The sequence below is a fragment of the Mastigoproctus giganteus genome, chromosome 1 (genome assembly GCF_048544385.1).
Source record: "Mastigoproctus giganteus isolate SK-2022 chromosome 1, ASM4854438v1, whole genome shotgun sequence".
Taxonomy (NCBI): Eukaryota; Metazoa; Arthropoda; class Arachnida; order Uropygi; family Thelyphonidae; genus Mastigoproctus; species Mastigoproctus giganteus.
This window is the reverse complement of record NC_143575.1, coordinates 146,097,436-146,629,425: the sequence shown is the minus strand read 5'-3', so window position 1 is coordinate 146,629,425 and position 531,990 is coordinate 146,097,436. Positions and strand designations below refer to the sequence as shown.

The 531,990-nt window shown below is 38.3% G+C and overlaps 1 protein-coding gene across 6 annotated transcripts; it reads right to left on the bottom strand.

The window, feature by feature from the left end:
- Positions 1-69,747: 69,747 nt before the first annotated feature.
- hay (ATP-dependent DNA helicase hay) lies at positions 69,748-531,479 on the bottom strand. Of its 6 annotated transcripts, XM_090382541.1 has the most exons (21): positions 531,318-531,479; positions 525,679-525,792; positions 523,882-523,968; positions 518,575-518,699; positions 483,515-483,595; positions 432,268-432,423; positions 407,681-407,755; positions 386,524-386,637; positions 347,867-348,060; positions 322,062-322,133; positions 291,332-291,438; positions 277,265-277,368; positions 255,729-255,801; positions 240,832-240,951; positions 206,162-206,364; positions 191,995-192,060; positions 156,346-156,482; positions 132,046-132,260; positions 108,663-108,811; positions 94,492-94,614; positions 69,748-69,873 (listed from the first exon to the last, which is right to left on the bottom strand). In XM_090382541.1, the coding sequence occupies exons 3-21, from the start codon at positions 523,883-523,885 to the stop codon at positions 69,748-69,750; spliced, it is 2,244 nt and encodes a 747-aa protein (XP_090238667.1). In that variant the 5' UTR covers positions 523,886-523,968; positions 525,679-525,792; positions 531,318-531,479. The 6 variants fall into 6 exon arrangements, with proteins under 6 accessions (XP_090238667.1, XP_090238639.1, XP_090238649.1 ...); XM_090382513.1 differs by lacking the exon at positions 525,679-525,792; XM_090382548.1 differs by lacking the exon at positions 525,679-525,792 and having other exon boundaries at positions 69,772-69,873; positions 94,492-94,610.
- Positions 531,480-531,990: the final 511 nt, after the last annotated feature.

The following is a 531,990-nucleotide window of genomic DNA, read 5'->3' as shown; positions in this document are numbered from 1 at the left end:
TGCTTTGTACATTAAAGAAGGTTTAAAATGTATGAAATGCGTTAATTCTTTAAAAACATTAGCGTCAATGTCGTCTGAATACGTATTTATTAAATTACAGTGGCGGACAAAAAAAAAAAAAAACTGCATCACTTGTAAATTTGCATATAATGTGTTTTGCGCTGCATTGTGAGTTGCAGAAATGTTCCAAATGCATTTGTTAGAGGGGATATATATCTCTGTGAATGAAATACAATAAAAATACTCAACCTGATATACCTAATTGCCATAAATATCTTCCCAAAGGGTAAAATGCGTAATTAATGGAATTATGAGAAATCATGCAAATGGCAATCCTGACAACCAAACATACGTTTTATTGCATTTACGTGTACAAACTGAAATAACATAATAGTATTGTGTACTGTAAATCAGCAAAATAAGTGCTCAATATTTTGTTGTTCCTAATCGAGCTGCAATTACAGCCTATGTAATTCCAAAAATTATGTAATTCCAGCGTTTGTAATTCCAGAGGAATTACAATTTGGAATTACAAAAGGTGGAATTACAGTTGGGCCAGTCCAACTGTAATTCCACCTTAAGGGAGAAAAACAAGAGAAAATATTGGTCTAAGTATGTTTTAAGCCTTGTGAGAAAAGAAGATAAACTCATCATTAAATCTAAATAGCATAAAACTTACCAATTTTGCTGTGTGGCAAGGTGCTGTTTAAAAATGCAGTTTTGGACGTCTGTGTGGTGATCCTTAATAACGGATTTCAGGCACTTCTCCAAGATAGCAGTGTAGGTTTCTGCATTCACCGTTCCGTTAATAAATTTAATTTGTACACCCCTTTGCTTTTATGCATCTCCAGACCATCTAACAGGAGGGGAACTTTACAGTCGGTGTTATGCAGTCAGGATGGTATGCCTCCGATTTTCGTCTTCTCACATATCGCTTCCTATCCGAGCCATGCAGGTTGAATTTTGTCTGGTGGACGGTGGGTGGAAAAGACTCGAGTTTGAATCCCGTCGATGACGCGAGGAATTTTAGTGAGTCTTTTTTCACTCCGTGGCTGAGTTAGTCGGTCTCAGGCGTAGATAACAAGGTTTTTGTTTTCCCCAGAAACGGATTTTTTCGACCAGCAAACAACAGGCAAATAGACCAGAGAACATACGCAATTTACAGACAAAATAAATACAGGGTGTCTCAAAAATATACGGCATAACTTCAAGAATGAGTTCCTCATATGTAGATAATAAAAATATTTCATATCAAAATAGTTCCAGAAATGCTTGGTTTCCGCGTTTTGAAGGTCTGTCTATGACACTTAACTGTTCTCACCTTATAGTAATTGTTCAAAATGTCCACCTTCTGCCTGAATACAGGACTCACATCGACATCTTATGGACTCGCGAAGACAATACCAAATTCCTGGCATGTTTCGTATTGTCTCACAACCTGCCACAATTCGATTGCGGGGAGTTTCCACATCAGCTACCGGAGTCGAATACACCAATGACTTTAAATGGCCCCCACAAGAAAAATCTCCTCCTCTACTTCAGGAGTCGTAGATCTTGGTCGTCCTCTGTCGGCAGCACGAGGTGTAATGGTTCCATGTTCACAAAGGCGGCGATGGATACCTTCAAACGTTTTCCTGTCTGGACATCTTCGTTCTGGGAACCTTTCGTGGTACAAACGAAGAGCCTCCAGAGCATTGCCGTCCGCCAAACCGTACATAAAGTGCATATCCGCTTGCTCCTGATTGAGTACATGGTCGGAATGGAAAACCACCAGATTCTGTCAGTACCTTGTGATGAAGGAAATCACCTGGGGGAGATAAGACATTCCGGTTACTAACTCGGGAACCAAGCATTTCCGGAACTACGTTGATATAAAATATTTTTATTGTCTACATATGAGGAACTCATTCCTCTGAAGTTATGCCGCGTATTTTTGATACACCCTGTATATGGGTAGATGTAATCATTTATGGGGGACTCTAATATCATAATTTTTTTTTTTTTTTTTTTTTTTTTTTGCAGTTTGAATTTCGATTTGTAGAAAAGATGACAGTGTCCCATTGCTCTTTTGTCCAACAGAAGCTTCTTCTTGGGCCGATAGGCATGCAGACTACATTCCGAAAGCCGTCTTTGGGTAGTTCGTGAACTTGTTTCAACACCATCTCAAAGTCCAGTTTTAGATCAGGAGCACTAGCATGGCGATTACGAAGTTTCAAATATCGATCTTGGGGGACGTAGTCACTCTCTTACAGCCTGATCCAGGTCTTCTCTTCAAATCACCGGTTTCACGCTTTATTTTCAACACCCGGGATACCGTTGACTCATGGTAGCCTATTTTATCAGTTATAGCACGCATAGAAAGCCCTTCCTGGGACAGAGCAACAGCTACACTTTTTTTTTCTTAGTGTCAACTGAACATATCGAGTCATGTGTTCCACCTCCGCAAAACAGGATACTAATGAGCATGTATACCCTTCCAACGCCGTATTTATAGAAACGACTGATGCAATACCTTACAATTATTGTCTGATGCAATAGAAGCATCTGAAGTAATATCTTTGCTTTGCGATAAACAAAATGACTGTAACCAAACAATATCTTATACGTTTCACTACAAATGTTACTTTTTTTTTAAGGTGATGTAGTTTTTTGTACGCCACTGTATATAATGACAATGATTTTAAGAGATTTATAGCGTTTTGTAAATTCGAATCTTTATTTTGAAGATTTTCAAATTCATTGGCAAAAATATTTTTCTCTTCCACTTTCAATTATTATCAAAGTCTGCGATAATAAGGTTATGATAATAATTTCGATTATTATCATAACCTGTGATACTTTAGCTGCATTCCGCTAGTTCCGGATAAGTGGTCACCTGCATTCTACTGAGGATTGATTCAGCCTTTTGATAACGATTTTGACATTAATCCTGCTTGTGATGTATGGCAGCAATATAATTTTTTTCCCGCAGGCGCTGTTCCAAACCTTATGAACAGGTGTATCAGTTGTAGAAGTTGTTTTAGTGTCGACATGCCTCAGAAATTGGACCCACGGTTGGACGGTTACGTAACCGCACTTTCCAAAGAAGTGTACTGTTATACGAAAATTATTGATAGGTGCAAGTAGAAAAATTTTAGTGTATCGAAGTTCGGTATCCATAAGGTTTCGAATTGCAAAGGAAAATTCCGCGAAGCTGCTGCAAGTTGGCGGAAAACACCGAATAAACTGCAACTTGCTACAAGTCGAACGAGGGAGGTACTACGAAAAGTGCAGTTGCTCGTTGTCGGTGAAAATCCATAAACCCAAAGAGCTATAGTGTCATGTGTGGGAACATCCCAGTCAACCGTTTTTCGCTTAATCAACGAAAATTTGCAACTGGAGAAGAAGCACAAACCCTCGTACACCACCGGAGCAAGGCATATTGCAGACTGACAGGTCATTGCTCGAAAACTATACGAAAAATATCTGGCAGCTGAAAGGTGGAAATTCGTAGAAACATTGGACGAAGCGTGGGTGTACCTCTCTCCTACTGCAACAAAATTCGGGCAATTTATTACCGTCCACGGGTGACAAGGCCTTTCCAACATGGGCGCATCAGTGCAAGGAAAGTTTTGGACGAGGTTTTATGGTTGTAGCCGGTTTTTGTTATAACGGCAATGAGTTGCGTAGAGGCGCCAAAAAAGTGAAGGTCAACTCAGTGTATTACCACACTGGAGTTCTACAGACATTGTTTGAACGTGAAATACCCAAATTGTGCGGTTCTGACGCTGAAAAGGTCTGGATGCACCAGGATAAGGCGTGCAGCCACAGTCATGTTCCACCCGTGCTTTTTTGCGGAGAATGGAAGCGGTGACAGGTATTTTGTTACCGTTTACAACTACGTACATGTGTTAATCTGCCTTTTCGAAATACATTGATTCACAAACTAAATACTGCACCAGATATGCGAATTCGATTATCCAATATTGAACCAAATTTTGAAAGGATATTAGAATCCAAAAAGCAAAAGCATACTTCTCATTAAACCTAGCTAAAGTTTTATCAAAGATTCTCACACTATATGAAAAATATAAATATGAAACAAAGACAAATCATAAAAGGTAGTTTACTTATTACAGGATTTTTTTTTTTTTTTTTTTCATTTTAATGTTTTCTACTTTTTAGGAATGAAATAAAATTGAATGTTAACTTTTAAAACTGTTACTTTTCAATCTCATTTATATAAATAAAAGTTTGTGAAAATGTATTGCATTTATTTCAATTTTTTTTTTGAATTAAAAGTTTATCGAGAAGATAAACTTTTATCGAATATATTTATCGAGAAGAGGCAACGAATGATTCAATTCTACGGCCTTTGCTAAGAAATGATGCTAAGCACTACTTCATATTTAACCCCAGGGGCTCACATCTGGTGAGTATGGGCTTGGCACACCCAGGGTCCTGAGCTGAATATCACCATTCTTCTGTTTCTTGATGATTCCCTTTTGATTCTCTCTCTCTCTCTCTCTCTCTCTCTCTCTCTCTCTCTCTCTCTCTCTCTCTCTCTCTCTAGGGTAACTCGGGAATTTTTTTTTTTTGGCTGGTGCAGCATAAGCCTCAGGCTTCCTTGCACCATAATAATAATAATAATTCTCAGAAAATCAATCCAATATCGATAAACTTCCTAGGAGAAACGATGGCGACAGGGAGTACCATCATTAAGGTCGAAAACATTACAACCAGGCCAATCCCCATCAGAAGAGGAATCGTTTAGGGAGATGCCCTGAGCCCATTGTGGTTCTGTCTAGCACTTCACCCGCTATCTACCATGCTCAACAGTAGAAAGTACGGATATAACCTCAAAGAAGGAAGGAAGAACCTGTACACCCTCACCCACCTGAGGTATATGGATGACATCAAGCTCTACGCGGGAACTGAAAGCACCTTCAGCAACTACTCCAGATCACCGAAGAATTCAGCAAGTATATTAGGATGGAATTTGGTCTAGGCAACTGCAAGACCCACGGACTCAGGGAAAATTAGTCAACCGAAACTACCAGCTGCAGAGTGGTAAATAGATCGAAGCCATGGCAGGGGGAGAGGCCTACAAATACTTGGGAATGATGCAGGCTCAGCAGTTACAGCACAAGGAAATTAAGGCCTGCCTGACCAAAAAATACCATCAGAGACTCAGAAGCCTGCTGAAAGCAAAGCTGAACGGAGGGAACACAGTTAAAGCCATAAACACCTATGCAGTCCCAGTGCTAACATACTCCTTCGGGGTTATAGATTGGACTAACACTGGGCTGGAGAATATCATGAGAAAGACAAGCACAGTGATGACCAAGAGCTGCCAACACCACCCGAGAGCTGCCGTGGAGTGACTGACAATTTCCCGGGAAGAAGGAGGAAGGCGCCTGATAGACCTCATTGAGCAACAGAAGACAGCGATAGTTAACCTGAAGGATTACTTCCAGAAACATACAGCAGCACTCCACCAGGCCATAAGGAAGATAGACAAGCGGTATACCCACTCAACCTAAGCAAGGAGTCCCCCCCCCAACCAGGAGATAAAAACGAAGCTATAAAGATGAGCAGAGAAGACACTCCATGGCAGACACTACAATGGTCTAAATCAGGGTCACAGAGATAAAATTGCTTCCAATGCATGGCTCACGAGCGGTATGCTCTTCCCCGAGACTAAAGGATCCATGCTCGCCATCTAAGACCAGGTAATCAACACCAGGAGCTATAGAAAATACATCCCCAAGGAGCCCAGAGTGTTAGATGACACATGTCGACGATGCCACCTGGCCTCAGAAACGATCCAACATATCACGGCACTATGCAAGGTGATCACCCAGACTGAGTACACTCATAGACACGACCAGATAGCCAGGATAATACACCAGAAACTAGCAAGGAAATACCAGTTGATCGAAGAAAGTGTACCGTACTACAAGTACGAATCCCAGGCAGTACTAGAGACCCCAACCCACAAGCTGTACTGGGACCAAGCCATAATAAGGGATAGGAAAATCCCGCACAACAGACCGGACATAACCCTTGTGGACAAGAAGGAAAAGGCTACCTATCTGATTGACATAGCAGTACCCAACACTGGCAACCTGCAAAAAACCCATGGGGAAAAATCAGGAAGTACACGAACCTAAGACAGGAGATCAAAGAGATGTGGCATATGCAACAAGTAACGACCATCCCGATCATCGTGTCAACCACAGGTATGGTGCCAAAGACCCTACATAACAGCCTAGCAGCAATAGGTCTCCCAGCGAATACCTACAAGGAACTCCAGAAAGTCGCAATCCTGAACACCTGTAGGATGTCTGTTATTGGGGGAATTGACAAGTTTATGTGCATGTAAGTGGAAAGAAGGTGGTGAGTGTCTTAAGCCATATGCGGAAGGACCTGAAATGAAAGGAAATAGAACCAAAGAATCGGCAATATGAGCTTTGGGTACTTGAGAAATTTTATGATGAAATACGCCACTTGTAATCTTTCAAAGCGCACGTTTGGCGTATGCGCTATAGGTTGGCCACCCCTGGCCTACCGTATCTCCTTTGTCTGCTTTCTGTATGATAATATCGTTATTCTGTCCTAATTTCCGTAACCAAATCCCCTCTTCTTTAGATACGGTAACTTAGGTATATAAGGGTCCCTCGATTGATTAATAACCCCATTAATCTGCTGTATTAGTCCCTCCATATTTTTTGCATTTCAAATTCAATAACCGTTTGTTTTATGGGATTCGTTTAGGAGGTAAATTGTAATTAAGACCCCTACTTAAAAGATTTATTATGGTATAGACGATTCATATGAAGATAAATTAACAACATTATGGTCATTAATGTTATCCTGTGGATATGTTTATTTAATTTTAGTCGTATTCTCTTACGTCACTATATCTAATACATATAATAGATAATCCGTTGTGTATTCCTGGTGTGACCTACCACCCCTTCAACTTGCCTCGTTTCATTACCTGTTCGCGATGCCGTTTCCGTAATGTATTTATTTTTCATATGGAGTAAACGGTGTATTTTATATGAAATAAATACTAGTGTGTCTAGTATTTATTTCATTTGATAGTGCTTATTTCCTAAATTCGATGACTGATTTTAAATAACCCCAATCATTTTCATGTTGGTACCTCTTTACCCTATTGCGTAAACTTTGTAATTGGCAAAAATACCTTTTCCTTTTGCAAACCTTAAAATCTAAGGTCATCCTAACAATTTTTTGTGAGACCGTAAACGATAATTTCTTTATACCCGAAATCCTCTCTTAGTGACACTCGCAAATTTTGGAATTAAGTTTTCACTTATGCAGTATTTTAAAAATCTAATGTGAAATTTTTGTGATTCGTATTGCGTTATAATACGAATAATATTACGTTATAACGCAATATGAATAATTTTTAATAATAACTTTAATAGGACATACTGAGCTTGATCGCTCTTACGATCTTAATTAGTAATTTATAGATTGAATAATTTGACTTATCATTCGGTTCTCTCCCTTACACGGATACACTTGAAGTGACTCGATTCACATTTTTAAGTATAACTTGTTAATACGTCCGTTTAAGGCATATTTTCGTGACATGAGAGATTATTTATACAACTTACGTTATAACGCAATATGAATAATTTTTAATAATAACTTTAATAGGACATACTGAGCTTGATCGCTCTTACGATCTTAATTAGTAATTTATAGATTGAATAATTTGACTATTCTCTGCCTTACACGATACACTTGAAGTGACTCTATTCACATTTAAGTATAACTTGTTAATCCGTCCGTTTAAGGCATATTTTCGTGACATGAGAGATTATTTATACAACTTAGTCCACGCATACAACATTAATCCCTAAGAATAAGTTTGGTCCCTTATAAGAAGTTTACACACTTTTATGTTTTTAGATATTTTAATTCGATGTACATTTATCTTATATTTCTTAAGGATTAATTCGACAATTGTTTTCAGTTCTCATGTTAGCATACGTCATTGGTTCGGTTTTTGGGGGTGTTGGTGACTGTCGGCTTCCCCTGGCTTTTCTTGGTGCGTTATGTTGAGGATGAAAATTGAATACTTGACAATCTTTTAACACGTATCTATTTATATAATTTTAATGTAGTCTTTGTAATTGAGTTCATTTAATATTAAACATGGGACATTTATTCGTTTAATCAGAAAATCACATAATCCTTCGACTGTGAGGGCTGAGAGAATTTCGGTCCTACATAACGGTATGAGGTTTCCTCTTATGGTTTTTAATAATAACTTTAAAGGACATATTGAGCTTGATCGCTCTTAATTAGTAATATACATGTCTACATACATTCCGAAACTTTCTAGTATGGTAACTGAATCTCCTAGATTGATTATCATTGCTCCTATATTTCTGAGACGCCACTATGCCTTCTGTTGCAGTTGTGGAGATACCATATCGGTTACCTGTTGTGATGCGTACTTTATGGTGCCATTGTGATTTAGGGCTTTCCTTTCGAAGAAATCGCCTTTTTTCGAGGACACTTCTTCTTATGATGCCCTCGAGGAGGATTCTTTTCCTGCTGATGACGACAACATCAAAATAAATTTTGTTATTGCTGTCTACTGGGTGATTTCGTTATAATACCATTCATCTTAGCAATGTAATATACCTTTTTTGTATATTACATCATATTTTTTGTAACTACTCTTAAGTACAGTATTGTAATAGATGGAAACCATCCTTGTTCAATTCCTTGCAAGAATCTCTTCCAATAACTGATTTGGCTCCTATAAGTGTTATTGAAGCTTCACAAATTGAGCCTAATTTTGACCTAATAGTGCACTAAATATTAGTAAACTATTGTCCACTTAATTTGACATTTGTCTGTTAATTCTATTATTATAGCGTACTGATTTGATACAGTCTAATCACATGACATGACTGCTCTGACACGGACTTTACATCTCAGTTCGCTGTATATAACCTGTGTTGTGTGTAAATTGTAATTCCACTTCTTTGATTTAGACTATTTGTTCTAACTTTTGGTTTGCCAACTGTTTTTTTTTTTTTTTTTTTTTGTAATTGGGTGTCCAGTTTTCTCTCTGACAACTCACTGTGAGTAATGGTAGCGGGCTCTCTGTCTTCTAACTTCTCCAGTGATGCTGGTGTTCCCCAAGGTTCAGTTATTTCTTCCACTCTTTTCCTCTAGAAAAGAGAGAGAAATCTACCATGGAATATTGTTCCCAGATGTGGGAACAATATTCCATGGTAGATTTCTCTCAAAAGAGGGCAGGTTAATTAATGAGTCATCTCTAACAGAGTATCTCCACTCTCTGTCCCATAGACGTTCTATTTATGCTATATGCCTTTTCTATAGCTACTTCTGTGGGCACTGTTCTTCTGAAATAAAAAAATGGCTTCTATAATTCCCGTTCTCTTTCAAAGCAGTCCGAACATGTGCTGCAACCAGTCAACTTCCTTTTACTGTGCAACTTCAAACTTGCAGCACTAACTTTTCTTCTTCCTCGTTTATTCATTCAACGTCAGTTTTATGGAACAACCTTCCTTCCTGAATATTATAATCTACAGAAGTTCAATTCTAATGTCAACAAATATCGTCTTTCATCTTCTCAACCTCCAACCCATATACGGTACTAAGTACTATTCGTTCTAATACCTCTCGTGTTTGGGGTTTTCATTAAAAAAAAAAAAAAAGTTTATCACCTCTATAATAAAAGCAAAATTTTATAATAAAAGCATCTTTCTCCCTGTGGTATCATATGGTGCTGGTATACAGTGCCACAAAGTAGATAAAACACAAATCAGGAAAAATTAGACTCACTGCAAAGGTTGATTTTACTGACCATCACACGAGCATACAGACCCACTTCAACTCGTGCCTTGCAGGTCATCACAGTAACCTCCCACTGGATTTAGAAACTGTTTATAGGGTATTATCCTATCACTTTAGGAAACAGTTACCTGCAACAATTCTGAAAATCACAATTGATCCAAGTAACAATATAAACAGAGAAAAGAAGAAAGTGTTTTAAAACCTCTACTAGGTGTGGCAAAGCAGTTGGATTGTGACTACACTGGGCAGGGCAACTTATAGATTTATCCCCAGTATCAAGAGTCTAGACACAAGGAAAAGTCCCTGGTTTGCTCCAGGGTTGAATGTCACATTCTTGATCAGGCTATAGTACCCTTTAACAGAAAATTACACCCCCCCCCCTTGCACTGGCAGCCAGCCCACGGTGCACTTGTGTAGAAGATGAGACATGGGAGCATGTCTTACGCTCCTGTCCCAATTATGATCTCTCCAGGAATCTACTGATTTCCCGAATAGGACCACTATATAGAGAAAATGACACTACCTACTCACTGTTTGTTTACGTTCAAGAAGTATTCGCTATAAGAAACAACAGACTAAGACAAAATGTGCAAATGCAGCCACTTTCAGCTACTCAGCAAGACTACAACAGAACTGATGAATACCCACTCCTTACCTGAAGGAGGACAATTTCCAGTAGAGCGGAACTTACAATAGCCAGCGAATCCCGGCCGTTTTAAAAATATATATCGTAAACGGCCGAAAGTATATATATATATTTTTTATTATTTATTTTTTTTTTTTGAATTAATAGAATTTCTGACGTAAATTTAGAAAATACTGCGCGCTTTGTTACTACAAATATCGATTCACTGATGAAAATACACAGCATCAAATCTCATTAAATATAAAAAAAAAATTGCAATTTTAGTTACTGGAATTATTTGTATTTCGTTACTATAATTGTATTTTTTAAAATTTTATCTCGAATTTGTATTTCGTTTTTCTTATTAATAAAATTAATTATACGTACGTGTACGTATAAATATTACAATAAATAACATAAAACTGTTTATGACAATTTTTTCATTATGCATCATTTTAATAATTCTAGAAATCGTGGAAAGTTAAAAAAAAAATTTGGCCCGCATGTACTTCACAGACATTTTATTTTCCCCCAATTTATAAAGGTTGTGCTGTCATGTGCTGGAGCCCAAATGGATTAACAACTAATGAAATCGACTTCATCCCACTAACAGAAGATATATTGTGAATGATGTTACCGTCCTGAACAAGGTAAATGTTGGAAGCGATCATAGAATGGTAAGATGCACACTTGATATAGAGGCGCCTCCGTAGCCAGGTGGGAAGGAGCACCAGTGCGTAGCACACGCTTCTTGATTAGACCAGGGTTCGAGCTCGTCACCACCAAATACGGAAGATGCGGTCAGGGAATGACCAACGCATATTCCCGGAGCAATATGGCCTTAGTTGCTAATGCTCCTAAAAACCAAATAACAACAACAACTTGATATAGATGTAAGAAAAGAAAGGAAAAACCTGACTCGAGTAAATAATACGAAGGTCTTTGAGATAACAGAAGAGGAGAAAAAGTAGCATGTATGTACCGGAACTTAAGAACAAGTTTGAGCTTCTGCAGACCTTTCAGGACCAAGATATCGACGAGGAATATTACAACTTTCTGAAAGTGATAAAGCCCAAGAAACCTATAGGTAAACAGAAATCCAAAGAAGAAAAACTTAGAGAAACACTTGTCATGAAACACGAAACTTGTCATGAAACAAGAAACACTTGTCATGATGAACCGAAAGCGACAAATGAAAAGAAAGATAAACACTGACAAAGAGAAAATTGAGTATACTGAGTTATGCAAAGCCATTAGAAAGAGACTCAGAGAGGACATAAGAAGATTTAACACAAGAAAAGTAGAACAAGCGTTAAGGGAAAACAAATGACTTAAATCAACAGCCATGAGCAGTAATACAGAAAGACAAATGATACTGAAACTGAAGAATAGTTTACTATTCTTCAGTTTTCAGAAACTTACTATTCTGAAACTGAAGAATAGTTTACTATTCTTCAGTTTGGTATACTTATAAAATGGTGTACTTATAAATAGCAGAGAAAGCATAATTCAAATAGCAGAAGACTACTATAGAGAATTATACAAGGAGCGAGGGAATGATGCCAGTGGGGAAGATGGATCGCAAATTAACACATATAACATACCCGATATCCTTCCTGATGAGGTAGAACATGCGTTGAAGAAAGTGAAGAATCAGAAAGCCCCGGGGGAAGATGAAGTTACTGTACAGTTGTTAAAATTGGGAGGAAGAGACATGGCACAAAAACTGGCAAGACTCTTCACACAATGCATTAGAAAAGGTGTGATGCCTAAGCAGTGGAATAATGCAATCATAGTTTTGCTGCATAAGAAAGGAGATAAATCAGAAATTGGAAATTATAGACGAATTAGCTTGTTATTCCACACCTACAAGTTGTTCACAAGGGTCATTACTAACAGATTAGAAAGAATACTTGATGAGAATCAACCGAAAGAGCAAGATGGCTTTAGGACAGGATTCTCAACTATGGATCACCTTCGCGTAATATCACAGCTAATGGAGAAAGCAAATTAATATAAAACACCATTATGCCTGGCCTTTGTGGATTATGAAAAGGCATTTGACTCCATACAGCATAAGGCAATGTTTCGGGCACTGGAAAGACAAGGAAAGATACACCCCATATATTATGATTTTGAAGAAAATATATGAAAACGCTACCTCCTTTATAAGACTAGACAAAGAGAGTAATAATTTTAAATTATGAAAGGAGTTCGACAAGGAGACACAATTTCTCCGAAGCTGTTTACTGCTGTCCTTGAGGAAGCTTTCAGAAGATTAGACTGGTCGCAGAAAGGAGTCAATGTGAATAGAGAGTACCTAAACCATTTACGATTTGCAGATGACATTGTGGTCTTAAGTCACGATCAAAGAATTAGGAAATCTTAATCAGTTATGTAGAGCTAGTAAGGATTTTGGACTAAACTAAAGATGAATATGGCCAAAACAAAAGTAATGATGAACAAGTATGTCATAGAAAGGGATATAAAGACTGAAGGAGCAGTAATCGAAAAGATGGAGTCATATACTTATCTGGGACAAGTCATCAGCTGTAATAATGATAAATGGCTGGAAGTCAAGAGAAGAATAAATTTTAGATGGATAGCATTCAGGAAATATAGTCACATACTGAGGAGCAATACCCCAATTTATCTGAAACGTAAAATAATGAACCAATGTATACTACCCACCATGACTTATGGATATGAAACTTGGGCCCTCACCAAAAGAATGGAAGAGAAGCTGAGAACTACACAGCAAAGAACGGAACAAATTATATTGGGAATCAGACTGTTAGATAAGAAGAGAAACACATGGATTAGGCAACAAACTGAAGTAAAGGACATTCTTATCAAAACTAAAGAACTAAAATGGCCTTGGGCAGGACACATAGCTCGAAGACATGATGACAGATGGACTAAGAGAATAACAGAATGGTATCCAAGAGGAGCTAGAAGAAAACCTGGAAGACAACGACGGAGATGGACATATGAAATTCATGAGTTTGTGGGTAGTAAATGGATGACCATTGCACAAAACAGAAGGAACTGGAAAATTGCTGGAGAGGCCTTCATCCTGCAGTGGATTGAAAATGGCTGATGATTATAAAGGTTACCCATCCCTGCTTTACAGCAGTGGGAGTAGAATGCGCCGTCCCAGAACCGTATAGCCCAATAGCAAATGCATCATTTTCTTGATTGTTCACTTACTATTGTTTACAAGCACTTTCTCGATCTCTCTTGCTTTTCCTGAAGGCTACCGACACGTGGCAGGGATCAGAAGTTAAAAGGTAAGACTTTCAGTTAACAAGGAACGAATCCGTAAACGTTAATTGGCGTGATCAGGGTTGTAAATGATCCACAAATTTCTGATGTATAAAGTACTGTACACAATTTTAGGTGTTCTGGAAGACACATTTCTCCTAAATGAAACGAAAATCGATAACAATAAACTGCGGTATGATCATATAAAGAAACAGAATTGAAATACATTTTATATAACACAGTTCAGGTTTTGGATATTCATTTTTGATTATGATAAGCGGCTGATAACAATAACTAGTAATAACATTTACTGTACAAAAGTTCTATGCCGACATTGTTTACAAACGACAAACTAAAAGTTCTAAATCATTCACTGAAGACCGGACGTGTACAGTGAAGAACAGCCTCCAATTATAATAATGCTTCACGGAGAAATCGCGAAGCCCAGGAACTCAGAATAATCCCTTGCTATCAGAGAGTTACTGATCTTGTTCATAAAAAGCAATTAGGCGATTTCGTAACAATTTTTCGCTGTCGCCGGAGGGTGGTAAAAACTTTTAGGGCGGTATTCGAGCAATCTAAACGCCGCGTGTAGTACCAAACGTCATGTGACGTCTTACACGCTAGTACGTAAATACGGTACAGTAGTTTATTTCTATGCAGGGCTCTAAACGCGAGCTAAAAACCTTGCGGTGTACGGAATTTCGTTCTAAGAAGAACGTCACATGCAACGCTGCATGTATGTTCTGCCCGCACACGCTGATAAAATTTTGATGTAAAAATAAAATCCGTAAAATTAAAAAGACACAAAAAATGTTGCAAATCAAAAGCGATAAAACAACACCGTAGCTTTCCTAAGCGAACTCTTCCCTCCATGGGCGTGCCACGGCACATTCTTAAATAACATCAGCAGGCTCACGGCGCGGAGGAACATGGGAATTATCCTCCACACGTGCATGGAGACCGGAAATTATCCGGGAGCGTTCCAGGCTGAACCGTTAATCCCGTCCAAGAATTACTGCCTCCCTTACCTCTATTGATATCTTATATTATTTCCCTGAATGGGGGTTTCCTCCCCGTGACGGGTACTGCTGCCAAATACTGAGAATGGTTGTTATGTCTGCTGTCGCTGCTGGTCGAAGAACTCGAGTGACACATTATTATCATCATCTTTCTGTACGTTAAAATAATTTTCCTCCTAATGATATTCATCTCATCTTCATATTCACCCAATGATTTCCTCCTAATGTTATCCAGCCAATGGGAGAAGAGAGAGAGAGAGAGAGAGAGAGAGAGAGAGAGAGAGAGAGAGAGAGAGAGAGAGAGAGAGAGATGTGCGGATGCGGGTTATGTGGTAATTCGTAACAAATATTAAAATATGTAACAGAAGCTTGTTTTACTGCGGTAAAACAAGCTTCTGTTTAAGCGTGGTCACGCACTATGTTTATCCAACACGACTATGCGGTACCATTCTTGATTTCCATATGTAACGTTTAAATAAACTAAATGCAACAAGGCATAATATTTTAAGATTCTATATCTATATAATATCGGTGTAGATACACCATAGACAACTCTTAAAGAAAAACTACGATCGTAGTGTGAAAGGCACCCACTGATGAAAAGCCAACTAACTTTGAAACGGTACCGTCTGGGTGGTGGTGGTGCCCACCGGGAATAAGTGACAACAGTCTTCTCTATTAGTGAAGCGTGACTTATTCGAGGTAGTGCAATACATGGAACTCGTTGTGAAGGATGAGCACAATATGAGATACAGATGAAATGATGCCTTTCACACTACGATCGTAGTTTTTCTTTAAGAGTTGTCTATGGTGTATCTACACCGATATTATATAGATATAGTAATGTATTTATGTATTCATAACTGAGGAAGAGAAACACATACACACAGTGTCGAAAGCCGCTGTAAGTATTTTATGTTTATTTTATCTAAAGAAGCGAGCGCAGCCCCCTAGTTATTATTATTGTTGCTTTTATTTCTCCGTAATTGGGGGGTTCCACCCCATTATTATTATTATTATTTGTTTAAAGAAGAGAAAAATTTAGTAGCCTGCAGAAGGAATCCTATTTAGAAAGAAACCTAAATCCCAAATAGAAAGATGCTCCTTTCTATTTAGGATTGCCAAACTTTTTCACAATGTGAAAAAGTTTGGGCACTCCTGTCTTAACGTGTCATTCTTCTCCGATATCATACGTACATACTTCACACTATGATCGATGGGGAAGCACTATAGAGGAAAACCACATCAAAGGTCAAAGGACTATAGCCTCACAGTCCTCAAATACCTGAGAGTGTACAATTCAAAAAAAAGTCTCTACTGTTCTTGATGATAAAGTTTGATCATCCTACAATAGGAAAGCTGAACTCCAGATTAGGGTACCCGGTCCAATATGGTGAGGAAAGAAGTGATTGACACATGAAGGCTCCTCCCACTCAGTTCTGTGATTGGCTGATTATTGTGGAGGCGGGCTCCTCCGTAGTCAGGTGGGGAGGAGCAGCAGTGCGTAGCACACGCTTCTTGATTAGCCCGGAGTCTGAGCCCATGACCACCAAATACGGAGGATGCGGAAAGGTCAGGAAATGACCACCGCATATTCCTGGAGCAATATGGCCTTAGTTGCTAATGCTCCTAAAAACCAAATAACAAACAATATTGTGGAGGCGTTTTCTTTCTGATTGTTTTGTGTCGTCGAGGAGCGGGGTGATTAGCATAATTAGGGTTTTATCTCCCCCATCCGGCTGTTTTTGAATCGGAAAATGAGTTTGCGATCTGAAAACAGCGGCAAGTGGGGAAATAAATACCCTAGGCATATACCTAGGAAGACTGTGAGCAGGAATTGGGAGGAGTCACAACTTGTCAATCACTGCTTTCACACTGTTTTGCTAGCCACTATGTTGGTCGGGGTACCCTAATCTGGAGTTTTACCCAATAGGAGATATCAATTTGATTAGAAATCGTGGACAGTGCATACTTAGTGTGCTCACAAATGACACAGTTGGCCTGAGTGGGGATGCCACTCAGGCCAGTTGTGTCATTTGTGCGCAGCTTTATTGAAGATCACAGTTGACGATAGGGCAAGTTATAATGTGATTTGTAGAAATTCCCTGGTAGGAATAGAACGACGTGCTAACAAAATCCTGAAGTATTGGCTGAATGCCGGGAAGATCTCCAAGGAAATGTATTGGACATTGCATGGCACGGGTTTCCAGTTGCCTAGATTTTATAGTCTACCGAAAATCCATAAGGTGGGGATCCCGCTTAGGCCAATTAATGCAATAGTTTTACCGTTAACAGTAACCAGATCCCGATTTGAAACTGGTCGGCCAAATAATACCAGTACATGGGCAACAACGAGGCATTCATTTTTTTGGACTAATACGAGGTGTGGCTATTAAATAACGAGACTGTGCACGCAACCACTACACGCCAAGCGTCACCTGTGAACCAAAGACCCAACAGTTGGCTTTAAACCTTTCCCTAGTTGCCTGCCAAGTCATGTTCCAACACGCTCGTTCGCTTTGCAGTGAAACAGGTTTTTATTTCTTTGTTTTTTTCAGTTTGCCGGAAAATTGACAACCAAAAGAATCGAACAATGAATCTACCTCATAATTTAAAAAAAAAAAAAACTGAAGAAAACACCAACTGAAAGCTATGAATGGTTAGGTCAAGTTCATGGGGAAGATATCATGCTAAGAGCTTTCGTGTTTGAATAGCATAAAAGATTTTTAGAAGGGAGAGAGAACGTGGAAGACGATGAACGACAAGTTGTCCATGAAAACTGATGAAAATGTGAACCGCGAAAATGAGAGACATTAATTAGAAGTTATCGTCGTTTAAGCATTATAATGGTTGCATCAGAACTCAATATGGACGAAGAAACAGTTAGACAAATTTTAATTAAAAATGTAGGCATGAGAAAGATGTGTGCCAAGATGGTGCCAAAAATTTCGAATGAAGATCAAAAAAAAAAAAAAAAATGGGAAGGCTCCAAGTGTGTGAAGATGTTTTGATAAAACATCTTCAGATGTTTCTGGTCAAAAAACAAATCGCTGTGTCGGTGAACATGCACCTCACACTTCAGGCCTAGCTCCTTGTGATTTTATTCTATTCCCTAAATCGAAAAGTGTACTCCAAGGTAATCCACTTTCAGTCCATTGAAGACATTCAGAAAAGAACGACCGAAGTGTTAAAAGGGCTCAGAGAAAATTACTTCCAGAAATGTTCCTGTGCTTACAAGAACATGTGGAACAGTGTATGCGAACCCAATTATTTTGAAGGGGATAACTTTTAAGATAAGAAATATTTCATTATATTTATTTTATTTCAACAGTCTCGTTATTTAATATAAATAAAGCCACATTTAAGTTATTTAATAAAGCCACACTTGCACTTGTCATTAACTGACCCGCCTCAAACACATTAAGCAGTTAAAAAAAACAACACAAACTTTGCCTTCGCAATAACCACAAAGCAGTATATGTGTATTTGTTAAATTTGCAGTGGGCGATAGTATAAATAATCGTCGCTCGTTCCGAGACGTCTGAATTGGAATCGGGACATACAGTATATTGTATTGTAAATAACTGTATGATACTTGGAGTTTTGAGTTGTACTTCCACATATGCATTTCCTATGTTTTATATATCAATGCTCCCTATTTATATTGTATTATTACCGTTAACCCCTGGCCTGGTGGCCGTGAAGGGCAACATTGCAATCTATCGAATTGTATTATCATTATTATTATTGCAATAAAGATTTCTTAACTGTCCCTTTCATCTTTCGACGGCATTTTTCTTCTTCCTCTCCTACTATCACTTTCCTACACCCTTTTTGCTTTCCTAAGTCTAATAGGGACAGTATTAGGATAACAAAGTACCTTATCGCATACCATTTTTCAAACGCTGCTGTCTGGAAGGGGATCTTATTATTATTATTAGCCATATGGTGCAAGGAAGCCTGAAGCTTATGCTGCACCAGCCAAAAAAAATTTGAGTTTCCCTGTGTGTGTGTGTGAGAGAGAGAGAGAGAGAGAAGTAGAAGGAAATCACCAAGAAAGAGAAGAATGATGATATCCAGCTGAGGACCCTGGGTGTGCCAAGCCCATACTCACCAGATGTGAGCCCCTGGGATGGAGGCCCTCGTTACCGCGAATAGGTAAAAACAATTTTCCCTAATGGAGAAGCTGCCTATTGGGGGTGGGGGATTCATGAGTTGTTTAAGTCAGTGAATGTAAGGAGTAACTGTCCCTTTCCTCTTTCGACGGCATTTCTTCCTCTCCTACTATCACTTTCCTACACCTTTTTGCTTTCCTATGTCTAATAGGGATAGTATGTGGATAACACAGTTTCTTCTCCCATACCATTTTGCAAACGGTGCCGTCTGGGTGATGGTGGTGGTGCCTACTGAGAATAAGTAACAGTAATTCTTTTCTACTAGAGAAGCGTTACCTATTCGAAGGAGTGCCATACCTGGTATCTCGTTGTGAAGGTAGCCACAATATGAGATATAATTAAAACAATGCCTTTACACTACATACGTAGTTTAATTTTATGGTGTATCTATACCGATATTATGTAGTTAATTTAAACCTATATGGAATTATGCCTTGTGCATTTAGTCTTTAAATACAATAATCTTTTTTTATAAAATCAGTCTCATTAATTTTGTGGCAGATCTCATAGCTCTGAGGTAAAATCTCCATCCTGCACAATAAGACCTAACCTGCTACATTGCAAATGACCAATTCGAGACGTAGCCTTTCGTGATTATGTGATTCGGCACATGTCGCTTATTTGGAGAGGGCTATATTCGAATTTTGCCGGAGACTGAAGGAATTTTTCAATTTCTGATGGAGTGAGTTGCGAATTCTCCTCTCCCCTGTGAGTTACACCAGACAACATGAAATAGGTATGAACGAATGAGTGTTCGTACCTGTAGTAGCAGTAGTAATCGAGGCATGTGATGCAAGAAAGCAAGCTTATGTAGCATCAGCCAAAAAACATTTCACACATCCATTCCCTCTACACGTTTGTCCAGTTCCTCTTTGAATTTATTTAAGCCATCAACTTCCACAACGACAGATGCATGTTTGTTCCAGCAATCAACCACCCGCTGGTTAAAGGCAAATTTCCGCACATCTATTCTACAACTGTCTTTCCTCAATTTCAATTTATGCCTTCTCAGGTTCGTAATCTGAGCAAGAGGAAGAATTCTGTCAGAAATGAGCCTGCTCAATTCTGATGGGATTCAACGTTCATTTGTTCATACGTGGAGTAATATGGACTAAAATGCCAATGTGCTAAGAAATCAACAACAGTAACTGCTGAACTAAATTTGCCAATTTTCCAGAAGTTTGTCTGATTTTCCCATTTCCTAAATACATCAAGAAAATGGATGGTACCAGATAATAGATTGTCGGATCTGCGAGGTTCGACCGCATCGTATACTTTCAATACCCAAACGAGGTAAAATTTCACCAAAATCTGCATAGTCATTAAAATAGTTAGCCATTTGACATAAAATGGTATGAGTTGACGGCACAAAGATTTTTGACAGAAAAGAATGAAGTAGAGAAGAAGAGAAGAAAAAAATGTTGGAAGCGAAATGTACACGAGAGTGAGGTCATTGTGTTGTCGCATTCTCCGAAATTTACCAAAGTTAAATATAACCGTCCTGGACTTCATCCAGATATTCTTAAAGGCACTTGCACAAGCAACTGTCGCAACTGTCGTTAGCGTAATTAGAAAAGTAAATGCTGAATTAATACTGATAGGTTACCAATAACACTGTCAAATAAAAAACAGAAAGACATATTTGCAAGTGAAATAACTAAAATAAACTGTTTTTCATTTTCAACAGTTGAAAGACGTATTTTTATCGACCAGAATTTTAAAGGTTGAAATTCGCTATGAATATTTGAAAATTCAAATAAAACTCTTTTCCCTGTATTCGATTCCATAGAGAAGCATGATATCTGTAATCGAGAAATAAACTGAAAATTGGAGAAAACTCTCCAAAATAAAAATGATAGGGAATATTAAATACAAACTTATCGGTTGGCTGATTTTAACTGATTTTACTTCTATATGCCACTCATTAAAAATTCAGCAGTCCTATGCAGAGAGTTTTAATATTTGACTATTGGACCTGTGCGTTAGTATATATGTTTGTGTATAAAGCGCTGCGCCATGTCCATTTGTCTGTCTGTCACTCCTCCGTCTGCATGTAATAATTCGACTACTAATGGGTGGATTTTAATAAAATTTTATATTTCGCTCTTTTAAAAAATTTGTCGAGCTTTCTTAAATTTCATTAATTCGGACCAACAGAAATCTCACAATTATTAACAATAACATTAGTAGAGGCATATGATGCAAAAGCTTATACAGCATTATTTCTTTGTCCATCCAAATGTAACAGCTCGATTCCCAGTAGATGGATTTTAATTAAATTTTATATTTAGCTCTTTTAGAGAGACTTGTCGAGCAGTCCCAAATTTCATTAAAACTGAACCAATAAAAATCTGGCAGGTAGCATTTCTCTGTCCGTCCGTCCTCGTGCAGAGAATCTCAACTCTCAGCGGACCAGTTTTGATTAAATTTTATATCTGGCTCTTTTACAACTTTGTCTGGACTTTCTAATTTCATTAAAATCGGACGAATTAAAGTTTATTATCCGGCAATTTTATTACCTCCAGGGGCTCACATCTTGTGAGTATGGGCTTGGCACACCCAGGGTCCTGAGCTGGATATCATCATTCTTCTCTTTCTTGGTGACTTCCTTCTATTTCTGACTCTCTCTCTCTTTCTCTCTCTCTCTCTCTCTCTCTCTCTCTCTCTCTCTCTCTCTCTCTCTCTCTCTATCAGAGGTAACTCAGAAATTTTTTGGCTGGTGCAGCAAAAGCTTCAGACTTCCTTGCACAATACGGCTAATTACAACAACAACAATAATAATAATAATTATTATTATTATTTCTTTTCTTTGCTTTTTTTTTTTCATACAAATTACATAGGCTATTACCTATGTATATCTGTATACACCGCAATTGTAGTTGAAGGATTGGATATTATGTTTGTTGCCATGATATGACTGGAGGAATAAATGGACAATATGGCGAATGCGTAGAAACGAAATATTCTCGGTTCGTGCATAAAAACCGTTGGTTTTTTTTTTGCTCTTTTTTTCCCCCTTATAAATCATGAATTATTACTTTTTGTAAACTCACTGCGTATATTAATTAACTTGTTCTTATTGTCATGTATTTTTTACATGCAGGAGCGTCCAGAATGGACAACGGGCGATTAGCTTTCCGAGGCCCGAACAGCGAGCAATGAACTATAGAAGAGAGTAATTAGAGGGAAAAGGAGGCTGTGTGAGGCTATTTTATTCGGGGACCGTATTAGCTGTCAACGCCCCTGTTCACATATATCGGATCTATTATATTGAATTAATATTATGTAATATAAAATTTATTATTAAAAGTATTGGGGCACTACCAAGCTAAAATTCGGCTTCGACAAGGAAGACCGCATGTTTTGACAAGAGGTGTAAAAGAAATTTAGTTGTTTGGAACAGCCACGATCAAATTTTCTCAAGGATGGGCTAAGAGTTACGGGAATGCCAGTTCGCATACAGTGAGCAAAACCACCAGATCTCGGCAAAGGCTACTTAGCGGAAAAGATTTTGAGAGCTGCAAAGAAAAAACAAAAGGGAGGGACAAGGTATTCTTGTATTGATTGCGGCCTCCAGGGTTACCCCTATATACCGCTGTAGCATCTGTAGGTTATTTATAGCCGGCAAGTGTGTGTAAGTGTGTGTGTGTGTTGTGATGGTTGTTGTTGTTTGCCGGCCCTGGAGTCTTAGCAGCCGGGAAGCAGGGAGCAAGCTACCTGCGTCCCCACTCCCGTCCCTAGTCACGTGGAGGCGCTCCAGGAACTATCTAAATTACACTAAGTGGGATTCCAACAAGTGGAATCCCGGTTATAATAAATAAGGAATAGGGAGGATAAAGCAGGAGAAAAGAAAGTAGAAGAAGAAAAGTGAGCAAAACACTCTCTCAGGAAAAAGAAGAAATAGGAAAGAGGAAAACACTAGTTGGAAAATCTAACAAGCGAGAGAGCTTGAAGAGGTAAAATTTTGAAGCCTGAAGGCTTGTAATTTTGAAAGAAAGATTCTCCTAGCCGGGAAGGAAGCCCAACCTGCACCGACAAGGGGAAAAAGAAAAGTCTCAAGGAAAGACCATAGGTAATGTACAAGTGGTTATTAGATAGCCACTTAAAAGAATAAATTAAGTTAAATAATAAATACTTATGTCACCGATATGAAACAAAGCAGTAAACATATTAACAAATTACACTGCATAAGCAGAGAGTAAAATATACAATATTTACAAAATAAGCAATTAAAATCTTAGCTGAAAAACTAGTCAACCAAGAAATTAACAGAAATAGTCAATCAGAAGAAACGCAGAAACATATATATAAAACACAAAGAGACAAACAGAACTCGCCCAAGGCAAAGATATGCCAAAGGCAAAACCAATAAATACTGTACAAATAAATTAGTTAACCGAATCAAAAGCAATTCTAATTTAAATCTAAGTATAACAAATCAAAATAATAAGTTAAGCATTAAACAATAATTAATGAATATGCAGAGAAAATGTCTCTGCACAAGTAATCTAATCTATAAACATATGTACATAACCAGCAAGTGCAAAGCTGCTACCACAAGCTGCGAAAAACAAAACTTGTTTCAAATAACAAGACACGTAGAATTAACAATAATGCATAGGTAAGCATTAAAAAAAAAAACAAAAAAAAAAAACCCAACCTGCAGGGCTGAACAAAAGCTAAAACTATACATTTCCACTGCAACTGGCAGTAGAAAAGAAAATAATGGCAAGACTGGAGGAGGAGAACGACGCCTCCAACCAGTCAGCCAACAAAGCAATAATTGGATCTGAGAGGGCGGGGAGAGGTCCATCCCACCCCTCAGAACCAAAACCCATTTACAACTAAAAATGCTAGACCAAGAACTATATGGTACTAGCAAAAACCCAACTGATTGCAGCTGCAATCAGGCAGGAAAAGAAAAATACAACAAATAATCAGCCCCGCAGGAAAACAAAATTAAATCAAAACAGAAGCAGCAAGAGAAGCAGCCAGCAGCCCCAGCAGTAAAACAGCCTAGAGAGGAAAATCATCTCACTCAACCAGAACAGCCAACTGAAGGTTGGATCTGAGCGAGCAGGGAGAGGCCCATCCCACTCCTCAGAGCCAAACAGACAACGCAAGAATAGAATAACTGTCTCTTCAACATAATAATGAGCTAACTACACAAGTAATGTACAATATAAACATTTAAGATTAACAACTGCTGATTCAAAAACACAATAAAATCAGTTACTCTCAATTCTGAGAGCAAACAGCAAATCAAACAAAAGCACCACGATATTAACAAGATAATTACAGTATTTACAAAACACATACAATTTAACACAGAAAATCATTTCAGGCAACCCGGACAGAGTTCGAAGTGGGAGAGGGGAGGTCCATCTCTCCCACTCGGCCAGGCGAAACCTGAAACAAGTCTCCAGAAAAGACGCAAAAACTCTGCGTCCAAAACACAAGGCAATTTAGGCAAGGAAGAAACTTCTCTCAAAAAAAAAAAAAAAAAAAAAGAATACAGTAATATATATAAATATTAAGAACAAATAACGAAATCAAGGGTTATTCCTTGATAAAGCCACTCTTCTGCGGAAGACACTATTAGCAAAAGAAGAGAAGGCAGAAAGAGAGTCCGCCGACCCAACCAGGCGCCAAAAATCATCTAAATTATATACATTTGTACAGATAGACAACTGTTGTCTTAAATCCACATAAAGGAAGGAAGAAAGAAAAAAAAATTTAGAAAAACTGACAAAAAGTAAAATGTCGAATGGAAAACTCGTATTTTATTTTTCAAAAAGATCGCCACCTGAGTAGACGCTTATTTCAGGGTATAAAAAACCTTTATATCAGACTCATATATACGCACTCGAAGGTTTTTTGGTTGCTGTTGGCATCATTGTTTAACCGCTTTCTTTAATTTGTCATCAGTGTAGAATAGAATCGACATCCTAACACATCATTTTTCTTCTAAAAGAAATAAAAATCCAACCGCGACAAGACCAAACTGTGTGGAGGATGCGTAATCACTTCACATTGCAGTTGCTGAATAGGCGCCATAATGTGCTGGGCCGTGTGTCATGTATATTGTTTCTATAAATTGCGTATACTGTATTCCGTGCTCGATTTTCCTGTTTGTCTGTCATACGAAAAAACGAATTTGCGGGCGAAAAACAATGCAAATCTAGCCTGAAACGGCTATCTAAGCCAGGTTTTAAACAAAGTCCATAAAAATTCCTCACATAATTGATGACACTCGAAACCGACCATTATTCACCCTACAGAGCCTCTTGTTTTTGTTGACACGTCTCAGCTCAGCAGTCCCTGTGTGAATCTAAGAACAACATGAACATAACTTACCCAGTGCTTTCGAACATCTTGAATTTCTTCAGACTTATTTTGGGGCGGTTCTTATGTCTGATTGCTATTATAGGTCGAGGAACTCTCTGACTGTCCTACGGGTGTCCAAGATCGCAGCTTTCTAGAGTTCCGTGTAAGCGTTCTCAGAGAGGCCTATTGCTACTAGGTTCTTATGCAGTCTCTTTGACACAATGCAGGCTCTTTTGGCATCACCAGTGGTGGACGGTGTTAGTTGTCCGACGGCACAAAGGGTTTCCCCATTGGGATGGTCATTACTTCCTTCATATGTCACATTTCTTTGACTTCCTGTCTCAGATTTTCTGGAGACAGGAAGATGTTGGCCACAGCTACGTAGATTAGATAAGTACCTATTTCTTTCTTGTTGATGAGGGTTATGTCCTGTCTTTTGTGTGAGATCTTCTCTGTTACTATGGCGCCGTTCCAGTACACTGTGAGTATGGGTCCCTAGTACGGCCTACGTTCGTAGTTGTAGTACTGGTATTTTCGCGCTAGCTTCTGAAAAATTATCCTGGCAACCTAGTCATGTCAATGAGTGTATTCCATCTGGGCGATAACCCTGCATCCCACGGTAATGTGCTAGATTGTTTTCGAGGCCAGGTGACATCGTCGACATGTCATCTGTCACTCCAGCGTCCTGCCAATGTATTTCCTGTAATTCTTGACGTTGATTACCTGGTTTTGGATGGCAAGCATGAATCATTCGGTTTCGGGTAAGAACCTCCCGTTCGTGAGCTATGCATTGGAAGCCATCTTATCTATGTAGCATTGATGGAGGTCATTGTAGTGTCTGCCACGAAGTGCCTTCTTCGCTCATATTCAGTCTGTTTCTTCTGTCTGTGTGGTATCTCCTTGTTGTGGTTGAGTGATGTATGCCATTTGTTTATATTCCTTGTCTTGGTAGATTGGCGCTACGTTTTCCTGGAACTAATCCTTCGGCAGGGCCGGATTTACGTATAAGCAAAATAAGTAGTAGCTTAGGGGACCCCACTCATCGGGGGCCCGGGAAAAATCCCATAATTTCCCACGAAAAGATGTCGATTACTTTAGATTTTATTTGACAAAATTACAAGACTTAGCTCCCCACATAACGATTCCGCGGTAGCTTAGCGTCTAGACATAAAACAAAAAGTAACTAGAAATGCAACTGATCCGTGGCTACATGGAAAGGTTTGGCAGCGCCCTCGTGGCGCTACTATGAACTGCTATAGTTGAGTTACGGCGGGTTGCCAGTCACCTATGTTAGTTTCTCGTTGAGTTTTATAACCTAACTAACAACTTGTTAGTTAGGTTATAACGATTGTTCAGTAAACTGAAAAGAATAAAAAACTATATGCGCACGACTATGTCTCAGGAAAAATTAGTTGACTTAAGTATTCTGAGTATGGAACACGATAAGCTGCGAACTCTTTGCTTCAACGATATAATCGACCAATTTTCCACCGTCAAAAGTAGAAAAAAAATGTTATGATGTTTTTGATGTGAATGAATGTATTTAAATCGGAAATATAATATATATTTTTAACTTTGTAAGTAATTTTTTTTCTTTGTCGCATATGTATTTATATTTATTATATATAACGAGATAATAATAAGTGTATTTTTCAGATTTTTTAAAAGTAAACTTTATTGGGGGAGGCCCAAAAAATTTTTTTTGTGCTTAGGGGCCCCACAATACCTAAATCCGGCCCTGTCCCTCGGGTCCTTAATCGCATTCTACTGTTGTTCAATGAGCTTTGTCAAACCCCCGCCCTCCTTCCCTCCTTCTTTTGGGAAACAGCCTTTCTGGTGACGGCTGCTTCCTGATAGCAGAGTGGCCAGAAAAAAAACACTATTTTTGGCAATTTTCCAGAGTTTTGTATATCATCACAGAGAAACAGGCGGAATTCAATTTACGTTTAGGGACCACCCTACATAAGATAAAACACATGCTCACATGTCCTTCTTTCCTGGCTATGGCCAGTCTCTCGATAGCTGATTTCAGGTGGTATCGGTGCCTCTTGATCCTCATTATCCAAGACAATGTCATAATATCCTCCATCTCAGTGTTGATCCCATCAATTAAACAACATGATCCCAAAGGAGTAGGACAGTACTGGAACTGCTTAGGTGTTTAAGGCTCTCACCATGTTTCCATCATTCAGCTTTGATTTTGTTATCGTTGTTGTTTTTGAAGAAGCGTTTTGAAGTAGAGCATCAGCAACTAAGGAGCTAAGTTTTAGCAACTAAGCAAGTTTTCACTAAGTTTTCAGCAACTAAGTTTTAGGAGCACCAGCAACTATTTTCTCAGTATATATTGCTGTAAATTGCATTGCTCTGATCGATTTTCTGCTTGCTTGACGAAAAACCTTATTTCTGGAAGAAAAATCCATACTACCATCGCCTTGAGACCGACTAATTCAGCCACGTTGTGAAAAAAAACCCGTAAAAATTCCTCACGTCATCGACGGAACTCGAATTCGGATCTTTTCCATCTGGTGTGGGGAAGACTGCGATTATACCAACAGTGCTATTCACGACGGCACTTTGATTTTAGCATGCTTCTTGGTTTCTGATGGTATTCCTCGCGAGACGTGCCTTGATATTGTTGTGTTCTAGCCGTTGAGCTGCATCATCCCCAAATATTTATGTGCCTCTCCGTCTTTCATGGTGTCAATCTCTTCAACGGTCTTCAACTAGTATTTTCGTCCGACTTGTTGTCCTTAGTGCAATCTATCGGTCTTGCATTTATCTAGGCTGAATTGCATCCTGATATCAGCGCTGAACTCTTCGGTGATCGGGAGTATCTGTTGAAGTTGATTCTCGTTTGCAGCATAGAGTTTGATGGTATCCATATACATCAGGTGAGAGAGAGCGCGTGTATAGGTTCTTCCTTCCTTCTTTTAGCTATTCAGCTTGGTGGACAGTCGGTTGAGTGCTAGCCAGAACCATAGCGGACTCAAAAAAAAAAAAAAAAAAAAAAAATTATATTTAGGCCACTCGAATAATTAAATTCATCTGTCGTGCTTTGTCTTATGTCTGTTAATTGCGTGTGTTCTATGGTCGATTTGCCTGTTTGCTGGAAGAAAAACCTTGTTATCTACGCCTGAGACCGAATAACTCAGCCATGGAGTGAAAAAAGCCCATTAAAGTTCCTCGCGTCATCGACGGGATTCGAAGCCGGGCCTTTTCCGCCCATTGTGGGGAGGACGGTGACGATACCACTGTGCTACCCGCGCAGACCCATAGCGGACTCAAAGTATCTCCCTGTAAGATTCTTCTTCTGATGGGAATCGGTCTGGTCGTGATGTTCTCGCCCTTGATGGTTGTCCTCCATTTCGCCATGGTTTCTTCTAGGAAAGTGTGTCAGTGTCGGGTTGACTTTGTTAATCTTCAGTGTCTCTATTAGCCAGCTATGTGGCACGGAGTCAAAAGCTTCGCGGTAGTCGACGCAGGCCGCGTGCAAGTTGGGGTGTTTCTTGTAGGCTTGCTCCATAACTGCAGCCTCAGTGGTAAATTGTTCCTTACATCCCTTCTGCTGCCCGGCCATGACGTTCTGGCTTTTCAAGTGGTCTGATTTCTTCTTAGTTATGCCGCATGGTCAGTATCTTGTACATTGTTGGGAGACAGGTGATCATTCTTTATGGGTTTGTGGTGTCTTTGTCCTTAGCCAGATAAGTAATTCCTTGAATCAGAAATTCTGGGATTGTGTCACCCTGACACCTTATCATCTGAGTGAACTGCTCCACTATGTGCTTATGTGTGCAGCTGATTCTCTTGTGCCAGTAGTTGTGGATGTTATCTATCCCTGAGATTCGCTAGTTGGTTGTTGTACTTCTTTCTCTTGAATCTCCCATCTATCATTTCTTGTATGTCCTTGATTTTTGTACGTTTTAGCCAATATGGCTAAATGAAATCTAAGTTTCCACAGGTTTCGTTACCATCTGAGCCATAGTACTTTTTGAATAGGTACAGAATTCCTTGACTTCGGTCTGGTTGGGGGATACGTTGCCTTCTCTCTCCTCTTCGATTTTCCTGTAGAAGGCTCTCTAGTTTTCGTAAAATATTCGGTTGTCTGTTTCCCTCTGGACACTGTCCTTGTATCTGCAAAGTCTTGTTGCTGAGTGCCAAGAGTTACTGCTTGAGAGTGTCAAGGTATTCTTCGATCCTCTGATTACAATCTCGTGTTTACTGTGGATGTTGTCTTTCTTGATGATGGTCTTCACTTTTCTGGTCAGCTTTTTAGTTATATTACTTCTTACTTCTTTGCTCTTCTGTCTTCTGCCGTATAGTCTTCTTTCCCAGGCTGGTGGTTCTCCGGTTTTTTGTCTATTTTGTTTGTCTCCGGTTCTTCCGTTCATCCTGCTATAGCGGCACAGTAAATGGCTGTGCGGATGGTATCTAGTGTGTCTTCGTTGTTGTTGTCGTTGAGGTAATCCGGTATAATTTTCCGATGGAGGTGGTTTATGACTTGTCACAGGATTTTATTGGGTCTCTGGTTCGGTATGACATGGGTCTTTTAGTGACCTTGTCTTTCCACTTTGGTTGCCCTGGATTGTACTTCTTGTATTTGGTGTTCCTCCTCCTCCTCCCGTTCTGGTTCGATTGTGTGTTCATATTCGTTGTTCTATATAGTTGATCGCTCACATCTTGCTTGATTTTTACCACGATTGCAGGAGCTATGAGGTTCTTCGTGACAATGGTCTGTCTGTGGTCTGCTATTCACTGTTCCGTGACGTGAGCAGTCGGAACCATTCCAACCGCTTGGTTTAGTTTCATCATAGTAGCTTGATTACTTTGTAGTATGCTAGCATGAAAAACATATTCATTTCCATGCTCGACTTCATGCGTTCGCTCTTTCTCCCTTCCTGGATGGGCACTAGTGCAGTTGTGCAGGAAGCACTTCCAATTGGTTGGCATAATGTTTTGTGGAAGCGTCACCGATGATTTCCCACATCTGCACCATAGTACTTTTTGAAGAGGTACAGAATTTCTGTAAAAGCCAGAAAAGTGTAATGTCTGATTGTGTAAGTACTCATAGTGTTTGTTTGTTTTTTTTTGTCTGGCAGCACCGGGGGTTTCCTCCAACTCTGCGTTGTTACTCTGTGTACAATATTCTGTATAAGGCCTGTGTGTGTGTGTGTTGTGAGGTATTAGTGTGGGTTGTGTTGGTCTTTTGGCCACTTAGTTGTTGGTCTTTTGAGACCAACAATACCTCTGGAGGAGAAAACCCTGGGCGGCCTTCCAGGGAGAGCCCAGAAAAAAATAAAAAATAAAATTTTGTTGGAAAGTAAATACAGGGAGATAGACAGAAGTGGGATAAAAGGGGGAAGAGGAAAAGAGGGGAACCGAAGCAAAGGAGCTCACCTGGTTGGAAAGGGGTGACAGCAAAGGGTTCCCTGAAACAGGAAGCCCATCCTGGTCCATGGGGTGGAAGTGAAAGAGGGTGGTGGGGTCAACCACCAGGCAAAAAAGCGGTAGGGCTACCCTACCCCAAAGGAGTGGGGGAAACGGGAAGGGGAGGAGATACAACCACCCCAGGTGGGAGGAATTAAAGAACACAGGGAAAGGGATCCCTATGGTATGGAGTCCACATCAGAAACCGTAGTCCCACATTGGCCTGGGCTTACCCACGTGGCCAGTGTCAGCATCCCACACCATGCCAGCTAGAAACAGTAAACAGCATGGTGTCAGCATAGATGACCTTGGGGTCCATAAGGTTCCCATGCCCATCCGTCTATCTGGTGGAGAGGCTGGAATAGAACATGCAATTTATATCATTCGCTCACACCCTTTTTTTTTTTTTTTGCATTTTATATTTTGTACTTGTTTTTCCCCTACATTTTAAGGCAAAATTTTATAGTTTTTACATTTTACAAGTTTTCTATACTTTTTTTTTGTCATCATTCTCATTCACACCAGAGGTACGCCGTCAATTGAAACCAAAGCAATAATTAAACAAGCAAATAATTTAAAGAAAGCTCACACTAATTTAAATGACATGCAAATAATCAAATTTAGGATGATATTTATCTACATATCTAATTGAACAATGAAACGAAAACACACACATTTATATAACAATTATACTAATACTAAATTTTTTTAAAAAAAATTTCATATCATACTTTTACATTCTGCCTTCGACATTTATACATTCAACACACATTATTTATCGCATTCATTCACTCATTACATTCACACAGCCCATTTCACTCAGACTCCACAGTCATTCGCTCAACAACACACTCACACTCATTCTTTACTTTCGCGCAACTAATTTCACTCAATTTCCACATTTACTCTTTCAGCACTCACCCTTTCCCAAACATTCATCCCCAGAGTCATACATTATCATTCACTCACTCTTCCTAACATTTCCTTTCATACTCACACCTTTACATTCACCTTTACATTTGTATATTCATAGTGTTATGTTCTGTTGTTGTGTCTCTGGCTACCTGGCTGCAGGATCCCTAGTGGGACCCTGCGTTGCCGGTCACCACAACTGGAAGGTGAGCCAGGCTGCCCATCATACTCTGGCTGACCTCCACCAGGGTCGCCTGAGCTTCCTGAGGGAGACCAAGTTAAAAAAAGGGGGGGGGGGATGTTAAAAGAGAACACAAGGAGAAAAGTCTGAATGCAAGAGCAGGTGGGCTATAAGTAAGAATGCCCACCCGGAAATATCTAGGAAAAAAATGGTAGGAGAAGGGACAAAAGGTGCGGGTGCACCCATGTGAGCACCATAGGCCATGCGCTCAGCGTTCTAGTTATGTCCGCACTTCTTGGGAATTCCAGTAGTGGTGTCTGTGTTGAGATACTGTGCTCAAGGGAGCACCAGCAGTAATCCTACCCTGCAGTGGGGTTTGCAAAGCAGCAGTCTGCTTCACTTATGATCCTGCACACTTGATGGGTGCAGGATCATAAGTGAAGTAATTCTGCCTTGGTCAGGATTAGCTTATTTGGGGGAAGATTCCTGATGCATTTATCTTTCTGCTTGTCACTCATGGTTTTAGTCGTTAGCGGTGTGTTTCAGTTTCCAGGGAGTTGGACTCTATGGGATCCAGTTTGGCCTACTGTTTACTCTACTTGCCTGCCTTGGGCAAATTGAATGAAGGCCGCAAGGGGTTCCGCGTCTGCTAAGACAATGTGCTCTTGATGACGAGGGCTGCCAAGCAGATGGGTGTAAAGCCTCAAGCGGCTCTTCATATGAGATTCAGGTGTACATTATGTTGTTCCAGGATTCATCTTCACCGCAATGGCAGCATGGGTCTTGTTCTACTCCCAGAGTAAGCTTCTGATGAAAGGCAAATGCCCAGTTAACAGGAACGTGGCCTGGAGTCCAGGGAGGAGGTACTCACCTGGACCAGGTGAGTACCAGGGAGGAGGTTTTGGAAAAGTTGTCTTCCACTTTTCGAACCGAACCCTATGGCTGAGAGCTGAATGCAAGTGGCACATCCTGTGCTACACTCGTTGCACTATGTTCAGTATTTCTACTTATCTTCATCCAGCTGTGGAAGTGGATGCGTTTAGCTGTGGAATTTCCATCCAGTGGTGGGTAGCTATTGGGAGCGACACCTGGTGGCACCACTCTGCCTCAGCCATCACTTCCACCTTAGGGGAGGTAGGTTCGATGAAGCAACCTTTTTCTCCCTCGAAATTTTTTTTTATTTTTTTTCCGTGGTGCGATTCGAACTTGGGTTCTTCACATCGATGGACAGCAATCGTAACCACTGGGATAATCGCGCCCTTATTATTATTATTGATGTGATATATCTGAAAAAAATAAAAAAAAAACTTATTCACAAGGATTAAAATAGAAGCTATGGCTGCTTGTTTGGGTTTTTAGGAGCATTAGCAACTAAGGTCATATTACTCTGAGGATATGCGGTGATCATTCCCTGAACTTTCCGTATTTGGTGGTTCACAGGCTCGAACCCCGATCTAATCAAGAAGCGTGTGCCAGGCACTGCTGCTCCTGCCCACCCGGCTACGGAGGCGCTGGAGAAACTAAGGCAGATAGCAATAAAATGTACAGATAAGTGCTAAAAGTGATTAAAGTACTAAAAGCGATAAAAACAAAATGTACACTAAGAAGCTTTTGGGGCTTTGTTTTTTATTTGTTTGTTTCCGGATTTATTAGGCGCATCGGCAACTATGGCCATAGTGCGCCAGCTTTTGGGACGATCTGCTCCGTTATGCTACTTGGAAGACAAGTAGTATGACATAGCATCATTACATTTTACAAAGCTTATATACAGGGAGTTTCAAAAATGATGGTCATTAATTTAAAGGTGAAAAGATGAAAACTAAAATAAATAAAAAAGTCCCAGTGAACATCGGGCAGCAAATGAACCGTTTTCGAGATAATGCACATTTTCTGTTAAGTTCCGCCACTGACTGGGAGAGTAGTCTGTATTGCTGAGACCTTGTACACGATGGATATGGTAGGGGTACAGTAATTGGCGATGCAAAATTCGCCACACACTGCTATGACAGTACACGCTCTTGCAGAGCAACCCTCATTGTCGAAATCCCTGGATTTTCTTCTATTCTTTCTAACAGTCTGTGCGGGTAACCCAGTGGTATCGTCGCCGTCCTCCCCACACCGGCTGAAAAAGGCCAGGGTTTGAATCCCGTCGATGATGTGAGGAAATTTAGTGGGCTTTTTCACTCCGTGGCTGAGTTAGTCGGTCTCAGTCATAGATAGCAAAGTTTTCCCCCGAAGAAACTGGGGTTTTTTCGTCCAGCAAAACAGGCAAATCGACAAGAGAACACACACACACACAATTTACAGACCCAAAACACATGGGTCAATTACGGGTGACCCTAATAAATAATTTTATTATTTATTAGTCAAGTCACAAAGGAGGTTGGGCAGGCGAAGGCAGATTACGAGAAATCTTTGGCAAAGGATGCAAAGAAAAACAGCAAAGAGTTCTTTACTTATGTAAACTCTAGAGGAAAATGATTGAATAAGATTGGACCACTTAACATACATGGGTTCACTATTGATCATAATACTCAGGTAGCTGATAAACTGAATGGGTATTTTGCATCTACATTCAGACATGAGGAGTTATTCAATGAGGGGAGTGCCAGAAGTTTATCAAACTCTAACTGGGAGCTAAGTGATTTTGTAATAACTGAGAACAAAGTGGAGGCGAAATTGTTGAAGTTAAACATAAGGAAGGCACCTGGGGTGGGCGGAATCTAACCAGTTATATTAAAGGAGGCAGCAAAGGAAGTAAGCAAACCCTTAGCCATAATTATGAGAGCTTCCTTGGACTCAGGGAAGGTCCCCATGGACTGGAGGTGTGCAAATGTATCACCAATTCACAAAGGGGGGGTATTCAAAAGGTGACACAAGTAACTACAGACCTGTTAGTTTAACTTGTGTTCCGGAGTAAATAATGGAATCACTGGTTAAAGAAGCATTGCAGGATCATCTAGACAAGACTGCAGTAATAGTTAAGACACAGCATGGGTTTGCTAAAGGGAGGTCTTGTCTGACCAATTTCATTGGTTACTATGATGTGGTCAAAAAGGGACTGAATGCCAAAAATATTTTTGATATCATATATTGGATTTCAGGAAAGCTTTTGATACTGTTGCACATGGGAGAAATTAGAGAGATATGGCATTAAGGGTAAGTTGCTACAATGCATAAAGGGATGGTTGAGTGAGAGACGACAGAGAGTGGTAATCAATGAACACTGCTCTTTGTGGACAAATGTTATTAGTAGAGTTCCCCAGGGTTCGGTGTTGGGCCCATTGTTTTGTATATTTATCAATGATTTTGAAGAAGGTATATCAGGTTTAATGTCCAAGTTTGCAGATGATACAAAGGTTGGCAGGGTTGTTAACGAAAGTAAAGACAGTATACTACTCCAACTGGATCTAAAAAAGTTGGGTAAATGGGCTGAGAAGTGGCAAATGGTTTAATATTGACAAATGCAAAGTACTGCATATAGGTAGCAATAACCGAAGAGAAACGTACGAACTGTGTGGTACTACACTCAGGAAAGTGGAAAAGACCTGGCGGGTAATTGTGCAGTCAAATATGAAGTTCGCTGAGCAGTGCAGACGGGCTGCCAGAGCAGGTCATGGAGTCTTGTCAATTATATATAGGAATTTTGCTGACAGGGAGGCGATTATCCCGTTATACAAGGCAATAGTGAGGTCACACCTAGAGTACTGTGTATAGGTCTGGAGGCCTCATTTTAGGAAGAATGTAGAGTTGCTAGAACGAGTACAAAGAATGGCAACAAGATTGGTGAAGGGAACAAAGGGTGATCTTACCAAGAAAGGCTTAATTTCTGCAAATTGCAGCGCCTGGAGAGTAGACACCTTCGAGGTGATCTGATTGAGGTGTATAAGGCCTTGAATGGGTTGAGCAAGCTGAATGCTGATGGGATTCTTCCTCTTGCTCAAATTGAGGAAAGATAGTTGTAGAATAGATATGCGGAAATTTACCTTTGGCCAGCGGGTAGTTGATTGGTGGAACAGGCTTCCACCTTTTGTTGTGGAAGCTAATAGCCTAAATAAATTTAAGGGTGAGCTGGACATGTATTTGGAACGATTGGGGGGTGAAATGGGAGTTTTTTTTTTTTTTTTGTGACTGATGCTGCATAAGCTTGCTTCCTTGCATCGTATGCCTCTACTAATGCTAATTTTTTTTTTTTTTTATTCTTTCTAACCCTTTCCTCAACATTAGAGGTGTTATGCTTCTGGGCCTACCTGCTCATACTCCATGCGCGAAGCGCCCATGTTCTCTAAGGCGTTGATGTACCCTGATGAATGTGCGCCTGTTGGGCTGCCTTCGGAGGGGAAATGCTTCTTGGTACAAACGTGCAGCCTCGAGTGCACTGCCGTAGCCTTAACATACATGAAGTGCATGTCCGCATACTCTTCGTTGCTGTAACCTCTTTCCATGGTTGACTATCCTTCGACAAATACTAGTAAGTCTGCTAAGTCTCAGAGCATTGAGAGAATGGAAAGGGAGAGAATGACCTAACCTAAACAAACAAGTCAGTGATAGATCCCAACTCTGTACAGTTCACCTTGTCAGTACAAAGGGTACTAGGAAAGTTTTGCAATACAGCTTTGTTTATTTAATTTTTTCAAAGTAATTTCCTCTACATTCAATACACCTCTCCATCCTCCGAAACCAATCTTTAAACCAGTTCTGCCAAGTTTCACTAGGGAGTAAAGCACACTCGTTGTCCCAAGCCCGTAGAAGGTCCTCATCACTGGAAAACCGCCTCCCTTTTAGCTTCATTTTCACATGCGGGAACAGTGCAAAGTCGCAGGGAGCAAGGTATGGACAGTAGGGAGGGTGCTCGAGAAGTTTCAGTCCTGTCGTGGTCAAATATTCGGTGCAGGCTTTGGCGCGGTGAGCTCTAGCGTTATCGTGATGGAGGTACCAGGTGTCCATTCTTGACTTTGGCCGCAGGTTCTTCATAGATCCAATGACTTTAGGCAGGCATTCTTCAGTATACCACTTAGCTGTGACTGTCTTCTGCGTGTCCAAAACGACACGTTCCACAATTCCACTCGATTTTAAAAATACATCTATCATTTTCTTCTTTACAGATCGGGATTTTCTGACAATTACGGGTGTGTCGTCATCATCAAAGACCCAAACTTTGTTTTGAGCCTTGGTCGGCAGATCGTAATAGTACAGCCAAGTCTCGTCACCTGTCACGATGTTGTTCACATACCGAGATTGTCCCTTATCAAACTTTTTTAACATCTCCCGGCACCAAGTCACACGTCGTGTCATCTGCTCTTCAGTCAGTTGATGCGGCACCCAGAGAGAACAAAGTTTCTTCACGTGCAAATGATCTTGCAGAATCGAACGAATTGCTGGTGCATTTAGGCCCAAAGTATCCTCTATCTGTTGGTAGGTCACTCGCCTGTTTTCGTCAAGCATTTTCCTCACAGCAGTAGCGTTTTCCTCCGTAACTGACGTTCGTGGCCTTCCCGGCCTCTCAGAATCCTCCAGAGTGAAATTTCCCCTTTGGAATTCTCTATACCACCTGAATATCGTTGTACGATGTGGACAATCATCATCTAGTGCAAGAGTCATTTCTTCTAAGCACTGGTCTATGGTTAAACCTCGCACGAAATTATACCGCAAAACTGTCCTTATCTCATTTCGTGACCACGATGCCATCGCAAGCACTTTACACTCTCACTACTAATGAATAACTGAGCGCATCGACTTGGCGCGGCGGCTACTATGCACGTATGAACATGTCTCAACATGCAGCAACAAGCAGCTTCCTGTGATTCATTATTGCGTCATATTGCAAAACTTTCCTAGTACCCTTTGTAGCGTATCTCAACTAGAAATGTGCAATATCTGGAAAACGATTCACTTAAGGAACTAGTTGTTTACTAGACTTTTTTTTGCATATTGTAGTTTGTACAGTTCGCCTTTAAATTATTAGCATTAGCATTAGTAGAGGAATATGATGCAAGAAAGCACGCTTAGGAAGCATCAGCCAAAAAAAAAAAAAAATAAATAAAAATAAAAAATAAATAAATAAATACTTCCACTTCACCCCTCCGTTCATTCGAAATACCTGTCCAGTTGAGCCTTAAATTTATTTAAGCCATCAACTTCCACAACAAGGACTGGAAGTCTGTCCCACCAACCAACTACCCGCTGGCTAAAGGCAAACTTCCGCACGTCTATCCTACATCTGTCTTTCCTCACTTTGAATTTATGCCCTCTCAAGTGATTATTCTGAGCAAGAGGAAGAATCCCATCAGCGTTCAGCATGCTCAAACCATTCAAGGCTTTATACACCTCTATCAGATCACCTCGCAGATGCCTAGTCTCCAGACACTGTAATTTGCAAAGCTTAAGCCTTTCTTCGTAAGAGCACCCCTTTGTTCCATTCACTAATCTTGTTGACCTTCTCTGTACTCTTCCCTGCAGCTCTACATCCTTCTTGAAATGAGGCCTCCAGACCTGTATACAGTACTCAAGGTGTGGTCTGACCATTGCCTTATACAAGGGAATAATCACCTCCTTATCCCTGCTAGAAAAATTCCTGTATATCATTGACAAGACACCATGAGCTACTCTTACAGCCCGTCTGCACTGCTCAGAGAACTTCATATCTGCCTGCACAATTACCCCCAGGTCCTTTTCATTCTCTACCACTGTCAGTGTAGTACCACAGAGTTGATACGTTGCTCTGGGGTTGCTGTTTCCCATATGTAGCACTTTACATTTGTCAATGTTAAACTTCATTTGCCACCTCTCAGCCCATCTGCTCACCTTTCCAGATCCTGTTGCAGCCGCATAGCGTCAGTAGAGTCCTTAACAACCCTGCCAACCCTTGCATCGTCTGCAAACTTGAACATTAAGCTTGATATACCATCATCAGTATTATTTATAAATACTGAAAACAATAAGGAACCCAACACTGAACCCTGAGGGACACCACTAATAAAGGTAGTCCACGATGAGCAGTGTGCATTGATTACCACTCTCTGTCTTCTTTCCCTCAACTACCCCTTTATCCATAGCAGTAATTTGCTTCCAATGCTACACTGCTTCAATTTGTGCATCAGTCTTCCATGTGCAACAGTATCAAAAGCCTTTCTAAGTTCCACGTATATAATATCAAAGTTATTCCCTGCATTCAGTTCTCTTGTGACTTTGACGTAGTATCCAATAAAATTGGTCAGGCAAGACTTTACCTTAACAAAACCATGCTGTGTCCGAGCTATAAATGAAGTCTTGTCTAGATTCATTTCACAAATATACGTGTTCTCAATTCTAATCTCAACGAAGTCCATTTACACTTGCGGTCTGCCAAACCCCATGTACTTTTTCTGACAGAATCTCAGTTATCGGTTGATTCGAATACTGCTCATCTCAGATGCTTAAATTATTCGCTGTGTGATTCCTATCGCCTCATAGGTGGTACTTGTGCATATGATATTCACTGTCAGAGACTTGGCAATTTGGAATCTCCTCTCTTTGATCTTCTCTGGCTTAAAATCTCTCTACCTCATTGTGTCAAATTCATCTGTTGTCTCTACCGTTCTCCCAAATCCACTAATCTCTTGGAGCTCTTTGGCTTCCTCTCTTTGCAACTTGACTTTCTCCAGTCCAACTTTCCTAACAGTGAGCTAATTTTTCTTGGTGATTTTAATGTTCACAACTCCAGCTGGCTTCCGTTTTCTAGTCACACCGACTCAGCAGGTCGAGATGCTGAGGCTTTTGCAATTACTAATGACCTACCACAGATTATTCATTTACCTACAATAATATCGGACAATCCTAATCATACAGCCAATACGCTTGATCTTTTCTCACAAACAACCCTTCTAAGTACACGGTCGAAGGGAGAGGTCCTTCAGGAACCTGAGATCACAACCTTGTGATTGTCTCTTCTCCAATGGAACCTTTATCTCATGGCTATTCCGAACCTCGTATTGTTTGGCATTACAAGAATGCAAAATGGGATGACCTGCGAGACTTCTTTTCCTTGGTCGGATTACTGTTTCAAAACTTCTGATGTCTACGTTTGCTCAGATCGTGTCAGTGAAATTATTCTTGCAGGAATGGAATCCTTTATCCCACACTCCACTTTAAAATCTCATCCTTTATCTAAACCTTGGTTTTCCAATAAATGTGCTAAGGCTGTTCAAGAGAAGAATGTTGCATATCGTAATTGGCTTGTTTCTAATTCTTCAGTTTCATTTTCTGCCTAACCAAAGCTCGCAACAATTGTAAACCAGTTATTAATCAGTCCAAACTAGAGTTTGAACAGGCTAAGGGTAGAAAACTTGCTTCTTGCCCTAATGGTAGCCGAGCATTCTGGTCTCTTGCCAAAGCTATTGGCCGCAACTTTTGCCCATCTCTGCTCCCACCTCTGTCCAAACCAGATGGTTCTGTTGTCACTTCAGCCAAGGATAAAGCTCACCTGTTAGCATCCCATTTTTCTTCTAGCTCATGTATTAATGATCTTGGTAAAACACCTCCCACCATTCCCAACACGCTCCATTCAATGCCTCCTGTGGTCTTCCGTTAAAAGGATATCAGAAGGATTTTGATGAATCTTGAAGCTAAGAAAGCTCCAGGTCCTTCTCGATCGCCAGTATGGATTCTGTCAGTTCGATCCACTGGTTATGTTCCGGCTTCTATTACCCATTTATGGGCTAATTCAATGGAAAGGTTCGGTGAAACACAAGTAGTTGCTCTTGACATCTCAAAGGCTTTTGATCGTATTTGGCATAAAGGACTTCTAAACAAGCTTCCATCTTATGGTTTGCCAACTGTTTTTAGTAATTGGTTATCCAGTTTTCTTTCTGATCGCTCACTGAAGGTGATGGTAGATGGCTCTCTGTCTTCTAACTTCTCCACTAATGCTGGTGTCCCCCAAGGTTCAGTTCTTTCCCCCATTCTTTTCCTCTTGTATATTAATGACCTTCTTCCATTGACTGGAAATCCTATCCATAGTTTTGCCGATGATAGCACATTGCATTCCACTTTCCATTTTGAGAAACCTTGGCCTGCTCAATCAGCTTCAACTTCTCGAAAATCTGCTACCAATTCCTTAAATGCCGATCTTCAGGTAATTCTCCAGTGGGACAAAGACAAAGTTGATTTCAACCCTTCTAAAACTCAGTCTTGTCTTATATCTCGCAAAAAGGATTCTTCTGTTCCTATGCTTATCTTTAGTGACACTCCGATTTCTAGGCAAAATGATATATCTGTTTTGGGGATTACTCTGACTTCTAATCTCTCTTGGCACAAGCACATTACAAATATTGCTTCCTCTGCATCTAAAAAACTTGGTTTTCTCTTTCGCTCTCAGTGTTACTTTTCTTCCAAACAGCTGCTCACTCTGTATAAATCGCAAATCCGCCCTGCCATGGAATATTGTTGCCACATCTGGGGTGGTGCCCCCAAAACCTCTCTCAGGCTTCTTGATTCCATTCAGAAGAGGTCAGTTAGGTAATTAATGATTCATTTCTAACAAGTCTTTCCACTCGCTTTCTCATAGACGTACTGTTTCTGCTGCATGCATCTTCTACAGATACTTCCATGGGAACTGTTCTTCTGAATTGGCTTCTTTGAGTCCAGCCAACTTTCATTTACTGTCCAACTTCAAACCCACAGAACCAACTTTTTATCTTCCTCAATTATTCACTCAACTGCCGTTTTCTGGAACAACCTTCCTTCATACGTATTTCCTGAAAATTACAATCTACAGAATTTCAAGTCCAATGTCAACAAATATCCTCTTTCGTCTTCTCAACCTCCAACCCATGCCAGGTACTAAGTACTATAGGTTCCAATCCTGTCGAGTTTGGGGTTCACATAAAAAAAAAAAGAAGTTAAACTCACAGGTCTATAATTACTTGTGTCAGCCTTCGATCCTCCTTTGTGAACTGGGGTCACATTTGTGCATCTCCTATCTATGGGCACCTCCCCTGAGTCCAAGGAATTTCTCATAATTATGGCTAAGGTTTGCTTACTTCCTTTGCTGCCTCCTTTAATATAACTGGATAGATTCCATCCACCGCAGGTGCCTTTCTTGTGTTTATCTTCAACAATTTCTCCTCCACTTCACTCAGTTATTACATCTAGCTTACTGCCAGAGTTGAATACACCTTTGACATTCCCCTCGCTGAATAACTCATGTGTGAATGTCAATGCAAAATATTCATTTAGTTTGTTAGCTGCCTGAGCCGAATCTATAGGAGTTGAACCATCGATATCAAGTGGACCAATCTGATTCATTCCCTTCCTTCTAGAGTTTACATAAGTAAATAACTCATTGCTGTTTTTCTTTGCATCCCTTGCCAAAGATTTCTCGGTAACTTGGTTACAGACCAACTTGTATCTATCATAGGCTTTGTGTCACGTGTTAATTTGTATGTATCCCATGCATTTTTCTTATCTGCCATATATCTCATTAGTTCATCTGACATCCATTTAGGCCTAAACCTTGAACAATATTTCTTAGTTGCTATGTAAAGCCTAGTAGCTTCCATGATAAGTTCTTTGAATCTTCCCATTTTGAATTTGCTGTTGGTAACATCATCAGATGGTCCCACCGTATAGAATTTAAATACTGTCTCAGACCATCCTAGCCGCCTTTACGAAAGCAATATCCCTTCCCTTTACCCCTAATGGTAGTTACCTCTTTGAGTAAATCCAACTTCAGCACACTGTGATCACTGCCACCTAGTGGTTCCTTTATCTGCAGATTCTTAATGCATGAAGAATCACTACTGATAATCAAATCAAGAGTATTACCCCCTCTAGTTGCCTCCCGAACATGCTGATGTAGAAAACAATCATCCAATAAATCCACAAAAGCCTTGCTAGTGTGTGAGTGACCAACCCACAAATTCCAGTCAATATCTGGGAAATTAAAATCCCCCATTATAAGACTCTCTGATTTACACCCACTCTCTTTCCCTGTACAGTTTCTTTTTATACTCATCAGAATCATTAGGCCAATAGCACACTCCTACTCTGAATTTTGAACTCCCAATGGTTATGTCACACCAAATTGATTCGAAACTGCACTGTCCAGCGATGTTGACTGGCTTCACTTCCTTGGATTTTGTGTTTCTTAACTAATAGCCTAACCCATCCTCCTTTCCTATCTGTAGACGTTGTACTCCCCAAATTCCAGTTCTACATTCCTTATATCTGTGTGACACCACGTCTCTGATATCCCAACAAGATCTGCCTTTGATGTTTTGAGCAATACCTCAAATTCATCAAATTTATTTACCAAACTCCTAGCATTGCTGTACATGCAAGTATACATGCACCTATTGCTATTCTTAGCTACCCTAACGCAACGCATGTGTTTACTTGTACCGCAATGACCCCCAGCAGTCTCTGAACTATCCTGCATTTTGTTTTCTGCTCATTCTAATAGAACCAGTACAAGAATCACTTTCACCTCTGCCAGTGGCTACTGTTAATCTATTAGTCCTTGTATCCCCCTAAGTTAGCAGTTTTCCGACCCACCTAACACTGCCTCGATAGCATCAGCAAATATTCTTGCACCCTTTCTATTTAAGTGTATCCCATCCCTGTAGAAGCAGTCTCTTCTATTGACCATCACTTTTGAAACACCCTGTATACATACGCTACAACAGACCAATGCAGATCATGAGCATATAAAAAAATGCAAGAAACCGATAGGAAAAAAAATAATAGAGGGGGGGACAAAGAGACCTGACACAGCCGAATGGTCAGGAGAGAGAGTGCAGTAGCATGCTCTTTGAGTTCAAGTCAGTGACTACTAAATACGATTAACGATTGTATTTATGATTTATTGTGAACTCCTCTGACCTGGTGGTTGCCTGTCGTATTATAAACAAGCAATAACATCCGCCCTCAGATTTTGTCTAGAACCCCTAGAAAGGAGAATAAAAGTATGTCATCCTTCTCAATGGCGTACCCATTGGGGGCGCTAATGCTACCGCTGCAACATTTGTGCCTTAAATGGCGCCAATGGAATGGTGCACAATTAACCCCAGGGGCTCACATCTAGTGAGTATCGGCTTGGCAAACGCAGGGTCCTGAGCTGGATATCATCATTCTTCTCTTTCTTGGTGATTCCTTTCTACTTCTCTTTCTCTCTCTCTCTGGGTAATTTGGGAAATTTTTTTTTTTGGCTGGTGCAGCATAAGCCCCAGGCTTCCTTGCACCGTGTGGCTAATAATAATAATTTCTTGAGAGGGAAATAGACAATATTACAAACAGACAATAAAACGTTTGCATTACGTCTAGCGCACAGTTCCGCCTTCGGTTAAACTTCAAAGTTGAAAACGATTGTGTTTTTATTTGTTTATTATTGAAACGATTATTGGAAATTCACGTATCAAAGATTGAAATATTTTAACTACGTGTCATACTTGGATTAGTGGGATGGTTTTCTATATTTGTTAAAAAAAGTTAATAAAAACAACACAGGCACCATACTTTGAGAACCTTGCTCTAGAGCAGTGGTGTCCAAACTACGGTCCACGTGCTCGTAGAAAATAATTTTATGAGATAATTTTATGCGGTCGCGCGGAAAATTAACTAAAACAGCATTTTAAAGTTTGTAAATTATCAACCAAAATTGTATCATTAAATGTTAAGTTTTGTTCAGTAAATGTCATTATGTATTGTACTTAATAAAGTTTTCGAATATTTTCAATTTTAAGGTGGTAGCAGTAAGGTATGTTCGTGTCAGACGGTACCCGGGATTTCTCCCATCTCCGCAAAGCAAGCTTATGTAGCAACAGCCAAAAAAAAAATAAAATAAAATAAAATAAAATAAAAAATAATAATAATAATAAAAAAAATAAATACAAATAACCATTTCACACCTCCATTCCCTCTAAACATTTGTCCAGTTCCTCCTTGAATTTATTTAAGCTATCAACATCCACAATGATAGATGGAAATCTGTTCCAGAAATCAACTACTCGCTGACTTAAGGCAAATTTCTGCACATGAATTCTACAACACACTTTTCTCAATATGAATTTATTCCCCCCCCCAGGTTCGTAATCTCAGCAAGAGGAAGAGTCCCATCAAAATTGAACCTGCTCAACCCATTCAAGGCTTTATACCTCAATCAGATCAATCTGCAGGTGCCTAGTCTCCAGATGCTGCAATTTTCAGAACTTTAGCCTTTCTTGATAAGAGGATCCCATCGTTCACCTCACCAATATTATTGCCCTTCTCTGTACTCGCTCAAGGAACTCTACATCCTTCCTAAAATGAGGGCTCCAGATAAGTACATAGCACAACCTGACCATTACCTTATACAAAGGGAAATCACCTTTTTCCCTACTAGCAAAATTCCCATATATCATTGACAATACCCCATGACCTGCTCTGGCAGCCTGTCTGCACTGCTCAGAAAACTTCACATCTGACTGCACAATTACTCCCAGGTCTTTTTCATTTTCTACCACCTTAAGTGTAGTACCACACAGTTGGTACGTTTCTCTGGGGCTACTTCTATCCATACGCAGTACTTTGCATTTGACAATGTTAAACTTCAGTTGCCACTTCTCAACTTTTTTAGATCATGTTGCAGTAGCACACTGCTATTAACAACCCTGCCAACCTTTGTATCATCTTCAAATTTGAACATTAAACCTGATATATTCATAAATATCATTGATAAAGATATAAAACAAATGTGGGCCCAACACCGAACCCTGAGGGACTCCACTAACAGCACCCATTGATTACTACTCTATCTTCTCCCACTCAACCACCCTTTTATGAATTGTAGAAAATTGCCCTTAATACCATACTGCTCCAATTTGTACAGTATTCTTCCATGCACAAATAGTATCAAAACATTTCCTGAAATCCAAGTACACCGATATAATTTAAAAATTATTTGTTGCATCCATATCTTTGTAACCACATTATAGTATCCAATGAAATTTTTCAGACAAGACCTTCCTATGCTGTGTCTGAATTATTACTGCAGTCTTGTGTAGATGATCCTGCAATGCTTTAACCAGTGTATCATTATATTTATTTATTCACCTTAACATTGAATAGCATTAATCCTTTTCAGATTGTAAATTTTATAAAGTGAGTATTTAAAAAGCAAAAGTAAAGTGCAATATTTAAAAAAAAAAAGAAGTAAAGTATTTTTAAAAAAAGTAAGTCATATTTTTATAATTTTAATAAAATCTAAAAAATAAATCACTGATTTGTTGCACATAAAATGTTGGGAATTTGCATTTTTATATATAGCATGAAAATTAAAAAAAAAAAAAAAATGATATGGGAGGACCGCCGCCGGTTGAGGGGCTCACATCTGGTGAGTATGGGCTTGGTAAACCCAGGGTCCTGAGCTGGATATCATCATTCTTCTCTCTCTCTCTCTCAGGGTAATTCGGGAAATTTTTATTTTTTAATTTTTTTTGGCTGATGCAACAAAAGCCTCAAGCTTCCTTGTACCATATGGCTGATAATAATAATAATAATAAAATAAAATGGTAATATGAAAATAGAAACTTTCTTTTACGTGTCGAGGGTTCAGTGTCAAAGTTAACTATACAAAATTACATTTTATTTTTGCGATAACTTTAGTTTTACTTTATAAAAATAACAATGCATATCATGTCATAGAAGCGTCTCTCTCTCACTCTAGTACTTTAGAAGTTAGCTTAGGCTGAAAGTACATTTCTGGTAAACCAAGAAAATGTGAAATGACTTTTTTGGTTAATTATAAAAACGTTAACTGCAAAATGATTTTGTAGTTAACGTTGTTTGACACTAAACTGTCGATGTAACAAGATATGGAAGATGTTAACATTGTTATTATGGGGGTTTAATGGCGCATAAGTTACTATGGCTATAATGCGCCTATTCATCTTTAATACAGTATAAGGAAATGCGAAATTTTCATAAAATCAGAAATGATTAAAAAGTCCAATTTGCTTCAGAAAGTCGAAAAATTCGGAAATATTTGCCTTGTCACCAATGAGATTCTCCAAACTTATTGGGTTATCAAGATTTACCAGTGATAGCAGGGTTGAAGTTCTGTCTTCTTCATAGTAGGGGCAGTCGATGAGAATGTGCTTAACAGTCAGATTTATATAACAATGTGGACACCGTGGTGGATCGTCTCCTGTGAGTAAATAAAGATGAGTCAGATGGGTATGACCTATTCTTGCCCTTAAAAGGACTACTACTCGTCTTGATGTACGGATACTGGAGCGCCGAATTTTCGGATCATGTTTAAATTGAAAGAGTTTATTATTTGTTTGAGAGTGCCATATTGTTGTCCATTCTGACAGGCATGCAGCTTGAATAGTTAATGCATAGTCTGAGGGCAGAACAGGGATATTAGTTAAGTCTAAGGTAATTGGATTTTTTGCAGCTTTATCAGCCAGTTCATTACCCAAAATACCAGATTGTGCTGGAATCCAACAGAACGTGACCTGTTAATGGCATTCTTCAATTTTTAGTAATGTGCTTTGTATTTCGTCTATAACAGGGTGAACTTTCTGAGGAATTACATAAAGCCATGATTCAACTGAGTGAATCTGTGTAAATAACAGGTTTTAAAGAGCGATCAGGACAGAGATTTCGTAAGGCCATTTTAATTGCATATAATTCAGCTGATAAGATACTGAATTTAGATGGAAGGGACACTGAAATAACGGTATTCGGAAACACTGCAACGTTTGAATTAGATTTAGAGCCATCTGTATAAATTGGGGAAAAATCAATATATCTTTGAGTGTGAACTGTATGAAGTTGTTTGATATTAGATGCTTGTAAGACGCCCTTTCCCCATTGGCAGAGGAAAGTGTCACAAGTCACCAGAGGAAGAGAAGCCCATGGCGGTTGACAGCAGGTTGCTACCTGTTGTACGGAATGAACGGAAACATTTCAAACTTCCATCAGTTTAAGAAGGCGAAGACCAGCTGGCTTTACTATGCTAGGTTTATTTCTGAAGAGGTTTTCTAATAGTGGATTGAACAAGTACGACCGAATGGGATGCGAGGCACAACTTTGTATCTTAATAGCATACTTTAGTAACAGTGTTTTCCTACGTAAAGTTAGTGGGGGCTCGTGAGCATCAATGTAGAGATTATGTGTGGGCGACGTTCTGAAAGCACTGTGTTGAATGGGATCAAGCCAGCGTAATGTGCTCATTCTGGCAGAATCATAGATGGAGCTCCATAATCAAGGCGGGATCTGATTAATGCCCTGTATAGCCGAAGCAGAGAGGTACGATCTGCACTCCATGTTTGGGCAGATAAACCTCTGAGTATGTTTAACTTTTTTTAGAGAGGAAGTACGTACATTTTTAATATGGTCTATAAAATTTAACTTATTGTCAAGGATTAATAGTAGAAATCTGATGTTATTAGTGACCGGGATGGAGACATTAGAAATTTGAAGTTCAGGATCCGGATGAAGTTTGCGTTGCCTACAGAAATGGATAGCAACTGTTTTCTGCTGCGAGAGTCGATAGCCATTGAGGCTGGCCCACTGTTGTATTTTATTAAGTGATATATCTAATTAATAAGCTGCCGTTCAATAGATCTCATATTTTGGGAATGGCAGGAGATGGAAAGGTCATCTGCATATAGGTAAGTCTCAATTGTATTTTTGGAAGCTGTCTGGTGATGGAATCAATTCTAAGAGCAAATCAGGTGGTAGATGACTTTCATCAACCGGTGAAATATCACCACTTTGCTTATTGGAGGCTTGAAGTGGCGAAACCCATGTTTAGTCTCTAGGGCAAAGTTTCTGGCATCCCCCTCCCCCCATACTTCTCCTTCAACCCATGCACGGTACTAAGTGCTATAGGTTTTGATACCTTTCGTGTTTGGGGTTTTCAAAAAAAAAAAAAAAAAATTAAAAACAAAAAAAAACAAAAAACAGAGTGGCTCTCAGTACTGATCCCTGTGGAACACCTTCTTCCTGGATGAAAGGGCACGTTGGTATCGAACTTGAAATGATCTAGTATGTAGAAGAATTTGAACAAATAAAGGAAGGTTGCCTCGTAGTCCGAGAAAGTAAAGATCGGTAAGTATACCATTCCGAACTGTAACAAAATTACTGTTCATTACGCTGGATAAATAAACATCACCACACTACCATACGCAAAAATGTGAGGTTATTATTATTATTATTCCATATGGTGCAAGGAAGCCTGAGGCTTATGCTGTACCAGCCAAAAAAAATCCCGCGTTAACCTAAGAGAGAGGGAGAGAGAAGTAGAAGGGAATCACCAAGAAAGCAAAGAATGATGATATCCAGTTCAGGACCCTGGGTTTGCCAAGCCCATGCTCACCAGATGTGAGTCCCTGGGGTAATCAATACCTCTGAAGTAATACATGTTTTGCTCTCAATTTATAAAATTTCTTAGCCAGTTCACTTTTATTTATGAACTCTCACTTTTATGAACAGTTCACTTTTATTTATTATTATAATATGAAGTTAACTATTTATTCTTCCATTTCAGTTTTGTTATAACTTCTGGTATCAATGGAAACACACACCATGTATAAAGAAATTGTACTGTTGTTTGAATAGCGATTTGGACCATATTAAGATAAATTCTCTCTTTCACCGCGTTACCATTGCAAAAAAAAAAAAAAAAATAAAAAAAAATAAATAAATAATAATAATAAATATATAAATAAAAAATAAAAATAAATAAAACTGGCAGTGTCAATTGTACAGTGGATATTGATTATAACATAAGACTGCTGTATAATATTCAGGCCACCTGTAATATTCATAGAGTACATGTTCGACAATAATACTGAGTATTATTGTCGAATTATTATTATTATTGTTGTTGTTGTTGTCGGGGCCCAATCGGTCTGAGGCCGATTGAGCCCAGCACTTGGCAAAAAAATTAAAATTAAAGGAAAAAAGAATAGATGAAAAAAAAAAAGAAATAAATAAAAAAAAAGAGAAAAAGAAAAGAGATAAATAAAAAAAAAGGGAAGGAAAGTTTTTTTTTAAAGTTAAAGGACTCCTCTGAAACAATTACTTTTTTTACACATTTTTAGAAAATATGATTAGCATTTTATTAATGAGTACAAAGCACTCAGACAAAAATCATGTTATTATTATTATTTATTTTTAAATTCATAATATTCAAGAAAAATTGCGAAACAGAAGGTGCAAAGGCAGGAGCAGCATAGCATTTTTCATAGCTATGCACTGTGCATTGCGTAATTGATCATTTTAGTGACATTTATGAATTTCGTTTTTCAGACAGTAGGATAAGTAAGGATTTCAAACTGCGTAGAACAAAATGTACTTCAATAATATGCAATGCTATAGCACTATATTTCGTGGATAATTTAAAACCTGATTTAAGAAATAGAAACTTCAAGTTTAATTATCGATGAAAGTAATGACATTAGTGTTATAAAAACGTTGGGAATTGTAATACGGTACTATTCGAATTTCAAGAATCGATTTGTGGTAACTTTTCTTGACATAATCGAACTCAATGAATGCATTGCAGAAGAAATACAGTAGATGAATCTTTGAAATCATCGCTAAGAAATAATGGATTAAAGTTGCACCGACTTTATTATTATTATTATTATTAGCCATATGATGCCAAGGAAGCCTGAGGCTTATGCTGCACCAGCCAAAAAAAAATTCTTGAACTACCCCGAGAGAGAGAGAGAGAGAGAGAGAGAGAGAGAAATAAAAGGGAATCACCAAGGAAAAGAAGAATGATGATATCCAGCTCAGGATCCTGGGTGTGCCAAGCCCATACTCACCAGATGTGAGCCCCTGGGATTAAACTTATTGCACTTCTACTGACAATGCATTCGTAATGGTTTAAATTAACAATGATGTATAAGAAATTAAAGGCTGAGATTCCCCGTCTGCTTCTTATCTAGTGTGTAAAGCATTCACTCCAACTAGCAGTGTCAATGAGTGTCTACCACGAAACAGATTTTTTTATTGTTCTCACACCCACCTGTTAAACAGGCTAAATATAAGAAGCTTTATAGTTTAATGAATGATGAAGTTCCACATTTGATCGCTGATAAAGCACAAAGTGTAGTTATTTTATGAATTTCGTTATTCTACAACAAGTAAGTTGAAACAAAACATGCAAGAAAATTTTTTCTAATCGTCTGTTGCCTTATAATTTCTTTTTAGAATGTAAAAAAAGAATAAAAGCACACAAAGCGGCCACGCTAAAAAGAAAAGTCCACAGCAGCAATAAAATCCGCTGAGTATTTTGCTGTTATTCTTGATTGTACACCCGATATTGGCCATCAGAAACAGGGCCAGATTAAGGTATTCCTGCGCCCCGGGCAGAAAGATTATTTCGGCGCCCTTTGCATATCCTAGAAATCTGGTAAAAAGGCACCGACTCAGAGCTATAATCAGCTTCTGAATCCCCTGTGTCTGCGCGGGTAGCACAGTGGTGTCGTCAGTGTCCTCCCCACACCGGGTGGAAAAGGAGCAGGTTCGAATCTCGTCGATGACGCGAGGAACTTTAGTGGGTTTTTTTCACTCCGTGGCTGAGTTAGTCGGTCTCAGGCGTAGATTGCAAAGTATTTTCCCCAGAAACTGAGTTTTTTTGGGGGAACTCCAGCAACAACAGGCAAATCGACCAGAGAACACACGCAATTTACAGACACAAAAATATGTGTAGATGTAATCAATTACGGGAGACTCTAATAAAAAAAAAAAATTTCTGAAGCCCCTGTAAGAATGATGCCCCGGAGACTGCTCTGTTAGCCTGTGCCGTAATCCGGCACTGATCAGGAACAAACGTCCCAGACAAATTAGATACGTCTCCAATGGAACGCTCCCCAATACGCCAGTCAGTGTGTATGAACAGTTCATAAAATTTATCAATGTAAAGAATGTGCTGAAACAGGAATTGGAAATATTAGGATTAGACATAACTAATATCCGAAGGCAAGGTTATGACAATGGAGCTAATATGAAAGGAAAAATTTCAAGTGTTCAGGCAGGACTTTTACAGAAAAATTCAAGGACATTTTTTACACCATGTGCATGTCGCAGTTAGTCTAGTTCTAAATAAAATAAATAAATTATCTGTTTATACTTCGGGACGACCAAACGGTCAGAGGAGTTCACAAGATAGACAAAATACAAGAAACAGCACCGTATTCAGCAGTCACGGGCTTGAACTCCGGTCACTCAAGGCACGTGTACGTATGCACCTGCGCGCCTGACACTAGGCTACGGCGGCCTAGGGGATATGGTCGAAACCTGTCCTGATGCAATGACACTTTTTGGAAAAGAGCACGTACAGACTTCAACGTCTGTACGTGCTCTTTTCAGCCTCAACAAAGAAATGGTCATTTTCTAAAAATATGTGAAGGGTCTTTCTGAAAAGCCTCTCTGTGAAACAAGGTAGGAGCGTCGAATGCAGCGTAAGACATCAAGTTGGTGATTTCGATTATAGCATCAGATGATGCCCAAGCAAGAAGTGAAGCTGAATCACTAGCTAACCAGATCAAGGAATACAAGTTTCTTGTTTCTTTAGTATTTTGGCATGATTTTTTTGTTTCGCATAAGTAAGAACTGCAAAGTGATTCTACAGATCATGCTCTTTCTTTCTTTCTTTCATTTAAAAAGCTCATTCTTCTTCATTTAAAAACCTTTCGCACAGGATGTCCAAATATAGAGAGACTGGCTTTAAACAAATCTTAGTTGGTGCCATAAAAAAAAAAAATATTATTATTACCCGTAATTGATTACATAAACCCATATTTGTGTCTGTGAATTGTGTGTGTTCTCTGGTCGATTTGCCCGTTTTGCTGGAAGAAAAAAAAACTTGCGAAAATAAGCTGGGGGAAAAAACCTTGCTATCTACGCCTGAGACCGACTAACACAGCCAAGGAGTGAAAAAATCCCATTAAAGTTCCTCGCATCGTCGGCGGGATTCCAACCCGGGCCTTTTCCACCCGGTGTGGGAAGGCCGGTGACGATATCACTGTGCTACCCACGCAGACTAGTTGGTGTCACAGAACTTGCGACAGAAATGGAAGTATCTCCAGAATTTCGCACAAGAAAATTACAAAAAAGAAAGAGGCACTTCAATTACCAGCCTGCTGATGAACCTATAACAAATCCTAAGGAAGCTTACAAGGTAAGCTGCTTTAATAAATCGTAGACAAGGCTTTACAATTGGAGCAGAATGGTATTAAGGGTAAGTTGCTACAATGGATAAAAGGATGGTTAAGTGCTAGAAGACAGAGGGTGGTAATCAATGGGTGCTGCTCTTCTTGGACTAATGTTATTAGTGGAGTCCCACAGGGTTCGGTGTTGGGTCCACTGTTGTTTTGTATATTTATCAATGATATTGATGAAGGTATATCAGGCTTAATGTCGAAGTTTGCAGATGATACAAAGGTTGGCAGTGTTGTTAATGATAGTAATGGCAGTGTGCTACTGCAACAGGATCTAGATAATTTGGGCAGATGGGCTAAGAAGTGGCAACTGAAGTTTAACCTTGACAAATGCAAAGTACTGCATATGGGTAGAAGTAACCCCAGAGAAACGTACCAACTGTGTGGTACTACACTCAAGGTGGTAGAAAATGAAAAAGACCTGGGAATAATTGTGCAGGCAGATATGAAGTTTTCTGAGCAATGCAGACAGGCTGCCAGGGCAGGTCATGGGGTTTTGTCAATGATATATAGGAATTTTGCTAGCAGGGAAAAGGAGGTGATTATCCCTCTGTATAAGGCAATGGTCAGGCCACGGCTTGAGTACTGCGTACAGGTCTGGAGGCCTCATTTTAGGAAGGATGTAGATTTACTTGAGCGTGTACAAGAGAAGGGCAACAAGATTGGTGAGGGGAATGAAGGGATTCTCTTACCAAGAGAGGCTTAAGTTCTGCAAATTGCAGTGGCTGGAGACTAGGCACCTGCGCGGTGATCTGATTGAGGTATATAAGGCCTTGAATGGGTTGAGCACGCTGAATTCTGATGGGATCCTTCCACTTGTTCAGATTACGAATCTAAGGGGGCATAAATTCAAATTAAGAAAAGACAGATGTAGAATAGATGTGCGGAAATTTTCCTTTAGCCAGCGGGTGGTTAATTGCTGGAACAAACTTCCATCTGTCGTTGTGGAAGTTGATAGGTTGAATAAATTTAAGGAGGAACTGGACAGGCATTTGGAGGGAATGGTGTGATTTTTTTTTTTTTTTTGGCTGATGCTGCATAAGCTCATACACTTGCTTTCTTGCACCACTACTACTACAATCTCTAGAGTCGTATTTCTAGCAGTTAATAAAACGATATTTTGGGTTTCTTGGGTAAATTTCTAAGAATTCCAAAGGACGAGTTAAGAAAACACGCTGCAGATTTAGAAATCGCACTTTCAGATGATAAAATCATTGAGGGCAACGAATTAGTCAAGTCTGTGAAGGTGGCAGATATTGATGGCCGCCATACACTAGTGGAGGAAATGGAAGCACTGAAACCAATTCTTCCAGAATCGTGCTTCGAAAATCCTTTAAATATTTTACAATTTCTCGCAACTAATGAAAGAGCCATTGGATATTCGAATTTATTGATATCGTTAAAAGGATATTTTTAACGATTCTAGTGACTGCAGCGTCTGGGAAAAGAAGCTTTTCCTAATTAATTAAATAATAAATATTTAAATTATAAATTATACAAATTATTTAATAAATCATTTAATTAAAACATATCTAAGGTCGCTGTCGACCTTAGATATGTTTTAATTCAGTCGAAAACGCTTCAACAGAGACTCACCAGCCTTGAAAGTATCCATTGAAAGAGAAGCAAGGAATTAAAAATTTGAGAAAGTCTTCAAAGATTTTGCAGATAAATGGGAAAGAAAAATATCCTTCTGATTAGTTTTGTTTATATTATCAACATTTCTGGTCAACTGTTAACAATTTGTAATAATATAAAAATAATAAACAATTATTAATAGTTTGTTTTTCATTATTTCAAAATATTGAAGGATTAATATTGAATTTTTCATGGGGCCCCACCGGCATGCTCCAATCGGGCCCCGCATTTGCAAACGCCGACACTAATAATACAGTACTAGGTGGATTTGGACGAGAGTCTTGGGGCCACCATAGAACAGAAACAAAGATGAGATGAGATCAGTGGATATTGATTAAGTTTTTGTTATTGATTCTAAAATTAAAAGACTAGGCTCTGTTCTTTCTCCGAATCAGCGAAGTTTCCATTTGTTGCTAAGTTAATGGTGATGTAAAGAGTGAACATTTTTTAAAGGTCATACTTCCTTCCAGATGTGTCGTAACATGGATGGAGACAGGCCAATTTTTTTTTTAAATTTTTTTTTCCCACCATTCCTTGAATGCGTTTGCAGTCAGTAAATTAACTAAAGGTTGCAAAACATAGAATGTGCCCTTACGGCATCTCTTTGGATTCAATAGTCTTGTAAGCGTATACAAGATTTCCTTTAAAGAGTTCTGAATACAAAGGAATTGGTCATATTCGTTAATTAGAAACTTGCACAGAAAAAAAAAAGTTGAGGAGCAAATAAAAAATACTAATCAGAGGATATTTGCTTAAATGTAAATTGTTGGAAAATGTTATATAAAGTTTTTATTTTTGTTTCATTGTAGGTGAAGTTTTACTTCCTCCTTGTAGACTTCTATATTTCTTTGCTCTTAATATTAGCAGCATTTTAAAATTGTTCTTGCAAAGTTTGCCTGATTTAATTATCATGTTATAAAATTAATTAGTAAAATTTCGAAACAGTGCGCCGTCTCCGTAGCTGAGCAATTGATCACTAAATATGACAAGATTCTTGACTACTTGATTCAAGACTCTTGACTACGTAACTTTATACAGCCATCCCGGCATATAAACAGAAAATTATTTACTGTATTTGCTATCCCCTAGAGCCAAAGATATTTTGACTTTGGTTGCAGCGGAACATTTTCCAATAAACAAATAAGAGACAGCCAGTAAAGAAAGACAAAGTCCACTTTATTACATAAAATTCATTCCGTTTCGTTGATCACATATTTGTTGTTGTTCTGTTTAGTTTGTTATTTGGTTTTTAGGACATTAGCAACTAAGGCCATATTGCTCCGGGATATGCGGTGGTCATTCCCTGACCTTTCTGCATCCTCCGTATTTTGTGGTGACGGGCTCGAACCCCGGTCTAATCAAGAAGGGTGTGCTACGCACTGCTGCTCCTTCCCACCTGGCTACGGAGGCGCCTCCTGTTTAGTCTTAGTCTTTCAAAAACATGAAAGTGCGTCACAGTTCTTTGATCGATTTGCCTGCTTTGCTAGACGAAACCTCCAGTTTTTTCAGGGGGAAAAAAACTTTGCCATCTACGCCTGAGACTAACTCAGTCACGGAGAGAAAAACGTTCCTCCCGACATCGACGAGATTCGACCCAGGGTTCTTTCCCACCCGGTGTGAGGAGCATGGGGGCAACATCACTATGATACCGCGCAGGCTGCGTCGCAGTGATATGAAACTCACACTAGCTAGCCGTATCACCCAGCTGGAAGAACGTTTTAAGTGCAGTACACAAAGTGACGTTAAAGTAATACGCGAACAAGAAATTACTGAAAACTGTTCGGAGTTCTATCTTTTCAGATAAACTGATATAATGAAAATTGAACCAATTCATTTCATGGTCATAGTCCAGAACATGGGTACAACCCCATACTTCGGCGAAAAAGAAAGGAAGTAGGAAGTGGAAGATAGCCTGGGGGATGTCATGTGCAGCACAATATGTCGGGGCTCAAATGAAGAAAAAGAAACTGCAAAAGAGCGTTTTTTTTTTTTTTTTTTTTTTTCTTTAAACAACAAAAATTAAAACAACATACAACCACTGATTCTTCCCGCATGAATATTACATTGCTAGACGAGTCCACGTTAAATGCAAATTGCTCATGCACGTTAACATATGTTTTTTTTTTTTTTTTTTATGTGTGGGCTGCCGCCACAATACCCCCGCTCTTGTGGCCGTACATTACTCGACGATTTTACGAGCATTAATGAGAATTGCTCATGCGCATCAGCACAAATTCATTTTTGTTTTTGCTGGGGGCCTCTGCCTCCAAACCCCTACTAATATAAAACGAACTCGATACTCAACTCATAATTACAGCAAAAAAAAAAAAACTTGAAAACATAAAAAGAAGAAAAAAACTCACCACATCAGTCCTCGCATTGGAAACAAACCAATTACACCCTTCAATTACTCGCAAACCAATAACACACAATAGCTGAGGGCAGCGAAGCAGCACGACGACAATTAAACCACCACGATAATTTTGCATTTCCTGCTAAAATCAAAAGTGAATTTGCATCCAACCAAAACGACCAGAAACGCAAAATGAGGTAAATTACGTATTCCCAGTAATCAGCCAATCAGAGAACTCGACCAGATAATCATTCTGTTCTTCGGCCATCTATAACCACAACACGATGACTCGGATGTAACAATGTTCTGGATTCGAATAATTTTTGCTTGATCAGCCATCACATTTCTGTGTATGTATTGAGCTCGATTTACACAACTGCAACAGTGTCCATGCAAGTGTTGAAACCAGGAGAGAGACCGTGGGTTAGTTTCACTCTGGTGGAATAAATCTCCGGTGGAATAAAATTCCCCAGTGAAAAATAGTAATTTTTATTTTATATAAAAAAATAATTCAATAAATTTTTTGTCAAATAAACATAACTCGAAAATTTAAAAATAATTAAATGGACAATATTTCTGGCTGCACAAATTGCAACTAAAAGCCACTATTTCAAGAGTGCGCATTTTCGTTTTATGGTTTCCTTTATTTTCACAGAAGTCATCTGTTTTTTTTTTTTTCTATGAAACCCTCAAACATGAGAGGTATTAGAACCTATAGTACTTAGTACCGTGCTTGAGTTGGAGATTGAGAAGACGAAAGAAGATATCTGTTGACATTGAACTTCTGTAGACTGTAATTTTCAGGAAATACGTACGAAGGAAGTTTGTTCCAGAAAACAGCAGTTGAATGAATAAACGAGGAAGATGAAAAGCTGGTTCTGTGAGTTTGAACTTCGACAGCAAATGGATGTTGGCGGCACGAGTTCGGACTGTTTTGAAAGAGAGAGCGGGTATTATAGAAGCCAATTAAGAAGAACAGTGCCCGTGGAAGTATCTGCAGAAAAGACATGCAGTAGAAATAGTACGTCTATGAGACAGCGAGTGGAGAGACTCTGTTAGAGATGAGTCATTAATTAACCTAACTGCCCTCTTCTGAATGGAATCGAGAAACCTAAGAGGTTTTGAAAGCTAAATTCAAATTATTATATTAGGGCCAACCGTAATTTTTTACATCTACCCACATATTTATTTGTCAGTAAATTGAGTGTGTTCTCTGGTCGATTTGCCTGCTTGCTTGACGAAAAAAACCCAATTTCTGGGGTGAAAAACCTTGCTATCTGCGCCTCAGACCGACTAACTCAGCCACGGAGTGAAAAAAAAAAAGCCCATTAAAGTTCCTCGCGTCTCGACCAGGGGGTTTTGTGGGCACCGCCCCAGATATGAGAACAATATTCCACGGTAGGGCAGATCTGTGATTTGTACAGAGTGAACATCTGTTTGGAAGAAAAGTAACGCCGAGAGCGAAAGAGAAAACCAAGTTTTTTAGATGCAGAGGAAGCAATATTTGTAATGTGCTTGTGCCAAGAGAGAGAGATTAGAAGTCAGGGTAATTCCCAAAAGCGATATATTATCTTACATACAAGCAGAAGAATCCTTTTTGCGAGATATAAGGCAAGACTGGATTTTAGAAGGATTAAAATCAACTAAGTTGTCTTTGCCACATTGGAGAATTACCTGCAGATGAGCATTTAAGGAACTGGTAGAGGATATTCGAGAAGTTGAAGCTGATTGATCAGGGCAAGGTTTTTCAAAATGGAAAGTGGAATGCAATGTGCTATCATCGGCAGAACTATGGATAGGATTTCCAGTCAATAGAAGGTCATTAATATACAAGAGGAAAAGAGTGGGGGAAAGAACTGAACCTTGGAGGATACCAGCATTAGAAGACATCTACCATCACCCTCAGTGGGCCATCAGAGAGAAAACTAGATAACTGATTACAAAAAACAGTTGGCAAACCATAAGATGGAAGGTTGTTTAGACCTTTAGGCCAAACACGATCGAAAGCCTTTGAGATGTCAAGAGTTCCTGCTTGTGTTTCACCTAGAAACCGTCCGTCTGATCATTGATCAGACGGAAGGTTTCTAGGTAGTTTAAGAGTTGGAAATAAATTGATTTCTCTATTCCTTTAGAAAGAATAGAAGTAATTGCAATGGGACGATAATTGGATGGGAGAGATTAGTCACCCTTTTTAGGAACAGGCTGGATATGAGCAAATTTCCAAGCAGAAGGAAAAACACTTTTGGAATACGAAAGTGAAAAAGCGGCAAAGAACAGGAGAAAGTTCAGAAGCACAGGTTTTGAGAACAAGTGGAGAAATACCATCAGGACCTGGAGCTTTCTTAGCATCAAGATTCCTCAAAATCGTTCTGACATCCTTTTGACAGAAGACCACAGGAGGCATGGAATGGAGCATGTTGGGAATAGTGGGAAGTGTTTTACCAAGATCATGAATACATGAGTTGGAAGAAAAATGGTGTGCTAGCAGGTCAGCTTTATCCTTGGCTGAAATGACAACAGAACCATCTGGTTTTGACAGAGGTGGAAGCAGAGATGGGTAAAAGTTACAGCCAATAGCTTTGGGAAGAGAGCAGAATGCTTGGCTACCATTAGGGCAAGAAACAAATTTTCTACACTTAGCCTGTTTAAAATCTAGTTTGGACTGATTAATAATTGCTTTACAATTGTTGCGAGCTCCGGTGTATGCAGAAAATGAAACTGAAGAATTAGAAACAAGCCAATTACGATATGCAACATTCTTCTCTTGAGCAGCCTTAGCACATTTATTGGAAAAACAAGGTTCAGATAAAGGACGAGATTTTAAAGTGGAGTGTGGAATAAAGGATTCCATTCCTACAAGCATAATTTCACTTACACGATCTGAGCAAACGTTGAAATCAAAAGTTTTGAACAATAATCTGACCACGGGAAAGAAAAGAAATCTTGTAGGTCATCCCATTTTGCATTCTTGTAATGCCAAACAACACGAGGTTGGGAATAGCCATGAAATAAAGGCTCCATCGGAGAAGACACAATCACCAAGTTGTGATCTCAGGTGCCTAAAGGACCACTCACCACGACCGTGTCCTTTAGCCTCAATTGTGGTACTTGCGCATATGTCCGTTCTGATATTCCCTGTCAGACACTTGGCAATTTGGAATCTCCTCTTTACGATTTTCTCTTGCTTAAAATCTCTCTACCTCATTCTGTCAAATTCATCTATTGTCTTTACCGTTCTCTAAACTCCACGAACCACTTGGAGCTCTTTGACTTCCTCTATTTGCAATTTGACTTTCTCCAGTCCAACTTTCCTAACAGTGATGTAATTTTCCTTGGTGATTTTAATGTTAACAAAACCAGGTGGCTTCTGTTTTCTAGTCACATTGACCCAGCTGGTAGAGATGCTAAGGCTTTTGCAATTACTAATGACCTCGCGCAGATTGTTCATTTGCCTATGAGAATACCAGAAACCATACAGTATTCTGGTAGGTAAATGAACAATCTGTGCGAGGTCATTAGTAATTGCAAAAGTTTCAGCATCTCGACCAGCTGGGTCAATGTGACTAGAAAACGGAAGCCACCTGGTGTTGTGAACATTAAAATCACCAAGGAAAATTACCACACTGTTAGGAAAGTTGGACTGGAGAAAGTCAAATTGCAAAGAGAGGAAGTCAAATAGCTCCAAGTGGTTAGTGGAGTTTGGAGAACGGTAGAGACAACTGATGAATTTGACAGAATGAGGTAGAGAGATTTTAAGCAAGAGAAGACTGTAAAGAGGAGATTACAAATTACCAAGTCTCTGATAATGAACACCGGAATGGACATATGCACAAGTACCACATTTGAGGCTAAAGGAATCCTACAGCGAATAATTTGGGAAATGAGATGAGCAGCAGTTGAATCAACCGATAACTGAGATTATGTCAGAAAAAGTACATGGGGTTTGTCACACTGCAAGTGGAAACAGACATCGTTGAGATTAGAATTGAGACCACTTATATTTGTGAAATGAATTACGAAGTGTTTAGGAAGTTTAGAACGTCGCAGATAAGCTTACTCTATTAGTTCGACAATTCATGGTGTATTCAATAGTAAGAAAAATGGGGGGGAGGGACATGCTCTATGAAGTAATTAAATTTTTGGATATGGCATACACATATTAAGAATATACCCAGATTCTTCACATAACGTTGCCTCGACAATGCCCCCCCCGCATATACACTACTCGGACTCCTTCCAGTCACTATCTGGCAGAGTAGAGGTAGCAAGATTACACAGTAGCTGATCCGGAAGCCTCCTAAAGAGTTATCAATAGTTTTGGTCCAGTGTACTACCTAGCGGCCGGCCTGCGAACACCATTTTAGAGATGCACCCTCGAAATGTAGCCAGGTGGGAAGGCGCAGCAGTGCGTAGCATACGCTTCTTGATTAGACCGGGGTTCGAGCCTGTCACCACCAAATACGGAGGATGCGGAAAGGTCAGGGAATGACCACCGCATATTCCCTGAGCAATATGGCCTTAGTTGCTAATGCTCCTAAAAACCAAATAACAATAACAACTCGAAATGTAAGGAAGATTGGTTCTCGCCATGATGTCCATCATAACCTCAAAAGTCATCAGTCATATTGCATGATGGAAGAGATGGGAAGGGTTGACTGGAACTTAGCTGTAGAAACTAGACATGGATTCCACCACTTCATGCCTCCAATAAGCAAGGTATTATTGCACCGGTCGATGAGTCATCTACTACCTAGTATTGCCTGGTAACAAAAGGTGGTGGCATTCCTCTATGTGGTGTGGGCACCACATCTTGATCCCTGTTTACGTTGGTCCACACCCACAGTGTGCTTGCGCATGGGGGTTATACCCAGGGTTACTAACAGTCCCACCATCGTGAAAGTGCAAGCAGAGCATTTGGCTGTCAGAGACCATCTGGACTTTGCTGAAATTGGTTCCATTTGACTTGAGTGTCACCCGAATATCAGTTCCATCAGCATTTGAGACTCCAAGATAGCAATTACAGCTTGTCTGGCATATCTAAGAGAATGTCTGCGACAACCTCAAGGACCGGTTGCTAGTTTTTCACACAAACGGTCTACTTGTGACCAATTCTTTGTTTGTATATTGCAAACAAGTACGTAGGCTGCGAATGGGTTCGCTTGAATTGGTTCCTGGCAGATGCTATTGTAATTATAAAGTGTCCCACGGCTTTCAGGGATAGTCTGCAGCCACTAATCCAATCATCAGCAGTTTCGCTTTATGGTTTTCACATTCCCTTTACAGGAACTCCCTGACTTACGTAATACTCGACTTTACATAAGTTTTTGCCGGCCAGTGCAAATTTAAAAAAAAAATCATGGAAACGTATTTTGCATCCCGTAGGAATAAATGAAGATATTGTGAAAATATTGTAATGTGAACTCAATAACACATTGTTTTATTATTAATATTATTTTTTTGTAATTCATTCCCAATGTTTGGAAATTGAAAATTTCGCCATATTATTAAGCTTTTTCTCTCTCTAAACATATTTATAAAGGAAATTGCACAACCCTTTCATCATTATACGTTCCGTTATAAGAATCAACGTCTTTGTGATATTTTTCTAAACCACATTTCTGAAGATCACAACCAAAAAACAATAAAAACAATTTGCACTTTCCGGTTTATAGGGCTTTTCTGTTAGTGCATCTAATTATAAACGGGTTGTAAACTCGATCTTATTGCATTTGCGATAATACCGATAACTAATTGTGTGGATTTTTATGTTATTATAGTGAAATGAGTTCCCTTTCTCTGAAATCTTCAATCAAATAAAAATATAAATTTTCAGAAACTTTTCTTCATTCCTATTTACATATTACAATGAAGGGAAAGTGACCAACAAAAAGTGCAAGTGGTGGTAGTTCCAGGAAACGAAACAAAATTGATTTAGAAATGAAGATGATTAAGTTTGTCATTTATTGCAAGAGAATTGGGTTTCGCTGCTTCAACAGTGAATACTATTTTAAAGGACAGTGTGCTGCATCCGCAGTCCTTTAAATCCTAATATCAGTGTGACATCATGTCTCTGATATCCAAGCAATAATTCAGACACAGCATGGGTTTGTTAAGGAAAAGTCTTGTCTGACAAATTTGAGTGGCTATTCTGATGTGGTTACAAAGGACCTGGATGCAAAAAATAATTTTGATATCCTATAATTCGATTTTAGGAAAGCTTTTGACACTGTTGCGCATGGAAGACTACTTTACAAATTGGAGCAGAATGGTATTAAGGGTAAATTGCTACAATGGATAAAATGATGGTTGAGTGGGAGAAGACAGAAGGTGGTAATCAATGGGTGCTGCTCTTCGTGGAGTAATGTTATTAGTGGAGTCCCACAGGGTTTGGTGTTGGGTCCACGGTTGTTCTGTATATTTATCAATGACATTGATGAAGGTATATCAGGCTTAGTGTCGAAGTTTGCAGATGATACAAAGGTTGGCAGGGTTGTTAATGACAGTAATGGTAGTGTGCTACTGCAACAGAGTCTAGAAAAGTTAAGCCTATGGGCTGAGATGTGGCAAATGAAGTTTAACATTCACAAATGTAAAGTACTACATATGGGAAACAGTAACTCCAGAGCAACCCCTATCAACTCTGTGGTAAAAAGAGTAAAGACAGAGAGTAAAAAGGACCTGGGGGTAATTGTGCAGGCAGATATGAAGTTTTCTGAGCAACGAAGATGGTCTACAAGGGTAGCATATGGTGTCTTGTCAATGATATATAGAAATTTTTCTAACAGGGATAAGGAGGTGATTATTCCCTTGTATAAGGAAATAATCACCTCCAATGGTCAGGCTGCACCTTGAGTACTGTATACAGGTCTGGAGGCCTCATTTCAAGAAGGATGTAGAGCTGTTGGAACGAGTACAGAAAAGGCAAGATTAGGGAACAGAACAAAGGGTTGCTCTTACAAAGAAGGCTCAAGTTTTGCAAATTACAGTGTCTGGAGACTAGGCACCTGCGAGGTGATCTAATTGAGGTGTATAAAGACTTGAATGGTTTGAGCATGTTCAATGCTGATGGTATTTTTCCTCTTGCTTAGAATAATCACCTGAGAGGACATAAATTCAAATTTAGGAAAGACAATTGTAGAATAGATGTGCAGAAGTTTGCCTTTAGCCAGCAGGTGGTTGACTGCTGCAACAAACTGCCATTTGTCATAGAAGTTGATAGCTTAAATAGATTCAAAGCAGAACTTGACAAACATTTCGAGCAAAGGTATAGGTGAAATAAGTTTTTTTTTTTTTTTTTTGCCTGGTGCTATATAAGCTTGCTTTCTTGCATTATGTGCCCTTGTTAATGCTAAAAGTGATTCTTGGCCTGCTTCTATTAGAATGAACAGCAGCCTGGAAAGCAGGATAATGGAGATTTCCAGGACTGCTGGATGTCATAGTGGAACATGTAAATACAAGGGCTCTGTTAGAGTAACTAAGAGTAGGAACAGGTGCATGCATACATGCATGTACACCAATGCTAGAAGTACAGTTAATAAATTTGATGAGCTTGAAGTGCTGGTCAAGACATCAAAAGCATATATTGTTGGGATATTAAATACGTGGTGATACACAGCTATAAGCAGTGCAGAATTGGAATTTGGTGAGTACAACGTGTACAGGAAGGGTTATGCTCTTCGTTAAGAAACACAAAATCTAAGGAAGTGCATTCAATTGATGTTGGTGGACAATGCAGTATTGAGTCTGTTTGGTGTGAAATAAGCACTGGGAAAAGAAAAATGAAAGTAGGTGTGTGTTTTAGGCCTAATGAATCTGATGAGTATAATGAGCAATTGTGCAGAGAAATAGAGTGGGCCAGTAAATCAGAATGTCTTATAATGGGGGATTTTAATTTTCCAGATATTGACTGGAACTTGTGGATTGGTCACTCACACACTAGCAAGACTTTTTTGTATTTATTAGATGACTGTTTTCTACAGCAGTCATTACTCATGCACTAAGAATTTGAAGAAAACGGAACCATAGGGTGACAGTGATCACAATGTACTGATTGGGAATTACTTAAAGATGTAACTATCATAAACGCTAAAAGGAAGGGCTTTTGCTTTCGTAAAGGTGACTAGAGGTCTCAGACAGTTTTTAAATTGTGTACAATGGGATCAACTGATGATGTTACCGACATTGAATTCTAAATGACTTAATTTTGGAGGCTACTAGGCTTTTCATTCCAACTAAGAAATTGTTATTTGGTTTTTTAGGAGCATTAGCAACTAAGGCCATAATGCTCCGGGATATGCGGTGGTCATTCCCTGACCTTTCTGCATCCTCTGTATTTTGTGAGGTTGGGCTTGAACCCCAACTAAGAAATACTGTTCAAAGTTTAGGCCAATAGATGTCAGATGAATTACTAAGACTTGTAGCAGAGAGGAAGAATGTATGGGACGCATATAAAGTATTAGGTGACACAAAAGACTATGGCAGGTATAAACCAGTCTGTAATCAAGTCACAAAGGAGGTTAGACAGGCGAAGGCAGATTACAAGAAATGTTTGGCAAAGGATGCAAAGAAAAACAGCAAAGAATTCTTTACTTATGTAAACTCAAGAAGTAAAGGGATGAATCAGATTGGACCACTTAACAAAGATGGGTTGACTATTGATGATCATGCTCAGGTAGCTGATAAACTGAATGAGTATTTTGCACCTACATTCACACAAGAGGAGTTATTCAATGAGGAGAGTGCCATAAGTTTATTAAACTCTGAAAGGGAGAGCTAAGTGATTTTGTAATAACTGAGAACAAAGTGGAGGCAAAATTGTTGAAGTGAAACATAAGGAAGGCGCCTGGGGTGGATGGGATCTATCCAGTTATATTAAAGGAGGCAGCAAAGGAAGTAAACAAACCCTTAGCCATAATTATGAGAGTTTCCATGGACTCAGGGGAGGCCCCCATGGATTGGAGGTGTGCAAATGTATCACCAATTCACAAAGGGGGGATGTTCAAAAGGTGACACAAGTAACTAGACCTGTTAGTTTAACTTCTGTTCCAAAGTAAATAATGGTATCACTGGTTAAAGAAGCATTGCAGAATCATCTAGACAAGATTGCAGTAATAGTTAAGACACAGCATGGGTTTGTTAAAGGGAGGTCTTGTCTGACCAATTTTATTGGATACTATGATGTGGTCACAAAGGAACTGAATGCCAAAAATAATTTTAATATCATATACTTGGATTTCAGGAAAGCTTTTGATACTGTTGCACGTGGAACACTGCTGTACAAATTGGCGAGTTATGGCATTAAGGGTAAGTTGCTACAATGGATAAAGGGATGGTCAAGTGGGAGATGACAGAGAATGGTAATCAATGGACACTGCTCTTCGTGGTCAAATGTTATTAGTGGAGTTTCCCAGGGTTCACCGTTGGGCCCATTTTCGTTTTGTATATTTATCAATGATATTGATGAAAGTATATCAGGTTTAATGCCCAAGTTTGCAGATGACACAAAGGTTGGCATAATTGTTAACGACAGTAATGGCAATGTGCTACTGCAACAGGATCTAGAAAATTTGGGCAGATGGGCTGAGAAGTGGCAACTGAAGTTTAACCTTGACAAATGCAAAGTACTGCATATGGGTAGAAGTAACCCCATAGAAATGTACCAACTGTGTGGTACTACACTTAAGGTGGTAGAAAATGAAAAATGTCCCAGGAAGCCTTTTTACACATTCTGTCATTAATAAAATAGGCTGCCACCAGTCAACAGTATCCAGGGTGCTGTAATTAAAGCATGAAACCAGTGATGTGAAGAGAAGACATGGATCAGGCTGTAAGAGAGTGACTACACCTTCCCAAGATCGATACTTGAAACGGATATGCCTTTGTAATCAGCATGCTAGTGCTCCTGATCTAAAACTGGACTCTGAGATGGCTTCTGGTGTTGAAATAAGTGCATGAAATATCCAAAGATGGCTTTTGGGATATGGTCTGCATGCATATCAACCCAAGAAGCCTTTGTTACCCAACAAATGAGGAAGGAGCAACTTGCTTGAGCTAAAACACGTTTCATGGACACATTTCAAAAGAGCAATGGGACATCCTTATTCCCTGTGGCTTTAATTTGGAGAGGATTTCCTCCTCAGTAACCTCAAGCAGATATGAAGTTTTCTGAGCAATTCCGACAGGCTGCCAGAGCAGGTCATGGGGTATTGTCAATAATATACAGGAATTTTGCTAGTAGGGAAAAGAGGTGATTATCCCTTTGTTTCTCTGACGAATTGAAATTCAACCAGCATGGCTTGGAAGGGAAGTGATATGTCAGAAGGCAAAAATCAGAAGCATACCATCCTGACTGCAAACACCGACTGTAAAGTTCCCAGCCAGTCAGATGGTCTGGGGATGCATAACAAGCAAAGGAGTGGGGCAAATTAAGTTTATTAACAGAATGGTGAATGCAGAAATCTACACTGCTATCTTGGAGAAGTGCCTGAATCCCATTATTAGGGATGCATTTTTCAACAGGACTCAGCACCTTGCAACACAGCAAAACTGGTAAGTTATGTTATTTAGATTTAATGATGAGTTTGCCTTCTTGTCTCACAAGGCTTAAAACTTATTTACACCAATGTTTTCCTTCACTTTTTTCCCTAAAATTGCAGTCGACCTCATAAATTGTGGCATTACAGTGTTGGACTGGCCTGGCAACAGTTCAGATTTGAACCCTATTGAAAATAGCTGGTACACAATGTCATCTAAACTTGCTCAGAAGCCAACAAAGTAAGATTCAGCTGCTGGAGAGCATTGTAAGGGTGTGGTACGACGAAATTGGGCAACCGTATATGCAAAAGTGGTTTAAATCTATGCCAGATCGTTACAAGACTGTAATTGCAGCTCGAGGAGGAACAACAAAATATTGAGGACTTATTTTGCTGATTTTCAGTACATATTACTATTACGTTAACTTGTCATTTTAGTTTGTACATGTAAATGCAATAAAATGTATGTTTGGTTGTCATGATTTCCATTGCATAATTTCTCATATTTCCATTAAATAAGCATTTTACCATTTGGGAAGATATTTATGGCAATTAGGTATATCAGGTGGAGTCTTTTTTATTGGATTTCATTCACAGAGATATATCCCATCTAACAAATTCATTTTGAACATTTCTGCAACCCACAATACAATGCAAAACAATGCAAAACAAATGGACATATCACAAGTGTACCACCTTTGAGGCGAAAGCAATCATGCAGCGAATAATTTGGGCATCTGAGATGAGCAGCAGTTGAATCAACCGATAACTGAGATTCTGTCAGGAAAAGTACATGGGGTTTGGCAGACTGCAAGTGGAAATGGACATCATTGAGATTAGAATTGAGACCACGTATATTTGTGAAATGAATTAGGAAGTGCTTGGGAGGCTTAGATCTTTTTGCAGATAAGCTTGCTCTATTAGTATGACAATTCATGGTGTATTCAATAGTAAGAAAAAGTGGATGGGACATGCTGTATGAAGTAATGAAATTTTTGGATATGGCGTACACGTGGTAAGAATATACCCAGATCCTTGATCCCCCCCTGCATACACACTACTCGGACTCCCTCCAGTCACTATCTGGCAGAGTAGATAGAGGTAGCAAGATTATACACTAGCTGATCAGGAAGCCTCCTAGAGAGTTACCAATAAGTTTGGTCCGGTGTACTAACTAGTAGCTAGCGTGCAAACACCGTTTTAGAGCTGTACCCTCGAAATGTAAGGAAGTTTGGATCTTGCCATAGTGTTTATCATAACCTCAAAAGACATCAATTATACTGCATGATGGAAGAGATGGGGAAGGGTTGACCGGAACTTAGCTCTGGAGATTAAAGATATAAAACATATAAACATGGGTTCCACCACTTCAAGCCTCCACTGTTCCAAGGGAAAGGGACATGATCTAACATACTTCAAAAAGGGGATGGTTGGTGGATACTGGATGAAGTGTGGCAGAAACTGAGTCTTATGGGCTGGTCATAGAATGCTGTTGTTAAGGTGTTCTAAGAGTGGACAAAGTAGTAGTTGCTGGGCCAATGGTGGGTGTCCATGTCAATATAGGCTGTTCCACCTTGTGAGCTGATAGATGGAAAATGGTGGAATGTCTCACCATGGACTCTCACAAGGAGATGACCAGTGGTGTTCCCAAGGTCACAATCTAGCAAACTCTCCTCTATATAGGCTACTGGTTAAGGTTTCCCATACTAATGGCTACCCATTTTTTAGAAAAAAAAGTTGTCTTTCCTGATGAATCAAGTTTCCTGCCATACTGTGTGGATGAAGGATACAGTGAGTGACAAACTGCAGAGAGGAATCTTGCTGATATCCTGGTCCAATGAAAACAGGCAGGTGGTGGTAGTGTTATTTTTCACAGTTTGTAAAACACAAAAGTGACTTCTGGGAGGTACCTTGGTTGCTGAATTCACTGGATATGAATTGCATAAACAATAAAGTTCATGCGCTGCCATGTGGCAGTGTGTAAACAGCAAGAGGAGGACATACCCGCTATTAGGTACATAATGGTTATGTTTTGAGAGAGAGAGAGAGAGAGAGAGAGAGAGAGAGAGAGAGAGAGAGAGAGTATCCTCTAGATGTATGGCATTTATATAAGATTAATCATATAGTGGAGAACTCATAACAAATGATCCAATTTTTTTTTTTAGCTAAATTTATTCTGCTCAGTTGTTAAACAGACTGAACAAGTTTTATACAAAAAATCTTGAATTTTAATAATTTCTACATACTATCTTCTAAGTCTTTTAAAAAGTGGATGTTTTGAAAGTAATTTACGGTCAGCAAGTCGATATTCCATATATACTGTGTCATCAGCTCCTGAGAGTGAACTCATGGTACCAGGACGACGAGATATCTGACAGATAAAAATGTTTATTAACAATAAAAATAAAGTGATGATAATTATATTTCCAATTAAATGGTTAGTTTATTAGAAGTTTCTGATAAAATTTTCATAATGTGTGCAAGTACACACACACACACACACACACACACACACACACACACACACACACACACACACACACACACACACACACACACACACACTACTTTTTTAAACTAAAGATGAATATCAATAAAAAGAGAAAAAAAACCAAAAATAGCAGTGTCAATGATTTAAAGTCGTGAAAATAAAGAATAGTAATTCCAGACACATTACGAATATTTTTCAGTTTATTGCTGAAATAATCCTGACCTTTTTTGGCAGACAAAAGTGTGTCCAGGTTGGTTTATTTGTGGTAAAAATCTATCATCAGTTAGAAATATATATTGATTTATATTCCAACCTGAAGAAGTGTTTTTATAGCTACTAAAGGTCAAAGAAGTCATAAATGCTAAACACTGAGAAACCATTTGAGTATTTATCGTTGAGTATTTTGCATCTACATTTACACATGAGGAATTCCGTAAGGAGGGGAGGATAGAAGTTTAGTAAACTGTTAACAGGAATCTAAATGATTTTGTAATAATGGAGAGCAAAGTGGAGGAGAAATTGTTGAATTAAACATAAAAAAGGCACAAGGAGTGTAGGGAATCTATCCAGTGATATTGAAGGAGGCAGTGAGGGAAGTAAGCAAACCCTTAGCCATAATTATGAGAGCATCCTTAGATTCATAGGAGGTCTTGATGGATTGGAGATGTGCAAATGAATCCCCAATTCACAAAGGGAATTCAAAGGATGAGACAAATAATTATAGACCTGTTAGTTTAACTACTATTCCGGGGAATTTAATGGAGTCACTGGTTTTAGAAGCATTGCAGGATCATCTAGAAAAGACTGCAGTAATAGTTCAGACATAGCATGGGTTTGTTAATGGAAGATCTTGTTTGACCAATTTGATTGTATACAACAATGTGGTCATAAAGGAACTGGATGCAAAAAATAATTTCGATATTGTTGCACATGGAAGTCTAGGAAAAGACAGAGTGGTAATCAATAATCTCTTGGTGGACTAATATTAGTGGAGTTTGGTGCTGGGCCCATTGTTATTTTATGTATTAATCAATGATCTCGATGAAGGTATATTAGGCTTAATGTCCAAGTTTGCAGATGATACAAAGGTTGGCAGGGTTGTTAATGACAGTAAAGACAGTATGCTACTGCAACAGAATCTAGTAAAGTTAGGCAGATAGGCTGAGAAGTGGCAGCTGAAGTTTAATTTTGACAAATTAGCATTAGCAAAGGCACATTATGCAAGAAAGCAAGATTATATAGCATCAGCCAAAAAAAAAAAAAAAAAAAAATCTAATTTCACCCATCCACTCGCTCCAAAGGTTTGTCTAGTTCTGCCTTGAATCTATTTAAGCTATCAACTTCTACAATGACAGATGGAAGTTTGTTCCAGCAATCAACCACACGCTGGCTAAAGGCAAACCTCCACACATCTATCCTAAAACTGTCTTTCTCAATTTGCATTTATGCCCTCTCAGGCAATTATTCTGTGAAAAAGGAAGAATCCCATCTGCACTGAGCATGCCCAAACCATTCAAGGCATTATACACCTCAATCAGACCACTTTGCAAGTGCCTAGTCTCCAGACACTGTAATTTGCAAAACTTAGGCCTTTCTTCATAAGAGAAACCCTTTGTTCCATTCACTTATCTTGTTGCCCTTCTTTGCACTCGCTCCAGCAGCTCTATATCCCTCTTAGATGAGGCCTCCACACCTGTATACAGTACTCAAGGTGCAGCCTGACCATTGGAGGTGATTATTTCCTTATAAAAGGGAATAATCACCTCCTTATTCCTGCTAGAAAAATTCCTGTATATCATTGACAAGACACTATGAGCTACTCTTGCAAACCATCTGCACTGCTCAGAAAACTTCATATCTGCCTGCACAAATACCCCAAGGTCCTTTTCATTCTCTACCACTGTCAGTGTAGTACCACACAGTTGAAACATTACTCTAGGGTTACTACCCCCATATGCAGTACTTTACATTTGTCAATGTTAAACTTCTGTTCCCATCTCTCAGCCCATCTGCTCAACTTTTCTAGATCCTGTTGCAGCAGCGTACTGTAATTAGTTTCATTAACAACCCTGCTAACTTTCGTATCGTCTGCAAACTTGGTACTAAGCCTGATATACCACCATCAATATCATTAAAAATACAGAAAACAACAATGGACCCAACACTGAACCCTGAGGGACTCCACTAATAACATTAGTCCACGAAGAGCAGTGTTCATTGATTACCACTATCTGTCTCCTCCAACTCAGCCATCCCTTTATCCATAGCAGCAATTTGCCTCCAATGCCACACCACTTAAATTTGTGTAGCAGTCTTCCATGTGCAACAGTATCACAAGCCTTCTTAAGCTCCAAGTATATGATATCAAAGTTATTCTTTGCATCCAGTTCCTTTGTGACTATATCATAGTATCCAATCAAATTGGTCAGGCAAGACTTCCCCTTGACAAAACCATGCTGTGTCTGAGCTATAACTGAAGTCTTGTCTAGCTGATCCTGCAGTGGTTCTTTAACTAGTGACTCCATTTTTTTCCCTGTAACAGAAGTCAAACTAACAGGTCTGTAATTATTTCTGTCACCCTTTGATCCTCCTTTGTGAATTGGGGTCACATTTGCACATCTCCAGTCCATGGATACTTTCTCTGAGTCAAGGAAGCTCTTATAATTAAGGCTAAGGGTTTGCTTATTTGCTTTGCTGCCTTCTTTAATATAACTGGATAGATCCCATCCACCCCAGGTGCCTTTCTTATGTTTATCTTCAACAATTTCTCCGTCACTTTGCTCTCAGTTATTACAAAATAATCCACTCACTGCCTGAGTTTAATTCACAAGTGGCATTCCCCTCCCTGAATAACTCCTCTTGTGTGAATGTAGATGTAAAATACTCATTTAATTTGTTAGCTATCTGAGCAGGATCATTAACAGTTGAACCATCGCTACCCAGTGGCCCAATCTGATTTATCCCCTTCCTTCTATTGTTTATATAAGTAAAGAACTCTTTGCATCCTTTGCCAAAGATTTCTCATAATCTCCTTTGCCTGCCTAACCTCCTATGTGATTTGGTTACAGACCAGCTTATATCTATCATAGGCTTCCGTGTCACCTGTTAATTTATATGTATCCCATGCATTTTTTTTCTCTGCCACATGTCTCATTAGTTCATCGGACATCTATTTAGGCCTAAACCTTGAACAATATTTCTTAGTTGGTATGAAAAGCCTAGTAGCTTCCAAGATTAATTCTTTGAATGCTTCCCATTTTGAATTTGCTGTTGGTAACGTCATCAGTTGGTCCCACCGTATAAAATTTAAACACTGTATCAGATCTCCGTAGTCAACTTTATGAAAACAAAAACCCTTCCCTTTACTCTTGATGGTAGTTACCTCTTTGAGTAAATCCCACTTCAGCACACTGTGATCACTGCCACCTAGTGGTTCCTTTATCCGCAGATTCTTAATGCTTGAAGAATCACAACTGATAACCAGATCAAGAGTATTACTCCCTCTTGTTTCCTCCCAAACATACTGCTGTAGAAAGCAATCATCCAATAAATCTACAAAAGCCTTTCTATTGTGTGTGACCAACCCACAAATTCCAGTCAATATTTGGGAAATTAAAATTCTACATTATAAGACTCTGATTTACTGGCCCACTCTATTTCCCTGTACAATTGTTTAATATACTCACAAGAGTCATTAGGCCTATAACACACTCCTACTCTCAATTTTGATTTCCCAGTGCTTATGTCACACAAAACTGACTCGACACTGCATTATCCAGCCATGTCGACTGGTTGTACTTCTTTGGATTTTATGTGTTTCTTAAGTAATAGCATAACCGCTACTCCTTTCCTATCCTACCTATCCTTCCGTACACATTGTACTCCCCAAATTCCAATTCTGCATCCCTTATATCTGTGTGACACCACGTCTCTGATATCCCAACAATATCTGCCTTTGATTTTTTGATCAACACCTCAAATTCATCAAATTTATTTACCAAGCTGCTAGCATCGCTGTACACGCAAGTATACATGCACCTGTTCCTCTTTTTAGCTACCCTAACACAGCCCATGTATTTGCTTGTTCTGCAATGACTCCCAACAGTCTCTGAAATCCCCAACACCTTGTTTTCCAGGCTGCTGCTCATTCCAATAGAAGCAGTGCAAGAATAACTTTCACCTCTGCCAGCAGCTACTGTTAATTTATTAGTCCGTGTATCCCCCCAAGCTAGCAGTTTTCCGACCCACCTAACACTGCCTCAATAGCATCAGCAAATATTCTTGCACCCTTTCTATTTAAGTGTATCCCATCTCTGTAGAAGCAGTCTCTCCTGTTAACAAGCACAGACCAGGATGAGAAAAATTCTACCCCTTGAGCCTTGCACTATCTTGCCAGGGCCAATTGATCAACAAGGCCCTCATCATATACTCCCTCCTATAGTGTCTGGGCAGAATTGCAGACACTTTCAAATTCAACCTTAATAAGTGAACCATACTTATTAAGTAATTCCGCCAGTCTCCTACTCTTAATATCATTAGTGCCAACATGTACAATAATATCACCTTTTGTGCCCTTAAAAGATGATATCTATTCTACAACATCATCGTCATTTGCCCCTGACAGACATACCCTGCTCCCGTTCCACCTATCCTTTATGCACAATATGTTCCCCATTTCTCTCACAACTACTAGTTTCTGTGGGAACAGCCCATTCTGCCTTGGGGGTTGCTGCTGTGTTGTGTGACGTTCAAGTGCAAGCTCTGGCATTGATGTGGGCAGCTGAGAGCTTGATGGGGCCCTCAATTTAGATTCTTCGAGGGCATCCACCCTGTCGTTCAAGCTCTCCTATAGGCCCATAACATTTGCTACCCATAATGCAGAGTACTGCATATGGGTAGCAGTAACCCAAGAGAAACATACCAACTGTGTGGTACTACACTCAGGGAATTGGAGAATGAAAAAGCCCTGGGGATATTTGTGATGAAGTTCTCTGAGCAGTGCAGACAGGCTGCCAGAGCCTTGTCGATGATATATAGGAATTTTGCTAGTAGAGACAAGGAGGTTATTATCCCTTTGTATAAAGGCAATGGTCAGGCCACACCTTGAGTACTGCGTACAGGTCTGGAAGCCTCATTTTAGGAAGGTGTACAGTTGCTACAATGAGTATAAAGAAGGGTAATAAGATTAGTGAGAGGAACAAAGGAGTGTTCTTACCAAGAAGAGCTTAATTTTGCAAGTTGCAGCATCTGGAGACTAGGTACCTGCGAGGTGATCTGATTGAGGTGTATAAGGCCTTGAATGGTTTGAGCAGGTTCAATGCTGATGAGATTCTGGGGTGTATAAATTCAAAGTAAGGAAAGACAGTTGTTGAATAGATGTGTGGAAATTTGCCTTTAGCCAGCGGGTAGTTGGTTGCTGGAACAGACTTCCATCTGTTGTTGTGGAAGTTCACAGATTAAATAAATTTAAGACTGAACTAGGCAAACATTTGGAGTGACTGGATGGGTAAAATGGGAAGGTTTTTTTTTTTTTTTTTTTTTGGCTGCTTGCTTTTTTGCATCATATAGCTCAACTAATGCTAAGTGTTTTTATAGCTATAAAGGTCAAAGAAGCCATATAAATGCTTAACATTGAGAAACCTTTTTTGAACTTTACCAGAGACCTCATATTCTTTAAATCTATACATAAATAAAACTTTTTCAAATGAAATTAAAATTTCCAGTCATTATTTTGTAATTATTTCACATTAAGAATAAAAATTTCTTTTTTAATAAACATGTAAAAAAAAAAAAAAAAAACACACACAAGGAACATGGAAGCTTTGTAAAAATAATTCAAATTGCATGCAATATACATAATTCATTTATACCAATACACATGAATAAAGGGGAGATTAGGACCAAGGTGATAAGCAAAATCATAAATTATTAATATTAAAATAAATTGAAACAGGGAAACTATGTTCCTAACAGTTTGAAAATAGAGAAACATAATTTTTAAGTAACAAAAGAGCAACATACTTAAAATTTTCTGATATGTTCATATCCATTTTTGCAACTATATAAACAGGTAATCGTGAATATTGTGATTTATAATTTAAATAAAACAACAAAAGCCCAATTAATTTTAAATATGCTACCCAAGACAACAGTACTGTGTAGAAAAACTGCATAAAGTGGAATTACAAAAAAAAACAACACAACAACAAAACATTCGTCTAGTTAACAAAACAGACTTACATTAAGAAACCCCAAACACTGAAAGTGAAAAACAAAAATGAACATAGTAAATAGTAGAATGTGATGCAAGAAAGCAAACATGAGCATATGTAGCATCAGCCAAAAAAATTCACACAACCATTCCCTCTAAAAGTTTGTCCAATTCCTCCTATAATTTATTTAAGCTATCAACTTCCACAATGACAGATGGAAGTTTGTTCCAGCAATTAACCACCCGCTGGCTAAAGGCAAATTTCCGCACATATATTCTACAACTGTCTTTCCTCAATTTGAATTTATGCCCCCTTAGGTTTGTAATCTGAGCAAGTGGAAGAATCCCATCAGAATTCAGCATGCTCAACCCAATCAAGGCCTTATACACCTCAATCAGATCACCTCGCAGGTGCCTAGTCTCCAGCCGCTGCAATTTGCAGAACTTAAGCCTCTCTTGGTAAGTGGATCCCTTCACTGCTCTCACCAATCTTGTTGCCCTTCTCAGTACCTGCTCAAGCAAATCTACATTCTTCCTAATTCTTCCTAAAATTAGGTCTCCAGACCTGTATGCAGTACAGGTCTGGAGGCGTGGCTGACCATTCCTTTTTCAAAGGGGTAATCACCTCCTTTTCCCTGCTCTTGCAGCTCAGAATACTTCATATCTGACTGCACAATTACTCCCACAGTTCTTTTTCATTTTCTACCACCCTATGTGTAGTACTACACAGTTTGTACGTTCCTCTTGGGTTACTTCTACCCATATGCAGTACTTTGAATTTGTCAATGTTAAACTTCAGTTACCACTTCTCAGCCCATCTGCCGAATTTTTCTAGATCCTGTTGCAGTAGCACACTGCCATTACTGTCATTAACAACCCTGCCAACCTTTGTATCATCTGCAAACTTTGACACTAAGCCTGCTATACCTTCATCAATATATGATTGATAAATATACAAAACAACAGCAGCGGGCCCAACATAAACACTGTGAGAATCCACTAATAACATTTGTCCATGAAGAGCAGCATCCATTGATTACTATCATCTCATTGTAGCAACTTACCTTTAATACCATTCTGCTCCAATTTGTACAGTAGTCTTCCATGCGCAACAGTGTCAAAAGCTTTCCTGAAATCCAAGTATATGAAAAAAATTATTTTTTGGATCCAGTTCCTTTGTAACCACATCATAGTATCCAATCAAATTTGTCAGACAAGACTTTCCCTTAAGAAACCCATGCTGAGTCTGAATTATTGCTGCAGTCTTATCTAGATGATCCTGCAATGCATTTTTAACCAGTGACTCCATAATTTTTCTCAGAACAGAAGTTAAACTAATTGGTCTGAAATTACTTGTGTCACCCTTCGACCCCCCTTTGTAAATTGAGGATACATTTGAGTTCAAGGATGCTCTCATAATTATGGCTAATATAATTCAAATGAGGATGAAACAAATGATGATGCCATGGAAGTCCATAAAAAAAAAAAAAAAAAGCCCTAACAGTTGGAGTTATTTTAAAAGAATTAGAAAGTATGGAGAATAATGAACAACAGCTAGCAGGGGAAAATGATGGCAGCAATAATATTAATAGAACATGTAAGTCTGGAGATGTGCAAATGTTTCAGTACCTGTACACAGTACTCTAGGTGTCTAGGTGTGACCTGACTATTGCCTTATATGAAGGGATAATCACATCCTTATCCTTGCAGCAAAATTCCTGTATATCATTGACAAGACCCCATTAGCTGCTTTGGCAACATGTCTGCACTGTTCAGAAAACTTCATATCTGACTGCACAATTACCCCCAGTTTATTTTCATTCTCCACTCTGAGTGTAGGACTACACAGTTATGTCATTCAAGGGTTACTGCTACCCATCTGCAGTACTTTGCATTTGTCAATGTTAAACTTCAGTTGCCACCTCTCAGTCCATCTGCCTAACATTTCCAGATCCTGATGCTGTCGCATACAGTCATTACAGTTATTAACAACTCTGCCAACCTTCATATTGTTTGCAAACTTGGACATTAAGCCTGATATACACCTTCATGAATATCATTGATAAATATACAAAAAACAATGGGTCCAACACCGAACCATGGTGGAGTCTCCACTAATAACATTAGTCCACGAAGAGCAGTGTCTATTGATTACTACTCTGTCTTCTTCCAATCAACCATCCCTTTATCCATAGCAGCAACTTTCCCTCAATGCCATATTGCTCCAATTTGTACAGTAGTATTCCATGTGCAACAGTATCAAAAGCTTTCCTGAAATCCAAGTATATGATATCAAACTGTAGTTTTTAGTGTTTTGCACCAACCTTGCGTAGAAATAAAAATAAAAACACCAAGGAAACTGAACTTTTGATAACTGTGTTTATAATAAATTACAATAACCTGTATTTACAATAAATTTAACTTTACAATAAACTATACATATGGATTATTAAAATCTGCTACATTACAATCAATAAAATGCATTAAAATATACTAGATTAAAAGCGATAAAAATCGTAGCTTTCAAAGGCTCCAGCCTTCTTCTTCAGCGGTGTTTTCTTGTTCTGCAGTACATCTTTAAATATCAGTAGGTTAATGGTACTCCTCACGTGTTTTCATTCACACGTGTTCCGTTCTCTTGCGTTGTGGAACCGGAACGCAATAGTATATTTTAATGCATTTTATTGATTGTAATGTAGCAGATTTTAATAATCCATATGTATAGTTTATTGTAAAGTTAAATTTATTGTAAATACAGGTTATTGTAATTTATTATAAACACAGTTATCAAAAGTTCAGTTTCCTTGGTGTTTTTATTTTTATTTCTACGCAAGGTTGGTGCAAAACACTAAAAACTACAGTATGAATATACCCAACCTCAGAGGCCTGTTTGAAGGAGTATATGATATCAAAATTATTTTTTGCATCCAGTTCCTTTGTGACCACATCATAGTATCCAATCACCTTAACAAACTCATGCAGTGTCTGAACTATAACTCTAGATGATCCTGTAGTGCTTTAACCAGTACTTCCATTAATTTCCCCGGGACAGAAGTTAAACTAACAAGTCTGTAATTACTCATTACCCTTGTATACCGCTTTGTGAATTGGGCATCTCTTATGAGTCCAAGGAAGCTCTCATAATTATGGCTAAGGGTTCGCTTACTTCATTTGCTGCCTCCTCTAATATAACTGGATAGATCTCGTCCACCTTAGGTGTCTTCCTTATGTTTAACTTCAACAATTTCTCCACTTTGCTCTTAGTTATTACAAAATTATTTAGCTTCCCTAGAGAATTTGTTAAACTTCCGGCATCCCTTTCCCTAAAGAATTCCTTTTGTGTGAATGTAGAAAAAAAATACTCATTCAGTTTGTCAACTACCTGAGCAGGATCATCCACAATCAAACCAACTGACATCAAGCAGACCAATTTGATTCATCCCCTTCCATCTAGAGTTTACGTAAGTAAAGAAGTATTTTTTGTTTTTCTTTGTGTCCATTGCCAAAGATTTCTAGTAATCTGCCTTTGCTTGCCTAACTTCCTATGTGACTTGGTTATAGACAAGCCAAGTCACAAAGGAGGTTATGCAAGCAATGCATGCCATATATTGAAAATAATATTAAAATGTATATTGTTCTGTGCTGAAAATAATTTAGCATTTTTTGGACATGCTAGGTACATCGATACCCAGTGGCGCAGTTAGGTTTCTGGCACTCTTACAGGTACCACTAAGGTACCCGCAAGTCTTTTTAGCTCTTAATTCGTGCCTGGCAACAGCACTATTGCCTAAATTTCTTGCAGGCACGCAATGAGTACCAGTTAAGTCTCTCGTAATCCATTCTTCATAGGGAAAATTTTCTTTGTTTTATGGAAACTATTTTAAATGTAATTACCAAGGGGAATTCAAAACAATTTGCTAAATAGAAAAATTCACTATAATGAAGTTTGTTAAACAGAGGTTCGACTGTACTTATTATTATTTATTATGATTTTTCCAATTATCGAAAAAAGGCATGTAACCGCGAATTTGCCAAGGGAGCCAAAAACCTAGCTATGCCTCTGCGTATGGCCAAAATATTGGACCACTAAGAGAGCCAAAAGGGCAGAAGGGATGAAACTGATCACTGATGTAGCAGTTATGGAGCAAGCTTATAAGAAGTACTGCAACCTGTACAAGGCCTACTTCGACTACCACAAAGCCTTTGACTCCATGCGACATAGCTGGCTAACAGAAACACTGAAAGCCTACAAAGTTAACCTGTCAGTGATAAAGTTCCTAGAAGCAGCCATGGTGAAGTGAAGGACCACCAATAAGGGTGGATACATCATGACCAAAGTGAACTCCATGAGAGGACTTCCAGGGAGATACCCTTAACCCACTGGTTCTGTGTAGCACTCAACCTGCTACCCACCATGCTTAATAGCAGAAAGTACAGTTATACCCTTAAAGAAGGGAGGAAAAACCTGAACATCTTCTCCCACCTGGTGTACATAGACAACATCAAGTTCAATGTGGTAACTGAGAAGCAACTTTAACAGCGACTCTGGATCACTGAAGAGTTCAGTACTGATATCAGGATCGAATTTGGACTACAAAAATGCAAGATCCATGAATTGCATTAGGGAAAATCAGTAGGCAAAAACTACCAGCTGAAGGCATGTAAAGAAATTAAGGTCATGACAGAGAGAGAGAGAGAACTATAAATATCTAGGGATGATGAAAGTTAAGCAGTTAGAATACAAGGAAATCAAGGCCCACCTGACCAAATAATACCATCAGACTTAGAAGCCTGCTAAAAGCAAAGCTAAATGGAGGGAACACAAGCACAAAACCTACGTAGTCCAGTACTAATATACTCCTTCAGATCACAGAGTGGGCTAACATTGAGCTGGGGGAGATCATGAAAAGGATCAGGATAATGATGACAGAGAATGAACACCAGCATCCGAAGGCAGACATCGAGAGACTGACCACAGCACAGAAAGGAGGAGGAGGAAGTGGTATGACAGAATAAAGCGATTAAGAACCTGAAGGATTACTTCCAGAAAAACACAGCATCAATCTACGAGGCGATAAGGAAAACAAACAAGCGGCATGCTACACTCAACCTCAACAAGGAGAACCTCACCAACCCAGATGGAAGAAACAAAGACAGAAATATGGGCAAAGAAGACACTCATTGGCAGGCACTACAATGACCTGGATTAAAACTACATAGATAAGAAAGATTAAAATGCATGACAGCAGAACATTCTTCTCTGAGACCAGATCATTCATGCTAGCTATCAAAGATCAGGTAATCAACACCAGGAACTACAGAAAATAGATAGTCAAGGACCCCAGATTGACAGATGACAACAATGCCATCTTCCCTCAGAAACAATCCAGCACATCACCACAGGAAGCAGGGTGATCAACCAAATGTAGTATACTCGCAGATATGACCAGGTTGGGAAGAAAATATCAGAAGCTGGCGATCAGTTGATCAACGAAAGTATACTGTATTACAAGTATGAATCACAGGCTGCACTAGAGACCTCTACTCATAAAATATACTGGGACTGTGCCATAAGAACGAACAGATGATCCAGCTCAACAGACTTGACAATCACTGACAAGGATTATGTCAATGGGGCATGGCTAATGATCTTTGTTCAAGGTGAATCGTACACTGATGTTATATTCTGCTCAGATGTTGCCATTTATAAAGTAACTAAATGGAAGGTTCATGGAGCTTTGGTCTCTAGTGATCACAGAGGCATCATGTATGATTACTGTGTGGTTGGCCAATCCCGGGCTTGGATTAAAACAGATATGTATGCTGTTAAATCTATAAATTGGACGGTGTTTGAAAGATATGTAAGAGAATCCATTAGTGAGATTGTCGATTGGGGATCCTTTGCTGCTACACGAATGGTGGAAGTTATAACTGCTATATTACAAGAGGCTAGCAATCGATCTAAGAGAAAGAAAAGGTGCCCCAATTTAGTGTTCTGTGGCGGAGCCCAGTTCTGTCCAATCTGAGGAGAAGGGTGAGGGCGTCAAGGAAGACCTTCAATCGAACAATTGAAACAGAGTTATACTGATCTCAGAAAAGAGTACTCTAGTGCAATTAAGAAACATAAATGTATGGCCTGGCAGGCCTTTGTGGATATTGCTGGGAATAAGGATCCTTGGGGCTCAGTATATAAGATTATTACAGATAAATTTAATTTTAGTGATACAGGTTGACCATCACTAATCCGGCCACCGGTAATTCGGACAAATCCTTGGAAGTGGTTTTTTTTTTTTTTTTTGGCTGATGCTGCTGTTGTTGATATGGAGGTTTGATGGCGCATAAGCTACTTTGGCTATAATGCGCCTATTCATTTATAATAAAAAGAAATGATAAAGTTCCATAAATTCAGAATTGATTAAAAAGTCCAGTTTGCTTTAAGAAGTTGAAAAATTGGGAAATATCTGCGTCATCTCCAATGAGATTCTCTAAAGTTATTGGTCTACGAAGATTAATCAGTGATAGTAGGGTTGAAGTTCTGTCTTGTTCATAGTAAGGGCAGTCAATCAGAATGTGTTTAATACTCAGATTTATATTACAAAGTGGACACTGTGGCGGGTCATTCCCTGTGAGTAAATACAGGTGGGTCAGGTAAGTATGTCCTATTCTTACCCTTGAAAGGACTACCTCTTCTCGTCTTGATGTGCGGACACTAGAGCGCCAAATTTTTGGATCATGTTTAAATTGAAATAGTTTATTATTAATTTGAGAGTGCCATATTGCTGTCCATTTTGACAGGCATGCAGCCTGAATGGTTAATGCAAAATCTGATGGCGGAACAGGGATATCAGTTAAGTCGAAGCTAGTTGGATTTTTTGCTGGCTGATGCTGCATAAGCTTGCTTTCTTGCATCATATGCCTCTACTAATGCTAATGATGCTCAAGGATACAAGTAAGGGATGGTTTGAGAAAAAAAAAATTTGTGCATTTAAAATATCTTGCATGCATTGCCAAGTGCAGCAGTGCATGACAATTTCAAATAACAATAATAATATACAAATTATTCATGATAGAAACTTTCATTTCAAACAACAGTCAATTAAATATATGAACTACTGCTCTATATATATTTTTTTAAAAATGCTATTTTATTGCACAACAAAAATCACCCCAGGGGCAATCATCTGGTGAGTATGGGCTTGGCCCACCCAGGGTCCTGGGCTGGATATCATCATTCTTCTCTTTCTTGGTGATTCTTTCTTTCTTTCTCTCTCTCTCTCAGGGTAACTCGGGAATTTTTTTGGCTGGCGCAGCATAAGCCTCAGGCTTCCTTGTGCCATATGGCTAATAATAATAATAAAATGATCATATATTTAGACTACTTTTAACATTAGCATTAGTTGGGGGACATGATGAAGGAAAGAAAGCTTATATAGCATCAGCCAAAAAAAAAAAAAAAAAAAAACCCCTTCCCATCCAATCACTCCAAATGTTTGCCTAGTTCAGCCTAAATTTATTTAAACTATCAAGACAACAGATGGATCCACAAAACAGATGGAAGTCTGTTCCAGCAATCAACTACCTGCTGGCTAAAAAACAAACTTCCACACATGAATTCTACAACCATCTTTCCTCAATTTGAATCTATGCCCCCTCAGGTTCTTAATCTGAACAACTGGATGTATCCCATCAGCATTCAGCCTGCATAAACCATTCAAGGGGTTATACACCTCGATCAGATCACCTCGCAGGTGCATAGTCTCCAGATGCTGCAACTTGCAGAACTTTAGCCTTTCTTCATAAGCACACCACTTTATTCCTCAAATCAATCTTGCTTCCCTTCTCTGTACTCATTCTAGCAACTCTACGTCCTTCCTAAAATCAGGCCTCCAGACCTGTATACAGTACTCAAGGGGTGGACTGACCATTGCCTTATACAGAGGGATAACCAACTCCTTGTCTCTGCTAGCAAAATTCATAAATATCATTGACAAAACTCCATGGCCTGCTCCGGCAGCTCGTCTACACTGCTCAGAAAACATCATATCTGACTGCACAATTACCGCCAGGTCTTTTTCATTCTCCACCTCCCTGAGTGTAGTACTATACAGTTTGTACATTTCTCTTGGGTTACTGCTACCCATATGCAGTACTTTGCATTTGTCAATGTTAAATTTCAATTACCACTTCTCAGCCCATCTGCCTAACTTTTCTAGATCCTGTTGCAGTAACATGCTGTCTTTACTGTCATTAACAACGCTGTCAACCTTTTTATCATCTGCAAACCTAGACATTAAGTCTGATACACTTTCGTCGATATCATTGATAAATACACAAAAGAACAATGGGCCCAGCACTGAACCCTGGGGCACTCCTCTAATAACATTAGTCCACATAGAGCAATGTCCATTTATCACTACACTCTGCTGTCTCCCACTCAACCATCTCTTTATCCATTGCAGTAACTTGCCCTTAATGCCATACCGCTCCAATTTGTACAGCAGTCTTCCATGTGCAACAGTATCAAAAGCTTTCCTGAAATAAATCCAAGTATATGATTTCAAAATAATTTTTTGCATCCAGTTGCTTTGTGACCACATTGCAGTATCCAATCAAATTGGTCAGACAAGACTTCCCCTTTACAAACCCATGCTGTGTCTGAACTATTACTGCTGTCTTGTCTAGGTGATCCCCGTATCACCTCCTTAACCAGTGACTCCATTATTTTCCCCCAGAACAGAAGTTAAACTAACAGGTCTATAATTATTTGTGTCACCCTTTGAACCCCCTTTGTGAATTGGGGATATATTTGCACATCTCCAGTCCATGGTGACCACACTTACTCTAAGGATGCTCTCATAATTATGACTAAGAGTTTGCTTAATTCCCTTGCTGCCTTCTTCATTATAACTGGATAGATTCCATCTGCCCCAGGTGTATTTTTTTATGTTTAACTTCAATTTCTCCTCCACTTTGCTCTCAGTTATTACAAAATCACTTAGCTCTCTGTTAGAGTTTGATAAACTTCTGGCATTCACCTCCTTGAATACCTCCTCATATGTGAATGCAAATATTCATTTAGTTTGTTAGCTACCTGAGCAGGATCATCAACAGTTGAACCACTGATATCAAGTGGACCAATCTGATTCATCCCCTTCCTTCTAGAGTTTACATAAGTAAAGAACTCTTTGCATCCTTTGCCAAAGATTTCTCGTAATCTGCCTTCGCCTGCTTTACATCCTTTGTGGCTTGATTACAGACTAGCTTATATCTGCCGTAGGCTTCTGTGTCGCCTGATAATTTATATGCATTCCATGCATTTTGCTATTCTGCCACGAGCCTCATTAATAAATCTGACATCCCTTTAGGCCTTAATCTTGAGCAGTATTTCTTAGTTGGTATGAAAAGTGTAGTAGCCCCCAAGATTAAGTCCATGAAGGGTTCCCATTTAGAATTCACCGACGGTAACATCATCGGTTGATCCCACTGTACAGTATTTAAGATACTGTCTGAGACCACTGTAGTCACCTTTACGAAAACACTTCCCTTTACTCTTGACGGTAGTTACATTTTTAAGTAAATCCCTATAAATCACAAGTTTCAGGCAATATCTGGAAAGTTTAAATCCCCTAATACAAAACATTCTGATTTACTGGCGCACTATTTCTCTGCGCAACTGTTCGTTGTACTCATCAGAGCCATTAGGCCTATAACACACTCATACTCTCATTTTCCCTTTCCAGTGTTTATGTCACACCAAACTGACTCAATATTGCACTGTCCACCCATATCAACTGAATGCACTTCCTTAGATTTTATGTGTTTCTTAACAGCATAACTAAGCTCCCTTTGTAATCTGTCTATCCTTTCCGTACACATTGTACTCCCCAAATTCCAATTCCGCACTGCTTACATCTGTGTGACACCATAACATTAGTCTAAAAAAATGTGCGAAATGTGAAATGATCTGTCTCTGTAAACATTTCACGTCTGATGTGAAATGTTTGTGAGATAGATTTCCGATATCCCAACAATATCTACTTTTGATGTCTTGTTCAGAACTTCAAATTCATCAAATTTATTTACTATACTACTAGCATTGTGGTGTACATGCAAGTATACATGCACCGATTCTTACTCTTAGTTATCCTAACACAGCCCATGTATTTACTTGTTCCATGATAACTCCCAGCAGCTCTTGAAATCTCAAGTAACCTGCTCTCTAGGCTGCTGCTCATTACAAAAAAGTATTGCAAGAATCACTTTCGTCTCTGCCTGCAGCTACTGTTAATATTTTAGTCTGTGAATTCACACAAGCTAGCAGCTTTCAGATCCACCTAACTCTGATTCGATAGCATCAGCAAATGGTCTTGCACCCTTTCTATTTAAGTGTATCCCATTCCTGTAGAAGCAGTTTCTCCTGTTAGGAAGCACAGACCATGCTGAAAAAAATTCTACCCCATGAGCCTTGCACAATCTCTCCAGGGCCGAATTGATTGACAAAGCTCTCATTGTATACTCTTTCCTATCGTGTCTGGGCAGAATTGTAGACACTTCCAAATTTAACCCTAACTCGCAACTTTTTTTCAACATTGACCTGTACTTCTTAAGTAAATCTGCAGATCTCTTACTCTTAAGAGCATTAGTGCCAACGTGTACAACAATATCATCTTTTGTGCCCTTAAAAGATGATATCTGCTCTACAACGTCATCAACTTTTGCCCCTAGCAGACACCTTGATTCTGTTCCACCTATCCTTTTTTGCATAATATATTCCCCCGTCTTCCTGACATTAGAGTCAAGATGTCTCTAATGTCTAAAGTCAGGTGTCTGCCCCTGGCAGACACTCTGGTTCTGTTCCACCTATCCTTTTTGCATAATATATTCCCAGTCTTCCTGACATTAGAGTCACTGACAATAACTAGCTCCTCTGGGACTAGCTCATTCTGCCTTGGAGATTGCCGCTGTGTTGCCTGATGCACAGTTGTCAGGAAACCCAACTCTGGCATTGAGTTGGGCAGCTGAGATCTTGATGGGCCCCTCATATTAATTTCTTCCAGGGCATCTATCCTACACCTCAAACTCTCATAGACACCCATCAGAATGCTGAGCTGGCACCTAATTTCTTCACAGTCTCTACACCTAGCACACAAAGATATCCTCTTTGGTAGATCATGCCCTGTTCTAGACAGATCTGCAAACATTTCACATTTCACACATTTTTTTAGAATGTGATGTCTTGGAGATTCGGTCCCTTCGGTTCTTCTGCTAGCCACAGTACTGCAGCTACTTTGTGCTCGTCGCTTTGCTGCTCTAGTCTGGGTCATGATTCCGTTTAAGTACAATTTAATTAACAATGAAATTTAATAAGATTAATAAATTTTTAATTGATAATACTAAACTAAGCTAAGAGATTCTAAAAGAGTGCTATGTATTTCGCTTTTTAATTTTACGTTAAACCTTATGCTATGAAGTTCGGGATTTATGTTATGCTATTCTGTATTGTATAACAATGGTGGCAAGTTACGAATGGTAAAATCTAAGGACACTAAGTATTAACTTTCAAAATCGCTATCTAAATTCAAAATAAACCAAGGAGCTTGACTAGAACTACAAAGTTTCTTATAGAAAATAATTTAGTTTAACAATTAAATCAATAAAACAACTACATAAATAAAAACTTAAGTGTTCACCAGAGCTGCAAAATCTTGTCCAACTTTATACAATCAAATTATAGAATCACTTTATAGAATCAAATTTTTTTGACATTTGATTCTATAAAGTGGTATTTCTAAAGTAATCTATATACAATTTTCTTTATAAAAATCACTTTCTAGAGAGATAAATAGCTTAGTTATACAGCGAAAATTTCAACTTCCGAGGTCTTGGAACAAATTACTAAAACACAATGTGTTATTGGGTTCATATTATGATATTTTCATGATATGATGGTGCCTCTGGAATGGATTAATATTGTAAAGCGGGAGTCCACTGTACTAGATGCAGGGAGTGAGAAGAAATTAGGTGCCAACTCAGCATTCTGATGGTTGTTTAGGAGAGTTTGAAGCTGACCAGGGAATGTCTGCAAGGGGAAAAAGTAGACACGTTGACACACTAATGATACCGAGTAGATCTGAGAACTTACTTAACAAGTAGGGGGCAACATTGGGAAAAAAATGGTTGAGTTAGGGGATTGAATTTGAAAGTGTCTGCAATTCTTATCACACACGATAGGAGGAAGAATATGTGGAGGAGCCTTGTCAATCAATTCAGCCCTGGAGAGATTCTGCAAGGCTCATATGGTAGAATTTTTCTTAGCATGATGTGTGTTAACAGGAGAGAAATACACATGAATAGAAAGGGTGCAAGAATAAAGCAACTGTAAGACCACATTTGGAATACTGTGTTCAAGTATGGAGACTTCATCTGACAAAAGTCACCAAGCTTCTGAAAGGGTACAAAGACGAAAAACTCGAATGGTGAGATCGGCAGAAGGTTGGCCGTATGAGGAAAGGATCCGATTATGTGAGCTACAGAGCTTGGCAACTGGGCACCTGAGGCCTGACCTGATTGAGGTTTATAGGCTCTGAGAAGGATTAGTAAAATGAATGAAGGCAGAATTCTCACAGTTCTAAAGAATTCCAAAACTAGGGGTCATAAATTCAACTTATAGGGTTTGAAGTTTAGATTAGATTGTAGGAAGTTTTCTTTTAGCCAGTAAGCCATTGATTGCTGGAACAAGTTGTCCTTGCAGGTAGTTGAGGCTGACAGTTTGAATAAATTCAAAGGTCAACTGGACACTTACCTGTGTGAGGAAGGAAGAATATAATTTGTATTTTCTTATCTATGTGATTGGGTTTTTTTTTTGTTTCTTTTCATGCAAGTATACAAGTGCACGTGTATGTATACTTGCATGTGCACCAATGCTAAGAGTACTGTAAATAAATTTGAGGTACTGATTAAGTCATCAAATGTAGAAAATGTAGGAACAGCAGAAACATGGTGTCACTTAGACATAAATGTTCCTGAATTTGAATATGGGGAGTACAATGTATACAAGAAGGACTAACAGAACAGGCGATGAGGAGGGGTTATGCTCTTTGGTATTTAATAGGTATTTAATATGGTAAGGAGCATATTAAATCTATGGCAGTGCATCAAGTTGACACGGGTGACAAGTGCAATATTGAGTAGTTTGGTGTGACATAATTACTACTGGGAAAACAAAATTGAGAGTAGGAGTGTGTTATAGGCCTAATGACTATGATGAGTATACCAAACGGCTATATAGGGAAATAGAGTGGGCAAACAAATCAGAATGTCTCAATAATGGGGATTTTAACTTTCCAGATATTCACTGGAATCTGTGGGGTGGCCACTCTTTGTGGATTCAGACTCAAGACTTTTGTGGATTTCTAGGATGACTGCTATTTACAGCAGCATATTAGAAAGGCAACAAGAGCAAGAAATACCCTTGATCTCGTTATCAGCAGTGATTCTTCATGCACTAAGAATCTGCAAGTAAAAGAACACAGGGTGGCAGCGATCACAGTGTACTAATATGGAATTTAATCAAAGATATAACTGTCAAGGACAAAGAGAAAGGATTTTGCTTTCGTTAGGGTGACTACAGTGGTCTCACACAGTTCTTAAATTCTGTGTAGTGGGACCAATTGATAATTTTACCATCAGTTGGTCCTTCCTATTAAAATTTGTTAAAATGTAACAAATTTTAATAGGAAGTATTCAGAGAATTAATCAAAGAAGCTATTAGGTTTTTCGCACCAATGAAGAAATACTGTTCAAGGCTTAGACCTAAATGGATGTTAGATGAACTATTGAGACACTTGGCAGAGAAGAAAATTGCATGGGATGCAGAAGCCTATGGTAGATATAAATTAGTCTTAGATATAAATTATCATCAAACACAAAGGAGGCTTGCCATGCTAAGGAAGATTATGAGAAGTCTCTGACAAAGAATGCAAAGGAAAACATCAAAGACTTCTATGTTTATATTAACAGTAGAAGGAAGGAGTTGATTCATATTGGGCCACTTGATGTCTCTGGGTTAAATGTTGATGACCCTGCTCAGGTTGCGAACAAATTCAATAGGTATTTTGCATCTACATTCACATGAGGAATTCTTTAGGAAAGGGGATGCCAGAAGTTTATCAAACTCTAACAAGGAGTTAAATAACTGTGATAACTGAAAGGAAAGTGGATGAGAAATTGCTGAAGATGGACATAAAAAAAGGCAACTGGGTGGATAGAATCTATCCACCCAGTTGCCTTTTAGTCCATGAAGGAAGTAACCAAGCGAAGGAGGTAATCAAACCCTTAGCCATAATTATGAGAGCATTCTTGGATTCAGATGATGTTCCTATGAACTGGAGAACTGTGAATATATCCCCAATTCATAAAGGGGGAACAAAACAAGATGTGAGTAATTACAGACCTCTTGGCTTAACATCTGTTCCAGGGAAAATAACAGAACCACTAGTTAAAGAAGTAATGCAGGACCATCTGGACAGGGATTTGTTAAGGATCTGTCTAATCAATCTGATAGTGTTACTATGATGCAGTGACCAAGGAACTGGATGCAAAAATAATTTTGACATCATATACTTGGATTTGTATATGATGTCAAATAATCTCTTATCTGTTGCACATAAGACTGACAAGTAGGGGCAATTAAGCATTAAGCCAAGTTACTACTACGGATAAAGTGATGGTTATGTAGAAGAAGGCAGAGAGTACTTATCGACGGGCACTGCTCTTTATGGAATAATATTATTAGTGGAGTTCCATAGGGTTCAGTGCTGGGCCCATCACTGTTTTAAATATTTATTAATGATACTGACGAAGGTATATCAGGCTTAATGTTTTCAGATGATACAAAGGTTGCAGGGTGGTTAAATACAGTCATCAGGGTGAGCAACTGCAACAAGATCGAGGAAAATTCAGTCAGTGGAGTGAGAAATGCAAGGTACTATGGGTAGCAGTAACCCCAGAGTAACTTATCAACTGTGTGTTACTACATTCAGGATAGTGGACAATAAAAAAGACCTGGGGGTAATTGTGCATTCAGACATAAAATTCTATGAGCAGTGCAGACATGCTGCCAGGATAGCTCATGGGATTTTGTCAATGATATATAGAAAAAATTTGTTAGCAGGGATAAGGAGGTGATTATCCCTTTGTATAAGGCTATGGTTAGGCTGCATCTTGAGTACTGTATACAGGTCTGGAGGCCTCACTTTAGGATGTAGATCTGCTGGAATATAATGAGAAGGGTGCAGAGAAAGAGCAACCAGACTGGTTCTGAAAATTGCAGCATCTCGAGAATAGGCACCTGCAAGAAGCTCTGATTGAGGTGTTTAAAACCTTGAATGGATTGAGTAAGCTGAATGTTAATGGCATTCTTCACTTGATGAGACCACACATCAGGGGGTTTAAATTCAAGTTGAGGAAGGATGATTGCAGAATAGATATGCAGAAGTTTGCCTTCAGCCAACAGGTGTGGTTGATTGTTGGAACGGACTTCCATCTGTTGTTATGCAAGTCGATGGGTTGAATAAATTCAAGTAAGAACTGCAAAAATTCTTGTAGGGTACGGATGGGTGAACTGTGCAATTTTTTTTGGCTGATGCTATATAGGGTGTCTCAAAAATATTGGTACAAACGTTTAGGGGATGTAGGTAACATCTAAAGGAACGTGAATCGCGTAGGAACCCATAACCGGAAACGTCACGGGAAATTAGTAGCAGAGGCACAAGAAGCAGAAACGACACAAGACAGTAATTAGTGGCAAACATTTATTTGACATAATATTAACAATGGAGTACGAGATGGATGCATTTCATGACGTTACAACAGATGCTCGAAGGTTCCACTATGAGACGCGATGCATGCGCGACACCGATGCAGCATGGATTGGCGGACATGGTTGAACACACCTGGAGTTTTTTTAACAGTAGCAGCAGCGCAGGCGAGTCTTGCCACGAGATCCATTTCCGTCTGCACAGGCGATTCATACATGATAGATTTGAGGGTCCGCCACAGAAAGAAATCAAGGCTTGATAAATCAGGTAAGTGTGGGGGCCAGGCAACGGGTCCACCATGGCCAATCCATTGACGCCCAACATGCCTGTTCAAATGGTCACGAACACACCTTCCATAATGGGCAGACACCCCGTAATGTTGAAACCAAATGTTGCGTCTCACATTTGCTGGAACATCGTCAAGTAACCCTGGTAGAACTTGTTCAAGAAAGATCCGATATTTAGCGGAGTTCATGGGGGTATGGGCCGACTAAGCAGTCACCGACAATACCTGCCCAACATTTACTGCGAAGCGATATTGTGCCGCATGGGGGCGCACACCGTGTGGGTTGTCGTGAGCCCACACATGAGCATTGTGCTGATTGAATAATGCCTTCCCGAGTGAAATAAGCCTCATCCGTGAACAAAACATAGGCTGGAAAATTCAAGTCGAACACTTTCTTGGAGAAACCATTGCGCAAAAGCCACACCTGCAGGATGATCTTGGGGGAGCAGTAACTGAACCCTTTGGAGATGAAAGGATGTAAGGAATCGTCGTGCCAGACACGCTGTACACTGCAACAAGACACTCCTAAGGCAGAGGCGACGGCACGTGTGCTGGTAGGGTAGTAGGATTATTCTGAATGGCATTCAACACACTTTCTTCCATGGCGGGAGTTCAGGTCGAACGTGGTCTGCCCGTACTACTCCTGTTACCTCTAAATGACCCATAATCGCACAAATTTTGATGCACATATGCAAACAAACGGTGGGTCGGTACATGTCTGTCTGGGAAGCATTCTCCATAAATTCGTTGAGCAACTCATCCATTGCCCTCTGCTAATCCATACACTAGGTGCATGTCTGCCAACTCACAGTTTGTATATCGATGCATGCTCTTTATGCGATGACTACTGTTTGAATGAGTAAACCAGAAATTTTTCCTCTCGCGAACTGATGAACAGTGCCATCTACCGACTTATGGTGACGTTTCCGGTTATGGGTTCCTATGTGATTCACGTTCCTTTAGATGTTACCTACCTCCCCGAAATGTTTGTACAAATATTTTTGAGACACCCTGTATAAGCTTTCTTTCTCGCATCATTAATAATTTATATTTTTAATGATGGAAGAAATAATATAAATTTAATGTAAAATGCTTATGTAAGTAGTTTAAATCTTTCTCCAAAGATTCTATTATAAAAGATTGATTTACAATGTAAAAAAGAACCCGTTGGCTTGTTGCACCAGGTATTTGGACTCGTCCAACCAGCACGCTCATTTCCAGTCCTTCGGTATCCAACCAGCATGTTGTTGAAAGCAAAAAATTAGCTGCCATTGATGATGATCAGTTGTGAGAAGAGGGTGTATTGTGGAACCCCATATGTCTGTGTCTGCAGGGCATCATCATTTGGGATATTGTTCTTGTTCCCCATATTATATTGCAACGTTAACTGTTGCACAATGACTTGCTGTTGACTCCATACAACGCACTGCACCCTTTGCTCACCACAAACATTTACTTTGCATTATCATTTACAGTTCTGTCAGTGGAAGTGGTTTGACCTATTCAACACCACTCTTTGTACACCTTAACCACAGTGGGCCATGAGCAACTGACAGGACATGCCATTTCCAATACGGAAGCACCCATTGCACAATCTCCCACAATCATACCCTTTTGAAACTCTGTGATATCTTTACTACATCCCATAAGTGCTACTTTATCACTTTGACTTACTCGACCAGATGCAAGTTACCACTGCTCAAGTGTATGAAGCTGTTCAGCTTTTTATACTGTGAGGTATGTGGAATAATTCATTATGGATGGGATGAGCATAATTCAGTGATCACTGAGTGTATGTAAGACTCATAATTCTCATATTCTTGGCTTGCACATGTAATCATTTCCTCCTTATATGGATACTAATATCTACACATAATTAGAGCTAAATATATTAACCTTTTCTGGGTGGATCAATTTCAGTGATAAGCAGGGCAATTAAAAACGGCTGCATCAGTGATTGTGCAGATGACATCTCCTCTTAACACACTTTTATGACTTGCTGGATGTATAATTTTGCTCATAAACTAATCATAACATTAGTGAATCAATTTTCATAATGTTCCTGAAAAATATTTACTGTTACAGCTGGGCAAAAAAAGTTAATTTAAGCATGAAAAAGGATTTTATGGATTGGGGGAAAGACATGAATCTATTTAAACAATACCACTATTTCAGTAAAATACCTGAGATGTTCGTGCATTTCCATCTCCAGTAAGCCTTTCTTCTTCAGCATCAGCATCATTTGCAGCCAGAACCTGTTGCAAAAGTTGGGTTTGATCTTCTTTGGTTTTATATAACAAATCTTCCTGAAAAAAATACATTTATTGGGTTTTTTTTTCATATAAATTAGATGAATAATTTTTTGTACAGATCAGATCAATGTTTTCCAAAGTGTGGTATGCATACCCCCAGGGGTATGCAAAAGGGTTGTAAAGAGTAAAACAGCAGAATTTATTTTATTTTATTTATTTAGTTTTATAGCTGCACAAAACAATTCATAAATATTTAATACAGTGGGCTCCATTTATAGGAATCACTGGTTAATTGAATCAGCCACTTATTTAATCAAAACTTGTGAACCCAAACCCTTTATACTTGCAGTGTGTAAACTCTTCTTTCATTAGAATCACAATTTCATTTCACTGAATCATGAAAGATGATATGGTTAGATAATCCGTGATTTTTTTTGGGTTTTCTTTCTTTTTTTTTTCATCTAATTTTATTGGACTACACTCTTAAACACTCCTAAGTGATCTAGTATATGAGTATTAGCTCACTGTGTGTTGTTTACATACAGTGACTCAAGCAACGTTTTACTGGACATCTGTGGGAAGCAATCACTTGATAATTATGCCATTTGTTTACTGTTTGTTGTCTCCCCCTTTCTGTGAATGAACTCTATTGTCCCTGGCAGTTTAGAATGCTCGTGACAGTAGTCTTTTCAAAAAGCGTACTTTGTTAAATTTTGACTAATCCTTTATTACTCAGTGAATGTTGTAAGTTGTAGTGTAAAAAAAAAAGTGCTTGGTACATAACAATTTAAACTTCTTTAAATCTATACATTTTAATATCAAAATAGTAAGTATTAAATATGTGTTTTCTTAAGTAGCTAACATGCATACCTTAATTTCAGGTTGGTATGAATCCACTATAACATATCTATGCTGAATGTTTGATTTTTATTATTACTTGCATTTTTTAAAAATTATTTCATATATAGTATATAACTTTTATTATATATCAATAAATTAATACCATATATTGTATGGTATTTTCTCTAGTCTAGATAAATTAGTCTGATTAAAACTACACCCAAATTATCTTGTCCAAGAAGGGGTATGCCAAAAAGACAAAACTATCAAAATAGGTGGGTACATGATTATTGTAACTTTGAGAAACACTGGATTAGACAATGAGTTAAGAAAAACAAACAAAACCTACCATAAGCAAATGAGTTGACAGAATTCTCTCAGCTGTCCACATCAACGCCAAAGATTGTACTTGATCATCAGGCAACACAGCAGCAATCCCCTAGGCAGAATGTGCTGATCCCACAGGAACTAGTTGTTGGTGGTGACTCTATTGTCAGGGAAACAGGAAACATATTGTGCAAAAAGGATAGGTGGAACAGAACCAGGGTAGGTCTGGCAGGGGCAAAAGTTGATGATGCTGTAGAGCAGATATCTTTTCAGGGCACAAAAGGCGATATTGTTGTACACAGTGGCAATAATCACAATAAGAGTAGGAGACCTGCAGAATTACTTAAGTACAGGTCAATGTTGAAAAAAAGTCGCGAGTTAGGGTTAAATTTGAAAGTATCTGCAATTCCGCACACAGACGATAGGAGGGAGTATATGATGAGAGCCTTGTCAATCAAATCGGCCCCGGAGAGATTGTGCAAGGCTCATGGGTTCGATTTTTTCTAATCAAGTTCTGTGCTTGTTAACAGGAGAGACTTCTTCTGCAGGGATGGGATACACTTAAATAGAAAGGATGTAAGAATGTTTACTGATGCTATCAAGACAGTGCTAGGTGGGTCAGAAAACTGCTAGCGTGTTGGGGAATACCAAGACTAATAGATTAACAGTAGCTGCAGGCAAAGGTGGAAATGATTCTTGCACTGCTTTTACTGGAATGAGTAGAAGCCAGGGAGGCAAGTTGCCGGAGGTCTCAAGAGCTGCTGGGAGTCATCATGAAATAAGTAAATATATGGGAAGTATTAGGGAAACTAAGGGTAAGAACAAGTGCATGTATACTAATGCTAGGAGTAACATAAATAAATTTTCATGACTTTGAAGTGTTGGTCAAGACATGAAAGGTTGGGGTATCAGAGATAGCGTCATATGGATATGAGGAATGCAAAATTGGAATTTGGGGAGTATAATGTGTACAGAAAGAATAGTTATTTTATTTATTTTTTTTTTTTTTGGTTTTTAGGAGCATTAGCAACTAAGGCCATATTGCTCCGTGATATGCGGTGGTCATTCCTGACCTTTCCGCATCCTCCGTATGTGGTGGTGACGGGCTTGAACCCCGGTCTAATCAAGAAGCATGTGCTACGCACTGCTGCTCCTTCCCACCTGGCAGCAGAAAGAATAGAATAGATAGGATAAGAAAAGAGGTGGGGTTATGCTGTTAGTTAAGAAACATAAAAAATATAAGGCAGTGCATCCAACTGACACTGATGGACAGTGGATTGTTGAATCAGTTTGATGTGACATAAGCACAGGGAAAGCAAAAATGAGGGTACGAGTGTGTAATAGGCCAAATGACTCTGATGAGTATAATAACTGTATTGAGAATTAGAGAAGCCCAGTAAATCAGAATTTCTTATAATGGGGGATTTTAATTTGCCAGATATTGACTGGCCCTTGTGGTTTGGTTACTTCTACACTACAAGACTTTTGTGGATTTACTGGATGATTGTAGCCTTTGTAGAGGCATATGATGAAAGAAAGCAAGCTTATGCAGTAACAGCCAAAAAAAAACAAAAAAAAAACTTCCATTTCACCAATCCATTCATTCCAAATGCCTATCCAGCTCAGCCTTAAGTTTATTTAGGCTATCAAATTCCACAACAAACGATGGAAGTCTATTCCACCAACCACTACCCGCTGGCTAAAGGCAAATCTCAGCACATCTATTCTACAACTGTCTTTCCTCAATTTGAATCTGTGCCCCCTCAGGTTCTTAATCTGAGCAAGAGGAAGAATCCCATCAACATTCAGCTTGCTCAAGCCATTCAAGGCCTTATACACCTCAATCAGATCACCTCACAGGTGCCTACTCACCAGGTGCTGCAATTTGCATAAATTAAGCCTTTCTTGGTAAGAGCACCCATTTGTTTGCTCACCAATCTTGTTTCCCTTCTTTGTACTTGTTCTAGCAACTCTACATCCTTCCTAAAATGAGGCCTCCAGAGCTGTACACAGTACTCTAGGTGTGGCCTGACCATGGCCTTGTATAATGGGATAATCACCTCCCTGCCCTACTAGCAAAATTCATATATATCACAGACAAGACTCCATGACCTGCCTTGGCAGCCCATCTGCACTACTCAGCGAACATCATATTCAACTGCACAATTACCCCAAGTCTTTTTCACTTTCCACTTCCCTGAGTGTAGTACCACAGAGTTGGTATGTTTTTCTTCAGTTATTGCTAACCATACGCAGTACTTTGCATTTATCAATGTTAAACTTCAGTTGCCACTTCTCAACCCATCTGCCCAACTTATCTAGATCCAGTTGGAGTAGCATACTGTCTTTACTGTCATTAACAACCCAGCCAATCTTTGTATCACCTGCAAACTTGGATATTAAACCTGATATACCTTCATCAATATCATTGATAAATATACAAAACAACGATGGGCCCAAAACCAAACCCTGGGAAACTCCACTTTTGTCCACGAAGAGCACTGTCCATTGGTTACCACTCTCTGTTGTCTCCCACTGAATCATCCCTTTACCCATGGTAGTAACTTACCCCTAATGCCATATCTCTCCAATTTGTACAGCAGTCTTCCATGTGCAAAAGTATCAAAAGCTTTCTTGAAATTCAAGTATATTATATCAAAATTATTTTTGGCATTCAGTTCCTTTGTGACAACATCATAGTATACAATCAAATTGGTCAGACAAGACCTCCCTTTAACAAATCCATGCTGTGTCCTAACTATTACTGCAGTCGTGTCTAGATGATCCTGCATTACTTCTTTAACCAGTGATTCCGTTAATTTTCCCGGAACAGAAGTTAAACTAACAGGTCTATAGTTACTTTTGTCACCTTTTGAACCCCTTTGTGAATTGGTGATACATTTTCACACATGCAGTCCATGAAAGCTCTCATAATTTTGGCTAAGGGTTTGCTTACTTCCTTTGCTGCCTCCTTTAAAAAACTGGATAGATTTCGTCCACCCCCAAGTGCCTTCTTTGTGTAAATTCAACAATTTCTCTTTCACTTTGCTCTCAGTTATTGCAAAATCACTTAGCTACCTGTTAGAGTTTGATAAATGTCTGGCAGTCCTGTCATTGAATAACTCCACATGTGTGAATGTAGATGAAAATACTCATTCAGTTTATCAGCTACCTGAGAATGACAGGACTGCCAGACATTTATCAAACTCTAACAGGGAGCTAAGTGATTTTGTAATAACTGAGAGCAAAGTGAAAGAGAAATTGTTGAATTTACACAAAGAAGGCACTTGGGGTGGACGAAATCTATCCAGTTATATTAAAGGAAGTAAGCAAACCCTTAGCCAAAATTATGAGAGCTTTCATGTATAATGGGATAATTACCTCCTTTCCTGTTTTTCTTTGCATCCTTTGCCAAGGATTTCTCTTAATCTGCCTTTGCCTGCCTAACCTCCTTGGTGACTTGATTACAGTCTAGTTTGCATCTGCCATAGGCTTCTGTGTCACTTTATATGCATCCCATATATTTTTCTTCTCTGCCACAAGCCTCATTAGTTCATCTGACATCCATTTAGGCCTAAACCTTGAACAGTATTTCTTAGTTGGAATGAAAAGCCTAGTGGTCTCCAAAATTAAGTCCCTGAAGGCTTCCTATTTAAAATTCAACGTTGGTAACATCATCAGTTGATCCACTGTATAGAATTTAAAAACTGTCTGAGATCCCTGTAGTCACCTTTACGAAAGCAATAGCCCTACCCTTTAGCCCTGATGGTAGTTACATCTTTAAATAATTCCCACATCAGTATACTGCGATCACTGTCACCCAGTGGTTCCTTTATCTGCAAATTCTTAATGCATGAATAATCACTGCTGATAATCAGATCAAGAGTATTACTCCCTCTGGTTGCCTCTCGAACATGTTGCTGTAGAAAACAGTCATCCAATAAACCCACAAAAGTCTTGGTAGTGTGCGAATGACTAACCCACAAGTTCCAGTCGATATCTGAAAAGTTAAAATCTCCCATTATAAGATATTCTGATTTACTGGCCCACTATTTCTCTGCACAACTGCTGATTATACTCATCAGATCCATTAGGCCTATAACCGACACCTTTCCTTTCCCAGTGCTTATTTCACACCAAAAAGACTCAACATTACATTGTCCACCAACATCAACTGGATGCACTTCTGTGGTTCTATGTGTTTCTTAATTAACAGCATAACCCCTCCTCCCTTCCTGTACACATTGTTCTCCCCAAAATTCCAATTCTGCACTGCTTATGTCTGTGTAACACCACATCTCTGAAATCCCAACGATATCTGCCTTTGATGTCTTGACTAGCACTTCAAGCTCATCAAATTTCTTAACTATACTCCTAGCATTGGTGTACATGCAAGTATACATGCACCTGTTCCTACTCTTGGTTACCCTAACATAGCCCATGTATTTATTTGTTCCACTATTACTCCCAGCAGTCCAGGAAATCTCTACTGCCTTGCTTTCCAGGCTGCTGCTCATTCTAATAGTAGAAATGCAAGAATCACTTTTGGTCGGCCTGTGGCCACTGTTAACCTTTTAGTCTGTGTATCCTCCCAGAATGTTCGAGTGGAAACCAGAGGGAGTAAAACTCTTCATCTGATTATCAGTAATGTTTTTTCGTGCATTACAAATTTCCAGATAAAGGAACCACACGCTGGCAGTGATCATAGTGTACTGATGTGGGATTTACTTAAAGGTGTAACTGCCATCAGGGACAAAGGGAAAGGTTTTTGTTATTGTAGTAAAGGTGACTACAGTAGCCTCAGAAAGTTTTTAAATTCTATACAGTGGGAGCAACTGATGATGTTACCAACAGCAAATTCTAAATGGGATGCATTCAAGGAATTAATCTTGGAAGCTACTAGGTTTTTCATACCAACTAAGAAATACTGTTCAAGATTTAGGCCTAAATGGATGTCAGATGAACTAATGACTGTTGGATGAGAAGAAATATGTGTGGGAAGCATATAAATTATCAGGTGACAGAAGCCTGTTTTAGATATAAGACAGTCTGTAATAAAGTCACAAAGGAGGTGAGACAAGCAAAGGCAGATTACCAGAAATCTGGCGCCTCCGTAGCCAGGTGGGCAGGAGCAGCAGTGCGTAGCACATGCTTCTTGATTAGACCGGGGTTCGAGCCCGTGACCACCAAATACGGAGGATGCGGAAAGGTTAGACAATGACCACCGCATATCCCCGGAGCAATATGGCCTTAGTTGCTAATGCTCCTAAAAACCAAATAACAACAACAACAACAACCAGAAATCTTTGGCAAAGGATGCAAAGAAAAATAGCAAAGACTTCTTTACTTATGTAAATTCTAGAAGCAAGGGGATGAATCAGATTGGTCTACTTGATATCAATGGTTTAACTGTTAATGATCTTGCTCAGGTAGCTAACAAACTGAATGAGTATTCACAATGAGGAATTCTTAAGGGAAGTTTAGGACAGAAGCTTATTAAACTCTAACAGGGAGCTAAATGATTCTGTAATAACTCAGAAAAAACTGAAACTGAGAAATTTTTAAAGTTAAACGTAAGAAAGGCACCTGAGATGGATGGGATCTATCCAGTTATATTAAAGGAGGTGGCAAAGGAAGTAAGCAAACACTTAGTTATAATTATGAGAGCATCCGTGGACTCAGGGGAGGTTCCCACAAACTGGAGATGTGCAAATTTATCCCCAATTCACAAAGGGGGATCAAAGAGTGACATGAGTAATTATAGACCTGTTAGTTTAACTTCTGTTCCATGTAAAATAATGGTATCACTGGTTAAAGAAGCTTTGCAGGATCATCTAGACAAGACGGCAGTAATAATTCAGACACAGCATGGGTTTGTTAAAGGGAGGATTTGTTTAACCAATTTGATTGGTTACTATTATGTGGTCACAAAGGAATTGGATGCAAAAAATAATTTTGATATCATATACCTGGATTTCAGGAAAGCTTTTGATACTGTTTCAAATGAAAGACTTCTGTACAAATTGGAGCAGTATGGCATTAAGGGCAAGTTGTTGTTGCTATGGATAAAGCGATGGTTGAGTGGGAGAAGACAGAGTGGCAATCGATGGATACTGCTCTTCATAGACTAATGTTATTCGTGGAGTCCGTGTTGGGCCCATTGTTGTTTTTTTGTATTTATCAATGATACTGATGAAAGTATATCAGGCTTAATGTCTAAGTTTGCAGACGATACGAAGGTTGACAGGGTTGTTAATGATATCAATGATAGTATACTACCACAACAGGATCTATAAAAGTTGAGCAGATAGGCTTAGAGCTGGCAACTGAAATTTAACATTGAGAAATGTAAAGTACTGCATATGGGTAGCAGTAACTCCAGAGTAACGTACTCTGGAGTTACTGCTGGAAGAATGTATGGCTTATTAAATCGTGGGTAACCTCTTCTATAAACGTTGTTTATGCACAACCAACTGTGTGGTACTACATTCACTCAGGGTGGTGTAGAATGAAAAAGACCTGGAGGTAATTGTGCAGTCAAATAAGAAGTTTTCTGACCAGTGAAAACAGGCTGCCAGAGCAGGTCATGGAGTCTTGTCAATGATATACACGAATTTTGCTAGAAGGAATTAGAAGTCGATTATCCCTTTTATAAGGCAATGGTCAGGATGCACCTTGAGTACTGTGTACAGGTCTGGAGGCCTCATTTTAGGAAGAATGTTGAGTTGCTAGAACGAGTACAGAGAAGGACAACAAGAATTGGTGAGAGGAAGAACGGTGTTCGCTAATGGAGAAAGGGTTAAGTTCTGCAATTTGCAGCACCTGGAGAGTAGGCACCTGCAAGGTGATCTGATTGAGGTGTATAAGGCCTTTAATGGTTTGACCAGGCTCAATGCTGATGGGCTTCTTCCTCTTGCTCAGATTATGAACCTGAGGGGGCATAAACTCAAATTGAGTAAAGATGGTTGTAGAATGGATGTGCAGAAACTTGCCTTTAGCCAGCAGGTAGTTGATTGCTGGAACAAACTTTTGGAGCAAATGGATGGGTGAAATGGGAAGTTTTATTTTATCTTTTTTTTTTTTTTTTGGTGGATGATTCATAAGTTTGCTTTCTTGCATCATATCCTTATATAATGCTAATTCATAAATGCAGTGTGAGTCAATAAAATCTTGTTCTAGACTTCCTTTTTTTTTTTTTTTTTTTTTTGATTTGGTAGTTGTTGGCGCATCGGCTTCTGTGGCCATATTGCACCTCCCAAGGTTTTTTGCAGTACTTTGATCCAAGCCCGAGGCGGGAATCGAACCCGCGACTTTTGGGTTGCCGGGCAGGTACTTTACCCACTCGGCTAGCCCGGTCGGCTCTAGACTTCCTTCTTCCAACTTTTTTAAATGGGCACTTAGGTACTCCCAGTGTTATTAATTCTTGTTAACACAGAAATCAGAGAACTAGAAATTTGGATTTCTAGTTCTCATTTGGAATACTGGACTTAACAAACTGTGGCAGCTGAAAGGTTTTCCAGTTTGGGCATAAACTGTAATGTATTAATTATAGTGCATTATGCTTTTGATCTCAAATGCTGCATTTTTATAGAGCATGATGCTTTCCATCCCAATTGTTGACACAAGTGCAATCCAGCATTTGTATCAACAATCACATTTCACGTTTAGTGCTTCTGCTTATTCAGTAAATGTAACTTAGCACTAACTGCTTTTGAAATTAACTATGTGACTAGTCATACAATACTTGTATGAGTTAGTAACTAACTGGACATCACTTTAGAACAGATGAGAGTAAAGAGAAACAGAAAATGTCCATTGTACCCACACTGGGCATTTTTTGCCTGATTTAGGTATTCTGGACTTCTGGTGCACATAATATTAGAAGCCCAAAATCAGGTTGGGAGCTGCCTGTTTACCACCAGTACCTGCATTTGTCCAGAGGGGCTCCCAGAAGGTCCTGAAGCAATTACATCACCCAACCCATTAAATTTGGGGGTGCATCACTTGAGTACAAGCTGGAAGAATGTATGGCTTGTTAAATCGTGGGTAACCTCTTCTATAAACGTTGTTTATGCACAACCAATTGCAAATACAACAGATTTAATCCCATACAAGTTGTTTTACACCATTATTGCTAGCAATTAGGGCTCATCAATTCTGTGATTACATATAATGGTGGCAAAATGAACTTAGTGAACTTTGTTATTATGTGCAAGAAACTGACTGAATTTGAAAACACAGTACATTATTAAAATCAGAATGTCAAATAAATTTATAAAGATGGTACATGCCTCATTATAATTATTTTTAAGAATAGTTAAAAATATTTTTATTCTCCAATGAAAAAGTTTTTTTTTTTTTTTTAAAGCATATTCACTGATAATACATTAGGCTTGTATTTAAAATTGATGTTACGTACATAACAACATCTTTTGTGACTCTACTTATTCATTTGTTTACATTTAACAAACTAAACTGTTATTTACATTTTTAACCATGAGAATTCAGCCAAGCAGTCAGTGCAAGAGTACAAGCATTCATTCATCTGTAGTTCAGCCTACGGCACTGCTAAATATGGTTATTTTTTTTTTTTATGTGAACCCCAAACATGAGAGGTATTAGAACCTATAGTACTTAGTACCATGCTTGGGTTGGAGGTTGAGAAGACGAAAGAAGATATATGTTGACATTGGACTTGAACTTCTGTAGACTGTAATTTTCTAGAAATATGTATGAAGGAAGGTTGTTCCAGAAAAACGGCAGTTGAAAATAAATGAGAAAGATGAAAAGTTCGTTCTGTGGGTTTGAAGTTGGACAGTAAATGGATGTTGGCTAGTGGTGGCACGTGTTCGGACTGTTTTGAAAGAGAGAGTGGGAATTATAGAAGCCAATTCAGAAGAACAGTGCCCATGGAAGTATCTGTACAAGATGCATGCAGCAGAAACAGTACGTCTATGAGAAAGCGAGTGGAGAGACTCTGTTAGAGATGAATCATTAATTAACCTAACTGCCCTCTTCTGAATGGAATCAAGTAGCCTGAGAGAGGTTTTGGGGGCACCACCCCAGATGTGGGAACAATATTCCATGGCAGAGCGGATTTGCGATTTATACAGAGTGAGCAGTTGTTTAGAAGAAAAGTAACGCCAAGATCGAAAGAGAAAACCAAGTTTTTTGGATGCAGAGGAAGCAATATTTGTAATGTGCTTGTGCCAAGAGAGATTAGAATAATTAGAATAAGGGCAGGGTAATCCCCAAAAGAGATATATAAGATTTCCAGTCAATGGAAGAAGGTCATTAATATACAAGAGGAAAAGAGTGGGGGAAAGAACTGAACCTTGGGGGGGGACACCGGCATTAGTGGAGAAGTTAGAAAACAGAGAGAGCCATCTACCATCACCCTCAGTGAGCAATCAGAGAGAAAACTGGATAACCAATTACTAAAAACAGTTGGCAAACCATAAGACGAAAGCTTGTTTAGAAGACCTTTATGCCAAACATGATCAAAAGACTTTGAGATGTCAAGAGCAACTACTTGTGTTTCACCGAACCTTTCCATTGAATTAGTCCATAAATGGGTAACATAAGCCAGAACATCACCAGTGGATTGACACTGACGGAATCCATACTGGCGATCGTTGACCAGACGGAAGGTTTCTAGGTAGTTTAAGAGTTGGCGGTTAATTGATTTCTCCATTACTTTAGAAAGAGTAGAAGTAATTGCAATGGGACAATAATTGGATGGGAGGGATTTGTCACCCTTTTTAGGAACTGACTGAATATGAGCAAATTTCCAAGCACAAGGAAAAGCACCTTTGGAATAAGAAAATGAAAAAAAGGCGGCAAAGAATAGGAGTAAGTTCAAGAGCACAGGTTTTGAGAACAAGTGGAGAAATACCATCAGGACCTGGAGCTTTCTTAGCATCGAGATTCATCAAAATCCTTCTGATATCCTTTTGACGGAAGACCACAGGAGGCATTGAATGGAGTGTGTTGGGAATGGTGGGAGGTGTTTTACCAAGATCATTAATACATGAGCTGGAAGAAAAATGGGATGCTAGCAGGTCAGCTTTATCCTTGTCTGAAGTGACAACAGAACCATCTGGTTTGGACAGAGGTGGGAGCAGAGATGGGCAAAAGTTGCAGCCAATAGCTTTGGCAAGAGACCAGAATGCTCGGCTACCATTAGGGCAAGAAGCAAGTTTTCTACTCTTAGCCTGTTCAAATTCTAGTTTGGACTGATTAATAACTGCTTTACAATTGTTGCGAGCTTTGGTGTAGGCAGAAAATGAAACTGAAGAATTAGAAAGAAGCCAATTATGATAAGCAACATTCTTCTCTCGAACAGCCTTAGCACATTTATTGGAAAACCAAGGTTTGGATAAAGGACGAGATTTTAAAGTGGAGTGTGGGATAAAGGATTCCATTCCTGCAAGAATAATTTCACTGACACGATCTGAGCAAACGTTGACATTAGAAGTTTTGAAACAGTAATCCGACCAAGGAAAAGAAGTCTCACAGGTCATCCCATTTTGCATTCTTGTAATGCCAAACAACATGAGGTTGGGAATAGCCATGAGATAAAGGTTCCATTGGAGAAGAGACAATCAACAAGTTGTGATCTGAAGTGCCTAAAAGACCTCTCACTTTGACCGTGTGCTTAGAAGTGTTGTTTGTGAGAAAAAGATCAAGCGTATTGGCTGTATGATTAGGATTGTCTGGTATTCTTGTAGGTAAATGAACAATCTGTGCTAGGTCATTAGTAATTGCAAAAGCCTCAGCATCTCAACCTGCTGAGTAGGTGTCACTAGAAAACAGAAGCCAGCTGGAGTTGTGAACATTAAAATCACCGAGGAAAATTACCCCACTGTTAGGAAAGTTGGACTGGAGAAAGTCAAGTTGCAAAGAGAGGAAGTCAAAGAGCTCCAAGTGATTAGTGGAGTTGGGAGAATGGTAGAGACAACAGATGAATTTGACACAATGAAGTAGAGAGATTTTAAGCCAGAGAAGATCAAAGAGAGGAGATTCCAAATTGCCAAGTCTCTGACAGGGAATATCAGAACGGACATATGCACAAGTACCACCTTTGAGGCGAAAGGAATCATACAGCAAATAATTTGGGCATCCGAGATGAGTAGTAGTTGAATCAACCGATAACTGAGATTCTGTCAGAAAAAGTACATGGGGTTTGGCAGACTGCAAGTGGAAATGGACATCGTTGAGATTAGAATTGAGACCACGTATATTTGTGAAATGAATTAGGAAGTGCTTGGGAGGTTTAGACCTTTTCGCAGATAAGCTTGCTCTATTAGTTTGACAATTCATGGTGTATTCAATAGTAAGAAAAAGTGGGTGGGACATGCTGTATGAAGTAATGAAATTTTTGGATATGGCGTACACGTGGTAAGAATATACCCAGATCCTTGACATAACGTGGCCTTGACAATGCTCCCCGCATACACACTACTCGGACTCCCTCCAGTCACTATCTGGCAGAGTAGAGGTAGCAAGATTATACACTAGCTGATCCGGAAGCCTCCTAGAGAGTTACCAACAGGTTCGGTCCAGTGTACTTACTAGTGGCTGGCCTGCGAACACCGTTTTAGAGCTGTACCCTCGAAATGTAAGGAATATTGGATTTCCCATGACGTTCATCATAACCTCAAAAGTCATCAATCATACTGCATGATAGAAGAGATAGGGAAGGGTTGACCGGAACTTAGCTCTAGAGACTAAACATGGGTTCCACCACTTCAAGCCTCCAATAAGCAAAGTGGCGGTATTTCACTGGTTGATGAGAGTCATCTACCACCTAGTACTGCCTGGTAACATAGAGGGGCGGCGTTCCTCCATGTGGTGTGGGCGCCACACCTTGACCCCTGCTTACGTTGGTTCACACCTGGGTGGTCACCCACCATGTACTTGTGCATGGAGATTATAACCAGGATTACTAACAGTCCCACCATCGTGAAGGTGCAAGCAGAGGATTTGGCTGTCACAGACCGTCCGGACTTCGCTGAAATTGGTTCCACTTGACTTGAGTGTCACCCGAATATCAGTTCCATCAGCATTTTAGACTCCCAGGTAGCAAGTACTGCTTGTCTGGCATATCTGAGGGAATGTTGATGACAACCTCAGGGACCGAAGTATCCTTGAAGTATTGAAGTATTCTTGGCAAAATTATTAGTTGCCAATTGAACTTGTCATTTTCAGAGCATAAACAGATTTTTCTTTTATATATATATATATATATATATATATATATATATATATATATAATCATAAATGTTTACAAATTGTAAATAAGTTTAGTTGTTAGAGCTTAATATTCACTGAAATGTGCATTTGATAGCCAGATGTGAGAAAATACATCTGTAAAAAAAAAAAAAAAAAAGTGCAGCCATTATCAACCCACTGCAGGATGGAAGCCTCCTCAACAATTCATGCTGAGGGAGATGGACCATAATCTTCCACGTTGGTCCAGTGCGGGTTGACAGATCGACCGTATTCAGCAGTCAGGGGCTTGAACCCCGGTCTACTCAAAGAGCGTGTGCTACTGCACTCCCGCTCTTGCCCACTCGGCTACGGAGGCTATCAAATTGGTAATAAAAATGAATTTAAACTTGAAATCTTGTTGAACAAAAATATGTTATACAACAGAAATATGAATGCACTCATAACACAGTGGGAAAAATGTCTGAATGTAATGGGCGAATGTTGAAAAATGGTGCCCTAATATGTTTTCATTTATGTGTCATTTTGTTGTTCTGTGATTAAATGTTGTTTCGAATGCTTCAAACATCATAGTAGCCATTTCTTTGTCATAGTTAAAATAACCTCATTAAAATTTCAGTTACCAAAATGAAATACAACACTTTCTTCTCCATTTACACACAAAAAAATTAACAATTGTTAACTGGTTGATAAAAGTTACTTACGTCATCCATTCCAGCCAGTTTTGTAATAACTTTATAGCTGTAGCCTTGATTTACTAAGAATCTCTGCCGCTTACGTGAATAATGCATTTCCATTGTATCTTGAGATACAAGTGAATAGAAAAATGCATTGTATTCTTCTGCCATTGCTCCTAATTTGTAAGAGATAGGAAAAAAGTAGCATTGCTCATTGTCAACCAGAGTTAAAATATAACCATAATGTTTCTAATATTAAGAGAAGTGAATTCTGAACTGAACTGAATATAATGGAATTGAATTAAATTAAAAGTCTATCCCAACAACCTCATCACTCTGCATATATTTTCAATGGAAATAATTTCAATGGAAAAAAAAAAAAAAGAATGCATAAATTAAGAAAAAAAATAATAAAAATCTTCAAAATTGTTTTAATTTAATGGCATTCAGAACTGTCTTTTACCTAAGTATGCTCAAAAGTGCAGTAATCTAATGCATATACATTTTCTGTGGCAATAACTAAGTCATTTTTACTTACATCATTTTAGCATACTATTTTGAAATATTTCATCCTCTATTATTTCAATAACAGTTGGATAGAAGCATACTCCATGTTACAGGTAAACCTAGCTCCTCCAGTTGGTGCTATAATGGAAGTCAAACCCATACAAACTGCTTCTGCTCCCCCCCTTGCATAAACTTCAATTGCAATGAAGGTTGTTGTTTGTTGTTTTGGTTTTTTTTAGGAGCATTAGCAACTAAGGCCATATTGCTCCGAGGGTATGCGGTGGTCATTCCCTGATCTTTCTGCATCCTCTGTATTTGGTGGTTACGGGCTCGAACCCCGGTCTAATCAAGAAGTGTATGCTACGCACTGCTGCTCCTGCCCACAGCAATGAAGGACTATTTTTTATTGACATGTTTTTTTTTTTTTCCATACAAAAATTGGTTTAAAATGAGTTTTAACCAAAGTGAGTTGGTTAAATGAGTGAAAGCATAAAAAAAATTTAGGGAAAACCAAGGACCACAGGAACAGTGAATTATTAATTTCAAAAAAATCAAGTACTAATTTAAAAACTTCTTGACTGTTAGTTGGTATCAGGTAAAATATGATCCAAAAAAACTTTGTCATTGTGAGAGATGCACAATAATGAAGACTGGAAGAAGGGCAACTTCTCATCCAAGGTCATAACATAATAGTCTATTTTTTTTTTTGGTATCCAAGATGAATAATTATCTATGTTTTTGCATTACTCAAAACCCTATATTAGATCAATCAGATCATATTACAGGTGCCTAGACTTCAGATGCTGCAGTTTTCAGAACTTAAACCTTTCTCAGTAAGAGCACCCCTTTGTTCCCCTCACCAATTCTGCTGCTCTTCTCTGTACTCATTTCAGCAGCTCTACATCCTTCCTAAAATTAGGTTTTCAGACCTGTATGCAGTACTCAAGGTGTGGTCTGACCACTGCCCTATACCAGTGGTGTCCAACCTATACCCTGTGGGCCAAATCCGGCCTGCAAATAATTTTTATATGGCTTGCACAGAAAGTGAACTAAAACAGCATTGAGTATGAAGAAAAAGTAGTGTATGGTGTGCAAGGAGACTGTGTCAGATTTTAAAGGATATAATTTAAAATGACACTATGATATCAAGCATGAATCTTATGATCAATATAAAGGAGTGTTGCAAAAAGAAGTGTCCAATGTTACAAAACAAATTAAGAAAACAACACTGAAAACGTACCAGTCAAGAAATTTATCTGCTGTAAGTGGCAGTTATCAAGTTGCGCATTTGATTGCTTTTGAAAGTTTAACCGTTCAGTGATGATGAATTTGTTAAACATTTGTTAAAAGCTGTGGAAGAAATTTGTCCAGAGAAATGAACAATGATACAGACATTAGTTTGTCTCGACAAACAATTATGAGAAGAGTAGAAGATATTGGAAAGTTTTTGTTCGAACAACTTTTGAAAACATAAAAACAAATGAAATATTTTAGTGTGGCACTGGAAGACAGTACTGATGTAAATGACACATAGCCTTAACCACCTTCAACAGTTATAATCTGAAGCTGAATATGAAGTTGTAATTTTACGTTGTGCAGTGAGATGGCTCAGCCATGGCAAAGTGTTATATCGTTTCTTCAAACTGCATCATGAAATTGATATTTTTATGACAGAAAAAGGGAAACCAATAAAACAACTATCAATATGCAGTGGCTGTTTGATCTTGTAATTCTTACAGACATTTCTAGTTATTATTTAAATGCTCTTAATTTAAAATTACAAGGTAAAGAAAAATTGGTCTCCGATTTGTATAGTGAAATCAAATAATTTCGGAATAAGTTCATATTATTTAAATCCCAAATTGAGTGAGATAATTTAGTTTACTTTGAAGGTTGTATCGAGCTAAAAGAGAAACACGTATTTCCAAAAAAATTGTTGCTTCTCATTATTATATTTACTTTTTGACGAGTTTGAAAGTTGATTTGCTGATATAAGATCTGAAAAAGACATAAGCTTGTTTGAGAATCCATTTACTTCTATGGCTGGAAACTAAAAGCCCAGCTTGCAATTTGAACATATCGATCTTCAAGCCAAAACATGGTTCAAAAATAAGTATATGGACTGCGAAAATAAACTTGAATTGTACAAGGCTCTCCAATCTGAAGATTTTCTGCTAATAAAATTTTCCAATATTTTCAATTTTAGGTGTATAATTATATTTATTTATTCACCTTAATACTGAAAAGCAGTGATCCTTTGTCCTTTTCAAGTTGTAAATTTTCGAAAGTGAACATTTAAAAGTAAGGCATTTTTTAAAAAATGCAAGAGTAAAGTATTTTTTTTAAAAAACAAAAGTCATTTTGATAATTTCAATAAAATCTAAAAAAAACAAACTGACATAGCTTTGTTGCACATAAGTGTTGGGACCTTGAATTTTTTATATATAGCATGAGAAACAGTAACATGAAAACAGAAACTACCTTTTATATGTAACCAGATATGGAAAATGAAAATACTAATTTTTCTCGAATCAATCAGTACAGCCTGCAAAACAAATTAACTTTCACTGCCTTATACAAAGAGATAATCACCTCCTTAACCGTGCTAGCAAAGTTCCTGTATATCATTGACAAACCCCATGACCTGCTCTGGCAGCCTGCCTGTACTGCACTGAAAACTTCATATCTGCACAATTACCCACAGTTCTTTTCATTCTCCACTACCATGAATGTAGTATTGCACAGTTGGTACATTACTCTGGAATTACTGCTAGCCATATATAGTACACTGAAAGGACAAAATTCATGGGATACCTGGTTCCTGGGCAATGTGACGCTGTCACCCTTCTTGCTAGTGGATGAACCCTCCGCTTGGCAGGTATATAGATACACTGCATTTATGTAAATGGTAATTCGATGTCAGTACGGATAAACGTCGTGAGTTAACCGACTTTGAAAGACGGATGATAGTGGATGCCTGACACAAGGGTCCCTCTATTGTGAATGTGGTACAGAAATTGAACTATCCCTCTTCGACAGTATCAAGGGTGTATCAGGAATATGCCATTTCTAGAAAAAACAACTCATTGTGGACAGCACTGTGGGCGGAGAAAGGTGGTGGATGAATGTGGGCATTGACATGTCTCTCGTTTCAGCCAACTGGAGAGCAACAGTGGCATAAATCACCGTCAACTTCAATGAGGGAGGTGCCAGAAACTTCTCCACCAAGACCATCAGGTGATCATTAACCAGAATACGTTTTGGGAGCCGCTGACCCAGAGTCCCATTGTTAACATGACGACACAGGACTCTATGCCTCAACTGGGCAAAAGAACATCGGCACTGGACCTTGGATGATTGGAGATGGGTCTCCTAGTGCAATGAGTCCTGTTTCCAGTTATTTCAAGTAGACAGGAGGGTGCGTATCTGGCGGAAACTGCAGGAAGCTGTGCACGCATCATGCCCACAAGAAACTGTTCAGGCAAGTGGACGGTCGGTAATGATCTGGGGTGTGTTCAACTGGCACACGATGTGACCTCTGGTAGGTCTAGACGCATCTCTGAACAGTCCAGGTTCCGTGTCCATCCTTGCAGACCATCTGCATCCCTTCATGGTCACTGTATACCCACTGGGCAATGGACTCTTCCAGCAGGACAATGTGCTCCCCACGTAGCAGTGGTGACTAGAACATGGTTCTAAGAGCATTCCGTAGATTTTACCACCATGGAATGGTCTCTCCGTTCACCAGACATGAACCCTGTGGAGCATCTTTGGGATGCTGTGGAAAGGTCCGTTCGAGCTATGGAGCCTCCACCCAAGAATGATGAATTATAGACAGCGGTGCAGCAAGCATGGATGGAAATACTTGTGAAACACTTTCATGAACTAGTGGACTCAATGCCTTGCTGTGTGATTGTCCTTATCTGGGCATACCCATTTCTAAGTAGGTATACCATGATTTCTGTCCACTCAGTGTACTTTGCATTTGTCAATGTTAAACTTCATTTGCCACTTCTCAGCCCATCTGTCCAACTTTTCTAGATCCTATTGCAGCAGTGTACTGTCATTACTGTCAATAACAATCCTACCAACCTTTGTATCATCTGCAAACTTGGACATGAAGCCTGATATATTTTCAACAATATCATTGATAAATACAGAAATAATGGGCACAACTCTTAACCCTGGGGACTCCACTGATAACATTAGTACATGAAGAGCAGTGTCCATTGATTACCACTCTCTGTTTTCTCCAACACAGCCATCCCTTTATCCATAGCAGCAACTTGCCCATAATGCCATACAGCTACATTTTGTACAGCAGTCTTCCAAATCAAAAACTTTATTTTGATTTGGAAGACTCAAAAACTTTCAAAAAACTTTCCTGAAATCCAAGTATATGTTATCAAAATAATTTTTTGCATACAGTTCCTTTGTGACCACATCATAGTATTCAATCAAATTGGTCAGCCAAGACCTCCCTTTAACAAACCCATGCTGTGTCTTAACTATTACTGCAATCTTGTCTAGATGATCCTGCAATGCATCTTTAACCAGTGATTATTTTTCCATTTTACCATTATTTTTCCTGGAACACAAGTTAAACTTACGGGTCAGTAATTACTTATGTCACCCTTTGATCTCCATTGTGAATTAGGGATACATTTACACATCTCCAGTCTGTGGGGCTCACCCCTGAATCCAAGGATGTACTCATAATTATAGCTAAGGGTTTGCTTACTTCCTTTGCTGCCTCCCTTAATATAACTGGATAGATCCCACCTACACCAAGTTCCTTCCTATGTTTATCTTCAACAATTTCTTCTCCACTTTTCTCTCAGTTATTACAAAATCATTTAGCTCCCTGTTAGAGCATGATAACTTATGGCCTCCACTTCCCTACAGAATTCCTCATGTGTGAATGTAGCAACAGAAATCGCACTGGCCAGGCCAGCTGCAGCTGGTGTCAGACATGTCCCCTCCGAAGAAGGGGACATGTCTGTAGGGTAAAAAGATAGGTTTCCTGTTAGGATGTTTACTGCAGTCTAATCTGGGAGGACTGTTATAACAACACACACTCTACATGCACCGAGTTCAATTTAACACCTGTCATAATTACATTTACACAATTACACTGTAAATTTACACAATTTATACAATTGGATTTTAACAAGGCATTTGACTCAGTCACCTCAGGAGAGGTTACTTCATAAGCCAGAACATGTTGGGATTACTGGAAAAATTCTAAGATGGACTGCTGGGTGGCTGCAGAACAGAAGGCAGAGGGTTGTGATTAATGGATGTTCTTAAGCTGGTGTCAAGTCAGAAGTGGTGCCTCCGTAGCCAGGTGGGCAGGAGCAGCAGTGTGTAGCACACGCTTCTTGATTAGACCGGGGTTCGAGCCCGTCATCACCAAATATGGAGGATGCGGAAAGGTCAAGGAATGACCACCGCATATCCGTGGAGCAATGTGCCCTTAGTTGCTAATGCTCCTAAAAAAACCAAACAACAACAAGTCAGAAGTGGGGTCAACCAGGGATCGGTTCTTTAACCACTGTTTCTGATTTTCATCAACAACATCAATGATAGGATAGAAGTCTTGAAGCCAACATTTGCAGACTACAAAGATTGGTAGAGTAGTTAATGATTAGTACCAAGCAGCACGAATTTCCCTCAGCATGAATTGTTGAGGAGGCTTCCATCCTGCAGTGGGTTGATAATGGCTGCACTTTACTTTTTTTTTTTTACCAAGCAGCACTCCATCATGACGACTTGAACAGGCTGCAAGAATGGTCAGAAAAGTGGCAGCTATATTTTAATGCAGCAAAATGTAAGGTCTTACACTTGGGGAATAGCAAACCCAAAATAAATTATACATGTGATTTGTTAGTTATTTGATTTTTAGAAGCATTAGCAATTAAGGCCATATTGCTAAGGGAATATGCGGTGGTCATTCCCTGAACTTTCCACATCCTCCATATTTGGTGATGACGGGTTCGAACCCCGGTCTAATCAAGAAGTGTCTGCTACGCATTGCTGCTCCTTCCTACCTGGCTACAGAGGCGCCTATACACGTGGTGTGGTTGAATTAAAAACAGTAGAGGAAGAAAGGCATTTGGGAGTTATAATACAGGCAGCCAGGAAAGCCCATGGTGTTCTATCGATGATTAATCGAACATTATCCTGCTGAGATATGGAGGTCACAATCCCACTGTATAAGGAAATTGTAAGACTACATTTGGAATACTGTGTTCAAGTATGGAGACTCCATCTGAACAAAGACATTGAGCTCCTTGAAAGGGTCCAAAGACGAGCAACTTGCATGGTGAGGTTGGCAAATTGGCAACCACATGAGGAAAGACTCCAAATATGTGGGCTAGAGAGCTTGGCAACCAGGCACCTCAGAGGTGACCTGATTGAGGTTTATAATGTTCATAGCCTTAACCACCTTGACACATAGCCTTAACCACCTTCAACAGTTATAAGCTGAAGCTGAATACGAAGTTGTAATTTTACATTGTGCAACCACATGACCTCCCTTTAACAAACCCATGCTGTGTCTTAACTATTACTTGAATCTTGTCTAGATTATCCTGCAATGCATCTTTAACCAGTGATTCCATTATTTTTCCCGGAACGCAAGTTAAACTTATAGGTCTGTAATTACTTGTGTCACCCATTGATCCCCTTTGTGAATTAGGGATACATTTACACATCTCCAGTCTGTGGGGCTCGCAGACATCTCCAGTCTGTAGGGCTCTAGCCTACTAAAGATGGTAGGTTATGCGCCTACCATGGTCGTAACGGGGAATCATGGTTCGATTCCGGAGAGGAAGCCTGAGAAACGGCTACCACATCCAAGGAAGGCAGCAGGTGCGCAAATTACCCACTCCCAGCACAGGGAGACAGTGATGAAAAATAACACTACGGGACTCTATTGAGGCCTCTTAATTGGAATGAGTACACTCTAAATCTTTTAACGAGGATCTATTGGAGGGCAAGTCTGGTGCCAGCAGCCGCGGTAATTCCAGCTCCAATAGCGTATTATTAAGGTTTATTATCTATAATATGTTATATTAATATATAATATATTAATTACATATATTAATATATTAAATATATATCATATTAACCCCTCTGAGAGGGGTTAGTAAAATGAAGGAAGTTTGGAATTTTCACTGTTATAGAGAATTCCAAAACTTGTGGGCATAAATTCAAATTATAGGGGAAGAGGTTTAGACTAGATTGTATGCTTTCACAGGTAGTTGAGGCTAGCAGTTTGATAAATTCAAATTACTTGAACTTCACACAACACAACGGCAACCACCAAGGCAGAATGTGCTAGTCCCAAAGGAACTAGTTGTTGTCGGTGGCTCTATTATCAGGGAAACGGGGAACATGTTGTGCAAAAAGGATAGGTGGAATAGGACCAGGGTATGTCTGCCAGGGGCAAAGGTTGATGACGTTGAAGAGCAGATATCATCTTTTAAGGGCTTGTTTGTTTGTTTGTTTGGGTTTTTTGGCGCATTAGCAACTACGGCTATAATGCGCCAAGACTAGGTAATATTTAAATAATTTTTTTTTCTTTTTTAAATTCTTGGTGGCCTAATTAGTAAGGCCACCATGTCCAGATATATAATAACAAAGATATAAAAAATAAATCAATAAAGACGTAACAATAACATAAATTAAACACAATTAAAAACTTTTATTGATTTAAAATAGCTAAAAACAGCAGACACGTTGTCATTGTCGGATAAAATCTGACTGAGTGTATACGGCTCAGTCAGATGGTTAAAAGCGGTAAAACGGATATTGCTAAAATCTGGACAGTCAATTAAAAGGTGTCTAATCGTTAAAATTGTGCCACAGGACACACACATAGGAGGGTCATCAGCCCTCAGCAAAAAAGAATGAGTCAAATGACTATGTCCTATGCGGATCCGAGCAAGAACAACTTCCTCCTTACGATTCCTGCGCAGACTAGACTGCCACGGTTCAATTACAGGCTTTATACAATATAGTTTATTGCCAGTCTGTCCATTCCACGAGTCCTGCCATTGGGAGTGTATGTTTTGGTGTATTATTTGCCTGTAGTCTGTATAGGGGACTGACAGGCAGCGATTATTATAGGGAATTGCTGATTTGGCTGCAGCGTCAGCCAAATCATTTCCCCTAATCCCAATGTGGCTGGGAATCCAGCAGAAGCAGATATCGTATTCACGTTCACTGAGGAAGTGAATCTTCTGCTGAATACTAGACAGAACTGGATGAGGATTATACCTCACAGATATCAAAGCCTGTAACACGCTGAGAGAATCGGATTATAAAATGAACCGTTGGTATTGGCATTCACTAATGTGATCCAAGGCTAACTCTATAGCATGCAGCTCTGCAGTAAATATACTGCATTCAGTGGGAATCTGCTCTGATGTAGTGCTGTCTGTAAAGACAGCAGCAGATCCCACATATGATTCCGACTTCGAGCCATCTGTTTAAACTGGCGCGAAGTCAGAATGTTCAGCTCGGTGTGCTGAAAAAAGCTGCAGGTAGACCGACGGTGGAGTGTCCGACTTTCCCCAATTTCTAAGGGACAAGTCACATGCCGGGACATGAGCACACAAGGGTGGAAAGGGTTGCTTTGGTGTTTGGGCAACCTTGTCTACCTTGATATTAAGTTCTTTGAGTAGCTCTTGGAGACGAATACCAAAAGGACGATTGGCAGTCTTACGGGTATTGTATAAATTTTCCCATCGTGGCTCAAAAACGAATGGCCACGTAGGATGGTCTGGCAGGGATTTCAGTTTTAAAGCGTACTTTAAAGACAACTGCTTACGTCGAAGCGATAACGGTGGTTCGTTTGCTTCGACGTATAAGCTCTGGACAGGAGATGTTCGAAATGCTCCAGTAGCAATACATATAGCCTGATGATGGACAGGGTCCAGCCATCGAATGGCACTGTCTCTGGCTGAAGAATATACTTGGGACCCATAATCTAATTTGGATCGCACAAGTGCACGGTAAAGCCGTAGAAGGGTGCATCGGTCTGCACCCCAAGATAAAGAGGAGAGCGAGCGGAGCATATTAAGACCTCTTGTGCACTTTGTGCGGAGTTGACGAATATGATCCAAAAACGTCAGTTTTTTATCGAATATGAGTCCCAAGAATTTTGTGTTCGCCGCTACTGGAATAGCATTTTGTCCGAGCCTTAATTCAGGTTCAGGATGAAGATTACGCTTGCGACAAAAGTGTACGCAAACGGTCTTCTCCGGCGAGAACCTGAAGCCATTAGCAAGTGCCCAGGAATTCAGACTATCAATGGCTTTCTGCAGTTGTCTTTCGATAACCCTCATGTTGCACGACTGGCAAAAAATGCTAAAGTCATCAACATAGAGGGCACTGTGTACAGTTGGAGGAAGTTGTTCAGTGATGGAATTTATTTTGATGGCAAAAAGCGTGACACTTAATACTGATTCTTGTGGTACTCCCTCCTCTTGGCTAAAGGAGCGAGAGAGTGAGGACCCCACATGAACTTGGAACGATCGATTGGCTAAAAAGTTTTGAATAAAAAAGGGCAGATGCCCTCTAAGGCCTAGGCTATGTAAATCTTTTAAAATGCCAAATCTCCAAGTTGTGTCATACGCTTTCTCCATGTCAAAGAACACCGACACCAAGTGTTCGCGTTTTAGGAAAGCATCCCGGATGGATGCTTCCAATCTAACAAGATGGTCCAAAGCGGACCGGTTCCTTCGGAAGCCGCACTGGATTTTGGAGAGAAGGTTGTTTGATTCTAAGTACCATATTAAACGGGAATTAACCATTCTCTCCAGGATTTTGCACAGACAGCTAGTCAGAGCAATAGGACGATAATTGGTGGTGATTTTTGGATCCTTTCCTGGCTTAGGAAAGGCAAGAACGATTGCCTTTCGCCAGGAGTCTTTTAAGGGCACAAAAGGTGATATTGTTGTACACACTGGCACTAAAGCCACGAGTCAGGGTTGAATTTGAAAGTGTCTGCAATTCTGCCCAGATACAATAGGAGGGAGTATATGATGAGAGCCTTGTTGATCAATTTGGCCCTGGAGAGAAGGTGCAAGGCTCAAGGGATAGAATATTTCTCAGCCTGGTCTGTGTTTGTTAACAGGAGAGACTGCTTCTACAGGGATGGGATACACTTAAATAGAAAGGGTGCAAAAATATTTGCTGATGCTATCGAGTCAGTGTTAGGTAGGTTGAAATTGCTAGCTTGGGGGGATATATGAACTAATAGATTAAGAGTAGCCACTGGCAGAGGTGAAAGTGATTCTTGCACTGTTTCTATTGGAATGAGTAGCAGCCTGAAAAACAAGATATAGGGGATTCCAGAAACTGCTGGGAGTCATTGGGGAACAAACCAATACATGGGCTGTGTTAGGATAGCTAAGAATAGGAACAGGTGCATGTATACTTGTGTGTACACCAATACTAGGAGTTGGTAATTAAATTAGATGAATTTGAGGTGTTGGTCAAAACATCAAAGGCAGATATTGTTGGGATATCAGAGACGTGGTGTCAAAGATATAAGGAATGCAGAACTGGAATTTTGGGAGTACAACGTGTATAGGAAGGATAGACAGGATAGGAAGGGAAGAGAGGTTATGCTATTAGTTAAGAAACACAAAAAATCAAAGGAAGTACAGCCAGTCGACATGGTTGGACAGTACACTGTTGAGTCAGTTTTGTGTGACATAAGCACTGGTAAAGCAAAATTGAGTAGGAGTGTGTTATAGGCCCAGTGTCGGATTTACATATGCGCTGACCAGGCTGCAACCCAGGCCTCCTGCCACTAATGGAAATATTTCTGTAATCATGTTTTCATTATTCCTTAAGTGCTTTACTTCCACACACACTATACTCACCAAGAGAAATATATTTGTAAGTTTATGTCTTACAGTTTCGTGATATTTTCAGGTTTCCGTTGCACTTGTACCGTGTATAACAATCCCTCATTTGCAAATTCAGCAATAATAATTAATGATTTATTGTTGTCGATTTTATAACCTTTATGTGAATAAATCATGGATAATTATTTTTTAAATTAGTACCAAAAAACCGGTATTTTTGTATCAATACCGGGATTTCAATATTGATTCCGGGATCCCGAATACTAGGTATTCGAGATCCCGGAATCTCGGTATTGTAAGCCCCAGTGAAGAGGTTATCCAGTTGTTAGCTAATAAAGTTCGAGAATCAATACTGAGTGACATCAAACAAGCAGGTTATTTTTAGTTTATCAGTCAATTCAACCCTTGATGTTTCCCCACGTTGATCAACTTACTGTCATGATTAGATGTTTCTCCTAGTGATGGATTACCAGTTGAATGCTTTCTGAGTTTTTTTTTAACTGAAAGATCACACTGGTGAAAGTATGGCTGAGCTGATACTGAACTAATTCAGTGAAATTGAAATAGATTTCAATAAATGTAGAGGACAATACAGCCAATATGGCTGGAAAGTATAATGGCATTATAAAAACATAATGAAAGTATAAAAACAAAAAATTCTGGAAAGGAACAAGTTTGCAAAGTTTATTCTATGCGCTTGACATTCCCTAAATCTAGTTGGATGAACTGCAGGTGAGTCATGCCTGGATGCAGTGAATTTTTTTGGCACAATAAATGAGCTTTTGTTTTTTCTCAGCTTCTACAAAAAGATGGGCAGTGCTAAAAAATTTCTTGACTCCTAGGTTAAAAGTTCCTAAACATTTATCAGACACAAGATGGGAGGCTCACTCCAAAGCTACTGCAGCTATTAGCAAAAGTTATGCTAACATTGTTGAAGCCCTCAGTCATATTTAGTGTGATGAAACTGAAAAAGGAGATACTAGATGACAGGCTGAAAATCTTCAGCAGAAAATGGAAGAATTTGAATTCATTTTTATGCTTCACCTTTGGACACATTTGCTAGATCAATTTCATAAAGTTAACAAAGACACTCCAAAGTTTGCAAATTTCATTGAACACATATGCAAATATTTACAGCTCACTTTTGCAGTTTGTATCAAACATACGGGCTAATTTTGATGAAACTGAACAGCAAGCAAAATTTACTCTACCGGATGTAGAGTACAAAACTGTCAAAAGAAGGCAGAGAGTACAAAAAAAAAAAAAAAAAAAAAAAAAATACTAATGGGACAGCACCCAAAGCCTTAGACAAACTTTCTCCAAGAGAAAAGTTTAGGGTAAATTCATTTATCCTTGTCATGGATGCTCTTGAAGCCAACCTAGACGGAAGTGCAACAGTGTATAGGAGTGTAGCTGGCAATTTTTCATTTTTGGTGAACCTGCAAGCAACCAAGGAACAGATTCACAATGGCATTGAGATATTGATGCAAGAGTATCCAAAGGATGTTGATCTTAGTCTAGTCGATGAACTCTTGCATTTCCACCTGTACATCAAACCTTGAAAAAGAAAATTTCAGCCACCAAGATATGAATCAAATAATATTCCAGAAGAAAATTCGGACAGCTTTTCCAAATGTTGAAACAATTTTCAGATTGTTCCTGTGTTTGATGGTTACTAATTGTACTGGCGAAAGATCATTTTCTAGACTAAAAAGGATAAAGAATGATCTACACTGAACAATGTCCCAAGGTTGGTTGTCTGATCTAAGTATTCTCTGCATAGAAAATGATAAACTGCGACTTATTGATTTTAATGATATAATTGATAAGTATGCATCCAAAAAAAGCTCAAAAGAAACTGTTCTGATTTTGTATACAGAGTCCAGTCACAATATTATGACCACCCCCAATGCAGACATCACACACACCTAGTGAATCATTCAGCACACTTGTCAAACGCAAGCATATAAGGTTTGATGTTTGGCATCCGTGAACACAGTAACAGCCTCTGTCATGGGCAAAGCACGCGACCTGGAAAAAGACATGATCATCGACTATTGGGCCAGGGGTGCCAGAATTTCTGAAACAGAAATTCTGGCAGACTTTGTGAAATGCTCACGTGCTGCAGTAGTGAAAGTGTGTCAAGACTGGACAAATGGGACAGTTTTGATGACCCAATGTGCTAATTGTGGAGCCTCATGCACCATCGATCCCAGAGGTGAACATCGGCTGAAACGGTTGGTCAGGACCGATCGGCATGCTACTGTTGCTCAACTGGTCGTCCAAATTAATAGTGGGGCCACCAGAAAGGTCTCAAACATGACAGTGCAGCAAACCCTGTTGTGCATTGGGCTCTGGAGCAGAAGCTTGGTGACAGCACCCATGCTGATGGCCATTCATTGGAAACAACACCGTCAGTTTGCACAGCAATACCAACACTAGACCCCAGCCGAGTGGATGGATGGTGGTGTATTAGGCGTGAAACCTCTGAGAACAGACACCCGGACACGACTGTTGACAGAAGGCAGTCTGGTGGGGGCGGCGTTATGGTCTGGGGAATGTTTTCATGGCACGGCTTGGATCCGCTGATACTGCTGGAAGGCACCCTGAATGCAAATGGTTACCTATTGATCGTTGCCAATCAGGTATATCCATACATGTTGATCGTGTTCACTGGGGGTGATGGTATCTATCAGCAAGACAATGCGCCGAGCCATGCCATGTCACCAGAATTGTCCGTAAGTGGTTTGAGGAGCATGAAGAAGACTTCAAGCTACTCCCTTGCCCACCAAATTCCCCAAATCTTAACCAATGAAAATCTATGGGACCACCTCAATCGACACATGAGACGGATGGATCCTCCACCAAGCAACCTACAGAAATTCTAGGGTGCACTGCAGTCTGCATGGTCACAGATACTCATAGCAACCTTCCGCGGACTTATTGAGTCCCTCCCATGGTGGCTGGTTGCGGTGCATGCTGCGAAAGGTGCATATTCTGGATACTAGGTAGGTGGTCATAATAATGTGACTTGACCCTGTATAGTGTAATGTTATAAAATAGCTATGCTTCTCCTATGAATGTTCTGTGTGAACGTCTTCATTAATTCCATACTTTTGTAAACTTATTAAAGGTTATAATTTTATAAACAATCTTTTTATCAATGCTAAATTTCAGCAATGTTCTACTTTCATTGAGTAGATAAAGAAAGAATGAGGTTTTCTTACTCATGATCAGATGCTATTAATTTTGGGCCTCCCAAGGTCTCCAATTGCTTTAACACGTTGATTGCTGCGTTGGCCGTATATGTCCTACACATTACGTTTTTCAGGCGCCGTGTTGGACCTATATTGCCAACGCCCAGTTTCAGTGGGAGCTGCATTGGCTGTATTGCGCTGACGATTGTTGGAAATTTACGTTATTTTTGAAAAGCGTGGCCTCCGATGTTACATATATGATGGAATTTGCATGCCGCTATGAGAAAAAATAAGCAAGTAACTGGTCATTATTTAAAAATTCTTTATTATTACAAATTTTATAATTACAAAATTATGAAGATTTATGGTGTTGTCCAAATCACTCCAAACACATGAAAGGCTGATGAATACAGTTGGGCAATATGTTGAAACTCTTTTTCCCTTTCTGCTAGCAACTGATCTTCCTTCTGACTCTCTCAATTTTGCATAACAAAAAATGCACATCCTTCTAACTTTCTTGTTGTTTGTGTCAATTTTTGTCGTTAGTATATATGAGTGTTACCATATTTTGGCTTTTCACATTTCTCTTTCCGTTCTGTATATAGCAAATCCATAACTACCTCTTCCCAAAAGCTTCTTATTTTTATTTGTTTTCGCATAGCACTCTTGCATACCACGTACGCATTGACAAGTGATATTCTGAGTATATATTCTATCACTAATTTCCGGTACCACTTTACCCCCTTTCTTAGCGTTGTTGCATACAAACCCATTTGATCCGACAGATAAATGCCTGTCTTTCCCTTATTATAAGCTAGAATAGGAAGTGATTTTTTTTGCTTTTTCTGACTTCCTTTAACTGGTGTAGGGTCCATCAGTCAATTTCTGGGGCATGCTTTGTTTTTAGTAGTCTCACCTCTCAAGCATCTAGCCACTTTAGAATAATAATTCCATTTTTTTCCCCCTTGGCGATCTTTATTTAGCTTTGAATACACGACTTCTTTGGGCATAAATTTTTTATTCACTCGTAATGTACCAACAACGTGAGTTTTTTTATGAAGAAACGATAATGCCTGATGGTAGCTGGTATAAAAGTTGTCTACGTACAAGGTGCAACCTTCATTTAGAAGTCCTTGCGATAACTCTTCGCAGACCTTTGCAGCTAAACCTACAGATTTTATATAATTTTCAGATTTACCCGAATAGATCTTGCTCAACCAGGTATATCCTTCAGTGGAACATAACTTGAACAGCTTGATTCCATACCTGTGCGCTTTATTTGGAATATACTGTCAGAACAGACCACCCCTCCAAGGAATAAGAGTTTCGTCAATGAAGAAATCTTCGCCAGGGAAAAATATTTTTTGACATTTTGGCTGCAAAACATCTATCAGGTGTTGTATATTACTAAGCCTGTCCCTTGGAATAGCGGTTTCATTGTCTGAAAAGTGAATGAGGCGCAACAACAATTCAAATCTGCTGTGAGACAATTTTTGTTACAAAATTATTTTTATAGATAGGTTTGGTTGACCAGTAAGACGCAATACTGTCCAATCTTACTAGTCCCATCCACATAAGAAGCCCGAAAAACTTTCTCATCTCATCAGCAGTTGTTGAAACCAACTTTTTTAGACAACTCTGCCACGAAGCTTGGGTATTCTGAATTTTACGTACGGCATATCTGTTTGTTTCTGTTACAATAAGATTTATTACTTCTTCATAAAAAAAAAAAAAAAAAAAAATGAAAATGCCTCAAGATGAGTCCCGATTTTCCTGTAAAATCAAATCTTTTTTGGCATCCTTCATATTCAGTCCATTCAATAGCGTCATTTGTTTCAGTCGTTTCAATCTCAGGTTCTTCGGTATTTTCAAACTGCTCATCTGTGTTTTTTTTCCCATCCAGTCTTGAAGCACTTCAATATTTTCTGGTATTTCAGTATCTCCTTCATTTGAAGAAATATTCCAGTCAATATCTTTTACTGAATCATCAGAGTGGAAATCTTTTTCATCTTCAGAACTACTACTAAGATTTTCAGCAATTTCTCTTAGTTCCTCTTCTTTTCGTAATTTTCTTTTAGCCATTGCTGTTTAGATTTTTTTTTTTTTTTTTTACAACACACTTGTACAAACTTTCGGAGAAACACAATAATAATGAAGATAATAGAGTGTGCTAATGAACTTGTTTTCACAAAATCTCTAACGATACTGACAAACTTATTGCAATGTTTGAGAGTTTATTTTATCGTGATTAGTTTTATTGTAGCGTGTGCCACGCGTGCAACAAACTAATCACAAACGACCTTCACATGTATGCCGTAATAGCGTCACACATATGTGGCCGACACAGCATCTCAAGAAATAAAGTAACCTAATGGGCCACGTTGGCTACATACATGCGACACACAAAAAAAGATTCTTTTTTGATATTTTAAGCGAAAAAACTACATAACACTGACATTTCGATATTTATTTTAGAATTACTAATCAAATTGTTTACTAAATATTTTTTGGCCCCGGAGAATTTTTTTTCTTAAACGAGCTTGGTAGTCAACGTGCTAATCCAGCACAGTATAGGCCTAATGACTCTGATGAGTATAATAAACAACTCTACAGAGAAATAGAGTGGGCCAGTAAATCAGAGTGTATAATTATAATGGAGGATTTTAAATTCCCAGATATTGACTGGAATTTGTGGGTTGGTCACTCACACACTAGCAAGGTTTTTGTGGATTTATTGGATGATTGTTTTCTACAGCAGCATATTCAGGAGGCAACTAGAGGAAGTAATACTCTTGATCTGATTATCAGTAGTGATTCTTCATGCAATAAGAATCTGCAGATAAAGGAACTACTAGGTGGCAGTGATCACAGTGTGCTGAAGTGGGATTTACTCAAAGAGGTGGCACCTCCATAGTCAGGTGGACAGGAGCAGCTGTGCGTAGCACACGCTTCTTTATTAGACCGGGATTCGAGCCCACAACAACCAAATAGGGAGGATGCGGTAAGGTCAGGAAATGACAACCGCATATCCCCGGAGCAATATGGCCTTAGTTGCTAATGCTCCTAAAAACCAAATAACAAACAAACAAAACAAGACAAACTCAAAGAGGTAACTACAATCAGGGGTAAAGGTAAGGGATTTTGCTTTTGTAAAGGTGACTACGGTGGTCTGAGACAGTATTTAAAATCTATACAGTGGGACAAACTGATGATGTTACCAATGGCAAATTCAAAATGGGAAGCATTCAAAGAATTAATCTTGGAAGCTACCAGGCTTTTCATACCAACTAAGAAATATTGTTCAAGGTTTATGTCTAAATGGATGTCAGATGAACTAATGAGACATGTGGAAGAGAATAAAAATCAATGGGATACATATTAGGATAACTAAGTCACAAAGGAGGTTAGGCAGGCAAAGGCAGATTACGAGAAATCTTTGGCAAAGGATGCAAAGAAAAATAGCAAAGATTTCTTTACTTATGTAAACTCTAGAAGGAAGGGGATGAATTAGATTGGTTCACTTGATATTGATGGGTCAACTGTTGATCATCCTGCTCAGATAGCTAAAAAACTAAATGAGTAGTCTGCCTCTACATTCACACGAGGAGTTGTTCAGGGAGGGGAATAGCAGAGGTGAATTAAACTCTGGCAGTGAGCTAGATGATTTTGCAATAACTGACAGCAAAGCGGAAATTGTTGAAGATAAACATAAGAAAGGCATCTGGTGTGGATGGGATCTATCCAGTTATATTAAAGGAGGCAGCAAAAGAAGTAAGCAAACTCTGAGCCATAATTATGAGAACTTGCTTGGACTCAGGGGCTGGAACCCATGGACTAGCAATGTGCAAATGAGAACCCAGTTCAATAAAAAAGAGGATCAAAGGGCAACACAAGTAATTACAGACCTGTTAGTTTAATTTCTGTTCATGGGAAATTAATGGAGGCACTGGTTAAAGAAGCACTGCAGGATCATCTAGACAAGAATTCAGTTATAACTGGGACACAGCATGGGTTTGTTAAGGGGGAAGTCTTATCTGACCAATTTCGATACTATGATGTGGTAAAAGGAACTGGATTCAAAGAATAAAATTTATATCATATATTTGGATCTTAGAAAGGCTTTTGATACTGTTGCACATGGAAGACTGCTGCACAAATTGGAGCAGCATGGCAATGGAGACAAATTGCTGCTATGGATAAAGGGATGGTTGAGTGGGAGAACACAGAGAGTGGTAATCAATGGACACTGCTCTTTGTGGACTAATGTTATTAGTGGAGTCCCCAAGGATCAGCATTGGATCCATTGTTGTTTTCTGTATTTATTAATGATATTGATAGTGGTATATCAAGCATAATGTCCAAGTTTGCAGACAATATAAAGGTTGGCAGGGTTGTTGTTGCTCAATTGTTTAATTTGCCGTTAAACAATTAATGACAGTATGCTACTGCAACAGGATCTAGAAAAGTTGAGCAGATGTGCTGAGAGGTTGCAACTGAAGTTTAACATTGACAAATCGAAAGTACTGCAGATGGGAAGCAGTAATCCCAGAGTAACATATTAACTGTTGGAACTACACTGACAGTGGTAGAGAATGAAAAGGACCTGGGGGTAATTGCACAGACAGATATGAAGTTTGCTGAGCAGTGCAGACAGTCTGCAAGAGTAGCTCATGGTGTCTTGTCAATGATATAGAGGAATTTTTCTAGCAGGGATAAGGAGGTGATTATCCCCTTGTATAAGGCAATGGTCAGGCCACACCTTGAGTACTGTATACAGGTCTGGAGGCATAATTTAAGAAGGATGTAGAGCTGCTGGAACGAGTATAGAGAAGGGCAACAATTTTAGTGAATGGAACAAAGGCTTGCTCTTACGAAGAAAGGCTTAAGTTTTGCAAATTACAGCGTCTGGAGACTAGGCATCTGCGAGGTGATCTGATTGAGGTGTATAAAGCCTTGAATGGTTCCTTGAATTCTTCCTCTTTCTCAGAATAATCGCCTGAGAAGGCATAAATTCAAATTGAAGAAAGAGCATTGTAGGACAGATGTGCGGAAGTTTGCTTTTAGCCAACGGGTGGTTGATTGCTGTAACAAACTTCCATCTGTCGTAGAAGTTGATAGTCTAAATAGATTCAAGGCAGAACTAGACAAACATTTGGAGCGAGTGGATGGGTGAAATGAGGGTTTTTTTTTTTTTTTTTTTTGGCTGATGCTATATAAGCTTGCTTTCTTGCATCATGTGTCTTTACTAATGCTAATACTATAGTCACCTATGTGAAGAGGGAAGCAAAAATTTGTATTTTCTTATCTACTTGTCCCCACCCCCTCCCCTCCCAGCCAGTGCAGCAAAAGCCTCTGGCTTCTTTGTTCTGAATGCCTGTTACTATTACACTTTATTTATTTTTTATGCATATTTAGGGACAGATTGAATAACATTACATAACACTCTCTCATTTATTTCTCTTACTTTCATCATCATACAGACAGCAGGTGCTACCTAAATTTAATAACTACCAATTTTTTTTTTATATTAATCACAAATATTCACTCATTTTTATAACTTAACCTGCAAGAATAGCAAATTTAATTTTTATATATATATGGAGGGTTGAGATTCATAGTGGTGTAAGTCAGTCTATTCTGATTTTTGAGAACAATGCGTTTTGTGTTTGCATTCATAAAAAACTCAAAAAATTTAATTTAATGAACTGTAATACACCTGGAGGTTAAAAAACTTTAAAAATTTACATGAGCTTAACAATTTTTGTTAATATTCAATTTTTTGGTCAATTATGTTTCTAAGTAGTTTACCTATTTTAAAATGGTAAATTACTGTAAGGAGATGACTGTGTTATATCTCTCCCTCCCAGCTAGCAGTTTTCCAACCTACCTAACATTGCCTTAATACCATTATCAAATATTATTGTATCCCTCCTATTTAAGTATACATCATCCCATAGAAACAGTTTCTTGCTAACAAACACAGACCATGCTGTGAAAAATTGTAATCCATGAGCCATGCAATAATTTTCCAACAGCCTCTCTATCCACTGACAAACTGATTGACAAGGCTCATAATGTGCTCCCTTCCAATGCATCTGGCCAGAATTGCAGATGCCTAAATTTAATCCTAATTTACTACTTTTTCACTGTTAAGTAAATCCTCAGATATATTGTTAATATCATTAGTGTTAATGTGCAACAATATCACCTTTTGTGTCTTTAAAAACGATAGCTGATCTACAAAGTCATTAATTTTGGCTCTTATCAGACATACCCTAGTCCTACTCCACCTTCCTTTTTCACAAAATTCATTTTCCTGACAATAGTTACTTCCTGTGGAACCGTGTTTTCTGCCAAGGAGAATTTCATCATGCTGTTTAATGCATAAGTGTAGTCTATAGTGTTGTGCTAGGCAGCTGAGTAATTGATGGATCCCTCTTTTTTTTTTTTTTTTTAATTTCAAGGTCATCAACCCTGTTCCTCAATCTCTCAATATAAGCCTATCAGAATGCTGAATTGGTGGTTAATTTTCTCACACTTTCTGCAATGAGAGCACACAAAGACATTCCATTTGGTCACATGTTTCACTGCATATACTCTATAAAACCACCATTGACAGTTATCTCTCAAGTAAATCCATTTCCATTATTTTGAGCTATTTGTTTTGCTAGTCTTGGGGTATGGTTCTAGTCTAAATTTAATTTAAAACCACAGCATGAACTAAGAGATAGGAGTGTAATAAATCTACACTATTCCTAGATTAGTGTTCACATAAAGTGAATGGTATGTTTCACTTTCTAGTTCCTCATCAAACCATTGATGTCTTAATTTTCATCCTCCTGTACAGGAATTACTTCCTTTTGAATACAGTCTACTACGTCAACTGCCATTAAAACATCTATATGAAAAATGCTGCAATGACTAGTTGTACTGGGCCTCTTTTTGGGAACCAGGAGACTTAAGCATTGGTTTTCACAACAATTTTTCAAAACACTAACTACCTGGAACACAAAATATGGGATGGAAAACATAATCAGAAACACAGGGACTAAAATGAAACTCTAATCATTCAACCTACCACATAAAGGAACATCAAAAAAATAGGGAGAGTCATCTCATCCTTAGATTCTTTTCACTCAATTCAGAACCCACCCCATCCTTCAGAATACCACATCTAACCACAATCCAGCAATCATCCCTCTCCAGCCACAGGTCTAGCTAATTCAGCAGACCAATGCATATTCTAGCACAGGGGATTTTCTCATATTGACTGCTTTGGAATCCTGAATGAGAGCCTCACACCCCAGTGCATTCAGGATATCATGATTCAGGATTTTAGCCCAACTAGTGGCAAAGCAACTGGCTTGTAACAGACCACTGAATCACACAGGCAATCATCACACTTCCTCAGCCAAAAATCAGTCTACCTGTCAATTTCACCTCCACAGTCTCCAAGAAGAAGTTTCTCTCCACACTTTGTTCCAATCTCCAGACATATCATTTCAAAATTGTCAGCCCTTCAGAATGGATGCATGTAAGAACTTTTTTCCTTAAAATCCTTTGTTTTTATTTTAAAGATTCCTGCATGAATAAGAATCAGTGCAAGTCTTACAGAAACATTTGCTTCCCTATTTATGTTAAATTTCAACTAAATTATTTCCCCCTAAATAAACTAGCAATATTCCTTTTCACAATTAGTCCTGCCTTCTTATATACTAGTAATTAAGTCCTTTTTTTGAAAACTGATTATATCATCACAAGATTTGGCTAGTTCAATATGAGTTTTGATTTTGAATGCACTGATAATATTTAAAACATAAGGATTGATATTTGGTCATATCATGATTTCCTGTTTGAATATATATTTTTTTCGGCATGCACTGAAAATGGGACAGGATTTCTAATATAGTACTGAATCACATTGAATTAAACTAAAATTAAAACACTTTTTGGTGTAATCAGCATGAAATTTCAACAGAAAATAATTCCGTAAAAAGGCTTTCTGTGATTGGGAATCATAATGAAATAATATGCTTGATGCAGCTCCAGCAAAGAAAGACAAAATAACTATACAATTGATGGGGAACCTTCTCTACTCAGACATGCTGGAAAAATGATGGGGGTGTTCTCCAAATATTTTGTAATTAGTTCTTTGTCTCTTTGAAGTTATCGTTAATTCAAAATTTGCATAACCCAAAATGAAAGAGTTAATTTCTCACATTTTGGTAATCATATGCAATCCTTATCTGCAATAACACTGTATACTGCTGAAAGTGAAACAGATGTTAGATTACACCTTGACCAAAAAAATAAGTGTTTATAGTCAAACAGTACTTTTGCTCCAAGTCATATGTGAACATCAAAGACAATTAGGAGAAATATATACTGATTCACCAATAGAAAATAAATCAATTTCACATTTAGTAACCTGTTTTTGTGAAACAGCTAGCATTCAGTAAAAAAAAAAAAAAAAAAACCCTCTATGCCCTCATGCATGTACTCAAGGAGGGGGTGGAACAACAATTCTTCAACATTTATTATAATTAATTAATAATCTTTTACTATCAGATTTTTAATCTATAGTAAAAGAATTAATAAATTTGAATTACTGATATTTGATTTGCAAATATTACAACATCCAGTATACCAGCTACATCAATGATATTACTTCATGCTATACCACAGTGCCATTTTTATAAGGGTACACGGTGCAAACTTCTTTTTTAATTGAAACATATACATATATTACCTCACCGTGTCAGAACAACATATAAGATAACAATATGCTTAGCTGCAAACTAAAACAATAACCGAGACACAAACCTTTCTTTGCCCTTAGGATTCTCCCTAATCGCTGTGCCTCCTGCCTTCGGGAACCACCATGACTTGAAATCTGAATAAGAACGTTAGCTTCGGGTAGATCAAAAGAGGTATCAGCCACCTTAGATACATATATAGTGTTTACTCTAGGATTATATTTGAAATTTTGAAGAATCTGCATCCGTTCTGCTTGAGAAGTTGGCCCATAAATGTATGGTCTAAAAGAGAAATTAAAATTTTATTACAATAGGTAAAACTGTAAAATGATACCAAAGCTATGTAGAGCATTTGTGAGCTTGCTAACATAAATTTAAGACAAGAATGTCTTAAGAATTTAAGACAAATTTCTCCATAAGAATGAAAAAGAATGGAGCTTATATTATTTACAGATAAAGGAACCACTAAGTGATAGTGATCACAGTGCACTGATGTGGGATTTACTTAAAGATATAATTATCATCAGGGCTAAAGGAAAAGGTTTTTGCTTCCGTAAAGGTGATTACAGTGGGATCAACTGATGATGTTACCAACAGCAAATTCTAAGTGGGAAGCATTCAAGGAATTAATTTTGGAAGCTACTAAAAGTTTCATACTTATTAAGAAATATTGTTCAAGGTTTAGGCCTAAACGGTTGTCAAATGAACTAATGAGACTCGTGGCAGAGAAGAAAAATGCATGGGATGCATATAAATTATCAGGTGACACAGAAGCCTATGGCAGATATAAGCTAGTCTGTAATCAAGCGCATTATAGCCTTAGTCGCTAATGCGCCAATAAAATCCAATCCAATCCAATCCTGTAATCAAGTCACAAAGGAGGTTAGGCAGGCGAAGGCAGATTACGAGAAATCTTTGGCAAAGGATGCTAAGAAAAACAGCAAGGATTTCTTTACTTATATAAACTCTAAAAGGAAGGGGATGAATCTGATTGGTCCACTTGATATCGATGGTTTGACTGTTGATGATCCTGCTCAGATAGTAAACAAACAATGAGTATTTTGCATCTACATTCACACATGAGGAGTTATTAAGGATTGAAAATGCCAGAAGGTTATCAAATTGTAGCAGGGTGCTTAATGATTTTGTAATAACTGAGAGCAAAGTGGAGGAGAAATTGTTGAAGTTAAGCATAAGAAAGACACCTGGGGTGGATGGGATCTATCCAGTTATATTAAAGGAGGCATCAAAGGAAGTAAGCAAACACTTAGCTATAATTATGAGAGCATGTTTGGACTCAGGGGAGGTCCCCACAGACTGGAGATGTGCAATTGTATTCCCAATTCACAAAGGGGAATCAAAGGGTGACCAGAGTAATAACAGACCAGTTAGTTTAATTTCTGTTCCGGGTAAAATAATGGAGTCACTGGTTAAAGATGAATTTCAGGATCATCCAGACAAGACTGCAGCAATAATTCAGACACAGCATGGGTTTATTAAGGAAAAGTCTTGTCTGACAAATTTGATTGGATATTATGATGTGGTTACAAAGGAACTGGATGCAAAAAATAATTTTGATATCATATACTTGGATTTCAGGAAAGCTTTTGACACTGTTGCACATGGAAGAGTACTGTACAAATTGGAGCAGAATGGTATTAAGGGTAAGTTGCTATAATGGATAAAAGGATGGTGGAGTGGGAGAAGACAGAGGTGGTAATCAATGGGTGCTGCCCTTCGTGGGCTAATGTTATTAGTAGAGTCCCACAGGGTTCAGTGTTGGGTCCATTATTGTTTTGTATATTTATCAATACTATTGATGAAGGTATATCAGGTTTAGTGTCAAAGTTTGCAGATGATACAAAGGTTGGCAGGGTTGTTAATGAGAGTAATGGCAGTGAGCTACTGCAACAGGATCTAGAAAATTTGGGAAGATGGGCTGAGAAGTGGCAACTGAAGTTTAACATTGACAAATGTAAAGTACTGCATATGGGAAGCAGTAACTCCAGAGTATTGTTTCAACTGTGCGGTACTACACTAACAGTTTGTTTTTTAGGAGCATTAGCAACTAAGGCCATGTTTCTCTGCGGATATGCAGTGGTCATTCTCTGACCTTCCGCATCCTCTGTATTTGGTGGAAACGGGATGAAACCCCGGTCTAATCAAGAAGTGTGTGTGCTATGCACTGCTGCTCCTGCCCACCTGGCTACGGAGGCGCCGACACTGACAGTGGTAGTAAGTAAAAAGGAACTGGGGATAATTGTGCAGGCAGATATGAAGTTTTCTGAGCAATGCTAATGGTCTGCAATTTCTGTATGTCATTGACAAGGCACATGGTGTCTTGTCAATGACATACAGAAATTTTTCTAACAAGGATAAGGAGGTGATTATTCCCTTGTATATAAGGAAATAATCACCTCCAATGGTCGGGCTGCACCTTGAGTACTGTTTACAGGTGTGGAGGCCCTCATCTTAAGAAGGATGTAGAGCTGTTGGAATGAGTACAGAGAAGGGCAACAAGATTAGTGAATGGAACACAGGGTTGCTCTTATGAAGAAAGGCTTAAGTTTTGCAAATTACAGTGTCTGGAGACTAGGCACCTGCGAGGTGATCTAATTGAGGTGTATAAAGCCTTGAATAGTTTGAGCATGCTCAATGCTGATGGGATTCTTCCTCTTGCTCAGAATAATCACCTGAGAGGGCATAAATTCAAATCAAGGAAAGCGAGTTGTAGGATAGATGTGCGTAAGTTTGCCTTTAGCCAGCGGGTGGTTGATTGCTGGAACAAACTTCCATCTGTTGTTGTAGATGTTTATAGCTTAAACAGATTCAAGGCAAAAATTGACAAACATTTGGAGCAAGTGGATGGGTGAAATGAGAAGGGAGTATGTGTTTCTTTTTTTTGGCTGATGCTATATATCACATATGGGCAACCCCCAGCCCTCTACTTCTTTTGATCCAGCCCTAATCTATTTCAGCAAAGTTAGTCTGATTCATGGTGGGAGAAAACATGGTGTTCTACTAACTCACATTAAGCTGATGTCATATGACTTGCACTAAACACACCAAGGTCTCTTTCTCACTTTGACTGACAACGTGTCAGTTCGGTGCCTGCGGTGTAGAAGACAGTTTGTTTGTTTGACAGTTCTGAATATCGCTTATAAATTTGGGACAGTGTCAGGGGTTATGTCAAAAAAAAAAAGAAAAGTACATGCAGGGAATCGTCAATTTCAAGACAACTGGACGGAGAATTATTATTTTATTCTGAATAAAGGATTTCCTGTATGTTTGCTGTGCAAGGAATCCGTATCTGTCAACAAAGAATACAAGGGTGACACGAGTAACTTCAAGACATGCAGATCACCAAAAAATTGGACAACTACAAAAAGATGAAATACAGAAGTTGAAGAAGAACTTGGATACCCAGCTGCAAATGTTCAACAAGCAAAGAATGCAGCACCAACAGCATTGTCAAAGCCAGCTTTGTGGTAAGCGAAAAAATTGCTAAGCATTCTAAGTCATTTGGTGAAGGAGAATTTATCAAAGAATGTCTGCTGGACGTTGTAAGTATAATATGTCCTGAAAAGAAAAAAGACTTTGAGAATATTTGTTTGTCGAGACGTACTGTTGTCCGACGGATAGAAATTATGGCTGATGATATCAAAAAAGTTTAAAAGAGAAGATTGCTAGATTGAAAGCATTTTCAACTGCTTTGGATGACAGCACCAATGCCTCCGATACAGCACAACTAGCAATATTTCTTCAAGGAGTTAATGCGGATTTCAACATCACAGAAGAATTTTTGGTGCTTCGGCCGTTAAAAGGAACAACTACCGGTGAAGATATATTTGAAACAGTCAACACAGTCTTCAAGAGATTTGGGCTTAAATGGAGTTCACTATCTGGCATATGCACTGATGGAGCCCCTGCAATGGTTGGTGCATGGAAGGGATTTATTGGAATAGTTCATGAAAGAGAAATAGAACTACAGATCCATCAGGAAAATTTAACAAATTTTCACAGAAGCCTATGGCAGATATAAGTTAGTCTGTAATCCGGTCACAAAGGAGGTTCGGCAGGCGAAGGCAGATTACGAGAAATCCTTGGCAAAAGATGCTAAGAAAAACAGCAAGGATTTCTTTACTTATATAAACTTATAAAGGAAGGGGATGAATCTGATTGGTCCACTTGACATCGATGGTTCGACTGTTGATGATCCTGCTCAGATAGCAAACAAACTGAATGAGTATTTTGCATCTACATTCACACGTAAGGAATTATTAAGGTTTGAAAATGGCAGAAGGTTATCAAATTGTAGCAGAGTGCTTAATGATCTTGTAATAACTGAGAGCAAAGTGGAAGAGAAATTGTTGAAGTTAAACGTAAGAAAAGCACCTGGGGTGGATGGGATCTATCCAGTTATATTAAAGGAGGCGGCAAGGCAACTAAGCAAACCCTTAGCCATAATTATGAGAGCATCCTTGGACTCAGGGGAGGTTCCCACGGACTGGAGATGTGCAAATGTATCCCCAATTCACAAAGGGGGATCGAAGGGTGACACGAGTAATTACAGACCAGTTAGTTTAAATTCTGTTCCGGGTAAAATAATGGAGTCGCTGGTTAAAGATGCATTGCAGGATCATCTAGACAAGACTGCAGCAATAATTCAGACACAGCATGGGTTTGTTAAGGGAAAGTCTTGTCTGACAAATTTGATAGGATATTATGATGTGGTTACAAAGGAACTGGATGCAAAAAACAATTTTGATATCATATATTTCGATTTCAGGAAAGCTTTTGACACTGTTGCTCATGGAAGACTATTGTACAAATTGGAGCAGAATGGTATTAAGGGTAAGTTGCTACAATGGATAAAAGGATGGTTAAGTGCGAGAAGACAGAGGGTGGTAATCAATGGGTGCTGCTCTTCTTGGACTAATGTTATTAGTGGAGTCCCACAGGGTTCGGTATTAGGTCCACTGTTGTTTTGGTTATCAATGATATTGATGAAGGTATATCAGGCTTAATGTCGAAGTCTGCAGATGATACAAAGGTTGGCAGGGTTGTTAATGACAGTAATGGCAGTCTGCTACTGCAACAGGATCTAGATAATTTGGGCAGATGGGCTAAGAAGTGGCAACTGAAGTTTAACCTTGACAAATGCAAAGTACTGCATATGGGTAGAAATAATCCCAGAGAAACGTACCAACTGTGTGGTACTACACTTAAGGTGGTAGAAAATGAAAAAGACCTGGGAGTAATTGTGCAGTCAGATATGAAGTTCTCCGAGCAATGCAGACAGGCTGCCAGGGCAGGTCATGGGGTTTTGTCAATGATATATAGGAATGTTGTTAGCAGGGAAAAGGAGGTGATTATCCCTCTGTATAAGGCAATGGTCAGGCCACGCCTTGAGTACTGCGTACAGGTCTGGAGACCTCATTTTAGGAAGGATGTAGATTTACTTGAGCGGGTACAGAGAAGGGCAACAAGATTGGTGAGGGGAATGAAGGGATCCTCTTATCAAGAGAGGCTTAAGTTCTGCAAATTGCAGTGGCTGGAGACTAGGCACCTGCGCGGTGATCTGATTGAGATATATAAGGCCTTGAATGGATTGAGCACGCTGAATTCTGATGGGATCCTTGTTCAGATTACGAACCTAAGGGGGCATAAATTCAAATTAAGAAAAGACAGATGTAGAATAGATGTGCGGAAATTTGCCTTTAGCCAGCGGGTGGTTAATTGCTGGAACAAACTTCCATCTGTCGTTGTGGAAGTTGATAGCTTGAATAAATTTAAGGAGGAACTGGACAGGCATTTGGAGGGAATGGTGTGATTTTTTTTTTTTTTTTTTTTGGCTGATGCTGCATAAGCTCATACATTTGCTTTCTTGCATCACATGCCACTACTACTATTAACTTTATTAAGTCAGGTGCACTTAATCACCGCCAATTTAATCAGTATTTGGTAGACCTATTTTTGGATTATGAAGATGTCTTATAATCGTGAAGTGAGGTGTGTGATTTAGCATTTCTTGTAGATGTCACCGGATTCCTAAACGAACTGAATCTCAAATTGCAAAAACAAGGACAATTGGTTCATGAACTGCATGGACATGTCAAAGCTTTTTTTTTTTTGTAATAAACTAAGATTTTTGGAAAGTCAGATAAGAGCTAAAAATTGTTATCATTTTTCTACTCTAGCAACTCATAAAAATATCCCTTATAATTGTTATGGAGAAGAACTGAAGGCTCTAATAGAGCAATTTGATACAATATTTGCTCGTCCGATGGATGCTGATGTAAATAATGTGCCAGAAAATTTACAGATGCAACTTATTGAACTTCAGGTGGATTTAGTGCTAAAATCACAATTTAACAACATTGCATTGACGGATTTTTATCAATTTTATTTGGTGGAAGAAAAATATACAAATTTACGCGCCTTTTCAAGAAAAATCATTTGTCTTTTTGGCAGCACATATATGTGCGAACAGTTTTTTTCGAGGATGAAATACAATAAATCAAAAATTCGGACAAGAATAACAGACGAAAACCTCAAATTCTATGCGATTATCCTTAAGTAATATTAACGTCAATATTGATAGTCTCTTAGTTCAAGTACAAGGCCAATCTTCACATTAAATTGTTATGTTGTTCATTATATTATAAAATTTATGTAGAGCTTTATACCAAAGCATTATATTATAAATAAATGAAATATGAACTAGCAACTTGTTTTAATTCATTTAATATTAATTTATTTTATTTAATAATTTTGTCCGGCCCTAGACTTGGAGACAGAATGATAATCTGGCCTCCAAACTAGGAAAGGTTGTCCATGCCTGCTACATATGATGCATCAGATGCAAGGGCACATGATGCTTTCTTTCATCATGTGCCGTTGTCAATGCTAATCTCCTTTGACTTGATTACATACCAGCTTATATCTACCATAGGCTTCTGTGTGACCTTCTGTGTCCAACCTCATTTTAATGCATCCCATGCATTTTTCTTCTCTGCCAAGAGTCTCATTATTTAATTTGACATCCATTTGGGCTTCAACCTTGAAGATTATTTCTTAATTATTACAAAATCATTTAGCTCCCTGCAAGAGTTTGATAAACTTCTGGCCTTCACTTCTTTACAGAGTTCCTCATGTGCGAATCTAGAAGCAAAATACTCATTCAATTAACTGCCAACTCTTAAACTATCTAGAAACATACCGTCTGATTAACAATCACCAGTATGTATTCCATCAGTGTCGATCCACTGGGATATTCTGGCTTATGTTACCCATCTATGAACAAATCCAATGAAAAAGTTTGGTGAAACTCAATCCACTGCTCTTGACATTTCAAAAGGATCGTGTTTGGCATAAAGGTCTTCTAAATAAGCTTCCATCCCATGGTTTACCTGCTGTTTTTTGTAATTGGATATCCAGTTTTCTCTCTAACCACTAACTGGATAGTAGATGGCTCTCTCTCTCTCTTCTAATTTCTCCACTAATGCTGGTGTTCCCCAAGATTCACTTCTTTCCCCCACTCTTTTCCTCTTATATATTAATGACCTTTTTCCATTGACCGGAAATCCTATCCATTGTTTTGCTCATGATAGTACATTCTATTCCATTTTCCAGTTTGGGAAACCTCGCAATGCTCAATGAGCTTTGACTTCTCGAATATCCGCTATCAATTCCTTAAATGCCGATCTCCAGGTAATTCTCCAGTGGGGCAAAGAAAACCTAGTTGATTTTAATCCTTCTAAAACTCAGTCCTGTCTTATATGTCGCAAAAAGGATTCTACTGCTCCTATGCTTATCTTTGGTGACACTCCGATTTCTAGGCAAAATTATATATCTCTTTTGGGGATTACCCTGATTTCTAATCTCTCTTGGCACAAGCACATTACAAATATTGCTTCCTCTGCATCTAAAAAACTTGGTTTTCTCTTTCATTCTCAGCGTTACTTTTCATCCAAAATAAATCTGTATAAATAAATAAATAAATAAATAAATCTGTATAAATCGCAAATCCGCCCTACCATGGAATATTATTCCCACATCTGGGGTGGTGCCCCCAAAACCTCTCTCAGGCTTCTTGATTCCATTCAGAAGAGGGCAGTTAGGTTATTTAATGATTCATCTCTAAGAGAGTCTCTCCACTTGCTGTCTCATAGACGTACTGTTTCTGCTACATGCCTTTTCTACAGTACTTCCATGGGCACTGTTCTTCTGAATTGGCTTCTATAATTCCTGCTCTCTTTTTCAAAACATTCCGAACATGTGCTACCACCAGCCAAAATTCATTTACTGTCCAACTTCAAACTCACGAACCAACTTTTGATCTTCCTCGTTTATTCATTCAACTGCTGTTTTCTGGAACAACCTTCCTTCATACGTATTTCATGAAAATTATGGCCTACAGAAGTTCAGTTCTAATGTCAACAAATATCTTCTTTCGTTTTCTCAACCTCCAACCCAAGCATGGTACTAAGTACTATAGGTTCTAATACTTCTCGTGTTTGGGGTTTTCATAAAAAAAAATAATAAAAAATCAGTTTGTCAACTACCTCAGCAGGATCATCAACAATTGAACCATCGATATCATGTGGACCAAACAGATTCATCCCTTTCCTTCTACGGTTTATATAGGTAAAAGAGCCTTTACTGTTTTTCTTTGCATCCTTTGCCAAACAATTCTTGTAATCTGCTTTTGCTTGCCTAAACTCCTTTGTGACTTGATTAGACTAGCATATATCTACTATAGGTTCTGTGTCGCCTGATAATTTATATGCATCTCATGCATTTTTGTTCTCCGCCACAAGTCTCATTCATTCATCTGACATTCATTTAGGCCTAAACTGTAAAAAGTATTTCTGAGTTGGTATGAAAAGTCTTTTAGCTTCTAAGATTAATTTCTTGAACACTTCCCATTTAGACAGTTGGTTCCACAGTTCTTGTTCTTGTTTGTTATTAGGAGCATTAGCAACTAAGGCCATATTGCTCCGGGATATGCGGTGGTCATTCCCTGACCTTTCCGCATTCTCTGTATTTGGTGGTGACGGGCTCGAACCCAGGTCTAATCAAGAAGGGTGTAGTATGCACTGCTGCTCCTTCCCACCTGGCTACGGAGGCGCCTAGGTTCCACAGTATAGAATTTTAAAACTGTCTGAGATCACCACAGTAACCTATATGTAAACAAACACCCTTCCCTTTACCGGTGATGGTAGTTATATGTTTAAGTAAATCCCACATCAGTACACTGTGATCACTGTCACCTAGTGGGTTCTTTATCTGTAGATTCTTAATGCATGAATAATCACTGCTGATAATCAGATCAAGAGTATTGCTCCCTCTGCTTGCCTCTTGAACATGATGCTGTAAAAAACAATCATCCAATAAATTGAATTACTGGATTTTTATTGGATGATTGTTTGGCTGGAAAGTTCAAATCCCCCATTATAAGACATTCTGATTTCTGGCCCACTCAATCTCTGTAAAGTTATTTGTTGCACTCATCAGAGTTATTAGGCCTATAACATACTAGTACTTCATTTTTTGCATACCCAGTGCTTATGTCACACCAAACTGACCCAACATTGCACTGGCCAACCATGTTAACCGGATGCACTGCCCTAGATTTTACATGTTCCCTAACTAACAGCAAACAACTCCTTCCTTCCTATCCTGTCCATCCTTTCTTTGCAAATTCTATTCCCCAAATTCTGCATTCCTTATATTTGTAACACCATGTCTCTGATATCCAAACAATATCAGTGATGTTCCAAACCATTTGGAACATCAACGTGACATTCCAAACCATTTGGAACATCACGCTGCAGTTAATGGTAATGATTTCCTGCACCTTTCCAATCAACTCTGGTCTTTGATATCTTGACCAGCACTTCATTGAATTTATTTATTGTACTCCTAGCATTGGTGTACATGCAAGTATACATGCAATTGTGCTTACTCTTAGTTACCTGAACACAGCCTATGTATTTACTGGTTTTCCAGAACTGTCCCCAGCAGCCTTAATGAGTTCTCTGCAGTGTTCAACTTGACCATCTGTTAAAAAATGTGGAACAAATCACACACAGACTTTCATTTCCTTCAAATCCTGGGTTAATTGTTGAATGGCACAGATATTCTGAAACCATTTGGAACATCACGCTGCAGTTAATGGTAATGATTTCCTGCACCTTTCCAATCAACTCTGGTGTTTAAACCGTTTTTGCTGGGCCCAGATGTTCATCATCTTCCATGGGTGGAACATTTATGCCACTCGAACACATATGCACAAGACATAATTCTCTCCACACACTTGCTTCATCATTTGAAATGTTTCTGTTGCAATTTTCCCAGTTGAACATAAAATTAGATATTTGCACTTTGTTCTATTGTCCCTCTACAATGCACATACAGAAGAGACATGTAGTTCAGCTCATATTATGTTCTGAAACAATGGCATTTTTTCCCCCTGTATTTTCTTTTCAATCTTTCAAGTTGAGTTATGCAAAAACAGCAGTCACTGATATAATCTGTTGGATAACTACACATCATGGGAACAGTGGATGGCAATGACAATTTACATTTATTTTTTAATCAGGTTTTGAGATGCAAAGCACAATTTGCACAGCATGTATGAGGAGCATGTATTAATTTGCAGCCAAAATAAATTTCCTATGCTTTTCTTTAATATAGGCATTATAGATTCTGTGAGATTTAACTGTATAGTCACTGTAGACATATATAATGAATTAAAAGCACTGACGTGACATTTTAAAAGCATATTCAAATGCAACTGGCACTAAAAACTATACAAAAATGAGCATGATTTTACTACCATATAACAGGGTTTCTCAACCTATGGGTCGTGTTAAATTTTTAATAGGTTGCGAAATGATAGCTGCTACCTTGTGCCAAAGCGAGAAGCCCAGAGCACATGATACAAATTGTATCATGCCAGAGCATCATCCTTTTGCTTCATCTGTTGATACTGGATCTTATGACAGAAAGACAAATTAATTTTCTAACCTAAAAGTTTAAAACTGAAGTGAAATGGTCTCAGCATGAAACAAACAACGCAATCAGTTCAAACAGTTCAAAGGTAAGAATTATTTTTTATGTACGTGTTTATTTACTTTGCTGTCCTGTTATGTAGTTAGTGTGATACATTGCCCGCAGTCCATTGCGATTCACTGAGATTCGGTAATATTAATCCAGTTTTTCGTTTTTTCAAAATTTCATTTAGCTCTTAAATTAATATTTTATTTCGTTGTATGTGATTAATTCATCACAATGAAAACTTTTAGTAAATTTTCAATAGGAAACAATTTAAAATCCTTTTTAGGTTTTTGTCTTTTTTTTTCTATTCTTAGATTATATCCCTTGTTTAATAATGAGTAAAGAAGTAAAATTATCTCATTTTTTTGGAATAAAAGAAAATTCTCAAGAAACTAATTCGGATAATAAAAAATGCAGAAATGTCTAGTACTTCAAGCGAACCAGTAGCAAAACAAGCAAAACAAGACAAGAGTTTTATTTATAATTATCAAGAGAAATATATTAATCATGGTTTCACCTTCATAAAAGAAAATGGAATAGATTTACTACAATGTGTTTGTTATCTGTGGAAATGTATTGGCCAACTCTTCATTCAAAATTAATAAACTATTAAGACATTTGGAAACAAATCATAGCCAATATAAAGATAAACCTATGGATTTCTTTTTAAGAAAACGTGACGAATTAAAAATAACTAGATCCAATTTGACAAAATTTGTTTCTACGGACAAAAAATTCTTGAAATTTTCTTATTTGGCAGCCTTTTATATTGCTAAATGCAAGAAAGCGTATACCATTGGAGAAATATTATTAAAGACTTGCATGAAAGACATTTGTAGTGAATTATTTGGCAAAGAATATGAAGCAAAAATAAATTGCATTCCCATGTCAAACGACACTATAAGTCGACGGATAAGTGATTTGTCTGATGACCTTGAACTACAGTTGGTAGAAAAAATACAAAAATCCCAGTATTATGCAATTCAATTAGATTAATTGACAGATGTATCAAATGATGCAATAATATTGGTTTACACCATGTGTATTGATTTTACATGTAAAGATATATAGGAAGAATTACTATGTTCTTTGAAATTAGAGTCTTCAGCAATGTCAGAAGAAATTTTTAAAAACATCAATTCGTATTTCCAAACAAAAAACATTTCTTGGAATAGTTGTATAGGGATTTGTACTGATGGGGCTGCAGCAATGACAGGAAAGCATATGGGTTTAGTATCACGCATAAAGAAAATTGCTCATCCAGATTTAATAACAACTCACTGTTTTCTTCATCGGGAACAATTAGCTATAAAAGATATGAGTGAAGATTTACATGACATTTTAAATCAGTGTGTACAAATAGTTAACCAAATTCAAAAGGGTGCAGTAAACAGCTGTATCTTTAATATAATGTGTGAAGAAATGGGTTCAGCCCATAAACGGGTATTGTTACATTCTCATATAAGATGGCTTTCGAGAGAAAAGTTCTGAAACGATTATTCGAACTTCGAGTAGAAGTTGAAATATTTTTAAATGACCAGAAGTCAACATTAAGTGAATATTTTAAAAGTAATTTGTGGCTTGCTAAAGTTGCCCATCTAGCTGACATATTTTCGTTAATGAACGATTTAAATTTGTCAATGCAAGGAAATCAGACCGACCTTTTTATTTGTTATAATAAAATAGAAGCTTTTGTTAAAAAACTTGACCTCTGCCCAGTTAAAAAAAGTTAAAAAGGATTGTTTTGATGTGTTTCCATCATTCTTACAAATGGTTGAGGACAACATGATAACTCAGAAGGAAATTTTGGATATATGTCAAGTTATGCCAAATCATTTATTAAAATTAAAAGAAAAGTTCATTCAATATTTCCCACCTACAGGAGATATTTGTTTGGAAATATGTGGGTAATAAATCCTTTTCAACAATGTCAATCAAATAATTTATCTCTATCAGAAGAAGAAAATTTAATTGAATTATCAATGGACAAGAGTTTGGAAATAAAGTTTAAAGAAAACCAGAATAATTTACCTAAATTTTGGTTACAAATTGAAGCAGAATATCAGACTCTTAAGAATGTAGAAGTGAAACGGCAAGAAAATTGTTACTTCCATTTGCAACAACTTATTTGGCTGAAAGTGGATTTTCAACAGTGGTTGTTACGAAAAATAAGTTCAGAAACCGACTTGACATAAGTTCAACAATGAGAATAGCATTAACTAATTCTATTGAAGTAAGAATTAATAAATTAATTGAGGATAAACAACAAGTCATTAAATATTATCTTGTATTATTTTGTTCATTATTTATGTAAGTTTTTAATAAATATAATTAAAACTATTTTAGTGATTGTTATAATTTTGAAACAGCCTTTTTTATTTAAAATTGTTAGTCTTACATTTTTCCATAGTTGAATTTAAATAATAAAAAATGAAATTGAAGTATTCGTTATAAATTGAAATTTGTCTGAAAAGCTCTCAGTAGAAATGTACTGAATGTTACTTTTCACATGTAGAAGTTATTGTCAAATATGCATAATTTTATTTATTTATATAATATACAGTGATTCCAGTCTACCAGGTTTTTAAAAATTTTATATTATAAACATTTGGGTCACGGTAGTTACAATTACAAACAAATATGTTGGGTCATGCGGCAAAAAGGTTGAGAAACGCTGCCATATAACATGTTAACTCACACATTTTAACCTTTACCGACCTCTATGGGAGAATTGCTTTACATATCAGTCTGATATACAGTGACCACATGGAGGTGGAATTGGCTAGAAATCTGTTGCTAGAAACTGATTGCTTTAGCAAAATCTATAAAACTCCTAGCTCTACAACTCAATCATCAGTCCAACTAATATGAAATATCTTGTGAATTGAGAGTGTGAGAACAAAATGAACTGCACATTTGAAATCAGAGTTGAAAAAATATACCATGTACACTGCATATCTATTGAAAAAAAGATTGTTGTTTGGCGTAATTTAATTAATATTAATATGAATTAACAATATTAAATTATAACTGTATTACTATATTAATTATCATTTTGTTAAATTATTATTTAACAATAAAATAGCAATTTACTTATTAAGAAATTTATTTATTAAATAATAATTTAATAAAAATTAATGAAAATAAAAGGTGCATTTCTGATATTTGGACAAAGATACCAAAAATCCAATTTATTCTGTGCCGATGACTAGGATCTCAAATTTTTCTAAAAAGGGCAAGTTTTTATTTTGATCAGAAAAAAATAGTTCTCCAAGTATCAATTTATATTCCAAATTGATACTTGGAGACCATTATATAGATACTTGGTTACATATCAGTTCAACCATTGTGTTGAACTGATGCGTAGCATATGGCTGGCAGTCATATGTACAGTAAATTCAGTCAATTGTGTATGATTTAAATATACAAGTTATAAGCACAAATATTTTAATGGGTTCATTCCATCTTTACCCCTTCCTTATTTTGTTGTACACATCACTATGATGTACATGTCAGCTCCTGAATCTAGGAATTCTTCAGTTTATATGTCAGAAATAATTACAGTCATAGTGCCAAGGACCTTATTTCTAACCTCTAACTATACTCTCAGCATTTACCTTTGCCAAAATGGCAAATATAAAATGAGACTCCTTGACCTTTCCCTGAGGGCTTTTAACATCACCATTAAGAGAAGCATACTGGAACCAAGTGGCAGACGATCTTGAAGTGGCGGCATCCAAAAACAAGTACCGCACTCTCTACCGCACCCTCAGATGTCTGAGTGGAAAGACCAAATTGACTAGTGACAACATCAAGAATGCTGATGGGACCTTCGTGCGATCACCATCCGAACGCCTGCAACGGTGGAGTGAATTCTTCAAAGCTTTGTATAATCACGACCCACCTCAGGGACCGCCAGCAACAGCACTCTCGATCGACCCCCCTGAGGTCTCCATGGTCGATGTTGAGCCTACAGTAGAAGAAGTGAAAGCAGCCATACAATCCCTGAAGAATGGCAGGGCACCAGGAGTGGACCAAGTCACCACAGAAGCGATCAAAGCCAGGGGAGATGTACTGCTTCGCCGACTACACTCACTCCTCAAAACCATCTGGTGCACTGAACAAATTCCGTTAACATGGAGGAAAGCTATTATCGTACCGATCCACAAGAAAGGTGATAACCGGGACTGCAAGAACTACCGTGGCATCAGCCTCCTTTCCATCATCGGAAAGGTCTTTATGAAGATCATCCAGTCAAGACTGCAAAAACATCGCGAGCAAACCAGTCGAGAAGAACAGGCAGGATTTAGACCCGGGCGAGGATGCTGTGATCAAATCTTTGCCATTCGTCAGCTGATGGAGGAGAGGATCCGGTGTGGACAGCGAACCGTCATTGTTTTCATTGACTTTAAGTCTGCTTTCGACTGTGTCCACCGGCCTGCCTTATGGAAACTACTAGAGGTTGAACATGTACCTCGAAAAGTCATCACACTCCTCCAAACTGCATACAACGGTTTAACCAGCCAGGTGCGCATCCAGAATGATTTATCTGAGGAATTTACCATCCAAACTGGAGTCCGCCAAGGGGATGTAGCCTCCCCGTTGCTTTTCAACATCGTGGTCGACACCATTATGAGGCAAGCATTCAGAAACAGACAGGGCATACAATATGACAAGGATCACTATGTGACTGACCTGATGTTTGCTGATGATAGTGCTATCCTTGCCGGTAACGACGCTGAAGCCATGGACATCCTCTACGACATTGCCCGCATTGCCCGGCCATACGGTTTGAAGATCAATGCTGGTAAGACAAAGGCCCTGACAACAGATGGGTCGCAAGCCACCATCTATCTCGAAGGCGTCCAGATCGAGCAAGTGCAGGACTTTAAATACCTTGGGTCGCTGGTCCAGGAGAAGAAAGTTGCATCCACCATGGAAATCCACAGCAGAATTGGACAGGCGGCCACTGCGTTCGCCTCGCTCAAATGGTGTCTGTGGAAGAGGACCAACATTTCCACAAAGACTAAAATCCGACTCTTCCGGACTTTGATCCTGCCCATTCTTCTTTACGGATCAGAAACATGGATTTGTCTCAAGTTAGATTTGAACAAACTTGAGGTATTCCAAATGCGATGCCTGCGGCAGATCTTGGGCATCTCTCTTCGCGACCGCATCACTAATGATACCATCCGCGCCAGATGCCAACAGCAACCAACCATTGCCGACCAAATCCAGAAGCGAAGGCTCAGATGGTTTGGCCACGTATGTAGAATGGGCACGAACAGAATACCATCCACACTCCTTTGGAGACAACGACCCACCCAATGGAGCATCCAACGGACCGCGCCTAGGAAAACGTGGGCCAAGCAAGTGGAAGATGACTTGAAGAGCCGACGTCTCGACCTTAACCAGGCCAGGACTGAAGCCATGGATCGTAAGGTATGGAAGAACATCACAGAGCAAGTCCGAAACCCTGCGGCACCTACAGCAGCATACTGGTTGCGTGGCCAACCACCTCCCCCAGCTGCCAGCTAAGGACCAAAGAAGAAGAAGAAGAAGAACATCACCATTAGAAGATGGTAATGCCAAAGAAGCCCTGTCAGATATAAGCTAAGGCAGAGGTTGAATGACATACTGCAAACTGTTATATCAGATCCAAACTTCGGGACAGGAAGTGACATAATGGTCTTATATCAGGTCCTTTCCTGCATTTATATATCTAATATCTGAAGTAAATTACAGTTTCCTTTAAGTATTCAGAGCTGGAGTGAGTAGCCAGTTCATATCTAAGTTTACTTGATCATAACTCATATTTTCAGTTAAACTGAGAACTGTGAGTCATATGTGCAGCAGCAGCAGTTGATCGTTCAGAGCATTATTGTTAATTATCTGTTGCAGAAAGTTTTGCATAGACTCAAACTGGGAAATTGTTCTTTTGTTTCACTGTTTTTGAAAGTGCTACTGATCTGCTACAATTTTAATTATTTGGAAGCTGCTTACTAATGGTGCTGTTATCCTGAGAGAGAGAGAGAGAGAGAGAGAGAGAGAGAGAGAGAGAGAGAGAGAGAGAGAGAGAGAGAGAGAGATCTACCTTTTAATTTGGCAAGGTTTCTGAGTTGAGCTGCTCTATTTTGAAAACCTCAATTTCCTTGCCCATAAAATGGCCTGTCTAATTTACTCTATTGTTCCTCACAAGCAGATATATTAACATAAAATGTAAAATAAGTCTATCAGAGAATGAAGTGTCAAACTCGATAACTTACGATTAATAATGTTAAGTCTGTAACAAGATTGCTTGGATATTTCACCTTCTCTCTCTCTCTGTTGTGTTTCTAGGTTGCTATTTATGGACAAATTCACCCAACAATGTAATTTTAAGTTCTAGATAGAAGTTTGCCTCTCTAATGTGAGGTATTCTAAGAACAAATAGTCTGGCTCTACTCAGCTTGCTGTCTCTCTGACTCTTTCTATATCTGGTAGGAACACAGATATTGTGTACTCTGGGTTTTCTCTTGAAAAGCTATTATGAATCTGGGTTTAAAAACTGGGTTACACAAGTATCAGCAGTCAAATTATCCACATCTGAACTGGTGTGAGAGTTATCACGTCTCCTACCACTTTAAAAGAACTTGCCGTAGACATTTTTATTTGTTTTGAAAAGTTGCAAGCATAAAATTAAGTTTCAAAATGCACGAAATTAGGACTGATAGACATCTGTAAAATTCACAAGATCCTGTTGAACATGCCAATTTGTATAAAAAGTATGACCTGTTTAATGTCTCTCCTTTATTCTAAAATCCCAAATGCCTATAATCTATTCAGGTTTCCCTTAGTTTGCAAATTTTTGGTAACTTTTCCACTTAAAAAAAAGTGTCATTGACATATCTCAGAGAAAAAAAGATGTCTCTAAAGAAGAAAACATATTTAAGAACTGAAATGCATATAGAGGCAGTTCCCGCTTTACGAATTTTTTTTCAAGTATCAACAAAATCAAAAATATGAGCATTAATTGCAATAAATAAATGCTAAACATTCATAAATAGGGCAAAAATGAGCATGTACAAAATTATAGAGAAGAATTATAGGAATAAATTCTATCATCAGTTTATTGATAACTTTGAAGGATTTCAAGAACCAGCAGAGATCATAAAAAATGAAACAGAAGCACTCGTGAATGTTGCTAATCAATTGCAGCTTGAGATTTCTATAACTGATGTCAAGTACACAGTTGCAGTCAAGTTCACTGATTTGCTTCGAGTACACAATGGAGAACTCAAAAATGAAGACCTCATTGAAATGGCAAAATGTGAAGCTGAGAAAGAAGGGTTAACAGCTGAAACTCCTGTTCATTCCTTTCCTCTTAAGGGGCTTGGCAAAGCTTTCAAACACAGAAAAAGCAATTGAAATTTTCGAGTCACGATTCAAATTTCAAGCACACTAGAAAAGTTGCTACAGATTGAAAAAATGCTTATGCATGCTATTGTGAAATTTATAAAGAAAAGACTGCCATGGAAACAAGTGACTCTTGAAGCATTTGCGAAGAAGACAACTTCTTGTGCTTCTAACAAGCGATGAACCATCAACAAGTGATGGTTCATTGCTTGTTATCAACGATCCATCAACGAGTGTGCATTTAGTCAATGATGAAGAAGAATAAACATTCTTTAAATGTTTGTATGACTTAATAATTTCTTTATTATTACAATATGACTGATTTTAAAGGCTATGTTTTCATTTCTTTGGATAAATAAATCATTGTTTAAGCATAAACTATTGTTTTGCTGACCTTTACTTAACATTGCTATGGTCAAATTTCATCGTTGAGTACGTAACCCCTGTTTTTAACTTATGTCTATAGGAAATAATTCCCTCTTTATGAGTTTCTGCTTTACGAGAGAGCACTAGGAATGAATTAATTTGTAAATTTGGGACCTACCTGTATATAAAAAGTTCAAAACGCAATAATTTTTTTTCATGCACTCCTTTCCAAATGACATATATTTTTCAGAAGCTAATTAATACTTTAAAACTAAAAAACCTGAAATATACGAAATTAATAATCTGTATTTCTCTCATAGTAGTTTATTATTAAACTGCATTTCTTTATCAGTTTATGGTTTTTTCCAACAATTACCTCCCTCTTTTTTTCTTCAGCATAGTGCAAATGCTATACGCAAATGTAGTAGTAGTAGTAGTAGTGGCACTTGATGCAAGAAAGCAAGTGTAGGAGCTTATGCAGCATCAGCCAAAAAAAAAAAAAAAATCACACCATACCCTCCAATTGCCTGTCCAGTTCCTCCTTAAATTTATTTAACCTATCAACTTCCACAACGACAGATGGAAGTTTGTTCCAGCAATTAACCACCCGCTGGCTAAAGGCAAATTTCCGCACATCTATTCTACATCTATCCTTTCTTAATTTGAACTTATGTCCCCGTAGGTTCGTATTCTGAACAAGTGGGAGGATCCCATCAGAATTCAGCGTGCTCAACCCATTCAAGGCCTTATAGACCTCAATCAGATCACCGCGCAGGTGCCTAGTCTCCAGCTACTGCAATTTGCAGAACTTAAGCCTCTCTTGGTAAGAGGATCCCTTCATTCCCCTCACCAATCGTGTTGCTCTTCTCTGTACACGCTCAAGCAAATCTACATCCTTCCTAAAATGAGGCCTCCAGACCTGTACGCAGTACTCAAGGCGTGGCCTGACCATTGCCTTATACAGAGGGACAATCACCTCCTTTTCCCTGCTAGCAAAATTCCTATATATCATTGACAAAACCCCATGACCTGCCCTAGCAGCCTGTCTACATTGCTCAGAAAACTTCATATCTGACTGCACAATTACTCCCAGGTCTTTTTCATTTTCTACCACCTTAAGTGTAGTACCACACAGTTGGTACGTTTCTCTGGGGTTACTTCTACCCATATGCAGTACTTTGCATTTGTCAAGGTTAAACTTCAGTTGCCACTTCTTAGCCCATCTGCCCAAATTATCTAGATCCTGTTGCAGTAGCACACTGCCATTACTGTCATTAACAACCCTGCCAACCTTTGTGTCATCTGCAAACTTCGACATTAAGCCTGATATACCTTCATCAATATCATTGATAAATATACAAAACAACAGTGGACCCAACACCGAACCCTGTGGGACTCCACTAATAACATTAGTCCACGAAGAGCAGCACCCATTGATTACCACCCTCTGTCTTCTCCCACTTAACCATCCTTTTATCCATTGTAGCAACTTACCCTTAATACCATTCTGCTCCAATTTGTACAATAGTCTTCCATGTGCAACAGTGTCAAAAGCTTTCCTGAAATCCAAGTATATGATATCAAAATTATTTTTTGCATCCAGTTCCTTTGTGACCACATCATAATAACCAATCAAATTTGTCAGACAAGACTTTCCCTTAACAAACCCATGCTGTGTCTGAATTATTGCTGCAGTCTTGTCTAGATGATCCTGCAATGCATCTTTAACCAGTGACTCCATTATTTTACCCGGAACAGAAGTTAAACTAACTGGTCTGTAATTATTCGTGTCACCCTTCGAACCTCCTTTGTGAATTGGGGATACATTTGCACATCTCCAGTCCGTGGGAACCTCCCCTGAATCCAAGGATGCTCTCATAATTATGGCTAAGGGTTTGCTTAGTTGCTTTGCCGCCTCCTTTAATATAACTGGATAGATCCCATCCGCCCCAGGTGCCTTTCTTATGTTTAACTTCAACAATTTCTCCTCCACTTTGCTCTCAGTTATTACAAAATCATTAAGCACACTGCTACAATTTGATAACCTTCTTCCATTTTCAAACTGTAATGATTCCTCAACGTGTGAATGTAGATGCAAAATACTCATTCAGTTTGTTTGCTATCTGAGCAGGATCATCAACAGTCGAACCATCGATGTCAAGTGGACCAATCATATTCAGCCCCTTCCTTTTAGAGTTTATATAAGTAAAGAAATCCTTGCTGTTTTTCTTAGCATCTTTTGCCAAAGATTTCTCGTAATCCGCCTTTGCCTGCCGAACCTCCTTTGTGACCTGATTACAGACTAGCTTATATCTGCTACAGGCTTCTGCGTCGCCTGATAATTTATATGCATCCCATGCATTTTTCTTCTCTGTCACGAGTCTCATTAGTTCATTTGATAACCATTTAGGCCTAAACCTTGAACAATATTTCTTCATCGGTATGAAAAGTCTAGTAGCTTCCACGATTAATTCCTTGAATGCTTCCCACTTAGAATTTACTGTTTGTAACATCGTCAGTCGATCCCACTGTACAGAATTTAAAAACTGTCTGAGACCACTGTACTCCCCTTTACGGAAGCAAAAACCCTTTCCTTTACCCCTGACGGTAGTTACCTCTTTGAGTAAATCCCACTTCAGCACACTGTGATCACTGCCACCTAGTGGTTCCTTTATCTGCAAATTCTTAATACACGAATGATCACTGCTGATAACCAGATCAAGAGTATTACTTTCTCTGGTTGCCTCTCGAACATGCTGCTGCAGAAAACAATCATCCAATAAATCCACAAAAGTCTGACTAGTGTGTGAGTGACCAACCCACAAGTTCCAGTCAATATCTGGGAAGTTAAAATCCCCCATTATAAGACATTCTGATTTACTGGCCCACTCTATTTCTCTGTACAATTGTTCATTGTACTCATTCGAGTCATTAGGCCTATAACACACTCCTACTCTTATTTTTGCTTTTGCAGTGCTTATGTCACACCAAACTGACTCAACAGTGCACTGTCCATCTATATCAACTGGATGCACTTCTTTTGATTTTATGTTTTTCTTAATTAACAGCATAACACCTCCTCCCTTTCTGTCCTGTCTATCCTTTCTGTACACATTGTACTCCCCAAATTCCAGTTCTGCATTCCTTATATCTTTGTGACACCACGTCTCTGCTATCCCAACAATATCCGCCTTTGATGTCTTGACCAACACTTCAAATTCATCAAATTTATTTACTATACTTCTAGCATTGGTATACATGCAAGCATACATGCTCCTATGCCTATTCCTTGTTACCCTAACACATCCCATATACCCAACTATTCCAGGATGACTGCCATCCGTCCCTGAAACCCCCAACACCCCTCGCTCCAGGTCGCTTCTTATTCTAATAGAAGTTGTGCAAGAATCACCTTCACCTCTGCCTGCGGTTACTGTTAAACTATTAGTCTTTGTATCCCCCCAAGCTAGCAGTCTTCCGACCCACCTAACACTGCCTCGATAGCATCAGCAAATATTCTTGCACCCTTTCTATTTAAGTGTATCCCATCCCTGTAGAAGCAATCTCTCCTGTTAACAAGTACAGTCCAGGCTGAAAAAAATTCTACCCCTTGAGCCTTGCACAATCTTTCCAGGGCCGAATTGATCGACAAGGCTCTCATCATATACTCCCTCCTATCGTGTCTGGGCAGAATTGCAGACACTTTCAAATTCAACCCTAATTCTCGGCTTTTTTTCAACAGTGACCTGTACTTGTTGAGTAATTCTGCCGGTCTCCTACTCTTAATATCATTAGTGCCAACGTGTACAACTATATCACCTTTTGTGCCCTTGAAAGATGATATCCGCTCTACAACGTCATCAACCTTTGCCCCCGGCAGACATACCCTGGTCCTGTTCCACCTATCCTTTTTACATAGCATGTTCCCCGTTTCCCTGACAATAGAGTCACCAACATCTAGTAGTTCCTGTGGGACCAGCGCATTCTGCCTTGGGGGTTGCCGCTGTGTTGCGTGATGACCAAGTGCAAGCTCTGGCGTTGATGTGGGCAGCTGAGAGCTTGATGGGCCCCTCAATTTATTTCCTTCGAGGGCATCCACCCTGTCCTTCAAACTCTCATATAGGCCCATAACAACGTTGAGTCGTCGCCTGATTTCCTTACACTCCTTACATCGCGCACACACAAAGACATCCCCCATGGCAATATCATGTTCCGTTCCAGAGAGTTCGGCAAACATTTCACAAGTTGCACATTTTTTTAGGCTGTGACGCGTTGGAGAATTGCCCCCCTCAGTTCTCCCCCGAGTCACAACACTCCTGCCACTTTGTGCCCGTTGCTTTGCTGCTCTAGTTCGGGGCATGGTAGTTTAAATTAATAAAATCAATAAATTAAATGTCAGTAGTATTTGAATAGAAACTATGAAATAGTTTCTCAAATAGAAACTATGAAACTATGAAATGCTTCAAGAGTCATTTGTTTTCATGGCAGTCTTTTCTTTTCTATGCTTTTTTTCAGAATAATGCATGTATGTATTTTTTTTTCCAGCATAGTGCATGAACAACATATCTTTATTCAAATTTACACCCAAAATTTTGAACGTTGCCATTGTGTAGATTAGGTATAAAACAAAAGTCATTACTACAAAAATATTACAACAGTATGCTTCTCTTTTGTGGCAAAGAAAATAGTGATTTAAATGAAAACCACTCCTGATTTACCATTCTGCAAATCCATGCATTTTGCACTTCTAAGCATTTAGGCAAAGGCACACTAACAGTACGATGGATGTCAAACAACGGCAGTAGGATGTTTGAATCTATGTATTTGAACTGTATAATCGGTGCATTACTTCTGATGGATAATGCTCCAGCTCATCTGGCATATCTTGAGACCTCTTGTAAAAGTTATGTTTCTGTTGTCCAACACTTCTTTATTGCAGCCTATGGACCTGGACAATCAATGCCACATTTCAAATGCCTTAAGTGTATAATTGCTCTGACATCCAAGAGATTTTCTAATAAGATAATTTTGTGAATTTGTTATGTCTTGGATACACTGAATAATATTAAAGGTTCTTCCCATGATCTGAAGGCTGTAGGGAGAAAGCTGTTGCCTGAATGTGTCCACAACTTTGTAGGCCACTGTTGCACTTGGTAGATGTCTGTTGTCCCATGACAATGAGGAGTTAACTGAGATCAAAAAAACATTTCAACAAGGAAAAAAAGATTAGGGAAAGGCCCAGGACAATTACTTATAATGGCAAATCAGAATATAGTTCAGATAATAACAGATATTCCTACCCTCTGGCTCTGAAATGTGCATGAGTATGTGCCTGACACTAGTATCCACAGATGGATTTTAGAGATTGTTATAATTATCACAAATTACAAAAATGCTGATAGATAACTGCAAAATCCTAATCCCAAGTTTTGTTTACAGTTAAAGTGTGTTAAAGTTTAAATCATCTCACATTTAAGTTATAACTCTCATTTATCAGCTTTTATAACAACAATGATAAAAAGAGTATCAACTATATTCTTACTTGTTCATTTTAATGGCATAATGTTTCAATGCAAATACATTGTCTGAAAATACAATGATCTTATCATTTCTTCTTTCATGGTAGCGAATTAGGAACTGACAGGCTTGGAATTTATTTGGATTCATCACATACAGAAGCTACAAATAAATTTAATTATTATTAGTATTTTTGACCAGTATAAAGGGAAAAAAAACTTTATTCCAAATGAACAATGTAACTGAATTACCCGAGACAAAGAATAGGGCTGCTAAAAGGTACCAAAGCCTAGTTTAGAACTAAGAAGTCATAAAACATTTAATACAGATCTGTATTTATGCACTGAAGAGCACTCTGAAACACTTCTTTCAAATTATTATTGATAAAAGTATATACTGCATGTAATAAAATGCAACAGGAAAACTACATATGACATTAAGAAATGCAATAAACCATTTTTAAATATATTAACTTTATTTGAATGTTCTAAAAGTATTTCATTATTTATTTATTTTTTAAATTGAATGGTATTGGTTGCTGGATAAACTGTGTAGAAGAAATTGTAAGTAAAAAGGTGTGAAAATATCAAAATGATTTCTTAATTCTACTTACAAAAGTAGGCATAAAATTAAAATAATTTAATGTCTACTTTTGTAGGCAGTAAATTCCTGCATTAAGTTCCACTTTTGTTGTTGTTATTGTGGGGGTTTTATGGCGCATAAGCTGCTTTGGTTATAATGTGCCTATTCCTTTATTGTAAAAATATATGAGAATTTCTTGTCACGTCAGAAAAGGCAGAAATCAGAAATGACTAAAAACTCCAATTTTCTTCAGAAAGTTAAAAAATTCAGGAATATTTGTATTGTCACCAATGACATTCTCTAGAGTTATTGGTTTCTGAAGGTTAACCAAAGATAGCAGGGTTGTATTTCTGTCTTGTTTATAGTATGGACATTCAATGAGAATGTGTTTCACAGTCAAATTAAGAGAACAATGTGGACACTGTAGTGGATCATCTCCTGTGAGTAAATGAAGGTGGATCAGGTAAGTATGACCTATTCTTGCTCTTGAAAGAATTACTTCTTCTCGTCTTGATGTCCGGACACTGGAGAGCCAGATTTTCGGAACCTGTTTAACCTGTAAGAGTTTATTATTCGTTTGGGAATGCCATAGTGCTGTCCATTCTGATAGGCATGCAGCATGAATCATTAGTGCATAGTCTGAGGCTGGAACAGGGATATTGGTTAAATCTAAGCTGGTTGGGTTTTTTGCAGCTTCATCAGCCAGTTCATTGCCTAAAATATCAGAATGTGCTGTTATCCAGCAGAAGGTGACCAGTTGGTGGCGTTCTTTAATCTTTAGTAATAATTTTCTAATTTCATTTATAACAGGGTGAAATTTATCTGATGAATTACACAATGCCTTGATTGAGCTGAGGGAATCAGTGTAAATTACTGATTTTAAAGAGCAGTCAGGAGAGAGATTTTTTAAAGCTAGTTTAATTGCGAATAATTCAGCCGAAAAGATACTGAATTCAGAAGGAAGGGCTGCTGATACAATTGTATTTGGAAACACTGCAGCTGCTCCAACTTTTGAATTGGATTTAGAGCCATCTGTGTATATTGGTAAAAAATCAATATATTTTTGAGTGTGAACAGCATGAACTTGTCTGATATTTGATGCTTGCAAAATATTCTTTCCCCACTGACAGAGCTAAGTGTCACAGGTCGGTATAGGAGGTTGAACCGATGGTGGTTGAGTACAAGTGGCTACTTGTTGTATGGAATGGATGGATATATTCCAAACCTGCAGTAGTTCAAGAAGGCGATGACCAGCTGGTTTTACTATGCTAGGTTTATTTCTGTACAGATTTTCTAATGGTGGATTGAAAAGATATGGCTGAATGGGATGCGAGGCACAAGCTTGTATCTTAACAAAATACTTCAGCAAAAGCAATTTCCTACGTAAAGAGTGGCGGCTCATGAGCAATGTACAGGCTATGTGCTGGTGATGTTCTGAAAGTGCCATGTGCAATCCTCAGTGCACTGTGTTGAACTGGATCAAGCCAGCGTAATGTGCTCTTTCTGGCAGAGTCATAAATGGGAGCTCCATAATCAAGATGAGATCTAATTAATGTCCTGTATAATCGAAGAAGGGAGGTACGATCTGCACCCCAAGTTTGTGCAGATAAAGCTCTGAGTATGTTTATCTTTTTTAAGCAGGCAGTACGTACATTTTTAATGTGTTCTAAGAAATTTAGCTTGTTGTCCATGATTAAACCTAGAAATCTAATGTTACTAGTGACTGGGATGGAGATATTAGAGATGTGAAGTTCAGGATCCAGATGAAGTTTGTGTTGTCTACAAAAATGGATAGCAACTGTTTTCTGCTGCGAAAGCCTATAGCCGTTAAGGCTGGCCCATTGCTGTATTTTATTTAATGATATCTGAAGCTGTCGTTCAATAGATCTCATATTTTGGGAATGACAGGAGATGGAAAGGTCATCTACATAAAGGTAAGTTTCTATGGTATTTGGAAGTTGTTTAGTGATAGAATCTATTCTAAGGGCGAAAAGAGTGGCACTCAGTACTGATCCCTGTGGAACACCTTCTTCCTGAATGAAAGTTGCAGAGAGGGCATGTTGGTATCATACTTGAAACGATCTAGTGTGTAGAAAATGCTTTATAAATATAGGAAGGTTGCCCTGCAGACCAAGAGAATAAAGATTTCTTAGTATGCCATGCCGCCAGGTGGTATCAAAAGCCTTCTCTATATCTATGGAAACCATTACTAGATGTTCATGCTTAATAAAGGCATTACGAATGGAAAATTCAGCCTTAACCATAAGGTCCAAGCATGACCTGTTTTGACGAAAGCCATATTGACTATTGTTCATTAACTGTTCTGACTCAATGATCCAGACGAGTTTACAGTGGATAATTTTTTCTAGAATTTTGCTGAGGCAGCTTGAGAGGGATATTGGTCTATAGCTATGGGGATTGGTTGGATCTTTTCCAGGTTTTAGAAATGCCAAAACAGTAGAATGATGCCAAGAAGTTGGATAGACATTTTCAAGAAAAATACGATTGTAAAAGAGCAGAAGGAGACGCAAAGCTTTGTCATCAAGATGTTGTAGCATGACGTAATAGATTCCATCTGCTCCAGCAGCACCATTGTGGGCTGTTCCGATAGCATGCAAGAGTTCGGAATATTGTAGGGGTTTGTTATATGGCAGAAGAAGGGCAGTTTGGAAGTTAATAGAGTGCTGTTCCGCAGTGTTTTTAATTCTCTGGAAAGGTGGAGTATAAGCTTCAGCCACTGAGATTTCAGCAAATGTGTTGCCCAAAGCATTTGCGATATCTAAAGGACTAGATAGATCTTGACCATTATAGGACAGAATTGGTGAAGGTACGGTAGAGGAAACTTACCAGAAAGCTGTCTAATTTTTTTCCATATTATTTTGGTGTCAGTGTTTTTGTTAATGCTTAATGCAAAATGGATCCAGGATTCTTTCTTGGCTTGCCTTTGTATGAAACGTGCTTTTGCCTTTGACTTCTTATAATTTATTAGATTGGGTGTTGTTGGATATTGCCGAAATAAATTCCAGGCTTTATTTTTTGCTTTTTTGGCATTTGTGCACCAATAATTATAATGCTTACTAATTGAGGGCTTTGATAGTGGTATTGTATCTTTAGCCACATTTAGGAGATGTGACGTGATGTATTCTGTCACATCATCGATAGGCTGGAGACGGATTTTTTCATTATCAAAAGATATTGATGACTGGAATTTTGCCCAGTTTGCTCAGGCAAATTTCCATTTTCTGCAGGGTTGAGCTGGAGGAGCCTGTGCTATTAATAGGTTGCATACGATTGGGAAGTGATCACTACCCATTAGATCATTTAAAACATACCACTCTATGGTTGGGATCAGTAAAGGAGAGCAAATGGAGAGATCTATGGACGAGGTATGTCCATTTGGGAGCTGAACGTGAGTGTGTGTGCCAGTATTGAGTATGGTGAGGTTTACGGCCTCTATTAGGCTCTCAATGAGTTGACCTCGTCTATCTAATTTAGGATCGCCCCATAAGGGGTGGTGCCCATTGAAGTCCCCTAAAATACAGAGAGGTGGAGGTAACTGTATAAGGAGATCTTCAAGATCTTTTAAACAGTAGGTACGGCTTGGCTGTAAGTAGATTGATACTAATGTTATTTCAATATGGAGCATTATACGCACAGCAACAGCTTCTATTTCAGTTTGAAGTGGAATATGTTTAGTTGGGATCTTTGAATTTATCAGGATTGCAACACCACCACGGGCAGCATTTGTTGTATTACGATCCCTTCGAAAAAGGTAATAGTTTTTTATCGATGGAGAAATTTGCAAGGTTAAGTAAGTTTCCTGAAGACAAAGGGCTACTGGTGAAAATCGATTTATTAGATCTTGGATATCGTCTGTATTGCAACGAAAACCTCTGCAGTTCCATTGTAAAATGCAAGGCATTATCTGTGTTTAGTTGGAGCTGATTCTGACTGCTTTTTGAAAGTGACTGGTTTATGGCGTTCCAATTTCTGTTTGTCTTTTTTTAGGAAGACTGGCCGACCAGTGTCCATTTCTTCTTCTTCTTCGGCATGGATTTCTAAAATAGGATCTTCCTGTATAAATGTGCCATCTGTGTCCATGGTTGTGTCCTGAATATTTTTCACAGTATTTGTGTTTGTAATACAAGATGTGGTAGCAATCACTGGTGGAGGAGTTACCGCTGGTATTGTCAGAGGTGTATTATTTGCTTGGTCTGTGGTCTTGGATTGTTGCTTGCGTACAGTTGGTTGCATCTCAGAGAGGACATTTCTAACGCAATCAGAAATTGATTTATTAGTAGGGACTGTGACATCGGTTTGAACAGAGACTGCTTGATATTTTTTTACAGCATTTGCATAGGTAATATTCTGGTTTATAGTCGGTGCAACTAGTTTTCTTGCTTCTTGGTAACTGACTTTGTTTTCAACCTTGTATTTTACTATTTTTTTCTCGGTTTTCCACTTCTCACATGTCTTCGAATATGCAGGATGGTCGCCTTTGCAATTTGTACATGTCATTTTTGTAGCAGCACAGTAATTTTGTATATGGTCTGAGGACCCACAGTTGGGGCAGACAGGAATTCCTCTACATACAGTTTGAGAATGCCCATACTTTTGGCATTTATAACATCTTAAAGGGTTGGGAATGTATGGGCGAATGCGACAAAATAAATAACCTGCTTTTACAGAGGAGGGTAAGTTGGGCGTATTGAAGGTGAGAATAATATTTCTTGTAGGTGTCAGCTGATATCTTTTTTAATCATTATTCTTTTCGCTTCAATTACGTTCTGTCCCTGCAATTCTTGGGTTATTTCTTCCTTGGTGACATTTAATAAATCCCAACTCGATATGACACCCTTAGATGAATTTAGGGTTGCGTATTTTTACAGGAATTCCAGCAAAGCTTGTTAGTTGTAGAAGCTTTTCAGAATGTCTTTGATTCATGGTTTCTATAAGTAAGTCTCCTGATTGCAGTCTCTCCACCATCTTGGGAGATCCTGCTATACCCTCCAGATGTTTCTGTATAACAAAGGGAGACAAATTGCTCATAGGCTGGTTACTTAGAGAGTGAAAGATTAAGAAAGATGGGCAGGGTTGCTCCATCCGATCTGTCTTCAATCTCTTTGGGTTGTCATTATTCATGTCATTTTGGTTGGTATTTGCCATTTTTGCTCCTTTTCGCCCTTGGCAAGAGGACTTTTCTGCCAAGGTTTCCGGTCCTGCCACGGGGAGGCAGGAGCAGTGCTGCAAGGAGGCCAAGCGGTTAGAAAGGTTAGTTGTTAGTAAAGAATATAATATAAATGCCTTGCATTTATAAAGAATATAAATGCAAAGCATTATCTGTGTTTAGTTGGAGCTGATTCTGACTGCTTTTTGAAAGTGACTGGTTTATGGTGTTCCAATTTCTGTTTGTCTTTTTTTAGGAAGACTGGCCGACCAGTGTCCATTTATTCTTCTTCTTCGGCATGGATTTCTAAAATAGGATCTTCCTGTATAAATGTGCCATCTGTGTCCATGGTTGTGTCCTGAATATTGCTGGAACAGACATTGGAACAGAAGTTGGTAGCTTAAATAATAAAAAGAAAGGTGAATTTCCTTTCTCTGTCCTTACTTGATACTTTACAAGTGTAGAACTTATTTATGATAAATAAACTGCTTATACAAAGCGATATAACTTAAAAAGAACTTTTATCTCTCAGAAAGATCGCTGTTTGATTCGCACTACATACGCTTGACCTCGGATTCGCTGGGCACCCGGGGCCACCACTTTTGTGATACTGTAATTTTGATGATATAAAAATTTAGTTTATATTTAAAGTTTTCTAGTTTATTAAGTATAAATCTTTTTTAAAATTTTCCCAATGTAAACACACACACACACATTAAAACATTCAGAACAGATGTCACTTTAGTTTGATGAGGAATGCTACAGAAATAGCAATGCCTTTTTCATTAAACCTCAGTCTATCCACAGCAGAGACAATGTTCTGTATTTTACAACTGAAATTAACTCATTACTGGAAACAGCTGATTTGAATTTCACTGTGATTTTTATAACAAGACAGAGAGCACATTCATTCACATGCTCGTCATAGGGACAACTGTTTGCACTTCCAACCAATTTAGTTGTCCTTCTTTGATTCTGTGAATCATCTCTCCAGAACTGAATACAATATTCCAAATGTGGTCTTGCCATTGTTTTATAAAGAGAAATAATAACTCCCTGCTAGGGAAGCAAGGTACCGTGAGCTTTTGGCTACCTGGCTTACACTACAAGGAAATTTTCATGTGTTTTTCTATCATAACTATTAATTTTTTTCTCATCCTAAACCAACTTTAATTCCATGTCCCCTAGTCTGTAAGCCACCCTTAAACTTCTGTTTCCAACACCATACATGTAACTTATCTAAGTCATTCCAAAGCAGAATAGCATGATATGGAATATTTGCCATCTGACTTACCACCTTTAAATCATCAGAAAACCTTGGGCTTTCCCTAAATATCACTGAGGAAAATCAGAAACACCAACAATACCAAACTGTGAAGGTTCTCACTTATTACACTAGTCCACACTGAAGAAAACCTATTCATTACCAACCCCTGTTTCCTATCGCTCAGCCAGCCAGTGCCTGATCTTTTTAAGGATCTTTCCATTGTTTATATCAAGGTTTCTCAACTGCAATTCGGCGAGATGCCACTAGGCGTTCCGTGAGAGAGATTGTGATTGCAAAAAAAAAAAGAATACACATCATTTTTTTTTGAACTTCGTGTGCCACGTGAGCAATTTCATTAGAAGTGTTTTAGCCCTGTATAGCAGTGCGCAGAAGGGCTGTGATCATTTGGTGAGTGCTGTATTGCATGGAGGCAAGGATGGTAGGCTGATCACATCAGCCTCTCCCTCCCGTAGAGTTGCTAGAACAAGTACAGAGAAGGGCAAAAAGATTGGTGAGAGGAACAAAGGGGTGCTCTTACCAAGAGAGGTTTAAGTTCTACAAGTTTCAGCATCTGGAGACTAGGCACCGATTGAGGTGTATAAGAGCTGATCTGAATGAGGTGTATAAGACCTCGAATGGTTTGATCAGGCTCAATGATGATGGGATACTTCTGCTTGCTCAGATTAAGAACCTGAGGGAGCATAGATTCAAATTGAGGAAAGACAGTTGTAGAATAGATGTGCAGAAGTTTGCCTTTAGCCGGCAGTAGTTGATTGCTGGAACAGACATTGGAACAGAAGTTGGTAGCTTAAATAAATTTAAGGCTTAACTAGACAAAAATTTGGAGTGAGTCAAAAACTCTTGGAGATGAAATCAAAAAAGTTCTGAATGATGGTACAATAATGGTTAACCCTATTAAACAAAGACCAGTTCACTAGAGAAAGTTTAAAAAAATTGTGTGAAAACTGGGACAAAGGTCACATAAATCTCCTGTAACATAAAGAAATCTGGTGGCTTAGCAGAGGAAGAGTTCTCAACAGGGTGTTTGAGCTGAAAGGTGAATTGCAGGAGTACTTTCAAGGAAATAGTAGGCCAGATTTTCCTGAATGCTTTGAAGATAGGGCTGCAGAAACTAGCCTACTTTGCAGACATTTTTCATCACATGAACCAGTTGAACAAGTCTCTGCAAGGCCCAGGAGAAAATGTTTTGACTTCAAGTGACAAGATTCTTGGATTTAAAAGGAAACTGAATCTTTGGAAAAATCATGTTGCAAAAGGAAATCTTGAAATGTTTCCACTGCTACTTGGGCTTGAGAGAGGAATGATATCAACACGTCTCAAGTCTCATTGAAAACCACCTGGAAGAACTGCAGAACAAAATTGAACAATATTTTCCCTCCCTTTCAACACAAGTGTATGACTGGGTGAGGGACCCTTTCTCTGAATCTTTTGCTCAGCCTGAGAATCTGACTTTGAGAGAAGAGGAAGAACTTTGTGAGCTGCAGCTGATCGTACACTCAAGATGAGATTTACTGATCTGCCCCCTAAACAAGTTTTGGTTTTCTTTGAAAGATGAGTATCCACCTGTCATTCATAGGAAAGCAATGAATATTTTGTTGCAGTTTTCAACTTCTTACATGTGTGAGCAAGCTTTTTCTTGTTTAACAAGCATCAAGAGTAAGAATAGAAATCATCTCATTTCATCCATGTGTGCTTTTCTCAAGTTTGGTGGAACAGACTTCCATCTTTTGTTGTGGAAGTTGATAGCCTAAATAAATTTAAGGCTGAGCTAGATAGGTATTTGGAATGAATGGAGGGGTGAAATAGGAGAGTTTTTTTTGGCTGATGCTGCATAAGCTTGTTTTCTTGCATCGTATGCCTCTACTAATGCTAAAGTTCGACCCAGAATTCAGAATTAGGCAATCAAAAAAACAAGCACAGGTTTCACATTAAAGAGGTAAATTTCATTATTTTAAATTTCAAAAATAACTCTTTATGCGTAATAGGCCTATAAAAGAAATCAAGAAACCAGCACATGTGTATAATAATTCATAACTGCTAGGCTTGATCATGTCACTCAGTAAAAATGTTTTTTCAAAGTCTTGTATAAAATTGTCTTAGGCTATATTTTTATTCATATTGCTTTGGTTTATGGTTTTAGTAGCTTTACTATTCAACATTTGTCAATTTTCATGTTATTATGTTATGTTATTATCACATTAATTAAAATCAATTCTACTGGGCCAACTTTAGAAAAATTAAATCCCATTTTGGCTTAAGCCAGTTATTTAACAGAACTTCATTATGTTATGAGTTTTTAAAATTTATGAAAAGGAAAGAAAGATTAATTTCAAAAAGGTAAGATAAGCTGATCTTAACTACCTGTTTTTTTTTTTTTTTGTTTTTTTTTTTTCAAGAAAGGTTGGCTAAAAAGTCATTTTTAATTTTAAATAGGGGAAAAAAAAAACTATGCTTGCACATACCATACCTCATTAGCATCTTGTACAGTAGAAATCTGTGATAAGACTTTTAGGCCCACTGGGATAAGGTAAAAAAATCAAGTAGGAAATAAAAAAAGAAAAGAAAAATTGAAGTTTCCTCTATCTACACTACTGACTTGCATTACAGTTGATAATCTTTGTGGGGAGGGGAGACCACACAAATAGAGTAGGCTAATAAGTTGGCCAAAATAAATGAACTCTGAGGAACTCCACTAATGGCATTGATAATCACTCACTTCTCCTACTCGCCCATCCCTTTATCCATAGCAGTAATTTGCCCCTTATTATCACACTGCTCCAGTCTGTACAGCAGTATCAAAAGTTTTTCTGAAGTTTAAGTATATAACGTCAAAATTACATTTTGGATACAGATCCTTTGTCACATAGAATCCAATGAGATTGTTCAGAGAAGACATCCTGTAACAAATCTTGACTGCAGTATAACTGCATTCCTGTCTAGATGGTTCTACATTACTTCTTTGATCAATGATTCCATTATTTTCTCTGGAACAGAGATCAAGGTAACAGGTCTGTAATTACTCATATCACAAAGGTTTGCTTTACCACTTCTGCTGCTTCCCTTAATATAACTGGATAAATCCCATTCACCCCAAGTGCCTTTTATACTTTTAACTTTAACAATTGCTCTTCCACTTTCTTCTCAGTTAAAACAAAATCATTTGGCCTCCTTTTAGAATTTGATATACTTTTTGGCATTGCCATCCATAAAAAATTCCTCATGTGTGAATGTAGATGCAAAATATGTAATCAGTTAGTTAGCAAACTGAGCAGGTTTGTCAATGGTTAACCTACATATGATGTGTTGGTACTAGGGCTTGCATAAAACCGAGAAATTTCAAAACTGAGTTTAACCGAAGTTTACTTTTAAAACCGGTTTTAAAACCGATTTTCTCAGGCTTAGGGAAAATAATTAAAAGCTTATAACACAGGTATTTATTTTATCTTGGGTAGATTGTACAAATCGTAATCAAATCTTTTAAACAAAGTCTATCACCTCTTATATTAAAAAAAATAAAAAAAAATTAAAATGCTCCAAAAAAGTAACCAGCTTGAGATTATACAAAATTACAAATTGTATTCAAATCCTTTGAATAAAAACTATCTTCGTATACTAAACAAAAAAATAATAAGCCCTATAATAATAAATAAATAAAAATAATGTGAAAAAAAAAAACAACTTGGGGAAATTACTTTACTATTTATTGCTCAGCTTTTTTCTGAAAATGATCCTTTAAAAAACACAGTATATTAAGCATTTTTACTGATAGGCTTGACCTTATTTTTGTGTTAAAGAGACCAGTGATAGAAAACACTCTCTCAGATTGGACACTTGTTGGTTTAATGGTCAACAGTGCTCTATAAACTTTCTCCAGCTTTTCACTTCTACTGCTAGTTGCCTCCAAAATTTTAAATTCTTTGCTGATTTCCAATTCACTCGGATATTTTGAAGGCTCTTCAGTTAATCTCTTTATTACACTATTATACTCTCGCATGAGTGTATCTCCAACATCGGAACTACAAGAGTCTTTGTTTTCTTCTAAAAGAACAGTTCATTTAGTTTCAATTTCTTCATTCAACGCTAAGACTCCTTCGGAATGTTTTGCAAATAATCTCTGATAAATCTCTCAGCATGCTTTTTCAAACCTTGCTTACTTGGAAAATCAAAAGTTCTTGAACCTGAATCTTCTTTCCTAAACTTTTTGGGGTTGTGTAGATAGCTCAGCAAAGCCACAGTTTGGCAATTTCGTCTTACATTGTAACGCTGCAAAAGGCATTGGTGAAACTTTAAAGCAAATGGGTTTTCTGCTGTATCAAGCTTAGCAAGCAGAAATTCTATTGAAGACTCTGCTTTAAGTAAGTCTGTATCTTCTGAGGTTATAGCCTTCAGAATCATTTCAACTGGTCGCAAAGTTTCACATAGCAATTCAAGTGTTCTCCAAGCATCGTCAGACACAACTTCAGTTGACATTACTGCACATAGAGCATTTGGAATGCAATTTTTCAATTTCAAAAATCTCTCAATCATATAGAATGTGCTATCCCATATAGTCTTGCAATCTAATATAAGTTTATATTCTTTCCCATTAAATTTTGCTTTAACAAAATTTTGTAATATATCATTTTTGGTAGGCGATTTTCGAAAAAGCTTGCAAATTTTTCTAACTTTGTTAATAGTTTGTGCAATATTGGCCACTGGATTGAAGAAATAAATGAGCTCATCGGTAACGTCGGTTTGATAAAGCATGCCTTGCTGGCTTTCTTCAACTTCTTCATCATCACTACTTTTCTCATTATTTTCATTTTCTTCATTGTCTTTGGGAGACTCAGAGACTGTGGCACCATAATTGATTGCTTTTTCATAAAGTACATCTATAACTGACAGATGTATACAATGGGCTATACATTGTTGATGATTAGGCGTAATTTGCTTGACAAACTTAATCATCATTGCTGCTCCATCGGTGGTGCAGGCAACAATATCTTCATCCAAGTTCAAACCAAATTCCTTCAAGTATCCATTCACAATTTGCTCAGTTCTTCCGCTATCAAGTGAACCATTAATCTCAATAAGACCTAACAACCAACGATTGTCTTTGAATGCACATTTATATTCATATACCTTTTATTTTGTATATTCGTCTAGAGTCAATGAATACCGTGCACCCAAAACCAATGAATTTTTGAAATGCTGAATGAGTTCTTCTTTCTTAGTTTTATAATAATTCAGAACCATATTTTTAATTCCATTCACTGAGGCTGGTGGTAATTTATCGTATTTATTTCTCTGAAGGTGAAGGCTTGATTGTATAAACTCACTCTTGGCAATTGAATTAAAAGAAAATCCATCTAAAAGCAGCTAATTTTGAAATCTCTTCTTCCATAGATTTTTTAACGATAAAGTTTTCTAATGTTCTTACCATTTTTACGGGAGGTTCACTGTTATCTTGTTTAATGTCAATCTGATGCATTTTCTTTAAATGCAACATTAAAGATGATGTAGATCCTCCAGACGACTTCATTATCTTCTGACATTTGGAACATTGTGCTTCATCTTTGCTTTTTCGAGCAAAATAATTCCATACATTTGATTTCATCTTAGACATATTAAGAGTAATAAATATTAATTAGTAGGAATTTATAAAACCGACAATTTTAAATAAAAATATTGAAGATAACAAAGGCACAATACTATGTGTCACTCTCGCAAGCACTGAATGAAGAGTCTAAACGAGGCAGGTTTCAAAATTTTCACGAAATAAATTTTTTATTTATTTACTCGCAATTTTTTTTCCCCAATTAAATCTACTGTATTTTCAAAATTACATAAAAGCTAAATTTGGTGAAGCTGCTTTTTGGAGAACATTTGATCGCAAATTTAATAGGAATAAAGAAGCAAAAAACTTTCTACGATCGAAATTTGATGCAATATTCAGCGAATCTGTTTCTAGTAGGTAACCAATAACCATCAATAAGGTGCGTTCCATAACTTGTCTGGCGAACAAGATAGATGGAACGGAGAAATGTTGAGCATTTTCTTTTACGCTATCGCTCCGACTCACTCAGTCGTAAATGAGTACACCTGCATCGTGCCATGATACAGGTGGGAAGATAAAAGGTATCCCTCCTATATTTGGGCCACTTGCCCATGAAATTCATACCTAAACATAAAATAAAATAAAAACATGTTTAAAACAAAGCAGTTGAACGATCCAGACAAACGAACAAACAAAAGACAATGTGCGTAACAAAAAACTATATTCGAGGGCTAACTAAGAAAATATTCGAATCCGGTTTTAGAAGCTTGGTTTCGGTTTTAACAACTCAATATGAAAACCGGATTTAACCGGTTTATAAAACCGGTTTGCAAGCCCTAGTTGGTACAAATATTTAGTGTATCAATGTGATTCATCTCCTTCCTTCTAGCATTTACATAAGTAATCTTCACTGCTATCTTTGCATTCTTTGCAAGAGATGTATCACAATGTGCACTATATTTCCTAACTGCCTTTGTGGTTTTATTGTAGATTAGTTTATATATACTCTAGGCATCTGTATCATCTGATAATTTATAAGAATCCCATGCATTTTTTCCCTCTGCCACGAGTCTTGTTAGTACATCTGACATACATTTAGGCCTAAGCCTCGAACAGCATCTCTTAGCTGGTATAAAAAGCCTAGTAATATTTATTTTTTACAATATAGATTTTTTTTTTTTTTAATGGAAATAAAAAAAAACTTTCTTTCAAGAATTTAGTCATCTTTTTCACCAGATAAAAACAGTTAATGCAATTCATTTGAAGCCATGTTTATGAGTAAACTTTTTGAATACTCAAAAACAAACTTTCAATTTCTTATAAAAGCTTCCATACATTTTCACACTGCCTTAGATTTAATATTCTTCTTAACCACCACATCTCTGCCATTTCTGCATTTGCCGACTTATTCAGTACTTCAAATTCATGAAATTTCTTTACAATGCTACCAGCATTGTAAAGCATCTTCTTAATCTTAGTTACCGTTACACAGCACATGTATTCATTTGTCCTACAATGACCCACGGCAGGGTGTGAAATCTCAGACACCTTCCTTTCCAAGCAGCTGCATGTACCAATAGTAATAATGCAAGAATCCCTTTCACCTCTGCCTCCAACTATAGTTAAACTATTAGTCTGGGTATTTCCTCCTTATACCTGTGAGCAAAATTCCTATATATCACTGACAAGACTCTACGAGCTGCTCCGGCAGCCTGCCTGCACTGCTCAGAAAACTTCAATAAATGACTGAAAAAATACCCCCGGTCTTTTTCATTCAACACTAACCTTGAGTGTAGTACTGCACAGTTGGTACATTAAAGTAAGTAAAGTGCAGCCATTATCAACCCGCTGCAGGATGGAAGCCTCCTCAACAATTCATGCTGAGGGAAATGGACCATAATCTGCCACGCTGGTCCAGTGCGGGTTGGCAGATCGACCGTATTCAGCAGTCAGGGGCTTGAACCCCGGTCTACTCAAAGAGCGTGTACTACTGCACTCCTGCTCATAGGGTTACTGCTACAAATAGGCAATACTTTGCATTTGTCAATATTAAACTTCAGTTGCCATTTCTCAGCCCATCTGCCCAACTTCTCTAGAACCTGTTGCAGTAGTGTTTTTTTTTTTTTTTTTTTTATAAAAACCCCAAACACGAGAGGTATTAGAACCTATAGTACTTAGTACAGTGCTTGGGTTGGAAGTTAAGATGAAAGACGATAATTGCTGACATTAGAATTGAACTTCTGGTAAACCGCAATTTTCAGGAAATATGTATGAAGGAAGGCTGTTCCAGAAAATGGCAGTTTAATGAATAAACAAGGAAGATGAAAAGTTGGTTCTGTGAGTTTAAAGTTGGACAGTAAAAGTATATTGGTGGGTGAAGGCACGTTTTCAGACTGTTTTAAAAGAGAGAGAGAGAGAGAGCAGGAATTATAGAAGCCAATTCAGAAGAACAGTAGAAGAAGAAGTATCTGTAGAAAAGGTACGTCTATGAGACAGCGAGTGGAGAGAGACTGTTAGAGTGGAGTCATTAATTAACCTTACTGTCCTCTTCTTAATGGAATCTAGAAGCTCTGAGAGAAGTTTTGGGGGCACTGCCCCAGATGTTTGATTTTGATTTGAATTTTTTTTTTTTTTTAGGAGCATTAGCAACTAAGGCCATATTGCTCCGGGATATGCGGTGGTCATTCCCTGACCTTTCCGCATCCTCCGTATTTGGTGGTGACGGGCTCGAACCCCGGTCTAATCAAGAAGCGTGTGCTACGCACTGCTGCTCCTCCCCACCTGGCTACAGAGGCGCCTACCCCAGACGTGGGAACAATATTCCACGGTAAGGCGGATTTGGGATTTGTACAGTGCGAACAGCTGTTTGGAAGAAAAGTAACGCTGTGAGTGAAAGAGAAAACCAAGTTTTTTAGATGCCGAGGAAGCAATATTTGTAATGTGATGGTGCCAAGAGAGATTAGAAGTCAGGTTAATCCCCAAAAGCAATATATCGTCTTGCCTAGAAATTGGAGTGTAACCAAAGATAAGCATAGGAGCAGAAGAATCCTTTTTGTGAGATATAAGAAAAGACTGAGTTTTAGAAGGATTTAAATCAACTAAGTTGTCTTTCCCCACTGGAGAATTCCCTGGATATCAGCATTTAAGGAATTGGCAGTGGATATTCGAGAAGTTGAAGCTAATTGAGCAGGACAAGGTTTCGCAAACCGGAATGCAATGTGCTATCATCGGCAAAACAATGGATAGGATTTCCTATCCATTGTTTTCATGGAAGAAGGATAGGATTTCCTATCCTTCTTCCATTGACAATGGATAGTGAATGGAAGAAGGTCATTAATATACAAGAGGAAAAGAGTGCGGGAAAGAAGTGAAAATTACCCCCGGGGGCTCACATCTGGTGAGTATGGGCTTGGCACACCCAGTGTCCTGAGCCGGATATCATCATTCTTCTCGTTCTTGGTGATTCCTCTCTCTCTCTCTCTCTCTCTCTCTCTCTCTCTCTCTCTCTCTCTCTCGCAGGGAAATAGGGAAATTTTTTTCTTTTGGTCAGTGCAGCATAAGCCTCAGATTTCCTTGCACCATATGGCTAATAATCATAGTAGTAATAACTTGGGGGACACCAGCACTAGTGAAGTTAGAAGACAGAGAGACATCTACCATCACCCTCAGTGAGCGTTCAGAGAGAAAACTGGATAACCAATTACAAAAAACAGTTGACAAAACATAAGATGGAAGTTTGTTTAGAAGACCTTTATGCCAAACATGATCAAAAGCCTTTGAAATGTCAAGAACAACTGCTTGTGTTTCAACGAATCTTTCCATTGAATTTGTCCATAAATGGGTAACATAAGACAGAATATCACCAGTGGATGAACCCTTACTGGCGATTATTGATCTTACGGAAGGTTTGTAGGTAGTTTAAGAGTTAGCAGTTAATTGATTTCTCCATTACTTGAGAAAGAGTAGATGTAATTGCAATGGGACGATAATTGGATAGAAGTGATTTGTCAAATTTCCAAGCAGAAGGGAAAACACCTTTGGAATAAGAAAGTGAAAAACGGCAGCAAAAAACAGGAGTAAGTTCAGGAGCACAGGTTTTGAGAGCAAGTGGAGAAATACCATCAGAACCTGGAGCTTTCTTAGCATCAAGATTCGTCAAAATCCTTCTGACATCCTTTTGACAGAAGACCACAGGAAGCATTGAATGGAGAGTGTTGGGAATGGTGGGAGGTATTTTGTCAAGATCATTAATACATGAGTTGGAAGAAAAATGGGATGCTTGCAAGTCAGCTTTATCCTTGGCTGAAGTGACAACAGAACCATCTGGTTTTGACAGAGGTGGGAGCAGAGATGGGCAAAAGTTGGGCAAGAGATGGCCAATAGCTTTGGCAAGAGACCAGAATGCTCGGCTACCATTAGGGCAAGAAGCAAGTTTTCTACTCTAAGCCTGTTCAAAATCTAGTTTGGACTGATTAATAACTGCTTTACAATTATTGGCAGCTTTGGTGTAGGCAGAAAATGAAACTGAAGAATTGGAAACAAGCCTATTATGATACGCAACGTTCTTCTCTTGAACAGCCTTAGCACATTTCTTGGTTGTTGTTGCTGTTGTTGTTATTTGGTTTTTAGGAGCATTAGCAACTAAGGCTATATTGCTCCGGGGATATGCGCTGGTCATTCCCTGACCTTTCCACATCTTCCGTATTTGGTGGTGATGGGCTCGAACCCCGGTCTAATCAAGAAGCGTGTGCTATGCACTGCTCCTTCCCACCTGGCTACGGAGGCGCCACACATTTCTTGGAAAACCATGGTTTAGATAAAGGACGAGATTTTAAAGTGGAGTGTGGAATAAAGGATTCCATTCCTACAAGAATAATTTCACTGACACGATCTGAGCAAACGTTGACATCAGAAGTTTTGAAACAGTAATGCAACCAAGGAAAAGAAGAAAAGAAATCTCACAGGTCATCCCATTTTGCATTCTTGTAATGCCAAACAATATGAGGTTGGGAATAAAAATGAGATAAAGGCTCCATTGGAGAAGAGACAATTACCAAGTTGTGATTTGAGGTGCCTAAAGGACCACTCACTTTGACCGTATACTTAGAAGGGTTGTTTGTGAGAAAAAGATCAAGCGTGTTGGCTGTATTGTTAAGATTGCCTGGTATTCTGGTAGGTAAATGAACAAGCTGTGCAAGGTCATTAGTAATTGCAAAAGCCTCAGCATCTCGACCAGCTGGGTCAGTGTGACTAGAAAACGGAAGCCAGCTGGAGTTGTGAACATGAAAATTACCTCACTGTTAGGAAGGTTGGACTGGAGAAAGTCAAAGAGCTCCAAATTGGTGGAGTTGAGAAAATGGTAGAGACAACAGATGAATTTGACACAATGAGGTAGAGAGATTTTAAGCCAGAGAAGATCAAAAAGAGGAGATTTCAAATTACCAAGTCTTTGACAGGGAATATTGGAATGGACATATGCACAAGTACCAGCTTTGAGGCGACAGGAATCATACAACAAATAATTTTGGCAACTGAGATGATCAGTAGTTGAATCAACTGATAACTGAGATTCTGTCAGAAAAAGTACATGAGGTTTGGCAGACTGAAAGTGGAATTGGACATCGTTGCAATTAGAATTGAGACCACGTATATTTGTGTAAGGAACTAGGAAGTGGGAGGTTTAGATCTTTTTGCAGATAAGCTTACTCTATTAGTTTGACAATTCATGATGTATTCAATAGTACAAAAAAGTGGGGGATCATGCTGTATGAAGTAATGAAATTTTTGGATATGGCGTACACATGGTAAGAATATACCCAGATCCTTTACATAACGTGGCCTCAACAATGCCTGCCCGATATTGCATGGTACCACATAGGGGCAGCATTCCTCCATATGTGTACCACACCTCGACTCCTGCTTACCTTGGTTCACACCTGGGTGGTCACCCACAGTGTGCTCGTGCATGGAGGTTATACCCAGGATTACTAATAGTTCCACCATTGTGAAGGTGTAAGCAGAGGATTTGGCTGTCACAGAGGTTCCAGACTTTGCCGAAATTGGGTGCACTTGACTTGAGTGTCACCCGAATATCAGTTCCATCTGCGTTTTAGACTCCCAGGTAGCAAGTACAGCTTGTCTTGCGTATCTGAGAGAATGCGTGTGACAACATCAAGGACCAAGGTTGTTAATGAAAGTAATGGCGTACTGCCATTACTGTCATTAACAACTCTGCCTACTTTTGTATCATTTGCAAACGTGGACATTAAGCCTGATATATCTTCATCAATATCATTGATAAACATACAAAACAACAATGGGCCCTATACCGAATCCTGTGGGACTCCACTAATAACATTAGGCCACAGAGAGCAGAATCTACTGATTACTACTCTCTGTTTACTCCCAATTAACCACCCTTTTATCCATAGGAGCAACTTGCCCTTAATGCCATACTGCTCCAAATTTACAGCAGTTTTTGAAACAGTATGAAAATCTTTGATATCATATCCAAGTATATGATATCAATATTATTTCTTGCATCCAGTTCCTTTGTTCCAACATCATAGTATCCAACCAAATTCCATGGAAAACATTTGCTATTACCAAAACTATGTTGTGTCTGAACTACAACTGCAAAAAATTATCCAGCATTGCTCCTTTAACCAGTAACTGCATTATTTTCCCTGGAACAGAAATTAAACTAACAGGTGTGTAATTACTCATGTCACCCTTTGATACCCCTTTGTGAATTTGGGATATATTTGCGCATCTAAAGTCCATGGGAACATCCACAGAATCCAAGGATGCTCTGATAAATATGGCTAAAGGTTTTCTTTCTTCCTTTGCATCCTCTCTTAATATAAGTGGATAGACCTTATTTACCCTGAGTGACTTTCTTATGTTTAAATTCAACAATCTCTCCTCCATTTTGCTCTCATTTATAACAAAATCATTTAGCTCCTTGTTAGAGTTTGATAAACTTTTGTCCTCCACTTCACTAAAGAATTCCTCATGTGTGAATGAAGATGCAAAATACTCATTCAGTTCATCAGCTACCTGAGAAGGATCATGAACAGTCAAACGGTCAATATCAAGTGCACCAATCGGATTCATCCCTTACCTTCTACAGTTTAAATAAGTAAAGAGGCCTTTGCTGTTTTTATTTGCATCCTTTGCCTAAGACTTCTTCTAATCTGCCTTTGCTTGCTTAACCGGTTCCTTTTATCCACTTATATTAAGTGGATAAGTGCAGGGGTTACTTCTGGAGACTAAACATGGGTGACACCTCCTATCGTGTCTGCCCAGACACGATAGGAGGGAGTATATGATGAGAGCCTTGTCGATCAATTCGGCCCTGGAAAGATTGTGCAAGGCTCAAGGGGTAGAATTTTTTTCAGCCTGGACTGTACTTGTTAACAGGAGAGATTGCTTCTACAGGGATGGGATACACTTAAATAGAAAGGGTGCAAGAATATTTGCTGATGCTATCGAGGCAGTGTTAGGTGGGTCGGAAAACTGCTAGCTTGGGGGGAGACAAAGACCAATAGATTGACAGTAGCCACTGGCAGAGGTGAAAGAGATTCTTGCACTGCTTCTATTAGAATGAGCAGAAGCCTGAAAAACAAGATGCATGGTATTTCAGAGACTGCTGGGAGCCATTGCGGTACAAATAAACACATGGGTTGTGTTAGGGTAGCTAAGAATAGAAACAGGTGCAGGTATACTTGCGTGTACACCAATGCTAGGAGTTTAGTAAATAAATTTGATGAATTTGAGGTATTGCTCAAAACATCAAAGGCAGATATTGTTGGGATATCAGAGACGTGGTGTCACACAGATATAAGGGATGCAGAACTGCAATTTGGGGAGTACAACGTCTACAGAAAGGTTAGACAGGATAGGAAGGGGGGAGGGGTTATGCTATTAGTTAAGAAACACATAAAAACCAAGGAAGTGAAGCCAGTCGACATCGCTGGACAGTGCAGTGTTGAGTCAGTTTGGTGTGACATAAGCATTGGGAGATCAAAATTGAGAGTAGGAGTGTGCTATAGGCCTAATGACTCTGATGAGTATAATAAGGAACTGTACAGGGAAATAGAGTGGGCCAGTAAATCAGAGAGTCTTATAATGGGAGATTTTAATTTCCCAGATATTGACTGGAATTTGGGGGCTGGTTACTCACACACTAGCAGGGCTTTTGTGGATTTATTGGATGATTGTTTTCTACATCAGCATGTTCAGGAGGCAACTAGAGGGAGTAATACTCTTGATTTGATTATCAGCAGTGATTCTTCATGCATTAAGAATCTGCAGATAAATGAACCACTAGGTGGCAGTGATCACAGTGTGCTGAAGTGGGATTTACTGAAAGAGGTAACTACCATTAGGGGTAAAGGGAAGGGTTATTGCTTCCGTAAAGGCGACTACGATGGACTGAGACAGTATTTAAATTCTATACAGTGGGACCAACTGATGATGTTACCAACAGCAAATTCAAAATGGGAAGCATTCAAAGAACATATCTTGGAAGCTACTAGGCTTTACATGCCAACTAAGAAATATTGTTCAAGGTTTAGGCCAAAATGGATGTCAGATGAACTAATGAGGCATATGGCAGAGAAGAAAAATGCATGGGATACTTACAAATTAACACATGACACAGAAGCCTATGATAGATACAAGTTGATATGCAACCAAGTTACAAAGGAGGTTAGGAAGGCGAAGGCAGATTACGAAAAATCCTTGGCAAGGGATGCAAAGAAAAACAGCAAAGAGTTCTTTACTTATGTAAACTCTAGAAGGAAGGGGATGAATCAGATTGGTCCACTTGATATTGATGGGTCAACTGTTGATGATCCTGCTCAGGTAGCTAACAAACTAAATGAATATTTTGCATCGACATTCACACATGAGGAGTTATTCAGCAAGGGGAATGCCAGAGGTGTATTCAACTCTAGCAGTAAGCTACAGAATCTTGAAATAACTGGGAGTAAAGTGGAGGAGAAACTGTTGAAGATAAACACAAGAAAGGCACCCGGGGTGGATGGGATCTATTCAGTTATATTAAAGGAGGCAGCAAAGGAAGTAAGCAAACCCTTAGCCATAATTATGAGAGCTTCCTTGGACTCAGGGGAGGTACCCATAGACTGGAAATGTGCAAATGTGACCCCAATTCACAAAGGAGGATCAAAGGCTGACACAAGTAACTATAGACCTGTGAGCTTAACTTCTGTTCCAGGAAAATTAATGGAGGCACTGGTTAAAGAAGCACTGCAGGATCATTTAGACAAGACTTCAGTTATAGCTCAGACACAGCATGGTTTTGTTAAGGGGAAGTCTTGCCTGACCAACTTGATTGGATACTATGATGCAGTCACAAAAGAACTGGATGCAGGGAATAACTTTGATATTATATACTTGGATCTTAGAAAGGCTTTTGATACTGTTGCACATGGAAGACTGCTACACAAATTGGAGCAGTGTGACATTGGAGGCAAATTGCTGCTATGGATAAAGGGGTGGTTGAGTGGGAGAAGACAGAGAGTGGTAATCAATGGACACTGCTCATCGTGGACTAATGTTATTAGTGGAGTCCCTCAGGGCTCAGTGTTGGGTCCATTATTGTTTTCTGTATTTATAAATGATATTGATGATGGTATATCAAGCTTAATGTCCAAGTTTGCAGATGATACAAAGGTTGGCAGGGTTGTCAAGGACACTACTGACACTACACTGCTGCAACAGGATCTGGAAAGGTTGAGCAGATGGGCTGAGAGGTGGCAAATGAAGTTTAACATTGACAAATGTAAAGTACTACACATGGGAAACAGCAACCCCAGGGCAACGTATCAACTCTGTGGTACTAAACTGACAGTGGTAGAGAATGAAAGAGACTTGGGGGTGATTGTGCAGGCAGATATGAAGTTCTCTGAGCAGTGCAGACGGGCTGCAAGAGTAGCTCATGGAGTATTGTCAATGATATACAGGAATTTTTCCAGCAGGGATAAGGAGGTGATTATTCCATTGTATAAGGCAATGGTCAGGCCACACCTAGAGTACTGTATACAGGTCTGGAGACCTCATTTCAAGAAGGATGTAGAGCTGCTGGAACGAGTACAGAGAAGGGCAACAAGATTAGTGAATGGAACAAAGGGGTGCTCTTACGAGGAAAGGCTTAAGTTTTGCAAATTACAGTGTCTGGAGACTAGGCACCAGCGAGGTGATCTGATAGAGGTGTATAAAGCCTTGAATGGTTTAAGCATGCTCAATGCTGATGGGATTCTTCCTCTAGCTCAGAAAAATCACCTGAGAGGGCATAAATTCAAATTGAGGAAAGACAGATGTAGGATAGACGTGCGGAAATTTGCCTTTAGCCAGCGGGTGGTTGGTTGGTGGAACAGACTGCCATCCCTTGTGGTGGAGGTTGATAGCCTAAATAAGTTTAAGGCTCAGCTGGACAGGTATTTTGAACGAACAGAGGGGTGAAGTGGAAGTGGGTTTTTTTTTTTTTTTTTTTTGGCTGATGCTGCATAAGCTTGCTTTCTTGCATCAAATGCCTCTACTAATGCTAATGCTAATGCTAATGACACGACTTCTAGCCTCCAATAAGCAGAGTTTATCCAGTCTATCCACTTATATTAAGAGAGGATGCAAAGGAAGAAAGAAAACCTTTAGCCATATTTATCAGAGCATCCTTGGATTCTGTGGATGTTCCCATGGACTTTAGATGCGCAAATATATCCCAAATTCACAAAGGGGTATCAAAGGGTGACATGGGTAATTATACACCTGTTAGTTTAATTTCTGATCCAGGGAAAATAATGCAGTTACTGGTTAAAGGAGCAATGCTGGATAATTTTTTGCAGTTGTAGTTCAGACACAACATGGTTTTGGTAATAGCAAATGTTTTCCAAGGAATTTGGTTGGATACTATGATGTTGGAACAAAGGAAAATAATTTTGATAGCATATATTTGGATTTCAGGAAAAGCTTTTGACACTGTTGCACATGGAAGACTACTGTACAAATTGGAGCAGAATGGTATTAAGAGTAAGTTGCTACAATGGATAAAAGAATGGTTGAGTGGGAGAAGACAGAGAGTGGTAATCAATCGGTGCTGCGTTTTGTGGCCTAATGTTATTAGTGGAGTCCCACAGGGTTCGGTGTTGGGTCCACTGTTGTTTTCTACAGAGTGTCTCAAAAATATTGGTAAAAACGTTTAGGGGAGGTAGGTAACATCTAAAGGAATGTGAATCGCATAGGAACCCATAATGAGAAACGTCACGGGAAAGTAGTAGCAGAGGCACAAGAAGCAGAAATGACACAAGACAGTAATTAGTGGCAAACATTTATTTGACATAATATTAACAATGGAGTACGAGATGGATGCACTTCATGATGTTACAACAGATGCTTGAAGGTTCCGCCATGAGACACGATGCATGCATGACACCGACGCAGTATGGATTGGCGGAAACAGTCGAACACACCTGGAGTTTCTTTGACAGTAGCAGCAGCGCAGACGAGTCTTGCCACGAGATCCATTTCCGTTTGCACAGGCAATTCACACACAATAGATTTGAGGGCCTCCCACAGAAAGAAATCAAGGCTCGATAAATCAGGTGAGCGTGGGGGGGTCAGGCAATGGATCCAATCCATCGACGCCCAAAATGCCTGTTCAAATGGTCACGAACACACCTTCCATAATGGGCAGGCGCGCTGTCATGTTGAAACCAAATGTTGCATCTCACATTTGCTGGAACATCGTCAAGTAACCCTGGTAGAAATTGTTCAAGAAAGATCCAATATTTAGTGGAGTTCATGTGGGATGGTAACAGGTATGGGCCGAATAAGCAGTCACTGACCATACCTGCCCACACATTTATTGTGAAACGATGTTGTGCTGCATGGGGGCACACACCGTGTGAGTTGTCGTGAGCCCACACATGAGCATTGTGCTGATCGAATAAGCCTTCCTGAGTGAACAAAACGTAGGCTGGAAAATTCAAGTCTTGAACACTTTCTTGGAGAAACCACTGCGCAAAAGCCACACGTGCAGGATGATCTTGGGGGAGCAGTAACTAAACTCTTTGGAGATGGAAGGGGTGTAAGAAATCGTCGTGCAGACACGCTGTACACTGCAACGAGACACTCCTAAGGCAGAGGCAACGGCACATGTGCTGGTAGAAGGATTATTCTGGACGCATTCAACACACTTTCTTCCATGGTGGGAGTTTGCGTCGAACATGGTCTGCCCGCACTACTTCCGTTACCTCTAAATGATCCATAATCGCACAAATTTTGATGACACGCGCAAACAAATGGTGGTCCGGAACATGTCTGTCTGGGAAGCATTCTCCATAAATTCGTTGAGCGGCTCATCCATTGCCCTCTGCTAATCCATACACTAAGTGCATGTCTGCCAGCTCACAGTTCGTACATCGATGCATGCTCTTTGTGTGGCGACTACTGTTGAATGAGTAAACCAGAAATATTTCCTCTCGCGAACTGATGAACAGCGCTGTCTACCAACTTACGGTGATGTTTCCGTTTATGGGTTCCTATGCGATTCACATTCCTTTAGATGTTACCTACCTTCCCTAAATGTTTGTACCAACATTTTTGAGACACCCTGTATATTTATCAATGATACTGATGAAGTTATGTCAGGCTTAGTATCGAAGTTTGTAGATGATACAAAGGTTGGCAGGGTTGTTGATGACAGTAATGGCAGTGTGTTACTGCAACAGGATCTAGAAAACTTGGGCAGATGGGCTGAGAAATGGCAACTGAAGTTTAACATTGAAAAATGCAAAGTACTGCATATGGGGAGAAGTAACCCCAGAGAAACGTACCAACTGTGTGGTAATACACTTATGGTGTATTACCATACACCCTGGTAATTACCATATTACCCTGGGAATAATTGTGCAGTCAGATATGAAGTTTTCTGAGCAATGTAGACAGGCTGCCAGGGCAGGTCATGGGGTTTTGTCAATGATATACAGGAATTTTGCAAGCAGGGAAAAGGAGGTGATTCTCCCTCTGTATAAGGCAATGGTCAGGCCACGCCTTGAGTACTGCGTGCAGGTCTGGAGGCCTCATTTTAGGAAGGATGTAGATTTGCTTGAGTGTGTACAGAGAAAGGCAACAAGTTTGGTGAGGGGAATGAAGGGATCATCCTACCAGGAGAGGCTTAAGTTCTGCAAATTGCAGCAGCTGGAGACTAGCATCTGCAAGGTGATCTGATTGAGTTGTATAAGGCCTTGAATAGTTTGAGAACGCTGGATTCTGATGGGATTCTTCCAATTGTTCAGATTACGAACCCAAGGTGGCATAAATTCAAATTGAGAAAAGACAGATGTAGAATAAATGTGCGGAAATTTGTCTTTAGCCAGTGAGTGGTTAATTGCTGGAACAAACTTCCATCTGTCATTGTGGAAGTTGATAGGTTAAATAAATTTAAGAAGGAACTGGACAAATATTTTGAGGGGATTGTTTTATAATTTTTTTTTTTTTTGGCTGATGCTGCATAAGCTCATACACTTGCTTTCTTGCATCACATGCCACTAGTACTACTACTACTACTACTACCACCTTCAAATACACATATAGTTATAGTTATTACCCAGTTTATTAACAAAACAAATTATAATAAAATATAATAAGATAAAACCAGTAGCTTTCGGGACGCGTGTCCCTTTGTCAACTGACAAGTTAATACAAATTTTGAATACAATACAACGAGCAAAGTGGCACGTTAATCATGCGTCATTGTTGTTGCACGGACGTGTGCTGCTTCTACGCCACTGATCATCCAGCAATAAAACGGCAGTTTCCAGGATGGGATGTAGACGCATGCCTTTCTGGCAATTTAATGCCTTAGAATTGTTTATTATGTTGAGTGACTCTAGCCATAGGCGGTGGCGAAAGTGTCATGAGTGGTCCACTATCTCAAAGTCGCGTTTGGGGTCAAGATCATGGTTGGTGGCCCAAAAATGTTCTGCGACCGCGGACTGGTCAGTTTCGGCAAACCGGATTGCTCTGTCGTGTTCTGTGAGGCGGTCTTGGAGACGTCTTGATGTCTCCCCTATGTAGCAACTGTTACAGTCTCTGCAGGTGATACGATACACCACATTGCTGCGTAAGACAGGTGTGACAGCGGTCTTCACGTTGGAGACAAGTGACCGTAGGTTCCTGCAGGGTAATTGCACACATTTGATGTTGTAGCTTCTAAGGACCTTCGAGATGCGTCCTGACACTCCTGGATAATACGGAATGTAGGCGGACGATATACCGATCTGCTTCGGAGGTCTTGGGTTGGATGTGAGTTCTTCTGCCTGTAACAGGCATCTGCTTAGTACATGGGGTGGATAACCGCATCTGGTTAAGTCCGTCTTCACGCGGGAGATCTCGTTACGCCTAATTGTGTCGGTGATGGAATGGCTCCAAGCCCTGGAGAATAGGGTGCGGGCAGTGCTATTGAGATGGGCAGAAGAACTCACATCCAACCCAAGACCTCCGAAGCAGGTCGGTATATCGTCCGCCTACATTCCATATTATCCAGGAGTGTCAGGATGCATCTCGAAGGTCCTTAGAAGCTACAACATCAAATGTGTGCAATTACCCTGCAGGAACCTACAGTCACTTGTCTCCAACGTGAAGACCGCTGTCACACCTGTCTTACGCAGCAATGTGGTGTATTGTATCACCTGCAGAGACTGTAACAGTTGCTACATAGGGGAGACATCAAGACGTCTCCAAGATCGCCTCACAGAACACGACAGAGCAATCCGGCTTGCCGAAACTGACCAGTCTGCGGTCGCAGAACATTTTTGGGCCACCAACCACGATCTTGACCCCAAACGCGACTTTGAGATAGTGGACCACTCACGACACTTTCACCACCGCCTATGGCTAGAGTCACTCAACATAATAAACAATTCTAAGGCATTAAATCGCCAGAAAGGCATGCGTCTACATCCCATCCTGGAAACTACAGTTTTATTGCTGGATGATCAGTGGCGTAGAAGCAGCACACGTCCGTGCAACAACAATGACGCATGATTAACGTGCCACTTTGCTCGTTGTATTGTATTCAAAATTTGTATTAACTTGTCAGTTGACAAAGGGACACGCGTCCCGAAAGCTACTGGTTTTATCTTATTATATTTTATTATAATTTGTTTTGTTAATAAACTGGGTAATAACTATAACTATATGTGTATTTGAACTATGGACCCCAGTACTCCAGGCCCATTCGTTACTACTACCACCTTTGTGTTCTGATTACACTCTAGCTTATATCAACAACAGCCTTCTGTGTTGCCTGACAATATACATGCATTGCATGCATTTTTTCCCCTGCCACGAGTCTTATTAGTTCATCTGACATCCATTTAGGCCTAAACCGCGACCAGTATTTCTTAGTCAAAAGCTTTCCTGAAATCCAAGTATATGATATCAAAATTATTTTCTCCATCCAGTTCCTTTGTGACTACATCATAATATCCAATCAAAATGGTCAGAGAAGATTTCCCCTTAGCAAACCCATGCTGCATCTGAATTGTAACTGCAATCTTGTCTAAATGATCCTGAATTGCTTCTTTAACCAACGACTCCATTATTTTCCCCAGACCAGAATTAAAGTAACAGGTCTGTAATTACTTGTGTCATCTTTTGATTCCCTTTTGTGAACTGGGGATACATTTGCACATCTCCAGTCTGTGGGGCCCTTCCTGAGTCCAAGGATGCCTTCATAATCATGAAAAAGGGCCTGCTAACTTCCTCTGGTGCTTCCTTTAATGTAACTGTATAGAATCCATGCACCCCAGGTGCCTTTCATATGTTTAACTTCAACAATTATTCCTCCATTTTGTACTCAGTTCTGGAATTGTCCTTCATTAAAATCCCGCATTGTCCTCGATTAATAACTTCATGTGTGAATGTATAGGCAAAATACTAATTCAGTCAGCTACCTCAGCAGGTTCATCAACAATCGAACCATGAATATCAAGTGGATCAATCTGATTCATCACTTTCCTTCTAGAGTTTACATAAGTAAAGAAGCCTTTACTGTTTTTCTTTGCATCCTTTGGCAAAGATATCTTATAATCTGCCTTTGCTTGCCTAACCTCCTTGTGACTTGATTACAGACTAGCTTGTATTTACCAGAGGTTTCTGTGTTGCCTGATGATTTATATGCATCCCATGATTCTCTGCCGCGAGTCTCATTTATTTCATTTTACATCCATTTAGGCCTTAACCTTGAACAGTATTTCTTAGTTGGTATGAAAAATTCTAGTAGCTTCCAAGATTAATTCCTTGAATGCAACTCATTTAGAATTTGCTGTTGGCAACATCATCAGTTGTTCTCACTGTATAGAACTTAAACTCTCTGAGACCACTGTAGTCACTTTTACAAATGCAAAAACCTTTAATATAAAGGTTTTTTACCCCTGATGGTAGTTACATCTTTGAGTAAATCCCACATCAGTACGCTGTGATCACTGCCACCTAGTGGTTCCTTTCTCTGCAGATTCTTAATGCATGAATAATCACAACTGATAATCAGATCAAGAGTATTAGTCCCTCTGGTTGCCTCTCAAACATGCTGCTATGGAATGTAATCTTCCTGTAAATCCACAAAAGTCTTGCTAGTGTGTGAGTAACCAACTCAAGCTACAGTCAATACCTGGAATATTAAAATCCCTCATTATAAGACACTTGGTTTACCAGCCCACTCTATTTCTCAGTATAGTTGTTCGTTGTACTCACAAGAGCCTTTAGGCCTATAATACATTCCTAGTCTCATTTTTGCTTTCCTAATGCTTAGATCACACCAAACTGACTCAACATAGTACTGTCCACCCACGTCAACTGGATACACTGTCTTAGATTTTATGTGCTTCTGAATTAACAGTATCATCCCTCCACCCTTGCTATCCTGTCTGTACACATCGCACTCGCTAAATTCAAATTCTGTATTCCTTACATTTGTATGACACCACATCTCTGATATTCCAACAATATCCAAGTTTGATGTCATGACCAGTACACTTCAAATTCAACACACACACACACACACACACACACACACACACACACACACACACACACACACACACACACACACACACACACACACACACACACACACACACACACTTCTTGAGTTGGTCACAGATATCCTGAGAGGATATCTGTGACCAACTCAAATCCTCTGCTTGCACTTTCACTATAATATAATTCCTATATGCAAGTACTTAAATGCGGCAACAAGCATACTGGAGGTGATGACTGAGCTGCAAACCAACATCAGCTGGAGCAGAGGCATGGTTTCCACACCACATGGCAGAATGCTGACCCTTTTGTGTTACCAGGCAATACTAGATGGTAGATGACTAGTCAACTGGTGCAATACCACCACTTTGTTTTGGAAACTTGAAGTGGCGAAACCTAAGTGTCTCCAGAGCACAGCTCAGGCAAAACCCCCATCTCTTCCATCATGTGTGTGATTTTTGCCTTTTGAGGTTACGATGACATCATGATGAGCTCAACCTTCCTTACATTTCGAGGGTACAGATTGAAAAGTGTTACCAAGAAAGGCTTAAGTTCTGCAAACTGCAGCACCTGGAGAGCAGGCAGGCAGATCACCTCGCAGTCTTAAGTGACTGCGAGGTGATCTGATTATAAGGCATTGAATGGCCTGAGCAAGCTGAATGCTGATGGGATTCTTCCTCTTGCACAGATTAAGAACCTGAGGGGGAACAGATTCAAATTGAGGAAAGACAGTTGTAGAATAGATGTGCAGAAATTTGCCTTTAGCCAGCAGGTAGTTGAATTTCACTTGGACACAGCACAATGATGAGCATGGAAAAGATCTGGAAAGACAAATGTTAGCCTTACAATGAAGATCAGAATGGTTAATGCTATAGCATTTCCCATAACAACTTACAGGTATGAAAGCTGGACAATGAAAAAAGCAGACAGAAAAAAAATTGACGTTTTTGAACTCTGGTGTTGGAGAAAGCTGCTTCACATACCATGGACGGTGAAAGTTACAAACAGAGAGGTTTTGAATCACATCAAGCCAGAAATCAAGCTACGATTGACATATTTCAGTCATGTAATGCAAGTCAATTCACTGGAAAAATCATTAATGTTAGGAAAGGTCAGTGGAACAAGGAGAAGAGGTCGGCAAAGAACACACTGGCTCGACACCATCAAGAGTGACACTGACATGAACATAAAGGACTTGAAAGAAGTTGAAGATCGGACAGCACGGAAGCAGCTCGCCCATGAAGAGTCCAAAAGTCGGCTTTGACGGAATGGATGAAAACAACAACATCTTTGTTATTGAGGAATCTTATTCAGGAGTCTTTTAAACTTTTACTGGATGCAGAGTTGCTTTGGCACCAAGTTTCTTATAGTTAACAAATTGCTAGTTGTGGGGTATTTGTGGAATAGGTTCCATACAGCATTTTTTTTTTTTTTTGTATTATTTGGGACTGTGGAATGGCAGCTGTTGAAGCTGTTATTATAGGATAGTGACTGATGATGAAAGGATTGTCTGGTACTGGTTACTTAATACTTAGAAAGAGGACTGGAAAGCTCTACTACAGAAGTTGTAGAAAATAGATGTAAGTGGCTGAGCCAATATTCAGTAGTGTTAAATTCTGTCTGTCCAGTAGCAATGCAATGAGCTGTCCTTATCTGAGAAGGGAGAACCCCATAATGGATGATGTGCATTAAAGTCTCCCAACATAAAGGAGATGGATATTGAAGAATAAGGTCTTCCAGTTCTTAAAAATACATGGTGGCGGAAGGTAGATCAAAATAAGCAATAAGGCAATGTCAACCAGTATACATATTGCATTGTTAGAAGCTTCCAACAGCTTTTAACTAAATAAAAATAAACAGATTTATTTAAGGAGGTTTGAAGAGAAATGTGTTTACAAGTAACTTAAGAGAAATTTAACACCTCAATATCTCTCAATTAAAAATTGTGCAAATCTCTTCAGCAAGACAGATCTGTTACTCCATTCATGAGTACTATTTATTAGTATTATTATTAGCCATATGGTGGTGCAAGGAAGCCTGAGGCTTATGCTGCACCAGCAAAAAAAAAAAAAAAAAATTCAGAATTACCCTGAGAGAGAGAGAGAGAGAGAGAGAGAGAGAGAGAGAGAGAGAGAGAGAGAGAGAGAGAGAGAGAAAGAAGGGTCAGAAGTAGAAAGGAATCGCCAAGAAAGAGAAGAATGATGACATCCAGCTCAGGACCCTGGATCTGTCTTGTCGAAAGAGGCATAATTTTTTAACTGAGGGAGATACTTGAGGTATTAAATTTCTCTCTTATAAGCACATACCTACAGGATAATAATCACCGATTAGCTCATTGACATCATGAATGTTGCTGAAAGAGCCTCTACAGTTCCATTGTATGATATGGTCCATTATTTGGTTTTGGTAGAGCAGGACTGTTCTGACTGCTCTTTAAGCTGAGACTGTTTATGTAAATCCAGCTTCATCTGCTCTTTTGGAAAGGTTGGACAGTATAGACAGGTAGGTGTCCATGTCATGTTCTGCATGAAGATCTAGGAATGGTTCATCTGAGTTAACACTGTTGCCAATATCCATGTTCATTAGGGTAACATTTGTCTTCTTAGATGAAGCCAACGTTTTCAATTTTATGATATTGGTGTAAGAGATGCAATTGGTGAAACTGTAACTGGTGTATTGTTAGTTCTCTCTGCAGCATTCTGTTCCTTGGGTGTCTATTTTGAAAATGAGAGCATTGATCATGCCCAACCTGCAAAGGGTTTGTGTGTGTGGGGGGGGGGAACTGAGGCTTCAGTTTGTTTTGCTGTTGATTGATATTGGTGGATCAATGTTGCATATGGGTTTAGGTGCATCGAGAATAATCTGCTTGTTTGCATCTTGGTAAGCTGCTTTCTGCTCTATCCTACATTTCAAAAAAAAAATTTTCCCTATTTTCCAGAACTTACAGGATTTAGAGAAGGCTGGATGTTGGATAGTGTGGTTTTTCAGCATTTTTGTATATGTGCTTTTGACCCACAGTTTTTGGGCAGATTATATCTCCTTGACAAGATCTTTGGGAGTGACCACATTTTTTGCATTTATAGCATCTGACAGGATTTGGTATATGGCTGTATTCAGCAGTTGAGATGGAAAGAATGTCAAGATAGTGTTTCATGTGGGAATGTGCTTGCCATCCTTGTCCATTATGATACATTTGGCTTGTATGACTTTTTGGTTTTTCAGTTCCTGGATCAGTTAAATTTCTCTGACATTCATCAGGTCTCACTCTGCAATTACCCCTTTGGAGGTATTTAACAATGCATGTGGGATAAACTGTATTAGTAACCATGAAAGGTTGACAGTTTAGCAGAATTCCAGAATGCTTTTGATTCACAGTGTTGGCCAATAAATCATCTGATCTGAGTCTCCCACCATTTTGGTGAATCCACTGCATTTTCTAATCATTTCTGTATAAAAAAAGCAACACAATAGGAATGAAGAGAAGATTCTGAAAATGTATTTGTTTTTTATATCAGTGAAGGGGAAACACATTTCACCATAATAACATAAAAACCCACACAATTCCAGCTATCAGTATTATCGCAAATGCAATTAGATCGACTTTACTACCAGTTTATAACAGATTCCACTAGCAGAAACACAGCTGGAAATTGTTTTATGGTAGTAAACCCCAAAATGTGCTTTAGTAAAATGTGAGGTAATGAGGTGTAAATAGTGTGCCTCTGCCTTTACGGTATTGTTTATTCAGTTGCTACACGCGCGCAGCATTTTTTATGTGCATCAAGCGTGCCTCCTTGTTTTGTAATTGTGCTTTATTCCCTAAAAATGAATAAAATATTTAAAAAGTGTTAAAAGGAAGCATCCTGGTGAAGATACTACAGATTCAGAGAAAAAAAGAAAAGCAATATAGATAGACAGAGGCGGACCGGGTCAAAAATTCTTACCCGGGAAAACTTGTAGCGGCTTCATACTAGTGTTTATGGCCAAAATCATACTTCTGGTCTCCGGCCCACGGGGGTTTCCCTGGTAAGGCTTATGGCCAGTCCTCTTCTGTTGATAGAGAAAAAATATGAAATTGTGAAACACTGAGCAAAATGAAAGACCATGTGATATTGCACATGCTACAGGCCTAAATGAAGCAATGCTGAGAATTAGAAAGAATGCAGAGAAAATAAAAACAACTTTCATAGCAGGAACAAAAAAGTGTAACAAAAGTGTAAAAAAAAAAAGAAAAAAAAAAAAAGGTGCCTCTCAAAGTGTAACAAAATCCATTAGATCAAGACAAATAATTGGAAGAGATGGAACGTCTATTTGGATAGAAGATCAAACAAAGAACAAGTTTGCTTATGAAAGAAGTAAAAGCATTAGCAATATTTTATTACGTTTATTTATTGTGTTTGGCAATGTTTTGGTTACAAATGTGTGTTCAATCTTGGGTGGTCAGCACCCAACCCTATTTTTCCCATAGGGCCTGTTATTTATATTGCATGAGGGTTTCTAGGAACACAACTATTGTGCTATACGAGGACTGACTGTACTCATAGATCTGTCCAACAGAGAATGCAAGATAAGGAATGAGGGTCATTCCTACTGCCACGTGTCTATGCAAAGTATTTTTGACAGTAATGTGTTGTGACCAGTTTCATTAACAAAGCATGATTAATGTATAAACTGCTCAAGTGGAGGACAGTTGTTTAAAATATTCCATGGTTTGCTCCTTTTTGCACTGGGGGTTAACTTACCTTCTCCAATTTCCACCCCCACCATGGGGATGGAAGGAGCAGTGCTACTAAGAGATCAAGCAGTTGAAAGAGTTAGTTAAAGTTAGTAATATACATACCAAGAAAAGCAACGTGAATTTTCATCTTGTGTTCTTATGTGTGACTTTTTAAAGTACAACAGCTTAAATATGAACTACTGAGAGAAAACCATTGGGATCAACTGTCCTTGAATGTGCTTGGCACCTAGGTCCGTGGCTGAAAGATAATAAATGTACTAGGGATATACAGTGTTGCTTGAATAATTTGAAATATTGGTAATTCCAAATAATTTTTTTGCCCTTGACCCTCCTATTCTATATGGTAAAAAATAAATAAATAAAAATAGATATATCAAAGTTTAGTGCCTATGTTATTGGGTAATCCAAAGTCAATTATTCACATTAGGAATTTCTTTCACCACATATAAAAGAAATAGGAAAATTTTTAAATTTCCACTTAAGACAAAGAGTTAAAACATTAGATGCTAATAATCAGATTTATTTTCTGTATAATACAAACTTATTTTTCATTTATTCAATTCTGTTCAATACTATGGCCCCTTCTGACACTTCAATAAACTCAATTAATAACCAAATATTGATCTCCTATCAGCATCATAATCAAAAGAATGAAAACTTTATATTACTTAATATAAACATTTATTGAACTATATTTTCCACTGTATAAGCAAACGTAGCACATTGTCTGTCTTAAGTATAACCTGGTCACTGATAATTCAATTTTAAGATCACCTCCAAAGATTTATGTATAATCATGATGCACAAAAAATGCAATTTAACATGGACAACAGAAAACAAAATTCAAATATTGTTTTGTTAATATATTTTTATAATATATATTTATATATATATAAATATACATTTTTACTAATATAATATATTTTATTTTATTATTGCTAACATATATTTCACTAATAAAACAGCTCAGGGGTATCATGTTTGCAAAATTATGTATGGTAAAAACAAATTATCATTTCACATCCTTGGTCCAAAAAAATTAAATAAATAATAATAATAAATAAAAGAATTTTTTTTGCAGTTTGGATAATTTGAAATAATTTTGATGCCCATTCAATATAGAACCCAAGAAGAATTATTCTTTACAAAATATTCTTTATATTTTGTAAAGAATAATTCTTTACAAAATATAGTTTATCTTGGAAACATAAAAATTCATTTACAAATATTAAGGATGTCAAATCCATCAAATTAGTTAAAATTTACTAGCACTATAAAATATACAGATGTTCTAGTTACCATTTTTTTGCATGTCCTAGCTGCCAAGTATTCCTGATAGAACTCTGGGGTCATTGGACACCAAACCTAGCAAAAAGAGTAAGTATTTATAATAATTTTTTCAAGAATCAGAAATGCAATATTTATATAAAACTAAGAGAGTTTTTTAATATAAATATTTAGCCAAAATAACAATGGATCATTTTATAATTACACAGTAGGAAAATAGTACGTTAGCAAGTTTCAGCATTTTAGAAGAAAATTTCCGTTGTACATAATTTTTTTAAAGGTAAATGGTGTTTTGAGATTGACTTGGATATTGGCAAGATGTTAAGGACAATTATGGATGTAAAGTGGCTTAATGAAAGTCCAATATGAGCTCAGGGGTATTGTTAACTTTGTGATTTTAAAATATTTATATTATATGCAATGTTGCAGCTATGAATGGACTATTAAGCTAAAGATCTCATGTAACAAGTTTAACAGTACTTTATTATTTGCAGGACTTGTTTTCAAAAGCTCAAACTTTGTATAAGACTTTGTTTTGTTTAGCTCCTTTTTATGTGTTTGTCATGTGCTAAAGATTAACAAGCATATGCCTGTAAAATATACTAAGAGAGTACAGAAAACTTTATCTATTATCTACTCTATTATCTACCTTTAATCTTATGAATATGTTTCAGTTGCAATTGTAATCCATATTTAAAATACAGATTTTTTTTTGTGTTTTAGCATGTTGCCTTCTCTCTCTCTCTTTCTCTCTCTCTCTCTCTCTCTCTCTCTCTCTCTATATATATATATATATATATATATATATATATACACACACAGTTGTCGACTTCTGAAAAGCTGGACAGTAACTCTAAGAGGGTAAAACTGGTGGATTTTTTTGATGAAAACAGAAAATTTTTCAAAAGAAAGCAGGGGTTTTTTAAACTCCACACTGCACCATAAATTAAATTTCATTGGCAAATACCATTTTATATTAAAATACAGCCATTCGATTGTTTATCAGTATAGTATTTCTTAAAACATTACCTTACTTATGATTATTTTTTTTTATCTGTGGATTTCTGTTTGGATTGTCCATTAGACAATAACTAATTATGATTGTTTCAAGAAACACACTGTTGCAGACTCTGTAGTCTTCAGAAATTTTGAATCAAAGCCACTTTGTTTATAATAATGGCATTACTGTTTATAGTTGACTGTCAAGTGCATAATTTTCAAAGCTTCACCAGAAAGAAAAAGATTTGATCTCTTGCCAAGCATAACCTTGAGAGCCCAAAAAGCCTTGAAATGGTATTGTCTGGGTGATGGCATTACTCTTCACCACTGGCGAAGCACTGCTTATTCAAAATAGCACAATACACTGGTCAACATGTAAAATGTTACTAAAACACCCAACCTTGACTAATTTCATGCTGCTGAACTTGAAAATCACATTAAAATTTGTCAATTGGCTCTTCTTTTCAAATTATAGTTGGGGTCTCATATTAGCAAGTTACTCTACAACTACAGCTCTCGACAAAACGTATGGCAACACTGCACTTTCAGTACCACCATGCTCTTATCATGTGATTACCAAACAACATGAATCACTCAGGAGGCTTCCATCCAGCAGTGGACTGATAATGGCTGCAGTTTTATCCTTCTGAACCACCTAAGATCACACAGCTTAATGACCTCATCAGGGATCTCGAATTGCCAAAGAATAAGGCACAGCTTTTAGCCTCGAAGCTATAAAGGTGGAATCTTCTAGATCATTCTGCAACCAGTGTGATGCCACAAGATGACAGGTGTGCCATAAACTTTGCTGAAGTTGTATGACTATACGTAAATTGATTAGAAATTGACAACTGAGAACTTTTACCTATTTTAAGAAATTAAGTGTACGTTATTTACTCCCAATTATAGTTTTTATATATGTTTGTAATGCCATTTTTACTTAAACACAATGTTGTACGTGTGGAACAGGAAATTATTTTTCGCATGAGTATCCAACACTCCCTTTCTCAAGTTATTTGTGTGTTTTCCCTTCCAATATTTCTCATTTTGTTGCTGCACTGACTGAAATAAGATGCTGCTTGTTAAAGTTAGATACATATGTGCTGTTCCTTAAAAGTGTAAGGATTAGCAAAACAACCCCAGTCTTTTATTATTTTATTGGCTTGTTTTGGTATTTGTCCCTGTTTTTCCATGCTATTTCGGCTTTATTACTTTGTTCCCGTGCTGAGACACCCACCCTTTGTTATAACACCATATTTTAAAGCGATAGATATGCCCCCCCCTCTCTCTGTTTAAAGTGTATTAGTCCCAGGTCTATCACTTTCATCAAAGCTGTGCTCTGAAATAGTCAGAAAACTATGATCACAAGCCATAACATTGTTGATTTTACTATTTTCTTTTTTTAATAATGGACAAGTTCCTTGTAAGGAGTATTCCATCCACAAGTGCAAGTCTTGAAAGTGACGAGCCCAAAAAAAAAAAAAAAAATTAGTGTGCAGAGAGTATAGTGATAATTGTCTTTTGGTTTTTTCTGGTGTGGTTATAAAACAAGTCCCCCCCCCCCAGTGTCTCGTGTGTGGAGAAAAACTGAGCAATGCTGCTATGGTTCCCAGTAAACTGAAAAGACATTTCTCAACAAAACATTCTTCTCTGGCATGAAAAGATGTCAATTATTTTCGATGGTTGTTGCAACAAAACAAAAAACAGGCAAAGTTCAGGACTTTATTGGTACGTGTTTTGGAAAAAGTACAGGAAGCAAGTTATAAAGTAGTCAAACTTATCGCAAAGGCCAAAAAGCCACACACACAATAGCTGAAACTTTGTTAATGCCAGCTTGTAGAGAGATGGTAAAAATAGTCGTGGGCCCAGAAGCTGCTAATAAAATTTCAAAAATTCCACTCTCAGCTGACATAATTAGTTGCCGAGTAAGTGATTTGTTCAGTGACATTGAAGACATTATGAAGGAGAAAATCAACAGGAGTCAGAAGTACTCACTTCAGATCAACGAGTCCACAGATGTTAGCGTCATGCTCAACTTCTTGCCAACATTTGATTCATTGATGGAGATATAACTGCAACAAATTTCTTTTTGCAAAGTACTACCCGAGCAAGCACTGGTGAAGTCCTTTGTGTTACCAATGAATATATGTTCCAAAATGAATTAAATTAGAAGGATTGTGTTAGTGTTTGCACAGATGCAGACGTTTCCACAACAGGTTGACTTTGTGGCTAAAATGCGAGAAGTGAATCCTGTCATATGATGTGACCATTGTCTTATTCACTGTGAAGCTATTGTTGCCAAGTCTTTGCCATCTGCTCTGAAAGTTGTGCTGGAAGAAGTAGTAAAAGTCGTAAACTTCATCAAATCGCGGCTTTTTTCCATTTTGGGTACTTCTGTATGTTCTGCCACATACAGAAGTATGGTGTTTACCGCGTGGCAAAGTGTTACTGCACCTTTTTGAACTTAAGGAGGAAGTACAGACGTTTTTAACAGTTGAGAGCATGAGTATGCAGAATTATTTGCAGATGATGAATGGATGACTAATTTGGCATATCTTTCCGATATTTTTGTTCACTTGAATGAGCTGAACTGAAAAATGCAAGGCAAGAACGAAAATCTTTTTACGAGTACAGATAAGATTCAAGGCTGTCAGAATAAGCTGGATTTGTGGATACAACGCATTGCAAATGGGTTATTTGAGATGTCCCGAACCATGGCTTCTTGCTGCTGGTAATAAAGTGGTGATGGACTTCATTAAAGAACATTTGGATAACTTGAGGCAGAAGTTCAAGGATTATTTTGGAGAGAGCATTGAAGATTTTGATTGGGTTCGTGATCCATTTGTTGCAGATGCAAAATCTCTTCCGATGAATGTACAAGAAGAACTAACAGATCTAAAGGCAGACAGAACATTGCAATTAAAACATTGTGAAGCACAGTTGGACACATTTTGGTTGTCAATAAGGAAAGAATATTCGGCTAACTCCAAGATGGCAATTAACATTGCAATTAAAACATTGTGAAGCACAGTTGGACACATTTTGGTTGTCAATAAGGAAAGAATATTCAGCTAGCTCCGAGATGGCAATTAATATGTTATTACCATTTTCAACTACAAATTTGTGTGAACTGGATTTTTCGACCTTGAGTGAAATTAAAACATCACAGAGGGAGAGGCTCAGACCCACTGATGAAGAAGTGAAGCTTGAATTGTCAATGATCCCGCCAAGCATTAGCCATCTGTTTTCAGCAAAGCAGGCACAAGTATCACACTGAAGATATACATAGTTATATAGAAAAAAAAAAATTCTATTTAATACTAATAGAATTTTTTTTTTTTTTTTTTTTTGGCTTTGCTTTTGTACAGTGATTTAGGGTTCATAAAATGTTACTATATGCATGAGCCAATTTCTGTTGGAACAATAATAATTGATTCTATTGTGACTTATGGCATATTTATATTAACATTGCAGTAAACTATGCTTTTTGGGGATTAACATTTTGATGTATGGTGTGTCATGGAAAACTTAAGGTGTGCCGCAAAGAGAGAAAGGTTGGGGAACACTGTTCTAGATCATTCAGTGAAAGTGATAACACTTGGTACTTGAAATAAAGACTGATAAATTATATCAAACAGAAGGTGAACAACTCACTGTTTGTAAGGATGCTGATGGTCTAATGGCAGCAATGAACATGAGGAATGTTCTCGAAGAATGGCGACTATTTATAGACACTTCTAAGTGTTACCCTTAAGGCTCTGTTATTACATAACGGAAATGTGCTGCCTTCAATACCCGTTTTGTGGATGGCATACCTGTGTATGCCATCCACAAAAAAGAAACAAATGCAAACAGGGAGAACATCCTCTCAGGTGTACACTATCAGAAGTAAAAGTGGCAGATATGTGGTGATTTAAAGGTAATCGTCATTTTATTAGAACTACAAAAGGGTTACACTAAGTATTGTTGCTTTCTCTGCAAATCGGATAATCACCGAGGATATGCACTATGAGAAGAGGAGTTGGCCTCAACAAAAATCATTAACACCTGGAATGAAGAACACAGCATTTGAACCTCTACCAGATCCAAATAAAGTTTTGCTTACATCACTCCACATCAAACTAGGCTCGTGAAAAATTTCGTGAAGGCTTTGGAAGTGAACAGTCCTGCATTCACATACTTGCAAGAGAAATTACCAAGGCTTGGTACAGAGAAGATTAAGGCAGGCATTTTCATTGGTCCACATATAAGGCAACTTTTCAAAAATGAACAGTTTGAATGTGTTCTATAGTGATAGCAAGAAATCAGTGTGGCAAGCCATTCAATATTTTTCGACTGGATTTCTAGGAAGTGTTAAAGACAGCCACTACAGGCAGCCTGTGGGATATCTAATTACTTCTTACGAATGACTGAACAACACCAAAAAATAATTCGATACTATTTCAACAGATGGGATTCCTCTCATGGACAGATTTCACACTCAATTCCCCTACCAAACCTCAACTGCCGGAGTTTATCAATTACAGTGTCTAGAATGTGGAGTAGCACCAAACCAACCAAGTCTGACACACAATTGGTACGACTACACTTATTGGCCGGGACTAAGCTATTCCAGGAACAACACCACTAGAATTAGCACTACTAGTAGGAGCATATGATGCAAGAAAGTAAGCTTATGCAGCATCAGCAAAAAAAAAAAAAAAAAAAAAAAAAACCTTCCTATTTCACCACTTCATTCATTCCAAATGCCTCTCCAGCTCAGCCTTAAATTTATTTAGGCTATCAACTTCCGCAACAAGAGATGGAAGTCTGTTCCAACAATCAACTACCCGCTGGCTAAGTGCATATTTCAGCACATCTATTCTATAACTGTCTTTAGTCAATTTGAATCTATGCCCCCTAAGGTTCTTAATCTGAGCAAGAGTAAGAATTCCATCAGCATTTAGCTTGCTCAACCCATTCAAGGTCTTATACACCTCAATCAGATCACGTCGCAGGTGCCTAGTCTCCAGACACTGTAATTTACAAAACCTAGGCCTTTCTTCGTAAGCGCAACCCTTTGTTCCATTCACTAATCTTGTTGCTCTTCTCTGTACTCGTTCCAACAGTTCTACATCCTTCTTAAAATGAGGCCTCCAGACCTATATATATTACTCAAGGTGTGGCCTGATCATTGCCTTGTACGATGGGATAATCACCTCCCCTGTCCCTGCTAGCAAAATTCCTATATATCATTGGCAAGACTCCATGGCCTGCCCTGGCACCCCATTTGCACTGCTCATCGAACTTCATATCTGACTGCACAATTACCCCCCCCAGGTCTTTTTCATTTTCCACTTTTCGGAGTGTACTACCATACAGTTGGTACGTTTCTCTTGGGTTACTGCTACCCATATGCAGTTCTTTGCATTTGTCAGTGTTAAACTTCAGTCGCCACTTCTCAGCCCATTTGCCCAACTTATCTAGATCCATTCATCAATATCATTGATGAATACATAAAACAACAATGGGACCCAGTACCGAACCCTGCAAAACTCCACTAATAACATTCGTCCACGAAGAGCAGTGTCCATTGATTACCACTCTCTGTCGTCTCCCACCCAACCATCCCTTTATCCATTGTAGCAACTTACCCTTAATGCCATACCACTCCAATTTGTACACCAGTTCTTCCATGTGCAACAGCATAAAAAGCTTTCCTGAAATTCAACATATGATATCAAATATACTTTATTATGGTGTCCTTGTTCTTCAAAAATCAGGAAATTTAGATAGTTCTCAATGATTAAATCATTATGAAGAGAAGGTATTCTGATAATGCCAAGCTATACAGCACATTACAGACAAGAACAAGGCTCATGATCTCAGAGCAGTTGTCTAGTTTTTTTTCAAAATAATGTACAAACACCATGCTTGTTAAACATACAACATGCAAATCAAGTAACCGTGACCAAATCATGCAAGAATGCTATATCCCTATAACCAGGGGTGCACCAAGGGTTTTTGCTATCTGGGTGCAAATAATAATTTGCTGCCCTTTAGGCCTTTTACATAACTGTTTTCTCGTCAGTCACTGAAAAGTTAATGAAGAAGAGTTCAATTCATATGTACATATCTTATTCAGAAGGCTAAACCCACAAGGCATAATATGTTATGGGTTGAAATTAACTATATAATATTCGTGTAAATACACCATAGCTTACCCATAAGTTTAACTACATGTAGTAGCATAAAGGCATCGTTTGATTTCATCTGATATTGAGGCTACCTTCACAACGAGATTATTATTATTATTGCTAGCCATATAGTGCAAGGAAGCCTAAGGCTTATGCTGCACCAGCTAAAAAAATTTCCGAGTTATCCTGTGAGAGAGAGAGAAGTAGAAGAGAATCACAAAAAACAAGAAGAATAATGATAGCCAGCTCAGGACCCAGAGTGTGCCAAGCCCATACTCACCAGATGTGAGTTCCTGGGGTTAATCCCATTCATGGACAAATTCAATGGAAAAGTTCAGTGAAACACAAGCAGTTGCTCTTGACATCTCAAAGGCTTTCGATCATGTTACGCATAAAGGTCTTCTAAACAAGCTTCCATCTTATGGTCTGCTAACTGTTTTTTGTAATTAGTTATTCAGTTTTCTCTCTGATCACTCACTGAGGGTGATGCTAGATGGCTCTCTGTCTTCTAACTTCTCCACTAATGCCGGTGTTCCCCAAGGTTCAGTTCTTTCCCCCACTCTTTTCCTCTTGTATATTAATGACCTTCCATTGACTGGAAATCCTATCCATAATTTTGCTGATGATAGCACATTGCATTCCACTTTCCATTTTGAGAAACCTTTCCCTGCTCAATCAGCAACTTCTCGAATATCTGCTACCAATTCTTTAAATGCCGATTTCCAGGTAATTCTCCAGTGGGGCAAGACAACTTAGTTGATTTCAATCCTTCTAAAACTCAGTCTTGTCTTATATCTTGCAAAAAGTATTCTTCTGCTCTTATGCTTATCATTGGTGACACTCCGGTTTCTAGGCAAGATGATATCTCTCTCTTTTTACCCTGACTTCTAATCTCTCTGGGCAATCTTTCAAAAAGGATTCTTCTGCTCCTATGCTTATCTTTGGTGACACTTCCATTTCTAGGAAATGGTGATATATCTCTTTTGGGGATTACCCTGACTTCTAATCTTTCTTGGCATAAGCACATTACAAATATTGCTTCCTCTGCATCTAAAAAACTTGGTTTTCTCTTTCCCTCTCGGCGTTACTTTTTTCCAAACAGCTATTCACTCTGTACAAATCGCAAATCCATCCTACCATGGAATATTGTTTCCACATCTGGGGCTGTGCCCCCAAAACCTCTCTCAGGTTTCTAGATTCCATTCAGAAGAGGACAGTTAGGTTAATTAATGACTCCTCTCTAACAGAGTCTCTCCGCTCACTGTCTCATAGATGTACTGTTTCTGCTGCATGCCTTTTCTACAGATACTTCCATGGACGCTGTTCTTCTGAATTGGCTTCTATAATTCCCGCTCTCTCTTTCAAAGCAGTCCGAACGTGTGCTGCCCCCAGCCAACATCCATTTACCGTCCAACTTCAAACACACAGAACCAACTTTTCATCTTCCTCATTTATTCATTCAACTGCCGTTTTCTGGAACAAACTCCCTTCATATGTCTTTTCTGAAAATTAGAGTCTACAGAAGTTCAAGTCTAATGTTAACAAATATCTTCTTTCGTCTTCTCAACCTCCAACCCAAGCAGTACTAAGTACTATAGGTTCTAATACCTCTCCTGTTTGGGGTTTTCATAAAAAAAAATAATAAATAAATAAATAAATAACAAAATATATTCCAATTTTGATGCCAGTCTCTAAATCTTCCAAAGCTTCACACATGATACCTTCGGTATAAATATTAAAAAGGAGAGGTGACAAAATACAGCCCTGCTGACATTGTTACTTATTGTGAAAAAATTTGTGTTTCCCATGTTCGTTCTCACAGTTCCTTGTACAGTAACTTAATCAGCTGAATTATGTGGATTGGGAAACCCATAATAGTCATCATTTCCCATAGTTTCTCATGTGAACACAATCAAATGCTTTTGCATAATCTATAAAACACAAAATGACTGGAACAATGAATTCTTTGCATTTTTCAATAGACTTGAGACTTGAGATCTGATCTCTGGTTCCTCTACCACTTCTGAAACCTGCTTGCTCTTCTGGTTTTTTTTCTTCATGTTTTCTTGAGATTCTGTTTAATATGATTTTAAGAAGAATCTTGCTAGCGTGAGAAATTAGGCTAATAGTCCTGTAATTTGTGCAAATTTTCAGATCTCTTTTTTTTTTTTTTTTTGGTAAGGGGATGAAAATTGATTTCTTCCAATCTGATGGCCACTCCCATTTCCCAAATTTTTGCAATCATTTTATGAAAAAATGATTTATGACAAAATCAATTCCAGGTGACTTGCCTCACGTTAGTTCTCTGATGGCTTTTTTGACTGCTTCCTTCAGTGGAACTGATTCGTGATCACACTCTTGAAAAGGAGGTGGCAAATCATTAGTTCCAGCAGGTGCTCGGAAGAGCTGTTCACAGTATTCTTTCCTCCTTCCTTTAATTGTGTTCTCCTCTGTTAAAATTTTTCCTTTGGAGTCCTTAATTACATTAAGTTTTGGTCAGAACTTTTGTTTTAAGGACTTAATTACATCATACATCTTTTTTTAGTGTTGTTTCATTTGTTGTGGTATTCGATTTCTTTACACTTTCGATTGATATAATCCTGTTTGTCCTGGCTTAAGCAGCGCTTGTTGACTTTGCTTAGTTCCTGATACTCTGTTTCCTTGTACACCCTGGGCTTTTGCAGTTCTTCTCTGTTCAATAAGTTTAAAAGTGACTTTCTGTAATCCTATTTGCTGAATCCTTAATAATGCTTTTTGTATTTTCCCACATTTCCTCAGGCAGCATATCGTCATCTAGTTCTAATAGAGCTTGAAAACGATTGCCTGTTTCAAGCATATAATCGTTTGGAATATTTTCTACATCCAATCGTCAGGGGAAAACCTTATTCGTGATATTTTTAAGCTTCAGCTCGAGAATGATGTGGAGTAGCTGATGATTACTGCCAGGTATTGCACTACTTCAAATAAACAACGCTTCTCTAATAGAGGAGACTACTGTTATTTATTCTCAGTGGGCACCACCACCCAGATGCCAAAAAACCAATATCATTGTTAAAACCCATAGTTTTATTATGAAATTGTTCGCAACAAAGGCAGAATACAGAAATTTTTGACTTTGAATATAATAACCAGCTTCTAAGAATTTTTTCCCCATTACTTAATTGTTTATAATAATATTTTGTAGAAAATGACCTATTCTTATCATCTAAAGGAAAGTTATGTTGAACTTGTTCTAGATCGAGTTGTACTAAAAACATTCTAATACTGTTTAGATAACTCTGGATCGTGCATACCATTTTCGAAACATTTACTGGTCAAATCTGGAGTATCACCAGTTGAGGTCCCTTTTGTACATTCAAATTTTGATGAAATTTCTTCAATACGCAGTTGATTTTCCAAAAAAGCAATCTTCTACGGAATTTTGAGTGATGTTTTGTTCCTCACTGATTTTGTCATCATAGAAAGTATCTAACTGTGATTGCAATGATTCTCCAGTTTTTTTACTTCAATTTCGCGACAAAAAATCGTGAAATTGAAGTAGTAACTTTTTTTATGCTCTCCTCTTTTTCTAATTTTCTTTTTCGGTAGGCTGCGCCAGAAAGTTTATTTTTTCTGTCAGCCATCTAAAAAGAATGATTCAACAAATTATTTCAATAAATAATATTTAACAAAAAAAAAAAAAAAAGTAATTATAAATCGTCAAAAATTAATTTCTATCCAAAATTATTAAAAATTTAATTTTAGTTTTCCACCTCATTACTTAAGTGACTTAAAATAATAATTTACAATTATTACACTTATTATTAATTTTTAAAAAAATCTTTTATAATTTTTTGAGATTTGTAATATAAGAATTATATAATTTAATGGCCTTTAGCATTAAATTAGCCCTGGCACCCCTAAATATTCAGCGTCCGGGTGCAATGCATCCTTTGCACCCCAGTCGGCACACCCCAGCCTGTGATTAATATTGTGTTTGTACAAGGGCCATTAACACTGCTTTGACAAAAAGAGACTGTTCAACCAGTCTGAAAACTATAGTTCTGAAATAAAACCCTACTTATACACAGTGAAGTGTCTCTTTCTTTCATTATAATAGCCTATCAGCCTTCAAGATTACTCATGTAAATTTGTTTCATGGCCAGATTGGTCAGTTGGTTGGTTTTGAGTTTTATTGACACATCAGCAGCTAAAGCTATAATGTGCCAAAACAAGGTTATATAAACGATAACAATTAGTTCAATATGTCAAAATGTACCACAATAAAATATATGTAAAAAGGCATAAAAGATAAATTTAAAAAAGAATAAAAAGGCCTAATGATTTTAGATAAGTAAAAATAGCTGACACATGGTCATTGTCAGATGAAATCTCACTGAGTATATAAGGTTCAGATAAATAAGTAAAAGCAGTAAAAAATAAAACATTCATGTCTATAACAAGGACACTCGGATAAAATATGTCATAGGGTTAAAAAGGTGCCACACTCCTCACACAAAGGAAAATCATATGCCCTCAGCAGGAGTGAATGCATGAGATGGCTGTGCCCTATGTGGAGGCAGGCAAGAACAACTTCCTCTCTGAAGTTCCCTGAAGTTCCTGTGCAGACTATACTGCCAGTGTTTGCCAGGCTTTATCTGATATAGCTTTTTCATGACCTGCCCATGCTGAGATTGTTGCCACTGGGCGAGTAATCTGTTTTTTTTATTAATTGTCTATATAGGGATCTAACGGGCTATGGTTATTCTGGGGTTGCAGTGACCTGGCTGCAGCATCAGCCACTTTGTTACCTTGATCCTTTCGTGGCCAGATTGTTCTATATATACAAGGGCTGTTCAATAAAGAATGATCATAAATAATTGTTTTTTCATAATATACCTTTATTAATCATCCATATTTTGATGGTTCTTTTTTCAAAGTAATCCCCATTTGAGGAAAGACTTCCTCCATTTCTGCTATTCTTCAAAAATATGGCAGAAGCCATTTTTTGACATGCATTTTGACATGAACTACTTGTGCAGTTGTTTATGATGAAGGTGATTCCTGCAAAGTGTGCAGTACAGTTCAGTACTGCACTAGTCATAAGGCCTGCAATAGTCATATGGCATGCCACAACATGCTGGTAATCCATTCCTTGAATGTCCAAAAAAGAGAACCATAAACCATAACTTCAGAAGCCCAACTTTTGCTTTTTTCAGTGTTGGCAATGATGCAGACTTCCAAACAGAGCTTTGTTGCTTACTCTCTGCATTGAAATCATGAAGCCGTGTCTCATCTGCCATTATTACCATGTGCAGAACCATCTTTAGTAATCATCTATTTCAGCTCCTGACAAACCTCCATGCAAACTTGATGTTGCTCAGGTGTGAGTAGTCTTGGAATCCAGCATGCACAAAGATGTGTTATATGCAAACAGTCATGGAGAATACCGTGCATGCTTCCTACTGATATTCTCAACATCTCTGCCAGTTGCCTTACTGTTATACAATGGTCTTTTCTTACCATTACAAAAGCTGTGTTTATGGTTTCTGTGGTGACAGCAGTGGTGGGAGCTCCAGGGCTATCAATTTTTGTTATTGTTATTTTTTGGTTTTTAGGAGCATTAGCAACTAAGGCCATATTGCTCCAGGAATATGCGGTGGTCATTCCCTGACCTTTCCGCATCCTCCGTATTTGGTGGCGACGGGTTCGAATCCCGGTCTAATAAAGAAGCGTGTGCTACGCATTGCTGCTCCTTCCCACCTGGCTACGGAGGGGCCGTCAATTTTTGTGATTGAATCATGTATATCTTTAAACATTCTAAACAATCTGTGACCTGTGCTACACTGAAGTGAAGGTTCACCATAAGCCTCTTTTAACATTTCATACACTTCAGTTGTGTTTTCTTGAGATGGACACAAAATTGAGAGCAGCATATTTAGTCAGGTTTGCGTCCATTGTTATGTAAGTGAAACTAAACAGGCATAAGCTTGATGTGCCACCGTAGCCTAGTGGTCAGGCACGCGGGTGCATAAGTACACGTGCCTTGAGTGACCGGGGTTCAAGCCGGTGACTACTGAATACAGTGCTGTTTGTTGAATTCTATCTATCTTGTGAACTCCTCTGACAGTTTGGTCGTCCCGGAGTATAAACAGAAAATTTATTTATTTACTAAGGCCACATCATGCACATGAATCAACTGTGCAGTTGCTATGTGATGCAGCTTGATTTGTTCTTAAAATTCCAGAGCTCAGCTAGAAATAGCAAGCAGTTCGGTTGTTCATGAAAAATTATCATTCTTTATTGAACAGCTTTCGTATCATCCTAATAAATCTCTCCATACAGAACACACAATGAGTATACATAAAGTGAACTAAAAATTTAAATAATAGCGGCGTTTGCTACTGCAATCTCAGGCACATTTGACTGAGTGCATGTGTATATGCAGAAATGCAAAGGGAACTCAAGTTGTAAATATGTACTTTTATTATTCTACACCAGAGGTCCACATTTAAAACAATATGGACAAACCACTATACTATCCAATAAGAAACATTTTATTTTTCTTTGAGGTTACATGTACTGAAGGACACACACACACACTAATTTATATATATTCATAGGTTATGCTAAATTTTAATTTATTTTAACACAGATTTTGTTAAATCTGTTTATTTGCATTTGTTCTGGATGACGGGGCATGAAATTTATAAAATATTTTAAAGGGAGCACAAGGAATAAGTTTGGGAATCTCCATTCTACACCATTTATTCACTCTGCACTATAATATATTTCACTGTCAATACTTCGTTCTGCTCAGCAAAAATAATGTAAAATCCTAGTAATCATTCTCACATATATGGTGTACATGCATAAATCACATGAAGTAGCAGTAAGTAATTAAATAATTTTATTTAATCTTAAAGCAAACTGGAGTTTATTTGAGCTTCCCCAACAAACGACACTGTTTTTTAAAGTAAAATTAAGACAAAAATGCAGTTTCCATAAAATTAAAGAGCACTTACCTCTGCACATTGCACTTTGGCAATGTATCCATTATTTTGAAGTTCTAACCAATTAGCTTCGTACAGTTTAGGCCCTATCAGAAAGTTCAGATCTTGGATTTTATCATCTTCACGAACCAATGTAGCTGTAAGTCCCAGTTTGCAGTGTGCTTGCACTATAGTTAAAACTCGTCGAAACATTTTAGCTGGAATAGTGTGTACTTCTAATAACAGAAAGAAATATTTTCGATATAGTGTTTTTACTTTCAGTGTTCTTAAGAACAATATTTTATTAATAATATTCAACTCACTAATAAACACAAGAATATTTAATCCCAAACTTTTTTAAATAAAATTTTATCAAGATATTTTGAATTCATTACAAAAAAAAAAAAAGAGAGAGAGAGAGAGAGAGAGAGAGAGAGAGAGAGAGAGAGAGAGAGAGAGAGAGAGAGAGAGAGAGATAAGAAGAATCTTATCTCCTCCCTTTCACTCCCCCCATTTGCAGTGTACAGATACAGAATTGAGTGTATAGATATTCAAGTAAAGTTTAATTTTTGAGAATTTCAGAAACATTGGGATCTAAAGAACAGGATATAAATATTTGATATGAAAGCACTTCACCACATGAAGTTTAGAAACTAACAGAGTATAGAAATAATATATCTGATGTTTTCTCCTCTGCTTCTTCAAGTTATTATAATCTTGCCATTAAACTGACAGAAAATATTTTCTGCAATGCTTATCAAACCAAAGGTAAGGAAGACTTTGCACCTATGATCGGAACTCACTACTCAACAAAATGTTGAATGAATCCATTGCCATATTAGCAGAATTGTTCCAAACAGAGTTTCACTGAGGGAGCAACTAAGAAAGTGCAAATCTCTAATATGAGCTTCTCTTCTTTTTTTTTTCTATTATTTTTAAGATCCAAACATGAAATGTATTAGAACCAACATTACTTAGTACTATGCATGGGTTGAAGGCTGACAAGAAAAAGATACTAGTTCACATCAGACTTCAATTTCTGTAGATTGCAATTCTTGGGAAATTAGATGCAAAGGAAGGCTGTTCCACTAAACAGAAGTAGAACGGATAGACGAGGAATAGGAAAAGAGGGTTCTGTGAGTTTGGAGTTAGACAGTGAAAGGATGCAGACTGGTTGTGGCACAGGACCAAAGTAGTAGTAGTAGTAGCAGCAGCAGCAGTGGCATGTGATGCAAGAAAGCAAGTGTATGAGCTTATGCAGCATCAGCCAAAAAAAAAAAAAAAAAAAATCACACTATTCCCTTCAAATGCCTGTCCAGTTCCTCCTTAAATTTATTCAACCTACCAACTTCCACAACGACAGATGGAATTTTGTTCCAGCAATTAACCACCCGCTGGCTAAAGGCAAAATTCTGCACATCTATTCTACATCTGTCTTTTCTTAATTTGAATTTATGACCCCTTAGGTTCGTAATCTGAACAAGTGGAAGGATCCCATCAGAATTCAGCGTGCTCAACCCATTCAAGGCTTTATGCACCTCAATCAGATCACCGCACAGGTGCCTAGTCTCCAGCCACTGCAATTTGCAGAACTTAAGCCTCTCTTGGTAAGAGGATCCCTTCATTCCCCTCACCAATCTTGTTGCCCTTCTCTGTACACGCTCAAGTAAATCTACATCCTTCCTAAAATGAGGCCTCCAGACCTGTATGCAGTACTCAAGGTGTGGCCTGACCACTGCCTTATACAAAGGGATAATCACTTTCTTTTCCCTGCTAACAATATTCCTGTATACAGTAATACCCCGAAGTTACGCGATAGGTGGGTCCGACGAAAATCGCGTAAGTCGAATTCGCGTAAGTCGGGGTAAAACTTTGCATATAAATACATATAAATTTTGCTTAATTGGGACCAAGGACTAACAAAAACACTAGTTTAGAAGAAAAATATTAATAAAATTGCAGTTCTTTATACATATGAATACAAAATATATATTAAAAAAATAAATGACTTACTTAAAAAAGTTATTTCGATGTCGATGGCTTCATAAAATCTAACAAATTCGTCTGACGACACAGCGCCTTCTTTTTTTCACGCAGAATTTCTTCGTAGCAAGCTAATAATTTTTTTATTCCTTGCTTTGTAACTGTAACGCGTTCTTCGTTGGAGTCTATGTTTTCTAAAATTTTTAAGACCTTTTCAATTGAGCTGAGACCTTTTGTCAAGTTTGCAATTGTCATGTGCTTTTCTGGTGGAACTGGGTGTGAAGTGTCGGATTCAGTTACGTTTTGCTCACGCATCTCTATGAGCTCATTCATTGTCAGCTCCTGACTATGTGAATCCAACAGCTCGTTGACATCATCACCATCGACTTCCAAATCTAATTGCCTGGCAAGATTAACAACTTCTTCTATCACATGAGCGACATGATCAGTTTCTGGCGTTGTTTTCGTCTCGTTTTTGAAAAAAAATGGACAAAGTTTCTTCCAGCCACCATTCAATGTTTTTTTGTGAATTTCATTCCAAGATTCTCCAATGATTCTTACGGCATATAAAACATTGAATTGTTTCCAAAAGTCTTTAACAGACATATCACTATTTTGTCTCATAGCTTCATTCAGACGTGCAAACGAACGCCTCGTGTAGTAGGCCTTGAATGTTTTGATGACTCCCTGGTCCATCGGTTGAAGCAAGCTGGTTGTGTTTGGAGGCAAAAACACAACTTTCACACGTGGGTCAAAATTAATTAGGGTGGCAGGAGGGTGACCGGGTGCATTGTCAATAAGAAGCATCACTTTAAATGGAATCTGTTTAGATTTGCAATAACGTTCGACTTCTGGTATGAAGTGATGACCAAACCAGTCCTCAAAAACGGAAGCTGTCACCCAAGCTTTATGATTTGACTTCCAAATCACTGGTAAACTAATTTTAGATATGTTTTTTAAAACTCTTGGGTTTTCGGAGCGATAAATTAAGAGAGGTTTTAACTTGCAGTCACCAGCTGCATTCCCGCCAAGCATCACTGTCAATCGGTCTTTGGAAACCTTAAAGCCTGGAAAGCTTTTTTCTTCACGCGCGATAAAAGTTCTTTTAGGCATCTTCTTCCAGAACAGGCCAGTCTCATTCACGTTAAATACGGTTTCACTGCTATAGCCACCTTCTTCTATCATAGCCTTGAGTGTCTCAGGAAAAGAAGACGCAGCTACTTTATCGGCACTTGCTGCCTCTCCACTCTCCGTGATACTGTGCCAGTTACAGCGAGTTTTAAATCGGTTGAACCAACCGTTACTAGCTACAAAGTTTTCATCTTTGTCCGCCTCCTCAGCTTCTTCTTTCAACCTCTCAAAAATCAGCTTAGCTTGATAGCACACAGTGTTCTGATCGACTGGACAATTCTTCACTTTTACTTGATTATCCCACCATAATTTCAGCATTCCTTCCATCTCAGCAATAATACCATGACGTTTACGAATTATGCTTGAGTTCAAGGATTGAGCATTTTTCACCGCTTCGAGAATTCTTTCTTTATCTTTTATGATTGTTCTTACTGTGGATTCCGGTAGCTCAAACTTCTTTGCCAATTCACAAATTTTCATTCTGCTATCAAAATCCTTGATAATGTTAAGTTTACATTCCAAAGATATCGTTTTCCTTTTCCTACTAGGTGCAGGAGAATCAGATTTACTTCGTTTGAACGACATAGTTTTTTAAGGGTTTAGAAAACTTTCGTCGATCGTAGAATCGTTAATTGTGCACGTAGAGTTCGCACAAAACACGTCCAATGCGTATCACAGCAAGTGAAACACTGAGGGTCGTTTTTCATATGCCATCAATACAGTCAGTCCTCGTATAGAACGATAGTGTTAATTGTGTTCCTATAAACCCTCGTGCAATAAACAACAGGCCCTATGGGAAAAATCGGGTTAGGTGCCGACCACCCAAGATTGAACACACATTTTATTGCTTTTCTTTTTCTCTCTGAGTGTGCAGTGTCGTTACCAGGACGCTTCCTTTTCACACCTTTACTCGTTTTTAGGGAATAAAGCACAATTACAAAACGAGGAGGCACCCTTGATACGCATAAACAAAGCTGCGCGCATGTAGCAACTGAATAAGCAACACCATAAAGGCAGAGATACACTATTAACACCTCACATTTCTAGGGGGTTACTACCATAAAACAATAAAAATCCAGTTGTGTTTCTGCTAGTGGAATCTGTTATAAACTGGTAGTAAACTCGATCTAATTGCATACCGATAGCTGGAATTGTGTTGGTTTTTACGTTATTATGGTGAAATGTGTTTCCCCTTCACTGATATAAAAAACATAAAAGCAGCAAAGTTGAATTTTGTTCATCTTTGGCTCTCACTCTCCGCCGTCCCACCGTATATCGATAACATATGAAAACGACCTTGAAGATAGTGGGCGGCAGCGTTGCCAAACGAAAAAATCAAGAACCGCGTAACTCCGAGTTCGCGTAAGTCGGGGTATTACTGTATCATTGACAAAATTCCATGACCTGCTCTTGCAGCCTGTCTGAACTGCTCAGAAAACTTTGTATCTGACTGCATAATTATTCCCAGGTCTTTTTCATTTTCTACCACCCTAAGTGTAGTACCACACAGTTGGTATGTTCCTCTGGGGTTACTTCTACCCATATGTAGTACAGCAACTCCCCGACATACGTAAAGGTTGCGTTCCGTGGAACGCTACATAAGTTGGGGAATTTTCCCCATGCTTGTGCAGCATTCGCAACTGTGCTCGCTGAACTGATTGAATCAAAAAAGAAATGTTCGGCGAACATATAAAGAGATTTACAGTGAAACTTTCCTTTAACGGACAGCCATGGGGAACGAAAATGTGTCCGTTAGAGAGAAGTGTCCGCTAACAAGAAATTGTTTGTTATTTGGTTTTTAGGAGCATTAGCAACTAAGGCCATATTGCTCCGGGATATGCGGTGGTCATTCCCTGAATGACCTTTCCGCATCCTCCGTATTTGGTGGTGACGGGCTCGAACCCCGGTCTAATCAAGAAGCGTGTGCTACGCACTGCTGCTCCTTCCCACCTGGCTACGGAGGTGCCTGCTAACAAGAAGTCTGAGGGAGAAAAAAAAAAAAGAAAGAAAAATCGTTAAACGTTTAATGTAAAATTAAATTAAAATATATACAGATTTTGAACAATATTTTTGTAAATAATATACAATTACATACACAAGAGATAAAGAAAAATCTTTAAACGTTTAATGTAAAATTAAATTAAATTATATACAGATTTTGCACAATATTTTTGTAAATAAGATACATACAATTGTGCTATGCATATTATGACTTTATCTTATGAAAAATACATACAGTAATCACTTATTTTCTTCTGCACCTTCTTCCGGCTGATAATTTTGTTTTCAACATTTGTTTGGAGTGAAGAAACCATCGAAAGTCCTTCAGTAAGATACTTCAGTGGCGAAAAATATTTTTAAACGATTGATTTGTATGAGCGCTTCTTCTATTTTCATCGGTGGTTCGTCGCTAATATGTTCTTCGACATAATGACCTCCTTCCATTTCTTCATCCTCATGAGGAACTTCTTGAAAAATATCGATGATAATGTCGTTGATATCTATAGCACCATCTTCTGTAGTGAGGTTCTAGTCTATATCTTTGTAGCCAGGGTCACTTGTAGCTGAAGTATCGTACATTATCAATAGATAAAGTTCTTGTTCTTCTTGGTGCTCCACATTGTTGTTCACAACTTCAATTTTTGCATTTGAGAAGCCAGACTTTACAAAACAGTTCACGACAGTTTGTTTTCTAATTGCGTTTACTGAAGAGGAAATCCATTGAATCGCATCTAGGATGCTGATTTTCTTTGCAAGGTCACTCGCACATGTTTCATCGTTCATGTTTGCAATGAGATGTCTTAAAACACGTTTTCTGTAGTGAAGTTTAAATTTTTTTATTATCCCTTGATCCAAGGGCTGATACTCTGCAGATGTGTTTGGTGGCAGAAAAACGATTTGAATGTTGGACAATTCAATGTGCGGGTGAGATGCAGCATTATCCATGAAAAGAATAATTTTTCTGTTTTGACGAATCATGTTTTGGTTAAAGTGACTTATCGATTTGCTCATGACATCTCGTGTCATCCACACTTTTTTATTAGACTTCCAATCAACATTCAACTTTATGCCCTTGAAACAACGAGGATTTTGTGGTTTTCCTATAACAAGAGGTTGTTCAAAGTCTCCCAGCATATTTGTACACAATAGTACAGTCAAGCGTTCCTTAGAAATTTTTCCGCCCTGGCACTTTTCGTTTTTTAGACTCATTGTTTTTTCAGGAAGAACTTTAAAAAACAACCCTGTTTCGTCACAGTTGTAAATATCCTTAGCTTCAAAATCACGACATAAATCTTCCAATTTGACGGTCCACTCTGTTACAACCCCAGTATCAACAGATCCACCTTCACCACTTATGGTTTTCAAAGAAATTTTATGTCGAGTTTTGAACTTGTCTAGCCATCCCACAGAAGCTTTGAACTCATTTACTCCCATAGATTTCGCAACCTCCAAAGCCTTTTCCCTAATAATAGGCCAATTAATGGGAATTTTTTTAGCACATTCGCGACAAAACCACTCATATGTAACATTGTCAGTTTGAAGTCCAACAGTTTTCGGGAATGATTTTTGAACCTGATCATTTCCGTGTTGCCAAAATTGTTTGAGCAGTTAATTTTTTTTCTTTAGGATGTCGCTTACCTGCGTCTTCCCGATTTTGTATTTTGCAGCGAGAGTGCAAACACTATTTTTTTGCCGATCATACGCATTAATGAGTTCGACTTTAAACATTCTTTTAAAGTTAAATGTTTACGAGAAGACATTGTGCACTTCACACGACACTGAACAAAACTGAAAACTGAAACTGAAAAGACAAAAGGCCAACCATATTCCCCCCCCCCTGCACACACCAAATTCATCAGAAGTTTTACAAGTGCCTTAAAATCCTTGAAAAAGGGTTTAGAACCGCGACGTAAACCTTGATAAAATTCAGAGAATCGGAAATAGAAAATAAACACACGATTGAGGCAATACGTGGAAGAAAAGTTCCTAGAAAAAGGGCCGTAAGCTCGCCCGCTGTCCGTTATGGGGAGATCAAATTAAGTGCTAATCTAAACGAAATAGTGCAGATTGCCTGTCCGCGTCCGTTATAGAGAATGTCCACTAGACAGAAGCTGAAAACACGTTAAAACCAATAGAGGTGAGTTGGGAAATTTGAAAATGTCCGTTGTAGAGAGATGTCCGTTAATGAGAGGTGTCCGTTAGGAGAAGTTTCACTGTATTTATTGAATTCTTTATCTCATGCGCAGGAAAAATTACAAAATTGTGCAATTAAAAAAAATTTCTAAATTATAAAATTACAAAAAAAGAGAGGAGACAGGCATAACTTCAGCAAGTTTTACCTGTCAAGCATCGTTTCCAGAATCGACGTCTTCAGCTGATAAGTACACCACTGCGGAAGTTGAGGGCTGTGGAGAACCACATTATTAACAGCTGTTCCATCTTCGATATAGCACCTGAACGCTGTTTTGTGATCACTGGTGATCTTAAGTGCATTGATCCTTTGACATGTTCTTTTATATGCACACTGTCCTTTAAAATAGTATTCACTGTTGAAGCAGCGAGACCTAATTCCCTTGCAATAGACGACAAACTTTGTACTGCTTCGTACTTCTTAGGCGCCTCCGTAGCCAGGTGGGAAGGAGCAGCAGTGCGTAGCACACGCTTCTTGATTTAGACCAGGGTTCGAGCCCGTCACCACCAAATACGGAGGATGCGGAAAGGTCAGGGAATGACCACCGCATATCCCCGGAGCAATATGGCCTTAGTTGCTAATGCTCCTAAAAACCAAATAACAAACAAACAAACGTACTTCTTAATCATTTTCATCTTTGTTTCTAAATCAATTTTGTTTCATTTCCTGGCACTGCCAGCACTTGCACTTTCCGTTGCTCACTTTCCCTTCATTATTGTCATACGTAATTAGGAATGAAGGGAAGTTCCTGAAAATTTGTTTTTTATATGATTGAAGATTTCAGTGAAGGGGAACACATTTCACCATAATACCGTAAAATCCCACACCACTGCACTTATCGGTATTATCGCAAATGCAATAAGATCGAGTTTACTACCCATTTATAATTAGATGCACTAACAGAAAAGCCCAATAAACCGGAAAGTGCAAATTGTTTTTGTTTAAGCGTCGTGACCTCCAGAAATGTGCTTTATAAAAATATCACAAAGGCGTTCAAAATTGATTCTTATAACGGAACATATGATAAAAATGAAAGTGTAGTGTAATTTCCATTATAAAAATGAGCTTTTAGAGAGATAAATACCTTAGTAATATAGTGAAATTTTCAACTTCCAAGGACTTGGAAAGAATTACAAAAAAAATAAAAAAACAATATGTTACTGGGTTTACATTACGACACCTTCATTTATTCCTATGGAATACAAAATACGTTTGCATAGTGTCAAAAACTTACGTAAAGTTGAATTTCAGTAAGTCGAGTATTACGTAAGTCGGGGAGTTCCTCTACTTTGCATTTGTCAATGTTAAACTTCAGTTGCCATCTCTCAGCCCATCTGCCCAAATTTTCTTGATCCTGTTGCAGTAGCACACTGCCATTAACCGTCATTAACAACCCCGCCAACCTTTGTATCATCTGCAAACTTCGACACTAAGCCTGATATACCTTCATCAATATCAATGACAAATATATACAAAACAACAGTGGGCCCAACACCAAAACCCGTGGAACTCCACTAATAACATTAGTTCACGAAGAGCAGCATCCCCTGATTACTACAATCTGTCTTCTCCCACTCAACCACCCTTTTATTCATTGTACCAACTTACCCTTAATTAGAGGTGCATTGCTAAAAAAAAAAGAAATAGTACTGGAACGCTCATCGTAATAAAAAACAGTACCGGAATGCTCGTTCTCCAGAAGACTATATGATAACGGCACATTAACTGTACAGTAACCGAATCAGACTTCAGACTCACTGTTCGTATAAAAACCAGTTCTAGTGTTCAGCTCATAGCAAATAAAAATGCAGCGTTCACACGCATCACAGTATATCTCATTCCCGGGATCTCTTTATTCAACACATTGCACTTTAGTAAAAAACGTTCAAGTTTCATTGCAAAATTTATATTTTTGTTTTTAAATAAATTTTTAAAGAAATCTATTAATTTTAAAGATTACTATTAATATATATTTTTAGTAGCAATCAGTAAAATAGATATTTCATCCCTCCCCTTTGATGATGCCATTGTTTCATAATATTAGGTGTATAAATTTAATGATTTTCTATTATGACATTTAGAAATAAATACTGGAACTTTGTTCTGGTCCGAATAAACCACTGTCCTTAATATCATTCTGCCCAAATTTGTACAGTAGTCTTCCATGCACAACAGTGTCAAAAGCTTTCCTGAAATCCAAGTATATGATATCAAAATTATTTTTTGCATCCAGTTCCTTTGTAACCACATCATAGTAACCAATCAAATTTGTCAGACAAGACTTTCCCTAATCCATGCTGTGTCTGAATTATCGCTGCAGTCTTTTCTAGATGATCCTGCAATGTATCTTTAACCAGTGACTCCATTATCTTACTGGAACAGAAGTTAAACTAACTGGTCTGTAATTACTCGTGTCACCCTTCGATAGCCCGTTGTGAATTGGGGATACATTTATGCATCCCCAGTCCGTGGGGACCTCCCCTGAGTCCAAGGATGCTCTCATAATTATGGCTAAGGATTTGCTTAGTTTCTTTGCCACCTCCTTTAATATAACTGGATAGATCCCATCCACCCCAGGTGCCTTTCTTATGTTTAACTTCAACAATTTCTCCTCCACTTTGCTCTCAGTTGTTACAAAATCATTAAGCACCCTGCTACAATTTGATAACCTTCTGGCATTTTCCTTCCTTAACAACTCTTCGTGTGTGAATGTAGATGCAAAATAGTCATTCAGTTTGTGTGCTATCTGAGCAGGACCATCAACAGTCGAACCATCGATATCAAGTGGACCAATCTGATTCATCCCCTTCCTTTTAGAGTTCATATAAGTAAAGAAATCCTTGCTATTTTTCTTAGCATCCTTTGCCCAAGATTTCTCGTAATCTGCCTTTGGTTGCCTAATCTCCTTTGTGACTTGATTACAGACTAGCTTATATCTGCCATAGACTTCTGTCGCCCGATAATTTATATGCATCCCATGCATTTTTCTTCTCTGCCATAAGTCTCATTAGTTCATTTGACAACACTTTAGGTCTAAACCTTGAACAATATTTCTTAATAGGTATGAAATGTCTAGTAGCTTCCACGATTAATTCCTTGAATGGCTGACATTTTGAATAAATTAAAAGGTGAACCGGATTTACCTGTGTGATGAGGAAAGCATATCATTTGTGTTTTTTTTTTTTTTTGTCTGGACTCTCCCTGTCTGTTAGCTCTGGTTATCACATCTACATATCAAAAAAGCCCGTGGCTCACTTGCTCTATATGGCAAATACTATAGGTCTAAACCTTGAACAATATTTCTTAATAGGTATGAAACGTCTAGTAGCTTCCACGATTAATTCCTGACATTTGGATGACAGGAATGGCTGACATTTTGAATAAATTAAAAGGTGAACCGGATTTACCTGTGTGATGAGAGAAGCATATCATTTGTGTTTTTTTTTTTTTTTTTTTGTCTGGACTCTCCCTGTCTGTTAGCTCTGGCTATCACATCTATATATCAAAAAAGCCCGTGGCTCACTTGCTCTATATGGCAAATACTATTCCTATTTCTTTCTACACTCTGCACTCTTTCTTACGCCCATTTTTTAGAAAATGTCTGATTACATCACGTTTCCCACCAGTTGAAATTTAAATTCAGATCTCTATGTGGTATACACCAAGCAAATTTGCTGTTTTCCAGATTTTATAATGTATAGAAAATATTAAATATGTCTCTTCTGAAATTTTACATTGTATTTCTTTGGCATATTACTAAAAGACAGTTAATTCGCTTGAGAAACAATACTTTTACTGTGTGCTTCTATTTTGCACACATTACAACAGCACACCTGATGGCCAATTCATTAATAAAAATAAGCAGAAATTCTCAAAAAAAAAAAAAAAAAAAAAAACCCACCCAACTTTAAATACAGTTTTATTCTTTTTTGAAAAGAAAGAAATGGAGGAAAAAAAACTGAATTTTTTCAAAAAGACAGAAAAAATTTAATTTGACAATTATGTTATGATGCTAAGATAAAGATGGGTCAAAAAACAGTCTCCAAATTTTTGAAAAGGTAAACAGTGGGTAGCTACGTGTATACAGGCGGGCCTCGATTAATGCGATTAATTCGTCTCACGAGCACATCACGCAAAACGGAAACGTGTTAATCGAATATCATAACCAATAGGAAAAATTATAATTGGTCCTTGACCTTCTGGAATGTCCATAAAGAATTTTAAAAATACCTTTTAAATAACTTTTTAACTGTATATAATGTAAAAGATAATGAAAATAATTATGGAATTAAATGTTTATTGCATAAAACAGCGGTTCTTAAACTGTGCACCGCGGAATATTTTAAATTTTCGAGGGAAACACAGCGATACTCGACATTTGTCGGACACCGCGCGAACTACTAGCTCGAGGTAGTTCACAGTTTCAGCATTTCTTATTAAGTTGTTTGGACCTAACTACTAAACGAAACTGTTAGGTATTTCTTTTGGTCTGGGTGCGCCTTGAAATAATTACTGAGACATTAAAGGCGCCGTGAACCGAGAAACTTTGAGAACCTCTGACATAAAATACACAATGAAGAAATTATTGTTGCGGAAATATTTGAACAGTGTTGACTTTCTCTTTTCATCAATCAATTTCCGATAGCCGACAACAATCTTCTCTGGCCCTGGTGAAATAAATATCGCAGAGAACATCAAACCTTTTGTTTGAGGTTCTATGCAATACGAAAGAGTTCATCTAATTCTTTTACCGTTATCTCCTTCACGGTAACATTTTCATCTGGCTCATTTAAAAATTTGAATTTTTAAATGCAAGTCTGCATTGACTTTATTAGCAGGAGAAAAACACGTCTTCTTCCTCCGATAATTGATGGAACACACCGAGGTGGGCAGCAGGCAAACGTTTGTTTATTGACCGTACGACTCGCAATTCAAATCTTTTTCAACTAGCGCATAAAAAAAAAAGATCACGTTAACTGGAAATTTGCATCGTGTAAAGTGAAAAGTGGTATCATTTTTCAAATAGTGTTAACTGAATATCGCGTTAATCGAACTCGCGTTATGTGAGGCCTAGCTGTATTTTCAAAATCAGCAGAATCCCAACTGGGATGGCAGAAGTTCCCCTAGTTTACTTGTGCTCAGACAGCACTTGCTATCTGACTGCACACTGTAACCAGAGACATGCCAATAGCTGCATTAATATTTGTGCTTTAGATAAGCACATTATTGAAATTAGTTGGCCCTCCTTTTCGATTAGTATAATAACAGATTTACTGTAGCTCTTATCCACATCTGACACCTAACAGTAATCCTAAACTTTGGTTCGTTTCACTGGTGTATATATAAGGACAGGTATCCCAATGCACTTCCACACCCTACAAAAATTTATAATTTCCAAATTGTAGTATAAAATTTGAACAGTTTAACAGTATTTAAAGTGATTTCCTCAGTATATTTTAAGTAAAACTACATTTAGTTGGAGTGATATAAATATGTAAATAAGCTATTTTTCTGAACTACAGAAGGTTGTGATATAGGAAAATAGGAAGTAATAAATTAGGAAGTAAGCAAACACTTAACCATAATTATGAAAGTTTCCTTGGACCGGGGATGTGCAAATTTGTCCCCAATTCACAAAGGGTAACACGAGTAATTACACACCTGCTAGTTTAACTTCTGTTCCAGGGGAAAATAATGGAGTCACTGGTTAGAGAAGCAATGCAGGGTCATCTAGACAAGACTGCAGTTATAGTTCAGGCAGCATGGATTTGTTAAGGGTAAGTCTTATCTAACAAATCTGATTGGATACTACGATGTGGTCACAAAGGAACCGGATGCAAAAAATAATTTTGATATCGTATACTTGGATTTTAGGAAAGCTTTCGATACTGTCGCACATGGAAGACTACTGTACAAATTGGAGCAGTATGGCATTAAGGGCAAGTTGTTGCAATGGGTAAAGGATGGTTGAGTGGGAGAAGACAGAGTGGTAATCAATGGACCCTGCTCTTCATGGACTAATGTTATTATTGGAGTCCCCCAGGGTTTAGTGTTATTTTCTGTATTTATCAATGATATTGATGAAGGTATATCAGGCTTAATGTCTAAGTTGCAGATGATACAAAGGTTGGCAGGGTTGTTAATGAGAGTAATGATAGTATACTATTGCAACAGGATCTAGAAAAGTTGAGCAGATGGGCTGAAAGGTGGTAACTGAACTTTAACATTGAGAAATGTAAAGTTAATATAGGTAGCAGTAACCTCAGAGTAATGTATAAATTGTGTGGTACTACACTCAGGGTAGTAGAGACTGAAAAGGACCTGGGAGAAATTGTGCAGTCAGATATGAAGCTTTTTGATCAGTGCAGACAGCCGCAAGAGAATGCTCATGGTATCTTGTCAATGGTACAGAGAAATTTTGCTAGCAGGGATAAGGAGGTAATTGTCCCCTTGTATAAGTCAATGGTCAGGGCACACCAAGTAGCAATACAGGTCTGAAGTCCTCATTTTAGTAAGGATGTAGAGCTGCTCAAATGAGCACAGAGAAGGGCAATGAGATTGGTGAGTGGGACAAAGGGTTGGTGTTACCAAGAAAGGCTTTTAAGTTCTGCAAATTGCAGCATCCGGAGACTAGGCACATGTGAGATGATCTAATTGAGGTGTATAAGGCCTTGAATGATTTGATCAAACCCAATGCTGATGGGATTCTTCCTCTTGCTCAGATTACTCACCTGAGGGGGCATAAATTCAAATTGAGGAAAGACAATTGTAGAATAGATGTGCGGGAATTTGCCTTTAGCCAGAGGGTGGTTGATAGTTGAAACAAACTTCTATCTGTCATAGTGGAGGTCGAAAACTTAAATAAGTTCAAGGAAGAACTTGGAATGAATGGATAGGTGAAATGGGAAGGTTTTTGTTGTTGTTGTTGTCGTTGTCACTATATAAGCTTGCTTTCTTGCATCATATGCCTATACTAATGCTAATGGCTCTTGCTGGTTGATAACATTTAACAGTAACATAACGAAACAGGCCTACGCGCTCTGGATTCATTAAAAAATTTATTATAGTTACACACAGAGCGTACAAATAAAGAAGAAATATATTAGCTTTCGGCTATATGGTAGCCTTCATCAGAATTAAAAATACATGAATGGCAGTTGGAATGAAGATGTGCACTGCCAGGTGCGTGAGACGCGAGGTTTAATTGTTTGTTGACGTCTGTGGCTGTGACGCATGATGACGTGGCCAGCGCTTGTCCAATGATAGAACTACTGACTCTGTGATCGGGTTGACTTGGCAACCACTGTTCCTGTTCAAGGATTTATCCGAAGATTTTATATTTAACGATTCCAACCAGGTACGTTTTAGGTAATGGTGGGATCTGTCTACCACTACGACATCGCGGTGTGGGTCGATGTCGTGGTGGGTTGTCCAGACATGTTCGGCGATAGCTGAGTGTTCTATATCCGCTAAACGGATCGCTCTTTTGTGCTCCGAGAGACGTTTCTCGAGTCGACGTCCAGTCTCTCCAAAGTAGCAGCTAGTGCAGTCACGGCAAGAGATGCGGTAGACCAAACCGCTCTGCAGAAGGGTGGGGACAGGTGTTTTCACGTTGGAAATGAAAGAACGCAGTTTCTTGCCTGGGAGTTGGATGCACTTTATTCCGTGCGTTTTCAGGATTCTACCGATTTGTTGTGACAGGTTGGGGTAGTATGGGATGAATGCCCTCGTGGATGGCTCGTCACTGTTGGTGTTGTAGCTGGTCGTCACGATGTCACGTGTCTGTAGATCACACCTGTCGAGGACGTCAATGGGACGCCAATGTAAAATTTAGCTAATTTTACATTGGTTGTATTAATAATAGTTGCACTGATATTTCTTTATTATATTTATAATTTTATTTTTATTAGTTCATGATATAACATTAGCATTAAGTGGTGTTTAAAATGAGACTCATATGGTTGCCATTATTTATGAAATTCGGCAAAGTTTTTATTTCTTTCTGTTTGCTGATTGAGCGAAGACCTCTTTTTTAGAAAAATCTAGTTAGGTAAGCTTTATGTTATATGGGATATACAGTCACTGGGCTTTTTACTGCAATTTCTATCTGCATTACTATTGTTATAATTTAAAATGGTAATATTTTATCATATTAACCGCAATCCAAAATTTATAACAAAGTAAAACTGATATTGGAAGAGGAATGTCCATATATGAACTACTCATTCTGACTGAATATTTGTCCATTGTCCAGTAACAGAGGAATGTCCATATATGATAATATGATGGGATTAATAAATTAATTTTTAGACCAATATGTACATAGGAACCAAATAGCTGCAAATTAAATGTGCCAAAAAGCCTACATTGTCACTTAGCAATACCTTGCATAAAACCATATAGAATGATATCACAACTGAATGTCGTCGTTGCATTTATCTGTCAAAATAAAATTATACAGATATAACATATATAAACCTACCAAAATTAAAGAATATTACTTGTGTAAATAATTGTTATCTAATCTACAAAAGCATTAATGCATAACTCCTCCCTCCACTGCAGGGAAGGAGGGGGGACAATTTATACTCTTAGTTAAGAAGTGCATAAAAATCTAAGGCAGAGCATAGAGTCAGTCAATATGGGTGGCCAGTGCAATGCTGAAGCAGCAAAGTGTGACATATGCACTGGACAAAGGAAGTAGGAGTTTGTTAGAGGCATAATGACTGTGATGAATATAATGAACAAATATGCAGACAAAAAGAGTAGGCCAGTAAATCAAAATGTCTTTTATGCTTGCAGCTTCACGATGGTGGAACTTTTAGTAACCCTGGGTGTAAACCCTATGTGCAAACCCAAAAGATGACACCTAGTATACTGGGGATAGATGACTCATCAACTGGTGCAATAACAGAACTTTTGTTTTTTGGAGGATTGAGGTGGTGAAACCCATGTTTGGTCTCCAGAGCAAAGCTCCAGGAAGCCCTATCTCTTCCATCATGCAGTATGATTGATGTCTTTTAAGGTTATGATTGCAAGATCCAATCTTCTATACATTTTGAGGACACAGCTCTTAAATGGTATTTGCAGACTGGCTACTAGATAGTTCACTGGACCAAACTTATTATTAAATCTATCTAGAAGACATCTGGATCAGCCAACCTTCTTATAATCTTGCTAACTCTACTATGCCAGATTGTGAAGGAATCAAAGTTGTGTGTATGTAGGGTGCAGTGTTGACATCACGTTATATCAGAGGTGTGTGTGTGTGTGAGAGAGAGAGAGATATCCAAATATTTCATTACTTCATACAACATGCCCTCTCACCTTTTCTTTACTACTGAATACATCATGAATAGTCAAACTAATAGAACAAACTTATCTGCGAAAAGATCTAAACCTCCCAAACACTTCCTTGTTCATTTCAATAATACACATGATCTCACTTCCAATCTCAATATTTCCATTTCCACTTACAGTCTGCCAAGCCCCACTTATGTCTTCTGACAGAATTCCAATTATCAGCTAATTCAATCCCTGCTCATTTCAGTTGTCCTAATTAATCATTGTACAATTCTCTTTGCTTGAAAGGTGGTACACTTATGCATATATCCTCTCTGTTATTCCCTGTCAGAGATTTAGTAATTCTTTCAATCTTCTTTGGCTTAATATTTCTCTTCCTCATTCTATCAAATTTATCTGCTGCCTCTATCAAATCCCAATACTACTAATCATTTAGAACTCTGACATCCTCTCTTTGAAGCTCAACTTTCTCCAGTCCAACTTTCCTAACAATGAGGTAATTTTTCTTAGCAAATTTAATTTTAACTTTTTTAATTTTTTAGATTTTTCAGTTACCTACTAGAATACTAGACAATCCTAATACATAGCCAATCTTCATCTTTTTCTCATGAACAACAATTTCAGATACACAGTAAAGATGAGTGATTCCCTAGGAACCTCAGATCACAACTTGGTGATGGTCTCTTTTCCAATGGAGCCTTCCTCTCATGGCTATTCTCAGCCTCATTGCTTAGCATTATAAGAATGCAAAATGGAATGATCTGCCAGATTGCTATTCTTAATTTCCTTGAGTGGATTAATGTTTTAAATCAATCTTCTACGTTCATGTTTACTCAGATCATGTTAGTGAAATTATTCTTGTAGGAATAAAATCCTTTATTCCACACTCCACCTTAGAATTGTGCTTCTGAGCTTATTCCTATTTTTTGTTGATTTTTACACTTTTATTACATTGGTGTGTTTCCTTCTGCTTAGAAATATGCTCATATCCAACCAGTTCTCAAAAAGAGTGACAAATTCCTCTTCAATTATTATCTTATAGCATTTACTTCTACTCTTTATGAAGTAATGGAGAAATCCATTAACCGCCAACTCCTAAACTTTCTAGAAATCTTCCATCTGATCAATGAATGCTGCCATCAGTTATCATCAGTTTATCATTCACTAATGATAAACTGGCTTATGTTAGCCATCTATGGACAAATTCAATATAAAAGTTTGGTGAAATTCAAGCAGTTACGCTTTTCATTTCAAAGGCTTTTGATTGTGTTTGGCATGAAGGTCTTCTAAGCTTCCATCTTATGGATTGTTATCTGTATGTTGTAACTGGGTATCCAGTTTTCTCTCTGACCCCCCCCCCCCAGTGTGGGTGATGGTAGGTGGCTGTTTTCCAACTGCTCCACTAATGTTGGCATTCCTCAGGGTTCAGTTATTTCTCACACTCTTTTCCTCTTGCATAGTAATGACCTTATTTCATTGACTGGAAATGCTATCCATAGTTTTGCACACGAGAGCATATTACATTCACCTTCCACTTTGAGAAACCCAGCCCTGAACAAATGTTTTCAAATTCTTGAAAATCCACTAACAATTCATTAAATACTAATCTCCAAGTAATTCTCAAATGGGGCCGAGTTAACTTAGTTAATTTCAATCCCTCTAAAACTCAGTTCTGTTTTAGATCTCATACAAGGATTCTTCTGCTCCTATGCATAATTTCGATGGCACTCAGATTTCCAGGCAAGGAAATCGCATATCTCTATTAGGAATTACCTTAATCTCTCTTGGCATAAGCATATTGCAAATATGTTTATGCTTATTGTATATGCTTATGTATAAATATGCTTCCTCTGCATGTAAAAATCTGTGTTCCCTCTTTCGCTCGGTGCCATGTTCCTTCTATACAGATGCTCACCCTGTACAAATCTCCAATCGTCCTACCATGCAACATTGCTCCCGCATCTGGGGGAAATGCCTCCGTAACCTCTCTCAGGCTTCTAGACTTCATTCAAAAGAGGGCAGTTAGGTTAATTAATGACACCTATTTCTCTCTGTCTTATAGATGGATGTTCTGTTTATACTGCATGACTTTTCTATAGATATTACCACGAGTAATATCCTTTTGATTTGGCTGCTATAATTCACCTTCTCTTTCTCTTCTAAACGAGATTGAACATGCATCCATTCAACATCCTTTTACTGTCTAACTTCAAATTCACATAACCAGCTTTTCTTGTTCCTAGTTTATCTCCTCAAGTTCTGTTTTCTGGAACAGCCTCTCTTCACACATATCTCCTGAAAATTACAGGCTACAAAAATTCAAGTCTAATGTTGACAAGTACCTTCTTTCAACCTTCAACCCATGCATGGTACTAAGTACTGTAGGTTCTAATACCTTTTGTGTTTGGGGTGTTTTCATAGGGGGAGAAGGAAATTGTAACTTACTAGACTGAAACTTGTCAGTTGGTGGCTCACAACCAGCAGTCTCCTTTCTAGATTCATTGATGACTATTTCAAGATGACCTTTTTTTACTAGTGTTGTTTTCTCTCATTGCCTGTTTAACATTCTTGATAATTGATAATCAGATCAAGAATGACTTTTCATGCATTAAGAATCTGCTGATAAAAGCAATACTAAGTGGCAGTGATTACAGTGTACTGATGTGGGATTTACTTAAGGATTTTAACCACTGTTAAGAGTAGGGGGAAGAGCTGCTTTTGCTTTTGTAAAGGTGACTATAGTGGATAGTTTTTAAATTCATTCAATGGTACCAACTGATGATGTTACCAACAGAAAATTCTTAATGGGTAGCATTTAGGGAAGTAATCACAGAATTTAATATTTTTATACAAACTAAGAGATACCATTCAAAGCTTACACACAAATGGGTGTCAGATGAACTGATGGACTTTTGGCATAGAAGAAGAATACATGGGTTGCACATAAATTACAAAGTGATACAGAAGCATATATTTGATATAAAATAACTTATAATGAAGCTCACAAAGTAAAGTAAGCAAAGTAAGTAAGGTTAGGTAAGCAAAGGCAGATTATGATTGTCTTTGAAAAAGAAATCTCTAAAGGCTTCTTTACTTAAGTAAACACTTAAAAGGAAAGGGATGAATAACATTTGTCTGCTAGATATGAATTTTTATATAAAGTAAAGAAGACAAAGCATGAATTGCATTGTGCATCAGAAAAGTATCACCAAATGCTAGAACACAAGATATGAAGAGGACAATGACAGAAATGACTGCCACCTGAATTCCACACACCAACTGCATTACATGATACTCAAATTTTAATTAATTCAAGTTTTTATACTACATAGTACTGAAATGAAACTGAGCTCATTTTTCTCTTTAATAACTGCTTCTTGTCCCACAAATGCATCACACATGATACATTAACTGTAAAACCCAGTGACACACACATACACTCAGCGCACAACTGTCATTCCAGATGCTTTAGCAAACTCTTTCACGTACAGATATCACTAGCTGAACTCTGCAAGAAGACTGCACTGAAATCTAACTTAAACTTTCCTCTGCATCTAAGCAAAATTCCAAGCACTCTGCTTATTCTACTACAGCTCAGAGATGCCATGCAATAACAACTAATCCACAACGCAATAATGCTCAGATGAGTCAACAAAGCATTCAATCCACAGATGGCCAGTGTAATAAACACAGCTACTCTCATCACCCTGTCTGACAGACTCTCCTCCCTATAGTATCAGCCTACAACCTGGGCCCAACTCACTGTGAGACTCCTCCCACAACAGAAGTGAATTCATCAGCCAAAACACATTCTGTCTGTCAGACCTAGAGCAAGGTGCACCTTTGCTATAGGTACATCTATCACCAATTCTTAGGTTTTTTGAATACTGGGAAATAAAGAGCATACATCAAGACTCCCCAGACAGCAAACTACAAAATTGCAAGTCCTGAGAGATGCTTAACTTGATAGTGGTGTCAAACAACTCCAAGTCAAACTTCAGTGTGATTCTTAGCAGTGTCCAACTATCAGAAACCCATTTATATGGCCAGAAGGAGCACTCATATGCTTTTTTATATAACAATAACAGCCACAATGACAACAAAAATACAGGCCTGTCAAATGAAACATCTGATGTAGCTGGTTCCAGCAGCAATCTTTACACTCCAAAAGTGGATCTCTCTCTCTCTCTCTCTCTCTCTCTTTCTCTCCCATAGCTATGCACCTGCTTTCCTGCCATAAGAATAGCCTCTTTCCAGGTCCTCAAACTACAGCCTCAAAATCAACTCCACTCAACTGGTAAACCTATTCCAATTAGAATTATCTCTCTAGACAACTGCAGCATACTCAGTTTAAGAAATACACTAGAAATCACGAACAAATTCTGTTATCCAAACAATTTGATGTGCTTTGCTTCAGTGAGACCAGACATGAAACAATTCAGGAATACATCACCAGCTCTATATTCACATTGAGGAATAAAAGAATGGGAAGGTGAAACAATTATTCTATAACCAATTCATGCCTCACCTGCTGAACAGCATCTCCAGCAACTCAGATGATTACAAATCACTTTAAAGCACATTTAACCCAGCAGTAGCATCTCATCCCCTTACAGGGCTAGTGGAAAAATATTTATTGCTGGTGTCTCAATGATTGGGGATTAGTAGTTATTATTTAGTAGAATCACTTATAAGTTTATCAAGTGGAAATCTGCTGTACACCAATGAAAACATTGAAAGGAGTGAAGGTGGAGTTGGGTTTCTGGTCCATAAAGATCTTAAAAACAACATTTTGGAATTCAAAAGTACATCACCAAGGGTGTCAAGACTAATACTCAAGATTTCTAAGAGGTACAAGCTAAAGATTATAATGATTTATGCACCAACATCGAGCCATGATGATGAAGAGGTTGAAGAAATGTACACTGAAATTGAGAGTCTTCTAGATGAGCAGAAAACCCACTATACTATTATTATGGGGGACTTCAATGCTAAGGTTGGAAAAAGACAAAACAGCGCAGAAAGGGGAACTATAGGAAATTTTGGAATTGGTGAAAGAAATGAAAGAGGTGAAAGACTTGTGGAATTTGCAGAATCTCAAGGACTGTCAGTAATGAACACTTTTTTCAAGAAAAGGGTGAACAGAAAGTGGACATGGAAGAGTCCAAATGGATTAACTACTAATGAAATCGACTTCATCCTCACTAACAGAAGATATATTGTGAATGATGTTACCGTCCTGAATAAGGTAAATGTTGGAAGTGATCACAGAATGGTAAGATGTACACTTGATATAGATGTAGGAAAGGAAAGGAAAAAACTGACTCGAGTAAATAATACAAAGGTCTTTGAGATAACAGAAGAGGAGAAAAAGCAGTATGTACTGGAACTTAAGAACAAGTATGAGCTTCTGCAGACTGCTGAGGACCAAGATATCGACGAGGAATATTACAACTTTTTGAAAGTGATAAAGCCCAAGAAACCTATAGGGAAGCAGAAATCCAAAGAAGAAAAAATTAGTCAAGAAACACTTGTCATGATGAACCGAAGACGACAAATGAAAAGCAAGAAAAACACTGACAGGGAGAAAATTGAGTATACTGAGTTATGCAAAGCCATTAGAAAGAGACTCAGAGAGGACATAAGAAGATTTAACACAAGAAAAGTAGAACAAGCATTAAGGGAAAACAAAGGATTTAAATCAGCAGCCATGAGCAGTAATACAGAAAGACAAATGATACTGAAACTGAAGAATAGCGATGGTGTATTTATAAACAGCAGAGAAGGCATAATTCAAATAGCAGAAGACTACTATAGAGAATTATACAAGGAGCAGGGGAATGATGCCAGCAGTGGGGAAGATGGATTGCAAAGTAGCAACACATACGACATACCCAATATTCTTCCTGATGAGGTAGAACATGCATTGAAGAAAATGAAGAATCAGAAAGCCCCGGGGGAAGATGAAGTTACTGTAGAGTTGTTAAAATTGGGAGGAAGAGACATAACACAAAAACTGGCAAGGCTCTTCACAAAGTGCATTAGAAAAGGGGTGACGCCTAAGCAGTGGAATAATGCAATCATAGTTTTGCTGCATAAGAAAGGAGATAAATCAGAAATCGGAAATTATAGACCAATTAGCTTGTTATCCCACATCTACAAGTTGTTCACAAGGGTCATTACTAACAGATTAGAAAGAATACTTGATGAGAATCAACCGAAAGAGCAAGCTGGCTTTAGGACAGGATTCTCAACTATGGATCACCTTCACGTAATATCACAGCTAATGGAGAAAGCAAATGAATATAAAACACCATTATGCCTGGCATTTGTGGATTATGAAAAGGCATTTGACTCCATACAGCATAAGGCAATGTTTCAGGCACTGGAAAGACAAGGCATTGATACCCCATATATTATGATTTTGAAGAAAATATACGAGAGTGCTACCTCCTTTATTAGACTAGACAAAGATAGTAGGAAATTTAAAATTGAGAAAGGAGTTCGACAAGGAGACACAATATCTCCGAAGCTGTTTACTGCTGCCCTTGAGGAAGCTTTCAGAAGATTAGACTGGTCGCAGAAAGGAGTCAATGTGAACAGAGAGTACCTAAACCATTTACGATTTGCAGATGACATTGTGGTCATAAGCCATGATCCCAAAGAATTAGAGGAAAATCTTAATCAGTTATGCACAGCTAGTAAGGATTTTGGACTAAAGATGAATATGGCTAAAACAAAAGTAATGATGAACAAGTATGCCACAGAAAGGGAAATAATGATTGAAGGAGCAGTAATTGAAAAGGTGGAGTCATATACTTATCTGGGACAAGTTATTAGCTGTAATAATGATAAATGGCTGGAAGTCAAGAGAAGAATAAATTTTGGATGGATAGCATTCAGGAAATATAGTCACATACTGAAGAGCAATATCCCAGTTTGTCTGAAACGTAAAATAATGAACCAATGTATACTCCCCACCATGACTTATGGAAGTGAAACTTGGGCACTCACCAAAAGAATGGAAGAGAAGCTGAGAACTACACAGCGAAGAATGGAATGAATCATATTGGGAATCAGACTGTTAGATAAGAAGAGAAACACGTGGATTAGGCAAGAAACTCAAGTAAAGGACATTCTTATCAAAATTAAAGAACTAAAATGGTCTTGGGCAGGACACATAGCTCGAAGACATGATGCCAGATGGACTAAGAAAATAACAGAATGGTATCCAAGAGGAGCTAGAAGAAAACCTGGAAGACAAAGGCGGAGATGGATAGATGAAATTCATGAGTTTGTGGGTAGTAAATGGATGGCCAGTGCTCAAAACAGAAGGAACTGGAAAGTTGCTGGAGAGGCCTTCATCCTGCAGTGGATTGAAAATGGCTGATGATGATGATGATGAGTTATTATTTGTGTACCTTTTTATTACTGTCTTTAATCTTGTGTTTGCTGCAGTATGGATTAATTTATATTATTGTTACTGTATAAAATGTAACCCCTTTGAAAGGCCGACATACTCCTTATGTTACCCCACTGTGGATGGCCACATAGAATTCGTTGTTAGTGGAACATGTTCTTTAGCCACAATGGTAAATTACATGTTCTCAGTTTTTTGTTTGAATTATTACATAAAACAGTTCTTTTGTTTATTATTATATAAATATTGATAAAATATTATTATTTATATAATTATTATTATATAAATATCGATAAAAATATTATTATCATGTTTACTGCATGAACTTTCCATAACTAGAGGTGCTCTCCCTGATCACTACTGAGCATACTCTGTGTGTGCATGCCAGTACTTGCCGAGCTAGTGTTGCGTGAAGGTTTTTTTAGTTGCGTGTCACTGAAAATCGTTTTGAAGCAAGTATCATGTTAGACATACAAATTTGTGATTCGTTATTGTGTCAGACAAGGCATGCATCGGGAACAGTTAAAGAGATGACTGAAGCATGTGGTATTGAGTGTCTTGGTAGGATGGACATATTTAAATGCCACAAGTGATTCAGTGAAGGCTGTGAGTCTGTTGCAGATGACCGAAGATCTCATCAGCATTCCTCCTCAACAACTCCTGAGCAAATCGCAAAAGCCCAGGAAATCTTAGGTGAAGACAGGCAAATTACACTTTGTGAATTAGCTGTTAGAATGTCTATTTCATAAGTAGTGCTTACAATATTGTAAAAGATCGCCTGAAAATGTTGCAAATCTGTGCCAGTGGATTCCACGCAATTTGACTCCAGAACAAAAACAGCAAGGAGTAGACTTGTGCAAAGAAATGCTTGAAACACAAGGTCAAAACTTCTTAAATAAAATAGTGACTTATGATGAAACTTGGATTTTTCACTATGATCCAGAGAAAAAACAACAGTTGAGTGAGTGGAAGCATTCTGATTCACCAAGATGAAGAAATTTTGAGATTCTCGTATGGTTGACAAACAAATTGTTTTTGTGTTTTTTGACATAAAAGGCATTCTTGTTAAACATTTTGTGCCTCATGGAACAACTATGAATAAAGAAGCATACCCTGCAGTTTTCAGAGTAAAACTTCGCCGTTCCATTCACGAGAACACGCGGCCATTGCCGAACACTTCTGGTCAACCCACCACGACATTGACCTGCACCATGATGTCGTGATTGTAGATAGGTCCCGCCACTATTGGCGATGTGCCTGGTTGGAGTCGTTGAATATCATATGCTTTAATACCTCAGTCAACAGAAGCAATGGGTGTCGTATCCACCCTATTATTGAAGCAACCATTTTGATGAATGACAAACATTGGCAATGTTCACATACGTCACAGCCACAGGCTTCAACATCAAACAATTAACCATCACACAGTTCATATACATGACTGGCAGTACATGCCCTCATGTTCCACACTCTTAACTGTCAGTTTGACTGATGAAGGTTACCATAATAATCGAAAACTTTTATACTGTATGTATTTAATATATGTGTGTTTTACAATTAGTATTAAACCTGTCATTATTTATTCTGTCTCCATTTCGCTCTGTCACACAATAATCCACAATAATAATGAATCCAGAGTGCACAGGCCTCTTTAATCATAAGTATAATTAATAAACGTTTTCATTGAAACTAATGAGTATTTCTAGTGCCCAAACACACAGCATTTAAAAAAAAAGTTTTAAAAAGCTGAATTATTAAACACAATAATAAACTTTACTGAATTATAAAGCACAACTCAAAATACTAAATACTTTTCCCAAAACTTAAAAGTACATCCAGTCACTTGTGTAATAAAACTGGGCCACTACCTGCAAGATTAAGATGAAGATCTTCTCCATAAAAATAATTATTTATGTTACTCTTCACAACTGAGATGATCATTGAGGTGTACAACTTGGTCCTTTGTCACCTCCACATCCTGCCAATGAAAATTGTCAGTGGTAATTTCAACCTTTCCCCACATCAGGACCACTTAAAAAGATTGCTTCTACCGTAGCAAGTAAGCTGACCTCATGATTGCCAATGATAGTCTAGAAGAGACGCCAACCAACTGGACTTTATCCTCGCATCTAATCCTGTATGCTTGATCCCCCCTCAAGATATTTTATTTAACTCTGAACACAACCTGATCCTGGTGCTATTCAGACCATTAATCCAGATTTCCAACACACACACACACACACACACACACACACACACACACACACACACACACACACACACACACACACACACACACACACAAACGTTAAGAACAATTTCCAGCCCAAAATATCTGTCTCTAAATGCATCACAACAGCAACAAAGAGATGCTGTTTTGTTTTCAAATTAAGGCATGCCACACGACTGATAAGTTTATTGATGTGATGGTTGAAGCTAATATTTGTGTCATCCTCCCCCACCATGCAAAAATCTGAGTGGTCTTCTTCTTCTTCTTTGGTCCTTAGCTGGCAGCTGGGGGAGGCGGTTGGCCACGCAACCAGTATGCTGCTGTAGGTGCCGCAGGGTTTCGGACTTGCTCTGTGATGTTCTTCCATACCTTACGATCAATGGCGTCAGTCCTGGCCTGGTTAAGGTTGAGACATCGGCTCTTCAAGTCATTTTCCACTTGCTTGGCCCACGTTTTCCTAGGCGCGGTCCGCTGGATGCTCCATTGGGTGGGTCGTTGTCTCCAAAGGAGTCTGGATGGTATTCTGTTCGTGCCCATTCTACATACGTGGCCAAACCATCTAAGCCTTCGCTTCTGGATTTGGTCGGCAATGGTTGGTTGCTGTTGGCATCGGGCGCGGATGTTATCATTAGTGATGCGGTCGCGAAGAGAGATGCCCAAGATCTGCCGCAGGCATCGCATTTGGAATACCTCAAGTTTGTTCAAATCTAACTCGAGACAAATCTGAGTGGTAAAGTACAGCAGGGATCATACTTCCACCAAGTATGGCTGAGATGGTTGTTTGTTCTTTTTTCAACAAGTAGAGCATGACTCAGATTTTGTTCAGCTATATTGAGACCAAATTGTTTGAGGTAGCTGGCTAACGAGAGGAGTATATTATTAATTTCTTTGGTGATCATACTGGGATCTACATTTGTTTGGATTGGTGTCAGGAGGTATTCATCAGAAAATAACATATCTAGTCTTAGGCTTGTAAAGAGGCAGATGCCGGCAGTAAGGAGAAAGTCAGAGAAGAACCCCTCTTTGTGAGACTCTTGTAGTTATCTGTTTGGCATAAAGTTTGTCACCAGTAGGGAGTATGATTATAAAGTTAAGGAGGGGATGAGGTATTCAAACAGCATCGAATGCTGCTTCAACATTGAGATAAGTTATGATGCACTTTTTTCTTTCAGATGCTGAAAGGATTATGTGGGTAATGACTGGAAGATAGTTAACAGCTAACCTGTTCAGCAATGAGAAATGAATTTGTGGAAGAGTATGTGGAAGTATCTGAGTTGTGAGAATAGGAAGGAAGACATATAAAGTACTGGAGACAGGTCTGAAAAGTGTTGGTAGTGTTCTAAATGTTTGGATGCCAGGTTGACCAGCTAAACTTTTACTGGTGTAAAGGATGTGTTAAGTACACTGCACTCAAACTGTTCATGTATTCTGTCTGCAAGCAACACCTGGAGAGGCTGTGTTGAGTTCAGGGCTGCTATGATTTGCGGTTTAGATATAGAAATTGATGTCAGTTAGTCCTGTCTATCAGGTTCAGTATGGGATCAAGGTTAATTTGGAGTCTTGCAGAGGAAATTCTGTCACTGATTTCTCCAAATTGTTTCCAGTGTCTATGGAGTTGCTGTTTTAAATGGTTGTGATGCATTCTGGCCATGAGACACAGAGAGTGTACGCATCTCAGGGGCCAAAAGTAATATATTTTATAACTGAGTCCCACGAAACATTGTCCAATTGCAAAAAATTTGTATCTCACAAAAAAAAAATAATAATATAATAAATAAATAAAATAAAATGTATAAAAATTGTAAAAAAACAGTATTTTCCATTAATTTTGTCATATATATCAGTGGTTAAGTATGCAGATCAGGCACCATAACAAAATAATAATTATAATAAAATAAAAAGTTGGGGGCATGGCATCTCAATTTTTAACAGAGATTAGCATTAGAGACATATGATGCACGAAAACAAGCTGATGATATAGTATCAACCAAAAAAAAAAAAAAAAAAAACCACCTTCCCATTCCACCCATCCAACATCCATTCACTCCAAATGCTTGACTAGTTCTGCCTTGAACTTGTTTAAGTTTTTGACCTCCACTATGACAGATGGATGTTTGTAGTAGTAGTACTAGTGGCATGTGATGCAAGAAAGCAAATGTATGAGCTTATGCAGCATCAGCCAACAAAAAAAAAAAAAAAAAACACACCATTCTCTCCAAATGCCTGTCCAGTTCCTCCTTAAATTTATTCAACCTCTCAACTTCCACAATGACAGATGGAAGTTTGTTCCAGCAATTAACCACCCGCTGGCTAAAGGCAAATTTCTGCACATCTATTCTACATCTATCTTTTCTTAATTTGAATTTATGCCCCCTTAGGTTCGTAATCTGAACAACTGGAAGGATCCTATCAGAATTCAGCGCGCTCAACCCATTCAAGGCCTTATATACCTCAATCAGATCACCGTGCAGGTGCCTAGTCTCCAGCCACTGCAATTTGCAGAACTTAAGCCTCTCTTGGTAAGAGGATCCCTTCATTCCCCTCACCAATCTTGTTGCCTTTCTCTGTACACGCTCAAGTAAATCTACATCCTTCCTAAAATGAGGCCTCAAGACCTGTACGCAGTACTCAAGGAGTGGCCTGACCATTGCCTTATACAGAGGGATAATCACCTCCTTTTCCCTGCTAGCAAAATTCCTATATATCATTGACAAAACCCCATGACCTGCCCTGGCAGCCTGTCTGCATTGCTCAGAAAACTTCATATCTGCCTGCACAATTACTCCCAGGTCTTTTTCATTTTCTACCACCTTAAGTGTAGTACCACACAGTTGGTACATTTCTCTGGGGTTACTTCTACCCATATGCAGTACTTTGCATTTGTCAAGGTTAAACTTCAGTTGTCCCAACTATCAACCCGCTGGCTAAAGGCAGATTTCCGCACATCCATTCTAATATACATTACATTTGAATTTATGTCCCCTCAGGTAAGTAATCTGAGCAAGAGGAATAATCACATCAGGATTGAGCTTGCTCAAACCATTCAATGGCTTATACACTTCAGTTAGATCTCATTGCAAGTGCCTAGTCTCCAGAAGCTGCAATTTGCAAAGCTTAGGTCTTTGTTGGTAAGAACAACCCTTTGTTCTACTCACCAATCTCATTTCCTTTCTCTGTACTCATTACAGCAGCTCTACATCCTTCCTAAAATAAGAACTCCAGACGTGTATGCAGTACTCAAAGTGTGGCCTGACAATTGCCTTATATCAGGGCACAATCACCTCCTTATCCCTGATAGCAAAATTTCTGTAAACCATTGACCGATGCCATGAGCATCGGTCAATGATTTACAGTGCACACAGGCCTTGAAGCCTGTCTGCACTGCTCAAAAAACCTTCATATCTGATTGCACAATTTCCCCCGGGTCCTTTTCATTCTCTACTACCCTGAGTGTAGTACCTCACAGTTGGTATGTTACTCTGGGGTTACTGCTACCCATATACAGTACTTTACATTTGTCGGTGTTAAACTTCAGTTGATACCTCTCAGCCCATCTACTCAACTTTTCTAGATCCTGTTGCAGTAGTACACTATCATTACTGTCATTAACAACCCTGCCAACTTTTGCATCATCTGCAAGCTTAAATATTAACCCTAATATACAGTGCCAGATTTAGCACTTGAGAGGCCCCAGGCACAATTCAATTTTGAGGCCCCCCTCTAAATATTTTCGGTACCACTACAGTGTGCATTCTACGCGCTCTAGATTTGGTGTTGCAGTTTTAATCATTTTGGTTGCACAATTCTTTCATACATATTTTATTAATTGGGAATTAAAAAATTAATTCCCAATTATCACTTGCTATAAATGTCACGCCTCATCAAACAATTCAGTTTTGATAAATACATAAACAATACGTAAGATATTACAGATACTTACTTGATAACAAAACAAAAACACTCCTACACTAAAACACAAACCACACCAAACTCTAGTAATTTGTAACAGATTCGTGAGCAAAATGTTAGTTCCGAAAGCTATTAAAAAAGACGATGCTCCGTTACATGTGAGCCAGGGCAGTAGTGATTTCAGAGGCTTTAAAACACTACTGCGCTTGCTTGTTGGTTCCCAATTAGTTGCGAATAGTTTTGAACTGCCTCCGCGAACAAATCTAATATCGTTTCTTGAGCAATATCGTCACAGGGTTCTTTACTCGTGGATTTACCTCCACTAGGAAAAAACTGAAAGTGTTTAATTTAAGCATTAATGATAATATATATCCTACTTCAGATTCACTTAGTTCGCATAGATATTTCATATAATACGTAGGGATATTCGTATAAGAGTTTAGTAACTTCTCATCTTAAATTATAGTTTTATTCAGTAACGGTAATAAAGATGAGTGTAAAAATTTAAAATGAAAAAAAAAAAAAAAAAAAAAAATTATTATTATTATTTTTTTTTTGAGACCTGAGATTTGAGGCCCCCTCGATTTAAGAGGCCACAGGCATGCGCTTCGTGCATGCCTGTCCGGAAATCCACCACTGCTATTATACCTTCATCAGTATCTTTGAAAAATACAGAAAACAACACTGGGGGACTCCACTAATAACATTAGTCCATGAAGAGCAGTGTCCATTGATTACCACTCTCTGCCTTCTCACACTCAACCATCCTTTTATCCATTGCAACAACTTGCCCTTAATGCCATACTGCTCCAATGTGTACAGTACAGTAGTCTTCTATGTGCAACAGTATCAAGTTTTCCTTAAATATAAGTATATGATATCAAAATTATTTTTTGCATTCAGCTCCTTTGTGACCATATCGTAATATCCAATCAAAATCATCAGAGAAGATTTCCCCTTAACAAACTCATGCTGCATCTGAACTATAACTGCAGTCTTGTCTAGATGATCCTGCATTGCTTCTTTAACTAATGACTCCATTATTTTCCCCAGAAGAGAAGTTAAACTATCAGGTCTCTCACTCTTTGATCTCTCTTTGTGAATTGGGGACATATTTGCACATCTCCATGGGACCTCCCCTGAGACCAAGGAAACTTTCATAATTATGGTTACGGGTTTGCTTACTTCTTTTGCTGCCTCCTTCAATATAAATATATAGATCACATCCACCACAGGTGCCTTTTTTATGTTCAATTTCAATAATTTCTCCTCCACTTTACTCTCAGTTATTGCAAAATCATTTAGCTCCCCGCCAGAGTTTGACAAGCTACTGGCCTCCACTTCCCTATAGACCTCCTCATGTGTAATTGTAGATGCAATATACTCATTCAGTTTGTCAGCTACCTCAGCAGGTTCATCAACAACTGAACTGTTAATATCAAGTGGACCAATCTGGTTTATCCCCTTCCTTCTAGAGTTTACATAAGTAAAGAAGTCTGCTGTTTTTCTTTGCATCCTTTGCAAAAGACTTCTCATAATCTGCCTTCGCTTGCCTAACTTCCTTTGTGATTTGATTACAGACTAGCTTATATCTACCATAGCCATCTGTATCACCTGATAATTTATATGCATCCCATGCATTTTTTTTCTCTGCCACAAGTCTTGTTCATCTGCCATACATTTAGGCTGAAACCTTGAGCAGTATTTCTTATTTAGGACAAAAAGCCTAGTAGCTTCTGAGATTACTTCTTTGCTTCCCATTTAGAATTTGCTGATCATCATCAGTTGATCCCACTGTATAGAATTCAAAAACTGTCTGAGACCACTGTAGTCACCTTTACAAAAGCAAAAACTGTCCCCTTTACCCCTGCATGTTACGGTAGTTACATCTTTAAGTAAATTCCACATCAGCACATGCCATCTAGTGGTTCCTTTTTCTGCAGATTTTTAATGCATCAAGAAGAAACTGCTGATAATCAGATCAAGGGTATTGCTCCCCCTAGTTGCCTCTTGAACATGTTGCTGTAGAAAATAATCATCCAATAAATCCACAAAAGCCTTGCTAGTATGTGAGTAAGCAACACACAAGTTCCAGTCAATATCTGGGAAGTTAAAATCCTCCATTATAAGGTAATCTGATTTACTGGCCCACTCTATTTCTCTGCATAGTTATTCATTGTACTCATTGGAGTCATTAGGCATTAACCACTCGTACTCAATTTTGCTTTCCAGTGCTTATGTTACAGAATACTGACTCTACATTGCACTGTCCGCCAATGTCACCTGGATGCACTTCCTTAGATTTTATGTTCCTAACTAAAAGCATTACTCCTCCTTTCTATCCTTTCTGTACACATCGTACTCCTCAAACTCCAATTCTGCATTCCTTATCCCTGTGTGACACCACGCCTTTGATAACCCAACAATATCCACCTTCAACGTGTTCACTAGCACCTTGAGTTTATTTACTATACTCCTAGCATGGCTAGGAGTATAGTAAATAAACTTCCCACTGACCCCACGTGACTCCACGGCTCAGTGGAAAGGTGCATTGTCCTGCACATTGACCATGAAGGGATGCAGATGGTCTGCAAGGATGCATCTCTGAGCGGCCGTAACTTAGGCCGCTCAGAGATGCATCTAGACATACCAGAGGTCTCAACCTGTGCCAGCTGAACATGCCCCCAGACCATTATTGACTGTCCACTTGCCTGAACAGTTCCTTGTTGATATGATGGGCCATAGCTTCGTGCAGTTTTCACCAGATATGCACCCTGCCGTCTGCTCAAAATAACTGGAAACGGGACTCATCGGACCAGGAAACCCATCTCCAATCTCCAGTTGAGGCCTAGAATCCCGTGTCGCGGTGTTAGCAATGGGATGCTGGTCGGTTGGCAGATCCCATAATCTATTGCGGCTATTGATCGTCTGATGGCCTTGGTGGAGTTTCTGGTACTTTCCTCATTGAAGACGGAGGCGACTTGTGCCACTGTCGCTCGCTCTCCAGTTGGCTGAAACAATGCAAGACAGACATCGACAGCCACGTTCATCCACCACATTTCTCTACCCAGAGCACTGTCCATGATGAGATATTATTCCAGAAATGGCGTACTCCTGATAAACTTTTGATACTGTTGAATGGGGATAGTGCAATTTCAAATTTCTGTACCACAATTGCAATAGTGACCCATGCATCGGGCACCCACTATCATCCCTCTTTCAAAGTCAGTTAATTGAAAGAGACCTGGGGGTAAGTGTCCATTCAGATATGAAGTTTTCTGAGCAGTGCAGACAGGCTGCCAGAGTAGGCCATGGAGTCTTGTCAATGACATATAGGAAATTTGCAAGCAGGGCTAAGGAGGTGATTATTCCCTTGTATAAGGCAATGGTAAGGCCACACCTTCAGTACTGCGTACAGGTCTGGAAGCCTCATTTTAGGTAGGATGTAGAGTTGCCAGAACAAGTACAGAGAAGGGCAATAAGACTGGTGAAGGGAACAAAGGAGTGCTCTTATGAGGAAAGGCTTCATTGTGCAAATTGCAGCTTCGGGAGACTAGGCACCTGTGAGGTGATCTGAGTGAGGTGTATAAGGCTTTGAATGAATTGAGCAGGCTCAATGCTGATGGGATTCTTCCTCTTGCTCAGATTACAAACCTGAGGGAACACAGATTCAAACTGAGGAAAGACAGTTGTAGAACAGATGTGTGGAAGTTGATAGCTTAAATAAATTCAAGGCAGAACTAGACAAACATTCAGAATGAATGCATCAGTGAAATGGGAAGGTTTTTTTTTTTTTTTTTTTTTTTTTTTGGCCGATGCTGTATAAGCTTGCTTTCTTGCATTGTGTGCCTCTACTAATGCTAATGCATTGTTATACATGCACCTATTCTTACTCTTAGTTATCCTAACACAGCCCATGTATTTACTTATTCCATGATAACTCCCAGCAGTCCTGGAAATTCCAAGTACCTTGCTTTCCAGGCTGCTCCTCATTCCAATAGAAGCAGTGCAAGAATCACTTTCACTGATGTCTGTGGCTACTGTTAATCTATTATTCTGTGAATTCCCCCAAGCTAGCAGTTTTTCAACCTACTTAACCCTTAACCCTTGATAGCATCAGCAAACATTCTTGCACCCTTTCTATTTAAGTGTATTCCATCCCTGTAGAAACAATCTCTCCTGTTAACAAGCGCAGACCAGGCTGAGAAAAATTCTAACCCATGAGCCTTGCACAATCTCTCCAGGACCGAATTGATTGACAAAGCTCTCATCATATACTCCCTCCTATCACATCTGGGCAGAATTGCTTGCAGACACTTTCAAATTTAACCCTAACTTGCGACTTTTTTTTTCAACATAGATGGTGCTAACCATATCTGTTAAATTTTAAGCAATAAACACAGAAAAACTGAAAGAATCTAAAGAAACTTTTAGATCAAAACAGTAATTAATGATTAAGCAAACTGTATTTCTTTAGTGATAAAAACCCACAGAACTAGTTTTTAGAAATGAAATTTTAGAAAAAGAAAACTTACCATCAAGAAGCATCAAGCCCCACTCCTGGTCTTTTAGCCAGTTCATTACTTGTTCAGCTTCCCATGATCTCTTTTGGGTATGTGTAATCATGGAGTAGGTGGTAACACAAATACCACAACCTAAACAGGAATAGGAAAGGAAACAAATTTAGAAAATTGCATTAAATAAACTGTTTTAAAATTCATCATGTTCCCAAAACCAAAGGAAATTCTTTTGGTAATGCTGAGAAAAGGAAATGATGAGAAAGGAAATGATGAGATTTTAATATTATAACAGTTTTTCAAAAACTAATGCCTCCAAATTTTTTTGTAAGATACCAGTTCAAGTAAGCAAGAAGAAAAAATATAATTTTTCTCTACTACTAACACCAGAGTCTGCATCCCCTCTCCCCTTCCATAAAAGTTGCTGTTGGCCTCCAAGAACCACTTCATTATGGCCACAATGACAGCATCATCATTGCAGCCACCCAGCATCAACAAATGTCATCCTTCACAGTGCCAAATGTGAAAGTCTAATGGTGCAAGGTTGGGGACAGTACAGGGAGATAGAATCTGGCATTGGCATTATCGTATTAAAGGAGAAATTTTCCTTTCTTCTCTGGCCTTTCAATTCATACCTTCAGTTTCTTCACATAGCAAGAATTGATCCTGTGTGAACTGCAATAGTACTGATTTCCCAATGCAGGAAATTCATAAGGATACCTGCTAATTGCTTGTCTCAAAAAATGTGTTCAAATTCAAACAGAATACAAATTTTTTTAGCAGATGGTTGAATCTTGAATTTCTTCTTTATGGGCAAAGCTGCCAATCCATAGACTGCTGCTGACTCTAGTTCATACTTGATGTGCCATGTCTCATCTCTAGTAAAGATGCTGTTAAGGAAATCATCGCCAATGGTCTCATACTATTCCTGTAGATCAGCACATGCCTGCACCCTCTGCTCCTGCATAAGCATTTGTGGAACCCACATAGCACCCAATTTCTTGTATCCCAGCTTATCAGAATTGTTTTCAACAGATTAAAGCTTATTCCTAATCTTGCACATCTTCCTGGTTTTAATGTGTTGGTCTTCACAAAACATTGTTCATTTTCTCTTCATTTTTTGCTGTCACTGCAGCTTGAGGACAGCGTAACCTTGGTATGTCCTTCATATCATTACCACCATCACAATTATATGATGGTTTAAACACTGTGCCCATTGAGATCCACTGTTTTTAGAATGTCAACGAATCTCAATGGCCATAATGTTCTGAATTCATAAACTCGATAATAATACACTGCTTCATATACATGCACTAATGTCACCCTTCATTTTCATGGACTACTACAACTACCTTGAATACTGCATGACACCTATCACAGAGTACTGAAATTTGAAAGATATTGACTGGCTGTAATTTTTAAATTTTCACCTGACACCATTACCTTTCATATGAAACAAGAAGAAAAAATATAATTTTTCTCTATTACTACACCAGAGCCTGCATCCCCTCTCCCCCTCCATAAAAGTTGCTGTTGGCCTCCAAGAGCCACTTCTTGATGGCCACAATGACAGCATCATAATCATCATCACAGCCATCCAACATCAACAAATGTCATCCTTCACAGTGCCAAATATGAAAGTCTAATGATGCAAGGTTAGGGACAGTACAGGAAGACAGAATTTTTTTTTTTCACAATGTAAAAAAAAAATTTGGAATGGTCCTCATATGTATGTGTGCATATACATACATATATTTTATACTTTTATCATTTTTGCCCAGTATATTTTAACTGTTTTTTATATTTTAAACTTATAATTACAATTAATTTGTATATTTTTGCAATAAATTTTTTCTGGATTGGTTGGTATCTGCAAGAATTCATATGTATGCATTCCTTTGTTGCTAAAATTCAAGCATAATTACACAGGATTCAAGATATAATAACATCACACATCATAAATGTAACTGTCATATTCTTTTACATAAATAAAAGAACACGAAAGTAAGTTACTTGTCACAAATACTTGAACTTCTTCATTCAAAATGCCTCTTTATTCCCACTGGGAATGCCACTGACAAGTGTAAATAGTTTTTGATAGGGATGGGTCACCATTACTCTTGGCTAACATTTTGTTAGCAATGATACTTATATAAACCACAAAAACTGTGAGTGACATGAAACTACTTTGTATCACTTTTTTTAGACCAACAGCTTATTACAGTGGTTTTGTCATACTAAAATATACAAATAAGTACAAGGCACTAACTCCTGATTAAATCTCTTCAGGAACTATGGATGGTACTAGTGCAGCACTAATAACGTAACTACCTTTCATAAGGTTAACCCGGTAGTGGTTGGGCTACACCTGAGAGGTATAGCATAAAACTAAATCTTTGAACAAAAAATTTTTGGTTCAAGGTTAATGAGTGAAACTTCCTAAATAACACTGTTTTGCTAGACCAGTTTTAAAGTAAAATTTTATGGTTATCAAAGTTCCACTATGCAAGAACATAGTGAAGCATGATCTGGTATAGAGTTATCACTTTCACAGCATATTTATTTAGTGGTTGCACTACATGCCCACAATAAAAAAAAAATAATAGTAATAAAAAAAATATATAAAAATAAATAAATAAATATATATATATATATATATATATATATATATATATATATATATATATATATATATATATATATATATATATATCTGCTCAGGAAAGAAAGAAAAAGAAAAAAGATGGCCAAGAAAGGTTTTCCAGATGTAACGAGCATGTTTTAACTTAATATTAATAATTTTAATTATTAATTAAATATGTTTAATATTAATTTAATTTTAATAACATGTTTAAATGTTGCACAATGTATGAAAAGACTGCTGATCAATGAATAGTTAAGCTTGTTCTAATCGCACAAGCTGCAAACTATGCTGAAATAATTACTGGATCAAAGTCTTTGTCAAGAGCTTTTATGGCTCTCTCTCTCTCTCTCTCTCTCTCTCGAGAGAGAGAGAGAGAGAGAGAGAAACACACATAAATAACAGTGCACTTTATTTTATGATTTCTATGCAATTATAGTATTTTTGCCCCAAGATTCAATTGAAATGGGGAAGGGGGGAATTTACTTATATTACAATTTACATATATATTCGTGCAATCTATAGGCTTGGGACTGTGTATAATTTTGAAGTCATCCCTGGGGCCCATGATTATACTTTTAACATGTAATGCACTGCCACCCAAATTTTAGAAAACTTATTCAGTGTGAATTTGAGAATGTTGAAAAAAATTAACATTCCAACATACCCAGAATTCCAAAAATTCATTCATTAATGGTTGAAAATTAAATTTGGAATTCATTACTAAAAGTGAACACTTATTTTTGTGCTGAACAGTAAATTAGAAGAAATCTTAAAATTCTATAAAAAATTTATTCTTTATATTAACATCAACAAATGCATAAAAAAACAAATTAAAACAAGTCTATAAACAAGTGACAAGCATTACTGCAAAGCATTCAGTGTACCAATATTGAGCAGTTGCTAATTTTGCCTTATGTTTACAGAACTCATTGGGTGACCACTTAAGAGTGACTGCTCATACGCATTACAGCAAAGTGCTTGGATACATTTTCAATGTAGATATGTCTTGAGGCACATCACTCCTAGTGCCATTTTAGACTTATATGCATTCTTCTTCTTCTGGTGTTATAACCTAGGGTGGGTCTTAGCCTTCTCAACGATGTTCCCCCAGTAAGTCCTCCCAGAAGTCAAACTTCTCCAACTTCTTATTCTCGTGATCTTTAAGTCCTCTTTTATGTCATCTATCCATCCACCCACCCATCTTTTTTGCGGTCTTCCTCTTGACCTCCGGTAGGTTTCCATTTCATTATACTTTTAGTTGTTCTACTGTCATCCATTCTCATAACATGTCCCAACCAGGCAAGTCTCTGGCTCTTCACAAATCTGACAATGTCCGCACCCTGAATAAGATGATCAAGTTCATGGTTCATTCTGATCCTCCAGGATCCATCAACATCTTGTACGGGCCCAAAAATTTTCGTAGAATTCTACGCTCAAACACTGCTCATCTTTACTCGTTAATGTCCAAGCTTCGCAAACATATGTCACAACTGGTCTAATGAGACTTTTATATATTCTTAATTTTAAATGTCTGTTCAATATTCTGGACTTCATTAGTTTTTCATGTGCATAGAAACATCTGTTTCCACTCAGGATACGGGACTTAATTTCATTAGTAATAGAGTTGGACTGTTTATCTGTTAGCCTAGATAGGTGAAATTTTGAACACGCTCAAACGAGAAGCAGCTGGTTCTTAAATTTTCCATGTTATCTGCAGTTCAACGGACTTCCATATATTTTGTCTTCACTTCATTTATTCTGTCCTCTTCTTTGTGCTTCGCTATCCAACCTAGCCACTGTTTCCTCCAGTTCTCCTTATAATAGGGACATCATCAGCATATGCACAGACCCGCACTGTCTTTGTGCCTGGATTATCCTGCAATCTTTAACCAGTGATTCAATTATTTTCCCCAGGTCTGTAATTACTCATGTAACCTTTTGATTGCCCTTCATTAATTAGGGATACATTTAAACATCTCCAGTCCATTGGGATCTCCGCTGAATCCTAGATGCCTTCATAATTACGGCTAGTGGTTTGCTTACTTCCTTTGCTGCCTCATTTAAATATAACTGGACAGATTCAATCCACCCCAGGTGCCTTTCTTATATTTAACTTCAACAATTTCTCCTACATTCTGTTCTCAGTTATTACAAAATCATTTACGTCCGTGTTAAGGTTTGATAACCCTTTGGCCTCCACTTCCCTACAGACTTCCTCATGTGTGATTGTAGATGAAAAATATTCATTCAGTTTCAGCTACCTGAGCAGGATCATCAACAGTCAAAACCATCAATATCAAGTGGGCTAATCTGATTCATCCCCTTCCATCTAGAGTTTATTAGGATTAGCATTAGTAGAAGCATATGATGCAAGAAAGCAAGCTTATGCAGCATCAGCCAAAAAAAAAAAAAAAACTCCTCCCATTTTACACTTCCATTCTTTCCAAATGCCAGTCCAGCTGAGCCTTAAATGTATTTAGGCTATCAACTTCAGCAACAAAAGATGGAAGCCTGTCACCTCAATCAACTACCCGCTGGCTAAAGGCAAATTTTTGCACATCTGTTCTACAACTGTGTTTTCTCAATTTGAATCAATGCCCCCCCCCCAGGTCCTTAATCTGAGGAGGAGTCCCATCAGTATTCAGCTTGCTCAACCCATTCAAAGCCTTATACACATCAATCAGATCACCTCACAGGTGCCTACTCTCCAGGCACTACAATTTGCAGAACTTAAGTCTTTCTTTGTAAGAGTACAACTTTGTTCCCCTCACCAGTCTTGTTGCCCTTCTTTGTACTTGTTTTAGCAACTCTACATCCTTCCTAAAATGAAGCCTCCATATCTGTACACAGTACTCTAGGTGTTGCGTGACCATTACCTTGTACAATGGGATAATCACCTCCCTGTCCCGCCCTGGTAGCCCAGCTGCACTGCTCAGCAAACTTCTTATTTGACTGCTCAATTACCCCCAGGACTTTTTCACTTCCCACTTCTCTGAGTGTAGTACCACACAGTTGGTACATTTCTCTTGGGTTATTGCTACCCATATGCAGTACTTTGTATTTGTCAATGTTAAACCAGTGTTTCTCAAAGGGTGTGCTGCGTCACATTAGAGTGCCGCAAAATTTTCCAAGTGTGCCGCGAAATTTAGAAATTTCTTCTTCTATGATTACGTAGGTGTGCCGCGAAATTTTTCTTCTTTGGAAAATGTGCCACGAGAGTAAAAAGATTGAGAAACACTGAGTTAAACTTCAGTTGCCACTTCTCAGCCCATTTGCCCAACTTCCCTAGATCCAGTTGGAGTAGCATACTATCCTTACTGTTAACAACCCTGCCAACCTTTGTATCATCTGCAAACTTGGACATTAGTTTTTTTTTTTTTTTTTTAAGTTGTTGGTGCATCAGCTTCTGTTGCCATAATGCACCTCCCAAGGTTTTTGCATTTTACTGTGATCCAAGCCCGAGGCGGGAATTGAACCCATAACCTTTGGGTTGCCAGGCAGGCACTTTATTCACCTGGCTAGCCCGGTCGGCCTGGACATTAGTCCTGATATACCTTCATCAATATCATTGATATATACAAAAAACAACAATGGGCCCAACACCGTACCTTGGGGAACTCCACTAATAACATTAGTCCACGAAGAGCAATGTCCATTGATTACTACTCTGTCTTCTCCCACTTAACCATCCTTTTATCCATTGTAGCAACTTGCCCTTAATACCATACTGCTCCAATTTTTACAGCAGCCTTCCGTGTGTAACAGTATCAAAAGCTTTCCTGAAATCCAAGTATATGGTATCAAAAAATTATTTTTCGACATTCAGTTCCTTTGTGACCACATCATAGTATACAATCAAATTGGTCATAGAAGACCTCCCTTTAACAAACCCATGCTATGTCTTAACTATTACTGCAGTCTTGTCTAGATGATCCTGCAATGCTTCTTTAACCAGTGACTCCATTATTTTCCCTGGAACACAAGTTAAACTAACAGGTCTAAGTTACTTGGTGATACATTTGCACACGTCCAGTCCATGGGGACCTCCCTGAGTCCAAGGAAGCTCTCATAATTATGGCTAAGGATTTGCTTACTTCCTTTGCTGCCTGATTTAATATAACTGGATAGATCCATCGCTCCCATTTTATATGACGGAATTTACTCCCCCCAGGTGCCTTCATGTTTACTTCAACAATTTCTACTCCACTTTGCTCTCAGTTATTACAAAATCACTTAGCTCACTGTTAGAGTTTAATAAACATCTGGCATTCCCCTCATTGAATAACTCCTCATGTGTGAGGAGTTATTCAATGAGGGGGAATGCCAGATGTTTATTATGAGGGCAAAATACTCATTCAGTTTATCAGCTACCTGAGCATGATCGTCAATAGTCAACCCATCTATGTTAAGTGATCCAATCAGATTCATCCTTTTCCTTCTAAAGTTTACCTAAATAAAGAACTGTTTGCTGTTTTTTTTTTTTTGCATCCTTTGCCAAAGATTTCTTGTAATCTGCCTTTGCCTGCCTTTGTGACTTGATTACAGACAAGCTTATATTTGCCGTAGGGTTATGTGTCACCTGATGATTTATAAGCATCCCATACATTTTTCTTCCCTGCCACAAGCCTCATTAATTCATCTGACCTATAAGTATATATAAGTAATATTTATATAACTTATACAAATATATATAAGTATATTTATATATAAATTTATATAAGTAAAAGAAGTCTTTGTCAAAGATTTCTTGTAATCTGCCTTCACCTGCCTAACCTCCTTTGTGAGCTGATTACAGAGTAGCTTGATTACAGATTCTACAATGGGCTTTTGTGTTGTCTGATAATTTATATACATCTCGCACCATTTTCTTCTCTGCCATGAGAAGAAAATATTTCTGCTGAACATGCAAATGAACAAAATGTGGATGAAACAGAACACATTCTTCAGTCAGTAGAACGTAGTCCTACTATTAGCACACAAAGAATTTCTACGCGTATAGCAAACATGACGTGAGCACGGCTTGTATCCATTTCACATACAGCGGGTGCAACACCTTCAACAAGGAGACGACACCCAGTGATTAGAATTTTGTCAGTGGGTAAATGCTAATCGCTGATTAATTGCATTAATACTGTTTAGCGATAAAGCTACTTTCACCCATGACAGTATCAACAACACCCGTAACTCTCATAGGTGGTCAGACAAAAATCCACATGCCACTGTAGAAACAAACGTTAAACATTGCTTCTCTGTAAATATGTGGTGCAGTATCATTGACAATCAGTTGATTGGGCCTGTTGTGTTACAAAATCACCTTACAGGGCACATTTACCTAGAATTTCTGCAAAACAAACTTCTACTATTGAAAGATGTTCCCTTGGCTACAAGGATTGGTATGTACTTGCAGCATGACAGAGCTCCTGCACATTATACCTGTCTGGTGATACAATATCTAAATCGAACTTTCCCTGAACAATGGATCAGCCTAAGTGGTACCGTTCAATGGCCACCAAAGTCTCCAAGACCTCACTCTGTTAGATTTTTGTTTGTGGGGAAGGATGAAAAGAAAAAAAAAATACAAAGAAAAGGTGAATACAAGAGACGAATTGCTCGCTCCCATTTTGGATACCGATGTCCTCATAAAGGAACACCAAGACAACCTCAGAAGAACAACACGTCATATTACAATAAGAGTTGCAAAGTGTATTGAGGTTGGCAGTGGGATTTTCGAACATTTATTGTGAACTGTAAAAAATTTGTCAATTATCTGTGTTTTTTATCATTCAAAAAGTCAATAAATACAAACAATAAGTCATTTATCGTTCTTTAATATCTCTCATAATGACTTTGTGCATGCCATTTTCAAACAGCTATATCTCCGTATCCATTGAGAATTGGACACATGTTTATATGAACTATGCTATTCCACCTGAATCACCTGGTATATTCTGTGCTAATTTGTGACATTTTTTCAGCATGGTCCTATATTTATCCAACAAATTGCCAAGCTGTGTTCATTTACTAGGTGGTAGATGACTCTCATCAACCGGTGAAATACCACCACTTTGCTTATTGGAGGCTTAAAGTGGTGTAACCCATGTTTAGTCTTTAGAGCTAAGTTCCGGTCAACCCTTCCCTATCTCTTCCATCATGCAGTATGATTGATGACTTTTGAGGTCATGATGAACGTCGTGGCGAGATCCAATATTCCTTACATATCGAGGGTACGGCTCTAAAACGGTGTTCACAGGCCGGCCGTTAGTTAGTACACCGGACCGAACCTATTGGTAACTCTCTAGGAGGCTTCTGGATCAGCTATTGTATAATCTTGCTACCTCTACTCTGCCAGATAGTGACTGGAGGGAGTCCGAGTAGTGTGTATGGGGGGAGCATTGTCAAGGCCACGTTATGTCAAGGATCTGGGTATATTCTTACCATGTGTACGCCATATCCAAAAATTTCATTACTTCGTACAGCATGTCCCACCCACTTTTTCTTACTATTGAATACACCATGAATTCTCAAACTAATAGAGCAAGCTTATCTGTGAAAAGATTTAAACCTCCCAAGCACTTCCTAATTCATTTCACAAATATACGTGGTCTCAATTCTAATCTCAAAGATGTCCATTTCCACTTGCAGTCAGCCAAACCCCATGTACTTTTTCTGACAGAATCTCAGTTATCGGTTGATTCAACTACTGCTCATCTCAGATGCCCAAATTATTCTCTGCATGATTACTTCCGCCTCAAAGGTGGTACTTGTGCATATGTCCGTTCTGATATTCCCTGTCAGAGATTTGGCAATTTGGAATCTCCTCTCTTTGATCTTCTCTGGCTTAAAATCTCTCTACCTCATTGTGTCAAATTCATCTGTTGTCTCTACCGTTCTCCCAACTCCACTAATCACTTGGAGATCTTTGACTTCCTCTTTTTGCAACTTGACTTTCTCCAGTCCAACTTTCCTAACAGTGAGGTAATTTTTCTTGGTGATTTTAATGTTCACAACTCCAGCTGGCTTCCGTTTTCTAGTCACACCGACTCAGCAGGTCGAGATGCTGAGGTTTTTGCAATTACTAATGACCTAGCACAGAGTGTTCATTTACATACAAGAATACTGGACAATCCTAATTCTCACAAACAACCCTTCTAAGTACACGGTCGAAGTGAGAGGTCCTTTAGGCACTTCAGATCACAACTTGGTGATTGTCTCTTCTCCAATGGAACCTTTATCTCATGGCTATTCCCAACCTCGTGTTGTTTGGCATTACAAGAATGCAAAATGGGATGACCTGCGAGACTTCTTTTCTTCTTTTCCATGGTCGGATTACTGTTTCAAAACTTCTGATGTCAACGTTTGCTCAGATCGTGTCAGTGAAATTATTCTTGCAGGAATGGAATCCTTTATCCCACACTCTTCTTTAAAATCTCGATCTTTATCTAAACCTTGGTTTTCCGACAAATGTACTAAGGTTGTTCAAGAAAAGAATGTTGCATATCGTAATTGGCTTGTTTCTAATTCTTCAGTTTCATTTTCTGCCTACACCAAAGTTCGCAACAATTGTAAAGCAGTTATTAATCAGTCCAAACTTTTGAACAGGCTAAGAGTAGAAAACTTGCTTCTTGCCCTAATGATAGCCAATCATTCTGGTCTCTTGCCAAAGCCATTGGCCGCAACTTTTGCCCATTTCTGCTCCCACCTCTGTCCAAACGAAATGGTTCTGTTGTCACTTCAGCCAAGGATAAAGCTGACCTGCTAGCATCCCATTTTTCTTCCAGCTCATGTATTAATGATCTTGGTAAAACAGCTCCCACCATTCCCAACATGCTCCATTCAATTCCTTCTGTGGTCTTCCGTCGAAAAGATATCAGAAGGATTTTGATGAATCTTGATGCTAAGAAAGCTCAAGGTCCTGATGGTATTTCACCACTTGTTTTCAAAACCTGTGCTCCTGAACATAATCCTATTCTTTGCCACCTTTTTTCACTTTCTTATTCCAAAGGTGTTTTTCATTCTGCTTGGAAATTTGCTCATATCCAGCCAGTTCCTAAAAAGGGTGACAAATCCCTCCCATCCAATTATCGTCCCATTGCAATTACTTCTATTCTTTCTAGAGTAATGGAGAAATCAATTAACCGCCAACACTTAAACTACCTAGAAACCTTCCATCTGATCAATGATTGCCAGTATGGATTCCATCAGTGTCAATCCACTGGTGATATTCTGGCTTATGTTACCCATTTATGGACTAATTCAATGGAAAGGTTCGGTGAAACACAAGTAGTTGCTCTTGATATCTCAAAGGCTTTTGATCGTGTTTGGCATAAAGGTCTTCTAAACAAGCTTCCATCTTATGGTTTGCCAACTGTTTTTAGTAATTGTTTATCCAATTTTCTCTCTGATCGCTCACTGAATGTGATGGTAGATGGCTCTCTGTCTTCTGATTTCTCCACTAATGCTGGTGTCCCACCAAGGTTCAGTTCTTTCCCCAACTCTTTTCTCTTGTATATTAATGACCTTCTTCCATTGACTGGAAATCCTATCCATAGTTTTGCCGATGATAGCACATTGCATTCGACTTTCCATTTTGAGAAACCTTGTCCTGCTCAATCAGCTTCAACTTCTCGAAAATCTGCTACCAATTCCTTAAATGCTGATCTTCAGGTAATTCTCCAGTGGGGCAAAGACAACTTAGTTGATTTCAACCCTTCTAAAACTCAGTCTTGTCTTATATCTCGCAAAAAGGATTCTTCTGCTCCTATGCTTATCTTTAGTGACACTCCGTGTTCTAGTCAAAATGATATATCTCTTTTGGGAATTACCCTGACTTCTAATCTCTCTTGGCACAAGCACATTACAAATATTGCTTCCTCTGCATCTAAAAAACTTGGTTTTCTCTTTCGCTCTTGGCGTTACTATTCTTCCAAACAGCTGTTCACTCTGTATAAATCGCAAATCAGCCCTGCCATGGAATATTGTTCCCACATCTGGGGTGGTGCCCCCAAAACCTCTCTCAGGCTTCTTGATTACATTCAGAAGAGGGCAGTTAGGTTATTTAATGATTCATCTCTAACAGAGTCTCTCCACTCGCTTTCTCATAGACGTACTGTTTCTGCTGCATGCCTCTTCTACAGATACTTCCACGGGCACTGTTCTTCTGAATTGGCTTCTATAATTCCCGCTCTCTCTTTCAAAACAGTCCGAACACGTGCCGCCACCATCCAACATCCATTTACTGTCCAACGTCAAACCCATAGAACCAACTTTTCATCTTCCTCATTTATTCATTCAACTGTCGTTTTCTGGAACAACCTTCCTTCATACGTATTTCCTGAAAATTACAATCTACAGAAGTTCAAGTCCAATGTCAACAAATATCTTCTTTCGTCTTCTCAACCTCCAACCCAAGCATGGTACTAAGTACTATAGGTTCTAACACCTCTCGTGTTTGGGGTTCACATAAAAAAAAAAAAAAAATTAATGTCTTTAATCCCCACACAAAGAATAATGCTCTGTTTACTCCCCCCACATTGAATATGATAATCTGTTAGGAACTTCATCCATTTTAGCTCCTGGCAAATTCATTCTTGGTGCATTTTCCAGAAGCAAATTTATCCACCTATCTGTATTACAAAATTTGTTACTGTTTTCTGTTACTGTTTCTCTGACAGTTAAGTACCCACTGAAAATAAATCTTCTCGGACCAGAGCAGCAGGCACTTAGACTATTCTGTTCTGGGAACAGGGAGTGCATCACTGGGCAGGTAATGAGTTTACTTGGGTCCCTGACAAGCTTCCAGTTCATTTGTTTCTAGGATAAACACCTGTTTCTTCAGTGATTCAAATTCTTTAATAATGTTTCTTTGTGTTATTTGGTTTTTAGGAGCATTAGCAACTAAGGCCATATTGCTCCGGGGATATGTGGAGGTCATTCCCTGACCTTTCCGCATCCTCCGCATTTGGTGGTCACGGGCTCGAACTCCGGTCTAATCAAGAAGCATTTGCTACGCACTGCAGCTCCTGCCCACCTGGCTATGGAGGCACCTCTTTTAGTAATGCACCAAGTTTCAATTTGAGATTGGTATGCTCCTTATGTTGGGAACCCAGAAAAAAAAAAAATGATCAGTTGAGTCTGTTTGTCTAGTTATGCTCCAACTTGAGAGGTGTGGTCTTCATTTAAAGTAGTAGTAGTAATAGTAGTAGTAGCATGTGATGCAAGAAAGCAAGTGTATGAGCTTATGCAGCAGCAGCCAAAAAATAAAAAAATAAATAAATAAATAAAAATAAATAAATAAAAAATAAAAAAAAAAAATCACACCTTTCCCTCCAAATGCCTGTCCAGTTCCTCCTTAAATTTATTTAACCTATCAACTTCCACAACGACAGATGGAAGTTTGTTCCAGCAATTAACGACCCGCTGGCTAAAGGCAAATTTCCGCACATCTATTCTACATCTGTCTTTTCTTAATTTGAATTTATGCCCACTTAGGTTTGTAATCGGAACAAGTGAAAGGATCCCATCAGAATTCAGCGTGCTCAACCCATTCAAGGCCTTATACACCTCAATCAGTGCCTAGTCTCCAGCCACTGCAATTTGCAGAACTTAAGCCTCTCTTGGTAAGAGGATCCCTTCATTCCCCTCACCAATTTTGTTGCCCTTCTCTGTACATGCTCAAGCAAATCTACATCCTTCCTAAAATGAGGCCTCCAGACTTGTACACAGTACTCAAGGCGTGGCCTGACAATTGCCTTATACAGAGGGACAATCACCTCCTATTCCCTGCTAGCAAAATTCCTATATATCATTGACAAAACCCCATGACCTTACCAGGCAGCATTGCTCAGAAAACTTCATATCTGACTGCACAATTACTCCCAGGTCTTTTTCATTTTCTACCACCTTAAGTACCACACAGTTAGTACGTTTCTCTGGGGTTACTTCTATCCATATGCAGTACTTTGCATTTGTCAAGGTTAAACTTCAGTTGCCACTTCTTAGCCCATCTGCCCAAATTTTCTAAATCCTGTTGCAGTAGCATACTGCCATTACTGTCATTAACAACCCTGCCAACCTTTATATTATCTGCAAACTTCGACACTAAGCCTGATATATCTTCATCAATATCATTGATAAATATACAAAACAACAGTGGACCCAACACCGAACCCTGTGGGACTCCACTAATAACATTATTCCACGAGGAGCAGCACCCATTGATTACCACCCTCTTTCTTCTCCCACTCAACCATCCTTTTATCCATTGCAGCAACTTACCCTTAATACCATTGTGCTCCAATTTGTACAATAGTCTTCCATGCGCAACAGTGTCAAAAACTTTCCTGAAATCCAAATATATGATATCAAAATTATTTTTCACATCCAGTTCCTTTGTAACCACATCATAATATCCTGTCAGGCAAGACTTTCCCTTAACAAACCCATGCTGTGTCTGAATTATTGCTGCAGTCTTGTCTGGATGATCCTGCAATGCATCTTTAACCAGTGACTCCATTATTTTACCTGGAATAGAAGTTAAACTAACTGGTCTCTAATTACTCGTGTCACCCTTCGATCCTCCTTTGTGAATTGGAGACACATTTGCACATCTCCAGTCCGTGGGGACCTCCCCTGAGTCCAAGGATGCTCTCATAATTATGGCTAAGGGTTTGCTTAGTTGCTTTGCCGCCTCCTTTAATTTAACTGGATAGATCCCATCCACCCCAGCTGCCTTTCTTATGTTTAACTTCAACAATTTCTCCTCCACTTTGCTCTCAGTTATTACAAAATCATTAAGCACCCTGCTATAATCTGATAACCTTCTGCCATTTTCAAATCTTACTAACTCCTCATGTGTGAATGTAGATGCAAAATACTCATTCAGTTTGTTTGCTATCTGAGCAGGATCATCAACAGTCGAACCATCGATACCAAGTGGACCAATCAGAGTCATCCCCTTCCTTTTAGAGTTTATATAAGTAAAGAAATCCTTGCTGTTTTTCTTAGCATCTTTTGCCTCAGATTTCTCGTAATCTGTCTCAGCCTGCCTAATCTCCTTTGTGACCTGATTACAGACTAGCTTATATCTGCCATAGGCTTCTGAGTCGCTTGATAATTTATATGCATACCATGCATTTTTCTTCTCTGTCACGAGTCTCATTAGTTCATTTGATAACCATTTAGGCGTAAACCTTGAACAATATTTCTTAAGTTGACAATGTAACATAAAATTTTATGGGACACTTATGCTAAAAAAACATAATAAGCAGCTTACCCATTGGCTTATCCTTTGCATCTGAAGTAAAACGACAAATCATGCTATCATCAGCAGTAGACCACATTTTAAACTAAAAGAAAGAAAGAAGATTATAGTTTACTTAAGGTAGAAATTTCATCCTTACTATAAACATTTAAAACTTTCATTTCTCAACCCAGTGATATGATATATCCACAATATGTGAGATTAAAATGATATAGCAGGTAAAATAAACAAATTATTTAGGGATAAGTCTCATGCTACAAGGGTTATAAAACATTACTGTACAAGCAGGACATAGCTTCATTAAGAAAACTACATTTGCTACTCAGAATGCCCTGAAAACATAGCCTGCAGCATGTTAGTAGTGGATGTTGGAAATGTTGCTTTTCAATCCTTCCAGAATGCATGAATCATTCTTTTTGGCTTGGTTTGTGACACAGACCTAACAAAAAAGTTTAATGGCAACCAGTCAGGCAAGCGTGGTGGACATATTCCTTCTGAAATTATGCAATCTCTGAACGAAGTGGATAGCTTCGCCATAGATGTATGTGAAGTGCAACTTATTGCTGAAACCACACTTTAACATTCATCTCAGAAATTCATGGAGTATATCAATATGCTGCTGAGTGGTTGTGGTTTCTGTGAAAAAGATAGACATAATCTTGTGGCTGCTAACTGCATACCATACTCCAATCTTCAGGGTGTGTGGGGGAGATTTTATATACTGCAGGAGGATTTTTTGTACACAAAAGACAAGTTGTAAGAATTTACACACCTGGTCAACTGAAACTATGCCTTGTCAGAGAGAAAAGTCCAGTCAAACATAAGAGGATCTTCATCCACTTCTGCCAATAGCAAAAGATGCATTTTGTACAGAAACAGTTTTATATTCCTCACTGTTGTATGGCAACTGCTGTGTAATTCCTGTCATTGTGCAAGCTTCTGTAGTGACTTACGTGAACTTTTTGCCAACTCTCTAACCTGTGTTATGAGGGTAATTCAAAAAATAAGTTACACTTGACCACTGTAGCCCAAGAGACATTTATTGAGGTATGTGACATTATGCAATAGAAAGCACATATCTTGCACTACTTTTCCACAGTCACCGAGTTGGTGTAAACACTTTTCAGAATGTGACTAAACGTTCGATTCCCTGATGATAGAAATCCACTCTTTAGTCGTTCAGCCACTGTCGAACTGCTGTTTGCATCTGCTCATCATATGCAAATCGTTGTCTCCCTAGATGTTCTTTCAGCTTGTCAAAGATGTGATAGTCACACGGCGAAAGATCGAGACTGTACGGCAGATGTTGCCATACCTCCCATCCAAAACTTTGGAGCAAGTGTCGTGTTGTGCGTGCGTTGTGTGGCATGGCATGGCATTGTCCTGAATGAGAACAACACCTTTGCTTAACTTTCCAGGCCTCTTGTTTTTCATGGCTGTTTGCATAGACCGTAATGTTTGGTAGTATGAGGAAATATTAATTGTTGTTCCTTTTGCCATAAATTCCATGTAAACAACTCTGTCACAGTCGAAAAACACAGGGGCCACGAGCTTTCCCGCTGATGGTCCAACTTTGAATTTCTTCCACACAGGCGATGCTGTGTATCTTCATTCCATAGACACTTTCTTAGTTTCTGGGGTTGAAATGGTGGACCCATGTTTCATCGCCAGTGGTGATGCGGCATAAGAAGTCATAGCCTTCAGCAGAATAGCATTGAAGGAAGGCTAGAGAAGACAAAAAACGTTGACCTTTGTGTTTGTATGTCAGTGAATGAGGAACCCATTGTGCACACAATTTGCAATAGTCAAGATGTTCACTGACGATGGAATGAACACTGCCTATCAAAATATCCAACTCCTTTCCCATTTCTGCAACCGTCAGTCTTCGATTATTGCGAATGATTTCATCAACCTGCATCACGTTGTCTGCAGTGGTCGATGTTGATGGCTTTCCTTTTCGATCAGCATCTGTCAATTCTGCACAATCACTTTCAAACTGCTGGCACCACTTCACTATGGCTGGACGCGACATTGCATTTTCCCCATACACTGCTGTTAATTCACAATGAATTTCAGAACAATTCAGACGTTTTGCCCACAAAAAAACTTACTGTTCCGCATACCTTGCTAGCTGATGTGCCATTATGAATGCTTGCTCCTACACAGCTGTTACCATTATGTCAACAAAACTCATCTACCAGAGGGCACATGATATGAACTCCATTCTGTGCAGGCACCACATTTGTTGTGCAATTATATGAAGAGAGGGCAGTAGGTGTAACTTATTTTTTTGAATGCCCCTCATAAATGTTCCTTAGTCACAACAATCAGATGTTAATATAACTCACACAACTGACATTCCCAGTCTCCCTGAACATTTTCACAAGCTTCCATACTGCAGATTTTGAAACTGCCCATAAAAATCTCACTGAACAGTTTTGTTGTTGTTGTTATGGAGGCTTAATGGCATATAAGCTGCTATGGCTATAATGTGCCTGTTCACTTATTATTTTAAGAGATGAGGAATTTCTATAAAATCAAAAGAAAATTTGAAATCAGAAATTATTAAAAAGTCCAGTTTCCTTGCTGTTAATTTCTTTGCTGTTAATTCACAATGAATTTCAGAACAATTCAGACGTTTTGCCCACAAAAAAACTTACTGTTCCGCATACCTTGCTAGCTGATGTGCCATTATGAATGCTTGCTCCTACACAGCTGTTACCATTATGTCAACAAAACTCATCTACCAGAGGGCACATGATATGAACTCCATTCTGTGCAGGCACCACATTTGTTGTGCAATTATATGAAGAGAGGGCAGTAGGTGTAACTTATTTTTTTGAATGCCCCTCATAAATGTTCCTTAGTCACAACAATCAGATGTTAATATAACTCACACAACTGACATTCCCAGTCTCCCTGAACATTTTCACAAGCTTCCATACTGCAGATTTTGAAACTGCCCATAAAAATCTCACTGAACAGTTTTGTTGTTGTTGTTATGGAGGCTTAATGGCATATAAGCTGCTATGGCTATAATGTGCCTGTTCACTTATTATTTTAAGAGATGAGGAATTTCTATAAAATCAAAAGAAAATTTGAAATCAGAAATTATTAAAAAGTCCAGTTTCCTTGAGGAAGCCAAAAAATTCAGAAATATTTGCCTTATCACCAATGAGATTTTCAAGAGTTATTGGTTTACGATTATTTATCAGTGAGATCAAGGATGAAGCTCTGTGTTGTTTATAGTAGGGCAGCCAATGAGAATGTGTCTAACAGTCAAATTGTTAGAGCAATGTGTACACTGTGGTGGATCACCTCCTGTGAGTAAATAAAGATGTGTCAGATGAGTATGACCTATTCTTGCCCTTGAAAGGACTACTTCTTCTCGTCTCGATGTACAGACACTGGAAAGCCAAATTTTCGGATCTTGTTTAAACTGAAAAAGTTTATTATTAGTCTGAGAGTGCCAGATTGCTGTCCATTGTGATAGGCAAGCAGAATGAACGGTTAGTACATAATCTGATGCTGGAACAGGAATATTGGTTAAATCTAAGTTAGTTGGATTTTTTGCAGCTTTATCGGCCAGTTCATTGCCTAATATACCGGAATGGGCTGGAATCCGACAAAAAGTGACCAGTTGGTGGTGTTTTTTGATTTGTAGTAACAAGCTTTTGATTTCATCTAGAACAGGGTGAACTTTATCTTCGGAATTACTTAGCAACATGATTGAGCTGAGGGAATCAGTATAAATAGCATATTTTAAAGAACAGTCAGAATAGAGATTTTCTAAAGCAAGTTTTATTGCATATAATTCAGCAGAAAAGATACTAAATTCTGATGGAAGGGATACTGATACAACTGTATTTGGAAACAAGCTGCTCCAACATTTGAATTAGATTTAGAGCCATCTGTATAAATTTGGTAGAAATCAATATATCTTTGAATGTGAACATCATGAATTTGTTTGACATTTGTTAGTTGCAAAGTATTCTTTCTCCATTGGCAGAGGTAAGTGTCACATGTTGGAAGAGGAGGAGGAACCCATGGTGGTTGAGTAAAGGTTGGTATCTGCTCTACTTTCCGGATGGAAATATTCCAAACCTGCGCCAGTTCAAGAAGGCGAAGACCAACTGGTTTAACTGTGCTGGGTTTGTTTCTGTATAGGTTTTCTAATGGTGGGTTTAAAAGGTATGACTGAACGGGATGAGAGGCACAACTTTGTATCTTGACAGCATATTTCAGTAACAGTGTTTTCCTGCGTAAAGTTAGTGGGGGCTCGTGAGCTTCAATGTAGAGACTATGTGCTGGCGACGTTCTGAACGCACCAATTGCAATTCTCAAAGCACTGTGTTGAATAGGATCAAGCCAGCGTAATGCACTCTTTCTGGCAGAATCATAGATTGGAGCACCATAATCGAGACAGGATCTGATTAATGCCTTGTACAACCGAAGCAGGGAGGTACGATCTGCACCCCACGTTCGGGCGGATAAAGCTCTGAGTGTGTTTAACTTTTTCAGACAGGAAGTCCGTACATTTTTAATATGATCTAGGAAATTTAATTTGTGGTCAAGGATTAATCCTAGAAATCTGATGTTAGTAGCGATTGGGATGGAGACATTGGAAATTTGAAGTTCAGGATCCGGATGAAGTTTTCGTTGTCTGCAAAAATAGATTGCAGTTGTTTTCTGCTCAGAGAGTCGGTAGCCATTGAGGCTGGCCCATTGTATTTTTTTTAGTGAAATTTGAAGCTGTCTTTCAATAGATCTCATGTTTTGGGAATGGCAGGAGATGGAAAGGTCATCTGCATATAGATAAGTCTCAATTGTGTTTGGAAGCTGTTTGGTGATGGAATTAATTCTAATAGCAAAAAGAGTGGCACTCAATACTGATCCCTGTGGAACACCTTCTTCTTCCTGAATGAAAGTTGAAGAGAAGGCATGTTGGTATCGAACTTGAAATGATCTAGTATGTAGAAAGTTCTTAATAAATATAGGAAGGTTGCCATGTAGTCCGAGAAAGTAAAGATCACTAAGTATACCATGCCTCCAGGTGGTATCAAATGCCTTCTCTATGTCTATTGAAACCATTACTAGATGTTCATGCTTGACAAAAGCATTATGGATGGCAAATTCAGCCTTGACCATAAGATCTATACATGACCTGTTTTGACGAAAGCCATATTGACTATGGCTCATTAGTTGTTCTGACTCTGATCCAGACCAGCCTTCTGTGGATAATTTTCTCAAGGATTTTACTGAGGCAGCTTGAGAGAGATATGGGTCTATAGCTATAGGGGTTGGATGGATCTTTTCCAGGTTTCAGGAATGCCAACTGTGGAGTGATGCCAAGAAGCTGGAAAAACATTTTCTAAAAATATGCGATTGTAAAAGACTAGGAGGAGGCGCAAAGCTTTGTCATTAAGATGTTGTAGCATGACATAATAAATCCCATCTGGTCCAATAGCACCATTGCGGGCTGTTCTAATGACATGTAACAGTTCAGAATATTGCAGAGGTTTATTATATGGGAGAAGGCTTGAAGTTTCAAAATTAATACCATGCTTCTCTTTAGTGTTTTTAATTCTTTGGAATCAGGTAGTATAGGCTGATGTTGCTGAGATTTCTGCAAAAATATCGCCCAACACATTGGCTATATCTACAGGATTAGATATATCTTTTCCATTCCAGGAGAGGATTGGAGAAGGTATGGTAGGAAACTTACCAGACAGCTGTCTAATTCTTTTCCATATTATTTTGGGATCAGTATTTCTGTGAAAACTGGATGCAAAACGGGTCCAGGATTCTTTCTTTGCTTGCTTTTGTATGAAGCGTGCTTTTGCCCTTAATTTCTTATAATTAATGAGATTGACTGTGCTCGGGCACTGCCAAAACAAATTCCAGGCTTTATTTTTTGCTTTCTTTGCTGTGGTGCATTTGTCATTCCACCAGTAATTATAATGCTTTTGGCCCGGCAGATTTGATAGTGGTATCGTGTCTTTAGCCACATTTAGAAGATGCGACGTGATGTATTCTGTCACATTATCAATATGCTGGAGGCGGATTTTTTCCTCATCAAGGTCAATTGATGACTGAAATTTTGCCCAGTCTGCTCGGACAAATTTCCACTTTCTGCAGGGTTGAATTGAAGGAGTCTTTGCTTTCAGAAAGTTGCATACTATTGGGAAGTGGTCACTGCCCATGGGATCGTTTATTACATACCACTCTATAGTTGGGACTAGTACTGGTGAACAGGGCTCCCACTCACAAATTTTAAAAAAACTTAGATTGCAACTTAAATAAACCCAAAAAAAACCTAGTTTTCATCATATAGTATAGCAACACAAATAAGATAAAACTTACCATGCAAAAATATCTTTTATTTAATTGTAATCAGAATTTTCATCCCATTCAGTTCCCTCCACATTTATTTTTTGAAGTTCTTTCATTTTTTTTCAAACATTCTTCATATCTTTTATGACAAGTTCCTTGTATGACTTCTTTTACCAATTCTGATTTAGGTTTCCATGTATAGCAATTTTGATTACATCTATTTATCACCTGTTTTGCCATTAGTCGATTTTTCACAGTTTCTGGTTTAAGGGAGTTTGTGGCTTTTGTTTTTATATGGTTTACTTGGGAGAAGATTCTTTCTACTCTTGCCGAAGAGTGAGGTAAAATAGCTAGACTGGTCATAAAGTAAGATAAAATCTCATATTTAGAATTATTAAAGCCATCTTTTACATTACGTAACAGATACCATAACTCAGGGATGGTTTTGTAAGAGAAATCTAAATCTTGATTTAAACGAAATGATCTCCATTCATCATCTAGAAGATCTAGTTTGTCTTCAGAAACAAGGTGAGGGAACTGTTGCTAAATGGAAAATGGAGGATGGCGAATTGGCACGATCATGTATCACTGCTGGGTCAAGAGCATTGAAACTGGCGATAATTCCATCATCATTTAGAGGAAATCTTTTTCTGATTTCCATACAAAGTTCAACAAGAAATTTTAAGCAATCATTTTTAAACCTGCTTTCACTGTCACCAAGTGGTGTTGAATTTAATAAGGCCATACAACAGCCTCCCAAATATATTTTATTCAGAGGCTTATGATTTATTGTATTGCTTGGATCAATTTCAACCAGCTTGCACGAAGTAATGACTTCTTTTATGAAAAAACTAAGAATATTTTTATACTCAATTGAAACCATTGAATGAAGTAAGTGCAACCTGAAATGCTCAGTTTGAAATTCAATATTCAGGCAGTTTATTTTCTCCAGTACATATCCTAAAAACAACAACATATGCTTAGTTCCTTTGGTGATCATAGTATTGTAAATATTTCCTGCACCATCGATTTTGTCAATTTTTGATTGAGACTGAAAATAAAGAACTAACGCATCCCACTGCTCAATAATAATTTTTATTACATTGCCACGGGATAACCAACGTGTTTGTGCTAATTTGGGGATTTTATGCTTAGCAGTATCTACAACATCTTGAATCATTTTGAACTCGTTTAATCTTTTACTACTATGGGAAAAATAACAAGAGATATCTTTTATAAATATTTCTAGATATGATGGCAGTACCTTGACTGAATGACTAGCACATAATGCAAAAGAATGGCAAGCACATGCCATTATAAATACTGATGGTACATACTTTTTTAGCAATGACTGGAACCCACTCTTAGTACCCATCATAGTGGCACAATTATCACTTCCAGAGCCAACGAGATTACTTATTTGAATGTTTTTTTCTATGAAAAGATCTTTTACAGCTTGATAAAGCCCTTCTGAAGTACCATTTTCGACACAAACAGTGTCAAGTAACACATCTACAACATCAAGTTTTTGAATATCAAAATATCTAACAAACAACAGCTAAAACCTGCGATAAAGATAAATCTGTACTTTCATCTATTATCATTGAAAACTTGTTGTTTCTGCATATGTTAGAAATGTATATATTTTCATGATAGGCTATGCCATCTTGTATAAGATAAGAGACTTTAGTCGCCTTCATCTGAACTTGTTTTGCAATATTGCTATCATGAAATGCTTTCTTACATGCTTCTATAAGGTGATCACATTGCGCAAATGGAATATTATGCTCAGAAATGAGTGCAGCAATTGTTAACTCTGCCTTTGCTACTTCTTCATTCTCCGTAGGTTTACGTTTTGTGAAGAACGTGTCTAACGTTGAACTTGTCTTAGCAATATCTGCACTTTTTTTTTTTTTTAAACTGTATTTTTATGCACTAGTAACATCGATTTATTGGCATTCTTTAATTTCATTTCACAACAAATACAGTAAGACGCACCTTTTTCATTACTGTCTTCTTTCAACCAATCTTTAATTCCGGATCTTCTAACCATTCATTTCTAAAATTTTGAGTATACCACCGTTTACTCATCTTTCTCTGTGGGGAACAAGTTTCAGACATTGTGGGCAATTTGTGGGTATGGCTAATTAGCAATTATCTTATTTAAAATGTTCTATAAAATAAAAAATAAATCACTAATCCATTAACATAAAATAGAAATAGTCACTACAATTTAAATTTATTATATCACTGTATGTAGTACACGCATAATATCATATTATATCACTGTATGTAGTACACGCATAAATGTAAAAATCACACCAAATAATGCAATAATACCACAAACGATCACGAAAGGCTGTGCAGTAAAGACCGCCTGCTCAATAGGCTGTGCATACATGTTAGTAACACGAACATGTAAGCGTAATTTCATAGTGTAGAACCCTGCGAAAACTTTGAAATCCTTTTACATTTGTAGTATTTTGTACAAGCACTTGAGATATTACAAATTATGATCAGTATTGTTAGAATATAAAATTAAGAAAATTGTAAGCTGTTATTAAATGTATTAAATTTTATTGTATTTACAAGAAATAAAAATAAATTTTGACTTAAAATTAAAAATTACCGAAAAAACCCAGATAATGAGATATTTTTGTGAAAAAAAACCTATCAACCCAGATGACAATCAAAAAACCCAGATCTGGGTGGAAAAACCCAGGAGTGGGAGCCCTGCTGGTGAACAAATTGAGAGATCTATTGCTGAGGTGTGTCCTGCTGGGAGCTGTACGTGTGTCAGTGCACCTGTATTGAGTATAGTGAGATTTAGTGCATCCAAAAAACTTTCAATTAGTCGGCCTCGTCTATCCAATTTAGGAGAGCCCCATAATGGGTGGTGCCTGTTAAAGTCCCCTAATATACAGAGAGGTGGAGGTATCTGTATAAAGAGGTCTTCAAGATCTTTTAAAGAATAAATACAGTTTGGTGGTAGGTAGATTGAGACTAGTGTTATTGCACCATGCAGAGTCATACGAAGAGCAACAGCTTCTATTTCAGTTTGGAATGGGATATGTTTAGTTGGGATCTTTGAATTTACTAGGATTGCCACACCACCATGGGCAGCATTAGCAGTATTTCGATCTCTTCGATAAATGCAATAGTTCTTTATTGAAGGAGAAATTTGTGTGGTTAGGTAAGTTTCCTGTAAACAAAAGGCAACCGGAGAATAATGGTTAATTAGGTACTGAATATCGTCTGTGTTGGAATGAAAGCCTCTGCAATTACATTGTAAGATGCTGTAGTTCATTTTGGTTTAGTTGAGGATGATTCATCTGACTGTTTTTTGTTTGAGGAGGATTTTTTTTCGGTCTTTTTTCGGGAAGGTAGGGCGTTCGGTATCCATAGTGTCGTTTGCGTGACGTTCTAGTAATGGCTCTTCATGATCTGGGTTTACATCTACTTCCATACTACTGGTGGATGATTCAGGTTTATTGTTGTTTTTAGTAGTTTTTTGTTTTTCTTTGTCATGCGGGACTGTCCGAGTCTCAATTGAGATACTAATTGGAGTGTTGGTCGATTCACTGATTTTAATTTGATGTGTGTCTTTCACAGAGTTTGATAATATGTTTTTAACCTGGAGCTGGGAGGTATTGAAACATCTGTTTGAGCTGCTGTTGAATTAAAGCTTCGAGTGTGAGATGCATATGAACGACTGGGCATGGTCGACCTAACCTGTCTGCGTGCCTCGGGGTATGTAACTTTGTGCTCTATTTTATATTTTTGGATTTTCTTCCCTGTTTTCCACATTTCACAAGATTTGGAAAAGGCTGGGTGACTTTCTTTGCAGTTGGGACAAATGGGACTTGGGGCTGAACAGTCTGCTTGTGTATGCTCCTTGGAACCACAAATTGGACACAGGGCATCACCTCCATATTTTTGGCATTTAAAGCAACGTAGGGGATTAGGTATATAAGGCCATATTCGGCAGTTTAAATAGCCAGCTTTTACTGAGGATGGTAAATCTGGGGCGCTGAATGTTAAAATTATGGATCGGGTTGGAACAAGATTTCCATCTTTTTTGGTCTTTATACGTTTTGCACTAATTACTTTTTGATTGCCCAGTTCCTGCACTAATTCCTCTTCAGATACTGTAATCAGATCCCACTCTGTGATGCCACCTTTTGACGAATTTAACGTATTGTGGGGAGTGATAGATACCGGTAGCCCAGGAAAAGTTCTTGTTTTAAGCAGCCACTCTTTTGAGGAGGTCTCCGGATTGCAGTCGTTTAACCATTTTCGGTGTTCCAGCAATGGATTCCAAAAATCTTTGGATGACAAATGGTGATAATTTGGCGACAGGCTGGTTGGAGAGCGAATGTATTACAAGGAAGTTTGGCATCTCATTGCACTGCACTTCTCTTCGGAGCCTTTTTGGTTGGTTCAGGTCATCATCATTTGGTTTGTCTGGCCTTGAATTTGAAGGCTCTAGTGGTGGATAGTCATTTATATCCATCGTTACTCCTTTTCGCCCTGCAGGATAACTTTTCCCCCAGGTTACCGGCCCCGCCACGGGGAGGCAGGAGCAGTGCCATTCGGAGGCCAAGCAGTTGAAGTGTTAGTTAATTAGTAAATATAAATAGAGGAAAATGTAAAGAAAGGTGTATTTCCTTTCTGTGTTCTACTTGTTACTTTTCAAGTATAGAACTGTTTTTAAATTAAGACTGTTGAAAGAAATGTGAACTTAAAATATAATTTCAGTCACTTATCAATAGCACTTTATGAATCGCAAGAATATCGCTTGGCCTCGAAATATGCTTGGCACCCGGGGCCTGAACAGTTTTAAACAATTGTTTTGAGCAGGAAGAGAATAACATTTCAAATTCTTACATTATTCTATAACATTACAAAAGTTTCTCTTTTCATTAACATTGTAATTCCAACAGTTTTATTGGCCGACAAAGTATACAAGTAAGAATAATGCACGAGAATCCTGTTCTCAAACTTCGAACCATTCAGGGGAGACAGTGCACTTTTTTGTGTGTCTACTCAGAGGTTATATTAAAAAATATAATATAAATTTATTAAAAATAAATTTTCATAAAATGCACATGCACAAGATGAGAGCCAAGTTTCTTGATTGGCCATGTGGAGAACTAACAACATGCAGTATAATGGTGCACTGTTAGATGGATATGCTTCTGTGCAAATGGTGTTCAAATGTGTTTCTGTTGAGTGTTTCGCAATTTTTGTAGCCGAGCATGATGGAGGATGTTAAGGAACAAATTTTGCCATAAACTTGAAAATACAGCTCTGGAGACTTATGAAATACTTAAATGTCAGGTGATGATGCTATAGGTAGAACACAAACTTTTCAGTAGCATTCACATTTCCAAGCAGCCAAACTTCAGTTGACGATTTTGAGTGCTGGGGCTATACATCATCAATCCGGACTGATAAAAATATTGAAAAAGTTCATCATGTCACCCACAAATACAGACAATGTACAATTAGAGATATTTGTGATATTCTAGCCAAATGTGCTAACTGCATATCCCAAACTGCAAAATCTGTGCCCTGTTTCAAGAATAACAAACAGAAAGAGAACTGGCCTGTGTACAGGAAGACCTGAAGCACAAGCCAGAAAACGGGGGATGAAAGCTGAGTTTAAGGTTGTGGTCCAGAAACAATGCAGCAGTCTTCCCCAAAAAAAAAAAAAATCCATCATCTTGACATTAAAAAAAAAAAAAAAAAAAAGCAGCAAGGTAGGTTAGATCATGTTAACTATTTTCTCTGATAAATATTTACCTCTGAAAGGGCAACCAGTTACCATATTTTTAAGTTGTGATATATTCAGTAATAAAATTTTGTACACAACAGCATATAACATTCTTTTCAAGGATGAAATCCTTTTTAGAATGGCAAAACCTTCTAATGACACACAGCAAAGTGTGCATGAATTAATTAACAGTTTGTTTGTATATTTTTATAAGCTTCTGCTACTGACTGCAGTTAGTGTTCTCCATAATTTGGTTCTTGAGGCTATCACAGACATTCTCTCAGGTATGTCAAGCTGTGCTTGCTACCTGGGAGTCTAAAACACCGATGGAACTGATATTCGGCTGGCAATAAAGTCAAATGGCCTAATTTCAGCAAAGTCTGGTTGGTCTATGATAGCCAAAGCCTCTGCTTGTACCTTCACAATAATGGAAATGTTAGTAACCCTGGGTATAACCCTCATGTGCAAGTCCTGAAATATGGGGTATCTAGCCTATTGGAGGTGATCATCCAGGTGTGAACCAACACAGCAGACGTCAACGTGTGGCCCTCACACGTTGACATCTGCTAATGTTGTACTGTTAGGAAATGCTGCCCCTCTGCTGCATAGAGGAATGCGGCCCCTCTGTGTTACCAGGAAATACTAGGTGGTAGATGACTCATCAACTGGTGCAATACCACCATTTTGCTTATAGCAGGTTTGAAGTGGTGGAACCATGTTTAGTCTCCAGAGTAAAGCTCCAGAAACAGTCCCCCCCCATCTAATCCACCATGCTGTATGTTGATGTGTTTTGAGGTTATGATGGACATCGTGGCAAGATCCGATTTTCCTTACCTTTTGAGGGTTTTAAAAAAAAAAAAAAAAAAAAAGGAGGGTACAGCTCTAAAACGGTGGTCACAGGCCGGCCGTTAGTTAGTACACCGGACCGAACCTATTGGTAACACTCATGGAGGCCTCTAGATCAGCTAGTGTATAATCTTGTTGCTCCTACTCTGCCAGATAGTGACTGGAGCAAGTCTGAGTAGTGGATATGCAGAACATTGTTGAGGCCACAGTATGTTAAGGAGCTCGGTATATTCTTACCATGTGTATGCCATAACCAAAATTTTCATGACTTCATACAGCATGTCCTCGCCATCTTTTCTTACTTCTGAATACACCACAAATCGTCAAAATAATAGAACAAATTTATCTGCACATAGATTTAAACATCCCAAAAACTTGGTTAATTTCACAAATACACATGGTCTTGGTTCTAATCTCAACAATGTTCTATTTTCACTTATAGTCTGACAAACCCCATGTACTTTTTCTGACAGAATACCAGTTATTGGCAAATTCAAACACTGCTCATCTCAGTTGTCAGAATTATTCACTATATGATTCCTTTTGCTTCCAAAGTAGTACTTGTGCATATGTCCTTTCTGATCTTCCCTGTCAGAGACTTAGTAATTTGGAATCTCCTGTTTTTGATCATCTTTAGCTTAAAAACTCTCTATCACATTTTGCCAAATTCATCTGTTACCTCTATCATTCTCCCAAATCCACTAATCACTTGGAACTCTTTGAATTCCTCTCTTTCAAAGTTGATTTTCTCCAGTCCAACTTTCCTAACAGTAATTTTCCTTGGTGATTTTATTGCTCACAACTCCAACTGGCTTCCATTTTCTAGTCACATGGACCCATCTGGTCAAGATGCTGAAGCTTTTGCATTTACTAATAACCTCAAACAGATTGTTCATTTATCTACCAGAATACCAGACAATCCTAGCTACGCAGCCAATGTGCTTCGTCCTTTTCGTACCAAACCTTTCTTGGTCCTGGAGGTTGTCACAGACATTCTCTCAGATATGCCAGAAAACTGTACGTGCTACCTGGGAGTCTAAAACGCTGATGGAACTGATATTCGGGTGACACTCAAGTCAAGTGGACCCAATTTCTGCCAGGTCCAGACAGTCTGTGACAGCGAAATCCTCTGCTTGCACCTTCACGATGGTGGGACTGTTAGTAATCCTGGGTATAACCTCCATGCACAAGTACATGGTGGGTGACCACCCAGGTGTGAACCAACGTAAGCAGGAGTCGAGGTGTCGCGCCCACACCACATGAAGAAACACCACCCCTCTATGTTACCAGGCAGTACTAGGTGGTAGATGACTCTTGTCAACCGGTGAAATACCACCACTTTGCTTATTGGAGGCTTGAAGTGGTGGAACCCATGTTTAGTCTCTAGAGCTAAATTCTGGTCAACCCTTCCCTATCTCTTCTATCATGCAGTATGATTGATGACTTTTGAGGTTATGATGAATGTCGTGAGCGCCTCCGTAGCCAGGTGGGAAGGAGCAGCAGTGCATAGCACATGCTTCTTGATTAGACCGGGGTTCGAGCCCGTCACCACCAAATACGGAGGATGTGGAAAGGTCAGAGAATGACCACCGCATATCCCGGAGCAATATGGCCTTAGTTGCTAATGCTCCTAAAAAAAAAAAAACCAAACCAGATGAATGTCGTGGCGAGATCCAATATTCCTTACATTTCGAGGGTACAGCTCTAAAACGGTGTTCTCAGGCCAGCCACTAGTTAGTACACCGGACTGAACCTATTGGTAACTCTCTAGGAGGCTTCCGGATCAGCTAGTGTATAATCTTGCTACCTCTACTCTGCCAGATAGTGACTGGAGGGAGTCCGAGTATTGTGTATGCGAGGAGCATTGTCAAGGCCACATTATGTCAAGGATCTGGGTATATTCTTACCACGTGTACGCCATATCCAAAAATTTCATTACTTCATAGATGTCCCACCCACTTTTTCTTACTATTGAATACACCATGAATTGTCAAACTAATAGAGCAAGCTTATCTGCGAAAAGATCTAAACCTCCCAAGCACTTCCTAATTCATTTCACAAATATACGTGGTCTCAATTCTAATCTCAACGATGTCCATTTCCACTTGAGTCTGCCAAACCCCATGTACTTTTTCTGACAGAATCTCAGTTATCGGTTGATTCAACTACTGCTCATCTCAGATGCCCAAGTTATTCGCTGTATGATTCCTTTCGCCTCAAAGGTGGTACTTGTGCATATGTCCGTTCTGATATTCCCTGTCAGAGACTTGGCAATTTGGAATCTCCTCTCCTTGATCTTTCTCTGGCTTAAAATCTCTCTACCTCATTGTGTCAAATTCATCTGTTATCCCTACCGTTCTCCCAACTCCAATAATCACTTGGAGCTCTTTGACTTCCTCTCTTTACAACTTGAATTTCTCCAGTCCAACTTTCCTAACAGTGAGCTAATTTTTCTTGGTGATTTTAATGTTCACAATTCCAGCTGGCTTCCGTTTTCTAGTCACACCGACTCAGCAGGTCGAGATGCTGAGGCTTTTGCAATTACTAATGACCTACCACAGATTATTCATTTACCTACAATAATATCGGACAATCCTAATCATACAGCCAATACGCTTGATCTTTTTCTCACAAACAACCCTTCTAAGTACACGGTCGAAGTGAGAGGTCCTTCAGGAACCTGAGATCACAACCTTGTGATTGTCTCTTCTCCAATGGAACCTTTATCTCATGGCTATTCCGAACCTCGCGTTGTTTGGCATTACAAGAATGCAAAATGGGATGACCTGCGAGACTTCTTTTCTTCTTTTCCTTGGTCGGATTACTGTTTCAAAAGTTCTGATGATGATTTGCTCAGATCATGTCAGTGAAAATATTCTTGCAGGAATGGAATCCTTTATCCCACATTCCACTTTAAAATCTCGTCCTTTATCTAAACCTTGGTTTTCCAATAAATGTGCTATGGCTGTTCAAGAGAAGAATGCCGCATATCGTAATTGGCTTGTTTCTAATTCTTCAGTTTCATTTTCTGCCTACACTAAAGCTCGCAACAATTGTAAAGCAGTTATTAACCAGTCCAAACTAGAGTTTGAACACTCTAAGAGTAGAAAACTTGCTTCTTGCCCTATTGGTAGCCGAGCATTCTGGTCTCTTGCCAAAGCTATTGGCCGCAACCTTTGCCCATCTCTGCTCCCACCTCTGTCCAAACCAGATGGTTTTGTTGTCACTTCAGCCAAGGATAAAGCTGACCTGCTAGCATCCCATTTTTCTTTCAACTCATGTATTAATGATCTTGGTAAAACATCTCCCACCATTCCCAACACGCTCCTTTCAATGCCTCCTGTGGTCTTCCGTCAAAAGGATAACAGAAGGATTTTGATGAATCTTGATGCTAAGAAAGCTGCAGGTCCCGATGGTATTTCTCTACTTGTTCTCAAAACCTGTGCTCCTGAACTTACTCCTATTCTTTGCCGCCTTTTTTCACTTTCTTATTCCAAAGTGTTTTTCCTTCTGCTTGGAAATTTGCTCATATCCAGCCAGTTCCTAAAAAGGGTGACAAATCCCTCCCATCCAATTATCGTCCCATTGCAATTACTTCTACTCTTTCTAGAGTAATGGAGAAATCAATTAACTGCGAACACTTAAACTACCTAGAAACCTTCCGTCTGATGAACGATCGCCAGTATGGATTCCGTCAATGTCGATCCACTGGTGATATTCGGCTTATGTTACCCATTTATGGACTAATTCAATGGAAAGATTTGGTGAAACACAAGTAGTTGCTCTTGAAGCAACTACTTGCATCTCAAAGGCTTTCGATCGTGTTTGGCATAAAGGTCTTCTAAACAAGCTTCCATCTTATGGTATGCCAACTGTTTTTAGTAATTGGTTATCCAGTTTTCTCTCTGATCGCTCACTGTGGGTGATGGTAGATGGCTCTCTCTCTTCTAACATCTCCACTAATGCTGGTGTCCCCCAAGGTTCAGTTATTTCCCCCACTCTTTTCCTCTTGTATATTAATGACCTTCCATTGACTGTAAATCCTATCCATAGTTTTGTCGATGATAGCACATTGCATTCCACTTTCCATTTTGAGAAACCTTGTCCTGCTCAATCAGCTTCAACTTCTCGAAAATCTGCTACCAATTCCTTAAATGCCGATCTTCAGGTAATTCTCCAGTGGAGCAAAGACAACTTAGTTGATTTTAACCCTTCTAAAACTCAGTCCTGTCTTATATCTCGCAAAAAGGATTCTTCTACTCCTATGCTTATCTTTAGTGACACTCTGGTTTCTAGGCAAAATGATATATCTCTTTTGGGAATTAACTTGACTTCTAATCTCTCTTGGCACAAGCACATTACAAATATTGCTTCTTCTGCATCTAAAAAACTTGGTTTTCTCTTTCGCTCTCGGTGTTACTTTTCTTCCAAACAGCTGCTCACTCTGTGTAAATCGCAAATCTGCCCTGCGATGGAATATTGTTCCCACAACTGGGGTGGTGCCCCCAAAACCTCTCTCAGGCTTCTTGATTCCATTCAGAAGAGGGCAGTTATGTTAATTAATGATTCATCTCTAACAGAGTCTCTCCACTCGCTTTCTCCTAGACGTATTGTTTTTGCTGCATGCCTATTCTACAGATACTTCCACGGGCACTGTTCTTCTGAATTGGCTTCTATAATTATCGATAATTCCCGTTCTGTCTTTCAAAACAGTCCGAACACATGCCGCCACCAGCCAACATCCATTTACTGTTCAACTTCAAACTCACAGAACCAACTTTTCATCTTCCTCATTTATTCATTCAACTGCCATTTTCTGGAACAACCTTCCTTCATACGTATTTCCTGAAAATTACAGTCTACAGAAGTTCAAGTCCAATGTCAACAAATATCTTCTTTCGTCTTCTCAACCTCCAACCCAAGCATGGTACTAAGTACTATAGGTTCTAACACCTCTCGTGTTTGAGGTTTACATAAAAAAAAAAAAAAGTACATGATTTAGGTGAGTGATCTTCTAGTCACCTCAGATCACAAATTGGTGATGGTCTCTTCTCCAATGGAGCCTTTGTCTTGTTGCCATTCTCAACCTCGTGTTGTTTAGTATTACAAGAATGCAAAGTGGGATGATCTGTGAGATTTCTTTTCTTCTTTTCCTTGGTCAAATTGGTGTTTCAAATCTTCTGATATCTGATATCAACATTTGCTCCGATTGTGTCAGTGAAATTATTATTTTAGGAATGAAATCCTTTATTCCACACTCAACCTTAAAATCTCATCCTTTATTAAAACCATGGTTTTCCAATAAATGTGCTAAGCCTGTTCAAGATAAGAATGCTGCATATCACAATTGGCTCAAGTGAATCCACTACACAACTGATCCTAGGCAAGTCATCCCAAAACTTCCTGTCTTGTCAAAGAAGGGAGGGCCAGTTGTGAGTTGAATCTGGACCCTTCAACTAACAAGATTTCCCTTTTTGAGTTTGCATGGTGATTTTAATTTTTAAAACTTCATCTTGCTTCCATATACTAGGCACATGGATCCAGTCGACCAAGATTCTGAGGATTTGTAATTACTAATGTACTGGCCCAGACATTCCTAACCACAGCCAATAGACTTAATTTTTATCTCACATGTTTGTCATTAAAAAAATGCAAAATGGAATGATCTGAGAGATTTCACTTCTCATTTTCCTTTGGGTTACTGTTTTAAATCTTCTGATGTCAATGTTTTACTCATATCAAAATTATTCTTGTAGAGATGAAAGCCTTTGTTCCACACACGACTTTAAAATCTTTTCTTTTATCTAAACCTTGGTTTTCCAATAAGCATGCTAAGGCTCTTCAGATAAAAATGTTGCATATCACAATTGGCTTGCATCACATCCATATCCAGTAGCACATTAAATTTTTTTCCAAATTGTCAGATTCGATTACCTATGAAAGCAACATATTTCAGTAACCAACACTCACTGACTAAGAGAAAACATTATTACAATCTAGTCTAATCCTCTTTTCCTGTAATTTTAATTTATAGCTTCCTGTTCAAGAAATCTACATCACCATGAATTTTCACTTTAATTCATTTTATTAACTTTTTACTAAGCAGTATGGCATTAAGGGCAAGTTGCTACAATGGATAAAAGGATGGTTGAGTGGGAGAAGACAGAGTGGTAATCAAGGGACGCTGCTCTTTGTGGACTAATATTATTAGTGGAGTGAGTCCTCCAGAATTTGGTATTGGGCCCATTGTTGTTTTCAATATTTATTAATGATACTGATGAAGGTATATCGGGATTAATGTCAAAGTTTGAAGATGATAGAAAGGTTGGCAGGGTGGTTAACAACAGTAATCAGGGTGACCTACTGCAACAAGATCTAGAAAAATTGGGGCAATGTGCTGAGAAATGGAAGTTGAATTTTGACAAAAGCAAGGTACAGTCAGTTCTGCTATAACGTGCATTTTTGCAAGGCAAATTTGCTCCAACGCAACTGATATATTAGGGAACAATGTGAGTATAATGTGATTTTTGCATTGGCTCATGTGCAATTTTGTTGCGAGTAACAATAGGTGAATGCCAAACCTAGCATCAAGCTGAACTTAGTGACCTGCACAGCATTACAAAGCTTAAAAAATGTCAAACAGCAAATGTGTGAGAGCTATATTTCCCATTTACTGTAGTTGTATTGATTGGAGACCCACTGTTGTCATTCACTGTATTCACAAGATAACACGTGATATTGTAGGCCGACTCATGTTTTCGGGAGCTCGTTTTTTCTGTTCGAACAGAAATTTCGTGAGGCATGATAGACTGAGCAGAGGAGCACAATTCTGGAGGTTACTACCGTAAAACAAAAACAATTTGCAGTTTATTGGGCTTTTCAGTTAGTGCAATCTACTTATAAACAGGCAGTAACTCGATCTTACTGCATTTGCAATAGTACCAATAGCTGGAATTGGAAAGGGTTTTACTTTATTATGGTGAAACGTTTCCCCCCTCCGTGAAATCTTCAATTATATAAAAAATATAAATAAATCTTCAGAATCTTCTCTTTATTCCTATTTTTTGCTACTCTGTATCTCATTTCTGCAATTTGTCGTTATTGATTGCTTATCTTTTTTAGTGTTTTAAATTTTACAATCTAAAAAAATATATATATATGTCAGTGAACAGAAATATCAATCAAACAAACTTCCTATCCTGTCAAGGTAAAGTGCTATATTTACTGAAATATTTATTAGAAATTCAAGATATATACATTGGCCCATTGTTGTTTTGTGTATTCATCAATGATATTGATGAAGGTATATCAGGATTAATGTCCAAGTTTGCAGATGATACAAAGGTTGGCAGGGTTGTTAACGACAGTAAAGACAGTATGCTACTCCAACTGAAACTAGATAAGTTGGGTAAATGGGCTGAGAAGTGGCAATTGAAGTTTAACATTGACAAATTCAAAGTACTGCATATGGGTAGCAGTAACCCAAGAGAAATGTACCAACTGTGTGGTACTACACTCAGGGAAGTGGAGAATGAAAAAGACCTGGGGGATCTGTGCAGTCAGACATGAAGTTTGCTGAGCAGTGCAGATGGGCTGCCAGGGCAGGTCATGGAGTCTTGTCAATGATATATAAGAATTTTTCAAGCAGGGACAGGGAGGTGATTATCCCATTGTACAAGGCAATGGTCAGGTCACATCTAGAGTACTGTGTACAGGTCTGGAGGCATCATTTTAGGAAGGATGTAGAGTTGCTAGAATGAGTACAAAGAAGGGCAACAAGACTGGTGAGGGGAACAAAGGAGTGCTCTTACTAAGAAAGGCTTAAGTTCTGCAAATTGCAGCACCTGGAGAGTGGGAACCTGCGAGGTGATTTGAGTGAGGTGTATAAGGCCTTGAATGGGTTGTGCAAGCTGAATGCTGATGGGATTTTTCCTCTTGCTGAAATTAAGGACCTGAGGGGATATAGATTCAATTTGAGGAAAGACAGTTGTAGAATGGATGTGTGGAAGTTTGCCTTTAGACAGCCAGTGGTTGATTGGTGGAACAGACTTCCAACTTTTGTTGTGGAAGTCGATAGCCTAAATAAATTTAAGGCTGAGCTGGACAGGCATATGGAACGAATGGAGAGGTGAAATGGGAGGTGGGTTTTTTTGTTTTTTTTTTGGCAGATGCTGCTTAAGCTTGCTTTCTTGCATCGTATGCCTCTATTAATGTTAATGCTAATATTTCTCAAATATGCACAGGCATAGTTATGGTATGTATCTGTTGAAAATTACTAAAAATCAACAAGTCAACCTGAAGTTTTATACATTTTTATTTATTTTCAACAGAACACATACCACACCAGTAGAAATTTAAGGCTATAAAAATATATGAATATTTGTGAAGTACAGAACATTCTTTTCCCCTTTTTATATGTATCAAAGTGATAAACATTGTCAGCTAATACATTTTATTTGTACATTAGCTATTACTTTTACGCCTTTGAGGATTTTTAATTATTATGCAATTAAATATTCAAAGTAAAAAGCAATTTTTCTAATAATAATCCCACTCTCTCTCTCTCTCTAACACAAACACTTTTTTTTTTTACCTGAGATTTCCACTGCTCCACCGAAACTCCAGAATTACACAAGACTAAACAACGTTTCCGAACAGTACAGCATGCAGTGACTCCCACTAAAGATTTTCCAGACCCTATTTCAAGATATTGAAAGACAAAAACAAAAAATAAATAAAAGCCCTCTACAAATATTTGTTGTTTTTTTTTAAATCAGTAATGCAAATTTATGGCCTGAAATGGTGCACTATAATTACAGAAAATATAAGGATCGTTCAAGTGCTTCTGGGTACATTGCCATTTCAGGAAGTAGTAGATGCTTTTCAATCTCTAAAATACAAATTATATCAACAAAAAAGTCTGCTCAACAGGAGGTATAATACATTAAAGGTCTAGCTGCCAACTTTCGCTTTTCACAAAGCTGGAGATCAGGCATTTGTATATAGCAGGAAAACAAGATGATTTTCATAGAAATTTCTCAGCAAAAACAATGAAAGGGAAGATTTTTTGGAAAAGGTAGGAGGTTTTTGAAGTTAACACTGCACTAGAAATTAAATTTCACTGGCAAAATACACATTTTATATTAAATACACCAATAGGCCTATTCACCAATGCAGTATGCTTTCAAATATTAACTTATCTATGATTCTATGAAGTATAGAGTCTGCAGCAGTTATCTTTTCTTGAAGAAATCATAGCTTTTAGACACCAGCTCTGACTGCTGCTTCAAGAAAGATACTATTGCAGACTCTGTACCTCTTCAGAAATGTTGAGTCAAAGTTCTGTTCATAACAATGACCATGCTGCCTAGACCTGGTTGTCAGGAGCATTTCCAAAGCTTAACCAGAAAAAAAAAAAGATGTGAAGTCAGTTTTTATTTTTCTAATTTGGCTGAAGGCATGATGTGAGGTATACTGGATTGAAGAGTTATGTTCAGATTTCCAAATAGTGGTATAACATTTTATAAAACCTGCTGCAAACTGTTTTATTAAAGCCAGACAACAAAATTTCTGCACGAATGAGGATAACATGCCTTGAATTATTAACTTGCTTGGCCTGTTTTGAAATGCTTTAGCAATTTGCCTTCTTTCAAAAATTTTGGAGCATGAACTGGATTTGAACAAAAGTCAGTGATATTCACTACTAATCACTTGTATTTTAATTTAGTAACTGAAAAGTACTCATATTCCTTTTATCACTACTTATAAGCTCTTATTTAAACAGACTTGTCAAAGGTTGCCACTCTTCTACCAGTCTATTTACACATTTAACCAGTGGTGGGATTCAAATAATCTAACAACTGGTTCGCTGCCCTAATGACCGTTCTAAGTATAAAAAACTATATACCGAAAGGTAGTTTATTATTTCATGCAGTTAATACTTAAATAAAAACAATAAAAAAAAAGGTCCACAAAACTAGATTATGTTATAAGAAAGAGTTTTAAAATATTAAATAATACCTGAAAAAAACCAATAAAACTGTTATTTAAGATATTTCCATATTGCTTCTTGATTGGCGTCCTCACTTGCAATTTTCTTCGCTTTTATCCGAGCATCATCGGCTGAGCGATTTATTCTTAACCACTGTAGGAGTAGGATCCCATTCCTTTAGAAGTAAGCCGATTAGACTAATAGTTATTGTGTTTGATATATTCAAAACAGTTAGGCGACTTCTCTTCTCTGAACATATCATGTTCATCTTTGAAAAAACTCCTTTCCGCTTCTGCTGAACTTACAGCAATTGTTCTGACAATATTTTTTTTAGCTCTTTGAGCGCTTTCAGGAATTGCATAATTCTGCGAATTTTTTAAAACGTTTTCCACGAAATCTCGATAATCATGAATATCAATTTGGTAATTAAAAATGTCATTAAATACGAGCAATTGTTCTTCAGCTGCTTTCCATGGAACTAGTACTTCTTCAATATTCCAGTAATCTGGTTCCAAAAAATTGAGGAAGCCCAGCAAATCGATGATTTTATACAAATTTTATATTTTTTATGCTTAACTCCAGCCAATGGACAAAGGCATTATTAAAAATTTTAAATTTCATTATCAAAAGAGAATAATAATGAAGATTGTCAATGCGTTATCAGAAAACAGAAACTTGGAGGTTACAATTTACCTTACAGACTGCATCTCTGAACTGGCAAAAGTTTGGACAAATGATGTCACTGAATACACTATTCAAAATTGTTTTTCAAAAGTGGGATTTGCATTGAATACAGAAGTCGAACAACGGCTGGACGAACAAGATGAACTGCCCCTTTCACAACTGAAAAACTTTTGGACGTTATTAGAATCGTCTGGAAACATCAAAAATGAAATAACACTGGATAGTTATGTTTATGTAGATCACAGCAGAACATCCAAATGAAGATGAAATACTGCTGAATAGTGTTAGACGCGACCATGATCACGAAGAAATTAACGATGACGCTGAAGATGCATCAGAACAACCCGTAGAAAAGCCAACTCGCGAAGAAATGATTAACGCTTTTAAAACGGTTCATATGGGTCTACAGTTTTGTTAAAAATGTTCCTGATAATGCTTTTAATGCTCTGAACAAATGTGAGGTTTACTTTGAGAATCTAGACAATTTTAACGAAAATTAGATTTTTTTTAATTTGTGATATTTACCGGCGAAAATTGTGTAAACGTAATTTAAAAAAGTATGTTTTTGAAATAAAATACATTAAAAATAAATGTAGATTTGTTTCGTTTTCTAATTAGATAACAATTTCTAATAAAAAAAGATATTCTCTGTATAACAAATTTTTTCACCGGATTTATCGAATTCGTTATAGGGAAGTTCGACTGTACTTTTCTTGCCAAATGTTATACACCAATGTTAACATTCTGCATGCTTCAGATGTTTTAAACAGTCTGCTACAATTCACAACTATTCAAGTTCACATATTAAAATTCCACTGGATAAAATAATGATCAAGACTCAACCCTGCACAGGGTTGAGTCTTGTGGATAGAACTTATAATCATAAAAATCCATTGAAGCTGGCTATTCTGTAGTTTCTGAACTATTCCAGCAATCCATATCCCTAACTGTGAGTTCAAAGTTGACTATACAGTAATACCCCGACTTACGCTACCCCGACTTACGCGAACTCGGAGTTACGCGGTTCTTGATTTTTTCGTTTGGCAACGCTGCCGCCCACTATCTTCAAGGTCGTTTTTCATATGTTATCGATATACGGTGCGACGGCGGAGAATGAGAGCGAAAGATGAACAAAATTCAACTTTGCTGCTTTTATATGTTTTTTATATCAGTGAAGGGGAAACACATTTCACCATAATAACGTAAAAACCAACACAATTCCAGCTATCCGTATAATCGCAAATGCAATTAGATCGAGTTTACTACCAGTTTATAACAGATTTCACTAGCAGAAACGCAACTGGATTTTTATTGTTTTATGGTAGTAACCCCTAGAAATGTGAGGTGTTAATAGCGTATCTCTGCCTTTATGGTGTTGTTTATTCAGTTGCTACATGCGCGCAGCTTTGTTTATGCGTATCAAGCGTGCCTCCTCGTTTTGTAATTGTGCTCTATTCCCTAAAAATGAGTAAAATACTTAATTAAAAGGTGTGAAAAGGAAGCGTCCTGGTGAAGACACTGCAGATTCAGAGAGAAAAAGAAAAGCAATTATCGATAAACAGAGGCGGACTGGGTCAAAAATTCTTACCCAGGAAAATTTATAGTGGCCTCATACTATGGTTTATGGCCAAAATCACACTGGCCCACCGGGGTTTCCCCGATAAGGCTTATGGCCAGTCCGCCTCTGTCGATAGAGAAAAAATATGAAATTGTGAAACGCTTTGAGCGAAATGAAAGACCATGTGATATTGCACGTGCTACAGCCTAAGTGAAGCAACGGCGAAAAGCACATGGAACGAAGAACGCGTTATAGCTACAAAGCAAGGAATAAAAAAAATTATTAGCTTGCTAAGAAGAAATTCTGCGTGAAAAAAAGAATGCGCTGTGTCGTCAGCCGAATTTGTTAGATTTTATGAAGCCATCGACATCGAAATAACTTTTTTACGTAAGTAATTTGTTTTTTTAATACATATTTTGTATTAATATGTATAAAGAACTGCAATTGTATTAATATTTTTCTTCTAAACTAGTGTTTTTGTTAGTCCTTGGTCCCAATTAAGCAAAATTTATATGTATTTATATGCAAAGTTGTACCCCGACTTACGCGAATTCGACTTACGCGATTTTCGTCGGACCCACCTATCGCGTAACTTCGGGGTATTACTGTATTTCAATATTAGACCATACTAATTATTTTAAATTTCTTATTTCTGAAATCTTACAAATCAAAATATGTAGAAATTCAATTAACATCTGCTGCCCTTTCCTAGGGTCAGATACGTGGGTTATGCTAATCAACATGTTGAAGTTGAATCTCTCAGATCGTGTCATTCCATTTTAATGAAAACTCCAAACATGAGGTGCAGTTCTGTTGCTGTCAATATGTTTTATGCCAATATGGAGAAGAAACATAGGTAGGTTTATGAATATAATCCTTCAAACCAGAGTTACCCCCTGAAAATCTCCTGCCCCTCAACCAAAAAACATGAGGCACATGGTACAGCAAGACAAATGACACATCGCTAGCACTTTTTGACTATAACCATTAATATGCTCCAGGGGCACAAACAGTTAATGAAGTTCTATGCTGAAGTTCTGAGACACCTGTGTGATGTTGTTAGAAGAAAAAACTGGAAAGTGGAATTTCAAACTCATTGCTTAATCTCTATAAGACAGCAAGTGTTTGTTAAAGGCAGGTCTTGTCTGACCAATTTGATTGGATACTATGATGTGGTCACAAAGGAACTGGATGCAAAACATAATTTTGATATCATATACTTGGATTTCAGGAAAGCTTTTGATACTGTTTCACATGGAAGACTGCTGTACAAATTGGAGCAGTATGGCATTAAGGGCAAGTTGCTACAAATCAGTGGAGTTCCCCAGATTCGGTGCTGGGCACATTGTTGTTTTGTGTATTCATCAATGATACTGATGAAGGTATATCAGGATAAGTTTGAAGGCGATATGAAGGTTGGCAGGGTTGTTAATGAGAGAAATGATAGTATACTACTGCAACAGGATCTAGGTAAGTTGCGCAAATGTGCTGAGAAGTGGCAACTGAAGTTTAATATTGACAAATTCAAAGTACTGCATATGGGTAGCAGTAACCCAAGAGAAATGTACCAACTGTGTGGTACTACACTCAGGGAAGTGGAGAATGAAAAAGACGCGGGGGTAACTGTGCAGTCAGATATGAAGTTTGCTGAGCAGTACAGATGCATGTCAGGGCAGGTAATGGAGTCTTGTCAATGATATATAGGAATTTTGCTAGCAGGAACAATGAGGTGATTCAATGAGTACAAAGAAGGGAAACAAGATTGGTGAATGGAACAAAGGGATGCTCATACCAAGAAAGGCTTGAGTTCAGCAAATTGCAGTGCCTGAAGACCGGGCACCTGCAAGGTGATTTAGGTGTATAAGGCCTTGGACAGGTTTGAGCAGGCTCAATGTTGATGGGATTCTTCCTCTTGCTAAGATTATGAACCTGAGGGGACAGATTCAAATTGAGGAGAGACAGTTGTAGAATAACTGTGCAGAAATTTGCCTTTAGCCAGTGGGTAGTTATTTGTTTGAACAGACTTCCATCTCTTGTTGTGAAAGTTGATAGCTTGAATAAATTTAAGGATGAGCTAGATAGGCATTTGGAGTGAATGAATGGGTGAAATGGGAGGGTTTTTTTTTTTTTTTTTTTGGCTGATGCTGCATAAGCTTATTTTCTTGCATCATATGCCTCAACTAATGGTAATGCTAATAACACATTGTCACATACATTCCTACAGACTTTTCTGACCAATCGAGTTGCTCAAGTCCAGCAAACCTTGATTCACCAATATGGCTCCATGCAAATTTAAAAATTTTTTTTTTTAATTTCTGCACTAGAAAAAAAAAAAAAAAAAAAAAACCTGAAAAGGATGTCGATCTAATGATGTACAAATGATGAAGAGTAAAATAATGGCTCAAATTTCCAGAAATGGAAAAATCATTGGGCTAAATGCCTCAGGATGCTATTTTGAAGAAGTCATCCATTCTATATCACATTTTTATCTGTGACTACTATACATCCGTATATATACTATATATATCCAAATATTAACAGATACCCCTATGTGATCTAAGAGAAAGACAAAAACAAAAAATACACATATGCTTACAGTCTTAAAGTTAAGGAAATGAGCACTCCTTCCTGCATTAGAATAAATGTATTTTATTTACTAAGGAATACAGAACACATTTCAAAATTTGTTCCATAACAAAATTTTCAAATTTTTCATAGAACAAATGCACAAGCATATTCTATAACTAATTACAAAAAAAACAAATTCCTATAAACATATATTTCAAGTCTTTACTTCTAAGATATTAAACATTAATCGTAAGTAACAAAACAAAAAGAAACTGAAATAAACCTCTAATATACAAACAGCTAAAGAAGCTGTTCAAAGTGACCTCTATTCTGTTCAATGCAGCAATCAGCATAATGAATCCATGAATTGGCCATATTTTATTGTTTCAGGATGATTATATTTAATAGTTTCAGAAACTTCCAAAACTATGATTTTCAGTTTGTCTTGCATGGTAATATGCATAGAATAAACCATGGATTTCACATGAACCCACACAAAGTAATCTAATGGTGTGAGTTCAGGTGACCATGTTAGGTCACTGTACAGGGCAATTGAAAACAAGCCACAGGTTATTGCACTCCATATTTCAAAAGTCAAAAGTTTGCGCATTATTGTACTTAACCTCATCCTCTGTCGATTTTTAAGGGCTATATCTTCCGATAGTTCCTGTAAATTGTTCCACATAAAATGTGGATATGCCACATTGGCAATGAAAAATAAGGACCAATAAGACTGTCTCCAGAAACACCATACTAAACATTAAAGGGAAAGATAAGTTGATAATGAATACCGACAGCCATATATGTGGTTACATTTCAATTTCCCAGGTGTGAATATTTCAAGAGTTTTGAGAATTCAGATATCGGTTAAATTGGCAAAAATAAACAAAGCAGTCATCAGAGAACCTGAAACTCAAGTAACAGACAATAGACATGTTGACACTGCTAGCAGGAACCTCTGACACAGGGCCGTGTCGAGCCATTTTATTGCCCGAGGCAAGAATGAAAAAAATTTAAAATACATTTCTGGTACACGTTTTAATAATAATAAAAGGGATGGCAAAAAAATAAAATAAACTGTTTAAAGTGATTTTTATTCTCATAAGCAGTATTTATTATAAATATATAACAGACTTATTTATCATTCATTTCAAAAATAATAATATTATTATAATACTTGAAACAAATGTTTCGTCAAAAAATATCACAAATTAGAATAATTTTAATTATAAATAAACAATATTTCTTTAATAAATTAACAATAATATATTGTTAAATATATTACTTTTAATATATTTTCGTTGACAAAGATTTTCATCTTTTAAAAGCAAGATGATAAATGGATTGAAATAAATCAAAACATAAAATCGAAAATGTTGGCAATTATTTAATCTTTCTTTTGGTACCTTTCAGCTTTTAACCTGAGGCAAGAACTTCATTAGCCTCACCCTCGGCATGGCTCTGCTCTGACACAGTGATTACTCAGTAAATAGTATGACTCATGTAGTAGAACATTAATCTTCATATTTGTACTTGTATGCATGTTTTGTACTGTTTAAAAACCATTTTTATATAGTCATACGTTCAGAACAAATTTGAACATAATGTTTTGTTGCTTTCTGGCTTTGTAATTTTCATATAAATTTCTTTATCGCTAATTCAGAAAACAAAGTAAAATAAAATTAAAAAATACTACATAACAATACACCAGAACACATTGATCTAGTGGGGGCTTACAGAATGATGACAAATGCTTTGATGTTTTATGACAACAATATGTTTTATGGCCAGCAAAGCCAGGATTAAGACAAGTGAAGTTATAGGTAACCTACAAATAGGTCACCACATAAAAAAAAGTATATATACGAGGGCTGTTCCAAAGATATGTAGACTGAGATCATTGCTCGAGTCTGAGTCACTTGGGAGGTTGGTATGGGTCTCCTTTTTGAAATAGCATCCTTCACATTCTATACACCTTTTACAGCAGTTCACTATCTTCTGAAATACATGCCGTAGCCCATTTTCTGAAGGGCATTGCAGGATAGCAGATGTGGCAGATTTAACTTCTTTATTTGTGTTCAATTTTTTTCCTCTCAACTCTTATTTTAGGCTCGGGAAAGCCGAGAAATCGCATGGTGCGAGGTCTGAACTGTATGGAGGGTGGTCTAGTGGTTGACCACCAATTTTCGCCAAAACTTGCATTGCTGGTTGTGAAACATGTGGCCTAGTGTTATCTTGAAGAAGAAACCATTCTTGATTAAACAGTTTCGGCCTTTTTTTGCAAATTGCTCCTTTGAGGCGAACTCGCAACGTGTTAGCATAATATTATCCATTTACAGTTTGTTTCCCAGGAATCCAGTGCTGCAGTATTATTCTGCAGGCGTCAAAAAACAAAATCAACATCAATTTTTTGATGAACCAAAAACTCAATTTTTAAGGTGGTGAATCGTGGTGTTTCCATATGCTTTGACTGCTGTTTGGACTTGGGATCAAAATGTTTAATACAGGACTCATCACACGTGATTATTTTATTCAAAAAAGTCAGGCTCTTCTTCCACCTTGTCAATAAAGGCTTGACAAAGTTCAACACTGTTCTTTTTGTTCTGCGGTAAGATCACGTGGTACCCATCTTGTGCAAACATATGTTAAGGTGCGTCTTTACAATTTTGTGACATCTTCCTCAATGTTTTCATCATCCACTGAGGTTGAAGGATGCCCACTTCTTTGTTCATCTTGTACGTTTTTTTTTTCTTCCTTAAAATGCTTCCACCATTTAAATATGGCCGTTCTGCCCAAGGCTTCTTCAACATATGCTTCTTGAATCATCTCAAATGTATTCTGACCACTTTTGCCTAACTTTACACAAAATTCAGTCGTGATTCATTGTCTAATAATATCAAAATATCTTTCTCATCCCCCCATCATAAAACACACTTCACATAAACTGTTATAAAGAACAGAAAAATGAATACTACATCATATGCTTGCACAAACTAAATAAGAAAAGTGGGGGAACATTCCTAGACTGCAAACTCTTCACTCATTTCCATAGCAACAAAGCAGTGTTGCCGGTCTGCTTATTTTCGGAACAGCCTTCGTATATAATTTAAAACTCAAAGTTATACAATGGTATATATTTATAGTTTTTAAAAATTAAAAAAATTTCTGAAACACTTTCTTTGTCAGAGTATACAAGGCTCAGTCAGATGGTTAAAAACACTAAAGAATAAACAAAATTTGGACATTTAATAAAAACATACCGAATTGTTAGAATGGTGTTTGTTCTTCGGAAGGTCACTGGACAGTCATTGGAAGGTCATTAGCTCTTAGAAGAAAAGAATGTTTAAGATTATATGCCCTATACAGAACCAAGTTAGAACACCTTCCTCTTAATGACTCCTTTGCAGAATAGACCACTATGTTTTGATTAGAGGCTTTATCTGATATAATTTGTTTGTAGCCTGTCCATTCCATGAATCTTGCCATTGGGAGGGTATATATAGGGGACACTGGTGGGATACAATTATTTAGGGGAATTGCTGATTTGGCTGCAGTATTATCCAAATAATTTCTCATAATCCCAATTTGATCCTGCAAAGTTATTACATCTGTTGCTGATGTAATAACTACTCACCCAGTTGTGTCTCAGATTCAGCAGAACCTGAGACAGAACTGGATGAGTAGCAAATTATTAAGGTAGGTGTGTGGGTGCATTATTGGGGGGAGGGGGTCCTGGCCCATAATCCCGACAGCCAGGAATCCCAACAGTATCTATTATATTGTAAAAATATAAGAATATAATTCTATATATTTATTAGTTTTTTTGTAAGTAAAAATTTACCTTATTAGATTAATTTTGTAGAAAGAATATAAAAAATAACAAAAATTTTAACGACAAATACCTCTCTTAATTTGAAGATCATGTTTTCTGTTACAGAAACAGTTTTAAAATATGATCAGCACATAAAAACTACTTAATTAATTTTACTTTATTATATTGCATTTAACTGGTAATTTTTCAAGTCGAATTTTGGTATTTATATAGGGCATTTGAGCAATAATTATGGGTATAGCATTGAAATGCTAAAGATAAACTTCAAATAAGAATACTTTAAGAATATGAAAATTTAGGGTAATGTATTTGGGTAGCTGCATAACATTTGTCATAAATATCATTAGCATAACTAAAACTGTAATTATACAGGTAATTGTTATTAGCTGTACTTTCACAAATTTCTTTGACAAGTACATTAGGCATTACCATGGGTGCCGGTGCCAGCAGGATATTCTGAAAGGGGTAACAGGAAAAAATATCCCCGGAAAAAATATCACAGAAAAATTATCCCATTTTCTTATTTTTCAAATATGGGATTTCTTGTTAAAGATTTTGCAGTGGGAGAGGAAAGGATTCTTCTATTTACAACAAAAGTAAATATTCAATGCCTATCATGTGCTCAATATTGGATTATGGATGGTACATTTAAAACCCTGTCCACAATTTTTTTATCAATTATATACAATACATGCACCCATCAGTAATGAAAACTATTGAATTCTTCCCTTAGTTTGTGTTGATGATGAACAAAAGTGAAGAAAATTATGTTTGTTTGTTTCAAGGGCTAAGGTAAAGAAAGCCTGCATGAGAAGCACGCAAAAGTTCGATGAAATTTACCAGTAAAAGTACTTTGCTGTAACGGCATTTGTATTGTTGCTCGCTTGGTAAACAGACGGTGGTTGTTATCAGTCTGGAGTAGAAGTTGAATCCACGGGAGCTTGAAACCCTCCCGAAGTGGGGGGGGGTTGACCTGACCTTTTTTTTCTTTAGAATTACTAATTGAATCAACCAATTGAATCATGAACAGAGTCATATTGGAAGTTCTGGCGTCGTAAAAATTGTTCGTAACAGTTTCACCAGTAAACTTTTTTGAAAATTGCCATGCTTCTCGTGTGGGCTTCCTTTGCCTTTTTTTTTTTTTTTTTTTTTTCTTAATAAACAATTTATCCACTAGCCCACCAGTGATTCTAAAGAAAAAAGGTCAGGTTACCCCTCCACTTCGGAAGGGTTCCAATCTCCCATGGGATTCAATTTCTACTCCTGACTGTTAACAACCCACCGTCTGTTTACCGGAGCAAGCAACAATACAAATGCCGTTACGGCTAAGTACTTTTACCGGTAATTTCGTCGAACTTTTGCGTGCTTCTCATGCAGGCTTTCTTTACCTTAGCCCTTGAAACAAACAAACATAATTTTCTTCACTTTTGTTCATCATCAACACATAAACTAAGGGAAGAATTCAATAGTTTTCATTACTGATGGGTGCATGTATTGTATATAATTGATAAAAAAATTGTGGACAGGGTTTTAAATGTACCATCCATAATCCATAATTCTTCCCTTAGTTTATGTGTTGATGATGAACAAAAGTGAAGAAAATTATGTTTGTTTGTTTCAAGGGCTAAGGTAAAGAAAGCCTGCATGAGAAGCACGCAAAAGTTCGATGAAATTTACCAGTAAAAGTACTTTGCTGTAACGGCATTTGTATTGTTGCTCGCTTGGTAAACAGACGGTGGTTGTTATCAGTCTGGAGTAGAAGTTGAATCCCACGGGAGCTTGAAACCCTCCCGAAGTGGGGGGGGGGTTGACCTGACCTTTTTTTTCTTTAGAATTACTAATTGAATCAACCAATTGAATCATGAACAGAGTCATATTGGAAGTTCTGGCGTCGTAAAAATTGTTCGTAACAGTTTCACCAGTAAACTTTTTTGAAAATTGCCATGCTTCTCGTGTGGGCTTCCTTTGCCTTTTTTTTTTTTTTTTTTTTTCTTAATAAACAATTTATCCACTAGCCCACCAGTGATTCTAAAGAAAAAAGGTCAGGTTACCCCTCCACTTCGGAAGGGTTCCAATCTCCCATGGGATTCAATTTCTACTCCTGACTGTTAACACCCACCGTCTGTTTACCGAGCAAGCAACAATACAAATGCCGTTACGGCTAAGTACTTTTACCGGTAATTTCGTCGAACTTTTGCATGCTTCTCGTGCAGGCTTTCTTTACCTTCGCCGTTTCAAGATATGACTGACTTTGCCAAAGAAATGAAACTGAACTGAGACCACAGGCCATATTAACTGACCTGGAATTAGCTGCAATAAATGCCTCCAGAGGTGAGTTTCCCTAACGTGTCTAATAAGGTCTGTTTTTTCCACCTGGGACAATATATTTGGAGAAAAATTCAAGCAAGTGGACTAGCATTTCAGTAAGGTACTGATGAAGAATTTCGTTTGCTGCTTTGACATTTGTGTGCCTTGGCATTTATTCCTTCTGGTGAGATACCACAAGCATTTAATGTTCTGAAGCCACATTTACTGAGGAAAGCTAGTGATGTGATAGAGTGGTTTGAAGACAATTATATATATGGAAGAAGTAGATGGTATATGCATAATAGTAGGGTAAATCGCGTTCCGGCAACATCATGGTCCATATACGATTCCATTCAACTGGGAATCCACGCACCGAAAACAGTGTTGAGGCTTGGCATAAAAGATGGGAGAGTATGGTTGGATGAACACTTATTGGTGTATATAGGATCATCAAGGAATTTCATAAAGAACAGCAATAGGTCAATAACCAGCTAAATGGATATTTCATGGTGAATCCTGTTGAAAATGCAAGGCGGCAACAGCCAAGAAAGAAACGAGAATAATGATGGTTGTGAATGATCATGAAAATAGATCTGTGATGAATTACCTTCGCACTACTGCACACAATGTATCTTTATAAATAGCATTTTGTTTTATGCATACGTATATACACAGCCAAGCCTCGTATACCATGAGTTCGATTAATGCATTTTTCAGTTACTGCTATTTGAAAAAATTATACCACTTTTCACTTTACATAATGCAAATTTCCAGTTAGTGATTTTTTTCCCTGATAGTTGAAAAAGATCTGAGTCGAGAGCTAAGCCTACCGTGCATTGGATGGGCAATAAACAAGTGTTTGCCCCTCAGTGTGGTCCATCAACCATTGGAAGCAGACGTGTTAATTGTTTGTCTCCCATTAATAAAGTCACATGCAGACTTGCATTTAACAATTCTAATTTTTAAATGCAAAAAAAATTTTAATTTTTAAATTAGCCCAATGAAAATGTTACCGCAATTTAGCTCTTTTTACTTAACAGTAAAAGAGCTAAATGAAATCTTTTGTATTGCAGAGAACCTCAAACAAAAGTTTTGAGATTCCCTGCGGATACTGTATTTATTTCGCCAGGGCCTAGAGATGATTTGTTGTCAGTTATCAGAAATTGATTGATGAAAAAAAGCCAACACTGTTCAAACGACTCTGTTCAAATATTTCCATAACATATAGTTTCTTCATTGTGTATTTTATGCAATAAACATTTAATCTATAATTATTTTCATTATCTTTTACATGGTATACAGTTAAAAAAGTTATTTAAAAGGTATTTTTAAAATTCTTTATGGACATTCCTGAAGGTCACGGACCAATTATAATTTTTCCTATTGATTATTATATTCGATTAATGCATTTCCGTTTTGCGCAATGCGCTCGCAGGATGAATTAACGTGATTAATTCAATCACGTTAATTCCAGTACATCCCATGGATTCTGATGAACTGACCAAATTAAGTGGGATGTTGCCTAGCTCCCAAAGATTTAGAGATCAATGCAGGTTATTAATGGAATTTTTAATGAAATTTTACCAAGTAGTAAAACAAATGGAGTAAAAATATAGTGAATTTTTTGTTTTTTTCTTCTGTAAATTAAAATATACAAATGTATCTTGTTAAACAAAATAATTTTAAAAAATAAAGTGTGTGCATGCGTACGTAAACATACCACAAGGCAACACTATAACTCCTGATCGTGCTCGCCCATTCCCAAACATCTTTCTTAAGCTCTTTTCTTGATAAGGTCTTAAAATGGCAGAAGGCTTAAGATCAATACTAAAAAAAAATAACAAAAAGTTATTAATATTCAGCTAGCATAAATTCTCACAAAACACTGAGCTACATTCACATGCATTTTTAATTAAAAACTTTCTCATAATATCTCATTTATCATAATATAAATGTAATATAAAAATATTCACTTTTAAAAAAATAAGTAATGCTTACCAGACTGGATTGTTTTAAAGTATAAACTTATATTCTTAATGCAATATTCATTTCAATTATTTATCTATTGAAGTAATTCTTGAATAATAAAAAAAAAAAAAAAATAAGAGAATAAATTTAAATATAATTGTAAGTAAATATACAAAATTTTAAATGGTTTGGGAGAAGTATGATGAAGTACACATGGCATACTGCTTAATACTTTTTTTTTTTTTTGCTAGTCACTACTGATTATTGGCATTAGTGTGTGAATGAAGCTGCTAAAAATCAGCTATGTGAAAGACAACTTACAAAGAGATATAGGCAAGGTAGTTATGCAAAGGTTTACTAAATGACTAGGAAAGCTCTAAAGCAGAGGTATCCAAGCTTTTATACCCTCAATTCCCCTTAAAATTTTTCATAAATTTCATGTGCTCCATCCCCAAGTTCCAGAGAAAATACAAATAAACAGATTTGAAATAACATTATTATTATTATTATTAGCTATATGGTGCAAGGAAGCCTGAGGCTTATGCTGCACCAGCCAAAAAAAAAAAAAAAAAAAAAAAAAAAAAATTCCCGAGTTACCCTGAGAGAGAGAGAGAGAGAGAGAGAGAGAGAGAGAGAGAGAGAGAGAGAGAGAGAGAGAGAGAGAGAGAGAGAGAGAGGTAGAAAGGAATCACCAAGAAAGAGAAGAATGATGATATCCAGCTCAGGACTCTGGGTGTGCCAAGCCCATACTCACCATATGTGAGCCCCCGGGGTTGTTCAGCAGCAAAAGGATCTTGAATTTTTGTCGTAAACTTCATTCATTACAGTTGTAAACTGCAATGCCAACCTTTCTAAGATCTGAAAATTTAATCATTAAGCCCGCTAAGCCTTCACATCAATATCATTAATAATGGCAGAAAACAACAAAAATTCAAGCACTGAACCCTGTGGGACTCCCATAACAACATTAATCCACAAAGAGCAGTGTCCTTTCATAATCATCACTCTGTCTTTTCCCACTCAACCATCCCTTTATCCACATCCACAACTTTCCCTTAATGGCACACTGCTCCAATTTGTACAGCAGTCTCCTATGTGCAACAGCATCAAAATCAAAAGCTTTCCTGAAATCTAAGTATATTAACATTAGTAGAGGCATTTGATGCAAGAAAGCAAGCTTATGCAGCATCAGCCAAAAAAAAAAAAAATAAAATAAATAAATAAATAAAAAATAACCACTTCCACTTCACCCCTCTGTTCGTTCGAAATACCTGTCCAGCTGAGCCTTAAATTTATTTAGGCTATCAACTTCCATGACAAGGGATGGAAGTCTATTCCACCAACCAACCACCCGCTGGCTAAAGGCAAATTTCCTCACGTCTATCCTACATCTGTCTTTTCTCAATCTGAATTTATGCCTTTCAGGTGATTATTCTGAGCAAGAGGAAGAATCCCATCAGCATTGAGCATGCTCAAACCATTCAAGGCTTTATACACCTCTATCAGATCACCTCGCTGGTGCCTAGTCCCCAGACACTGCAATCTGCAAAACTCAAGCCCCTCCCCGCAAGAGCACCCCTCCGTTCCATTCACCAACCCCGCCGCCCCTCTCCGCACTCGCTCCAGCATCTCCACATACTTCAATACATTTAATCTCAAAGATATAAAATACAAATAATAGAAATAAGTAAAAACCACTTGTACCTGGATTATTGGGATAGTTTGTTCATATTTCGTTAAAAGAGTGCTTCATGAAAATGTCTCCCCCCCCAAAACCAAGTGTGCTGGGGGCTTTGGAAACCTCTGCTCTAAAGGAAACCTGGTTTCCAGCTATGTGCTAACTGGACTGATGCAATTTAATTGTCTGTTCCGATCTACGAGGATTGGTACAAAAGTAATGCCTCCTAATTTTTTGCTTTCAAATGTGGCACCATAGATCATTTCGTGCATCACAGTGGTCACAAGAGGTCTCTAGTTTCACCATACTGAGTGGCGCTGTGATCGGCCTTGAGTGCAGCCTATTGAAATCCATACACATTTCAAAAATGTTTATGGTGGCAATACTGTAAATGTGAGTACAGTTATATGTTGGGTAAGACACTTTAAGAAAGGGAAAAGTGACATTGTTGACAAGCCCCAATAACATCAGTGACAACAGACAACAAGAGCCAGATCAATGTGCTCATAAAAGACGACTGCCGCTTACAACACGCAAATTGTGCGATGCAGTATGTATAGAGAAATGCACTGTGATAACCATAATAATGGAACTAGGCTACAAGGTTTGTGCCCAGTGGGTCCTGAAACTGCACGACCCCACACCAGTCTATGCATGATGAAAGGCCATTGCAAAACTGAGCTGCACCATCCTTCCTCACCCCCTCTCTTGCACCTTCCGATTATCACCTCTTCGGCCCACTGAACGATGCACTCCAACACCCATTTTGCAGTTGACCACCTCAAGCATGGTGTTCGCGAAGCCCTCCGAAGCAAGAGTAAGGACTTTTACAGGATTCTGGTGTTTTTCTTTCTGCATGGAAATTTGCTCATGTCTTGCCAGTTCCTAAAAATGTAATGTAATGAAAGAAAGTAATGAATTCCATCTACCACCAATTCTTATACTATCTACAAGCATTCAGTGTGATTAATGATCAACAACATGGATTCTGAAAGTGTGATTTGCTGTGATATAATGGCTTATGTTACTCATTTTTGGATAAATCTCTCTGTACTTTCATCATGAGCATCAAAAACAGCCAAAAGTGCGAAGGTGGGTGCAGTGCACTTCTTACACTTTGCTTGAGCAAACCCTGTTTAGAGGGGACAAGAACAGGAGCATATGGTTCAGCAAATATAAAAACAATTTTTTGGTAGAATGTTTCGTCAACTGAAATATAGAGTAAAACTGAATGCTGCATTTCTAAAAAAAGTATTGTCATATCCAGCTTCAAGTTTTGCCTTTTGAAAAGGTGATACCACCAGGAACAATGGATCAATTTTTATGGCATAAAGTTTGAATTACTGTATGTTAGAGAAGGGGAGGTAGGTGGGGGGTGAGAGTTGTTGTTATGGGGGTTTCTGGTGCAAGGGCTACTTTGGCCATATTGCACCTACCAAAGGTAGTGGGGGGGAGTAAAACTAATTAACATGTTAAGATTTAAAAAGCAGTTTCTTTATCTAGATATATCCCAAGATCTTTGTGTGAACATCTACTACTTGAATTGTCATGTGTTTAACCATAGGCACAACATTAAAAAGAAAATTCTTTTTTTTTTTTTTTTTTTTTTTTTTTTTTTGAGTTCTTCAAGTGAATAGCTTTTGTAGAACAGCTCTATAAAATTAGAAGTCTAGAAGAATCACACCTTAAAATCATCTGTGCTGATAAATGAATTACCTACCAAAAGAAAACAGAGTCCTATATATCTTTGCCTGCCAAAGTTCCTAAAATCTCAGTAACATAAAATGTGTTACTTGTGATGCTTTCAGTTCAATCCTCTAATAATCTTCTGGTGCAAGAACATCAGAAAAATTCTAAACAACACTGATGCCAAGAAGTCTCCATATCCTGTTGGTATTTCTCAACTTATTCTCAAAACCTGTGCTCTGTTTTTTTATTTTTCTCCAAGGTGGAACTACTATGCTAAAAAGTCTACTATAGGGCAGTTTGGACAATTTCAAATAGAGAAAAAAAAATTCCCAGACAATGTTTAAATTTGCTATTCTTTTCAGTGTAATAAATTACATATACTACATAAATCATCAAATTAATCCCCTTCAAATTCTTGATTGGGAGTTTTGTATCCTTTCCAAGTAATTCCTTGTGAAATTGATTCAAGTACAATGTTTTTTTATTAATATATAAAATAGTATAAAGAAATTCTCTTGAGACAAAAAAGTTGACACAAAAGCAGTATCATATATCTTTGAGCAGTTTAAAAATACCAATGTAGTAATTTTTGTAGTTATTTTAAGCTGTAAAAGTTGGCAATAATTACTCTATCATTAGCTTTTAAATACACCATTCAAAACACACACTAATGCTAAAATACAGTTATACTGTTTGAATATGTTGATTCTTTAGAGGTTCTCAAAACTCTAAATTACATACACATTGAAAACTGAATAATTATTTGATTAATTTAAATGTTATCAGATAGTTGCTTTTGATGACAATTTTTCAGCTAATAAAGTGCAATTAAAGTTTTATCAAGTGAAATTACTTCAATTTTTAATAAAGGCATCCATAGAGAGTACATAAAATAGGAACATTTCTTCGTTTATGAATGCAACTGTTAACAAGTGTGCTCATAAATAAAAGTTTACTGTTTCATACTGTAAAAATGTCTTCATTTTTACTTTTTATTCGCCTGTAAGAAGCAGTCTCCTCTCCACGTCACCCTATACTTTTGCCACTCCTATACTTGTGGAATAATATTCATTTTCTGCAGGAGACTGTTTTCATTTCCACTGGCACACACTCGTTGACACCGCACTTGTGAAAGCGGCAGCTGAAACCTTATCCCCCCCCCGCTAGGGTCTTCAATGGGGGTATATTATACGCCTAATGACTCTGATAAGTACAACGAACAAATATACAGAGAAATAAAAGACCAGTACATCAGAATGTCTTATAATGGGGGATTTTAACTTCCCAGATATTGACTGGAACTTGTGGATTGGTCACACACACACACACACACACACACACACACACACACACACACACACACACACACACACACACACACACACACACACACAAGCAAAGATTTTTGTGGATTTAATGGATGACCATGACTATTTTCTACAGCAGCATGTTTGAGAGGCAACCAGAGGGAGAATACTCTTGATCTGATTACCACCAGTGATTATTCATGCATTAAGAATTGGCAGATAAAATAGCCACTACGTGGCGATGACCACACACTACTGATATGGGATTTACTAAAATAAGTAACTACCATCAGATGTAAAGGGAAGGGTTTTTGCTTTTGTAAAGGTAACTATGGTAGTCTCAGACAGTTTTAAATTCTATATAGTGGGACCAACTGATGATGTTATCAACAGCAAATTCTAAATAGGAAGCATTCAAGGAATTAATCTTGGAAGATACTAGGCTTTCCATACCAAATGAGATACACTGTTCAAGATTTAGGCCTAAATGGATGTCAGATGAACTAATAACTGATGACAGAGAAGAAAAGTAGATTAAGAGTAGGAGAAATTAAGAGTAGGAGACCGGCAGAATTACTTAACAAGTACAGGTCACTGTTGAACAAAAGCCGAGAATTAGGGTTGAATTTGAAAGTGTCTGCAATTCTGCCCAGACACGATAGGAGGGAGTATATGATAAGAGCCTTGTCGATCAATTCGGCCCTGGAAAGATTGTGCAAGGCTCAAGGGGTAGCATTTTTTTCAGCCTGGACTGTACTTGTTAACAGGAGAGATTGCTTCTACAGGGATGGGATACACTTAAATAGAAAGGGTGCAAAAATATTTGCTGATGCTATCGAGGCAGTGTTAGGTGGGTCGGAAAACTGCTAGCTTGGGGGGAGACAAAGACCAATAGATTGACAGTAGCCACTGGCAGAGGTGAAAGAGATTCTTGCACTGCTTCTATTAGAATGAGCAGAAGCCTGAAAAACAAGATGCATGATATTTCAGAGACTGCTGGGAGCCATTGCGGTACAAGTAATAGAAAACTGTTTCTAAGAATAGAAACAGGTGCAGGTATACTTGCGTGTACACCAATGCTAGGAGTTTAGTAAATAAATTTGAAGAATTTGAGGTATTGCTCAAAACATCGAAGGCAGATATTGTTGGGATATCAGAGACGTGGTGTCACACAGATATAAGGGATGCAGAATTGCAATTTGGGGAGTACAACGTCTACAGAAAGGATAGACAGGATAGGAAGGGGGGAGGGGTTATGCTATTAGTTAAGAAACACATAAAAACCAAGGATGTGAAGCCAGTCGACATCGCTGGACATTGCAGTGTGGAGTCAGTTTGGTGTGACATAAACATTGGGAGATCAAAATTGAGAGTAGGAGTGTGCTATAGGCCTAATGACTCTGATGAGTATAATAAGGAACTGTACAGGGAAATAGAGTGGGCCAGTAAATCAGAGTGTCTTATAATGGGAGATTTTAATTTCCCAGATATTGACTGGAATTTGGGGGCTGGTCACTCACACACTAGCAGGGCTTTTGTGGATTTATTGGATGATTGTTTTCTACATCAGCATGTTCGGGAGGCAACTAGAGGGAGTAATACTCTTGATTTGATTATCAGCAGTGATTCTTCATGCATTAAGAATCTGCAGATAAATGAACCACTAGGTGGCAGTGATCACAGTGTGCTGAAGTGGGATTTACTCAAAGAGGTAACTACCATTAGGGGTAAAGGGAAGGGTTATTGCTTCCGTAAAGGCGACTACGATGGACTGAGACAGTATTTAAATTCTATACAGTGGGACCAACTGATGATGTTACCAACAGCAAATTCAAAATGGGAAGCATTCAAAGAACTTATCTTGGAAGCTACTGGGCTTTACATACCAACTAAGAAATATTGTTCAAGGTTTAGGCCAAAATGGATGTCAGATGAACTAATGAGGCATATGGCAGAGAAGAAAAATGCATGGGATACATACAAATTAACACATGACACAGAAGCCTATGATAGATACAAGTTGATATGCAACCAAGTTACAAAGGAGGTTAGGCAGGCGAAGGCAGATTACGAGAAATCCTTGGCAAGGGATGCAAAGAAAAACAGCAAAGAGTTCTTAACTTATGTAAACTCTAGAAGGAAGGGGATGAATCAGATTGGTCCACTTGATATTGATGGGTCAAGTGTTGATGATCCTGCTCAGGTAGCTAACAAACTAAATGAATATTTTGCATCGACATTCACACATGAGGAGTTATTCAGCAAGGGGAATGCCAGAGGTGTATTCAACTCTAGCAGTAAGCTACAGAATCTTGAAATAACTGGGAGTAAAGTGGAGGAGAAACTGTTGAAGATAAACACAAGAAAGGCACCTGGGGTGGATGGGATCTATCCGGTTATATTAAAGGAGGCAGCAAAGGAAGTAAGCAAACCCTTAGCCATAATTATGAGAGCTTCCTTGGACTCAGGGGAGGTACCCATAGACTGGAAATGTGCAAATGTGACCCCAATTCACAAAGGAGGATCAAAGGCTGACACAAGTAATTATAGACCTGTGAGCTTAACTTCTGTTCCAGGAAAATTAATGGAGGCACTGGTTAAAGAAGCACTGCAGGATCATTTAGACAAGACTTCAGTTATAGCTCAGACACAGCATGGTTTTGTTAAGGGGAAGTCTTGCCTGACCAACTTGATTGGATACTATGATGCAGTCACAAAAGAACTGGATGCAGGGAATAACTTTGATATTATATACTTGGATCTTAGAAAGGCTTTTGATACTGTTGCACATGGAAGACTGCTACACAAATTGGAGCAGTGTGACATTGGAGGCAAATTGCTGCTATGGATAAAGGGGTAGTTGAGGGGGAGAAGACAGAGAGTGGTAATCAATGGACACTGCTCATCGTGGACTGATGTTATTAGTGGAGTCCCTCAGGGCTCAGTGTTGGGTCCATTATTGTTTTCTGTATTTATAAATGATATTGATGATGGTATATCGGGCTTAATGTCCAAGTTTGCAGACGATACAAAGGTTGGCAGGGTTGTCAAGGACACTACTGACACTATGCTGCTGCAACAGGATCTGGAAAGGTTGAGCAGATGGGCTGAGAGGTGGCAAATGAAGTTTAACATTGACAAATGTAAAGTACTACACATGGGAAACAGCAACCCCAGAGCAACGTATCAACTCTGTGGTACTACACTGACAGTGGTAGAGAATGAAAGGGACTTGGGGGTGGTTGTGCAGGCAGATATGAAGTTCTCTGAGCAGTGCAGACGGGCTGCAAGAGTAGCTCATGGAGTATTGTCAATGATATACAGGAATTTTTCCAGCAGGGATAAGGAGGTGATTATTCCATTGTATAAGGCGATGGTCAGGCCACACCTAGAGTACTGTATACAGGTCTGGAGGCCTCATTTCAAGAAGGATGTAGAGCTGCTGGAACGAATACAGAGAAGGGCAACAAGATTAGTGAATGGAACAAAGGGGTGCTCTTAGGAAGAAAGGCTTAAGTTTTGCAAATTACAGTGTCTGGAGACTAGGCACCAGCGAGGTGATCTGATAGAGGTGTATAAAGCCTTGAATGGTTTAAGCATGCTCAATGCTGATGGGATTCTTCCTCTAGCTCAGAAAAATCACCTGAGAGGGCATAAATTCAAATTGAGGAAAGACAGATGTAGGATAGACGTGCGGAAATTTGCCTTTAGCCAGCGGGTGGTTGGTTGGTGGAACAGACTTCCATCCCTTGTGGTGGAGGTTGATAGCCTAAATAAGTTTAAGGCTCAGCTGGACAGGTATTTTGAACGAACAGAGGGGTGAAGTGGAAGTGGGTTTTTTTTTTTTTTTTTTTGGCTGATGCTGCATAAGCTTGCTTTCTTGCATCACATGCCTCTACTAATGCTAATGTGGATGTGATGCATATAAATTATCAGGTGACACAGAAGCCTATAGTAGATATAAGCTAGTTTGGAAAGCATCAGAAAGGACAGCAAGTGAAGGATTAGGCTGGTGAAGCAGTTTATGAGAAATCTTTGAGAAAGGATGCAAGCAAAATCAGCAATGACTTCTTTACATATGTTTAGAAAGGGATGAAACAGATTGGATCACTTGATATCGATGGTTTAACTGTTAGCATTAGTAGAGGCATATGATGCAAGAAAGAAAGCTTATGCAGCATCAGCCAGAAAAAAAAAAAAAAAAAACTTCCACTTCACCACGCCGTTCGTTCGAAATACCTGTCCAGCTGAGCCTTAAATTTATATAGGCTATCAACTTCCACAACAAGGGATGGAAGTCTGTTCCACCAACCAACAACCCACTGGCTAAAGGCAAATTTCCGCACACCTATCCTACATCTGTCTTTCCTCAATCTGAATTTATGCCTTCTCAGGTGATTATTCTGAGCAAGAGGAAGAATCCCATCGGCATTGAGCATGCTCAAACCATTCAAGGCTTTATACACCTCTATCAGATCACTTCGCCGGTGCCTAGTCTCCAGACACTGTAATTTGCAAAACTTAAGCCTTTCTTCGTAAGAACAACCCTTTGCTCCATTCACTAACCTTGTTGCCCTTCTCTGTACTCGTTCCAGCAGCTCTACATCCTTCTTGAAATGAGGCCTCCAGACCTGTATACAGTACTCAAGGTGTGGTCTGACCATTGCCTTATACAAGGGAATAATCACCTCCTTATCCCTGCTAGAAAAATTCCTATATATCATTGACAAGACCCCCATGAGTTACTCTTGCAGCCCGTCTGCACTGCTCAGAAAACTTCATATCCGCCTACATAATAAAACCCCAGGTCCTTTTCATTCTCTACCACTTTCAGTGTAATACCGCAGAGTTGATACGTTGCTCTGGGGTTGCTGTTTCCCATATGTAGTACTTTACATTTGTCAATGTTAAACTTCATTTGCCCCCTCTCAGCCCAACTGCTCAACTTATCCAGCTCCTGTTGCAACAGCACAGCGTCAGTAGTGTACTTAACAACCCTGCCAACCTTCGTATCGTCTGCAAACTTGGACATTAAGCTTGATATACCATCATCAATATTATTTATAAATACAGAAAACAATAATGGACCCAATACTGAATCCTGAGGGACTCCACTGATAACATTAGTCCACGATGAGCAGCAGTGTCCATTGATTACCACTCCGTCTTCTCCCACTCAACCACCCCTTTATCCATAGCAGCAATTTGCCTCCAATGCCATACTGCTCCAATTTGTGCAGCAGTCTTCCATGTGCAACAGTATCAAAGGCCTTTCTAAAATCCAAGTATATAATATCAAATTTATTCCCTGCATCCAGTTCTTTTGTGACTGCATCATAGTATCCAATAAAATTGGTCAGGCAAGACTTCCCCATAACAAAACCATGCTGTGTACGAGCTATAACTGAAGTCTTGTCTAGATGATCCTGCAGTGCCTCTTTAACCAGTGCCTCCATTAATTTTCCTGGAACAGAAGTTAAACTCAAGTCTATAATTACTTGTGTCAGCCTTTGATCCTCCTTTGTGAATTAGGGTCACATTTGCACATCTCCAGTCTATGGGTACATCCCCTGAGTCCAAGGAAGCTCTCATAATTATGGCTAAGGGTTTGCTTACTTCCTTTGCTGCCTCCTTTAATATAACTGGATAGATCCCATCCACCCCAGGTGCCTTTCTTGTGTTTATCTTCAACAATTTCTCCTCCACTTTACCCTCAGTTATTACAAGATTATCTAGCTTACTACCAGAGCTGAATACACCTCTGGCATTCCCCTTGCTGAATAACTCCTCAAGTGTGAATGTTGATGCAAAATATTCATTTAGTTTGTTAGCTACCTGAGCAGGATCAGCAACAGTTGAACCATCGATATCAAGTGGACCAATCTGATTCATCCTCTTCCTTCTAGAGTTTACATAAGTAAAGAACTCTTTGCTGTTTTTCTTTGCATCCCTTGCCAAAGATTTCTCGTAATCTGCCTTCGCCTGCCTAACCTCCTTCGTAACTTGGTTACAGATCAACTTGTATCTATCATAGGCTTCTGTGTCACGTGTTAATTTATATGTATCCCATTGATTTTTCTTCTCTGCCATATGTCTCATTAGTTCATCTGACATCCATTTAGGCCTAAACCTTGAACAATATTTCTTAGTTGGTATGTAAAGCCTAGTAGCTTCCGAGATAAGTTCTTTGAATGCTTCCCATTTTGAATTTGCTGTTGGTAATATCTTCAGTTGGTCCCACTGTATAGAATTTAAATAGTCTCAGACCATCGTAGTCGCCTTTACGAAAGCAATAACCCTTCCCTTTACCCCTGATGGCAGTTACCTCTGAGTAAATCCCAGTTTAGCACACTGTGATCACTGCCACCTAGTGGTTCCTCTATCTGCAGATTCTTAATGCATGAAGAATCACTACTGATAATCAAATCAAGAGTATTACTCCCTCTAGTTGCCTCCCGAACATGCTGATGTAGAAAACAATCATGAGAGTGACCAACCCACAAATTCCAGTCAATATTTGGCAAATTAAAATCCCCCATTATAAGACTCTCTGATTTACTGGCCCACTGTATTTCCCTGTACAGTTTCTTATTATACTCATCAGAGTTATTAGGCCTATAGCACGCTCCTACTCTCAATTTTGATCTCCCAATGCTTATGTCACACCAAACTGACTCGACACTGCACTGTCCAGCGATGTCGACTGGCTCCACTTCCTTGGATTTTGTGTTTCTTAACTGAAAGCATAACCCCCACCTCCCTTCCTAACCTGTCTATCCTTTCTGTACACATTGTACTCCCCAAATTCCAGATATCCCAACAATATCCGCCTTTGATGCTTTGAGCAATACCTCAAATTCATCAAATTCCTAGCATTGGTGAACACGCAAGTATACATGCACCTGTTCTTTTTCTTAGCTACCCTAACACAACCCATGTGTCTACTTGTACCGCAATCACTCCCAGCAGTCTCTGAAATATCCTACATCTTGTTTATCAGGCTTCTGCTCATTCCAATAGAAGCAGTGCAAGAATCCCTTTCACCTCTTCCAGTGGCTACTGTTAATCTATTAGTCCTTGTATCCGTCCAAGCTAGCAGTTTTCCGACCCACCTAACACTGTCTTGATAGCATCAGCAAATACTGATGATTCTGTTGATGATTCTGCTCAGCTAGCTGAAAAACTGGATGAGTATTTTGCATGACATTCACACAGTTTAACCTTGACAAATGCAAAGTACTGCATATGGGTAGAAATAACCCCAGAGAAACGTACCAACTGTGTGGTACTACACTTAAGGTGGTAGAAAATGAAAAAGACCTGGGAGTAATTGTGCAGGCAGATATGAAGTTTTCTGAGTAATGCAGACAGGCTGCCAGGGCAGGTCATGGGGTTTTGTCAATGATATATAGGAATTTTGCTAGCAGGGAAAAGGAGGTGATTATCCCTCTGTATAAGGCAATGGTCAGGCCATGCCTTGAGTACTGCATACAGGTCTGGAGGCCTCATTTTAGGAAGGATGTAGATTTCCTTGAGCATGTACAGAGAAGGGCAACAAGATTGGTGAGGGGGAATGAAGGAATCCTCTTACCAAGAGAGGCTTAAGTTCTGCAAATTGCAGTGGCTGGAAACTAGGCACCTGTGCGGTGATCTGATTGAGGTGTATAAGGCCTTGAATGGGTTGGGCACGTTGAATTCTGATGGGATCCTTCCACTTGTTCCGATTACAAACCTAAGGGGGCATAAATTTAAATTAAGAAAAGACAGATGTAGAATAGATGTGCGGAAATTTTCCTTTAGCCAGCGGGTGGTTAATTGCTGGAACAAACTTTCATCTGTCGTTGTGGAAGTTGATAGGTTGAAAAAATTTAAGGAGGAACTGGACAGGCATTTGGAGGGAATGGTGTGATTTTTTTTTTTTTCTTCTTTTTTTTTTGGCTGATGCTGCATAAGCTCATACACATGCTTTCTTGCATCACATGCCACTACTGTTACTACTACTACATGAATTCTGTAAATAAATGGAGGCCAGAAATTTATAAAACTGTAATAGGGAGCTAAATGACTTTGTAATAACTGAGAGGAAAGTGGAGGAGAAATTGTTGAAGTTAAACACAAGAAAGGCCTCTGGGGTAGAAGAGATCTATCCAGTTATATTGAAAGCAGTAGCAAAGGAAGTAAGCAAACTCTTAACCATAATTATGAGAGCATCCTTGGATTCAGAGGAGGTCCCCATGGACTGGAGAAGTGTAAAAAATTATCCCCAATTCACAAAGAGGAATCAAAGGGTGACATGAATAATTACAGACCTCTTTATTTAATCTCTGTTCTGGGGAAAGTAATGGAGTTACTGGTTAAAGAAGCAATGCAGGATCGTCTAGAAAAGACGACAGTTATAGTTCAGACACAGCATGGGTTTGTTAAGGGGAAATCTTGCCCAACCAACTTGACTGGTTGTTGTTGTTGTTATTTGGTTTTTAGGAGCATTAGCAACTAAGGCCATATTGCTCCGTGAACATGCGGTGGTCATTCCTGACCTTTCCGCATCCTCCGTATTTGGACCAACTTGACTGGATAGTACGATGTGGTTCCAAAGGAACTGGATGCAAAGAATAATTCTGATATCATATACCTCGATTTCAGGAAAGCTTTTGATACTGTTGCACATAAAAGGCTGCTGTACAAATGGACATTAATGGAAAGTTGCTTCTATGGATAAAAGGATGGTTGACATGATTAATTACAGACCTGTTTATTTAACAGGTCTGCAATTACTCGTGTCAATCATCCTTTTATCCATAGCAGCAGACATAGTGGTAATCAATGGACACTGCTCATCGTGGACTAATGTTATTGGTGGATTCCCACAGGTTTTGGTGTTGGGACCATTGTTATTTTCTATATTTATGAATTACAGTAATTAAGTTATAACAGGCTTTATTTCCAAGTTTGCAGATGATACAAAGGTTGGCATAGTTGTTACTGACAGTAACAATGGTATGCTGCAGTAAAGGGGTTTTGGATAAGTAGGGTAGATGGGCTGAGAAGTGGCAACTGAAGTTTAACATTGACAAATGCAAAGTAATGCATATGGTAACAGTAACCTGGTGTAATGTACCAACAGTGCAGTACTACACTCAGAGTAGTGGAGGATGAAAAATACCTGGGGGTAATTGTGTAGTCAGACATGACAAAGTTTTCAGTACAGACAGGCTGTCAGAGCAGCTCATGGGGTCTTGTCTATGATATACAGGAACTTTTCTAGCAGGGATAAGGATGATTATCCCTTTGTATAAGGCAGTGGCCTGACCACACCTTGAGTACTGCATACAGGATGGAGGACTCATTTTAGGAAGGACAGATTGCTGGAAAGAGTACAGAGAGGGGCAACGAGATTGGTGAAAGGAACAAAGGGGTGCTCTTACCAAGAAAGGCTTAAGTTCTGTAAATTGCATCATCTGGTGACTAATCACCAGCGCGGTGATCTGACTGACGTGTATAAGGCTTTGAATGGTTTGAGCAAGCTCAATGCTGATGGGATTCTTCCTCTTTATCAGATTATGCATTTGAGGAGGCATAAATTCAAACTAAAGAAAGATATTTGCAGAACAGATGTATGGAAATTTGCTTTAGCCAGCGAGTGGGTGATTGTTGGAATAAGCTTACATCTGTTGTCGAGCAAGTTGATAGCTTAAAAAAATTCAAGGAAGAACTGGACAAACATTTGGAGGAAATGGATAGATGAATGGGAATTGTTGGTATTTTTTCCCTGCTGATGCTGCATAAGCTTGCTTTCTTGCATTATATGCCACTACTAAAGCTAATGCTATAAAGTTGAATGCTCATGTCATGTACAGCATAAAGTCTAATTCCTATATTTGATTTTTGTTGCAATGTAATAGGAAAATCCAGTCTTGCACAAATAAGTTGTAGGGAAAAGAAGTAATACTAAAACTGCATGTTTAGCCACATTGGGGTATTCTTCTATTAGGTTAATGGAAGATTCTTAAACTTTTATTTTAAATCAGAGTCAGAAATAAATCAATTAGGCTCTCATAATCATGCACAGTAAAGCAGACTGGTTTGGCAGTAATTATAAACAGATTTCAAACCTAAGGATTATCTCTGGTAGTTGTAGGAAAAATTTTTAATAAAGATAACTGCAAGTCACGGTAAGTGCTTTAAAATTGTGCTGGAAACTTCTTTATGGACTGTAGAATTTATTTGTCAGAAATTTGTGTAATGTGAATTTCTGACTAATAACTCAAAGTTTAGTTCTACAGAACATATCCAGAATTCCAGTTTCTTTTTAAAGGACAAAATTTTATCCACTGTACTAAAAGTGTCACATTCTTCCCTTGCAGTGAAAGATTAATTTCATTTAATTTTTAAAGAATATCCACAAGGCACAAGAGTGTCATTTGCCATGAGAGATTAATTTCATTTAATTTTTAAAGAATATCCACAAGGCACAAGAGTGTCATTTGCCATGAGAAATTTGTCAAATAGTCATTAAAATTTTGTCCTGAGTTACCAGAAGTGAAGAATACCAGTAGTTCAAAGTTAAAAAACCTCACAAGCACTTTGCCTCTGGACAGCCACCTTACTTCAGTATGTAAAAGTAGTACTTTATGCTCACTACCCATTTCATCGGAAATATTTTAAATAACCTAGATTCAAGATTTGGCAAAGTTAATGCTATAAAGTTGAATCATCTGTAAAGCTTCATCTAGCATGATTTTTTGATATACTGGTATATTTTAGCTGCCAGTCCTAATCTGTGTAGAACACAACGACTGTTAGAGCTTTGTGGTGCCACATTTATGATTCGCATCAACTCCCTTCATCTTCTCAAACATTGCCCAAGCACCATCAGTACATACATACATCAACACATTTTCCAACTAATTTCATGCTTTCTGATAAAACTGTTGATGCAGTTGGAATATTTCTTCTCCATTGATGTTGCTTAGCAGAGATTCACATAAAAGCACGTCCTTTTCAATAGTATATTATATCTATATTGAACAAATACCAGTAGCACAGCAATTCCGTCCTGAAAAGTCAGTAAACTGATCTATCTGAAATGAATACTTAATGCAAAGTTTTAGTCGGCAAACTAGCTCTTTTTCTATGTCATTGTAAAGATCTTTAATAAGACATGCAACAATATTACTTGATAATTGTATCGCATCAATTTTTTAGCAGACTGTTTTTTTAGCATGTTGAACTAATTAGAATAATTAGTTCAACATGCATATTACAACATCTTTCACACAAGGCTCGATAAACATTTCTCCAATAGTGTGCAGTAGGCGTAAGCATTAAGCAGTAAATTATTCAATGTAAAATGTATAAAATGTATCAGTATCAGCTTCTGTTGCACTTTGAATGTCTGTTTTAGCTATTTTAATAATCAAAAGTTAAGAGGCAGCTTGACTCACTGCCTCTTAAAAAAACATATCTTTGTCTATGTATTCAGCACAGTCGGTTTCCAAATGCTACAAAGTTTAGTGGAAGCTAAAGAACTGTTTGTTAGTATTACATACGATGCAAAGTGCATCAGAAGCAACTTTATTTCAAACACATAAAACCCAAATACAAATAACTGTCATGATGCTTTCATTTTGGTCTTTTATTACTTGCTTCTTGTTTATTTATGCACTTTGACAGAAATTATTTCTCTCTGGACAGCTCAATAGTACCAACAGATTTTTCGGGAACAAAATGGTGCAATTGTTCATGCTCACTTTGATGTGTCACAATATTGTTCTCATTTATATTGCCCACAATAGCATTACAGCAGAACTTGCTTTTTGTTGTAAATTTCCTTCTTTCAGCCACAAATCCATAGTCATTTATTTTAATAACAATACACAAAGCTACAGTGGTTACATGTTATGCTTATTAGCATACAAGACTATTGCAGAAAAAGAACTGATCTTGTAATTGTGAAGAGAGTCCCCATCACCTGCAAAAACATAAACTTTCACTAAAGTGTCAGTGAAAGGCCGATGGATTAAGATGCAAGAGTTTCAATGTGTTGAGTGAAAATGTCATATCCAGTACATCAGCTGTCAATAATTAGTAAAACCAATGTTAAATTATACTATTGATAATATTAAATTATATTATAGAAGCATACAACACTTTGCTTCAAGTATGCAAAATTTAAATTCAAGGAGTTATTGGAGGAGCGTAATACATTATTTCCCCCATAACATTAATCCACGAAGAGCAGTGTCCATTGATTACCACTCTGTCTCTTTATCCATAGCAGAAACTTGCCCTTAATACCATTTTGCTCCAATTTGTACAGTAGTTTTCCATGAGCAACAGTATCAAAAGCTTTCCTGAAATCCAAGTATATGATATCAAAATTATTTTTTGCATCCGGTTTCTTTGTGCCTGCATCATAGTATCCAATCAAATTGGTCAGACAAGGCCTACCCTTAACAAACCCATGCTAGAACAGAAGATACATTTGCAGTGGAGATACATTTGCACATCACTAGTCTGTGGGGACCTCCCCCGAGTCCAAGGATGCTCTCATAATTATGGCTAAGGGTTTGCTTATTTCCTTTGCCGCCTCCTTTATAACTGGACAGATCCCATTTACCCCAGGTGACTTTCTTATTTTTAACTTTAACCATTTTCCTCCACTTATTACAAAATCAGTTAGCTCCCTGTTACAGTTTAATAAGCTTCTGTTCTCCACTTCCCTACAGAATTCCATATGTGTGAATGTAGATGCAAAATACACATTCCATAACTATTTTGAATCTTATTAGTGCTTTTTAAAGGTTGGGCAAGGTATTCAGGGAAGGCCCCCATGGACTGGAGATGTGGAAATGTATCCCCAATTCAAAAAGGGGGTTCAAAGGGTGGGACAAATAATTATAGACCTGTTAGTTTAACTTCTGTTCCGGGGAAAATAACGGAATCACTGGTTAAAGAAGTGTTGCAGGATCATTTGGACACAACAGCTGTAATAATTCGGACACAGCATGGGTTTGTTAAGGGTAGGCCTTGTCTGACCAATTTGATTGGATATTACGATGCAGTCACAAAGGAACTGGATGCAAAAAATAATTTTGATATCATATACTTGGATTTCAGAAAAGCTTTTAATGCTATTGCACATGGAAGACTGCTGTACAAATTGGAGAGGTATGGCATTAAGGAAAAATTGTTGCTATGGATAAAGAGATGATTGAGTGGGAGAAGACAAAGATGGTAATCAGTGGACACTGCTCTTCGTGGATTAATGGTATGGGGGAATAATATATTACCCCCCCCAATAACTCCCTGAATTTAAATTTTGCATATTTGAAGCAAAGTGCTGTATGCTTCAATAATATAATTTAATATTTCTTTTAATAGTATAATTTAACATTATTTTTTCTAATTAGAAAAAAATAAGACAGAGTAGTAATCAATGGACCCTACTCTTTGTGGACTAATGTTATTAGTGGAGTGCCCCAGGGTTCTGTGCTAGGCCTATTGTTGTTTTGTGTATTTATGAAATATATTGATGAAGGTATATCAGGTTTAATGCCCAAGTTTGCAGATGATACAGGTAGTTGGCAGGGTTGTTAATGACAATAAAGACAGCATGCTACTGCAACAGGATTTAGAAAAATTAGGCAGATGGGATGAGAAGTGGCAACTGAAGTTTAACATTAACAAATGCAAAGTACTGCATATGGCTAGTAGTAACCCAAGAGAAATGTACAAACTGTGTGGTACCACACTCAGGGAAGTGGGGAATTAAAAAGACCTGGGGTAATTGTGCAGTCATATATGAAGTTTTCTAAGCAGTGCAGATGGGCTGCCAGAGCAGGTCATGGAGTCTTGTCAATGATATATAGGAATTTTGCTAGCAGAGATAATGAGGTGATTATCTCTTTGTATAAAGCCATCATCACGCCACACCTTAAATACTGTGTACAGGTCTGGAGGCTTGATTTTAGGAAGGATGTAGAGTTGCTAGAATGAGTACAAAGAAGGGCAACAAGATTGGTGAGAGGAACAAAGAGGTGTTCTTACCAAAAGACTAAGCACCTGTGAGGAAATCTAATTGAGTGCATAAGGTCTTGAATGATTTGAACAGGTTGAATACTGATAGGATTCTTCCACTTGCTCAGATCACGAACCTTAGGGGACAGATTCAAATTGAGGAAAGACAGTTGCAGAATATATGTGCAGAGGTTTGCCTTTAGCCAGTAGGTAGTTGATTGCTGGAGCATACTTCTATCTGTTGCTGTGGAAGTTGATAGCTTAAATAAATTTAAAGCTGAACTAGACAAATATTTGGAGTGACTGAATGGGTAAAATGGGAGGGTTTTTTTTTTTTTTTTTTTTGGGTGATATTGTATAAGCTTGCTTTCTTGCATCATATGCTACAACCAATGCTAATGACGGTCTACTCCCCATGCCACTGTAAAAATTTTAAGAATATTGAGTCATTTCATGCACTTTATTTGCAATTGCATAATATGTTCCATGAAAGACAATTTTTCAAAAATAAATCCAAGAAATTTTACCTTTGGTTAACTGATACACCATGACCTTGTAGAATTAGTTCAGTATTCATATGCAAATTTTGCTTTCTACAAAACTGCATATAGTCCTTAATTTTTATTTTTTTCTATCAAATTTTTATTTTTTTCTATCAAATTTTAAATTATTTTTCTGAACCCATTTACTGATACTGTTAATTGTACATTATAGTTGTCTTTCTATTGTTCCTGTATTCGGTGACTGATAAGAGATACTGTGAAGCTGGTTTTTTTTTGTAGTTGTTGGAGCATCGGCTTCTGTGGTCATAATGCACCTCCCGAGGTTTTTGCAGTACTTTGATCCAAGCCTGAGGTGGGATTAGAACCCGCGACCTCTGGGTTGCCAGGCAGGCACTTTACCCACCCAGCTAGCCCCAGTCGGCTGTGAAGCTGCCTACATATAGTAAACAGCATAGTATTAAGGAGAGATATTTGAGGAACTCCTCGTTCATATAAATTTGAAAAAGCGTTTTGTATTCTAGCCTGAAATGTTCTATTCTTCATGAAATTTTGGATGAATGGAGATAAATGCTCAGTCTTGAATCATATATATATATATTATTTTTTATGTGAACCCCAAACACGAGAGGTAGTAGAACCTATAGTACGTAGTACCGTCCTTGGGTTGGAGGTTGAGAAGACGAAAGAAGATATTTGTTGACATTGGACTTGAACTTCTGTAGATTGTAATTTTCAGGAAATACGTATGAAGGAAGGTTGTTCCAGTAAACGGTAGTTGAATGAATAAATGAGGAAGATGAAAAGTTGGTTCTGTGGGTTTGAATTTGGACAATAAATGGATGTTGGCTGGTGGCAGCACGTGTTCGGACTGTTTTGAAAGAGAGAGTGGGAATTATAGAAGCCAATTCAGAAGAACAGTGCCCATGGAAGTATCTGTAGAAGCGGCATGCAGCAGAAACAGTACATCTATGAGAAAGCGAGTGGAGAGACTCTGTTAGAGATAAATCATTAATTAACCTAACTGCCCTCTTCTGAATGGAATCAAGAAGCCTGAGAGAGGTTTTGGGGGCACCACCCCAGATGTGGGAACAATATTCCATGGCAGGGCGGATTTGCGATTTATACAGAGTGAGCAGCTGTTTTGAAGAAAAGTAACACTGAGAGCGAAAGAGAAAACCAAGTTTTTTAGATGCAGAGGAAGCAATATTTGTAATGTGCTTGTGCCAAGAGAGATTAGAAGTCAGGGTAATCCCCAAAAGAGATATTTCATTTTGCCTAGAAATCGGAGTGTCACTAAAGATAAGCATAGGAGCAGAAGAATCCTTTTTGCGAGATATAAGACAAGACTGAGTTTTAGAAGGATTAAAATCAACTAAGTTGTCTTTGCCCCACTGGAGAATTACCTGAAGATCGGCATTTAAGGAATTGGTAGCAAATTTTCGAGAAGTTGAAGCTGACCGAGCAGGACAAGGTTTCTCAAAACGGAAAGTGGAATGCAATGTGCTATCATCGGCAAAACTATGGATAGGATTTCCAGTTAATGGAAGAAGGTCATTAATATACAAGAGGAAAAGAGTGGGGGAAATAACTGAACCTTGGGGGACACCAGCATTAGTGGAGAAGTTAGAAGACAGAGAGCCATCTACCATCACCCTCAGTGAGCGATCAGAGAAAACTGGATAACCAATTACTAAAAACAGTTGGCAAACCATAAGATGGAAGCTTATTTAGAAGACCTTTATGCCAAACACGATCAAAAGCCTTTGAGATGTCAAGAGCAACTACTTGTGTTTCACCAAACCTTTCCATCGAATTAGTCCATAAATGGGTAACATAAGCCAGAATAATACCAGTGGATCGACACTGACGGAATCCATACTGGCGATCGTTGATCAGACGGAAGGTTTCTAGGTAGTTTAAGAGTTGGCGGTTAATTGATTTCTCCATTACTTTAGAAAGAGTAGAAGTAATTGCAATGGGACAATAATTGGATGGGAGGGGTTTGTCACCCTTTTTAGGAACTGGCTGGATATGAGCAAATTTCCAAGCAGAAGGAAAAACACTTTGGAATAAGAAAGTGAAAAAAGGCGGCAAAGAATAGGAGTAAGTTCAGGAGCACAGGTTTTGAGAACAAGTGGAGAAATATCATCAGGACCTGGAGCTTTCTTAGCATCAAGATTCATCAAAATCCTTCTGATATCCTTTTGACGGAAGACCACAGGAGGCATTGAATGGAGCATGTTGGGAATGGTGGGAGGTGTTTTACCAAGATCATTAATCCATGAGCTGGAAGAAAAATGGGATGCTAGCAGGTCAGCTTTATCCTTGGCTGAAGTGACAACAGAACCATCTGGTTTGGACAGAGGTGGGAGCAGAGATGGGCAAAGGTTGCGGCCAATAGCTTTGGCAAGAGACCAGAATGATTGGCTATCATTAGGGCAAGAAGCAAGTTTTCTACTCTTAGCCTGTTCAAACTCTAGTTTGGACTGATTAATAACTGCTTTACAATTGTTGCGAGCTTTGGTGTAGGCAGAAAATGAAACTGAAGAATTAGAAACAAGCCAATTGCGATATGCAACATTCTTCTCTTGAACAACCTTAGTACATTTGTTGGAAAACCAAGGTTTAGATAAAGATCGAGATTTTAAAGTGGAGTGTGGGATAAAGGATTCCATTCCTGCAAGAATAATTTCACTGACATGATCTGACCAAATGTTGACATCAGAAGTTTTGAAACAGTAATCCGACAAGGAAAAGAAGAAAAGACGTATCGCAGGTCATCCCATTTTCCATTCTTGTAATGCCAAACAACACGAGGTTGGGAATAGCCATGAGATAAAGGCTCCATCGGAGAGGACACAATCACCAAGTTGTGGCCTGAATTGCCTAAAGGACCTCTCACTTCGACCCTGTACTTGTGAGAAAAAGATCAAGCGTATTGGCTGTATGATTAGGATTGTCCGGTATTCTTGTAGGTAAATGAACAATCTGTGCTAGGTCATTAGTAATTGCAAAAGCCTCAGCATCTTGACCTGCTGGGTCGGTGTAACTAGAAAACGGAAGCCAGCTGGAGTTGTGAACGTTAAAATCACCAAGGAAAATTACCTCACTGTTAGGAAAGTTGGACTGGAGAAAGTCAAGTTGCAAAGAGAGGAAGTCAAAGAGCTCCAAGTGATTAGTGGAGCTGGGAGAACGGTAGAGACAACAGATGAATTTGACAATGAGGTAGAGAGATTTTAAGCCAGAGAAGATCAAAGAGAGGAGATTCCAAATTGCCAAGTCTCTGACAGGGAATATCAGAACGGACATATGCACAAGTACCACCTTTGAGGCGAAAGGAATCATACAGCAAATAATTTGGACATCTGAGATGAGCAGTAGTTGAATCAACTGATAACTGAGATTCAGTCAGAAAAAGTACATGGGGTTTGGAAGACTGCAAGTGGAAATGGACATCGTTGAGATTGGAATTGAGACCACGTATATTTGTGAAATGAATTAGGAAGTCCTTGGGAGGTTTAGATCTTTTCGCAGATAAGCTTGCTCTATTATTTTGACAATTCATGCTGTATGAAGTAATGAAATTTTTGGATATGGCGTACACGTTGTAAGAATATACCCAGATCCTCGACATAACGTGGCCTCGAACAATGCTTCCCGCATACACACTACTCGGACTCCCTCCAGTCACTATCTGGCAGAGTAGAGGTAGCAAGATTATACACTAGCTGATCCGGAAGCCTCCTAGAGAGTTACCAATAGGTTCAGTCCGGTGTACTAACTAGCGGCCGGCCTGAGAACACCGTTTTAGAGCTGTACCCTCGAAATGTAAGGAATATTGGATCTCGCCACGACATTCATCATAACCTCAAAAGTCATCAATCATACTGCAGATAGAAGAGATAGGGAAGGGTTGACCGGAACTTAGCTCTAGAGACTAAACATGGGTTCCACCTCTTCAAGCCTCCAATAAGCAAAGTGGTGGTATTTCACCGGTTGACGAGAGTCATCTACCACCTAGTACTGCCTGGTAACATAGAGGGGTGGTGTTTCTCCATGTGGTGTGGGCGCGACACCTCGACTCCTGCTTACGTTGGTTCACACCTGGGTGGTCACCCACCATGTACTTGTGCATGGAGGTTATACCCAGGATTACTAACAGTCCCACTATCATGAAGGTGCAAGCAGAGGATTCGGCTGTCACAGACCGTCCCGACTTCTCCGAAATTGGGTCTACTTGACTTGAATGTCATCCGAATATCAGTTCCATCAACGTTTTAGACTCCCAGGTAGCAAGTGCAACTTGTCTGAAATATCTGAGAGAATGTCTGTGACAACCTCAAGGACCTCAGAGTTTGCTCCTCTGGAGGAGTATACTTGCATGTACAATAACGTTAATTGCATAATAAATAAATTTGATGAATTTCAAGTACTGGTCAAGTCATCAAATGCAGACATTGTGGGGTTATCAGAGGCGTGCTGTCACTCAGATGTAAGAGATTCAGAATTTGAATATGGGGAATACAGTTTTTAGAGAAAGGACAGGAGGAGAGTGTTATTCTCATAGTTGGAAGCACAAAATCAAAATTAGTGCACATCCAGAGGAAATGGGTTTCTGATGCAATGCTAAGTCACTTTCCAAATAATGATTGGAAACTGAGGGCTATTCAATCACACAACAGAAAGACTTTTGTGGATTTAGTGGATACTTGTTTTCTATTTCAGCATGTTAGAGAGGAAACAAGAGAAAGCAATACTCTTGATCTGATTATCAACAGCAACCCTTCATGCATTAAGAATCTCCAGATAAAAGACACACTAGGTGACAGTGTTCACAGTTTATTCATGTGGATTCACTTAAAGGTGTAAAATTGCTGTGAAAGGGAAGGGAATCTGCTTTTATAAAGGTGACTACAATGGTCTCAGACAGTTTTTAAATTCTATGCAGTGGCACTAACTAAAGAAATTATCAACAGCAAATTCTAAATGGGAAGCATTTAAAAATGCAATCGTAGAAACTATTAGGCTTTTTATACTAACTAGGGGATACTGTTTAAGGTTTAGATCTAAATGGATGTCAGGGGAACTAATAATACTCGTGGCACAGAAGAAAGATGCATGGTATGCATATAAACTATCAAGTGATACAGTTGCCTACAGTAGATACAAACTAGTCGATAATGAAGTCACAATAAAGGTTAGGCAAGCTAAGGAAGATTGAGAAGTCATTCTATCAAAGAATGCAAAGATAAACAGCAAAGACTTCTTTACTATGTAAACACAAAAGACGTAAGCAAATCTTTAGCCATGATTATGAGAGCATGCTTTGATTCAGGGGAGATCCTGTAGACTTGAGAAGTGCAAATGTATCCCCAATACATACAGGGAGATCAAAAGGTGACATGAGTAATTACACACCTGTTAGATTAACTTCTGTTGCAAGAAAAATCAAATAGTCTCTGGTTAAAGAAGAATTGCAGGACCATCTAGATAGAAATGTAGTCACTGTATGATCTGTAAATTAGCAACCTTCTCTGACCAATCTGACTGAATACTATTACACAGTAACAAACAAAATGGATGGAAAAAATAATTTTGACATCATATACTTAGATTTTAGAAAATCTTTTGATATTGTTCCATATATGAGCGTACGGATGTTTTTAATGCTGACGAAATGGGTTTATTCTTTAGATGTTTACCGAATAGAACACTTGCTTTTAAGGATGATAAATGTTTTTGCGGAAAGCAAAGAAAAAATCACTGTGCTAGTTGGAGCAAATATGACAGGAAGTAAAAAATTAAGACTTTTAGTCATCGGAATATCAAAAAACCCAAGATGTTTTAGAGGCACAAAATCTTTGGAAATTGACTACACCTTTAATAAAAAAACACAGATGACAAGTGATATTTTTGAAGAATGGATATTAAAACTAGACAAGTGTAAAACAAAGGAAAAAAGGAAAATCGTGTTGGTAACTGACAACTGTTCGGCACATCCTGCCAGTATTTCTGCCAAACTTAAAAGTGCGAAGTTGTTTTTACCACCAAACGTAACGTCAAAACTCCAGCCAATGGACCAAGGCATTATTAAAAATTTTAAATTTCATTATTGATAGAGAATAATAATGAAGATTGTCAATGCGTTATCAGAAAATAGATACTTGGAGGTTACAATTAATCTTAGAGATTGCATCTCTGAACTGGCAAAAGTTTGGACAAACGATGTCACCGAATACACTATTCAAAATGTTTTTCGAAAGCAGGATTTGCATTGAATACAGAAGTCGAACAACAACTGGACAAACAAGATGAACTGCCCCTTTCACAACTGAAAAACTTTTGGACATAATTAGAATCGTCCGGAAGCACTGAAAATGAAATAACACTGGATAGTTATGTTTATGTAGATCAAGATCTGACTACAGCAGAACATCCAAATGAAGATGAAATACTGCTGAACAGTGTTAGACGCGACCATGATCACGAAGAAATTAACGATGACGCTGAAGACACATCAGAACAACCCATAGAAAAGCCAACTCGCGAAGAAATGATTAACATTTTTAAAACGGTTCGTATGGGTCTACAGTTTTGTGAAAATGTTCCTGATAATGTTTTTAATGCTCTGAACAAATGTGAGGTTTTCTTCAAGAAGACATTTTTTAATTGTACTGTGCAAACGAAAATTACAGATTTTTTTTTAATTTGTGATACTTATCGGCAAAAATTGTGTAAACGTAATTTAAATAAGTGTTTTTGAAATAAAATACATTAAAAATAAATGTAGATTCGTTTTCATTTTCTAATTAGATAACAATTTATAATAAAAAAGATATTCTTTGTATAACGATATTTCTCTATAACAAATTTTTTCATTGGATTTATCGAATTTGTTATAGGGAAGTTCGACTGTATTTCATTAAGAAAGATGGTATGTGTTTCTGTAAAGATATTAGTGGTCTTCTGAATGAACTGGACATCAAAACACAATCTTAATGAATGATGCATACAAAGTCGGACAATGTTCGTGACTATTTTTTGTTATTTCTTGTTGGTTGGGCTAGTAACACTGTGGCACCAGCAGTGTATTTGTGACACAGTAAGAGACCACTCAGCCAAGTTTCAACTCACTACATTATTAGCAGGTAAATAACAGCCTTGTGAAGTTACGTGTGTATAAATTTTTTAACCATTAAAAATGGAAAGAATAATGAGCAAAGAACAAAATGTGAAATTGTGTTAAATTGGGTAAGACATCCACATAAAAACTGGAAATTATAAGACAAGCACGTGGCAAGTTCTCCATGTCTAAAAGTAACTTCACAAAGTTTGTTTGTTATTTGGTTTTTAGGAGCATTAGCAACTAAGGCCGTATTGCTCCGGGAATATGCGGTGGTCATTCCTTAACCTTTCTGCATCCTCCGTATTTGGCGGTCACGGCCTCGAACCCCGGTCTAATCAAGAAGTGTGTGCTACGCACTGCTGCTGCTGCCCACCTGGCTACGGAGGTGCCACTTTACAAAGTGGCACAAAAGGTTTCATGAAGGGAGAGAAGCAGCGGAAGATGATAAATGGTGTGGCACACTGGTTATCAAGTTGATAGATAAAAACATTGAAAAATTTGCAACACTCGTTAGGCCTGATCATCGGTTAACACATGCCATGTCGGCTGCTGAACTCAACATGAACAGGAAAACAGTTCATAAAATTTGACACAAAATAATGGGCACAAGAAAGTTTGTGGCAAAATTGGTTCTGCACTTGATGATGTTAGTACACAAACAACAGTGATTGAACTTGTGCAAAGAATTTTGTGAACAGATTGCTGTTAAAAGGATGAAAGTTGGTGTTATCAGTATGATCCCAAAACAAAATGCCAATTGATGGAGTGGAGAAGAAACTCGGACAGACAAATAAACCTTGAAAGTCAGTCAAAAGCGAAGACAACACTGATCTGATATATATAACGCTCCAGTGCACTCACTGCTTCTTTCTGGCTTTTTGGCTCAGAAACAAATTACAGTCATAGCTCACCCTTCCCATAGCCTGATTTGTGGCTTTTTCCAAAATTAAAAAAATACCTGAAAGGGAGGCATTTTGCAGACAAGGAGGAAATCAAAATGAAAGTAAAACAAATTTTGAAGAACATCACTGATGAAAACTTCTGCAGATGTTTCAAGCAGTGGCAGATGTACTAGATAAAGTGTGTTGAATTATGGGGAGAATACTTTGAAACTTTTTAACTGTTTCATGTTTGTATGATTAATAATCATTTTTAAAATTTTGGTCTTGAAACATTTGTCTGACCATATATTTATTGATGCCTCAAAATTAAGTTAAAAAAAAAAAAAGCAATGTTTCTGGACAATGAAAATGCATTTCCAAAAATTCCTCTACTTTGTGTGCTGTTGGCTTGAAAGAAACATGAAAGTACTTTCCCAATTCTGAGTGCAGTAATATGCCCTGACTTTGCATGGTGTCTGTGGTGATCTTAAGGTAAATGTATTACTCATCAATCTACAGGAAAGTTTTACAAAATACGGGAACTCCCCGACTTACGTAAGGGTTGCGTTCTGCGGAACACTACGTATCAGAATTTCCCCGATGCTTGTGCAGTACTCGCAACTGTGCTCGCTGAATTGATTGAATCAAAAAAGAAATGTTTGATGAACATGTAAATAAAATATTTACTATATTCATTAAATTTTTTATCTCGTGCGCCCGAAAAATTACAAAAGCGTGCAATTTAAAAAAATTTCAAAATTATAAAATTACAAAAAAAAGAGAGGAGACGGGCTTAACGTCAGTAAAATTTACCTCTCAAGCACTGTTGCCAGAATCAACGTCTTCAGCTCATAAGTATGCCGCTGCAGAGGTTGAGGGCTGTGGAGATTTAGAATGGGTTGGCCGCTCAACCTTACGAAAGAACATATTAATGGATGACTGGACGGTGGCTTTTTTATTTTCATCATAGATTTCTTTGTAGCAAGCAAGAATATCATTCACCCCCCTCTGTTAACTTTTAAGACTCATTCACTGTCAGGATACATCTTCTGAAACATCGCCATTGCCGATGCAATTTCACAAAATGCCATTGCCATCTCTCTGATGATGAAGCATCTCAGCTCCTTGTTTTGGTTCATCATGAGTTTCGTCAGTATTTTCTTCTTTCACCATCGCTGCCTGCAAGTCAATAAGTTCCTTGTTAGATAATTCCTTCTCTTCTTCCTCTAACTCTTCCACATCTTTGGAATCAACTTCCAACTGAAGCAGCTCTGCAACCTTTACAATCTTATCTGTAACCTCTTCTTATGATTCATCTTTTTCAAATCCTTCGAAGCATTTTTACATGTCTTGGGTGTATTTTCTTCCATGCGCCATTTAAGTAACTTTTAATAATTTCCGCCCAGGCCTTATTAATGTTTAAGATGGCGTGGTAAATACTGTAAGATTTCCAAAAGTCTCTTTTTAACGTAAATTTTTCTCTTCGTCTACTGCAGACACTGCCTGAACAAATGTTGTGTGTAAACAGCAAGCTTTTAAGTTCGAAATAACACTATGATCCATAGGTTGGATGACTGAAGTCGTGTTTGGCGGTAGAAATATGACTTTCACGTTCGAATTGAAATCATCTAGATGAAGATGTCCAAGAGCATTATCTAATGGAAGCAAAATCATGAAAGGAAACTTGTTGTCTGTACAATATTTTTGAACTTCGGGAATGAAGCAGCACTTAAACCAATCCTCAAAAAGAGATACTGTTATCCATGCTCTCTGGTTCAATCGGAAATGCATGGGTAGAGTGGTTTTATTGATGCCCTTAAATGCATGAGAATTTCCAGAATGCTACATAAGCAGTGGTTTTAATCTGTAATCTCCTGCTGCATTAAAACCAAGCAAGAGCATGGCCCCATCTTTTGATGCCTTGAAACCTGGCATTGTATTTTCCTCTTTGGCAATGTACATTCAATCCAGCATTTTTTTTTTTTTTTCCAATACAGAGCAGTCTCGTCAATGTTAAAAATTGCAGCGTTGAATAGCTGCCTTCATCAATCATTTTTTCCAACACATCACAAAATTTCTCTGCAGCTGCAGAATTGGCACTGGCAATTTCACTGCATACTTTAACGTTGTGGAAACCAGCGCGATAATTGAACCTATTAAACCACCAGTTCCTTGCCACAAACTTGGGTTGGGGTTTGCCATACTTATCCTTAATATCTTTATAAATACTTGTTGCTTTTGCTTGAATGGTCATTAGACTCAGGTGCACTCGCTTCTGAATCTGATTTTCCATCCATATTATTAACAGCTGTTCCATCTTCGATATAACACCTGAACGCTGTTTTGCGATCACTGGTGATCTTAAGTGCATTAAATCCTTTGACATGTTCTTTTATATGCACACTGTCCTTTAAAATAGTATTCACTGTTGAAGCAGAAAAACCTAATTCCCTTGCAATAGATGACAAACTTTGTCCTGCTTCGTACTTCTTAATCATCTTCATTTCTAAATCAATTTTTTTTTTGTTTCCTGGCACTACAACCACCACTTGCCCTTTTCGTTGGTTGCTTTCCCTTCATCATTTTAATACGTAAATAGGAATGAAGAGAAGTTTCTAAAAATTTATTTTTTATATGATTGAAGATTTCAGTGAAGGGGAACACATTTCATCATAATAGCATAAAAACCCACACAATTGCACTTATTGGTATTATCACAAATGCAATAAGATCTAGTTTACTACCCGTTTATAATTAGGTGCACTAAGAGAAAAGCCCAATAAACCGGAAAGTGCAAATTGTTTCTATTGTTTTTTTGGTCGTGACCTACAGAAACGTGCTTTAGAAAAATATCACAAAAGCATTCAAAATTGATTCTTATAATGGGAACATATGATAACAATGACAGAGTAGTGCAATTTCCATTATAAATATGACCTTTTAGAGAGATAAATAGCTTAGTAATATAGCGAAATTTTCAACTTCCAAGGACTTGGAACGAATTAAAAAAAAAAAAAAAAAACAGTATTACTGGGTTCACATTAAGATATTTTCACGATACCTCCATTTACAAAAACTTATGTAAAGTCAAATTGCCGTAAGTCGAGTATTACCTAAGTCGGGGAGTTCCTGAAGTGTATTTTCTTTTTTAAATTTTTATAAAATTAGCTACTCTAATTTAATCCTATTTCGATGGCCTTGCTTCAAAAATGCATAAAGATTTCCTTATTATTTTCAAAGTTTAAAAAGCTAATCATATGAAAAGAATAAAAATCTTACTTGATATCTGGATTAACAGTGTCATTCTTGAAGTCATATTCAGCTAAGAGAGGATATTCCAAAAGGATACAACTACAAGAATATAATCACAATATAAGATAAATCATTAAACAAAAAGTCTGAAAACTTTTGTTCTGAAAATTTATTTGACAAGCAAAATGTAGTACAAAATATACAATGGAATTAACTACATTGAAAGGACAGAATTCGTGGAATACCTGGTTCCTGGCAATGCGATGCTGTCACCCGTCTCGCTAGTGGACAAACCCACCACTTCGCAAGTGTATAGGTACAGTGAATCACTGCATTCACGTAGACGGTAATTCAATATCAGTACGGATAAATGTTGAGTTAATCGACTTTGAAAGGTAGATGATAGTGGGTGCCCGACGCATGGGTCACTATCAATGGAGATGGTACAGAAATTGCACTATTCCTATTCAACAGTATCAAGAGTGTATCGGGAATAACATCTTATCGTGGGCAGAGAAAGGTGGTGGATGAACGTAGTAGTAGTAGTGGCATGTGATGCAAGAAAGCAACTGTATGAGCTTATGCAGCATCAGCCAAAAATAAAAAAAAATAAATAAAATAAAAAAAAATCACACCATTCCCTCTAAATGCCTGTCCAGTTCCTCCTTAAATTTATTTAACCTGTCAACTTCCACAACGACAGATGGAAGTTTGTTCCAGCAATTAGCCACCAGCTGGCTAAAGACAAATTTCCGCACATCTATTCTACATCTGTCTTTTCTTAATTTGAATTTATGCCCCCTTAGGTTCGTAATCTGAACAAGTAGAAGGATCCCATCAGAATTCAGCATGCTCAACTCATTCAACGCCTTATATACCTCAATCAGATCACCGTGCAGGTGCCTAGTCTCCAGCCACTGCAATTTGCAGAACTTAAGCCTCTCTTGGTAAGAGGATCCCTTCATTCCCCTCACCAAACTTGTTGCCCTTCTCTGTACACGCTCAAGTAAATCTACATCCTTCCTAAAATGAGGCCTCCAGACCTGTATGCAGTACTCAAGGCGTGGCCTGACCATTGCCTTATACAGAGGGACAATCACCTCCTTCTCCCTGCTAGCAAAATTCCTATATATCATTGACAAAACCCCATGACCTGCCCTGGCAGCCTGTCTGCATTGCTCAGAAAAATTCATATCTGATTGCACAATTACTCCCAGGTCTTTTTCATTTTCTACCACCTTAAGTGTAGTACCACACAGTTGGTACGTTTCTCTGGGGTTACTTCTACCCATATGCAGTACTTTGCATTTGTCAAGGTTAAACTTCAGTTGCCACTTCTTAGCCCATCTGCCCAAATTATCTAGATCCTGTTGCAGTAGCACACTGCCATTACTGTCATTTACAACCCTGCCAACATTTGTATCATCTGCAAACTTCGACATTAAGCCGTGGCCGTCGACGTCTGTCTTACATTGTTTTAGCCAACCACAGAGCGTCAGTGGCACAAATTACCACTGATTTTAATGAGGGAGGTGCCAGAAATGTCTCCACCAAGGTCACAGGCAATCATTGGCTGCAATAGGTTATGGGAGCCACTGACCCACCAAAGTCCCTTTGCTAACACCACAACACAGAACTCTATGCCTCAACTGAGAGAAAGAACATCAGCACTGGACCTTAGATGATTGGAGACAGGTCTCCTGGTCTGATGAGTCCAGTTACCAGTTATTTCGAGTAGACAGGACAGTGTGTATCTGGCGGAAACCGCACGAAGCTATGCACCTGTCATGTCAACAAGGTACTGTTCAGGCAGGTGGACAGTCGGTATTGGTTTGGGGCATGTTATTACCACTGAGTGTAACTATATATTTGCCAAGCAGTGGATTCGTCCACTAGCAAGAGGAGTAACAGCATCACATTGCTCAGGAACTAGGAATCCCACAAACTGAGTACTGCATACAGGTCTGAAGACCATATTTTAGGAATGATGTAGAGCTGCTGGAAGGAGTACAGAGAAGGGCAACAAGATTGGTGAGAGGAACGAAAGGGTGGTCTTACCAAGAAAGGCTTAAATTCTGCAAATTGCAGAACTTGGAGACTAGGTACCTCCGAGGTGATTTGATTGAGGTATAAAAGGCCTTGAATGGTTTGAGCAAGCTCATTGCTGATGAGATTCTTTCTCTTTCTGAGATTACACACTTGAGGGGACAAAAATTCAAATCGAGAAAAGCCAGTTGTAGAATAGATGTGCAGAAATTGGCTGTTAGCCAGCAGGTTATTGCTGGAACAAACTTTCATCTGTTGTTGTGGAAGTTGATAGCTTAAATGAATTCAAGGAAGAACTGGACAAACTTCTGGAGTGAATGTATGGGTAAAATGGGAAGGCTTTTTTTTATTATTTTTTTTGGCTGATGCTGTATAAGTTTGCTTTCTTGCATCATATGCCACTAATAATGCTAACTAGTACCGCAGTAACATAAGCCATCTTCCTGATTATGGCTTAAATAGTTTAATCTAGATACTTCAGTCTTCACCATTCTTGTTTAGCAGTGATATAATTCTACAGCAGTAACCTGTGGAATATATGCATGTGTCTCTATTTGCAGGTGGTTCCTTGTCTTATTCGACATATATTGTAACAACCTCCGTTTTGGATGTAGGTGCATTATATTGTCTCTTGTTAAGTCAATCATTGTTGGATTGGCCTGGATTAATTGATGCATTTGTTTATATGACTTAACAAATGGGTTAAGTTGTCGCAGCATCTCATCCAATTGTTGCATTACTACAGCTATACACCCTTGGTTTGATTGTTTTTCAAGCTATTTTGTTGTTGCTTCAGCAGAATCGAAAATATAGTGTCCATATCCTGGCTTATTTGCCTTTTTTGGATATAGCAGTAAGACCAAATGGTAAATCTGGCCATGTATTCTAAAATAGTATGGACCATTTCCAGGTGGTGATTTAATCTCTGTGCCCATTGATGCAAATGCCATTGCTGAGTTGTATACTATCGTATATGTTTTCTGTAGTAATTTACTTCACATGTATCCCCTATAAGCAGCTCTCGTAATAGAGTCAGTGTATCAGACAGTGTGTCGAGTGAAACCTTTCCATCATGACAGCATTTAGTGTATTTATTCAATGTGTTTAACTCATGTCCCCAATATCTTGCATTGCAATACTCACAGTTGTAACACATATTTTCTATGTGATGCTCTTCCACATTACAGCTTGTTGATTATTTGCATCCAGTACGTCTATTTGATTAGTCCTACGCCGTTTCACCCATCTTCTCATTTTCACTCTTGTTTCTCTTTCTTCAATGTTTTCTGTCTATCTTTGTAGTTGAAAAGTCTCGTTTCAGTCTCTTAGGTCTCTCCTCTAATGTTTCATTAGCATTTCTAATAAATTTTCTCAAAGTTCTTACACACTGTTCAACCATTTTTATACTTCTTAAACTTAGAACAGTATTAAAATTGAAGACAGATAAAATAAACATACATCGATAGCTTTCAGGCATAGGTTTCCTTTCTTCAGTTGAAAAACGTTAATACAAAAATTAATAAAGAATGCCCGGTATGGTGATCATGTGAGGTGAATGGGTGCTGACAACAATTAGCAGTTGGAAAATTTGTGCAGCATACTCAAGCGTTTTATATATATAGATGCTAGATGAAGTGCATCTATCCACATCTATCTATCATCCACAAAAAAACAGACCCATAGTGTGTGTGTGACTGATTCAAGTTCAGCATGAAACCTTCTGCTGGGGAGAGAATGGGGATAGTCTGTGCTTATTGTGTTCTTTTCAAGGTAGAAGGTACCTGTGAAAATTAAAATAGGCTTCTCAGCCATGAGATCAACTGTTTTCCAAATGTGTTTCTCTACAGAGTGAAAAGTTTGTATGTAACAAATTTGTGACACAGCATGAAAAGTTTGTATGTAACAAATTTGTGAATCTGACTAGCTTTAGCTTAATTGAAGCTCATTAAAGTATTACCCTGTTGTATCTTGTTTTAGCCTCCTCAGGAGATTTTCACAATGTTCATTTCATAAAAAGGTACACAGAGATGTGCCAAAACATAAGGTGTCTTTTAATGTTAATATTATTTGTTAATTTTTTGAAAAATTTATTTTAAAATTAAACCTCCAATATCAGAAAATACTAGATCTCAATAACATTAAAAGCAGAAGATTTCATAAATCCTTTTATACAATGTGGGTGAGCCTTATGATTAAAATAAATTACTGAAGTCGTTAACAGTACACAGAAATCTCTTACCATGTTATATAAAGAAATAGAAGAGGAGGATGCGGTATTATTTATCGAAGTTTAAGAGTGTACAGCAAGGTATGGCGGGATTCATAATATTAGATACCGTATAATGATGTCTCCTATGCAAACTTCTGCTTGACTTTATTCTAGATAGCTATATATAAAAATGATTCTATGCGCCAGCTGGTTGAAAATTATATTTTTAAAAGCATTTTGTTCTAAGTTTAACACACAGCACAGCAACTGGAAAATTTTAGACTGATGCCAGAAAAAACAATGATCCCATACATGAGAAAAATAACCTTGGTGTCCCTTCTATATCTGCACATTGGATGCAATGATCGCAAAGTGACTGGAATGACTGTTGGAAGGCCATGACTGGTATACTGTTCATAGCTCTTTGAATTGTGTCAATGTCATCAAAATAAGTCTTTCAGTGCTGCCTGGAGCTCCGGGAACAAAAAAGTTGCATGGGACTAAGTCTAGTGAATACAGTGGGTGCAAAAGTATGCAGACTATTGCGAGCCAAAAACTCCCAAACAATAAGAGCCTTGTAGCTTGGTGCACTGTCATGCAAGAGGAATCAACTACCACGTTCTCCATACAGAGGCTACAATAGATTCTCTGCAACATGTGTTTCAAAACATCCACATAGTAGGTCACAGTAACATTTTTGACATTGGGCATGAACTTGTGCACAATTTCCTTGCTATTATAGAAAGTGATGAGCATGGTTTTGATTTTTGGTCTTTCTTGAGAAACTTTTTGGCTTTGGGAGAGTTTTTTCCAACTTCCAGTCTGCACTTTGTTGAGTGTCGTTCAGTAACACCACGTCTCATTACCCATAACGATCAAATTAAGGGAGTTGGGTTTGTTTTTAGCGGCTTCAACGAGTTCTTGGCAGTGTTCAACCCATGCCTGTCGTCAATTGTCCATTAAAGAATGTGGATCAAACCATACACAGACCTTCATTTTCTTCAAATCCTAGATTATTTGTCGAATGTTTTCCTTAATAACACAGATCTTCTGAAATAATTTCGAGTGTTGCATACTAGTCATTAATAATGATTTCCTGAACCTTATAAATCAATTCTGGTATTCGAGCCATTTTTGCAGCACCTGGATGTTCGTCTTCCAATGATTCTCTTCCATGGGTGAAAGTTTAGCACCATTTGTGCCTTGTTTGTGCAAAAACAAGGCACAAAATAATCCACAGAACAAAACAAATACAACACTCAAACATATGTGACTGGTGGACAAGCACATAGCTAAAGTCTGAATTACTTTGAAGTAAACTTTACGCACAACCAAACTGTATGATGCCTCGAACTAGAATGGTGATCACAACAGCATCAATGTTGTCAACTGTAGTCAGTTGAATATGGCTGAGCCACAATGCAAAAATAGATAAAATCCTGTTAACAATGAAAAAAATATTTTTTTTTGTAGCTAAGGAGAATTTAAATGATAGGTGTGTATTCTCTGAAAAATGACAAGGGGAGCACTTGCCCCAGTGCCCCTACACTGTATCCACCTATGGATACAGGGTAGGGGCACCGGGAGGTAAAGCACCACACTTTCTGATAACATCAGTCTCATTTCAAATTGCCATGTTGTGTACACATTAAAACTTGATACATTATTTGCCATTTCTCCTACTGTATAATAAAATCACAATTGTGTTCTCAGCTCCTATGTTTTATAGAGTAGCTGGTCACCCACTGATGGGAAGTCAATTATCTGAAATGGCATCATCTTGGTTATGGCACTCTACTGAAAACAAATAACAATATTTGTTCTTATTATTAGTATTAATAGTGGCAACTAATGCAAGAAAACAAGTTTATACAGCATCATTTAAAAGAAAAAAATATATATATGCCATTTCTTCTCATCCAACAGCTTGTCCAGTCCCTTCTTGAATTCATTCAAACTACCCAACAACATAACAATGGAATGAAAGCTAGTTCCAGCAATCAACCACCTGACGGGCGGAAGGCAAACTGCTGCACAACTATTCTGCAACCATCCTTCCTTGATTTGAATTTATGCCTCTTCATGTACATAGTCTGATAAAAAGGAACAATCTCATCAGCACCGAGTTGCTCAAGCCATTCAAAGCCTTAAACACCTCAATCAGATCACCTCACAGATGCCTAGTCTCCACATGGTACAATTTGCAGAATTGAAACCTTTCTTGATAGGGGCACTCCTTTATTAACCTCCCCAATTTTGTTGCTCTTCTCTGTACCAATTCCAACAGCTCTACATCCTTCCTAAAATGACATTTCCAGACCACTAGGCAGTACTCAAGATGGAGACTGACCATTGCCTTATACAATGGGATAATCATCCCCTTATTCCTGCTAGCAAAATTGAAAGGACCTGGGATATCATTGACAAAACCTTGTGAGCTGCCCTTTCATTCTGTTTACTGCTCAGAGAACTTCATATCAGACTGCACATTTACTCCCAGGTCCTTTTCAAATTCCACTAACCTGAGTGTAATAATAACACAGTTATACATTATTCTAGGATTATTAAATAATGTATAACTGAATTTATTGAATGAAATGAATTACTGAATAACGTAATACTGCTAACCATATGCAATATCTTGTATTTGCCAAAGTTAAATTTCAATTGCCATTTCTAAGCCCACCTGCCTAATTATTCAAGATCTTTATTATTATTATTAGCTATATGGTGCAAGGAAGCCTGAGGCTTATGCTGCACCAGCCAAAAAAAAAAAAAATTCCCGAGTTACCCTGAGAGAGAGAGAGAGAGAGAGAGAGAGAGAGAGAGAGAGAGAGAGAGAGAGACAGACAGACAGACAGACAGACAGACAGACAGACAGACAGACAGACAGACAAACAGACAAACAGACAGTGGTAGAAAGGAATCACCAAGAAAGAGAAGAATGATGATATCCAGCTCAGGACTCTGGGTGTGTCAAGCCCATACTCACCATATGTGAGCCCCCGGGGTTGCTGCAGCAGCAAGAGGATCTTGAATTTTTGTCGTAAACTTCATTCATTACAGTTGTAAACTGCAATGCCAACCTTTCTAAGATCTGAAAATTTAATCATTAAGCCCGCTAAGCCTTCACATCAATATCATTAATAATGGCAGAAAACAATAAGAATTCAAGCACTGAACCCGGTGGGACTCCCATAACAACATTAATCCACAAAGAGCAGTGTCCATTCATAATCATCACTCTGTCTTTTCCCACTCAACCATCCCTTTATCCACATCCACAACTTTCCCTTAATGGCACACTGCTCCAATTTGTACAGCAGTCTCCTATGTGCAACAGCATCAAAATCAAAAGCTTTCCTGAAATCTAAGTATATTAATATTAGTAGAGGCATTTGATGCAAGAAAGCAAGCTTATGCAGCATCAGCCAAAAAAAAATAAATAAATAAATAAAAAATAACCACATCCACTTCATCCTTCTGTTCGTTCGAAATACCTGTCCAGCTGAGCCTTAAACTTATTTAGGCTATCAACTTCCACGACAAGGGATGGAAGTCTATTCCACCAACCAACCACCCGCTGGCTAAAGGCAAATTTCCTCATGTCTATCCTACATCTGTCTTTTCTCAATCTGAATTCATGCCCTTTCAGTTGATTATTCTGAGCAAGAGGAAGAATCCCATCAGTATTGAGCATGCTCAAACCATTCAAGGCTTTATACACCTCTATCAGATCACCTCGCTGGTGCCTAGACCCCAGACACTGTAATTTGCTAAACTTAAGCCTTTCTTCGTAAGAGCACCCCTTTGTTCTATTCACTAATATTGTTGCCCTTCTCTGTATCGTTCAAGCATCTCTACATCCTTCTTGAAATGAAGCCTCCAGACCTGTATACAGTACTCTAGGTGTGGCCTGACCATTGCCTTATACAAGGGAATAATCACCTTATCCCTGCTAGAAAAATTCCTATATATCATCGACAATACACCATGAGCTACTCTTGCAGCCCGTCTGAACTGCTCAGAAAACTTCATATCTGCCTGCACAACCACCCCCAGGTCCCTTTCATTCTCTACCACTGTCAGTGTAGTACCACAGAGTTCATAAGTTGCTCTGGGGTTGCTGTTTCCCATATGTAGTACTTTACATTTGTCAATGTTAAACTTCATTTGCCACCTCTCAGCCCATCTGCTCAAACTTTCCACATCCTGTTGCAGAAGCATAGTGTCAGTAGTGTCCTTGACAACCCTGCCAACCTTCGTGTCGTCTGCAAACTTGGACATTAAGCTTGATATACCATCATAAATATCATTTATAAATACAGAAAACAATAATGGACCCAATACTGAACCCTGAGGGACTCCACTAATAACATTAGCCCACGATGAGCAGTGTCCATTGATTACCACTCTCTGTCTTCTCCCCCTCAACCACCCCTTTATCCATAGCAGCAATTTGCCTCCAATGCCACACTGCTCCAATTTGTGCAGCAGTCTTCCATTTGCAACAGTATCAAAAGCCTTTCTAAGATCCAAGTATATAATATCAAAGTTATTCCCTGCACCCAGTTCTTTTGTGACTGCATCATAGTATCCAACCAAATTGGTCAGGCAAGACTTCCCCTTAACAAAACCATGCTGTGTCTGAGCTATAACTGAAGTCTTGTCTAGATGATCCTGCAATGCTTCTTTAACCAGTGTCTCCATTAATTTTCCAGGAACAGAAGTTAAACTAACAGGTCTATAATTACTTGTGTCACCCTTTGATCCTCCTTTGTGAATTGGGGTCACATTTGCACATCTCCAGTCCATGGGTACTTCCCCTGAGTCCAAGGAAGCTCTCATAATTATGGCTAAGGGTTTGCTTACTTCCTTTGCTGCCTCCTTTAATATAACTGGATAGATCCCATCCACCCCAGGTGCCTTTCTTGTATTTATCTTCAACAATTTCTCCTCCACTTTACTCTCAGTTATTACAAGATTCTCTAGCTTACTGCCAGAGTTGAATACACCTCTGGCATTCCCCTCGCTGAATAACTCCTCATGTGTGAATGTCGATGCAAAACGTTCATTCAGTTTTTTAGCTACCTGAGCAGGATCATCAACAGTTGACCCATCGATATCAAGTGGACCAATCTGATTCATCCCCTTCCTTCTAGAGTTTACATAAGTAAAGAACTCTTTGCTGTTTTTCTTTGCATCCCTTGCCAAAGATTTCTCGTAATCTGCCTTCGCCTGCCTAACTTCCTTTGTAACTTGGTTACAGATCAATTTGTATCTATCATAGGCTTCTGTGTCACGTGTTAATTTGTATGTATCCCATGCATTTTTCTTCTCTGCCATATGTCTCATTAGTTCATCTGACATCCACTTAGGCCTAAACCTTGAACAATATTTCTTAGTTGGTATGTAAAGCCTAGTAGCTTCCAAGATAATTCTTTGAATGCTTCCCATTTTGAATTTGCTGTTGGTAACATCATCAGTTGGTCCCACTGTATAGAATTTAAATACAGTCTCAGTCCATCGTAGTCGCCTTTACAAAAGCAATAACCCTTCCCTTTACCCCTAATGGTAGTTACCTCCTTGAGTAAATCCTACTTCAGCACACTGTGATCACTGCCACCTAGTGGTTCATTTACCTGCAGATTCTTAATGCATGAAGAATCACTACTGATAATCAAATCAAGAGTATTACTCCCTCTAGTTGCCTCCCGAACATGCTGATGTAGAAAACAATCATCCAATAAATCCACAAAAGCCTTGCTACTAGTGTGTGAGTGACCAGCCCCTAAATTCCAGTCGATATCTGGGAAATTAAAATCCCCCATTATAAGACTCTCTGATTTACTGGCCCACTCTATTTCCCTGTACAGTTTCTTATTATACTCATCAGAGTCATTAGGCCTATAGCACACTCCTACTCTCAATTTTGATCTCCCAATGCTTATATCACACCAAACTGACTTGACACTGCACTGTCCAGCAATGTCGACTGGCTTCACTTCCTTGGATTTTATGTATTTCTTAACTAATAGCATAACCCCTCCTCCCTTCCTATCCTTTCTGTAGACATTGTACTCCCCAAATTCCAGTTCTGCATTCCTGATATCTGTGTGACACCACGTCTCTGATATCCCAACAATATCTGCCTTTGATTTTTTGACCAACATCTCAAATTCATCAAATTTATTTACCAAGCTGCTAGCATCGCTGTTCACGCAAGTATACATGCACCTGTTCCTCTTCTTAGCTACCCTAACACAGCCCATGTATTTGCTTGTTCTGCAATGACTCCCAACAGTTTCTGCAATCCTCAGCCCCTTGTTTTCCAGGCTGCTGCTCATTCCAATAGAAGCAGTGCAAGAATAACTTTCACCTCTGCCAGCAACTACTGTTAATTTATTAGTCCGTGTATCCCTCTAAGCTAGCAGTTTTCCGACCCACCTAACACTGCCTCAATAGCATCAGCAAATATTCTTGCACCCTTTCTATTTAAGTGTATCCCATCTCTGTAGAAGCAGTCTCTCCTGTTAACAAGCACAGACCAGGATGAGAAAAATTCTATCCCTTGAGCCTTGCACAATCTTTCCAGGGCAGAATTGATCGACAGGGCTCTCATCATATACTCCCTCCTATCATGTCTGGGCAGAATTGCCGACACTTTCAAATTCAACCCTAATTCACAGCTTTTTTTCAACAGAGACCTGTACTTGTTAAGTAATTCCGCCGGTCTCCTACTCTTAATCTTATATAATCAAAATTATTTTTTTCCTCCAGTTCCTTTGTGACCACATCATAGTATCCAATCAAATTGATCAGACAACATTTCCTCTTCTCAAATCCATGTTGTGTTTGAAGTATAACTGCACTCTTATCCTAGATGGTGCTGCATTACTTTTTAACCGGTGACACCTTATTTTTCTTGGAACAGAGGTTAAGCTAACAGTAATTATTTATATATATTTGCACATCTCGTCCAAATGGACCTTCCCTGAAACCAAAGATGCTTTCATAATTATGGCTAAGGGTTTGCTTACCTTCTTTGCTGCCTCCCTTAATATAATTGGATAGATCCTATCAACTCTAGGTTCCTTTTTTACATTTGGCTTTAACAATTTCTCTACCACTTTCCTCTCAGTTATCAAAAAATATTCAGCTCCCTGTTACGAGTTTGATAAACTTCTGGCAACTGCCTCCCTAAAGAATTTCTCATGTGTGAATGTAGATGCAAAATTAGCATTAGCATTAGTAGAGGCATTTGATGCAAGAAAGCAAACTTATGCAGCATCAGCCAAAAAAATAAAATAAATAAAATAAATAAATAAATAAATAAAAAATAACCACTTCCACTTCACCCCTCTGTTCGTTCGAAATACCTGTCCAGCTGAGCCTTAAACTTATTTAGGCTATCAACTTCCATGACAAGGGATGGAAGTCTGTTCCACCAACCAACCACCCGCTGGCTAAAGGTAAATTTCCACACGTCTATCCTACATCTGTCTTTCCTCAATTTGAATTTATGCCCTCTCAGGTGATTATGCTGAGCAAGAGGAAAAATCCCATCAGCATTGAGCATCCTCAAACCATTCAAGTCATTATACACCTCTATCAGATCACCTCGCTGGTGCCTAGTCTCCAGACACTGTAATTTGCAAAACTTGAGCCTTTCTTCGTAAGAGCACCCCTTTGTTCCATTCACTAATCTTGTTGCCTGAAATAAAAAAATACCTGTCCAGTCTGTCAGCTCCCTGAGCAGCTTCATCAACAGTTAAACTATTATCATCAAGTGAACCAATGTGATTTAACCCCTTCCTTCTACTGTTATACAAGTAAAGAAGTCTTTGCTGCTTGTCCTGACTTTCTTTGCCACAGTAATCTGCCTTGGTTTGCCTATCCTCCTTTGTGATTTGATTGCAGACTGGTTTATATCTACAATAGGCTTCTGTATCACCAGATAATTAATATGCATCTCATGCTTTTTTCTCCTCTACCACATGTCTAAACAGTTCATCTGTAAAGAAGGAAAATACAGTTCAAGGCTTAGACCTAGCATTAGCATTAGTAGAGGCATATGATGCAAGAAAGCAAGCTTATTCAGCATCAGCCAAAATAAAAGAAAAAAAAAAAAAAAAAAAAAACAACCACTACTCCCATTTCACCCCTCAATTCGTTCGAAATACCTGTCCAGCTGAGCCTTAAATTTGTTTAGGCTATCAACTTCAACAACAATAAAGGCGAATTTCCGCACATCTATCCGACATCCGTCCTTCCTCAATTTGAATTTATGCCCTCTCAGGTGATTATTCTGAGCAAGAGGAAGAATTCCATCGGCATTGAGCATGCTCAAGCCATTCAAAGCCTTGTACACCTCTATCAGATCACCTCGGCGATGCCTAGTCTCCAGGCTCTGTAATTTGCAAAACTTAAGCCTTTCTTCGTAAGAGCAACCCTTTGTTCCATTCACTAATCTTGTTGCCCTTCTCTGTACTCGTTCCAGCAGCTCTACATCCTTCTTGAAATGAGGCCTCCAGACCTGTATACAGTACTCAAGGTGTGGCCTGACCAATGCCTTATACAAGGGAATAATCACATCCCTGTCCCTGCTAGAAAAATTCCTGTATATCATTGACAAGACACCATGAGCTACTCTTGCAGCTCGTCTGCACTGCTCAGAGAACTTCATATCTGCCTGCACAATTACCCCCAGGTCCTTTTCATTCTCTACCACTGTCAGCGTAGTACCACAGAGTTGATACGTTGATCTGGGGTTACTGTTTCCCATATGTAGTACTTTACATTTGTCAATGTTAAACTTCATTTGCCACCTCTCAGCCAATCTGCTCAACCTTTCCAGATCCTGTTGCAGCAGCATAGTATCAGTAGTGTCCTTAACAACCCTGCCAACCTTTGTATCGTCTGCAAACTTGGACATTAAGCCTGATACACCATCATCAATATCATTTATAAATACAGAAAACAACAATGGACCCAACACTGAACCCTGAGGAACTCCACTAATAACATTAGTCCACGTTGAGCAGTGTCCATTGATTACCACTCTCTGTCTTCTGCCACTCAACCATCCCTTTATCCATAGCAGCAATTTGCCTCGAATGCCACACTTCTCCAATTTGTGCAGCAGTCTTCCATGCGCAACAGTATCAAAAGCCTTTCTAAGATCCAAATATATAATATCAAAGTTATTCCCTGCATCCAGTTCTTTTGTGACTACATCATAGTATCCAATCAAATTGGTCAGACAAGACCTGCCCTTAACAAACCCATGCTGTGTCTGAGCTATAACTGAATTCTTGTCCAGATGATCCTGCAGTGCTTCTTTAACCAGTGCCTCCATTAATTTTCCTGGAACCGAAGTTAAACTAACAGGTCTATAATTACTTGTGTCAGCCTTTGATCCTCCTTTGTGAATTGGGGTTACATTTGCACATCTCCAGTCCATGGGTACCTCCCCTGAGTCCAAAGAAGCTCTCATAATTATGGCTAGGGGTTTGCTTACTTCCTTTGCTGCCTCCTTTAATATAACTGGATAGATCCCATCCACCCCGGGTGTCTTTTTTATGTTTATCCTCAACAATTTCTCCTCCACTTTCCTCTCAGTTATTAGAAAATCATCTAGCTCACTGCCAATGTTTACTTCACCTACGACATTCTTCTCTGCCATATGTCTCATTAGTTCATCTGACAACCATTTAGGCCTGAACCTTGAACAATATTTCTTGGTTGGTATGTAAAGCCTGGTAGCTTCCAAGATTAGTTCCTTGAATGCTTCCCATTTTGAATTTGCTGTTGGTAACATCATCAGTTGGTCCCACTGTATAGAATTTAAATACTGTCTCAGACCAGCATAGTCTCCTTTACGAAAGCAAAAACCCTTCCCTTTACCTCTGATGGTAGTTACCTCCTTGAGTAAATCCCACTTCAGCACACTGTGATCACTGCCACCCAGTGGTTCATTTATCTGCAGATTCCTAATGCATGAAGAATCACTACTGATAATCAGATCAAGAGTATTACTCCCTCTAGTTGCCTCCCGAACATGCTGGTGTAGAAAACAATCATCCAATAAATCCACAAAAGCCTTGCTAGTGTGTGAGTGACCAACCCACAAATTCCAGTCAATATCTGGGAAATTAAAATCTCCCATTATAAGACTCTCTGATTTACTGGCCCACTCTATTTCCCTGTACAGTATCTTATTATACTCATCAGAGTCATTAGGCCTATAGCACACTCCTACTCTCAATTTTGATTTACCTATGCTTATGTCACACCAAACTGACTCAACACTGCACTGTCCAGCGATGTCAACTGGCTTCACTTCCTTGGATTTTATGTGTTTTTTAACTAATAGCATAACCCCTCCTCCCTTCCTATCCTGTCTATCCTTTCTGTAGACGTTGTACTCCCCAAATTCCAGTTCTGCATTCCTTATATCTGTGTGACACCACGTCTCTGATATCCCAACAATATCTGCCTTTGATGTTTTGAGTAATACCTCAAATTCATCAAATTTATTTACTAAACTCCTAGCATTAGTGTACACGCAAGTATACATGCACCTGTTTCTATTCTTAGCTACCCTAATACAACCCATGTGTTTACTTGTACCGCAATGACTTCCAGCAGTCTCTGAAATATCCTGCATCTTGTTTTTCAGGCTTCTGCTCATTCCAATAGAAGCAGTGCAAGAATCTCTTTCACCTCTGCCCGTGGCTACTGTTAATCCATTAGTCTTTGTCTCCCCCCAAGCTAGCAGTTTTCCGACCCACCTAACACTGCCTCGATAGCATCAGCAAATATTCTTGCACCCTTTCTATTTAAGTGTATCCCATCCCTGTAGAAGCAATCTCTCCTGTTAACAAGTACAGTCCAGGCTGAAAAAAATTCTACCCCTTCAGCCTTGCACAATCTTTCCAGGGCCGAATTGATCGACAAGGCTCTCATCATATACTCCCTCCTATCGTGTCTGGGCAGAATTGCAGACACTTTCAAATTCAACCCTACTTCACGGCTTTTTTTCAACAGTGACCTGTACTTGTTAAGTAATTCCGCTGGTCTCCTACTCTTAATATCATTAGTGCCAACGTGTACAACTATATCACCTTTTGTGCCCTTAAAAGATGATATCTGCTCTACAACGTCATCAACCTTTGCCCCTGGCAGACATACCCTGGTCCTGTTCCACCTATCCTTTTTACAAAGCATGTTCCCCGTTTCCCTGACAATTGAGTCACCAACAACTACTAGTTCCTGTTGGACCAGCGCATTCTGCCTTGGGGGCTGCCTCTGTGTTGCAAGATGACCAAGTCCAAGCTCTGGTGTTGATGTGGGCAGCTGAGAGCTTGATGGGCCCCTCAATTTATTTCCTTCGAGGGCATCCACCCTGTCCTTCAAGGTCTCATATAGGCCCATAACAACGCCGAGTTGTCGCCTAATTTCCTTGCACTCCTTGCATCGTGCACACACAGAGACATCCCCCATGGCAGTATCATGTCCCGTACCCGATTGCTCCGCAAACATCAAGCAAACAGTGCATCTTAAAAGGCCGTGATTCAGGGGGCAACCGCCCCCCTCAGTTCTCCCCTGAGTCACAGCACTCCCATTAGCTTGAGCCTTTTGCTTTGCTGCTCTGGTCAGAGTCATGATTTCGATTTAAATGTCAATAAAATTACAATTTCAGAACAAAATTAAAACCTTAAACTTGTATCTTAACACAGTTATAACGCTATATTTATTTTTCGGTATCGAGTGTTATCTACGAGTTCCCTTTATATAACTTCCATATCAAGTATGTATTAATTATTTGCTACGTTTGTACTCTAAGTCGTTATATATATATAGTTAAAAGTACAATTTAATTGACAATGAAGTTTAACAAGATTAATAGATGTACTGATTAATTGACAATATTATATTATGCACTATACTATACAAAGCTAATGCTATCGAATTCCGGATATGCTGTATCGCGCTTCAGTAACGAGTGTTATCTACGAAATCCCTTTATATAACTTCTGTATCAAGTTATGTATTAATTATTTATTTTTACTAATTATTTATGTTCCGTAACCTAAGTGGTTATATGTATAGTTAAAATTACAATTTAATTGCCAATGAAGTTCGACAAGATTAATAGATTTTACTGATTAATTTTCACGTAGCAATGGCGGCCGTTTATGAATGGTAAACACGTGGATTTGATACCCTTTCCGATACTAAGTAATACCTACAAAATCTCTATCTAAGTTATTTTAACTTTAAGTACCGTAAATAGGAATATAAAGCTACTCTTAACTAGACCTAAATGATAACCATTCAGATCTAAGCCTTGATCAGTATTTTCTTAGTTGGTATGAAAAGCCTAACAGCTTCTATGATTATTTACCTGAATGCTTCCCATTTAGAATTTTTTGTTGGTAACATCATTATTGGTCCCACTGTATAGAATTTAAAAACTGTCTGTGACCACTGTAGTCTCCTTTATAAAAGCAAACACCTTTCCTTTTATCCTTGATGGTAGTTACATATTTAAATAAATCCCACATCAAACTGTGATCACTAATACCTAGTGGTTCTTTTATCTGCATATTAATGCATGAAGAATCACTACTTATAAGCAAATAAAGAGTATTACTCCCTCTTGTTGTCTCTCTCTAACATGCTGCTGTAGAAAACAGTTCTCCAATAAGGCCACAAAGTCTTGTTAGTGCACGATTGACCAAAACACAAATTCAAGTCCGTATCTGGAAAGTTAAAATCCCTCATTATAAGACATTCAGATTTACCGGCTCACTCTATTCCTGTGTATACTTTTTTGTTGTACTCAGAGTTGTTTGGCCTATAACACACTCATACTCTCATTTTTGTTTTCCCAATGCTTATATCAACAAACCGACTTAACATTGAACTGGCCACCCATGTCAACTGGATGCACTCACTACCTTAGATTTTATGTCCTTCTTAACTAAGGGCATAACTAAGATGGGATCTATCCAGTTATATTAAAGGAGGCAGCAAAGGAAGTAAGCAAACCCTTAGCCATAATTATGAGAGCTTCCTTGGACTCAGGGGAGGTACCCATGGACTGGAGATGTGCAAATGTGACCCAATTCACAAAGGAGGATCAAAGGGCGACAAGTAATCATAGACCTGTTAGTTTAACTTATGTTCCAGGGAAATTAATGGAGGCACTGGTTAAAGAAGCACTGCAGGATCATCTAGACAAGACTTCAGTTAAGCTCGGACACAGCATGGTTTTGTTGTTGTTGTTTTGGGTTTTTTGGCACAAGGGCCTCCTGGGCCATATTGTGCCTTTTCTTTATTAACTTATGACTGAGTTATTAATATAATTGTTGTCAGAGGCCATTATATACATTTATGCTCTTCAAGTATCTAAACAGTGCTTCAAAATTTGCATTATTTCCCAGTATGTGTAGTAAATTTAAAGGTTCCAGCAGATTGGATGCAGAATAAAAAGTGGATTTCCGGTTACTTGAATAATTAGGGCATTCTATTAGAATATGTTTGATTGTTAGCTGAGTCTGACAGAATGAACATTGAGGTGGGTTTTCTCCCATAAGCAAGAACAAATGAGTTGTATATGAGTGTCCAATACGGAGTCTTGCTAAAATCACTTCTTCACATCTGCTTTTCCTGAAACTAGAAGTCCAGAACTGAGGTTCTTTTTTAATCTGAAACAGTTTATTATTTACTTGGGTTTGCCACAGATTAGTCCATTGAAGCCTACATGCTGTTTTAATAGTGGATTTATAATCAATGTGTGGGACTTTCAGATGATAGAGTGATCTATTTGTAGGATGTTTAGCTGCATGATCTGCACTTTCATTACCTGGGATGCCGACATGCCCAGGTATCCAGCAGAAGGTAACCAACTGTTTGGATGTTTGATATTGGTATAATTGAGACCGTATCTGTTTCAGAATGATGTTGGGAAGAAGTAGTAGATTGAATGGCAGTGACGGCACTTAAGGAGTCGGTGTATATAAGAGCTTTTTTGATTTGCTGTTTGGTTATATTATCTAGAGCTAGTTTTATTGCATACAGTTCTGCGGTATAGATACTGCATTCTATAGGAAGAGACACAGCTATTGAAAAAGCAGAAGAGATTGCTGCAGCACCTATAGCTTCATCTGTTTTGGAGCCGTCTGTATATATGTGAAATTTCTCTATGTTTTCTAAGGCGTGGGCTTTATGCAGCTGCTGGAAGTTGTTGTTTGGCAGGGAGCCTTTTCTCCATCTCAGAAAGTAATTATCACAGAGCGGTGAGTAATGAGACCAGGGATGTTCAGGAAGAGCTATGTCTTCAAGGATATGCTGGAAGTTAATATTCCAACTGAGCATCAGTTCTTGCAATCTAATACACGCAGGGCGGTTTTCATTAGGTTTATTACGATATAGCATTTCATACTGAGGGTTAAACAGGTATTCCCAGCAAGGATGAGATGGAATACTTTTTATTTTTGCAGCATAGTTACATAGTAAGGATTTTCGTCTAAGGTGTAATGGCGGTTCATTTGCATCAATATACAGGCTATGGACTGGAGATGTCCTGAAGGCACCTGTGGCTATCCTTAGGGCACTATGTTGAACAGTATTTAGACGTAGCAAGGAATTGTTTCTTGCAGAGTCATAGACAGGTGACCCGTAATCTAAGCGTGATCGGATAAAACTTTTATAAAGATGTGTGAGGGAGTATCTATCAGCACCCCAGGAGTTAGATGACACAGCTCTTAAGATGTTTAATTTCTTTTGACAGGCCGTTCTAAGGTAGGCTACGTGATTGGAAAAATTAAGTTTACTGTCTAGATATAAACCCAATAAACGAAAATTATTGGTAAGAGGAATCCGATTGTTTTTTAAATATATTTCAGGATCTGGATGTAATTTTCGTATTTTACAGAAATGAATTGCAGTCGATTTATTTTCTGCTAATGAATAGCCATTCCGTTGCGCCCACAATTCTATTCTGGCTATGGACATTTGAAGTTGCCTTTCAGTGGAAATCATGGTTTGTGACTGGCAAGAGATAATCAGGTCATTGGCAAACATGTATGATTCAACTGTTTTTGGTATGTCTTGTGTTATATTTGTAATTCTTATTGTGAATAGTGTTGCACTCAGGATGGAACCCTGCGGTACACCCTCCTGTTGTTCAAATGATTTGGATATAGCGTACCTATATCTGACCTGAAAAAATCTGTAGTGTAGGAAATTTTGTATAAATTGTGGTAACTGCCCCCTCAGACCGAATGATCGAAGATCCTGAAGGATACCATATCGCCAAGTGGTATCAAACGCTTTCTCAATATCGAGATTGACCATAACCAGATGTTGTCTCTTGATGAAAGCATTGCGGATATTTGTTTCTGCTTTAATCATCACATCTAAGGTTGAGTGATTTTTCCGAAAACCATACTGATTTCGGTTTAGCAGATTGTTTGTTTCCAGAAGCCACGTTAACCGCCTGTGCACCATTTTTTCTAAGACTTTGCCTAAACAGCTAGTCAGCGATATCGGCCTGTAATTATTCGGTATGGTATGATCCTTACCTGGCTTAGGAAAGGCTAGTACAATTGAGTGACGCCATGAGTGTGGATAAGTATTTTCTAAATAAATTCGATTGTAGAATTTCAATAGGGAACTTATTGCTTTATTATTTAACTTTTTTAACATTATATAGCATACTCCGTCCGGGCCGGCAGCAGTACTTGATGTTTTGTTTAGAGACTCAAAAAAGTTCCTTTAACGTGAATGGCTGATTGTATGACTGAGATGCCTTAGTATAAAAATTTATTTTATGTTGTTCTGCAGATGCCTTAATTTTTTGGAAGGTTTGACTGTATGTGGACACTGCTGATATACTGGCGAAAGACTCAGCTAATGCGTTTGCTATTTCTTTTGGATCAGACAATTCTTGCCCTTTCCAGTTCAGGATTGAGGCTGGAGACTGCACAAATTTATCGTTAAGTGCTTGAATTTTCTTCCAGACAAGTCTGCTGTCCGTATCCTTGTTTATGGTGGAAGCAAAATCTATCCAGGCATCTTTCTTTGCTTTTCTTCTTTTTTGGCGGAAATTGGCCTTGAGTTTTTTAAAGTTAATAAAATTAGCAGTTGTAGGAAATTTTCTAAAGAGATTCCAAGCTCAATTTTTTGTCTGTTTAGCATTTGTGCATTCCTGATTCCACCAGTAATGTCTCTGTCTGCGTTTCCCAGGTAAAGATTTTGGTATTGCAGAATTCACAGCTTGTAATATTTGATTTGTTATATGATCGTTGACACTATCTATGGGCTGAGACTGGACTATCTCATCATCAAACTGGATTAGGGAGGAAAATTTATGCCAGTTTGCCCTATAGAATTTCCACGTGGATCGCTGCAATGGAGATAAGTTTACTTTTGTTTGAATACTGCAAAGAATCGGTAAGTGATCACTGTTTAGCGGGTTATCGAGAACTGACCACCCCATATTGGCATAAATGGAGGGAGAGCAGATTGAAAGGTCTATTGCAGTCATGGATCCTGTAGTAAAATGGACATATGTGGGTTCACCAGTGTTTAACAGAGTAAGGTTGTGAGTATCAAGCAGCAATTCTATTATTTTACCCCTTTTGTCAATTTTTGGCGATCCCCATAGAGGATGATGAGCATTAAAGTCACCCAGTAAGCAGAAAGGAGATGGCAGCTGATCTACTAGCTTTTCTAAATCATCTGAGGAGAAAGCAAAATTAGGAGGGAGATATATAGAGGCTATTGTAATGGTGATACCAATTTCAATGCGCACTGCCACTACTTCAAAAGGAGTCTGGAGGGATACATGCTTGGATGGAATGTTATTTCTGACAATGATAGCCACCCCTCCATAAGCTGGCGTGTCAATGCTCCTATCTCGTCTAAAAATGGTATAATTTTTGACGGAAGGGCACACTCGTGAATTTAGAAAGGTTTCCTGTAAGGCTATGCCAGCTGGTTCATACCGATCGATTAGATCCTGCAAATCATCTTTTGAATTTCGAAATCCTCTGCAATTCCACTGAAGGATTTTTTCCATTATGTGGTTTTTTGTGTTGTTTTCGATTCTGGCTGTTTTTTAGTTGCAGCTTGCTTGTATCGATCAATTTTTGCTTTGTCTTTCCTGGGAAAAACGGGTCGGGTCACATCCATCTCTTCACTTGCATGTAGTTCTAAAAATGTATCTTCTGCTTTGTGATGTTCATCAATGTCCATTCCGGTGGTGGATGTTTGCGGTTTTTTGGTTTCTATTACTTTTGGTTTTATTGTTGAGGAGGCCTCCGTTGGTATGGTGATTGGGGTATTATTGGACTGTTCACTTGTTTTTTGTGTAGGACATTGTTTTGAAACAGAAAGCAACGAACATGCCCAGTTCGCAATTGATATATTTGGAGGAATCGATACTTCAGTTTGGATCCCTACAGACTGTGAAGATTGAGTTGCTGCGGCATATGTTTGCTTTGTCTCTGTTTTGATTATCTGTCTTCTTGCCTCTGAGTATGTCACTTTGTTCTCTACTTTATATTTTTGAATTTTTTTTCCTTGCTTCCATAATTCACATGTTTTTGAGAAAGCTGGGTGGTTACCCTTACAATTTGGACAATGCGGAGTGGTAGTGGCACAATCAGATTGGTTATGGTCTTTTGACCCGCAGATGGGACATACTGCCTCACCTCGACATGCAGTCTGGGAGGGTCCATATTTTTGGCATTTGTAGCACCTGATGGGATTCGGAATGTATGGTCGGACACTGCAATGCAGGTAGCCTGCTTTCACAGATGTTGGCAAGTTAGGAGTGCTAAAGGTAAGAATTATGCTTCTTGTTGGAACGAGTGTACCGTCTTTTCGGGTCATTATTCTCCTTGCTTGGATGACTTTTTGATCGTGTAATTCTTGGACAATTTCCTCCTCTGGTACAAGTAATAAGTCCCATTCTGTTATTACTCCCTTTGAGGAGTTTAAGGTGGCATGGGGAGTAACTTTTATTTGGTGTCCTCCAAACGTTGTGAGCTTTAATAGCTTTACAGAATGTTGAGGTTGAGTTGTTTCTATTAGAAGATCACCTGATTGAAGTCGCCGTACTGATTTAGGTGAACCAGCAGCAGACTCAATGCATTTCTGCACTAGAAAAGGTGATAATTTGCTCAGGGGCTGATCTGATAGAGAGTGCAAGATGAGGAAGGCTGGTATCTCCTCTTTAGGTGTTGTTTTCAACCTCTTTGCTTGAGAATAGTCATTTTCATTGTCACTTTTATTTGCTAGTCTTGAGCTCGATGGCTCTAAAGGTGGAAATGAACTGTTTTCCATCTTTGCTCCTTTCAGCCCTGGGAGGCATGGTTTTGTTAAGGGGAAGTCTTGTCTGACAAATCTGATTGGATACTATGTGTGATCACAAAGGAACTGGATGCAGGGAATAACTTTGATATCATATATTTGGATCTTAGAAAGGCTTTTGATACTGTTGCACATGGAAGACTGCTGCACAAACTGGAGCAGTGTGGCATTGGAGGCAAATTGCTGCTATGGATAAAGGGATGGTTGAGTGGTAATCTATAGACACTGCTCTTCGTGGACTAATGTTATTAGCGGAGTCATTCAGGGTTCAGTGTTGGGTCCATTGTTGTTTTCTGTATTTATAAATGATATTGATGATGGTATATCAGGCTTAATGTCCAAATTTGCAGGATACAAAGGTTGGCAGGGTTGTTAAGGACACTAATGACAGTACGCTGCTGCAACTAGAAAAGTTGAGCAGATGAGCTGAGAGGAGGCAAATGAAGTTTAACACTGACAAATGTAAAGTACTACATATGGGAAGCAGTAACCCCAGAGTAACATATCAACTCTGTGGTACTACACTGACAGTGGTAGAGAATGAAAAGGACCTGGGGTAATTGTGCAGGCAGATATGAAGTTTTCTGAGCAGTGCAGACTGTCTGCAAGAGTAGCTCATGGTGTCTTGTCAATGATATACTGGAATTTTTCTAGCAGGGATAAGGAGGTGATTATCCCCTTGTATTAGGCAATGGTCAGGCCACACCTTGGGTATTGTGTACAGGTCTGGAGGCCTCATTTTAAGAAGGATGTAGAGCTGTTGGAATGAGTACAAAGAAGGGCAACAAGATTAGTGAATGGAACGAAGGGTTGCTCTTACGAAGAAAGGCTTAAATTTTGCAGATTAGTCTCTGGAGACTAGGCACCTGAGAGGTTTTTTTTTTTTTTTTTTTTTTTGTTAGTTGTTGGCACATCAGCTTCTGTGGCCATAATGCACCTTCCAATGTTTTTTGCATTTTACTCTGATCCAAGCCTGAGGCGGGATTCGAACCTGCGACCTTTGGGTTGCCAGGCAGGCACTTTCCCACCTGGCTAGCCCAGTCAGCTTCCTGCGAGGTGATCTGATTGAGGTGTATAAAGCCTTGAATGGTTTCACATGCTCAGTGGTAATGGGATTCTTCCTCTTGCTCAGAAAAATCACCTGCGAGGGCATAAATTCCAATTGAGAAAAGACAGTTGTAGGATACATGTGCGGAAGTTTGCCTTTAGCCAGGGGGTTGTTGACTGGTGGAACAGACTTCCATCTTTTGTTGTGGAAGTTAATAGCCTAAATAAATTTAAGGCCTAGCTGGACAGGTATTTGGAACGAACAGAGGGGTGAAATGAGAGCGGGTTTTTTTTTTTTTTTTTTGTTTTTTTTTTGCTGATGCTGCATAAACTTGCTTTCTTGCATCATGTGTTCTACTAATGCCCCATCTCCCTCCTGCCCTGTCCTTTCTTATAAACATTGTACTCGCCATATTCAAATTCTGCATCCCTTATATCTGAGTAACACCATATCTCTCATATGTCTACAATGTCTGCATTTGATGACTTGACCAGCACTTCAAATTCATTAAATTTATTTACTATGCTCCTAGCATTGATGTACATGCAAGTATACCTGAACATGCTCATACTCTTAGTTACCATAACACGGCCAAGTATTTCCTTATTCCATGATGACTCACAGCAGGCCCTGAAATCCCTAGTACCTTGCTTTCCAGGCTGTTACATGTTCCAATAGAAGCAGTACTTTCACTTCTGTCTGCAGCTATTGTTAATCTATTAGTCCGTGTGTTCCCCTGAAGCTAGCAATTTTCTGACCCAATTAACACTGCTTCGATAGCATCAGCAAATATTCTTGCATCCTTTCTATTTATGTCTATCTCATCCCTGTAGATGGCTCTTGTTAACAAGCATAGACCACACTGAGATAAATTCTACCCCATGAGCCTTGCACACTCTTCCCAGGGCTGAATTGATTGACAAGACACTAATCATGTACACGCTCCTATTGTGTCTGGGTAGAATTGCAGACATTTTCAAATTTAATCCTAACTTGTGACTTATTTCTCAACATTACTCTGTACTTGTAAAGTAAGTTCTCAGATCTCCTACTCTTAATGTCAGTGGCAACGTGTACAATATCACCTTTTGTGCTTTAAAAGATGATCTGTTACACAATATCATCAACATTTGCTTCTGGCAAATGTTGATGATGGTCCTATACCACCTATCCTTTTTGCACAATATATTTCCCGTTTCCCTGGATAGATTCCCTGACAATAGTTACCTACTGTGGGACAATTATGTTACTTATCTGAAGTTAAAAACTAAAGCAACTCAGTTTTACTTTTAAAAATTTTCAAAGTCTAAATTGTGATAGGATTCACAATATAAGCATATAAGAATACTTTTTGTATAGACTTATTTTTTTTTAGCTATTTTGAAGACTAAATGCACAAGGAATAATATGTTATGGGTTGAAATTAACTATATAATAATTGTGTAAATACACCATAGTTTACCCATAAATTTAACTATGATTTTATCTCATATTGTGGCTACCTTCACAGTGAGATACCAGGTATTGCACTACTTCGAATAAATAACGCTTACCTAATAGAGGAGACTACTGTTATTTATTCTCAGTGGGCACCACCATTTCAAGTTAATTTCAACTTATAACATATTATGCCTTGTGCATTTAGTCTTCAAAATATTATGATTATCTTCACCATTTGACATCTCTCATATTGTGGAATTAACTTCGCCACTGTGATGGCATGTTTGCATTATTAGTGTACCTGTCCATCCACCGAGGAGTGAGCCAACAAGCTCCAAAAAGCATCTGGATGATGGTGTCCACTGAGAATAAATAACAGTAATCTCCTCTAATAGAGAAGCGTTATTTATTCGAAGTAGTGCAATACCTGGTATCTCGTTGTGAAGGTAGCCACAATATGAGATAAAATCAAGCGATGCCATTACACTACTTATGTAGTTAAATTTATGGGTAAACTATGGTGTATTTATACCGTTATTATATAGTATATTTTTTAGATATAGATAAAAATGAATGCTTTGCACTACATCGTTGCTAAATAAAAAGATAAATTATTGATGTAGTAAATGTGTAGAACTATATATAATGCACAACTTGAGATAAAGCAAATTAAAATATAATGTTATCCATGTAATTACTTACGTTTTCTGAAGCTCTTCTATCATCTCCTGCTTAACCTCAAAAGAGACTATTTGCAAATCTTCTACTTCATCCTCATCTTTTTCAAGTTTTTCATAAAAATTGTATATATCTTCTGGTACTTTTGTACTTTCTTCAGTCTTTCCTCCATTTTCAGGCTTTTCATGGTTAGCTCCTCCAGAACCAGCTTTGCTAAACTGAACACAAAGAAACTCATCAGAAATCCTTTCATTAATCCATAAACACTTCCAGCTCAGAGAAATATGAATTTTGTCATGTGCTGGTCACTGTCATAAAAAGATATATCATAGAGAAAATAATGAAAATTTATAACTGCTATACTTATAGTATGTTATATTTTAGCTATATTTTTAATACATGCAAAATATATTTATATCATCATTTAATAAATATATAAACATACTTATTAAATATTTATTTATATTATATATAAATAAATAAAATTAAATTAAAAAAAAAAACTTTGCTCAGCCTAACTATCAAGACTTTTGATAGTTAACTTGAATGACCAATGACTAATATAGCATCTACTTTCCCCCAACCCTATTCTAGGGTTGGGGGAAATATAGTATATTTGTCTACAGGTCTATCAATCTGAAAGTTCTAGCCACTCTACCCTCTGTCATTCTACCCTACTCTGTCATTCTACCCTCTCTTCCATCATTTTCCTATTGAGAGAGGCTTGTTATCTATTTAAACCCTTCAGATGCACTTCTACTTGGCAAGGTCTCTGCTCACTCTAAGTTTCCATCATCATCCTCATTCATCGATTGTTCACCTAAACTTTTTAAACCTTTTCGGGTTAAAAAATTATAACATGTAAACAAACATTTAGATCACAAAATTCATGGCAGAATGCTGGAAAGTTCAATAGTAGACTACAAGCAATATACAATGTATGACCAAAAGTATTTAGGCACTCCTCTACAAATGTTGTGTCAATAAGTTCCCATGCATTGGCTCAGACATACTGATATAAATCTTATGGCCTTGTTTTTGCAATAGCAGTACAACAAAAGCCAGTATGAGTTAAGGACTACAACTTAGACTCTTAATTTGAGACAGAGGTTGGATGCCGCATCAGTAATCTTCATATGCACATAACTGTGACTTCTCTGAATATCCACTACAGTGGAAAATTTCATTTCAAAACAAAAGGGCATATAAAAAAGTCTGAACAGCCTTGCAAACTCATGTAACAAGTAAAGTGTTACATGAGTTTGTGAGGCTTTTGTACGGTGGAAAGTCTCACTGTATAATGTTTTATACAGTGAGAAGTTTCCCAGATAAAACTTCCTGTTGGAGTATCATCTCAAACATCAAGGTGAATGAAGTGTTTGGTAGCATGTATCAGAATTAGTATTAGCCATATAATGCAAGGAAGCCATAGCCTTTGCTGCACTGGCCAAAAAAAAAAAATAATAATAATAATAAATAATAAAAAAAATTAAAGTAAAATAATTATCAACAATAATAAGAAAAGAATAAAATAAATAAAAAATAATAACATATAAAGGCAGATATAAAAAAAAATAATAAAATATACATAGAAAGTAGAAGAAAACAAACTAATTATGTGCATCCATCCTCATATATGTAACTAACAATTTTTACTAACAACTAACTTTTAATTTCTTCACACTGTCAGCCTCAACTACCTTGTTCCAGTAATCAACTCACTGGCTAAAAGTAAACTTCCTAATCTAGTCTAAACTTCTTCCTTCATAATTTGAATTTATGGCCCCTAGATCTGGAATCCATTACAAGATTGAAAACTTTGCCTCCATTCATTTTACTATGCCCACTCAGAGCCTAATACATCTCAATCAGGTTCACTCTAAGGTGTCTGGTTGCCAAACTGTAACCCACATAAATCAAAGTCATTCCTCACACAGTCACCCTTTTGCAAATCTCATCATGCGAGTTGCCCGTATTTGGGCCATTTCAAGAAGCTCAGTGTCTTTTTTTAGATGAGATCTCAATACCTGGACACAGTATTGCAAGTGCAGTCTTATAATTGCCTTATACAGTATAATTAATACCTCTCCATCTCTACAGGCTATTTTTTGATAAAGCATTAATGGAACACCATGGGCTTTCCTAGTTGCCTGTTATGCTGCTCAGAGAACATATTTGACAGTACTATAACTCCTAGATCCCTTTCTTGCACTACTGTTTTTAATTTGCCCCCCCCTCCCCAGAATATAAGTTATTTTGGGGTTGCTATTCCCCAAGTGTGAGACATTGCATTTTTCTGCATTAAAATATAGCTGCCACTCTTCTGACCATCCTAGAAGCCGATTTAAGTCATCCCAAAGGAGCAATGACACATCATTGACAATTCTCCCAATCTTTACATCACCAGTAATCAACAACTCACTGGCTTAAAAGTAAACTTCCTAATCTTACATTACCAGCAAATTTTAGCATCATGCCCTATATCCCTTTGCTGATATAATTTACAAAAGTCAGAAAAAAAAAAAAGTAGACCAAGAACCAATCCTTGAGGGACCCAACTTCTGATGGCTGTGATTAATGGATATTCTTCACCAATCTCAAGAATATGCATTAATCACAACCAGTGGCAGATCAAGAAAAAAATTACAGGAGGGGCACCATTTTGTACCTTGTTTGTGCACAAACAAGGCACAGAACAAAACAATTACGACACTCAAAAAATGTAATGTGACTGGTGAACACAGGCACACAGCTAAACTCTGAATTACTTTGATGTAAGCATTACGCACAACCAAACTGTGACACCTCGAACTAGAATGGCAATCACATCAGCAGTGTTGCCAACTGTAGTCACTTGAAAATAGTTGAGCCACAATGCACAAATAGATAAAATCTTATGTTAACAATGAAAAAAAAATTTTTTTTTTTTGTAGCTAAAGGGAATTTAAATGATTGGTGTATATTCTTCAAAAAACGACAGAGGCGGCACATGCCCCAGTTTCCCCACCCTGAATCTGTCTATGATCACAACCATCTGCTTTCAGAAACCCTGTGATCGATCTTAGAATCTTTCCAGTAATTCCAACATGTTCCAGCTAATACAGTGACCTCTCAAAAGGGACTGATTAAATGCCCTGATAAAAGCTAAATAAACTATATCAAAATTATTCCATACATCCAACTCTCGGGGGTAACGTGTCTAAACAGCTTACCAGGTTAGTTAAACATGATTTTCCCTTAACAAAAACCATGCTGTGTATCTTTCGTAATGCCATTTCTATTTTTCATTTCTCTTAATTTAATGCCATTTCTCTTAATCATTACTTCCAAGACTGTCCCTACTACTGAAGTCAGAATAACTGGTCTATAGTTACAGGCTTCACTCTTAGAAATGCCTTTATGTACTAGTGAAACGTTGGCACTTCTCAAATCCAAAGGAATTTCTGCCAAATCTGATAATACTCTTGTAATTAGGCTCAATCATTCAACGTACTTACTCTCTGGCTGCCTCCTGCAAAATTACTGGATGAATTACAAAATATGCCATCAACACCAGAAGCCATACTTGCCTTTAGGCTTGAAAGTTTTTCTAATAAACTATCATCTGTAATTTCCGAATTGTTAATTTAACATGCCTCATTCTCACAGCCTCTCTTCACAATGAAGGGTCTTTCATCAGTAAAAATGGGTGTGAAGTACTTATTCAGTTCATCTTCTTTGTATTCATAGAACTAAAAAATTCTTTGTATCTGTTCTATTCTCCCTTAGCCAATGCTTTCTCATATTCAGTCTTGGCTGCCCACTCTTTTCTGTACTACTACTAAAGATAAACTTAGCATTAGCTAAATTCCAGCTTGTATTAAGTGGAAGTTTGTTCCAGCAATCAACCACATGCTTGGCTAAAGGCAAATTTCTACACAGCTACTCTACAACTGTCTTTCCTCAATTTCAATTATTGTCCCCTATGGTGTGTAATCTGAAGAAGAATCCCATCGGCACTGAGCTTACTTTTTTTTTTTTTTTTTTAGGAGCATTAGCAACTAAGGCCATATTGCTCCGGGATATGCGGTGGTCATTCCCTGACCTTTCCGCACCCTCCATATTTGGTGGTGACGGGCTCGAACCCCGGTCTAATCAAGAAGCGTGTGCTACGCACTGCTGCTCCTTCCCACCTGGCTATGGAGGCACCACTGAGCTTATTCAAACCATTCAGGGCCATAAATACACCTTAGTCAGATCACCTAAGAGGTGCCTAGTCTCAAGGTGCTGCAATTTTCAGGATTCTTGGTAAAAGCAACCCTCTGCTCCCCCTCACCAATCTCATTGTGGAGCAGCTCTACATCTTTCCTAAAATGAGGCCTCCACACACATATGTAGTATTTAACGTGTGGCCTGATTATTGCCTTATTCAAGGGGATAATCAATTCCTAATCCCTGCTAGCAAAATTCCTATATATCATTGTCAAGACCCCATAAACTACTCTTACAGCCTGTCTGCACTGCTCAGAAAAATTCATAACTGACTGCACAATTACCCCCAAGTCTTTCTCATTCTCTGCTACCCTGAGTGTCATACCACACAAGTTGGTATATTACTCTGGGGTTACTGTTACCATTACTGCTTACGGACTTCACTCTTAGAACTGTCTTTATGTACTAGCAAAATGTTGGCACTTCTCGAATCCATAGGAATTTCTTCCAAATCTGGCAATACTCATTCTACCCATATGCAGTACTTTGCATTTGCCAATGATAAACTTCAGATGCCACCTCTCAGCCCATCTGCCCAAATTTTCTAGATCCTACTGCAGTAGCATACTGTCATTAACATACCTGCAAACCTTCGAATCATCTGCAAACTTGGTCATTACGCCTGATATACCTTCACCTACATCAGTGGTTCGCAAACTACACTCTTCCAAAAATCAAATAAAGTTTGCGGACCCCTATACATATATATACACACGTTTCTGTGTGTGTGTGTGTGTGTGTGTGTGTGTGTGTGTGTGTGTGTGTGTGTGTGTGTGAACACTGGGTTTTCTGAAAGAACAATTCAAAGTTATGTTTAAAATCACTCAACTTATTTTAACACAAATATATAATAATAATGTTATTTATCATCAATTTGCTATTCATAGAACGAATAATCTGACCAGTTCCAGAGGGACCATTCCAGGTTCGTTCGTTATTTGGTTTTTAGGAGCATTAGCAACTAAGGTCATATTGCTCCGGGATATGCGGTGGTTATTCCCTGACCTTTCCGCATCCTCCATATTTGGTGGTGACGGGCTCGAACCCTGGGCTAATCAGGAAGCGTGTGCTACGCACTGCTGCTGCTCCTTCGAACCTGGCTACAGAGGCGCCTTACCATTCCAGGAACCCCTGGAACTGGTCTACAGTTCAGTGTATCCCAAACTGATTTATATCATTGATAAATATAGTAAACAACAATAGGCCCAACACCAACCCCTGCAGAATGCCACTAAAAATATTAGTCCACTAAAAGCAGTGCCCATTGTTTACCACTGTCTTCTCTCACTCAACCATCCTTTTATCGATAGCAGCAACTTGCCCTTAATGCCATACTGCTCCAATTTGTACAGTAGTCTTCCATATGCAACAGTGTCAAAAGCTTTCCTGAAATCCAAGTATATGATATCAAAATTAATTTTTGCATCCAGTTCCTTTGTGACCACATCATAGTAACCAATCAAATTTGTCAGACAAGACTTACCCTTAACAAATTCATGCTGTGTCTGAATTATTGCTGCAGTCTTGTCTAGATGATCCTGCAATGCATCTTTAACCAGCGACTCCATTATTTTACCCAGAACAGAAGTTAAACTAACTGGTCTGTAATTACTCGTGTCACCCTTCGATAGCCCGTTGTGAAGAGGGGATACATTTGCACATCTCCAGTCAGTGGGGACCTCCCGAGTCCAAGGATGCTCTCATAATTATGACTAAGGGTTTGCTTACTTCCTTTGCCACCTCCTTTAATATAACTGTATAGATCCCATCCACCTCAGGTGCCTTTCTTATGTTCAACTTCAACAATTTCTCCTCCTTTGCTCTCAGTTATTATAAAAATCATTTAGCTCCCTATTAGAGTTTGATAAGCTTCTGGACTCCACTTCCCTACAGAATAATCACTACTCATATATGAATATAGATGCAAAATACTCATTCAGTTTGTCAGCTACCCTACCTGAGCAGGATCATCAACAGTCGAATAATCAATATCAAGTGGACGAAAATGATTCATCCCCTTCCTTCTAGAGTTTACATCTGAAAAGAAGTCTTAACTGATTTTCCATACATGCTTTGCCAGAGATAACTTGTAATCAGCCTTCGCTTGCTTAACCTCTTTTTTGACTTGATTACAGACTAGCTTATCTCTACAGCTTCTGTCTCCTGATAATTTATATGCATCCAATGCAATTTTCTCCTCTGCGAGGAACCTTAATAGTTCACCTGACATCCATTTAGGCCGAAACCTTGAACAGTATTTCTTAGTTGGTATGAAAAGACAAGTAGCTTCCAAGATTAATTCCTTGAATGCTTCCCATTTAGAATTTTCTGTTGGTAACATCATCAGTTGGTCCCCCCCCCCCCCCGTATAAAATTTAAGAACTGTCTGAGACCACTGTAGTCACCTGTACAAAAGCAAAATCCCTTCCCTTTAACCCTGATAAGTGGTAAAGATAAGGGTTTTTGCTTGGTGGCAATGATCCCAGTACACTGTGATCACTGACACCAAGTGGTTCCTTTATCTGCTGATTCTTAATGTACGAATAATCACTGCTGACAATCAGATCAAGATTATTACTCCCTCTGGTTGCCTCTTGAACATGTTGCTGTAGAAAACAATCATCCAATAAGTCTACAAAAGCCTTGCTAATGTGTGAATGACCAACTATAAGTTCCAGTCAATATTGGGAAGTTAAATTCCCCCCCCCCATTATAAGACATTCTAATTTACTGACCCACTATTTCTCTCCGTACAGGTGTTTATTGTACCCATCCGAGTTAAGCACACTTGTCATTTTTGTTTCCCAGTGCTTATATCACACCAAACTGACTCAACATTGCACTGTCCATCCATGTCAACTGTTTGCACTACCTTAAATTTTATGTTTCTTAACTAACAACATAATCCTTTCCCCAATCCTATCCTGTCTATCCTTTCTGTACACACTGTACTCCCCAAATTCCAATTCTGCATTCCTTATATCTGTGTGACACCACATCTCATCCCAACAATATCAGCCTTTGATGAGCTAGCTGTCACAGGCTTTAGTACTTTTCATTGCACAACAATTTCCCCTTGATATTTTTTTCTGCCCTATTAGACTGACCAGCTCTATATTCCTCCATCTCACCATCCTTCTCATGTTATATTCCTTTAATGGTACATACAATATGAATTCATGGTTTTTATGATTACTGCTTGAAAGGTATTCCATGAGTCTCCTGTATTCACCTTACCTCTGCAATTTGCCTAACTGATAGAATATAGCATTTTAAACTGTCACAAGCCTCTTTCCTAAAATTAAAACCCATGCCTTTTCCTTTAATTACTGCAACTTCTTTCTTCACCTTCCAACTAATGACTATGTGATCAATGGTACCTATACAGTGAGCCCTGTGATGTCATCTATTGCACTAGTAGTAATCAAGTGAAGAATATACTTCACCTAGTATTCTCTCTAAGGGGTACAAATAACAATTATCCCGTTTATTTAGAAATTTTATTCCCCTTGGTGAATTTCCCTCCTATTCATTTCAATCAATTAAGAACATATTGAAATTAACCATAATAAGGCAATCACACTTGCTCACCCATTCCATTCCCATTCTCATCATACCTCTGCTTCCAACTAACTCACATAATTCAGATTTTATGTAGGCAGGCATAACTTCTGACTATGCAAACGCTCTTTTCATGCTCGGCTGCTTTTGATAAGAAGCATGGCTCCACCACCGATTTGATCTTCCTTATTTACCAAGTACAGGTCACTGTTGAAAAAAAGCCGTGAATTAGGGTTGAATTTGAAAGTGTCTGCAATAGGAGGGAGTATATGATGAGAGCCTTGTTGATCAATTTAGCCCTGGAAAGATTGTGCAAGGCTCAAGGGATACAATTTTTTTTCAGCATGTTCTGTACTTGTTAATAGGAGAAACTGCTTCTACAGGGATGGAATACACTTAAATAGAAAAGGTGCAAAAATATTTGCTGATGCTATCAAGGCCGTGTTAGGTGGGTGAGAAAACTGCTAGCTTGGGGGGATACAAGGACTAATAGATTAACAGTAGCCACTGCTTCTTGAACTGCTTCTATTGGAATGGGCAGCAGCCTGGAAAACAGAAATGCAGGATATTTCAGATACTGCTGGGAGTCACTGTGGTACAAGTAAACAGATGTGTTGTGTTAGGGTAGCTAAGAATAGAAACAAATGCATGTATACTTGCGTGTACACCAATGCTAGGAGTTTGGTAAATAAATTTGATGAATTTGAGGTATTGCTCAAAACATCAAGGGCAGATATTGTTGGGATATCAGAGATGTGGTGTCACACAGATATAAGGAATGCAGAACTGGAATTTGGGGAGTACAATGTATACAGAAAGGATAGACAGGATAGGAAGGGAGGAGGGGTTACGCTATTAGTTAAGAAACACAAAATCCAAGGAAGTGAAGCCAGTTGACATCGCTGGACAGTGCAGTGTCGAGTCAGTTTGGTGTGACATAAGCATAGGTAAATCAAAATTGAGAGTAGGAGTGTGCAATAGGCCTAATGACTCTGATAAGTATAATAAGAAACTGTACAGGGAAATAGTGGACCAGTAAATCAGAGAGTCTTATAATGGGGGATTTTAATTTCCCAGATATTGACTGGAATTTGTGGGTTGGTCACTCACACACTAGCAAGGCTTTTGTGGATTTATTGGATTGCTGTTATTGTTATTTGGTTTTTAGGAGCATTAGCAACTAAGGCCATATTGCTCCGGGATATGCAGTGGTCATTCTCTGACCTTTCCGCATCCTCCGTGCTTGGTGGTGACGGGATTTATTGGATGATTGTTTTCTACATCAGCATGTTCGGGAGGCAACTAGAGGGAGTAATTCTCTTGATCTGATTATCAGTAGTGATTCTTCATGCATTAAGAATCTGCAGATAAAGGAACCACTAGGTGGCAGTGATCACAGTGTGCTGAAGTGGGATTTACTCAAAAAGGTAACTACCATCGGGAGTAAAGGGAAGGGTTTTTGCTTTCATAAAGGTGACTACAATGGTCTGAGACAGTATTTAAATTCCATACAGTGTGACCAACTGATGATGTTACCAATAGCAAATTCAAAATGGGAAGCATTCAAAGAACTTATCTTGGAAGCTACTAGGCTTTACAAACCAACTAAGAAATATTGTTCAAGGTGGATGTCAGATGAACTAATGAGACATGGCAGAGAAGAAAAATGCATGGGATACATATAAATTAATATATTACACAGAAGCCTATGATAGATATAAGCTGATCTGTAACCAAGTTACAAAGGAGGTTAGGCAGGCGAAGGCAGATTACGAGAAATCTTTGGCAAAGGATGCAAAGAAAAACAGAAAAAAGTTCTTTACTTATGTAAACTCTAGAAGGAAGGGGATGAATCAGATTGGTCCACTTGATATTGATGGTTCAACTGTTGATGATTCTGCTCAGGTAGCTAACAAACTAAATGAATATTTTGCATCAACATTCACACATGAGGAGTTATTCAGCAAGGGGAATGCCAGAGGTGTATTCAACTCTGGCAGTAAGCTAGATAATCTTGTAATAACTGAGAGCAAAGTGGAAGAGAAATTATTGAAGATAAACACAAGAAAGGCACCTGGGGTGGATGGGATCTATCCAGTTATATTAAAGGAGGCAGCAAAGGAAGTAAGCAAACCCTTAGCCATAATTATGAGAGCTTCCTTGGACTCATGGGAGGTACCCATGGACTGGAGATGTGCAAATGTGACCCAATTCACAAAGGAGGATCAAAGGGCGACACAAGTAATTATAGACCTGTTAGTTTAACTTCTCTTCCAGGTAAATTAATGGAGGCACTGGTTAAAGAAGCATGCAGGATCATCTAGACAAGACTTCAGTTATAGCTCGGACACAGTATGGTTTTGTTAAGGGGAAGTCTTGTCTGACCAATTTGATTGGATATTATGAATGGTCACAAAGGAACTGGATGCAGGGAATAACTTTGATATTATATATTTGGATCTTAGAAAGGCTTTTGATACTGTTGCACATGGACTGCTGCACAAATTGGAGCAGTGTGGCATTGGAGGCAAATTGCTGCTATAGATAAAGGGATGGTTGAGGGGGAGAAGACAGAGTGTGGTAATCAATGGACACTGCTCATCGTGGACTAATGTTATTAGCGGAGTCCCTCAGGGTTCGGTGTTGGGTCCATTATTGTTTTCTGTATTTATACAGGTGATCCCCCACTTAACGCTGATAATTTGTTCCGTAAAAACAGTGTGAAGTGAATCCATGCTAAGTGAGCGCCACATTCTCATAAGGTAACATATGTATTTGAGTTGCGGTCGGCGGCATAGGATATTTCCTAATCAATAATAAACGGTAGTGAAAAGATGCACAAATGTCGGTCAAAATATTTAATATTCAAATATTTGTACATATAAAATATTCTGCATTACATACATATATAATTATGTGGTAACTACTTACGTATCAAAATTAAACTTAAAATTCCAATTAAAATCATGAATTTAATTGATCTAAATTGATTTATTTTAATTGATGAAATCCACAGTCTCCTTTTTACAAGAAAAATGTGTCGATTTTGGGTTGAACTTTGGCCCTCTTCCAAATAAACTAAAAGGGGTATTAATTTAAAAAACCCCCGCAGCGTTACCACCCAACAATAAAGTCAACCGATCCTTCGCAGCTTTGAAACCTGGCATGTTTTTTTCTTCTTTCAATATGAAACTTCTTTTAGGCATTTGTTTCCACAAAAGTCCTGCTTTATCTATGTTAAAAACTTGTTGAGAAGTATAACACATAATACCCCTCTTCAATAATTTTAACAAGTTCTTTTTTGAAAGTTTCGGCTCCAATTGCGGCCTTCTCCCTGGATTTTAAATCTATTCAACCAGCCCTTACTAGTTTTAAATGGTTCAACATGTTTTTTTTTAGGTTATTTTCTTCAGATCATCATATTGGCTAATCTCTCTCTCTCTCTCTCTTGTTTTTTTTTTTTTTAATAATATTTAACTTAACTGAATTCTGCATTGGATATTATCTTCAATAAAATTAGTTAAAGTCTTTCCATTTCAATCCTAATAGCTGGCCTAGCCCTAGTTGCTTGCAGTAGAACAGCAATCTTTCCTTCTGCTAAAATTAATTATTTTTTTTTATAATTGTTCTTACAGTTAAACTTGCAAGTAGTAAATTATGGCACTCTAATTTAATTTTCAAATTCAGTCTTTTTCTTACATTTATAGTCTTCATACTGCGCTCAGACGTTGTTGCTTTTTCATTCTTATCAGCCATTATTAACTCTCCGAAAATGTAACTGCGTTGGTTGCATTAATTATGATAAAATGTTCAAGTAAACTGCCGGTTTCGCATGATGTCTAATACGGTACTGAGTGATGACTAGACTTCGGATAAATGCATATAACGCAAATATTACAAGCAATATACTTGGTCATTTTTTAAAATGTTGATCTCGGAACTACGTAACAAGTCACTGTACTGCAATTAAATCAGCGTGCGAGAAAATTTCTCAAGTCAGCGTGGGAAACATTTTAATGCTGTTTTGGTATTAATTTTCAAGCTATCGACTCCACCAAATGAAACGATTTCGTTAAATATGCCAAAAATGCAATCTGTAAAAGAGCGTTATAGTGATCTGTCACAGCATTATAATCAGATACAGGTTATAATATAAAAACAGCGTTATAGCGAACCGCGTTATAACGGGGGCCTGCTTAATGTCCAAGTTTGCAGACGATACAAAGGTTGGCAGGGTTGATAAGGACACTACTGACGCTATGCTGCTGCAACAGGATCTGCAAAGGTTGAGCAGATGGGCTGAGAGGTGGCAAATGAAGTTTAACATTGACAAATGTAAAGTACTACATATGGGAAACAGCAACCCCAGAGCAACGTATCAACTCTGTGGTATTACACTGACAGTGGTAGAGAATGAAAAGGACCTGGGGGGTTATTGTGCAGGCAGATATGAAGTTCTCTGAGCAGTGCAGACGGGCTGCAAGAGTAGCTCATGGTGTCTTGTCAATGATATACAGGAATTTTTCTAGCAGGGATAAGGAGGTGATTATTCCCTTGTATAAGGCAATGGTCAGGCCACACCTTGAGTACTGTATACAGGTCTGGAGGCCTCATTTCAAGAAGGATGTAGAGCTGCTGGAATGAGTACAGAGAAGGGCAACAAGGTTATTGAATGGAACAAAGGGTTGCTCTTACGAAGAAAGGCTTAAGTTTTGCAAATTACAGTGTCTGGAAACTAGGCACCGGCGAGGTGATCTGATAGAGGTGTATAAAGCCTTGAATGGTTTGAGCATGCTCAATGCTGATGGGATTCTTCCTCTTGCTCAGAATAATCACCTGAGAAGGCATAAATTCAGATTGAGGAAAGACAGATGTAGGATAGATGTGCGGAAATGTGCCTTTAGCCAGTGGGTAGTTGGTTGGTGGAACAGACTTACATCCCTTGTTGTGGAAGTTGATAGCCTAAATAAATTTAAGGCTCAACCGGATAGGTATTTCGAATGAACGGAGGGGTGAAATGGAAGTGGTTTTTTTTTTTTTTTTTTTTTGGCTGATGCTGCATAAGCTTGCTTTCTTGCATCATATACCTCTACTAATGCTAATGCTTCCTAAATATATTATATGGATCATAGCAAATGTCATCATCCCCAATTTCCAGCTGGATGACTAACTTTAGCCTCTCATCTGAAACATTGCTACCATCTTCAGAACATTTTTACAATATTGGCTATTACAAACATAGACTCTTGAAATGTATGCAAATGCTACCTTGACCAATACCATTAGATAAATGCATCTCCCCTCAACTGGCAGTTACCTTAAGCCCTTGCATCACCTTTGTTCAAAGGAATCCCATCTCTACAAATTAGGGTTCCTTTTACCTATAAGTGTGGGACATGCTGATAAAAATCTTTGAGTCCATGTCTTGAGTTATTCCATAAAACCTTCAGCATATAATCCCTCCTAACATGTATGAGCACAAATTGCACACACATACAAACTCTTACCTAACTCACAGAATTATTTTAGAATGGCCCTATAGATATTCATAAAATCATTAGGTCATGTTCATTTAATATTATTAATCCCTCCACATGAATAATAATGCTCTCTTTACCCTCGTTGTTGTTTGTTTGTTATTTGGTTTTTAGGAGCATTAGCAACTAAGGCCATATTGCTCCGGGATATACGGTGGTCATTCCCTGATCTTTCCACATCCTCTGTATTTGGTGGTGACGGGCTCGAACCCCGGTCTAATCAAGAAGCGTGTGCTACGCTGCTCCTTCCCACCCGGCTACAGAGGCGGTGCTTTACCCTCCTCCTTAAAATCTGACAATCTGTTAGTAACCATCAATTGTTGCTCCCTGGTTCTAATCTTTATCACAAATCTCATCTATTTTTATAACAAAAAATGTTACCCATTTCCCTGACAACGGTCTCCCAGTAAAACAAAACTTCTTGAACTAGAGCAGTATGCACTTGCCTATTCCGTTCTAGTATTTGGATTGGCGTGCATCACTTTGCAGTTTATGAAATATGAGACCCTGATGAGCTCCTATTAACATCTGTTTCTAGGACAAGCACCTGTTTCTTCAGTGACTCAAATTCTTCTAGTAACACACCAATTTTTGATTTGAGATTTGTACACTCCTTCCAACAAATGCAAAGAAAATAACTGTCAGTTAAGCTTGGTTTGTATACTAGACCGATCTTAGAATACTTGCCACAAGTGATACAAGTGACCAATTCATGACTGATATTGAAAATGTCTGTAGTTTTTTCATCATGATATCATTGGACAATGTATTAAAAGTGGATCAGGTAACAACCATTATTTAGGAAAAGATTCAAACTTTTAAGAAAAATTTAAATTTACAAAGTGTTACAGAATTTAAATTAATAAAGTATTATAGACGTACTGTTTCAAAACTTTATTCACTAGTTAAGTTAAAATTATGTTACTGAAGTTGCCGGAAAGAATGTAACTTAGTAGAAACTGCTTTAGAAAAGTTAAGAATTAAATTCATAAATTATTGTAGAAAATTTTAAAATTACGAAAGTTATTAACAGAAATGTAAACAAAAAATTTGTCTACTAGGCACCTGATCTTAATCACTTTCAATTAATCCACTGGGGCTCTTTCAGCTGGTTCAGACTTGGTTCATTGGTGGTAGCACCTGAAAAACATTACGTCCTTAACTTACTTAGTTGGTTGTTTGGGACAATTATGATCAGTGTACATTTGGAGGTTACAGACTCTGGTCATATTCACAGAAAAATGCTCCATGTTTCTGGACAATACATTCAAAAGTTGGACTGGACAGCCCAGATCTCTAACTTCAATGCTACTTAGCATTAGCAGGATGAAATGGATAGCTAGATTATGCTGTGGACCAAATGGCCTTTCAAATTAGCTGCTCTGCTAGAAAAATGGAGATAATTCCATCAAACCAAAATTGGCAGAAAGTATGCCCTGGGATATGGCATTGAACTATACCTAAGGTTGGCAGAAAGTATGCCTAGGAGTAATGGCATGAAGCAGAGCCTAATAACAGTCTTTTCTGCTATAATAGTGCAGGGCTAAAGTGCACAATTTGGGAATTAGAATATTTTTTAAAAATTAAAAAAAAAAATCAGTAAAATAAAATAAGGCATACTTCACTTGAAATTCCAGCTTAATGTAAACAGGATTTCAAAAATTATTCAGATGAACTCCCTTCATCTGCTTTCTTTAGGATTCATTTGTAGCATTTTCTTAATCCTCTCTGAATGGGTTGTCTTTTTTAGGGTGAAATATTTGTCCGACAACAGTTGAATGGTATCCTTTGTTTAGGTATTTTATAGACTTGTCCAAACTTTTACTCACTTTATCTTTTGGTTCAGGGATGGGAGCATTTGAATAATCTCTAGCTTGAAAGCTGTTCCAAGATCCTATGCTCCATATCACAATGGAGCTTCTACCCTATTTCAATATCACAATGGAGCTTCTACCCTATTTCAATATCACAATGGAGGAGCTTCTACCCCATTTCCAAACCCTTTTTCATCTGGCCATGAATTATCCAGATGAATGTGCTCTATGTTCGTCAATGGTTCATTTCTGTGAGAAAATTAATTTTTCAACTGTCTTTCTTCAATTCCACAAAGCCCAGCTCACCTCAAATAACTACAACATTTTAGCTACAGTTTTTTCCAGAGAACATTCATACAGGTGGAAGAAGTACATGAAAGGTGTCTGGAATTCTCGAATTCCTTCCAAAAGGAGGGGCATTCCCCTCCAAGAATTTGTTTAGCTCTCCTTGAATTTATTCAAATCATTCACTTCCACAACAACTGATGGAAACCTGTTCAAACAACCAACCACCTCCTGGCTGAAGGCAAACTTCCACACATCCATCCTACAACCATCGATCAAATTAAATTTATGCCCACTTATGTAAGTAATCTCAGCAACAGGACGTCTCAGCATTCTCCCTCAGCTTACCCAATCTATTCAAGGCCTTAAACATCTCAAACAGGTCACCCTCCCCCCCTCTGGAGCCTAGTCTCTAAAAGTGGCAATATGCAGAACTGAAGCCTTTTTAGGTAACAGCACCCTATTGTTCCCTTCATCAATCTCATTGCCCTTCTCTGTATCCATTCAGCAGATCTATATCCTTCCTAAAATTGAGGCCTCCAGACATGTATACAAAACTCAAGATGTGGCCTAACCATGGCCTTGATCAAAGGGATAGTCACCTCCTCAACCATGGTAGCAAAGTTTCTGTATATCATTGACAAAACCCCATGAGCTGTTCTGGCAGCATGTCTGCATTGATCACAGACTTTCAAATCTGACTGAACAATTATCCCCAGGTCTTTTTCATTTTCCACTATCCTGGGTGTAGTACCACACAGTTGACAAGTTACCCTGGGATTATTGCTAACTATATGCAGTACCTTGCATTTGTCAAAATTCAACTGCCATTTCTCAGCACAACCCCAACCTCAAGCATTGACCCCAATTTTCCTAGTTAATGTCATTAACCACCCTGCCAACCTTTCTATCATCTGCAAACTGACATTAAGCCTTTTCATCAATATCATTAATAAATGCTGAAAACAACAAATTCCCATCACTGAACCGGGGGGGGGGGTACTCCACTGATAACATTAGTCCATGGAGGGCAGTGCCCACTGATAACCACTCTGTCCTCTTCCACTTAACCATCCCTTTATCAATAGCAGTAACTTACCCTTAATGTCACATTGCTCCAGTTTTCATGTGCAACAGTATAAAAAAAAAAACTTTCCTGAAATCCAAGTTTATGATATCAAAATTATTTTTTTGCATCCAGTTCTTTGGTCACTGCATTATAGTAATCTATCAGACTTGTCTAACAAGACTGCCCCTTAAAAAATCCATGCTGTGACTGCAGTATAACTGCATTCCTGTCTAGAAGGTCCTGCATTATCTCTTTAATCAGTGAATCCATTACATTCTCTGGAAGAGATGTTAAGCTAACAGGTCTGCAATTACTCATGTCACCTTTTGAGCCATAGTTATGAACTGGAAACATATTTGTACATCTCCAATCCATATTTACCTCCCCTGAATCCAAGGATGCTTTTGCAATTATGGCTAAAGGCTTGCTTACTTTGCTTTCTCTTAATATGACTGGATAGATCTTATCCATCCCAGGTGGCTTTTTTATGTTCAGCTTCAATAATTCCTCTACCATTTTCCTTTCAGTTATCATAAAGTCATTTAACTCCCCATTGGAGGTTGATAAACTTCTGGCATCCCCTCCCCTAAAGGATTCCTTATATGTGAATGTAGATGCAAAATATCTATTTAATTTGTCAGCAACCTGGGCAGAATCATTAGAAAAGACTTCTTTTTATAAGTAAAGAAGTCTTTGCTGTTTTTATTTGCATCCTTTGGCAAAGATTTCTCCACCTTCACTACCTAACCTCCTTTGTGAGTTAATTACAAACTTCTGAATCATCTGATAATTTATATACATCCTATACACTTTTCTTCTCTGCCACTTATCTCAAGAGTTCATCTGACATCCATTTAGGTCTAAGCCTTGAAGCATTTCTTCATTGGTGTGAAAAGCCTAGTAGTGTCTATGATTAGTTCCCTGAATGCTTCCCATTTAGAATTTGCTGTTGGTCCAACATCTTCAGTTGGTCCCATTGCATAGAACATAAAAACTGACTGACAGTAGGTGTCTTTAATTAAATTCCACATTAATACACTGTGATCCTACCATTCAGTGGGTCCTTTTTACCCGCAAAATCTTAATGCATGTAGAATCACTGCTGATAACCAGATCAAGCGTATTACACACTCTCTTGTTGCTCTCTAACATGCTGCTGTAGAAAATAGTCACTGAATAAATCCACAAAAGTCTTGCTAGTGTGCGAATGACCAACCCACAAGTTCCAGTCTATATCTGGGAAGTTAAAATCCCCCATTATAAGACAATCTGATTTACTGGCCCACCATTTCTCCTACAGTTGTTCATTGTACTCATCAGAGTCATTAGGCCTATAACACACTCCTACTGTCAATTTTGCTTTGCTAGTGCTTATGTCCACCCAAATTGACTCAATGTTACACTGGCCACCCATATCAACTGAAAAAAACTGACTTAGATTTTATGTGCTTCTTAACTAAGAGTATAAATCCCCCGCTCCTATCCCGTCTGTCTGTCCTTTCTGTATGAGTACACTAGAGGATATTGAGGTGAACAGTTCTGTGCTGCTGAGGTGAAGACAGTGGAATATCTCCACTAGGGCAGAACAAAGAAAATTTCAAAGTACAGTATACAACAAAAGACTGCTCACAATGGGTACTGGAGATCAAGGTAGGGGTCTTTCTTGCATGATTTCTATTTATTAACTTATATTAATGGAATACATTACAGAGATTCGTTTTAACAATTTTCTGAGTTCTTAGGCTGGACCTGACCACTCCAACTTTCTGAGCATTAACAATGTCAATCACAATTGCTGTTGTTATTTTTAGGGGTTATCTGTTTTTTGGAAGTATTCGCTTCCCATGCTCACATCTGGCTGAATCTTAAAGGTGAGTGTGAGATTACCATAGATCCTACTAAAACTACATGTAATTTATGTAAGACTTAAGTGTGCCAAACATTTGTAATTTTCGAATTGACTGTCCACTCAACTTTACAGCTCAATTCCACCCCTCCCCCATTTGCAGAACTAAGCTTACTCTCTTATACTGATCCTACAGTAAAGAGCTACTTTATTTATGCCTTATTTCTAGATTCCTTGGACCCTGGGAGTTCAGAAGCTAAGCTAAAGCTAAACCAATCTTCAATTAGTGAAGTATTTGATAGACAAAAATAGCAGGAAATTCCACAAATAAATGAACACAGATTAGACACTGGCAGTCATAATCTGCAACCTAAAGTGTGCCACACTCACCCAAACAATAAAATAAATGTGCAAATCAGCTCAGAGGATGAGGAAATCCCACCAGCTTCTGCTGCTTCAAAAAAGAAAAATACAAAAAAAACAGCTCTACCATTGAGACCCCAAAACCAGAGGAAAATACCCATGATTCTAATGGGGTCAATATAGAGGATATAGATACTTCCTCCCAGGCAGCTGGCACTGCCGATAAAATTATCATGAATAGGCTCAAACTTAAGCACTTAATGACAAAGAAAACTGGCAGGATCACTGCTACAACTAGAGAAAATACAATCCAGTACTGGACAATACTCGAATGTACAGTGACTGACTTGCACAAAGAAAATCAAATTTTGAGAACAAAATTAGAAACAAAAAAGACAGAAATTGAAATACAGAAGCAAACTCGATCTTATGCACAAGCATTAAAGAACAAGATTCCCAGTAAATCTAGGAAGCAAGAAACGCTACTTAAACAGGACAAAGATGAAAATGTGGCTATCTCAAGACTTTCTGAAGGCTCTAAATTTGACACAAGTGAGACCATAAAACAAGCCATCACAAAAAAAACTTCGAAAATTAGTTCAAGTCAATCAAAATCAAGGGACTCTGGAAATTGAGGCAGCCACTAAAGTTGATACAGACAAAATCAGGAATAATTCCAAGGTAAATGAGATGGGCCTGAAAATGGACAAAACCAAAATCAGGGGTCCAAACGTTATTATCTTTGATATTGACAACAAAATTTATGAAAAGAATTTCCAAGATTTCACAACTAAAGAAGAACTGAACAGTGAATTGCTGGGGAAGCCATAGATATAGGGAACATTTTTCAACACCTTAGTGTTACAGGTGTTTGAAATTGGGGCACACATCTGCTCCCAAAAAAGAGCAAACCACTGCACTGTCAGAGGCCATGACTACAAGGAACGTAGAAAAACCCAAGAGGCAAAGTGCACAAATTGCACTGCTGGGTTGGTATGATTGTAAATTTCAAGTTTGTACTTTATTATGCCTTGTGCATTTATTTCTTATTAATAATATTACTATGTACACCCTTTGGCATATCTCATATTGTGGAGTTATACTTCATAACTGGGTTGACATGATTGCAACACGAGAGTACCAACCCACCCACCAATGATGGGCCAACAAGCCTTGAAACAGTGCCATCTGAGTGGTGGTATCCATTGAGAATTAGTAAGAATAGTCTTCTCCATTGGTGAAGAGTTACTTACTCGAGGTAGTGCAATACATGGTAACTCGTTGTGAAGGTAGTCGCAATATGAGATACAATTAAATCGATACCATTCACACTACTACTGTAGTATGCTATTACGAACAAAGAATTGTGTATTTACACTGAAAGTTCTATAGTAAATTTCGAGTTCATAGTTTTTTATTTCTTATTAGTAATATGACAGGCATCACATGGCCGTCTCCAAATTTGCTCAAAAAGTTTTTAAGTCCCTAGTCTCTTAGAAGCAACCATGCAGTGATACCCTAAACTGTTACACCCACCTCTACCTTGAAAAGTTCCTCTCGATTGTTTATTCAGGAAACTGTGTGTGTGTGTGTGTGTGTGTGTGTGTGTGTAAAGTATTTTTCCAGGTACAAATGTACATTGTGAGTGCAAGTAAAGTCACCTGTGTAAACTGTGCGGTGGCCAAGTGAATGTATGTAGTTGTGACAAGTCAAAAAAAAAAAGTGTGGATGTCTTGATAGTTGTGCTTCTTTAGATGGTACCTGTGTCCTGTCTGAGTGTATGAAAAGAGGCACATAAGTGAGTGATTGTTGTGCATTGTTACCTACCAGTTTGCTCCTAAATGAGTAATAATAATAAAAAAGGGTGTGTATAGCTGTGTATCTGTAAGAGTGGAATTTGAACATATGAAGAGTGAGTGAGTGAGTGAGTGAGTGTGTGTGTGTGTGTACTTGGACTGCAGTGAGGATACCCAAAGGGAACCACCACTGCCTTGCATCCTCTCTTTTGAGGCATGGCTACAGCTGACGCTGCTGACGCTGGCTACAGCTAGTCCAGCTGGTATGGGATTTCATGCAGATTTGCACTGTGTATTCACAGGGCAGACTCCCCCAGTTAGGAGACTGACCCTATGACTTTCTTACCCCACACTCCCATCTCCTCTTCCCTCACCTCCCATCCTCACTTTTCACCTGGTGGATCCTACCACCACAAACCTTTTACTTTTTCCTTAACACCCCCCCCCCGTGTGAGGATGGGCTCCCCTCTATCCCTTTAACATTCTATTTCCAGGTAGGCTGCCTTTCTATTGTCCACCTTAATCTTCATCTGTTCCCTCCCTCTTCACTGTCACCCCTTCGTGCTTTCCTCTTTTAGTGTTCCCCCCCCCCCAGGGCTCTCCCCAGCAAGCTCAGGCACAACCAGGTTTCGCCCCTGCCAGAGAACTTTCTACCTGTACTACACATGGCTGCCTTCCTGAGACAAGGATCTCCTTCACCACTGCCTGCAGCTCTGTTAGTCTATTATTCTGTGCACTTCATATACAAGCATCACCAAATATGCTTGCACCCCATTCCATTTAAATGTATCCCTTCCCTGTAAAAACAGGCTCTCCTGTTAACAAGCACAGACCATGCTGAGAAAACTTCTACCCCATGATCCTTGCACATTCACTCAAGGGCAAAATTTATTGACAAGGCTCTCAACACGTACTCACTTCTATCGTGTCGGGGCAGAATTGCAGACACTTTCAAATTCAATTCTAATCCGTGACTTTTTCCCAATATTGCCCGGTACTTGTTAAGCAAGTCCTTAGATCTAGTACTCTCAATATCATTAGTGTCAATGTGTACAACAATATCACGTTTAGTGCCCTTAAAAGATGTTATCTGCTCTACAACATCATCTATTTTTGCCCCTGGCAGACATATCCAAGTCCTATTCCATCTATCCTTGCACAATATTATTTGCTGTTTACCTGACAATAGTGTCACTGACAATAACCACCTCCTGTGGGACCAGCACCTTCTGCCTTGGAGATTGTTGCAGTTTTGCCTGATGCACAAGTGTGAGCTCTAGTATTGAGTTGGGCAACAGAGAGCTTGACAGGCCCCCATTTTAATTCCTTTGGGGGCATCTACCCTACTATTCAAAATCTCATAAACACCCATCAGAATGTGGCAGAATTGGTTCCTAATTTTTTCACATTCTCTGCACAGAACACATGCAAAGCCATGCCCCCCACTCCCTGGCTGTATCATGTCCTGTTCCAGAAAGATCTGTATGCACAAGTTGAGCAGTTTATTATGCCAAGATTCATAGGAGAATTGTCCCTCCCTCCGGTTCGCACCCGAGCCACAGCACTCCCACTACTTTTTGCTCATTGCTTTGCTGTTCTAGTCTGGGGCATGATTTCCATTTAAATACAATTTAATTGATCAACGATGAAAATTAATACACATAACTGACAATACTACATTAAGTTAATAGATTCCTAAATGCAAACGATACGTCTTATACTATCAAGTTATGTTATACCTTATGCTATACCATTACGATAACAGTCTTAAATTAGTTATATCCTCACTAAAAAGTAAAATTTCTCAGCTAAAGACAAAACTTATATGGCTAATAAAAGATAAATCAAAAAGATGGTACAAATTTCCACAAACTTATCCATTCCCACAAGATTAACATTCTTCGATCATTCACGTGTACTCTCGTTCCAGGCATCGATTGGAGTTTTATTTGGTGATAGGAAAACAACTTTGCTCTCAGATAAATAAAAATCATGCGAATGCCCTGTAACATTATCCATTACTAGCAATACTGTCTGGAAGGCTTTTTTCAATGCAATATTAACTAACAGTTGGACAAAAAATTATCCACAAACCATTCTTGAATAACTCCTTGGGTAACCCAGGCTTTCATATTTGCTTTCCAAAAAAATAGAAAACCTTGACCTCAGAGTGGCCCTTTAAATGCCCTTTGAGTTCTGGAGACAGTAAACTAACATTGCCTAAATTTAAAATATTCTGCAGAATTTCCTTCTAGCAAAGGAGTTAAGCAACCTTTAAATTTTTGAAATCCTGGCACAGACTTTTCCTCTTGGGCAAGGAACAATCTCAGGCATTCCCCCACTCCTCAATCTCATCATCCACACATCCGTTTCATCCACACAGAATAACTGTTTTAGCCTGTAATCCATTTCTTTTAAAATTTGCTAAATTTATCAGCCCTTGCTGCTCCCCCAAGCATTTGACACGAGGAATTCCACTTTCTTTTTTAAAAAACATTTGAATCAACCACTGCTAACATTAAATGTCTTAATCTGAAGTCTCAGCAAAGTATTTTTTTTGAATGCCTATGACAAAACAGAGTAGAGAGAGACTGTAAGAGACAGGTCGCTAATTAGCATTAGCAGAGGAATATGATGCAAGAAAAGCAAGCTTATGCAGCATCAGCCAAAAAAAAAAAAAAAAAAAAAAAAAAAAAACCTTCCCACTTCACCCCTCCGTTTGTTCGAAAATACCTGTCCAGCTGAGCCTTAAATTTATTTAGGCTCAGCCTGAATTAAACCTGAATACCCTCTTTTAAAATGGAGCCTAGCAGCCTGCAAGAAGTCATCGTAGCACCACTTGAAATGTGGGTACAGTATTCAATGGCAGGGTGGATTTGAGATCAGCAGTTAAGGAATTGGTAGTGATATTCGAGAAATTGAAGGCAAGGTTTCTCAAACTGGAAGGTGAAATGCAATGTGCTATCATCAACCAAACTATGGATAGGATTTCCAGTCAATGGAAGAAAGTCTAATATATATGATGAAAAAAAAAAGTGAGAGAAAGAAACTGAACAAGGGACCTTGGGGAACACCAGCATTAGTAAGAGAAGTTAGAAGACAGAGGTATCTACCATCGCCTGCAGTATGCAGTCAGAGAGAAAACTGGATATCCAATTACAAAAATCAGTTTGATTTGATTTGATTTTGGGTTTATTGGCGCAAAAAACAACTAAGGTTATACTGCGCCAAGAAACGATTTAAAATAACATTAAAGATAAATTCTGGTAACCTTTAAAAAGGTTTACCTCGTCAAATTGTTATTTATATATGTGGGGTATATATTAATCGCTTTTAAAAATTTAAAAACTGCCGACACGTGGTCGTTGTCCGATAAAATCCGACTGAGTGTATAAGGCTCAGTCGGAATGAGTAAAAGCGGTAAAATGTATATTGCGAACATGGGTAAAAAAGAACGCAATCTATTAAAATATGCTGTACAGTTTAAAACGGTGTCGCAAGACTCGCACATAGGAGGGTCATTCCGCCCTCAGCAGAAAAGAATGTGTCAGATGACTGTGACCTATGCGGAGTCGAGCAAGAAAACAACTTCCTCACTCCGATTCCTGCGCAGACCAGACTGCCAAGTTTTGTAATACAGGCTTTTATTTGATATAATTTTATTTGTTCTCTGTCTGTGCCACAGTTCTTGCCATTGGGAATATGTATCTTTTTTGCGTATATATTTGCCTGTAGTCTGTATAGGGGACTGACAGGCAAACGATTATGAGTGGGTGTTGCTGATTTGGCTGCAGCGTCAGCCAAATCATTTCCCTTTATCCCAATGTGGCTAGGAATCCAGCAGAAGCGGATATCAAAACTTGCATTCATGAAGAGAATGTCTCTTCTGCTGAAACCCGACAAAGAACTGGATGAGAATTATGTCTCGTAGATAATAAAGCCTGTAATACACTCAAAGAATCGGAATATATTATTGACCTTTGGAATTGACAAGTTCGAATGTGATCCAAGGCTAGCTCTATTGCATACAGCTCTGCAGTGTATATGCTGGATTCGGGAGGAATCTGCTGAGATATTATGGTGTCCGGAAAGACAGCAGCAGAATCCTACGCATGATTCAGACTTCGAGCCGTCTGTGTAAACGGGCAGGAAAGTCTGAGTACTCAGCTTGGTGTGCAGAGTAGAGCTGCTGGTAGACAGATGATGAGGTCCTCAGACTTTACCCATTTCTTAAGGGAAAAGTCGCACGGTGGGGGAATGAGCATGCCAGGGTGGAGTAGGTTCTTTTGGTGTTTGTGCCACCTTGTCTACCATGATGTTAAACTCTCTGATTAGCTCTTGGACACGAATACCAAAAGGTCGGTTGGCAGTCTGACGGGTATTGTACAAGTTTTCCCAACGTGGCTCAAAAAAAACCGATGTCCACGTAGGATGGTCTGGCAGGGATTTCAACCTTTAAAAGCATAGTTATAAAGACAACTGCTTACGTCGAAGGGATAACGATGGTTTCGTTTGCTTCGACGTATAAGCTCTGGACAGGAGATGTTCGAAAAGCTCCAGTAGCGATACGGATAGCCTGATGGTGGACAGGGTCTAGCCATCGGAGGACACTATCTCTAGCTGAAGAGTTATACCTGGGACCCTTAGTCCAATTTGGATCGTACAAGTGCACGGTAAAAGCCGTAGTAGGGTGCATCGATCTGCTCCCCAACGCGTTGAGGAGAGAGAGCGGAGGATATTGAGTCCCCTCGTGCATTTTTGTACGAAGTTGACGAATATGTTTGAGAAAAGTCAACTTTTTATCAAACACAAGTCCCCAAGAATTTTGTGTCTGACACTACTGGAATAACATTTTGTCCGAGCCTTAATTCAGGTTCAGGATGAAAGATTACGCTTGCGACAAAAAGTGTACGCAAACGGTCTTCTCCGGCGAGAACCCTGAAGCCATTACCAAGTGCCCCAGGAAATTAAGGCGATCAATGGCTTTCTGCAGTTGTCTTTCAATAACCCTCATGTTGCATGACTGACAAAATATGCTAAAGTCATCAACATAGAGGGCACAGTTTACAGTTGGAGGAAGTTGTTCTGTGATGGAATTGACTTTGATGGCAAAAAGCGTGACACTTAATACTGATCCTTGTGGTACTCCCTCCTCTTGGCTGAAGGGACGAGAGAGTGAGGATCCCACACGAACTTGGAAAGAATCGATTGGCTAAAAAAGTTTTGAATAAAAAAGGGGAGATGCCCCCTAAGGCCAAGGCTATGCAGATCTTTTAAAAATGCCAAATCTCCAAGTTGTGTCATAACGCTTTCTCCATGTCAAAGAACACCGACACCAAGTGTTCGCGTTTTAGGAAAGCATCCCCGGATGGATGCTTCCAATCTAATAAGATGGTCCCAAAGTGGACCGGTTCCTTCGGGAAGCCGCACTGGATGCTGGAGAGAAGGTCATTTGATTCTAAATACCATATTAAACGGGAATTGACCATTCTCTCCAGGATTTTGCACAGACAGCTAGTCAGAGCAATAGGAACGATAATTGGTGGTAACTTTTGGATCCTTTCCTGGCTTAGGAAAAGCAAGAATGATTTGCCTTTCGCCAGGAATCCGGAAACTGCCCCTCAGTAAAGATTCTGTTATACAGAAGGAGCAGACAATCCATAGATTTTGGTGAAAGATGTTTTAATCATTTCATAATGGAATGCCATCTGGCCCAACAGCACTTGCTTTGGAAAGAGCGAGGGCTCTTTTCAGTTCCTCTATAGTGAATGCCCCGTTGTAGGGATAGAGGCCCTTGGTCTTAAAATTAAGTGCTTGTTTTTCCAGTTTATGTTTTAAGGACCAGGAACTCTGGGGAATACGAGGATGTTGCAGAGATTGTTAGAGAATGTTTCCCCAAGAGCATATTGGCTATTGCAGTTGGATCTGCAATAGCGCATCCATTATAAATCTAGGATTGAAGAAGGGTGGGATGTATATTTCCCCTTCATTTTCCGGATTTTATCCCAGACTACCTTAGAATTGGTAGACTGGTTAATAGATGATGTAAAAACGGATCCACGATTCCTTTTGACTCTGACGACGGATGTAGCGTGCTTTGGCTCGTGCACGTTTTGAAAGGCTATAAGATTGTTCGTGGTAGGATATCGGCGAAATATCCCCCACGCTTTGTTTTGAGCCTTTTTGGCTGCTGTGCATTGTGAATTCCACCAAGGTTTGGGAAATGGTGGAAACCCGGGCAGATGTTTTTTGGGAACAGCATTCGCAGCTGCTTGGACAGTGATATCTGTGATGTACGTTACTGCGTCATTGATAGGCTCCTGACTGACTGTACTGAGGTCAAAATTTGCCTGATGTTGGAAAGGCATTCCAGTCAGCCTGATCAAACTTCCAACCGTGGTAACCTAAAAGGAAGACACGGTCTTCCACAGTGTAACAAGGCAGTGTAACAAGGTTATCACAGGGAAGTGATCACTTCCGTATGGATTCTCCTCCACTTCCCAAGTGAGTGAAGGGAGTAGACAAGGGGAGCATATAGAGAGATCAATGGCAGAAAAGGTACGGGTAGGCATGTGGAAGAAGGTGTTTGTTCCAGTGTTTAGAATGGAGAGGTCATTGTCATTGAGCGAACGCTCTATGACCCGTCCCCTTCCATTGATGTTAGCACTACCCCACAGGGTGTTATGTCCATTAAAATCCCTGAGAAGTAAGAAAGGGGGAGGCAACTGCGTTACAAGATCATCAAGGTCTTCCTGGGAGATGTCAGTCCCAGGTGGCAAATAAATAGAGCAGACCGTTAATAAAAATCCCACTGTAAGGCGAATTGCAACAGCCTCTATGCTGGTTGTAATTAGCAAGGGCTGAACTGGGGTCTGATTACTCACAAGGATAGCCACTCCTCCATGAGCAGGACCATCCGCAATTCTATCCTTACGAAAGATTGTGATGTTATAAATGGTGGGATCATCATTTGCTTTTAGATAAGTCTCCTGCAAGCAAAAGCAAACTGGCTCGTGCTTTTGCAGGAGGGCCTTGATGTCGTCAGTATTTTGCCGGAATCCACGACAATTCCATTGCAGGAATTTCGCCATTATTTTGGCTTGGTGGGTCCATCAGGCGGCTTCCGAGGTGCTGAGGGCTTAGTTTTATCAGTCTTGGTTTTTATCTTTTTTGGGGAAGAAAGGACGCTGTCCTGTGTCCATTTCTTCCTCCGCAAAGTGTTCCAAGACTGATTCATCCAGTACCTCCTTGCGCTCGACATCCATTGTTTCTGTTTTATCTGTTAGCTCTTTACCACTTGGTTTTGGTAGTGGTGGAGCACTCGGAGGTACGGATATAGGAGTGGCAGCTGATTGCGTTTTTTTGGTGGGCTTTTGTGAACTCAATAAATAGCGTGCAATCGGAGTGAATGACTCTTTTGGTGGTACAGTCATCTCTGTTTGTGTACCGATAGTGCACTTCGCAGAAACCTTCTGGGCATATGAAGGTTTCCCGCTATTTATTGGTTGCATGCGTCTTCTGGCCTCTGGGTAGGAGATATTCAGCTCTGTTTTTAGTTTTTGGATCTCTTTTTCATCCTTCCACCGCTGGCATGCCCTGGAGTAGGCAGGGTGCTCTCCTTGGCAATTTATACAGATCGGTTTGGAAGCTGAACATTCCTTGCTCTCGTGATCTTTCGAACCACATCGAGCACAGGCAGGGTTACCACGACAAGCCGTTTGTGAATGGCCGTATTTTTGGCATTTAAAACACCTCAGTGGGTTTGGGATGTAAAGCCTCACTGGGCAGTTTAAATAGCCTGCCTTGATGGAACTTGGAGGCCGTGGGGTGTTAAATGTTATGATGAGAACTCGGGTAGGAACGAGATTCCCATCCTTACGCATTGATATTCTCTTGACAGCCGTCACTCCTTGGTCTTTTAGTTCAGAGCAGATCTCTTCCTCAGAGACATGAAGAAGATCCCACTCTGAAATGACTCCTCGTGAAGAGTTCAAAGTTCTGTGGGGTGTTACAATGATCGGTATTCCCCCTATGGATGTCGCATTGAGGATTCTTTCTGCTTGCTTTGTACTTGAAGCTTCAATTAAGAGATCTCCAGAACGCAGCCGTTTCACAGATTTTGGTGATCCTGCCAGCCCTTCTAATCCTTTCTGGATAAAGAAGGGTGACATCTTCCCAATTGACTGCTCTCCGGTAGAATGGAGAATGAGGAAAAGCGGTGTTATAGATGGTGTTTTATCCTCAGTTCTGGCTCTTTTTGCAGAATTGCTCTCGCTCTCATCTGATCGATTAGGTAGGGGCCTTGTTGGGGCCCCAGAAGAAAGATTTAAATTACTCATGAGAGTAAAGAAAAAATGTCTGATGCCTAAGTACCTCACCCACCACGGAGCCCTACGAGGGGGCGCCCATTCGTGAACTAGCAGGTACTGCGTACACGAATGGGACGCCGAGTTCGCTTAGAACACCATACCCACGTTACCAATAAGTCTTTATCCCGTCCCAGGACCAAAGGGAGGGAGACTTATTGGAACGCAGTTGACCCTAGCAGTATAAAACCACCCGCCGATTGATCCCAGTCGAGCCGGTCCGGGACCGCCCGTCTTGTCGAAGCAGGGGCCAAAGTGGTGTATTAAGGCTGGGCCCCTCAACCACCAGGATCCCCCTTTCCGCTTCCACGGGTCGCGGCGCACGGCTGCACACGCCGGATTCCAACGATGTAACCCTGGAACCAAGGTATGGGCGTTAGATCCCAGTGATGCTAGTCTGGAAGTCCAGCAGCGTCACTGGGAGGTCCCCTCACCACGTACAGGTGCCCACGTCGAGGGGACAAAAATCAGTTGGCAAACCATAAGATGGAAGCTTGTTTAGAAGACCTTTATGCCAAACACGATCGAAAGCCTTTGAAATGTTAAGAGCAACTGCTTGAGTTTCACCAAACTTTTCCATTGAACTTGACCATAGATGGGTAACATGTGCCAGAACATCACCAGTGGATCAACACTGACAGAATATATACTGGCGATCATTAATCAGATCAAAGGTTTCTAGATAGTTTAAGAGTTGGCAGTTACATGATTTCTCTATTACATTAGAAAGAGTAGAAGTAATTTCAATGGGACGATAATTGGATGAGAGGGATTTGTCACCCTTTTTAGGAACTAGCTGGATATGTGCAAATTTCAAGAAGGAAAAACAACAGAAAAAGGAAGTGAAAAAATAAAAAAAGGTGGCACAGAATAGGAGTAAGTTCAGGAGCACAGGTTTTGAGAACAAGTGGAGAAATACCATCAGGACCTGGAGCTTTCTTAGCATCAAGATTTGTCAAAATCCTTCTACAAAGATCACCAGAGACATTAAATGGAGTATAGTGGGAATAGTGAGAGGGTTTACTGAGATCATTAATACACAAGTTGGAAGAAAAATAGGATGCTAGCAGGTCGGCTTTACTCTTGGCTGAAGTAGCAATAGAACCATCTGATTTGTCAGACGGGGAAAACAGAGATGGGCAAAAGTTGCGGCCAATAGCTTTGGTAGGTGATCTTGTCAAATGGTAGCTGAGCACTTGCCAAAGCTATTGTGCTCAGCTACCATTTGAAAAAGAATCAAGTTTTCTACTCTTAGCCTGTTTGAAATTAGTTTGTATTAATTAATAATGTAACTCTAATGTAACTTCAGCATCATACAACACAACGACATCATCCACAGCAAAGATCCTTGATTCCAGGTAATTAGCTATAGTTGGTGCCAGCCGGGGGCTAAATTTGATGACATTCTAGAGCAGCTATCATCTTTTAAGAGCACAAACTGTGATGTACACAGTGGTACTAGTGATATTAAGAGTAGGAGAGCTTTGGATTTAATTAACAAGGCAATGGAAATCTCAGGATTTAAGCACAGGACAATGTTGAAAAAAAATTGCAAGTTAGAATTGAAATTGAAAGTGTCAGCACTTTCAGACACCTAAACACAACAGAAGGGAGTATGTGATGAGAGCACTGTCGATCAATTTGGCCTGGTTTTTTTTTTTTTTTTTAAGGAGATTGGCAACTAAGGCCATATTGCTCCGGGTATGTGCAGTGGTCATTCCCTGACCTTTCCACATCCTCCGTATTTGGTGGTCACGGACTCGAACCCTGGTCTAATCAAGAAGCGTGTGCAACGCACTGCTGCTCCTGCCCACCTTGCTACGGAGGAGCCAATTTGGCCTGGAGATACTATACAGGGCTGTATATCAACTTCCCAGCACAACAAATCGCCCAGTGCTCATGGGGTAGAATTTTTCTCAGCACAGTTTTGCATTTGTAGAAGAGATCACTTTTACAGAGACAGGACACATTTAAGTAGAATGAGTCAAGACTGCTGATGCCATTGAGGTAGCGTTAGGTGGGTTGGAAAACTGCTAGCTGGTGGGATATACAGATTAATGGTTTAATAGCAGTTCTAGGCAGAGGTATAAGTGATCTTTGCACTGCTTCTACAAAAACTCACAGTAGCTTGAAAAGAATGTCGCCATGGATTTTAAGGCCTAATGGGAGTCCTCATAATACTATACTAGTATTAAATATACTAGTATAAATGCAGAAATTGTGGAGATAATGGAGATATAGCATCATTCAGATATAAAGGCTGCAGAATTTGATTATGTAGTACAACGTTACAGAAAGGACATAGTGTTTCTTGTTAAGCAGCACTGCCACCCCCCCCCCAACTCTGCATAGTATACTCTGTTTGCAATATAAACTCTGTAAAAGGCCAGAGATAGTGTGTGGGTTGATGAAGTCTGCGTAGTGTAGGCTTGTTGTTCCTCCAGCGAGTTAGCCTTAGTGGTCCCTAGTGGGACCTCCTGTTGCCCATCCACCACCATGAGGAGATAGGCCAGGTGTAAAGACTCTGATTGGGGCAAACCTTGGAGCACTTGGACACCACCTGAGCTTCCCAAGGAGAGAGGGGAAAAAAAAAAAAAAATCTCTGCAAGTTTTATTGAAAGGGAGAACAAAGGTGATACTGAGTACTGGGGGAAATGAGCAGAGGGTAAAGATAAGGAAGGTGGATGATACAAAACCTTCCACCTGAAAATTAAAGGGACAGAGAGGGGGGAACCCTATGGGAGAAGCCCACCTCCACAGAGGCAGGAGACTGTTAAGAGCAGAAAAAAGGTTTGAAGTGGTAGAGTCTAGCGGGGCAAAAGTTTCGGTGGGGAGAAGGGGAAAATATACTAGTATTAAGAGGGATTACAGCTCCCCAATTAGACTGCAGTCTAATTGGGGAGGGCCTGTCAGAACAACATGCACTCTACATGTACTCAGTCTACTTACACACCTGATATACTACACATTGACTATTTTTTTTAAGACATATTTATGAGAGGTGCTAATTTAATTTGCAGACTGGTGCAAGATCTTACCTTAATTGTCATCATCTGAATGTTCTGTGGATTTCTCCTTCTCCAAATACTCTAACTTGAACACACTTCCGCCACTGTCATACATTGTGTTTGCTATTTTTCAAAGGACTGCTAAGTGCCTCCGTTCTGGCTCTGCAAGCATTACGTTGGACGCGAAACGCACCTTTCAGAGCTTTCTTTAGACGTGGAAACAGAATGAAATCACACAGGGCTAAGTCCAATGAATAAAGGGGATGTGGCAGAACCTCAACACCTATGGCAATGTTCACTGGATGCACAATATTAGCCGTATGGAACCTGGCATTGTCTTGATAAAGAAACCACTTCACAATGGAAAGTTCTTGACGTTTTTCACAAAGTTGTTCCACGAGGCACAAAATGTGCAACAAGAATGCTTTTTATGTCAAAAACACAAGAACTATTTGTTTGTCAGCCAAACGAGAAGCTTGAAATATTTTAGGTCTTGGTGAATCAGAACACTTCCATTCACTTGACTGTTGTTTTATCTCTGGATCATAGTGAAAAATCCAAGATTCAAAACAAGTCACTATTGATTTAAGAAGTTTTGACCCTGTGTTTCAAAACAATCAACGATTTATTTGAAGAAGTCTACTCTTTGCTGTTTTTGTTCTGGAGTCAGATTGTGCGAAATCCGGTGGGCACAGATTAGTGACGTTTCCAGATGATCTTTCATAATATTGTGATCGATATTGTGGTCGGTCAATCTAGCAGATTAAAAATTTCGAAAACCAATTTCTTTCTGTTTTATACAGCAGGCCCCCGTTATAATGCGGTTCGCTATACGCTGATTCGCTATAACGCTGTTCTTATATTATAACCCGTATCTGACTATAACGCTGTCGCAGATCACTATAACGCTCTTTTACAGATTACATTTTTGACATATTTAACGAAATCGTTTCATTTGATGGAGTCGATAGCTTGAAAATGAATAGCAAAACGGCATTAAAACGTTTCCCACGCCGACTTGAGCAATTTTCCCACGTTCAGTGAAATTTTCTCTCACGCTAATTTAAGTACAGTCACTTGTTACGTAGTTCCGAGATCAACATTTTAAAAAATGATCAAATATATTGCTTGTAATATTTGCGTTATATGCATTTATCCGAAGTCTAGTTAGTCATCAATTCAGTACAGTATTAGACATCGTGCGTAACGGACAGTTTACTTGAACATTGTATCATAATTAATTCAACCAATGCAGTTATATTTTCGAAGAGCTAATAATGACCGACAGGAATGAAAATGCAACAACGTCTGGGCGCAGTACGAAGACTATAAATGTAAGAAAAAGACTGAATTTGAAAATTAAATGAGACGTTTTGAAGCAAATCGATTCCGGTCAACGACAAGCGGATGTGTGCCATAATTTAGGACTCGCAAATTTAACTGTAAGAACAATTATGAAAAAATAAAGAATTAATTTTAGCAGCGGGAAAAATAGCTGTTCCACTGCAAGCAACTAGGACTAGACCGGCTATTAGGATTGAAATGGAAAGACTAATTTTTTTGAAGATAATATTCCAATGCAGAATTCAGTTAAGTTAAATATTAAAAAAACAGAGAGAGAGAGAAAGAGATTAGCCAATACGATGATCTGAAGAAAACTCGCCTAAAAAAAAAAATGTGGAACCATTTAAAACTGGTAGAATAGATTTAAAATCCCAGGAGAAGCCGCTAGTGCAGATTAAGGAGCCGAAACTTTCAAAAAAGAACTTGTTAAAATTATTGAAGACGGGTATTATGTGTTATACTTCTCAACAAGTTTTTAACATAGATGAAGCAGGACTTTTGTGGAAACGAATGCCTAAAAGAAGTTTCATATTGAAAGAACAAAAAACATGCCAAGTTTCAAAGTGGCAAAGGATCGGTTGACTTTATTGTTGGGTGGTAACGCTGCGGGCCATTTAAAATTAATACCCCTTTTAGTTTATTTGGAAGAGGGCCAAAATTCAACTCAAAATCCACACATTTTTCATGATTAAATTCATCCATTAAATTAAACAATTAAATTCATTATTTTAATTGGAATTTTGTTTAATTTTGAGACGCAAGTAGTTACCACATAATTATACGTATGTAATGCAGAATATTTTATATGTACAAATATTTGAATATTAAATATTTTGACCGACATTTGTGCATCTTTTCATTACCGTTTATTATTGATTAGGAAATATCCTGTGGCACCGACCGCAGCTCACAAATACATATGTTACCTTATGGGAAAGCGGCGCTCGCTTAGCGCGGATTCACTTAGCGCTCTGTTTTTCCGGAACGAATGATCAGCGTTAAGCGGGGGTCACCTGTATATTCCTTTTTTTCCATTCATATACAGGAACTCCCTGACTTATGTAAGGATTACATTCCACGGAACGCTACGTAAGTCAGAATTTCCCCCATGCAGCACTTGCAAATATGCTCGCTGAATTGACTGAATCAAAAAATAAATGTTCAACGAACAAGTAAATAGAATTATTTATTGTATTCATTCAATTTTTTTATCGCATGAGCAGGAAAAATTACAAATGCGTGCAATTAAAAAAAAATTTCAAAATTATAAAATTCCAAAAAAACAGAGAGGAGACAGGTACAATGTCAGTAAGTTTTACCTCTTGAGCACCATTGCCAGATTCAACATCTTCAGCTCATAAGTACGCTGCTGCAGAGGTTGAGGGCTGTGGAGATTTAGAATGGGTCAACCATTCAAACTTACAAAAGAACATATTAATGGATGACTGGACGGTGGCTTTTTTATTTTCATTGTAGATTTCTTTGTAGCAAACAAGCATATCATTCATCCTTCTGTTAACTTAAAAATCGTTCGCTGTCAGGATCCATCTTCTGAAACCTCGCCATTGCCATCTCTCTGATGATTAGCATAGGCACATGATGAAAGAAAGCAAGCTTATTTAGCATCGGCCAAGAAAAAAAAAAAAAAAACACTTATTTCACCCATCCACTCGCTCCAAATGTTTGTCAAGTTCTGCCTTGAATCTATTTAAGCTATCAACTTCTACGACAAATGGAAGTTTGTTCCACCAATCAACTACCCGCTGACTAAAGGCAAAAACTACTGCACATCTATTCTACAACTGTCTTTCCTCAATTTGAATTTATGCCCTCTCAGGTGATTATTCTGAGCAAGAGGAAGAATCCCATCAGCATTGAGCATGCTCAAACCATTCAAGGCTTTATACACCTCAATCAGATCACCTCGCAGGTGCCTAGTCTCCAGACAATGTAATTTGCAAAACTTAAGCCTTTCTTCGTAAGAGCAATCCTTTGTTCCATTCACTAATCTTGTTGCCCTTCTCTGTACTCGTTCCAACAGCTCTAAAACCTTCTTAAATTATGCCTCCAGACTTGTATACAGTATTCAAGGTGTGGCCTGACCATTGCCTTATACAAGGGGATAATCACCTCATTATCCCTACTAGAAAAATTCCTGTATATAATTGACAAGACACTATGAGCTACTCTTGCAGACCATCTGCACTGCTCAGAAAATTTCATATCTGCCTGAACAATTACCCCCAGGTCCTTTTTCATTCTCTACCACTGTCAGTGTGGTACCACAGAGTTGATATGTTACTCTGGGATTACTGCTTCCCATATGTAGTACTTTACATTTGTCAAATGTTAAACTTTATTTGCCACCTCTCAGCCCATCTGCTCAACTTTTCTAGATCCTGTTGCAGCAGTGTACAGTCATTAGTGTCATTAACAACCCTGCCAATCTTCATATTGTCAGCAAACTTGGACTTTAGCCTGATATACCATCATCATTATCATTTATAAATACAGAAAACAACAATGGACCCAACACTGAACCCTGAGGGACTCCACTAATAACATTAGTCCACAAAGAGCAGTGACCACTGATTACCACTCCGTCTTCTCCCACTCAACCATCCCTTTATCCATAGCAGCAATTTTCCTCCAATGCCAGTGCTCCAATTTGTACAGCAGTCATCCATGTACAACAGTATCAAAGGCTTTTCTAAGATCCAAACATATGATATCAAAGTTATTCTTTGCATCCAGTTCCTTTGTGACTATATCATAGTATCCAATCAAATTAGTCAGACAAATCTTCCCCTTAACAAATCCACGCTGTATCCGAGCTATAACTGAAGTCTTGTCTACATGATGATGATCCTGCAATGCTTCTTTAACCAGTGCCTCCATTAATTTCCCTGGAACAGAAGTTAAACTAACAGGTCTGTAATTACCTGTGTCTCCCTTTAATCCTCCTTTGTGGATTGGGGTCACATTTGCACATCTCCAGTCCATGGGTACCGCCCGTGAGTCCAGGGAAGCTCTCATAATTATGGCTAAGAGTTTGCTTACTTCCTTTGCCGCCTTCTTTAATATAACTGGATAGATTCCATCCACCCCCAGGCGCCTTTCTTGAGTTTATCTTCAACAAATTCTCCTCCACTTTACTCTAAGTTATTAAAAGATTATCCAGCTTACTGCCAGAGTTGAATACACCTCTGGCATTCCCCACCCTGAATAACTCCTCATATGTGAATGTCGATGCAAAATATTCATTTAGTTTGTGAGCTACCTGACAAACTAAATGAATATTTTGCATCGATGATGATGATGAAGCATGTCAACTCCTTGTTTTGGTTCGTCATGAACTTCATCAGCATTTTCTTCTTTCACTATCTCTGCCTGCAAGCCAATAAGTTCTTCGTTCGATAATTCCTTCTCTTCTTCCCCTATTAACTACTCCACGTCTTTGGCATCAACCTCCAACTGAAGCAGCTCTGCAACCTTTACAATCTTATCTGTAACCTGTCCATATTATTCGTCTTTTTCAAATCCTTCGAAGTCATTTACATGCTATGGGCATATTTTCTTCCATGTTCCATTTAAACAACTTTTAATAATTTCTGCCCAGGCCTTATTAATGTCTATGATGGCGTGGTAAATATTGTAAGATTTCCAAAAGTCCCTTAACGTAAAATTTTTCTATCCTGAGCAAATGTTGTGCGTAAATAGTATGCTTTTAAATTCGAAATAACACCCTGATCCATAGGTTTGATGAGTGAAGTAGTGTTTGGCTTATATGACTCTCAAATTCGAATTGAAATCATCTAGATGCGTAGGATGTCCAGGAGAATTATCTAACAAGAGCAAAATCTTGAAAGGAACATTGTCTTTACAATATTTTTCAACCTCGGGAACGAAGCAGCATTTAAACCAATCCTCAAAGAGATACTATTATCCATGCTCTCTGGTTCAATCGGAAATGCATGGGTAGGGTGGCTTTATTGATGCCCTTAAATGCATGAGGATTTCCAGAATGCTATACAAGCAGTGGTTTTAATCTATAATCTCCCACTGCATTAGCCCCAAGCTAGAGCATGGCGTAATCTTTTGATGCCTTGAAACCTGGCATTGTATTTTCCTCTTTGGCAATGTATATCGATGTGGCATTTTTTTCCAATACAAAGCAGTTTCGTCAACGTTAAAAATTTGCTGCATTGGATAGCCGCCTTCATAACTAATTTTTTCCAACACATCACAAAATTTCTCTGCAGCTGAAGAACCGGCACTGGCAATTTCACCGCATACTTTAACGTTGTGGAAACCAGCGCAATGTTTGAACCTACTATTAAACCACCAGTTCCTTGCCACAAACTTGGGTTGGGGTTTGCTGTACTTATCCTTAATATGTTTATAAATACTTGTTGCTTTTGCTTGAATGGTCATTAGACTCAAGGGCACTCGCTTCGGAATCTGATTTTCCATCCATATTATTAACAGCTGTTCCATCTGCAATATAGCACCTGAACGCTGTTTTGTGATCACTGCTGATCTTAAATGCACTGACCCTTTGACATGTTCTTTTATATGCACACTGTCCTTTAAAATAGTATTCACTGTTGAAGAAGCAAAACCTAATTCACTTGAAATAGATGACAAACTTTGTCCTGCTTCGTACTTCTTAATCACCTTCATTTCTAAATCAATTTTGTTTCGTTTCCTGGCACTATCACCACTTGCACTTTTTGCTGGTTGCTTTCCCTTCATCGTTTTAATACGTAAATAAGAATGAAGAGAAGTTTCTAAAAATTTATTTTTTATATGATTGAAGATTTCAGTGAAAGGGAACACATTTAATCATAATAGTGTAAAAACCTGCACAAATGCTATTATTGGTATCATCGCAAATGCAATAACATCTAGTTTACTGCCCATTTATAATTTAGGTGCACTAAGAGAAAAGCCCAATAAACCGGAAAGTGCAAATTGTTTTGATTGTTTTTTGGTCGTGACCTCCAGAAATGTGCTTTAGAAAAATATCACATTCAAAATTGAATCTTATAATGGGAACATATGATAACGATGAAAGGTAGTACAATGTGTTATTGGGTTCAATGTTACAATATTTTCACAATATCCCCATTTATTCCTACAGGGTGCAAAATACGTTTCCATGATTTTTTTAAAGTTTGCACCGGCTGGCAAAAACGTACGTAAAGTTGAATTTCTGTAAGTTGGCAAGTTCCTGTATATATTTTTTATATATTTCCTAGATGGTATTTCCACTGTTACTATGTATTTCCATTCATTTTGCAACATATTCAATACTAGTTCACAGTACTTTAAAATGCAGCATATATTTAGTTTTTTTAAGGCAAATCGAATGCTGAAATCATATTGTGCTATATATATACACTTCATATTAAAAAATATTTAAAATTACAAAACAGAACCTGAGAAGCAGAAGCTTTATCTTGCGTGAGAGTTAATTCTTCAGTTTCTGTTGCATCCCTTCGTAGACGACATTTCTGAATATCTGAATTTTTTAGAAGTTTCTGCAAAACCTCCTAATGAGAGAGAAAAAAAAAAAAAAAATATATATATATATATATATATACGAATTTAAAATAAGAATTCTGAATTGTATTTAACTTTAAAATTTATAAGCAACATTTTTTTGTGTTGATTAACTTTTTTAACCTTCTGCAATGAAATTCTTAAGTTGGCCAATCCTGATATAGATGAACAGTGCACTGTTGAGTCAGTTTGGTGTGACATAAGCACTGCAAAGGAAAAATAAGAGTAGGAGTGTGTTATATGCCTAATCACTCAAATGAGTAAAATGAACAATTGTATAGAGAAATAGAGTGGGCTAGTAAATCAGAATGTCTTATAATGGGGGATTTTAACTTCCCAGATATTGGCTGAAAATTGGTCACTCGCACACTAGTAAGACTTTTGTGGATTTATTGGATGATTGTTTTCTACAGCAGCATGTTCGAGAGGCAACCAGAGATCAATACTCTTGATCTTGTTATCAGCAGTGATCATCTGTGTATTAAGAATTTGCAGATAAAGGAACCACTAGGTGGCAGTGATCACAGTGTACTGACGTGGGATTTACTTAAAGATATAATTACCATCAAAGAAAGGGTTTTTGCTTCGATAAAGGTGACTACAGTGGTCTCAGACAGTTTTTAAATTCTGTACAGTGGGATCAACTGATGATGTTACCAATAGCAAATTCTAAGTGGGAAGCATTCAAGGAATTAATCTTGGAAGCTATTAAAAGTTTCATACCTATTAAGAAATATTGTTCAAGGTTTAGGACTAAATGGTTGTCAAATGAACTAATGAGACTCGTGTCAGAGAAGAAAAATGCATGGGATGCATATAAATAATTAGGCAACACAGAAGCCTATGGCAGATATAAGCTAGTCTGTAATCAAGTCAAAAAGGAAATTAGGCAGGCGAAGGCAGATTACAAGAAATCTTTGACAAAGGATGCTAAGAAAAACAGCAAGGATTTCCTTACTTATATAAACTCTAAAAGGAAGGGGATGAATCTGATTGGCCCACTTAATATCGATGGTTCGACTGTTGATGATCCTGCTCAGCTATCAAACAAACTGAATGAGTATTTTGCATCTACATTCACACATGAGGAAATAAGGTTTGAAAATGCCAGCGGAGTGCTTAATGATTTTGTAATAACTGAGAGCAAAGTGGAGGAGAAATTTTTGAAGTTAAATATAGTTATATTAAAGGAGGCGGCAAAGTAAGTAAGCAAATCCTCAGTCACAATTATGAGAGCATCCTTGGACTCAGGGGAGGTCCCCACTGACTGGAGACCTGTGCAAATGTATCCACAATTCACAAAGGGGGATCAAAGGGTGACAAGTAATTAGTCATTGGTTAAAGATGCATTGTAGGATCATCTAGAAAAGACTGCAGCAATAATTCAGACACAGCATGGATTTGTTAAGGGTAAGTCTTGTCTGAAAAATTTGATTGGATACTATGATGTGGTCACAAAGGAACTGGATGCAAAAAATAATTTTGATATCATATACTTGGATTTCAGGAAAGCTTTTGATACTGTTGCTAGTCTGTTATCAAGTCAAAAAAGATGTTAAGCAAGCAAAGGCTGATTACAAGTTATCTCTGGCAAAGGAAATATGGAAAATCAGCTAAGACTTCTTTTCAGATGTAAACTCTTGAAGGAAGGGGATGAATCATTTTCGTCCACTTGATATTGATTGTTCGACTGTTGATGATCCTGCTCAGGTAGGGTAGATGACAAACCGAATCAGTATTTTGCATCTATATTCATATATGAGCAATTCTGTAGGGAAGTGGAGTCCAGAAGCATAACAAACTCTAATAGGAAGCTAAATGATTTTTATAATAACTGAGAGCAAAGGAGGAGAAATTGTTGAAGTTGAACATAAGAAAGGCACCTGAGGTGGATGGAATCTATACAGTTATATTAAAGGAGGCGGCAAAGGAAGTAAGCAAACCCTTAGTCATAATTATGAGAGCATCCTTGGACTTGGGAGGTTCCCACGGACTGGAGATGTGCAAATGTATCCCCAATTCACAAAGGGGGATCGAAGGGTGACACGGGTAATTACAGACCAGTTAGTTTAACTTCTGTTCCGGGTAAAATAATGGAGTCGCTGGTTAAAGATGCATTGCAGGATCATCTAGACAAGGCTGCGGCAATAATTCAGACACAGCATGGGTTTGTTAAGGGTAAGTCTTGTCTGACAAATTTGATTGGTTACTATGATGTGGTCACAAAGGAACTGGATGCAAAAAATAATTTTGATATCATATACTTGGATTTCAGGAAAGCTTTTGACACTGTTGCGTATGGAAGACTACTGTACAAACTGGAGCAGAATGGTATTAAGGGTAAGTTGCTACAATGGATAAAAGGATGGTTGAGGTAAAAGGAGAAGACAGAGCGTAGTAATCAATGGGTGCTGCTCTTCGTGGACTAATGTTATTAGTGGAGTCCCACAGGGTTCGGTATTGGGTCCACTGTTGTTTTGTATATTTATCGATGATATTGATGAAGGTATTTCAGGCTTAGTGTCGAAATTTGCAGATGATACAAAGGTTAGCAGGGTTGTTAATGACAGTAATGGCAGTGTGCTACTGCAACAGGATCTAGAAAATTTAGGCAAATGGGCTGAGAAGTGGCAACTGAAGTTTAACCTTGACAAATGCAAAGTACTGCATATGGGTAGAAGTAATCCGAGAGAAAAGTACCAACTGTCTGGTACTACATTTAAGGTGGTAGAAAATGAAAAAGGCCTGGGAGTAATTGTGCAGTCAGTTATGAACTTTTCTGAGCAATGCAGACAGGCTTCCAGAGCAGGTCATGGGGTTTTTGTCAGTGCTATACAGGAATTTTTCTAGCAGGAAAAAGTAGGTGATTGTCCCACTGTATAAGGCAATGGTCAAGCCACGCCTTGAGTATTGTGTACAGGTCTGGAGGCCTCATTTTAGGAAGGATGTAGATTTGCTTGAACATGTACAGAGAAGGGCAACAAGATTGGTGAGGGGAATGAAGGGATTCCTTACCAAGAGAGGCTTAAGTTCTGCAAATTGCAGCAGCTGGAGACTAGGCACCTGTGAGGTGATCTAATTGAGGTGTATAAGGCCTTGAATAGGTTGATCACGCAGAATTCTGATGGGATTCTTCCACTTGTTCAGATTACAAACCTAAGGGGGCATAAATTCAAATTGAGGAAAGACAGATGTAGAATAGATGTGTGGAAATTTGCCATTAGCCAGCAGGTGGTTAATTGCTGGAACAAACTTCCATTTGTCATTGTGGAAGTTGATAGTTTAAATAAATTTATGGAAGAACTGGACAAACATTTTGATGGAATTTTGTAATTTTTTTTTTTTTTGGCTGATGCTGCATGAGCTCATACAATTGCTTTCTTGCATCACATGCCACTACTACTACTACCACAAAACAAAAAAAACCCTTCCCACATAATCTGTCCATCCCCTTCAATAATTTGTCTAGTTCCTCCATGTATTTATCCAAACTACCCACCCATACAACAACAGATGTAAGTTTGTTCCAACAATTGACCACCCACTGCTAAAAGCAAACTTTCCCACATCCATCTTACAACTAGCCTTCCTCAATTCAAATTTGTCTCCTCATGTGGGTAGTCTGAGAAAGAGGAAGAATGACATCAGCACTGAGCCTGTTCAATCAACCAAAGCTTTAAACACCTCAATCGGATCACTCGCAGATGTCTAGTTTCCCAAAACTGCAATTTGCAGAAGTGAAACCTTTCTTTGTAAGACTACTCTTTTGTTCCCTTCATTAATCTCACTGCCTTTCAATGCACCCATTCCAGCAGATCTACATCCTTTCTAAAATGATGTCTTTCGGACCTATATGCAGTACTCAAGATGCAGCCTAAGCATTGTCTTGTACAATGGGATAATCCCCTCATTATCCCTACTAGCAAAGTGCCTGCACATCATTGATAAAACCGCATGAGTCCCCGGCAGCTGCATGCTTGGTTTATTGTCTATTTTGATATTTGTGTTTTGCCATAAAGTACAATTTTTTATGTCGCTTTTGGGGGAACACAATCACATTCATGTTACATCTGAAACACGGTATAACCAGGCATGATATATTGAGATTGAAACGTATTTATCCACTTATATCACCAAGTTTTCTGGTGATCCCCAAGTTTATAAACACTGACAAATGTCTCTCCTATTTAGAAACCATTTAACTTCTTTGGCAGGGGATTTTATGGGATTCACAATTAAAGAAGTATTGCAGGAACACAGATTTATTAAAGGGATACCATGTCTAATATAGCAAAACAAATTTTAAAAATAGACACTAGCTACTATGAGGCTATCAAAATAGAATAAGATGCAAAGAATAATTCTGATAATTTCAGAATTTATACTGTATCAAAGTATTTGATACAGTCCAACATAAATATTTTTGGATAAACTTGAGAAATGTGCCATTAGTGGAAACTTGGTCCAGTGAATAAAAAGGATAGTTAACTGGTAGAAGACAAGCATTTATGAACTGCTACTGGTTTCTTATTTTCTTATTTCAAATATTCATCATCAACAACAATAAGCGTATAAGAAGTTTCATATCAAAGTTGCTTATGATACAAACAACAGACACCTTCTGATAATGGTCTTTCTCTTTTGAAGATACCTTACAAAAAATATAATTATAAATGACATTTGTGAGATAAAATATAAAAGAGGAATGGCATAAAATTATTGTACACACATACACCACTGCATTTCAATCTGTTGGGAAAAAATACTAATACTAATATTAGTATATTAGAGAAAAGATACTAATATTAATACTAATTATAAAAATTTAGAAATTTTAAACTAAACTAAACCTGAAGTAGGATTAACACAAGTTTTGCAGTTGGTTTAACAACTTTCCTGCCCTATGTATAAATTAAAACTTATACATAAAACAGAATGATTATAGGACACACAGAAGCAAAAGCAATAATATATGCACATCAATATGTACTGACAGAAATAATGACATGGCTATGACATTCTTCTGTGGTAAATATATATATAAAAAAAAAAAAAACAATCTTTCAAGTTTTTTATATATATATATATATATATATATATATATAAATAATCATCAAGAATAATACAATAGGGGGAAGAAAATTAAGAATTAGATTAAATAAGATTAGATAAGACAGAATTACATTAACGTGAATTATGGATCAGGGTCACTGCTATCGCAAAAGTACCCTACAGCCATAATGTATATATAAAATATTACTAGTATAAAATACATTAAGTAGATGTTAATGCATGGAAATGAACTAATGAAAATACGGTGTACCCTGGGAGCGATATATGTTGTGAACGAAGGTGGGAAGAAAGGAACTGAAAAAATAATTGTAACGATAGAAAAGTAAACCAAATGAATATTTTTGAAGAGACGACCTAGGTGGAGATAGCATTGCAGAGTCTTTCATAATTTTTGTGTCTTCATCAGTTCATCCACCAAAATCATGAAAAAGACAGCAATGCTCTTACTTCTGTTTCCGACATGTTCTGTATGTCAAAGTACACGTGCGAAAGTCCATGTGGTAATATCAATTTTAAAGTTTTGAATAAAATTATGAATAAAATTTGAATAACATTATACCAAGTTTGCAATTACATAATGTGTTAATAAGTTATAGCATACAGAACATGGATGACCTTACAGAAGTAAGTGGAACGCTATGAAAGTAGAAAAGGCAAAGACAAAGGCAAGGAAAACCCGAATGACAAGAACTTACCGCTACATGCCGGACTGACAGAAAAGACTGTCAGTGGGTTACCAGTGTATATATGCATGGGTACGCTAGCGGCACCTAGTGTTAGACAAATTTTGGTGTGTGTTTTTTGAAATAACGTGGACAGTGAAGCTACGCTAGGTTAAGTACATGATGCTCAAACTGCCCGCCCAGGATAGTTAAGAAATATAATAGCTGACAAAGTAGCAATAGAAGGCGAAAAATAGGTTGGGTACAGTTAGAAAAATAGAGTCCTGATTTCATGTTCGGTAAACTAATGGCTCACAGGGCATAAGATGAAGAGGCTAAGATGTAAGTAAAGTGGAAAGATGATCATGGTAGAAATATGTAGTTGGGCTAGGGTGGTTCGGGGTTGCAAACCCATTCCTATAGTTAGGAACGGGTTTGAACCTGAACGTCTGGGAGTTCGTGCATCATGTATTTAAGGTCAGTTGTGTACAAAGTGGCAAAATGTAATATAGTTAAGTTAGAATATAATATAATTAAATATAAAATTTAAATAAAGTTAAGTATGAACATAATTACAAGATAAATACACTGTAAAGGGCCAATTGGTGGGTACGAGTTTTCCAGACTGTAAGACACCACAGAGGCCTAGTGTATTGTATTTACACTATATATATATACAGTCCATTCCGGTTATTTGGGACACATCGGGACTAGTGCATTTTGGCCCGATTAAGCGGCTGCCCCAATTATCCAAAGTTTCATGTAAATAGTTAAAAATACAATGTAACCCCCCCCCCTTTTCAATTGGTTCACTGTACAATCAAATCGTCTGCGTGGGTAGCACAGTTGTATCGTCACCCTCCTCCCCACACCGGGTGGAAAAGGCCCGGGTTCGAATCCCGTCGATGATGCGAGGAACTTTAGTGGGCTTTTTTAACTCCGTGGCTGAGTTAGTCGGTCCCGGGCGTAGATAGCAAGGTTTTTCCCCTCAGAAACTGAGGTTTTTTCGTCCAGCAAAACAGGCAAATTGACCAGAGAACACTCGCAATTTACAGACACGAATACGGGTTAATGTAATCATTTACGGGTAACCCTAATATAGTAATTTTTTTAAACTCAAAATAGCAAAGTACCGTTCACTATACGATGTGCAGTAAGCGCCGGTCATTGTGATCACGTTTTGAATTAAATTTTAATTCTATTAAACAGCGATTGTAATTAGCGAAAATAGGAGGAATATTATCCACAGGCTATAAAAGCAAAGATATATTAAGCACAAATTTACCCGTTATTACCTTACCAATTAAAAAATTAAATGATACGTGAAAATCGGAAGAATATACGTGATAATCGGTATAATTAATACGTACTGTAATATGTACATACGAACTAGTTGACATTTCTGTTCACTGACATTTGTGAGTTGGGGGTTAAAATTTAAAACAGTAAAAAGATAAGCAATCAATAACAAAGAACACGACACACAAATTGCAAGTAACACGATACGTGCAAGTGAAAAGGGAGTAATGAGTTACAAAGCTTTAAAAACAGGAATGAAGAGATCTGAAAATTAATTTTTTTATATGATTGAAGATTTCATGGAAGTGTAAACACATTTCACCATAATAACCCACAGAATTCCAGCTGTTGGTATTATCGCAAATTCAGTAAGATCGAGTTTACTGTCCGTTTATGATAGATTTCAACTAACAGAAAAGTCCAATAAACAGGTGACTGCTAATTGTTTTTATTGTTTTGTGGTTATGACCTCCAGAATTTCGACCGAACCACGTGGTACCATTGGAGACAATCTTAGGGTAATCTCCAGTGCTGCAGTCTCCTGCCCCGATTAAACGGCATGCTGTCCCGATTAAGCGAAGTAAACCCTGGCTATTATCTCGTTTGGTTTCTGTTTTTTAAGATTTGCCCCAAATAAACGGCTGCCCCGATTAACCGGTGGCCCAAATAACCGTAATCCACTGTACTTGATGTGTATGGGATTAATTATATGTTGATAATGCTATTTATATTAATATCTTTTAGATTCTTGTGCCTTAATATGTTAAGGGCTTTACTGATATGATGGCGCAGATATGCTATAGGAAAAAGGTTGTTCTTGAGTTTCTTGTATAATATCCTGATGTTATCAATGGCTGTTTCATTATTGCTGCATATGGTTGCTATTCTGATGCATTGTGGAAATACTTTTTTGGAAATATTTGAATTCCATTGTGTGAGGTTGACTATGCTAAAGTTGAAAGCTTCACGTTTGTTGAACAGGTTACTGTTCAACAAACTGTTTGATACTGCAGTCCAAGAAATGGGCTGCAGTATCAAAGTTGTTTGTTTTCTCCAGTACGAGTTCGTTGGGGTATAAGTGTCCATAATCCTTGATGAAATTCGGGCAGTTGATCACTATGAGGTCTCTGACCAATATAGATATAGGTTGGCTATTATGCATGAGGTTGGGCTGCCCATAGGTGTTCCATTGGTTTGTTGATACACTGTATTACCGTCATATATAAAATTGTTGAAGATACACAAGTTCAGTATGTTGTTCCAGTAATAGGTATTGCAGGATATATAATCTTTATATTTAGCATAAATATCTTTGAGTACAGATTTTAGTTTGGTTTGATTAATACTTGTAAATAGGCTGTGGAAATCAAAGGTTTGTATATTGTTAACATTATTATTCTTCTGCAAAAATTTTAATACAGGTAGGTTGTTGCCTATGATTTTGCTGTTATGTATATTTTTTTAGCAGTGGTTGCAGTAGTTGTTCAAGTGTTTTTCCAGGTTGGTGCACATAACTATTTTTGCAGGAGGTTATGAATCTTGGCCTGTTATAACGTACGATCACTCATCGGTGAAGACAGGATATTAGAGCTGGAAAAGGAATTAGAAAATGTGAATTGGAATATCATTGGTTTGGCTGAAACAAGAAGAAGAAATGAATCACTTATAAGTTTATCAAGTGGAAATCTGCTGTACACCAATGGAAACAGTGAAAGGAGTGAAGGTGGAGTTGGGTTTCTGGTTCATAAAGATTTTAAAAACAACATTTTGGAATTCAAAAGTACATCACCAAGGGTGTCAAGGCTAATACTCAAGATTTCTAAGAGGTACAAGCTAAAGATTATAATGATTTATGCACCAACATCGAGCCATGATGATGAAGAGGTTGAAGAAATGTACACCGAAATTGAGTCTTCTAGATGAGCAGAAAACCCACTACACTATTATTATGGGGGACTTCAATGCTAAGGTTGGAAAAAGGCAAAACAGCGCAGAAAGAGGAACTATAGGAAATTTTGGAATTAGTGAAAGAAATAAAAGAGGTGAAAGACTTGTGGAATTTGCAGAATCTCAAGGACTGTCAGTAATGAACACTTTTTTCAAGAAAAGGGTGAACAGAAAGTGGACATGGAAGAGTCCAAATGGATTAAAAACTAATGAAATCGACTTCATCCTCACTAACAGAAGATATATTGTGAATGATGTTACCGTCCTGAATAAGGTAAATGTTGGAAGTGATCACAGAATGGTAAGATGTACATTTGATATAGATGTAGGAAAGGAAAGGAAAAAACTGACTCGAGTAAATAATACAAAGGTCTTTGAGATAACAGAGGAGGAGAAAAGGCAGTATGTACTGGAACTTAAAAACAAGTTTGAGCTTCTGCAGACTGCTCAGGACCAAGATATTGACGAGGAATATTACAACTTCCTGAAAGTGATAAAGACCAAGAAACCTATAGGGAAACAGAAATCCAAAGAAGAAAAAATTAGTCAAGAAACACTTGTCATGATGAACCGAAGACGAGAAATGAAGAGCAAGAAAAACACTGACAGGGAGAAAATTGAATATACTGAGTTATGCAAAGCCATTAGAAAGAGACTCAGAGAGGACATAAGAAGATTTAACACAAGAAAAGTAGAACAAGCATTAAGGGAAAACAAAGGATTTAAATCAGCAGCCATGAGCAGTAATACAGAAAGACAAATGATACTGAAACTGAAGAATAGCGATGGTGTACTTATAAACAGCAGAGAAAGCATAATTCAAATAGCAGAAGACTACTATAGAGAATTATAAAAGGAGCGAGGGAATGATACCAGCAGTGGGGAAGATGGATTGCAAAGTAGCAACACATACGACATACCCGATATTCTTCCTGATGAGGTAGAACATGCATGAAGAAAATGAAGAATCGGAAAGCCCCGTGGGAAGATGAAGTTACTGTAGAGTTGTTAAAATTGGGAGGAAGAGACATAACACAAAAACTGGCAAGGCTCTTCACAAAGTACATTAGAAAAGGTGTGATGCCTAAGCAGTGGAATAATGCAATCATAGTTTTGCTGCATAAGAAAGGAGATAAATCAGAAATTGGAAATTATAGACCAATTAGCTTATTATCCCACATCTACAAGTTGTTCACAAGGGTCATTACTAACAGATTAGAAAGAATACTTGATGAGAATCAACCGAAAGAGCAAGCTGGCTTTAGGACAGGATTCTCAACTATGGATCACCTTCATGTAATATCACAGCTAATGGAGAAAGCAAATGAATATAAAACACCATTATGCCTGGCATTTGTGGATTATGAAAAGGCATTTGACTCTATACAGCATAAGGCAATGTTTCGGGCACTGGAAAGACAAGGCATATATACCCCATATATTATGATTTTGAAGAAAATATATGAGAGTGCTACCTCCTTTATTAGACTAGACAAAGATAGTAGCAAATTTAAAATCGAGAAAGGAGTTCGACAAGGAGACACAATATCTCCGAAGCTGTTTACTGCAGCCCTTGAGGAAGCTTTCAGAAGATTAGACTGGTCGCTGAAAGGAGTCAAGGTGAACGGAGAGTACCTAAACCATTTACGATTTGCAGATGACATTGTGGTTATAAGCCACGATCCCAAAGAATTAGAGGAAAATCTTAATCAGTTATGCACAGTTAGTAAGGATTTTGGACTAAAGATGAATATGGCTAAAACAAAAGTAATGATGAACAAGTATGCCACAGAAAGGGAAATAATGATTGAAGGAGCAGTAATTGAAAAAGTGGAGTCATATACTTATCTGGGACAAGTTATTAGCTGTAATAATGATAAATGGCTGGAAGTCAAGAGAAGAATAAATTTTGGATGGATAGCATTCAGGAAATATAGTCACATACTGAAGAGCAATATCCCAGTTTGTCTGAAACGTAAAATAATGAATCAATGTATACTCCCCACCATGACTTATGGAAGTGAAACTTGGGCACTCACCAAAAGAATGGAAGAGAAGCTGAGAGCTACACAGCGAAGAATGGAACGAATTATATTGGGAATCAGACTGTTAGATAAGAAGAGAAACACATGGATTAGGCAGCAAACTCAAGTAAAGGACATTCTTATCAAAACTAAAGAACTAAAATGGTCTTGGGCAGGACACATAGCTCGAAGACATGATGACAGATGGACTAAGAAAATAACAGAATGGTACCCAAGAAGAGCTAGAAGAAAACCTGGAAGACAAAGGCGGAGATGGATAGATGAAATTCATGAGTTTTTGGGTAGTAAATGGATGGCCAGTGCTCAAAACAGAAGGAACTGGAAAGTTGCTGGAGAGGCCTTCATCCTGCAGTGGATTGAAAATGGCTGATGATGATGATGATGATGAATCTGAAGCTTATGGGTTTTTTGTGAAATTTTGGAATGAAGTATATATAAGGTAAGCTGTAATTGTTCATGTTTAGTTTTAGTTTTTTATTGAAGGCTATGAGTTTTTTTGTAATGCTATTGTAGGTACTTGTTATAGGCTTGTACGTATTGCTGGAGTTAAGTTCAGTTGTCAAGGTATGTGCATAAAAAGATTTTCAAATAAATGCATAGTTGTTTGCTGCTTTATCTACCGGTGTGATGATGAAGTCTTTATGTATTTCTAGTAGTTTTTGTTTTAATTTAGCCAAGTTATGGTATTTTTGCTGTTTATATATATATGAACTGGGTAATTCATATTTATGCTTTAATAGAATGAAAGTATGGCTAATCCACATATGGTATGCCTCTATAGGTGTGTTATGCTTGTAAGCTAGTTGAAAGCAATAGTTTAACAGGTCTTGATATAACTGTTTTTTAAGGGTGGTTAAATTTATTTTGGTACATGGCCTGAATTTGAATCCTTGTGATAGTATATATCTAAGCTTTGGGTCTGTAACTATGTTTAGATTACCAGTAATGATGTGTCCATAGTCTGGATCAATATATTGTTGCATGTTACTATGCTTGCATATGCAGTTGTTGGTGTCTGCATTATGGGATATTAAATTGGTAGCTATGGATTTGTAGTTACAGGCTAATAATCCAAAAGGTTTCCTATATTTATATCTAACTTTTATATAACTTTGGCTGGTATTAGGAAGTAGATGATTATGCTGATTTATAAGTTTATTGATATTTACGTTGTCCATAATTTGGCTGTTGAAGTTTAAGATTATAATATTTTTATCCCAATCCTTAAGGGTGGCATCAAAATCGCCTAAAATAGGCTTGTGTTTAATGTTGGTATTATTAGAATTTTTAGAACGTTTGCGTGGGTGATTCACGTTATTGTAATTCTGTCTTATCTAATCTTATTTAATCTAATTCTTAATTTTCTTCCCCCTATTGTATTATTCTTGATGATTATTATCCTAAGCTTTGTCCAGGTTGAGCTCACGCCATCTAGAACAGCTTATACATATTCAGCTTATTATATGTTCACCAGCTTATCCCTACTTTTGAACGTACAGTATACACCTGGTTGCGTCCACACTTCATTCATTGTGTATATATATATATATATATATATATATATTTTTTTTTTCTAATTTTAATTTCATTTTTAAATTTGTGCAACTTACATGTATGGAGCCAGATAGCAATGATAACATACTACATGGGCAGAGTAGAATAAAATTGACCCCGGGTACACATGCTCTGTACTGTACCCCGCAACACAATACAAATGATACTACAAAACCTACCTTTTGTAAAAACAGTAATGTTATATACCTTATAACCTGCAATACCTGTAACATAAAATATGTTGGACAAACTAGCAATAAATTACACCTGAGAATTAATCAACACAGATCGGACATCAATAACTACCTGAATAGGAAAAGTAAAAATATAGAACAAGAAATAGAATACATGCATTTTCAATCTCACAACTTCAACAATATATACATATCCATACTAGCGCATATTAGTAACGCCAACATCAGAAAAAAACAAGAAGAAATATTTATGTTAAAATTTGACTAAATAATAAATTCAACCATAAAATTATTACCAACAACTTAACTGACTGCTATATATGACAAATTCAATATAATTAAATTCCACAATCACCCACGCAAATCTAATAATACCAACTAATAATAAAAAATCTAATAATACCAACATTAAACACAAGCCTATTTTAGGCTATTTTGGTGCCACCCTTAAAGACTGGGATAAAAATATTATAGTTGTGCAATATATACATAATTTACTTTTCAGTACCAAACACAGTATACTGAGAGCACTACACAGGTTCATACGCACTTTCAGCTTCGAGTCCAAGCATCTCTTTCATATAATAAACGATATTTGTAAATTCAATCTAAAAAACCTACGCACTACAACAGGTGATAATACATCATTCATAATCTTAAACTTCAACAGCCAAATTATGGACAACATAAATATCAATAAACTTATAAATCAGCATAATCATCTACTTCCTAATACCAGCCAAAGTTATATATGAATATAGGAAACCTTTTGGATTATTAGCCTGTAACTACAAATCCATAGCTACCAATTTAATATCCCATAATGCAGACACCAACAACTGCATATGCAAGCATAGTAACATGCAACAATATATTGATCCAGACTATGGACACATCATTACTGGTAATCTAAACATAGTTACAGACCCAAAGCTCAGATATATACAGTGGAACTTCTCTATTACGAACTTCTATTTAACGAATTTCTTTATATTACGAATTTTTTCGCGAAACATTGCACCTTGAAACGAAATTACATGTAAAATTAACCCCATATAACGAAGTGTTAGTCTCTATAACGAATTTTTAAAAAAAATTAGTAAAAGCATTTTTGAAGATTTTCAAGCATTTACTGCTAAACAGCTGCTCAAATATACTGCCACCTTCCTTCCGAAATTGCGTATTACCATCTGGAATTAAATAATCATCCTTTTAGTGAACACTTGTGGCCGTTGACGCCCGTAGGAGGGTCTCTGTTTCATTTTTGTTACAGTTATTAAACCAAATGGGTTTTCTTAAAAGTGGTCGTAAACTTTACAATAAATAGCATAGATCTGTAAATTGATGTTGGCTCAGGGGAAAGCGAAATTCGCTGAGGTAAACCTTTAGCATGCTGCGGCGGCAATACATAGAATGCTACCATAGTCGGTTTTTAGTAACGCCTATTGAGTGACATTCGCTTCTCACCTCAACTGTACCACGTGACCTTCATGTCAATTATTATATATGTCCATTCTCGTCTAACTGGACCCCCAGTAGATGGTTTTCATGAATTTTTTTTTTTTTTTTCGTCGTCATCAGTCACATAGGCTTGTATGCTCTTGTTTTTTTTTTTTTTTTTTTTTTCTGAAAAGTAACATACATAAATCATAATCATAAATTTTCTTTTGTGTATATATGCATGAAAGCGGAATAAAAGAAATTCACAAAGTCGTATATTTCTTCAAAGGGAGTGATACTGTTGAATTGGCAAGCGAACTTCACTGAGAAGGCGGTACCTGTACTAACAATTCACTGTGTGGCCGGCGCAGCGAAGTTTGCGGTGCAGTCCAGTAATTTTTACAATTGCGAAAACAATGTCGAAGAGAAAGTGTTTATATAAGTATTAATGATAAAGCAAAGATTGTTATGATATTGATCAGGGTTTTAAGAAAAAAGATGTTGCGGAGAAATATGGCAATATCTGCAAGCAGTTTATCTACGAATTTAAAAAAATCGAGAATCAATTTTAAATGCAATTGAAGGAGGAGCAGACAAGAAGCGAATTAAGTTGTGTATATACGAAGATGTTGATAAAACTGTTCTAAAATGGGTGCAAATGATACGTGAAAAGAATATCCCAATATCGAGCCTAATAATTAAGCAACAAGCTCTGAAATTTGCACAGTTCTTCAGACATAAAGAATTTAATTCGAGCACTGGGTGGCTAGAAAAATTTAAGAAGCGCCACAGAATTGTGGAAAAGGTTATTTGTGGAGAAAGTGTTAATGTAAGCGAAGAAGATTGCAACAGTTGGAGGAACAATACCAGAAGATTTTGGAAGAATATGAGCGTAAGGATGATTCTAATGCTGACGAAATGGGTTTATTCTTTAAATGTTTACCGAATAGAACACTTGCTTTTAAGGATGATAAATGTTTTGGCGGAAAACAAAGCAAAGAAAGAATCACTGTGATAGTTGGAGCAAATATGACAGGAAGTGAAAAATTAAGACTTTTGGTCGTCGGAATATCAGAAAACCCAACATGTTTTAGAGGCACAAAATCTTTGGAAATTGACTACACCTTTAATAAAAAAGCATGGATGACAAGTGATATTTTTGAAGAATGGATATTAAAACTAGACAAGCGTATAACAAAAGAAAAAAGGAAAATCGTGTTGGTAACTGACAACTGTCCGGCACATCCTGCCAAACTTAAAAGTGCGAAGTTGTTTTTACCACCAAACGTAACGTCAAAACTCCAGCCAATGCATCAAGGCATTATTAAAAATTTTAAATTTCATTATCGAAAGAGAATAATAATGAAGATTGCCAATGCGTTCTCAGAAAATAGAAACTTGGAGGTTACCTTAGAGATTGCATCTCTGAACTGACAAAAGTTTGGACAAACGATGTCACTGAATACACTATTCAAAATTGTTTTTCGAAAGCGGGATCTGCATTGAATACAGAAGTCGAACAACGACTGGACGAACAAGATGAACTGCCCCTTTCACACGCTTCTTGATTAGACCGGGGTTCAAGCCCGTCGTCACCAAATACGGAGGATGCGGAATGGTCAGGGAATGACCACCGCATATCCCGGAGCAATATGGCCTTAGTTGCTAATGCTCCTAAAAAAAAAAAAAAAAAAAAAAAAAAAAAAACCAGCCCCTTTCACAACTGAAAAACTTTTGGATATTATTAGAATCGTCTGGAAACATCGAAAATGAAATAACAATGGATAGTTATGTTTATGTGGATCACAGCAGAACATTCAAATGAAGATGAAATACAGCTGAACAGTGTTAGACGCAACCATGATCACGAAGAAATTAACGATGACGCTGAAGAGACGCATCAGAACAACCCGCAGAAAAGCCAACTCGCGAAGAAATGCTTAAAGCTTTTAAAACGGTTCGTATATGGGTCTACAGTTTTGTGAAAAGGTTCCTGATAATTGCTCTGAACAAATGTGAGGTTTTCTTTGAGAATCAGACAATTTTTTTTAGCTGTACTGTGCAAACGAAAATTACAGATTTTTTTAATTTGTCATATTTACTGGCAAAAATTGTGTAACCGTAATTTAAATAAGTATGTTTTTTTTTAAATAAAATACATTAAAAATAAATGTAGATTCGTTTTCATTTTCTAATTAGATAATAATTTCTAATAAAAAAGATATTCTCTGTATAACGAAATTTCTATATAACGAATTTTTTTCGCCGGATTTATCGAATTCGTTATAGGGAAGTTCGACTGTACTATCACAAGGATTCAAATTCAGGCCATGTACCAAAATAAATTTAACCACCCTTAAAAAAACATTTATATCAAGACCTGTTAAACTATTGCTTTCAACTAGCTTACAAACATAACACACCTATAGAGGCATACCATATGTGGATTAGCCATACTTTCATTCTATTAAAGCATAAATATGAATTACCCAGTTCATATATATATAACCAGCAAAAATACCATAACTTGGCTAAATTAAAACAAAAACTACTAGAAATACATAAAGACTTCATCATCACACCGGTAGATAAAGCAGCAAACAACTACGCATTTATTTGCAAATCTTTTTATGCACATACCTTGACAACTGAACTTAACTCCAGCAATACGTACAAGCCTATAACAAGTACCTACAATAGCATTACAAAAAAACTCATAGCCTTCAATAAAAAACTAAAACTAAACATGAACAATTACAGCTTACCTTATATATACTTCATTCCAAAATTTCACAAAAAACCCATAAGCTTCAGATTCATAACCTCCTGCAAAAATAGTTATGTGCACAAACCTGGAAAAACACTTGAACAACTACTGCAACCACTGCTAAAAAAATATACATAACAGCAAAATCATAGGCAACAACCTACCTGTATTCAAATTTTTGCAGAAGAATAATAATGTTAACAATATACAAACCTTTGATTTCCACAGCCTATTTACAAGTATTAATCAAACCAAACTAAAATCTGTACTCAAAGATATTTATGCTAAATATAAAGATTATATATCCTGCAATACCTATTACTGGAACAACATACTGAACTTGTGTATCTTCAACAATTTTATATATGACGGTAATACAGTGTATCAACAAACCAATGGAACACCTATGGGCAGCCCAGCCTTATGCATAATAGCCAACCTATATCTATATTGGTCAGAGACCTCATTTTCACAGGACCTTATCCTATATAGATATATAGATGACCTCATAGTGATCAACTGCCCGAATTTCATCAAGGATTATGGACACTTGTACTCCAACGAACTCGTACTGGAAAAAACAAACAACTTTGATACTGCAGCCCATTTCTTGGATCTAGACATTAAGTTAAAGAATAACATAGCCTCCATCAAAATGTACAACAAATGTGAAGCTTTCAACTTTAGGATAGTCAACCTTACACAATGGAATTCAAATATTTCTAAAAAAGTACATGCCAATGTTATTCTAGCACAATGCATCAGAATAGCAACCATATGCAGCAATAATGAAACAGCCATTGATAACATCAGGATATTATACAAAAAACTCAAGAACAACCTTTTTCCTATAGCATATCTGCGCCATCATATCAGTAAAGCCCTTAACATATTAAGGCACAAGAATCTAAAAGATATTAATATAAATAGCATTATCGACATATAATTAATTCCATACACATCAAGTATATATTTAGTGTAAATACAATACACTAGGCCTCTGTGGTGTCTTACAGTCTGGAAAACTCGTACCCACCAATTGGCCCATTACAGTGTATTTATCTTGTAATTATCTTGTAGTTATGTTCATACTTAACTTTATTTAAATTTTATATTTAATTATATTATATTCTAACTTAACTATATTACATTTTGCCACTTTGTACACAACTGACCTTAAATACATGATGCACGAACTCCCAGACGTTCAGGGTCCTAACTATAGGAACGGGTTTGCAACCCCGAACCACCCTAGCCCAACTACATATTTCTACCATAATCATCTTTCCGCTTTACTAGCCTCTACATCTTATGCCCTGTGAGCCATTAGTTTACCAAACGCAAAATCAGGGCTCTGTTTTTCTAACTTTACCCAACCTATTTTTCGCCTTAACAAAGTTTAGCTGCCTTCTATCGCTACTTTGTCAGCTATTATATTTTTTAACTATCCTGGGCGGGCAGTTTGAGCATCATGTACTTAACCTAGCGTAGCTTCACCGTCCACGTTATTTCAAAAAACACACACCAAAATTTGTCTAACACTAGGCGCCACTAGCGTACCCATGCATATATACACTGGTAACCCACTGACACAGTCTTTTCTGTCAGTCCGGCATGTAGCGATAAGTTCTTGTCATTCGGATTTTCCTTGACTTTGTCTTTTCTACTTTCATAGCGTTCCACTTACTTCTGTAAGGTCATCCATGTTCTGTATGCTATAACTTATTAACACATTATGTAATTGCAAACTTGGTATAATGTTATTCAAATTTTATTCATAATTTTATTCAAAACTTTAAAATTGATATTACCACGTGGACTTTCGCACGTGTACTTTGACATACAGAACATGTCGGAAACAGAAGTAAGAGCATTGCTGTCTTTTTCATGATTTTGGTGGATGACCTCTGATGAAGACACAAAAATTATGAAAGACTCTGCAATGCTATCTCCACCTAGGTCGTCTGTTCAAAAATATTCATTTGGTTTACTTTTCTATCGTTACAATTATTTTTCCGGTTCCTTTCTTCCCACCTTCGTTCACAACATATATCGCTCCCAGGGTACACCGTATTTTCATTAGTTCATTTCCATGCATAAACATCTACTTAATGTATTTTATACTAGTAATATTTTATATATATATATATATTTTTTTTTTATATTAGTATAGTATAATGATATTTAAAGTTATCAAAATAGGTAAATAAATAATAAAAATTATGTAAATATAATACCACTTCATTATATTTTTTCAATATTCTAATAGTAGAGAAAGAAATGGGTAGTAGTAGATATGAGGGCTATTCAACAAAAAATTATCAATTTTTTTTTACACAACATACCTTTATTAATCATCCATATTTTGATAGACCTTTTCAAAGTAGTCCCATTTGAGGAAATGCACTTACTCCAATGTTTCTGTCATTCTTCAAAAACATGGTGGAAGCCATTTTTTGACATGCCTTTGAGAATTGCCTGTGATGTCACTGCAACTTCTGAAGACTAGAAACTTTCCTTGCAGCTCCTCCTTTAACTTTGGGAGAAAAAAAATACTGCAGAATGCCATGTCAGGGCTATACGGTGGATGAGAAACACATCTGACATTAATGCTGGCTAAGTACTCAATGACAGTATGAACAATTCGAGGTCTTGCACTGTCATGATGCAGCATCCACCCATATCCCTGTAGTTGTGGCCATCTGTAATGAATGTGATCCCACAAAGTGATCTGATTGTGGTGTATAAAGTCTTGAATGGTTTGAGCATGCTCAATGTTGATGGGATTCTTCCTCTTGCTCAGAATAATCGCCTGAAAGGGCATAAATTCAAATTGAGGAAAGACAGTTGTAGGATAGATGTGCGGAAGTTTGCCTTTAGCCAGCAGGTGGTTGATTGCTGGAACAAACTTCCATCTGTCGTAGAAGTTGATAGCTTAAACAGATTCAAGGCAGAACTAGACAAACATGATGAGTGAAATGAGAAGGGTGTGTGTGTGTTGTGTTTTTTTTTTTTTTTTTGGCTGATGCTATATAAGCTTGCTTTCTTGCATCATGTGCTCTTGCTTATGCTAAGTGTGCAGTACAGTACTGTTTTGTAGTAGGGGTCCATAACAGGCTTATGGCATAACACAACATGCTGGTAAAACACTCCTTGAATGTCAAAAAAAAAAAAAGGGGGGGGATGACCATAACCTTTCCTGCAGAAGCCAGAACTTTTTCTTTTTTTCTGTGTCGGCAGTGATACAGACTTCCAAACAGAGCTTTGTTGCTTCCTCTCTCGGTCAAAATGATGAAGTCATGTCTCATCAGCCATTATCACCTTATGCAGAACCTTTGCCATCTTCAGTAACCATCCACTGTAGCTCAAAAGAAATCTTCATGTGAACTTACTGTTGCTCAGATGTGAGTAGTCTTGTAACCTAACATGCACAAGCATGTCATATGTAAATGGTAATGGAGAATACTGTGCATGCTTCCTACTGATATTCAACATCTCTGCTGTATTGTTATATGATGATCTTCTCTCATGATTACAGAAGCAATGTGTATGGTGCAGTAGTGTGTACTGCACACTTTGTGGGATCACATTCATTACAGATGACCACAACTACATGCAGATGGGTGATAGCAGTGGTTAGAGCTCCAGGACTGCCGGTTTTTGTGATTAAATCATGCCCATCTTTAAACATTGTAAAGCACCTGCAAGATGTGCTATATGGAAGCAGAGATTCATCATAAACCTCTTAACATTCCATATGCTTCAGTTGATTCATCTTTAGACAGTAACAAAATTTGAGAGCAGCACATTGTTCCTCGTATATCACATCCATTGTTACATACACAAACTGAACAGACAAACTAGACCTGCCAAGGTCACACTGTGCACGAGTCAACTGCACAACTGAATTCAATGCAGACTGGTTTTGTCTTAAATTCCACAGCTCAGCTAAATATAGCATGTAGTATGGTTGTTCATGAAAAATTATGATCGTTATTTATTGAACAGCCCTCATACAAAGAGTAATAAATGATATGAAGAATTTTACTTACAGGATACTGACTTTCCACAAAATAGCGATTATGCTTCAGAACCAATTTCACTTTACCATAACTCAATGTACACAACTGAAAAGGGGAAAAAAATAATCTGCCATTGCATAACTCACAATCACTTTTTAAGCAAAAAGTGAAATTTTTGCTTAAAACAGCAAAAATTTACCAAAGAAAAACTCAATTACTCAATCAGATGCCCTACACTATTTTTGGGTAAAATGCACTTTCTCACCCCAAAAAATTAGTTAGTTATTATAAACTACATTAAAAGCTTGTGAGAAAGAATGGGAAGGAAAACAACTAATTATTCAGATTCATAACCATCTTCTCTATGTAGCTACCTTCAACTTACATAGTTTAAGTTTTTCCTGTTAAGAGTGCATCGGATATTATTAGCCATAAATAATGTCAAAAAGTAATCTGAAAAAATTATGAGTTGTAAGTGGCCCATTAAATATTACTGTGATTAATTAACTAACTAATTACTTTCTAAATGTTTCTTACTTGGCTTCTACATTTGCTTAAAACAAGAGTCAGAGTTAAGGGAATTCAGCTGCCATTATCAGTGTTAATTACGGTGACATTCCTGTGTAGTTCCATAGTAATGCAATTACGATTAGGAGTGTTTTTACTAAGGCTATAAACTAAGTTATGAATGTAATTGTGTATAATGTAATAAGTAACACAATTTGGTGATAAGAGAGAGATATATAAATATCATAACTTGGTGGCATAATAGGTAACATAACCTGTTAATAACGTACATTGTTATATTCTTACTTCTTAGCTCATACACTAATTTTCAATTTTAATTAAATTTACACAACATAACCACAGGGAAAACAAAAATGAGAGTAACAGTGAGAGTAACAGCCTAATGACTGTGACAAGTATAACAAATAACTGACAGACAGAGTAGGCCAGTAAATAAAATTGTCTTATAATGTGGGATTTAATTTTCCAGATACTTACTGGATCTTGTTTGTTGGTCACTCAAACAGTAGCAAGGCTTTTGGAATTTATTAAATGACTGTTTTTTCTACGCCAGCATATTAGAGAGGCATGTAATTTTTCCCCCCCCTCGCCTTTTCCCATTATATATGGTCAGCATTTTTACTGTTTTGGCATGCAATTTTTACAGCCGGATGCCCTTCCTGATGCCAACCCTCACCCTTTATCCAGGCTGGGGATATGCGGTGATCATTCCCTGACCTTCCACATCCTTCGTATTTGGTGGTGGTTACAGGCTCGAATCCCGGTCTAATCAAGAAGCGTGTGCTACGCACTACTGCTCCTGCGCACCTAGCCACGGAGGCGCCATTAGAGTGGCATGTAATATATAGTGTTAATTGTAGTGCAGCTCCGGGGGTTTCCGCCAACTCTGTGTCAAGCAATGTAGTAAATACAGAACTCTGTAAAAGCCAGATTTATGTAGGTTAGTGAATGTTCCTGTAGTGTTAGTGTGGGGTTGCATTGGTTGGTTCATTCAGCCCAGTGTTTTCACACAAAACCCTCTAGTTTACCGTCCAGCACCATGAGATAGGCAGGCAGTAGGGAAGGTAAAGCACTGGCTGAGCGAACCCAATTTAAAAAAAAAAAGTGAAAGTTAGATGGTAGTGGGGAGATAGGAAGCGGGGGGAAAGATAGAGGGGGCAGTAGCAGAGGTGCCTGCCTAGTTGAAAGTGGGGGACAGAATGCCCAACCTGCTCTGGGTGTGGGGGAAGAGTCCTTATGTAGGAGTGCCTGCATTGGAGCTCTATCCTACACCAGCCAGTGTCAGCATCCCACACCATGTCATGGCTATGCAGCTACGGCATGGTCTCTTGGATGGGCAGGGGGCCTAGGCCATCCGTCCATCATCCTCTTTGGGGGTGGGAGACGCATTTGCTTCATTCATATCCACATTTACACTACTTTCATTCTGTTTCGTACTTCTTACATTTTATGCTAATTTTTTTTAACTTTTTTCTTACATTTTGTGTTAAGCATATGTTTTTTTTTTTTTTTTTTTTTTTCCCCCACACTAACTCATTCATCTTCTTTCTCACACACCAGGGGGAGAGATTTTCAATGGTGTGTAATGTAATTTAATATACTAATATGGACTATTATGAACCCAATTAAAAACGATAGAAAAATTCATGCAGTCTCCGAAATGAAGTGAACCTGACCTTCTCCCCAAAAATTGGGAACTTACCGAAAATAAGTTTTTCAATTTATAGAAGTTAATTGAGTTTGACATAAAGAGTGCAAAAGGCTGAAACTGTAGATTAGATTGCTCGTTAATAATACCAAAACAACCTGAAATATCAAAGCCAAGTACCCTTTTAATATCTCACAGGTGTCATTAATACCTACTGTTCCCCTACACTGGGGAGGAAAAGACCACAGCTGAGTGCAGTTGATGGCAAGAGGAAATTATGGGTTTCCCCTTCTGACTGAGTGAGTTAATGTCTCAGGTGAGAGAGAGATTCGTGGTTTTTAATCACTGAAACAACTAAGTCTTCCACTAAGTTAAATAAGTAAGAATATTAAAGATTAAAACTAGAATTAGAGTATACTTAACTATAACATTTATGGTTTGTCTTCTTTCTCTCACATTTACACTCTCATTTATTCTTCTGGCTCTTGTTTCATTTATTCAACTCTTGCTTTCTGCATTGCACTCTCTGGGCACCTCAACTTACTATTATTCTTCAGTTGTGGGTGCAGGCCCGGCTACAAGTTTTGCAGGCCATGAGAGAATGCAGTGAGTGGGTTTATGTTATTAGTAAATATTTGTTGGTATATATAAGCTAATGTGAGCTATTATTAAGTTTGTATTCATTCAGCCACTTCATTCGCTCTTTCACTCATTCTTCACTCTCGCCACCGGTGCAGTTTGGGCCTTCAGTCAGTCCAAAGGAGGTTAGTTTTGCTTTTAGGGAGCCATGATTTTTGGTAACCAGACCTCTGGTTTCCTACTCCCAATTTTGTTTGCCATAGCTCATTGATAAGCTAATCAGCTTATTAATAGCTTAAGCATAAGCTTATTTTCACAATTCACATGACTTAGATTAGTGTAATTATATACTTGAACATTTTACATAATGAAAAGGCTTTTTAATACTGTTATTTAAAAAATACAATTATCTTGCAAAGATGAATTGCTGGTGGGGAAAGTGAGGAGGGGCATGAAGGAGGGAGGGAGAGTAACACCAGATCAAAATGTGCAGCTTGTGAAATGTTTGCGGATCATTCTGGAACAGGACATGATCTAACCAAGGGGGGTGTCTCTGTGTGTGTGTGTTAGGTGCAGAAAGTGTCAAGAAATTAGGTGCCAACAGTGTTTGGATGGGCACCTACGAGAATTTGAAGAGTCGGGTAGATGCTCTCGAAGGTATTAATGTGGGGGACTCATCAAGCTCTCAGCTGCCCAACTCAAAGCCAGAGCTCCCTCTTGTACATCAGGCTACACAGTGGCAATCTCCAAGGCAGAATGCGCTGGTACCTCAGGAGATAGTTATTGTCGGTGACTCCTTTGTCAGGGAGATGGATAATATATCATGTAAAAATGCTAGGTGGAATAGGACCAGGTTAGCTACATCTGCAATAAGGCCTCTGAGGTTGGGACTATTCATACCACCAATTTTAAACACACACACCGTTTACGACTGATTGAATAATGAAATAAAATAAAATAAAATGACATTTTATTTTATTTTATTATCAAAATATCTGGCGCAGCTGATTTCCCCGGTTGTGGGGCGGTCCGCGTTGGTCATTGGAGACAGTGCGGAATTTGTGAACTTTGTAAGGAGTCAAGAAATAGGGGAGGACAAGATGATGACGAGGCTACTAGAGACGGTCGTGTTCAAAGCCGCTAAGTGGATTTTTCTTATTTATTGATTTGAAATTATTGTTTTTCTAAAACTTTTGATTTAAATTTAGTAGTATAACATTATTTTGTGATTTTCTGATTAATTTGGCGTATTTATTCTTTACTCGGCCTTGTAATTGCATAAAAGTATCGGTAAAGGTTTCCACGTGTTTCAACTCCGCTACCGTTCGTAATTTTCCCGCCTTTGTGATACGATAGTTATATATCGTACTAGATAGCGTTAGTTGAACTTCGTTAGCAGTTAAATTGTACGTTTAAATAAATACATATAACGACTTACATTACAAACGTAATACAGTTCGTCGTCGACTTACGACCGACTTCCGTTCTGACTGACAGGTCATAAGTCGATCTGGTCGTATGTCGGCCATATATTTATTAACAGTATTTTTTAACCTTTCTAATCTTTTTATCATCTTTATGATTTATTTTTATAATCTTTTATTTTTCATTTTAAATACAGTAATGTTTTTATCTTTTACTTAGCGATACTGAATATACCTTCGTTTCTACGCCTAGGATATCTCTCTCTCTCTATGAGGTTAAATTCAAACGTTCTCTACATTTTAATTGGTTTATTATTCATACTGTTTATAAAAAAACAAAACTACAATCTATAATTATATTGTACATAATGTACTGTAAACACAAAAATACAATCTAAAATTAATGTAAAAATTAATACAAATGAAATTTACAAAATCAATTTTCAATCTTTGCTTGTGCTGGGTTGTGCATCGTCAGGGCCATGTTCTTGGGTTGAGGTAGGAGATGTTTATTTATAGAGACATTATGCAAAGAAAATCTTTTTTTAAAAACGCTTAAACCACCCAGTACTAGCCTGAAAATCTTCTGTGTAATCGTCTCCGGCGCGTGCTTTTAAACTGAAACAAACTTCTAGCCTTTGCTTGCACAGTGTGAAGGCTCATGGGTGTATTTTTTTGTATTAAATCTTCCATCCACATAAACAACAATTTCTCCATTTCATGGATGGGTTCCTGTCGTTGTTTGGTTAAAATTGTAGACTTAATAAGTACAGAACCTTTCACAGCTTCCCGAATTCTTTCTTTGTCCTTAAGTATCGTCAATACCGTGGAATTGACCACATAAACAACAATTTCTCCATTTCATGGATGGGTTCCTGTCGTTGTTTGGTTAAAATTGTAGACTTAATAAGTACAAAACCTTTCACAGCTTCCCGAATTCTTTCTTTGTCCTTAAGTATCGTCAATACCGTGGAATGTGATAACTTCAAGTCACATGCTATCGTATTCACTTTCTTTCCGCCTTCATACTGCTGGATAATTTTCATTTTACACTCTAAATCAATAGTTATCCTTGACTTTTTAGCTGGCGTATATGTAGATGAAGTCATTTTCCTTTTACTAAACATTTTATACGTATTTCAATAGAATTTTAATTAATACACCACACGCAACAGATACTTGAAAGCGACTGGGTGTATGTGCCTGGTGCTGTCTTCAGGCCTCCCGTCATCGATGTGCCTCCTTACCTGGGTTGTGGGTGTCACCAGTAGTGATTCCTGATTTATTATTAATTAATTTATTTATTTTTTTATTTTTTTTGTGGTCGTAAGTGCGGCCGGTCGTAAGTCGCATAGGTCGTAAGTCGACGACCAAGTGTATAATTAATTATATTTAACATAATTAATAACATAACATAATTAATTATAATTAATTAATAAATTAATAGAATCATGACTCAGACCAGAACAGCAAAGCAAAAGGCTCAAGCTAATGGAAGTGCTGTGGCTCAGAGCAGAACTGAGGGGGGCAGTTCTCCTCTGACTCACAGCCTTATAAAATGCACTGTTTGCTGGATGTTTGCAGAGCAATCGGGTACGGGACATGATACTGCCAAGGGGGATGTCTTTGTGTGTGCGCGATGCAAGGAGTGTATCGATATCAGGCAACAACTCGGCATTCTTGTGGGCCTATATGAGAGCTTGAAGGACAGGGTGGATGCCCTCGAAGAAACTAAATTGAGGGGCCCATCAAGCTCTCAGCTGCCCACATCAACACCAGAGCTTGGACTTGGTCATCTTGCAACACAGAGGCAGCCCCCAAGGCAGAATGCGCTGGTCCAACAGGAACTAGTAGTTGTTGGTGACTCAATTGTCAGGGAAACGGGGAACATGCTTTGTAAAAAAGATAGGTGGAACAGGACCAGGGTATGTCTGCCAGGGGCAAAGGTTGATGACGTTGTAGAGCGAATATCATCTTTTAAGGGCACAAAAGGTGATATAGTTGTACACGTTGGCACTAATAATATTAAGAGTAGGAGACCGGCAGAATTACTTAACAAGTACAGGTCACTGTTGAACAAAAGCCGAGAATTAGGGTTGAATTTGAAAGTGTCTGCAATTCTGCCCAGACACGATAGGAGGGAGTATATGATGAGGGCCTTGTCGATCAATTCGGCACTGGAAAGATTGTGCAAGGCTCAAGGGGTAGAATTTTTTTTCAGCCTAGACTGTACTTGTTAACAGGAGAGATTGCTTCTACAGGGATGGGATACACTTAAATAGAAAGGGTGCAAGAATATTTGCTGATAGTATCGAGGCAGTGTTAGGTGGGTCGGAAAACTGCTAGCTTGGGGGGAGACAAAGACCAATAGATTGACAGTAGCCACTGGCAGAGGTGAAAGAGATTCTTGCACTGCTTCTATTAGAATGAGCAGAAGCCTGAAAAACAAGATGCATGGTATTTCAGAGACTGCTGGGACCCATTGCGGTACAAGTAAACACATGGGTTGTGTTAGGGTAGCTAAGAATAGAAACAGGTGCAGGTATACTTGCGTGTACACCAATGCTAGGAGTTTAGTAAATAAATTTGATGAATTTGAGGTATTGCTCAAAACATCAAAGGCAGATATTGTTGGGATATCAGAGACGTGGTGTCACACAGATATAAGGGATGCAGAACTGCAATTTGAGGAGTACAACGTCTACAGAAAGGATAGGAAGGGGGGAGGGGTTATGCTATTAGTTAAGAAACACATAAAAACCAAGGAAGTGAAGCCAGTCGACATCGCCGGACAGTGCAGCGTTGAGTCAGTTTGGTGTGATATAAGCATTGGGAGATCAAAATTGAGAGTAGGAGTGTGCTATAGGCCTAATGACTCTGATGAGTATAATAAGAAACTGTACAGGGAAATAGAGTGGGCCAGTAAATCAGAGAGTCTTATAATGGGAGATTTTAATTTCCCAGATATTGACTGGAATTTGGGGGCTGGTTACTCACACACTAGGAGGGCTTTTGTGGATTTATTGGATGATTGTTTTCTACATCAGCATGTTCGGGAGGCAACTAGAGGGAGTAATACTCTTGATTTGATTATCAGCAGTGATTCTTCATGCATTAAGAATCTGCAGATAAATGAACCACTAGGTGGTAGTGATCACAGTGTGCTGAAGTGGGATTTACTCAAAGAGGTAACTACCATTAGGGGTAAAGGGAAGGGTTATTGCTTCCGTAAAGGCGACTACGATGGACTGAGACAGTATTTAAATTCTATGCAGTGGGACCAACTGATGATGCCAACAGCAAATTCAAAATGGGAAGCATTCAAAGAACTTATCTTGGAAGCTACTAGGCTTTACATACCAACTAAGAAATATTGTTCAAGGTTTAGGCCAAAATGGATGTCAGATGAACTAATGAGGCATATGGCAGAGAAGAAAAATGCATGGGATACTTACAAATTAACACATGACACAGAAGCCTATGATAGATACAAGTTGATATGCAACCAAGTTACAAAGGAGGTTAGGCAGGCAAAGGCAGATTACGAGAAATCCTTGGCAAGGGATGCAAAGAAAAACAGCAAAGAGTTCTTTACTTATGTAAACTCTAGAAGGAAGGGGATGAATCAGATTGGTCCACTTGATATCGATGGGTCAACTGTTGATGATCCTGCTCAGGTAGCTAACAAACTAAATGAATATTTTGCATCGACATTCACACATGAGGAGTTATTCAGCAAGGGGAATGCCAGAGGTGTATACAACTCTAGCAGTAAGCTACAGAATCTTGAAATAACTGGGAGTAAAGTGGAGAAGAAACTGTTGAAGATAAACACAAGAAAGGCACCCGGGGTGGATGGGATCTATCCAGTTATATTAAAGGAGGCAGCAAAGGAAGTAAGCAAACCCTTAGCCATAATTATGAGAGCTTCCTTGGACTCAGGGGAGGTACCCATAGACTGGAAATGTGCAAATGTGACCCCAATTCACAACGGAGGATCAAAGGCTGACACAAGTAATTATAGACCTGTGAGCTTAACTTCTGTTCCAGGAAAATTAATGGAGGCACTGGTTAAAGAAGCACTGCAGGATCATTTAGACAAGACTTCAGTTATAGCTCAGACACAGCATGGTTTTGTTAAGGGGAAGTCTTGCCTGACCAACTTGATTGGATACTATGATGCAGTCACAAAAGAACTGGATGCAGGAAATAACTTTGATATTATATACTTAGATCTTAGAAAGGCTTTTGATACTGTTGCACATGGAAGACTGCTACACAAATTGGAGCAGTGTGACATTGGAGGCAAATTGCTGCTATGGATAAAGGGGTGGTTGAGGGGGAGAAGACAGAGAGTGGTAATCAATGGACACTGCTCATCGTGGACTAATGTTATTAGTGGAGTCCCTCAGGGCTCAGTGTTGGGTCCATTATTGTTTTCTGTATTTATAAATGATATTGATGATGGTATATCAAGCTTAATGTCCAAGTTTGCAGATGATACAAAGGTTGGCAGGGTTGTCAAGGACACTACTGACACTATGCTGCTGCAACAGGATCTGGAAAGGTTGAGCAGATGGGCTGAGAGGTGGCAAATGAAGTTTAACATTAACAAATGTAAAGTACTACACATGGGAAACAGCAACCCCAGAGCAACGTATCAACTCTGTGGTACTACACTGACAGTGGTAGAGAATGAAAGGGACTTGGGGGTGGTTGTGCAGGCAGATATGAAGTTCTCTGAGCAGTGCAGACGGGCTGCAAGAGTAGCTCATGGAGTATTGTCAATGATATACAGGAATTTTTCCAGCAGGGATAAGGAGGTGATTATTCCATTGTATAAGGCAATGGTCAGGCCACACCTAGAGTACTGTATACAGGTCTGGAGGCCTCATTTCAAGAAGGATGTAGAGCTGCTGGAACGAGTACAGAGAAGGGCAACAAGATTAGTGAATGGAACAAAGGGGTGCTCTTACGAAGAAAGGCTTAAGTTCTGCAAATTGCAGTGTCTGGAGACTAGGCACCAGCGAGGTGATCTGATAGAGGTGTATAAAGCCTTGAATGGTTTAAGCATGCTCAATGCTGATGAGATTCTTCCTCTAGCTCAGAAAAATCACCTGAGAGGGCATAAATTCAAATTGAGGAAAGACAGATGTAGGATAGACGTGCGGAAATTTGCCTTTAGCCAGCGGGTGGTTGGTTGGTGGAACAGACTTCCATCCCTTGTGGTGGAGGTTGATAGCTAAATAAGTTTAAGGCTCAGCTGGACAGGTATTTTGAACGAACAGAGGGGTGAAGTGGAAGTGGGTTTTTTTTTGGCTGATGCTGCATAAGCTTGCTTTCTTGCATCAAATGCCTCTACTAATGCTAATGCTAATGATGTCATTAGACGTTATATCATTATTTACGTGTATCCCCATAGCATGGGGTAGAATGTGTAAGGTTGGCTTTACAAAAGGATAATACTTTAAGTGCTAGATCCCACCTAAACATAGAAGATATATGTGGTGCTGTTGAATTATGTCTTTCTAGTACAACCTTGGTTTTCCAAGGAGTGATGTATAAACAGGTTCAGGGTACAGCCATGGGTTCTCCAATCAGCGCCATTGTTGCAAATCTGGCTATGGAGGAATTTGAGAATAGGGTTTTCGCAAGATTGGAGTTCCCTATGCGTAAGTGGAAACGATATGTTGATGACACGTTTACTATTGTAAAGAATGGGAGAGAGGAAGATGTGGTCTCGTTTCTCAATGGTTTCTCTCCCTTTATAAAATTTACCTCGGAGGTAGAAATAGATGGTACCCTTCCATTTCTGGACATAATGGTATATAGGGAAGGCCCCAGACTTGGAACTTAGAACTAACCTTAGAACTAAGGTTTTTAGGAAATCAATGTGTAGGGGCCAGTACACACATTATAGGACGGCACAGACTGTACAACATAAAAATAGTGTGGCCAGAGCACTTTTGGGTAGGGTGAGAACACATTGCAGTACCCCTGAGGAGGGGGAGAAGGAAATTAGGCAAATCACGACGGATCTTATGAGGTGCGGTTACCCCCAGAGGGTCATTGATGAATACAACAGAGAGGAAGAACCCAATCGGGTAGTTCCGCCTGTACCGCTTACCACAGTGTATGTTCCCTACTATCCGGGCCTGTCAGATCGCATTGCGAGGATGCTTCGCGACTTTCAGACACGCTGTGTGCAGCTTCCGGGCCGGAGGTTGCACACAGTAGTGTCACAGGTCAAAGGCCCCATTACTAGGGATTCTAGTAGTGGGGTCATATATGAGATCACATGCCCGGATTGTGGGGAATGTTACGTGGGGGAGACAGGATGGCGTCTCAAGGACCGTCTGGGGGAACATTCACGAGCGATACGGACCGCAGAGCTCAATAAATCCACCATTGCCGAGCACTATTGGGAAAAACAACACCAGATCTCCCCCAACAATGCTGTCATCCTTGACCGGGCGCATAGATTCTGGGACTGCAAGTGGCTGGAAAGTCTGTGGATTGGATCGTCTGGTAACAATAGTATAAACAGAGACAGAGGGGGGAGTTAGGCTTCACCCCCCTGTTTGAGGCGGTGGTTTTGACAAGAGATAAACGTTTTAATTTTCCACGTGCCCAGACCACTTCCGGTTCTGGTACAAGTGAAAGGAATGCTGAGTATGCGCCTGGTCATCCACGTGTGCCGTGAACCTGGTATTTAAGGATGTGTTGTTTAAGTCTCACTATTACTGAGGAAGGAGGAAGACACCTCCGAAAGCTCTAGTAGTGTTTTTATCGTCTTTTTATCGCTTTTATATTTATATTTTAATGCATTTTAACTTCTTTACTTTTGTTATAGTTTAGTTTTTTGTAAATATTATTTTAAAGTCTTTTCTATCATTTTATTTTATTTTATTTCATTATTCAATCAGTCATAAACAGTTGGTGTGTGTGTGTTTAAAATTGGTGGACCAGGTTATGTCTGCCAGAGGCAAAAGTTGATGATGTTGTAGAGCAGATATCATCTTTTAAGGGCACAAAGTGTGATATTGTTGTACACATTGACACTAACGACATGAAGAGCAGATCTGCAGACTTACTTAACAAGTATAAGTCAATGCTGAAAAAAAGTCGTGAGTTCGGGTGAAATTTGAAAGTGTCTGCAATTCTGCCCAGGCACAATAAGAGGGAGTACATGATGAGAGCCTTGTCAATCAATTTGGCCCTGGAGAGATTGTGCAAGGTTCATGGGATAGAATTTTCTCAGCATGGTCTGTTGTTATTGTTATTTGGATTTTAGGAGCATTAGCAACTAAGGCCATATTGCTCCGGAGATATGCAGTGGTCATTCCCTGACTTTTCCGCATCCTCCGTATTTGGTGGTCACAGGCTTGAACCCCGGTCTAGTATTAGTAATGGTCGCATGGTGCAAGAAAGCCTACGGCTTATGCTGCACCAGCCAAAAAAATAAAATAAATAAAATAAAACAATGATAAAAAAAAAATAAATAAATAATAATAATTAATAAAAGAAAAGGAAATTAAACTTATCATCCTATGCGCTTCCCTCACCCAAAGGTGCTATCCAGATGACCTTTGAATTCCCCCAAACTAGGCAACTTATTCCAGTAATTTATAACTCACTGGCTAAAATAAAACTTCCTGCAGTCCAATCTAAACATTTCCCCCCGTAACTTGAATATATGTCCCCTAGTTCTAGCATCATTTATAATCTTGAACATTTCGTCCTCATTCATCTTACTGATGCCTCTCAGAGCCTTAAACACCTTAATCAAATCTCCTCTAAAGTGTCTAGTTCCAAACTCTGCAACCCACATATTCGAAGTCTTTCTTCATAAGGACGCCCTTTTGCCAATCTCACCAGGCGAGTTAACCATCTTTGCACCCTTTCAAGAAGCTCGATGTCTTTCTTTAGGTGCGCTCTCCATACCTGAACACAGTATTCCAAGTGTGGTCTAACAAAAGCCTTATATAATGAGATTATCACGTCCCTATCTCTACTTGCAAAAGTTCGATAAATCATCGATAGGACACCATGGACCTTCCTTGCAACCTGTTTACAATGCTCAGAGAATTTCCATGTCTGACCATATCGTAACACCCAAGTCCCTTTCCTCCAGTACTCGGTTTAGTTGAACTCCACCAAGTGAATAAGTTATTTTGGGATTACTGTTTTCCCAGGTGTAATACCTTACACTTTGTTGGATTAAAGCATAGCTGCCATTTTTCTGACCATTCCTGAAGTCTATCTAGGTCTCTCTGAAGAAGCTCATCTTGACAGTGATCGTTAACTACTCTACCAATTTTAACATCATATGCAAATTTAGATATCATGCCCTCTATCCCTTCATCAATGTCGTTTATGAAAATTAAAAACAATGGTGGTCCTAATACTGATCCCACTTCTTACATCAACCCAATCTGAGGAATAGCCATTTATCACAACCCTCTGCCTCCTGCCCTGAAGCCGTCCATCTAAGGATTTTCCCAGTGATTCCAGCCTGTTCCAGCTTATAAAGCAACCGCTCATGTGGGACTGAGTCAAAAGCTTTGCTGAAATCCAAATAAACAATGTCGAAATTATTTCCTAAATCCAGCTCATGAGTGACCCTTTCAAAATAGCAAACCAGATTTGTTAAATATGATTTTCCCTTTACAAAACCATGCTAATTAAGAAGCATGTGCTACGCACTGCTGATCCTGCCCACCTGGCTACAGAGGCGCCTAGCATGGTCTGTGCTTGTTAACAGGAGAGACTGCTTCTATGGGATAGGATACACTTAAATAGAAGGGGGTGCAAGAATATTTGCTGATGGTATTGAGACAGTGTTAGGTGGGTCGGAAAACTGCTAGCTTGGGGAAGGGATTCACAGACTGGAGGGGATTCACAGACTGGAGGGGATTCACAGTGACTCTTGCATCACAGGCAGAGGTGCAAGTGATTCTTGTACTGCTTCTATCAGATTTGAGGGTGGGGCGCTGAGGTTTTCAGAAACCATGGGAGTCATCACAGAACAAATAAATACATGAGCTGTTAGGGTAACTAAGAAAAAGAACAGTTGCATGTATACGTGCATATACAACAATGCCAGGAGTACAGTAAATAAATTTTAACAAATGAATTTAAAGTGCTGGTCACGATATCAAAGGTGGATATTGTTGGGATATCAGAGACATGGTGTCACATGGATATAAGCAGTGCAGAATTGGAATTTTGGGAGTACAATGTGTACAGAAAGGATACACAGGATGGCAAGAGAGGAGGGGTTATGCTGTTAGTTAAAAATCACAAAATCTAAGGAAGTGCATCCAGCTGACATGAGTGGACAGTGCAATGTTGAGTCAATTTGGTGTGATGTAAGCACTGGAAAAGCAAAAATGAGAGTAGGAGTGTGTTATAGGACTATTGACTGTGATGAGTACAACCAACAACTGTACAGAGAAATAGAATGGGACAGTAAATCAGACTGTCTAATAATGGGGGATTTTAACTTTCCAGATATTGACTGGACCGTGTGGGTTGGTCACTCACACACTAGCAAGACTTTTGTGGATTTATTGGATGATTGTTTTCTACAGAAACATGTTAGAGGCAACCGCAGATTATTACCCTTGATCTGGTTATCAGCAGTGATTATTCGTGAATTAAGGATTTGCAAATCCTTAATGTGCATATTAGCAGTGATTATTTGTGCATATAAGGATTTGCAATGATTATTCGTGCATTAAGGATTTGCATCAGTACATGGTGATCACTACCACTAGGTGGTAGTGATCACAATGTGGAATTTACTTAAAGATGTACCTACAATCAAGGGTAAAGGGAAGGGTTTTTGCTTTCATAAAGGTGACTACAGTGGTCTCAGACAGTTTTTAAATTGTATACATTGGGACCAACTGATGACATTACCAGAAGCAAATTCTAAATGGGAAGCATTCAAGGAAGCAATCATGGAAGCTACTAGGCTTTTCATACTGATTAAGAAATACTTTTCAAGGTTTAGGCCTAAATGGATGTCAGATGAACTAATGAGATTCGTGGCAGAGAAGAAAAATGCATGCGATGCATATAAATTATCAGGTGACACAGAAGCTTATGATAGATATAAGCTAGTCTGTAATCAAGTCAAAAGAAGTTGGACAAGCAAAGGCAAATTATGAGAAATTGTTAGCAAAGGATGCTAAGAACAACAGCAAGGATTTCTTTACTTATATAAACTCTAGAAGAAGGGGATGAATCAGATTGGTCCACTTGATATCGATGATTCAAATGTTGATGATCCTGCTCAGACAGCTGACAATCTGAATGAGTATTTTGCATCTACATTCACACGAAGAGTTATTAAGGGAAGAAATGCCAGAAGTTTATCAACTTTTAACAAGGTGCTTAATGATTTTGTAATAACTGTGAGCAAAGTAGAGGAAAGAAATCATTGAAGTTAAACATAAGAAAGGCATCTGGGGTAGATGGAATCTATCCAGTTATATTGAAGGAGGGGGCAAATTAAGTAAGCAAACCCTTAGCCATAATTATGAGAGCACCCATGAACTCCGGGGAAGTCCCCATGGACTGGAGATGTGCAAATGTATCCCCAATTCACAAAGGGGGAATCTAAGGGTGACAAGAATAATTAGAGACCAGTTAACTTCTGTTCTGGGGAAAATAATAGAGTCACTGGTTAAAGATGTATTGCAGGATCATCTAGACAAGACTGACTGCAGTAATAATTCAGAAACAGAATGGTTTTTTTTTTTAAGGGAAACTTTTGTCTGACAAATTTGATTGGATACTATGATGTGGTTACAAAGGAACTGGATGCAAAAAATAATTTTGATATCATATACTTGGATTTCAGAAAAGCTTTTAACACTGTTGTGCATAGAACACTACTGTACAAGTTGGAGTGGTATGGTATTAAGGATGAGTTGCTACAATGGAATAAAGGGTGGTTGAGTGGAAAAAATAGAGAGTGATAATCAATGGCAATCAATTTTTGCTTTCATAAGGGTGACTACAGAGGTCTCAGACAGTTTTTAAATTGTGTGCAGTGGGACCAACTGATGATGCTACCAACAGCAAAATTTAAATGAGAAGTATTCATGGAAGTGATCAAAGAAGCTACTAGGCTTTCCATGCCAATAAAGAAATACTGTTCAAGGCTTAGACCTAAATGGATGGCAAATGAACTACTGAGACATGTAGCAGAGAAGAAATGTGTATTGGATGCATATAAATTATAAGCTGATAGAGAAGCCTATGATAGATATAAATTAGTCTGTAATCAAGTCACAAAGGAGGCTAGGCAAACTAAGGCAGATTATGAGAAGTCACTGGTAGAGAATGAAAAGAAAAACAGCAAAGACTTTATGCTTATATTAACAGTAGACGGAAGGGGTTGAATCCCATTGGGACACGATGTCTATATGGGTTAACTGTTAATGGCTCTTTCAGGTTGCGGACAAATTGAATAGTTATTTTGCATTTACATTCACACATTAGGAATTCTTTAGGGAAGGGGATGGTGCCAGATATTTATCACTCTAACAAGGAGCTAAATGACTTTGTGAAAACTGAAAGGAAAGTGAAGGAGAAATTGTTAAGGATGGACATAAGAAAGGCACCTGAAGCACATTGAATCAATCCAGTTATATTAAGAAAGACACATAGGAGAGCAAACCCTTAGCCATAATTATGAGAGCATCCTTGGATTCAGAGTTCCTATGAACTGGAGAAGTGCAAAAATATCCACAATTCATAAAGGGGGATCAAAAGGTGACATGAGTATTTAGAGATCTGTTAGCTTAATATTATTCTGGGGAAAATAATGGAATCACTGATTAAAGAAGTAATGCTGTTTGTTTGTTGTTTGGTTTTTTAGGAGCATTAGCAACTAAGGCCATATTGCTCCAGGGATATGCGGTGATCATTCCCTGATCTTTCCACATTCTCTGTATTTGGTAGTCACGGGCTCGAACCCCGGTTCTAATCAAGAAGCGTGTGCTATGCACTGCTGCTCCTGCCCGCCTGGCTATGGAGGCGCCAAGAAAAAGTAATGCAGGACCATTTGGTCAGTCATGCAATTATACTGCAATCACAGCAAGATTTGTCAAGGGGCGATGTCTAAACAATCCGACAGGTTACTATGATGGAGTGAACTATGAACGGGATCCAAACAATGATTCTGATTTCATGTACTTGGATTTCAGAAAGCGCTTTGATACTGTTGCACATAAAAGACTGCTGTACTAACTGCAATGTAGCATTAAAAAGGGCAAGTTACTGCTATGGATAAAGGAATATGGATAACGTGGAAGAAGACAGAGTGGTTATCAATAGACATTGCTCTTCGTAGACAAATGTTGTTAGTATTAGTGGAGTTCTCCAGGATTCAGTGCTTGGTCCATTGTTGTTTTCAATATTTATCAATAATACTGATGATCGTATATCAGACTGAACATCTAAGTTTGCAGATGACAAAGGTTGGCAGGGTGGTTAACGACAGTAATCAGATTGAGCTATCGCAACAAGATCTAGGAAAATTGGGTCAATGGGCTGAGAAATGGCAGTTGAAGTTTAATATTGACAAACGCAAGGTACTTCAAATGGATAGCAGTAAACCCATAGTAACCTATCAGCTGTGTGGTACTACATTCAGTGTAGTGAAGAATGATAAAGATCTGGGGGTAATTGTGCAGTCAGATATGAAATTCTCTGAACAGTGCAGACATGCTGCCAGGACAACTCATGGTATTTTGTCAATGATATATAGAAACTTTGCTAGCAGGTATAAGGAGGTGATTATCCCTTTGTATAAGGTCATGGTTATTCCGCATCTTGAGTACTGTATACAGGTCTGGAGGCTTTACTTTAGGAAGGATGTAGATCTGGTGGGAACAGCTGCAGAGAAGGGCAACCAGATGGGTGAAGGGAACAAAATAGTGCTCTTACCTAGAAAGGCTTCAGTTCTGCAAATTGCAGCATCTCGAGACCATGCACCTGCGGCGAGATCTGACTGAGGTGTTTAAAGCCTTCTTCCACGAGAGGGCATAAATTCAAACTGAGGAAAAATGGTTGCATGATAGATCTGCGGACATTTGACTTCAGCCAGCGGGTGATTGATTCTTGAAACAGACTTCCATCTGTTGTTGTGGAGGTGGATGGGTTGAATAAATTCAAGGGAGAACTAGACAAATTCTTGAAGGGAATGGATGGTGAACTGGGTTTTTTTTTTTCCTTTTTGGCTAATACTATATAAAGTTACTTTCTTGCATCATTTGCCATTACTACTACTAATTTGAATCTGGCTGTTTTAAATTTATTAAAGATGATCCCTTTGTTGATAAAACTGAAAGAGTGGTAAAAAAAATTACATCCCTTTTACCAGAATTCACCAAAAATTTTAAAGAACTGGGAAAAGTAGCAGCCATGCCACAAACAAATATCCTTAACTTCAAGTATATGCATTCAAGTAAGGTAGGTGTCTAATAGAGTAGGAGAACTACTTACTCCGCAGAGATGATGCTTTTGGAGGAAATAGGAAATGAAAAAGGCTTATTAAAGAAAATAAAGACATACTTCTTTGCAATAAGATTCCATTTTCTCTTGGATTTTATAACTTTATTCAGCAATTGTCACTGATTTTTCAAAAGGAAAACCTGCTACTTAGTAAAATAAAATACCATGTGGACAGTATCTTGAATATCCTAAAAGAAATAAAAGAAACTCCACAACATTTTGAGAGGAAATTTTTAAGTAAAGTAAATAGTCTAGGTGAATACACCTAGCGGCAATCCCATCAGCATTCAGCCTGCTCAAACCATTCAAGGCCTCATACACCTCAATCAGATCAACTAGCAGGCAGCTAGTCTCCAGCTGCTACAAATTGTAGTACTAGTAGTAGTGGCATGTGATGCAAGAAAGCAAATGTATGAGCTTATGCAGCATCAGCCAAAAAAAAAAAAAAAAAAAAACAAATCACACCATTCCCTCCAAATGCCTGTCCAGTTCCTCCTTAAATTCATTCAACCTATAAACTTCCACAACGATGGATGGAAGTTTGTTCCAGCAATTAACCACCTGCTGGCTAAAGGCAAATTTCCGCACATCCAATCTACATCTGCCTTTTCTTAATTTGAATTTATGCCCCCTTAGGTTCGTAATCTGAACAAGTGGAAGGATCCCATCAGAATTCAGTGTGCTGAACCCATTCAAGGCCTTATACACATCAATCAGATCACCGCGCAGGTGCCTAGTCTCCAGCCACTGCAATTTGCAGAACTTAAGCCTCTCTTGATAAGAGGATCCCTTCATTCCCCTCACCAATCTTGTTGCCCTTCTCTGTACACGCTCAAGTAAATCTACATCCTTCCTAAAATGAGGCCTCCAGACCTGTATGCAGTACTCAAGGCATGGCCTGACCATAGCCTTATACAGAGGGATAATCACCTCCTTTTCCCTGCTAGCAAAATTCCTATATATCATTGACAAAACCCCATGACCTGCCCTGGCAGCCTGTCTGCATTGCTCAGAAAACTTCATATCTGCCTGAACAATTACTCCCAGGTCTTTTTCATTTTCTACCACCTAAGTGTAGTACTACACCGTTGGTACGTTTCTCTGGGGTTACTTCTACCCATATGCAGTACTTTGCATTTGTCAAGGTTAAACTTCAGTTGCCACTTCTTAGCCCATCTGCCCAAATTATCTAGATCCTGTTGCAGTAGCACACTGCCATTACTGTCATTAACAACCCTGCCAACCTTTGTATCATCTGCAAACTTCGACACTAAGCCCGATATACCTTCATCAATATCATTGATAAATATACAAAACAACAGTGGACCCAACACCAAACCCTGTGGGACTCCACTAATAACATTAGTCCAAGAAGAGCAGCACCCATTGATTACTACCCTCTGTCTTCTCCCACTTAACCATCCTTTTATCCATTGTAGCAACTTACCCTTAATACCATTCTGCTCCAATTTGTACAATAGTCTTCCATGCGCAACAGTGTCAAAAGCTTTCCTGAAATCCAAATATGATATCAAAATTATTTTTTGCATCCAGTTCCTTTGTAACCACATCATAATATCCTATCAAATTTGTCAGACAAGACTTTCCCTTAACAAACCCATGCTGTGTCTGAATTATTGCTGCAGTCTTGTCTAGATGATCCTGCAATGCATCTTTAACCAGCGACTCCATTATTTTACCCGGAACAGAAGTTAAACTAACTGGTCTGTAATTACCCGTGTCACCCTTCGATCCCCCTTTGTGAATTGGGGATACATTTGCACATCTCCAGTCCGTGGGAACCTCCCCTGAGTCCAAGGATGCTCTCATAATTATGGCTAACAGTTTGCTTAGTTGCTTAGCCGCCTCCTTTAATATAACTGGATAGATCCCATCCACCCCAGGTGCTTTTCTTACGTTTAACTTCAACAATTTCTCTTCCACTTTGCTCTCAGTTATTACAAAATCATTAAGTATCCTGCTACAATTTGATAACCTTCTGCCATTTTCAAACCTTAATAATTCTTCACGTGTGAATGTAGATGAAAAATACTCATTCAGTTTGTTTGCTATCTGAGCAGGATCATCAACAGTCGAACCATCGATGTCAAGTGGACCAATCAGATTCATCCCCTTCCTTTTAGAGTTTATATAAGTAAAGAAATCCTTGCTGTTTTTCTTAGCATCTTTTGCCAAGGATTTCTCGTAATCTGCCTTCGCCTGCCTAACCTCCTTTGTAACTTGGTTACAGATCAACTTGTAGCTATCATAGGCTTCTGTGTCACATGTTAATTTTTATGCATCCCATGCATTTTTCTTCTCTGTTACGAGTCTCATTAGTTCATTTGACAACCATTTAGGCCTAAACCTTGAACAATATTTCTTAATAGGTATGAAACTTTTAGTAGCATCCACGATTAATTCCTTGAATGCTTCCCACTTAGAATTTAGTGTTGGTAACATCATCAGTTGATTCCACTGTACAGAATTTAAAAACTGTTGGAGACCACTGTACTCGCCTTTACGGAAGCAAAAGCCCTTTCCTTTACCCCTGCTGGTAATTAAATCTTTAAGTAAATTCCACGTCAGTACACTGTGATCACTGCCACCTAGTGGTTCTTTTATCTGCAAATTCCTAATACATGAATGATCACTGCTGATAACCAGATCAAGAGTATTACTTTCTCTGGTTGCCTCTCGAACATGCTGCTGCAGAAAACAATCATCCAATAAATCCACAAATGTCTGACTAGTGTGTGAGTGCCCAACCCACAAGTTCCAGTCAATATCTGGGAAGTTGAAATCCCCCATTATAAGACATTCCGATTTACTAGCCCACTGTATTTCTCTGTACAATTGTTCATTGTACTCATTCGAGTCATTAGGCCTATAACACACTCCTACATTTATTTTTGCTTTCGCAGTGCTTATGTCATACCAAACTGACTCAACAGTGCACTGTTCATCTCTATCAACTGGATGCACTTCTTTTGATTTTATGTTTTTCTTAATTAACAGCATAACACCTCCTCCCTTCCTATCCTGTCTATCCTTTTGTAGAACTTAAAGCCTTTCTTGGTAAGAACACTCCTTTCTTCCTATCACCAATCTTGTTGCCCTTCTTTGTACTCATTCTAGCAACTCTACATTCTTCCTAAAATGAGGCCTCCAGACCTGTACGCAGTACTCAAGGTGTGGCCTGACCATTGCCTTATACAAAACTAAAGCATATACAAATATTGCCTTATTGCTATTGCCTTACACAAATACTAAAACTAAAGTAAGGGATAATTACCTCCTTGTCTCTGCTAGCAAAATTCCTATATATCATTGACAAGACTCCATGACCTGCTCTGGCAGCACATCTGCACTGCTCAGAGAACTTCACATCTTACCCCCAGGTCTTTTTCATTCTTCACTTCCCTGAGTGTAGTACCAAGCAGTAACCCAAGTTTTCTTGGGTTACTGCTCCACATATGCAGTACTTTGCATTTGTCAATTTTAAACTTCAGTTGCCACTTCTCAGCCCATCTGCCTAACTTTTCTAGATCCTGTTGCAGTATACTGTCTTTACTGTCATTAGCAACCCTGCCAACCTTTGTTTCATCTGCAAACTTGGGCATTAAGCCTCATATATACCTTTGATATCATTGATAAATACACAAAACAACAATGGGCCCAACACCGAACCTTGAGGGACTGCACTAATAACATTAGTCCACGAAGAGCAGTGTCCATTTATTACCACTCTCTGTCATCTGCCACTCAACCATCCCTTTATTCAATGTACCAACTTGCCATTAATGCCATACTGCTCCAATATGTACAGCAGTCTTCCATGTGCAACGGTATCAAAAGCTTTCCTGAAATCCAAATATACGATATAAAATTATTTTTTGCATCCAGTTCCTCTGTGACCACATCATAGTATCCAATCAAATTGGTCAGACAAGACCTCCCTTAACAAACCCATGCTGTGTCTGAAGTATTACTGCAATCTTGTCTAGATGATTGTAATGATTGTAATGTTTTAATGTTAGAGGGAGAGAGAGACTCAACATAAAATAAGATATACATTGCTTTAGATATATATAAAATATGTACAAAAAGAGAGTAAACAGAACAATGCTATACTCTGAAGGTACTCCATACTTAAAATAAATAAAGTTCATAAAATAAAGTTCATTAATTACTTTCTATAATCAGATGCACATAAGAGTGATAAATCTGATATTTTTTAATTAATTACAAGGAGGAACTAGGCAATATTCTTCTATAAACTGAATAGAATTCTCTAATAGAAATAATTTAGATATTGCCTAATGGATTTTTTTTTGTGGGGAGAGGGACATATGTCAGGCCATTACTGACCAGTCAGATATTTGAGTCTTTGAAATGGCAAAACTAAATCCTCATTTTTTTAAAAAAATTTGCCCATTTCATATTCAACAGACAGTTATTGTTGTTTGGTTTTTAGGAGCATTAGCAACTAAAGCCATATTGCTCTGGGATATGCGGTGGTCATTTCCTGACCTTTCCGCATCCTCCGTATTTTGGTGGTGACGGGCTCGAACCCCGGTCTAATCAAGAAGTGTGTGCTACGCATTGCTGCTCCTTCCTGCCTGGCTACGGAAGCACTTCAACAGACAGAATTAGCTTAAAATGAGAATTAGCAGCAATGGATCACACTTCAGAAGCATATAAGAATGAACAGAACCATAAGATCATTATATATTTTTCTTATTATAATGGATGCTCTGAAGATATGGACCAAGTTTTGTTTAATAAGCCACATTTTTCACTTTAAGGAAGATCTACCCATTTCTAGATAGGATCAAATTGAAATTTTGGACCAAACAATAAGTTTGTGAATACACAGGTACCTGTTTGTGAACAAACAGGATAAGATAACCATCAACCAAGGATAAAGAACAGATTTTTTTTTTTTTTTTTTTGTATAGACATATAAAAAGGTTTATCATTATTAATATGAAGTCAAAACCTAGAGCATCAAAGCCAAGTAAAGAGGCTTCAAACAGATTGGTCGCAATGAACTTTATACTGAATCTAAGAAAGAATTTGCTTATTAAGCAGAGGAAGAAGTGCTCTTTGAAGAAATTTGAGCAAAGAAGAAGAAACTACAATTAGTCTAATGTGCTTAGGAAAATAGATATATCTAATTTTTGAAACAGGACAGCATTATAAGAGAGCCAAGAGTTAGCAAAATATCTCTTTAAGACATCCATTAAAAATATAAATAAGATAGCTAAGGATATACCCACTAGAGAAGTTAGTTACATAATTAAGAATAGCGTTGTGATCAACAACTTTAGGCACAGGAAGATCATTTACTGTTTTTTTTTTTAAATTTCATCAACAGAAAACAACAAACAGGATATGGTAATTTGGAAGTAGGATTTAAAGGGAACAGAGGTAAACTACGACAGACTGCCTTAAGAGACAAAAACAGCTTTAATACAGTTATAATGAAGACAATTTTGAGATGGTAAAAAAAAAAAAAAAAAAAAAAAGTAAACTGCAGCCATTATCAACCCACTGCAGGATGGAAGCCTCCTCAACGATACATGTTGAGGGAAATGGACCATAATCTGCCATGCTGGTCCAGTGCAAGTTGGCAGATCAAACATATTTAGCAGTCAGGGGCTTGAACTCCCAGTCTACTCAAAGAGCATGTGCTACTGCACTCCCGCTCTTGACCACTTGGCTATGGAAAAAGAGTTGGGTATCCTTCATTTTGAGAGGAAGGATTCCCAACTCTTTTTCCTCAGAAAGGTAAGATGAAGAGCTGGAAGCAATACATGACAGCCAATTAGTTCAAGAGCAAGCTCAATGGGATAGTCAACAATCAGCACATTCCGATGAAAAATACTAAACAAGTCTAGAGTAGTTTAAGAATCTGGCAGAATAAACTCTTTAAATTTTGTATGTCACCATATTTTTTCTGTTCTGAGGAGGACTCCTGTCAAAATATGATGCAAGAAAGCAAGCCTATGAGCTTATGTAGTATCAGCCAAAAAAAAAAAAAAAAAAAAAAATTCCCACATCCATTCACCCTAAAAGTTTGTTCAGTTCCTCCTTGAATTTATTTAAGCCACTACCCTATTCAACTTTTATCTCATCTTCCACTTCTGTATGACAGACTACTGTATGAACTTCATAGAGCAGATATTTTATACAGTGATTTATAGGAACTTCAGAGCCTCTGGAATTGTCTAACATTAAGGTACCACAAGGTGACAACCAATACAACTTACCCATATTCAAACTTGCTGAACTCAAACTTGAATAGATGTGTGGAAATTTGCCTTTAGCCAATGGGTGGTTAATTACTGGAACAAACTCCCATCTGTTGTTGTGGAAGTTGATAGCTTAAATTCAAGGAGGAACTGAAGAAACTTAAGAGGAATGGATGTGGGAATTTTTTTTTTTTTTTTTGGCTGATACTACATAAGCTCATAGGCTTGCTTTCTTGCATCACATGCCTCCATTACTATTACTAACTCTGATCCAACAGGAATTTCCCTTGAAACCGAACAAGATCCACTTTGAAGTTCAATTTATAGACATACACTACCAAAACACTCCTACATAATTAGCATAGTATTATTTTGTACATGATGTGATGTACATGGTATCCCAATAACTGCTATAAAATTGTGCATATAAAAATATTTAAAAATTATAGGTATATTTTTTAAAATGTTGAGCATATTATTATTATTATTGAAAAAAAAAAAAGTTATTCTGCATAATCTGACATTTATATCTGCATATTCACTGAGAAAATAGTATATGACTGAAAAGTCTAATGGAACTTTTGAAACACATTCTAATATGTAATCACGTTTATAAATTATGATTATTACAGATAATACAAGCTACAATACCTTGATGAAATCAACAATGCCATCTGGAATACTTGTTTTACTTAACCTTCGAAGATATTCGATAATATCACTTGTCTGTAAACCTACTGATACAGCTGCATACAGGGAATATGCTGTGAGCCTATATTCATGAATATGCTCTGGTCTACACACAGGCTGAAAAAATAAATCTATTTTACTCTGACAAGCACTTCAGGAAAATGCTAAACAAAATCTCTAAAATGATGAAAATGACAAATGAGCCTAAATATTAGCATACCCTAGGGATGACAGATAAATTCCAAGATAATCAGTCAGTTCATTGCCAAAAGCACGATCTCTACCATTCCCATTACAGGGACAGATTTACAAAGTTACACTTTGGTAAATGTATATTAGTTATTTAAAATGTGAAGACTTTCATATACCATGTAAACACTGATACACTATATAGACCAGTGGTTCCCAAAATCTTTTGATGGAGACTCAATTCTTTTGTTTTTTTCACTCATTGCAACCCTTGGAGAATATAATTATTACCACAATAAAGTTAAAAGCAGGCTATATAAGCTTATTCATGGAACTAGCATTAAATAAATTTTAATTATGTACAGATTTCTTTTATCCAGGTATAAAAATATATAAAGTTCATTATTTCAATAATTATATCTTTTTATTTCTCATTTTTCAAATGAAAAAATAAATAAATAAATAAAAGAAAAAATACTCAATGAAAATTATTATACTGATAAACATTAAAATATTGGGGAATAGTTTTTGTAATAAGGATAGGTGGAGTAGAACCAGGGTATGTCTGCCAGGAGCAACTATTAATGATGTCACCAACAGATTGTCAGATTTTAAGGGTGGTAAAGAGAATATTATTATTCATGTGGGCACTAATGACATTAAATGTACACGATCTGACGATCTGTTGGAAAAATAAGGACCATGCTGAGGAAATGCCGCAAGCTAGGTCACAATGTCTATGTGTCTGCAATTCTGCCCAGACCCGATAGGAGGGATTATATGTTAAAAGCCTTGTGGATTAACTCAAGGCTTTAGGGGGAAATTTCTATCAGCATGACCCACACTTGTAGGTAGAAGGAATTTGTTTTGTAGAGACGGGATACACTTAAAGGTGGTGCAAAAGTTTTAGCCAGTATTATTGAGGATACCTTAAAGGTTCAGGGAAACTGCTAGTTGGGGGGGGGGGTAATACTGACATGCATTTATCTGATAATATTGGTCAAAGTAACTCTTGCACATACCTCAAGAGTTCTTATCTGTTACCCCAACTGGACATTATCTAGATGTTTTGGGGGCAGAAACGTTTCAAGTGAGCAGGTAGCTAATGCCAGGGAAGACAGCCTAAAAATACAAGAACAGTAAGTCTTAATTGTTTATACAGGTGGGCCTCGATTAACGCAATGAATTCGTCCCACGAGCGCATTGTGCAAAACGGAAATGCGTTAATCGAATATAATAACCAATAGGAAAAATTATAATTGGTCCTTGACCTTCTTGGAATGTCCATAAAGAATTTTAAAAATACCTTTTAAATAACTTTTTAACTGTATATAATGTAAAATATAATGAAAATAATTATGGAATTAAATGTTTATTGCATAAAACAGCGGTTCTTAAACTGTGCGCCACGGAATATTTGAATGAAATATTTGAAATGCTTAAACTGTGAACTACACTGAGGTAGTTCACAGTTTCAGCATTTCTTATTAAGTTGTTTGGACCTAACTACTAAACGAAACTGTTAGGTATTTCTTTTGGTCTGGGTGCGCCTTGAAAAAACATTAAAGGCACCGTGAACTGAGAAACTTTGGGAACCTCTGACATAAAATACACAATGAAGAAATTACTGTTGTGGAAATATTTGAACAGTGTTGACTTTTTCTTTTCATCAATCAATTTCCGATAGCCGACAACAATCTTCTCTGGGCCCTGGCGAAATAAATATTGCAGAGAACATCAAACCTTTTGTTTGAGGTTCTATGCGATACGAAAGATTTCATCTAATTCTTTTACCGTTATCTCCTTCGCGGTAACATTTTCATCTGGCTCATTTAAAAATTTGAATTTTTAAATGCAAGTCTGCATTGACTTTATTGGGAGACAAACACATCTTCTTCCGATGGTTGATGGAATACACCGAGGCGGACAACAGGCAAACGTTTGTTTATTGACCGTATGACTCGCGGTAAGCTTAACGCGCGATTCAAATCTTTTTCAACTATCGCATAAAAAAAAGATCACGTTAACTGGAAATTTGCATCTGTAAAGTGAAAAGTGGTATCATTTTTCAAATAGCGTTAACTGAATATCGCGTTAATCGAACTCGCGTTATGCGAGGCCTAGCTGTATAGTAATGTTAGAAGTGTCGTCAATAAAATGAGCGAATTCGAACTGCTGGTTAAAACAAGTAACGCGGACATAATAGGGCTTACAGAGACGTGGTGCCACCCGGAAATTGGGGATGATGAGTTTCAGTACGGCTTGTATAATGCATTTAGGAAGGATAGGGTAGATTAGAAGGGGTAGTGGGGTAATGTTTCTTATCAGAAGCAGCCCGAGTGCGACGATAGCTTTCCCGGATTCAGACGTTTCACGTGCTAGTATAGAATCTGTATGGTGTGAGATAGTTGGAAAGAAAGGTATAATGCGAGTAGGAGTAATCTACACATCAGGTGATTGTGAAGATTATGATGAAAGCCTCTACAAGCAAATGGAATGGGCACGTAAGCGTCAATGTCTTATTATGGGCGATTTCAATTTGCCTCTAATTGATTGGAGTAAATGGGAAAGAAACTCGACATGGGGAACAAAATTTTTAAATCAACTAGATGACTTATTTGTATCAATATGTCAGGGAAAGTACTAGAAAAAAGAATATCCTAGACCTCATCATCACCAATGACTCAGATGACATAACAGGGCTGACAGTAGAGGAACCAGTAGCAGGAAGTGATCACAGAGTTCTACAGTGGATGATGATGAGAGAGGAAGCAGTAGTAAAAGGCAACGGAATGGGGTATAATTTCAGAAAAGGAAATTATGATGCCTTAAGGTGCTACATGGCCTCTATTAACTGGGTAGATATCGCACAGAGAATGAATACAATTGAACTGTGGTATGCTTTTAAAACATAAATCACAGATGCCTTGAATGTGTATTTACCATTAAAAAAATACTCCACGAGGAGGGTTCCAAGTTGGATGAATAGTGAAGTTGCCACATTACTTGAGCAGAAAAAGGTGGCATGGAAAGGTTACAGAGCAATAAAAAGTACTGAAGCCTATAACAGCTACAAGATTATCTGTAATAGAGCCACAGAAAAGGTTCGACAAGCAAAGGCAGTTTATGAGATAGCACTAGCAAACAGAGCAAAGGGGGGGGGGGGGTAAGGAATTCTTCACATATATAAATGCCAAGAAGAGCAGGACAAACCAGATCAGACCTTTACGTAAGGGAAAGGGGATAGTATTAAATACACCAGCTGCCGTTGCAGATGAACTCAACAGTTATTTTGCATCAACATGAACTCAACAGATATTTACAAATGAAAAACCTTTTGTGGCAATGGTAAATTGTGGGAGTGAAGTTGAAAAATATGTAATTAATGATATCGAAATTTAATTATTTAATGAAAAATATTATTTAATGAAAAAACTTTCGAGCCTACAGGCCAGTAAGGCTCCTGAAGTTGATGGAATATACCCTATAATCTTAAGGGAGGCGGCATTGACTAATTAGAGGCTAATTATGCGAGCATCATTAGACTCTGGGGAAATTCCCTTCGATTGCAAAAGTGCCAATGTATCTCCCATACATAAGGGTGGCTCTAAGAGTGAAGTGGGAAATTATCGACCTGTCAGTCTGACTTCAGTGGTAGGGAAAATCATGGAGGCAATGATCAAGGGTGGAATTCAGGATCATTTGGATAGAATTGAAATTCTCAAGGATATTCAGCATGGTTTTGTAAAGGGAAAATCATGTTTAACAAATCTGGTTCGCGATTTTGAAAGGGTCACTCACGAGCCGGATTTAGGGAATAATTTCGACATTGTTCATTTAGATTTCAGCAAAGCTTTTGACTCAGTCCCACATGAGCAGTTGCTTTATAAGCTGGAACAGGTTGGAATCACTGAGAAAATCCTTAGATGGATAGCAAGATGGCTTCAGGGCTGGAGGCAGAGGGTTGTGATAAATGGCTATTCCTCAGATTGGGTTGAGGTAAAAAGTGGGGTTCCCCAAGTATCAGTATTAGGACCACTGTTGTTTTTAATTTTCATAAACAACATCGATGAAGGGATAGAGGGCGTGATATCTAAATTTGCAGATGATGTTAAAATTGGTAGAGTAGTTAATGATCACTGTCAAAGCTGAGCTTCTTCAGAGAGACCTAGATAAACTTCAGGAATGGTCAAAAAAATGGCAGCTATGCTTTAATCCAACAAAGTGTAAGGTATTACACCTGGGAAAGAGTAATCCCAAAATAACTTATTCATTTGGCGGAGTTCAACTAAACTCATTACTAGAGGAAATGGACTTGGGTGTTACGATACGGTTAGACATGAAATTCTCTGAGCATTGTAAACAGGTTGTAAGGAAGGTCCATGGTGTCCTATCGAACTTTTGGAAGTAGAGATAGGGACGTGATAATCCCATTATATAAGGCTTTTGTTAGACCACACTTGGAATACTGTGTTCAAGTATGGAGACCGCACCTAAAGAAAGACATCGAGCTTCTTGAAAGGGTGCAAAGATGGCTTACTCGCCTGGTGAGATCGGCAAAAGGGCATCCTTATGAAGAAAGACTTCGAATATGTGGGTTGCAGAGTTTGGAAACTGAACCTTAGAGGAGATTTAATTGAGGTGTTTAAGGCTCTGAGAGGCATCAGCAAAATGAATGAGGACAAAATTTTCAAGATTATAAATGATGCTAGAACTACGGGACATAAATTCAAGTTACGGTGTTCCCACTGTAATCCAACAAAGTGTAATACCTTACACTTTGTTGGATTAAAGCATAGCTGCCATTTTTTTGACCATTCCTGAAGTCTATCTAGATCTCTCTGAAGAAGGAAATGTTTAGATTGGGCTGCAGGAAGTTTTATTTTAGCCAGCGAGTTATAAATTACTGGAATAAGTTGCCTACATGGGTGGTAGAGGCCGACAGTTTGGGGAAATTCAAAGATTTTTTTTTTTTTTTTTTTTGATTTGGTAGTTGTTGGCGCATCGGCTTCTGTGGCCATATTGCACCTCCCAAGGTTTTTGCAGTACTTTGATCCAAGCCCGAGGCGGGAATCGACCCCGCGACCTTTGAGTTGCCAGGCAGGTACTTTACCCACTCGGCTAGCCCAGTCGGCGGAAATTCAAAGGTCATCTAGATAGTACCTTCGGGCGAGGGAAGCGCATAGGATGATAGGGTTAATTTTCTTTTCTTTTATTAATTATTATGATTATTTTTTTTTTTTCTATTTTTTTATCATTGTTTCATTCGGTTTTTTTTTGTTTTTTTTGGCTGGTGCAGCATAAGCCATAGGCTTTCTTGCACCATGTGACCATTACTAATACTAAATTAAAACAATTTTTTTTAATTACTGTTACAGTCTTCATTGGCTACCATGATTCTGTTTCATTTTGCTTATGAGCTCTTGAAGTTTTGATCTGACATTGACAGACACGGGAAGAACAACATATACAGGGAGGGTGGGGGATTATGTTCTTAATTAAAAACAGGGCACAACTCAAATCATGGCATGGATCCATATGGTTTCTTGATTTATTCTTGGTTGCAACAAGAGTTGAAAGTCCTTGTTGACAACGGTATGTCATTGAAAAAGGCAGAAGAGCCTTTTCAGCTTCCTGAGATAGAACAGGCTTATCCTTGAGCTGTGCCCAAAATTCTGAGAGAGAGAGACTTTTAAAACATATCTTTTGGAAAACTTCTAGCCTGGGGAGGATACACAAACTAATAGATTAACTAGAGCCACAGGCAGAAGTGAAAATGATTCTTGCACTACTTATATTGGAATATGCAGTAGCCTGAAATGCAGGGTGTGTTGGGGATTTCTAGCCCTGTTATGGGTAATCATGGAACAGATAATCGCTTATGTCTGAGTGACAGACATAAGCGATGCTGAATTTGAATATGGGAAGAACAACATATACAGGGAGAGTGAGGGGGGTTATGTTCTTAATTAAAAAGCATATTAAATCTAAACCAGTGCATCCAGTCGACATGGGAGACCAGCATAATGCTGAGGCAGTGTGACATAAGTGCTGGGAAAGCAAAATTGAGAGTAGGAGTGTACTACAGACCTGACTGTGATGATTATATTATTATTATTATCCATATTGTGCAAGGAAGCCTGAGGCTTATGCTGCACCAGTCAAAAAAAAATTCCCGAGTTACCCTGAGAGAGAGAGAGAGAGAGAGAGAGAGAGAAGTAGAAAGGAATCACCAAGAAAGAGAAGAATGATGATATCCAGCTCAGGAGAGAGAGCCAACAAATCAGAATGTCTCATAATGGGGGGGGGAGGTCAAGTTGAATTTGTGGATTGGTTACTCACACACTAGCAAGACTTTTGTAGCTTTATTTGATAACTTTTCTACAGCAGCAACAAGGATAGGCAACACTCTTGATCTGGTTATTGGAAGCAGATCTTCATGCATTAAGAATTTACAGGTATATGACCCACTGGATGGCAGTGATCACAGTGTACTAATATGGAATTTAATTAAAGAGATAACTAATGTCAGGGTAAAGGAAAAGGCTTTTGCTCTCGTAAGGGTGACTACAGCAGTGTAGACAGTTTATAAATTCTATGCAGTGGGACCAATTGATGATGTTACCAGCAGCAAATTCTAAAAAAAGGAAGCAGTCAAAGAACTAATCCAGAAGCTACAAGCTTTTCATACCAACTAAGAACTGTTCAAGGCTTAGATCTAAATGGAGGTCAGATGAACTGATGAGACTTGTGGCAGAGAAGAAAAATGTGTGGGATGCATATAAATTATCAGGTGATACAGAAGTCTATGGTGTGTGTGTGTGTGTGTGTGTGTGTGTGTGTGTGTGTGTGTGTGTGTGTGTGTGTGTGTGTGTGTGTGTGTGTGTGTATATATTAGTCTGTAATCAAGCCACAAAAGAGGTCAGGAAAACTAAGACAGATGAGAAATCTCTGGAAAAGAATAGCAAAAAACTTCTATGCTTCAAGACTTCTACACTTATATTAGCAGTAGAAGTAAGGGGATGGAACCATAGTGGGCCACTTAATGTAAATGGGTTAAGTGTTGATGACCTCGCTCAGGCTGCTGTCAAACTAAATAGGTACTTTGCATCTACCTGAGGAATTCTTTAGGTAAGGGGATGCCAGAAATTTATCAAACTCTAACAGGGAACTAAATGATTTTGTGATAACTAAAAGGAAAGTGGAAGAGAAATTGCTGAAGCTAAACATAAAAAAAAAGGCATGTTGTGTGGATGGATCTATATAATTATATTAAGGGAGGGAGCACCCCTGAATCAAGAGCATCTTTGGATTCAGGGGTGATCGCTCGGCACTGGAGATGTGCAAATACATCACAAATTCAAGAAGGATCAAAAAGTGACATGAGTAATTACACACCTGTTAGCTTAGTGTCTGTTCCTAGGAAAAATAATGGTGTCAGTGGTTCAAGAAGTAACACAGGACCATCTAGACAGGAATGCAGTTGTACTTCAATCACAGCATGAATACTTAAGGAGCGGCCTTGTCTGACCAATCTTATTGGATACTATGCTTGCAGTGACCAAGAAACTGGACGCAAAAAATAATTTTGATATCATATACACGTGCTTGGATTTTAGGAAGGCTTCTGATACTGTTGCACACAAAAGACTAATGTACAAACTGGAACAAATTGGCATTAAGTGCAAGTTACTGTTATAGATAAAGGGATGGGTGAGTGGGAGAAGACAGAGCAGTTATCAATGGGCACTGCTCTATGTGCAGTAATGTTATTAGTGGAGTTCTTCAGCATTCAGTGTTGAGCCCATTGTTCTTTTCAATATTTTTTAATGATATTGATGAAGGTACATAGTCTTAATGTCTAAGTTTGAAGATGACACCAAGTTTTCGGGTTGGTCAATGACAGTAATCAGGGTGAGCAACTGCAACAAGTTTAGTAAAATTAGGTCAAAGGGCTAAGAAATGGCAGTTGAAGTATAACATTGACAAACGCAAGGCACTTCATATGGGCAGCAGTAATTCCAGATTAACATACCAACTCTGTGGTACTGCACGCAGGGTAGTGGAAAATGAAATTTTCCACTACCCTGCATGCAGTAGAGTTTAGTCAATGAAATACAGAAACTTTGCTAACAGGGATAAGGAAGTGATTATCCATTTGTACAAGGACATGGTTAGGCCATATCTTGAGTATACAAGTCTAGAGGCTTAATTTTAGGAAGGATATAGATCTGCTGGAACGGATGCAGAGAAGAGCAACCAGACTGGTGAAGGGAAAAAAAAGGATGCTTTTATCAAGAAAGGCTTTAGTTCCTCAAACTGCAGCATCTGAAGACTTTTTCCTCTTGCTGAGACTACACACATATGGGAGCATTACTTCAAATTGAGCAAGGATGGTTCCAGGATAGATGTGTGGAAGTTTTCCTTCAGGCAGCAAGTGATTGATTGTTGGAACAAACTTTCATCTGTTGTTGTGGAACTAGGTGGTTTGAATAAATTCAAGGAAGAAGAACTAGACAAATTCTTGGAAGGTATGGATGGATGAAGTGTGTAGTGTTTTTTTTTTTTTTTTTGGCTGATGCTTTGTAAGCCTGCTTTCTTTCATCATTTGCCACTAGTATAATACTAATAATCAATATTTTGATGGTCCATTTCAAAGTAGTTCCTGTCTGATGAAATGGAATTATTTCAATGTTTCTGCCATTCTTAAAAAACATGGTAGAAGCCATTTTTTGACAGAACTGCCTAAATTTCTTTACAGCTTCTTCTGACAACTTGAAACATTTTCCTTGCACCTTCTTTAAATTTGTAAATTAAAAAAAAAAAAAAAAATCAGAGTCCAAGGTCAGAGCTGTAGGGAGGATGAGGAAAAAAAATTTGACATTAATGCTGGCTAAGTACCAAATGCCAGTATAAGTAATGTGAGGTCTCGCATTGTCATGATGCAGCATCACCCATCTGTGTGTAGTTGTGGTCGTCTGCCAGAAACGTGATCCCGCAAAATGTAGAATAGTACAGGTCTGTAATAAGGACCTGCAAATGTCGCATGACATGGAACATGCTGGTAAACCATTCCTTGAATGTCAAAAAAAAGAGATAAAAATAACCTTTGCTTTCCCCCTAGGTGTTGGTGATGACGTAGACTTCCAAACAGAGCTTTGTCGCTTTCTCTGTGAGTTGACATGAAGAAGCCATGTCTTATCTGCCGTTATCATCTCACCATCTTCAGTAACAGTCCTGAGAAACCGCCATGCAAACTTGCTGTTGCTGCTCAGATGTGAGTAGTCTTGGAACCCAGTGTGCACACAAACATGTACCATATGCAAATGGTCACAGAGAATATCATGCATGCTTCCTACTGATATTCTCAACATATCTGACAGTTGCCTTACTGTTACATGACGATATTCTCTCACAATTACAGAAGTGGTGTTTATGGTTTCTGTGTACACAGCAGTGGTTGGAACTCCAGGACCACCAATTTTTGTGATTCCACCAAGTAGATGGAATAAGACTTAAGTAGAGAACAATACATTTTTTAAAACGTGTACATTCTGATAATTTTAGTAAAATAATAAGAGGAGTTTACCTCAATATGGTACGTAGAACACTTCCGTATGATACCCTCCAGAAATTAAAACTGAAAAACCGAAAAAAAATCGACAACTTACCAGTACATTAGAGTAAAATATAAATAATTAATTTAACACAATTAAAATCAATTAAAACAGTTAAAAATCAAATTAACGTAATTAAAAGAATCTAACGAAAATATTCAAAATGATTTTCCTTCCTGAAGCTGACAACGCTTTTCGACCATATGTCGTGATCACAGGAATGAAAATTACTGAATCGGGTTAAACCTGAAACTTAAATAGTGATTATTTGTCTTCGCGCATGCGCGAAAAAGGTTCACGCATCGGAGATCAAATATGGCCGCCAAACATTAACAGAATTCTCGTGTAATTTAATTTCAACAGTTTCTGCAATTAATAGTCGCATATAATTACGTTGAACGTTAAGTATTTTGGCCTCGTTAAATAAAAAAGTATGTTTTTCGTTAATGGCTTGAAAGGCTAATTCTGACACTGCTGAACGAGAAGCACGAACTGAGGCTAACATGTTGATTTACACGAATATTAAGAGAAAATCGCGTTGAACCTTGGTAAGACAAGTCGCAATCACTGCAAGAAATGTTGTATACCAGATCATTAATTTGTGTTGCGAACGCGGAAAGAACCGAGCGATTGTTCAGTATAGTGTGTAACTTCCGTATTGAGCTAGCTACAATTTTAAATTCAGTATCTTTAAAGAATCTGTTAAGCTGTTTGACACTGCTCAACATATGGGACAGAAATAAAGTATTTTTTGATATTACTATTGTTGATTGGTGTAGTATTTTATATCCTATCCTTAGCCTGTACCCTAATTCGGTTTATTGTGGTAATGGAATAACCCTGTTTAAGAATTTGCTAGTTAATATTTGTATTTCTGAGTCCGAAGCAGATTCCGTCATTGGATATTTATAGGCATTTAGAAATTGATTAAAGATAATCGATCTTTTGGAGGTGAACGGGTGATAGCTATTATAATGTAGAAGCATACCGGCGTTTGTAGGTTTTCGATAAATGCTAAATTGTATTTTATTCGAGTCCCGGGTAAGCGTGAAATTTAGAAAGTTTAATGACTTTGTATCCATATCCTCCCTTTCCAATGTAAATTTGATAGTACTACTATCGGTAAATAACTAGAACATCGTCTAAATACCTCCCATAGTATGTGATACGGGGTCGAAAAGGTGTCAAATGTATATGCTCAATCGTTGAGAGATAGATCTCTGACATTAAGCCACTCAGGCTCAAACCCATTGGTAATCCAAAAATTTGTTTGTACGCCTTGTCTCGAAAGGTGATGTAGTTGGCCTCAACTAACAGTTTAATTAAGTGAAAAATATCCTTAATAGGTAGCTTCGTATAATTAATCGGTGTCGAGTTTTTATTTAACATATCCCAAATAATATCTAATGTGTATTCAACATTTACATTCGTATATAACGAGGTAACATCTAGTGAGAATAAATTGTCATTGTCACCGAGTCTACAGTCTTTAAGATTATTAAATAATGTATCGTAGTTCCTAATCCCAAATTGTATTACCTGTCTAAAGGGTTTTATAATGTTATATACATGTGTGGCTAAGGATGAAAATGCCGAGTTCCTGTAGGAAACAATAGGTAGAATAGGAAAATCAGCCTTGTGTAATTTTACCTGACTGAAAAGTGCAGGAATATTGTATGTTCTGGACTTCAATTCCTTTAACTGAACCATAGTAATCTAGTCGTTTTTTCGATACGTGGTTAACGTTTTATTGTATTGATTGACCAAATTGGTAAACAGTGCCGGGTCTACTTCACGATAAGTGGAGGTATCTGACACAACTGAATCTAACTTATTAATATAATCGTGTTTATCTAGTATTACCACTGTATCTCCTTTATCTGCCCTCTGTATAATAATGTCCTTATTTCCCCAAAGTTCTCGTAAAGCTGAACTGTCATGTGTATTCAATTTAGGAAGTCGTGTTTCTTTTATGTTATTCACTGCTTGGTTAACTTGTTGAATAAATACATCTTTTTGTGGAACATTACGAAGTCCAAATTCAATATCAATTACGCATTGTTTTGTAGGTAGTTTTCGAGGTGGTAAATTATAATTTAGTCCTTTGGATAAAAGTGAAATGTGGTCCTGCGATAGTGTACACGAGGAAAGATTTGTAACCTGTTGATATGTCGGTTCGTTGAATACTGCGTGAGGGGGTGCTCGTAAACTAGCTGCCATATTCTGTGGTAGAACGTTGTGTCTTGTGGGGGGGGGGTTGCCACCCACCTCGTATGAACTTGGTCGCAAGCCCACAACAATGTGTTAGAATTCGCATGAACGTGTCTTGACCTATCCGATAATGTTTGCAACTTATTAACGTGTCTGTTTTTTATTTCTGAGGCCTGTGCTTCCCGTCGCAAATCTATGGAGGTCTTCAATACAGACGAATCGTTCGGATGTAGATCATTTTTTAATTTATTGCAAAGTTTCCTAACCTGGGAAAGGTATTTTTGTTTATTCGAATTCGAGATTTTAAGGCAAGTTTAACAATATTACGCGATGTTCGGCGGCCATATTTGATCTCCGATGCGTGGACCTTTTCGCGCATGCGTGAAGACAAATAATCACTATTTAGGTTTCAGGTTTAACCCGATTCGGTAATTTTCATTCCTGTGATCACGACATACGGTCGAAAAGCGTTGTCAGCTTCGGGAAGGAAAATCGTTTTGAATATTTTCGTTGGATTCTTTTAATTGCGTTAATTTGATTTTTAACTGTTTTAATTGATTTGAATTGGGTTAAATTGATTATTTAATTATTTATATTTTACTCTAATGTACCGGTAAGCTGTCGATTTTTTCGGTTTTTCCGTTTTAATTTCTGGAGGGTATCATACGGAAGTGTGATTTATTCTTTACTCGGCCTTGTAATTGCATAAAAGTATCGGTAAAGGTTTCAACTCCGCTACCATTCGTAATTTTCCCGCCTTTGTGATACGATAGTTATATACCGTACTAGATAGCGTTAGTTGAACTTCGTTAGCAGTTAAATTATACGTTTAACCATATTCCCGTCCGCTGGGGTACGTACCAGCCCCAACTGGGTTCAGTAAGTTAATTCTATAATTTTTACTCTAATTACAGAGCTGAAACTTGCTATAGTTGGAGCCAGAACTGTTTTCTTGAATTTTCCCACTTAAATTTTCAAAACCTTCTATTGAATTTCACGCAAATGACAAAAATGTGACATCAAGTATGCAATTTTTTAGGCCTTTTCAATTAATTTTTTTACCCCCGCCCTAACCAGCCTAGAGCTTATGAAACCCGACACTTGATTCGTTTCTTGGTGTAAAGCGCGCGAATTTCTTTTTACGGAGAGGAGCAGTTCTGATAAACAACTCCGCGTGAATACGAGCGAAGCGTGGGAGGTATATATCACGTCACCAGTTGAGACGGTAAGGGAGAAGTGTAAATAAACAAAAGACGAACAGGAGCTACTGTTTTTGACATAAGAGGCAATAAAGCCATACAGTACCAATAACAGTTTATGGAAGGTGAACAGATCGTATTTCCTTTCTTCAACGTGTATTGCTCCTACGAACCGAAGATCAAGGAAATTCATCTGTTGGAAACGGGAAAAACTGGTGTAAAACTGATAACACTGCAATGCGCATTTGATAAAAAAAAAAAAAAAAAATTTGCTTTATTGTAATTGTTTTTAGTAAACAATATCAGAACAGCAGTTTCCTGGGTTTGATCTTCTAACCAAATTTCCAGAAAATATTTCTATTTATAGCTGCGTTATAAACTTCTAAACTTCGAAACTGGTGCATCAAAAGAAAGAAAAAAAAAAATCATCCGCTATGAATTTCTTTCTTTCTTGAAATGTGTATTGTTCACATAACTGCAATATTTGTAACTCAAAAAGTATCGTTAGAAGATATTTGCTTGTTACGCTTTGATGTCATTGCAAAGGGAGAAATTCTGTTTTAGTTCAGAAGCCGAATAAATTCACTATCCACGGTCATAAAGTTGTTCTGAGCTGCAATAAACAGATAAACTCTGCTGACAAATAGACTTACTCCCCAACACTTTTACTGTTTTACTGTGGTTTTTGGCAGATGAGTCAGTGCGGTTTCTTGTATTCTCTCTCTCCCTCCCTCCCTCCCTCTCTCTATATTTCGGGATCTCTGACCATCACGGAATATAAACAGAAAATTTGTTTGTCGGAATGCTGCCCATCAATTATCAACTCTTTTACCGACCTTCTAATGTATGTTGTGTTCAAATAATCCACTTTGCGAAATTCAAAAGTGCTACATCAATTAGGAGCAAAAACGGTTTGCCCCAACATAATGAATTACTTTATAGGTATAATAATGATTTTACTGACTGGAAGAAAGTGTCTACAATAAAAGGCGAAAACACGCGGTCACTCAAAGGATAAGCAATACAGCGATGTTTGAAATTTATAATGCAGTTCACTAGCTAATATTTCCAGAGGAATTATTCTGGATTTTTTATCAAATGAGCGCCAGACCAAAATCGGACTAATTAGTAATTCCGCATCCTAGGATGAACTGACTAATTAGAATTCCAGCATCTGTGATGAAATGTCGTGCACGATATTGTTCGCTACAACAATAACGTAAAGCAACAAAGCAAAACATTGTAACAGAGCAATAATGTGAAATATTGTTAGAAAGTAAAAATGCTAAATACTGTTCCCTAAAACAATAGTACAGCAAAGTGTTTTTCTTCTTTTTCGTTTCTACTGTGGCTTTCAGTTGAATTTTCTTGATTTTGTGTCAGTACACAGAATATGTATTGTAATTTCTTCGATATGTATTGAAGAAATTTACAATATGTAAATTATAACAATATGTATTGAAATACATATTGAAGAAAGGAAATACGATAGTAAAATACACATTGGAAATAAAAAAATATTCCTGCGTTCAAACAATTTGGGAAAATTGTTTGAACACAAGGAATATTTTTTTTGTAATTGTATTTTGTAAAATCAAATGTGATTGTATTCAAACAATTTGGGAAAATTGTTTGAATACAATTACATTTGGGAAAATTACAACAAAAAGACTGATTTTACCCGAAGACATCAGATCAGTCCAAAGTAACTGTGTAGTCATTTGTATTCAAGTGATGTTTGAAATGTATAATCCAGCTTCCAATATATTTATGGCTAGTATATCCAATTGACGAAAAGGGTTCTGTATTGTGATGTTGTATTTGGGCATTCTGGCTACCTGGAAGCAGCGATCACCTGGACGACTGCCTCCAGGTACTTGTCCCTAGCAGGAGGGCAAGATCTCCCCTACTAACTGCACGCCCTCCTCCCTGGGGAACTACTAGTAGTAGTAGTGGCATGTGATGCAAGAAAGCAAGTGTATCAGCTTATGCAGCATCAGCCAAAAAAAAAAAGTTTCCCAGAGAGGAAAGAAAAACTTGTATAAGATGAAGAGAGGGAAGGAGAAAAGAGGAGAAGCACTATCCCGGGCCAGGGAAGCCCCAATCCAGGATGGATTGCTAGAACAACACAAGAAAAAAAAAATAATAATAATAATATAATAAAATAAAATAAATAATAATAAATAAAATAAATGAAAGTTAGCACTCTGGACCTTTGACAATCTCTTGGCCTTCTCCCCACCAAAAGGGTATTTTTTATTTCTCTCTCTCCAGGGTCGGACTAGAAAGGGTGGACTCCCTCCCCTAAGGAATTTTTTTTCCCTCAAGTGAAAGAAGGGAATTGGAAATTTCATGAAAATGAACCCTGTTTTTCTTCATTCGGTGAACGGCTACTCTGTCAGCGCAAGAGAAGTGAAATTACATTTGCAGCTCAGAATGGAATTCAAACATTGAAACACATGACATTTTATGGTGAATTTTTCGGGCGTTGTGTGATAATGAAAATTCAATTTTTCTCTGGAAATTTTTTGATGATATCAAATGCATATCAAGGAAATATTGATGTATTCAATAACAATTACTTACAATTTCCCAATCCCTCACTACGAGTAATGGATTGTTCTCACAATCTGTTACTAGCTGCGCATTTTTTTTTTTTTTTTTCGTTTGTACACCAGGTGAGATGCATGTGAAGTTCCTTCGATATTAGTTTTCGAAGTTTATAACGCAGCTATGAATAGAAATATTTTCTTGAAATTTCGTAAGAAGATCAAATATACATCCATGAAACTGCTGTTCCGATTTAGTCCTCTAGAAACAATTACAATAAAGCGAACTTTTTTTTTATGAAATGCGCATTGTAGTGATCAGTTTTTTTTCTTTCCGTTTTCAGTATAGCTTCCAGTAGATGAATTTCCTTGATTTTTTTTAGTAGATAATACATATTGAAGAAAGGAAATGCAATATTTTAGTTTTTCAAAACCAATTCGTTGCAATTCTTTCGTACAACAATTACGAAAAGCAATAAAGCTACTGTTGTGAGAGAGCCATGCAAATTAGTGTTCGCAAGTAATGATGCTCAACTGTTTGTTTTCCACGAAAGTTGTTTACAGTTTCATTTTCTCCTTGGATCACCTTGGTAACGCTAATGACGTAAGCTTGACCAGTCAATTATCTCTCTGCGTGCGTTGATTCGTTTTAGCCAGAGGCGCCGAGCTGACGCGCGAATTTTTGAACTAATGCTGTAACGCGTTTTATTTTCAAAGCTTGGATCTTGTTTTGCCGACATCAAAATTTAGTAAATTGAAATGTGATCGTACATTTTTGCTGTTTTAGAGTGAATTAATAGTTTTTGCTGAGCGATAAAGGTAGGAAATCAAAGAATATAGTTCTGTTTATGTATATTGAGAGTTTCGATTTTGTAAATTGAGTAGAAATTATGAAAATTATTAGTTTTCTTCGGGGGGAGCAACTTTTGAGTTAGGGTTAAAAATTAGACAAAAACAGGGCGGACTTAGACCGGGTTAAATAAATACATATAACGACTTAGATTACAAACGTAATATAATTAATTATATTTAACATAATTAATAACATAACATAATTAATTATAATTAATTAATAAACTAATAGAATCATGACTCAGACCAGAGCAGCAAAGCAAAAGGCTCAAGCTAATGGAAGTGCTGTGGCTCAGAGCAGAACTGAAGGGGGCAGTTGTCCTCTGACTCACAGCCTTATAAAATGCACTGTTTGCTTGATGTTTGCAGAGCAATCGGGTACGGGACATGATACTGCCAAGGGGGATGTCTTTGTGTGTGTGCGCGATGCAAGGAGTGTATCGATATCAGGCAACAACTCGGCGTTCTTGTGGGCCTATATGAGAGCTTGAAGGACAGTGTGGATGCCCTCGAAGAAACTAAATTGAGGGGCCCAACAAGCTCTCAGCTGCCCACATCAACGCCAGAGCTTGCACTTGGGCATCGCATGACACAGGGACAACCCCCAAGGCAGAATGCGCTGGTCCCGAAGGAACTAGTTGTTGGTGACTCTATTGTCAGAGAAACGGGAAACATGCTTTGTAAAAAGGATAGGTGGAACAGGACCAGGGTATGTCTGCCAGGGGCAAAGGTTGATGACGTTGTAGAGCGAATATCATCTTTTAAGGGCACAAAAGGTGATATAGTTGTACACGTTGGCACTAATAATATTAAGAGTAGGAGATCGGCAGAATTACTTAACAAGTACAGGTCACTGTTGAACAAAAGCCGAGAATTAGGGTTGAATTTGAAAGTGTCTGCAATTCTGCCCAGACACGATAGGAGGGAGTATATGATGAGAGCCTTGTCGATCAATTCGGCCCTGGAAAGATTGTGCAAGGCTCAAGGGGTAGAATTTTTTTCCGACTGTACTTGTTAACAGGAGAGAGTGCTTCTACAGGGATGGGATACACTTAAATAGAAAGGGTGCAAGAATATTTGCTGATGCTATCGAGGTAGAGTTAGGTGGGTCGGAAAACTGCTAGCTTGGGGGGAGACAAAGACCAGTAGATTGACAGTAGCCACTGGCAGAGGTGAAAGAGATTCTTGCACTGCTTCTATTAGAATGAGCAGAAGCCTGAAAAACAAGATGCATGGTATTTCAGAGACTGCTCGGAGCCATTGCGGTACAAGTAAACACATGGGTTGTGTTAGGGTAGCTAAGAATAGAAACAGGTGCAGGTATACTTGCGTGTACACCAATGCTAGTTTAGTAAATAAATTTGATGAATTTGAGGTATTGCTCAAAACATCAAAGGCAGATATTGTTGGGATATCAGAAACGTGGTGTCACACAGATATAAGGGATGCAGAACTGCAATTTGGGGAGTACAACGTCTACAGAAAGGATAGACAGGATAGGAAGGGGGAGGGGTTATGCTATTAGTTAAGAAACACATAAAAACCAAGGAAGTGAAGCCAGTCGACATCGCTGGACAGTGCAGTGTTGAGTCAGTTTGGTGTGACATAAGCATTGGGAGATCAAAATTGAGAGTAGGAGTGTGCTATAGGCCTAATGACTCTGATGAGTATAATAAGGAACTGTACAGGGAAATAGAGTGGGCCAGTAAATCAGAGAGTCTTATAATGGGAGATTTTAATTTCCCAGATATTGACTGGAATTTGGGGGCTGGTTACTCACACACTATCAGGGCTTTTGTGGATTTATTGGATGATTGGTTTCTACATCAGCATGTTCGGGAGGCAACTAGAGGGAGTAATACTCTTGATTTGATTATCAGCAGTGATTCTTCATGCATTAAGAATCTGCAGATAAATGTCCCACTAGGTGGCAGTGATCACAGTGTGCTGAAGTGGGATTCACTCAAAGAGGTAACTACCATTAGGGGTAAAGGGAAGGGTTATTGCTTCCGTAAAGGCGACTACGATGGACTGAGACAGTATTTAAATTCTATACAGTGGGACCAACTGATGATGTTACCAACAGCAAATTCAAAATGGGAAGCATTCAAAGAACTTATCTTGGAAGCTACTAGGCTTTACATACCAACTAAGAAATATTGTTCAAGGTTTATGACAAAATGGATGTCAGATGAACTAATGAGGCATATGGCAGAGAAGAAAAATGCATGGGATACTTACAAATTAACACATGACACAGAAGCCTATGATAGATACAAGTTGATACGCAACCAAGTTACAAAGGAGGTTAGGCAGGCGAAGGCAGATTACGAGAAATCTTTGGCAAGGGATGCAAAGAAAAACAGCAAAGAGTTCTTTACTTATGTAAACTCTAGAAGGAAGGGGATGAATCAGATTGGTCCACTTGATATTGATGGGTCAACTGTTGATGATCCTGCTCAGGTAGCTAACAAACTAAATGAATATTTTGCATCAACATTCACACATGAGGAGTTATTCAGCAAGGGGAATGCCAGAGGTGTATTCAACTCTAGCAGTAAGCTACAGAATCTTGAAATAACTGGGAGTAAAGTGGAGGATAAACTGTTGAAGATAAACACAAGAAAGGCACCCGGGGTGGATGGGATCTATCCAGTTATATTAAAGGAGGCAGCAAAGGAAGTAAGCAAACCCTTAGCCATAATTATGAGAGCTTCCTTGGACTCAGGGGAGGTACCCATAGACTGGAAATGTGCAATGTTGGTTGTTGGTTTTGATTTTATTGGCGCACTAGCTACTAAGGCTATAATGCACCAAGACCAGATAATATATAAAAATTTAACATCTCAGTGACCTAATTAATTAGGCCACCATGTCCAGATCTAATAATAAATAATTAAAAAGATAAATCAATAAAAGATATAACAATAACATATAAATTTTAAATACTATTAAAAAGGTTTATTGCTTTCAAAAAGCTAAAAACAGCAGACACATTGTCATTGTCAGATAAAATCTGACTGAGTGTATACGGCTCAGTCAGATGATTAAAGGCGGTAAAACGGATATTGCTAAAATCTGGACATTCAACTAAAAGGTGTCTAATAGATAAAACTGTGCCACAGGACTCACACATAGGAGGGTCATCATCCCTCAGCAAAAACGAATGAGTTAAATGACTATGTCCTATGCGGGTCCGGGCAAGAACAACTTCCTCCTTACAATTCCTGCACAGACTAGACTGCCACGGTTCAATAACAGGCTTTATATGATATAATTTATTCGCAGTCTTTCTACTCCACGAATCCTGCCATTGGGAAAGTATCTTTTGATGTACTATTTGCCTGTAGTCTGTATAGGGGACTGACAGGCAGCGGTTATTATTGGGAATTGCTGATTTGGCTGCGGCGTCAGCCAAATCATTTCCCCTAATCCCAATGTGGCTGGGAATCCAGCAGAAGCGGATATCATATTCACGTCCGAGGAGGGAGTGAATCTTCTGCTGAATACTAGACAGAACTGGATGAGGATTATATCTCACAGATATTAAAGCCTGTAACACGCTGAGAGAATCAGAATATAAAATGAACCGTTGGTATTGGCATTCACTAATGTGATCCAAGGCTAACTCAATTGCCTGCAGCTCTGCAGTAAATATGCTGCATTCAGAGGGAATCTGCTCCGATGTAGTGCTGTCTGTAAAGACAGCAGCAGATCCCACATATGATTCTGACTTCGAACCGTCTGTGTAAACTGGCACGAAGTCAGAATGTTCAGCTCGGTGTGCTGAATAAAGCTGCAGGTAGACAGACGATGGAGTGTCCGACTTTCCCCAATTTCGAAGGGACAAGTCACATGTTGGGAAATGAGCATGCCAGGGTGGAAGGGGTTGCTTTGGTGTTTGGGCAACCTTGTCTACCTTAATATTAAGTTCTTTGAGTAGCTCTTGGAGACGAATACCAAAAGGACGATTGGCAGTCTTACAGGTGTAGTACAAATTTTCCCATCGTGGCTCAAAAACAAACGGCCACGTAGGATGGTCTGGCAGGGATTTTAGTTTTAAGGCGTACTTTAGAGACAACTGCTTACGTCGAAGTGATAACGGTGGTTCGTTTGCTTCGACGTATAAGCTCTGGACGGGAGATGTTCGAAATGCTCCAATAGCGATACGGAGAGCCTGATGATGGACAGGATCCAGCCATCGAAGTACACTGTCTCTGGCCGAATTGTATACCAGGGATCCGTAATCTATTCTGGATCGTACAAGTGCACGATAGATGCGTAGTAGGGTGCATCGATCCGCACCCCAAGATGTTGAGGAAAGAGAGCGCAGAATATTCAGCCCATCTTGTGCACTTTGTGCGGAGTTGACGGATGTGATCCAGAAAGGTCAGCTTTTTATCGAATACGAGTCCCAAGAATTTTGTGTCCGCTGCTACTGGAATTGCATTTTGTCCGAGCTTTAATTCAGGTTCAGGATGAAGATTACGCTTAATTTGAAGATTACGACAAAAGTGTACGCAAACGGCTTTCTCCGGCGAGAACCTGAAGCCATTAGCAAGTGCCCAGGAGTTGAGGCGATCAATAGCTTTCTGCAGTTGTCTTTCAATAACCCTCATGTTGCATGACTGACAAAATATGCTAAAGTCATCAACATAAAGAGCACTGTGTATAGTTGGAGGAAGTTGTTCTGTGATGGAATTTACTTTGATGGCAAAAAGCGTAACACTTAATACTGATCCTTGTGGTACTCCCTCCTCTTGAGTGAAGGAACGAGAGAGTGAGGATCCCACACGAACTTGGAAAGATCGATTGGCTAGAAAGTTTTTAATAAAAATGGGGAGTTGCCCCCTAAGGCCAAGGCTATGCAGATCTTTTAAGATGCCACATCTCCAAGTTGTGTCATACGCTTTTTCCATGTCAAAGAACACTGACACCAAGTGTTCGCGTTTTAGGAAAGCATCCCGGATGGATGCTTCCAATCTGATAAGATGGTCCAAAGTGGACCGGTTCCTTCGGAAGCCGCACTGGATGTTGGAGAGAAGATCATTTGTTTCGAGATACCATATTAAACGAGAATTAACCATTCTCTCCAGGATTTTGCACAGACAGCTGGTCAGAGCAATAGGACGATAATTGGTGGTGACTTTTGGATCCTTTCCTGGCTTAGGGAAGGCAAGAACGATTGCCTTTCGCCAGGAGTCCGGAAACTGCCCTTCAGTAAAGATTCTGTTATACAGAAGGAGCAGACAATCCATCAATTTTGGTGATAGATGTTTAATCATGTCATAATGGATGCCATCTGGTCCAACAGCACTTGCTTTGGAAAGAGCGAGGGCTCTTTTCAGTTCCTGAATAGTAAAATCCCCGTTGTAGGGATAGAGGCCCCTGGACTTAAAATTAAGTGCTTCTCTTTCCAGTTTATGTTTCAGGACCAGGAACTGTGGGGAGTACGAGGATGTTGCGGAGATGTTAGAGAATGTTTCCCCAAGAGCATTGGCTATTGCAGTTGGATCTGCAATAGCGCATCCATTATAATCTAGGATTGAAGAAGGGTGGGATATATATTTTCCCTTCATTTTCCGGATTTTATCCCAGACTACCTTAGAGTTGGTAGACTGGTTAATAGATGATGTAAAACGGATCCACGATTCCTTTTGAAGGCTATAAGGTTGTTCGTGGTAGGATATCGATGGAATATCCCCCACGCTTTGTTTTGAGCCTTTTTTGCTGCTGTGCATTGTGAATTCCACCAAGGTTTGGGAAATGGTGGAAACCGGGCAGATGTTTTTGAAACAGCATTCGAAATATATTGTCCAAGAAAATATTGTCCAAGAAAATATTGTCCAAGAAAATATTGTCCAAGCAGCTGCTTGGACAATATTTTCTGTGATGTACTTAACTGCATCATTGATAGACTCTTGACTGACTGTGCTAAGATCAAAATTTGCCTGATGTTGGAAGGCAGTCCAGTCAGCCTGATCAATCTTCCACCGTGGTAACCTAAAAGGAAGACATGGTCTCCCATTGTGTAACAAGGTTATCACGGGGAAGTGATCGCTTCCGTATGGATTCTCCTCCACTTCCCAGGTGAGTGAAGGGAGTAGAGAAGGGGAGCAGATAGAGAGATCAATGGCAGAAAAAGTACGGGTAGGCATGTGGAAGAAGGTGTTTGTTCCAGTATTTAGAAGGGAAAGGTCATTGTCATTGAGCATACGCTCTATGACTCGTCCCCTTCCGTTGATGTTAGCACTACCCCACAGGGTGTTATGTCCGTTAAAATCCCCGAGAAGTAAGAAAGAGGGAGGCAGCTGCATTAGAAGATCATCAAGGTCTGCCTGGGTGATGTCAGTCCCAGGTGGCAAATAAATGGAGCACAGTTATTAAAAATCCCACTGAAAGGCGAATTGCAACAGCCTCTATGCTGGTTGTAATTAGCAAGGGCTGCACTGGGGTCTGGTTACCCACAAGGATAGCCCCCCCCATGTACAGAGCCATCCGCAATTCTATCCTTTCGAAAAAATGTGATGTTGTGCATGGTGGGATCATCATTTGCCTTTAGATATGTCTCCTGAAAGCAAAAGCAAACTGGCTCGTGCTTTTGCAGGAGGGCCTTGATGTCATCAATATTTCGCCGGAATCCACGACAATTCCATTGTAGGAATTTAGCCATTATTTTGGCTTGGTGGGTCCATCAGGCGGCTTCCGAGGTGCTGAGGGCTTACTTTTATCAGTCTTGGATTTGTCTTTTTTGGGGAAGAATGGACGCTGTCCCGTGTCCATTTCCTCCTCCGCAAAGTGTTTCAAGACTGAATCTTCGGGTACCTCCTTCTGCTCCACATCCATCTTTTCTTGGGTACTAGGGGGGACTTCCCCTTTCTTATTCTTTTCTTTCATAATTATCTTGTTTGCTTGTGGAGCACTAGGAGGTACCGATATAGGAGTGGCAGCTGATTGGTCCTTCTGTACAGGTTTTTGTGAACTTAGGAGATAACGCGCGATGGGAGTGAAAGACTCCTTTGGAGGAATGGTCATGTCCGTCTGAGTTCCGACGGAACATCTCCCTGCTACCTTCTGGGCGTAGGTAGGTTTGTTGATATTCAGGGGTTTGACCGATTTCCTTGACTCCTGGTATGATATATTTAGCTCTGCCTTCAGCCGTTGAATTTCTTTTTCTTCTTTCCACCTCTGGCATGCTCGTGAATACGCCGGGTGTTCGCCTTCACAGTTAATACAGGTGGGTTTTTCGGCTGAACATGCTGTTGTTTCGTGGTCCTTTGCACCGCATCGAGCGCATGCAAGGACTCCACGGCAGGCCATTTGAGAATGTCCATACTTCTGGCATTTAAAACACCGTAAAGGGTTCGGAACGTATGGACACACTGAACAGTTGATGTATCCAGCTTTAATCTCATCAGGAGGTTTAGGAGTGTTAAAAGTCAGGATAACGCTCCTGGTTTTAACAATTTTTCCATCCCTTCGCGCAGTGATTCTCTTGACGGCAATGACTCCCTGTGGTTTTAATTCGGAGCAGATTTCCTCCTCGGTTACGTCGAGAAGGTCCCACTCCGAAATGACACCTCTGGATGAATTGAGTGTTCTGTGTGGTGTCACAGTTATAGTGATTCCTCCGATTGATGTTGTTCGGAGTAGATGTTCTGATTGCCTGTCATTTTTAGTTTCAATTAAAAGGTCTCCAGAACGAAGCCTTTTAACTGATTTGGGTGAACCTGCTAACCCATCTAACCCTTTTTGAATAAAAAAGGGCGACATTTTACCAATCGGTGTCTCATTGGTAGAATGCATGATTAAGAACCTTGGGACTGGCCCTGATGGTAATTCGGTTCGCTGCCCCTTATTAGCAATAATGCTATCTGGATCCTTCTCAATGGTTTCAGATAGGGACCAGGTTGGGGCCCCTGAAGAAGTTAGTTTATCAGGATTCATGGAGTTTATTAAATTGTTCAGTGCCCGGGCTCCCCACCCACCACGGAGCCCAAAGGGACGCCCACTACCCGGCATGCAATAAATGCGCTCGGGAATGGGACCCCAGGGCTACCCAGACACTATACCCGCACCGCCGCCAGCCTGAATCCTGTCCCTCGGACCATGAGGGTAGGGGCGTGACATTGACATGGTTGACCCTCGCAGGCGAGCCTACTAGCCGATTGATCCTAGTCGGGCCTTCCAGGACCACCCGTCTTGTCGAAGCAGGGGCCAAAGTGGTGTATTGAAGCTGGGCCCCTCAACCACCAGGATCCCCCTTTCCGAATTTCCACAGGTCGCAGCTCAGCAAACACGCCGGATTCCATTGATGTAAGCCTGGAACCTGGGCTGTGGGCGTTGGATCCCAGTGATGCTAGTCTGGAAGTCCAGAAGCGTCACTGGGAGGTCCCCTCACCACGTACAGGTGCCCACGTCAAGGGGGTAAATGTGCAAATGTGACCCCAATTCACAAAGGAGGATCAAAGGCTGACACAAGTAATTATAGACCTGTGAGCTTAACTTCTGTTCCAGGAAAATTAATGGAGGCACTGGTTAAAGAAGCACTGCAGGATCATTTAGACAAGACTTCAGTTATAGCTCAGACACAGCATGGTTTTGTTAAGGGGAAGTCTTGACTGACCAACTTGATAGGATACTATGATGCAGTCACAAAAGAACTGGATGCAGGGAATAACTTTGATATTATATACTTGGATCTTAGAAAGGCTTTTGATACTGTTGCACATGGAAGACTGCTACACAAATTGGAGCAGTGTGACATTGGAGGCAAATTGCTGCTATGGATAAAGGGATGGTGTAGGGGGAGAAGACAGAGAGTGGTAATCAATGGACACTGCTCATCGTGGACTAATGTTATTAGTGGAGTCCCTCAGGGTTCAGTATTATGTCCATTATTGTTTTCTGTATTTATGAATGATATTGATGATGGTATATCAAGCTTAATGTCCAAGTTTGCAGATGATACAAAGGTTGGCAGGGTTGTCAAGGACACTACTGACACTATGTTGCTGCAACAGGATCTGGAAAGGTTCAGCGTATCACCTCTGTGGTACTACACTGACAGTGGTAGAGAATGAAAGGGACTTGGGGGTGGTTGTGCAGGCAGATATGAAGTTCTCTGAGCAGTGCAGACGGGCTGCAAGAGTAGCTCATGGAGTATTGTCAATGATATACAGGAATTTTTCCAGCAGGGATAAGGAGGTGATTATTCCATTGTATAAGGCAATGGTCAGGCCACACCTAGAGTACTGTATACAGGTCTGGAGGCCTCATTTCAAGAAGGATGTAGAGCTGCTGGAACGAGTACAGAGAAGGGCAACAAGATTAGTGAATGGAACAAAGGGGTGCTCTTACGAAGAAAGGCTTAAGTTTTGCAAATTACAGTGTCTGGAGACTAGGCACCAGCGAGGTGATCTCATAGAGGTGTATAAAGCCTTGAATGGTTTAAGCATGCTCAATGCTGATGGGATTCTTCCTCTAGCTCAGAAAAATCACCTGAGAGGGCATAAATTCAAATTGAGGAAAGACAGATGTAGGATAGACGTGTGGAAATTTGCCTTTAGCCAGCGGGTGGTTGGTTGGTGGAACAGACTCCCATCCCTTGTGGTGGAGGTTGATAGCCTAAATAAGTTTAAGGCTCAGCTGGACAGGTATTTTGAACGAACAGAGGGGTGAAGTGGAAGTGGGTTTTTTTTTGTTTTTTTTTGGCTGATGCTGCATAAGCTTGCTTTCTTGCATCAAATGCCTCTACTAATGCTAATGATAAAGTGTTCTACGTACTATATTGAGGTAAACTCCTCTTATTATTTTACTAATATTATTATCAACGTAGAACATATTGAGTATTGCAGCTCTGATTCATACTATCTAATTCTGATAATTAAAAAATGAGCATTTACTTTGAAATTGGTGATGCAAATTGGAGGTTAACATAGTAGTCCTAGTTCCAAAACTCTTATGAATGCTGATTGTGGTGTTGTCTGTTTAAAGAAATTTGCATAAATTACCTTATATACAGTTTTGTCTGGGTCAAGATGGTAAGTGACATTTTAGGATATACAGTTTCATCCAGTGTAAGTCCATTGCTATCCTTTGTGGAGAAATGGGAGGAATTTAATTCTTGCCCAAGCAGCAGCACAACCATCAAAAGAGCTTATTGCAGCTGGATTTCTAAGCCAAGAAAAATACAGCTGAATCTAGGAACTGTTGATGTTTTGTTTCTGCACAACCACCTACCAAAAATTTGTAAAATTAGTCAATATTATGAATATTTCCATTCCTTTCTTTTTATTTAATTTTTTTTAATTTTAGTGTATTATATATAATAAAAATATGAATATTATTGAATATCAGTATTAATGCAAATATAACTATGTTGCAATATATTTATATTGCATTAATAATGATTATAAATATTGATATTTTCAATTGATATTAATACTGTATTAAAAATGCAAGAAATTTTCTTATGTCATTCTTTTTTTCTTGTGGATTGGGCTGTAGATACAAACAATGTGCATCGAGTTTATACAAAGGGTACTAGGAAAGTTTTGCAATACAACAATGAATCACAGGAAGCTGCTTGTTGCTGTATGTTGAGACATGTTCATACGTGCATAGTAGCCGCCGCGCCAAGTCGATGGGCTCAGTTATTCATTAGTAGTGAGAGTGTAAAGTGCTTGCAATGGCATCGTGGTCACGAAATGAAATAAGGACAGTTTTGCGGTATAATTTCGTGCGTGGTTTAACCATAGACCAGTGCTTAGAAGAAATGACTCTTGCACTAGATGATGATTGTCCACATCGTACAACGATATTCAGGTGGTATAGAGAATTCCAAAGGGGAAATTTCACTCTGGAGGATTCTGAGAGGCCGGGAAGGCCACGAACGTCAGTTACGGAGGAAAACGTTACTGCTGTGAGGAAAATGCTTGACGAAAACAGGCGAGTGACCTACCAACAGATAGAGGATACTTTGGGCCTAAATGCACCAGCAATTCGTTCGATTCTGCAAGATCATTTGCACGTGAAGAAACTTTGTTCTCTCTGGGTGCCGCATCAACTGACTGAAGAGCAGATGACACGACGTGTGACTTGGTGCCGGGAGATGTTAAAAAAGTTTGATAAGGGACAATCTCGGTATGTGAACAACATCGTGACAGGTGACGAGACTTGGCTGTACTATTACGATCTGCCGACCAAGGCTCAAAACAAAGTTTGGGTCTTTGATGATGACGACACACCCGTAATTGTCAGAAAATCGCGATCTGTAAAGAAGAAAATTATAGCTGTATTTTTCAAATCGAGTGGAATTGTGGAACGTGTCGTTTTGGACACGCAGAAGACAGTCACAGCTAAGTGGTATACTGAACAATGCCTGCCTAAAGTCATTGGATCTATGAAGAACCTGCGGTCAAAGTCAAGAATGGACACCTGGTACCTCCATCACGATAATGCTGCAGCTCACCGCGCCAAAGCCTGCACCGAATATTTGACCACGACAGGACTGAAACTTCTCGAGCACCCTTGCTACAGTCCAGACCTTGCTCCCTGCGACTTTGCACTGTTCCCGCATGTGAAAATGAAGCTAAAAGGGAGGCGGTTTTCCAGTGATGAGGACCTTCTACGGGCTTGGGACAACGAGTGTGCTTTACTCCCTAGTGAAACTTGGCAGAACTGGTTTAAAGATTGGTTTCGGAGGATGGAGAGGTGTATTGAATGTAGAGGAAATTACTTTGAAAAAATTAAATAAACAAAGCTGTATTGCAAAACTTTCCTAGTACCCTTTGTACATGGTTCCAGTTACTTCAGATGCAGGTTGGACTGAGATGCAGGTCTATCACAATGGATCCATGAAGGATTCTACTTCACATATCAAATATAATCAAAGCAACTAACCAACAGTTGGATTATTAAAGAGGGTGTTGAGAGACTTTTCAAGATAATGGATTTTTTCAGGTCATTAATTAATAAAATAAAAAAAAATAATAATAATAAAAAAAGTTTGCACAAATAACTGGGTAAAATGAGTTCGGCAGAGCAGGCTTGCCAAGTAATCCATTCATCATGTTTATTAGACCTAACAAATAAACAATAATTTAGCAATTAAATGAAATATACTGAAGATAATGTGAACAAGTTAGGTTATGTACTGTACACAGCGTGTTATACTTCAGGTGTGTTTTTTTTCATTAAACTGATATTTTTATATTTTTTTGTGATTAAAAGAAGTGAGAGGTGAATATCATTATCTTCTTATCAATTACAGCACTGTTGAGACTAGTTTTAGATCTATTTGGATCATGATATTAGATAATGAGTAGATTAAATGAACAACTTTTGTGTCAAGCAGTGAATAAATGTATTGAAGCTATGAGAGCAGCCAAGCAGTTTAAGAAGAAAAACTTCCAAACAAAGAGTAATGTATATAATGTATTAATGTATAATAAACTGGTATAATTGGCCCAATGCAGCATTTCAATAAATAAGTGAGGTTTTATATCAATGCAGGTATTGAAATAATTTGAAAAAATAAATTTACATTAAATTATGTTTTTCTACCTTTACTGCCTGACAATCAAATTGTCCCTCCTGTGAAAATGACCGAGCAGAATGATGCATTGGGACAATGGGTTTATTATACATGTAGCCAAAGTTGTTTTCAATCAGAATTTTTCTTCTGAATAAACTTGGATGCTTGTTTAGGTTGGATAATTTATGCACTGCTTAGTGATACAAAGGTGGCTAATTAAGCTATGAGGGAGTATCAGAAAGTTTGTACCCTGACCTAGATAAAACATCAGTAGGAAGATGCCATTTTTAATATAAGTTGTCTACATATTCAATAACTAACATGTAAAATTTCATTCCCATAGGTGATCGTACATAAGAGGTGGAGCCCGGAATCTGAGGAAGGACGCTAGGGTTGACAAAGTGGAGTATCGAGCACTGATCAAGTTCCAGCATTTACAGGGCAAAAAAGCTCAAGAAATTGATGAAGAAATGAAAGCTGTGTATGAGCAGAATTGTCCGTCCTATGACACTATAAAAAAGTGAAAACGAGAGTTCCATCCAGTGCAGTCGTACAAGTGTCTTTGACGAGCCAAGAGAAGGAAGGTCATCAACATCCACAGACAGTGAGATGGTTGCAAAGGTTCAGCAGATGGTGCTGAGTGATAGAAGTGTGACAATTCATTTCATCGCAAATGCAGTGGATATTAGTTAAATCCTTTAATCCTTTCTGGGCTATTATATAAGGGTATGACCTTTTTGATAGCCCAGAAAGGATTAAAGGATTTTATTTGAATCTGTTATTTGTTATTAACAAATAACAGATTCACCTATTGGGCAAATCCATTATTCATAAAAAACAATATTAGTTACTTTAAGTGAACTGCAGACAAACATAGTCATTTCTAAAAAGTTTAAGCCCAAACTCTGTCACTATCACAGGTGAGACAATATAGTCCCCAAATGCAGGACAAACTGAAAAACAAAATGCAGTGTACTATTATTTTCTCAAACAATTTCAATATCCGCATAGAAAAAGTACTACCCTGCTTCTTTACTGAAATACTGAAGATAGTTGAGTGCCACATAAAAAACTTCAGAGGGCAGCATCTTTGTATTAATGTTTTATACTATCGTTCATCACGTTATGTGATGCGTAACAATCTTAATTACTGCTGAATGTAAATTTTATGAATGAATAAAAATTATTCTGTGTGAAAGACATTGCACAATAAATTAAAGTTTTAAATTATATACTGAATTACTATTTATGCAATTTTAAATGGTTCATTGAGTCTCTGAAGAAATAATTGGACAAAAGACTCAAATCAAAAAGCCCAACAGGCTCAATAATATTGCATTCTTGTCAACATTTCAGATACAATTTTGAGTAAACATTACCCAAGATGAAGTTCAGTAGAGAACAGGTCTCCTCTAGCTTTACTTCTTGGTAGAGGCCTGTTAAATTAGCTGTTTAACTTTGCCTTGATAATGGACATCTAAAGTTGAATTGGAAATTAGAAAACAGGCCTTGTGCGTCGGGTTGCATTATATCATCCGAGTTTCTTGCGAAGACCAACTAACTGGTTAAAATAAATTTATTAAAATAAAAATGATATATACATAAGATAAAAGCATTAAAATACAATAAGATAAAAGCATTAAAATACAATAAGATAAAAGTGTTAAAATATATTATAATAAAAGTGTTAAAATACATAGTAGCTTTCGAAGCAAAGTGCCTCTTTCAGCTAGCCTGTGAATGGTGTACTTCAGTATATATTGATGGTTACAATAGCACAAGTCACCTGGGCATGATCATGTATCATGAGTCTGGTGCTGGTAGAGCAGAATTAAGTACACGTGATGATCGCCAGCACTCATCGCACTGCAATACAGTACATTCTATAATAGGGTGTAAGTGTACTCCCCTCGTGCGATTCATAGTACCATTATTGGTGGCGAATTGCAGTGCTTCAAGCCATGAGCGCTGCCGGTAATCACATGAATAGTCGACGATTTCAATATCCCGTTGGGGATAAAGATTGTGCTGCTCAACCCAATAATGCTAGGCGACTGCGGAGCGTTCAAATTAGTGGTTCATAGAGCCACCTCATGGTCAGAAACCCAACCTTTCAATCTTCTACCAGACTTGCCTACATAACACCCCCCTCCACAATCTGGACACATAATACAGTGTATGGAACCACTCCGTAGGAAAGGAGGAACAGGTGTTTTCACCTTAGAAATAATAGATTGTAATTTCCTCCCCGGAAGTTGCACACATCGTATATGATGGATAAGAAAAATCCTAACAAGATGTACCAATACACCCGGATAATAGGGGATGTAGGCGGTAGAGATAAATTGATTGACACAAGGGAGGAACTTGAGAGTCAGATTTTCTTGAATTTACCTATTCCTATCACTCTCTGGTGGCGTTATGTTGACGATATTTTTGCAATTGCACCCCGGGGATCAGAATCTGGGCTGCTGCACTATCTCAATTCCCTATCACCCATCATTCAGTTTACAATTAAACTAGAGGTTGATAATACTCTTCCTCTTTTGGATGTGTTAGCCCAACACGTGGATTCGCATTTAGTAACTTCCGTTTTTAGGAAGCCAATGTGTGCAGGCCAATTTACAAATTATGGCTCTGCGCACACCACTAGTCATTTACATAGCACTGCTCATACTTTATTCTCCCGCGCTTGGACGCACCTTAGTTCGACTGGTGACAGGCAATTGGAGATTTCTAAAATAAGGGCAGCGCTTTCAAATTGCGGCTATCCACCTCATGTTCTAGACAGATGTGAGCCTCAGGCTCACGAATTTGTTACAAAATCTAACCTGCCTCGCGTCAATCAATTTATCTCTACCACCTATATCCCCTATTATCTGGGCAATCGGAACGTCTTGTTAGAATTTTGCATCTCCATCATATACGATGTGTGCAACTTCCAGGGAGGAAATTACAATCTATTTATTTTTAAGGTGAAAACACCTGTTTCTCCTTTCCTACGGAGTGGTTTCGTATACCATATTACGTGTCCGGATTGTGAGGGTGTTATGTAGATGAGTCTGGTAGAAGATTGAAAGATCGGGTTTCTGAGCACGAGGTGGCTCTACGAACCGCTAATTTTGAATGCTTCGCAGTCGCCGAGCATTATTGGGTTGAGCAGCACAATCTTTATTCCCAACGGATACTGAAATCATCGACTATTGACGTGATTACCAACGGCACTCATGGCTTGAAGCACTGCACATAACCACCAATAATAGTACTATGAATCGCATGAGGGGAGTACACTTACCCCCTTATAGAATGTACTTTATTGCAGTGTGATGAGTGCTGGCGATCATCATGTGTACGGTGAGGGAGAGAAGACAGAGTGATAATCAATGGACACTGCTCAACGTGGACTAATGTTATTAGTGGAGTCCCTCAGGGTTCAGTATTATGTCCATTATTGTTTTCTGTATTTATAAATGATATTGATGATGGTATATCAAGCTTAATGTCCAAGTTTGCAGACGATACAAAGGTTGGCAGGGTTGTCAAGGACACTACTGACACTATGCTGCTGCAACAGGATCTGGAAAGGTTGAGCAGATGGGCTGAGAGGTGGCAAATGAAGTTTAACATTGACAAATGTAAAGTACTACACATGGGAAACAGCAACCCCAGAGCAACGTATCAACTCTGTGGTACTACACCGACAGTGGTAGAGAATGAAAGGGACTTGGGGGTGGTTGTGCAGGCAGATATGAAGTTCTCTGAGCAGTGCAGATGGGCTGCAAGAGTAGCTCATGGAGTATTGTCAATGATATACAGGAATTTTTCCAGCAGGGATAAGGAGGTGATTATTCCATTGTATAAGGCAATGGTCAGGCCACACCTAGAGTACTGTATACAGGTCTGGAGGCCTCATTTCAAGAAGGATGTAGAGCTGCTGGAACGAGTACAGAGAAGGGCAACAAGATTAGTGAATGGAACAAAGGGGTGCTCTTACGAAGAAAGGCTTAAGTTTTGCAAATTACAGTGTCTGGAGACTAGGCACCAGCGAGGTGATCTGATAGAGGTGTATAAAGCCTTGAATGGTTTAAGCATGCTCAATGCTGATGGGATTCTTCCTCTAGCTCAGAATAATCACCTGAGAGGGCATAAATTCAAATTGAGGAAAGACAGACGTAGAATAGACGTGCGGAAATTTGCCTTTAGCCAGCGGGTGGTTGGTTGGTGGAACAGACTTCCATCCCTTGTGGTGGAGGTTGATAGCCTAAATAAGTTTAAGGCTCAGCTGGACAGGTATTTTGAACGAACAGAGGGGTGAAGTGAAAGTGGGCTTTTTTTTTTTTTTTTTTTTTTGGCTGATGCTGCATAAGCTTGCTTTCTTGCATCAAATGCCTCTACTAATGCTAATGCTAATTCTGCTCTACCAACACCAGCCTCGTGATACATGATCATGCCCAGCTGACTTGTTCTATTGTAACCATCCATATATACTGAAGTACACAATTCACAGGCTAGCTGATGAAGAGGCACTTTGCTTCGAAAGCTACTATGTATTTTAATGCTTTTATTATATTATATTTTAACACTTTTATCTTATTGTATTTTAATGCTTTTATCTCATTTTATTTCTGTTTTATCTTATGTATATATCATTTTTATTTTAATAAATTTATTTTAACCAGTTAGTCGGTCATCGCAATAAACTTGGATGATGGATTGGAAATGTTAAAATTGAGTTCCACAAGACTGGATTCAAGAATAAGTTTTTTGAAAAATTTTGCAATAGTTTTACATAATTAACATACTAAATTTTGTTTAATAAATAGTCTTAATAGTCCTAGTCACATTCTTTAACTTATTTTTAAATTTAGCTATGGATTTAGTAAGTTAAAAGTTAATATTCGTAAAGCCTTTGTATCAATAATTTCAGCATGAATATATCTCATAATATAGTATCTCATTATTAGAAACTTGTGCAGTGTAGTGGTTAACTGTAGTCTTAATTGTAGTAAATAAGTAGCTTGAAGGTTCTAATTATGTAGGCTGGCATATATTTTATCACTTTTAGCTAAGCAATTAGAGAGGCAGTAGCATTATTTAAATAGCATCAGTACACACAACAAAATCTGGCAATAGTGTTCATTGTTATACTATGACCTTTAAGTTCATGACTAGAATCATGCATCAAACAAGGTCAGCTAATAATAAAGCAAAAATTATTAGACTAGAATTAAGCAACAAAAAAGCGCAACTAAACAAAAAACTCAAGGTGGCTGGAATGCTTTGGTGCAAGAGAGAACCATAAATGGTGGTTCTCCGGCAAATCATAGATACGTTCATTCTTCTATGTGTGGCCTTGAAGTGGGCCATGACATAGTCTTTCTTGCTTTTATTGTACAGAGTGTGAGGGACTTAGGTGCTGTCAGCATTCTGATAGGTTTATATGAGGGCTTGAGGAACAGGGTTGATGCCCTTAAAGGAACTGAAAAGAGGAACCCTTCAAGCAACACAAATCGCAACAAGATCCTCCATGGCAGAATGCAGAGGAGGATCTTGTGGAGGAGAAATTGTTGAAGTTAAACATAAGAAAGGCACCTGGGGTGGATAGGATCTATCCAGTTATATTAAAGGAGGTGGCAAAGGAACTAAGCAAACCCTTAGCCATAATTATGAGAGCATCCTTGAAGGGGGATCTAAGGGAGACAAGTAATTACAGACCAGTTAGTTTAACTTCTGTTCCTGGGGAAATAATGGAGTTGCTGGTTAAAGATGCATTGCAGGATCATCTAGACAAGATTGCAGTAATAATTCAGACACAGTATGAGTTTGTTAAGGGAAATTCTTATCTGACAAATTTGACTGGATACAATGATGTGGTTACAAAGGAATGTGATGTAAAAAAATAATTTTAATATCATATACTTGGATTTCAGGAAAGCTTTTGACACTGTTGCGCATGGAAGGCTATTATATAAATTGGAGTAGAATGGTATTAAGAGTAAGTTGCTACAATGGATAAAAGGGTGGTTCAGTGGGAGAAGAAATCAATGGGCTCTGCTTTTCGTGGACTAATGTTATTAGTGAAGTTTCACATGGTTCAGTGTTGGGCCACTGTTGTTTTGTATATTAATCAATGATACTGATGAAGGTATATCGGGCTTAGTGTCAAAGTTTGTAGATGATACAAAGGTTGGCGGGGTTGTTAATGACAGTAATGGCAGCAAAGCAATCAAACCAGAGCAGCAAAGCAAAAGGCTCAAGCTAATGGGAATGCTGTGGCTCAGAGGAGAACTGAGGGGGGCAGTTGCCCTCTGAATCACAGCCTTTTAAGATGCACTATTTGCTTGATGTTTGCAGAGCAGTCAGGTATGGGACATGATACTGCCATGGAGGATGTCTTTGTATGTGCACGATGCAAGGAGTGTAAGGAAATCAGGCATCAACTCAGCATTGTTATGGGCCTATATAAGAGCTTGAAGGACAGGGTGGATGCCCTCGAAGGATTACAAGTAAGAGGCCCATCAAGCTCTCAGCTCCCCACACCAATGCCAGAGCTTGCACTTGGTCATCGCGCAACACAGCGGCAGCCCCCAAGGCAGAATGCGCTGGTCCCAAAGGAACTAGTAATTGTTGGTGACTCTATTGTCAGAGAAACGGGAAACATGCTTTGTAAAAAGGATAGGTGGAACAGGACCAGGGTATGTCTGCCAGGGGCAAAGGTTAATGACGTTGTAGAGCGGATATCATCTTTTAAGGGCACAAAAGGTGATATAGTTGTACACGTTGGCACTAATGATATTAAGAGTAGGAGACCGGCGGAATTACTTAACAAGTACAGGTCACTGATGAAAAAAAGCCGTGAATTAGGGTTGAATTTGAAAGTGTCTGCAATTCTGCCCAGACACGATAGGAGGGAGTATATGATGAGAGCCCTGTCGATCAATTCAGCCCTGGAAAGATTGTGCAGGGCTCAAGGGGTAGAATTTTTTTTCAGCCTGGTCTGTACTTGTTAACAGGAGAGACTGCTTCTACAGGAATGGGATACACTTAAATAGAAAGGGAGCAAGAATGTTTGCTGATGCTATCGAGGCAGTGTTAGGAGGCTCGGAAAACTGCTAGATTGGGGGGATACAAGGACTAATAGATTAACAGTAGCCACTGGCAGAGTAGAAAGTGATTCTTGCACTGCTTCTATTGGAATGAGCAGCAGCCTGGAAAATGAGATGCAGGATATTTCAGAGCCTGCTGGGAATCATTGGGGTACAAGTAAACACATGGGTTGTGTTAGGGTGGCTAAGAGGAAGAGCAGGTGCATGTATACTTGCGTGTACACCAATGCTACAAATTACTACACCCAAGTCTAGTAAATAAATTTGATGAATTTGAGGTATTGCTCAAAACATCAAAGGCAGATATTGTTGGGATATCAGAGACGTGGTGTCACACAGATATAAGGGATGCAGAACTGCAATTTGGGGAGTACAATGTCTACAGAAAGGATAGACAGGATAGGAAGGGAGGAGGGGTTATGCTATTAGTTAAGAAACACATAAAATCCAAGGAAGTGACGCCAGTCGACATCGCTGGACAGTGCAGTGTCGAGTCAGTTTGGTGTAACATAAGCATTGGGAGATCAAAATTGAGAGTAGGAGTGTGCTATAGGCCTAATGACGCTGATGAGTATAATAAGAAACTGTACAGAGAAATAGAGTGGGCCAGTAAATCAGACTGTCTAATAATGGGGGATTTTAACTTTCCAGATATTGACTGGACCGTGTGGGTTGGTCACTCACACACTAGCAAGACTTTTGTGGATTTATTGGATGATTGTTTTCTACAGAAACATGTTCGGGAGGCAACTAGAGGGAGGAATACTCTTGATTTGATTATCAGTAGTGATTCTTCATGCATTAAGAATCTGCAGATAAATGAACCACTAGGTGGCAGTCATCACAGTGTTCTGAAGTGGGATTTACTCAAAGAGGTAACTACCATTAGGGGTAAAGGGAAGGGGTATTGCTTTCGTAAAGGCGACTACGATGGACTGAGACAGTATTTAAATTCTATACAGTGGGATCAATTGATGATGTTACCAACAGCAAATTCAAAATGGGAAGCATTCAAAGAACTTATCTTGGAAGCTACTAGGCTTTACATACCAACTAAGAAATATTGTTCAAGGTTTAGGCCTAAATGGATGTCAGATGAACTAATGAGGTATATGGCAGAGAAGAAAATGCATGGGATACATACAAATTAACACTTGACACAGAAGCCTATGATAGATACAAGTTGAGCTGTAACCAAGTTACAAAGGAGGTTAGGCAGGCGAAGGCAGATTACGAGAAATCCTTGGCAAGGGATGCGAAGAAAAACAGCAAAGAGTTCTTTACTTATGTAAACCCTAGAAGGAAGGGGATGAATCAGATTGGTCCACTTGATATCGATGGGTCAACCGTTGATGATCCTGCTCAGGTAGCTAACAAACTAAATGAATATTTTGCATCGACATTCACACATGAGGAGTTATTCAGCAAGGGGAATGCCAGAGGTGTATTCAACTCTGGCAGTAAGCTAGAGAATCTTGTAATAACTGAGAGTAAAGTGGAGTAGAAATTGTTGAAGATAAACACAAGAAAGGCACCTGGGGTGGATGGAATCTATCCAGTTATATTAAAGGAGGCAGCAAAGGAAGTAAGCAGACCCTTAGCCATAATTATGAGAGCTTCCTTGGACTCAGGGGAGGTACCCATGGACTGGAGATGTGCAAATGTGACCCCAATTCACAAAGGAGGATCAAAGGCTGACACAAGTAATTATAGACCTGTGAAGTTTAACTTCTGTTCCCGGAAAATTAATGGAGGCACTGGTTAAAGAAGCACTGCAGGATCATCTAGATAAGACTTCAGTTATAGCGTTATAGCTCAGACACAGCATGGTTTTGTGAAGGGGAAGTCTTGCCTGACCAATTTGATTGGATACTATGATGCAGTCACAAAAGAACTGGATGCAGGGAATAACTTTGATATTATATACTTGGATCTTAGAAAGGCTTTTGATACTGTTGCACATAGAAGACTGCTGCACAAATTGGAGCAGTGTGGCATTGGAGGCTGTTGTTGTTGTTTGTTGTTGTTTGGTTTTTAGGAGCATTAGCAACTAAGGCCATATTGCTCCGGAATATGCGGTGGTCATTCCTTGACCTTTCCGCATCCTCCATATTTGGTGGTGAAGGGCTCGAACCCCGGTCTAATCAAGAAGCGTGTGATACGCACTGCTGCTCCTTCCCACCTGGCTACGGAGACGCCGCATTGGAGGCAAATTGCTGCTATGGATAAAGGGGTGGTTGAGGGGGAGAAGACAGAGAGTGGTAATCAATGGACACTGCTCATCGTGGACTAATGTTATTAGTGGAGTCCCTCAGGGTTCAGTATTATGTCCATTATTGTTTTCTGTATTTATAAATGATATTGATGATGGTATATCAAGTTTAGTGTCCAAGTTTGCAGACGATACGAAGGTTGGCAGGGTTGTCAAGGACACTACTGACACTATGCTGCTGCAACAGGATCTGGAAAGGTTGAGCAGATGGGCTGAGAGGTGGCAAATGAAGTTTAACATTGACAAATGTAAAGTACTACATATGGGAAACAGCAACTCCAGAGCAACGTATCAACTCTGTGGTACTACACTGACAGTGGTAGAGAATGAAAGGGACCTGGGGGTGGTTGTGGAGGCAGATATGAAGTTCTCTGAGCAGTGCAGACGGGCTGCAAGAGTAGCTCATGGTGTATTGTCAATGATATATAGGAATTTTTCTAGCAGGGATAAGGAGGTGATTATTCCCTTGTATAGGGCAATGGTCAGGCCACACCTAGAGTACGGTATACAGGCCTGGAGGCCTCATTTCAAGAAGGATGTAGAGCTGCTGGAACGAGTACAGAGAAGGGCAACAAGATTAGTGAATGGAACAAAGGGGTGCTCTTACGAAGAAAGGCTTAAGTTTTGCGAATTACAGTGTCTGGAGACTAGGCACCAGCGAGGTGATCTGATAGAGGTGTACAAAGCCTTGAATGGTTTGAGCATGCTCAATGCTGATGGGATTCTTCCTCTTGCTCAGAATAATCACCTGAGAGGGCATAAATTCAAATTGAGGAAAGACAGATGTAGGATAGATGTGCGGAAATTTGCCTTTAGCCAGCGGGTGGTTGGTAGGTGGAACAGACTTCCATCCCTTGTCGTGGAAGTTGATAGCCTAAATAAGTTTAAGGCTCGGCTGGACAGGTATTTCGAACGAACAGAGGGGTGAAGTGGAAGTGGTTATTTTTTATTTATTTATTTTACTTTAATTTTTTTGGCTGATGCTGCATAAGCTTGCTTTCTTGCATCAAATGCCTCTGCTAATGCTAATGCTAATCCCATCAGCATTAAGCCTGCTCAATCTATTCAAGGCCTTATACACCTCAATCAGATTGCCTCGCAGGTGCCTAGTCTCCAGAAGCTGCAATCTGCAGAACTTCAGCCTTTCTTCTTAAGAATACCCCTTTGTTCCCTTTGTTCTAGCAACTCTACATCCTTCCTAAAATTAGGCTTCCAGACCTGTAGGCAGTACTCAAGGTGTGGCCTGACCAATGCCTTATACAAGGGGATTATCACATCTTTATCCCTGCTCGCAAAATTCCTGTATATCATTGACAAGACCCCATGACCTACTCTGGCAGCCTGCCTTCACTGATCAGAAAACTTCATATCTGACTGCACAATTAACTCAAGGTCTCTTTCATTCTCCACTACCCTGAGTGTAACACCACATAGTTGATACATTTCTCTGGGGTTACTGCTACCCATATGTAGTATTTGCATTTATCAATGTTAATCTTCAGTTGCCACCTCTCAGCCAATATACCCAAATTTTCCAGATCTTGTTGCAGCAGCATACTGTCATTACTGTTATTAACAAACTGGAAACATTGACATTAAGCTTGATATACTCAATATCATTGATAAATACCCAAAACAACAATAGGCCCAACAACGAACTCAAGAGACACCACTAATAACATTAGTTCACATAGAGCAGTACCTATTGACCACCACTCTGTTTTCTCCCACTCAACCATCCTTTTATCCATTGTAGCAACTTTCCCTTAATGCCGTAATGATCCAATTTGTACAGTAGTCTTCCATGTGCAATAATATCAAAAGTTTTCCTCAAATCCAAGTATATGATGTCAATTTTTTTTTTTTTTTTTTTTTGCATACAGTTCCTTTGTGACCACATCACAGTATCCAATCAAATTGGTCAGACAAGACTTCCCCTTGACAAACCCATGATTTGTCTGAATTATTGCTGCAGTCTTGTCTGAATGATCCTGCAATGCTTCATTAACCAGTGACTCCATTATTTTCCCTGGAACAGAAGTCAAACTAACAGGTCTGTAATTACTTGTGTCACCCTTTGATCCCCTTTGTGAATTGGAGATACATTTGCACATCCAGTCCGTGGTGGTTTCCACCGTGTCCAAGGATGCTCTCATAATTATGGCTAAGGGTTTGCTTACTTCCTTTGCTGCCTCCTTTAATATTACTGGATAGATCCCATCCACCCTGGGTGCCTTCCTTATGTTTAACTTCAACAATTTTCCCTCCACTTTGCTCTCACTTATTACAAAATCATTTAACTCCCTGTTAGAGTTTGATAACCATCTGGCCCTCTCCTCCTTCAATAACTCCTCATGTGGGAATGTAGACACAAAATACTCATTTAGTTCGGCAGCTATCTAAGAATGATCATCTACAGTCAAACCATTGATATCAAGTGGACCAATCTGATTCATCCCCTTCCTTCTAGAGTTTACATAAGTAAAGAAGTCTTTGCTGTTTTTCTTTGCATCATTTGCCAAAGATTTTTCATAATCTGCCTTCGCTTGCCTAACTAACTTTGTGACTTGATTACAGACTAACTTGTATCTACCATAGGCTTCTGTGTCGCCTGACAATTTATGTGCATCCCATGCATTTTTCTTCTCTGCCACGAGTCTCATTAGTTCATTTGACATCCATTTGGACCTGAACCTAGAGCAGTATTTCTTTTGGAACAAAAAGCCTAGTAGCTTCCAAGATTACTTCTTTGAATGCTTCTCATTTAGAATTTGCTGTTAGTAACATCTTCAGTTGGTCCCACTGTATAGAACCTAAAAAATCTGAGACCACTGTAGTCGCCTTTACGAAAGCAAAAACCCTTCCCTTTATCCCTGATGGTAGTTACATCTTTAAGTAAATCCCACATCAGTACACTGATCACTGCTACCTAGTGGTTCCTTTATCTGTAAATTCTTAATGCATGAATAATCACTGCTGATAATCAGATCAAGAGTGTTATTCCCTCTTGTTGCCTCTCTAACGTGCAGCTGTAGAAATCACTAAATAAATCCACAAAAGCCTTGCTACTGTGTGAGTGACCAACCCAAAAGTTCCAGTCTATATCTGGGAAGTTAAAATCCCACATTATGAGACACTCTGATTTACTGGCCCACTCCATTTCTCTGTATAATTGTTCATTGTACTCATCAGAGTCATTATGCCTATAACAAACTTCTACCCTCATTTTTGCTGTACCAGTGCTTATGTCACACCAAACTGACTCAACATGTCAATGTCCATCTGTGTCAACTGGATGCACTTCTTTAGATTTTATGTGTTTCTTAACTAACGGCATAACCCCTCCTCTCTTCCTATCCTTTTTTTCTGTACACATTGTACTCCCCAAATTTCAATTCAGCATCCCTTATATCTGTATATCTGAGTGTACCAAGCTCTGATAACCCAAGAATATCCACTTTGGATGTCTTAACCAGCACTTCAAATTCATCAAATTTGTTTACTATACTCCTAGCATTGGTGTCCATCAGCAGTTTCCAACCTTTTTTGATTTGTGAACCCCTTTCAACGTAATATTTTTTTATTGCGAACCCCTTTCAACATAATACAGTAATACCCCGACTTACGCTACCCCGACTTACGCGAACTCGGAGTTACGCGGTTCTTGATTTTTTCGTTTGGCAACGCTGCCGCCCACTATCTTCAAGGTCGTTTTTCATATGTTATCGATATACGGTGCGACGGCGGAGAATGAGAGCGAAAGATGAACAAAATTCAACTTTGCTGCTTTTATATGTTTTTTATATCAGTGAAGGGGAAACACATTTCACCATAATAACGTAAAAACCAACACAATTCCAGCTATCCGTATAATCGCAAATGCAATTAGATCGAGTTTACTACCAGTTTATAACAGATTTCACTAGCAGAAACGCAACTGGATTTTTATTGTTTTATGGTAATAACCCCTAGAAATGTGAGGTGTTAATAGCGTATCTCTGCCTTTATGGTGTTGTTTATTCAGTTGCTACATGCGCGCAGCTTTGTTTATGCGTATCAAGCGTGCCTCCTCGTTTTGTAATTGTGCTCTATTCCCTAAAAATGAGTAAAATACTTAATTAAAAGGTGTGAAAAGGAAGCGTCCTGGTGAAGACACTGCAGATTCAGAGAGAAAAAGAAAAGCAATTATCGATAAACAGAGGCAGACTGGGTCAAAAATTCTTACCCAGGAAAATTTATAGTGGCCTCATACTATGGTTTATGGCCAAAATCACACTGGCCCACCGGGGTTTCCCCGATAAGGCTTATGGCCAGTCCGCCTCTGTCGATAGAGAAAAAATATGAAATTGTGAAACGCTTTGAGCGAAATGAAAGACCATGTGATATTGCACGTGCTACAGCCTAAATGAAGCAACGGCGAAAAGCACATGGAACGAAGAACGCGTTATAGCTACAAAGCAAGGAATAAAAAAAATTATTAGCTTGCTAAGAAGAAATTCTGCGTGAAAAAAAGAACGCGCTGTGTCGTCAGCCGAATTTGTTAGATTTTATGAAGCCATCGACATCGAAATAACTTTTTTACGTAAGTAATTTGTTTTTTTAATACATATTTTGTATTAATATGTATAAAGAACTGCAATTGTATTAATATTTTTCTTCTAAACTAGTGTTTTTGTTAGTCCTTGGTCCCAATTAAGCAAAATTTATATGTATTTATATGCAAAGTTGTACCCCGACTTACGCGAATTCGACTTACGCGATTTTCGTCGGACCCACCTATCGCGTAACTTCGGGGTATTACTGTATTTCTAATGCAAACCACTAAGCCTATATTCTCAAATCGTATAATATTTCTGAATTTTTATTATAAAATATTTCCAGTATCACGTTTTTATAAGCGAAATTGCATAATAATAATTATTATTAAGTATTATTTATACTTTGTAAAGCAGTTATTAATCAATCCAAACCAGATTTCTAACAGGCTAAGAGTAAAAAACTTGCTTCTTGTCCAAATCGTAGCCACGCATTCTGGTCTCTTGTCAAAGCTATTGGCTGGAATTTTTGCCCATCTCTGTCAAAACCAGATGGTTCTATTGCCACATCAGCCAAAGATAAAGCTGACCTGCTAGCATCTTGTTTTTCTTTCAACTCATGAATTGATGATCTTGATAAATCCCCTCAAACCATTCCCAGTACTCTCCATTCAATGTGTCCTGTGAACTTTCGTCAGAAGGATTTTGATGAATCTGATGTTAAGAAAGCTCCAGGTCCTGATGGTATTTCTCCACCTGTTCTAAAAACCTGTGCCCCTGAACTTATTCCTGTTTTGTGTCGTCTTGTTTCACTTTCTTATTCCAAAGGTGTTTATTCCAGAAGTTCAAGTCTAATGTCAACAAGTATCTTCCTTTATCTTTTCAACCTTCAAATCATGCACATTACTAAGTACTATAGGTTCTACAAAAAAAAAAAAAAAAAGTACCTATACATAACAATGATTCTTGAGAATGAAAAAAAAAAATAGTACAGAAAACATTTATTCAACATGATATACTGTAAGATAATAAGGAATTATAAGAAATTGTGGGAGACATGGTTTCTTTCTTTGCCAATTCTTTACCTTTTATTTAATTTAATTTTACTTTATTGTTTATTATTAGTTCTATTCTGTACTTTACAATAATTTACCTATGTAAATCTAAGCACCCACCATTACAGAATTTTTAGTGCAAACCCCCAAGAACACTTTCGCGAACACCTGGGGGTTCATGAACCACCGAGTGGGAACCATTGGTATACATGCACCTGTTCTTACTCTTAGTTACTCTAACACAGCCGATGTATTTATTTGTTTCATGACCCCCCCCCCCAGCAACTGGCTTTCTGGGCTGCTGCTCATTCCAATAGAAGCAGTGCAAGAATCATTTCCACCTCTGCCTGCAGTTACTGTTAACCTATTAGTCTGTGAATCCCCCAAAGCTGGCAGTTTTCTGACCCACCAAACATTGCCTCAATAACATCAGCAAATATTCTTGTACCCTGTCTACTTAAATGTATCCCATCCCTGTAGAATCAATCTCCTGTTAACAAGCACAGACAACGGTGAGAAAAATTCTACCCCATGAGTCCTGCACAATCTCTCCAAGGCCGGATTGATTGACAAGGCTCTCATCACATACCCCTTCCTATCGTGTCTGGGCAGGATTACAGACACTTTCATATTTAATCCTAACTCTTGACTTTTTTACAGCATTGACCTGTACTTGCTTAGTAAATCTGTAGATCTCTTACACTTAATATCATTAGTGCCAACATGTACAATAATATCACCTTTGGTGCCCTTAAAAGATGATATCTGCTCTACAAAATACACTTTGCAAAAAGGATAGGTGGAATAGTAGCACATATGTCTGCCTGGGCAAATGTTCATGACACTGTGGAGCAGCTATCATCATTTAAGGGCACAATATGTGATGTTGTTTCACACAACAACATCACGTTTAAACATTCACCTCAGTCACTGAAGGATGCATATCAGATTCTGTGCATCATGTTTTAACATTCAACTTATTCATTGCATCCTTCAAGAGATTACAAACATGAGAGAATATAAATTCAAATTGAGGAAGGGTGGTTCAAGATAGATGTGTGAAAATTTTCTTTCAGCCAATGGGTAGGAAGAAATAGACAAACTATTAGAGTGGATGAATAGGTGATATGGGAAAAATTTTTTTTCTTTTTTTTTTTGATGCTTTAACAGCTTGCTTTCATGCATCATTTCCTATTGGTAATACTAATACTAAGAATGCAATATTATTTAGTATACTGGGATCATTATACTGGCTTTTCGGTAGAAAATAGGTTTAAGTATTTTTTTTACCTAATTTCTATTTCAGGGATGCAATTTAAAAATTTTAACTTTCATAAGCAGTGATATTAGCAGAATTTTCTTTTCAAATTTGTTCTGAATATACATTGTAAAGCCAGCTGGTGAGTTGTTTAATACAGACAACAGTTTGTAACAAAATCAAATCATATATCATTGTCTTTAACAAACAAATACATTATGTTAAATTAAGAATACAGCCACTCCCCGGCTTACGTAATACTCAACTTACGAAAATTTGACTTTACATAAGTTTTTGGCGGCTGGTGAAAACTTAAAAAAATTGTGGAAACTTATCTATGAGGTATTGTGAAAATATCATAATGTGACCCTATAAAACTGGTTTTTTTTCTGTTTTTTTTTGGTAATTCGTTCTAAGACCTTGGAAGTTGAAAATTTTGCTATATAACTAAAGCTATTTATCTCTCTAAAAGGTCATTTTTATAATGGAGCCCTACCCTTTCATCATTATAAGAATCAATTTTGAAAGCCTTTGTGATATTTTTCTAAAACACATTTCTGGAGATCACTACCATAAAAAAAATAAAAACAATTTGCACTTTCCAGTTTATTGGGCTTTTCTGTTAGCGCAATCTATTATAAACGGGTAGTAAACTTGATCTTATTGTATTTGCGATAATACAGATAACTGGAATTCTGTGGGTTTTTACATTGCGTAATTATGGTGAAATGAGTTCCCCTTCACTGAAATCTTCAATTATATAAAAAACTAATTTTAAGAATCTTCTCTTCATTCCTATTTACTTATTACAATGCTGAAGGGAAAGGGACCAACGGAAAGTGCAAGTGCTGGCAGTGCTATGAAACGAAACAAAACTGATTTAGAAATGAAGATGAAAATTATTAAGTATGAAGCAGGACAAAGTTTGTCATCTATTGCAAGGGAATTAGGTCTCGCTGATTCAACAGTGAATACTATTTTAAAGGACACTGCGCATATGAAAGAACATGTCAAAGAATCAATGCACTTAAGATCAACAGTGATCACAAAACAGCATTCAGATGCGATATATTGAAGATAGAACAGCTGTTAATAATATGGATGGAAAATCAAATTCAGAAGTGGTTGCCTCTGAGTCTAATGACCATTCAAGCAAATGCAAGAAGTATTTATGAAGATATTATGGATAAGTACGGCAAACCCCAAGCCAAGATCGTGGCAAGCAATGGGGTGGCTTAATAGGTTCAAGCATATTATGGTTCTTAATATGGTCCTTGAGGTTCTCTCAGATATGCCAGACAAGCTGTACTTGCTACCTGGGAGTCTAAAATGCTGATGGAACTGATATTTGGGTGACACTCAAGTCAAGTGGACCCAATTTTGGCAAAGCCCGGACGGTCTGTGACAATCAAATCCTCTGCTTGCCCTTCACGATGGTGGGACTGTTAGTAATCCTGGGTATAACCTGCATGCACAAATACATGGTGGTTGACCATTCAGGTGTGAACTAGGGTAAGCAGGGGTCGAGATGTGGCACACACACACCACATGGAAGAATGCCATCCCTCTATGTTACAAGGCAGTACTAGGTGGTAGATGACTCTCATCAACCGGCGCAATACCACCACTTTGCTTAATAGAGCCTTCAAGTGGTGTAACCCATGTTTAGTCTCTAGAGCTAAGTTCTGGTCAACCCTTCCCCATCGCTTCCATCATGCAGTACGATTGATGACTTTTGAGGTTATGATGTACATCGTGGCGAGATCCAATATTCCTTACATTTCGAGGGTACAGCTCTAAAACGGTGTTCGCAGGCCGGCCGCCTGCTAGTTAGTACACCAGACCTAACCTATTGGTAACTCTCTAGGAGGCTTCCGGATCAGCTAGTGTATAATCTTGCTACCTATACTCTGCCAGATAGTGACTGGAGGGAGTCCGAGTAGTGTGTATGCAGGGAGCATTGTCGAGGCCATGTTATGTCAAGGATCTGGGCATATTCTTACCATGTGTAGGCCATATCCAAAAATTTCATTACTTCATACAGCATGTCCCACCCACTTTTTCTCACTATTGAATACACCATGATTTGTCAAACTAATAGAGCAAGTTTATCTGTGAAAAGATCGAAACCTCCCAAGTACTTCCTAATTCATTTCACAAATATATATGGCCTCAATTCTAATCTCAACGATGTCCATTTCTACTTGCAGGCTGCCAAACCCCAAGTACTTTTTCTGGCAGAATCTCAGTTATTGGTTGATTCAACTAATGCTCATCTCAGATGCCTAAATTATTTGCTGTATGATTCCTTTCGCCTCAAAGGTGGTACTTGTGCATATTTCTGTTCTGATATTCCCTGTCAGAGACTTGGCAATTTGGAATCTCCTCTCTTTGATCTTCTCTGGCTTAAAATGTCTCTACCCCATTGTGGCAAATTCATCTGTTGTCTCTACCTTTCTCCCAACTCCACTAATCACTTCCTCTCTTTGCAACTTGACAGCAGTGAGGTAATTTTCCTTGGTGATTTTAATGTTCATAACTCCAGCTGGTCGAGATGCTGAGGCTTTTGCAATTACTAATGACTTTGCACAGATTGTTCATTTACCTACAAGAATACCGGGCAATCCTAATCATACAGCCAACATGCTTGATCTTTTTCTAAAAAAACAACCCTTCTAAATACACAGTCAAAGTGAGAGGTCCTTTAGGCACTTCAGATCACAACTTGGTGATTGTATCTTCTCTAAAGGAGCCTTTATCTCATGGCTATTCCCGACCTCGTGTGGTTTGGCATTACAAGAATGCAAAATGGGATGACGTGCGAGATTTCTTTTCTTCTTTCCCTTGGTTGGATTACTGTTTCAAAACTTCTGATGTCAACATTTGCTCAGATCGTGTCAGTGAAATTATTCTTGCAGGAATGGAATCCTTTATCCCACACTCCACTTTAAAATCTCGTCCTTTATCTAAATCTTGGTTTTCAAATAAATGTGCTAAGGCTTTTCAAGAAAACGTTGCATATCGTAATTGGCTTGTTTCTAATTCTTCAGTTTCATTTTCTGCTTACACCAAAGCTCACAACAATTATAAAGCAGTTATTAATCAGTCGAAACTAGAGTTTGAACAGGCTAAGAGTAGAAAACTTGCTTCTTGCCCTAATAGTAGCCGAGCATTCTGGTCTCTTGCCAAAGCTATTGGCCGCAACTTTTGCCCATCTTTGCTCCCACCTCTGTCCAAACCAGATGGTTCTGTTGTCACTTCAGCCAAGGATAAAAGCTGACCTGCTAGCAGCCCATTTTTCTTCCAACTCATGTATTAATGATCTTGGTAAAACACATCCCACCATTCCAAACACGCTCCATTCAATGCCTCCTGTGGTCTTCCGTCAAAAGGATGTCAGAATGATTTTGACGGATTTTGATGCTAAGAAAGCTCCAGGTCCCGATGGTATTTCTCCACTTGTTCTCAAAACCTGTGCTCCTGAACTTACTAGTATTCTTTGCTGCCTTTTTTTTACTTTCTTATTCCAAAGGTGTTTTTCCTTCTGCTTGGAAATTTGCTCATATCCAGCCAGTTCCTAAAAAGGGTGACAAATCTCTCCCATCCAATTATCGTCCCATTGCAATTATTTCTACTCTTTCTAAAATAATGGATAAATCAATTAACCCCCAACTCTTAAACTACCTAGAAACCTTCCGTCTGATCAACGATCGCCAGTATGGATTCCGTCAGTGTCGATCCACTGGTGATATTCTGGCTTATGTTACCCATTTATGCACTAATTCAATGGAAAGGTTCGGTGAAACACAAGTAGTTGCTCTTGACATCTCAAAGGCTTTCGATCGTGTTTGGCATAAAGGTCTTCTAAATAATGGTTTGCCAACTGTTTTTAGTAATTGGTTATCCAGTTTTCTCTCTGATCGCTCACTGAGGGTGATGGTAGATGGCTCTCTAACTTCCAACTTCCCCACTAATGCCGGTGTCCTCCAAGGTTCGGTTCTTTCCCCCACTCTTTTCCTCTTGTATATTAATGACCTCCTTCCATTGAAGGCAAATCCTATAAATCATAGTTTTGCAGATGATAGCACATTGCATTTGACTTTCCATTTTGAGAAACCTTGCCCTGCTCAATCAGCTTCAACTTCTCGAAAATCTGCTACCAATTCCTTAAATGCCGATCTTCAGGTAATTCTCCAGTGGGGCAAAGACAACTTAGTTGATTTCAACTCTTCTAAAACTCATTCTTGTCTTATATCTCGCAAAAAGGATTCTTCTGCTCCTATGCTTATCTTTAGTGACACTCCAATTTCTAGGCAAAATGATATATCTCTTTTGGGGATTACTCTGACTTCTAATCCCTCTTGGTACTAATCCCTCAAGCACATTACAAATATTGCTTCCTCTGCATCTAAAAAACTTGGTGTTCTTTCGCTCTTGGCGTTACTTTTCTTCCAAACAGCTGCGTGTATAAATCGCAAATCTGCCCTACCATGGAATATTATTCCCACATCTGGGGTGGTGCCCCCAAAACCTCTCTAAGGCTTCTTGATTTTTTTTTTTTTTTTTTTTTTGATTTGGTAGTTGTTGGCGCATCGGCTTCTGTGGCCATGTTGCACCTCCCAAGGTTTTTTGCAGTACTTTGATCCAAGCCCGAGGCGGGAATCGAACCCGCGACCTTTGGGTTGCCGGGCAGGTACTTTACCCACTCGGCTAGCCCGGTCGGCAAGGCTTCTTGAATCCATTCAGAAGAGGGCAGTTAGATTAATTAACGATTCATCTCTAACAGTCTCTCCACTCGCTGTCTCATAGACATACTGTTTCTGCTGCATGCGTCTTGTACAGATACTTCCATGGGCACTGTTCTTCTGAATTGGCTTCTATAATTCCCGCTCTCTCTTTCAAAACAGTCCGAACGTGTGCCGCCACCAGCCAACATCCATTTACTGTCCAAATTCAAACTCAGAACCAAGTTTTCATCTTCTTTGTTTATTCATTCAACTGCCGTTTTCTGGAACAACCTTCCTTCATACATATTTCCTGAAAATTACAGTCTACAGAAGTTCAAATCCAATGTCAACAAATATCTTCTTTCATCTTCTCAACCTCCAACCCAAGCACGGTACTAAGTACTATAGGTTCTAATACCTCTCATGTTTGGGGTTTACATAAAAAAAAAAAAAACATCATGCTGGTTTCCAAAACATTAAAGTATGCGGTGAAGTTTCCAGTGCCAATTCTGCAGCTGCAGAGAAATTGTGATGTGTTGGAAAAATCTCCAACTAAATCTCCCTTCTGAATCCCCAACAGCCCTCAATTTCTACAGCAGAGTGCTTATTAGCTGAAAATTCTGGCAGCGATGCTCAAAAGGCAAAACTTGCTAACATTCTGCCTGCCTTGCTCTATCTTTTTGTAATTTTGTACACTTTTGTAATTTTTCCTGCAATGAGATTAAAAAATTGAATAAATAATTCTATTTACATAGTTGTCGGACATTTCTTTTTTGCTTCAATCAAATTTGCGAGTGCTGCATATGCATTTAGGGAAATTCCGACTTACGTAGTGTTCCGCGGAACACAACCCTTACATAAGTCGGGAAGTGGCTGTACATTATTTTCTTCAAATTTTCATATTTATTTATTTCAAAACTTTTTTTCAATAAGTACTTTACAGTCCAATTATTATAAATTTAATCATTATACTATTTAAATAGGTATGTTATGAACTAAATTAGTTAAAACTGAAAAGTACGATGCACTAATTATTAAAAAAAAATGCCACAGCTTAAACACATATTTCTGTAAAAAAAAACTATTCTATTTACTCTTACCTCTGATATAGCAATAAGAAAATCATGAGCATGTTTATATACCGGTGAGAATGATTCCAGAAATATGTGACCATCTGGAGCCTGGAGATAACGGTGAAAGAGAAAAAAAAAAAAAAACTTTTTTTCCTTAATACTTTAACATGAAAGTAGCAACAAAACCACAGTACCAGAGAGTAATGTTATAAAAGAACCATTCAATAAAATATCAACCTTGTTTATAAATATGCTTGATAAATGAAAAAATGTAATTTTATCATACTCTCACTTAATTACACTGTTCAACAAAAAAAATTTTGAATTTGTTTCCTTTCTTAAAATAGGCAAACTTTACTAATTTTGGGTCGAGAAAAACAAATATGACTTCAGAAATTTTTTATTAGCTCTAGTTTTTGAGATACAGTACTTTTGCTATTGTCTAAGAATATAATAATTTCAGTAGTAGTAGTAGGAGTGAAAAGTAATATTAAAACAGTCTCATATTTACATTTTCTTGATACAACATAAATTACAGTTGTTTTTAATTGAAATGTAAAAAAAACAAGAACACAAGAAAACTGCACAGGAACCAAAAGTACTTTCTCAAAATGTGGCCTATTCACGACAGCAACTTCTTTTTTGCTTGTCAGTTGTATTCCACTTCCGGGGCATCTCTTGTTACTGTCCAACAGTAGTCAGCAAGCATAGAAGCGTTCCACCTACCCTGATATCTTCTTTCCATTGCTGAAATCACTCACTGCACCACAGTTGTCAGGGAAGATATCCAAATGAGAGACAAGAAAATGGATTTTCAGTGACATGTTGCAGCCTAATTGATACTTTTCTAGAAGGTTGTTCACAGTCCCAACATAGTTTCCAGCTCTTCGGTCCCAGGAAGCAATGCACAACACTTTTAAAGGCTTCCCAAGCTGCATTCTCATTACCCTGGAGGACTCACTCAAAGTTTCATTTTTTAAAAGTTCATGAATTTGCAGACCAAGAAAGATTCCTTCCTTAACCTTAGCAGTCAACAGTGGAAACTGTCCTCTCAGGTACTTTTGAAAGCTTCTTCATCCTGGTTCATCCCCTTAACAAAGTTATTTATGAGTCCCAGTTTGATGTGTAAAGGGAGCAGAAGAATTTTGCTTCGATCAACCAGAGGATTGTGCTGGACATTTTTTCCCTGGGGCACAGAATTTCTCTTAGAAGCCAGACTTCTGTCTTGCAGTATGAGGACCTAGCCCGACTGTCCCACTCACACAGGAAACAGCAGTACTTCATGAATCCCAATAGCATGCCCAGCAGTATTGCAATCACCTTCAGGTCTCCACAGTTCTGCCATTGGTGGTCTTTGTACTTCATTGCTTCCAGAATTAATTTCACATTCTCATATGCCTCCATGTGGACAAATGGTATGTTCATATGTCCACATGAAGACATATGAGAATATGAAATTGTCTCCATGTGGACATTCCATTAAGCAACAGAACCTTCAGTGCGCCACCCAGGCAATAGCCTATCTGCGCAAAAGTCTTTAAACTTTTGATATTACAATTATATTTTGGTGATTTATCATCACTATGATAGTTATTAGATCAAATTATTTCTAGACATTTCTGTTGATTAATGTTCGTTATATCGGTCTTTAGCCTGTTGTCACACAGAGATAAACGAATATCCCGTGTGACAACAGTTACCGCCCCTTCCTCGGGGAGGAAGACCTCTACTCGCAATAGAAGTTAAAATTTTAAACTTTATATTTTAGTTTAAAAACTAGTCTCACGCTGAGTCTCTTTCCAAGCTTAACATACTTACATTAAGCCATACCCGCCAGGCCCATGACAAAGCCACAGCAACCCAAAACAGATCACAACCATTGACCATACTACATCAATTCAATCGTAATCAGTTCTTTTTTGATTTAAGGCCATTGCTCTATTATATTCTGGACAGCTGTGATCTACAGCACTATGCTCACCTATTACTTTTTGACGTTTGCAATTTATGCAACAAGGTACATTTCTTTTGTCTATACACTCTTTATAAGAGTGTCCTTCAGTTGAGCAGTGTCCACAAAATACCTTTCCTTTACAAAATTTTGCAATATGGCCAAAGGCCATACATCTATAACACTGGGTCACCGTGACAATGTCACGAACCCGACAGGCAGACCAATGCACAAACACTCTTCCTGTTCTAGTTAACTGCTTGTGCACCGGACCAGCTACCTGCACTATCCAGTTGTTCAAGTTCTTATTCTTTGCTTTATTCACTGAGATCACATCAAAATTTTCCTGGAATTCTTCTTGGCTAATTCCATAGTCTTTTAAGTTTTTTACCCACAACTGTTCTTTCAACTCATTTTTATTTACATCTTGTTCCACGTCATAAATTAAGACTTTTGGATGTCGCTTCTTGATCTTATCCGCACAGAGTTTTAGTTCTTTAAACTTCGGACACTCCGTAATCATGTCAATGTCCTTTTCAGATTCGACTTCTAGGATGATCTTCTTATCCTGTACTGCTCTAAGGTTTCTTACTTTAACGTCTTGCAATTCAGGTCTTACTTTTCCAATTAAGTCTTGTCTAATGTCCTCACTACTTTTATGTTTATTATTCTTAGTAGTGATAATCAACACTTTGGGTTTTACAACACCCGTCCCTTTCACCACGGCAGCATAGTCCTTTCTACACACTTCTTGTATATCCTTCTTTTCTGCTTTACTAACATTCAAATCTATTTCCAGCTCCATTACAACCATTTCTAAATCATCCCATATGTCTAGTATCTTATTTGCGACATTGCTAGTAACACGATTTTCTCTTTGGAACAGGAGATCCCTTAGTCTCTTTCGTGCCTCCACTACCTTCTCTAGTCCATTTACAGCAACAATCCCTGATTCAGGACTTTTTGCCATACCATTCAACAATGTCTTCATAGCATTCATCGTTTCCAATTTCTTTTCTGGTGTCCACACTGCCTTTCTCTTAGATTGTCCGACTGGTTGACTACTCCCAGCCTTCTTACTTTTGGCTCCACCCGTGGTATCTTTCTGCATTTTCCTTTTAAGAGCCGAATCCTTTATTTTCCTTTGCTTAAATTCATCTGAACCTTTCCCTACATCCAAAGTCATATCTTCTTCCAAAACTTCGGAGTTTCTACTCTCTGATTCATCCGAATCACTACTTGTATCAATCTCAGTGTTTGCTTTCTTCTTGGAAAGAGAGCCAGCGCTCGACTTCTTACCGGACATTTTTAAAATTATCAACTATTTACAACTTTTAACTTTAAACACAAGTCTTAGAACTTTTAAACACTTGAGTCTATAAGACCCAAACAACTTTAACTCAAAAAACACAAGAGTCCGAAAATCTATCCGGAGACTTATTTAAAAACACCCCCCGCTCAAGTTTAACGAGCGGGGGTCCCAAAAGCTCAACTTGAGGGCACAAAATGCAATTTAACAAATTCACTCTGCCCCACCACTTGGTACCCGTTTAGCCAGTCAGGGGGATGAACCCCTAACCGCCCACCCCAGACGACAAGAACGTAGGGCAGCTAATCAAGCACTTCGTGCAACGGAAAACTCAAACAGGTAACAATCAAGATAAAAAAGAAATTTAATCAAACTTCGCTATTACGCTTTTGATAATCACCTAGTCAAGTCCCCAAGATTAGCCCCTGGGGCTCTCCATGTGGACAGCATGGCCTAGAGGAATTGAAGGAAGAGCGTTGCCATTGTGGAGCAAAACAGTTTTTAAACTTAGCTTTGATGAGTTTATGAATAGCCTCCAGTCCTGGGTTGTGCTCCACATTCAAAGTTGTCATCAAACCATTGACATCACAGCAGGCAACAAGGTTGTTTTCACTTTTAAAATATGGAGTCACAACATTCTGCCTGCTCCTGTACATGGACACTTTGACATTTGGTTGCAGAAGATTCCACTGTTGGAGCCTTGATCCCAGAAGCTCTGCTTTATCTTTCGATAGATCTAGGTCTCGAATTAGATCACTTAGTTCACATTGAGTGATTCTGTGTGATTCATCCGGTGACTCAGGTTCTGGCACAAAATCAGGATCCTGTGATGTTGAAGGCCCAGGTTGACCATCATTCCTCACACTGTCCCCATCTTCATCACACTCCAAAGTGTACTCTTCTGGAGGGTCAGGTACAGGCAGACCATCCCCATGTGCCACTGTCGGATAGCTGACGGGATGTTGGGGTATTCCAAAGTCCACTTCCTTTTTTTTTTTGACGTGCCATGCTGAAGAGGAGGCACCATGCAGAAATAAGTCATTTACATGATTTGAAGACTCCCTCCAAATCATTGGGAGGGCAAAAGACATTGAACGTCCTTTGTTATTCAACCATCCATGGAGATTTACAGCACGTGTTGCAACAAATATGAGGTGCCCGGGGTTGTCTTCATCCCCTACCTTACAGTCAAAATAATAATAGTTTTTTTTTTGTTGTTTTTGTTAACGCATCGGCTTCTGTGGCCATAATGCACCTCCCAAAGTTTTTGCATTTTATTCTGATCCAAGCCCAAGGTGGATTTTTTTTTTTATTTTTTTTTTTTAGGAGCATTAGTAACTAAGGTAGGCCATATTGCTCCGGGAATATGCGGTGGTCATTCCCTTGACCTTTCCACATCCTCCGTATTTGGTGGTGGCGGGCTCGAACCTCAGTCTAATCAAGAAGCATGTGCTACGCACTGCTGCTCCTTCCCACCTGGCTACGGAGGCGCCCGGCCGAGGTGGGATTCAAACCCAAGATCTTTGTGTTGCCAGGCAAGCACTTTATCCACCTGGCTAGCCTAGTCGGCATAATGGTAGTAGGCTGTCTTCACAAGTAGTCAATTGGCGTATCTGAGTGGAAAATGTCACATCACCACACACATAACAAAAGTTGTTAACACTGTTAACACATTTACGTGGCATCCCGGCTTCTTACGTAATGTTTGTCCATAAACCTGGAAAAAAAGAAAAAGAAATGAACATCACTTGCAAGGTAAATGATACACAGAAATACAAAAAAAAAAAACTCTCACAGGTAGCGGCAAGTTTTGCTACCTGCGTGTTTTTTTTTTACGAAGCTTCAAAAATAAGAATGAAGATCAGATTTTGAAAATTTATTTATATTTTTTACATGATTGAAGATTTCATTGAAGGAGAAATACATTTCACCATAATAATGTAGAATCCACAGAATTCCAGCTGTCGGTATTATTGCAAATGCAATCAGATTGAGTTTACTACCCATTTATAATTAGATGCACTAACATAAAAGCCCAATAAACCGGAAAGTGCAAATTGTTTTATGGTCAAAACCTCCAAGAAATGTGCTTTAGAAAAATATCATAAAAGCGCTCAAAACTGATTCTTATAACCAAACATAGCAATAAAAGGTTATGTGTTTGTCTGGTTATTTTTGAAACAACTTCCTCATTCGGGAACCTCCATCAGTTATCCTACATTTGCTGATCAGATAGAATCTTTTTCTGGTTCGTGCAATATAAAGTGTTTTAATCGGTAAACATCGCTTTTGCTGATTTAATATTTCTTGTCTATATAAAGTGTGTTTAATTAGTACCTAAAATGAAGAGAGCTACAACAAAAAAAAAAATTTAATTTAGAGGAAAAATTAAAAATCGTTAAGGAGTTAGAAAATGGCAAAAAAAGGTTGTGACAATGGCCAAGAAATACAACATAAATGAATCTAGCATTCGAAGAATTAGGGAAAATGCTAAGAAAATTAAAATTTGAAATATCTGTTCCACATCATTGGTTGCAAATGCACTACAAAAGTGAGAAATCCGTTAATAGAGAAAACTGAAAAATTACTTTTTCTGGATAGATCTTAATCAAAAGAGAATGCCTCTTAGTTCAGATATTATTCGTGCCAAAGCTCTGCAAATTTTTAATCACTTACAAGAAGAAGCCGGTTCATCCAATGGACGTCTTTCAGGCCAGTAAGGGTTGGTTTGAAAATTTTAAAAAATGTCACAACCTAAAATTAACAGGCGAAGCAGCTAGTGCAGATATGGAAGGATGTTATTACAACTGAGAGCTATCTAGCAAGTCATGTGTTTAATGCTGATGAGACCAGCTTATTTTGGAAGCATATGCCAAGCCGAACATTCATTTCAAAAGAAGAGAAAACCACCCCTGGTTTCAAAGCTGCAAAAAATAGGTTAACACTTTTGTTATGTGGCAATGCAGAGGGGGACTTTAAGTGTAAACCGCTGCTAATTTTTAGGTAAGAAAATCCTCGTGCTTTTAAAGAAATATCGTTAAGTTTCTTACCAGTCCATTGGAAATCGAGCAAAAAAGCTAGAATGACAGCTAAAATCTTTGAGGATTGATTTTTAAATTGCTTTTGCATCAAAAATATATATATATTGCCTGAAGAAGAACATATCTTGCTCAAAATTCAAAATCTTGCTCATTCTTGACAATGCACCCATCCTGCACATTTGCCTGATCTGCACCCAAATGTGAAAGTTCTATTTCTTCCAGTGAATACAAGTTCGTTAATTCAGCCGATGGACCAAGGTGTTATAACTTCCTTTAAATTTCATTACCTAAGATCTTTTTTACAATTGGTAGAAGCTACTGATGGAATAGGCAGTCTTTCAATTCAAGGTTAGTGGCAGAATTATAACATTCTTGATGCTGTAAAAAATATTGAATGCAGTGTGGAAAAAGCTGTGGCCATAAAGCTGCACTAAAAAAAGCCACGGCCGAAATGCCAAAGGAAGTTGAGATTGTTAGAATTGGAAAAATAATTAGTGGAGAGATTTTTGAAGAACTGGAACCAGCAGATATCAGAGAAATCCTTGAATCTCACATAGAGAACAATTATCAGTGGACAATAAAAAAAATGATAAAAACGAAGAAGATGCACATAAAAATTTGACCGCGAAGGGACTAGCTGAGTTTTTAAGACTTGCAAATCACAGCTTAGCCAAGAAGCTCTGGATATGGATCCTAATTTGGAGAGGAGTTTAAATTTTTGCAGGACTTTATCATTAGCTGTAGTTGTTTATGAAGAAATTTATAGAGAAAAACAACATGCTTCTAAGCAAACAATTTTAACTAATTTTTTTTCAAAAGGTGTCAGATATGTCCGTTTCTGGCAATTTGGCATCTCCTCTCTTTGATCTTCTCTGGCTTAAAATCTCTCTACCTCATTGTGTCAAATTCATCTGTTGTCTCTACCGTTCTCCCAACTCCACTAATCACTTAGAGCTCTTTGACTTCCTCTCTTTGCAACTTGACTTTCTCCAGTCCAACTTTCCTAACAGTGAGGTAATTTTACTTGGTGATTTTAATGTTCACAACTCCAGCTGGCTTCCATTTTCTAGTCACACCGACCCAGCAGGTCGAGATGCTAAGGCTTTTGCAATTACTAATGTCCTAGCACAGATTGTTCATTTACCTACAAGAATTCCGGACAATCCTAATCATACAGCCAATACGCTTCATCTTTTTCTCACAAACAACCCTTCTAAGTACACGGTCGAAGTGAGAGGTCCTTTAAGCACTTCAGATAACAACTTGGTGATTGTCTCTTCTCCAATGGAACCTTTATCTCATGGCTATTCCCAACCTCGTGTGGTTTGGCATTACAAGAATGCAAAATGGGATGACCTGCAAGACTTCTTTTCTTCTTTTCCATGGTCGGATTACTGTTTCAAAACTTCTGATGTCAACGTTTGCTCAGATCGTGTCAGTGAAATTATTCTTGCAGGAATGGAATCCTTTATCCCACACTCCACTTTAAAATCTCGTCCTTTATCGAAACCTTGGTTTTCAAATAAATGTGCTAAGGCTTTTCAAGAAAACGTTGCATATCGTAATTGGCTTGTTTCTAATTCTTCAGTTTCATTTTCTGCTTACACCAAAGCTCACAACAATTATAAAGCAGTTATTAATTAGTCCAAACTAGAGTTTGAACAGGCTAAGAGTAGAAAACTTGCTACTTGCCCTAATAGTAGCCGAGCATTCTGGTCTCCTGCCAAAGCTATTAGCCGCAACTTTTGCCCATCTCTGCTCCCACTTCTGTCCAAACCAGATGGTTCTGTTGTCACTTCAGCCAAGGATAAAAGCTGACCTGCTAGCATCCCATTTTTCTTCCAACTCATGGATTAATGATCTTGGTAAAACACCTCCCACCATTTCCAACACGCTCCATTCAATGCCTCCTGTGGTCTTCCGTCAAAAGGATGTCAGAACGATTTTGACGAATCTTGATGCTAAGAAAGCTCCAGGTCCCGATGGTATTTCTCCACTTGTTCTCAAAACCTGTGCTCCTGAACTTACTCCTATTCTTTGCCACCTTTTTTTACTTTCTTATTCCAAAGGTGTTTTTTCTTTTGCTTGGAAATTTGCTCATATCCAGCCAGTTCCTAAAAAGGGTGACAAATCTCTCCCATCCAATTATCGTCCCATTGCAATTATTTCTACTCTTTCTAAAATAATGGATAAATCAATTAACCGCCAACTCTTAAACTACCTAGAAACCTTCCGTCTGATCAACGATCGCCAGTATGGATTCTGTCAGTGTCGATCCACTGGTGATATTCTGGCTTATGTTACCCATTTATGCACTAATTCAATGGAAAGGTTCGGTGAAACACAAGTAGTTGCTCTTGACATCTCAAAGGCTTTTGATCGTGATTGGCATAAAGGTCTTCTAAACAAGCTTCCATCTTATGGTTTGCCAACTGTTTTTAGTAATTGGTTATCCAGTTCTCGCTGATTGCTCACTGAGGATGATGGTAGATGGCTCTCTGTCTTCTAACTTCTCCACTAATGCCGGTGTCCCCCAAGGTTCAGTTCTTTCCCCCACTCTTTTCCTCTTGTATATTAATGACCTTCTTCCATTGACGGCAAATCCTATCCATAGTTTTGCCGATGACAGCACACTGCATTCCACTTTCCATTTTGAGAAACCTTGTTCTGCTCAATCAGCTTCAACTTCTCGAAAATCTGCTACCAATCCCTTAAATGCCGATCTTCAGGTAATTCTCCAATGGGGCAAAGACAACTTAGTTGATTTCAACCCTTCTAAAACACATTCTTGTCTTATATCTCGCAAAAAGGATTCTTCTGCTCCTATGCTTATCTTTAGTGACACTCTGATTTCTAGGCAAAATGATATCTCTTTTGGGGATTACCCTGACTTCTAATCTCTCTTGGCACAAGCACATCACAAATATTGCTTCCTCTGCATCTAAAAAACTTGGTTTTCTCTTTCGCTCTCAGCGTTACTTTTCTTCCAAACAGCTGCTCACTCTGTATAAATCGCAAATCCGCCCTGCCATGGAATATTGTTCCCACATCTGGAGTGGTGCCCCCAAAACTTCTCTCAGGCTTCTTGGTTCCATTCAGAAGAGGGCAGTTAGGTTAATTAATGATTCATCTCTCCACTCACTTTCTCATAAACGTACTGTTTCTGCTGTATGCCTCTTCTACAGATACTTCCATGGGCACTGTTCTTCTGAATTGGCTTCTATAATTCCCGCTCTCTCTTTCAAAACAGTCCGAACACGTGCCGCCACCAGCCAACATCCGTTTACTGTTCAACTTCAAACTCACAGAACCAACTTTTCATCTTCCTCATTTATTCATTCAACTACCATTTTCTGGAACAACCTTCCTTCATACATATTTCCTGAAAATTACAATCTACAGAAGTTCAAGTCCAATGTCAACAAATATCTTCTTTCGTCTTCTCAACCTCCAACCCAAGTACGGTACTAAGTACCATAGGTTCTAATACCTCTCATTTGGGGTTCACATAAAAAAAAAAAAAATAAAAAAATACTGTCGCACAGGAAAACAGCGACGAAGAATTAAAAATCTAGAGGTAAGTATCAGCAAGATTAATTTTAATCTTGCGAATTTTTTTTTTCTTTTCTCATTGAATGATGAAGACAATATTTTTCAGTTTAATTTTTTTTGCACAATTTTTTTTTTTGTGCACAGGTACAGAACCCTCATTACATCATAAACTATGTTTCACATTGCACGGATTTGGATTGTGCAGATTGACTGCATGGTGTTTTTCCAGAACGTAACCCCTGCGCAAATCAGGGTAGGGTGGGGTCACTGTACAAAAAAAAAACATGATGTATCGATTTCTGTTTCAGTGTTACCAACCTGTCTATTCTCTAGACTCAAAAGTTCCCTAGTATTCACCAATATTCCCCTAAATCAAAGAGAGGCTATATCGTGGAACCAAAAGCTAACTAAGATGTTTAAATGTTATATTTGTTTTTCTCATCCTGAAATTAAGAAGAATTGACTATTTTCAAGCCAGAAACATTTTTGGTATTGACCAGTGTTATCTTTACGTTATTTGTGCAGGTCTAGGCTTTTTTGTACTCAGACATCACAAAACCTGAGCATTGGGCCTTAATTTTTGACAAAAGAAGAGAAGAGAACAGCCCAAAGTTATTTAATACATGAAAGCAATATAATGTTGCCCCTTCAGAATACCAGATAAAATTTTGGTCAAAGCAGTTTAAATGAGATCGGAAGTCCACAGAAGTTGATCGCCCCCTGCATAGGATGACAAAGGGAAATTACAACTCCAGAAATGGGACAAAAAAGTGAAGATTAGTTAAGTGGAGGATGTTCTAAAAAGTGCCAGAGAATGTCATATTTCCAAGGGGTCAGTACTGACCAGTCTTCGTGAACATTTAGCCACATTGAAGGTCAGTTCTTGCAGGTTTAAGGATACTCCCAAGGGCTCACATCTGGTGAGTATGGGTTTGGCATACCTAGGGTCCTGAGCTGGATATCATCATTCTTCTCTTTCTTGGTGATTCCCTTTTACTTTTGTCTCTCTCTCTCTTATGGTGGCTGGGGAATTTTTTTTTTTTTTGGCTAGTGCAGCATAAGCCTCAGGCTTCCTTGCACCATATAACTGATGATAATAATACTTACACCTCTTTAGAAACAGCACAGGGCTCAAATTTGTGAGGAAAATTTATATACACATGAGCAGATCTGCATAGATTTCTTTCAAGAACTGTAACTTGTGACAATGTGCATTTATCACTGGAATCTGGAAACAAAACAGGAACCCATTCAATGGAAATACCATGGATCACCACCAGCCAGATAGACCAAGGTCACCGTTTTTAGGATATTCAGACGGTTGGTGGTTGGGGATTTTTTTTTTTTTTTTGGCACATCAGTATCTATGGCCATAGTGCACCAGGATATTGAGAGAATTCTTTTAATAGACCACATGCTACATAAGAAAACAATCACTAGAGATACCTATGCTACTGCTGTTTTCGAAAATTAAATAGGGGTCATAAAGAAACAGAAAAGAGAGAAATTGACACAAAGTTCTTCCTTCTTTGTTAAAATGCTACCATATGCAAGTTCCATAAAAAAATTGCCACTCTGAGAGAGTCTGCAAATTCCACAAGTTAAAAAATTCACTCTACAGTCCAGACTTGTCCACCCATCCCAAGTGATTATTTCCTCCTCAAGAAATCTGAAGAAATTTGAATGGGCATTGATTTTCAAGTGATAACAATTCTTTTTCAGAGATAAAAAAAAAAAAAAATTTCAGATATTTCCTCTTTGCCCTCAAAATAAAGTACACATACTGAACTCAATGGGTATACAGAGAGTCCCACAACTTTAGGTTACAACTTTAAGAGGCAATTCCTGGGGTCATTAAAAATTTTCACTTTTACCATACTTCATAATTCTACAAAGAAATTCAAAAAGGATCAATCAAAGTTTGAATATCTCTCATTAAATTTTTTATTTTGATCAGTAACAGCTCTATAAAAATAAAATATTGCATTAGCATAGCTGCCAACATTTAAAGCAGGAGAATTTGAGATTTTTTTAATAGGATAAAGCAGAAAACATTTGTTAATCCACACTTTGCCTTGAAATTAAATTTCACTGACAATATATATTTTATATTAAGATAGAGCATAGGACTGGTTTAACAATACAGTCTTTCAAAAATTAGCCACTTGCAGAATTTTTCTGTCTATGGACAAGGAAGACAGTTGCTGACTTGACCCTCTTCAAAAATGTTGAGTGAAAAATTCTGTGTATAACAATGGTCCTGCAGCCTAGACTTGGCTGTAAAGAGCATTTCTAAGTTTCACTAGGAAAAGAAAAGATTTGAACTGAGTATTTCCTTTTACCACATGGATAAATATCCTCTCACAATGAGGAATCATTAAAGTGCTGGCATGCCTTGAGATAATTTATTAATATTTAGTTTTTGTTCTTTTATCATAAATTGAAATGGAGAAAAGAGAAAATTTAAGCCCTTCTACTTGAGTAGAGTAAAAGCTGTCTTTAATTTCTAAACCCTTTCACAAGTGAGTTTTCCAAAAATATGGGCCCCAGTTGAGTTTTTTTTTTTTTTTTTTTATATAGGTGTGGGTGGGTACTATGAAATTTTGAAGTTTCGTAAAAATCAAAACTTTGTCATAAATGCTTGCACTTTAGATCAATGTAAAACTTTGTACATAAAAAAGGTTTGAGACTATGAACAGTATAATTGAGGAATTAACTCTTCAAAATGGATGTTTTTTTTTTTTTTTTGAAAAATTGTGTTCAATAAATGGTTCTAGTCATATTCAATAGTGTATTTTAAAATTTAACTAAGAATTGAATAACTTACAGCTTAGTATTTGTAGAGCCTTTGTTATCGGTGATTTCAGTGCAAATATCGTAATTAGTGTAGTGTTTTAATTCTGGTAAATAAGTAGCATGAAGGTTCTAATCACTCACATAGGTTGGCGTATATTTTTTTGTTTTTAGCTAAGAAATTAGAAAGGCAATAGAAACATAATAGCATAGAATATAAGATGTCTAACAAAGGATATCTTTATGCAGTTTGTTGTAGAATGCAAGGGTCTTAGGCATCAAGTCATCATTCTAATAGGCATATACGAGGGCTTGAGAAACAGGGTTGATGCCCTTGAAGAAACTAAAAAGGACCCTTCAAACCAGTGATGAATCTGGGGAATGATGGGGATGAAACTTACCACCAGTAGAATACAATTCCCCCCCCCCAGTGAGAAATAGTAATTTTTATTTCATAAAACACAAATTCAATAAATTTATGTCAAATAAACAACAAGAAAAATCACATCAACTAAGTGTGGTACTTCTTAGGTGGTAGATGGCAAAAATAAATCACTAAAATTCAAGATACTATATTTTCAAAATAATTAAGGTAATTATTCCTCATAATTACATATGAGGAATGAGTTCCTCATATATAGACAATAAAAATATTTTATATCAACATAGTTCCGGAAATACTTGGTTCCCAAGTTATTAACCAGAATGTCTTATCTCCTGCAGGTGATTTCCTTCATCACAAGGTACTGACAGAATCTGGTGGTTTTCCATTCCGACCATGTACTCAAATCAGGAGCAAGCAGATATGCACTTTACGTACAGTTTGGCAGATGCAATGCTCTGGAGGCTCGTCACTTGTACCACGAAAGGTTCCGAGAACGAAGATGTCCAGACAGGAAAACGTTTGAAGGTATCCATTGCCACCTTTCTGAACATGAGACCTTTACACCTCATGCTGCCGGCAGAGGATGACCAAGATCTACGACTCCTGAAGTAGAGGAGGAGATTTTGGATGTTGTGCATGCCACTCCTGGAATTATCACAGGCAGAATAGCAATGCAACTGGCTGTTCAACGTTCGACTATTTGGAGAGTGTTGCGAGAACACCAACTGTATCCTTACCATCTACAATGGGTACAGGCCTTGTCACCAGCAGATTACCCTGTGCGAGTAACATTCTGCCAGTGGTTCTTGCAGCAGTGTGGTACAACCCCTAACTTTCCTCCCTTAGTGATATCACACATGAGATGGAATCCAAAACTTTCACAATCAGCATGTATGGGCTGAGGAAAATCCACATGCAATTCTTCCATCACATCACCAACAGTGGCTCAGCCTCAACATCTGGGCGGGTGTTTTTGGTGATAAGTTATTTAGGCCCCATGTACTTCCAAACAAACTCACAGGGCAGGCGTACAGAAACCTTCAGGAAAACAACATGCCTGGTTTCTTGGATGCCACACCACTGATCATTCATCAACAAGCACACTTCATACACGATAGCGCTCCCGCACATTTCAGCCACCTAGCCCGCAATTACCTGAATCGAAGGTTTCCTGGTCGGTAGATAGGTAGAAGTGAACCAACTGCCTGGCCTCCACGCTCACCTGATTTAAACCCAGTGTGCTACAGGCTAAATTTCCGTGATGAGTGTGATGAACAATTGTACAGACAAGTAGAGTGGGCGAGTAATCAGATTATCTTACAATGGAGGATTATAACTTTCTAGATATTGACTGGAACTGGGGGACTGGTACATTCACAGTGGCAAGACTTTTGTAGATTACTGGATGACTGTTTTTTCTATAGCAGCATGTTACAGAGGCAATGACAGAAAGTAATACTCTTGATCCGATTATCAGCAGCACCTCTTCACACATTAAGAAACTGAAAATAACATACCTACTAAGTGGCAGTGTTCACAGCTTATTGATGTGGGACTTACTTAAAGATATAAGTTCTATCTAGGGCAAAATCATGGCTTTTGCTTTCATAAAGGTGACTACAAAGTCTCATACAGTTTGTTTTTAAAATCAATTCAGTGGGACTCAACTGATAAGGTTGGCAACAGTAAATTATAATTGGGAGGCATTTGGGGTAGTAATCATAAAAACTAGTAGGCTTTAAGAGATACTGTTACTTAAAACGGATATCAAATGAACTGATGACACTTGTTTGTTTGTTATTTGGTTTTTAGGAGCATTAGCAACTAAGGCCATATTGCTCCGGGAATATGCGGTGATCATTCCCTGATCTTTCCGCATCCCCGTATTTGGTGGTGACGGGATCGAACCCCGGTCTAATCAAGAAGCGTGCGTTACGCACTGCTGCTTCTTCCCACCTGGCTACGGAGGCGCCGATGACACTTGTAGCAGAGAAGAAAAATGGATGGGATGCACATAAATTATTGGGTAATATAGATGCCTACAGCAGATATAAACTAGTCTGCAAAGTTACAAAAGAGGTTATGCAATCTACTGCAGATTACAAGAAGTCTCTGTCAAAGAATGCAAAGAAAAGCAGCAAAGACTAAAAGGAAGGGGATCAATCACATTGGTTTGAGAGACATGAACTGCTGATGATTCTGCTTGGGTTGCTAACAAACTGAATAGTTATTCTGCTTCTACATTCACACATAAGTAATTTTTTAGAGATGGGGATATAGAAGTCTATCAAATTCTAATAGAAGGCTAAATAATTTTATGATAACTGAGAGAAAAGCAGAAGAGAAATTTTTGAAGTTAAACATAAGAAAGGGAGCTGGAGTGGATGTGATCTATCCAATTATATTAAGGATTTTTTTTTAATATTATTATTAGCCATATGGTACAAGGAAGCCTGAGGCTTATACTGTACCAGACAAAAAACTTTCTGAGTTACCCTGAGAGAGAGAGAGAGAGAGAGAGAGAGAGAGAGAGAGAGAGAGAGAGAGAGAGAGAGAGAGAGAGAGAGAGAGAGAGAGAGAGAGAGAGAGGGGGGGGGGGAATCACCAAGAAAGAGAAGAATGATGATATCCAGCTCAGGACCCAGGGTGTGCCAAGCCCATACCCACCAGATATGAGCCCCAAGTTTAAAAACTGAAAAATTAAAGCAATAACTAGTGAGTGACAGTGGCTTATGTTCAAATGCAGCTCATCAACCAAAAAAAGTTTTGAAAAAGACAAAGTGAACACCTCAATTAAAAGAACTTTGAAATCGCACACTTTTATTTCTTGTTTATACTCCAGCACGACCACTAGATCAGAGGAGTTTACAATTAACTATTTTTTGTCAATGGATAGAATATTCAACTGCATTTAGCTGTTATTTGTAAAAGAATAAGAGAAGTTTACCTCAATATGATACACATAGAACACTTCCGTATGATACTCTCCAGAAATTAAAAAGAAAACAATGTTATACCTGGAGAGAAAGGAAGTGAATGAAATAGTCTTATTCTTTTACAAATATTGACATCGATATAGAATGTATTGAGAATAATAGCTCTGGTTCATACTATCAAATTCATTTTTAGCTGTTATGCAGGCTTGAACCACAGTCCACTCAAACATATGTCTATTACTGCACCCCCACATGCTTAGCACCTTGCCTATGATTATGTAGTTAACAAAGACTCTTGATTTTTAAGGAGTCCTTATGTGCTGTAATAAGTAGATCGTATGTATAGCTTAGCTTAATTTTCAGCACTCACCTCGTAGTAATCCACTTAGCTGGTGGAGAGTTTTACCACATACATAGTGGTTATAGGATTCTAATAACTTACAGGGATTATGGGTTTAAAACTAAGTATGGGCTATAAAAATTTTCCTAAGAAAGGAAAGTGCACCTTCCATTCTATGGTTGCCTAATTAAATTAAATTAAATGAAGAAAAAAGAAAAATAGAAGCTAATAGCCGTGCACGAGCGACTTTTGAAATTCGTCCTCAGTTAGCTATAGTGGGGGGGGGAAGAAAGCACGCTTGTATTATATACAGGTTGGGTTTCCGAAATACATTTCAGTGCACGTGGAAACTTAATACGTGCTAAATTCCAAATTGGGGAGAAATTGGCGGGAATCTTTTTGTTTAACACGTTGAGTGATGTATGGCGCTTAAACCATTCAATGACGAGGGCTTCGTTTTCAAGGATTTTGTAGCTGGAATTTAATTAACTACTGGGATGGCTGAATCGATGAGTGGGTTGTGATTTTGAGATTTGACGTGTTGTGTTAGTTCTGTACTTGCTGAATTAGTTTTGAAGCTATTAAACTGGTAGTATGCAAACGTGTTGGAAATTTTTGATGTCCCGAATTTTGCTGTTGTACTGCCTATGTAACATGCTTGGCAATCTGATTGGCATCTGATCAAATATATAATGTTGTTGTGATCTTGTGTCTAGTACTCGTGTGTTGTCTTGTATGAATTGAATTTGGAACTTAATTTGTTATAAGATGTGAATGTTAATTTGATATCTGTATTTTTAAAAATCTGTTGAAGTCTTCTAGCGTATTGTTGATGATATGGGAGCACGATAAGGGGTTTATGTATCTTATTCTTGTTCACATGGTTAATAATTTTGTTTGGGTTATTAGTGTTATTATGAACTTTGGTGATGGTTTCTTTTATTAGTTGTGAGGGGTATTTTCTGTCAATGAATTTTTTGGTGAGGTATTGCAATTCTATAGATAGGTCTGTTTGTGTGTGTGTGTGTGGCTATATTTTACAGCATTGTATATCTGGTTGTATAGAACTGCTTTTTTGATGTACAGAGGGTGGGTGGTGTGAGTGGTAATGTAAGAATTTACCTGTATGTGTGTTTTTTCTGTATATTTTGGTGCCTAAAGATGTGCTTATTTTGTATACAGTGAGGTTTAGAAAATTAATTTTATTACCGGTTTCTACTTCGAGGGTAAATTTGAGTGTTTCATGTGTTGTGTTAAAGGTGTTCAGTAAAGTATCGATGGTGGTTCTGTTGCCTATTAAGAGGACGTCATCTGCATACCTCATGTATAGTTTAATTCCTGGGGGAAAGGGTTGGAGAATTTTTTCTTCGATAGATGCGAGGTAGATCTCGGATAAAGGGGCAGAGATACCGAGGCCCATGGGAAGGCCGAAAAATTGTTTGTAGATGTTATTTTGGAATTTAAATTGTTTGGCGTCAAGTAACAGCGATGTGAGTTCTAAAATGTCATTAATGTTTAAGTAGGTATGTTTTGTCAATGTGTCGTCTTTAATTAATAGTTCTTTAAGGGCCAGTAGCATGGATTCGATGTGCACGTTTGTGTATAGGGAGACGATGTCGAAGGACGCGAGAATATCGTTTTCAGATATGGTTATGGAAGTTATACGTTAGTGTGCTTGTTTAGTATTGTAGACCCTGAACCGAGAAATTTTGACAAGGAATATGGATAGGTTAGCATAGGCGGACTGTTTATAGGAAACGATGGGCCTTAAAGGATAATCTTGTTTATGGAGTTCGACTATTCCAAAAATGTGTGGGAGAATGTTACTGCGTATGCCTATTTGCTGGAGGGTATGTAAATTAATTTGTTTATTGGCTCTGAGTCTTCTTAGGATCCCATCAAGTTTATTTTTAAGCTTTTCAAACCTAACGAACTTGCCAGTCTAGAATATGGATTCAATTTCGCCATTAACAGCAACCACTATCCAGTTAAAGACGCCATGATAGAAATACAAACCAAACTTGATAACCACCCAGATAAATATCAAATCATACATGAAACTAATGCTGTTTTTAACTCCCAATTAACTAGTAAAGCTAACATTCCCCAACAACAATTAACCCACGTACGAGACTTTATGAAAACCCCGAACATTATAATACAAAAGGCAGACAAATGGGATACCATCGCAATCATGGACAAAAACACATATATAAAGAAAATGTTACACATCTTATCAGATTCAACAACATACAGAGCTTGCAACACGTTTAACATTAACAAGCTTAAAAATAAACTTGATGGGATCCTAAGAAGACTCAGAGCCAGAAAACAAATTAATTTACATAATTCTTGGAATAGTCAAACTCCATAAACAAGATTATCCTTTAAGGCCCATCGTTTCCTATAAACAGTCCGCCTATGCTAACCTATCCAGGATAGATTTTGTTGAGAACATATTCCTCAACAAAATTATTTCACCTTTAATGAGATTTTCTCGGTTCAGGGTCTACAATACTAAACAAGCACGTGACGTATAACTTCCATAACCATATCTGAAAACGATATTCCCGCGTCCTTCGACGTCATCTCCTTATACACAAACGTGCACATCGAATCCATGCTACTGGCCCTTAAAGAACTATTAATTAAAGACGGCACATTGACAAAACGTACCGACTTAAACATTAATGAAATTTTAGAACTCACATCACTGTTCATCATCAGCCATTTTCAATCCACTGCAGGATGAAGGCCTCTCCAGCAACTTTCCAGTTCCTTCTGTTTTGAGCACTGGCCATCCATTTACTACTCAAAAACTCATGAATTTCATCTATCCATCTCCGCCTTTGTCTTCCAGGTTTTCTTCTAGCTCCTTTTGGGTACCATTCTGTTATTTTCTTAGTCCATCTGTCATCATGTCTTCTAGCTATGTGTCCTGCCCAAGACCATTTTAGTTCTTTAGTTTTGATAAGAATGTCCTTTACTTGAGTTTGCTGCCTAATCCATGTGTTTCTCTTCTTATCTAACAGTCTGATTCCCAATATAATTCGTTCCATTCTTCGCTGTGTAGTTCTTAGCTTCTCTTCCATTCTTTTGGTGAGTGCCCAAGTTTCACTTCCATAAGTCATGGTGGAGAGTATACATTGATTCATTATTTTACGTTTCAGACAAACTGGGATATTGCTCTTCAGTATGTGACTATATTTCCTGAATGCTATCCATCCAAAATTTATTCTTCTCTTGACTTCCAGCCATTTATCATTATTACAGCTAATAACTTGTCCCAGATAAATATATGACTCCACCTTTTCAATTACTGCTCCTTCAATCATTATTTCCCTTTCCGTGGCATACTTGTTCATCATTACTTTTGTTTTAGCCATATTCATCTTTAGTCCAAAATCCTTACTAACTGTGCATAACTGATTAAGATTTTCCTCTAATTCTTTGGGATCGTGGCTTATGACCACAATGTCATCTGCAAATCGTAAATGGTTTAGGTACTCTCCGTTCACATTGACTCCTTTCTGCGACCAGTCTAATCTTCTGAAAGCTTCCTCAAGGGCAGCAGTAAACAGCTTCGGAGATATTGTGTCTCCTTGTCGAACTCCTTTCTCGATTTTAAATTTCCTACTGTCTTTGTCTAGTCTAATAAAGGATGTAGCACTCTCATATATTTTCTTCAAAATCATAATATATGGAGTATCTATGCCTTGTCTTTCCAGTGCCCCAAACATTGCCTTATGCTGTATGGAGTCAAATGCCTTTTCATAATCCACAAATGCCAGGCATAATGGTGTTTTATATTCATTTGCTTTCTCCATTAGCTGTGATATTACGTGAAGGTGATCCATAGTTGAGAATCCTGTCCTAAAGCCAGCTTGCTCTTTCGGTTGATTCTCATCAAGTATTCTTTCTAATCTGTTAGTAATGACCCTTGTGAACAACTTGTAGATGTGGGACAACAAGCTAATTAATTGGTCTGTAATTTCCAATTTATCTCCTTTCTTATGCAGCAAAACTATGATTGCATTATTCCACTGCTTAGGCACCACACCTTTTCTAATGCACTTTGTGAAGAGCCTTGCCAGTTTTTGTGTTATGTCTCTTCCTCCCAATTTTAACAACTCTACAGTAACTTCATCTTCCCCTGGGGCTTTCCGATTCTTCATTTTCTTCAATGTATGTTCTACCTCATCAGGAAGAATACCGGGTATGTCGTATGTGTTGCTACTTTGCAATCCATCTTCCCTGGTATCATTCCCTCGCTCCTTGTATAATTCTCTATAGTAGTCTTCTGCTATTTGAATTATGCCTTCTCTGCTGTTTATAAGTACACCATCGCTATTCTTCAGTTTCAGTATCATTTGTCTTTCTGTATTACTGCTCATGGCTGCTGATTTCAATCCTTTGTTTTCCCTTAATGCTTGTTCTACTTTTCTTGTGTTAAATCTTCTTATGTCCTCTCTGAGTCTCTTTCTAATGGCTTTGCATAACTCAGTATACTCAATTTTCTCCCTGTCAGTGTTTTTCTTGCTCTTCATTTGTCATCTTTGGTTCATCATGACAAGTGTTTCTTGACTAATTTTTTCTTCTTTGGATTTCTGTTTCCCTATAGGTTTCTTGGGCTTTATCACTTTCAGAAAGTTGTAATATTCCTCGTCGATATCTTGGTCCTGAGCAGTCTGCAGAAGCTCAAACTTGTTCTTACGTTCAGTACATACTGCTTTTTCTCCTCCTCTGTTATCTCAAAGACCTTTGTATTATTTACTCGAGTCAGTTTTTTCCTTTCCTTTCCTACATCTATATCAAGTGTACATCTTACCATTCTGTGATCACTTCCAACATTTACCTTATTCAGGACGGTAACATCATTCACAATATATCTTCTGTTAGTGAGGATGAAGTCGATTTCATTAGTTGTTAATCCATTTGGACTCTTCCATGTCCACTTTCTGTTCACCCTTTTCTTGAAAAAAGTGTTCATTACTGACATTCCTTGAGATTCTGCAAATTCCACAAGTCTTTCACCTCTTTTATTTCTTTCACCAATTCCAAAATTTCCTACAGTTCCTCTTTCTGCGCTGTTTTGCCTTTTTCCAACCTTAGCATTGAAGTCCCCCATAATAATAGTGTAGTGGGTTTTCTGCTCATCTAGAAGACTCTCAATTTCAGTGTACATTTCTTCAACCTCTTCATCATCATGGCTCGATGTTGGTGCATAAACCATTATAATCTTTAGCTTGTACCTCTTAGAAATCTTGAGTATTAGTCTTGACACCCTTGGTGATGTACTTTTGAATTCCAAAATGTTGTTTTTAAAATCTTTATGGACCAGAAACCCAACTCCACCTTCACTCCTTTCACTGTTTCCATTGGTGTACAGCAGATTTCCACTTGATAAACTTATAAATGATTCATTTCTTCTTCTTGTTTCAGCCAAACCGATGATATTCCAATTCACATTTTCTAATTCCTTTTCTAGCTCTAATATCCTGTCTTCACCGATGAGTGATCGTACGTTATAACAGGCCAAGTTCAATTTCCGTGCATGGCAGCCTGGTCGTACCCAGAGATTCTTAGCACCCTCTGCTTCCACTCTGATCCTCTCGCTGCCGTAAGAGGGAGAGTGAAAGCTGCTGGGGACTGAGGACCATTTGTATTGTTGTGCTCTCATTGCTGGAGGGTTTGGTCTTTTCCTCTTCACGCTGACCAGGTGTCTTGAAGCGAACCACTACACATTCATTGCCACCTAAGTGACGTAACAGGGCTTACCATCGAGAAGGTGTGCATGAGTGGATTTTAGGGAGGCAGGCCAACCGGACTTCTCCTAAATCTTCTGTAATAGAGAGATATTGGATCCATCAGTGTTTTAGGCTGAGTGTCTGATAACACACAGGATACCTGTTCCCCTCTAAGACATCACTGTTACTTGACGCCAAACAATTTAAATTCCAAAATAACATCTACAAACAAATTTTCGGCCTTCCCATGGGCCTCGGTATCTCTGCCCCTTTATCCGAGATCTACCTCGCATCTATCGAAGAAAAAAATTCTCCAACCCTTTCCCCCAGGAATTAAACTATACATGAGGTATGCAGATGATGTCCTCTTAATAGGCAACAGAACCACCATCGATACTTTACTGAACACCTTTAACACACACATGAAACACTCAAATTTACCCTCGAAGTAGAAACCGATAATAAAATAAATTTTCTAAACCTCACTGTATACAAAATAAGCACATCTTTAGGCACCAAAATATACAGAAAAAACACACATACAGGTAAATTCTTACATTACTTGTTTTTGTTTTTTTTGTTTTGGTTTTTAGGAGCATTAGCAACTAAGGTCATACTGCTCCGGGATATGCGGTGGTCATTCTGTGACCTTTCTGCATCCTCCGTATTTGGCGGTGACGGGCTCGAACCCCAGTCTAATCAAGAAGCGTGTGCTACGCACTGCTGCTCCTTCCCACCTGGCTACGGAGGCGCCTCTACATTACCACTCACACCACCCGCCCTCTATACATCAAAAAAGCAGTTCTATACAACCAGATATACAACGCTGTAAAATATAGCCACACACAAACAGACCTATCTATAGAATTGCAATACCTCACCAAAAAATTCATCGACAGAAAATACCCCTCACAACTAATAAAAGAAACCATCACCAAAGTTCATAATAACACTAATAACCCAAACAAAATTATTAACCACGTGAACAAGAATAAGATACATAAACCCCTTATCGCACTCCCATATCATCAACAATATGCTAGAAGACTTCAACAGATTTTTAAAAATACAGATATCAAATTAATATTCACATCTTATAACAAATTAAGTTCCAAATTCAATTCATACAAGACAACACACAAGATCACAACATTATATATTTGATCAGATGCCAATCAGATTGCCAAGCATGTTACATAGGCAATACAACAGCAAAATTCGGGACATCAAAAATTTCCAACACGCGTGCATACTACCAGTTTAATAGCTTCAAAACTAATTCAGCAAGTACAGAACTAACACAACACGTCCAATCTCAAAATCACAACCCACTCATCGATTCAGCCATCACAGTAGTTAAATTAAATTCCATCTACAAAATCCTTGAAAACGAAGCCCTCGTCATCGAATGGTTTAAGCGCCATACATCACTCAACGGGTTAAACAAAAAGATTCCCGCCAATTTCTCCCCCATTTGGAATTTAGCACGTATTAAGTTTTCACGTGCATTGAAATGCATTTCGGGAACCCAACCGTATATAACACAAGCGCGCTCTCTTTCCCATGGGCCTCGGTATCTCTGCCCCTTTATCCGAGATCTACGCTGCACTTCATGGACTATTGTTATTAGTGGAGTCACCCAGGGTTCAGTGTTGGGCCCACTTTTGTTTTGTATATTTATCAACACTATAGCTAACTGAGAACGAATTTCGAAAGTCGCTCGTGCGCGGCTATTAGCTTCTATTCTTCTTTTTTCTTCATTTAATTTAATTTAAAATTTGGCAACCATAGAATGGAAGGTGCACTTTCCTTTCTAAGGAAAATTTTTATAGCGCATAACTTAGTTTTAAACCCATAATCCTTGTAAGTTATTAGAATCCTATAACCACTATGTATGTGGTAAAACTCTCCACCAGCTAAGCGGATCACTATGAGGTGAGTGCTGAAAATTAAGCTAAGCTATACATACGATCTACTAGTTAACAATGTGAACTGACACAATCACGCTGTAAGATGGAGCTTTCTTATAGGGGGCTCACATCTGGTGAGTATGGGCTTGGCAAACCCAGGGTCTTGAGATGGATATCATCATTCTTCTCTTTCTTGGTGATTCCTTTATACCTCACTCTCTCTCTCTCTCTCTCTCTCTCTCAGGGGGTAACTTGGGGAATTTTTTTTTTTTTTGGCTGGTGCAGCATAAGCCTCAGGCTTCCTTGTACCATATGGCTAATAATAATAATATTAACAAGAAATAATCTAAAGTTAAGTGTTAATTTCAATTTCCATCATTATATGCACTTACTTGTGTTAGTCCCACTTCAAAGCTCTGTTAAGTATGAAGTACATGAAGACCCATGGTTAACTTTCAAATATTTGTATTTCCAGTTTCATGGGTTTATTTTCATAGTTTTTAATGGCCAAGTTCAAGAATTTATTGAAGAGTTAACCATATAATGATGCAACTCGAAATTAATTAATGCTTTTTAACTTTAGATTACCACTGGCTACTTTTCTCATAAGGAAAGTCCCACTTACACTATAAGTATGACAATTAATATAAAACTGAACTGTAAAGGACTTTGGTAGTCCAATAGTCAATCATTAAACCTTCAACACCAACTGAAATTTCTTTTAGGTTTTTTGAATGTAATCAGCAAATCCAAATCGGGTTCCATGACTGCAGAATAGCTTGTCTAATTCAAAAAGACAAGTCAGACAATGCTATAACAAAGATTTGAAGAGTATGCAGTATTCATTACACAGGATGTGTTACCTTTAAATTTTACATTTCTACTCAGTTCCTACAGAAATATGTGAAGAAACGTGAAGCATTTCACTTGACTACACATATTCCTACACAGGTGGAGACTAGGCACCTGCGAGGTGATCTGATTGAGGTGTATAAAGCCTTGAATGGTTTGAGCATGCTCAATGCGGATGGGATTCTTCCTCTTGCTCAGAATAATCGCCTGAGAGGGCATAAATTCAAATTGAGGAAAGACAATTGTAGGATAGATGTGTGGAAGTTTTGCCTTTAGACAGCAGGTGGTTGACTGCTGGAACAAACTTCCATCTGTCATTGTAGAAGTTGATGGCTTAAATAGATTCAAGGCAGAACTTGACAAACATTTGGAGCGAGTGGATGGGTGAAATAAGGGTTTTTTTTTTTTTTGCTGATGCTATATTATATAAGCTTGCTTTCTTGCATCATGTGCCTTTGCTAAGGCATTCACATAGCTTTAACTCACCCTACAAAAGCACGTGTAATCCATTTCGTTCATGCCACTGAAACCAACAAACACTTTGACTGCTAATATTTTGAAGCATGCTCAATATGACAGAGAATGATAACAAACATGCTTCAAAGAAAACATACTTTCTGCATTTGAGATTGTAAAATTAACAATTCTTCTTGAGGAATTCACAACAAGGCAGCTTTGCTCAATTTTAATATTCATTAAAATTGAGCAAACTAAATGAATATTTTGCATCGACATTCACACATGAGGAGTTATTCAGCGCGGGGAATGCCAGAGGTGTATTGAACTCTGGCAGTAAGCTAGAGAATCTTGTAATAACTGAGAGTAAAGTGGAGGAGAAATTGTTGAAGATAAACACAAGAAAGGCACCTGGGGTGGATGGGATCTATCCAGTTATATTAAAGGAGGCAGCAAAGGAAGTAAGCAAACCCTTAGCCATAATTATGAGAGCTTCCTTGGACTCAGGGGAGGTACCCATGGACTGGAGATGTGCAAATGTGACTCCAATTCACAAAGGAGGATCAAAGGCTGACACAAGTAATTATAGACCTGTGAGTTTAACTTCTGTTCAAGGGAAATTAATGGAGGCACTGGTTAAAGAAGCACTGCAGGATCATCTAGACAAGACTTCAGTTATAGCTCGGACACAGCATGGTTTTGTTAAGGGGAAGTCTTGCATGACCAATTTGATTGGATACTATGATGCAGTCACAAAAGAACTGGATGCAGGGAATAACTTTGATATTACATACTTGAATCTTAGAAAGGCTTTTGATACTGTTGCACATGGAAGACTGCTGCACAAATTGGAGCAGTGTGGCATTGGAGGTAAATTGCTGCTATGGATAAAGGGGTGGTTGAGGGGGAGAAGACAGAGAGTGGTAATCAATGGACACTGCTCATCGTGGACTAATGTTATTAGTGGAGTCCCTCAGGGTTCAGTATTGGGTCCATTATTGTTTTCTGTATTTATAAATGATATTGATGATGGTATATCAAGCTTAATGTCCAAGTTTGCAGACGATACGAAGGGTGGCAGGGTTGTCAAGGACACTACTGACACTATGCTGCTGCAACAGGATCTGGAAAGGTTGAGCAGATGGGCTGAGAGGTGGCAAATGAAGTTTAACATTGACAAATGTAAAGTACTACATATGGGATACAGCAACTCCAGAGCAACGTATCAACTCTGTGGTACTACACTGACAGTGGTAGAGAATGAAAGAGACCTGGGGGTGGTTGTGCAGGCAGAAATGAAGTTCTCTGAGCAGTGCAAACGGGCTGCAAGAGTAGCTCATGGTGTATTGTCAATGATATATACGAGTTTTTCTAGCAGGGATAGGGAGGTGATTATTCTCTTGTATAAGGAAATTGTCAGGCCACACCTAGAGTACTGTATACAGTCCTGGCGGCCTCATTTCAAGAAGGATGTAGAGCTGCTGGAACGAGTACAGAGAAGGGCAACAAGATTGGTGAATGGAACAAAGGGGTGCTCTTACGAAGAAAGGCTTAAGTTTTGCAAATTGCAGTGTCTGGAGACTAGGCACCAGCGAGGTGATCTGATAGAGGTGTATAAAGCCTTGAATGGTTTGAGCATGCTCAATGCTGATGGGATTCTTCCTCTTGCTCAGAATAATCACGTGAGAGGGCATAAATTCAAATTGAGGAAAGACAGATATAGGATAGACGTGCGGAAATTTACCTTTAGCCAGCGGGTGGTTGGTTGGTGGAACAGACTTCGATCCCTTGTCGTGAAAGTTGATAGCCTAAATAAGTTTAAGGCTCAGCTGGACAGGTATTTCGAACGAACAGAGGGGTGAAGTGGAAGTGGTTATTTTTTATTTATTTATTTTTTTTATTTATTTATTTATTTATTTTTTTTTTTTTGGCTGATGCTGCATAAGCTTGCTTTCTTGCATCAAATGCCTCTACTAATGCTAATTTTCCAACATAACAAAGATTCCAAGTTTCATTTTTGCTGTCATAATAATACCATAACTGTCTTCTCTTCTTCTCTTCATACTTCTTTAAGGTTTATCTAATATTTATAAATTACATGAATTTCATGTAATTTATGAATATTAGTGCTATTTTATGGAGTGTTACCACCTTGAATCATTCTCTTACTTTCACTTAATGAGTGAAAGTAAGCGAATGATTCAGGGTGGTAACAATGCATAAGATAGTAACGAATGGGCCTGGTGTACTGGGGTCCATGGTTGAGAAAAAATAGATATGTACAATGATAACCCAGTTTAATGTAATATAATAAAATATATAATAAGTAGCAGGCAGTAGCTTTTAAGACTAACAAGTCTCTTTTTCAACTGAATTTAAATACAACGGATAAGTGCAATGAGCTACTGCCTGCTACTTATTATTATATATTTTATTATTATTACATTAAACTGGGTTATCATTGTATGTATCTATTTTTCTCTACTCCATAAGATAGTAACTTAAAAAAAAGCACATTAGAGTGAACCAAGTTAAGGTAACAACTAATAACATACAATCAATCTGATGACCTGATCCAGATTAAAAAATGTTGTAAAAGCTCATGTCACCAAATTCCATAAAACCAACAATAAAGTGAAGATAGCATATCATTTTCACCTTATTCTGAAACAAACACATGAAAAATACTATTAGGCAAACAAAGGTGAAGCGATATGCCTGCATTCAACAGTTTAGATGGACTAAGGTTTAAGGCAGTAAACCATGCCACTTATCTAAATTTAAAAAAATTTAGTTGAAGAAAATTTATACTGAATATGGCTTTTACTACTCACTCTCACTCTCTTACCAAACTGCTATTTAATAACCAAAAGGGCTTCACCAAGCATCACAGATAAGAAACTCCAGTTTCTTATCCATGATGCTCATAAGGGAGTTCCCACTTATGGGTAGTAGTAACCCCAGAGTAGGGTACCAACTGAGTGGTACTACACTCAGGGTAGTGGAGAATGAAAAAGACATGGGGGTAATTGTGCAACCAGATATGAAGTTTTCTGGGCAGTGCAGACAGGCTGCCAGAGCAGCTCATGGGGTCTTGTCAATGATATACAGGAGTTTTGCTAGCAGGGATACGGAGGCAGTTATAACATCTGAATGATTTATCAACTTTTAACTTATAAGGCCATTATCTTGGCAGGGTCTGGTGCCTTAACCACTCAGCCACCCTCGCATCCCTTTGTATAAGGCAATGGTCAGGCCACACACTGATAACTATATTATTAATTTCATGTTGTATGTGAGCGGTTATTAAATAAAATAATTAATCTTAATAAAAAAAACAACTTTAAAATATGAAATATCTTGCAAAATGAGTATGCTAAGAAAAAACAGGCTTTACATTTGAAATCAGCATTAAAAAATGCACTAAGTTTACCATATTTCTACTGAAAACATTTTTTGCTGTTCAGTATTATTTAAGGTAATAATGCCAAAATATTTTCTGTATAAAAACTAAAGAGGGTTTAGCAACTTGCTCCAGTAATAATTAAAACATAATAAAATAAATCTAGGTAGTCAAATTTATCTCAACACAGTTATGCAGAGGCTCTCTCCCTCATTAAAGTGGTATTTTCCTTTACTACTGGGCAGTCAAATTCCTAGAGTCAGCATGGATACATGCACAACAGAAGTGCAAATACAGCACTTTACACTGATTCGCTTTAATGCTGTTCTTATATTATAACCCATATCTCACTATAACGTAATCAACTCATTATAATGCTCTTTTACCAGTACAGATTGAATTTTTGGCATGTTTAATGAAAATGTTTCATCTGATGTAGCCAATAGCTTGATAATGAATAGCAAAACAGCATTAAAATGTTTCCCACACTGACTTGAGAAATTTTTCCACACTCAGTGAAATTTTGTCCCACGATAATTTAATTGCAGTGCGGTGACTTGTTGCATAGTTCCGAGATCAATATTTGAAAAAATGATCAAGTATATTGCTTGTGATATTTGCATTATGTTATATGCATTTATCCAAAGTCTAGTCATCACTCAATTTACTCAAACATTGTATCATAATTAATGCAACACAGTTACATTTTTGAAGATTTAATAATGGTGGATAAGAATGAAAAAGCAACAACGCCTGGACATAGTACGAAGACTACAAAGATAAGAAAAAGGCTGAATTTGAAAACTAAATTAGATGTTTTGAAGCAAATTGATTCTGGTCAATGACAAGTGGATCTGTGCAATAATTTAGAACTGGCAGGTTCAACTGTAAGAACAATTATAAAAAATAAAAAATTAATTTTAGTAGCGGGAAAAATAGCTGTTCCATTGCAAGCAACTCAATTGATTGACTAGGGCTAGGTCGGCTATTATGATTGAAATGGAGAGATTTTTAAATAATTTTATTGAAGATAATATCCAACACAGAAATTCCATTAAGTTCAATTATTATTAAAGAAAAAATGATTAACCTATACAAAGATCTGAAGAAAGCTCACCTCGAAAAAAATGTGGAACCATTTAACACTTAGTAAGGGTTGGTTTAATAGATTTAAAAAGCACTATAACCAACACAACAAAGCAATCCAGAGAGAAGCCACAAGTGCAGATCAAGAAGAAGCTAAAACTTTCAAAAAAGAACTTGTTAAAATTATTGAAGAGGGGTGTTATACTTCTCAACAAGTTTTTAAAATAGATGAAACAGGACTTTTTTCGAAACAAATGCCTAAAAGAAGTTTCATATCGAAAGAAGAAAAAACATGCCAGGCTTCAAAGCAGTGAAGGATTGTTGACTTTATTGTTGGGTAGTAATGCTACAGGCGATTTTAACTTAAAACCCCTTTTAGTTTACCAGGAAAAGGGCCAAAATACAACCCAAAATCAACACATTTTTCAGTCCAAAGACAAAAACTCGACAGCCCAGGGCAATCAGATTAATAAATTCATGATTTTTTAGAATATTTTATATATATATTTTGAATATTAAATATTTTGACCGACATTTGTTCATCTTTTCACTATTGTTTATTACTGATTAGGAAATAACATATGGCACAGACCACAACTCATAAATATATATGTTACCTTATGGGAATACAGTGCTTGCTTAGCACTGATTCACTTAGCACTCTGTTTTTCCTGGAACAAATTATCAGTGTTAAGTGGGGGTCACCTGTAATAAAGTGGAGCTATAGGGCCTATGAAATGCAGCCAATGTTGAATGATTATCCATTTTTCCAGAGAAAAATGGCAGAACAGTACAACTAATACAACCAGGAATCAGCAATATTACTTATGCAGCATCAGCCAAAAAAAAAAAAAAAAAAAATCACACCATTCCCTCCAAATGCCTGTCCAGTTCCTCCTTAAATTTATTCAACCTATCAACTTCCACAACGACAGATGGAAGTTTGTTCCAGCAATTAACCACCCGCTGGCTAAAGGTAAATTTCCGCACATCTATTCTACATCTGTCCTTTCTTAATTTGAATTTATGCCCCCTTAGGTTCATAATCTGAACAAATGGAAGGATCCCATCAGAATTCAGCGTGCTGAACCCATTCAAGGCCTTATACACCTCAATCAGATCACCGCGCAAGTGCCTAGTCTCCAGCCACTGCAATTTGCAGAACTTAAGCCTCTCTTGATAAGAGGATCCCTTCAATCCCCTCACCAATCTTGTTGCCCTTCTCTGTACACGCTCAAGAAAATCTACATCCTTCCTAAAATGAGGCCTCCAGACCTGTATGCAGTACTCAAGGCGTGGCCTGACCATTGCCTTATACAGAGGGATAATCACCTCCTTTTCCCTGCTAGCAAAATTTCTATATATCACTGACAAAACCCCATGACCTGCCCTGGCAGCCTGTCTGCATTGCTCAGAAAACTTCATATCTGACTGCACAATTACTCCCAGGTCTTTTTCATTTTCTACCACCTTAAGTGTAGTACCACACAGTTGGTACATTTCTCTGGGGTTACTTCTACCCATATGCAGTACTTTGCATTTGTCAAGGTTAAACTTCAGTTGCCACTTCTTAGCCCATCTGCCCAAATTATCTAGATCCTGTTGCAGTAGCACACTGCTATTACTGTCATTAGCAACCCTGCCAACCTTTGTATCATCTGCAAACTTCGACACTAAGCCTGATATGCCTTCATCAATATCATTGATAAATATAGAAAACAACAGTGGACCCAACACTGAACCATGTGGGACTCCACTAATAACATTAGTCCAAGAAGAGCAGCACCCATTGATTACCACCCTCTGTCTTCTCGCACTTAACCATCCTTTTATCCATTGTAGCAACTTACCCTTAATACCATTCTGCTCCAATTTGTACAATAGTCTTCCATGCGCAACAGTGTCAAAAGCTTTCCTGAAATCCAAATATATGATATCAAAATTATTTTTTGCATCCAGTTCCTTTGTAACCACATCATAATATCCTATCAAATTTGTCAGACAAGACTTTCCCTTAACAAACCCATGCTGTGTCTGAATTATTGCTGCAGTCTTGTCTAGATGATCCTGCAATGCATCTTTAACCAGCGACTCCATTATTTTACACGGAACAGAAGTTAAACTAACTGGACTGTAATTACTCGTGTCACCCTTCAATCTCCCTTTGTGAATTCGGGATACATTTGCACATCTCCAGTCCGTGGGAACCTCCCCTGAGTCCAAGGATGCTCTCATAATTATGGCTAAGGGTTTGCTTAGTTGCTTTGCCGCCTCCTTTAATAAAACTGGATAGATCCCCAGGTGCTTTTTTTACATTTAACTTCAACAGTTTCTCTTCCACTTTGCTCTCATTAAGTATGATCATACAAAATCATTAAGTATCCTGCTACAATTTGATAACCTTCTGCCATTTTCAAACCTTAATAACTCCTCATGTGTGAAAGTAGATGCAAAATACTCATTCAGTTTGTTTGCTATCTGAGCAGGATCATCAACAGTCGAACCATCGATGTCAAGTGGACCAATCAGATTCATCCCCTTCCTTTTAGAGTTTATATAAGTAAAGAAATCCTTGCTGTTTTTCTTAGCATCTTTTGCCAAGGATTTCTTGTAATCTGCCTTTGCCTCCCGAACCTCCTTTGTGACCTGATTACAGATTAACTTATATCTGCCATAGGCTTCTGAGTCGCTTGATAATTTATATGCATCCCATGCATTTTTCTTCTCTGTTACGAGTCTCACTGCGGCTCCGTAGCCAGGTGGGAAGGAGCAGCAGTGCGTAGCACACGCTTCTTGATTAGACTGGGGTTCGAGCCCGTTACCACCAAATACGGAGGATGCGGAAAGGTCAGGGAATGACCACCGGATATTCCCAGAGCAATATGGCCTTAGTTGCTAATGTTCCTAAAAACCAAATAACAAACAAACGAGTCTCATTAGTTCATTTGACAACCATTTAGGCCTAAACCTTGAACAATATTTCTTAATAGGTATGAAACGTTTAGTAGCATCCACGATTAATTCCTTGAATGCTTCCCACTTAGAATTTACTTAGAGAATTAGAGAATAGTTGAAATTGTCGTTCATACCCATACTGAAATGTGCAAATGCAAATAGCTGTTCTCAATATAGAACAATTAGTTTGATGAGCCATTCACTGAAGATACTTTAAGGATTATACACAACCAAATTCATAAAAGATGTGAGGAAACACAGTGATTCTCAATTTGGCTTCCAACAAGGACTGGGTACCAGGGAAGCCCTGCCTGTGACTCTAATAGAAAGATGCCGAGATGTGAACCAAGAGGTATTCTTGGTTCACAATCCTTGAATTATGAATATTGGTTCACAATATCCTTGAATTATGAAAAAGCTTTTGATCGGGTAGACAAGACAAACTGTTCCAAATCTTAGAGAAGATTGGAATTGATAGCAAAGACAGAATACTGGCAAATTTGTATTGGGGACAATCAACAAAGGTATGCATAAAAGGAGAAGAATCGGAAGAGATAGAAATTAAAAGAGGAGTTCGTCAAGGTTGTATTCTATTACCTATATTATTCAACGTGTATGCTGAAGAAATTTTTAAAGAAGCTTCAAAGGGATGTACAGAAGGGATAAAGATTAATGGCAATACAACAAATATGATCAGATATGCAGATACTATATTGTTGGCCAGCTCTGAGAAGGATTTAAAAGCACTAATGAATACAGTTAATAGAATAAGTTAAAATTTTGGTCTGAAGTTAAACATCAAGAAAACAAAACTTATGGTGATCAGTAAGAAAAGTACAAACAAAAATTAAAATCAATAATGAAGAAATTGAAAGGGTTAAAAGTTATTGCTACCTTGGATGTATGCTGAGCAAGGGCTGGGACCATTCTATTGAAGTACGCTCAAGAATTGAACAAACACGTGCAGCCTTCTTTAAAATGAAGAATCTTCTATGCCACAGTGATCTTATTATGCTTCCTTTAAGAACAAGAATATTGAGATGTTTTGTCTTTTCTGTCCTCCTTTAAGAAGATGAGGCCTGGACACTGACAAAGAAGATCCAAGAATAAGTTAAATGCTTTTGAGATGTGGTGTTACAGACGAATGTTAAGAGTGTCATGGACTGATAAGATAAAGAATGATCAGATCATGAGACAAATGAAGAAAAAGACAGAAACAACTAACACCATTAAGGAGAGGAAACTAAAACATTTAGGACATTTGATGAGGAATGACAAATATAAGATGTTGCAATTGATAATCCAGGGCAATGGAAAAAGAAGTCGAGGGAAAAGAAGGAAATCTTGGTTAGCAAACCTCAGAGAGTGGTATGATCAGAGTAACGAGGGTTTGTTTAGGGCTTCTACCTCACGTTCGCCCATTGTGAAGATGACAGCCAACCTCTGTAAAGAGACGGCACACTGAAGAAAAGTTTCTTACATTTTTCAGTTTAAAAGACTACTAATATGTAAAATTTCAAAAATGCGCATGTATTTCTGCTTATTACATATAGAAAAATTGTTTAAAAAAAACACACATTTTTTTAAATAGAATTAATTACTTCCATTTTCAGATTTACTTCAAATCTGGGGCACTATGATGCAAGCGAACTTTGAAAATTACACATTCCTATCTTCCAAAGCAGTCAATATTTCAAGATAACTACTGAAGTGAATATTGTGTTTAGTATTCTCATTTTTCATATGCCAAAACAATAATAAATCTTTCAAAAACAGCTTCTATGAGATTACAGAACTAATGGAAAAGCAAGTAACCTTGACCTATAAATAAACAAACACTTAATTCGAAACTTCAAATGTAAATAGCCATTCACAGAGCAGTAGACAACTTAACTATCACATGTTGGTTTGTCATTTTTTTATGTGAAAAGAATAAAAATCTTTCTAAAAACTCAGGTAATACATGAGTTGTTTGCATGCTTTGTAGCCTAAAAACACCATACAGCTCATGGGAAACACACTACTCCCTCCATTTAATGAGGCTTTGCAAATTTCTTCTGGTCTCCAATGGGGTTTGAACTTGGCAAAAAAGTGCCAAGTAGAGAACCCACAATACTGTCATAGAAGGAGCCATAAAAGGATATGCCCAAAAAAGGTGGCTACCAAAATAAATCTGTTCACTAAGAGAAGTGCATAATCATTAAAAAAAAAAAAACACAATCAAAATTAATTATAAAAAGGTTCAATATATGTTATACAAAGAAGTATACAAATACTTTTTTTTGTATAATACAGATATATCAAGATACTTTTTTTTTTTTAACTGCTTTCAATCAAAATATTTTTTACAGCAATCAAAATATTGACTTACTACCCATAATGGTCTGGATACATGGTCTACACGCAATTCCATAATTGAACGATAATCCTTTGAACCAAATTCATCTTCAAGAGAAATATCTGAAAGTTGCTTGCTTGCAGCAGCTGGAACACCATCTAAATTAATAACACAAATTTAAGTTATTCGTCTTTTTATCTACAGCATATACTGCAAGCATTTGGAAATTTAAATAAATTTCTTCACAAGGGGAAAAAAAAAAAACATAATACACAAATTCAGAGGACTTTCAAAAATAAAGTTATACACAAAAAAACATACAGTAGAACTTCAATTATCCGCCAGGGTACGGGATCGAGACCATGAAGGATAATGGAATAGATGGATAATAGAATATGTACATTAAAAATATTATACATACAATAGACCGGGTCATCTAACTTGTTTATTTTATTACATAATACGTAACCTAATGAAATTTAATTAAACTTTAATTATTATTTATTTTTTACAGGGTCATCAAAAAATCATAGTACAGATATCTACATATAGTACATATATATTTTTAATATTTTGACTTACATTGGTCTAGTAACGTCTTAAAAAAAAAACCTTTAAATGAAAACAATATTATATACATACAACTTTATTCTAACGTCATTAAAGAAATTTAAAAGAAAACTATTACATGATTTCTTTTCTAAAAAAGTCAGTCGATTTCTTTTGTTTCATTACCCCTCAAAGCCTTTTGGGACACAATACAAATTTTACACAAAAGTAACACTTGCATAGCATTTCGAACCACTCAATGCACCTTGAACAACATAGTTTCAGCTTCACAGTGGCTAATTATATTTGTTGTTCCATTATCAGCAGCTTTTTCTTCTTCTTCAATGTCATAATCATCCAAAATTGTCATCACTCTTTGCACAATTTCATCATCATCTAAAATTTCACATCCGATGTCCATTTTGTCCATATCCAGCCAATCATTTACTTCCTCCATCGAAATATTTTTAAAACCAGGAACATTCAAACACAACTGCAAAATTTCAGTTTCTTTTGGAATGGTTTCTGGCCATAACTTATTCCAGCTTCTTTGTATTGTTTGAACTGGAATATCATTCCCGGCATCAGCAACATTGAAAATTACATCTTTTATAGTGTAGCTTTTCCAAAACTATCAAATCTAATTTATTTTCTGCCGAAACAAGTTTTTGAATGAACATTTTGAGATAACGATGTTTCATACTCTCAATCATGCCCTGGTTCATCAGTTGAATGAGAGATGGCATGTTTGCTGGCAGAAAGTGGCAGGATATGTGATCTTACACAGGATACAAATATTTTATGAAACGAATCATGAAATATATCTTAGGTCATCTATGCATTGTTTTGTGAGAAATATTTAAGTGGAAAAGCATTTAAATTAATATTTTTAAATGATCTAGGCCTTTTTAGTTTACCTATAATAACCAAAGGAAATTTATGACTACTGCTGGCATTATCACATACCATTACAGTGATATGATCTTTTATCCCGGTGCTATATGTTTTATCATTGAGGCCACTGTCTTTTGAGGTAGTGCCTTCGAATTAAGGCCAGTCTCATCACAGTTGTATATTTGGTCTTTAACCAAATATTGATCAGCTATTTCCTTCTGTAGTTTTTCATGATAAACAGAAATTGCTGCGCTATCTGCACTTAGCTTCTCGCCCTGGATCGACAACTGTTGAATGACATGGTGAAACTTAAATATGTCCAACCATATGATGATAGCCTTGAATGAAGGATCTCCACCTAGTTTTTTATTGATTTCAATGGCTTTTTCAAATATTACAGGTCCCGACAATGGAATTCCTGGGCTACATTTTTGAACTATTGAAAAATTGCAGTATCCAATTTTTAATTTTTAGCAAACTTCATTGTCTTACGACTTTTAACATTACCATCAGTGGTTTTCATTTTCAACACGTGGTTTTCATTTTCACCACGTGGTTTTCAATTTTGTCTGCATCATGCTTTATATCATTTACTGTTGTTCTTCCTATTTCATAAACCGATACTATTCTTGTAGCACTTTCACCTTTCCTTAGACAATTGATTATTTCAATTTTTTGTAATAATCCCAACACTACATTTACATTCTCTGTCATTTCAATGGATTTACTAAATAAAAATTATTAAAATGTGAAAGAAGAGGTTAAAGTACAACAGTACACAGACTCTGACACATGCCGCCAATATCACAATGCATTTCAGCATAGTGGGGTTAAGTGATGGTTAACAGAGACTGAAGGTAAATAGGGTGAAGGAAAATCGAAGTTCTACTGTAATAGCAAACAGATTTAGCATTGTTTTATTCAGTGCTTTTGATGAGAGAATTTGAGGAAATAGTTTTTTTTTCACTTATATACATGAAAATTGGGTACTCATAAGATGAATCTATCTTTATAACATGAAAGCCAGAAATTCCTAGCTTCTCAGAACCAAGCCCACTCTAAATGAAACAATGATAGCATTCTGAATAACCAGTTATAGATTGCAGCATTAATACTAAACTAATGACAATCTTTTTAAATATGATATTAATTAATCTCTTTAAGTACATTCCATTTTGTTGGGTAATAAACAAAATGGAATGCCCTTCTAGGACAGTATGTAATATAAATAGTTGACAAAAGTATTTTGCATAATAACTAAAGTTCCAATACAAATAAATTCTCAGTTTTGCATAAAAATTTCATATTATTATCATCATCTGAAAATATCACAATATGTTATTATTGTATATATAGAATTTATAAGATTTGCTAAATATGTGGTGTTGAGAGTGAATGATGATAAAGTATCACTGTTACTTGATAGGAAACTTGTAAAACTAGCTGAAGTTCTTTCTTGGAATTATAAACATTTCATTCAATGTTATTTAAAGCTTTCACATTAAAATATCCAGAGTTTCAAGGTTAATTTTTATACAGGAATGAATTATATTTAGCTAGAGTATTTACATTATTATATTTTTTCTACCTTCACTTTCTGCTGAAACCATTCACACTTCATATAATTTTCATTTAATGGAATCAAAGTAAAATTCACTAACATGATCACAATAACAGGTGCTTATACAGTAACTGGAAAAATTAGAACCCTTTATTCAATACCAAGTAGGGCCACTTATTTCCCAAATTACAGCCTGTACACATTGTGCCATGGATTCCATTAGGTGTCTGAGGAATCTAGTTCCATATTTGGACATCCTTCCATTAGGATATTTGTCATCTGCTGTATTATGATCAGTAGAGAATTACAAAGCTGAACTGCCCCTTCCAACTATCCCAGATCTCAACTGGATTCATATTTGCAGACTTAAGCAGACTTAAGTAGAAAATCTTGAGAATTTTTGCATGCTGCTTAGTTGCATTGTCACCTTGAGAGTCTATTACAATCCAGGTAAAAATTAAGCACTGAAGGGCAAAATTGGTCTGATATGACAGAAAGACATGTCTGATATAACAGAAAGTCTGATATGACAGAAAGATATTTGTTGGAGATACCACGGCTTTCTAATGGTATGAGCAAATAGATGAAGGCAATATCAACAGACCCTACACCACGATACCAACTCCAGCCACTCGAGTGGTGGACACAAGTAAACCTGGATACATGGTCTCACGAGGTTCATGCCACACTTTCACTCTAACATTGGTGCAGAAAAGCATAAATTGAGACTCATCAGACCACATGATCGTTTCCATTGTTCCACAGTCCACACTCTTTCTAACAAAATCTTTAGATTTTTTACTGAAAAAAAAAGTGGCTTTCATACAAGCACGTGACTACCAAATTTTGCCAAATAGTTCGGTTGGAAATGGGCTTTTTCTTTGCCTAAATTAAATTTTTCCTATATTGAATACCTAAATTAAGTTCAGTCATTTGCTATACACTGGACATTCTATTCTGACACAAAATTAATTCTTTAAATTCCTGTGGTCATGTTCTTTGAGTACCCTTTTGGCCAGATTTCTTCCTTTGAGAGCTGCATTCTACCCTACAATTAGTGGTAGTACCACTCATTGTAAACTTTAGAGATGGTTGCTTTCAATATACTAGTGATTTCCTTCATTTTCTCAATTGTGGCTCCTGCTAAATGCTAAACGAAATTTTCCTAAGCAGCTCTCCTTAAATTTATTCAACCCTACCTACTTCCACAACTCCAGATGGAAATTTCTCTCTTCCACAACCACAAATGGAAATCTGTCCCAACAAGAAATTACTATGTGGCTAAAAGCATCTATATAAAGACTTAAGCACTTCAATCAGATCTCCTCACAAATGCCTAGTTTTCAAGCACCACAATTTGCAAAATTTGGATCTTTCAAGAGGTAAAGGCATCCTTTTAAAAGTGCCTCTCACTAATCTTGTTACTTTTCTCTGCATCAAAATCATTCCTAAAATGAGGCTTCAAAGGTCTATATGAAGTGTTCAAGATGCAGCCTAACTACAGCCTAAATAACAGAATAATCAACTCCTTATTCCTGCCAGAAAAATTCCTATATATCATTGATAGAACTACACAAGCTGTCCAAGAAGCCTATCTCTCATGTTGAACTGTACAATTACGTCCAGGTCTTTTTTGTTCCCCTACATTGAGGGGGGAACAAAAAAGAATAATAAAGGAACAGAATAATATACAGCCACAATATACAGGAACAGAATAATATACAGGCTGTATATTATTCCTATCATTAACTACCCTGCTAGACTTGTACCATCTGCAAAAATAGGCATTAAGGTCGAAATGCCTTCATCAATAGTTAATATGTATTGAAAATAATCAACAGCCCAGCACTGAACCCTGAGGGACTCCACTAAATACATTAGACAAGGAAGAGCAGTACCACATTAGTAACCACCCTCTGCCTTCTGTCATTCAACCATCCTTATATTTATAGTAATAACTTGCCCCGTAATGCCACACTCCGATTTGCACAGATGTCTAATGTGGAACAACATCAAAAGCTTTACTGAAATCTAAATATAACAGAATTTGCTTTACTTTATTATTTACTTCCCTTCTCTTTATTTTTTATTTTCTTCTTTATAATTTTTTCTTACTTTCTTCTTTAATTTCTTTAATACATAATTTAAACTTAATTTTAGTTTGCATGTGTGTGTACACGCATATAACAGAAATTGTTATGCAAGAAAAATGTGAAAACAAATATTACAATTAAAAATCATTTAAATTTAGTTTCCAAGAGAATCAGGTCATCACTTTAAAAGTAAAATAATCCACAAAGAAAGTGCATATATCTATCAAACTTTATTTAAATTACCCATTTCAATATCTTCATCTCCAAAACTATCTGGAATGCAATCTTCTGCTTCATCTTTCTCTCGTTTTCTCTTCGACTTCTTAAAATCTACAAAAAAAATTTAGAATCAGCAACACACACACACACACACACACCTGCATGTCTAAAAATTTACAGAAAAACAAATAACATACGCTGAAACCGCACTCCATGGAACACTGCAGTTTTTCTGTAAATGTCCTCCAAAATTCTGCATCATTCAGCCTTCGAAGTGGTGATCAGTTCAGCTCTATTTTTTTGCAGTCTCTCCTCTCTCTCACACACACACACACGACAATACAATTCATCCCAGAGGCTCTCTACATGACTGAGGTCAGGATTATGGGCTGGTCAGTCCAACTTTTTAATGCTCATATCCTCAAACCAGTCCATCACAACGTGAACAGTATGATGGAGCATTGTCCTTTTATGAACCTTCCCTGATGTGCTGCCACAAAGTAGGTAGCACATTGTCCAGAAGATCTAGATAGACATGTTTACTAAGGGCCTGTGTGTGTGTGTGTGTGTGTGTGTGTGTGTGTGTGTGTGTGTGTGTGTGTGTGTGTGTGTGTGTGTGTGTGTGTGTGTGTGTGTGTGTGTGCGTGCGCACTATAACAACCACCTGCATTCCGAGCAGACGATTCTTTGCAGGGCTCTCTTATCATGTTCCATCAACATCAAAAGTTCTTCAGTGACCACACCATTCATAGTTTTATCCAAAACACCAATAGTCCCAAACCAAACTACAAAAAACAGCCTGGACCATCATGCTGCTCCTGCAAAACTTCACAGTCAGGGCGATACAATCCAGCAGGTAGCTTTCTCCAGGCATCCACCACACCCTGGAACAACCATGAGACTGGCAGACCATGTACCATGACTTATCCCTCCAAAGCACAGCTTTCCACTGGTACAGCCCAAGAACAGCAGGCATTACACCAAGATAGACCTCATCAGACATTAGGCAGGATGATTAGTGACGTGGATGATTGCATGACCATGGTAACCCATATCGTGCAGCATCTTGCATACTATACTGGTGCTGATATGTGTCCTAGTTGTTTACTAAGGGCCTGTGTATGTGTGTGTGTATGTGCACTACAACAACAACCTGCATTCCAAGCAGACGATTCTTTGCAGGGCTCCCTTATCATGTTCCATCAACACTGGAAGTTCTTCATCAGAAGTCCTGTCTGCTTTCACTTGCCAATCATATCACAAATTGTCAACCTAGGGATCTTCTGTGCCATTTAAATGTTGCATACAAGACTGTATGTGGCACCCTATTATCATTGTCCTGAAAGTCTGTTAACTGTGTCAATCACAACACCTTGTATTCACAATTGTATTTAATGTCTCCTCAAAGGCCTATGAGCATATTTTATAGTAGTCTAACATGTGGTGATTGGGTAGAATATACCCAACTTTCAACAGAATGATGTCCAGTTATTAATAGTAGAGCAGTGTATTGTGCATGTAGGCTTCTAGACTTGGGGGCACACAATTAACTAAGTTCATAACATGAATCGGTAGGGCAGTGTTATATGTGCACACTATCTTATACAAGGGGTATCTAAATAGTTTCCACACTGTCATATTTCATTATTTGAAACTAAAATAATTCTGCTCATTCAATTATAAACATTTATATAAATGTAATCGAACTCTTCCAGTGATATCTTAAATGTGATTAAGTTTAAAAAAAAAAAAAAAAAAAAGTCATTAGGTAAAACCACTAACTTCACAGAGAGAGAGAGAGAGAGATGCAGAAATAAGTACTTTTTTTTCTGAGGACTCTGTGAACCAAATCCAGGAAGATAAGACAAAAACACTACTGTCTGTTCACGACTCAATTATACCTGAGGGCGTGGCTAAGTAGGCACCCCCTATTCTCTGAAATAGAGGCCAAGAAGTAAAGGAGCATTAAGCTGGTCAAATAATAACTCTTTTAGTAGTTATTTCTTTTTATATCTATATTGTAATACTGGATTACTGAGAAATACAATCATAATATTCAGAAATAAATGTTGACATCTTAATATTCAATAAATATTAGTAACATAATTAAAACCTTACATTAATCATCCTGTTGATCTGTTTTCATTTCAGTTTCACTTTAATTTGTAGCAAACACTAAAGACCCAGTAAATTCTTCACAATAATATGAGGCCTGGTACAAAAGTATTGCCTCCTAATTTTTTGCTTTCGAATGTGCCGCTGTAGATCATTTCGCATGTCACTGAGTGGTCACTAGAGGTCTCTAGTTTCACCATACTGAGTGGCACTGTTTCAGTCTCGTGAGTGCAGAATACAGTTCAAAATGGTGGATGTTAAAGATTTATGCATTGAGCAAAGAGTGGTAATTCAGTTTCTCACCAAGGAAGAAGTGATGCCTATCAAAATCCATACGCATTAGAAAAATGTTTACGGTGACAATTAGATGTTGGGTAAGACACTTTAAGAGTGGAGAAAGTGATATTAGTGGCATAGTATTTAGGTTTCGGGCACCACCAGTGGTTTCCCACATCTGCGCCATATGTACTCTGTGATGGAATGCAGAACTACGGCACAGCCAGAAAAAGTGTAATGTCTGGTTTATGTAATATTGTGCTTTGTTCTGTTGTTGTGTCTCTGGCTGCTTGGCCGCGGGGGTCCCTAGTGGGACCCTACATTGCCCACTACAACCACTGGGAGGTGAGTAAGGCTGCCCATTATACTATGGCTGGCCTTTGCCAGGGTTGCCTGAGCTTCCTGACAGAGGCCATAAAAATAAAAAAGAAAAGAAAAAAAAAAGTTGACTATAAAAAAAAAAAAAGGCTTTTTTTTTTTTTTTTGAAAAGAGCATATGGGAGAGTAAGATAAGAAGAAGAAGAGGTCAGAATGTGGGGAACAGTAGTCGAAGTGAACCAATAGGGAAGGCAGTCCACTCTAAGGTAGGGGATGGAGAAGGGAGTTGAAAGTCACAGCAACAAGTGCTCCTGTGTGAGCACTTTTCTCTCTCTGAATATCTTGCACTCTGAGTGCTAGTATGAATCCAACCCTTATCGGGTTAGCAGGGCAAATTGCCTTTGAAATCCTGCACCCAGGATGCTTGCATTATCCTACCCTAGTCGGAGATTGCAGGGTGGCACGTTATTCTGTTCTGTCCTGAGTTCTGCAAATCTTGCTCTTCTAGAATTGAAAACAGCCTGGGCGTAGTGTGTTAAGGCTAGGTATGTGGCCTCTTCCTGAAGTAAATTTGACTCTTGATTGTGGGGGTTTCCTTGAATCTCTGTAAGGAATTGAAGTCTGGCATTCTCGTAAGCGAGACGTTTGTACATAAAGTGTTCCCAGGACTCCTCTTCACCACAGTGGCAATATGGTTATTTTCTATTCCCATGGCTGTTAATTTTTGCTGGAATGGTTCATGGCCTATAAGCAGGAAGGTGACTTGCAATCCAGGCAAGTACCAGGGAGGAGGCTTTGGGGAAGTCAGACTTATTGAGGGAATAAACCTTTTGGTGATTGCTCCTTTCGGTGTTGTATCCCATGTTTCTTGCCAGAGGTTTTGAAGGTGGTCTGCAATTTTTCTTCTTTTCTTTTTAGGGTCATTTGCATGGTCCAACAAAGCAAATTCAACAACTGTGTTGGGATTCCCTTCTTCAGGCGCTGGAAGAGACCCCGCCTCTTGACAACTTCCAGATAGAGAGGTAGGTATCCTGCAATAGATACGACCTGGTAACCGATAGTAACATAAATATTTGAATGGATTCAAGTTTACACTTGTTCCTTTCCAGGATTGCCTTTTTACACCAGATGGAGGCTCCATAGCACACAATTGGGACATATACTACCTTATATATTAATGATGGAGCTTTATTCTTTAGGCCTCAATCCGCTCTACTAATCTGCCTTATCATTGCAGTGTACTTTTGGATTTTAGCTGACAGATATTTTAAGTGGGGTGGAAGGATAAGTTGGCATCTAGATACAGGCCCAGATACTTGATTTCTGTGTAGAGATGGATCGCGGTGTTGTTAATTTTCATCACTGGTGGCCTTCAGATTTGGAGCTTTCCTTTTAGAAGGATTGACTGTTTTTTCACTGGAGATTGTTAATTTGTGCATGGCAGCCCGGTCTTGAAGTTTTCCCAGTGCAAAGTTGGCTTGTACTTCCAATGAGGCTCTTGTACCAGAATAAACAACCAGTACGAGATCATCAGCAAAGGCCAGGGGCTTGACCTCGCTGAGATCCATCTCCAGGAACTCGTCCAAGATAATGGCCAAAGAAATGGAACAAGGACAGAGCCCTGAGGATAGCCTCGCAGTATATTCCTGGTGACTGTTTGGTATTTGGTGGTTACCTGCACTGTTCTATTGATGAGGTAGGACTTTATACTGTTATATAGACTGCTGAACGTCTTGGCCTGCTGAAGTCGATCGAAGGACCCAGCAAAGTCCACCATTATGACTAGAGAGTATTTAGATTCTTTCTGGGTAGCTAGAGAGATTAATCTGTAGATAGCATCTTCTGTACTGCAGCCTGTTTTAAATCCAAATTGATGCAGAGATGGTAATTGTTGCCCTGTGTAGTAGTCAGTGAAACGGGAGAGCAAAAGTCATTCTTGGAATTTGGCCAAAACAGAAAGCAGAGCCATTAGTCTGTAAGAAGTCGGGACTTGGGGTGGTTTTTTCGGGTGGTTTAGGATTAACTTGTGTTGAAATTTTCCAGAAGTCAGGAAATGTTCCTTTAGCAAGGCATCTATTAAATAAACTTAAGAGTTATAGGATAGTGTTCTGCAAACTTTTTTTACTATGTCGACCTCCAGAAAGTTCAAGCCTGGAGTTTTACCCTCCTTCGTTTTGGCCAAGGCCAAATTCATTTCCAGGGATGTGAAGAGCAGCACTAGTATCTGATATGTATGCCCTGTTTCTGTCAATGATTTCTTGTTGCTCCAGTGTCGGTGCGAAGTCATCAGCTGGGTTGATATTGTCCAGTATGTTGAGAGAATCAGACCAAGAGTATGTCGAGGTTCCATTCAGCCTGAGTGTGGTGTCCAAAACTTCACCTCTGGGGAGCCTGTTTGTAATGATCCAGAATACAATGCCCCATGGATTGCCATTTCCCACTGTGGAAACTAGAGTTTGCCATGACTACTTCTTACATCTGTGTATTTCTTTGGAGTATGATTTCTTATCACACGGTAAGCCTCCCATGCCGTAGCTACCTCTCTGGGGGGAAAGGTGTACTCCGGCTCGTTGAAATGTCTTCCTGGCTAGGTGGACTCTTCTTCTAAGATCTCGCAAATTTGCATTCCTCTACATGCTGGCCAAAAAGAAGCTTTGGGTCAAATCTGATTCCTAGGTCGACACAATGTTCGACAAGTGGGATGGAGGATGGATAGATTTTTGTTGGTTTTTGCTTTAACAAGAAGACCATGATTTCTGACTTCTCAAGATTGATACGTAGACTAAATCGTTTGAAATACATACTGAGGAGAGAGTGGATGTTAGCTCTTCCGGGATTTGGTGAGGGTCTTAGTTTTCCTTAATTGGCGTGAGTACCTTTAGATCGTCAGCATATACCAGGATATTTAACTTTTGGATTACCAGTGAAGCAATAAGGGTGGTGAAGAGGAGACCAGATAGTACTGCCCCTTGCAAGACTCCAACCGAGATTATTTTGCAGTATTGGGAGTTATCTACAGATAATTTGACTATGTGGTTATTCAACACAAATGTAAGGAAAGCTAAGATGTTGCCTCCTATCTGGTAGTGGTTTTCTAGTAGCTTTAGGAGAGACAGGATGTGCACGGCATCAAATGCAAATTTCAATACCCCAGCTGATGTTGCAGATGAACTCAACAGTTACTTTGCATCACTCTTTACAGAAGAAAAACCTTTATGTCAATGGGAAATTATGGGAGTGAAGTTGAAAAATATATAATTAATGATATTGAAATTTCACATGATCATTTGATGAAAAAAACTTTCAGCCTACAGGTGAGTAAGGCTCTTGGGTTGATGGCATATGCCCTATAATTTTAAGGGAGGCAGCAAGGCAGTGCATTGAACCATTAAAGCTAATTATGAGAGCACCACTGGACTCAAGAAATTCCATTAGATTTTAAAAGTGCCAATGTATTGCCAATACATAAAAGCAGTTCTAAGAGTGTAGTGGGAAATTACAAACCAATCAGTCTAACTTCAGTAGTAGGGAAAATCACGGAGGTAATGATCAAGGTTGGAATTCGGGATCATTTAAATAGAAATGGATGATTTTCCCTTTACAAATGGCCTCTGTAGCCGAGTAGTGGGGAGCAGGAGTGCAGTAGCACACTGAATAGACCACTCGGCTACAAAGGCGAGTGGTGAGGAGCAGGAGTGCAGTAGCACACTGAATAGACCAGGATTCAAACCCCTGACTGCTAAACTAAATAGGGTCGATCTGCCAACCCACACTGGACCAGCGTGGCAGATTATGGTCCATTTCCCTCAACATGTATGAGATGGAAATGGTCCATTTCCATCAGCATTGATGGTGGCTTTCATCCCGCAGTGGATTGATAATGGCTGCAGTTTACTTTTTTTTTTTTTTTTATAGCAAAATATGCATATTATTTACATATAAATTGGGACATGCAGCTTCGCCAAAATGGTGAAAAAAAATTATTCTAGTTTAATTTTTTTAATGTACAAAATACAAGTGGTGCAGCTTTTTTTTTTATTTCTAAATATATAAATAGGAAGATATTCCAGTGTGCCATATCTGCATTTTCTTTGATACCCGACATAACTACTGTTAAATAATGGTTAATATTCAGAATATGAGGCCCAATTGATGGTTCTTTGCGACAAGTGATGGTTATTTCTAGCTCCGCCCACCAGTTCGCTGATTGGAAGATCTAGTCCTGTAATTTTCCGCTTTTTTCGGTGGATGCGTGAAAGGCGGTATATACTGAAGGTTAGTTTTTTTTTTTTTTGTTCCATTTTCATTTAGTCAATAAAGGTTGGGTTATGTTATGCTCCTATTTCGGGAAGGATTCAAGAAAAAAAACTGTAGCCGTACGCAAAACCGTAAGCCAAAGATTACAGATACCGTTCTTGAATCCATCTCGAATTAGTAGCGTACACTAACTTTACATATTTTTTTTTTTTTTTTTTTTTGGCCTAACGGAATGAAGGCCGCAAGGCAAGGAAAAAATATCGAAATTGTTATTCTACTAAAAACCGTGGTTTCACTGGACTGTGCATGGTATTCCTGACTGCTGTCTTCAGGAAACGACATTTTCTGTAACGCAAAACTGCGGTAAGTAGACTACGTAACCAACTGGTGGGCTTATTTTCTTATTTTGCTTCCTCCATTGTCAAACCTTCCGCCAAACAGTTCACGTTTCTAAATTCCAAATGTGAATACACAAGCTGCATGGAAACTTTTACCTTTTTTACCCATTCTTCCTCACTTGGCTTTTCAATATACTGTTATATTACACAATTATTGTATTTCTCCGCATATGGTAAATGCATTTCTTTTAAATTTTAAACTTAAATTCGCAAACCATAAAAAATGTTTGCGCCGCAAATCAAAACACAGCTTCCCTTCCCAAAAACAACACGTGCACATCAAAATTCTGTCAGCCAAATAATCTCGCTACTAAGTACACAGAGCAAAACAAATCTTACTACTCTGGGACTAGGCGCTAGCACAGATAAAATAATAAAAAGCAACAACAATAACACACCGTCTGCTGCAGGTGGTAGACATAAACAATTTAAAAACAATTTAATTGTATACAGCAATATATTTTATAACGCCTTTTTTTCTCTTTTGTAGAAAATCGGAACACGACACTTAACGGCTACCACCAGGTTTCTCAACGGAAGTTGTAATCAACTGACTTGAGATTTCCGAGTTTTGCACAAAGGAGTGTCAATACATTATGTATGTATAAAAAATTGTGTACAGAAATCATGGGACCTACCTAGTAACGGGTAGGTCCACCTTTTGCCCAGATAAGAGCAATTACATGAATGAGGCATTGAGTCCACCAGTTCACGAAGGGGTTCCACAAGTATTTTCATCCAAATTTGCTGCACCGCTGTCCATAATTCC

Excerpts from the sequence above, each read along its gene's own strand:
- hay (XM_090382513.1), bottom strand. Across the intron at positions 322,134-347,866 it reads ATAGAAGAGCTTCAGAAAAC|TTGTATCCTTTTGGAATATC; the intron begins GTAAGTAATTAC and ends ATATTCTTGTAG. Across the intron at positions 132,261-156,345 it reads TATGCCATTAAAATGAACAA|ACCATACATTTATGGGCCAA; the intron begins GTAAGAATATAG and ends TTTCTCTTTTAG.